Here is a 431,397-nt window from a genome sequence, read left to right as displayed (position 1 = left end):
GAAGCACAAGTTCTTCGGAGGTTGTTCCCCACCTGAAAAAATGGACAGAGAGAAATAGAAAACAGACAAGGGGTGGGGTATTTATGCGAGAAAATAGGTCAAAAAGATAGATTGGGTTACAGCAAAAAAAAATTATATATTCCAATTGATGATGAAAGGGAAGACTGAGTTATCTGTTTAGTTATACGGAGTTAATATTACAGTAGTGCAGACATCAGAGTAGTTTCCTGATTCTAATAGCTGAATTTAAATTCCCCAGTAGCCATGGTGGGATTTGAACTCATTAGTTGAGGCCTCAGGATTACTAGTCCAATAACGTAACCACTATGCTATCGTACCCTGCAGTACCACAACTTCGGAACAGTCTCTTCTTTCTATTCTATTTATTTTATGAAAATGAATCAGTGAGAAATATAACTGCCCATCTTCGGTAAGTCCTTCAGAGAGGCTCAAGCGAGGCTCATCGAGGGTCCCGACTGCCTGTTCCGGTGGTTCAGGTGGGCACTGAAGATCCCGAGGAACCATTTTGAAAAAGGAGCAGAGCGTTCTCCGGGGACCTGGCCATGGTTCCTCCTTTAACCAATAGCACTGAAAACATCTTAACTGGTCTTTTATCCAGTTGCAGTTTCTGAGAGATTCCTAGGGTTCCCAACTCTGGTTGGGCGTATTCCAGGAGAATTCATCACATGACCGCCAACTGCCCCGCCCCCACCCCCAACTCTCCCGCCATTGGTCGTCCATCCTCATCGTGCCCCGCCTTACACAACTTTTTTTAATGCCTGGGTGATTACTCTTTCATTCTCGGAGACTCCAGGACAACCTGGGAAGGTTGGCAACCCGCGACGTTGCTGGAGGAGAATGAGCCAGGTTTGCCCACATAACGGTTGACGTAAGAAAACTCACTAAGCACTTGGTGTGAGTATAAAACAAGGCTTTAATCAACTGTTTCACAACCATGAGATTCTAGTTACATCACTAGTTCCTGGTTACAGAAACATCCTGAGCAAGCTGGGCCCACGCCCGAGTATTTATACTCCTTGGACGGTGCCACCAGCTGGCCGCCCAGTGTTACTTCATGAGTCATTTCTTCATGAATAATAAGATTCATGACAACCGTCAGTGCTTTGATATGCTTCAATCAGAAGACACTGTAAAGGAAGAAAGTAAGAAAGAACTTGCATTTATGTAGCGCCTTTCACGACCTCAGGACGTCCCGAAGTGCATCACATCCAATGAAGTACTTTTTTTTTTATTCGTTTATGGGATGTGGACGTCACTGGCAAGGCCAGCATTTATTGCCCATCCCTAGTTGCCCTCGAGAAGGTGGTGGTGAGCCGCCTTCTTGAACCGCTGCAGTCCGTGTGGTGAAGGTACTCCCACAGTGCTGTTAGGGAGGGAGTTCCAGGATTTTGACCCAGCGATGATGAAGGAACGGCGATATATTTCCAAGTCAGGATGGTGTGTGACTTGGAGGGGAACTTGGAGGTGGTGGTGTTCCCATGCGCCCTTGTCCTTCTAAGTGGAAGAGGTGGTGGGTTTGGGAGGTGCTGCCGAAGAAGCCTTGGCGAGTTGATGCAGTGCATCTTGTAGATGGTACACACTGCAGCCACGGTACGCCGGTGGTGGAGGGAGTGAATGTTTAAGGTGGTGGATGGGGTGCCGATCAAGCGGGCTGCTTTGTCCAGTATGTTGTCGAGCTTCTTCAGTGTTGTTGGAGCTGCACTCATCCAGGCAAGTGGAGAGTATTCCATCACACTCTTTACTTGCGCCTTGTAGATGGTGGAAAGGCTTTGGGGAGTCAGGAGGTGAGACACTCGCCACAGAATACCCAGCTTCTGACCTACTCTTGTTGCCACAGCATTTATGTGGCTGGCCCAGTTAAGTTTCTGGTCAGTGGTGACCCCCAGGATGGTGATGGTGGGGGTTTCGACGTGTAGTCACTATTGAAATGCAGGAAACACGGCACGGCAAGGTCCCACCAACAGCAAAGAGATAATGACCAGATCATCGGTTTCAGTGATGATGCTTGACTATTGGCCAGGACACCAGAGAGGGAATCCCCTTCTCCTCATCGCACAGTGCCATTGGATTTATGGAAGTATTATTATGTGGAGTCATTAGTTTGGCTTATTTCAATCATTTTAAGAATGAATCTTAAAGAAAATTTGCAGGGATATGGGGAAAGCGGGGGAGTGGGATTAACTGGATTGCTCTTCGAAAGAGCCGGCGCAGACTCGATGGGCCGAATGACCTCCTGCTGTGAACTCGATGACCTTCGTCTCTTTAAGCTGCCGATCCTCACTGTTAAATAACCACATCCTGTTTCAAGGAGCACTTTGCAATAATTGCCTCCCCTGATGGCAGAACAGGCTCATTAGGCTGCAACGTAAATTCGAGTGTCTCGGGGCCTTTAATCCTTTAAGCCTTTAATCCCCTTGTTGCTTGGTTCACAGAAGTTTGGTTATTTTCATGAATTAGTCATTACGGATTTAATTATTGGTGCTGCTTGCAAATGCGTTTGCTAAATGTATCATTTTTCAATGAGACGTAAGTGACCTACTTTGTTAGAATCGGCGGGGGGGGGGTGAAACATCCAACCCTACAGGGACCACAGCACTAATTTGGCAAATTCTACTTGCTTGTCTGACCTTGGGTATGTTCCAGTGTCACTTGGGTGAGATGCAGAAGAACAACTTGTGCCTGTGGAACTGTACCCCCACCGTAGCCAATGATGAGGATATGAGGGAAGGAAATTGGGAAAATCATTCTTTTAAGTATGTAGGCCAAGAAAAGAGCCTACTAAATGAACCACTGCTGCTGTGGATGCTTAGTCGTTGAGTATATTCAAGCCAGAGGTCGATACTTTTTGGGGAATTAAAAGATATGGGTGTAATGTATGTACCTTTAAGAGAGAACTACTTTTACTGCTCCTGTATACTGTAGTACCGGCAGTGACCACACCTGTATATAAGCCTTGAGCATGCCTCTGTACTGTCAGTCTTTAGACTACCCTCCTCCAGTAAACACCTGTTGATTGTTAATTTACAGCCTCCGTCTAGTTATTGGAAAACATCATACTTTAAGAATCAACGGATTCAATAGTGGCGATGAGGTCGATTCGAATCTACCTGCAACTCTGCATTTCCTTTCAAGGATTCACTCCGGGAGGACGGTGGAAGAAAGTCGAGGCCAGAAGCACGGGCGCCGACCACGAGCAACCGCCCAGTCATCCGGCAGAGAGTGAACATCGCAGGGGAGGCTGTTGAGGGCTGGGCTTGGTTCTCCAGCCACGACGATCCAGCAACAGACTGGCAACAGGTACAGCGCAGACCCTTCCCGGACAGCGGTGGCTGGAGCCGACCACAGGATAAGAGAGAGGGTGAAGCGGACAGGGCGCAGCCGGGGGGTTGAAGACCGAGCGGCGTCGACGGAAAACAAAAAGAGAGAGAGGGTAAAGCACAGGAGAACGCGCAGAGCGCAGCCAGGGCTCAAGGGCTAAACAGCGTCCCCGGAGAGAAAAAAAGGAAGCGCAGGAGACGCCATTGAGCCGCGGAGAAGAAGGGAGAGTGCGGGAGACGCCATTTTAGAAGCTGCAGTGGAGAAGAAGGGCGAGCGCGGGAAGAAAGGAAAGCGTGGGAGACGCCATTTTGTGCCAGCGGAGAAGAAGGGAGAGCGCAGGAGACGCCATTTTAGACAGTTTAATCACACCCAGGGATGTCGAAGAGTGGCAGTATCACTGTGTTCGACAATGAAGTCGAAGATTGGGCGACATATGTGGAACGCATTGAGGTGTACTGCAAGGCGAATGAAGTGCCAGATGCTAGGAAAGCACTGGTTTTGTTACATTCCATGGGTGCAAAAACTTATGGCTTACTGCGAAACCTAATAACCCCAGAGAAGCCAGTGGATAAGAATTTCGAAAGCATAGTGGAAACCCCACACCGCTGCTGATAGCAGAAAGATTTAAGTTCCACAAAAGGAACCAGCATAAAGACGAAAATAATGCTGAGTACTTAACGGAACTGCGCAAGCAATCGAAACACTGCCAGTTTGGATTGGGACTAGCAGATACGTTAAGGGACAAGTTTGTGTGTGGGCTTCAAAGTGAAGGAACCCAGAAACGGCTTCTATCAGAAAAGGATCTTACGCTGGACAAGGCTTTCAGTATGGCAGTATCACATGAAGCAGCAGCACGGGGCGCTGCAGAGATACAACGGAGACCGCAAGAATATGGTACCAATGAAATGTCATATGGAGCAGGGAAGTGTTATCGCTGCGGCAGAACAACACACGACCAGAAGGATTGTTGGTTCAAGGACCAAGTGTGCAGACAATGTGGAAAAGCAGGACACATAGCAAGAGTCTGCAGGTCAGGGAAGAAAACCAGCAGCAAGAAATCTCCACAGGAGAAGTACAAAAAGGTACATAAGGTGATGGACAGTAGTTCAGACGAACAGAAAAGTGATACAGACTCCGGAAGCAAGGAGCTGGGTTGTCTGAAACTACATAAGGTAATCAAAATGGAGGATCACCAGACTATCTGGGTCACGCTCAAGATAGACAGAGTCCAAGTGGAAATGGAATTGGACACAGGATCAGCCCTAACAGTCATAAACCAAAGGGACTACAAGTGGCTATTCTCACATATACCCTTGAAAGCTACAGAGATTGTCTTGAAGACGTATACGGGGCAAAAAGTTCTACCCCAAAGGAAAAATAAGGGTGAACGTGATATACAAAAGCCAGGAAATATCCAAAATGGACATATATGTATTGCCAGATGGAGGACCACCACTACTAAGACGTGAATGGATCCGGAAGATACAATTAGATTGGCATTCCATACAGGCACTGAAGGTTGAGGCCAAAAAGGATGATGATGTCACACCTGGACGACTGTCAAAAATGCTAACTGACGCACAAGAAGTGTTCCAGGAGGGACTCGTAACATTAAAAGGCATAACAGCGACGATTAAAATAGAGGAAAATGCAAGCCCAAAGTTTTTTAAGGCCAGACCGGTGCCTTATGCGATCCGACCAGCCATCGAAGCAGAGCTGGAAGGGTTGGAACGTTCAGGAGTACTGTCCAAAGTGGACTGGAGCGAGTGGGCTACACCCATCGTTCCTGTAATGAAGAGGTCGTTGAGTAATACACCTGGGGAACCAAAGAAGGTCCGCATCTGTGGGGATTTTAAGGTGACAGTGAACCCAGTCCTTCAAACGGTACAATATCCACTTCCACGGATTGAGGATATTTTCGCCTCGCTATCTGGAGGTAAACGCTTCACCAAGATTGATTTGGCCCAGGCGTACCTGCAAATGGAGGTGGAAGAAGCCTCGAAACAATACCTCACGATCAACACTCATAAACGTCTCTACCAATACAATCGGCTGGTGTTCGGGGTAGCATCGGCTCCAGCTATTTGGCAAAGGGCAATGGATCAAGTCCTGCAAGGGATTCCAGGGACCCAGTGTTATTTGGACGACATCCTGGTCACGGGCGAAAATGACAGTGATCACCTCGCCAACCTGGAGAAGGTGCTCACTAGATTAAAGGAATATGGGCTACGAGCTAATCGCCACAAGTGCGAGTTTTTCCAGAAGCAGATCTCGTATTGTGGCCATGTTATTGATGAAGAGGGGTTACATAAGTCCCCTGAAAAGATTGATGTAAGAAGTCACACAACACCAGGTTATAGTCCAACAGCTTTATTTGAAATCACAAGCTTTCGGAGCGCTGCTCCTTCTTCAGTTTGTCCACCCCAGTCCAACTCCGGCATCTCCACACCATGAAAAGATTGAGGCAGTAGTCAAGGCTCCAGCACCGGAAAATGTGTCACAACTGAGGTCGTTCCTCGGGCTGGTGAACTACTACCATAAGTTCTTACCAAATTTGTCTACAGTATTACACCCACTGAACACCCTACTGCAAACAGGGGTACCATGGAAGTGGAATGACGAATATAAACGAGCTTTCCAGAAGTGCAAAGAATTGATCACATCAAAAGAGGTGTTGGCCCATTTCAACCCAGCACTACCAATTTGGTTGGCGTGTGATGCATCACCCTATGGTATTGGAGCGGTGCTGTCGCACAAATTCCCAGACAGGTTGGAGAGGCCAGTAGCCTTTGCGTCTCGGTCACTAACCTCAGCCAAGCACAACTACGCCCAGATTGACAGGGACCACTATCTGCATGGGCAGAAGTTCACCTTGCTGACTGACCACCAACCACTTGTTTCCATCTTTAATCCAAAGAAGAGCGTTCCGGTGATGACTGCACAACGGCTATAAAGATGGTCCCTTTTTCGAGGGGCGAACCAATATGAAATAGAGTATAAGGGCACGAAACAGCATGGAAACGCTGATGGGCTATCACGCCTGCCACTGCCTACTGTGGAGGAAGCACCAGCAGTGGACCCTATCGAAATGTTTTATTTGTCGATAATTGAACGATTGCCAGTAACTAACGCCGATATAGAGAAGGAGACCCGCAATGATCCGACACTGTCTCGGGTATATGATTTGACGGTGAAGGGATGGCCAACACATGGCGACTCACTGTTGCCAGCATTCTCATCCAGAAGAGAACAGCTGTCAGTATGCCAGGGGACAGTGATGTGTGGATCCCGAGTGGTAATTCCACCCAAGTTAAGGGAGAGAGTGCTCAATGAGCTTCACGAAGGCCATCTGGGAGGGGTGAAAATGAAAAGCCTTGCCAGGGCTTATGTGTGGTGGCCGGGGATCGATCAACAAATCGAGGACCTAACAAAGAGCTGCTCAGGATGCCAGAAGGTCCAAAATGCACCACCACATGCCCCTCTACACCCATGGGAGTGGCCCTCCTCTCCATGGCAATGGATGCATATTGATTTTGCTGGTCAATTCATGGACTCAATGTTCTTAATAGCAGTGGATGCGCACTCGAAATGGCCTGAGGTGATCAAAATGTCCTCCACCACTACAGAGAAAACGATTGCAGTCCTACGGACCATATTTGCCAGGAACGGCTTGCCAGAGCAGATTTGCTCTGATAACGGACCACAGTTTGTGTCCGAAGAGTTTCGAAAATTTATGAAAAGGAATGGGGTAAGGCATTACACATCCGCCCCGTATCATCCAGCCACAAATGGATTGGCTGAGAGGTTCGTACAAACCTTTAAAAAGGCGATAAGGGCCATGTGCGATGATGAAATTCCACTACAGCATAAGGTGGACAATTTCCTGTTAGCCTACAGAAATGCGACACATGTAGTTACCAACCAGACCCCGGCCATGATGTTCTTTAACCGAAGGTTGAGATCTCGTCTGGATTTGCTCAGACCAAATGTGCGAAGGAATGTTGAGGATAAGCAATTCCAGCACATTAATGAGAAGCCGACAAGGAGCTTCAATGTAGGACAACCAGTCTTGGCCCGCGACTACCGAAAAGAGAAATGGCAACCCGGAACGATATGCACACGGCAGGGGCCACTAATGTACACAGTGGATGTCGGGGAGAACATTGTGAGACGCCACGTCGACCAGATCCTAGCGTCACAGGAACGAGTCAACCCCATGTCTCGCGTACCTGGGGATGAACCCGACATACCGGTAGCATCTACCCCAGAAACAGTAGCAGCGGAAACTGATGAACTAACTGACAAAAGGGAGCCAGAATCGCCTCCGCACCAAGAACAAGAACCTCAGGAAAGGCGCTATCCAGAAAGGATCAGGACTATTTCAGTTTAATGTGCATGTTAAAGTGTTAACTGTTATTTGAATGTTATGGGTACTGTTAATCTAAAAGGGGAGGAATTGTAGTGTATGTACCTTTTAAGAGAGAACTACTTTTACTGCTCCTGTATACTGTAGTACCGGCAGTGACCACACCTGTATATAAGCCTTGAGCATGCCTCTGTACTGTTAGTCTTTAGACTACCCCCCTCCAGTAAACACCTGTTGATTGTTAATTTACAGCCTCCGTCTAGTTATTGGAAAACATCATACTTTAAGAATCAACGGATTCAATAATGGGGATAGTGCAGGGAGGTGGAGTTGAGGTAGAAGATCAGCCATGATCTTATTGAATGGCGGAGCAGGCTCGAAGGGCTGAATGGTCCACTTCAGCTCCTGTTCCTTATGTTCTTCTGTTCAAGTCACACACCATCCTGACTTGGGAATATATCGGCCGTTCTTTCATCGTCGCTGGGTCAAAATCCTGGAATTCCCTCCCTAACAGCGCTGTGGGAGCACCTTCACCACACGGACTGCAGCGGTTCAAGAAGGCAGCTCACCGCCACCTTCTCAAGGGAAATTAGGGATGGGCAATAAATGCCAGCAACGCCCACAACCCAGGAACAAATTTAAAAAAGTGTGTTGTAAGGTTACAGTTATGAAGAGAGACTTGAGATAGTTGGGCTTTGTTCACTAGAGCTGAGAAGGTTAAGGGGTGGCCTCGTAGATATCTTCAAGATTACGAAAGGTAATGATGGAATAGATAGGAGCCGATTATATCCACTGGTCAGCGAGATGGTAACAGGAGAGCACAAATTTAAGATAATTGAAGGGAAGGTGAGAAAATATATTTTTGCACAGAAAGTCATTAGAGCTGTGGAATTCTGTGCCACGAACCATTACTGAATCAGAGTTCATAAGCTCCTTTGATAAGAAATTAGTCCCTTGAAAAAGAGGAATATTAAAGTTTATTAGATTAAGTAGCCCACGTGGAGAAAAATGGATTTGATGGGCAGAATGGCCTGTTGCTGTAATGGAGAATTCTATGACTCGATGTATAGCTGCACCCTCAGGGATACCCCAGTCTCACCTGATCTCCAAAGGCAGGTGATTAGCCGCCAGAAAAACTACTAGCTCGACAAACCCCTTTGAAAGCTCTCCCTAAAACCTCATTTTACACTGGATTACATCGGATATACGGTACAGTAACAGGCCATTCGGCCCAACCAGTCCATGCCGGCGTTTATGCTCCACTCGAGCCTCCTCCGGTCTTTCCTCGTCTAACTCCATCAGCATAACCCTCGATTCCCTTCTCCCTCATATGCTTGTCTAGCCTCCTCTTAAATGTATCTATACTATTCGCTTCAACCACTCCCTGTGGTAGCGAGTTCCACATTCTCACCACTCTCTGGGTAAAGAAGTTTCTTCTGAATTCCCTATTGGACTTCTTGGTGACTATCTTATATTGATGGCCTCTAGTTATGCTCTTCCACACAAGTAGAAACATTCTCTCTGTATCCACTCTATCAAAATTTTTCATCACAGAAACCCCACAGTGCAGATAGAGGCCATTTCAGCCCATCGAGCCTGCACCGACACATATCCCACCTGATCCCCGTAACCCCTACACCAACACACATCCCACCCCCGTAACCCCACGTATTTAATCCCCCTAACACTAAGGGTCAATTATCATAGCCAATCAACCTAACCCGCACATCTTTGGACTGTGGGAGGAAACCGGAGCACCCGGAGAAAACCCACGCAAACACGGGGAGAATGTGCAAACTCCACACACAGTCACCTGAGGCCAGATTCGAACCCGGGTCCCTGGCGCTGTGAGGCAACAGTGCTAACCACTATGCCACCGTGCTGCCCACGGTAATTTTAAAGACCTCTATTAGGTCACCCCTCAGCCTTCTTTTTTCAAGAGAAAAGAGACCCAGCCTGTTCATCCTTTCCTGATAGGTATACCCTCGCATTTCTGGTATCATCCTTGTAAATCTTCTCTGCACCCTCTCCAGTGCCTCTATATCCTTTTTATAATATGGCGACCAGAACTGTACACAGTACTCCAAGTGTGGTCTAACCAGGGTTCGATACAGGTTTAGCATAACTTCCCTACTTTTCAAGTCTATCCCTCTAGAAATAAACCCTAGTGCCTGGTTTGCTTTTTAATGGCCTTGCTCACCTGTGTCGCAACTTTTAGTGATTTGTGTATTTGTACTCCGAGATCCCTTTGTTCCTCTACCCCACCCAGACTCGCACCCTCCAAGTAATGAGTGACCTCCCTATTCTTCCTACCAAAATGTAATACCTCACATTTATTTGAATGAGCAATAGGAGCGTGTTACAGTGCTGTGACACTCAAAGAAGCTGTTTAACCTCTATGGAATGGGCTAGATGAATCTGTGATATTTTAGGGTAAGTAATGGAGATACTGGAGTATGGTAACCTGTTGTAGAATCATAGAATAGAATAGTACAGCACAGCAGGAGTCCACTACCGCCCTATCAGGCAGTGCGTTCCAAATCCTAACCACTCGTTGCGTAAAAGAGTTTTTCCTCCTGTCGCCTCTGGTTCTTTTGCCAATCACCTTAAATCTGTGCCCTCTGGTTATCGACTCTTCAGCCATTGGAAACAGTTTCTCTTTATTTGCTCTATCTAAACACTTCATGATTTTAAACGCCTCTATCAAATCTTCTCTTAGCCTTCTCTACTCCAAGGAGAACAACCCCAGCTTCTCCAGTCTATCCACGTTAACTGTAATCCCTCATCCCTGGTACCATTCTAGTAAATCTCTTCCATATCATACCCTCTCCAAAGCCTTGACATCCTCCCTAAAGTGTGGTGCCCAGAATTGGACACGATACTCCAGCTGGTGTTTTATAAAGGTTTAGGATAACGTCCTGGTTGTAATGAAAATGGAAGATGCAATGTTACAGTAAGAGCATTTATAGATGTTTCCTTACTTCAGTGTCACTTTTCATATATGCTTAAGTAATGAAGAAAGAAAGAACTTACATTTCTATAGCGCCTTGCACTACCTCAGGATGTCACAAAGCGCTTTGCAGCCAGTTTTAGTGATGTTGGTTAAGGGATAAATATTGATCAGGACACCGGGGAGAACCCGGCACTTCTTCGAAATAGTGCCACGCGATCATTTACGTCCACCCGAGAGGGCAGACGGGGCCTCGGTTTAATGTCTCATCCGAAAGACGGCACCTCCGACAGTGCAGCACTCCCTCAGTACTGCCCCTCCGACAGTACGGTGCTCCCCCAGTACTGCCCCTCCGACAGTGCGGCGCTCCTTCAGTACTGCCCCTCTGACAGTGCGGCGCTCCCTCAGTACTGCCCCTCTGATAGTGCAGCACTCCCTCAGTACTGCCCCTCCGACAGTGCGGCGCTCCCTCAGTACTGCCCCTCCGACAGTGCGACGCTTCCTCAGCACTGCAGAAATTTCTTTACTCAGAGGGTTGCTGAAAGAAGGACTGCTTTGCCACAGGGAGTAGTTGAAACACAGACCATTGCACCTTTTAAGGGAAAATAGGATAAATATTTGAAGTAGAAGAAGATACAGAGCTCTGAGGAGGAGAGCAGGCCAGTGGGATTAGTTTGGGATTGCTCTAGCAAGAGCCAGCTAAGATATGATGGGCCGAATGGCCTCCTTCTTTGCTGTATGGTTCTATAATATGTTTGGATAGTTCAGCGGCTAATTATGTTGCTGCTGTTTTGGGTAACTCCTCAACTTAGCCCATGCTTACAGCATCAATTTCTGTTTTTGATGCCTCAATAATGTAAGTGCTGCAAAGCCAGGATTTACTGAGTGTTTACCCTAAAGCCTGGATTTACTAAATCTGAATATAAAAGAGAGGATTAGCTAAACATAGAATTAAGATGGGATTTAATGAGTCAGATTGGGCAGAATTCCCTCAACAATTGACTGTTTCTCTTACGGAAATACTGTAATAAGCTATTATTTTCAAACAGCAATGAATAGGTAACATCAAGGTTTGTATCAGTCGGCATTTGAGTATAAAATTATTTATTATATATCAGTGAGGGTTTTCAGTGATGTTTAAAATTGTGGCTGTTTGGGGAGATTTTTCCCTTCAGCCGCCTCTGAAGACTCAATTTTGAGTGTGTAGCGCTCACTGTCAGTGAGGTTTGTGCTGAGGTAATAGTTGCTGTAACATGAACTTCCGCAATGTCTTCACGGGCGAACTTAACTCCTTCATTTTCTTTATTTCTTCCCCAATTGTCTCCCTTCCTCTCCTGAAGGTATAGCGGGGATAGTTTATCTGCTGGTCTGCACTGGTGGTGCACGTGCATTCCCATCACCGAGGAGTGGGGGGGTGGGGGGGGGGGGGAGTGAGAAAAGCTGGGAGGGAAGAGTGCCTCCACTGGTGGGAGGGTGTAATTACAGCGTGACAAGTTTACATAGGCAGTGACGTAAGAAAACTATTAGGCACTTGGTCTGAGTATTAAACAAGGCTTTAATCAACTGTTTTTCAACATGGAGATCTAGTTGTGTCCTTCACTAGTTCCTGTTAAAGAATGTCCTGAGCAAGCTGGGCCCATGCCCGAGTATTTATACTCTCCCTGGACAGCGCCACCAGCAGGCTGCCCAGTATTATTACATAAGCCATTTCCACGTGAATGACAAGATTCATGCCAGGCAGCTTCCACGATAAATATGGACATAGGAATTCATTGTGAAATATAGGCAGTGGAGCAAAGTGATCTGGGGGGGAACAGATTCACAAATCATTAAAAGCAGCAACGCAGGTTAACAAGGCCATAAAAAATGCAAATGAAGCACTGGGGTTCATTTCTAGAGGAATACAATTGGAAAGCAGCGAAGTTCTGTTCCTTGGTTAGACCAGGCTTGGAGTGCTGTGAACAGTTTCTGGTCTCCATATTGCAAAAGGGATAGAGAGGCACTGGAGAAGGTGCAAAAAAGATTTACAAGGATGATACCAGAAGTGAGAGGTTACATTTATCAGGATAGACTGAACAGGCTGGGTCTCTTGTCTCTGGAAAAGAGACGGCTGAGGGGTGACCTGATAGAAGTCTTTAAAATGATGCAGGGGTTTGATAGGGTGGGTGTAGAGATGTTTCCACTTGTGCGGGAGACCAGAACTAGAGGCCATAACTATAAGATAGTCACTAATAAATCCAATAGGGAATTCAGGAGAATCTTCTTTACCCAGAGAGTGGTGAGAATGTGGAACTTGCTACCACAGGGAGTGGTTGAGGCGAACAGTATACAGGAAACTTTTTTTTATCCGGAACCGACGGGACCGACGTGGTGCCGGTTCATCAAAAATTCCGGATAACCGAACGCTATAGTAAAAGATAGGGAGAGCTGAGAGCTCCGTATAAAGCAACAAACCCTGTTGCTTAGCAATAGGTTCAGAACAATGGCCACAAGTTCCAAGCGTCTCTGTAGCTTAGCAACAGCTGCAGCCACACCCTTGTACAGCAACAGATCGAGGAAGGCAAGTACAATATGAAGTAAAACTTACCTGAACCTACTCCTGAATTTTGCCAGTTAACCGAGATTTCCGGTTATTTAGGTGCCGGTAAATCGAAAGTTTCCTGTAAATACATTTAAGGGGAAGCTCGATAAACACATGAGGGAGAAAGGAATAGAACAGATAGGGTAGGAGGAAATAACAACAGAAAATGCTGGAAAAACTCAGCAGGCCAGGCAACATCCGTGGAGAGAGAAACAGAGTCAACGTTTCGGGTCGAAACCCTTCGTCAAGACTGAAAAAGCACAGGAAATGAAACAGATTAAAAGGCCAGTTTGGGGGCTGGGAAATGGGGATGGGAGGAGGCTCATGTGGAGCATAAACGCCGGCATAGACCTGTTGGGCCGAATGGCCTGTTTCTGTGCTGTAAATTCTATCTAATTGTATGCAATAAGGACAAAATGCATGATTTTTTTTTTAAAATGGGGACTAAATTACAGCTATACTTTCTGGTCCAATTATCCCCCGTTCCCTAACTCCACTTTAGCTGAAGACTACACATGGTCTTGGTTGCCCTGTGCAACGCTGCAAGAGATTGCCTAGTTGTCAAAGGTGTATTGGCGGTGGGGTAGTCGATCATGAAGGTTGCTCTTAGTGATCTAGTAAACCTCCCAAAGCACTCACCAGTGGCTGAACTCTGAGCTGGAGCAGGGAAGGAGCTGGAGTGGCTGAGCGGTGGTGTGATTTTAGTACCGGGAGCTTTTAGAAAACGGGGAAAGACTTAGTGAAGGTGGGAGGATGTGGGAGAGAGTTCTGGAGTGTGGGCGTACCTACAACACTGGGAAAGGTTGACCCGCTCTTTCGCCACTGCTTAAGTGTTAAGTTTCTTGTACCTAATTACCTTGCAAGCTGTCCGTCAAGATTATGTGGGCGTGACTCGGATCACTGCCTTAAGAACAGCCGAAATGACAACAGAAAACGCTGGAAAAACTCAGCAGGCCAGGCAGCATCGGTGGAGAGAGAAACGGAGTCAACGCTTCAGGTCGATGACCTTTCGTCAAAACTGGAAAAAAAATCAGGAAATGGAAAGCAGGTTTAGGGACTGGGAAAAGGGGGAGGGGATGAAAGAACAAAAGGGAAGGTCAGTGATAGGATAGAAAGCAGGAGAGATTAAGAGACATTGAGAGACATTAAGAGATAATCAAGGCAAGAGGAGATGGTAATGGGACAGGTTAAGAAACAAAGGATGGCTCTGGATGGAGTGTGAATTGCGCTGGCAGAATGAAGGAGAGCTGCCACGTAGGAGGGAAGAAGAAAAAAAGGCCAAACAGAAAGTGTGGATAAAAAGAAGAAAATATATATATGTGATAGGGGCCGAGGTTATGATCTGAAATTGTTGAACTCTATGTTGAGTCCAGAGGGCTGTAAAGTGCCTAATCGGGAGATGAGGTGCTGTTCCTCGAGTTTACGCTGAGCTTCCATGGAACAATGCAAGAGGCCGAGGACAGTGAGGTCTGAGTGGGAATGGAGCGGTGAATTAAAGTGACAGGCCACCGGGAGCTCGGGGTCCCCCTTCTGACACCTGAACTCTAAAGAGAAGCCGAAGGATTGCTCCACAAACTAAGGAGGCTGTGAAAGGCTTACTGTAAGGGACATGTAAGTACTTCACACACAAACTACTTCACCCTAGTTACCTCAGCTTTTAAGGGAAACTATCATAAATTTCTTTTTATTTCATTAAATGGAGCATTCTTGAGTCTCCTACATTGAATTGTATCTTACTAAGGTGAAGAAGGCCCAGCAGCGCCTATATTTCCTAAGGAGGCTGAAGGGATGTAACCTGTCACCCCTGATCCTCTCTAACTTTTACCGCTGCACAATAGAGAGCATCCTGACGAACTGTATCACAGTATGGTATGGCAGCTGTAGCTACTATGACCGGAAAGCCCTGCAGCGGGTAATCAAAACTGCCCAACGCATTACCAGCACCCGGCTACCGACCATAGAGCACATATACCAGAAACGCTGTTTACGGAGGTCACGGACCATCATCAAAGACCCTACCCACCCCAGCCACAGTCTGTTCGCCCTCCTGCCATCTGGGAGACGCTACAGATGCATTCGCACCCGAACGACCAGATTTAGGAACAGCTTCTTTCCCAGGGCTGTCATCCTACTGAACTCCACAAATAAACTCTAAAGCCTGCACATCTGCCAATGCACTTTATTAGGGTTATGTTTATGTTAATGTATTACAAGCCAAATGTATGTTGAATGTTTAAATGTTTTAATCTAAATGTACACTCTCGGGAGCCGCAAGCCTACATTTCGTTGTACTGCACTTGTGCACTAACAATGACAATAAAGTTGATTATTATTATTATTATTATTATAAAAAGACTACTGAGCACTTGGTTTGAGTATAAAACAAGGCTTTAATCAACTGTTTCACAACCATGAGATTCTAGTTACATCACTAGTTCCTGGTTACAGAAACATCCTGAGCAAGCTGGGCCCACGCCCGAGTATTTATACTCCCTGGACGGCGCCACCAGCTGGCCGCCCAGTGTTACTTCATGAGTCATGATAAGATTCATGACACTAAGTACAATTACATGGCTGCGAGGGGTAGGAAGTGTCTAGACACGATGCTCCAGCCATCATGAGTGTTGGGCAGGCCTGAGGGACCGACTGGTCTTTCCCTGCCCGTCAGTTTTGTATATTGCGCTCCACTCAGAACTTGTAAAAATTGGCATGGTACGAGAAAAGCTACTCGCCCACCGACTTTGAATTCAAAATGACAACTTGCCACGGTGGAATTTGAACTCTTGACCTCTGGTTCCATCCCCCTCTAAAACTCCCAAAATAATATTCACCCCTTTCTGTTGTTGTCAAGACAAGGGATAATTATAAAAAGAAGAAAATACTGCAGATGCTGGAAATCTGAAATAAAAACAGAAAATGCTGGAAATACTCAGCAGGTCAGGCAGCATCTGTAAATAGAGAAACAGAGTTAACGTTTCAGGTCGATGAACCCAGTTCTGACGAAAGGTCATCAACCTGAAACGTTAACTCTGTTTCTCTATCCACAGATGCTGCCTGACCTGCTGAGTATTTCCAGCATTTTCTGTTTTTATTATAAGGATAATTATAGCTGGAGATGATAAAATACTCCACAGGGCGCTGCAGTTCCTGCGCTGCGAGGGTCGAGGGTGTTGTCCATTTGAGGACTCCATCAAGAGACTTGAGTGTGCACTAGTCTGTGATAGACAGGTTCGGGGAAAGGAATGGTCTTTTCTCCGACCCTGCTCTGTTTACATTTAACCCTCTGAGTAAAACTAAAAGGGGCAGGGGGGCAGCCCAGGGAGGTCCATCTCCCTAAATAGGAATAGGAAAAAATAGGCAATAAAAAAGTATCTTAAACTTCTCAATTGAATGAATGCCTCGTAACCGACATAGAATTAAATAGAACGTACGGCACAGAAACAGGCCATTCGGCCCAACTCGTCCATGCTGGTGTCTATTCTCCACAGGAGCCTCCTCCCACCCCTCTTCATCTCACCCTATCAACATATCCTATTCCTTTCTCCCTCATCTGTTTGTCTAGCATCTCTTTAAAAGCATCTATACTATTCGCCTCAACTACTCCTTGAGTTGAGCGTTCCGCTTTCGAACCACTCTCTGGGTAAAGGAGTTTCTCCTGAACTCCCTATTGGATTTATTAGTGACCCCTAATTTTGATCTCCTCCAAAAATGGAAACACCTTCTCTAGTCTACCTTTTCATAATCTTAAAAATCTCTATCGGGTCAGCCCTCAGCCTTCTCTTTTCTAGAGAAAAGAGCCCCCAGTATGTTCAATCTTTCCTGATAGTAATAACTTCTCGGTTCCAGCATCATCTTTTCTGCACCTTCTCCAGTGCCTCTATATCCTTTTGTTAACATGGAAACCAAAGCTATGCACAATACTCAAACTGTGGTCTAACTTGCTACAAGCTGGCCGTTATCTGAAAGAGTTAATCACTTTTTAGCTTATCAAATGTGGGTCGGAGATAAGCTTCATGATGGATTAAACTCATTGGGTGTTTATCAAGGATTCCTCGGGCTTGTTATGTGAATATAGGCTGCATAATTGTATAGAGAGGGTTTATAAACCCGTACTGGAGGGTTTTTGCATTGAACTAGGATTGTCAGCTGCAGGATCTGATTAGATCTGCATGCGCCTGTGATACTGGTGCTTAGGTGGTGCGGGTTGCACGCTCTTGTTGGTGAAGTGGTGAGAAGGAGATCAACGAGATCCCCCGGAAGACAATGAGGAAGATTTATTGAGCCGCGCGTTGTTGAAGAACTGGGGAGGACATCGTGCTCAACCTCTGGTCAGTCCTAAAAAGGCATCGCCTGTGAGCTGTGCCCAGGGTCTCCCAGCTATGAGCCATAGGGATTCCTGTGGTAAGATGCTCCGGGATAGTCCACCCACTGATGATGTTAATACACTCGACAGAGTTAGGTCTAACATTGGGACTGACTGCAAGGCGGCAATGCTTGACGAGCTGTCCAGTGCCGTGGACAGCGATTGCAAATCTGAATTGGTAAGTGTCTCAATCTGTATCACTCCTTTCTCAGTTCAAATCTGCATCACTCCTTTCGTAGTTAAGAGCATAAGAATATAAGAAATAGGAGCAGGCCCTCAAGCCTGCTTCGCCATTCAGTAAGATCATGGCTGATCTTCTACATCAACTCCACTTTTCCGCCCGATCTCCAAATCCCTTGATTCCCTTCGTGCCCAATAATCTATCAATCTCAGCCTTGAATATACTCAACGACTGAGTATCTACAGTCCTCTGGGGTAGAAAATTCCAAAGATTCACCACCCTTTGAGTGAAGAAATTTCTCCTCCTCTCAGTCCTAAATGGGCAACCCCTTATCACGAGACTGTGACCCCTGGTTCTAGACTCTCCAGCCAGGGGAAACACCCCCCCCTGCATCTACCCTGTCGAGCCCTGTAAGAATTTTATACGTTTCAATGAGATCACCTCTCATTCTTCTAAACTCCAGAGTGTATAAGCCCTTGCTACCCAATCTCTCCTCATAGGACAATCCCTCTCATTCCAGGATTCAATCTAGTGAACCTTCATCGCACCGCCTCTAAGGCAAGCTCCTTGAGTAAGGAGACCAAAACTTTACACAATACTCCAGGTGTGGTCTCAACAAAACCCTACATAATAGTTCAATTGCAGGAATATAGATGCAGGAAGGATGTTCCTGATGACGGGGGAGTCCAGAACCAGGGGTCACAGTCCAAAGATAAGGGGTAAGCCATTTAGGACCGAGATGAGGAGAAATTTCTTCACCCAGAGAGTGGTGAACCTGTGGAATTCTCTACCGCAGAAGGCAGTTGAGGCCAATTCATTAAATATATTCAAGAAGGAGTTGGATATATTTCTTAAGGCTAAAGGGATCAAGGGATATGGGGAGAAAGCAGGGACAGGGTACAGGAAACTTTGTGCTATCCGGCACCGACGGGACCGAGCTGCTGCCGTTCCCTCAAAACTGCCGTACACTCCAGAGCTAATGTTGAAACATACGGAGATTTTCATCTCCGTATGAATCAACAAACCCTGTTACAGCCTCTAAACAGTCGGCAAGCATCTCTGTAGTGTCTCTAGCTGAAGCTGTTGCTTAGCTACAGACGTTGCAGAGCTTGACTGTTCAAAAAAAGCAAAGAAAAGAAACGAAAAGAATAATAAACGGCTCCTGATTTTTGCCAGTGGCTCGAGCTTGCCGGACAGTTCGCCTCCGGATAACACACAGTTTCCTGTACTGAGTTTGGATGATCAGCCATGATCTCATTGAATGGCGGAGCGGGCTCGAGGGGCCGAATGGCCTACTCCTGCTCCTATCTTCTATGTTTCTATGTTGAATCTGGACAACTCCTTCTGTTGTTGTTGGCGGATATTTTTCCTCCTGTAAGTTTCAATAATTATTGATTTAGAATTCAGTGTTCGTGCCACAGATCATTCACATTGTTAAGTTTATAAATAGAGGAATGGTGCTGGCGGAGGTTGTTTCAAATGTTTAAAAATCACAATTTTTCTCCCGTTCTCTCTTGAGGCCACTGATTCTTTCCGTAGTAGAGTGCCACAGGTGCCAGCTGTCCCCCCTCCCTCCCCCCGCCAGTGCGGTTTGCATGCCGGATTTTATGGTGGCCTAATTATATCTTAAATCTGCATTTGTTTTAATCAGGATTAATAACTCAACAACAAAATGTAATTGCTTGGTATGGCTCTTAGTGAGGGCAAATTTTGTTATAACTGAGCTTTTGTGGATAATTTGATTGTCTACCTGTCATACACAGATAATAGAAGTCACAGCCAGGACAAGGACATCCAGCCCACTTAAGGTCCTTCTAGTTCCCTAACTCCCTCAGCATAGCATCTAGCTGTGCTTCGCCTCTACTGCCCTGTCCGAACATTTACCACTCTTTGAGTAAGAAAGATCTTCCTAATATCTCTCTTAACTACTGGTCAAAGCCCTGGCTCAGGATCCATCACAGCATCAAAAGGAAGGCTATCTGACCCAGGGCTCAGGTGTACCTTGGGCTCGGCCACAACCCCTGGATTCGCTTTCGTCCATGTGTATTGCAGCAGCTCCGAGAAGGACTATTTCTCCACCCAATCTAGACCTCTCTTACTTGGTCCTGGTGCCCACCTCCAGCCCCATAAATACACCTTGCTGGCCTTTAAAAAAGGTAAAGGATAGAAATTCAGTAAATCATAGGATCAAAGATGCTCAAAGCCTAGAATAAATCACAGAGGCCCCATCTGCCCTCTCAGGTGGACGTAAAAGATTCCATGGCACTATTTGAGGAAGAGCAAGTGGAGTTAAGAACACAATAACTAGGAGCAGGAGTAGGCCATTCGGCCCCTCGAGCCTGCTCTGCCATTCAGTAAGATCATGGCTGATCTTTGACCTCAACTCCACTTTCCCGCCTGATCCCCATATCCCTCAATTCCCTTCGTATCCAAAAATCTATCGATCTCTGTCTTGAATATACTCAACGACTGAGCCTCCACAGCCCTCTGGGGTAGAGAATTCCAAAGATTCACAACCCTCAGTGAAGAAATTTCTCCTCATCTCAGTCCTAAATGGCCGACCCCTTATCCTGAGACTGTTATTCCCGGTGTCCCGGCCAATATTTATCCCTCAATCAACATCACTAAAACAGATTATCTGGTCATTATCACATTGCTGTTTGTGGGAGCTTGCTGTGTGCAAATTGGCTGCCGCGTTTCCTACTTTACTACAGATGCAATATAACGTGGATAAATGTGAGGTTATCCATTTTGGTGTCAAAAACAGGAAGGCAGATTATTATCTGAATGGCAATAGATTGGGAGAAGGGGAAGTGCAACGAGACCTGGGTGTCCTTGTGCACCAGTTGCTGAAGGTAAGCATGCAGGTGCAGCAGATGGTTAAGAAGGCAAATGGTATGTTGGCCTTCGTAGCAAGAGGGTTCGAGTACAGGAACAAGGATGTCTTGCTGCAGTTGTACAGGGCCTTGGTGAGACCACACCTTGAGTATTGTGTGCAGTTTTGGTCGCCTTATCTGAGGAAGGATGTTCTTGCCATGGAGGGTGTTGTGTATGTAATATGTGTGCTACTTTGAACCTATGGACAGGACTGCACTACTTGTTGGGCGTAGTGATACGCAGTACCACTCCTGGCCATAGGGGTATAAATAGTACTGTGGGTACTGATCTCCCCTCAGTTCCCGCCTGTGGGCATGAAGTAAAGACCTATGTATAGTCCCTACCTCCAACCAGTAAAGACCTGTTTGAGTTATACGTTTAAGTCTTTGTGTTAATTGTTCAATACAATACACATACTTAACACTGGCGACGAGTCAGGTTCTTACCCTGCGGCAGTTGAAGAGAGGTTTCAAACATCACCACCCCACTAGAAGCGACAGGCTTTAGGACTCTGAAGCCTCCATCAGCGACTGAGCACTGGAGTGCAGCAAACATCCTGACAGCTTCCAGCGACTGACAGAAGTCTTTCTGCAGTTTCCTTGTTCAACCTAGGTGGTGGGGTAAGCCGTGCAGTGTTGGCTGCAAAGACAGGGCTGGGGAAGTTGGAGAAGATAAGGGCGATCGCAATCCCTGATAAGAGCCGCGGTGAAACGCGCGAGCGGGTAAGCCAGAGCCCGGGAGGGAGCGAGCAAGCAAGAGCCGCGCGAGCGGGTGAGCCAGAGGCCGGGAGCCGCTTCAAGTGCGAGGCGCAGCGCGGGCCAGCGATCGGAACCAAAGATAAGGGCCGCACTCGGGGGCTGAAGGGAGACGGCGTCGGGGGACGGGTGAAGACCGCCAAGCGCGGGAAAACCGCCATTTTGTGGGCGGAGGACGACGGCAAGAGCGGGAAGCCGCCATCTTTGATAACAAGTAAACAAAATAAAATCTGAGAAATTGCAAATCTACAATGCCTAAACACGGGAATATTAGCACCTTTGATAGTGACCTCGAAGATTGGGCCATATATGTTGAAAGAGTAAAAAATTATTGTAAGGCCAATAAAATTCATGACCAAGATAAAGCTTTAACATTATTAAATTTAATGGGTGCGAAGACATACGGGCAATTGAAACACCTGTTATCACCAGATGAACCGGCGGATAAGACGTTCGATGAGATTGTTACTGTCCTGAAAGATCATCTAAACCCCACGCCGCTGATGCTAGCGGAACGATTTAAATTTTATGACAGAAGGCAGCTACAGCATGAAAGCAATGCTGATTATTTGCTGGAATTGCGTAAATTAGCGAAATATTGCCAGTTTGGAACGGGACTGACAGAGGCACTTCGAGACAAATTTGTGTGTGGTTTATTTAAACAGGATACACAAAAGCGACTGCTCGAGGAGAATGAGCTGACGCTTGAGAAGGCAGTCACTATGGCAGCAGCACACGAAGCCGCAGCGAGAGGCACGGCAGCAATGCAGCTACGGTCACCGGAGCTCAGTGCACACAAATTGGGTGTGAGTTCTGGCAAATGTTATCGTTGTGGAAAGACAACGCATGATCAGAACCAGTGTTGGTTTAAAAACCAAGAATGTAGAACTTGTGGTAGGCTTGGACATATAGCTAGAGTATGCAGGTCAGGGAAGAAGACCAGCAACAAGAAGTCACCACAAGGAAAATACGCAAAGGTACACAAGGTGACCAAACAGGAGTCCGATTCAGACGCTAGCAGTAATGAACTGGCTAGCTTAAGCTGTAATGAACTGGCTAGCTTAAGAGTACTCAACGCTGGTAAGGGTGCAGACCTCCAGACAATTTGGGTCACTCTTCAGATAGAAGGAGTCCAAGTAAAACTGGAATTGGACACTGGATCGGCATTGACGGTCATAAATAAGAAAGATTACGGAAAGTTATTCCAACATATTCCCCTACAGGATACGGGGATTATATTGAAAACATACACGGGGCAAAGAGTGTACCCCATCGGGAAAATAGAGGTTGCAGTGGTCCACAAGGGCGAAGACAGTCAAATAATGGACTTATATGTGATATCTGAAGGAGGTTCTCCACTACTAGGACGGGAGTGGATTAGGAAAATGAATATGGACTGGCATTTCCTACAAACAATAACGAGTGAGAACTCGGTGAAGATAGTCGGCCCAGACTCTGGAACGGATGATGGTAAGCCCAACTCAGGTGCAAAAGACAAAGTTTCAGCACAGAATTCCACTGAGCAACAACAACATAGTTTAACTGTGGATTCTGAGTCTGGCAAGTCTACTGATGTGCCCATTTCTGAGGGACACCGGGCTCGAACTCAACTCCATTTCAAACTACAACAGCAATTAGAACAAATGCTTCGCCGTTGTGAGCAAGAGTTGAATGCAACGAAAGAGTTCTTTGATATAGAGTTGGAGAATCTGGAAAGACAACAGAAGCAGCTGATGGAGAAAATGGAGCAGGAGCACACAAAACGTCTGATGTCAGAGGAGTTAACGGTCAGCCAACTCCTGCATATGCTGAAGGACAGGACTCTGAAATGGGAAAAACTTGAACACGAACTTCAATATTCAAACGAAAGGGGTTCGGAGCTCTCAAAGGTTATTGGAAGAGCTGAGGTGGCAACACAGACTGAGATGACTGCAACAGAGCAGCCCTTGGATGCCAAAAGTACGCTGACTCACGTCAACGTAGAACAACAGACCGCTGAAACAGCTGCTCCGGTAGAGGGATTGAATAGTCCGATCAATCAATCTCCAAAAGAAGTTGAAGTAGTAAAATCTCAAATGAGGTCATTAGTAAACGACTTGCTGAAAGCCCAGAAAAAGCTGGATGAAGAGGTACGCATGAAGAAGTCTCTTCAGGAAAGATGTCTGGACTTGGAACAAAAGCTGGCTAACGCCCAGCTGGGTATGCAGGAAATAGAAGACCCTCTCGCTGGCCTAGATCAGGACGACACCGAATATTACTATGTCCTGTCCTGCCCAACTTGTAACTTCGACTCCCACCATACAGAAATCATGGAGGAGCACCGAAAGTCTACGGAACATCGGGAGAAGGTGGCTCTACTACGGAAAAAGGAGGGAGAGAAGGAGGAACTGCGCATGCAGCTGGCAGCTGACAGTGGAGCCCAGAGAGTCTCCAAGAAGCAGAAAAGGAAAAGTCGAAACAGAAGATGACCCATCTGAACCATTATTACCTCTACCAGATCACACACGTGGTCCCTCCGAACGGAGCCAATTCAGTTCGGAAGTTCAAACTGTTAAATCCATGGAAGGACTATTGAATGAGTCACTCCAGCAACGTGAACCGACTCCACCACAGAGATTGAACCTGTGAACTGTTTTCCGCAGAGACTGAATCTGTGATCTGTTTTGACATGAAGTTATCTATGTATCTATGTTATTCTGTTATGTAAACCTGAAGTTATATATGTATATATGTTATTACGTTATGTTAAATGGGGAGATGACTGTAAAGCTAGGAAGGGAGGAATGTTGTGTATGTAATATGTGTGCTACTTTGAACCTATGGACAGGACTGCACTACTTGTTGGGCGTAGTGATACGCAGTACCACTCCTGGCCATAGGGGTATAAATAGTACTGTGGGTACTGATCTCCCCTCAGTTCCCGCCTGTGGGCATGAAGTAAAGACCTATGTATAGTCCCTACCTCCAACCAGTAAAGACCTGTTTGAGTTATACGTTTAAGTCTTTGTGTTAATTGTTCAATACAATACACATACTTAACAGAGGGAGTGCAGCGAAGATTCACCAGGCTGATACCTGGGATGGCAGGAATGACGTATGAGGAGAGATTGGGTCGATTGGGCTTATACTCGCTGGAGTTTAGAAGAATGAGAGGGGATCTCATTGAAACTTATAAAATTCTAACAGGACTAGACAGACTAGATGCAGGAAGGATGTTCCCGATGGCCGGGGAGTCCAGAACCAGGGGTCACAGTCTAAGGATAAGGGGTAAGCCATTTAGGACAGAGATGAGGAGAAATTTCTTCACCCAGAGAGTGGTGAACCTGTGGAATTCTCTACCACAGAAGGCAGTAGAGGCCAATTCATTAAATATATTCAAGAAGGAGTTAGATATATTTCTTAAGGCTGAAGGGATCAAGCAGGGACAGGGTACTGAATTTGGATGATCAGCCATGATCTCACTGAATGGCGGAGCAGGCTCGAGGGGCTGAATGGCCTACTCCTGCTCCTATCTTCTATGTTGCTATGTTTATATAATTAGCATCGCTTCCACCTCTTTGTATTCCATTCCCCCTGAGATAAAGGCCAACAGCCCGTTAGACTTGACTTGGGAAGTGAGCAGAGCGGAATTCAAGGTGATGCCCTTTCCTAATCCCTAGCTTGGGAGTGTTGTCGCGCAGACGGTCAGCGTTACTGTGACCCCCTCTTAATTGTGGATGCTTGAGCTAACTCAGTGCCTGGTTAGATCTGATTGGCCCCGTCCCATGCCCTCGCCGAGGGCACCTCTATAAATGCACCAGTGCGGTGTTATCCTGTTGTGACTGCATTTTCAGAAAGAATTCAGGTGCAGTGCAGCTGTCCGCAATCCTGAAGCTAGTGTCCCAGTAACTTGCTCTGCTGTAGCACCACACAATAAAGCGCACATGGACTAAACATGAGGTAGCATAGAACATAAGAACGTAAGACTTAGGAGCAGGAGTCGGTCATTCGGCCCCTCGAGCCTGCTCCGCCATTCAATAAGATCATGGCTGATCTGATCTTGGCCTCAACTCCACTTCCCTGCCCGCTCCCCATAACCCTCGACTCCCTTATCATTCAAAAATCTGTCTATCTCCACCTTAAATATATTCAATGACCCAGCCTCCACAGCTCTCTGGGGAAGAGAATTCCAAAGATTCACGACCCTCTGAGAGAAGAAATCCCTCCTCATTGCCGATTTAAAAGGGTGCCCCCTTATTCTGAAATTATGCTCCCTAGTTCTAGATTCCCCCACGAGGGGAAACATCCTCTCTGCATCTACCCTGTCAAGCCCCTTCAGAATCTTATATGTTTCAATAAGATCCCCTCTCATTCTTCTGAACTCCAGTGAGTATAGGCCCAACCTGCTCAACCTTTCTTCAAAAGACAACCACTTCATCTCCGGAATCAACCTCGTGAACCTTCTCTGAACTGCCTCCAATGCAAGTATATCCTTCCCCTAAGGAGACCAAAACTGTATGCAGCTTTAGCACTGGAGGAACTGGGGATAAATGCCCCCATTAAGCTCATACTCACTTGCAGTTCTAAAGGCGAACAGATATAAAAGCCTCCATTTTGATAATTCAACTTAATTCAGTTTTACCCAGAGAGCGGTGAGAATGTGGAACTAGCTACCACAGGGAGTGGTTGAGGCAAATAGTATAGATGCATTTAAGGGGAAGCTAGATAAACACATGAGGGAGAAAGGAATAGAAGGTTATGCTGATAGGGTGGGAGAAACATAAGAAGTAGGAGCAGGAGTAGGCCATACGGCCCCTCGGGCCTGCTCCGCCATTCAATAGGATCATGGCTGATCTGAACCTAGACTCACGTCCACTTCCCTGCCCACTCCCCGTAACCCCTAATTCCCTTATCAGCTAGGAAACTGTCTATCTCCGTTTTAAATTTATTTAATGTCGCAGCTTCCACAGCTCTCTGAGGTAGCAAATTCCATAGATTTACTACCCTCTGAGTGAAGAAGTTTCTCCTCATCTCAGTTTTGAAAGGGCAGCCCCTTATTCTAAGATTATGCCCCCTAGTTCTAGTCTCACCCATCAGTGGAAACATCCTGCCCACATCCACCCGATCAAGCCCCCTCACAATCTTATATGTTTCGATAAGATCGCCTCTCATTCTTCTGAATTCCAATGAGTAGAGGCCCAACCTACTCAACCTTTCCTCATAAGTCAACCCCCTCATCTCCGGAATCAACCGAGTGAACCTTCTCTGAACTGCCTCGAGAGCAAGTATATCTTTTCTTAAATATGGAAACCAAAATTGCACGCAGTATTCCAGGTGTGGCCTCACCAGTACCCTGTATAACTGAAGCAAGACTTCCCTGCTTTTATACTCCATCCCCCTTGCAATAAAAGCCAAGATTCCATTGGCCTTCCTGATCACCTGCTCTACCTGCATATTAACCTTCTGGCCTAGAAATTCGGTATAGCCCCGTTTGGGGCGTTCGATCTGGCGAAGCGCTAAGAGTACCGCCAGCTGCGACTTAGCGCCACCTGGCGCGATATTGGGTCGTTGCGCCCCTGATGGTGTTTGCGGCGGTAAATCAGGCGCTGCACGCGACTCTTAAGACGCTAACGCGGAGGCGCTACCCAATATCGCTGCGGCGGGGCGCAGCGCAGGTGCTTTCAATAATCACTTTCCCTGAGGCACACTGGCGCCGGCCAGCTCTTAAAGGGGCAGGTCAATTGGCATCACCAGACACACTCACTGCCTTGTAGGCCTTCAAAGCGGTGGGAGCCTACCTGTGGCGCACCAGCCTAGCAAGAAATGGAAAGGGTGAGGCAGAGGGCGGAATGCCTCACTGATGGGGCATTGGATGCTTTGGTTGGCGCAGTGGAATCAAGGCCAAGGAAGATGGTCGGAATGTGATTTATGTTTTGGACTGTCTCCCGGGTGTGAGAGGCAGTTATGTGTCAATGTATTAGTTTTGCTTTCTGTTGCCATAGCTTTCTCATGTTTGAAGGAACCACATTTTGTGTAATGAAACACTTTCTTCATTTACAATGGCCATGCCTGCTATTTACATGCATCTTGCCCTTCACAGGCTTGGGGGGGTATCAGACCGGCTGCAGATCTGGCTGAAGCAGCTGGTACAGCTCAGTCACCACCTCCTTTCTAAATCGCAGCCTTCTGACACACTGCTCCTCCGGCATGTTCATGTAGGAAAACTGCTGTCGGAAAACCCTGCCAGCGTAAGGTCTGCTGTGGCGACGTCTGTTGGCCCTCCTCCGTCTGGCCATGCCCGCCCCCTCTCCCAGCGTCTCAGTGCCCTTTCCAGATGATTCAGCAGCAGGACGTTCCCCTCCAATGCAGGCCCCATAATAAGTGCCCACAGGAAGGTTCCCCGTTGTCAAGGCTCACCAACAGCAAGGCGATGGTCAGAAGGCTGCTGTTCCTCTGCCAGCGTGGGCCCAGTGGTCAAATGGCTCTCAGTGTGCAGGTCAGCAACTCTTTGTAGCTCTCGAGGAAGTTGTGCACCAGAAATGTGTGCCGTTTTTAAACCACACCAGTCCCCTTTAAATAATGCTCCTCCAGCCCGAGAGCGACTTGGTAAGGCCCAGGAAAACTGTCACTAATAGCGCCAGGCGCTACGGAGGGGGGCGCCACTGAATTTCCCGTCTGGGGCGCCCAAAAGGCGTTGCACACTCAGATGACATCATAATTAGCCTGCGCCCATGAGCGGGCGCTAAGCGTTAGCGCCGGCGCTAAATGCATACTCAATATGGGGCGAGGCGCTAAATGCCTTGCGCCCCACCGGAATTTGGCTATCGCCCCAGTTATTGCCCTCTTTAGGGGCTAATCCCTGGCGCAACCAACCGAATTTCTAGGCCTCTGTGTTTCATGCACCAGGACCCCTTTGTACTGTAGCACTTTGCAGTTTCTCTCCATTTAGATAATAACTTGCTCTTTGATTTTTTCTGCCAAAGTGCATAACCTCACACTTTCCAACATTATATTCCATCTGCCAAATTTCTGCCCACTCACTTAGCCTGTCTATGTCCTTTTGCAGGTTTTTTATGTCCTTCTCACTCACTGCTTTCCCTCCCATCTTTGTATTATCGGCAAACTTGGATATGTTGCACTTGGTCCCCTCCTCCAAATCGCTAATATAGATTGTAAAGAGTTGGGGTCCCAGCACTGACCCCTGCGGAACACCACTAGTTACTGATTGCCAACCCGAGAATGAACCATTTATCCCAACTCTCTGTTTTCTGTTAGATAGCCAATCTTCCACCCATGCCAGTATATTACCCCCAATCCCATGATTTTTTATCTTGTGCAGTAATCTTTTGTGTGGCACCTTGTCAAATGCCTTTTGGAAGTCCAAATACACCACATCCACTGGTTCCCCTTTATCCACCCTGTTTGTTACGTCCTCAAAGAATTCGAGCAAATTTGTCAAACATGACTTCCCCTTCATAAAACAATGCTGACTCTGTCCGATTAAATTATGCTTATCCAAATGTCCTGTTACTGCTTCCTTAATAATGGACTCCAACATTTTACCAAGCACAGATGTTAGGCTAACTGGTCTATAGTTTCCAGCCTTTTGTCTACCTCCCTTTTTAAATAAGGGCGTTACATTAGCAGTTTTCCAATCTGCTGGGACCTTTCCTGAATCCAGGGAGTTTCGGAAATTACCACCAATGCATCCGCAATCCCTACCGCTACTTCTCTCAAGACCCTAGGATGTAAGCCATCAGGTCCAGGGGATTTATCCGCCTTAAGTCCCATTATCTTACCGAGTACCATCTCCTTAGTGATTTTAATCGTGTTTAGCTCCTCCCCCCCTATAGCCCCCTGTTTGTCCAGTGTTGGGATATTTTTAGTGTCCTCTACTGTAAAGACTGATACAAAATATTTGTTCAGCGTTTTTGCCATCTCCATGTTCCCCATTACTAATTTCCCGGTCTCGTCCTCTAACGGACCAACATTCACTTTAGCCACCCTTTTTCTTTTTATATAACTGTAGAAACTCTTGCTATCTGTTTTAATATTTTTTGCTAGTTTACTTTCATAATCTATCTTCCCTTTCTTAATTAATCTTTTAGTTATTCTTTGCTGGCTTTTAAATGCTTCCCAATCTCCTATCCTCCCACTAGATTTGGCTACTTTATATGCCCTTGTTTTCAGTCGGATACTATCCTTTATTACTTTACTTAGCCATGGATGGTTGTCTTTTCTTTTACGCCCCTTTTTCCTCAGTGGAATATATTTTTCTTGAAAGTTGTGAAATATCTCCTTGAATGTACACCACTGCTCATGTACCGTCTTACACCTTAGTCTATTTTCCCAGTCCACTTTAGTCAACTCTGCTCTCATACCTTCATAGTCTCCTTTATTTAAGCGTAGTACGCTGGTTTGAGATCCAACTCTCTCGCCCTCCAACTGAATTTGAAATTCAACCATGTTATGGTCACTCATTCCAAGGGGATCCTTTACTAGGACATTTTTTATTAATCCTGTCTCATTACACAGGACCAGATCTAAGATTGCCTGCCCCCTGGTTGGTTCAGTAACATACTGCTCAAGGAACCCGTCCCTAATGCACTCTATGAACTCTTCCTCAAGGCTGCCCTGCCCAATTTGATTTGTCCAGTCAATATGAAAGTTAAAATCGCCCATGATTATAGCTGTTCCCTTATTACAAGCCCCAACTATTTCCTGATTTATACTCCGACCAATAGAGTTGCAACTGCTAGGAGGCCTATAGACTATGCCCACTAGTGACTTTTCCCCCTTATTATTCCTTATCTCCACCCAAACTGTTTCACTATCCTGATCCTTTGACCCAATATCATTTCTCACTATTGCAGTGATTCCATCCTTTATTAACATAGCAACCCCACCTCCCTTTCCTTCCTGTCTGTCCTTCCTAATTGTCAAATACCCCTGGATGTTTAGTTCCCAGTCATGGTCACCTTGCAGCCATGTTTCTGTAATGGCCACCAGATCATACCCATGTGTAGTTATTTGTACCGTCAACTCGTCTATTTTGTTACGAATGCTGCATGCATTCAGATAAAGAACTTTTAAATATGTTTTGTGACAATTTATTCCTGCTTTTACCCCCTTTACTACTTTACCTTTATCTTTATATATTCTGTCCCTTCCTGACACGCTCTGGTTTTTAATTCCCCCACTGCTGGTCTGGGAATCCTGGCTGGTTTTCCAAACCCCTTGACCCAGGACCACTGAAGCCACTTGAAGAACCTCTACCCCCTTCCTCAGGTGATATAACCCGACTACATCCAGATCAAAGATGTGATGTGTATGACTCAGGGTCATTTGGGTACATTTACACATTGAGTTACCTTTAAAATTCTTGACTTTAGCTTTAAAACCCTTCATGATCTCGCCTCTCCTTTTCTTTGTAACCTCCTCCAGTCCTACAAGGTCACCGTGTCAGCTGTGGCTCAGTGGGCAGCACTCTCTCTCTCGCCTCTGAGTCAGAAGGTTGCAGATTCAAGTCCCACTCCGGGGACTCGAGCACAAAAATCTAGGCTGTTACTCCAGTGCAGTGCTGAGGGAGTGCTGCACTCATAGAGTTATACAGCACAGAAAGGGGCCCTTCGGCCCATCGTGTCCACACCGGCCACCAAGCCCTGTCTATTCTAATCTCATTTTCCAGCACTTGGTCCGTAGCCTTGTATGCTATGGCGTTTCAAGTGCTCATCTAAATGCTTCTTGAATGTTGTGAGGGTTCCTGCCTCTACCACCCTTTCAGGCAGTGAGTTCCAGATTCCAACCACCCTCTGGGTGAAAAAGCTTTTCCTCAAATCCCCTCTAAACCTCCTGCCCCTTACCTTGAAACTATGCCCCCTGGTTATTGACCCCTCTACTAAGGGGAAAAGTTCCTTTCTATCTATGCCCCTCATAATTTTGTACACCTCAATCAGGTCCCCCCTCAGCCTTCTCTGCTCTAAGGAAAACAACCCCAGCCTGTCCAGTCTCTCTTCATAGCTGAAGCTCTTCAGCCCAGGTAACATCCTGGTGAATCTCCTCTGCACCCTCTCCAATGCAATCACATCCTTCCTATAGTGTGGTGACCAGAACTGCACACAGTATTCCAGCTGTGGCCTAACTAGCATTTTGTACAGCTCCATCATTACCTCCCTGCTCTTATATTCTATGCCTCGGCTAATGCTATGCTGCCTTTAGGGATCTATGTACATGCACACCAAGGTCCCTCTGATCCTCTGTCCTTCCTAGGGTCCTACCATTCATTGTGTATTCACTTGCCTTGTTAGTCCTCCCAAAATGCACCACCTCACACTTTTCAGGGTTAAATTCCATTTGCCATTGTTCTGCCCATCTAACCATCCCATCTATATCGTCCTGTAGCCTGAGGCTTCCCTCCTCGTTATTTACCACTCCACCAATTTTCATGTCATCTGCGAACTTACTGATCATACCTCCTACATTCATGTCTAAATCATTAATGTACACTACAAACAGCAAAGGACCCAGCACCGATCCCTGCGGTACACCACTGGACACAGGCTTCCAGTCACAAAAACAACCTTCGACCATCACCCTCTGCCTCCGGCCACTAAGCCAATTTTGGATCCAAAAACTCATTACTTTGAGTTTATAAATAAAGCCCAAATGCTTGCCGCCACAGGGCGTGGTTGAGGCAGCAACCATTGCACCTTTCAAGGGAAGAGTAGATAAATGTTTAGGAGGAGCAGTGACCGTCCTAGGAAAGAGTGGGACAGACACGATGGGCTAAATGTCTTCTGTGCTGCGAACACCTTTTAAAACTGATCAAAACTAGCGCTACACCACTAATGGATCGAGTGCTTATATTGTATTGGCAGCCTCTGCATACATATTGGTGAGCAGAGCAATGACCCGATTGGGTGCCTGAAGAATTTCGTGAAGGAAGCATTTTTTGCTGTGGCTTACTGGTGCCCAGTATTACTGTCCAAACAGGGCAGTGTGCACAGTGTTGGTCTCCTTCTCTAAGAAAGGATATAGTATAAAATTCTAACAGGACTAGACAGACTAAATGCAGGAAGGATGTTCCCGATGGCGGGGGAGTCCAGAACCAGGGGTCACAGTCTAAAGATAAGGGGTAAGCCATTTAGGACAGAGATGAGGAGGAATTTCTTCACCCAGAGAGTGGTGAACCTGTGGCATTCTCTACCACAGAAGGCAGTTGAGGCCAATTCATTAAATATATTCAAGAAGGAGTTGGATATATTTCTTGAGGCTAAAGGGATCAAGGGATATGGGGAGAAGGCAGGGACAGGATACTGAATTTGGATGATCAGCCATGATCTCATTGAATGGCAGAGCAGGCGCGAGGGGCCGAATGGCCTACTCCTGCTCCTATCTTCTATGTTTCTATACTTGCTTTAGTGGGGGTGCAACAAAGGTTCACCACACTGATCCCTGGGATGAAAGGGTTGTCCTATGAGGAGAGATTGTGTAGAATGGGCCTATACCCTCTGGAGTTTAGAAGCATGAGAGGTGATCTCATTGAAACATATGAGATTCTGAGGGGGATTGACAGGGTAGATGCTGAGAGGTTGTTTCCCCCTGGCTGGAGAGTCTAGAACTAGGGGGTCACAGTCTCAGGATAAGGGGTCGGCCATTTAAGACCGAGATGAGGACGAATTTCTTCACTCAGAGAGTTGTGAGTCTTTGGAATTCTCTGCCCCGTTGAGTATATTCAAGGCTGAGATCGATAGATTTTTGGACTCTAGGGGAATCAAGGGATATGAAGGTTGGGCGGGAAAGTGGAGTTGAGGTCGATGATCAGCCATGATCATATTGAATGGTTGAGCAGGCTCGAGGGGCCGAAAGGCCGACTCCTGCTCTTAATTGTTATCTTCTTATCAATGGGATCTATTTGCAACGGGAGCAGGTTCGAGGGGCTGAATGGCCTGCTCCTGTTCCTATCATACAATCTCAAGTCTGTGTGATAAATCATTGGCTTCTGTCATTCACCACCCCCCCCCCCCCCCCCCAGGGAACAGACCCCGATGAAGCAGAAAATGAAGGATTCTTTAACATGGTCAGTCATGCTCAGAGAAACCGAATGGACGACCAGCGATGCAATCTCGGACAAAATGAGATGTCCCCTAGAAAATCACCAATTATCGAAGCAAACAGTAAGTACAGTGGAGGTTCTGAAGAAGGGTCTTCGACCTGAAATGTTGAATCTGTTTCTCTCTCCACAGATGCTGCCTGGCCTGCTGAGTGTATCCAGCGTTTTCTGTTGTTAGTACAGTGGAGTTACTGTGCTGCCAATGTCGCACAGCAAGAAAGACATTCCCTGGGTGACACACTGGGTTAGCATGCTGTTTACTCACATCAGGGACCACTCTTTGAGTCAAGGTGGTAGTGAAGGGATGAAAGCGTTTATCCTTTGCCAGCTTCAAGGGTTGTAACGGAACTGATTGTAACACGTTCTCAACTCAGTTATATAGACATAGCTCCACAGTGCAAAACAGCCAGGGCTGGATTTCGTCAGCCCCGAGGAGGCGGGACTGCCGGTAAAGTTGCAGAATTTGGGGGCGGATGGCAAACCCGCCTCTGTGCCCTCTTGCCAGGAGGCGGGAAGCCGTCCTGCCCCGGGTCCCGTCTCCTCGAGGCGGGAAAGGGATTAAAGCCTATTAACTGCCTGTTAACAGGTAGTTAACAGGCAGAAAATAGGATTATCCCCATTTTTCCTTCCGAAGTGCAGGCTTCCCGACCTCGGGCAACCCCGCCAGGGTGTAGGAGACGAGTAGGAGGTCTGCGGGGGCCGGAGGGGTCTGAAAGTGCGATGGGTAGCACTCCCGCCTCTGAGTCAGAAGGTTGTGGGTTCAAGTCCCACTCCATGAGACTTGCGCACAAAAATCTAGGCTGACACTCCCAGTGCGAGGTGAGTGATGGGTGCAAGTGTGGAGTGGTAAGTATGTAAAGTGAGTGTAAAGTGTTAGAAAATGTTCACTTACCTTTTATTTCTGCCTACAGCCTTCAGCTGTTGTGGAGCCGGAGTCCCGACATCTCCATTGTAGATTTCACAGACTGGCTGTTGGATCCTCCGAACCAACAGCCAGGTGATATCTGCAAAGTAGAAAGGTTTGATGAGTCCTGAACACAAGGACTCATCAAACTACACAGAATGTCAGTGTTTGACAGCTTCACAGAGCCATCAAACGATGACATTTCTTCTTTTCAAAAGTTCTTGACAGATGGCACGTCAGACGTTGACGTGCTCTGTCACTGACTTCCCCCTAATTGGCCTGCTGAGCCCACTGGGTGGGTTTAACAAGGTCAATCAGGGGGAAATCCTGCTGGTTGGCCAGAAGCTGATGGAGGCGGGATTGAAAGCCGGCAAGCAGCAGTCCCGCCTCCAAAAGCTTCCCATTGAGAAAATCCAGCCCCCAGTGTTGGTGACGTGTTCTGATCAAGCTGTTGAAGCAGAGTAGAGGGAGCTTTGCTGTGTCTATGTGTTGCTTGTCTGATAACCGATCCGTAAGTGCCTGTTGCTGATATGTGGAGATGTCAGCTCTCGCTCAGTTGGCAGCACTCCCACCCCTAAGTCAGAAGGTTGTGGGTTCAAGTCCCACTCCATGAGACTTGCGCACAAAAATCTAGGCTGACACTCTGAGGGAGTGCTGCACTGTTGGAGGTGCCGTCTTTCGGATGAGACGTTAAACTGAGGCCCCGTCTGCTCTTTCAGGTGGACATAAAAGATCCCACGGCTACTATTTCGAAGAAGAGCAGGGGAGTTCAATATTTATCCCTCAATCAACATCACTAAAACACATTATCTGGTCATTATCACATTGCTATTTGTGGGAGCTTGCTGTGCACAAATTGGCTGCAGCGTTTCCTACATTACAACAGTGACAACACTTCAAAAAGTACTTCATTGGCTGTAAAGCGCTTTGGGACGTCCTGGGGTCGTGAAAGGCGCTATAGAAATGCAAGTCTTTCTTTCATCGCTGCCTCTTCTAGCGCACTAATTCATGTGTTTGCATTAAATTCCTTTATTTTAACACAGTTGTAAACTTTTTTTTAAATACCATGGGTTAAAATAAACATCAAGTGATGACTCCTCCATCTCTACTTTGGAATTAACTTGAAACTCTCCCTCTCTTGTTGACTGTACTGGAGCAGTGCAAATTGCACAAGGTTTGTGAAGGCAACATGCTCGATGGCCTGATTGTCCATTCATTCTCCCTTATCTATTATTATATGTTAAAAACAGTGCGTTGTCCTAATAGTTTACTGTGCCTGTAGGTGGCACTGTGAGCGTAACCTTATTCCACCTAACATTACGTGACTGTCACTCAACTGAACTCAAGCCCTTTCTGTCAATTCTAGCTGCAGTAGTTAACACTCACCACAGTGGCTGAGATCAGGTAACTCAGTGCAGACTGGTGAGCAAACCTGGCTCCTTTCTGGTCAGTATGGCTCACTTTGGACAGAGGCAGCATGTTCACCCCCTAAGCCATCAGGGGAGATGCTTACGTGCCTTTTAAAACTTGTTTTTTTTAAAATTGTTTTTGGTGCGCATATTGACGTGTCCTGCGATTAAACGAGCCTCCCATCTTTTATTTGGCAGTGACCAGCAGTGAACGCCCGATCAATGAACTCCTGGACATGCTTGCTGACAAACAGGGCCAGCGTCTGGATGATCAACGCGTAGCCTGTGACAACTTGCCGGGTCTCCAGCTGTCCGAGTGCTTCATGCAGTCCACTGACGAAGGCAAGGAAGACTTTTTCAACACAGTGACTCATTTCCAGATGCATCAGTTGCCGCTGTATCAGTCAGTTGTGGCGAAAGAGTAGATAGGTCCAGACTTGGGAGTGAGCCCTGCACCAGATTCCTGTCTTAAAATGATCTGAGTAGGTTGAAACAAGATTGCTAAAATAGCCAACTCGCATCATAGAATCTTACAGCGCAGAAGGAGGCCATTCGGCCCATCGTGCCTGACATAAGAAAACTACTAGGCACTTGGTCAGAGTATTAAACAAGGCTTTAATCAACTGTTTCACAACATGGAAGTCTAGTTATCCTTCACTAGTTCCTGTTTACAAAATGTCCTTGAGCAAGCTGGGCCCGTGCCCAAGTATTTATACTCTCCCTGGACAGCGCCACCAGCAGTCCGCCCAGTATATTTCATAAGTCCTTTCTACATAAATGGCACGATTTATGTCAGTGCCTGTGCCAGCTCTTTGAAAGAGCTCTCCATTTAGTCCCACTCCCCTACTCTTTCCCCACAGCCCTGCAAATTTCCCCGTTTTCAAGTATTTATCCAATTCTCTTTTGAAAGTTACTATTGAATCTGCTTCCACCGCCCTTTCAGGCAGTGCATTCCAGATCACAACGACTCGCTGCATAAAAATATTTTTCCTCCTCTCCCCTCTGGCTCTTTTGCCAATTATCTTCAACCTGTGTCCTCTGGTTACCGACCCTCCTGCCACTGGAAACAGTTTCTCCTTATTTACTCGATCAAAACCCTTCATAATTTTGAACCCCTTTATTCAATCTCCCCTTAACCTCCTCTGTTCTAAGGAGAGCAAACCCAGCTTCTCCAGTCTCTCCACATATCCGAAGTCCCTCATCCCCGGTACCGTTCTAGTAAATCTTCTCTGCACCCTCTCATCCTTCCTATAGTGTGGTGCCCAGTTTTGGACACAATACTCCAGCTGAGGCCTAACCAATGTTTTATAAAGGTTTAGCATGATTTCTTTGCTTTCTCTCTCATCCTTTAAGACGCTCCTTAAAACCTACCTGACATGAATCTTGTCATTCGTGTGGAAAGACTTATGAAATAATACTGGGCGGCCTGCTGGTGGCGCTGTCCAGGGAGAGTATAAATACTCGGGCATGGGCCCAGCTTGCTCAGGACATTCTTTAACAGGAACTAGTGAAGGACACAACTAGATCTCCATGTTGAAAAACAGTTGATTAAAGCCTTGTTTAACGCTCAGACCAAGTGCCTAGTAGTTTTCTTACGTCACTACCTCTTTGACTGAGCTTTTGGTCATCTGTCCCAATATCTCCTTATGTAGTTTGGTGTCCAATATCTTTGGATGACGCTCCTGTGAAGCGCCTTGGGACATTTTACTACTTTAAAGGCACTATATAAATGTTGCTTATGTTGTTGTTTGTACTCTATGCCTTGTAGCTTTCAAAAGCTCTTTAGAATAATTTGTCTGTGACTACACAAACCACTCTGGGTACAGGTATATTGTGTATCAGTAAAACCAGTTTATTCAGTATTAAACAGCCAGTACAAAGAAGTAATACTTCACAAGAAGATAATCACAGTCTGTTCATCGAACCCCAGCGTTCCTTCCGAGTGACTCTTTAACTCTTGCTGTGTTCTGTTGACTGAAGCTTCTCATCCTCTGGTTTCGCGCTGCTTTCAGTGTTCAATAGCTGTTCCTTTATACCTTTTTTTCCCTTTCAAAAATACATAGCAACTTGCAGCTGCTTGGGCTACCTCACCATTCTGACCTTCACAAGTACGGTCTATGCTTTCCTCCCCTTTTCTGCTGTGAGCTTTACTATGAGAACTGTTACATCTTTTGCCTTTCCCATAGCCCATTATCTGGACGGGTCTGAAACTTCAGCGATAAGGGATGTTAGGTATTGAAAACCCTCCATCTTACTTTGAGACTTAATTAATCTTTTGTCCTTTACTTTTTCTTTTTAACATAACAGAAAATCTACACGACCTCAGCACTATTCTCGCAGTTAACATAATGTTGGCTTAATTTTACCATTATGCTTTGGTCTCAGCCATTCGCCATTTTATACAAGCTTTTTTAGGTTTTTAACATACAATTTCACATATTATAGCTATTTAATAATGGTTATAGAATCTTAATAATGTTTACTAAATTCTACAGATACACTCTATCCTACAGCCTCTATTTATATCACTTAAGTTGGATTGATCATTAAAATTGTATTATTTTCCTGCTCACATACACAGCGTGTTCCACCAATGATCAAATGGCTATGGTCCACATTTGGTCTGATTAGAACCAATTCATTTTCCTTTAACCAGGCAATCTAAGTTCTGGCAGTCTTTGGAGTACCCGGACAGTCTTAGGGTCAAATGTGGATCTATTGTTCACTGCAGTTTCGAGGGGTTACTAGCCCAGTACCACAAGATTCTGAGGGGGATTGACAGGGTAGATGCTGAGAGGTTGTTTCACCTGGCTGGAGTGTCTAGAACCAGGGGGCACAGTCTCAGGATAAGGGGTCGGCCATTTAAGACTGAGATGAGGAGGAATTTCTTCACTCAGAGGGTCGTGAATCTTTGAAATTCTCTGCCCCAGAGGGCTGTCAATGCTGAGTCATTGAGTATATTCAAGGCAGAGATTGATAGATTTTTGGACTCTAGGGGAATCAAGGGATATGGAGATCGGGCAGGAAAGTGGAGCTGAGCTTGAAGATCAGCCATGATCTTATTGAATGGCGGAGCAGGCTCGAGGGGCCGTATGACCTACTCCTGCTCTTAATTCTTATGTTCTTATATGATACTCTATGCTGGTAACCTAGATGTCATGCGTTAAAATCCCACCATGGCAATTTGTGAAATAGGGATGAATAATTTGTACACTGGCACCGGGAAATATCACCACGGAAGCTGCTGAAAGGTCGAGAAAACCCAACTGGCTCTCTGGTGGTCCTCAGCAGTGCGCAGTGATGGTGATCTGATTGAGCTGTTTCAAATGGTTAAAGGTTCCGATAGGATAGATGGAATCCGGTGGGAGGAGTCCAGAACCAGGGGGCATAACTTTAAAATTAGAGCAGGTCCATTCAGGGGTGACGTCACCCAAAGAGACGATGTTGTCACACAAAGGGTAGTGGCTGCTGAGGCTGTGGGGTGGGGGAGGGGGTGGTGGGGGGGGCAGGGTCCATTGAAAATTTCAAAACTGAGATTGATAGATTTCTTCTTGAGCAGGTTGGGCCTATACTCGTTGGGGTTTAGAAGAATGAGAGGGGATCTGAAGGGGCTCGACAGGGTAGATGCAAAGAGGGTGTTTCCCCTCGTGGGGGAATCTAGAACTAGGGGGCATAATTTCAGAATAAGGGGATACCCTTTTAAATCGGATATGAGGAGAAATTTCTTCTCTCAGAGGGCCGTGAATCTTTGGAATTCTCTTCCCCAGAGAGCTGTGGAGGCTGGGCCATTGAATATATTTAAGGTGGAGATAGACAGATTTTTGAAAGGTAAGGGAGTGAAGGGTTATGGGGAGCGAGTGGGCGGGTAAGTGGAGTTGAGGCCAAGATCAGATCAGCCCTGATCTCATTGAATGGCGGAGCAGGCTCGAGGGGCCGAATGGCCGACTCCTGCTCCTATGTCTTATGTTCAAAATAGTGTCATGGGATCTTTTACGTCCACCTGAGAGGGCCTCGGTTTAAAATCTTATCCAAAATTCGGCACCTAAGTCAGTGCAGCGCTCCCTCAAGTACTGCTCTGGAATGTTATGAGCTCAAGTCTCTGGGGATTGAACCCCAACCTTCTAGCTTAGAAACAAAAGTGCTACCCACCGGGCCACAGCTGACACCTAATTATCTTCATTGGTATATGGGGCTTGTGCTCAATATGCCCGCCTTCATAGCCTTCATTCCCACTGCTAACCAGATGTTAACCCAAATCTTCTTTAAAGATATTGATGAATGCACCAATAACAGGAAGACAGATAAAAGAATACTACATTTATTGATAATGCTTTCATAGAATCAGGGAAATTTACAGCACAGAAGGAGGCCATTCAGCCCATCATGTCCGTGCCAGCCAACAAAGAGCTATCCACCCTAATCCCACTTTCCAGCTCTTGGTCCGTAGCCCTGTAGGTTACGGCACTTCAAGGGTGTATCCAAGTACTTTTTAAATGTGATGAGGGTTTCTGCCTCTACCACCCTTTCAGGCAGTGAGTTCCAGACCCCACCACCCTCTGGGTGAAAACAATTCCCCTCAAATCCCCTCTAAACTTCCAACCAATTACTTTAAATCTATGCCCCCTGGTTATTGACCCTTCTGCTAAGGGAAATAGGTCCTTCCTATCCACTCTATCTAGGCCCCTCAGAATTTTATACACCTCAATTAAATCTCCCCTCAGCCTCCTCTGTTCCAAAGAAAACAACCCCAGCCTATCCAATCTTTCCTCATAGCTAAAAATAATAGCTTTGTAATTTTTTTTAAAGATTACAGTGCTTTGCCTACTTCAGTGCTTCGTGGGACGGTTAACATGTCTAAGTCCCGTTCGCCCATCACCCCCTGTGCTCGCTGACCTACATTGGCTCCCGGTTAAGCAGCACCTCGATTTCAAAATTCTCATCCTTGTTTTCAAATCCCTCCATGGTCTTGCCCCTCCCTATCTCTGTAATCTCCTTCAGCCCCACAACCCCCCGAGATGTCTGCGCTCCTTTAATTCTGCCCTCTTGAGCATCCCTGATTATAATCGCTCAACCGTTGGCGGCCGTGCCTTCTGTTGCCCCAGCCCTAAGCTCTGGAATTCCCTCCCTAAACCTCTCCGCCTCGCTACCTCTCTCTCCTCCTTTAAGACGCTCCTTAAAGCCGACCTCTTTGACCAAGCTTTTGGTCACCTGCTCGAATTTATCCTTATGTGGATCGGTGTCAAATTTTGTTTTGTAACACTCCTGAGCAGTGCCTTGGGATGTTTTACTACGTTAAAGGTGCTATATAAATACAAGTTGTTGTTGTTGTTGTTGACTTTCATTTAATCCTGTATTGTTTCAGAGACCGAGACCAAATGAACGGAACTGTCCTGGGCCAGGGTCGGATTCCAATTGGACCTGACGAAAATGCTGTTGCCCCGAGTGTGTGCGCGTGTGCGCGGAACTGCCAGAGAAAAAGCAAATGAACCGCCATACAGAATCGGTTCCTTTTAAATCTTAATTTTTTTGTGAACACTCCTCCTTGCTTGAGGCAAACCTTTTTTTTGCTCTCTGTTGTGGTTTTTGTGAGCTGGATTACTGAGATGGCCGGTTGGCTGTTTTAGTCTGGTCTTTCCTCTTGTTAAACTGCACCACCCTGACCTGTCCAGGCCTCTTCGAGAATTGCCTCCAATATGCTTAGAACCATCATTTATAATCATACCCGTTGATGTAAGAAAACTACTAGGAACTTGTTCTGAGTATTAAACAAGGCTTTAATCAACTGTTTCACAACATGGAGGTCTAGTTGTCCTTCACTAGTTCCTGTTTACAAAATGTCCTGTGCAAGCTGGGTCCATGCCTGAGTATTTATACTCTCCCTGGACAGCGCCACCAGTAGGCCACTCAGTACTATTCCATAAGTCATTTCTACATGAATGGCAAGATTCATGTCACCCGTCATCGTTTGTTAAGTGTCATTGAAACAAAATGCATTGTTCTGACTGTGTTTTCATTTAAAATGGCACAAAATGTTAATAAAGATATCTAAATGTTACATATTTTACTTTGCCATTGATTTTTATTTTCTGATGTTTCTGTCCAAGGTCTCTCACTTCCACCCCACTCTCTTCAGCCCCAGGGTATAGTGAATTACAATATAGAAGACAATTCAGTTCAAGATAACTCCAGTAGTTTGTAATAACAACAGAATATGCTGGAAACACTCAGCAGGCCAGGCAGTGTCCGTGGAGAGAGAAACAGAGTTAACGGCCCAGAAATTCGGGTCGGGGGCTGCCCGCGGGTGCAAGCCCCCAACCTGCACTTACCTAGCGCGCCGGCCGTTGAGCTGTGGGCCCGCGTGGGATTCTGATCCTGGGCCTCCTCCAACTGCCGGCGCGCAGTGCTTGTGTATCCCAGGGGCGCAGTTAGTTCGAAGCGTCCCCTGGGATCACGTGGGCCATGGAGAGCCAATGGTAGCAGGGAATGCTTCATTCATAAGTTTGACAGGAAGAGCTGTCAAACCTATAAATACTATAAGCCCCAAAACATCACTAAAACTTCAAATAATTTTTTTTTAAAACATCACATTTTTAAAATAACTATAAATTACATGAAATAACTTTTAAACAATAATTTAAATTTTTGAAAAAATTAATTACATTTTCTAACGGGGCTAAAAATAAACTTACCTTTCTTTAAAGTATTTAAAAATAATAAACCTGTGAAAAAATGTTTTAATTTTAATTAATTCACCACTTACCTTGTTAGAAGCAGGCCTTGCGCCTGCTTTTTAAAAGTGTAACTGCTGGAGACTTACCCTCCCGGAGAAACCTGCAAAAAAAACGTAAGTTTGATGCGCACGCGCTGCCTCTCCGGCGCACGCGTTCCACCTCTGAACCCCTTCTTTCAGGGGAACGGAAGTGCCGGTTTCCCGCGCATGGGCAGTGCGTGCACGAAACCAGCACTTTCGGTGGGCCTACGCGTGAGTACCCCGTGCATACTCACGTGTTGGGACCCGAATTTCTGGGCCTACAGTTTCAGGTCTGTGACCCTTCATCAGAACTGGAAAAAGCTGGAGATGTAACAGGTTTTAAGCAGGTGTAGAGGCAGGGAAAGGGGGGGAGGGGAAGGAAGGAATTGAAGGAACATACTGTGCTAAGGTAAGAGGCAGGAAAGATCAAATGTTGCAAATGGGGATGGTAAAATCATACAGCATGAAAAATGGGAGCAGGGGGTTATAGTCTGAAATTGTTGAACTCGATGTTGAGTCCAGAAGGCTGTAAAGTACCTAATCGAAAGATGAGGTGCTGTTCCTTGAGCTTACGTTGACCTGAAACGTTAACTCTGTTTCTCTCTCCACGGATGTTGCCTGGCCTGCTGAGTGTTTGCAGCATTTCCTGTTGTTATTTCAGATTTCCAGCATCCGCAGTATTTTGTTATTGTATCCAGTAGTTTGTATTTGCTCTCCATTCTAAAGTCTCTGAGGTTGAGGTGGAACGGAGGAGGCTGAGGGGAGACCTTATTGAGGTGTATAAAATTCTGAGGGGCCTAGATAGAGTGGATAGGAAGCACCTATTTCCCTTCGCAGAGAGATCAACAACCAGGGGGCACAGATTGAAAGTAATTGGTAGAAGGATTAGAGGAGATTTGAGGGGAAAGTTCTTCACCCAGAGGGTGGTGGGGGTCTGGAACTCCCTGCCTGAAAGGGTGGTAGAGGCAGAAACCCTCATCACATTTAAAAAGTGCTTGGATGCACACTTGAAGTGCTGTAACCCACAGGGCTACGGACCAAGAGCTGGAAGGTGGGATTAGGCTGGATAGTTCTTTGTTGGCCGGCGCGGACACGATGGGCTGAAATGGCCTCCTTCCGTGCTGTAACTTTCTATGATTCTGTTCTATGAAGTCCTGCTGTGTAATATTCGTAACATATTCATGTGACAATCCTTTGCCATTTTGACAAGACCATTAACCATGGGTTAAAATGGCAGACAAAGGAAGGTGGTACGATCCTCTTAATGTGTTCATTGCTAATATTACACAGTGTGATTTCAATCCTGCTATTTTTTTTTTAATTCTCAGGGTATGGGCATCGCTGGCAAGGCCCAGCATTTATTGCCCAACCCTAGTTGCCCTTGAGAAGGTGGGTGGTGGGCAGCCCTTCTTGGACCACTGCAGCGTAGTGCTCTGGGACAACCGGGTGGCTTGCTAGGCCATGGTCAGAGAGCAGTTAAGAGTCAACCACATTGGTGTGGGGCTGCAGTCACAGAGGCCTGGCGAGGATGGTCTTCCCTGAAGGACATTAGCGAACCAGTTGGGTTTTCAGGACAACCCTCCAGCTTCATGTTCATAAGAACATAAGAAATAGGAGCAGGAGTCGGCCCATCGGCCCCTCGAGCCTGCTCCGCCATTCAATGAGATGAGATCATGGCTGATCCAATCCTGGCCTCAACACCACTTTCCCGCTCTCTCCCCACACCCCTTGACTCCCCTCGTAGTTCAAATGCCTGTCTATCTCCGCCTTGAATATATTCACTGACTCCGCCTCCACAGCTCTCTGGGGCAGAGAACTCCAAAGATTCACGACCCTCAGAGAAGAAATTCCTCATCTCCCTCTTAAATTCTGAAACTATGCCCCCTAGTTCTAGATACCCCCACTAGGGGAAACATCCTCTCCGCATCCACCCTGTCAATCCCCCTCAGAATCTTACATGTTTCAATAAGATCACCTCTCATTCTACTAAACGCCAATGAGTATAGGCCCAACCTGCTCAACCTTTCATCATACATCAACCCCTTCATCCCAGGAATCAACCTAGTGAACCTTCTCTGCACTGCCTCCAATGCAAGTATATCCTTCCTTAAATATGGAGGCCAAAACTGTACTTCACTTTTATCGATAGCAGCTGAGACCATGCATGCCAGCTGTCACCGCCAGGGTTGTCCTGTCTGGCTTTGTACTGACGTTGCAGTTACTGAGTTGACTGTCAGCTATGTCTAAGATGGAAATTGGACACCAAATCTGGTTTTTAAAATGGAAGTCTGTGTTCCCATTTAATTCTCCTGTATATTATGGTATCAGTTATGTAGATCAGTTCGAGGAGACAACCAGGTTGAAATCACACTTGTGTAGTATTAGCAATGAACACATTACGATGATCGTACGACCTTCCTTTGCCATTTTAACCCATGGTTAATGGTTACAGCACAGAAGGGCATTCAGCCCGTCGAGCCTGTGCCGGCTCTCTGCAAGAGCACTTCAGCCAGTCCCACTCCCCCACCCTTTCCCCGTAGCCCTACAAATTATTTCCCTTCAGGTACTTAGCCAATTCCCTTTTGAAAGCCACGATTGAATCTGCCTCCACCACCCTTTCAGGCAGTGCATTCCAGATCCTGTCCAGTTGCTGCGTAAAATAGATTTTCCTCATGTCGCCTTTGGTTCTTTTGCCAATCACCTTAAATGTGTGTCCTCTGGTTCTCGACCCTTCCACCAATGGGAACAATTTCTCTCTCTCCAGACCCCTCATGATTTTGAACACCTCTACCAAATCCCCCTCAACCTTCTCTGCTGTATTTCCTCCTTCTCTAATATTGCACAGCATGACTTCAACCTCAGCAGCATAATAATTTTAATCATTACTGTACAACTAGTAACAAAGCAGTAAGTAAATAAAATTGATATTTACTCCCAATCCCTTAGAGAACAGGCGACCATGTGTTAACACTGTCTGTTCCTTGTTTCCTTGCTCCTATTCTGCCCTTTCCCCCCCTTAAGGCAGTTCTTTCCATACCCGCAACTCCACGACCACGACATCAAAAACACTCTCAGCCAATCGGTGACACTGTAGCCCCATTAACCCATATATGGACAAGCGTCCATTTTGCTTGACTCTTTTCAGCAGTTTTACAACAGACACAACTTAAACCGCCGTAAGTCGGTTTAGGATTACCGTTATTAAGGTTTTTCACCCAATTTTCATCATTAGCAAAGCAAAATATTAGAATTGATAAGGATAGGTTTTCACCTTCAGTGCCTGAGTGATGATCTGGTGGAGCGGAAAACCCGGTCTGTTGTAGATAGGTTCTACAACGGGCGGGTGATCTGCACCAGAATATCGCCCAGGCGGTGAAGGTGAAAATTACTCCAATAACATCGTCCCTTGCTCACCTGCGCCATACCCCCTTGGCTTGGCAGCAGGTTACATCAACATCCTGGGGGTCACCATTGACCAGAAACTTAACTGGACCAACCACATAAATGCTGTGGCAACAAGAGCAGGTCAGAGGCTAGGTATTCTGCAGCGAGTGTCTCACCTCCCAGCTCCCCAAATCCTTTCTACCATCTATAAGGCACAAGTAAGGAGTGTGATGGAATACTCTCCACTTGCATTGATGAGTGTAGCTCCAACAACACTCAAGAAGCTCGACACCATCGAAGACAAAGCAGCCCGCTTGATTGGCACCCCATCCACCACCTTAAACATTCACTCCCACCACCACTGGCGTAACGTGGCTGCAGTGTGTAGCATCTACAAGAACCCATCTGGTTCACTAAAGTCCTTTAGGGAAAGAAATCTGCTGTCCTTACCCGGTCTGACCTATATGTGACTCCAGAACCACAGCAATGTTGTTGACTCTTAACCGCCCTCTGAAATAACCAAGCAAGCCACTCGGCACTGTGGAAGAAACTTCACCACACGGACTGTTGCAGTGGTTCAAGAAGTTGGCTCACCACCACCTTCTCCAGGGCAATTAGAGATGGCCAGTGATGCCCACATCCCAAGAATGAATAAATAAAAAATTCCCACTCCAGAAAATTGAGCACAAAATCTAGGCTGATATTCCCAGTGCAGTACTGAGGGAGTGCTGCACTGTCGGAAGTGCTGTCTTTCGGATGAGCTGTTAAACTAAGGCCCTGTCTGCCCTCTCAGGTGAATGTAGAAGATCCCTTGGCACTATTTTGAACAAGAGCAGCAGAGTTATCCCTGGTGTCCTGGCCAATATTTATCCCTCAACCAACATCATAAAAAACAGATTATCTGCTCATTATCACATTGTTGTTTGTGGGAGCTTGCTGTGCACAAATTGGCTGCCGCATTTCCTACATTACAACAGTGACACCACTTCAAAAAGTACTTCATTGGCTGTAAAGCGCTTTGGGATGTCCTGAGGTCGTGAAAGGCGCTATAGAAATGCAAGTCTTTCTTTCAGTGAGTTCCCTATCTCAGCCACGCTCCAGATGACAGTGAGGAAAAGAGCATCAGCACAGGGGACATGAACGATCTACGCCTTTCGACTCTCTATGCACCAACATTGATAAACCCTGCTGCAAAAATACTTTTGTAGTAATGGTAGAGAAAATATAGTAATATATAAAATATAGAACAGTGCTAGATTCTATTGGCTAATTTAAAACATTGTTATACAATATTTCAACTCCAGGCTCTGCGGTATAAAATCAATCAGTTTTACAAACAGAGAGGGACATAGGACATACTGACTGGCATCAGTCATATCAATATCATAAATATCAATAAGGCCTGCCAATCATTATATGTAAACCAATCAGATTTCAGTATTGTGCCTAAATTAATATCTTATCCAATCACACAAAGAGGGGTGGGAATCCTCCAATAAGCTTTCAATATTTGGTGTCAATTACACTATTATTATCCAATAAGAATAGAGAGAGACAGACCACATGTGAAGAGCACTATCCAATCAATGATTTGCAGAATCAGCCAATCACAATCTAGCAGTGTGTGTGTGTGTGTGTGCCAATCCCGGCAGTATTATCCAATAAGAAAAAAGGAGATCTTCCCCCATGGCCACCAACCTCATAGTCCCCCAACCCCGCACAGCCCGCTTCTACCTCCTTCCCAAGATCCACAAACGGGACTGCCCTGGTAGACCCATCGTTTCAGCCTGTTCTTGCCCCACGGAACTTATCTCTTCCTATCTCGACTCTATCTTTTCTCCCCTTGTCCAGTCTCTTCCCACCTACATCCGCGACTCTTCTGACGCCCTCCGCCACTTTAACAGTTTCCAGTTTCCTGGCCCCAACCGCCTCCTTTTCACCATGGATGTACAATCCCTCTACACCTCCATCCCCCACCAGGATGGCCTGAGGGCGCTCCGCTTCTTCCTTGAACAGAGGCCCAGCCAGTCCCCATCCATCACCACCCTCCTCCACCTGGCTGAACTTGTTCTCACATTGAACAACTTCTCCTTTGACTCCACTCATTTCCTCCAAATTAAAGGTGTTGCTATGGGTACCCACATGGGTCCTAGCTATGCCTGCCTTTTCGTGGGGTATGTGGAACACTCTTTGTTCCAGTCCTACTCGGGTCCCCTCCCTCACCTCTTTTTCTGGTACATTGATGACTGTATTAGTGCCTTTCCTGCTCTTGCCCTGAACTAGACAATTTCATTCACTTTGCCTCCAATTTCCACCCTTCCCTCACCTTCACATGGTCCATCTCCGACTCTTCCCTTCCTCGACTTCTCCATCTCCATCTCTGGGGATAGGTTATTGACCAACATTCACTACAAGCCCACTGACTCCCACAGCTACCTGGACTACACTTCCTCCCACCCCGCCTCCTGTAAGGACTCTATTCCTTTCTCCCAGTTTCACCGTCTCCGCCGCATCTGCTCCGACGATGCCATCTTCCACACCAGTTCTTCCAACATGTCTTCCTTTTTCCTCAACCAAGGATTCCCCTCTACCGTGGTTGACATGGCCCTCGACCGGGTCGGTTCTATCTCCCGCACTTCTGCCCTCACCCCTGCCCCTCCCTCCCGGAACCACGATAGGGTTCCCCTTGTCCTCACCTTTCACCCCACCAGCATCCACATTCAACGGACCATCCTCCGCCATTTCCTACCACCTCCAACGTGATCCCACCACCAAACACATCTTCCCCTCCCCTCCCCTTTCAGCATTCCATAGGGACCACTCCCTCCGAGACACCCTAGTCCACTCCTCTATCACCCCCAGCACCCCTTCCCCTTCACCCGGCACCTTTCCGTGCAAGCACAGGAGATACAACACCTGCCCCAACAAATCTAATCTAATCTAGAGCCGTCTTTTGTCTCCACTAGTCCTATCACCATCTCATCTCATTTTGAATACCTCTTAATGTTCTCTCCCAGCCTGGCCTCTTAATCTATTTCATTCCCTGTGCCTCTTTAGTCTTGACAAAGGGTTTCGACCTGAAAACGTTGACTCTGTTGCACTCTCCACGGATGTTGCCTTGACCTGCTGAGTTTTTCCAGCTTTTTTCTGTTGTTAGCCCAGCCAATCAAAGATTTGCAGAATGAACCAATCACATTCGAACAGTGAGTGCCAATCACGGCAGCATCACCCAATAAGATCAAAGAGAGAGCGGACATAGGCAATTGGATGAGTCGAACGTCAATCATTGGTGATGATCCAATCGGCAGCGCGGTAAGGCGGTGACGACGGTTCCCTGTCGGTGGGCAAGGCGACCAATCAGAGCGGCGAGGGGGCGGGAGCTGCTCACGGAGTTTGGGCGCTGGAGCCGGAGCCGGCGGCTGGAGTCCGGGTGGGAAATGCCGGCCGTGGTGCAGAAAGCCGACGTTACCTTTGTAAGTAAAGCGAACTCTCGGTGACCAACTCCCAACACAACTCAGCCCCGCTTCCAGGATCAGCAGCCCGGCCTTGCGAGTAGGCCCCAACTGAAGCCTCGCGCTCAATTTATTCTCAATCCGGCTGCAGCTTGTAGATGCACTGGACTTACTCTCAGCAATGGGTTTCACAGAAACCACACAGTGCAGACAGAGGCCATTTCGGCCCATCGAGCCTGCACCAACACATATCCCACCCGATCCCCGTAACCCCTACACCAACACATATCCCACCCTATCCCTGTAACCCCACGTATTTAATCCCCCTAACACTAAGGGTCAATTTATCATAGCCAATCAACCTAACCCGCACATCTTTTGGACTGTGGGAGGAAACCGGAGCACCCGGAGGAAACCCACGCAAACACGGGGAGAATGTGCAAACTCCACACAGACAACTCCTCTATTTGGATTTAATTTAATAAATCAAGTTGCAAATATTGCTCCAATATGTTAAACACATTGATTACAGAGCTAGGAACAGTCCTTTTTATTTATTTATGTATGTATATTTATATATTTTTTTATATTATATTTATTATATAATATTTATGTATATACCTGCTTCAGTGAGAATCTGAGGGTCTTGCTATCTCCCAGCTACAGGTCAGTCAGTACCTGCTGGACCGAGCACGCAGTCATACTGTCAACTGCAGGGTCAGTATGAGGCAGTTTCCCACCCAGCAAAGAAAGAGTTGGGTGTTTGCTGCTGCATAGCAGTGAGAGAGTGGGGCGATTCCTCTACCCAGCGGTGTGTGAGAGTGAAAGAAAGAGAGACTTGCATTTCTTTTGAGTCTTTGAAGTGCAGTCACTGTTGTAATGTAGGAAACATGGCAGACAATTTGCACACAGCAAGCTCCCACAAACAGCAATGTGATAATGACCAGACAATGTGTTTTTGTTATGTTGATTGAGTGATAAATATTGGCCCAGGACACTGGGGAATAACTCCCCTGCTCTTTGAAATAGTGCCATGGGATCTTTTACGTCCACCTGAGAGAGCAGACGGGGCCTCGGTTTAACGTCTCATCCGAAAGACAGCACCTCTGACAATGCAGCACTCCCTCAGCACTGCACTGGAGTGTCAGCCTAGATATCTGCGCTCAGGTCTCTAGAGTGGGACTTGAACCTACAACCTTCTGACTCAGAGGCGAGAGAGAGTGCTGCCCACTGAGCCACGACTGAGACACAGCTGAGTGGGGTGATTCTATTCCCCAGTGTGAGAGAGTGGGGTGATTCTGTTCCCCAGCAGTGTGAGAGAGTAGGGTGATTCTGTTCCCCAGTGTGTGAGAGTACGGTGATTCTGTTCCCCAGTGTGAGAGAGTGGGGTGATTCTGTTCCCCAGTGTGAGAGTGGGGTGATTCTGTTCCCCAGTGTGAGAGTGGGGTGATTCTGTTCCCCAGTGTGTGAGAGTGGGGTGATTCTGTTCCCCAGTGTGAGTGGGGTGATTCTGTTCCCCAGTGTGTGAGAGTGGGGTGATTCTGTTCCCCAGTGTGTGAGAGTAGGGTGATTCTGTTCCCCAGTGTGAGAGTGGGGTGATTCTGTTCCCCAGTGTGTGAGAGTAGGGTGATTCTGTTCCCCAGCAGTGTGAGAGTAGGGTGATTCTGTTCCCTAGCAGTGTGTGAGAGTGGGGTGATTCTGTTCCCCAGCAGTGTGTGAGAGTGGGGTGATTCTGTTCCCCAGCAGTGTGAGAGAGTGGGGTGATTCTGTTCCCCAGTGTGTGAGAGTGGGGTGATTCTGTTCCCCAGTGTGTGAGAGTGGGGTGATTCTGTTCCCCAGCAGTGTGAGAGAGTGGGGTGATTCTGTTCCCCAGTGTGAGAGAGTGGGGTGATTCTGTTCCCCAGTGTGAGAGTGGGGTGATTCTGTTCCCCAGTGTGAGAGTGGGGTGATTCTGTTCCCCAGTGTGAGAGTGGGGTGATTCTGTTCCCCAGTGTGAGAGTGGGGTGATTCTGTTCCCCAGTGTGAGAGTGGGGTGATTCTGTTCCCCAGTGTGAGAGTGGGGTGATTCTGTTCCCCAGTGTGAGAGTGGGGTGATTCTGTTCCCCAGTGTGAGAGTGGGGTGATTCTGTTCCCCAGTGTGAGAGTGGGGTGATTCTGTTCCCCAGTGTGAGAGTGGGGTGATTCTGTTCCCCAGTGTGAGAGTGGGGTGATTCTGTTCCCCAGTGTGAGAGTGGGGTGATTCTGTTCCCCAGTGTGAGAGTGGGGTGATTCTGTTCCCCAGCAGTGTGAGAGTGGGGTGATTCTGTTCCCCAGTGTGAGAGTGGGGTGATTCTGTTCCCCAGTGTGAGAGTGGGGTGATTCTGTTCCCCAGTGTGAGAGTGGGGTGATTCTGTTCCCCAGTGTGAGAGTGGGGTGATTCTGTTCCCCAGCAGTGTGAGAGTGGGGTGATTCTGTTCCCCAGTGTGAGAGTGGGGTGATTCTGTTCCCCAGTGTGAGAGTGGGGTGATTCTGTTCCCCAGTGTGAGAGTGGGGTGATTCTGTTCCCCAGTGTGAGAGTGGGGTGATTCTGTTCCCCAGTGTGAGAGTGGGGTGATTCTGTTCCCCAGCAGTGTGCGAGAATGGGGCGATTTCCAGCCCACAGCATCACTAGATTGACAGTGTAACGCTGCTGTCAGATCAGTTAAAGTTTTCAAACATGACGACTGGATAATTAGGACTTGGGATAATTCCATTTCTTGAAATGCAGTTGGACAGGATGATGTCTGTTGGACGTGTGTCACCATTGCCAGGAATCACGGTGACTTTTATTTTGCCCCCTTGTTTTCAGTCCGTTCACTCCTCTGCTTCTGTTTGGCAGGAAGAAGATGATCTGCCTTATGAAGAAGAGATCATTCGCAATCCGTACTCCGTTAAATGTTGGATCCGTTACATAGAGTATAAACAGTCTGCACCCAAACATGTGGTGAACATGATCTACGAGCGAGCACTCAAAGAGCTTCCTGGCAGGTATTGTGAAAACAGTTCCCTTTACTGTGACCAAGGCTGCTTTACGATTACATGGGGGGAATCGAGACTCCCAAAATCAACAGCTGAAACAGCCACTCCAAAAAAAAAAATCATTTTGTACAGTTTTGCATCTTACTTGGCATCCCATCACACACACAAGGTCACAGTCAGTTTGAAGAAAGTAATCCTTGACCTGAAGCATGACATTTGCAAGTGGTTCTAACAATCCTTGACTGTTTAAACGTAGCTAGAATCACCTGGACTTTGCCTACTTGGAGCAGTTGCTTCAGAGCTGTGCAGACCAGTGAAGCATCACAGCCATGCTCCAGACCAAAGACGATCTGCGATCGACACCATGGGCCGAGTATTTACAGCACAGAAACAAGCCATTCGGCCCAACTGATCCGTGCCGGTGTTTATGTAAAAGAAAGACTTGCATTTCTGTCGCGCCTTTCACAACCACCAGACGTCCCAAAGCGCTGTACAGCCAATGAAGTACTTTTTGAAATGTGGTCATTGTTGTAATGTGGGAAACGCGGCAGCCAATTTGCGCACAGCAAGCTCCCACAAACACCGATGTGATAATGCCCAGGTAATCTGTTGGTCGAGGGATAAATATTGGCCGAGACGCCGGGGATAACTCCCCTGCTGCTGTACGAAATAGTGTCGTTGGGATCTTTTACGTCCACCTGAGAGAGCAGACGGGGCCTCGGTTTAACGTCTCATCCGAAAGGAGGCACCTCCGACAGTGCAGCACTCCCTCAGCACTGCACTAGAGTGTCAGCCTGGATTTATGGGCTCAAGTCCCTCGACTGCTCCACATGTGCCTCCTCCAACCCTACCTCATCTGCTATTCATCTTTTATTCCTTTCTCCCTCATGTGTTTATCTAGCCTCCCCTTGAATGCAGCGATACTATTCACCTCAGCCACCCGCTGTGGTAGCGAGTTCCACATTCTCACCGCTCTCTGGGTAAAGAAGTTTCTCCTGAATTCCCTGTTGGATTTATTAGTGACCATCTTATATTTATGGCCCCGAGTGGAAGCATCTTCTCTACGTATACCTTATTGTCGAAGGAATGAAAAGGGGGGGGGGGGAAGCATAAATACAGGAAACTTTCGTTTATCCGGAGGTTGTATGTCCGGAATACTCGATCTAACGGCAAAAATCAGGAGCCGTTTTCTATAAGTTTTTTTTAGTTCTCGTTCTTTTTTTTTCCCCAGTCAGGCACTGCAAGGTCTGTAGCTATAGCAACAGCTTCAGCTAGAGACGCTTGCAGCTGCAGCCGACTCTTCAGAAGCTGTTGCTAAGCAACAGTGTTTGTTGTCCGATACGGAGATGCAAACTTCCGTATGCTTCAACATTAACTTTGTATGTCCGGCAGTTTTGATAGATCGGCAACACGTCGGTGCCGGATATCTCAAAGTTTCCTGTAATGGGAATCTGAAATAAAAAAAGAAAATGTAGAAGTACACAGCAAGTCTGTTCACATTAGGAGAAAGCTTGGTTAGTGTTTTGGGGAGAGATCATTTGTCAGTCCTATATACACTGTGTATAGCTTGTATACAAACAGATGTTGGTCTCCTGCATTGGGAGCACAGTGTTGATTGTACTTACTGGGTCAAACACTTTTACTTCTGAGATCTGAGTTAAAAAATTAGCCTAGACTGACGAGATGAAAGGCTTATTGTCAACAAGGGCATCAGATCTCTCTCATTCCCCATGCAGATTATTTTCTTTCCCTTTAAGCCACGTTCCCTATAACCGAGTAGCTCTCTACAGGTCTCGCGCAGCCTGGGACCGGCTTTTGCCATATAAAAGTGGCCGCACAGCTCCTTTTAAAGGGGCTGTGCACCCCAAAAAAATTACAGGGGACATTGCCTTTAAGTAATAGTCCCTTCCTAGGGTGTTGTTTTTTTGTCCCCATGTGAAGCACTTTGCATTTCTCTACATTGCATCTCAAACATGCTAACCTGTCTGCCCAATTCGCAAGTACATTCAAACCCTCCCTTAGCTTATCCTGTTCAGCTTTGACATCATTAGCTTTGTATCATCTGCAAACTTAGCCATTGTGCTCGTCACTCCTAGCTCCAGATCATTTCCGAAGATATTAAACAAAATCTATCTGCCGGTGTCCATGGAACCCAGCGAGAGTCGGCACTTGCAGGAGAGGAGGGGAGAGAGCTGTGGCGGAAGTTGTTTAGAGCTTAGGGTTTTCTCGTGCCATGTCCCAGGGATTTTGTACACTGTGAAAGCCTTGCATGTTAATTCTGCTTTTAATTCTTTCCCAGTTACAAGTTGTGGTACAATTATCTGAAGCAGCGACGGAAACAGGTGAAGGGGAGGTGCATCACGGACCCTGGGTTCGAGGAGGTTAACAACTGTCACGAGCGCGCCCTGGTTTTCATGCACAAGGTATGTATTGGCTTGCCCCAACCAGCACTACTACTCCACCTCAAAAATGAAGTGCATTATTTTAATCTTTTATTAGCGAGCCACTATCGTTAATAAGTGAAGCTAATTCGGGCGAGATGTAGGCAGCTCCTTAAACAATATCGCAAACTGATGGGGAACATAGAAACATAGACGATAGGAGCAGGAGTAGGCCATTCGGCCCCTCGAGCCTGCTCCGCCATTCAATGAGATCATGGCTGATCATCCAAACTCAGTACCCTGTCCCTGCTTTCTCCCCATACCCCTTGATCCCTTTAGCCTTGAGAAATATATCCAACTCCTTCTTGAATATATTTAATGAATTGGCCTCTACTGCCTTCTGTGGTAGAGAATTCCACAGGTTCACCACTCTCTGGGTGAAGAAATTCCTCCTCATTTCTGTCCTAAATGGCTTACCCCTTATCCTTAGACTGTGACCCCTGGTTCTGGATTCCCCCGCCATCGGGAACATCCTTCCTGCATCTAGTCTGTCCAGTCCTGTCAGAATTTTATAAGTTTCAATGAGATCCCCTCTCATTCTTCTAAACTCCAGCGAGTATAAGCCTAATCGACCCAATCTCTCCTCATTCATCATTCCTGCCATCCCAGGTATCAGGCTGGTCCTTTCAATCAAAAGCTTCAAACTCCATATTCTGTCCGTCACCAAAATGTAAGAGCATAAGAATTAGGAGCAGGAGTAGGCCATACGACCCCTCAAGCCGGCCCCGCCATTCAATAAGATCATGGCTGATCTTCGACCTCAACTCCACTTTCCTGCCCGACCCCCATATCCCTTGATTCCCCTGGAGTCCAAAACTCTTCTCGATCTCAGCCTTGAATATACTCAACGACTCAGCATCCACAGCCCTCTGGGGTAGAGAATTCACAACCCTCTGAGTGAAGAAATTTCTCCTCATCTCAGTCCTGCTTCTTCCACCTCTGTCTCCTGCCTCACTCCCACTGAAACCATTTCACTACTTCTAGACTTGATTGCTCCAATGCACACCTACCATCTGAGTCTGTTTTGTAGTGAGTTCGATGATTCAGAAATGTGCTGAAGGTTTCCTGATGGCTTAGTGTGCAAAGGCACCAACTTGCAGAATGGGCATATAATTGGCAAATGAAGTTCAACACAGATACATGTGAGGTATTACATTTGGGTAGGAAGAATAGGGAGGTCACTTTTTACTTGGAGGGTGCGAGTCTAGGTGGGGTAGAGGAACAAAGGGATCTCGGAGTACAAATACACAAATCACCAAAAGTTGCGACACAGGTTACCAAGGCCATTAAAAAAAAAGCAAATCAAGCACTAGGATTTATTTCTAGAGGGATAGAATTGAAAAGTAGGGAAGTTATGCTAAACCTGTATTGAACCTTGGTTAGACCACACTTTAGAGTACTGCGTACAGTTCTGGTTGCCATATTATAAAAAGGATATAGAGACATTGAGAGGGTGCAGAGAAGATTTACAAGGATGATACCAGAAATGCGAGGGTATACATATCAGGAAAGGATGAACAGGCTGGGTCTCTTTTCTCTGGAAAGAAGGCTGAGGGGTGACCTAATAGAGGTCTTTAAAACTATGAAAGGTTTTGATAGAGTGGATACAGAGAGAATGTTTCCACTTGTGGGGAAGAGCATAACTAGAGGCCATCAATATAAGAGAGTCACCAAGAAATCCAATAGGGAATTCAGGAGAAACTTCTTTACCCAGAGAGTGGTGAGAATGTGGAACTCGCTCCCACAGGGAGTGGTTGAGGCGAATAGTATAGATGCATTTAAGGGGAGGCTAGACAAGCACATGAGGGAGAAGGGAATAGAGGGTTACGCTGATAGATTTAGATGAGGAAAGACGGGAGGAGGCTCAAGTGGAGCATAAATGCCGGCATGGACTGGTTGGGCCGAATGGCCTGTTTCTGTGCCGTATATCCGATGTAATAACTCCCCTGCTCTTTAAAATAGTGCCACCGAATCTTTTACGTCCACCTGAGAGAGCAGACGAGGACTCGGTTTAACAGCTCATCCAAAAGACGGCACCTCCGACAGTGCAGCACTCCCTCAGTACTGCACTGGAGTGTCGGCCTAGATTTTGTGCTCAAGTCTCTGGAGTGGGACTTGAACCCATGACCTTCTGACTCAGAGGCAAGAGTGCTACCCACTGAGCCACGGCTGACACACGGAGACATCTCGGGGGGGGGGGGGGGGGGGGGGAGGAATCAGCTTGGATTCTTTCATCACTGCCCGCCACTGGACAATGTGTGTATGTCCCAATTGAGGACAGGATTGGGCTTCACTGTGGTGCCCCCATGGTTGAATAGCCTGGCTGTGCTCACACTTGGCTACCCGGGTGAGGTGCTAGTGGCAGAGTGGCCCTCCAGGAGACTGTACCCTAGCATGAGTTAACAACTTCAGGACAGGAGAGGTGGGCAAAAAAGAACAATCACTTTTTACATTTTTTTCCCAATTTTCAGATGCCACGTATTTGGCTGGACTACTGCCAGTTCCTGGTCGACCAGTGTAAGATAACGAGAATTCGCCGCACCTTTGACCGGGCCCTGCGGGCCCTCCCTGTCACCCAGCATTATCGCATTTGGCCCATGTACCTGAAGTTCGTGCGCCTGTTTCCACTGTTGGAGACTGCAATCCGAGTCTACAGGCGCTACTTGAAGGTACGAGAAGAAATGAGGCATTTTTATTTGGGCCTCCTCGGGCGTTCTATTGGAACATTCAATCCATTACTAGTTGGAGTGTATTTAGTTCATTTCCGCAACGTGCTGCGAAGTGAGGGGAGAAAGATTGGTTTGGTGACTGGCTCCAGTGTATAGTTGACTCCGGTCCTTGGCATAGAGACTGGAAGTATTTTTTAAATTATTGTTTATTCTCGGGATGTGGGCAACTCCAGCAAGGCCACGTTGATTGTTCATCACGACGACGATAGCAAAATACTGCAGATGCTGGAAATCCAAAATAACAAAAGAAAATACTGGAAAAACTCAGCAGGCCAGGCAACATCCGTGGAGAGAAATTAGAGTCGACGTTTCGGGTCAAACCCTTCGTCAAGACTGAAGAAGCACAGGAAATGAAACAGATTAAAAGGCCAGGCTGGGAGAGAACAAAAGAGAAGTGAAGAGACATTAAGAGGTATTCAAAACCAGACGAGATGGTGATGGGACTAGTGGAGACAAAAGACGGCTCTAGATTAGGTGCGAAATGCGCTGGCAGAATGGGAGACGGCTGCCATGTGGGGGAGAAAAAAAAAGAGGGGGGGTGGAAGGGAGGGCCAAAACAAAGGTGTGGATAAAAAATATAAGTAAAAATGTAATGGGGGCCGAGGTTATGATCTGAAATTGTTGAACTCGATATTGAGTCCGGAAGGCTGTAAAGTGCCTAATCGGAAGATGAGGTGCTGTTCCTCGAGCATCTAGTTGCCCTTGAGAAGGTGGCGGTGAACCTTCTTCTTGAACCGCTGCAGTCCTTGTGCTGATGAGGCTCCACATTGGTAGGCCTGGAATGCCGGGATTTTGACCCAGCGGTGATGTGGGAATGCCGATATACGTGGCAGTCAGGATGGTGTGAGACTTGGAGAGGAAGCTGGAGGTGGTGGCGTTCCCATGCGCCTGCTGCCCTCGTCGTTCTAGGTGGTAGAGGTCACGGGTTCGGGAGATGCTGGCAAAGAAGCCTTGGCGAGTTGTTGCAGGGCATCTTGTAGATGGTGCACACTGCCACGGTGGAGGGAGTGAATCTTTAAGGTATTGAGCAGAATGGGGCCTGTATTCTCATGAGTTTAGAAGAATAAGAGGTGATCTCATTGACCCGTATAAAATTCTTAGAGGGCTTGATAGGGTAGCTGCTGAGAGGCTGTTTCCCCTGGCTGGAGAGTCCAGAAATAGGGGTCGTAGTCTCAGAATAGGGGGTTGGCCATTTAGGTCTGAGATGAGGAATTTCTTCACTCGGAGGGTTGCGAATCTTCGGAATTTTCTACCTCTGGATGCTCGGTCGATGAGTATATTCAAGGTTGAGAGCGATAGATTTATAGGCACTAAGGGAATCAAGGGATTTGGGGATTGGGTGGGAAAGTGTTGAGGTCGAGGATCAGCCATGATCTAATTGAATGGCCGACTCCTGCTCCTAATTCATATGTTCTAAGTCATTCACTGAAACGCAGCAAGATCCAGATCTCCACATGATCACAATAACTGAGAGAGACGGGGATCCACAAATACTTTGTTGAGTTTCATATAATCTGGGGGAAAATCTATTAAATTCCTCTTATTCAACAATCCTTAAACTCTTCATAACGAGGAAGGAATAGGTTTGCTAACCTGATTTTTTTTTTAATGCTGGCAAAGTGGCACTGTGCTTCAGATTGGCGGATCAGATTGACAGATGACTCTGCAGTTTTTAACTGTCCCATATTGTAAGTTCTTGATCTCTGAGAGAAAGGGTGACTTCTAAGTAAGAGGTTAAATCAACTGTAGTCACTCACTGTCTAGTACCAGGCTTTGGGTGGCATTTTCAACAATCTAGGTGTAGGTTGGCAGCCTGTTTACCTCATGATAAGGACATTGTGTTTCTCTTCGCCTCCCCCCACACCCCCGGTTCATTTCTGAATGAGAATTATTCCATTATTAAAAATCCATTAATATTTACAGCTGTCCCCTGAAAACGGAGAAGAATACATCGAGTATCTCCACTCAATTGATCGTCTGGACGAGGCCGCTGTTCGGCTCGCTGCCATTGTCAACGATGAATCGTTTGTCTCCAAAGAAGGGAAATCAAACTATCAAGTAAGTTCGCGTGAGGGCGGAGCAGGAACCGAAGTGCGCGGCATCTTAAAAAAAAAAAAAAAAAAAGCCCGCGTTCTCGCTCCTTTATAATGTCAGGTGCACCGACCGAGAAAATGGTTTGTTGCAGTGATGTTAAAATGGGAATGGATCCTGTGTACTTGGTACAGATCTGTTGTACAGGAAACTCTCGTTTAAACGGCACCTAAATATCCGGAATTCTCTATTAACCGGCAAAATTCTCACTCCGAAAACAACACCTCAATAACCGGAAATGTGGCCGAGTTAGTCGGTGGCGGTAGTTCTCCAAACTGCCACTACTCGGCTTCTTGGCGCTGTCGGAAGTCCGAACACCTCAATAACAGGAGTCTGACTCTCCCGCGCTGCTGGGAGAACCCAATTACTGTATACTGCACATTTCTTGATTTTTAAATTTTTGTTTGTTAAAAATAGCCTCGGTAGATAACCCTCTCCGTCATCTGGAATTTTTAATCAACCGGCACCATCCCAGTCCCGTCGGTGCCGGATACCAAAGAGTTTCCTGTACTGTAGAAATATGCCCTAAATTTGGTGTTTCGCGATTATCTGCCACTTTCCATTTTCTGGGGTAGGGAGGCCATGGTCTCCATTATGGCAAATAATGGAGGTTTCACTGCGTACAGTTCTGGTCACCACTTTACAGGAAAAATACGATCACACTAGAGAGGGTACAGAGGAGATTTACGAGGATGTTGCCAGGACTGGAGAATTTTAGCTGTGAGGAAAGATTGGATAGGCTGGGGTTTTCTTTGGAACAGAGGAGGCTGAGGGGAGACTTGATTGAGGAGTAGATAATTCTGAGGGGCCTCGATAGAGTGGATAGGAAGGACCTATTTCCCCTAGCAGAGAGATCAATAACCAGGGGGCATAGATTTAAAGTAATTGGTTGAAGGATTAGAGGGGAGTTGAGGAGAACGTTTTCACCCAGAGGGTGGTGGGGGTCTGGAACTCACTGCCTGAAAGGGTGGTAGAGGCAGAAACCCTCATCACATTTAAAAAGTACTTGGATATGCGCTTGAATTGCTGTAACCCACTGGAAAGTGGGATTAGGGTGGAGAGCTCTTTTTCAGCCAACACAGACACGATGGGCCGAATGGCCTCCTTCTGTGCTGTAAATTTCTATGATTCTAAGATTCACTGCATGCCCCGACATTTGCTTAAGTTTTCACCCCCTCTTGTGACAACGTTGAATCGTCTAGTTCCTTAGGGCCCCCACCCCAGTCCTTCAGTACCTCACCCAAGGAACTATCTGTCACACGCGTGAGTTGAGACATTACAACAACAACAACAACAACAACAACAACAACATGCATTTATATAGCACCTGTAACGTAGCAAAACGTCCCAAGACGCTTCACAGGAGCGTTATCAAAAACACAATTTGGCACCGAGCCATATAAAGTGATGTTAGGGCAGATGACCTAAAGCTTGGACAAAGAGGTAGGTTTTAAGAAGCGTCTTAAAGGAGGAAGGGGAGGTGTAGGGAGGGAATTCGGACCTCGGCAGCTGAAGGCACGGCCATCGATGGTAGAGGGATTAAAATCGGGGATGCTCAAGAGGCCAGAATTGGCGGAGCGCCGAGATCTCGTTTTAAAAGGGCTATTCACCCGGGAGCACAGCTGAGCCGGACCATGTTCTCGGCCTGTGTCCACTTGTGGCTTCATTGGACAGTTATCAGTAATGCAAGGCAGGGTGATGACCCACACCCGTGCCCAGCTCACCCCCCTGACCCACCAGTGTCCTGGACAACATTCGCTAACCTTGCAGCAATGAGAAAGTGAAGCTGGAGCTTCCCGATCTGTGTTGCTCAGTATCGCACCATCATTTCACGAGCCCAGTAAGGCAGCGCAGAGCTTCTGTTTTCTTCAGTTTACTGTCCTCCCAAGTTCTGGTCCGCCTCGCCTTCATTCAGTTGACATTGAGGAATTGACATTTTTTTGTTAGCTTGTATTTCTTTGCTATTTTCAGCAAATAACATTTGAATTTAATGTTTGTGTACTTCTCGTACCAGTGCAGGAATGCACGGTTCACAATGGAAGGCCAATCGCTATCTCGCGAGCGTTGGCGGAAAGCCCAGCCTGCTCTAGGGATCGGGGGGCGGGGGGGAGCAGTTTATCCCAGAATGCATCCTGCAATTAAAATCCATTCATTTTTATCTTGTAATTTGTCGCGTGTCAATGAAAAGATAGTCGAGTGACTCTCAGATTTTGAACGGTCGCTCTCTCCTCTCCTCTCTCTCTGTCCCGCCGTCCCCCCCCCCGGGTAGCCTTGTGACCAGCAAATTATGAAGAGTGCCCTTTCGGGTGAGGACCGAAGTCTAATTTCCTGTATTTAACAAAGTCTAAAAATATTTATATTTTGGTTTTCCTCAGCTGTGGCACGAACTCTGCCATCTGATTTCCACAAACCCGGACAAAGTGAAGTCCCTGAATGTTGGGGCCATTATCCGCGGAGGGCTGACTCGCTTCACTGACCAACTAGGGAAGCTCTGGTGTTCTTTGGCTGACTACTACATTCGAAGCGGCCATTTTGAAAAGGTACGGGATCCGAGTTGATCGAGAAATTATACTAAAGACAAAACAAATCTGTAGAACCATTCTCACCAAAAAATTCAATTAAAAAAGCAATTTATTTTGTAACCCCTTTTTAAAAACATAAGAAATAGGAGCAGTAGTAGGCCATTCGGCCCCTCGAGCCTGCTCCGCCATTCAATAAGATCATGGCTGAGCTTCGACCTCAACTCCCCTAAAACTAACCTTTTCTGTTTTGAGTGTTTTTTCTGTATAATTTTTCTTTAGTTAATGACTGTTGTGCTGTTGGAGCCTGGCCAATTTCTACAATCATGAGGAAACACAATTGAAGGGCTATTTACACATAGCAACCAGGCAGGAGTGCGATGCAAAGCTGACTGGCCCAAGCTGCCCTGTTGGTTAAATTCTGGGGTTAGGAGTGTTGCACCTCTCACTTTTCAAAGTTCAAAATAATACATCTAATGATCCATTGGACTGCCTGGGAACATATAATTACATATAATGTACTCTCTACCACAGAAGGCTGTGGAGGCCAAGTCACTGAATATATTTAAGAAGGAGATAGATAGATTTCTAGACACAAAAGGCATCAAGGGGTATGGAGAGAGCGTGGGAATATGGTATTGAGATAGACGATCAGCCATGATCATATTGATTGAAGGGCCGAATGACCTACTCCTGCTCCTATTTTTCTATGTTTCTAATGTACAGCACAGAAACAGGCCATTTGACCCAACTGGTCCATGCTCCACACGAGCCTCCTCCCACCCTACTTCATCTCACCCCATCAACATTTTCTTCTATACCTTTCTCCCTCATGTACTTATCTAGCTTCCCTTTAAAGGGATCTAGTCGCCTCAACTACTCCCTGTGGTAGCGAGTTCCACATTCTCACCACCTTCTGGGTAAAGACGGTTTCTCCTGAATTCCCTATTGGATTTTTTAGTGACTGTCTTAAATTTATGGCCCCTAGCTCTGGCCTCCCTCATGCCTACCCTATTAAACCCCTTCATAATTTTAAAGACCTCTATCAGGTCACCCCTCAGCCTTCTCTTTTCTAGAGAAAAGAGCCCCAGCCCGTACAATCTTTCCTGATAGTTATAAACTCCAGTTGGAATTACGATGCAACAAGTGTGAAATGCAAGTACTCTTACTCCCTTCACCTTAATCCTGGGACACACACACACCCAGCACTTCACCTTAATCCTGGGACACACACCCAGCACTTCACCTTAATCCTACGCACACACACCCAGCACTTCACCTTAATCCTATGCACACACACACCCAGCACTTCACCTTAATCCTGGGACACACACCGAGCACTTCACCTTAATCCTGGGACACACACACCCAGCACTTCACCTTAATCCTGGGACACACACACCCAGCACTTCACCTTAATCCTGGGACACACACACCCAGCACTTCACCTTAATCCTGGGACACACACACCCAGCACTTCACCTTAATCCTGGGACACACACACCCAGCACTTCACCTTAATCCTACGCACACACACCCAGCACTTCACCTTAATCCTACACACACACACCCAGCACTTCACCTTAATCCTACGCACACACACCCAGCACTTCACCTTAATCCTACGCGCACACACCCAGCACTTCACCTTAATCCTACGCACACACACCCAGCACTTCACCTTAATCCTACGCACACACACCCAGCACTTCACCTTAATCCTACGCACACACACCCAGCACTTCACCTTAATCCTACACACACACACCCAGCACTTCACCTTAATCCTACGCACACACACCCAGCACTTCACCTTAATCCTACGCACACACACCCAGCACTTCACCTTAATCCTGGGAGACACACACCCAGCACTTCACCTTAATCCTGGGACACACACACCCAGCACTTCACCTTAATCCTGGGACACACACACCCAGCACTTCACCTTAATCCTACGCACACACCCCCAGCACTTCACCTTAATCCTGGGACACACACCCAGCACTTCACCTTAATCCTACGCACACACACCCAGCACTTCACCTTAATCCTACGCACACACACCCAGCACTTCACCTTAATCCTACGCACACACACCCAGCACTTCACCTTAATCCTACGCACACACACCCAGCACTTCACCTTAATCCTACGCACACACACCCAGCACTTCACCTTAATCCTACGCGCACACACCCAGCACTTCACCTTAATCCTACGCGCACACACCCAGCACTTCACCTTAATCCTACGCACACACACCCAGCACTTCACCTTAATCCTACGCACACACACCCAGCACTTCACCTTAATCCTGGGACACACACACCCAGCACTTCACCTTAATCCTACGCACACACACCCAGCACTTCACCTTAATCCTGGGACACACACACCCAGCACTTCACCTTAATCCTGGGACACACACACCCAGCACTTCACCTTAATCCTACGCACACACACCCAGCACTTCACCTTAATCCTACACACACACACCCAGCACTTCACCTTAATCCTGGGACACACACACCCAGCACTTCACCTTAATCCTACGCACACACACACCCAGCACTTCACCTTAATCCTACGCACGCACACACCCAGCACTTCACCTTAATCCTGGGGGACACACACCCAGCACTGCACCTTAATCCTACGCACACACACACCCAGCACTTCACCTTAATCCTACGCACACAACCCCCCAACCCTTTGCCTTAATCCTACGCACACACACACACCTTCGCCTTAATCCTACGTACGCGCACACACCCACAACCCTTCGCCTTAATCCTACGCGCGCGCACACACACAACCTGACGTAATAAAACTCACTACGCACTTGGTTTGAGTATAAAGCAAGGCTTTAATCAACTTGTTTCAGAACATGGAGGTCTAGTTGTACTTCACTAGTTCCTGTCTTACAAAATGTCCCTGAGCAAGCTGGGGCCCACGCCCGAGTATTTATACTCCTTGGACAGCGCCACCAGCTGGCTGTCCAGTGTTATTTCACGAGTAGCTTCTAGATGAATGATCAAGATTTATAACACAACCCTTCACATTAATCCTACGCGCGCACACACACAACAACCCTTTGCCTTAATCCTGCTGGTTTGCACCTTTCTGATTTTCAATGCAGAAACAAAGGAGCTGTTTCTGTTCTCCCTGCAGGCCAGAGACGTGTATGAAGAGGCGATTCAGACGGTGATGACGGTGCGCGATTTCACACAGGTGTTCGATAGTTATGCGCAGTTTGAGGAGAGCATGATTGCAGCTAAGATGGAAACGACTGCAGAAATGGGGCAAAATGAAGAAGGTAAAGTCAGTTTTACTTTGTATATGTTCTTTTTTTTATTGTTTTCCCCCCCTTCGCGCTCTCTGACTCAGGCTGGGTTATGGTGCCACAGACCCCAGCAAGCTGTAGATCTCACCAATTTGTCCTTTCTTCAGCTAGGAGCCCAGACAGTCAATGGTGGCAGGCGAATCTCTCCGCCACCCCTGGTCCTGTCCACACTTGATGCCATAAGACAGCAAGCTGGAACCCTAGCTGAGTTTACTTTTCCCTTTTTTATAATCCAGGCCAGTCAGAATGACACCGCACAGAAGGAGGCCATTGTGCCTGTGCCGGATCTTCAGTCGAGCCGTCCGGTTAGTCCCACTCCTGCTTCTTCCTTTCTAGCTGTATATCTGAATCCCTTTCTGAAAATTCCTGTTGAATCTGCTTCCACCACTTTTTCAGGCAGTGCACTCTGGGCCACAACATCATAGTCCGTTTTTTTAAAAAGTTAAAATTCTCTGGTTCTTGCAGCAGCTGATGCAAACTCGCTCAGCACGGGACTGCAGTTGAACCTGTTACCGTCCAGGCCACCGTGCCCCCTTGTCCATTAACAAAGTTAGACTGGGCAGTGTTCATGGATACATAGTTGAATCCCTATCTGTTTTGCGAATATTGCAGGTTATTGAGTGGTTTTCCTTCTGTTACTGCTTGCTCAAGGAGTTATGATTTCGGCACAAAAGTGACTCCTGAATAAATTCTTTATGCCGCAAAGACTTTCCTGTTATGTCTCGTTTATTATTTAATAGGAACAAAGAGGATGTTTTTCCCCTCGTCACTAAGTTGCTGTAAATATTTCACTATATTTGCTCCGCAGTATTATTTCACACTGGTGTGAAATCACGCCCAGGACTTTTCCAAAGGATAGCTGAGTGACAAAAGAGCGTTTGCAATCTCTGCACCAGTCGCAAGTTAATCTGAATCTACACAGTCTGCTGTCCCTCTGGGTTATCTTTCACTGTGAGGGTGCACCTTGATGCTGAAGTGTCAGCTGTGGCTCAGTGGGCAGCACTCTCTCTCGCCTCTGAGTCAGAAGGTTGTGGGTTCAAGTCCCACTCCAGAGACTTGAGCACAAAAATCTAGGCTGACACTCCCAGTGCAGTGCTGAGGGAGTGCTGCACTGTCGGAGGTGCCGTCTTTCAGATGAGCCGTTAAACCCAGGCCCCGTCTGCTCTCTCAGGTGGATGTAAAAGATCCCACAGCCACTATTTCGAAGAAGAGCAGGGGGAGTTCTTCCCCGGTGTCCTGGGGCCAATATTTATCCCTCAATCAACATCACGAAAACAGATGATCTGGTCATTATCACATTGCTGTGTGTGGGAGCTTGCTGTGCGCAATTGGCTGCCGCGTTTCCTACATTACAACAGTGACTGCACTTTAAAAGTATTTCATTGTCTGTAAAGTGCTTTGGGACGTCCTGAGGTTGTGAAAGGCAAGTCATTCTTTTTTCATCAATTTTCTCTCTCTCCCACAGGGCAGCTATCTTTCATTCTGCCATCGCCATTTACACTTCATCTAGAGCCATCCTTTGTTTCTTAACTTGTCCCATTACCATCTCCTTGTGCCTCGCACCATCATCCCTTTTGTCTCTTAATCTCTCCTGCCTTCCATCTTTCCTCCCCTCCCCCCTTTCCCGGCCCCTGCACTTGCTTAAAAACCTGTTCCATCTCCAGCTTTTACCAGTTCTGACGAAGGGTCATCGACCTGAAACGGTAACTCTGTTTCTCTCTCCGCAGATGCTGCCTGGCCTGCTGAGTGTTTCCAGCATTTTCTGTTTTTATTTCAGATTTCCATCATCCGCAGTATTTTGCTTTTGTCCTTCTATTCCTTTCTCCCTCGTGTGTTTATCTCCTTATGCCTCGCACCATCATCCCTTTTGTCTCTTAATCTCTCCTGCCTTCCATCTTTCCTCCCCTCCCCCCTTTCCCGGCCCCTGCACTTGCTTAAAAACCTGTTCCACCTCCGGCTTTTTCCAGTTCTGACGAAGGGTCATCGACCTGAAACGTTAACTCTGTTTCGCTCTCTGCAGATGCTGCCTGACCCGCTGAGTGTTTCCAGCATTTTCTGTTTTTATTTCAGATTTCCAGCATCCGCAGTATTTTGTTTTTGCATCATTCTTTTCTCTTTTTGTTTTGATGTGTATGATGAGGCCTTCGCTTTGTCCTCCGCTGATGCGACAACCAGCGGCAGCAACTCGCATTTCCGTCTAACCTGGCCGGTTGTTTTTTAACAGACGATATCGACCTGGAGCTGCGATTGGCTAGGTTTGAGCAGCTGATAAGTCGGCGGCCCCTCCTCCTGAACAGCGTGCTACTTCGCCAGAATCCACACAATGTACACGAGTGGCATAAGCGGGTCAAACTGTACGAAGGGAAACCGCGAGAGGTGAGTAACACTAATCTTGGAGTCGTCAGTCTTCCCACATTACCCCTTTAAAAGAAAACCCCGCAACCTAAGTCATTAAATGAACCATGTTGCGTGAGAAACAGTAGCTGTTAAAATGCTGAATCGGTAGGTTTATGCACCTTCAATTCTGTTGTCAATTTATGTTACTTCCAAGTTATCAATGAGTCGATGTCTTGGATTCAGTTTGTGAAACTAGGTGAAGGGGGTAAACGACCTATTTTACGAAACCATTCTACAGGAAACTTTCGATTTACCGGCACCTAAATAACTGGAAATCTCGGTTAACCGGCAAAATTCAGGAGTAGGTTCAGGTAACTTTTGTTACTTGCCTTCCTCCATCTGTTGCTAAGCTACAGAGACGCTTGCAACTTGTGGCCATTGTTCTGAACCTGTTGCTAAGCAACAGGGTTTGTTGCTTTATACGGAGCTCTCAGCTCCGTATCTTTTACTATAGCTTTCGGTTATCCGGAATTTTTGATGAACCGGCACCACGTCGGTCCCGTCCGTGCCGGATAAAAAGAAGTTTCCTGTACATGCTGCTCCTCCTGTGTCCGCCGTGGCTCAGTGGGCAGCACTGTTGCTGAGTCAGAAGGTCGTGGGTTCAAGTCCCCACTCCAGGGACTTGAGCGCATAAAGCTAGGCTGACACTCCCAGTGCAGTGCTGAGGGAGTGCTGCACTGTCGGAGGTGCCGTCTTTCGGATGAGACGTTAAACCGAGGCCCCGTCTGCTTTCTCAGGTGGACGTAAAAGAGCCCATGACACTATTTGGAAGAAGAGCAGGGGGAGTTATCCCTACTGTCCTGGTCAATATTTATCCCTCCATCAACATCACTTTATTAAAAAAAAAATACAATTATCTGGTCATTTTCACATTGCTGTTTGTGGGAGCTTGCTGTGTGTAATTTGGCTGCTGCGTTTCCCACATTACAACAGTGACTACACCTCAGAAAGTATTTCACTGTTTGTAAAGCACTTTGGGATGCCCTGAGGTCGTAAAAGGCGCTATAGAAATGCAAGTCTTCCTTTCTCCCCCCTTCCCCATGTTGATGAAACGAAGACCGTCCTCTGCTCGAGCTCATTCCTCAGTGCTTGTCTTCCACCTGTAAGGTGCAGCCCTCCCAACTTGGCGTCACTTCTTAATTGATCTTGCCTTTTCTCCTTTGGCGATGTCCTCCACAGTGGGCCTTGGCCCTTCCCCTAGATTACTCGGTTTAACACAAATCATCTGCGATACAACTGATGTTGGGAGCAACATTCCCGTGCAGATTGCACTGGGTTATCAATAAAAGGCTGTCATTCTTCAGATTAAAAAGGTGCAGGGCTAAGTTGATTTTAAAAAGATAAGAGGGAAAAAAGCCAAAGGATGCAATCACCAGTATTGAGATGCATGTGCATTAATAGTGGTGTAATGTGATTTGTCCGCTGGGATGGTTTACAATTAAGCTGTCCTTTTGAGTTAGAACTGTTCTTATTCTTCATGAAGGCTACTTTACGGAAAGAAAACCACAAACACATATTAGTTGCCAAACATTTCCAGCTCCTGTTTGCACAAGGGACAAGCGGCCAATTGCTGAAGTTGCCCCATAATCCTCCACCTCCATGGCTGTTTTCCAGGGTCCCTTTCATGAACAGCTTGAATTGGGGTGCTGGGGGGAACAGGAAAAGCTAAGTGTTCCTGTGAAAAACATGGTCGGCATCCATAATATACTCATGAGGGAAGGCTGGTGATCTGCTCAAAGCGTGGCCAGCAGCGAGGTGGCTTCACAGACACACGGGAACAGGAGGAGGCCATTCAGCCCCTCGAGCCTGTTCCACCATTCAATGAGAACACGGCTGACACTTCCCCCAACTTCCCCCCCCGCCCACCACTTCCTACAAACTTGATGCTACATTTCCTCTGATGATACAACTGATGTTGGGAGAAGCATTAATACAATAGCAAAATACCGCGGAGGCTGGAAATCTGAAATAACAACAGGAAACACTGGGAAAACTCAGCAAGCCAGGCAGCATCCATGGAGAGAGAAAGAGTCAACGTTTCAGGTCGTAGCGAGAGGGTTCGAGTACAGGAACAAGGATGTCTTGCTGCAGTTGTACAGGGCCTTGGTGAGGCCACATCTTGAGTATTGTGTGCAGTTTTGGTCGCCTTATCTGAGGAAGGATGTTCTTGCCAAGGAGGGAGTGCAGCGAAGATTCACCAGACTGATACCTGGGATGGCAGGAATGACGTTTGAGGAAAGATTGGGTCGATTGGGCTTATACTCGCTGGAGTTTAGAAGAATGAGAGGGGATCTCATTGAAACTTATAAAATTCTGACAGGACTGGACAGACTAGATGCAGGAAGGATGTTCCCGATGGTCGGGGAGTCCAGAACCAGGGGTCACAGTCTAAGGATAAGGGGTAAGCCATTTAGGACAGAGATGAGGAGGAATTTCTTCACCCAGAGAGTGGTGAACCTGTGGAATTCTCTACCACAGAAGGCAGTAGAGGCCAATTCATTAAATATATTCAAGAAGGAGTTGGATATATTTCTTAAGGCTAAAGGGATCAAGGGATATGGGGAGAAGGCAGGGACAGGGTACTGAATTTGGATGATCAGCCATGATCGCATTGAATGGCGGAGCAGGCTCGAGGGGCCGAATGGCCTACTCCTGCTCCTATCTTCTATGTTTCTATGTAGGTCGAAGACCTTGCGACAGAACTCTGATGAAAGGTCTTCGACCTGAAACTTTAACCCTCTTTCTCTCTCCACGGATGCTGCCTGGCCTGCTGAGTTTTTCCAGCGTTTCCTGTTTGTTATTTTGGGAGCAACATTCCCGTGCAGTCCACTCACCGGCTTTTACACATCTAACATGGTGCTCCCGACCAGTGTTCCTTGTGATACAGTGCTTCGGGATTCCGAACGACTGCGTTACCACATCTAATCAGACTAGTTCATTTTACAGGAAACTCTCGATTTACCGGCACCTAAATAACCGGAAATCTCTGTTAACCGGCAAAATTCAGGAGTAGGTTCAGGTAAGTTTTACTTCATATTAGTGGCCGTTCCTGGATCTGTGGGGGGTTCCTGCACCTGTTGCTAAGCAACAGGGATGCCTGGATCTTGTGGCCGGGGTTCCTGCACCTGTTGCTAAGCAACAGGGACGCCTGGATCTGTTGCTGTGTACAGGGCTCTCGTACCTTTTACTATACCTCTCTGTAATCCGGACTTTTTGATAAACCGGCACCATGCCGGTCCCGTCGGTGCCGGATAATAAAGAGTTTCCTGTATTTTGAAATGGTGGGAAATGAAGCTTTTGGGATTTAATTGTTTGTGTAATTCTTGGTTTTTCTGCATTACAGATCATAAACACTTACACAGAAGCTGTGCAGACTGTTGACCCATTGAAAGCCACCGGAAAACCACATTCACTCTGGGTTTCATTTGCAAAGTTTTACGAGGAAAATGGTCAAATTCAGGATGTAAGTTGGGCCTCTGTTGTATCTCGAAGCTTTAGAAGAGCAGGATGGCGCAATAGGTTCAATACTGTCTACTTCCACCTCCGTAACATCGCCTGTCTCCGTCCTTGCCTCAGCTCATCTGCTGCTGAAACCCTCATCCATGCCTGTGTTACCTCTAGACTTGACTATTCCAACACACTCCTGGCTGGCCTCCCACATCCCACCCTACATAAACTTGAGACCATCCAAAACTCGGCTGCCCGTGTCCTAACTCGCACCAAGTCCCGTTCGCCCATCTCCCCTGTGCTCGCTGACCTACATTGGCTCCTGGTTAAGCAGCGCCTCGATTTCAAAATTCTCATCCTTGTTTTCAAATCCCTCCATGGCCTCGCCCCTCCCTATCTCTGTAATCTTCTCCAGCCCCGCAACCCCCCGAGATATCTGCGTTCCTCCAATTCTGCCCTCTTGAGCGTCCCTGATTATAATCGCTCAACCATTGGTGGCCGGGCCTTCAGTTGCCGAGGCCCTAAGCTCTGGAATTCCCTGCCTAAACCTCTCCGCCTCGCTACCTCTCTTTCCTCCTTTAAGACGCTCCTTAAAACCGACCTCTTTGACCAAGCTTTTGGTTGCCTGCCCTAATTTATCCTCATGTGGCTTGTTGTCACATTTTTTGTCTTAAAATACTCCTGTGCAGCGCCTTGGGGTGTTTTACTATGTTAAAGGCGCTATATAAATACAAGTTATTGTTGTTGTCTCGGGGACGAGGGTTAAAATTCGACTGAGACTGATTGGATGAAAGTCGGGCTGTAGGAGTCCTTTATGAAATGAGTCTCCATTCAGTTCCTAATGAGCATGGGCCTACACAACAAAACTGCCTCTAATCAATGCTCCCTTTAATTTTCTTGGCTGCGCGGCCCATTCACAATACAGGAAACTTTGGTTTATCCGGAGGTTAATTGTCCGGAATGCTCGATCCACCGGCAAAAATCAGGAGCCGTTTTGTTAGGTTTTTTTTCTTCTCGTGGCTTTTTTTTCCAACAGTCAGGCTCTGGCAAAGTCTCTCTGAAGCTGTTGCTAAGCTACAGAGACGCTTCCAAGGTACGGCCGACTGTTTAGAAGCTCTTGCTAAGCAACGGTGTTTGTTGCCAGATACGGAGCTGAAAAGCTCCGTATGCTTCAACATTAGCGCTGGTTTGTCCGGCAGTTTTGATAGATCGGCAACAGCTCGGTCCCGTCGGTGCCGGATAGCACAAAGTTTCCTGTACCGTGCATGCGCGGTTTGTCCTATTTAAAAACCGGTGAGCCGGCTGCGCGGGAGCTGCAGAGCGCTGCGCAGCTTAAAGGGGAACATTGCCCCTAATTAGCCCCTCATTGGCAGACCCCGAGACCTCGGATGGCTGATCTGGGTGCAATAGGTGTTTGAGGTTTGGAGCCAAGACTCTTTATTGGGGCAGAGTAGAGGGAGCTTCACCTGACCCGGGAGTGCTTGATGCTGATCCGAGCTGCTTGAAGACTTCCATTTCCCAACACTTCATATCCTTAAGATGAGCACGGACATTTAAAAGATGGATGGAGGAAATGTGGCAGTGGTTGTAAAGAGGTTCCGACATACTCTTGTAACACAATCTGTGTCCCCCAATCCATTTTAATGTAGGTGTAGGGGACACAGTGGCATTTTGTTGTGTGCTGAGGATTCCAAAATACTTCACATTTGGCACTTTACACTTTTCTCCCCTTGTCTTCGGAAGGTGCTGCACTCTTGCTGGGGTATGTTCGAAGGGTAGCAGCAACTCTCTGATATTTTAATACCGTGATCTCACCAGTGAGTGCTGGTGCAGCCAAACCCAGTCTTGTTCTTCCTTGACATTCAAACACTCACTGCCTCCCTCACCTGCGCTCTCACTCACTGCCTCCCTCACCCCCTCATCCGCGCTCTCACTCACATCCGCGCGCTCCCTCCATCCCTACCTCGCTCGCTCCCTACCTCGCTCGCTCATTCACTCTCTCTCGCGCTGCCTCACTCTCTCTCACTCTGTCTCACGCTCTCGCGCTGCCTCACTCTCTCTCACTCTGTCTCTCTCCGCCTCGCTCGCGCTCTCCGCCTCGCTCGCGCTCTCCGCCTCGCTCGCGCTCTCCGCCTCGCTCGCGCTCTCCGCCTCGCTCGCGCTCTCCGCCTCGCTCGCGCTCTGCGCCTCGCTCGCGCTCCCCCCCCCGCTCTGCGCCTCGCTCGCGCTCCCCCCCCCGCTCTGCGCCTCGCTCGCGCTCCCCCCCCGCTCTGCGCCTCGCTCGCGCTCCCCCCCCGCTCTGCGCCTCGCTCGCGCTCCCCCCCCGCTCTGCGCCTCGCTCGCGCTCCCCCCCCGCTCTGCGCCTCGCTCGCGCTCCCCCCCCGCTCTGCGCCTCGCTCGCGCTCCCCCCCCGCTCTGCGCCTCGCTCGCGCTCCCCCCCCGCTCTGCGCCTCGCTCGCGCTCCCCCCCCGCTCTGCGCCTCGCTCGCGCTCCCCCCGCGCCCCCCGCTCTGCGCCTCGCTCGCGCTCCCCCCCCGCTCTGCGCCTCGCTCGCGCTCCCCCCCCCGCTCTGCGCCTCGCTCGCGCTCCCCCCCCCCCGCTCTGCGCCTCGCTCCCCCCCGCTCTGCGCCTCGCTCCCCCCCCCGCTCTGCGCCTCGCTCCCCCCCCGCTCTGCGCCTCGCTCCCCCCCGCTCTGCGCCTCGCTCCCCCCCCGCTCTGCGCCTCGCTCCCCCCCGCTCTGCGCCTCGCTCCCCCCCGCTCTGCGCCTCGCTCCCCCCCGCTCTGCGCCTCGCTCCCCCCCCCCTCTGCGCCTCGCTCCCCCCCCCCTCTGCGCCTCGCTCCCCCCCCGCTCTGCGCCTCGCTCCCCCCCCGCTCTGCGCCTCGCTCCCCCCCCGCTCTGCGCCTCGCTCCCCCCCCGCTCTGCGCCTCGCTCCCCCCCCGCTCTGCGCCTCGCTCCCCCCCCCGCTCTGCGCCTCGCTCCCCCCCCGCTCTGCGCCTCGCTCCCCCCCCGCTCTGCGCCTCGCTCCCCCCCGCTCTGCGCCTCGCTCGCGCTCCCCCCCCGCTCTGCGCCTCGCTCGCGCTCCCCCCCCGCTCTGCGCCTCGCTCGCGCTCCCCCCCCCGCTCTGCGCCTCGCTCGCGCTGCCCCCCCGCTCTGCGCCTCGCTCGCGCTCCCCCCCCGCTCTGCGCCTCGCTCGCGCTCCCCCCCCGCTCTGCGCCTCGCTCGCGCTCCCCCCCCCCCGCTCTGCGCCTCGCTCGCGCTCCCCCCCCGCTCTGCGCCTCGCTCGCGCTCCCCCCCGCTCTGCGCCTCGCTCGCGCTCCCCCCCGCTCTGCGCCTCGCTCGCGCTCCCCCCCCGCTCTGCGCCTCGCTCGCGCTCCCCCCCCCGCTCTGCGCCTCGCTCGCGCTCCCCCCCCGCTCTGCGCCTCGCTCGCGCTCCCCCCCCCGCTCTGCGCCTCGCTCGCGCTCCCCCCCCGCTCTGCGCCTCGCTCGCGCTCCCCCCCCGCTCTGCGCCTCGCTCGCGCTCCCCCCCCCGCTCTGCGCCTCGCTCGCGCTCCCCCCCCGCTCTGCGCCTCGCTCGCGCTCCCCCCCCCGCTCTGCGCCTCGCTCGCGCTCCCCCCCCGCTCTGCGCCTCGCTCGCGCTCCCCCCCCCGCTCTGCGCCTCGCTCGCGCTCCCCCCCCGCTCTGCGCCTCGCTCGCGCTCCCCCCCCCGCTCTGCGCCTCGCTCGCGCTCCCCCCCCGCTCTGCGCCTCGCTCGCGCTCCCCCCCCGCTCTGCGCCTCGCTCGCGCTCCCCCCCGCTCTGCGCCTCGCTCGCGCTCCCCCCCCCGCTCTGCGCCTCGCTCGCGCTCCCCCCCCGCTCTGCGCCTCGCTCGCGCTCCCCCCCCGCTCTGCGCCTCGCTCGCGCTCGCGCTCCCCCCCCCCCGCTCTGCGCCTCGCTCGCGCTCGCGCTCGCGCTCCCCCCCCGCTCTGCGCCTCGCTCGCGCTCCCCCCCCCGCTCTGCGCCTCGCTCGCGCTCCCCCCCTCGCTCGCGCTCCCCCCCCGCTCTGCGCCTCGCTCGCGCTCCCCCCCCCGCTCTGCGCCTCGCTCGCGCTCCCCCCCCGCTCTGCGCCTCGCTCGCGCTCCCCCCCGCTCTGCGCCTCGCTCGCGCTCCCCCCCGCTCTGCGCCTCGCTCGCGCTCCCCCCCGCTCTGCGCCTCGCTCGCGCTCCCCCCCGCTCTGCGCCTCGCTCGCGCTCCCCCCCCGCTCTGCGCCTCGCTCGCGCTGCCCCCCCGCTCTGCGCCTCGCTCGCGCTCCCCCCCCGCTCTGCGCCTCGCTCGCGCTCCCCCCCGCTCTGCGCCTCGCTCGCGCTCCCCCCCCCCGCTCTGCGCCTCGCTCGCGCTCCCCCCCCCGCTCTGCGCCTCGCTCGCGCTCCCCCCCGCTCTGCGCCTCGCTCGCGCTCCCCCCCGCTCTGCGCCTCGCTCGCGCTCCCCCCCGCTCTGCGCCTCGCTCGCGCTCCCCCCCGCTCTGCGCCTCGCTCGCGCTCCCCCCCCGCTCTGCGCCTCGCTCGCGCTCCCCCCCGCTCTGCGCCTCGCTCGCGCTCCCCCCCCGCTCTGCGCCTCGCTCGCGCTCCCCCCCCGCTCTGCGCCTCGCTCGCGCTCCCCCCCCCGCTCTGCGCCTCGCTCGCGCTCCCCCCCCGCTCTGCGCCTCGCTCGCGCTCCCCCCCCGCTCTGCGCCTCGCTCGCGCTCCCCCCCCGCTCTGCGCCTCGCTCGCGCTCCCCCCCCCGCTCTGCGCCTCGCTCGCGCTCCCCCCCCCGCTCTGCGCCTCGCTCGCGCTCCCCCCCCGCTCTGCGCCTCGCTCGCGCTCCCCCCCCGCTCTGCGCCTCGCTCGCGCTCCCCCCCCCGCTCTGCGCCTCGCTCGCGCTTCCCCCCCGCTCTGCGCCTCGCTCGCGCTCCCCCCCCGCTCTGCGCCTCGCTCGCGCGCCCCCCCCCGCTCTGCGCCTCGCTCGCGCTCCCCCCCCGCTCTGCGCCTCGCTCGCGCTCCCCCCCCGCTCTGCGCCTCGCTCGCGCTCCCCCCCCGCTCTGCGCCTCGCTCGCGCTCCCCCCCCGCTCTGCGCCTCGCTCGCGCTCCCCCCCCGCTCTGCGCCTCGCTCGCGCTCCCCCCCCGCTCTGCGCGCATTCACTCAGTCATCACCAGATAGCAATCGAAAGTGTGAACTCTTAACTTTTTTCCCCTGCCTCTAGCCCACGTGTGCTACGGCCAATGAAAGCAAAGGGCTAACACAGCCGGCGACAGTGTGTGTGTGGTGTAGTGTCACACCCGCCTGATGATGGCGCCTTTACTCACTCTGCCATCGGGGCTGCTGTGACCAGTCTTCCTTTCAAAGGATAAGAAATTTTCATGAACGGGCAACATCTGCTCCTGTTTCAGGCCCGGACTATATTTGAAAAAGCTACAAAGGTAAACTTCAAGCACGTTGACGACCTCGCTGGTGTTTGGTGCGAATACGGGGAAATGGAGCTACGGTACGAAAACTATGACGAGGCACTTCGATTGCTGAGGGTATGTCTTTGAGTGTTCTGTTAAATATTTTTCCCCCCAAGATTATTTTCAAATCCGATTTGCCCCTCAATGCTATGTCTTAGTCAATGTATTGTTTATTTAGGGGGTAGGGGGCGCACTCTTGCATTTAGGTTTGCTGCCTTTCCCAATGACAGGGATGGGGATGGGATTGTGCCTTACTTGTTTTGCCTTTGAAGAGAATTAATTGACAATCTTACTGAGCTCGATCACTACCGCTCCCATTTTGGAAGAGACAGAAGTTAGCAGAAAAGTGGATTTTTCAATGAAGCGGACTTTTTTCAGGGGTGGCGGGGGGGGGGGGTACCCCTGCGAAGAGTCGCTCTAACACTGAGTGCTGGTCGGAGGATCGAGGATCCTATGTAGCCCTAACGCCAAAGCAAAAATACTGCGGATGAAATTTGAAATAGAAACAGAAAATGCTGGAAATACTCAGCAGGCCAAGCAGCATCTGTGGAGAGAGAGAAACCCGAGTTAACGTTTCAGCTCGCTGACCTTTCGTCTCTGAGGGTTGTGAGTCTTTGGAATTCTCTGCCCCAGAGGGCTGTGAATGCTGAGTCTTTGAGTATATTCAAGGCTGTGATAGATAGATTTTTGGACTCCAGGGGAATCAAGGGATATGGAGATCGGGCGGGAAAGTGGAGTTGAGGTCGATGATCAGCCATGATCTTATTGAATGGCGGAGCAGGCTCGAGGGGCCGTATGGCCGACTCCTGCTCCTAATTTTTAATGTTCTTATCCTCTCCATCACAAATACGACCTAGTTTCACCTCTGTAATACCACCTGCGTCTGCCCCACCTCAGCCCATCTCAGCCACTGAAACCCTCATCCATGCCTCTGTCTCCTTCAGACTCATCTATTCCAATAAAAACAGAGAATGCTGGAAATACTCAGCAGGTCAGGCAGCATCTGCGGAGAGAGAAACAGAGTTAACGTTTCAGGACGATGACCCTTCGTCAGAGCTGGAAAAAGTTAGAGATGTTACAGATTTTAAGCAAGTGCAGGGGCTGGGAAAGTGGAGGGGTGGAAAGAACAAAAGGGAAGGTCTGTGATAGGGTGGAAGACAGGAGAGATTAAATGACAAAAGGGGTGATGGTGCGAGGCAAAAGGAGATGATAACAGGGGGGGGCAAGTAAAGAAACAAAAGCTGGGTCTAGAGGAGGTGTAAATGGCACTGGCAGAATCATCAACAGCTGCCGTGTGGAAAAAATAGGGGCAGGGGTTATGATCTGAAATTGTTGAACTCGATGTTGAGTCCGGCAGGCTGTAAAGTGCCTAATAGAAAGGCGAGGTGCTGTTCCTCGAGCTTGCATTGAGCTTCATTGGAACAGTGTAGGTGTGTGAGGACAGAGAGGTGGGAGTGGAGAATTAAAATGTAGCCCTATCTCCGACCCAGACATCATTTGTGCGTGGCGGCCCTGTTAATGGAGTGCAGCTCATGGAGTTCTGGTCTCTGGTTTACGCTTCGGAGATTTTCAGTCGAAAGACAGACCGTCTGGTCCAAAACCGGCCATTGCCAACCGCAGTTACATTTGATGTTTGGTTAATGGGTGTTTTAATCCCTCTCCTCTACCCCACCCAGTCCTTGCTTCAGTTTTCTTGGACGGTGCAGCAGTTACACAGTCGCGCCACCAGGCGGCAATATCCAACTGGCTGGAAGCACGGCTCCCTCTGCGGACCTGGCCCACTGACTCTTTGCCCTCTTTTCCTGCTGCTGATCGTTCAGCGAGTGGGTTTATAACCTTTTTGGGATATTTTGCCTCCCACAAGTGAAGTAAAAAGCCTCCAATATATCCGACCAAAGTCTGCCTTTCAGTCAAATTTCAAGTATTTTCCCATATTAAAAAATATGATGTGTAACTAGAATATAGGCCAGAGCAAGTGGTTAATAATCTGAAAGCGGCCTCAGTTTGGGTCATTCCGAGGGTACTCGGCGCTAACGCCACTTGAAATATTTCACTGCACCCATTGCTTGTATGAAATCTCTGCCTCTGCGCCTCTCTCTGCCTCTCCCCCTCTGGGCCGGCCCCCCCTGGCCCCCCCCGCGCGCCCCCCCTGGCCCCCCCCGCGCCCCCTCTGGCCCCCCCCCCCCCGCGTCCCCTCTGGCCCCCCCCCCCCCCTCGTCCCCTCTGGCCCCCCGCGCCCCCTCTGCCCCCCCCCGCGCCCCCTCTGGCCCCCCCCCGCGCCCCCTCTGGGCCCCCGCGCCCCCTCTGGCCCCCCCCTGGCCCCCTCTGGCCTCCCCCCTCTGGCCCCCCCCCCGCGTCCCCTCTGCCCCCCCCCCCCTTTGGCTGCCTGCCCCCCGGGCCCCCTCTGGCCCGCGCCCCCTCTGCCCACGCCCCCTCTGGGCCCCGCGCCCCCTCTGGGCCCCGCGCCCCCTCTGGCCCCGCGCCCCCCCCCTCTGGCGCGCCCCCTCTGGCCCCCCCCGCACCCTCTCTGCCCCCCGCTCTCTTTCCCCCCCCCCCCCCCCCACCTCTCTGCCTCTCCCTCTCTGCGTGCACTGGTGGTAGGAACAGAGGTGCAGCTGAAATCTTTCTTAACTTTTTGCCTCCACAGAGAGCCACCACAGTACCGGCAAAGAAAGCAGAGTACTTTGATTCTACAGAACCCGTGCAGAACAGAGTGTACAAGTCGCTGAAAGTCTGGTCCATGTTGGCAGATCTGGAGGAGAGTCTCGGCACTTTCAAGGTGACTAAAGAATAAGTTCAGCCTTGGACTCCGTCGGTCTCTGCTTTACGTACAGATGGTGAAAATGTTGTTTTAGACTGTGGCGTTGGTGCAAATACACTGGGGGTCCTACTTGCCTGCATTAGCTCAGCATGGACAGAACTCGCAGCTAGACTGCTAAACATTAAATCCAACTCCAGTTTGTGACTGTCAGCTGCTTTGGGTCCTGCCCCCACCTTATCCCACTGGAGGCACACCATACATCATTCCCCAGCCGGACAATCGATCGTCTCTGCATGTTGTCTGTAGCTGGGATCGAAGAGAGCCAATGTTGTCGTTCATTAGCTTCCTCCTTATAGAGAGTGCATAGAATCATAGAAACTTATGGTACAGAAGGAGGCCATTCAAAACTCCCTGTTCGGTCATTAATTAGTCAGGGTTGGGTACTAAATATTCCTGGATATAAGGTATTCAGGAAAGATAGGGAAGGAAAGAAAGGAGGTGGTGTGGCAGTATTGGTTAAGGAGAATATTACAGTGCTGGAGAGAGAGGATGTCCTGAAGGGGTCAAGGACAGAATCTATATGGTTAGAGTTGAGAAACAGTAGTGGTGCCATTACACGACTAGGTCTATTCTATAGGCCGCCAACTAGTGGGAAGGATAGAGAGGAGCAAACTTGCAGGGAAATTACAGAGAGGTGCAAGAACTATAGAGTAGTGATAATGGGGGACTTCAACTATCCTAATTATAGACTGGGATAGTAATAGTGCAAAAGGGCAGAGAGGGGGAAGAATTTCTGAAGTGTGTTCAGGAGAACTTTCTTGATCAGGATGTTTCCAGCCCAACAAGGAAGGAGGCTGGATCTGGTTCTGGGGAATGAGGTGGGTCAGGTAAGGCAAGCGTCAGTAGGGGAACATTTCAGGAACAGTGCTCACAGTATCTTAAGGTTTAGACTAGCTATGGCAAAGGACAGGGAGCAATCTAGAGTTAAAAATACTTCATTGGAGGAAAGCCAATTTCAGTGGGTTGAGAACGGATCTGGCCCGGGTAAGTTGGAATCAAAGATTGGCAGACAAACCTGTAATTGAACAATGGGCTGCCTTTAAAGAGGAGATGGTTCGGGGTACAGTCGAGGTACATTCCCACTAGGGAAAGGTAGGACAACCAAAGCCATCTCTGGATGACGAAAGAGATAGAGAGTAAGATGAAGCAGAAAAAAGGGGCGTATGACAGATGTCAGGTCGCGAATACAAGTGAGAACCAGGCTGAATATAGAAAGTTCAAAGGGGAAGTGAAAAAGAAAATAAGAGGGGCAAAGCGAGAGTATGAGAATAGATTGGCAAAAAGGGAATCCGAAAGTCTTCTATAGGCATATAAATAGTAAACGGTAATAATAAATAGTAAGAGGACGGGTGGGGTCGATTAGGGATCAAAATGGAGACCTACGCATGGAGGCAGAGGGCATGGCTGAGGTACTAAATGAGTACTTTGCATCTGTCTTTACCAAGAAGATGCTGCCAAAGTCATAGTGAAGGATGAGGTAGTTGAGATACTGGATGGGATAAAAATTGATAAAGATGAGGTACTAGAAAGGCTGGCTGTACTTAAAGTAGATAAGTCACCAGGATCGGATAGAATGCATCCTCGGATGCTGAGGGAAGTAAAGGTGGAAATCGTGACGGTCCTGGCCATAATTTTCCAATCCTCCTTGGATACGGGGGTGGTGTCAGAGGACTGGAGAATTGCAAATGTTACACCCTTGTTCGAAAAAGGTTGTAAAGATAAACCCAGCAGCTACAGGCAGTCAATTTAACCTTGGTAGCGGGGAAGCTTTTTGAAACGATAATCCGGGACAAAATTACCAGTTACTTGGACAAGTATGGATTAATTAAGGAAAGCCAGCACAGATTTGTTAAAGGCAAATCATGTTTAACTAACTTGATTGAGTTTTTTGATGAGGTAACAGAGAGGGTTGATGAGGGCAGTGCAGTTGATGTGGTGTACATGGATTTCCAAAAGGCGTTCGACAAAGTACCACATAATAGGCTTCCCAGCAAAGTTGAAATCTGTGGAATAAAAGGGACAGTGGCAGCATGGATACGGAATTGTCTAAGTGAGAGGAAACAGAGAGCAGTGGTGACCGGTTGTTTTTCGGACTGGAGGAAGGTATACAGTGGTGTTCCCCAGGGTCGGTACTTGGACCACTGCTTTTCTTGATATATGTTAATGACTTAGACTTGGGTGTACAGGGCACAATTTCAAAATTTGCAGATGACACAACACTTGGAAGAACAGTGAGGAGGATAGTGATAGACTTCAAGAGGACATAAACAGGCTGGTGGAATGGGCGGACACGTGGCCGATGAAATTTAACGCAGAAAAGTGCAGTGTGATACATTTTGGTAGAAAGAAACAGGAGAGGAAATATAAACTAAAGGGTACAATCTTAAAGAGGGTTCATGAAGAGAGAGACCTGGGGGTATATGTGCACAAATTGTTGAAGATGGCAGGGCAGGTTGGGAAACAGTTTAAAAAAAAAACTTACAGGATCCTGGGCTTCATGAATAGAGGTATAGAGTACAAAAGCAAGGAAGTTATGATGAACCTTTTATAAAACACTGGTTCAGCCTCAACTGGAGTATTGTGTCCAATTCTGGGCACCGCACTTTAGGAAAGATGTGAAGGCCTTCGAGAGGGTGCAGAAAAAATTTACAAGAATGATTCCAGGGATGAGGGACTTCAGTTACGTGGATAGATTGGATAAGCTGGGGTTGTTCTCCTTAGAGCAGAGAAGGTTGAGAGGAGATTTGATAGAGGTGTTCAAAATCATGAAACTGTTCCCATTGGCGGAAGGGTCGAGGACCAGAGGACACAGATTTAAGGTGATTGGCAGAAGATCCAAAGGCGACATGAGGAAAATTACGCAGCGAGTGGTTAGGATCTGGAATACACTGCCTGAAAGGGTGGTGGAGGCAGATTCAATCGTGGCTTTCCAAAGGGAGTTGGATAAGTACCTGAAGGGAAAAAAATTGCAGGGCTACGGGGAAAGGGCGGGAGAGTGGGACTAGCTGAAGTGCTTTTACAGAGAGCCGGCACGGGCTCGGCGGGCCGAATGGCCTCCTTCTGTGCTGTAACCATTCTATGATTCTAAAAGCCACGTACAAAGTAGGCAAGGCCAGTTACTAGCAGTCAATCCAAAGACGTGTGTTTAGAATTTTAGCTATGAGGAAAGATTGGGTAGGCTGGGGTTCTTTGGAACAGAGGAGGCTGAGGGGAGATTTAATTGAGGTGTACAAGAGCTGGAAAGGGGGATTAGGCTGGGCAGCTCTTTTTCAGCCGGCATAGACACGATGGGCCGAATGGCCTCCTTCTGTGCAGTAAATTTCTATGATTCTATGAATTGTTTTTCTTCCAGGAAACAAATGGAATTAGAATTCAATGGAAGTGCAACTCTGTTATACTGTTTGTATTACAGATTGTAAAAGTGTGGACGGACATAAACGATCTTATCTGCAGTACATGTTGAAAAGTAGTCTCTTCCCCATCAGTTGCCACCCTCGCCCAATGATGGGAGGTCTGCGGTGGCCAAAGTGTGTCCCTCAGCTGCACGGAGCCCGCAGCCAAACCCGATCTTGCAGCCCACCACCAAATAGTGCCACTACCAGCTGCGGGCGCCATCGTCCAGGGAAGGTTTGAACATCACTGACAACGCAAGTGCCAGGCTGCTCAAACTATAGCATTGCCGCACCCCTGGAGTGTGAGGCAACCCCTGGAGTGTGAGGCAGTAGCACTCTACTGGTTAGAGGTAATGGGCTTCCTGTTACAGCAAATAGAATCATAGAAATTTACTGTGCAGAAGGAGGCCATTTGGCCCATTGTGTCTGTGCCGGCCGAAAAAGAGCTCTCCAGCCTAATCCCCCTTTCCAGCTCTTGGTCCGTAGCCCTGTAGGTTACAGCGCTTCAAGCACATATCCAAGTACTTTTTAAATGTGATGAGGGTTTCTGCCTCTCCCACCCTTTCAGGCAGTGAGTTCCAGACCCCCACCACCCTCTGGGTGAAAACATTTCTCCTCAACTCCCCTCTAATCCTTCGACCAATTACTTTAAATCTATGCCCCCTGCTAGGGGAAATAGGTCCTTTCTAACCTCATAATTTTATACACCTCAATTAAGTCTCCCCTCTGCTTCCTCTGTTCATAAATTTTCCCTTCAAAATGGTGTGTGCCATATGGAAAAAGAACATCATTGATCTCTCGTGCTTTTGCTATGTGCAGATTAAAAAAGGGAAATGGGGTGGTTTTTATTTTTAAATTAATTGTTTTGTTAACCCGTGTGTGTTTTTCATTTTTATTTTCAAACTAGTCCACAAAGGCGGTGTACGACAGAATTATAGATCTCCGAATAGCCACACCGCAAATCATCATCAATTATGCCATGTTCTTAGCGGAACACAACTACTTTGAAGAAAGTTTCAAGGTGCGTCCCTGCTTTTCTATCTGTTTGGCACCCTTGCAGCACCGGGCGCAGGAGTTGCGTTCTCGTACAGGAAACTTGATTTACCGGCACCTAAATAACCGGAAATCTCGGTTAACCGGCAAAATGCAGGAGTAGGTTCAGGTAAGTTTTACTTCATATTACTGGAGTTCCTCGATCTGTTCCTGTGCAATCGTGCGTGGCTGCAGCTGTTGCTAAGCTACAGAGACGCTTGGACCTTGTGGCCATTGTTCTGCTCCTGTTGCTAAGCAACAGGGAAGCCTGGGTTTGTTGCTCTGAGAGCTCCCGTACCTTTTAAACTGTAGCTCTCGATAATCCGGACTTTTTGATCAACCGGCACCACACCGGTCCCGTCGGTGCCGGATAAAAAAGAGTTTCCTGTAGTTGGATTAGGTCTGTGCTGAATTTTAAAATTATCTGCAGATTGTGCCTTTTTTGAAGGTTCCAACACTGCCGGTTTGTAACCCAAAGTAGAAGAATGTCCAGGCACTTTTAGCTGCAACTCCAAGAGAGAGCTGCTGAGACCCGTGACCTCCAAATGTGGTGCGCTCTCCCCTTTATGCCACTAGCCCTCCTTTTGGAGGGCCGTCCGAAAGGGATTGCCTCCATTCTTGAGACCCATGAGGCGCGGGGTTCTGGGCGTTGTCAGAAGCCTGGGGCGCTTGGCCGCGATGCTCTCTCGCACGGTGACTAGTTTGGCAACACTCACTGTCTGAATTCTGACAAGACAATGCCACAGGGCTGTTGGGCATCATGGGACCGTACCGCAGCCCAAGAGAATGTTTTCAGGAAAGGAGGGGAGAGAGAATTGGAAAGGGAAAAATATCGCAGCACATTTATTGCTGAAGTCACACTGTTGGGTGATAGTAACAATTGTATTAAACCTCGCTGCCTCTTGACTGGTTAGATTTGGTGCCCCTGTTAAAACACAACACATCACTTGACCGATGCCGCATAGCTTGGAGCCTAAGGGCTGTCTGATACTCAGACTGGACTATCTTTGTCGGGCTGTATCTGGGGCACTGGACTTGCAAGCAAACTGAGATGAGGAGGAATTTCTTCACCCAGAGAGTGGTGAACCTGTGGAATTCTCTACCACAGAAGGCAGTGGAGGCCAATTCATTAAATATATTCAAGAAGGAGTTAGATATATTTCTTAAGGCTAAAGGGATCAAGGGATATGGGGAGAAGGCAGCGACAGGGTACTGAATTTAGATGATCAGCCATGATCTCATTGAATGGCGGAGCAGGCTCGAGGGGCCGAATGGCCTACTCCTGCTCCTATGTTTCTTCCGAATAAAAGCTACCCAGCTTATGACCCAAACCGGGGCATAGAAGTGTGTAAACATCACAAATGCGCTTTCATTACAGATTTACCTCGGCATTTTATATTGTTTATGTAGACTGTGTAAGACAAAGAATTAATAATTCGACACCTAAATTGCGTTTTAAATGTCAATACACATGATCCAGGAAATGACAAAAATAAATTAACTCCGTATGTCTCCAGTATTAAACATCGTTACTCTTTCCCTCACAGATTTTTATTGCCGTATCCTAGCAACAGTTTTCAACCAAAAGCAATAAAGGTTTAATGATGCTTAGTTTGTCATTACTTTCGGTTTCGTGCTTGATACACCCTCTTAAAATTGTCGTCCTTGCTCCTCGGTGTGTCGTGTTTTTGATGGGCAAAAATAGCAAGCGAGAGTTGCACGTTGAAACATGCTCTGTTCGCGTCCCCCCCCCTCCCCAGATGGTGCAGTGCGCAAATGTACTGCCCGGTGTTAAACCGAACCACACCGATCTAGTAGGCCACAGCCTCGATCCCTTGCATCAAATGCTACAAGCTGACCTCAGCTGGTGAGATGATTGGGTGGGGGGGGTGCTACAGTTGGCCTCGGTACCTCAGCCACAGCAGTGCAGCACTCCCTCAGTAGTCGTCTTCTTAGGCAGTCCCTGGGAACCGAAGAGGACTTGCTTCCACACTGGAAATGAGTTCTCAGGTGACTGGTGAGTCCAATGCGGGACCTACAGTCTCTGTCACAGGTGGGGCAGATAATTCCTCTTTGGGTCTCGTCTCCACAAGGGGAGTCTCTGAGACGTTCAACTAGCTCATTTTTTATGGCGAAGCCTACCCCATGGAGGCGACGTTCTTCTTCAGGTTTGCCTTTCCAGAAGAAGGTGTAGCCACCGCCTTGCTGCTTGAGCTGGCCTTCCCCTGCCCGCCGGGTCTCGCTTAGGGCGGCGATGTCTGTGTCAAAACGACTGAGCTCCCGGGCAGCGATAGCAGTACGGCGTTCCGGTCTGTCGCTGTTGGGGTTGTCCATGAGGGTCCTGACGTTCCAGGTCCCGAACTTCATTTTAAAGGGTGGAAGGTGCCTGTGCGTGAATTCTTTTAACGTGGGGTGGCCGTTGCACACCAGCTACCACACGGGCTTGACAGAGCACGGTCTTGGTCCAATGGCAAGGGGGATCCAAGACGATTGGAGACCAGGCTCTGCACTGGGAGTGCCGGCTTAGATTTTTTGCTCGAGTCCCTGGAGTGGGCCTCGAACCAGCGGCCATCTAACTAAGAGGCGAGAGTGCTGCCCACTGAGCCACGGCAGATAGGAACTGCAGTCGCCTCTTATTTCAAAGTTGCCTAACTTAAATTGTCTGATATTTCAATTATTTTAATCATTAAATTCCCACTTTGCTGTGGTATTGACTTGCTTGATTCAAATTGCTGTACAATTTTTCAGCAGAGAAACTATTTTAAATTATCAGTACATGGGGAATGTACATTAGAGTTTTCCAGGATTATCTTCCTCCCAAAGGTGTTGAATCCTTGCTGGGTATAGTTCCAGGATTGGTAATCATTGGGCGGTTGGACCAGGAAAAACTACCTGTTTGTTTTGTTTGGGTTTTGTTTCCGTTTGTCAAGATACAAAGAAGCAACTTATTTGCTCATTTTACTTCCCCATTGCAAGAGGATTTGAGTACAGGAGCAAGGATGTCTTACTACAGTTATACAGGGTCTTGGTGAGACCTCACCTGGAGTACTGTGTGCAGTTTTAGTCTCCTTACCTAAGAAAGGATATACTTGCCATAGAGGGAGTGCAGCGAAGGTTCACCAGACTGATTCCTGGGATGACAGGACTGTCGTATGAGGAGAGATTGGGTCGACTAGGCCTGTATTCACTAGAGTTTAGAAGAATGAGAGGGAATCTCATTGAAACGTATAACATTCTGACAGGGCTAGACAGACTGGATGCAGGGAGGATGTTTCCCCTGGCTGGGGGGTCTAGAACAAGGGGTCACAGTCTCAGGATACGGGGTAGGACATTTAGGACTGAGATGAGGAGAAATGTCTTCACTCAGAGGGTGGTGAACCTGTGGAATTCTCTACCACAGAAGGCTGTGGAGGCCAAGTCACTGAATATATTTAAGAAGGAGATAGATAGATTTCTAGACACAAAAGGAATCAAGGGGTATGGGGAGAGAGCGGGAATATGGTATTGAGATAGAGGATCAGCCATGATCGCGTTGAATGGGGGAGCAGGCTCGAAGGGCCGAATGGCCAACTCCTGCTCCTATTTTTCCATGTTTCTTGGTCCCTATCTGCCAGCCAGTTTTACGTTGTGTTGCAATGGGATTAGGTAACGCAAAAGCCAGGAGTGCCTACAATGGGACAGTTCCTTCATGTTACTGACTAGTGATTACTGGCAAAACCAAAAACGAAAAGCACCAAAGAATTGCTATCTGCTCTCGCTACTCTTCCAGTTCATGAGTCATGTTGCAAAATCTTATTAATATCGGTTGTGTTCCTTCTTGACTTATCTCTCGCAAATTTCCCCGTCAACAATTTGTTTTAAGATCAAAGTTACATAGATCAGAAATTTCAGCCTGAGTTTCTAACCTCCGCTATGTTGCAACTCACTCACTGTGTAGAAGGCAGTACCTGCGAAGTTGCTTCTTTCAAGCGTCCGCTACAACTGCTTGACTACTGATAAATCTTAAAGAAAAACAATACTTGCATTTCTATAGCACCTTTCATGACTTCAGCACGTCCCAAAGCACGTTACAGCCAATGAAGTACTTTTTGAAGTGTGGTCACTGTTGTAATGTAGGAAATGTGGCAGCCAATTTGCACACAGCAAGCGCCCACAGACAGCAATATGATAAATGACCAGATCATCTGTTTTAGTGATGTTGAGTGAGGGATAAATATTGGCCAGGACACCGGGGATAACTCCCCTGCTCTTCTTCGAAATAGTGCCATGGGATCATTTACATCCACCTGAGAGAGCAGACGGGGTCTCATCCGAAAGATGGCGCCTCCGACAGTGCTGCACTCCCTCAACACAACACTGGAGTGTCAGCCTAGATTTATGTGCTCAAGTCTCTGGAGTGGGACTTGAACCTCAACCTTCTGACTCCGAGGCGAGCGTGCTGACGGGGGTGAAGGGGTGGGTGGGGTTGGGCTGTCACATCTGACGTCCTGGCACCTGGTGTAAAACTTGAGTGTGACCTTTACACCAGTGAAATGTTCGAGGTTGAGGGCACTGTGCAGCTTCTTCTGCGATCTGCTTTATGTAAAACTTGGATGCTCGAGGTTAGCCAGGTCTCCGGCTGAGAGAAAGGATCCCGTAACTATTGCAGAAACGGAGAACAAAACGCGGCAGCTTGTCCAAGGCCAATAATCTAATCTAGGATTCAGGTGGTGTAGCTCCAAATGCGAAACTTGAGCCATATCTGACCGTCATGACCAATGTTCCCTCTAATTTTTATTTTGTACGCCGCTCCTTTACCTGGCTACGTGGCCCATTCACATTTTCGCACATGCGCGGTTTTTTCCATGTAAAAGCCGGCGAGCGGCCTGCGCAGGACCGTGACCGCTGCATGGCCGTGCAGCGTAGCGGGAATGTCGGTCATGGCTCCCTGAGATTAGATTACAGTCTGGACATCACGCCCTGGCATTTGATATTTTACAATCTTATGTGTGGCCTCTTTTGCATGGGAGGTTTGTTATAAATCTCATCATCAAGAAACTACTCATGAAATAACGCTGGATGGCCAGCTGGTGGCGCCGTCCAAGGAGTATAAATACTTGGGCGTGGGCCCAGCTTGTCCAAGGACATTTTGTAAGACGAGGAACTAGTGAAGTACAACTAGACCTCCATGTTCTGAAACGAGTTGATTAAAGCCTTGCTTTATGCTCAAACCAAGCGTGTAGTGAGTTTTATTATGTCAAGGTTCATTTCAGTATTTTGGGTCGTGTTGGCGCTGTCATCAGCTGCCTTTCCACTCATTTCTCTTATCATGTACCTGGCAGTAACAGAAGCCAAATGATGTGCAATTTACTGAACACGTGTAACCAGGCAGAACATTTAAAGCCCTTTTAAAAGGTTGGGGGGGGCATAACCTTAACGTTAGCGCTAGACTGTTAAGGGGTGATGTCAGGAAGCACCTCTTCACACACAGGGTCGTGGAAATCTGGACAGCTCTCCCCCAAAAAGCTGAGGCTGAAGAGGGTCAGTTGAAAATTTCACAATTGAGATTGATTGTTAGGCGAGGGTATTGAGGGTTACAGAGCCAAGGCAGGTAGATGGATTTAAGATACGGATCAGCTGTGATCTAATTGATTGGCGGAACAGGCTCGAGGGGTTGTTCCTATGCGATTTATCAAATGACCGTGCTGAAAAATGAATTGTAACAAAAAGGCTTTAAAGGTGTCTAAACGCTACTAAGCAATCTAGCGTGGTCATCAGTAAGTGTAAAATATCACCAGAAATACTTTCCTCCGTGTCATTTATGAATAGAGATAAGGAGCCTAGTACAGACCATTGGGGGACACTAGGCACAGTCCCCCTCTCCCATCCTAACTAGGCGTTTGCAGTTTATCACCTCGATTCCATTTGCCAAGCCAGTTTGCACTCCAGTTATACGATTTGTCATTAATCCTGTGAGCCTGAAACCTCTGGTTGTTGGCACGCAGGGCTGATTCTAGTTTCTGACTCACCGCACAGCATCCATGACCTCTTTGACCAAGCACCTGGGTCATTTGTCCTAATATTTCCTTGTGTGGCTCGGTGTCAGATTTTGTTTGATAATCGCTCCTGTGAAATGCCCAGGGATGTTTTACTACGCTAAAGACGCTATATAAATGCCAGTTGTTGTAGCGCACAGCCTGCAGCCCACTTGTGTCAGTGAATGACCACACAGTAACGTGGTATTTTCACTGCACTCGGTCCCACACGATCAGTTCCTCTACGAAGGCTGCCTCCGGAAAATTTCAGTAACGCGTGCTGCACACGCTCCTTCTGTTCTGTTTACTCCTTCCTGCCCTCCAATCTCCTTCCTGCCCTCCAATCTCCTTCCTGCCCTCCAATCTCCTTCCTGCCCTCCAATCTCCTTCCTGCCCTCCAATCTCCTTCCTGATCTGAAGTTGACCTCCGCTGGGGTATGAGCGCCATCAACTGCCCAGCACCTCGTCCAAGTGGCCCTTCTGTTTTCTGTAGACAAGAGAAGGCTGAGGGGTGACCCGATAAAGGTCTTCAAGATTATGAAAGGGTTTGATAGGGTAGGCGTAGGAAACATGTTTCCACTTATGGGGTAAACCTAAACTAGGGACCATAAATACAAGATAATCACTAATAAATCCAATAGGGAATTTTGGAGAGAGTTTTCTACCCAGAGAATGGTTAGAATGTGGAACTCGATACCACAAGGAATAATTGAGGCAAATAGCACAGAAGTATTTAAGGAGAAGCTGGATAAACACGTGAGGGAGAAAGGAATAGAAGGATATGTTGATGGGGTTAGATGAAGAGGGGTGGGAGGAGGCTCGTGTGGAGCATAAACACCGGCATGGACAAACACTGGCATGGACCTGTTGGGCCAAAGGGCCTGTTTCTGTGCTGTATATTCTATGTTTCAGCCTGTGCGATGCGTTTTGGTAGGCTTTGACTGGGCCGGATGTCACTGGGCCTGATGTCACAGTGGGCCTGATCCAGCTGTTCCATGGATGGGCACTTTTTGGCAGGCGTCACTGGATAGTGATCGGGTGCAGGAAGACCGGCTGACTTCCCTTCCTGCACAGCCCAGAGTGACACCAGCCCGTAGTGCCCCATCTGCCAATCCAGCTAAGATCGGTTACCTCTGTACAGAGCAAAGATTAGGCCAGGAACCTTCCTAGTCTGTATGGCCCAGTATCTCTTCAGTTCATTGGCTAAGCCAACTGGGTGGAAGGGTCTCTTCCTCCTATATAACTCATTGTGCTTTGTTGTTGCAGGCTTACGAGAGAGGGATTGCCCTGTTTAAATGGCCCAATGTCTACGATATTTGGAACACTTACCTAACCAAGTTCATCGATCGGTACGGGGGAAAGAAACTGGAAAGGGCGCGCGACCTGTTCGAGCAAGCTCTTGACGGATGTCCACCGAAGTTTGCCAAAAGTCAGTCCTTAGAAACTTTGACGTTTGAATTCTGTTGTTACAGTCAGTTAACCTATTGAAGTCCTTCCAAGTGAAACAGAACTCGCACATTTACGGTGAATGATACAAGCCTCTGCAAAAATAGTTTCCAGAGGATTTCGGTCGAATGTAATTTATTTTATCCTTTAGGCTTTGCGACAAATCCCTCGGATTTTTATGGGCTTCAATCAAAACCGCTTGGGCCCTTTGTTCTTTCATTACAGTGAAGGGTTTTGCTTGTTTAAAAATGTGGATTGGTCGTAAGGTTTGGATTTGCTTCACATTGTGCTTCATTACTGAATTCACACTGTTAACCTGGCCCCTGGTGGCAATACTGACTCTACCTACCCGGAGATGATTTAGGAGTTCTGAAATGTATGTTCGATTTCAGTAATGCTGCTGAAATATGCTTACGATGTGCAGAGTACATTTTCTGAACCTTGAACTGTTCATGGCTTCACCTGTGGTGACTGAGGATACGGTAGCATAGTGGTTATGTTACTGGACTAGTACAGGAAACTTTCTGGTATCCGGCACTGACGGGACCAAGCTGTTGCCGTTCCATCAAAACTGCCGGAGAAACCAACGCTAATGTTAAAACATACGGAGCTTCTGAGCTCCGTGTGAAGCAACAAACCCTGTTGCTTAGCAACAGCTTCAAAACAGTCGGCGCAGCTTGCAAGCGTCTCTGTAGCTAAGCAACAGCTTCAGCTAGACCTTGCAGAGCCACGACTGGAGAAAAAAAGCAACGAGAAGTAAAAAAAACTTATCTGAACCGACTCCTGAATTTTGCCGGTGGATAGAGCTTTCTGGACATTTAACCTCCGGTTAAACGAAAGTTTCCTGTAATCCAGAAGCCTGGACTAATGATCCGGCGACATGAGCCCAAATCCCACCACGGCAGCTGGGGAATTTAAATTCAATTAAATAAATCTGGAATTAAAAAGCTAGTATCAGTAATGGTGACCATGAAACTACCGGATTTTTGTAAAAACCCATCTGGTTCACTAATGTACCTTAGGGAAGGAAACCTGCCGTCTTTATCCCGTCTGGACCAATACGTGACTCCAGACCCACAGCAATGTGGTTGACTCTTAACTACCCTCTGAAATGGCCTAGCAAGCCTCTCGGTTATATTCAAGAAGGCGGCTCACCACCACCTTCTCGAGGACAGTGAGGGATGGGCAATAATTAGGCCTTTTAATTAGGCCTGGCCTATTTGAAACAACACATAAGGGCCCAGAAATTCGGGTCGGGGGCTTCCCGCGGGTGCAAGCCCCCGACCTGCACTTACCTTGCGCGCCGGCCGTTGAGCTGTGGGCCCGCGTGGGATTCCGATCCTGGGCCTCCTCCAGCTGCCGGCGCGCAGTGCTCGCGTATCCCAAGGGCGCAGTTAGTCCGAAGCGTCCCCTGGGATCACGTGGGCCATGGAGAGCCAATGGTAGCAGGGAATGCTTCATTCATAAGTTTGACAGGAAGAGTTGTCAAACCTATAAATACTATAAGCCCCAAAACATCACTAAAACTTCAAATACATTTTTTTTTTAAATCACATTTTTAAAATAACTATAAATTACATGAAATAACTATTTTAAACAATAATTTAAATTTTTGAAAAAATTAATTACATTTTCTAACTGAGCTAAAAATAAACTTACCTTTCTTTAAAGTATTTAAAAATAATAAACCTGTGGAAAAAATGTTTTAATTTTAATTATCACCACTTACCTTGTTAAAAGCAGGCCTTGCGCCTGCTTTTTAAAAGTGTAACTCCTGGAGACTTACCCTCCCGGAGAAACCTGCAAAAAAAACATAAGTTCAATGCGTACGCGCTGCCTCTCCGGCGCACGCGTTCCACCTGTCAACCCCTTCTTTCAAGGGAACAGAAGTTCCGGTTTCCCGCGCATGCGCGAAACCGGCACTTTCGTTGGGCCTACGCGTGAGTACCCAGCGCGTACTCACGCGTGGGGACCCGAATTTCTGGGCCATAGTTAAAGTATACATGAAAAAGCTTGTAGTCTGATGGGGTGACCCCTCTCTCCAGCCTCTCCCTTTGTCCCAATCTTGTGTCTCCAATTAATCGCGGTGTACTATGGACATTACATAGGAACAGGAGTAGGGCCATTCAGCCCCTCGATGCTACATTAGTGAACCAGATGGGTTTTTATGGGTCTTCATGCCATTCAACGAGTTTGTGGCTGATCTATATCTTAACTCCCATCCACTTGCCTTGGCTCCATATCCTTTTATACCCTTATCTAGCAAAACTCTTATCACTCTCGAATTTAAAATTATTAATTGAGCTGGCATTTACTGCATTTAGTGGGAGAGAGTTCCACACTTCTACTGCCCTTTGTGTGAAGATGTGTTTCCTAATTTCTCTCCTGAATGGCCTGGCTCTGATTTCTGAGTTTCCTCTCTCCTTCCTCCTAACTTGCAAATACAGCTAGATTTCTCAATAATAAAAGCCATCCATTTTGTGCATGGCTGTTGATGGAGCTCTATTTCAGCTTGAATTCTCTCGCTTTCTTCCCCTCCTCTCTCTCGTCTAATTGCACGTCTGTAGCATCTGCCGTCTGTGTCCCTTCACACCCCCAACAATCTGAAACCGTGCCTGTTCATCCCCACCCTCAACAAGCTTGCTGCTTCCCAAACGGGCTTTCATTTCCATTTGTGATTTGATAGTTCGAATGTACGTGTCCGTTCGTGCCACGCAGATCAATCGGGCAGTTGAAGTTCTGATTGTGACTACATGATTGGGTATTTAAGTCTAAACTATCCCGCCCAGTGACCAGGTGCACTTTTAGTTACACACGGGCTAAGTTGGTACACGTACACTTACTTCCCCTTACCAGTAGTTGGGGGCCGTATAATCCAGGCCCAATTACTATTTAATCAACCATCACTTGCTAATTGAGGGTTTCCAAAGTATGCATTAGTCAGTGGGAAATGTGTACTTTGCCCATTGGTATCCCAGTGCAATTTTCTCTCTAGTCTTTCCGAGCTCATGTAATCCATGATGGAGCCTTGAGGGAGGTTGGAGAGGCAGTGAGTGTTTTCTCTCCTGCCTATTCACTAAAACAGATTCTTTATCGCATTGCTGTTTGTGGGAGCTTGCTGTGTGCAAATTGGTGGCTGCGTTTCCTACTTTACAACAGTGACCACACTTCAAAAAACACTGTAAAGTGCTTTGAGACCTCCTGAGGTCATGAAAGGCGCTATAGAAATGCAACTCTCTGAAGTCTTTCCATTCCAACCCTCAAGCTGGACCCTAGTGTTACTAGTTCCAGCCCCCACCCTAGTTCATTATAAATAGTTTTGGAGGAAGGCGCTGCTTTCTATAGGAGAATTGCACTATGAAATGAGGACAGGTCAAGTGAATGAATGATGTATCGAGCACTGTGCTAAGACGAAGCGATCCAGCTGGTGCTGTTCCGATTTAAGTCTTTATACATTTTATGTACATGTTAAACACATTCCCGTACAAACACAAATGCTGGCAGTATGCAGCAGGTTAAACCGAGTCTGATGGACAAAAACAGGTTAACAGAATCATTGGCCCAGAAATTCGGGTCTCCACGGGTGAGTACGCACGGGGTAGTTGCCCGTAGGCCCAATGGAAGTGCCGGTTTCCTGCATGCACTGCGCATGCGCGGGAAACCGGCACTTCCGTTCCCCTGAAAGCAGGGGTTCAGAGGTCGAACGCGTGCGCCAGAGGGGCTGCGTGTGCGCATCAAACTTCAGTCTTTTTTACAGGTTTTCCCGGGAGGGTAAGCCTGCAGAATTTAGAAATTTAAAAAGCAGGCGCAAGGCCTGCTTTTTACAAGGTAAGTGGTGAATTAATTAAAATTAAAACATTTTTTCCACAGGTTTATTATTTTTAAATACTTTAAAGCAAGGTAAGTTTATTTTTAGCCCCGTTAGAAAATAAAATTATTTTTTTCAAAAATTTAAATTATTGTTTAAAATAGTTATTTCATGTAGTTTATAGTTTATTTTAAAAATGTGATGTTTTTTAAAATTTATTTGAAGATTTAGTGCTATTTTGGGGCCGTAGTATTTATAAGTCTTGACAGCACTTCCTGTCAAACTTATGAATGAAGCATTCCCTGCTCCGATTGGCTCCCCATGGCCCATGTGATCCCAGGGGACACATCGAACTAACTGTGCCCCTGGGATACGCAAGCACTGCGTGCCGGCAGCTGAAGCAGGCCCCGGATCGGAATTCCACGGGGGCCCGCAGCTCAACGGCCGGCGCGCAAGGTAAGTGCAGATCGGGGGCTTGCAACCGCGGGAAGCCCCCCCCCGACCCGAATTTCTGGGCCATTGAAACTCTCTTCCTAGAAATTGCAGCACAGAATGATCCCATGTGGGACAGTGCAGCATCGTGACCCACTCCTCACTACTTTAACCTGCGGTTTTCCTCCTCTTAGATGCTGACTGACTCGCTGCATATGTCTGAAATTGCAGATACCCAGCATTTTTCTATGTCTACTGTGCGGGTGACTTGTTTGGGCAGGAGAGAGGGCCAAACGAAAACGGTCAGTCAGTCATTCAGCTGTAATCTTGTCCCTTGCAGCTGTCTACCTGCTGTACGCCAAGCTGGAGGAGGAGTACGGCTTAGCCCGACACGCCATGGCCGTGTACGAGCGGGCAACCAAGGCGGTGGAGTCCTTGGAACAGTACGAGATGTACAACATCTACATTAAACGGGCAGCCGAGATCTACGGAGTGACCCACACGCGGGGCATCTACGAGAAGGCGATCGAGGTACCGTAAGCTTCTGACCGCGTCCCCATCAATGTTCCCTTTGCCTGGAGCGCCCGCGCAGGCTGCTCGCCGGCTTTTCAATTGCAGTTAGTGCGCCAGCGCTTGAATGGGCCGCGCAGCCACTTAAAGGGGCCACGCACACAAAAAAAAAATTCACAGGCACCATTGTTTCTCATCCCATTCTATTCCGAATGGATTTATAGTCTGCTTGATACCCCACAAAAAAAAGGCACTGCCCGGCCAAACGTCTGCCTTATATCTTGTTCCTTGTCATCCCGGAGGTTGCGAGCAATGCTTAGCTTGAAGCAGAGCTGCTATTCAAATAGCGCAGCGATGGAGAAACAGAGCGGATGGTTCATGGTACTTCAGCTGGTAGGAGTGCACTGGCGCAAGCTGTGGACGCTTTCTCCGTTGTAACCATGGTAACTGAATTGTATTGAATGGGTTGCACACTGGGGAAAAATTAAATTAAATTACACTGGACCTGTGGTGGTTTTATTTAATATGGTAAAATGCTGAAAGAATTAAGATTTATTTTGGCCACTAACTGAATTAGCATGGTTGGAACAGGGAAATTACTCCATGCACTCTTAGCGGCTGAAGGGCTCTGGCTGCCCCGCTCCTGTCCTCCACTGTGGCTCTGAGCCGTGGCTCAGTGGGCAGCACACTCTCTCGCTTCTTGAGTCAGAAGGTTGTGGGTTCAAGTCCCACTCCAGAGACTTCAGCATAAAAATCCAGGCTGACACTCCAGTGCAATACTGAGGGAGTGCTGCACTGTCAGAGGTGCCGCCTTTCAGCTGAGACGTTAAACCGAGGCCCCGTCTGCCCTTGGGTGGATGTAAAAAACTCCTGTGGCACTGTATCGAAGGAGAGCAGGGGGAGTTATCCCCGGTGTCCTGGCCATTATTTATCCCTCAATCAACATCACTAAAACAGATTATCTGGTCATTGTCACGTTACTGTTTGTGGGAGCTTGCTGTGTACAAATTGGCTGCTGCGTTTCCTACACTACAACAGTGAATCCACTTCAAAAAAAATAATTAATTTACAGCTCTTTGGGACGTCTGGTGGTTGTGAAAGGCGCTATAGAAATGCAAGTCTATTTATTTGAATGGCCTTTAACCTAATTGTTGCATGTATCCTCCCAACCGTCAAAAAATCCTGTACCTTTTTAAGTGCCTTTCAACCATACCACACAAGGGATGGTGCACAGCAGCTCTGCGATGAGCAGTCTACAAGGCGATGGGGTGAGGGGCTGTGGGGTATTAACTATTTGTGATGATGAGAGAGTCCACAGCACAATCTCCCTGAGCATTTGTGGGGGGGGGATTTTCCACTGTGGTCTCCGAGTAATGAAACGGCGATTTTGAAATTGGGATTGTAAGTGTATTTGTAATTTTTTATTTTTTTTAATATTACAGGTGTTGCCAGATGAGCACGCCCGAGATATGTGCCTGCGCTTCTCTGATATGGAATGCAAGCTGGGTGAAATCGATAGAGCTCGGTCCATTTACTCTTACTGCTCCCAGCTGTGTGATCCAAGGGTAGGTCCCTGAACTGACATTGGGCTTTCACTCTTCTGCGGCAGCTGTGAGATTTTCTTACGTCCCATTGTTGGCTTAGTATTTGATCAATGATTTATCGTGCTGAGGGACAGAGAGGGGGGGGTGTTCACACAAACCCCATCCTTCCAATTTTCTCCCCTTTCCTCCTGCCCTGAAGGTGTCCACTCCTCCTTGGGAAACATTCCTGCCCGTTCTTGTACCTCAACTAAGTAGCCTGCCTTCACGTGTAAGCCTAAGCACGGTGGCATAGTGGTTAGCACTGTTGCCTCACAGCGCCAGGGACCCGGGTTCGAATCCGGCCTCGGGTGACTGTCTGTGTGGAGTTTGCACATTCTCCCCGTGTTTGCGTGGGTTTCCTCCGGGTGCTCCGGTTTCCTCCCACAGTCCAAAGATGTGCGGGTTAGGTTGATTGGCTATGATAAATTGACCCTTAGTGTTAGGGGGATTAAATACGTGGGGTGATAGGGTGGGATATGTGTTGGTGTAGGGGTTACGGGGATCGGGTGGGATATGTGTCGGTGCCGGCTCGATGGGCCGAAATGGCCTCCAGCTGCATTGCGGGGTTTCTGTGATTCTGTGAAATAGGAGCAGGAGTGGACCATTCGGCCCTTCGAGCCTGCTCGAGCAGCAGGCGGTTAAGAAGGCAAATGGTATGTTGGCCTTCGTAGCGAGAGGGTTTGAGTACAGGAACAAGGATGTCTTGCTACAGTTGTACAGGGCCTTGGTGAGACCACATCTTGAGTATTGTGTGCAGTTTTGGTCGCCTTATCTGAGGAAGGATGTTCTTGCCGTGGAAGGAGTTCAGCGAAGATTCACCAGGCTGATGCCTGGGATGGCAGGAATGACGTATGAGGAGAGATTGGGTCGATTGGGCTTGTACTCGCTGGAGTTTAGAAGAATGAGAGGGGATCTCATTGAAACTTATAAAATTCTGGCAGGACTGGACAGACCAGATGCAGGGAGGATGTTCCCGATGGTCGGGGAGTCCAGAACCAGGGGTCACAGTCTAAGGATAAGGGGTAAGCCATTTAGGACAGAGATGAGGAGGAATTTCTTCACCCAGAGAGTGGTGAACCTGTGGAATTCTCTACCACAGAAGGCGGTTGAGGCCAATTCATTAAATATATTCAAGAAGGAGTTGGATATATTTCTTAAGACTAAGGGGATCAAGGGACATGGGGAAAAAGTAGGGACAGGGTACTGAGTTTGGATGATCAGCCATGATCTCATTGAATGGCGGAGCAGGCTCGAGGGGCCGAATGGCCTACTCCTGCTCCTATCTTCTATGTTTCTATGTCAACAGGCTGCATGACAACACATGGTAGGAAGCCGAGCCTGATCCTGCCTTTGCCTGATGGCCACGCTCGCTGTCCAGCAGAGCTCTTCGAATGGCAATCGGAAGCAGGAACCTCAAAATGACACTTTTTTTTTTCCTTTTTCTAACTTGGGTATTGAGGTCAGTTTTAGACCCCCCCAGTTTCTACCGCAGCTGAGTGTAGAACGTGTCTTGAACTTAGAACCTGCCTGGTCTGTGTGGTCCAGTACGGGGAGATGCCTTTAGCTGCAGAATCAGACTTGGAGATTTCTGTCTTAAAAAGTTGTGTGGGTGAGGGCTTGATTTTGTATAGTGCTGAATACACTGGTTTCTTTATACAGGCTTTTTAAAAATAGGAATGATTCAATACACCGCGGCCAGTCTTCAGTTTTCAACAGGATTTGATCTTATCTGCACCCCACCTTGTGGCAATATATATTTTTTTAATTACTATATTTCTCGTGTAACTCTGTCTTTGCTTTCAGATAACGCCATCATTCTGGCAGACCTGGAAGGAATTTGAGATCCGGCATGGTAACGAGGACACCATTCGCGAGATGTTGCGGATTAAGCGTAGCGTGCAGGCCACGTACAACACCCAGGTCAACTTCATGTCCTCGCAGATGTTGAAAGCCTCCACTAACGCTACGGGCACAGGTGAGCTGTTTACAGTCCTAGATATTTACCGCACTTCAAGCGCACATCCGAGTACTTTTTAAATGCGGCGAGGGTTTCTGCCTCTTCCACCCTTTCAGGCAGTGAGTTGTTGCAGTGCATCTTGTAGATGGTACACACACTGCAGCCACGGTGCGCTGGTGGTGGAGGGAGTGAATGTTTAACACACTTGCAATCCCTCTGGGTGAAATAAGTTATCCTCAACTCCCCTCTAATCCTGCTACCAATTACTTGAAATCTATGCCCCCTGGTTATTGACCTCTCTGCCAAGGGAAATAGGTCCTTCCTATCCACTCTATCCAGGCCCCTCATCATTTAAAAAAAAATTCATTTTATGGGATGTGGGCGTCGCTGGCAAGGCCAGCATTTATTGCCCATCCCTAATTGCCCTTGAGAAGGTGGTGGTGAGCCGCCACCTTGAACCGCTGCAGTCCGTGTGGTGAAGGTGCTCCCACAGTGCTGTTAGGGAGGGAGTTCCAGGATTTTGACCCAGCGACGATGAAGGATCGGCGATATACTTCTACGTCAGGATGGTGTGTGACTTGGAGCTGGTGGTGTTCCCATGCGCCTGCTGCCCTTGTCCTTCTAAGTGGAAGAGGTCGCGGGTTTGGGAGGTGCTGCCGAAGAAGCCTTGGCGAGTTGCTGCAGTGCATCTTGTAGATGGTACACACTGCAGCCACGGTGCGCCGGTGGTGGAGGGAGTGGATGTTTAAGGTGGTGGATAGGGTGCCAATCAAGTGGGCTGCTTTGTCCTGGATGGTGTCGAGCTTCTTGTGATGTTGGAGCTGCACTCATCCAGGCAAGTGGAGCGTATTCCATCACACTCCTTACTCGTGCCTCGTAGATGGTAAACCTCAATTAGGTCTCCCCTCCGCCTCCTCTGTTCTAAAGAAAATAACCCCAGCCCACCTAATCTTTCCTCATAGCTAAAATTCTCCAGTCCTGGCAACATCCTCGTAAATCTCCTCTGCACCCTCTCTAGTGCGATCACATCTTTCCTGTAATGTGGTGACCAGAACAGCACGCCGTGCTCTAGCTGTGGCCTAACTAGTGTTTTATACAGTTAAGCATAACCTCCCTGCCCTTATATTCTATTTCTCCGCTAATAAAGAAAAGTATCCCGTATGCCGCCTTAACCCCTTTATCTACCTGACCTGCTACCTTCAGGGATCTGTGGACGTGCACTCCAAGGTCCCATAGAAACATCGAGAAACAGGAGCAGGAGTAGGCCATTCGGCCCTTCGAGCCTGCTCCGCCACTCAATATGATCATGGCTGATCCTCTATCTCAATACCATATTCCCGCTCTCTCCCCATACCCCTTGATGCCTTCTGTGTCTAGAAATCTATCTATCTCCTTAAATATATTCAGTGACTTGGCCTCCACAGCCTCCTGTGGTAGAGAATTCCACAGGTACACCACCCTCTGAGTGAAGAAATTTCTCCTCATCTCAGTCCTAAATGTCCTACCCCGTATCCGGAGACTGTGACCCCTCGTTCTAGACCCCCCCAGCCAGGGGAAACATCCTCCCTGCATCCAGTCTGTCTAGCCCTGTCAGAATTTTATACGTTTCAATGAGATCCCCTCTCATTCTTCTAAACTCTAGTGAATACAGGCCCCTGTTCCTCTACACTAAAGTAGACAAGTGATTGACGTACTGAAAACAAGTGGTGGCTGTCGGTAGTCGGATCACAAGATAATTACAGAGGAGCCAGCCGGCCCTTCGGCCCATTTTTTACTTCGTCCGTCCAGAACGGACCTACAGTCCCTCTATTGCGTTATTCAATTGCTTCTTGAATGATACCGGTGTTTTTGCCTCTGCCAATCGGGGAGCCCGTTCCATGTGTTGGTCACTTCTTGTACAAAGGACTTCCTCATTTCAGCCCTAAACTTGCCTTTAACCACTTGGTAGCTGCCGCCTCTTGTCCTACTCTCGCTAGTAATTTTCCGGATTTCCGTTACAAGCAATCGTGCAAACCTCTCGGCAACTCTCCCTCTAAGCTGCATCGGCCGCGCAGCTCCCTGCCGGCTTCTTCACTGTCAAGTTTCACACATGCGCGAAACTGTGAATGGGGCCGCACACCCAAAAACAATTAGGGGGACCACTGCCTCTCGGACACCTCCTTTCAAAGATGAAAAGATTCAAGTTTCTTCAGCCTTTCCTTATAACTCGGACCTCTAAGACTGGGGCTCTTCTCTGCACTTCTTCCAAAGCTTGAATATTTTCCTTGTGTCTCTGACCATACAAAATCCTTACAGGGCTTGACAGGGTAGATGCTGGAAGGTTGTTTCCCCCTGGCTGGGGAGTCTAGAACCAGGGGTCACAGTCTCAGGATAAGGGGTCGGCCATTTAGGACTGAGATGAGGAGAAATTTCTTCACTCAGGATGGTGAATCTTTGGAATTCTCTACCCCAGAGGGCTGTGGATGCTCAGTCGTTGAGTATATTCCAGACCGAGATTGATAGTTTTTTGGATATCAAGTGATATGGGGATAGTGCGGGAAGGTGGAGTTGAGGTAGAAGGTCAGCCATGATCTTATTGAATGGCAGAGCAGGCTCGAGGGGCCGAATGGCCTTCTCCTGTTCCTGATGTTCTTTAACTCGGATGGTCCATTACTTTAACAGCTGGACCGTCAGAGGAGCCACTGTGGGTTGTAAACTAGACCGACTGCTTTGCATGTTGAACGGGTGCACCATATTGAGCAGAAGCCACGCTGTCTTATTATTGTAACTCATTCTTTCTCAGAACAGCGAGACTGTGAAACTCCCTCTTTACCTCCCTCCCTCCTACAGTTTGCAGGCTTTGAAACTCTTGGCATCACTCGAACCACTGCTTATCGAGTTACTACTTCACCTCTCTTTCAACCTTGCAGGCGCCTCCTACACTACACGCCTTGACCCTTCACCTAGATTGCTCAATGAACACAATCTGAGCCAGTCCAGCCCTTTCCATTCAGACTCTGTGTGGCGGTGCTGACCAGAGAGGTAGCTGTGTGCAGCATGTCTGGCAGAGTTTTGCCAGAAGTGTTCGGAGCCTGGTGTTTTATTTTGAAAGCTGTGACTCATTAGGGACAGGCTCGAAATAAAATAATAGGTCCTGATATACTCAATAAACTGAAATTGCGCAAAGCTTTCAGGCAGTGTTTCCTGCCCTGTGTTGCTGGAATAAAATATGATTCTTGCTTGTGATTTTTTAGTGGGAAATGGTATTACTTGTAGTAGCACTATGTTTTAAAAATATATATATTTAAAGGAGTGATAGCCAATGTTCCCCCTCATTGTTTTTGGGGGGCCGCGCGGCCCCTTTAAGGGGCTGCACAGCCCGTTCAAAATTCCGCGCATGCGCAGTCTTTCCATTTAAAAGCCGGTAAGCCGGCTGCGCGGGGCCTCAAGACCGCAGCGCAGCCGTGCGACTGAAAGGGGACATTGGTAAAAAGCCCACGAGTTTGCCCTAAAGGCGAACTTGCAGTCTAAACCATTTGCTGAATCTGATGACTCACTGAAGTGTACCCCATGTGTGATTGGGGGGGGAAATTTGGAAACCCGTAATCATTTAACAGACGCGAGTGGCGTATTCAGTAAAGTCAGCTTTATTTTTTCCCCCCCTCGCATTTATTGTGTAGTGTCTGATCTTGCGCCCGGGCAAAGTGGAATGGATGACATGAAACTCCTGGAACAGAAAGCCCAACAGCTGGCGGAAGAAGTCGAAAGGGAAAGGCCCAAACCCAAAGACAAAATTCTCTTCGTCAGGTATGTCGTGGCTCGGGCAGAATCAAGTTGCGCTTTTTTTTTAATTAAACGTATCGATGTGTTTCTCTCTGGTTGGGCATCCTGGAGTCTACGTTGGGTTGGACAGGCAGCCACGCACATCTCGAATAAAAAAAGATGCTGGGAATACTCAGCGAGTCGGGCAGCATTTGTGGAGAGAGAGAAGCAGAGTTAACGCTTCAGCTCGATGACCGTCCATGGAAACCTCCTTTGCCTCTGCCAGTACCCTCAGTGGCCTATTAAAGGGTCCTGGATTGTGACCCAACGTGGAACCTTTCTCCCCTCCTCCTCTTCCCTTTCTCCCCGAAACCCTCTGATTTTTTTTTCAGTAACAGTTAAGCTCTGGGCTCGACTCAGTTTTAATATCCAGCTGCTGAAGTTGAATGTAATGGAACATGATCCAAATGGGCTGGATTGAATGGCTGCAGTACCCAATACACAGGTGGCCTCTTTATCAAGGAAATTGGCCATAGAATTCGCTCTCTGATGAGAAGGGGACTGGAAACGACGGCCATGGTAGAGTTGGCCCCAAGTATAAAACTCCAGGGCCACGGCGCCGGTTTTTCACGGGTTGATTCTTCAATGAATTTAACAGATTGCAACCTTGCTTCTTTTGCTGCAGAAAGTCTATTCTCGTTCTTTAGAGTTAGTGAAAGTTTAAAGAGCTTTGTGCTCTCCGACTGTCCTAACGTACTCTCTCTCTCTCTCATTGCAGGAGCGACACGTCTCGGAGCGAGCTCGCTGAGCTTACAAAGCAGGCTAACCCGGACGAGATTGATATCGATGATGAAGACGACGACGAGGGTGACGATGAACCTGACGGTACGTGGGATTCACAGACATTAATCATGAGAGAGTGCGGGTGGAATAAAGATGCACTTCCACTTTTGAAGCATCTTTGGGTGCAGAGGAGATTTACGGGGATGTCGCCAAGACTGGAGAATTTTAGCTATGAGGATAGACTGGGGTTGTTTTCGTTGAAGGCCGAGAGGAGACTTGATTGATGTGTATAAAATTCTGAGGGGCCGAGATAGAGTGGATAGAAAGGACCGATTTCCCTGAGCAGAGGGGTCAATAACCAGGGGGGGTGTAGATTTAAAGTAATTGGTAGAAGGAATTAGAGGGGATTTGAGGAGAACGTTTTTCACCCAGAGGGTGGTGGGGTCTGGAACTCACTGCCTGAAAGGGTGGTAGAGGCAGAAACCCTCACCACATTTAAAAAGTACTTGGATATGCACTTGAAGTGCCGTAACCTACAGGGCTACGGACCAAGAGCTGGAAAGTGGGATTAGGCTGGAGAGCTCTTTTTCAGCCGGCACAGACATGATGGGCCGAATGGCCTCCTTCTGTGCTGTAAATTTCTATGATTCCGTGTTGAAGCCTTTAACAAACCTCTCTGCTTGGCAACTGCTTTCAAACGCTATCTTGAAACCTACCATTTAAAAGGCAGTTAAGAGTCAATCACATTGCTGTGGGTCTGGAATCATAAATAGGCCAGACCGGGTAAGGGCGGTAGATTTCCTTCCCTAAAGGACATTAGTGAACCAGATGGGTTTTTAACAACAATCCAGTAGTTTCAAGGTCACTATTACTGATGCTAGTTTTTTATTCCAGATGTATTTAATTAACACAAATTTAAATTCATGTCTCATTGAACTCATGCCGCCGGATCATTAGTCCGGGCCTCTGGTTATGTTACTGGACTATTAATCCAATGTGCTACCGTACCCTCAGCACATTAAAAGTGCGATATGAGTTTGCGTTGCTGCAATAAAGTCCTGCTTTTCCTCTTGTTTCTCTGCCTGGAATAGCGGTCGTGGATATTAAATTAGCCATGGTTGTATTACTGTATGTAATAATTAATAGATTCTATTTAAATAGGGACTCTCCACACATGTCCTCCAAAAAAAATAATGAAATACACTGTGTGGTGTTATACAGAGGTTTCCTGGTTTGGTTTTTAGTCTCTGCTACATTAGTGTAAGGTGGCCTCTGCCCCTAGGATTGGTATCCAGTGATGCCAGCTGCTGAGAGGCTAATGGAATGCTGGCCTTTATATTTCGAGGACTAGAATACAAGGGGGTAGAAGTTATGCTGCAGCTATACAAAGCCCTGGTTAGACCACACTGTGAGCAGTTCTGGGCACCACACCTTAGGAAGGATATATTGACCTTGGAGGGAGTGCAGCGTAGGTTTACCAGAATGATACCCGGACTTCAAGGGGGTGAATTATGAGGAGAGATTAAACAAATTAGGGTTGTATTCCCTAGAATTTAGAAGGTTAAGGGGTGGTCTGATCGAAGTTTTCAAGATATTAAGGGGAACAGATAGAGAGAAACTATTTCCGCTGGTTGGGGAGTCTAGGACTAGGGGGCATAGTCTAAAAATTAGAGCCAGACCTTTCAGGAGTGAAATTAGGAAACACTTCTACACACACAGGGTGGTAGAAGTTTGGAACTCTCTTCCGCAAACGGCAGTTGATGCTAGATCAATTGTTAATTTTAAATCTGAGATTGATAGATTTTTGTAAACTAAAGGGCAAAGGCGGGTACATACATGGCTTTCAAGCACAGATCAGCCATGATCTCACTGAATGGCGGAACAGGCTCGAGGGGCCGAATGGCCTCTGCGTGTGTGATCACCAGGTGCGGGCAGACTGTGATGCCATTCCGTGCTGGATGGCCTGGCGACGCTCCCTGTCCAGACTTGCACACTGAAGAAAACTAGCTGGTTTGGTGAGATACCAGAATATTACTGTAGCTTTATATCTGCGATGTAAGTCTTTTTTCAGTGTCACAATATTGGGCTGAAACTTTACAGGGGGTGAGATATATCCCTGGACTTAGCAGTGTTTTAAGAGTTAATAGCTTTTAGTGTTGGAATTTCAGTGAAAATGATTTAAAACTAATCTTTTAGTGAGTTACCTAACTTTTTGGTTATCCATTTTCAGAGGTGCCACTTGAGCAGAAAGTTGTCCCCTCGGCAGTGTTCGGGGGCCTGAAGGATGACTGAACTATAACTCCATGCGGAATAGTACTTGTCCTCTTCCTTCGCCTTCGATAAACCAAGCAGGACACGAGCTGCTGGTTCCGAGACGCAGATACGGTGTCCGTGCTGTTTAACGTATGTCTAAATTGGCAAAAAGTTGGACTGATGTGACGATTTATTGCTTCCGCATCTGTTTCGCGTTCAGATTCCTTCCCCTTTGTATCGCCAGCCAGTGACACTGCCCTTGTTCCCTGTTGAACTGTATTTATATAGATGTCTGTCTAGAGCCAGTTTCTTTAAGGATATAAAGCTCATTCCTATTACATTAATAAAGCCAAATTCTACAAAATACACAACAGCCAAATTCGGGGTATTTTTCCGTTTGGGCCGATGCTTACAGTTTCTATACTTTTTGTGTGGAAGAGAATTGAGACCAATTCTATTAACTTTGGCGTAGAGTGCGGATAGATAGATGAGTAAGTAGTGTTTTTCATTCCTGATTATTGGCACACTCTCTCTCTCTCTCGAGTTCATCATCCCAATACTCCCCAAGGACAGTCAGTGACCCGAGTACTGTCACGGCAGAAGACACCAGATCCATCAAAATTACAGGAGCACTGACTGAAATCCAAAATCCACATTACCTTCCAAGACCTCCTGTGCGCAGATAAACCCAATAGTAAATCTGATCCGACAGTTTAATCTGATGGCCCATATCGCTGTTATATAAGCAAACATTAAAGAAAGACTCCTTTTATATAGCACCTTTCACAACCACAGGATGTCCCAAAGTGCTTTACAGCCAATGAAGTACTTTTGAAGTGTAGTCACTGTTGTAATGTGGGAAACGCAGCCAGTTCCCAGCATAGTCCCACAAACAGCAATGTGATAATGACCTGATCATCTGTTGTAATGGCCCAGAAATTCGGGTCGGGGGCTTCCCGCAGGTGCAAGCCCCCGACCTGCACTTAACTTGCGTGCCGCCTGTTGTGCTGTGGGCCCGTGTGGAATTGCGATCCTGGGCCTCCTCCAACTGCCAGCGCGCAGTGCTTGCGTATCCCAGGGGCGCAGTTAGTTCGATGCGTCCCCTGGGATCACGTGGGCTATGGAGAGCCAATCGGAGCAGGGAATGCTTCATTCATAAGTTTGACAGGAAGAGCTGTCAAACCTATAAGTCCCAAAACATCACTAAATCTTCAAATAAATTTTTTTTTAAACCACATTTTTAAAATAAACTATAAATTACATGAAAACTTTTCAACAATAATTTAAATTTTTGAAAAAAATAATTGATTTTCTAACGGGGCTAAAAATAAACTTTCTTTAAAGTATTTAAAAATAATAAACTTGTGGAAAAAATGTTTTAATTTTAATTAATTCACCACTTACCTTGTAAAAAGCAGGCCTTGTGACTGCTTTTTACATGTCTAACTTCTGGAGACTTACCCTCCCGGGAAAACCTGCAATAAAACGCAAGTTCGATGTGCCCGCGCATGCGCAGTGCATGCACGAAACCGGCAATTCCATTGGGCTCACCCGTGGAGACCCGAATTTCTGGACCAATAAGTTTCGGAATTCATGAGGTCACTGCTGATGCCACATCTGCACATTGACCAAACAGCCATGTGCAGCATGCCGAGATGATTCACGTAAGCCGTGGCTCAAGGTTAGCCCTCTTGAGTCAGAAGGTCGTGGGTTCGAGTCCCACTCTAGAGACTTGAGCACCTAATCCAGGCAGAAACTCCCAGTGAAGTGCTGCACTGTCTGAGGTGCCGTTAAACAGAGGGCACTGCCTGCTCTCTTGGGTAGACGTAAAAGATCCCGTGGCACTATTTGAAGAGGAGCAGGGGAGTTCACCCCGGAGTCCTGGTTAATATTTATCCCTCAACCAACATCACTAACCCATGATCTGGTCATTGTCACATTGCTGGTTGAGGAACCTTGCAGTGTACAAACTGTCTGCCACGTTTCCTACAATACAATGACTACACTTCAAAATGTTCTTTATTGGCTGTAAAGCGCTTTGGGACATCCTACCTTTGTGAAAGGTGCTACAGGAAACTTTGGTTTATCCGGAGGTTGTATGCCCGGAAACCTCGATCTAACGGCAGAAATCAGCAGTCGTTTTGGTTAGGTTTTTTTTCTTCTAGCATTTAACAGCCAGGCTCTGGAAAGCGTCTCTGTAGCTTAGCAACAGCTTCAGAGACGCTTCCAAGCCACGGGCCGAGTGTTTACAAGCTGTTGCTAAGCAACAGTGTTTGTTGTCAGATACGGAGATGAAAACCTCCGTATCCTTCAACATTAGCGCTGGTCTATCCGGAAGTTTTGATAGATCGGCAGCAGCTGCTCGGTCCCGTCGGTGCCGGATATCGCGAAGTTTCCTGTATATAAATGCAAGGGTTTTTTTAAAAAATGAGAGTTCCAGAGACCAGCTGCACTGTTTAAGCATAAATGTAGGAGAGCAAAGCACTTGGGTTGTTCTCCAATCTAGTCTTTTGGAGGCCATGAGAGGTAAAAGCAGCCACTGGCTTCTCTCAGCCAGCCCCTTGACCGTTCAGTCATTAGATCTTGGGGTCCGCACACAGTCAGTAGGCACAGTGGGATTTGTACATGTGGGGCAGCAGTTAATGGAAGGTCATTGTGGGTGGACCTACCTTTATGACCTGTTGGGCTCTCTAAAGTACTCGCCGCCAAGCCTTGGATGTTGGACTCAGCATTTAATTGGTAGGTAGGACTACTCACCATTCTTATCTTTGGGTTGGGTGACCGCTTTGCGGAACACCTCCGTTCTGTCCGTAAGGGGGACCCCGAGCTCCCGGTGGCCTGTCGCTTTAATTCTCCGCTCCATTCCCACTCGGACCTCACTGTCCTCGGCCTCTTGCATTGTTCCACGGAAGCTCAGCGTAAGCTCGAGGAACAGCACCTCATCTTTCGCTTAGGCACTTTACAGCCTTCTGGACTCAACATAGAGTTCCACAGTTTCAGATCATAACCTCGGCCCCCCATCATATATATATATTTTCTTTCTTTGTCCACGCTTTGTTTTTTCTTCCCTCCCATCAGCTGTCCTTCATTCTGCCAGCACAATTCACACCCCATCTATAGCATCCTTTGTTCCTTAACCTGTCCCATTACCACCTCCTCTCGCCTTGAATATCTCTCAATGTCTCTTCATCTCTCCTGCTTTCTATCCTATCACTGACCTTCCCTTTTGTTCTTTCATCCCCGCCCCCTTTTCCCAGCCCCTAAACTTGCTTTAAAATCTCTTCCATTTCCTGCTTTTTTCCAGTTCTGACGAAGGGTCTTCGACCTCAAACGTTAACTCTGTTTCTCTCTCTCCACCGATGCTGCCTGGCCTGCTGAGTATTTCCAGCGTTTCCTGTTACTCTTATCTTAGTTGGCTCTCCAAAATATGTTTGGCACATATATTTCCTTCCCCTTATTATCTCATTGTACTTTGAAGGATTGCCATGCGTTAATATTTGATTCCAGCCACTTACCCATGGTCATTACTGAAAGGGCTTAAACTAAAACAAATCTTTGTATGTATCGTGGTGTTCCACTGAGATGCAATCAGGGACATAGGAGGCCATTCAACCCCTCAAGCCTGTTCTGCCATTCAATTAGATTGTGGCTAATCTGTATCAACTCTCTACCAACCTTGATACAGGAAACTTTGTGCTATCCGGCACTGACTGGACCGAGCTGTTGCCGTCCCATCAAAACTGCTGGACAAACCAGCGCTAATGTTGAAACATACGGAGATTTTGAGCTCCGTATCTGGCAACAAACCCTGTTGCTTAGCAACAGCTTCTAAACAGTCGGCCGTAGCTTGCAAGCGTCTCTGTAGCTTAGCAACAGCTTCAGCGAGACCTTGCAGAGCCTGACTGGTGAAAAAAAAAAGCAACGAAAAGAAAAAAAACCTAACGAAACGGTTCCTGATTTTTGCCGGTGGCTCGAGCATTCCGGACAGTTAACCTCCGGATAAACCAAAGTTTCCTGTAATGGAACTCTTTCCCTCAAAAAGCTGTTGAGGCTAGGACAATTGAAAAATTCAAAACTCAGATTTTTGTTAGGAAAGAAAAGACTTTCACGACCACCAGACGTCCCAAAGCGCTTTACAGCCAATGAAGTACTTTTTGAAGTGTAGTCACTGTTGTAATATAGGAAACGCGGCAGCCAATTTGCATACAGCAAGCTCCCACAAGCAGCAACGTGATAATGACCAGATAATTGTATTTTAGTGATGTTGGTTAAGGGATAACTATCGGCCAGAACTATTGACCAGGACACCGGGGAGAACTCCCCTGCTCTTCTTCGAAATAGTGCCATGGGATCTTTTACATCCACCTGAGAGAGCAGACGGAGCCTCGGTTTAACGTCTCATCTGCAAGACGGCACCTCCGACAGTGCAGCGCTCCCTCAGCCCTGCACTGGGAGTGTCAGCCTAGCTTTATGTGCACAAGTACCTGGCGTGGGACTTGAACCCACGACCTTCTAACTCAGAGGCGAGGGTGCTACCCACTGAGCCACAGCAGACAAGGGTATTAGGAGATATAGAGCAAAGGTGGGTAAATGGACTTGAGTTACAGTCCAGCCACAATTTCATTGAGAAGACAGACTTACATTTACATAGCGCTTTCACAACCTCAGGTCGTCCCAAAAACACTTTACAGCCAATGAAGTACAGACACTTGTAATGGAGGAAACACGGCAGCCAATTTGCGCACAGTAAGTTCCCACAAATAGCAATGTGATAATGACCAAATAATCTGTTATAGTGATGTTGATTGAGGAATAAATATTGGCCAGGATATCGGGGATAACTTCCCCCGCTCTTCTTCCATATAGTGCCATGGGATCTTTCACATCCACCCGAGAGAGCAGACGGGGCCTCGGTTTAACGTCTCATCCGAAAGACGGCACCTCCGACAGTGCCGCACTCCCTCGGCGCTGCACTGGGAGTGTCAGCCGAGAGTTTTGTGCTCCAGTCTCTGGAGTGGGACTTGAACCCACAACCTTCTGACCCAGAGGCGAGTGTGCTGCCCACTGAGCCACAGCTGACACCGTAAATTGGCAGAACAGGCTCGAGGGGCTGAATGGTCCACTCCTGTTCCTGTGTGATTGGAGTGATTGAATGACAAAGGGGTGCAAGGCAGAAGAGTGTGGTAATGGGACAAGTAAGGAAACAAAAGATGGCTGCAGAGGAGGTGTAAATGGTTACAGCAGAATAGCCGAGGGAGAAGGAAGCATAGAAAATCTGTCAACTCATATATATTTATATATCATTTGCATACAAGTGTTAACTTTGCATCATTATGAAGTACTGTTGAATTATTTAAATAAGCTATTTTGTGAGCCTTCACTCAATTTTATGCAGGGATGCAAAGCTGCATAAATCTAACATAGGAAGCGCAGCAGTCACGTGAGGCAATCGTCGTCACCCCCGCCCTGCGTGAATTTTGTGCTCATCGAAGTGAGGGATGTTGGTGTTGGGGAATGGAACCCTGTCCTATTTTGTGCACCCTGCAGTCAGGGGCTCGCGCGAGTTAGATTCCGAGTCAAAGGCTCCCTCAGGTCTGCCTCAGTTGAGCCTCTTCCTGCAGAGCGGCACTTCCTCCTCCAGTCATCTGCGGCCGACCTGTTCGGCTGATTCCAGGTGGGTGTCAAAAGTTCCTACGACACTATTGGAAGATGAGAGAGTTCACCTGGTGCCCTGCCCAACATTACTCCCTTCACCAACACCGCTGTAAATGGATCAACCGTTTATTCAACTTGCTGTTTGTTGGACCCTGCTCTATGCAAAATGCATGTACAAAAACATCTTTAACATAGTAAAACAACTCAAGGCGCTTCACAGGAGCGTTGTCAAATAAAGTTTCACACCGAGCCACATGAGATATTGGGGACCAAAAGCTTGGTCTACGAGGGAAAAGAAAGACTTGCATTTCTATAGCGCCTTTCACAACCACCGGATGTCTCAAAGCGCTTTACAGCCAATGAAGTACTCTTGAAGTGGAGTCACTGTTGTAATGTGGGAAACGCAGCAACCTATTTGCGCACAGCAAGTTCCCACAAGCATCAATGTGATAATGACCAGATCATCTGTTTTTGTTATATCGATTGAGGGATAATTACTGGCCAGGACACCTCCCCTGCTCTTCTTCAAAATAGTGCCATGGGATCTTTTACGTCCACCTGAGAGGGGCAGACGGGGCCTCGGTTTAACGTCTCATCCAAAAGACGGCACCTCCGACAGTGCGGCACTCCCTCAGCACTGCACTGGGAGTGTCAGCCTAGCTTTATGTGCTCAAGTCCCTGGAGTGGAGACTGAACCCACAACCTTCTGACTTAGAGGTGAGGGTGCTACCAACTTTTTAAAAGTTATATTCTTTATTGAACATTAAGAACATTTACAACATCGTGATCATTCCATTGTATCATTCAAATCCATTCCGCCACTCTGCACAGCCATTCCTCCACCACATATTAACATCAAAACCTAAAGTTTAATTTGTCTCCCGTAAGATATATTAATTGATTGTAAAATACTATCTTTAAATTCCTTTATGAATAAAACATCCACAGAGCCTTATAATGATCTTTCAGCTTATATTTAAAATACTCTTTTAGATTGATTCTCCGCCCCTTAAAAAACAGAGCATTCCTTCTTTGCACAATCACGAATCTAGCCAAACTGAACGTTAAATTCATTGCCGCTCCGCTAGACTTGGGCAGACTCTCCTGCAATCCCCATCTTAAAATTGAGTCCCACAGGATTCCCATTCTCGCTCTTCGGTCCCCACCCAGCAAAAAAACTTAACAACTGTCGAACATAGTACTTAAAATCATTTAACTGCGGACATAACACCAGTAAATGGGAGAGAGTCTCATCCCGTGTCCCACACACTGGGCAAGTTGCCGCCTCCACTTGCCCAATCTTACACAAGACCGTCATGGTAAAAGTCCAGTTATGAAGCAATTTGAAATCCAGTTCAATCCACTCTGGACATTTAAAATTCGCCCACACTCCCTTCCAAATCCTGTTGAAGTCCAGCTGTGGATATATACTCTGCCCAAACTCCTGACCAGCAGGTGTCTTTTTTTATCTCCCTTCTCTAAATACCTCATAGAAATCTCAAGTATTACAGTTGTCAAATTGGACCAACTTCAGCAGAAAGCTTGGAAAAGCGGGACGCATTTTACTTCCTTTGGAGATTTCCGCATTTATTTCTTCTATCCAATCCTGTGGCATTGCCCTCACAATCTTCTCATACATGATCCCTATTGCTTTTTCCTCTACCTGCTGATCCTCCTCCCACACCATGTCCCTCACTATCGCTTCCGGCAACCAACCTGGAATCACCTCGTATAATACATCTTTCACATATATAATACCAGCCTTTATAAAAGCTTGATTAAATAACACCTCTCCTTCAAGGTTGACCCACCTGTTCAAAAATAAGGGCTGTTCTAAAAATTCCTCAGCCCCCTTGGGCATAAACTGCACACTTCTTAAAAATTGGGCCCAAGTCTTTACAACCCCCTTATAAAACCTAGGGAGATGTTTAATCGATTTCAAAAACATATTATTGTATTCCATATACAATATCCCCTGCCCTCCTATCCCACTTCGTTTTAAAAAATGCTCAAAACAACTCTTCCAAAAACTTGTATTTGACTTCTGAAAAAATCTCTTCACCCATTTGATTCTAAAGGATTTTTTCTTCAAATCAATATCTGGGAAATTGAGTCCTCCCTGATTTCTCCGTCCAATGATGGTATTGTAAGCCACCAAGGCTGGTTTCCCTTCCCATAAAAACCTCACACAAGCCTCTCGGATGGACTTTTCCACCCACTCAGGAATATCCTCCACCGTCAATAAGTACCATAGCTTAGATAGCAGGAGGGCAGACACCACTGTCGCTCTTCCTTGCACTTTCAACCACCTTCTTTCCCATCTTCCCAAAATCTTTTTAATTTTCATTACCTTTGGTTCTCAATTTAATCGATCCACTTCATCCCTGTCTTTCTTGCACCCCCAGAACTTCCAAAACCTCCACCACCTTAAAGGGACTTTTCTCCAACCATTCCCCCCTACCCCTTCCTGCAACCAGGCATTGGGACTTACTATAATTCACTCTGGCACCTGAAGCTCTACAATACTCCTCCACTACATCCATAGCTTTCCTCACTGACTCCCCATTTCTCAATGTTAAGGTTGTGTCATCTGCATATTGGTGTATCACCGACACCAGCCCGGAACTGGGAACCGCAATCCCAACTACACCTTGTTTCTTTCGCATCATGTAACCTAATGGTTCTGCTACCAATGTGTAAAACAATGGGGACAGGGGACAACCCTGTCTCACTGACCTCTGTATCGGAAAATACTTAGATAAAAAACCATTACATTTAACACAGCTAAATATGTTTGAATAAAAAATCCTTATCCACTGAATGAAATTTTCCCCAAGACCAAATGCTTCTAAAACCTTCAATAAAAACTCATGAGAGACCCTATCAAAGGCTTTCTCTTAATCTATCTGTAATACATAAGCCTCCCTCCCACTGTCTTCCATGAGCTCTAGCGCATCTCGGATTGAGACAACAGAGTGCAATGTCCCGGCCTATGATTCCATAGGACAGAGAGGACTAAACTATCTGCGGCAACACCTCCTTCATACGATTTGCCATAACCCTCGCCAAGATCTTATAATCCACATTTAATAATGTGATGGGCCTCCAATTCTTCAGATCCCTTCTATCCCCTTTATTTTTATAAGCTAAGTTTATGACACCTCTCCTCATAGATGGGGCCAGGCTTCCCTCAATTTTAATTTCCTTAAAAACTTCTAAGAGCAATGGACTTAAAATCTCAAAAAATTCTTTATAAAATTCTGCACTTAGTCCATCGGACCCTGGGCTTTTCCCCCCTTTCATTCCACTTATTGCTACTTTTATTTCCGCTAATCCTACTTCTTTGTCACACATGCTTCTCTCATCCTCCTTTAAACCCTTTTCAATAGAAGCACTAACCTTCTCCATCGCCAAATTGGAAATGTCTTCTTTTGTATATAACTCTTGATAAAAGCTGCTAGCCGCCTCTAAAATCTCCTCACTTTCATGAATGATCTTCTCCCCAACCTTCAACTCTTCAATTAATGATAATCTCTGTCGCAGCTTCTCTTGCTCTAGAAAATATCTAGTGCATCTTTCACCCTCCAGTGCATCTCTAGCCTTTGCACGGAGAATGGCCCCCTTGCATTTTTCAACTTGCAATAATTCCCACTCTTCCTTTAACACCCGGAACTTAGTCTCAGCTCCCTTATCCCCTCCGTCAACTGCTTTACAGACATCCGTAAACCTTTTGTTTATATTCTCTTCTCGACCCCAGTTAGCTGCCGCTCTCTTTTTCCCATAACGTACCGAAAAAACTTTTGCCTCATATTTGAAATTGTCCCACCAAACTTTTCTTTCTTCCAAGAACAAAGGTTCCTTCTGAGCATTCTTTATTATATTTAAAATCCCTTCTTCATAAGCAATTTCTTTCAGGTATTGATTGTTTAAAATCCACACCCGAACCAATCTTAACTCTGCTGTTCCTAATTCTAAGAACCAAAGCCGAGTGATCACTAAAAAATACTTTTTTATAATAAATCTCCATCACCTCAGAACTTAACCCTTCCCGCATTAACACAAAATCTATTCGGCTCTGTTTTAAAACATCACCCACCCAACCTGTCCTGGAGAACTTCCTTTTAATGGTGTTCCGGTCCCTCCATAAGTCTCTCAAATTTAAATTTGCCATCATTTTTACAATCATCTCTCTGGAGTTATCATCCTTAAAGGTCATCTGGGCTGAAATGTCCATCCAAGATAAAAATACATTAAAATCCCCCACTATACAAGGATTTTCCACCTCTGCCACTTCAGTGAATAACCCCCGAAAAAACTTGCGACACTTGCAATGGTCGTTCGGTGCATAGATATTAAAGAGATCGCAATGAAATTCCTCCATTTTTACCCTTAGCCGTAAAAATCTCCCCTCAGTGTCCTTGTCCACCAAGGCAACGTTCCCTTTTATGGACGGACTCACCAAAACAGCCACCCCTCTACTGTTATTGTTTGCACAACTTGCAAACACCTCTCCCTTCCAAACTCTTTCGAGGATATCCTCATCCCAAAAGGTTTTTTGCAGACACAACAAGTCCGTACCTTTAAAACCCTGCAACAACTGCTGCAATTTCTTCTCACCCCTCAGTCCGTTCACATTAATCGAGACCAATGTAATCATGGCTCCAAAGAAGGGAAGTATGTCTGATAATCTCCCCATCATTTAATCTCTGGCCCTTCCCTCCTCTCATGCTCCTTCCCAACTTTTCGGCCAGCTGTTGCTTTTTCCTGCAGCCACCGGCTCTTTCTCACCTCCTGTTTGAACCTTCCCTGCTGTTTCAGCCTCTTCCTTGCATTAAGTTTGGGCCAAGGAGCTGCCCCTTTTCCCTCCTTCTGCCCCTCACTAACCTTTCCCTTTCCACATGATGCCACCCCACCCCCCACTTCCATGTCTCTGTCCCCCTCTAATTCCTCACTCTCAAACTCTTCTGTAACCCTCTGTGCCTGCTCCCCGTCAGATACATAATCCTACATCCCGTCAGATACATCATCTCCCATAGTCTTCCTGCTATCGCGGTTTCTCCAACAGTGCCGCTCCCTTCAACCTCATCTCCACCTCTGACCCTTGCTCCCTGATCCTTCTCTCTCTGGGACAATGGTGCACCTATATTGCTCCCTTCTGGCGTCTTTGTCTCGCCGCTCCCGTCCTGCCCCTTTAAGGCTCCTGCCTCTTGCACCCTCTCCTTGTCTTGCCCCCTCCTGCTCACCGAGATGTCCGACTCCACATCTTTCTTTGGAGTACTTACATTTACCACACTCCCGCCTCCTCCCCCCCTCGCGGACACCCCAGATTCTTTAGGGAGAGCTGAACCGTATTAGGGCTTGAGTCTGCCCTCGACCCTTGCTGCCCTCTGCTGTCTTTGTTCTTTTCCACTGTACTTGGTGTGATAACCACCATCTCCATCCTGTTCTCTGCTCCGTAATTTTCTGCCTCTTCCTGTGCTCTTTTCTCCTTCAATTTACCAGCTGTGTCCTCCAACTGCTCTGCTCCTCTGGCTGTTCCACTCACACCTCCTGCTCCTTCTCCCAACTCCTCATCACTCATAGAGCTTCCTTCTGCCTCACACTCACAGCGGTTGGGGCCTTTGTGACACACCCCACAGCTCTCTGCCTTGCAGCTCCAAGCGATGTGTCCAGACTCGCTGCAGTTATAACAGTACAAGTCTGGACAGTTTCTTACAAGATGGCCGTGTCCAAGACAATAATAACAAACCTTCACTTGGTTATCATGCAGTACTCGGAAGTACTGCACTCCTTCCATTGACTCGAATTTCATGCTGTACGGTAATGACTTCACCCCCTCTGGGAACCGCACCTTTACGTAACGGGTTCCATCTGCTACCCGTGTTCCTGGATAGTATCTCCTCTTTATTGCCGAGCAAATTTTAATGTCCCACGACTCCAACTTTTTGATTAGCACATCGTCCTCAATATAAACCGGCAAGTTTAAGAATGAGACCACCACCTCTTCAGAATATAGCAGAGATACCTCCAAGAACTTATCACCAAACTTCAACTGAGTAACAGTCTTTCCACCTCCTCTCGGCCACTGACCATCACCTCGAACCCAACATTCGGCTTTGGTCGGCAGGCAAAGCAGCTTCCTTCACCACAGTCCTCGTGTACCGCCTGGATAATATCCCAAGCTCGTATCTCTTTATCCTCGCACTGAACCACCACCGTGTTTTCTTTTCCAAACCTCCTGGGGTCCCGGCCCAAATCTTTGGGCCTTTTTCTCTCCCTTCCAACCAAAGTTTCTCCCCTGATTAAATTCATCTTGGGAACACTATCCTCTGAGGGGCCCAGCACTCCAGACTCCTCAGCAGCTATCTGGCTGCTGTTTATGGGCCAAAAAGGCCCTAAAACCTGAAAAAAAAAACCACCAACTTTTTACAAACTCACTCCAACTCCCTGCAGCAATGAGGTAACCAGCCACACCTGCTCACTCCTAGCCCCTCCCACCTAGCGAGTGCAACCCACTGAGCTACAGCTGACACTTGCAAGGGAGGTTTTAAGGAGCAACTTAAAGGAGGAGAGAGAGAGATAGAGGGAGGGAATTCCAGAGCTTAAGGCCCAGGCAGCCAATGGTGGTGGCCGTAAAATCGGGGCTGCGCCAGAGGCCAGAATGGGAGGAGCCCAGAGATCTCGGAGGGTTGCAGAGCTGGAGGAGATTAGGGAGAATAGGGAGGGGCGAGGCCATGGAGGGATTTGAAAACCAGGATGAGAATTTTCAAATTGAGACATTGCCGGACTGGGAGTCAATGTAGGTCAGCGAGCTCAGGGGTGATGGGTGAACAGCTACTGCACTTCGCATTCAATGTATGAAGTACTTTGAGACTGTTGTTGCAGTGTCTCGGGGCTGTATATAAATGCAGGTCCCTTTTACCACTCGCACTTGTGTCAGGAATCGTTTACGTAGCTGGAGGGGCGTTTTGCAATTTTCTTTAAACTTTATTCTTAATAGGAGCTTTGGAGAGTTACTAACAAACAGTCTACCTGCAGGTTTGTGGGAGCAGTGGTGACAGTAACACGAGAGAGTAGAACACATTGTGACCTCTTTTTTTCGTCCCATTGGAGCAGTAACCAAATGCTTCGCCACTCTCGATGTTTTAAGTTATTCCGCAGACAGAGCTTTGCACGCTGAGCAGGGCTGGCTATCGGATCCAGTAACCGAGGTTAAAAAACATACATCCCCAGCCACGATCTCACACCGCACTGAGAATTCGTCATCGCCTCACTATATAGGTTGAGAAAATGATGGGTGGCAGTTATATAAAGCTCTGGTTTAGACCCCACTTGAGTACTACAGGAAACTCTTTTTTTATCCAGCACCGACGGGACCAGCATGGTGCCAGTTGATCAAAAAGTCCGGATTACAGAGAGGTATACTTACCAAGGTACGAGAGCCCCGTACACAGCCACAGATCCAGGAACCCCAGTTACACGGCCACAGATCCAGGCGTCCCTGTTGCATGGCAACAGGTGCAGGAACCCCAGTTACACAGCCACAGATCCAGGAACCCCGGTTACACGGCCACTAATATGAAGCAAAACTTACCTGAACCTACTCCTGAATTTTGCCGGTTAAGAGATTTTTCCGGTTATTTAGGTGCCGGTAAAAAGAGTTTCCTGTATCTTCATTTCCAGGCACCGCCCGTCAGGAAGGATTATACTGGCCTTGGATATGGTGCAGCACAGATTCACCAGAATGATACCAGGGTTAAATAACGAGGACAGGTTGCACAGAGTGGGCTTGTATTCCCTTGAGGTTAGAAGATTAAGGGGTAGATCTGATTGAGCTGTTGAACATAAGCAAAGGATTCGATAGGGTAGAGAGAAAAACTATTTCCTCTGGTGGGGGGAGTCCAGAACAAGGGGTTAAATTAGAGCCAGGCCGTTCAGTGGTGATGTCAGGAAGCACTTCTTCACACAAAGGGTCGTGGAAATCTGGAACTCTCTCCCCCAAAAAGCTGTTGAGGGGGGGGGTCAGTTGAAAATTTCAAAACTGAGATTGCTAGGTTTTTGTCGGGCGAGGGTATTAAGGGTTACAGAGCCAAGGCGGGTCGATGGAGTTAAGATACAGATCAGCCATGATCTCACTGAATGGCAGAACAGGCTCGAGGGGCTGAATGGCCTCCTCCTGTTCCTTCAGATGGAATATATCTGGATAAAGGTCAATAATTCAGTATTTACTCAAATCTCTAATTAATGCTTTAATAGTTTGAACATTTATGAATTACAAATGAGACTTACATACTCTGATACTGTAATTTGCCTTTATTTTTAACCCCTCTGGCAAATTATGTTGAAGGACTAAAAGCACTTAATAAATTGGATTCAAATTCTAGTGTAGACAGAACAGTTGAATTAAAGTGGATGTTGGAATAGGTGAAATTCATCCCATTGATAATTTTAGCAAAACAGTACGAGTACAACACAGGAGGAATGTCACTCCCCAAAGCTTTTCCACCATCTACAAGGCACAAGTCAGGAGTGTGATGGAATACTCTCCACTTGCCTGGATGAGTGCAGCTCCAACAACACTCAAGAAGCTCGACACCATCCAGGTCAAAGCAGCCCGTTTGATTGGCACCCCATCCACCACCTTAAACATTCACTCCCTCCGCCACCGGCGCACCGTGGCAGCAGTGTGTACCATCTACAAGATGCACTGCAGCCACTCGCCAAGGCTTCTTCGACAGCACCTCCCAAACCCATGACCTCTACCACCTAGAAGGACAAGGGCAGCAGGCGCATGGGAACACCACCACCTCCAAGTCCCCCTCCAAGTCACACACACCATCCTGACTCAGAAGTATATCGGCCGATCCTTCATCGTCGCTGGATCAAAATCCTGGAACTCCCTCCCTAACAGCACTGTGGGAGTACCTTCACCACACGGACTGCAGCAGTTCAAGAAGGTAGCTCACCACCACCTTCGAGGGCAACTAGGGATGGGCAATAAATGCTGGCCTTGCCAGCGACGCCCACATCCCCAGAATTAATTTAAAAAACCCATTTCGGATAAAACCGAAAGATCAGCGAAAATCTGACATCGAAGCTGAAAATGGTCGTCAGCATCTGAAAGACAAACAGTGTGCTTTACACACGACCCTCAATCGGGTCTGTTCCGGGGGGAAGGGGGGGGGGGGGGGGGAAGAAGTTAATTTCCACAAGGGTTCTCCTGCTCCTCCACCACAACTTCGGCAAGAGCCAGAAACCCTGGAAAGACAGCGTTTACCGCATTTTTCCGGGATTTCTGGGGCACTTCTGTGGCCAAGTGGGAGAATTCTCCTCCCCCCCTACCCCTTGGTGTCATGACAACAAATTTTCAACCTACAGGATTAACATGCTTGCGATGATTTACTGGAATTCAGGGCCAGTGATCTCCTGGACTAGTTTCGATCACCGTGTAGCGGTACCACCGAGTGTCTCTTACTGTACATAATTCCCTTTAACTATGTTTGTATAGAGTTTGCATGTACGGGGCGTTGCCCCTTTAAGAACGCGGCCTAACGCGATGACGTCATGTCGCACAGCACGTGACCGCCCTAAGCGCGGGCAAACGTGATGACATCATGCCGCACAGCACGTGACCGCCCTAAGCGCGGGCAAACGCGATGACGTGACCGCCCTAAGCGCGGGCAAACGCGATGACGTGACCGCCCTAAGCGCGGGCAAACGCGATAACGTCACGACGCACATCACGTGACCACCCCAAGTGCGGGAAAACGCGATGACGTCACGACGCAATCCATGGGACTGCCTAGTCAGTCCTCGTGGCGTCCCCGTTCAGGTAAGACCTGTTCCACGGCTCTCCTGCATCGATCCTTGTTGTTTTCTGTACTTCATCAAATCCTTCATTAAAGAGCTGTTGGGTTGTTTCTCCTCAGTCGACCTCAATTATTTGGTTAGGAATACGCCTATTCCTACAACCGAGCGGGGCTTCTGGGAGAGGATCTTCCCCAGATATTTCTTTCCCCTCAAACTGGCCTGGGTTTTCCCTTTTTTTTGCCTCTCCCAAGAGATCACATGGTTTTGGGTCGGACGGTGAGTGTACACAAGGCATCGCCTTTGTGTGGGACAGACTAGAGGGTCTTTTCCTGTCCGTTAATGTTCGTAACCAGGCCCTGTAACCCGGGACCTCTGTTAAAAGGCTCCTACCGGGAATGGTGATCACTCCTTCGCTTTCAGATGCTAACTGACCGGTTGTGTATTTCCCCCCCCATTCTCAAGCGTTTATTCCGGGTCTATCGCTCACTTGCACTTGAAGCCTTTGGGTTACTACATCAGACTTGCTGATGTTTTGTTCCCCTCCCCCGGAGCTGGGACTCAGTGGGCAGCGCTCTCTCGCCTCGGAGTCAGAAGGTTGTGGGTTCAAGTCCCACTCCAGAGGCTTGAGCACATAAAGCAAGGCTGACACTCCGGTGGAGTGCTGAGGGAGTGCTGCACTGTCGGAGGTACCATCATTCAGATGAGACGTTAAACCGAGGCCCCGTCTGCTCTCTCAGGTGGACGTAAAAGATCCCGTGGCACTATTTCGAAGAAGAACAGGGGGAGTTCTCCCCGGTGTCCCGGCCAATATTTATCCCTCAACCAACATCACTAAAAATAAGAGAGATCATCTGGTCATTATCACATTGCTGTTTGTGGGAGCTTGCTGTGCGCAAATTGGCTGCCGCGCTTCCTACATTACAACAGTGACCACACTTCAAAAAGTACTTCATCGGCTGTAAAGCGCTTTGGGACGTCCTGAAAGGCGCTATACAAATGCAAGTCTTTCTTTTTTCCCCCCCCTCTGCACAATCCCACCACGGATTTTCTACATCGAGATCATTCTCAAATGGAGGAACTTGCCCAATATTCAGCATCTGCTGACCTCTCCGCTTGACGATCTTGCTTTCGATTTAGAAGGAACAGAATTCAGGCAAACACAAACAAAATACTTTTTCTGTAAATTGGTAATCGTTTTTATTAAATTTCCAAGATATTTTTCTCATGTTATGCCTTCTAATATTACAGATCCGAGTCACACATCTGTAGACACATACATCCAGAGGTCAAATCTCAAGTGTGGCACCTTATACAATGTTACATATTGGGCATGGGATTCAGCTTCAGCTTAAACATAAAAGTGTTAAAGGTCAGAATTTCAGTCCATGGTCAATTTACTGCTCGCCTCCCTTCCTTGTTCTCAAAGGGGCTTGTTAACATCTCCACAGTAAGTGATGCACCCCCACTGGCTGACCTGAAGTATCTCTTTCTCCACTATGTGTCTCCAGTACCATCTGTAAATAGTCTACAGTCAAGTATTTATAAAGCTTCCAGCGAAACCCAAGAAAACCATTCCCACAGGAGCGGTTAACAAATTCTATGCCAAATCCACTTTTTCCATCTGCCAAATTGACACTGATCTTGTGGCGGGCTCCATCAAACCCAACCGGGGGTAAGAAATGAGTCCAGTATCATTACTGTGGGTGCAACATATACAAGTTAGTGAATATTCTAGTGCGATCCTGCCGAAAATCACCATCTATTCCCATTGCGATGTTCTCTCTCCCTCTCTGTGGGATGCGTCCTGATAACTGCAACTGGAGGATATCTGAAGCCACGCAATGAAAAGATGGCAGTGGGAAAATAGGAATGCTAAATGGGAAAAGTGGACCCATCTGTAAGTGCCTAGTGTTAGTGTCTTACAAGACTCTAAACACTCTCTCGAGTTCAATGTCTTCACATTCCCTGAGGGTATAGGTCAGTGTTCAAACCCCCTCAACTCTACTACCACCCTGTAACACACACACGCTTAACCAATTATTCTAAGCAGTTGGCTAGTCAAATATTTAGGCAGTGATGCAATTCTATTTAAGATGGAGTCAAGTCAGTGCCCTCCGTCAAATCAACGGTCCCAACTTCCTCGTCCGAGTGGAGGACGCTTCCTCATCGGCAGTGCAGAGAGCAACACGGACAGCCCAGCTAATCCGTGACCCACTTTTAACTGCTTCCCTGGAGCAATACTGGGCAAGATACATTTACACGGTTAACTTGATCATGTGGGAGCTTAAAAAAACAAACAAAATCCTTCTCTCTGATCCAATGTGGCAAACGGAACCACGATCCAATTATCTGGTTGGAGACGTAAAAATTGCCAACTAAACAGAGTCAGGACAAAAAAATAATTCTGTGGCTACACAGTTCACATTGTAATTCCTACACAGTCCAGTTCACCTTTTGAAGAATATAGTGCCAAAATAGAAACTTTTAAATTAAAAAACGTGCATAATTACTTGAGGGATTCTTCATTATTCTTCAAATTTTTTTTTTTTTTTACGCAAGTGTACAAACAACAATCTCAAACAGCTCGCATTCTCCCAACATAGTTCAGTCTCTCCCTCCCTCCCTTCCCCCCTTCCGATAATCCACTTCACAGACCAGGTCATCTAAATGAGTCAATATTGTTCCTTTAAGGAAGCCAGAGGTGCTCCAAGCAGACAGGCGAGAAGAAAGAAAGTAAATAGCTGACAGATTCAAGTGGCAGATAACTGAGCATTTCCCTACAAAGACAATGTCTTAATACTTCACTAGACGGAGGCTGTAGAAGAACGGTGGTGGACCTCCAACTCCAGGCCAATGAATTCAAATCCTTAAATGACCTTTGAACTCACCCTCTCTTACTCTAGAATTGGCGGGGTTGACCATTTTTGGCAAGGTTTCAGTGGAATGCTACACAGTAGCAGAGCGTATAAATTATTGTACTTTGGTGTGGGAAAGGGGGGGGTGGGGGGGAAAAGAGGGTGGAGGGATGAGAGATACTAGTCGTGCATAGAAGTCCCACACAAGTTCACTTCTAAACAGAAAATAATAAGCGCAGTAATCGACGGTGGCCGTGATGACCAAGGAGGCTTGGGCTATCTCCGTGCTCACGGCTGGACCGGGACAAATCCGGAGTGGGGAAATGTGCACACGTTTTGGGACGGAAGAGGGGAATACAAAGTGTAAAGTAACAGAACTCCAAATAAATAAATAATTCCCAATTGTAGATATCTACTGCCGGATTCACAGCGATGGTCAGAAACCAAAACTGGGTCGGAATGGAACCAATTAAGTAAACGGAGATGCACTGGGACTCGACACCCTAGTCCTATTGATTTGGGATTGTTGTGTCAATGTAAACCTGAGCTTTGTATGTACAGCACTTTATCAGATCTTCTGGGGTCCCTAAAGGGTGCAGATACAATGTTGTTGTAGTTACCTGGAACAGGCAGAGATATTCTTCTGGAATCCGAGCCTGCAAATTCCAAGTCACACCTGGACTAGATTTGAACTGGCTCGATTCATTGGGAAATTACATTGAAACAAATTCCTGCCTGGCTCAGATCTCCGCCTCCACACCCTTTCTCTAATAGCAAGCAAGACAGTGCCGCTGACATCTGAGCACCTGAATGGTCAACACCTAGATCCCAATCCAGAAGGAGGTCCTAAAAAAAGTCAAGAGCGAGGAAAGGAAATTCCCCCAAGGGTAGCTCAACACTTGGACCACCTACGATTGAACACAACAGCCACCGCTTCTGAACTGGTTTCACCGACTCAAACCTTAAAAGAGCTGGAGTTAACCGTACAGGTGGATAACTAGCTCAGCACGAACGTTCCAGATGGCTAAAAGGTCCAAAGATTTTTGCTCTGCCTTCAAGCAGCTCAACCCAGCCTAGTTGCAGCCCTGGCCAAATTCAAGCAGTGTAGGGGCCAGGTAATGAGCGCGGTTAAGCTTCAACTTGAGTCCACTCCGACATTCACCTTACTGTTGAGATAGTTCGCGAGTTTGAGAACACACAGCTTATCGAGATACTGGTTCAAGGTACTTATTCCATCCTTGAGACAGAGCAGGCAGGTAGGTCGGAACGGATTAGCTGATTGCTCGAATAGTTAATAGAACCTCAACTCAGATAGCACTTATTGTACATCAAATACTGGAACAAGTTATGTACAAATAACTTGCAAACTCTCATTTCCAACGCCCAACCATTCTTTCCAATAAGCAAGAGTACCTTAAATATTTCATCTATACAAACAGCTAAATCATTTAAATAGCTCCAATATATACAGACATAACATCGATCGATCATCAGTAGTAATCTTCAGCAATTTAGCCTCAAAAATTTATACATCGTTTTATTTTTAATTTTTTTTAAAAAAAGGTTTTGACCCTTCCGAAAGTCCGTGCCAAGTGCATTTCTCTTTAGTGCTTTTGATTTCAGACGAAAACCCCTTTCCCATCCCCTAACCCCTCCGATCTCCATTATTTTTTCGTAAGTCCACTGAGGACAGGGCTCGACAGGTCCCCGGGGAAAGTCGGGTTTGTAACCCTTTCCCCAAAATGCTTCAGTCCACGTGACGCAAACGTTGACGCACTTGCTTGTACGGTGTCGGACGAATGGCAGCAGCATGCAGAAATGGCGATAGGACTCTTGGCTTGGCTCAACAATCCGTGGAAAAAAAAGTAGAAAAAGAAAAAAAAAAAAACCCAAATGGCAGGTCGGCAAACCGGAGCCTCAAATTTTGACTCGTCCAACTGTACGAGGTGGGATAGGTGGGGTGGGGATGGGGGGGCGAGCCCATCATTTTGATGGTCCTGGCTTTTTGGGGGTAACCGGCCTCTTTGTCTGCCACAAGTGGCCCTGGATGGTGACTGCGTCGACGCTGGCGGACAGGGTCTTGCTGGGGATCTGGGTGAATTGCTTCCGGTCGGAATTGTACTTGTAGATCCCCTCGATCATGTTCCTGGTGATGGCCTTGGGCCCAACTCCCGCCACGCGGTGCATGTCCTCAGAGTCTGGGGGAACGGCGTACACAGCCCGGAACTGGCAGCTGGCGTCACGGAACAGGATCAAGTAGTGATTGAATTTGCTCTTCTCCACTTCCTGTGAACAGAGGGAGAAAGCAGGAGAGTGTGACAATAGTCAGTGGCAACTCTCTTTGGAAACAAGCCTTGATGAATCTCCCATTACGTTGGAGAATATGTGGTTCTCAGAACGACGAGCTAAAATCTGCTCCTGATAGTGGGCTTGTGTTCAACCTGGCCTGTCCTTTTAAATCCACAAAGTTTAATCCTACTGTTAATTTGGACATTGAGGTAAAACAGGGGCTAATTATTGTTGGTGAACACAAGGACATAAGAAATAGGAGCAGGAGTCGGCCATTCGGCCCCTCGAGCCTGCGCCGCCATTCAATAAGATCATGGCTGATCCGATTTTGGCCTCAACTCCACTTCCCTGCCCGCTCCCCATAACCCTCGACTCCCTTATCGTTCAAAAAATCTGTCTCTATCAGCCTTGAATATATTCACCGACTCCGCCTCCACAGCTCTCTGGGGTAAAGAATTCCAAAGATTCACGACCCTCAGAAGAAATTCCTCCTCATCTCCGTCTTAAATGGACGACCCCTTATTCTGAAACTATGCCCCCTAGTTCCAGATTCCCCCACTAGGGGAAACATCTTCTCTGCATCTACCCTGTCAATCCCCCTCAGAATCTTACATGTTTCAATAAGATCACCTCTCATTCTTCTAAACTCCAGTGAGTATAGGCCCAACCTGCTCAACCTTTCCTCATAAGACAACCCTTCCATCCCAGGAATCAACCTCGTGAACCTTCTCTGAACTGCCTCCAATGCAAGTATATCCCTCCTTAGATAAGGAGACCAAAACTGTAACGCAGTACTCCAGGTGTGGTCTCACCAACGCCCTGTACAGTTGTACTATATTGTTCTCGCTCAGGCCAACATCCCCAGCACCGAAGCTTTGACCACGCTCGATCAGCTCCGATGGACGGGTCACATTGTCCGCATGCCCGATACGAGACTCCCAAAACAAGCGCTCTACTCGGAGCTCCGACACGGCAAGAGAGCCCCAGGTGGGCAGAGGAAACGCTTCAAGGACACCCTCAAAGTCTCCTTGAAAAAGTGCAACATCCCCACCGACCAACACCTGGGAATCCCTGGCCCAAGACCACACAAAGTGGAGAAGCATCTGAGAAGGCGCTGAACACCTCGAGTCTCTTCGCCAGGAGCAAGCAGAAGCCAAGCGCATGTCAACCCAAGCACCCCACCCACCCGCCCCTTCAACCACCGTCTGCCCCACCTGTGACAGAGACTGCAGGTCCCGCATTGGACTCATCAGTCACCTGAGAACTCATTTTTAATGTGGAAGCAAGTCATCCTCGGTTCCGAGGGACTGCCTAAGAAGAAGAATACAGTTGTAGCAAGGTGAGGGAAAGCTTATGGTGGGGACCTTGCCTCTTCCACTTTGAGAGAGACTAAGTCAACAAGACCAGCAGAAAATTACTGGCTCTCTCCTTTTAAAATAAAATGACACTATATTTCAGACAGCTGGGGGCACGGCCACCAATGGTGGGGCGAAGGAAGCCGGGGATACACAAGTGGCCAGAAATGGCGGAGGGCAGAATGTCAGAGATGTAGGAGTGGAGGAGGTTACAGAGATGGGGAGGGGGGCGAGGCCGTGGAGAGATTTGAACACAAGGGTGAGAAATTTTAAATCTGAGGTGTTGCCGGACTGGGAGCCAATGTAGGTCAGCGAGCACAAGGGGGGGGGGGGGGGGGGGGGGTGGATGAGTTAGGATTGGGGCAGCCAAGTTTCTGATGACCAAGTTTATGGAGGGTGGACGATGGGAGGCTTGGTGAGGCTCGTGTGAAAATCAAATGTTAAAATCTGAGAGGGATAGATTTTTGCTAGACAAAAGGGTATAAAGGGATATGGAGCCAAGGCAGGTGGATGGAGTTAGGATACAAATCGGCCACAATCTCACTGAATGGCGGAACAGGCTTGAGGGCTGAATGGCTTCCTCCTGTTCCTAATACAGGAAACTTTGTGATATCCGGCACCGACGGGACCAAGCTGTTGCCGATCTATCAAAACTGCCAGACACACCAGCGTTAATGTTGAAGCATACGGAGGTTTTCATCTCCGTATCTGACAGCAAACACTGTTGCTTAGCAACAGCTTCTAAACAGTCGGCCCGTACCTTGGAAGCGTCTCTGTAGCTTAGCAACAGCTTCAGAGACTTTCCAGAGCCTGACTGTTGGAAAAAAAGCCACGAGAAGAAAAAAACCTAACAAAACGGCTCCTGATTTCTGCCGGTAGATTGAGGTTTCCAGACATACAACCTCCGGATAAACCAAAGTCTCCTGTAGAACTAAATCAAATTTTAATAAAGCAGGAACTGTGGATTAAAGAACACTTTAATTATTGGCAAAAAAATAGGCAGATTAAAGATGCTTTAATTATTATCGGCAAAAAATTCAGCCGGGACTCTGCATGCCAGCTGCATTGCTGAAAACCCCCAGCGTTGCTCAGAACAGTACAATTTCTGCACCTGTGCTGCCGTTTGATATTTGAGATTCGATCAACACGTTGACCGCACTGCGACATCGGCGGTTAGCTGGACGGGGCACGGCGTTGCCAACGCTCCATCACTTCTGTCCCACTGGCCAACTGGCAATCACCCTCCCCCCCAGAGAGAGCAGGAGCCCACAACACCACAAAGTTCACACTTTGGACCCTGAAACACAACAGGAAGCTCCCTGCACCAGAGGACAGCTATTCAAATATTATGTTGCAGTGGGGGAAAGGGTTAAACTGACATCGCTGGCAGTTTCACTGACTGGTGTAATAAAGACAATAATCTAATAGGCCTTTTGCAGTAGTAAGCTTTTTTTCCCCCCAAGTTGCTGAGCTGGCAGTTGAGATAACCTAGCCGGACATGGATGTAAGTTCTGTTCTGGCAGGAAAGTAAAACAATGAGTTGGAAGTAAAAGAGGCCGAGAGAGGCAGGAAAGGAGGACAATGAGTCAGAAGTACAATGTTGATGAGACCCCATCTGGCATAAACAAAGGTCATAGGTGCAACAACAGCTTGGGGGATAACGGACATATACTTTTCCGATAATAAAGGCGGTACTTTAATGTAACGCGGCATAGGCAACCAATCAGTGAAGATGCATGCGGGCCAAGGTCCAATCAGGTGGCAGGAATTAATTTTGAATGAGCTGGACATGTGTTGTAATGTATAAAAATATAGTGTTTGCTGTACCAATTTGGAAAAGTCTGGCTAAGACAGAGCAGACTGTTTTCCCCTCCGGTGCAATAAAGACAACTTGACTATCGATCTAAAACCTTATGTCAAGTGTTGGGTTTAAAATACTCCACAACAATGTAAATGTGTTGCGTGTTCCACACATTTGTCTGATCTGACTTCAGTCATTTGCATTTTGCAAGTTTTGGCGACAGAGAGAGACAGACAGACAGACACACACAAAGGCCAGCCAGAAACGAAATGCAAAGCACTGCTTTGCATGGATATTACACATCAAACAGTTGCCGACTATCTTAGGGGTCATCTGTAAAATAATTCTCAACGCCAGTGCATACATGCATGTCTGCATTCTCCACACTCCCAGCTATCCCTCCGTTTCCGCCAGAGTTACCACGGCTTCTCAAGTCCAAAATCAGACAAGACCTGTGGGCTCTCAAAAATGCTTGGACAGTCCCATCTGCAATCAGACACACACCTACCCTCCATTTCTTCTCCCTTCCTTCCCTCACCCCCACCCCCCCCCCAAAAGAAAGGCAGTTTGTACCTACTGGGAACCTGTCCCAAACGAGCACAGCTCTGCCCAAACGGTTTCCATGCTTTGCGATATTTCAGAGAGTAGAATGATACAGCACAGAAGGATGCCGTTCGGCCCACTGTGCCTGTGCCGGCTCTTGACAAGAGCGCTCCAATCAGTCCCGCTCCCCACCTGCAGCCCTGAAAATGTCTCCTTTTTAAAAAAATAAAAATACAGATCCAATTCCCTTGATAAAAAAGTCAATATTGAATCTGCTTCCGCCACCCTTTCAGGCAGCGCATTCCAGATCAGAACTGCTCGTTGCGTTAAAGAAAAAAAGTTAGCTCACGTCCCCCTCCCCCGCCCACCACCGATCAGCGTGCCTACAACTGGTTGCGTCGCACTGCCCACAGGCGCAAACAGAAGACAGAGCGGCCTCACCTCCAATATCTTATTCTTCTGGGGCTCGTTCACCCTTCCCGCCAGGCAGCAGCGAGTAATTGCGTTCTGTATAATATATTTATTCGACTTGGCGCTGGGCTCCTTGTAGAGTTTCGGACCTGCGACAGGAAAAATCATTTAGTCGGGGAATTTTTTTTCCTCCCCAATACCCGGTAGATAAAGACCTGGCCGGTGAAGGGAAGAGGCTGTGCTGGTGATCTATAGCGGGGCAGCCGATCTCCGACGGACGAAATAAAAAACGGGCCGAATGGCCTTCCTGATCGGTAAAATTATCCCGTGATTCCCAGCTGGAGCAGCAATGGAAGAATAAAGTTGGCCCCAGTCCCTCAGAATTAGGGATTGGAGGAGCGGCAAATGGTATGTTGGCCTTCATTGCAAGAGGATTTGAGTACAGGAGCAAGGATGTCTTAATACAGTTATACAGGGCCTTGGTGAGACCACACCTGGAGTACTGTGTGCAGTTTTGGTTGCCTTACCTAAGAAAGGATAGATTTGCCATAGAGGGAGTGCAGCAAAGGTTCACCAGACTGATTCCTGGGATGGCAGGACTGTCGTATGAGGAGAGATTGGGTTGACTAGGCCTGTATTCACTAGAGTTTAGAAGAATGAGAGGGGTTCTCATTGAAACGTATAAAATTCTGACAGGGCCAGACAGACTGGAGGCAGGGAGGATGTTTCCCCTGGCTGGGGGGTCTAGAACAAGGGATCAGAGTCTCAAGATACGGGGTAGGACATTTAGGACTGAGATGAGGAGAAATGTCTTCACTCAGAGGGTGGTGAACCTGTGGAATTCTCTACCACAGAAGGTTGTGGAGGCCAAGTCACTGAACATATTTGAGGAGATCGATAGATTTCTAAAGACAAAAGGCATCAAGGGGTATGGGGAAGAGAGCGGGAATATGGTATTGAGATAGAGGATCAGCCATGATCATATTGAATGGCGGAGCAGGCTCGAAGGGCCGAATAGCCAACTCCTGCTCCTATTTCTCTCTGTTTCTGTCTCCCAGGACACCTGGTCTCGGCACTCCAGTGAAGCCTGCTGAAAGCACAGTTAGATTAAGTCAGGCTTGGCTGTAACGCTACCATCGCCACCGTGGTCCAACGGGCCTGGATGTACTCACTACTGAGCTGGTGAAGAGTTCACAGAAATCATGCAGCACAGAAGGAGGCCATTCGGCCCATCAGGCCGGTGCCGGCTCTTTGAAAGAGCTCTCCAATTAGTCCCACTCCCCCCGACCTTTCCCCACAGCCCTACACATTTCTTCTGTTCAAGTATTTATCCAACTCCCTTTTGAATCTGCTTCCACATTCCAGATCATCATATGTTAAAAAATCTCTTCACCTCCCCCTTTGGTTCTTTTGCCAATCATCTTAAATCCGTGTCCTCGTTACCAACCCACCCGCCAGTGGAAACAGTTTCTCCCGGTCCGCTCTATGAAAGCCCCCTCATCATTTTGAAAACCCCAATCTCGCCTTAAGGAGAACAATCCCAGCTTCTCTAGTCTCTCCACATAGTTGAAGGTGGCTGGCACCCATGGGACCATGTCCCAAACCTCCCTCATGCAGCAGGAGTCTCAAAGCTGGAGATCCCAATCTTCTGCCTAAGGATTGCAATCACTCATGTGTGCGCGCTGTGCCGATAACTCACAGCCTTTCTCTCTCTCTCTAATTATCTCGGTGGAAAGCAATGGAGGCTGGGAAATCCCAGCATTCAATGCCATAGCGAAAGCCCTCGATTAAAACTATAAGAACGATGTAATCATCCATTCCTGCTAAAGCATCACACTCAGTTATTTTTCAATTAGAATCATAGAATGATGCAGCACAGAAGGAGGCCATTCGGCCCATCATGCCTTCTCTTAGGTAGAGCTCTCAAATTAATCCCGCTTTCCCCATAGCCCTGTAAATATTTTCCCTTCAAGTATTTGTCCAATTAATGCAGAAAGCAAGGGGGGTGGGGAAAGAATCAGAAAAGAATCTGATTAAGAGCCTGTGTTTTATACGTTGGAGAGAGAGACATCAGTGAACGCACGAAGAGAATGAATCAAGCAGCGTTGTGTGCGCAAGTTATCGCAATGGAGTGAGATCACATGCTGATTGGGTCATGGAGACTCGAGCCAGTGGGCCAATCTGATCGGGGTCTTGCAGATGAGCACTCATTTCAAGCCGAGAGGATGGTGCTCACGGGCCAAGAAACGACAGGGCACGGGGCAGGACAAGCAACCCCGTCAGTTGAGCAGTGATGCGTTTTTGCAGGTTTGCTACCCCCTCGGTGGGAGAGCGTTCAAAGTCTCCTCGCAAGGGAATGGGAAGTGGCTCACCTGTGTACTCTGGGATCGACGCCGGGGACGAGGCAGTTGAAGCATTCTCCCAGTCCTTCTCTCCATTGTGATTACCCAGTCGATTTGGAGACGGGAGCCCTGAGGGGGATTCTGTCCTGTGGGGTGGAATAAATAAAAATATTTTGTTTTTAAAAAAGCAACAGGAAGATCAATGCGTTAACAGTTCTGAAACCAATAGTTCAGGGGCTGCCTGACACTCTAATAAGAACATAAGAAATAGGAACAGGAAGAGGCCATTTAGCCCTTCAAGACTGCTCTGCCATTCAATAAGGTCAAGGCTGATTTTTTAAATTTAGTTTACGGGGTGTGGGCGTCGCTGGCAAGGCCGGTATTTATTGCCCATCCCTAATTGCCCTTGAGAAGGTGGTGGTGAGCCGCCTTCTTGAACCGCTGCAGTCCGTGTGGTGAAGATACTCCCACAGTGCTGTTCGGGAGGGAGTTCCAGGATTTTGACCCAGCGACGATGAAGGAATGGCCGATATATTTCCAAGTCAGGATGGTGTGTCTGGAGGGGAACTTGGAGGTGGTGGTGTTCCCATGCGCCTGCTGCCCTTGTCCTTCTAGGTGGAAGAGGTCGTGGGTTTGGGAGGTGCTGCCGAAGAAGCCTTGGCGAGTTGCTGCAGTGCATCTTGTAGATGGTCCACACTGCAGCCACGGTGCGCCGGTGGTGGAGGGAGTGAATGTTTACCTCATCACCACCTTCATCAATTGTACCCACAACCTTCTGACTCTGATGCAAGAGTGCTGCCCACTGAGCCACGGTTAACACACACCCATGGCATCCTAACCATCACAATGGCACGACAGTGCAGGAGTGTCATGAAGGCCAGACCTTTCCACTCTGATAATAGTTGTAGACAATGGAGAGATATAACTTGGGGGGGGTTTAAAAAGAGAAAAAGTCTACATAAAACCCACTTTTAATGAAAACCAAAAATGGCTTAATTAATATTACATCGCCCTTTCTACAACTTGGGGGGCAAGGGATCTCTCCAATCCCACAATCCGTATGAATCATTAAACATTTAACCTTTATCGGCTTATTCAGTACAGCATATTGAACATCCAAAGGGAGACTGTGGAATGCAGATCTTGCCTCAGCTCCGACCCTGACGTTTGCTCCCAGGACCAACGCCCATCAAAAGTGGGGGCTGGGTCACCTTATTGGCCCCTTCCTTAAAGTTCTGTATTCCTCAGTGCCTTAAAAACCCTTCCATTTGGCCAGCAGCCCCTCTGAAAACCAGACAACGTAAATGGAAAGGTCGCCGATTGGAAGTCAGCAGTTTAACCGAAAAAAAAAATAAAGCAGACGTCAACAGCCCAAGAGCTCTCCATCCCCCACACACACACACACACACACACACACACACACACACACACACACACACACACACACACTGGTTCAAAGGTCACAAGCGTGGTATAAGGTGATAATCGCCTCACTTGCATTGAAAGATACGCACAGGGGCAAGCTTTATTACACAGAATTGCATGGACTATACAGCACAGAAAACAGGCCATTTGGCCCAACCAGTCCATGCCAGCGTTGTGCTCCATCTACTAAGTGCGATCCAACTTTAAGCCAATCGCAATGGCTAATATTCCAGACTTTTGGGTTTACGGCTCCGGCCAAATTTGTTTCGTCATTCAGTGGGATTCCGGGACTTTGGGGACCAGATTCCACGATTCTGCCCCATTTTCCCCCGTGAAAACCCCACAAACCAATGGCCTTGCAAATAATGGGACATAAAATTTGGAGTGTCGTTTTATGTAGATTTTGAAAATCGCACACCACAGATGCTATATGACGGCACCACATTAGTCTGAAACTACATGGCATCATCATTCTTCCACTGGCGGAAGAAATTGTGGGTTGCGCGTAGAACAGGAATGAGCGGAGGGTTCCGGAATATGCGTAGCACTAAGCAGCTCCCGCAGAGCCTCCATCTTTCATCGAGATTGCGGAAACCGTTTAAGGCCCTGTAATTCTGGGATCGTTACAGTCAGTGATTAAATATACCTATTCAGTCCCACATGTACTGCACTGGTAGAGAAGCAATTGGAAATATTAGGCAGCTAACATTGTTTAGGCATTAAATTTTGACAATTTATTTGACACACTTCAAACTGTTATTAATAAAAAAGACTTGCATTTCTATAGCGCCTTTCACAACCTCAGGATGTTCCAAAGCGCTTTACAGCCAATGAAGTACTTTTGAAAGTGTCGTCGCTGTTGTAATGTAGGAAACAGCCAATTTGCACACAGCAAGCTTCCACAAACAGCTATGTGATAATGACCAGATAATCTGTTTTTGTTATTTTGATTGAGGAATAAATATTGGCCAGGACACCGGGGATACCTCCCTCTGGCTCTTCGAAATAGTACCATAAGATCTTTTACGTCCACCCGAGAGAGCAGACGGGGCCTTGGTTTAACGTCTCATTTGAAAGACGGCACCTCCGACCGTGCGGCACTCCCTCAGTACTGGCACTGGGAGTGTCAGCCTCGATTTTTGTGCTCAAGTCTCTGGAGTAGGACTTGAACCCACAATCTTCTGACTCAGAGGCGAGGGTGCTGCCCACTGAGCCGCGACTGACACGACATCATAGAATCTTACAGCAGAGAAGGAGGCCATTCGGCCCATCGTGCCTGTGCCGGCTCTTTGAAAGAACAATTATTCCCCACTGCTCTTGCCCCATAGCTCTGCAATTGTCTCCCCTTCAAGTATTTATCCAATTCCCTTTTAAAAATTACTATTGAATCAGCTTCCACCGCCCTTTCAGGCAGTGCATTCCAGATCGTAACTCGCCGCATAAAAAACTCATCTTATCTCTGCCTCTTTTGCCAATCACTTTAAATCTGTGTCCTCTGGTTACCAAACCCTTTGCCAGTGGTAACAGTTTCTCCATATTTACTATTAAATCTCCCCTTCACCTTCTCTGCTCTAAGGAGAACGATCCCAGCTTCACAGAATCACAGAAACCCCACAGTACAGATAGAGGCCATTTCGGCCCATCGAGCCTGCACCAACACATATCCCACCCGATCCCCGTAACCCCTACACCAACACATATCCCACTCTATCCCCGTAACCCCACGTATTTAATCCCCCTAACACTAAGGGTCAATTTATCATAGCCAATCAACCTAACCCACACATCTTTGGACTGTGGGAGGAAACCGGAGCACCCGGAGGAAACCCACGCAAACACGGGGAGAATGTGCAAACTCCACACAGACAGTCACCCGAGGCCAGATTCGAACCTGGGTCCCTGGCGCTGTGAGGCAACAGTGCTAACCACTATGCCACCGTGCTTCTCCACGTAACGATGAAACAAACCAAATATTAAAAGGTTCAGTGGTAAAAGAAAAATCTTATTACCTACTCTAGAAACAACGCTTCGGACAGATATAGAGCGTTAATGGAATATAAAAATATCAATGCACAATGGGTTGTGCTGTAGACGAGGGTCTGGCAGGTGACAGCACCAGACACTGTACCTCCCTGTTCAGTGTATAAAGACCAACAAAGCACTCTGCTTTTCCCAAATGGGACATCTGCATGCCATTACATTATGAGGACAGAAGGGAGAAACTTGGACTCTTCAGCTTCGCAAGGAGGCGCCTTAAATCAGTCCGACATCAAGTTACAGATGATTCACTCCTTCCTTCAGCTGTAGCTTGGGAAGACTGAAGCCGTGGTTAGGTGCACCCGCCATGAACTCTGCTCCCGTGCCACTGATTCTGTCCCCCCCCCCTCTCCGGCCGCTCACTCGCCACTGATTCTGTTCCCCCCCCCCCCCCTCTCCGGCCACTCACTCAGGCTGAACCAGACTATGTGAAGCCTCGACTCCCTACTTGACCTGGAGCTCATGTTCAAACCGGCCCATCACCAAGGCTGATTACTTCCACCTCCGCAATATCTCCTGCCTCCAACTCGATGCTGCTGAAACCCTTATCCACATTTTTATCCCTTCTATAGTCAACACACTCCTCCTATCCTCCAACAAATTTACAACTCGTCCAAAGTGCAGCAACTTGCACCCGATCCCGCTCAGCAATTATCCCTGTTCTCTGCAAATAGCATTGGCTTCCTGCGCCCTAGTGCACTGAACTTAAACTCCTCATCCTCCCCTTCAAATCCCTCCCTGGTCTCACCCTACCCGATCTTTGTAACCCCCTTCGGCCTTGCAACCTCTCCCTCACCCTTCAGTCTTCTAACTTTAGTCAGTTGTGCATCCCTCCCTCACTTTGGCCCGCCATTGGTGGTCTTGCCTTCAACCACCTCAGTCCTGCTCTCAAACTCCCTCCCTAAACCTCTCCCCCTCTTTTAAAATAAAAGATTTTTTTTGGATCAAGGATTTGGTCATCCTAACTTCTCCCTCCAATGGTTTGGTCTCTATTTTTTCCTGTCTCTCTCCATTGCGAAGCACTTTGGGCTATTTTTATTAAATGGTAAAGGCGCTATACAAATGTAAATTGTTATTATGCAAGAGAGTAACTTTTGTAGAGAAGGTAGATGCAGAGCATCACTTAAAAGGTATACCTCGAAAGTAGGACAAAGGGGCATAAGTTCAGACTGGGGAAGGGCAAATTTAAAACCAATGTTAGGAAGTCCCATCAACAAAGTGAATAAAACTTCAGTGTAAACTACTGGAGGCAAAGACCTCGGGATCGTCCAAGAGATGGTATAAAATTCGTACAGGGCTCGACAGGGTAGATGCTGGGAGGCTGTTTCCCCCTGGCTGGGGAATCTAGAACTAGGGAGTCAGTCTCCGAATAAGGGGTCGGCCATTTAGGACTGAGATGAGGAGAAATTTCTTCACTCAGAGGGTGGTGAATCTTTGGAATTCTCTACCCCAGAGGGCTGTGGAGGCTCAGTCGTTGAGCATATTCAAGACAGAGATCGATAGATTTTTGGATATTAAGGGAATCACAGAATCCCCACAGTGCAGATAGAGGCCATTTCGGCCCATCGAGCCTGCACCGACACATATCCCACCCTATCCCCGTAACCCCACGTATTTAATCCCCTAACACTAAGGGTCAATTTATCATAGCCAAATCAACCTAACCCGCACATCTTTGGACTGTGGGAGGAAACCGGAGCACCCGGAGGAAACCCACGCAGACACAGGGAGAATGTGCAAACTCCACACAGACAGTCGCCCGAGGCCAGATTTGAACCCGGGTCCCTGGTGCTGTGAGGCAACAGTGCTAACCACTATGCCACCGTGCCCCTATAATCAAGGGATATGGGGATAGTGCAGGAAGGTGGAGTTGAGGTCGATGATCAGCCATGATCTCAATGAATGGGGGAGCAGGCTCGAAGGGCCGACTCCTGCTCCCAATCCTTCTGTTCTTCTGGTTGGATGCCTAAGTTTCTATGGTTGAACTAAAATGGGCCAAATGGCCTCCTCATCCACATCTGTCTTGTAAACCCCTGGACTGCTACAAAGGCAAAAAGGACAAGTTCTGCGCCAGATACTAAACGGATGGACCCACTATTTCTGGCTATGCCTCCCTGAAGACCCCAGTCACTCATAAATTGTGAAGAAACAGCAGTAAAGAGATGCAGGTACCTTGGACTTTTTCTGACGGACAGACTATTGGCCGAGTCATTGACCATGGTCGAGAGCGAAAGCGTGGACCGAGAGTACACTTTATTAAGCCTGGAGCCTAAAAGTAAGAGAGAGAGGAAGAAAACTGGTCACTTAACTGTAATCATTCATTTAAAACCTTTTTACTTAAAGTGCCTGGGCAACATCGCCACTTCCACATCCAGTGCTACGCAGTTGGAAGCTTTACTTGCATCACTCAGTTGCCAATCAGACCTAGGCTGCAGTGGCGAGATGCCAAGTTAAGGCCACAGGGATAGAGAGGCAGCCACTCCCTGATCTGCTCGTGTTGTCACAGCAGCGGGAGCAGGCCACTCACTCACTCAGCCCGTGGTCCCAGATAGTGCCCGCCATGGAGCGAAGACCAGAAAATAAAATAGGGTCTAAAAACCCATTCACACAAACATTATACTTAATGCAGTGAATCTGCTTAAAACCCTACACAAACATTTAAATTCATAGAAATTGTACATCAGACAACAGTTACAGAGAGTGTACAGCACAGAAACAGGCCATTCAGCCCGTGCCGGTGTTTCTGCTCCACACGAGCTCCACCCCTCTTCATCTCACCCCATCAGCATAACCTTCGATTCCTTTCTCCCTTGTTCGTTTGTCTAATTTCCTCTTAAAGGCATCCATACTATTCGCCTCAACCACTCCCTGTGGTAGCGAGTTCCACATTCTAACCACTCTCTGGGTAAAGAAGTTTCTCCTGAATTCCCTATTGGATTTGTTAGTGATTTTCTTATATTTATGGCCCCTAGTTCTGGTCCATCCCACAAGTGGAAACATCGTCTCTAAGTTTACCCTTATCGAACCCTTTCATAATCTTAAAGACCTCAATCAGGTCACCCCCTCAGCATTCTCTGAGAGAAAAGAGCCCCAGCCTGTTTAATCTTTCCTCTCAGTTCCAGGATCATCCTTGTAAGTCTTTGTTGCACCTTGTCCAGTGCCTCTATATCCTTTTCATAATATGGAGACCGGAACTGTGCGCAGTGCTCCATTTACACTGATCATCCTTTGCACCAATGGGTTAATACAATTCACATGTTGTAAATGGATACACATTTACTCAAATTTCATTTAAGTTTGTTGGACCTCGTGAAGAAAACTCAAGTTCCTAAAACATTAAATGTGGAGTTGGGGCGGGGGGGGGGGGGGGCAGAACTGGGTGGCACAGGAAACTCGACAGTGACCTTTCACCTCTGAGATCCGGGTTCAAATCCATCCCAGGCTAATGGGGTGAAAGGCACCTCTGTCCGCTAGGGCCCGATGTGAACTGCGAGTGGGAATGGGGGTCCAAGGTACAAAACTTTCCCCTAATTCTGCACTCATTTGGCACCGAGAGGCCCACACAGTGGCTGGTGTGGGAAATGGAAAATAGGTCAGACTGGGCCAGTATGGGGCGCTCTTGAGTTGGGGCCATTAGAAAAGACTTAAGAGTCATAACTTGCATTTCTATAGCGCCTTTCACGACCACCGGACGTCCCAAAGCGCTTTACAACCAATGAAGTACTTTTTGAAGTGTAGTCACTGTTGTAATGTAGGAAACGCGGCAGCCAATTTGCGCACAGCAAGCTCCCACAAACAGCAATGTGATAATGACCAGATAATCTGTTTTTAGTGATATTGATTGAGGGATAAATATTGGCCCCAGGACACCGGGGGTAACTCCCCCTGCTCTTCTTCAAAATAGTGGCCGGGGGATCTTTTACGTCCACCCGAGGGGGCAGACGGGGCCTCGGTTTAACGTCTCATCCAGAAGACGGCACCTCCGACAGTGCGGCACTCCCTCAGCACTGCACTGGGAGGGTCAGACTAGATTTTTGTGCTCAAGTCTCTGAATTGGGACTTGAACCCACGACCTTTCTCTCGTCCCTGCGGCAGGAGAGTGCTGCCCACTGAGTCACAGCTGACATTATTGGGATAGAGTACAGGGAACTTTACTGGTTACCCCCTGGTCACACAAGGGACACTTGAAATGGGAACAGCCCATTTCTCATCTCGAGAGCACAAGATAAATATAATAGAGGTGGAATTTAGCTATGTGATAATAGCATGCAAGCACAACATACTAATATGTAATTGTTTTATGCACTATTTAATGTTTAAAGCCTCACAACATCAACAGGATTTTCTGTGAATGCGTTAAGCTCAGTGCTATTGAACCACAATGGAATTTTAATATTTTTGGAAAAGCATATGAAAGAAATCAGTTGAAAGGGCATAAAGTCCTAATTAAAGTCCTCATCTACAATATTTTAATTTTGCCATGTAGGTCACACGCTCGTTATTTGGGAATCTCCATTCGGTCACGTTCCCAAGGTGCTGCCGATAGGAGACACCTGTCACACGGTTGCAGTTGCACACTTCTGCCACCAGATGGAGCGTCGTCAGCTCCAGGTTCCCTTACATAAACCTACAGCACTGGAAGAGGATAACTCCCCCTGCTCTTCTTCGAAATAGTGCCCCTGGGATCTTTTACGTCCACCCGAGAGGGCAGACGGGGCCTCCGTTTAACGTCTCATCTGAAAGGCGGCACCTCCGACAGTGCAGCACTCCCTCGGTACGGCACTGGGAGTGTCGGCCTAGATTATGGGCTCAAGTACCTGGAAACATAGAAGATAGGAGAAGTCGGCCATTCGGCCCCTCGAGCCTGCTCCGCCATTCAATGAGATCATGGCTGATCATCCAAATTCAGTACCCTGTCCCTGCTTTCTCCCCATATCCCTCCTTCTTGAATATATTTAATGAACTGGCCTCTACTGCCTTCTGTGGTAGAGAATTCCACAGGTTCACCACTCTCTGGGTGAAGAAATTCCTCCTCATCTCTGTCCTAAATGGCCTACCCCTTATCTTTAGACTGTGACCCCTGGTTCTGGACTCCCCGGCCATCGGGAACATCCTTCCTGCATCTAGTCTGTCTAGTCCTGTTAAAATTTTATAAGTTTCAATGAGATCCCCTCTCATTCTTCTAAACTCCAGCGAATATAAGCCCAATCGACCCAACCTCTCCTCATACGTCATTCCTGCCATCCCAGGACTTGAACCCACCTCTGGCTCAGACGAGGACACTGCCCACTGAGCCAAGGGAAATGAGCTTTGTCCCGACTTTCCACGGGCAACGAGCGGGGGAGGTCCGCCAGTCTGTGATATAAAGAGAGAGGAGACCCGCCACCTCCACGTGGGGGTCCATCTCACTTGCCCACCCCCCCCCCATTCCTTTAGGAAGAGACATGACTTGAAGCCTTTTCCGAGTATTGCACCACCCACCTAGCAGGCCCTTCACAGGGCTGCGGGTCAGGACAGAATCATCCCGAAAGACCGACGACTTGGGGCGGGGCTTCCTCCCTCTGCCTGCTGCGGTCTTGGCTCGCAGAACCTTGTCCAGATCGTCCATTATTTTGAGCTGCTGTCGCCGGAGATACTCCTGTTTGATGAAGTTCTTCTCGGGCTTCTCTTCCTCAGTTTGTTGCCTTAAGAAAGGTGAACAGTAAGAGAATTAAAATCTGGCCTAGGTTTTCTTGAGAGTTTTTGGGCACTCTTTTCTCCTGAAAGTGCTCCACGGAGAGAAGCCATTCTTTCGCGAGTGCTTCGATGCTATTAAACCGTGGGGTGCATTACAGCCAAGACCAATCCTGTCCTCAGGCCACGTCCACCCACCAAAGCAGAGGCAGTGGACGTCAGTCAGAAGTGAGGACCGCGCTGGGATTTTACCTCCCCACTCCAGCCCAGCAAGACTTCCAACACAACAGCAAGTAATTAGGAAGGCAAATGGAATGTTGGCCTTTATTGCAAAGGGAATGGAGTATAAAAGTAGGGAGGTCCTGCTACAACTGTACAGGGTGTTGGTGAGACCACACCTGGAGTACTGCGTACAGTTTTGGTCTCCTTATTTAAGGAGGGATATACTTCCATTGGAAGCAGTTCAGAGAAGGTTCACGAGGTTGATTCCTGGGATGAAGGGGTTGTCTTATGAAGAAAGGTTGGGCCTATACTCATTGGAGTTTAGAAGAATGAGAGGGGATCTTATTGAAACATATAAGATTCTGAAGGGGCTCGACAGGGTCGATGCAGGGAGGATGTTTCCCCTCGTGGGGAAATCTAGAACTAGGGGGCATAATTTGAGAATAAGGGGGCACCCTTTTAAATCGGAAAGGAGGAGGAATTTCTTCTCTCAGAGGGTCGTGAATCTTTGGAATTCTCTTCCCCAGAGAGCTGTGGAGGCTGGGTCATTGAATATATTTAAGGTGGGGATAGACAGATTTTTGAACGATAAGGGAGTCGGGGGTTATGGGGAGCGGGCAAGGAAGTGGAGTTGAGGCCAAGATCAGATCAGCCATGATCTTATTGAATGGCGGAGCAGGCTCGAGGGGCCGAATGACCGACTCCTGTTCCTACGTCTTATGGTCTTGCGTCTTTTGTTCTACCTGTAATCAGGGAGGGTGGAGGAAGCGTTGAGTCAATGAGGCTCTGGCCACCACGAGCGCGGGGCAGGCTCGACGGGCCAGCCGGTCTTTTCCTGCCCGTCATTTTCACGACCTCATCACCACCGCGGCCCCGTTGAGCGATCTCGGCACAAACCGGAGTTGGAACTGAAGATCTCCCTGAGCCGCATGGTTCAGCCTCGCTCCGTAAAAGTGCAACTTGCCCATTGGGGCATCAGATTATCAATTCAAAAATAAACCCCGCGACTCACAGGTAAAGTTGCCAAATTGCTTTTCAACAGTACGCGATCGGACTGAAGTCTACTGTCCCGATGATGTGGAGTCTAACGTAAAAACATTTGCAGTCAACATTAATGATACATTCTGTGTAAAAAAAAAAAAATAATAATTTCCACCGCAGACCCTAGTTTTGTAGGCAGTTGGAATCTTGATTTGGCCGCTCGAACGTGGAGCGGGAACCTTTGGTAGGCCCGCTTGCAGTCCCGCCCCAATACATGTGGAAGCTGCCGTTTTAGAACTGAGGGGTAAGTGGGGGGTGGTCAGTAGTGCAAGGGGGAGGTTCTGTTGGAATGCTTGCGCTGCCCTCTCACCTGCTTTCCTCTTTCTTCTGCTGCTCTTTCTCCGCGTCCAACCACAGTCGCCGCTTGCGAAAATCTTCCGTCCTTTTCTGCTGCTTCTCCATCAATGCTGCTCGCTTTAAGGCCATCTCCTCTTCCGCCTTGACCTCGTCCTGTAGCGCGTTGGAAACAAGGAGGGGGGGAAAAAAATTGCAAAAAAGGGTTTGTTCACTACATTTTATAAAAGTTCTACTATAATTTTTTTAAACCTCGATTTAACTTCAGCTTAAGACCCAGGGTTGCATTGGCCGCACTGGGTGCATTGGCCACATTAATTGGATTGCGATCCAACCACCAGAGGCTCACAATTGCCCAAACCGCGAATTAAATGAAAGTTTGGTTCAAGTGCTATTTACGTTGAGTAAAGCTCTCATATTTACTAAATACACTGAAAAATCATTACTTCAGTCACTACTGCTCCATGTTAACTCCAATAATGAGGGGCCTTAAACTGGACATGGGAGCCTGACTGGACACCTCAAACTGCAGCAACGTTACCACACACACCATTCTGACCCAGATTTAAGGTTTGTGGGACACAGATTTAAGGTTTTGGCCAAGAGATACAGGGGGGATGTGAGGAAAAACTTTTTTTTTTTTTTTTTTTTTTTTTAACGCAGCGAGGACCTGGAACTCGCTGCCGACGGAAGTGGTGGAAGCGGAGACACTCAATGTTTTCAAGGGGAGACTGGATAGGCAGCTGAGGGAAATAAACTTGTAGGGCTACGGGGATAGAGCGGGGCTGACTGGATTGCTCTACAGAGAGCCGGCACGGACTCGATGGGCCAAATGGCCTCCTTCTGTGCTGTTATGACTCATCCGCAAATTTTGAAATTGCACTTCCGATGCCAGAGTCCAAATAGTGAACAAGTGGTCCCAGCATCGATCCTTGTGGAACAACACTTTCCATCTTTTGTAGTCTGAGTAACTACACTTAACCCCATCTCTGTTTTGTAGATAGCTTGCTATCCAGTCCACTACTTGCCCCCTGACTTCACACGCTCTGACCTGAGTCTACTATGAAGGCCTTTTGAAAATCCAAATATATTACATCTACTACCTTATCCGTGTCTACTTTTTCCTGTTACTTCTTCAAAGAATAAAAGGAGACGGCCCCATCGCCACCTTCTCCGACACTAGGGATGAGCAATTAATTGCCAATGACGCCCACATCTGTCTTATAATACTCCTGTGAAGCGCCTTGGGTCATTTTACTACATTAAAAGTGCCATTAAATACTGTTGCTGTTGTTGGTGAAGTAACTGTGATAATGTAGTTAAAAAAATTCCTGTTCTATGAATAGAGTAGATCCCACTCTTGTTCCATTAGTCAGCACTTCCAGACAAAGCCTTCATTAATTTACCACTGCCTTCTACTTTCTACCAACCGAGCCAAAAATGTCAATCCCGCTTGTTTAGTTTAGTATTACAGTATAAACCGTTTACAAATGAAATCCCATCCAACAGAAACCCCATTGATAGCAAAGTTATTGGCATTCACGTTCACATTCTTTGTTTCTTATTTTATCTCTGTTTGCCAAACCAGAGGACACGGACTTAAAATAACTGGCAAAAGAACCGGAGGGGGGAAGAGGAGGAGAATTTATTTTACACACAGCGAGTTGTTGTGATCTGGAACGCACTGTCTGAAAGGGTTTTTTTTTTAAATTTTTTATTCGTTCATGGGATGTGGGCGTCGCTGGCAAGGCCAGCATTTATTGCCCATCCCCAGTTGCCCTTCAGAAGGTGGTGGTGAGCCGCCTTCTTGAACCGCTGCAGTCCGTGTGGTGAAGGTGCTCCCACAGTGCTGTTAGGGAGGGAGTTCCAGGATTTTGACCCAGCGACGATGAAGGATCGGCCGATATATTTCCAAATCAGGATGGTGTGTGACTTGGAGGGGAACTTGGAGGTGGTGGTGTTCCCATGCGCCTGCTGCCCTTGTCCTTCTAGGTGGAAGAGGTCGCGGGTTTGGGAGGTGCTGCTGAAGAAGCCTTGGCGAGTTGCTGCAGTGCATCTTGTAAATGGTGCACACTGCAGCCACGGTGCGCTGGTGGTGGAGGGAGTGAATGTTTAAGGTGGTGGATGGGGTGCCGATCAAGCGGGCTGCTTTGTTCTGGATGGTGTCGAGCTTCTTGAGTGTTGTTGGAGCTGCACTCATCCAGGCAAGTGGAGAGTATTCCATCACACTCCTGACTTGTGCCTTATAGATGCCGGAAAGGCTTTGGAGAGTCAGGATGTGAGACACTCGCCGCAGAATACCCAGCCTCTGACCTGCTCTTGTTGCCACAGTATTTATGTGGCTGGTCCAGTTAAGTTTCTGGTCAATAGTGACCCCCAGGATGTTGATGGTGGGGGATTCGGCGATGGTAATGCCATTGAATGTCAAGGGGCGGTGGTTAGACTCTCGCTTGTTGGAGATAGTCATTGCCTGGCACTTGTGTGGCGCGAATGTTACCTGTCATTTATCAGCCCAAGCCTGAATGTCGTCCAGGTCTTGCTGCATGCAGGCAAGGACTGCTTCATTATCTGAGGAGTTGCGAATGGCGCTGAACACTGAAGTCATCAGCGAACATCCCCTCCCCACTTCTGACCTTATGATGGAGGGAAGGTCATTGATGAAGCAGCTGAAGATGGTTGGGCCTAGGACACTGCCCTGAGGAACTCCTGCAGTGATGTCCTGGGGCTGTGATGATTGACCTCCAACCACTACAATCATTTTCCTTTGTGCTAGGTATGACTCCAGCCAGTGGAGTTTTTTTCCCCCGATTCCCACTGCCATCAGTTTTACTAGGGCTCCTTGATGCCACACTCGGTCAAATGCTGCCTTGATGTCAATGGCAGTCACTCTCGCCTCACCTCTGGAATTCAGCTCTTTTGTCCATGTTTGGACCAAGGCTGTGATGAGGTCTGGAGCGGAGTGGTCTTGGCGGAACCCAAACTGGGCACCAGCGAGCAGGTTTTTGGTGAGCAAGTGCCGCTTGATAGCACTGTCGATGACACCTTCCATCACTTTGCTGATGATTGAGAGTAGACTGATGGGGCGGTAATTGGCCGGATTGGATTTGTCCTGCTTTTTGTGGACAGGACATACCTGGGCAGTTTTCCACATTGTCGGATAGATGCCAGTGTTGTAGCTGTACTGGAACAGCTTGGCTAAAGGCGCGGCTAGTTCTGGAGCACAAGTCTTCAACACGACAGCCGGGATGTTGTCGGGGCCCATAGCCTTTGCTGTATCCAGTGCACTCAGCCGTTTCTTGATATCACGTGGAGTGAATCGAATTGGCTGAAGACTGGCTGTGGCGGTGGGGATTTCAGGAGGAGGCCGATATGGATCATCCACGCGGCACTTCTGGCTGAAGGTGGTTACAAACACTTCAGCTTTGTCTTTTGCACTCACATGTCGGGCTCCACCATCATTGAGGATGGGGATATTCATGGAGCCTCCTCCTCCAGTTAGTTGTTTAATGGTCCACCACCATTCACGGCTGGATGTGGCAGGTCTGCAGAGCTTTGATCTGATCCGTTGATTGTGGGATCACTTAGCCCCATCTATAGCATGCTGCTTCCACTTTTTAGCATGCATGTAGTCCTGTGTTGCAGCTTCTCCAGGTTGGCACTGCATTTTTAGGTACGCCTGGTGCTGCTCCTGGCATGCCCTTCTACACTCCTTATTGAACCAGGGTTGGTCCACTGGCTTGATGGTAATGGTAGAGTGAGGGATATGCCGGGCCATGAGGTTACAGATTGTGGTGGAATACAATTCTGCTGCTGCTGATGGCCCACAGCGCCTCATGGATGCCCAGTATTGAGCTGTTAGATCTGTTCTGAATCTAGCCCATTTAGCACAGTGGTAGTGCTACACAACACGATGGAGGGTGTCCTCAGTGTGAAGAAGGGACTTTGTCTCCACAATGACTTTGCGGTGGTCACTGCTACCAATACTGTCATGGACAGATGCATCTGCGACAGGTAGATTGCTGAGGACAATGTCAAGTAGGTTTTTCCCCTCGTGTTGGTTCTCTCACCACCTGTCGCAGGCCCAGAGTGGCAGCGATGTCCTTCAGGACTCGGCCAGTAGTGGTGCTACCGAGCCACTCCTGGTGATGGACATTGAAGGCCCCCACCCAGAGTACATTCTGTGCCCTTGCTACTCTCAGTGCTTCTTCCAAGTGGTGTTCAACATGGAGGAGTACTGATTCATCAGCTGAGGGAGGGCGGTAGGTGGTAATCAGCAGGTGGTTTCCTTGCCCATGCTTGACCTGAAGCCATGAGACTTCATGGGGTCCGGAGTCAATGTTGAGGACTCCCTGAGCCACTCCTTCCTGACTGTTTACCACTGTGCTGCCACCCCTGGTGGGTCTGTCCTGCCGGTGGGACAGGACATACCCAGGGATGGTGATGGAGGAGTTCGGGACATTGGCTGAAAGGTATGATTCTGTGAGTGTGAGTATGACTATGTCAGGCTGTTGCTTGACTAGTCTGTGGGACAGCTCCCCCAATTTTGGCACAAGTCCCCAGATGTTGGTGAGGAGGACTTTGCAGGGTTGACTGGGCTGGGTGTGCCGTTGTCATGTCCATAGCCGGTGCCGAGGTCGATGTCGGGTGGTCCATCCGGTTTTATTCTTATTGTTTTTTGTAGTGTTTTTTACACGGAGTGGCTTGATAGGCCCATCTGTGCCCAAGGCCTAGTGATCCCAGGTCAGGGACTGGTCTGTGCCCAGGGCCTAGTGATCCCAGGTCAGGGACTGGTCTGTGCTCAGGGCCTAGTGATCCCAGGTCAGGGACTGGTCTGTGCTCAGGGCCTAGTGATCCCAGGTCAGGGACTGGTCTGTGCCCAGGGCCTAGTGATCCCAGGTCAGGGACTGGTCTGTGCTCAGGGCCTAGTGATCCCAGGTCAGGGACTGGTCTGTGCCCAGTGCCCAGTGATCCCAGGTCAGGGGCTGGTCTGTGCCCAGGGCCTAGTGATCCCAGGTCAGGGACTGGTCTGTGCCCAGGGCCTAGTGATCCCAGGTCAGGGACTGGTCTGTGCCCAGGGCCTAGTGATCCCAGATCAGGGACTGGTCTGTGCCCAGGGCCTAGTGATCCCAGGTCAGGGACTGGTCTGTGCCCAGGGCCTAGTGATCCCAGGTCAGGGACTGGTCTGTGGCCAAGGCCTAATAACCCCAGGACAGGAACTGGTCTGTGGCCAAGGCCTAATAACCCCAGGACAGGAACTGGTCTGTGGCCAAGGCCTCGTGATCCCAGGTCAGGAACTGGTCTGTGGCCAAGGCCTCATGATCCCAGGTCAGGGGCTGGTGTGTGTAAAAACTTTGAATTGCTAACTACACCCCTGATTGGACACAATTTGGAATTTGTCTTCATTTGCAACTTGAATGTGTTAACATTTCTGGCAATCTGACCCAATGGTATTTTAAATCTAAATTAGTCCTTGCAGGACTAGTCTGACTAACATCTTGTCTGTAATGGCCCAGAAATTCGGGTCTCCACGGGTGAGTACGCACGGGGTACTCACCCGTAAGCCCAATGGAAGTGCCGGTTTTGTGCATGCACTGCGCACGCGTGGGAAACCGGCACTTCCAATCCCCAGAAAGGGTTCAGAGGTGGAACGCGTGCGCCGGTGAGGCAGCGCGTGCGCATCGAACTTAGGTTTTTTTTTTGCAGGTTTTCCCGGGAAGGTAAGTCTCCAGCAGTTACACTTTTAAAAAGCAGTGGCAAGGCCTGCTTTTTACAAGGTAAGTAGTGAATTAATTAAAATTAAAACATTTTTTCCACAGGTTTATTATTTTTAAATACTTTAAAGAAAGGTAAATTTATTTTTAGCCCTGTTAGAAAATGTAATTAATTTTTTCAAAAATTTAAATTATTGTTTAAAATAGTTATTTCATGTAATTTATAGTTTATTTAAAAATGTGATTTAAAAAAAAAATGTATTTGAAGATTTAGTGATGTTTTGGGGCTTATAGTATTTATAGGTTTGACAGCTCTTCCTGTCAAACTTATGAATGAAGCATTCCCTGCTATCATTGGCTCCCCATGGCCCACGTGATCCCAGGGGACGCATCGAACTAACTGCGCCCCTGGGATACGCAAGCACTGCGCGCCGCCAGTTGGAGGCGGCCCAGGATTGGAATTCCACGGGGGCCCACAGCTCAACGGCCGGCGCGCAAGGTAAGTGCAGGTCGGGGGCTTACACCCGCGGGAAGCCCCCGACCCGAATTTCTGGGCCAATACTTTTGATCATCTTGGGGCAGAAATTCGGATCGGGGGCTTGCCGCGCGTGCAAGCCCCCGATCTGCACTTACCCGACGCGCCTGCCGTTCACCTCCAGGGACGCCTGGAATTCCTTTTTGAAAGAGAAGAATCCCGGGCAGCGTCTGACGTCACGCCGCCCAGGAGTGCAGCCAGCGCGAAGCCTGGAGCGCGCAGTGCAACTGAGACACGCCCCTTGAGGTCTCAGTTTAATAGGACACGCCCCCAATGTTTCTCACACGCTGCAAAGCATTTTTACATGCAGAGCAGCATTTCAAATAGGTTTTTGGTATTTTTATGAAGCTTTTGGTAACTTTTATAAACTTTTAAAAACGTTTACATTATTTTGAAGAATCTGAAGTAGTTTTAAACAGAATTAAAGCAATTTAAAGACTTTTAAAAGCCCTGAAAGAATTTTTTTCATTCCATTTATTTATTTAGCAACGTCGTCGTCATACGTGTCTTCACACTGTTCCCTTTGGGGAACTGTATGAAGTGGTGGAAGGATTTATGGCCGTGATTAACGCTCCTTCCGTGACCGTAACCATCTTTGTACCAGCCATTAGGGTGGTTAGTCCTATGGCGGGAGGGTTTTACGGGCTCCCACAAGCTATACGAGGAGGGGGGGGGGCCACCCACACCCACGGACGCAAATATCCCACTGGATGTCAACCCAGAATTTAGAGCCGGAGCTCCGATTCCACTTGCCGGGACTGTCTGGAGCGGGGTTTGAAACCCTACCCCGTCTGGCCCAGCGGCAGGGATCCTACCGCTACGCCAAAGGCCCACTCCGATTAGCAACGTGAAATGGCTGGAATGAGCACAATTCACGGCATTAAAAGAACTCACAATTGAACTGATGATGACCTCAGCAATCTCCTCAACGAGGTGGAGGCGCAGTGCCTGCTCATCATTGGTAATGAGAAGTCCAAGGCGCCACAAAAAGGACAGATGATAGCTTGGTCTTTCAAGTGGCAGCATAGGGCTCCAGTCACGGGTAGGGAAAAGGCACAGGAAACGTATGGGTGTCACCTTTTGCGCGGAGTGGGCCTTTTGCGTAGCGGTAAGCATCCCCGCCGCTGGGCCAGAAGGAGTAGGGTTTCGAACCCCGCTCCAGACAGTCCCGGCAAGTGGAGTCGGAGCTCCAACTATAAATTCTGGGTGGACATCCAGCGGGATACTTGTGTCCGCAGGTGTGGGTGGCCCCCCCCCACCCTCAGATGGGTTGTGGGAGCCCGTAAAACCCTCACGCCATAGGACTAACCACCCTAATGGCTGGTATGAAGATGGTTATGGTCACGGAAGGAGCGTTAACGTGGCCAGAAATCCTTCCACCACTTCATACAGTTCCCGAAAGGGAATAGTGTGAGGATATGTACGACGATGACCTCTTGCGCAATGCACCTCCTTGGACCCTCAGTCGCAGATGCGAGGGGGAAAATCGTGCAATTGTTAAATTTTTCATTTTATTGACATGTAAAATGTTGGCCCAGTAATTCCATTCCAAACGCGTGAGTACGGTCGGGGTACTCACGTGTCTGGCCGGAGGAAATGCCGGTTTTCAGCATGCACAGCGCATGCGGGGAAAACCGGCATTTCCTGTCCTCTGAACGAAGGGGTTCAGAGGCAGAACGCGTGCGACTGCACAGGCAGCTTGTGCGCAGTAAAATTCGCCGGTTTCATTCATGCTTTCAGTGAGGTTAAGTCCTTACAACTTACACATGAAAAAAGCATGAGTACAGTTGCTCCAGAGGAAGATATATTTTATCGTGGAGCTTCTGAAAGGCAATATTTTTGTTTGGGAAAGGGAGGAAAGTTATTTTAAGAAATGCTGAGGTAAGTTTTAAAGTTTATTTTTGTTTTTTTAAAACGGGTTTTCAGTACTGTAGGTAGAAGGAGCAATTGTGGCTGTGTGAATTGAATTTGCTGTGTTTATTAAATGTGAAAATGACTCCAACATTTTTAAGAAAGAAACTTTTCATCAGTAATATATTCTTTTAAGTAATTATGTATGTATGTCTGTATATATTCCTTTGCGTATATGTATTTATGTATATATTCCTTTACTTATGTGTATGAATGTATGTATTTAATTATGACTTTCAGAGAAAGTAACTTACTGGAAAATCATAATTAAATACATACATTCATACACAAGTAAATGAATATATACATACATACATATACGTAAAGAAATGTATACGGACATACATACATAATTACTTAAAAGAATATATTACTGATGAAAAGTTTCTTTCTTAAAAATGTTGGAAATGTTACATTATTCATTTTAGAAGTCATTTTCACATTTAATAAACACAGCAAATTCAATTCACACAGCCACAATTGCTCCTTCTACCTACAGTACTGAAAACCCATTAAAAAAAAAAAAATTTAACTTTAAAACTTACCTCAGCATTTCTTAAAATAACTTTCCTCCCTTTCCCAAACAAAAATATTGCCTTTCAGAAGCTCCACGATAAAATATATCTTCCTCCGCAGCCTCTGGAGCAACTTTACACATGCTTTTTTCATGTGTAAGTTGTAAGGACTTAACCTCACTGAATCCATGAATGAAATCGACGAAGTTCACTGCGCACACGCTGCCTGTGCAGTCGCACGCGCTGTGCCTCTGAACCCCTTCGTTCAGACAGGAAATGCGGTTTTCCCCGCATGCGCTGTGCATGCTGAAAACCGGCATTTCCTCCGGCCAGACGCGTGAGTACCCCGACCGTACTCACGCGTTTGGAACGGAATTACTGGGCCAATAACTGTTGTTCCACAACTGTCCTTCAGTCACAAGGTCCTCACCATTTCTTAATTAGTCTTTAGAACACGGAAACAGGCTATTCGGCCCAACCAGTCTATGTCGGTGTTTAGCCTCCACATGAACAGTAATCCTAATCATTTGTGCCCGCCCTGATCCCATTTCCGTTTATTCCCCCTATTTATCCCCACATGAGAAGAGACATCGCCTCTCGAGAGAGTTCCTTTCATATCTATTTCAGCTTCGCCTCTTCAAGAATATAACTACATGTAGCTTTTTTTTTAATGCTATTTGTATTGTACTCGTTTTCCATCCTCTTCGATTCTGGCCGCTTTGCGCATTCACCATTTTCATCGCTCCACCATTGGCGGCCGTGCCGACAGCTGCCTGGTCCCCACCCAAGCTCTGGAATTCCTTCCCGAAATCTCTCTGCTTCTCCCTCCGCCTTTAAGAGGCTCCTTAAAACCTTCCTCTTTGACCAAGCTATTGGTCACCTGCCCTAACACCACCTCATGATGCGTAAATCAGATGGAGAGGATTGTATGTCCATAACGTGGCTCGTCTAATTATTTTGTTCATGAATTTAAGATGGGGTGGGTTCGGTTACCAACCTGCGATCCTCACTGCGCTGTACATTGGCCCAGAAATTCGGGTCGGGGGCTTCCCGTGGGTGCAAGCCCCCGACCTGCACTTACCTAGCGCGCCGGCCGTTGAGCTGTGGGCCCGCGTGGGATTCCGATCCTGGGCCTCCTCCAACTGCCAGCGCACAGTGCTTGCGTATCCCAGGGGCACAGTTAGTTCGATGCGTCCCCTGGGATCATGTGGGCCATGGGGAGCCAATGGTAGCAGGGAATGCTTCATTCATAAATTTGACAGGAAAAGCTGTCAAACCTATAAATACTATAAGCCCCAAAACATCACTAAAACTTCAAATACATTTTTTAAATATCACATTTTTAAAATAACTATAAATGACATGAAATAACTATTTTAAACAATCATTTAAATTTTTGAAAAAATTAATTACATTTTCTAACGGGGCTAAAAATAAACTGACCTTTCTTTAAAGTATTTAAAAATAATAAACTTGTGGAAAAAATGTTTTAATTTTAATTAATTCACCACTTATCTTGTTAAAAGCAGGCCTTGCGACTGCTTTTTAAAAGTGTAACTGCCGGAGACTTACCCTCCCGGAGAAACCTGCAAAAAAAACGGAAGTTCGATGCGCACAGCGCTGCCTCTCCGCCGCACGTGTTCCACCCGTCAACCCCTTCCTTCAAGGGAACGGAAGTTCCGGTTTCCCGTGCATGCATGAAACCGGCACTTTCGTTGGGCCTACGCGCGAGTAGCCAGCGTGTACTCACCCGTGGGGACCCGAATTTCTGGGCCAATGTGCCCAAGTGCTTGCAACAACAACAACTTGCAATGATAGAGCCCCTTTAACGTAGTAAAACATCTCACAGCTGTACCAATTAGAATTCGCCACCGAGCCGCACAAGGAGATATTAGGACAGCCTGAGGGGTCTGGACAGGGGGGATGTGGAGAGGATGTTTCCTCTTGTGGGAGAATCTAGAACTAGGGTCACTGTTTAAAAATAAGGGGTCGCCCATTTAAGACAGAGATGAGAAGAAATTTTTTCTCAGAGGGTCGTGAGTCTTTGGAACTCTCTTCCTCAGAGGGCAGTGGAAGCAAAGTCTTTGAATATTTTTAAGGCAGAAGTAGATAAGATTCTTGATAAGCAAGGGGGTGAAAGGTTATCGGGGGTAGGCGGGAACGTGGAATAATTGGATCAGCCATGATCTTATTGAATGGCGGAGCAGGCTCGAGGGGCCTACTCCTGCTCCTAATTTGTATGGATGTATGACAAGCAACCAAAAGCTTGGTCAAAGAGGTAGGTTTTAGGAGCATCTTAAGAGGAGAGAGAAGCGCCTACCTCGACTTTTGACACGGACGTCAGTAGGCTCATGAACACATTCAAAAATAACCCCATGCCCGACTCAAGAATTGGCATTTTTTAATTACCAAGGCCACCAGATCGCGTTCATGCTGTGCCCCCACCAATTTCCCTAGCGTTTCTAGCGGAAGTGAGGCAACCGGCACTGCGACGGGAACCAAAGCAGAAGTTCACCAACCTTAAAGAAGAAACCAACAGACTTCTGTTCCGAGTCCATTTGGTCAGTCGTCGAGTCGCTGACCCTCTCTTGTCCGCCTTCACTTTCATCGGGGCCTTTCAAGGAAGACAATGGTATCTCTATTAAACTAGTCCTTTTAACAGGGGTGGAGTTATCTTTTTTCCACAAATCAGACTGATCATCTGGCTGTCCACCTGTCTTTCGAGGTACTATTGGTCCGACTGGTCTGAGGTTACCTTCATTTTCAAGGTCAAAGAAAGGATCGTCAGGCTCCACCGCGGAAGGTTCATTGTCCTGGGCACCAAACCTTGCCATTAGTCCAACAGGCCTTTGCTTCGGCCGAACATCAGCGTCTGGCTTTTTGTCGTCGCCAAAGCAAATGGAAGACTTAGTTTGGACGGTCACCTGGCTTGGCGAGAACTTTCTGAGGTGGGGCAAGGTGTCTACATTCTGCGGAGGAGTCAGGACACGCGTTAAAGGCGGCAGCTTCAGCTCAACAGGCCTCGAGTGCCTCGGGCTCTTTGGGGGAGTGGAGTTGGTCTTCTTCTGGCCGGACTGGGGCGAGCGTGGCCCGGAGGAAACTGGTTTGCGAGAGGGCGAGGGGGAAGGGGACGAGAACTCGGCAGACCGCGAGGGCTGAAAATCCCGCGTCGGCCTCTGCGAGGACGGCTTAAGGGCAGGAATTACCCAGGCCTGCGTGCTTTTCTTCTCCATCAGCGTTTCCTGTTGCTGCGACAAGCGCTGCATGTCTATCTGCAAAGAAGACAAGGCCGAGTTGAGCTTTGCAACAGCATTGTTGTACTCGCCAATATCTGCGTCCGCCTCGGGCTCTTTTGGAGATTCTGGTACTCGCGGTTTTACGTGTTTTTCTCCATAGTTCTTGCCAAGATTCTCCTCATTGTCAGTTTCTGATATTTTGCTCCCTTTCCCCTTAAATTCCGACTGCGTTGGGCTTTCATGGTCATCGTCCTCGTTGTCCTCAATCTTCGACAATCTTTCTTCCAGGGACAACTTTTGCTTGTCTTCATCTGCGGTGGCTCCACCCTCCGATTCCCCCCCTTCCTCTTTCTTTTTCAGCTGCAGGAATGCGCTCTTGCCTAACCTCTGCCGGTGCTTGGCAAAAATGGCCTCAATTCTCTTCTTCTGCGCCTCGATGGCCCTGCGCTTCTCCTCCAGCCGAATTCCCAGCTGGGTCATCTCCGACGCCAGGGCCTGGTTGCGGCTGGGACTCTCGTCGGACTTTTGAGCCCAGGAGGCCATCTGCTGATCGTTGAGGTCCGAGCTGTCGGGCGTCGTCTTCTGGGAGCTGCTGGACTTCGAGTCGGCCAGGTTAATCTTCTTCATCTTCCTTTCGGCAAAGCTGGTCATCCTCATGCCCGAGCCGGACGAGGCCACACTTTCGGCCTGCGAGCTGATCGAGCTGAGGCAAGAGGTGCATTCGTCCTTGCTGGTGTAGTCCTTCTCCTGGGCGGGCCGCGAGGAGTCTTCCGCGTCAGAATCCAAGCTGTTGTCACGCAGAACCGAATCGTCGTCCCGCGAAAAGTTGCCATCTTCTGATGGAACCTCTCCACTGTTCAGCTGGTCTCCACCAGGCGCAGGAACCCCAGGCTCCTTCGCTGCATCCACGGACTTGTATGGAGGATTGAGGTCAAACTTGGATTGGCTGGTTTTGGGTTTTATAAATCCTTCAGTCAGGTCAGGCCTATGAAGGAAGAAGCCATCTGGCGCTCCTTCAGGACGAAGCCGGGGTTCAAGTTTATCCGTATTGTGGATTATCTTCAGTGCTTCTTCAATGGTTGGCAACTCTGTGTAGTTATTATGATCATCGACCACCCCATTTTCAACAGGCCTGTGATGTCCTTGATGTTCCTTCTCCGTCATCTTGTTGGACAATGGTGACCCTTTTCTCGGCGTCTTCGGCGACGCCACAAGTCCATTCTCATTCGCCAGCAGTTCCTCCTTTCCTAGGTAATCAGCGGGGTCTTCTGCAGAATTGTACGCTGCCCTTGGCAAGCAGTTCTGGGATCGATAGGCGTTGGTGGCGAGGCTGTCTGAGCTGATGGACCTCATTAACCCGACGGGATTTCCCATGACTATGTCCACATCACTGTCCAATCCAAAGGGAATGCTGAAGGACACGGCTTGCGACAGCGGTCTGCACAAGAGAGAAATTGATATCAATATATTAAATGGTGGGTTAAAGGTTGGATGGAAAATAAAAGATTGGGTTTTGGTCACAAGAGAGTCATCAATATTAGGAAAGGACTTCCCTGGAATGATTTAAGAGAGCGTTAACGCTATGGATGAGCAAAGATGGATCATGTGTCTCTCATCTGTTCTCTATCTGGAGATCAGTTTTGAGATGTATAAAGAACCACAGAAGAGAACAGCACAGAGGGAGCCCATTCGGCCCATCGCGTCTGTGCTGGCTCTTTGCCAGCGCAATCCAAAAAAAATCTCGCCCTCCGAGAGCACGCATCAGGAAATTGAGCACACATTAAGTCATGGGTTGCACTTGTGTGGTCTCTCCGATACTTGCTCCCAGTTGAGGCTCCATGCCAAAAGAGTGCAATGGGAAAAGTTACCCACAACTTCTGGCTGGGGCAGGTGAACCTAACCCTGGATAGGTTTGCTACTGAATTTAATCTCTCGCTCCCCTAAATGACAGCAAAAGAATTCAATTCCTGGTTAAGGTCTGGAAACACTCTGCTGTAGTGAGTAATAACCTTAATTTAGAAAGTCACAACTAAAATGTAATGTTGCATCAGTGTCCTATTTTTCCTTGTACGTTAAAGTAGGCCATTTCTCACGGGGGCGTAGAGAATCTTAGCAACCCTCCATAGCAACAGAATGTGTCAAATTGCAACATGACTGTTAGGTACTGGTCCACTTTAGCTAGAAGGGAATAACCAGATCCATCCTCTGTCTGAAAAGAAATATAGTGGCTGCAGATCCTTTAGCCATTGAAAGTACCGCTGACCCTTGGCTCTTGCCCCACTGACCCTTGGCTCTCGCCCCGCCAACCCTCGGCCCTCGCCCCGCCGACCCTCGGCCCTTGCACCGCCACTCCATGAGCGGATAGCCTCCGCCTGCTGATAATATACAACTTGTGGACCAGATTCGGTATCGCACACTCGTGGCTTAAGTGAGGTTAGGGTCAACTCCACTCATTGTATCAGACACTTTCATCCCCGGGGATTAACATTAGAAATGTGGATGAGACCAAAAGAACAAAATGAATCTTCTCAAAGAAGATTCCTTGACCAGACTGGTGCGAAGCAGGGGGTGGGGTGGGGTGGAAGATCAAGGATATAATCTTGAAATTATACAAAGTGCTACATTACTTAAATGGCAACCTCAATTCCTCACTGAACATAGACCAGCGGGAGGTTAAAATGGATCAATGGTAGAACTCAATTGGGCCCACGTAACAGGACAAGTTGGACGGTCGACATGACACTTTCTTGTTCCTACCTTCCCGTGTCTAAAAATTACCTCTTCAGTTGCTTCTTTGTCCAGGCCTTTCCGAAGGAATCAACTTGTGACATTGAGGTAGAGTGATTCAGAGGACCTGAGAAGAAATATGCACAGATGGTTCAACGCTTCTATTTAAACAGGCAAACCGCTCAAAAGGTGACCTCGCCCTTGCCTCTTTTAGCGAGATACATAGACGTTGCCTCAACTGCTGCTCTGTGATTGGCTAGTAGAGGGTCAATTACAATGGAACAGCACTTCCCCTGCAATGAAGTAAACAATCCAATTCAGCAACATGGCGTACATTAGGGCTTGAAACAATAGCCAAAAAGATCATTCCAAATGGTGGCTGCTGGATCTCACTGGCAGGCAGAATGTCAATGCATCACTGACCAACTAAGGAAGGCGACCTCCACACATTGTGCTTCACTCAAGAGAACGGGACTGCCCGGCCGTGAAGAGGTCTGGTTCATCGCCAACGTGGGGAGACGGACAATGCCAATCTGCTCCCATTCATTCTGCCTGTTCCCGGGAAAGAAGATGATCACCTCTCGTTTCCTAACTTGGCTCTTTTTTCTAGCAGCCCGGCGAAGAGATGACAAAAACATGCCCAAAAACGGATGCAAACAGCTGGAGTGCGAAGTGAGAAAATTCTGGTTTTGGATATTAACCATAAAAGGTTGGCTAGTGCCTGGTCTAACCTCAGGCTGGGGGAACTGTAATCTGTCTCAATCAGTGCTCTGTGGCAGACGAGAATCTGGAGGCTCTACGGTCTTGGTAAAAGAGGAAAGGATCTACAGAAGCAAACACATTTTCTTCCTGTTCTTGTGGGGGCGGGGAAGAACTGCTGGGATAGCTTAATTATCTTAGGAACTTGGCGTTTTAGTGCTCCTATCCCAGCATTCAGACACCACAGCTCAACAAAGACCACACGTACTTTAAGCAGAAATGAATCTGATTTATACATGTTCATTCAGAGGGCTTATTAGAATTGTGCCAAAACATACAACAAAGTCTGACTTGTGTCTCCATCACAGAGCTTTCTTCAAAAAGAAACAACTTCAAGGTGATACGTTTGCTTCAAAAGGCAGTAATTAAGAAAAATGATAGTTATTGCACATCATTACCTCGCCTGCTCCTGTGTCAGGATCTCCCACCTCACAGCAGATGCACGTTTAGTGGATTTCATCTCGGCACGGGATTACCGAATTGAATCTCCAACTGGGAACTAATCACTTTTACTTCAAGTTGTGTTTACCACAGTCCTTTGAACTTTGGTTTCCACCCTCAAAAGGATACCAATGTTGGGGAATGGGACACCATCCCACCAAACCAAGTGCCAGACAAACAAAGCTTCACTTCAAAGTACAGGAAACTTCGCGATATCCGGCACCGACGGGACCGAGCTGGTGCCGATCTATCAAAACTTCCGGATAGACCAGCGCTAATGTTGAAGGATACGGAGGTTTTCATCTCCGTATCTGACAACAAACACTGTTGCTTAGCAACAGCTTGTAAACACTCGGCCCGTACCTTGGAAGCATCTCTGAAGCTGTTGCTAAGCTACAGAGACGCTTTCCAGAGCCTGACACAAAAAAAAATGCTAGGGGAAGAAAAAAAACCTAACCAAAACGGCTGCTGATTTCTGCCGTTAGATCAAGCTTTCCGGGCATACAACCTCCGGATAAACCAAAGTTTCCTGTACCACGCATTTTAAGTAAAAGCATAAGAAAGGTTACATTTTCTGACATTACGCTTTTGTAGTTTTTATTATGCACTAAAGAAAGACAGACTTGCATTTATATAGCGCCTTTCACGACCTCGGGGCGTCCCAAAGCACTTTACAGCCAATGAAGTACTTTTGAAGTGTTTTTTTATTATTCGCTTATGGGATCTGGGCGTCGCTGGCAAGGCCAGTGATGTAAGAAAACTACTAGGCACTTGGTCTGAGTATTAAACGAGGCTTTAATCAACTGTTTTTCAACATGGCGATCTAGTTGTGTCCTTCACTAGTTCCTGTTAAAGAATGTCCTGCACAAGCTGGGCCCATGGCAGAGTATATATACTCTCCCCGGACAGCACCACCAGCAGGTTGCCCAGTATTATTACACAAGTCATTGTCACATGAATGACAAGATTCATGTCAGCCAGCATTTATTGCCCATCCCTAGTTGCCCTCAAGGTGGTGGTGGTGGAGCCACCTTCTTGAACCGCTGCAGTCCGTGTGGTGAAGGTACTCCCACAGTGCTGTTAGGGAGGGAGTTCCAGGATTTTGACCCAGCGATGAAGAAGGAACGGCCGATATACTTCCAAGTCAGGATGGTGTGTGACTTGGAGGGGAACTTGGAGGTGGTGGTGTTCCCATGCGCCTGCCGCCCTTGTCCTTCTAGGTGGTGGAGGTCGCGGGTTTGGGAGGTGCTGCCGAAGAAGCCTTGGCGAGTTGCTGCAGTGCTTCTTGTAGATGGTACACTCTGCACTGCAGCCACGGTGCGCCGGTGGTGGAGGGAGTGAATGTTTAAGTTGGTGGATGGGGTGCCAATCAAGCGGGCTGCTTTGTCCTGGATGGTGTCGAGCTTCTTGAGTGTTGTTGGAGCTGCACTCATCCAGGCAAGTGGAGAGTATTCCATCACACTCCTGACTTGTGCCTTGTAGATGGAGTAGAAGTGTAGTCACTGTTGTAATGTAGGAGACTGTGGAAGTACCTTCACCACACAGACTGCAGCGATTCAAGGAGGCGGCTCACCACAACCTTCTCAAGGGCAATTAGGGATGGGCAATAAATGCTGGCCTTGCCAGTGATGCCCAGATCCTGTGAACGAATAAAAAAAAACGCAGCAGCCAATTTGCGCTCAGCAAGCTCCCACAAACAGCAACGTGATAATGACCAGATAATCTGTTTTTTTTGTGATGTTGATCGCGGGATAAATATTGGCCAGGAAAACAGGGCTAACTCTTCTTCGAAATAGTGCCACAGGATCTTTCACGTCCACCCGAGGGGGCAGACAGGTCCTCGGTTTAACATCTCATCCAAAAGACGGCACCTCCGACAGTGCAGCACTCCCTCAGCACTGCACTGGAGCGTTAGCCTAGGTTTTTGTGCTCGAGTCTCTGGAGTGGGACTTGAACCCACAACCTTCTGACTCAGAGGTGAGAGAGTGCTGCCCACTGAGCCACAGCAGACACCACTAGTCCATCTCCTGTGTTATGGTACATGGGGAGTCAAGACCAGGCAGCGACAATTGAACCAGATCATGGGAGACGTCATTCAGTCCCAACTTTAAAGTCATTCATTCTATCCCTATTTTTGTATTTCCTTCATAAGAAATCTCATGTCCACGCTCATTATAGAAACAGCCCATGTAAACTTGTCACGCTGTAATTACGCCCTCCTGCCAGTGGGGGTGCTGCAGCTCCTCCAACAGCAGACTACAATTACAGCCCAAGGTCTATACAGACAGTTTCCATGATAAACATGGACATGGGAACTTATAATGGAAAAAGTGGACAGGAAACAGGACGTGGCTACAGGTGTTAAGATTTTTAATACATTATAGACGATTTTGATATACAAACAGCAGCTCTGCTGAAGCAACAGACCCACATCGGGGTGAAAAATAAAGGTGTCATTATGAAGTTTAGTCATTTAGCTGTGTTTTTTTTGGTTTGTTCAATTATTATGGTGTGTATTCTATGGGTGTGGAGATATAACAGCAGGTCATAATTATAGAATAATAGATAGCTAACGGCAAATTACAAGGTAATTCAAGTGAACTGCACTAATGGCAAGCTGCAACCATGAAGTAGCTTATAATCATCAACACATGTCGTGATGGAATTACTGCACTGCACTCACTGTCAGGCGCTTATTATTTCTTCTACCGCATAGGATGTTTTAAATCAAGTTTCTTTTCTTGGTCCAAGACTATTTTGATCTGGCTTTTCACATCTCCAGCTGCCAACTTTTAGGATCAGATCACTTGGCGAGTAGACTTGAATCAGTTGGTAGCACCTTCACCCAAATCAGAAGGATGTCGGTTCAAGCTCCATCGCAGGAATTGAGAGCATAATCTCAGCCGACACCTCCGTGCTCCACTGAGGGGGTGCTGCACCGTCTGGAGCAAGGCTCGACAGTGGCACCTCCGACAGTGCCGCACTCCCTCGGTACTGCGCTGGAGTGTCAGCCTAGATTTTTGTGCTCAAGTTTCTTGGAATGGGACTCGAACTCATGACCTTCTGACTCCGAGGTGAGAGTACGACCCACAGCTGACAGTGTCTACACGTACTGCACAGTGCAGCAATCTATGACTAACTACATACCCTTCCCACAAAAGGTCAAAAGAAAGCCATTAGCAAACAGAATCAGTTCTGGTCAGCGACGCATAAATGATTTGTGTGCGTGGAGTGATGCGTCCCGGACCACCCAAGATCAATGCTTCTTCAAACCAAAGAGAGAGAGAGAGAGAGAGAGAGAGAGAGAGAATCACAGAATCACAGAAACCCCACAGTGCAGATAGAGGCCATTTCGGCCCATCGAGCCTGCACCGACACATATCCCACCCGATCCCCGTAACCCCTACACCAACACATATCCCACCCTATCCCTGTAACCCCACGTATTTAATCCCCCTAACACTAAGGGTCAATTTATCATAGCCAATCAACCTAACCTGCACATCTTTGGACTGTGGGAGGAAACCGGAGCACCCGGAGGAAACCCACACAAACACGGGGAGAATGTGCAAACTCCACACAGACAGTCGCCCGAGGCCGGATTCGAACCCGGGTCCCTGGCGTTGTGAGGCAACAGTGCTAACCACTATGCCACCGTGCTGCCCCGAGAGAGAGAGAGAGAGAGAGAGGGCACAACGGTTGGTTTCGATAGATGGGCAATGTCGGACAAGCGTTGCCGGTTGAACGTATCCCTGGAGGTTTCATCACATGACCACCAACCCACCTCTCAGGTGCTCCCGCTAAGCTGGGCGGCCGTGTGGCCTGGAGGTCCCGCGCAGACCGGCTTTTCAACGGGAGCAACCGCGCACGCGCGAAAAAATGAATGGGTTAACGGGCCAGCGCACCCAAAAAAAAATTACAGGGATCATTGCAGCTCAGCCAGTCAAAAATGCCTTTTTCCCTCCGTCTTCAATATTCTTATAACTAATAAACCACAACATTCAACCAAAAAAATTGCAGTTTTTTTTTTAAAAAACGCCCCCCCGCGATTTTTCTCGCCGGGTGCCGCTCGCAGCGGCGTCCGGGAGATTAATCCTGAATTCCTGGACTCTCCATGGCAAATCCTGGCGGGTCGGCGCCCCGAATTCTGGGAGCATTGTTTTCGAGCAAAGCCTCGGCCCTTACCTGAGCTTCTTCTTCCGGGGGATGTCTGCTGGATCACCGGCAGGAAAGGCTGCTTCAGCAGGAAGGCCGGCAGTCGACTGAAACAAGCAGAGAGAATTTAAAAATCAATGAAAGCGATTAACCTCCTGCCACAATCAAGGGCATCACGTGGCACGGGCAGACCGTTAGCGACAGGCGATTGCTCTGCACACCCAGGTCGCTTTGTGGCCGGGCCATTCAATGCATTCCAATAAGCCACTGATGCAGCAACGGAGATGTGGCTTAGCTGGCCCAGTGGCCATTTCTATTTCTAGCTGTGCCTAAGCATGCAAGTTCCTTTGAGCCGGGACACAACAACAACAACATGTGTTTATATAGCGTCCTTAATGCAGTAAAACGACTCAAGGAGCTTCACAGGAACGATTATCAAACAAAATTTGACACCGAGCCACATAAGGCGATATTAGGACAGATGCTTGGTCAAAGAGGTAGGTTTTAAAGAGCGTCTTAAAGGAGGAGAGAGAGGCGGAGAGGTTTAGGGGGGGGAATTCCAGAGCTTAGGGCCTCGGCAGCTGAAGGCACGGCCACCAATGGTATACTCGATTAAAATCAGGGATGCTCACGAGGCCAGATTTGGAGGAGCGCAGAGATCTCGGAGGGTTGTAGGGCTGTAGGAAGTTAGAGATAGGGAGGGGTGAGGCCAGGGAGGGATTTAGAATCATAGAATGGTTACAGATCAGAAGGAGGCCATTTGACACGTCGAGCCTGTGCCGGCTCTTTGCAAGAACACTTCAGCTAGTCCCCCTCCCCGCCCTTTCCCCCGTAGCCCTGCTAATTATTTTCCTTCAGGTTCTTATTCAATTCCCTTTTGAAAGCCAAGATTAAATCTGCCTCCAACACCCTTTCAGGCAGTGCATTCCAGATCCTAACCACTCGCTGCGTAAGTTTTTCCTCATGTCGCCTTTGGTTCTTTTGCCAATCACCTTAAATCTGTGTCCTCTGGTTCTCGACCCTTCCGCCAATGGGAACAGTTTCTATCTATCTACTCTATCTAGACCCCTCATGATTTTAAATGCCTCTATCAAATCTCCTCTCAATCTTCTCTGCTCTAAGGAGAGCAACCCCAACTTTGCCAGTATATCCATGTAACTGAAGTCCCTCATCCCTGGAATCATTCTCATTGATCTTTTCCGCACCCTCTCAGATGCCTTCACAACCTTCCTAAAGTGCGGTACCCAGAATTGGACACAATACTCCAGTTGAGGCCGAACCAGTGCTTTATAAAGGTTCTTCATATCTTCCTTGCTTTTGTACTCTGTGCCTCTATTTGTGAAGCCCAGGATCCTGTATGCTTTTTAACCACTTACTCAACCTGCCCTGCCACCTTCAACGATTTGTGCACACATACCCCCAGGTCTCTCTGTTCCTGCACCCTCTTTAGGATTGTACCCTTTAGTTTATATTGCCTCTCCTGGTTCTTTCTACCAAAAGGCATCACTTCGCACTTTTCTGTGTTAAATTTAATCTGCCACGTGCCCGCCCATTTCACCGGCCTGTCCATGTCTTCTTGAAGTCTATCACTATCCTCCTCACTGTTCACTATACTTCCAAGTTTTGTGTCATCTGCAAATTTTGAAATTGTGCCCTGTACACCCAAGTCTAATTCGGAACTGAACTCGACATGCTACAGGCCTCAGCAACAGAGTGTTGAGAAACAGGCCGGACAGAGGCTCAGTTAGGAAACAGGGCCTTTTTACAGCCACATCTGCTTCAGTCAAGCAACGTTTAGGCACTTCACATTTTCACCAAGTTCACTGCAAAAATGTAACTCAACAGACATCTGTTTTTACAATAACATTTACATTTTTTTAAATTTTTTTAAATAAGTACTGTGCAAGTGCAGGTCACGGGTGAGTGGCAATTTTCAAACGTATATAGCCTGTAGGATTTATATAAAGCAACAGATCCTAACACGGACCCCCCCTCACACACGTACCGTCCCCTCCTGATTAATGAGGAGGCTGCGTTCTCGGGCCTTTGATACACCGCTCAGAGGAGTCCCTTGGGGAAAAGCCTGCTCCGCACTCCGGCCTACCAATCCCCTCCCCCCGTCCCCGCCCCACCCCAGCTTTGTTTACATCCAATACACTAAACACTGGTGCCAAACATCACCACCTCCAACCAGAACTGCGGGCCTCTGGAAATCTGCAAGCCAAGCCTGATGTTCATTTAAAAGAAGAGAGCGATTTCTGAAACACTACCACCAGTTTAATTCATATTTGTTTCTATCTCCGCCCATCTGGATTTGAATAGAACTCTGATGATTTGCAGCAACATGATTGATGTGCCAGGCTTAAATATCGCCTCCGGCATTGTCAACATTGGCTGGACTCCCAATTCTCGGTTTCTTTAGTAGAGGCCAGAACTGGTTTGTAACAAGGCCCCTCCTCCCCCCCGACCCCACTGTTTTTGTACACACAGAACGTTTACCTCAAAATTCAAATGGGAGAGCCCAGAACGGTGACTATTCACTGCACCGTCACAGGCAGGGACAATAGGCACCTGGGGCTATCGGCAAAATCAAAAATGGCCCCCGTGTCTTAAAAGATACGAGCCTTTGTGAACAACAACTTGCATTTATATAGCGCCTTCAACATCCTAAGGCGCTTCACAGGAGCGTTATCAAACAAAATTTGACACCGAGCCACCTGAGAAGATATTAGGGTAGAGAGCGTCTTAAAGGAGGAAAGAGAGGTAGAGGCGCGGAAAGGTTTAGGGAGGGAATTCCAGAGCTTAGCAGCCTAGGCAGCTGAAGGCACGGAACTGGGGCTGCTCAAAGGCCAGAATTAGAGGAGCGCAGAGATCTCGGAGGCCTGTACATGAGATGTTTCAGTTATATTTTTATGTAAGGCTATCCGTTTTATCGTCCTCGATTTCAAAATTCTCATCCTTGTTTTCAAATCCCTCCATGGCCTCGCCCCTCCCTGCCTCTGTAATCTCCTCCAGCCCTACAACCCCAAGATCTCTGCGCTCCTCTAATTCTGCCCTCTTGAGGATCCCTGATCGCTCAACCATTGGTGGCCGAGCCTTCAGCTGCCTGGGCCCTAAGCTCTGGAATTCCCTGCCTAAACCTCTCCGCCTCTCTTTCCTCCTTTAAGACACTCCTTAAAACCGACCTCTCCTTATGTGGATCGGTGTCAAATTTTTTGTCTTTTAATACTCCTGTGCAGTGCCTTGGGACATTTTACTACGTTTAAAGGCGCTATATAAATGCAAGTTGTTGTTGTTGTTCTTTATTTTTTAGAAAAATAAAGGGAGGGTATAAAACAGAGAACAAAAAAGCAAAATGCTGTAGATTATGGAAAGCTGAAACAACAGCTAAACGCTGGAAACACTCGAGGAATCTGCAGGGCTATGGGCGAAGAACAGGGCAGTGGGACTAACTGGATAGCTCTTGCATAGTCTCGATGGGCCGAATGGCTGTGGGATTCGATGATGGAATATTCTAGATTGCCAGTTGCAGAGTGCCAACTCTGGGGTCGAACCCCAATTCACTGCGTTACCGAATGCGGGCTCACAGCCGTGATTCTCCACCCCAACACCACCACCACCACCACCAGTCCCATCTTGTGCTGCAACAGGAACTCGCAGGGATTACAAAATGTGAAGTCCGACTGCGCTGGATGGACCTCCTGAAGCGAAGGCCTACCTGGTGCTCTCGGCCCCTGTAGGTGTGTTGGATCCACTTCCAGAAGCATCTGGAACAGAAACGAGTAGGTTGGTTCTTGCGACAGTGCATTACAAAAATCACACACACTGAAAGGGTCATGTTAAGATGGTGAGGGTCAACTACTTATCTAGACCGAGAGGATGATTTTCCAGTGCATCAATCCCATCATCTGGAGCACGGCAAAGGCATCAATATATCTCAGCATGCACCAGGTCCAGTTTCCAACATGTGGCCCCCTCCCTCCCCATCTCTCCCCCTCCCCCCACAATCCCCGTCTCTCTCCCCGTCTCCCCCGCAGTCCCAGTCTCTCCCCCACCCCCCCCCGGTCTTCCCCCGCAGTCCCCATCTTCCTCCCCGTCTCCCCCGCAATCCCCCCTCCCCCCCGCAATCCCCATCTAATCCCCGCCCCTCCCCCTCCCCCCGCAATCCCCGCCCCATCCCCGCCCCTCCCCCCGCAATCCCCACCCCTCCCCCCGCAATCCCCGCCCGCAATCCCCGCCCCTCCCCCCGCAATCCCCGCCCCTCCCCCCGCAATCCCCGCCCCTCCCCCCGCAATCCCCGCCCCTCCCCCTCTCTCCCCCCGCAATCCCCGCCCCTCCCCCCGCCCCTCCCCCTCTCTCCCCCCGCAATCCCCATCTCTCTAGTGCTGGGAAAATAGAAAATGTTCCAGCTTTTTGCCTCCATCACCATCAGGTAACGCTCCCTCTACATCAACAATCTCCCTTAGATCAAACCTAGTAAAATAATCTGCTAATGCACGGCGTTTGTTCAAGAGATTAACGAAGATAGATGGAGTTCATGGCACAAGAAAGAAATCGGATCGATAGGCCGAATGTCTCTCTCTGGTTCCATGCTTTAGGTTCTCATGGTTGGTTTAGAAAGAGCTGGACGAACATCGGAACAGGAGGAGGCCATTCAGCCCCTCGCGCCAGTTCTTCCATTCAATCAGAACACGGCTGATCTGTACCTCAACTTCATTTATCCGCCTTTGAGCTGTTTCGCTCACTTAATAAAAATCTGTCGATCTCAGCTTTGAAAATGCCAACTGACCCCCAGCATCCACAGCCTTTGCGGGACAGAGTTTCAGATTTCCACAACCCTGTGTGTGAAGAGGTGCTTCCTGATTTCATTCCAGAATGGCCTAACTCTAATTTTAAGATGGCACCCTCCCTGATCTGGACTTGCCCGCCAAGGAAATAGCTTCTCTGTATCTACTCTTATCGAATTCTTTTATCATCTTAAACACCTCAATTAGATCACCCTCAACCTTCTAAATTCAAGGGGATACAACCCAAGTTTATGCAACCTGTCCTCATAATTTAATCCTGTGAGCTTGGGTAGGGGGGTTAATCCAGCAGCAAGCAGGCACCTTGCTGGAATGGGTCACCAGAGTCTGACGGAGGCCACTGGACAGAGAGAGACCCTGTAATGTAAAGACAGTTGGGGCGGAGATGAAATGGGCTGAAGAGGTTTCTTCATCCAAGCCCCATTTTGTGACCATGCAAAAGGGAAGTGAAAATGCCAAACAATTCACGTGTAGTATAATAGCAAAATACTGCGGATGCTGGAAATCTGAAATAACAACAGAAAATGCTGGAAACACTCAGCAGGCCAGGCAGCATCCGTGGAGAGAGAAACAGAGTTAACGTTTCAGGTCTGGGACCCTTCATCAGAACTGGAAAAAAGCTGGAGGTGTAACAGATATTAAGCAGGTGCAGAGACAGGTTGGGGGGGGGGGGGGGCGGGGGGGCAGTTTAGGAGGGGAGGAAGGAATTGAACATCCTGTACTTTTGTAAGAAGCAGGAAAGATAAAATGTTGCAAATGGGAATGGCAAAAATCATACAGCATGAAAAATGGGGGCAGGGATAATTATCTGAAATTGTTGAACTCTGTGTTGAGTCCGGCAGGCTGCAAAGTGCCCAATCGAAAGATGAGGTGCTGTTCCTCGAGCTTACGTTGAGCTTCATTGGAAAAATGTAATAGGCCGAGGACAAAGAGATCAGAGCGGGAGTGAAGCAGTGAATTAAAGTGACACATGTGTATGTTAAGTCTGTGTGTTCCAGTTATATTTAAGGTCAATTACTGACACAGACTACAAGAATAACTTTTCAATAGGTCTTTACTATTCAGAGGTTAGGGCTGTACTACCCAGCAAATTACTACACAGCACTTATATACCGGTGTGGTCACCACCGGTATTACCGTATACAGCAGCCAGAGAAAGTAGTACATCTCTTAAGGTGGAACAGGCTTAAGTTCTCTTAAGGTGGAACAAGTTACATACACCACAGTGTAGTACACTGAACACTTCAATCTCTGGGATGAGAGGGCTGTCCTATGATGAGAGAGTGTGTTGATTGGGCCGATACTCTCTGGAGTTTAGAAGAATGAGAGGTGATCTCATTGAAACATACAAGATTCTGAGGGGGATTGACAGGGTAGATGCTGAGAGGTTGTTTCCCCCTGGCTGGAGAGTCTAGAACTAGGGGGCATAGTCTCAGGATAAGGGGTCGGCCATTTAAGACCGAGATGAGGAGGAATTTCTTCACTCAGAGGGTTGTGAATCTTTGGAATTCTCTGCCCCAGAGGGCTGTGCAGGCTGAGTCTTTGAGTAGATTAAAGGCCGAGATCGATAGATTTTTGGACTCTGGGGGAATCAAGGGATATGGAGATCGGGAGTGGAGTTGAGTTTGATGATCAGCCATGATCTTATTGAACAGCGGAGCAGGCTCGAGGGGCCGTATGGCCTACTCCTGCTCTTATTTCTTATGTTCTTAACTCCAGCACTCATTCACTTTCATTATTCCATCTACACAGTGATGCGCTATCAATTACTCATAAAAGACTGAGAGTTAGAAGAGTAACTAAAGGCTTTTATTAACAACAGAATGGAGGTCTGCCTCGAGTGGTCGACCGGTCCAGGATCCCAAGGGCTGGGGAGCAGTCACCTTTATACTAGGACCTGTGGGAGGAGTCAGCCGAGGCATGTCCAGGCATGTACACAGTGGAATACAAACAGGACAAACAGGAATACAAACAGTGGTTTACCACACACAGTGAACAGTTTCCTACTATCAACTTTTCGGAAAGGCCAACCAAGGTTTATTTATCGTCAGCGTAGGATGATGTCTCACTATTGGCCAAAACACGTATTGGAAGGTCATTGTTTTAATTAGGTCATGAACAGACCGTGACTCATCATTGACTAACGTGTTTTGTCCATTAACAATCAATCTGGACACAACATTGCAACATCATATTCTAGTAAAAGAACAGCTCCTGACTGTCCCTCTTCCTCATCAAATCACAGGGTCTCAGAATAAGGGGGCGGCCATTTAGGACTGAGATGAGGAGAGATTTCTTCACTCAGAGGGTGGTCAATCTTTGGAATTCTCTACCCCAGAGGGCTGTGGAGGCTCAGTCATTGAGTATATTCAAGACAGAGAGCGATAGATTTTTGGATATTAAGGGAATGAAGGGATATGGGGTTAGTGCAGGAAAGTGGAGATGAGGTAGAAGATCAGCCATGATCTTATTGAATGCTTGAAGGGCGAAATGACCGACTCCTGCTCCTATTTCTTATGTTCTTATGAATGACGTAGTAGGGGCATGTACTGTGCGGTTTCCTATAAACCCGGTTGTTTCTCCTTTCAACCATTCGAATTAGTTGCCATGGCAATAGCTGGCTAGGACCTGCTGGGTAACATTAATGCCAATCCCATACCTTCCAGATCTGGAATCTCCCTTGGGCGGACAAATTCTGGCTTCAGCACTTCGAACCACCAGTAGAGCTCAGCAACAAACGTCAGGATGTTAATCTATGAAGAACAGAGACACACATATAGACATCGCTCAATGAATAAAAACCATCCTTCCAATCACTTTGGTCATGGCCCAAGGCAAAGCATGGAAGCAGAGATGGCCATTTGGCCCCATCAAGCCTGCTCCTTCTTTAGACCATGTACAATCTACAGGAAACTTTGGTTTATCCGGAGGTTAACTGTTCGGAATGCTCGAGCCACCGACAAAATCAGGAGCCGTTTCGTTAGGTTATTTTCTTTTCGTTGCTTTTTTTCCCCACCAGTCAGGCTCTGCAAGGTCTCGCTGAAGCTGTTGCTAAGCTACAGAGACGCTTGCAAGGTACGGCCGACTGTTTAGAAGCTGTTGCTAAGCAACAGGGTTTGTTGCCAGATACGGAGCTCAAAATCTCCATATGTTTCAACATTAGCGCTGGTTTGTCCAGCAGTTTTGATGGGACGGCAACAGCTCGGTCCCGTCGGTGCCGGATAGCACAAAGTTTCCTGTACCCATTTAATCTCGAGGAAAAGTTATGCATAGATACTCCTTGACCCTCCTAAAAAGGTCACTGAGCAAAACTCCAAAGTATTCATTAATCCCCACAGCTCCATTATTTAACAACAACAACTTGTATTTATATAGCGCCTTTAATGTGGCAAAACATCCCAAGGCACTTCACAGGAGTATTATAAGACAAAATTTGACACCGAGCCACATAAGGATAAATTAGGGCAGGTGACCAAAAGCTTGGTCAAAGAGGGAGGTTTTAAGGAGCATCTTAAAGGAGGAAAGAGAGGTAGCGAGGCGGAGAGGTTTAGGCAGGGAATTCCAGAGCTTCAGGCCCAGGCAACAGAAGGCACGGCCGCCAACGGGTGAGCGATTATAATCAGGGATGCTCAAGAGGGCAGAATTGGAGGAGCGCAGCTGGTCGAAGAAGCCCGTCTTGATTTTATGGAAAATCGCTTTGGAGGCTTTTTTCAAAAACTTTGTTCACGGCACGATCATTGGAAGAACTCAAGTCAACCACCATTTTTAGTATCTTCTTACACGCAGTAACTGCAGCAAGCAGCACGGCATCAAAAGCTGTGCGTGCTTGTTCTAATCGAACTTGCAAGCTGAAGTGCAAAAAGATAGAAAGAACTTGCATTTTTATAGCACCTTTCATGACCCCAGGATGTCCCAAAGAGCCAATGAAGCACTTTTTGAAGCGTCGTCACGGTTACAACGTAGGAAACGCAGCAGACAATTTGCACACAGCAAGCTCCCACAAACAACAATGAGATAATGACCAGGTAATCTCTCTCGGTGATGTTGGTTGAGGGATAAATAAAAGGTAAACATGCATTAAGGAAGTCAAATCCATTTTCGAAAGATGTTTCTCCAATCCTAGTTCATTTTGGTCTCATGAATTGGCCCAACTTCCTGTTGACCACATTGGAGTTAAAACTTCAAAACTAAATCTCTTAAATATTAAAATGTGGTTTACATAAAGGAACGCCATCTGCTATAACATTCGCCTCAGCATTTGGCAATTCAAAGTCTGCTGGCACTTAACAACATTCAGCTACAGTCTGAAGCACAACTGAATATTTACAGTACTGGGTCAGTAGTAAAATCGTGAATGCTGGACGGAATTTGGTGGTGAAATTGGTTACGATATAGTCTAGCCTCGGGCTTGTTCCCAATGTCTCAGCTGGTCCAGATGGGGAGTTGTACATTCCAGGCTTGATCCTCAGTCTGTGCCGAGTTAGCCTATTTCGGACAGGATGATATTTTTTTAAAAATGGAGTTTGTTTTTATGGGATGTGGGCGTCGCTGGCAAGGCCAGCATTTATTGCCCATCCCTAATTGTCCTAGAGAAGCTGGTGGTGAGCCGGCTTCTTGAACCGCTGCAGTCCGTGTGGTGAAGGTACTCCCACAGTGCTGTTAGGGAGGGAGTTCCAGGATTTTGACCCAGTGACGATGATCGGCCGATATACTTCTAAGTCAGGATGGTGTGTGACTTGGAGGGGAACTTGGAGGTGGTGGTGTTCCCGTGCGTTGGCTGCCCTCGTCCTTCTAGGTGGATGAGGTTGCGGGTTTGGGAGGTGCTGCCGAAGAAGCCTTGGTGAGTTGCTGCAGTGCATCCTGTAGATGGTACACACTGCAGCCACGGTACGCCGGTGGTGGAGGGAGTGAATGTTTAAGGTGGTGGATGGGGTGCCAATCAAGAGGGCTGCTTTGTCCTGGATGGTGTCAAGCGTCGAGTGTTGTTGGAGCTGCACTCATCCAGGCAAGTGGAGAGTATTCCAACACACTCTTGTGCCTTGCAGATGGTGGAAAGGCTTTGGGGAGTCAGGAAGTGAGACACTCACCGCAGAATACCCAGCCTCTGACCTGCTCTTGTTGCCACAGTATTTATGTGGCTGGTCCAGTTAAGTTTCTGGTCAATGGTGACCCCCCAGGATGTTGATATTACAATTGGCTTCAACGTCCCAGGATTTGGGAAACTTGCATCTGCCAGGGTTCCTGCTCTGGATGAACCACCCAGCACCCCCTCCCTGGTGAACATTTAGTCAGGACAGGATTGGGTTTGGCTGGGGTTTCTGCCTTCCCCGGCCAACACCGGTTGTCTAGCCTGCGGACACTCTGGTGTCGAGCCTCGCGCTTGAAGATTTGCCACTTTGGCACGGCGTCGGGGGATGGGGGGCATCAGTGAAACCACATCCCAGCAAGGAATCAACACCTTTGGGAAGGGACAGATCCTTTCACCTCTGGGGCTTGGGTCAGTCTCTCAGTCCAGGTTGAGAAGGTTAGCAGTCACTTCACCGTCAGCTGCATGGCTCCTAATTGTTGTTGGAGCACTGGTGGAGGAGGAGAAGCTAAGCCACAGTTGTACGGCTGACCTGTTGCAGATCGTGGCACTGAGGCAGCAGTATATTTCGCCAGCACTTCCTCAGAGTACCATGCAAAACAATTGACAGTTGGGACCTTACAATGAGCATCCAAGTAGCTGCCTGAATTACATAGGCCCATATTTTCCAATGCCTACGGGTGTGTCCGCGCTGTGTACCCACCCGTAGGGACATCGGAAATGCCGGTTTCAGGCATGCGCTGAAAACCGGCATTTCCGATCGGTCAAGAATGCTCTTAACAGATCAGACGCCTGCCCTGGAGAAGGGCCTCTGCGGGCGGAGAGTTCCGCCTTCTGGAGACCCTCCGCCCGCAGAAAACCCTTAGAAATCTTACGCCTGGTAAAAGCATAAGGCCTGCTTTAACCAGCATAAGAGTTGGGACTCATTTATAATTTTAAAAACACTTTTTAAAAAGCTAAGTTTATTTTTAGCCCTGTAAAAAACTTCAATTATTTATTTCAAAAAAATTTAATTTTTGTTTAAAATATTTAATTTAATGTAATTTTAACTTGTTTTAAAAATGTGATGGTTTTTAAAAAAATTATTTAATGTTTTAGTGTGTTTTTGGGCTGATCGCCATTCATATATTTGACGGGTCTATCTGTCAAAAGTATGAAGGGAGATTCCCTTCTCCGATTGACTCCGCATGGCCCACGTGATCCCAGGGACGCTTGCGAACCGCCTGCGCCCCCTGGGATACGTGGGCCTCTGCACATTGAGTTTGGAGAGGCCCAGGAGCGGAAATGGCTGGACCTCGGGAGCCATCAGGTAAGTTCGTAGATTTTTTTCCCGATAGGAGGCCTCCGCACGCACAGGAAGCCTCCGATCGGGAAAATACGGGCCATAATCAGGGACAGAACAAAAATTACATTTCTCAAGCAGACACATGGGCCCCATGAAAACCCCAATGGTATGAGTTCAGGCTATAATCTGTATGTGGCTTCCTGTATAAGCCTATCATTTAAATAATAATGAGGCCCAACCCCAGAGATCAAAAGCTCTCACCACAGCCCGTTTCACATTACAACAGTTACTCTGCCTCTGATGGCTGCTTAATAAAAGACTTTTATATTGGTGTTGATGGGGTGTGCGGGGCACTGGTCCCTAAAGTAGGGATGTTCCACCGCCATTGAAACATGGGAACGTGAATGGAGGAGGCCATTCAGCCTCTCCAACCTGTTCAGCCATTCAACGAGACCATGGCTGATCTGTATCTTAAATCCATCGACCCGCCTTGGTTCTGTAACCATCAACACCCTGGCCCAACAAAAACCTAGCAATAACAGCAGAAAATGCAAAGGGATCAAGGGATATGGGGAGAAGGCAGCGACAGGGTACTGAGTTTGGATGGTCAGCCATGATCTCATTAAATGGCGGAACAGGCTCGAGGGGCCGAATGGCCTACTCCTGCTCCTATCTTCTATGTTTCTATGCTGGAAATACTCAGCATCCGTGGAGAGAGAAACAGAGTTAACGTTTCAGGTCTGGGACCCTTCATCAGAACTGGAAAAAGCTGGAGATGTAACAGATATTAAGCAGGTGCAGAGATGGGGGGGGGGGGGGCGGTGTTTAAGGAGGGGAGGAAGGAATTGAACTTTTGTAAGAGGTAGGAAAGATAAAATGTTGCAAATGGGAATGGCAAAAATCATACAGCATGAAAAATGGGGGCAGGGGTTATTATCTGAAATTGTTGAACTTGATGTCGAGTCCGAAAGGTTGTAAAGAGTCCCAGACCTGAAACGTTAACTCTGTTTCTCTCTCCACGGATGTTGCCTGGCCTGCTGAGTATTTCCAGCATTTTCTGTTGTTATTTCAGATTTCCAGCATCCGCAGTATTTTGCTATTGTAAAAACCTAGCAATCTTAGTTTTAAAATTTTCAATTGACCTCCAGCCTCAACAGCTTTTTGGGGAAGATAGTTCTAGTTTTTCCACTACCCAGTGTGTGAAGAAGTGCTTCCCGACATCACCCTCGAATGACCTGGCTCTAATTTTAAGGTTGTGCCCCCTTGTTCTGGACTTGCCCACCAACCAGAGGAAATAGTTTCTCTCTATCTACCCGTTCAAATCCTTTAATCATCTTGAACACCTCAATTAAATCAGCCCTTAATCTCCTATGCGCGAGGGAATACAAACCCAGTCTATGCAGCCGGTCCTTCACAATTTAACCCTTTTAGCCCAGGTATCACTCTGGTGAATCTGTGCTGCTCCCCAGTTGCCAGCAGCAACCCTGCGAGTAGATCTGGCAGATTTGCCAAGAGAAGGCCCGATTTAAAAAAAAAAACTGGGCTCAAGGCCCAAGACTCGTGTGGTTTGGGAACGGACCAGGCAAACCCTGAACCAGCACCACCATTGAAAAAGCAGCTGCAATCTGCCGCCACCCTCCCCAAACAACAACAACTTGCATTTATACAGCGCCTTCAACATAATCCCCCAAGGCTGCTTCACAGGCGCGTAAATCAGACCAAATACAACACCGAGCCAAAGGAAGAGACAGGCGGCCAAACACTTGGTCAAAGAGGTAGGTTTTAAATTGGTGTCTTAAAAGGAGGAGGGAGAGAGGTGGAGACGTGAAGAGGTTTGGGGAGGGAATTAGGAATAACTTGTAAAAAAAAAACTTTCATTTCTATAGTGCCTTGCACGACCACCGGACGTCTCAAAGCTCTTTGCAGCCAATGAAGTACTTTTTTGGAAGTGTAGTCACTGTTGTAATGTAGGAAACGCAGCAGCTAATTTGCGCACAGCAAGCTCCCACAAACAGCAATGTGATAATGACCAAGTAATCTGTTTTAGTGATGTTGATTGAGGGATAAATATTGGCCCCAGGACAACTCCCCTGCTCTTCTTCGAAATAGTGCCACGGGATCTTTTACATCCACCCGAGAGAGCAGACGGGGCCTCGGTTTAATGTCTCATCCGAAAGACGGCACCTCCGACAGTGTAGCGCTCCCTCAGCACTGCACTGGGAGTGTCAGCCGAGATTTTGGGGCTCAAGCCCCTGGAGTGGGACTTGAACCCACAACCTTCTGACTCAGAGGCGAGAGTGCTGCCCACTGAGCCACAGCGGACACTTGTCCTACATAATAACCACGATTTCAAAATGAATCCATTGGCTATAAAAGCACTTTGGGATATTCCAGGAGACGATAAACTGCGATATAAAGGCAGTTCATTTTGCGTCAATAATTTGAATAAAGTTTGCAGCTAAATTGCCCGAGAGGCAACCAGTTGATTTAAAACGAAGAAAATTAAGCGAATCATTACAGTGCCAGTCCATTCATTTATCCAGGCAATTGCTAGGAGATTCGTTAGACATCAGGCATGATGCAAATATAGTTCGAAGTTCATCCCAATAGGGATGAATGACTGGAATCTGACTTAGAAGAGCTTGTGGGCTGTGATTAAAGGAATGAGAGAGTAAAAGGGGATGACTTGCTGTTTAAATTACCTCAGTCAGCGTCAATCTGAAAAATAAATTAACAGGTATTGAAATAACTCCTGTTCCCCCGCACAGAATCAGCCATTTTGCATGGCCCCCCGCCCCTCACCTCACTCTCGTAACGTCAGTTATAAGGAGAGGCTGCGTGCATCCCACAGCAAAGAAAAACGGCCACTGGATACGCACTCAGCTAACAGAGAGCTTCCCGAAGTCAGGTTCTCCAGATGGTCTATCTTTTGTTTTTGACACTGGGGGAGAACTTTGAAGAGGAGGTAGACCTTCTTCCCTCTTTAAATTCTTGTTTGGGGCGGATTCCTGTAATAGACACTTCTACAGAAACATAGAAGATAGGAGGAGTAGGCCATTCGGCCCCTCGAGCCTGCTCCGCCATTCAATGTGATCATGGCTGATCATCCAAATTCTGTACCCTGTCCCTGCTTTCTCCCCATATCCCTTGATCCCTTTAGCCTTGAGAAATATATCCAACTCCTTCTTGAATATGTTTAATGAATTGGCCTCTACTGCCTTCTGTGGTAGAGAATTCCACAGGTTCACCACTCTCTGGGTGAAGAAATTCCTCATCTCTGTCCTAAATAGCTTACCCCTTATCCTTAGACTGTGACCCCTGGTTCTGGACTCCCCAACCATCGGGAACATCCTTCCTGCATCTAGTCTGTCCAGTCCTGTCAGAATTTTATAAGTTTCAATGAGATCCCCTCTCATTCTTCTAAACTCCAGCGAGTATAAGCCCAATCGACCCAATCTCTCCTCATACGTCATTCCTGCCATCCCAGGTATCAGCCTGGTGAATCTTCGCTGAACTCCCTCCATGGCAAGAACATCCTTCTTCAGATAAGGCGACCAAAACTGCACACAATACTCAAGGTGTGGTCTCACCAAGGCCCTGTACAACTGCAGCAAGATATCCTTGTTCCTGTACTCAAACCCTCTCGCTACGAAGGCCAACATACCATTTGCCTTCTTAACCACCTGCTGCACCTGCAGTCTTACCTTCGGTGACTGGTGCACAAGGACACCCAGGTCTCGTTGCACTTCCTCTTCTCCCAATCTGCCTACTGTCAACAAGGGCAGACGTCGATGGCAAAGTCCAACACCGCCTTCAGTGTGCCAGTGCAGCTTTTGGTCGCCTGAGGAAGAGTGTGTTTGAAGACCAGGACCTCAAACCCGGCACTAAGCTCATGGTCTACAGAGCAGTAGTGATACCCACCTTCCTGTATGCCTCAGAGGCACCTCAAAGCACTGGAGAGGTACCACCAACGCTGCCCCCGCAAGATCCTGCAAATCCATTGGTAGGATAGGCGCAACGTCAGGGTTCTCGCTCAGGCCAACATCCCCAGCATCGAAGCTTTGACTACGCTCGATCAGCTCCGATGGACAGGTCACACCATCTGCAGAGAGCCCCAGGTGGGCAGAGGAAATGCTTCAAGGACAACCTAAAAGCCTCCTTGAAAAAGTGCAACACCTCCACCGACACCTGGGAATCCCTGGCCCAAGACCACACAAAGTGGAGGCGATGCATCTGGGAAGGCGCCGAAAACCTCGAGTCTCTTTGCCAGGAGCAAGCGGAAGCCAATCGCAAACAGCAGAAGGAGCGCACATCAACCCAAGCACCCCACCCACCCGCCCCTTCAACCACCGTCTGCCCCACCTGTGACAGAGACTGTAGGTCCCGCATTGGACTCATCAGTCACCTGAGAACTCATTTTTAGTGTGGAAGCAAGGCAGTTCCTCGGAACCGAGGATGACTAAAAAGAAGAGACCCCATCATCTACATCATTGACGATCTTCACTAAACGACTGAACGGTACCAACAGGAAGCAAAATCAGTGAATAACTGAAATGGGCCTTACCAATGAATGCAAACATTAAACAATGCACGTACGGAGAAAGACCAACACAGGTCTGGCCAACAAAGAAAAGCACAGTTTCAACAGCTGGCTCGGAATTGGAGCAAGAGCCAGAAGACAAACAGAGACAAATCAAACCGTGTGTGGAACATTGTAGTTCCTGAACGGTGAGGGCCACACGAATGTTATGCCAGTGATGAGAGGACGTGGGGTTAGATTGGTTTTTCGCTGATATAGCTTTCAGGGTAGAGAGAAATTGGAGAACTTCACCTCAGGAGATGAGACGACTGGTGCAGTCTACAGATGCATTTACACTGCAAATGCAGCATCGAGGCAAAGCAGTTTCAGTTACAGTACAGTGGGGCCGAGGCAGATACTGGAGCTTGGGTGAGCTTTTACGCAGTGTTGTACGCCACTACAAGTGATCTATGCGAGAACCTGGCTTGATTGACTAAGTTGACATTTAAGTTTTTTTCAATGTTCTTAATTGAATGCCAGGGGTCAGAGACACTGAATAATATCACTCTTTAATCTCAGGACCAATGGCACCAATTTAACATATATCTATAAACATAGGAACAGGAGTAGGTAATTCAGCCGCGCGAGAGTGTGCAAACGGTGCTTCAATCCATTACCTTTAACACTGGTGGGGTGTACAGCATGTCCTCCAGGCCCAGATGGCAGCAGTTGCCAAGATACCCCTGGGTGAACTCCACAATCAGTTGCAAGTTGTAAAGACTGTCAGCTACAGACATGGTCTCCTTCAAGCAAACATCTAAACAAAGGGTGGGGGAGGCGGAGAAAGAAAGGTCAAGAACATAATCACTACAAACAACACTAAGCCCAAGAGGTACATTTGTAACTGAACTGCGAGACAACTGGATGCCAAGGGGCCCCAGGAGATCGATACTTAAGCAGAGAGCCTCAATTTCCATGTGCTGCTCTCCCCAGTTTTTTTAAAAAAACCTGATGGCACCACTCCAGTTACAAGCCAGGGACCCACAATACTCGTCGATAAGCAACCAGCTCCGTACGCACTTGGGTTCTGGACAGATCCCAGCCAGCAGCTCACAGGATGCAAGAAACTCTGGGTCATCACTGCCGTTGGGACAATGGAGGTTGGCTCGCTGACCTCTGCAAAGGTGGGGGAGCCGTACATTTGCCATCGGCTGCACTCCAACATGCACGTGCTCAAATCCTTGCCCAGTGAAACCTACAGGGCCAAACCCACTTTACTCGATGTATCAATACCAGTTTTAGTTTCCAAAAAAAAAATGCTATACGTGAGTTCATAAGATCTCCAGCACAGAAACAGGCCATTCGGCCCAACTGGTCCGTGCTAGTGTTTATGCTCCATGTGAGCCTCCTCCCGCCCTAACAGCATAACCTTGTATTACTTTCTCCCTCATCTGTTTATCTAGCTTCCCCTTAAATGCATCTATACTATTCGCCTCAACCTCTCCCTGTGGTAGCGAGTTCCACATTCTCACCACTCTCTGGGTAAAGAAGTTTCTCCTGAATTGGATTTCTTGGTGACTATATTCTATTTTTGGCCCCTAGTTTTGGTCTTCCCCCGCAAGGGGAAACATCTTCGCTATGTCTACCCTTTCGTAATTTTAAAGATCTATCGGGTCACCCCTCAGCATTCTCTTTTCTAGAGAAGAGAGCCCCAGCCTGTTCAATTTTTCCCGATCGGTATAACCTCAATGTTCCAGCATCATCCTTGGAAATCTTCTTGCACCTTCTCCAGTGCCTCTATTTCCTTTTTATAATATGGAGACCAGGAACTGCTGTTTGAGCCCTGATATTACCTTTGGGAGATAAAGTGCGAACCCTTAATGCACTGATCTGCAAAATGAGAACTTAAAACTGTGAGAGAGAGAGAGAAATTACAGACAATGTATTAAGCATTCCTAAATTAATTATTTTACAAAGTAATTTTAGGACTCTGATCACTTGTTATTTAAATCTCATCCTTCCACAGCAACAGAATATAAATATTCATCAACCTGTCTCCAGGTTGCAGTGGTACTGGCTTTATGTGCATCATAATGTGAATGGACTGGGAATGAATCGGATAAATCTGTTGGGTAGCACCCGGAAAAATAACCAAAGCAATTGGATCACTAATGCACTAAGTCTTCACAAAGGAGGACACAAATAACCTCCCAGAGATGCCGGGGAACATAGGGTCTGATGAAAGGGTGGAACTGAAAGAAATCAGTATTTGTAGGGAAATGGTGTTAGGAAAATTGATGGGACTGAAGGCCGATAAATCCCCAGGGCCTGATAATCTACATCCCAGGGTACTTAAGGAAGTGGCCCTAGAAATAGTAGATGCATTGCTGGTCATCTTCCAGAACTCGATAGACTCTGGAACGGTACCCATGGATTGGCGGGTAGCTAATGTTACCCCACTATTCAAAAAAGGTGGTAGAGAAAAGGCGGGGAATTATAGACCGGTAAGCTTGACATCGGTAGTGGGGAAAATGCTAGAGTCCATTACAAAAGATGTAATAGCAGAGCACTTGGAAAGCAGTGACTGGATCGGACAAAGTCAACATGGATTTACAAAAGGTAAATCATGCTTGACTAATCTACTGGAATTGTTTGAGGATGTAACTGGTAAAATAGATAAGGGAGAACCAGTGGATGTGGTGTATTTGGACTTTCAGAAGGCTTTCGATAAGGTCCCGCATAAGAGATTAGCGTGCAAAATTAAGGCACATGGGATTGGGGGCAAGGTATTGACTTGGATAGAGAACTGGTTGGCGGACAGAAAGCAAAGAGTTGGAATAAACGGGTCGTTTTCCGAGTGGCAGGCAGTGACTAGTGGGGTACCGCAAGGATCGGTCCTAGGACCCCAGCTGTTCACAATATATATTAATGATCTGGACGAGGGAATTGGATGTAATATCTCCAAATTTGCAGATGACACAAAGCTGGGGGGGAGGGTATGCTGTGAGGAGGATGTCGTGAAACTCCAGCACGATTTGGACAGGTTGGGTGATTGGGCAGAAACATGGCAAATGCACTATAATGTGGATAAATGTGAGGTTATCCACTTTGGTGGCAAAAACAGGAAGGGGGATTATTATTTGAATGGTAATAGCTTGGGAGAAGGGGAAGTGCAAAGAGACCTGGGTGTTCTTGTACACCAGTCGCTGAAGGTAAGCATGCAGTTGCAGCAGGCGGTTAAGAAGGCAAATGGTATGTTGGCCTTCGTAGCAAGAGGGTTCGAGTACAAGAACAAGGATGTCTTGCTGCAGTTGTACAGGGCCTTGGTGAGACCACACCTTGAGTATTGTGTGCAGTTTTGGTCGCCTTACTTGAGGAAGGACGTTCTTGCCATGGAAGGAGTGCAGCGAAGATTCACCAGGCTGATACCTGGGATGGCAGGAATGACGTATGAGGAGAGATTGTGTCGATTGGGCTTATACTCACTGGAGTTTAGAAGCTTGAGAGGGGATCTCATCGAAACCTATAAAATTCTGTCAGGCCTGGACAGACTAGATGCAGGAAGAATGTTTCTGATGGCCGGGGAGTCCAGAACCAGGGGTCATAGTCTAAGGATAAGGGGTAAGCCATTTAGGACTGAAATGAGGAGGAATTTCTTCACCCAGAGAGTGGTGAACCTGTGGAATTCTCTGCCACAGAGGGCGGTGGAGGCCAGTTCATTAAATATATTCAAGAAAGAGTTGGATATATTTCTTAAGGCTAAAGGGATCAAGGGATATGGGGAAAAGGCAGGGACCGGGTACTGAATTTGGATGATCAGCCATGATCTCATTGAATGGCGGAGCAGGCTTGAAGGGCCAAATGGCCTACTCCTGCTCCTATCTTCTATGTATCTATGTATCTATGTATCTCAAGATGAATCTGCCACCTCTACCCAGTCTGGCCTGCACATGACACCATACGATGTGATTGACTCCTAGGCCTTGATTTTAACTGACCCATGGAGTTGGGATTGGAGGAGTGCGGGGGGTTAAAGCTCCGAATTCGGGGCTCCCGACACCATCCCACCCAAAACCCGCCTCCATGTAAGTTTCAAAGGAGGCGGGTACCCGCCCCGCACTGGGACCTGCGGCGGGAAGGGATTCGTGCCAATTAACCGCCTGTTTATAGGCAGTTTTTAGCCTAATCCCTATTTTTAATCTTGAACTGTGGGATTCCCGACAGCTCCAAACCACGCCAAGTTAGAGTCGTCGGGCCGTCGGGTTGAAGGATTTGGAGGGGTCGAGATGTCAGTGTTCAGGTGAGTGATGGGTGCATGAGTGCAAAGGTAAGTGTGTTTGGTGTGTCTAAAGTGTGTAAAGAAGTTTAAATTACCTGTACTTACCTTTACAGCCTTCCTTCCTCTAGGTTTCGGGAGTCCATCATCTAACCGGCACAGAAAGCAGAACGGCTGCGAACTGTCAAAAGTGACAGCCTGCAGCTTTCTGTGCTGGAGAGATTTCTAACTGAGTCTGTGTAGAAGGACTCAGGTTAGAAGTAAGACTGTCAGTGTTGGACAGCTTCAAACAGCTGTGAAACGCTGATATTTCACCCGTCAAAAGATCTTGACAGATGAAATATCAATCTGTGACGTCACCTGTTGCCGGGTGGCCCTTAATTGGCCTGCTGAGCCCACTGGGCGGGCTCAACAAGGTCAATCAAGTTACAATCACGTGGATTGGCTGCATCTCAATGGAGGCGGGACTACAACCCCGAAAGTTGTAGTCCCGCCTCCTTCCCGACTTGAGTGAAAATCACCCCCCTAATGTCCACTGAAATGGCCCAGCACAAAGCTCAAGCTCCTGATGGCCCACAGTCGCCTTCTCAGGGCAGCCGAGAACAGACAATAAATAGGGCCTTGCCAGCGTACTGCAGTCACAGCTCCTCCAGTGGGTTTACACTGAAGCACTCAAAACCTTGTGCTAAGTTACACAGAATGTACAGCACAGAAACAGGCCCTTCCGCCCAACTGGTCTATGCTGGTGTTTATGCTCCACCCGAGCCTCCTCATCTCACCCGATCAGCATATCCCTCTATTCCTTTCTCCCTCATGGACTTCGAGCCTCCCCTTAAATGCATCTACACTATTCGCCTCAACTACTCCCCGTGGTAGCGAGTTCCACATTCTCAGCACGTGTCGTTTTAATTGCCTTTCGTCATTTAATCTCTCCTGCATCCCACCCTATCACAGACCTTCCCTTTTGTTCTTTCCCCCCCCTTTCCCTGCCTCTGTACTCGCTCACAACCGGTTATATCGCCAACTTTTTCCAGTTCTGATGAAAGGTTATTGACCTGAAACCTTAACTCTGGTTCTCTCTCCACAGATGCTGCCCGACCTGCTGAGTATCTTCCGTTTCTATTTCTCACCACTCTCTGGGTAAAGAAGTTTCTCCTGAAGTCCCTATTGGATTTATTAGTCACTATCTTCCGTTTCTGATCCCAAGTTTTGGTCTCCCCACCACCTCCACCAGTGGAAACATCTGCCCTACGCCCAATCAAAGTCCAAGTTGGGAGCTGGACGTAGAACCAGTTCACATCTCACCTTGCAAGCGTAGCCCATCTGGACAGTAGTGGTGGATCAGGGCTGCGACCGCACATCCGTTGGCCAGGTCCTTCAGCTGCATTACCGTGGGGAAGCAGGGGGTTTGTTTGGTCAGCACCTTGTCCTTCCTGTAACGAATCTGGTCACAAGGAAAACAGAAATCTCAGGTTTGGAAACAGAGCCGCTGAAAGGGGTGGGGGGTTGCGGTCAAAGGGAACGCTACAGATAACAAGGATTGAAATAGCCACTAGTATGGTTTAACTTCAGAAATAAGCAAGAGAAATGGATGAAAATAAGAATATACAGATGGACTGGAGCCAAAGCCAAGGGCCTGGGTCCCCAACAGTAACTTTAGTCACACTATTCTTCAGATTTAATTGGCCACGTCACGTATACTGTGCTAATGGATCTGCTCACTGGGCGAGCGGTGCCCCAAAGGCACTGGAAGCCAGGATCACCATCTTCGTGAAGTTTAACTTCCTTCTTCAAACTCTCCCAACGCAGTCAACGACATTGGGAACTGGTGTGGGACAATGAACCGCATCGTTCAAATGATTAGCTATTCCGAACAGTCAAAAAAAAAACCTTCCTGTTTTTGAGTGCAAAAGCTAAACTGAACCGCTTTACGTAGTCCCGATCCCGATGAGAACTGTGGCAGCTGAAATGGAACCAGCTGTACAACTCAAGCCTTTTGCTGTAGGTTTCATAATATTAAGCAGCACACTTGAGGAAATCCCTCGACTATATAACTTATGGGAACCTCCAAGAAAAAACAGTGGAACCCTGTTAGTGAAAAGAATCCCATAACCAGAAAATCACCTCCTTAATCCGACTGGGAGACAATCTACTAAGTAAAGACGCCTCAACGCAACGCATACTTCTTGACATGAATCAACTGAGTGGCCTGCGGGTGGCGCTGTCCAGGGAGAGTATAAATACTCGGGCACGGGCCCAGCTTGCGCAGGACATTCTTAACAGGAACTAGTGAAGGACACAACTAGACCTCCATGTTGTAAAACAGTTGATTAAAGCTTTGTTTAACGCTTAGACCAAGTGCCTAATAGTTTTCTTATGTCACCTCCGAACAGGTTAGAAGTTTTAACTGCACTGATTTTAACCTGTTGGCGAGAGTAATTCTCTCCACTTCTACTGCCGTAGTCAGGCAGCCTCGGAAGGGTCAAAGCTCAAGGTTGAGGGTTTACTAACTGAATGGCGCTGAAGCACAAGCACAACGTTCTTTCACTTCAGCAGGTCATAGGACGCAATGTCCTGGCAAAAGAAGCACGGGGGAGGCAGAAGGCCTTCTGATTACATTCACGGAGCTTCCCGAACAGTTGCCTGGTTGGCACTTGATAAGACTCTGCTGCAAGCAACGTCACTGGGCTTGGGTCAAGCCGGGACCTTTTTATTCAACTTCAAATAAAAGAGTCCCTGTGGACCTAAATATGGAATGAGAAAGCATACATTTCATACTGTGATTTTTCTGCAGTGTATAGGATACCTCCTTCAGCAAGCTCCTCAAAAAATCCTTGATGCATTTACAGGGTAACTGGATAAACACATGGAGGGAGAAAGGAATGGAGGGATATGGTTATAGGGCGAGATGAAACAGGGCGAGAGGAGACTCATGTGGAGCATAAACACCCAGCATGGACCTGTTGGGCCAAAGGATCGGTTTCTGTGCTGTAAATACTGTGTCAAAATGATGCAGTGTATTCGTGCACTGGAATTCCAATCATGTCAATATTGAGCAGCTAGGCTCCAATTTTATTCTGGGTCATTGTAATCTGCTACAGATATCTTCACGAACTAAATGTCTTTTAAAAGTAGCTTAACGTTTGCCACCGAGCATTACATGGTACGAAGGGTGGAGATTGGCACAAGATTTGGAAGAGAGCCATCCCCATAGTCCGGAGGTAAATGCCTCTGCCTCCAAGGAAGTGCCCCAGGTTGGGCAGTCTGGTCGGAGTTAGCTGACCTCAGCGGTTCGGGAATAGGAACGGTTCAATTAAATTAACAGGAGCAGGAGTAGGCCGTACCGGGTCCTCGAGCCTGTTCCGCCATTCAATAAGATCATGGCTGATCTTCAATTAATTGTGCGACACCGGTCTAGACCTTCAAGGATCCATTTTAAAATCTACTGCGGTTATATCATGTGCCAGGCCAATGTGAACCTCTTGGTCCCGAGGAGAAAATAAATCTTAAGGACTTGGGCAAAATAATTTCCCAATCCAACTGGAATAATACAACAACAACTTGCATTTATATAGTGCCTTTAACGTAGTAAAATATCCCATGGTGCTTCACAGGAGCGACTACCAATATTGGATACCGAGCCACATAAGGATAAATTAGGACAGGTGACCAAAAGCTTGGTCAAAGAGGTCGGTTTTAAGGAGAGTCTTAAAGGAGGAGAGAGAGAGGCGGAGAGGTTTAGGGAGGGAATGCCAGAGCTTAGGGCTTAGGCAGCTGAAGACACGGCCGTCAATGGGGGAAAAGATTAAAATCGGGGGGCGCACGCAAGATGCCAGAATTGGAGGAGCGCAGAGATCTCGGAGGGTCGTAGGGCTGGAGGAGGCTAGAGATAGGGAGGGGGGGGCGAGGCCAAGGAGGGATCTGAAAATAAGGATGAGAATTTTTTTAAAAAACCGAGGCGTTTTGTGATTTAAACTCACTGCACTCTCACTGTGTGGAAACAGGTGCTGCTCCCTTTTAACCTTCCTGTTAATTGCACCTGGGAAACTTAGCACTTTGAGTGATCACAGGATCGGAGCCAAGCCATGGACTCTGTAGGGCAAGACTTGGAGAACCCAAGAACGTTACGCCACTGGACTATCTACATCCTGATAATTCTGCAGCCCCATTTCCTACATATACATGTGTGAAAGGGTCCTATACAAAATGTTTTTGGACAGTATCAACCCAGTATCTACTGGGTGAATGTCCGTGGAACAGCTTAGTCAATGGAAATATCAAGAAAGGGGTCCGAAGGCAAGCTTGGAGAGTCAAGGCATGCTTTTTTTTAATTTTTTTAAAATTTGTTCATGGGATGTGGGCGTCACTGGTAAGGCCAACATTTATTGCCCATCCCTAGTTGCCCTCGAGAAGGTGGTGGTGAGCCGCCTTCTTGAACCGCTGCAGTCCGTGTGGTGAAGGTGCTCCCACAGTGCGGTTAGGGAGGGAGTTCCAGGATTTTGACCCAGTGACAATGAAGCATCGGCCGATATACTTCTAAGTCAGGATGGTGTGTGACTTGGAGGTGGTGGGGTTTCCATGCTGCCCTTGTCCTTCTAGGTGGAAGAGGTCACGGGATTGGGAGGTGCTGCCGAAGAAGCCTTGGCGAGTTGCTGCAGTGCATCTTGTAGATGGTACACAGGTGGTGGAGGGAGTGAATGTTTAAGGTGGTGGATGGGGCAGAGTAGAGAAACTTCTCTCTGGGCTGTGCATGCCAGTGTAGACAGGCGACAGGCACAGTCCAATCAACCAGGGGGTCAAATTAGCGATTGAAAACAAAATGAAAACTGAGCCTCTCAGTCTGCAGGCAGGCACGGGTGGCGCCGAGAGACTATGATACAATTCCTTTAAACAGAAGTTGCTCTTCAACCTCTGACGGGGACCTCACTGCAAGATACCAGAACACCAGCAAGTTGAACATGGTTATTAGTTGACTCCCATCATCAAGGAGCTTCCACTGTGTCAGAATTTCACTCACAAGGGAACCAGTTGTCAAAGCGAATTCTCAACGTTTAAGTTGCCACAGGCAAACTTTTCGGTAAAATAACAGGTTCCTGGAGAACCTTTCATTTCACTAAGAAAGAAGAGGGGATGAGGGGTGGGTGCTAAAAAAAGATACCCATTGACGTTTAACGTTAAAAATGAGTCACTAATGCGTCAGGGGAAAGACTGCAGGGTTATGGGGACAGAGCAGGGGGAGTGGGACTAATTGGAGAGCTCTTTCAAAGAGCCGGTACAGGCACGAGGGGCCGAGTGGCCTCTTTCTGTGCTGTACGATTCTACAATGTCAGGAATTTGCTTTAATTGTCATCAGAAGCCAGTTGTCAGCTATCCTTGAAGAGCCAATCTCACCAGTAGGGCCCCCCTTTTAAAAATAAACCCGTCAACAAATATGATAGCGGGCTCAAACATACTTCTGCTTACATTTTAGTTGCTTCACGTCTCTATATCATTTTTAAAGAAACATTAAGGGAGGGGACCAACTTTGGTGAGAGGAACCACAAGGCTGATTCCTAGCAGAAGGTTGGGCTAGGAGCACAGGCTTGGGGGAAGTGAGAAAAAATGCAAGAACATAAATAGGAGCAGGAGTCGGCCATTCGGCCCCGCTCTGCCATTCAATAAGATCATGGCTGATCTTCTACCTCAACTCCACCTTCCTGCACTATCCCCATATCCCTTGATTCCCTTAGCATCCAAAAATCTATCGACCTCCGTCTTAAATATTCTCAACGACTGAGCCTCCACAGCCCTCTGGGGTAGAGAATTCCAAAGATTCACCACCCTCTGAGTGAAGAAATTTCTCCTCATCTCAGTCCTAAATGGCCGACCCCTTATCCTGAGACTGTGACCCCCTGGTTCTAGACTCCCGAGAAAGGGCCTCAAAAGAGATGACGATGATAGCAAACGGAGCAGGGATGAATCTGGATTATTATATTTTGAGCTAAACCACACAACAATGGGACAAGGGCACAGATTCAAACTGGTGAAAGGTAAATTTAGGACCAACGTGCTCAGCATCACCAACCCGTGCAACGGACTTGTGGGTAGCGTAGAAGGCCTGGAATCAGTTGAGAGCATTGGGCGCTGCCTTGGTGGGCGGGAACTGCACGTTCTTTTGAATGAAGGCGCTAGGATGGGTCAAACAGCTTCCCTCATCTGCAAAGAGATCTTTTAGAAAGGGCAGTCGGCCATAGCGTGGGAGCTGAACACGTGCACCTAATTAAATGAGGATTCTGCTCCTCAAGCTACCAACCTCAGCAACACCTTTGAACCAGCACCTGATTAAAGAAAAATTGAGAGAGAGAGAAATACTTGAACAAGATGAGAAAGGTAAGACGACATCAATTATTTGCAATCAGTTAAAAATAAAACAAGTCTAAATCAAAATCGACAATCCACTTTAACTGAACCGGCTTACATAGATTCAGAGGGGAAATAAATATTTGAGGTCAAAACCATTTAAAAGTTGCATGGAGAAAGGGAAGGGGAAGAGAGATTCCTCCGCTAAGTTCAATACCAGTTGGCTGGCTGTTTCAAACCTTGCACAGTTCAACATTTTTTACACGCGTTAATTCAGGAATACATAAAAAGTTCATTGAAAAGGTTAGTCGTTCGCAAGACAAAGGTTACCGCATTCCAAATACGTTAAAAAAGAACTCTCATTCCAACTCCTGGTGTAATGGACTGAATGGTGCATGCACCGAGATGGAAAAAGGACACACATGGTCATTCGGCAAGCCAGAAAAAAATACTGCACAGTGCACGGAAACATAAAAATCGAAAAAAAGATTCTTACACGACGTGAAAAAGTAAAAAAGATGTCATCCCATGTTCGACTGCGTTATTCCCTTTTAATATACAGTTAAAAGAGCCCAACACCTTAACCTGACATTAGGAATTTATAATTTAGTTTGAAAGAATGTCAAGATAATTGCGGAATTTTCTGCCTTGTGCCACTTCACTTGATCCATCATATTTGAAGTGTCCAATTAAAATGGTTGACTTTATTGACAACAGCTGCCGGGGTCAATGCAGCGAGTCTCTGGGGCCTCGGAGTTTGTCAGGCCTATTTAGGTGTGGGGCGGAAAGGAAAATAAACCTCCTAAACTGCTCACGTCATGCAGTTTTCCATTCCAGCACCTGCAAGAATCGCGCACTCCCAGGGTAGATAAAACATGGACAGGAGAGAAAGACTTGCATTTCTATAGCGTCTTTCACCACCTCAGGATGTCCCAAAGCGCTTTACAGCCAACAAAGTACTTTTTGAAGTGTAGTCACTGTTGTAATGCAGGAAACGCGGCAGCCAATTTGCACACAGCAAGGTCCCACAAACAGCAATGTGATAACTGACCAGATAAATCTGCTGTCGTGATGCTGTGTGAGGGATAAATACTAGCTAGGACACCGGGGATAACTCCCCCTGCTCTTCTTCGAAATAGTGCCATGGGATCTTTTACATCCACCCGAGAGAGCAGACGGGGCCTTGGTTTAACATCTCATCTGAAAGACGGCACCTCAGACAGTGCGGCGCTCCCTCAGCACCGCACTGGGAGCATCAGCCTGGATTCTGTGCTCAAGTCTCTGGAGTGGGACTTGAACCCACAAAGACAGAGTGAAATTCCTTCTGTTCTGCCTCAGCCTCCCTGTTGTAGGAGTGGCCAAGATTTTGAGTTTGTGGGCCGCAGTGCACACCCACGGAGTTGAAGGAGCTACATATGAAGGCCCAATAAGTTACACATATCTGAAATTGCTGATACCAGCAGATCTTGATGTTCTGATTTCGGATTTATGGAAAGAGGCAACAGCACCAAGAGCAGCTGTGTCCAAACCGCCAAAATTTAAACAATCAGACAGACTTGCATTTATATAGCACCTTTCACGACCACCGGACGTCTCAAAGCGCTTTACAGCCAATTAAGTACTTTTTTTTTTTGGAGTGTAGTCACTGTTCTAATGTGGGAAACACGGTAGCCAATTTGCGCACAGCAAGCTCCCACAAACAGCAATGTGATAATAAAAAAAAAAACAGATGATCTGGTCATTATTTTGATTGAGGGATAAATATTGGCCTAGGACACCGGGGATAACTCCCCTGCTCTTCTTCGAAATAGTGTCATGGGACCAGAGAGCAGACGGGGCCTCGATTCAACATCGCAGCCGCAAGGCGGCACCTCCGACAGTGCAGCACTCCCTCAGCACTGCACTGGAGTGTCAGCCAAGATTTTATGCTCAAGTCCCTGGAGTGGGACTTGAACCCAGAACCTTCTGACTTCAGAGGCGAGTGTGCCACCCACTTGAGCCACAGCTGACACCGGCAAACAGAGCAAACTAGCAAACACAAAAACCTCTAAATACCAATATGATTTGAGGGACCATTTACCACGGGTCGGGTGGTTGGGGAGTGGGGGAAGTTGGGGGTTATAGCTTACCCTATTGCATCGGTAGAATATTTGGGATTCGCCACATCAGCCATCCTGGCCAGGTTTTCTGTGCATTACTGCTGATTATGTTGAACGAGCAGTTTTGTGCCATGGACTGGTGCCCACTCAGAATGGATTTGATCTGGCACAATTTAGATTGCACTTAGAATGCACAACAAGCACCGAGAAAAGGGACTTTTAAACATTGGTCTGGCCCCAGAGGTGAAAGATTTGTATTCGAATCCACTAAACCAATCGAGCCTTGGCAATTAGCCTACAGGGCTACGGACCAAGAGCTGGAAAGTGGGATTAGGCTGGGTAGCTCTTCTTCGACCAGCGCAGACACGATGAGCTGAATGGTCTCCTTCTGGGCCATGAATTTCTATGATTCTATTACTTCAGACATTTTCAAATTTGTATGTATTTTCAAATGAATTTCAAGAATTCCTACCCCCCATAAATTCCTCTCTAACAGAGCCTTAGAAGGGATACCAGGGGCCAATTTGGACTCTTGACTTAAGTTAATGTGCCGAGTTGACCGGAACCAATAAAAACAGAATCCATGAAGCCAGATCTCCCAAGTCAGCCAACAGGCTCCGGTAGACTTCCTGACATTTCTTCCCGGTCATCACAGCCAAGCATTTCTGAGGTGCCCTCACCCATCTCCGAGCCAAGGCTTGGGAGTGGGTCGCCCATCCATCTTCAGTCACTGCATCACCAAGAGTCAAATACAAGGGGTTTGCCCTCAAATGTGGAAAGCAATTAGAAAATGCCAACTGCACCTTTGATAATGGATCCAACTCTTTTTCTTCCCATCTCAATTTGATAATTCTTTGGGGGGAAGTCAGGGATTATTTATACAGATTTTTCCCTCGTGAGATTAGATGGATGAGGTAATATGTAGAAAGTGCATGGGTCTATACAAGGGTCGATTTTGATGGCGTAAACGGGCGGTACAGAAGGATCTGGGGGTCCTCGTACCTGAAACACAAAAAGTTAGCATGCAGGTACAGCAAGTAATTAGGAAGGCAAATGGAATATTGGCCTTTATTGCAAGGGGGATGGAGTATAAAAGTAGGGAAGTCCTGCTACAACTGCACAGGGTGTTGGTGAGACCACACCTGGAGTACTGCGTACAGTTTTGGTCTCCTTATTTAAAGGAGGGATATACTTACATTGGAGGCAGTTCAGAAAAGGTTCACTAGGATGATTCCGGAAATGAAAGGGTTGGCTTATGAGGAAAAGTTGAGCAGGTTGGGCCTATACTCATTGGAGTTTAGAAGAATGGGAGGTGATCTTATTGAAATGTATAAGATTCTGAGGGGGCTTGACAGGGTAGGTGCAGAGAGGATGTTTCCCCTCGTGGGGAAATCTGGAACTAGGGGGCATAATTTCAAGATAAGTGATCGTCCATTTAAGACGGAGATGAGGAGGAATTTCCTCTCAGAGGGTCGTGAATCTTTGGAATTCTCTGCCCCAGAGAGCAGTGGAGGCGGAGTCAGTGAATATATTCAAGGCCGAGACAGACCGACATTTAAGCTACAGGGGTGTCGAGTGTTACGGGGAGCGGGCGGGAAAGTGGAGTCGAGGCCAAGATCAGATCAGCCATGATCTTATTGAATGGCGGAGCAGGCTCGAGGGGCCGAATGGCCTACACCTGCTCCTATTTATGTTCTTTCTTCATTTTCTTCCTTATGCTGCCCTCTCATCAAGACTCTCAAGGTGGGAGGAAGGGCTGAAGAGGGAACGAGCTCCACCACCCACGTCTCTGAAAAGGTACAGCCTGGGCCGCAGGAGGAAGAACCCTGATCAATAGACAAATAAAAAAATGTACTAGAGGAACAGATGGTCCACGTACACCGCTCCTGGTGACTGCCCTTGTGTATTGTGAAGATGAATATTAATGGCCTCTGCCAGGAGGGTTCAGGCGGGCGTGCACACATAGACAAGTATGATTCACCTAACGTGTTTGACAATGCCGCAGTTGTCTGGGTTCAATACTGAACAGGCTGGATGTAGTACTAATTAACTCAAAGGTTGGAGAGTAATAACACAGGTTCAATTTGAATCCAACATAAAAAGGTTCATCAGAATTAACCTTGAAGAAATGTGAATAATTGAACACAATTTCACTCCAAATGCATAATATTCATAAATTAAAGTAAACAATTGGAGACTTTTCAAACCTAGTATTCAACTACCCCCCGCCCCCCAACCAGGAGTGGAGAAAGTTTTGGAATTCCTTCAGAAAAAAGCGGAGAGGCGGAGAGAGAGAGAGAGAGAGTGTGAGAGAGAGAGAAAGAGAGAGAAATGTTGGGCGGACAGACAGCTTTTTGCCAAGCCCAGTCACAGTGGGAAGTGAGGCGAGCTACCGCGATGGAGGACAAGAAAAATAATCCGAGTGATCATTTGAAACTCGGGTTTTCAGAAGGTCATCGACTGAAGCTCGGGTCGGTTCAGGTAGGCTTTGAAACCCCATGGCACGACTCCCAGAGGAGCAGGACGTTCTCCCCGCCACCCCCACGTGACCTGGCCAACATGTGCTCCCTCATTGGTTTGATTAATTGGTCATCTCATGGCTGCTTGTGAGACATTGCAGGCGTCGCAGGCGTTTACATAGCAACAGTTGCTACACTTTCTAAGTAAGTCGTCGTGTGATGTTGGCATGATAAGGCGCCATACAAAAGACAAGTCCTATTTATTATTCTTTCACATCACAATTTTTTTCTGCAAAAATCAAAACGCTACAATCAGCTTGAAGTTGAGCAGAGCCGTCTCGAGACTGAATTGGCTCAATTTGGGCATCAACAGTCCCTTGGAAGAACATCCTTTACAGATTAAGTCGGTTTTGGTGGGGTGGGGGGGGTGCAGCATGGGATGTGATCCTCGGGATGCAACTTTGCTGGAGGATCAGTCTACGACCGCATCGCAGTCACCTCGCTGAAGAGATCAAGTTGGCGCGCGATTAAGGCAATTGTTCAGGGATGCCCTAGAGGCAGCAGGCAGACATCTTTTCAATATCATTTTTTTGACGGGTCAGTAAGCATTCTGGGCGCCTGGCTGCGCAACGGTTAATCTCTCCGAAAAAAAGTGGCCTTGTTTGAGAGATCGGGGTGGGTAAAACACGTTAAGCACAAAGTTCAATACAGCAATTTCTCGATTGCAAGTCAAATTCCAACTGACTCGCGCAAGGACACCAGCACAGAAGGCAGAATCTCCAGCAATGTCTTGAGAGTACGATGAAGCCAACTTGGGCTTGTTGTTTAAGAAGGAATAAGGCAGTCTTCCTTTACTACCCGCTCTGCTTCAACCCCACCCCCCATCCCTCCGCCCACCTCAACAAAAAAATGAAAGACAAATTGATTGAACTAATGATACTTTACCATAGGAGGCTTAGTCTCAGACTCCTTCAAACAAAAAGCGATGGCATGCTGAATGCAATGGCAAAAAAAGGAGAAGCATAAATGCAGTGTACTAGACTCAGCCACTTAAGAGAAAGAGAGAGAGAGAGCCGAGATCTGTCAGGTGATCAGCATGCAGTCTATGTTTGGCTAAGGGGACGGGACAGTGAGGAAACAGATTGGTGTCTCTTAGTTCATCCCATTGGTTGCATTGACATTGGTGGGTCTTCTCCAGGATTTGCTGGATCCCCGATCCCCCCCACCAGCAAATTTTTACTCACCTCCCCGCCCGCCCCCATCCTCCAAATTATAGCCCGCGATATCCAATTAGGCATTATACAGAAAACTCTCGATTTACCGGCACCTAAATAACTGGAAATCTCGGTTAACCGGCAAAATTCAGGAGTAGGTTCTGCTAAGTTTTACTGCATATTAGTGGCCGTTCCTCGATCTGTGGCTGTGCAATCGGGGTTGCTGCACATGTTGCTAAGCAACAGGGATGCTTGGTCTGTGGCCGGGGTTCCTGCACATGTTGCTAAGCAACAGGGAAGCCTGGATTTGTTGCTGTGTACGGAGCTCTCGTACCTTTTAACTATACCTCTCTGTAATCCGGACTTTTTGATAAACTGGCACCACGCCGGTCCCGGATAAAAAAGAGTTTCCTGTAGTGTGAATGTTGATTCTGCTTGGGAGAAGATGACAGCATTTATTTCTTGCATATCTATGCTCCCGACAAATATACCCCCCCCTCTCTTCTGAAGTTGTCGACTCCTGTTTAGGTATGATTTCATATATTCCACCAGCCTTCTGTGATCTCTCCAAATTTGGCTATTCTTCATGCGAGTCCAGACAGTAAAGCCTAGAAATTCATTAAGGCGCTGCCAGCTTTGCAGCCAGTTACCGCCTAAAGAGGGCTTCTGCGCCAAAAAGGAGTTTGCGCTGATATTCAGCGCAGCGGTATTGGCGGCGGTAGCCGTTAGCGCTGCGCCGGCACCGATGACGTCATCGGTGTGCGCAGTGCCCCGGTTCTGCCCCGATCCCCATATTTAGTTGCAGCCGCCTCCTCCGCAGCGGCCGCAAACAGCGACCAGAAAACGGGGCCGTACTGTAGCCTTAGTGGGGCGCTTTAAGGTGGAGGTGCGGCCGGCCGCTTTTTCGGCGGCCACCTGCCCGCACCTCCTTCCCCGGCCTCCTCCCCCCCTGCGGCATTGCCGGCTGCTTTCCGCGAACCCGGCACTTCGTGGTGCCGGGCTCATTTGCCGGCACTATCCAGCGGCGATCTCCCCGTTGCAGGCAGCTCCCCCTTAAGAGAAGGAGGAGGCCTGCAGTACCGCAGCCTGCCGCTCCGCAGCGGCTGGCGCAGCGGCGCCAAGAGCGCTGAAATTCAGTTTCAGCGCCCCAAGCGGAGGCGGGCACACCCTGGAATAGCGCCCGGTTCCGAATTGGGGCGCAAAAACTGAATATCTGACGATCGCTAATGGCTCCCCGCCCAGCGCTAACTTTTGGGCGCTAGCCAGCTGGCAGGGCCAGTGAATTTCTAGGCCTAAGTGTTTGCAGCCTATTTGACTGGGGGGTGGGGGAAATTGAGTCACTCCCGATCCTACCCTTACCCGCATGTCCCAAGCACCTGTCTGCAGGGTCAATGGATGCCAATCAAGACTGCAAACGCTGGCTGATTTGTCCTCTCTCGATCTCAGTGGCTTTGAGGCCAACTGTATCGGACGAATGGTAGAAGCCAGCCAAATTCAGGCCGGTTGTTCAACTAGAGCAAATGGCAAAGGGTGTGGAATCCCATCACAGTGACCTGAGCTATACGGGAAAAAGAGAGTCAATGCCCACTTTTCTTCCCCTGAAAAATGACCTGTTTCTAGGAATGCACGGGTTTAAAAGGTGCGATTCCTGAGGAGGCAGTTTCGTTCGCTAGTCATTAAGTACAGAGAAAAGTCAAGGTTAGATATAAAAGTTCTCGCTCGTCGCCCTGGGTTTTTATTTTGCACTGAAGGAGTTGCAATCCTTGGCACGTTGAAGCTTCCCTTCCCCGCCACTCTCCCAGTTAACGTGGGATATGGGCGACACTGGCAAGGCGGTATTTATTGTCCATCTCTAGTTGATCTGAGGGTATTAAGTCAACTACATAGTCTGGAGTCACATCTGGGCCAGACAGGTAGTCCTCTCTGAAGAACATTCGTGAGCCAGTTCGGTTTCTTCTTTACGACAATCCGGACATTTTTGTGGTGCCAGCCCATAAATCACCAGATTTGTGGAATTTAATTTTGCCTGCCATGGTGGGGTTTGAACTCCTAACCTCTAGGCTCTCTGCCAGTACCATAACCAACAGGCCACTTGCCAGCTCTTCCTGGCCTTACTGTTTGCACAGCCCATTTTGAAGCATTGGCTCCCATCTTGCTTTCACAGAATTGGCACCTTGGATGGAAATTTAATGCTGGACCAAGTTCTGGTGTGTGTGACCACCTCTCATTCTACTACAGGAAACTTTTGATTTACCGGCACCTAAATAACGGAAATCTCGGTTAACCAGCAAAATTCAGGAGTAGGTTCAGGTAAGTTTTACTTCATATTGTACTTGCCTTCCTCCATCTGTTGCTGTGCAAGGGTGTGGCTGCAGCTGTTGCTAAGCTACAGAGACGCTTGGAACTTGTGGCCATTGTTCTGAACCTGTTGCTAAGCAACAGGGTTTGTTGCTTTATACGGAGCTCTCATCTCTCCGTATCTTTTACTATAGCGTTCGGTTATCCGGAATTCTTGATGAACCGGCACCACGTTGGTCCCGGATAAAAAAAAGTTTCCTGTAAACTCCAATGAGTATAGGCCCAACCTGCTCAACCTTTCCTCATAAGACAACCCTTCCATCCCAGGAATCAAGCTAGTGAACCTGCTCTGAACTTCCTCCAATGCAAGTACATACCTCATATACTTAAACAGGAGTCGATAACTTCAGAAGAGAGAGGGGTATATTTGTTGGGAGTAGTGGGTGCATAGATATGCAAGAACTCTAGATTACAAATTATGGAGTGATCTGAAGAGCAAGCTCCCCTCAATACCGTTCTCTTCCCAACTCGGTAGAGGGAGAACGTCCCTCATCACCCACTTGGCCAAAAGCTCTGAAAGAACAGGTCTCCAGAATCCCACTGCCCCTTTGTCGACAAGCTCAATCCCAAACGCAGGGAGCAGATTCCGAGACAGAGAACATCCAACGGAATGATCTAAGAGACACGCCACACAATTTTAAAAAAGGATTCACGTCCTAACAATGGAGATAAAGTAATAACATTCACTCTCAAAGCAAAGGATTCTGGGATTGCCAACTACCTCAGCTCGACGTCCATAAGTAGATGACCAGTTTACAACTGTCCCAGTTGCAATGAGTTACAGACGGAGCAGAAAAAGTAACATGTGCCTTTTTTAATCCATATATTAGGAAGACTTAATTATAGAAGAGTCAAAATTACTTTTTATCGCCCCGTGTTGCATTAAAATGGAGACAAAAGCACCAAAGACTGATGCACTGGATGAGAAACAGCAGCAAATTCCTTTAAGCGATTAAGTGCTCTTGAACGTAAGGAATAGGAGCAGGAGCCGGCCATTCGGCCCCTCCAGCCTGCTCCGCCATTTAATGAGATCATGGCCGATCCAATTTTGACCTCAACTCCACTTTCCTGCCCGTTCCCAATCACCCTGGACTCCCGTTGCTCAAAAATCTGTCCATCTCCGCCTTGAATATATTCAATGACCCAGCCTCCACAGCTCTCTGGGGTAAAGAATTCCAAAGATTCACAACCCTCAGAGAAGAAATTCCTTCTCATCTCCGTCTTAAATGGGCGACCCCTTATTCTGAGACTATGCCCCCTAGTTCTAGATTCCCCCACGAGGGGAAACATCCTCTCAGCATCTACCCTGTCAATCCCCCTCAGAATCTTACATGTTTCAATATCACCTCTCATTCTTCCAATGAGTATAGGCCCAACCTGCTCAACCTTTCCTCATAAGACAACCCCTTGAACTCAGGAATCAACCCAGGGAACCTTCACTGAACTGCCTCCAATGCAAGTATATCCCTTCTTAAATAAGGAGACCAAAACTGTACGCAGTACTCCAGGTGCGGTCTCACCAGCGCCCTGTACAGTTGTAGCAAGACTTCCCTACTTTTATACTCCATCCCCCTTGAAATAAAGGCCAACATTCCATTTGCCTGCTGCACCTGCATGTTAACTTTTTGCGTTTCATGTACGAGGTCACCCAAATCCCTCTGTACTGCCGCATTCTGTAGTCTTTCTGCATTTAAAGAATCTTTTTCTTTTCTATTCTTCCTGCCAAAGTGGATAACCTCACATTTTCCCACATTATACTCCATCTGCCAAATTCTTGCCCACTCACTTAACCGATCTATCGATATCCCTCTGCACACTCTCTATGTCCTCCTCACAACTTGCTTCCCCGCCTTGACTTCATTAAAACGGCCCCGTCACTGGAACACTGTTTGATGAGTCACAATTTCTGACATTCTATTTTCGTCCTCACAATAGATTTCAGATATATTCACCATAGACCACAAACTATATTTCTGGATCTTCCATACCATAATCACACATGAAAGCAAATATAGCTGTTGAGATTCACGGCCAAAGGAAGGGGAGCGCAATTACTTTCCTACTGGGATTCGATCAACTCAGTAACAGAGGCTTCCCTGCAAAAATGATCGAGAAGCGTATACAGTAATAGCAAAATACTGCGGATGCTGGCAATCTGAAACACAGAAAATGCTGGAGACACGCAGCAGGCCAGGCAGCATTGAGGAGAGAGAAAGAGAGTCAACGTTTCGGGTCGAGGACCCTTCGTCAGAACTGGAAAAAGTTGGAGAAGTAACAGGTTTTTAAGTAGGTGTGGTGGGGGGGGGGGAAGAAAGAATAAATGGGAAGGTCTGCGATAGGATGGAAGGCAGGAGAGATTGAAGGGATGATGGCACAAGGCAAAAGGAGATGGTAATGGGACAAGAAAAGATGACTCTACATGAGGTGTAAATGGCAATGGTAGAATCATCAACAACTGCCACGAGAGAGAAAAATGAAAAAATAGGAGCAGGGGTGATAGTCTGAAATTGTTGAACTCGATGTTGAGACCGGCAGGCTGTAAAGTGCCTAATCGAAAGATGAGGTGCTGTTCCTCGAGCTTACGCTGAGCTTCATTGGAACAATGTAATAGGCCGAGGACAGAGAGATCAGAGTGGGAGTGAAGCGGAGAATTAAAGTGACAGGCGACCGGAAGCTCGGGGTCACCCTTACGGACTGAACGGAGGTGTTCTGCAAACCATAGTGGACTATGTACCGGGCGGACCACCACCAACACCCTCGCCTTAACCTCCAAGAAACTCAAGGTACCTTGCGGACAAGTATCCTACCTTGGTGTTTGTTGAACTCCGTCCATGATCAGTGGTGTACATTTAAGGAGTTATTTTACAACTTCCAAAAAATATATATTCCACGGAGAAGAAAAGGGTGTAAAAGAAGACAGCCATCCGTGGCTAAGTAAAGAAATTAAGGATAGTATTCGACTAAAAACAAGGGCATATAAAGGTAGCCAAATCTAGTGGGAGGATAGAGGATTGGGAAAACTTTAAAAGACAGCAAAAAATAACAAAAAGATTGATTAAGAAAGGGAAGATAGATTATGAAAGTAAATTAGCAAAAAATATAAAAACAGATAGTAAGAGTTTTTATAGTTATATCAAAAGAAAAAGGGTGGCTAAAGTGAATGTTGGTCCCTTAGAGGATGAGACTGGGAAATTAATGGTGGGAAATATGGAGATGGCAAAAACACTGAATGAATATTTTATATCAGTCTTTACAGTAGAAGACACTAAGAATATCCCAACACTGGACAAACAGGGGGCTAAGGAGCTAAACACGATCAAAATCACTAAGGAAGTGGTACTCGGTAAAATAATGGGACTCAAGGCGGATAAATCACCTGGACCTGATGGCTTACAGCCTAGGGTCTTGAGGGAAGTGGCGGTAGGGATTGTGGATGCATTAGTAATAATTTTCCAAAACTCCCTGGACTCGGCAAAGGTCCCGGCAGACTGGAAAACTGCTAATGTAACACCCTTATTTAAAAAGGGCAGTAGACAGAAGGCTGGAAACTATAGACCGGTTAGCGTAACATCTGTGGTAGGTAAAATTTTGGAGTCCATTATTAAGGAGACAGTAACAGGACATTTGGATAATCATAATTTAATAGGACAAAGTCAGCATGGTTTTATGAAGGGGAAGTCATGTTTGACAAATTTGCTGGAGTTCTTTGAGGAAGTAACATATAGGGTGGATAAAGGGGAACCAGTGGACGTAGTGTATTTAGACTTCCAAAAGGCATTTGACAAGGTGCCACACAAAAGATTATTGCTTAAGATAAAAAATCACAGGATCGGGGGTAATATTCTGGCATGGATAGAGGATTGGCTATCTAACAGAAGGCAGAGAGTTGGGATAAATGGTTCATTCTCAGACTGGCAATCAGTAACTAGTGGTGTTCCGCAGGGGTCAGTGCTGGGTCCCCAACTCTTTACAATCTATATTAACGATTTGGAGGAGGGGACCAAGTGTAACATATCAAAGTTTGCAGATGATACTAAGATGGGAGGGAAAGTAGTGAGTGAGGAGGACATAAAAAACCTGCAAGGGGACATAGACAGGCTAAGTAAGTGGGCAGAGATTTGGCAGATGGAATAAAATACTGGAAAGTGTGAGGTTATGCACTTTGGCAGGAAAAATCGTAGAGCAAGTTATTATCTTAATGGCAAGAAACTGGAAAGTACTGAAGTACAAAGGGATCTGGGGGTCCTGGTGCACGAAACTCAAAAGGTTAGTATGCAGGTGCAGCAAGTGATTAAGAAGGCCAATGGAATGTTGGCTTTCATTGCTAGGGGGATAGAATATAAAAATAGGGAGGTATTGCTTCAGTTGTACAAGGTATTGGTGAGACCGCACCTGGAATACTGCGTACAGTTTTGGTGTCCATACTTAAGAAAGGACATACTTGCTCTCGAGTCAGTACAAAGAAGGTTCACTCGGTTAATCCCGGGGATGAGGGGATGGACATATGAGGAGAGGTTGAGTAGATTGGGACTCTACTCATTGGAGTTCAGAAGAATGAGAGGCGATCTTATTGAAACATATAAGATTGTGAAGGGGTTGGATCGGGTGGATGCAGGGAGGATGTTCCCGATGATGGGTGAAACTAGAACTAGGGGGCATAGTCTTAGAATAAGGGGCTGCTCTTTCAAAACTGAGATGAGGAGGAATTTCTTCACTCAGAGGGTGGTAGGTCCATGGAATATGCTGCCCCAAAAAGCTGTAGAAGCTACATCATTACATAAATTTAAAACAGAAATAGACAGTTTCCTAGAAGTAAAGGGAATAAAGGGTTACGGGGAGCGGGCAGGAATTTGGACATTAGTCTAGGTTCGAATCGGACATGGCCCTGTGGGTAGCGGAGCGGGCCCAGGGGCCGTGTCGCCTGATCCTGCTCCTATTTCGTGTGTCTAATTCTGTTAGATTCAGGAGATGGTTCTGTGATAGTGGATTGGCGGTTAGGATCAGATCAGCCATGATCTTATTGAATGGCGGAGCAGGCTCGAGGGGCCGATTGGCCTACTCCTGTTCCTATTTCTTATGTTCTTATGTCCACCAATGTGGGAAAGCACTTGGGGGCAGGGTTAAGTTAAAATTGCCCCCCCCCCCCCAACCCCATTGGGAAGCTGATGGGATCGGGTGCAATGGTGACTCCACTGACAGCAGTGGAGATTAATATTGTGTGGGATGTAAAACCAGTGTTCCACCTGATTCCCGGGTAGATGCCGTGAGGCTGTTTCCCCTGGCTGGAGAGTCTAGAACTAGGGGTCACAGGCTCAGGATAAGGGGTCGGCCATTTAAGACTGAAATTAGGAGAAATTTCTTCACTCAGAGGGTGGTGAATCTTTGGAATTCTCTTCACCAGAGGGCTGTGGGTGTTCAGTCGCTGAGTATATTCAAGACTGAGATCGATAGATTTTTGGGACACTAAGGGAATCCAGGGATTTGGGGATTGGGCGGGAAAGTGGAGTTGAGGTAGAACATGGTCTTACTGAATGGCGGAGCAGGCTCGATGGGACCGTATGGCCGACTCCTGCTCCTATTTCCTATGTTCTTGTGTTATGTTCTCTCTTCGTTTCATCTACTCATAATACTCAATTTGCGTTTCCTTGCAACCTTGGGAGAAATTATCTCTCCTGTTTTCTCCTCTCCTGGCCTGAAGGCACTGACACATGTACTGATTCACCAGCTGAGGGAGGGCGGTAGGTGGTAATCAGCAGGTGGTTTCCTTGCCCATTCTTGACCTGAAGCCATGAGACTTCATGGGGTCCGGAGTCAATGTTGAGGACTCCCAGGGCCACTCCCTCCCTCCCGACTGTATACCACTGTGCCACCACCTCTGGTGCGTCTGTCCTGCCGGTGGCACAGGACATACCCGTGGCTGGCGATGGAGGTTTCTGGGACATTGGCTGAAAGGTATGATTCTGCGAGTATGACTATGTCAGGCTGTTGCTCGACTAGTCTGTGGGACAGCTCTCCCAATTTTGGCACAAGTTCCCAGATGTTAGTGAGGAGGACTTTGCAGGGTCGACTGGGCTGGGTGCACTGCTGTCATGTCTGAAGCCGGTGCTGGGTGGCCCATACGGTTTTATTCTTCTTACTGTTTTTCCTAGCGGTTTGGTACAACTGGGTGGCTTGCGAGGCCATTTCAGAGGACAGTTAAGAGTCAACCACATTGGTGTGGGTCTGGAGTCACATATAGGCCAGACCGGGTAAGGACAGCAGATTTCCTTCCCTAAAAAGGACATTAGTGAACCAGATCGGTTCATGGTCACCATTACTGACACGAGCTTTTCATTCCAGACTTAGGTTTGGTGTGGAGCTCACACTGGCATGACAGAACAAAGGGAGTCACTTCGGCGCTAAACTCACAAAATCTCGAATCACAGATATTTGACAGCCGCCAGTGGGCAAGAAGTGGCCAGAACCAATCTTAGCTCGAATTTTGTCACACCTGGAACCGATGCAGTAGAGGAGCGCCAAATTCATTACATTCACACGCTCGCTCAAGAGGAACGTGCATCAGCGCTTAATCCCCTGGTGTAGCCACTCGGTTAGTAGTTCATTCTGGGGCCAGTGCTGCCACACGTAATGAGACAATTTATATGCGGACACCGGAGAACTCAAGGAGCCCGGATGCCCAAAATTAAAATCAGAAATAGCTCACCGGCAGTGGAGCCTCCACAGAAGCAAGTGTGACACTCTGGAAAGCAACACTAATATGAGGCAAAATCACCAAGATACAACTGAGTGCCGATATAATGTAGTAAAAGGCGTGTGCCATCTTGAAAAAAATAAATGGCAGGGCGGGGAATAAAGAGAAACATAAAATTATGCATTCTTCTGGCTTTTTGAAACATGTTTTTCTTCTCTGCATAGATTTGCATTCAAATATCAATTGGTACCCTTCAATGGTACTTCAAAATAATCATCCTGTCTTATCCCCTCTCATTACTTTCCCGTCACGATTATCCATCAACCGAGATGCTTGGGGCAGCGAACTTCTTCATTTTCACTACAGTCGATGTCTCTAAAGCAGCCAAAAGTGTTGTGGGGCAGGAGAGGATTCCTCGCTTAACCTTCCTCGTCTTAACCTCTCACCCACACCACACTGGAGATGCTTCACCCAACCACAAGCCGGCGAACCGGTAGATGTCACCCACAGCAGGCAGCCAAATGTGAGTGACCACATTTTTTTTTTTTAAGTTTATTTCTGTTAAGTTCTGCTAAAGAACAAGGTCAGAGGGGCTCTTCAAGTTAGGGGCCGGGGTTAAATAGCTGGTTAGGGATAAAGCAGGAGCTTGGAGATTAGTAACCGTTAATACTACATTAAATTAGTAACTGTTCATACTATATATTATATTAATAATAACTTGAATTAGGTACATCTTAGTCTTAAGTTTCTGTAAAGTTAGTTAATAGTTGAATAATTAAAGGCATGGCGGGGCAGCTCAGTCCCGTGGAATCCGCATCCTGTGTCGTGTGGGAAATCCAGGATGGTTCCCATGTCCTGGACAACCACATGTGCAGGAAGTGTCGTCGGCTGGAGGAGCTTGAACTCCGGGTTTCGGAGCTTGAGCAGCAGCTGGCGTCACTGCGGTGCATCCGTGAGGCTGAGAGCCACGAGGACAGCACGTTTCAGGAGGTGGTCACCCCGCAGCTAAGGAGTGTGCAGGCAGAGAGGGAATGGGTGACCGCCAAACAAAAGAGGAGGACCAGGCAAGTAGTGCAGGAGTCCCTTGAGTGCATCTCACTCTCCAACCAGTATTCTGTTCTGAGTACTGGTGAAGGCGAAGGTTCCTCTGGGGAGTACAGCCAGAGCCAAGGCCACCATGGGTGGCTCAGCTGTATGGCAGGGGGCGGTCAAGGGGGAAGGAAGATAGGGAAAGCAATAGTGGTAGGGGATTCGATAGTTAGGGGAGCAGACATGCGTTTCTGCGGCTGCAGACGTGACTCCAGGATGGTACATTTGCCTCCCTGGTGCCAGGGTCAAGGATGTCACTGAGCGGTTGCAGACATTCTGAGGGGGGAGGGTGAACAGCCAGAGGTCGTGGTCCATATTGGTACCAACGACATAGGTAGAAAGAGGGATGAGGTCCTGCAGGCAGATTTCAGGGAGCTAGGAAAGAGATTAAAAAACCAGGACCTCAAAAAGGTACTCCCGGTGCCACGCGCGAGTGAATAAATTGGAGGATAGAGCAGATGAATGAATGGCTGGAGAGATGGCGCAGGAGGGAGGGCTTCAGATTCCCAGGGCATTGGGGCCGGTTCTGGGGGAGGTGGGACCTGAACAGGCCACACCTCAACAGAGCCAGTACCAATATCCTCATGAGAGGTTTGCTGTTGGGGAGGGTTTAATCTAAGTTGGCAGTGGGATGGGCACCAGGATGTAGCATTAGAAAGGAGAAACAAAGTGCACAAAGGATTGGGAGAGACAGAGAGCACTAAAGTAAGAAATAGTAAGGTATTAGGTGGGGTCAGACTAAGAGAACACAGAATGGTCCAAGATAGGTTTACAGTGTATGTATGTGAACGCACGAAGCATAGGTTGGTGAGCTGCAGGTGCAAATAGCCACATGGGAATATGATGTCGTGGCAATAACTGAGACCTGGATCAAAAAAGGGCAGGATTGGGTATTAAATATTCCTGGATATAAGGTGTTCAGGAAAGATAGGAGGTGGTGTGGCAGTATTGGTTGAGGAGAATATTACAGTGCGGAAGAGAGAGAGGATGTCCTGAAGGGGTTAAGGACAGAATCTATATGGCTAGAGTTAAGAAATAATAGGTGTCATTACACGACTAGGTGTATTCTATAGACCACCAAATAGTGGGAAAAATATGGAGGAGCAAATTGGCAGAGAAATTACAGAGAGGTGCAAGAACTGTAGAGTAGTGATAATGGGGGACTTCAACTATCCTAATATAGACTGGGATAGTAATAGTGTAAGGGGCAGAGAGGGGGAAAAATTTCTCAAGTGTGTTCAGGAGAACTTTTTGATCAGGATGTTTCCGGCCCGACAAGGAAGGAGGCATTGCTGGATCTGGATCTGGGGAATGATGTAGGCCAAGTGGAGCAAGTGTCAGTAGGGGAACATTTAGGGAACAGTGATCATTGTATCATAAGGTTTAGATTAGCTATGGAAAAGGACAGGGAGCAACCTAGAGTAAAAATACTTAAGTGGAGGAAGGCAAATTTCAGTGGGATGAGAACGGATCTGGCCTGGGTAAATTGGAATCTAAGATTGGCAGGCAAAACTGTAATGGAACAATGGACTGCCTTTAAAGAGGAAATAGTTCAGGTATAGTCGAGGTACATTCCCACTAGGGAAAGGTAGGGTAACTAAAGTGAGGGCTCCCTGAATGACAAAAGAGATAGAGAGTAAGATGAGCAGAAAAAGAGCATGTATGACAGATGTCAGGTCGAGAATAAAGGCTAAATATAGAAAGTTCAGAGGAGAAGTGAAAAAGAAAATGAGAGGGGCAAAGAGAGGGTGAGAGAATAGAATGGCAGCTAACATGAAAGGTAATCCAAAAGTCTTCTATAGGGATATAAATAGTAAAAGGGTAGTAAGAGGAGGGGTGGGGCTGATTAGGGACCAAAAAGGAGACCTATGCATGGAGGCAGAGGGTATGGCTGAGGTACTAAATGAGTACTTTGCATCTGTCTTCACCAAGGAAGATGCTGCTGCCATAGATATAGTGAAGGAGGAGATAGGGGAGACACTTGATAGGATAAAAATTGATAGAGGAGGTTCTAGAAAGTCTGGCTGTACTTAAAGTAGATAAGTCACCAGGACCAGATGGGATGCATCCTTGGATGCTGAGGGAAAAGAAGGAAGAAATTGCGGAGGTACTGGCCATAATCTTCCAATCCTCCTTAGAAGCAAGGGTGGTGCCAGAGGACTGGAGAATTGCAAATGTTACACCCTTGTTCAAAAAAAGGGTGGAAAGATAAACCCAGCAACCACAGGCCAGTCAGTTTAACCTCGGTAGTGGGGAAGCTTTTAGAAACAATAATCAGGGACAAAATTAACACTCGCTTGGACAAGTGTGAATTAATTAAGGAAAGCCAGCACGGATTTGTTAAAGGTGAATCGTGTTTAACTAACTTGATCGAGTTTTTTGATGAGGTAACAGAGGGGGTTGATGAAGGCAATGTGGTTGACATGGTGTACATGGATTTTGACAAATGCCACATAATAGGCTTTCCAGCAAATTTAAGGCCCATGGAATAAAAGGGACAGTGGCAGCGTGGATACGAAATTGGCTAAGTGACAGGAAACAGAGAGTAGTGGTGAACAGTTGTTTTTTGGACTGGAAGATACAGTGGTGTTCCCCAGGGGTTGGTTCTAGGACCACTGCTTTTCTTGATATATATTAATGACTTAGACTTGGGTGTACAGTGTATTGATTTCTTTGTGGGTTCAATGATGAGACATTTATGAAAGAGAATGACTTTTAATCTAAAGTTTGTTCAACTCAGTTCAACAGCATTTACAGGAGCTATCATGCTAGTGATGCATCTAGAACGAAACCGAAACTAAACTCAACTGCCTTGCTTGTCTCGGTCACATGACCTCTGCTGGTCAGGCATAAGTAATCAATACATGCAATTATGCTGGTAAGGCATGATAATCAAACAGGCAAATAACATCACTATTTGCTGATATCATTACATACAGGGCACAATTTCAAAATTTGCAGATGACACAAAACTTGGAAGTATAGTGAACAGTGAGGAGGATAGTGAAAGACTTCAAGAAGACATAGACAGGCTGGTGGAATGGGCGGACACGTGGCAGATGAAATTTAACGCAGAAAAGTGCGAAGTGATACATTTCGGTAGAAAGAATGAAACGAGGAAATATAAACTAAATGGTACAATCCTAAAGGGGTTGCATGAACAGAGAGACCTGGGGGTATATGTGCACAAATCGTTGAAGGTGACAGGGCAGGTTGAGAAAGCAGCTAAAAAGCACACAGGATCCTGGGCTTTATGAATAGCGGTATAGAGTACAAAAGCGTGGAAATGATGCTGAACCTGTATAAAACACTGGTTCGGCCTCAACTGAAGTATTGCGTCCAATTCTGGGCACCGCACTTTAGGAAGGACGTGAAGGCCTTAGAGAGGGTGCAGAAAAGATTGATAAGAATGGTTCCAGGGATGAGGGACTTCAGTTATGTGGATAGACTGGAGAAGCTGGGGTTGTTCTCCTTAGAGCAGAGAAGATTGAGAGGAGATTTGATCGAGGTGTTCAAAATCATGAGGGGTCTGGACAGAGTAGATAGAGAGAAACTGTTCCCATTGGCGGAAGGGTCAAGGACCAGAGGACATAGATTTAAGGTGATTGGCAAAAGAACCAAAGGCAACATGAGGAGAAACGTTTTTACTCAGCGAGTGGTTATGTTCTGGAATGCACTGCCTGAAAGGGAGGCAGACTCAAATCACGGCTTTCAAAAGGGAGTTGGATAAGTACCTGAAGGAAAAAAATTTGCAGGGCTACGGGTGAGTGGGACTGGCTGAAGTGCTCTTGCAGAGAGCCGGCATGGGCTCAACGGGCCAAATGGCCTCCTTCCGTGCTGTAACCATTCTATGATTCTAAAGCTTGGAGCACAATCTGGGCCATCTAAAGGGCAGCCCGGTTGACTAACCAACGGATATCACTACACAAATGCTTTCAGGTACAACGCAGTCTTCGACTACCTGGGCAAGCCTTTTATCCATTGACGATATTCCCGGCCAATGCAACAAGATGATTTTGATCTGCCATAATAAATTTGACAAAAACCCCCAACACTTTAAGGGCCCTTCCTGAAATTTTGTGACAAATCTTTTTGGGGGGGGGAAGGAAAGACTGATTAACCACAGTACAGACCTTGACATTTCTTCCATTATATGCTTCTTACCAATACATCGTCTACCACACACTTCATGAAGATCATGCCCCTAAAGAGGAGATTTTGTTTTATCTATTCATTTCTTAAAACAAATACATGGTAGGGTTTGCCTATGTAAATAAGTCACTATAGTTGGAAAATCATTCATCTTGTGAAGTAATTCATTGTGAAGTAGTTCATAGCGTGAGACGCCACCATGTAAATTCAAACTTTTTTAAAAAACTGGTACAACAATCCCAGCATCCTTTGCTTGTTGAGCGTCACATCATGCAGGCCCCCTTGAAGGATCATGGGATTAAAAAAAGAGACAAAAAACACACACACACTGACTGCGCAACTCTAGCAAACAGTTTTAAATCGTCTCAATAAAATCCAGTTAAACAAAGGTTGGGGTTTTTAATTCCGCCCCCCACAAAAAAAAGAGAAAAGGGGGCAGGAGTCGGTTGGGGGGGGGGGGGGGGGGGGTGGTTCAGGAGGTGAGATGCAGTAAAAGTTGAGAGGTGGACTTACAGGAACTAGCTTCCAATACCACTTGGTGGGACACTGTTGAGGACAGTGTCACAGAGGCAGAGAGAGATCAAAGGTCAAAGGGGCAAGGGGAAGAAAGAAGGGAGAAGAGGAAAAGCATGTGAATTTCATAATATTAAAAGTGCTTCCGATGTCAAGCAGGTATCACTACAAGAAATATTAAATACATGTTAGGTATTCTGAAAGATTCAAAGCTCAACAACGCAAGATATGCTGAAGATTCAGATTTCGCTGCACATATCGTCAACAATGTTACACTGCGCGACTCCAAAACTCTTCCCCCCCACCCCCCCTTTACTTTGCGTAAAAAAAACAACTGCAATTCTTACAGACCAGAGACACGGAGTTTCTCCAAGCTACAGATACACAAATCATTAAATGTAGCAATGCAGGTTAACCAGGTCATAAAAAATGACTGGGGTTCATTCCTAGAGGGATAGAGTTGAAAAGCAGCGAAGTGATGTTAAACTTGTACAGAACCTTGGTTAGACCACACTCGGAGCACTGCGCACAGCTCTGGTCTCCCTATTACAAAAAAGGATATAGGAGGCACTGGAGAAGGTGCAAAAAAAGATGGACAAGGATGACACCAGAACTGACATAGTTATAACTTATCAGGAAATATTGGACAGGCTGGGGCTCTTTTCTCTGGAAAAAACTCAGGGGGCGACCTGATCGAGGTGTTGAAGATTATAAAAGGGTTTGATAGGGTAGACAGAGGAGTCTAAAACTAGAGGTCATAAAAATAAGATAATCAGTTAAAAATCCAATAGGGAATGCAGGAGAAACTTCTTTACAGAGAGTGGTGAGAATGTGGAACTCGCTACCACAGGGAGTGGTTGAGGCGAATAGTATAGATGTACTCGAGGGGAAGCTAGATAAGTTCGAGGAATAGAAGGCTTTGCTAGTAGAGTGAGATGAAGTGGGGTGGGAGGAGGCTCGTGTGGAGCATAAACACCGGCACGGACCAGTTGGGCCGAATGGCCTGTTTGTGCTGTACATTCTGCGGAATTCAATTTGACAATATGTAATAAAAACCTTTTTTTTTAGAAAAAAAAAGTTACGTAGCAAGGGAGCTCCTCTCGCTTCCAGCGCCTGCTCGGTGGCTGAGCGCATTGCTCGATGTGGCACTGAGCCCCGAGGAGGAATCGAGTCCCAGTCTGTGCCGAGTTTGCTCATCTCAGCCAAGACGACAATCGAGGTGCGACAATTGGTCTCATTGTCCACCCTCCCCCCCCGGGTAACCCAGTGACCCTGCCCCGCCCCCCTCCTAGAACTTGAGTAAAGGCACGATCTAGCTCTGTTGTGATGCCCCCCTTGATTGAATAGCCTGCAGAGACTCGACGCCCATTCGCGCAAGGGAGAGGAGGGTTTCCCACCCCAATAGGACATCCAGCACCAATAGGATAGCATCCCAAGGAGGGAGGGGGGGGGGGGAAAAAAGTAATTTTTTTTTAAATTATAAAATTAACATGGCAAAACAGTTTAACTCATGATGCTGTCAATCCTGCGTTACCAGTGTCTGAAACTCTGAGCCTTCCGCATATCCCTGGCAAGGAAGGAAATATATCCACAGTAGACAAAACACATGAAAATCACCAAGCACAATACAGTTGGAGTCTTTTTTTAAAAATCAACATCTCCTTCCCTTCTCTCTCACCCCACGGGAGTTGCCCTCCTGCCCCGCCACCGCGCCCCCCCCCCCCCCTCCCACACTTCCCCACCCCGCCCAGCTAGAACTGATCTGCTCCCAGGCTGTAGGTCACCAGGAGACTTGTCTAAAATGGCCCTTCAAAAAACAAACTTCCGCCACTCAATTGGTTCCTCCCTGTGGGCAAGAGCCTGGTTTCATTCAGCACCTCCCTCCCAACCGCACAGCTGAGAAAGGCATCCTTGCCCGGTGTACGTGGGGGCATCACAGGCACGACGGCCCGCTCTCCGACCACTGGACACTCTCTGCTCCACTGGGCAGGGCCACCGCCACATCCCTGAAGTGAAATTTTCCTCTCAGAACTGGCTGGACCCACCAATGAAAACCATTTCAAGACGACCAGACACATCTCGCTGGTCTTTCCCACAAAAATCGAGGTGAATTATTGAACGGGGTTTTTTTTTGGGGGGAGGGGCGAGGGAGGTGGGGGGAAATAATATCCTAGAATCTTAAAGTTACCTGAAAAGAAAAAGACGCCAGGCAACTTTTACGGAACAATCCGTGGTTTCATTTCTCACGTTTAACTGCCATGGAGGAGATACAATGCAACATGTTCTTTGTCCAGCGGCCCATTAACCAGATGATTTCTTGCCCATCTCCTGGCCGTGAGCTGCACGCGCACGGGGCTCTGTGGTACAGACAGTGAACCAGAAAAAACGGATCTAAAAAGATCTCATCAAAGCTGGAGGCAAGTCCTTTCACAGCACTGATCCTCCTCGGCGTCCCGTCCCGTCCCCTCCAAGAAACACGGCAAGGTCCTGGACCAAAATAAGACCATTGCTCCAGGTACAGTCATAAACTGAAAATGGCAGAGGGAATTGGGTCTGCACGAGGCCAGAATTGGTGGAACGCAGAGTTCTCAGGAGGGTTGTAGGGCTGGAGGACGTTAGGATACAGACAGCAGAGTTTTGGATGAGATGTAAAGGGGTTTGACTTTTTTTTTTAAATATAAATGTCACACTTGACTTTGTGAATGAGGCACCAGGATCCAAACACAGTTGGTTCAATATCGCAATGTGTGTTTTTTTTTTTTTTTTTAAATCTGTTTATTACAGACAAAGAGACCAGGGAGCATAGTGACAGCCTTGACGTCAGGAGTGGCCAGTGACCTGAACAAAACACTGGGACCAAGTCAACCATACGCGTCACATTTAAATAAAGTGAACGCCTCAGAGAGAGATGGCCGGTCAAAGTGGAACAAATGGTAACCTTGCACCTTCAGTTCAATCAGCACTCATCACTGCCAACCCCCTGCCCCAAACATACTTGGGCTTATATGCAGAATTGTTCGGGCAAATATTCAAGCCACCTCTGCCGCCACATTGAGTAGGACAGCTGTGGTCCAATAAAAGTGGCCACGACACAATGGGCATTCCAAGGAGCTGCGGCAGAAACTCAACCTTCATACCAGTTAAAATGAAACCAAAGTGAATTTTACTCCGCACGAGAAGTGGAAGCAAGCTCCCCAAATGCAATGTGGACTAATGATAGAACCCCTTAAAGTGGAGGGACAACTGGGGCCTTCCCTTCTTGTGCAGGGAACAATGAGCAGAGAGTTGCGAGAGAGGGGCCCCCGCCATTCGCTTTTCCAGCCTCCGGCCCCCCTCCAGTTCATGCAGTTCACAAAGGGGCTTGGGAAACAACTAATTTTAGTTGGCTAAATTCACCCCGTAATCTACTTCTGATCACCCCGGTTGACACATAGGAGGTCACAGATCAATCTCTCTTTGCTAAAGATCACGATAGATGAGAAACGCAGCTAGTTAGAGCTCCGTAGTCACTGAACAGGGTTAAAATACTGGCTAAAAGGGTGAACAAGGGTGAACAGTTCTACCAGTATCTGACTGCACTCCTGCTGTATAAATGACCTCAGTAAACTAGTCAGGAATGGCGAGAGGCCTCTCCTCTCCCAGCCACTGCAGAGGGATGTGGATATTTTCATGAGTCAGGACGATGCTGCAGGTGAATTAAATGGAAAACTAGCTCATAAGGACATTTTCCAGTCCGAGGGAAGCAACTGATTCGGGGGCAGATTCTGCCCATTCCTTTCCCTTCCAACACGATTGGAACTTCTAGTCTGGTTTCTGTTCTAGTCCTGCTTCTGTAGAACCGCCCAGGCTCGCAAACCCGCAACCTTTGCCGCCAAGAAGGACGAGGGCAGCAGACGGATGGGAACACCACCACCTCCAAGTTGCCCTCGAAGCCTCACAACATCCTGACTTGAAAATATATCGCCAATCCATCATCGTCGCTGGGTCAAAATCCTGGAACTCCCTCCCTCCCTAACAGCACTGTGGGAGCACCTTCACCGCACGGACTGCAGTGGGTTAAGGCAGCAGCTCACCACCACCTTCGAGGGCAATTAGGAATGGGCAATAAATGCTGGCCAACGCCCACATCCCGTGAACGAATAAAAAAAACTCATAACGATGGAATATTGTTTTAGGTGTAGACTTCTCAGGAGAAGCGGAGTTCTTCCCTCTACTTATCGCAAGTTATTTTCGCCTCCTCCATGTTCAGAGTCTCCCCCATGTCTCACCACGTTGGAACAATGGTCTGCTCTTGGGCCTGTGCCAATGCCAATTTAGCACTGGCCACTGGAAGGCACTAGAGGACATTTCTTGACCCTTTGACCTGTCCTTGGCCTCCACCACCACCACCCAATAGCAGCAGAGCCAAGGTAAGGAGGTCAATGCAAAGGTTACAGGGGTCAAATATACACCCTGTGCACCGAGTCTATTAGAGCTTCATGAACATTACTTATTTCCGCAATTCAGGTGCAAGATGTCCATCGAGACTAACCTATGCAACTTAGGAGTCAGAGTGGAGAACAAAAAGTTATGAGGGTCAATCCCGAGAAATCTTCAGCATTGTAACCAACCTTTCACTCGGTACCATTTGGAACTTTCCCAAAAATATTTTGCCTTGCTAACTCTGGTCTTCTTTCAAAAACCTCTCTCTTCGACCGTGCTTTAGGTCCCCGTCCTCACCCTTAGTCTTCCCATTCCCATCCTGCTGACTCTCGCACGTACTTCCCAACTTGCCCTGCATGAAAGTCATTAACAAAAAACGCAAGTCGTTCTAGTGACTGTAGTCAATACTGGCAGAGCAAAGTGGCGGGGGGGGGGGGGGGGGGGGGGGGGGGAACATAAATAATCAGCACTGCGCCAACTTTGATCAAATGTCCAGATTGGACACCTTGGCCCATTTCTGTACTGTCTAATAGGAATGTTAACCTACAAATTGGATGGCAGGGCACAGAGGCAGGTTTACCACTGCCAAATGGCCAACTGAAGAGAGAAACCACTCATAGAAAATGCAGAGAGTCACTTATAAAGGAAGAGCAGGGAAGCACCATCATTATATTACCAGCTTAGAAAAACTCAAGCGATGCGTTGATTCATACAAGTTAAAATAGTTGTCATGTACAGTAATGATTTGAAAATATCTGAGGCTATGGTCTTGCAGTCTTGAATCTCTCGCACATTAAACCTTTAAAGTGATGATAGTAGTCTTCCATTTTGCCCCAATTCCTTTTTTCTCTCTCCAAAACCTCAAAATTTTCTAGCCTGCACCTTTAAGTTCAAGCCTCAGTCAGATCATCACACTCCGTTGACCCTGGGTCATCTGGCCACCGAATTCCAGATTGTTCTCACCATAATGGAAGACTAAAAAGTGAAAATTTAGAAAAAGAAAAAAAATTGAACTCCTTAGGAGGGAGAGAAAAAGGCAGGAATTTGGAAAATGAGTTAACAAACTAACCTTAAGACAAGGTAGGAAGCAGCCTGAAAACATTACCATAACAGTTTAAAGCACCAAGTTTGGATGCCCACGATACCGGGATCTAATCACAAGCTCAAATGTTGATCAGTTAGACGCTTACCCCTTGGTTCGTTGGATGGTCCACGCCAGGCTGTTGTCTCAGCTGGTGCAATCGTTCAGAGATATCTTTTAATTTCTGATTTATCTGAGAAATGAGAGGGGGAGCGAAGACAACAGAATGCGTTAAATACAAGTCGTTGCGACATTCCTACAAAAAAAAAGTCCTACCTCAATTAGATCCTTTCAGACAGCAATGACCCGGCTACGAATTTACGTTCTCCACTTCAGATTCTAGCAGTTGGAGTCACCTGAAAATTTGTTGCTTGCATTTAAGGGACGTTGCATAGAATGTACAGCACAGAAACAGGCCAATCAGCCCAACTGGTCCGTGCCGGTGTTTATGCTCCACACGAGCCTCCTCCCACCCCATCAATGTATCCTTCTATTCCTTCCTCCCGCACGCGTTTATCTAGCTTCCCCTTAAAATACATCTACGTTATTCGCCTCAATTACTCCTTGTGGTAGTGAGTTCTACATTGTTCAATTCCACGTTGAGCAATAGCTGAGTCAAGATATGTTTTGGGGAATTTTGCAAAATTTTGAGATGATCAAGAAATATTCTGCTGTCCGTTTGTTCGGAAGCTGGACAAGAACAGTACCCATACTTTTTTATTTTATAAACATCGTCAACGTGACTTTAGATCAGCTTGGAGAAGGTCCGCTCAATGTAGAAGATGAAAAAATGAAAGATTTCTCCTTTCTCACAAGACCCAGCCTGCCTCCCAAAACCGTCTTAGCCATTGTTAAGTGTCTCTTCTACCAACTCAGCCACAAGTGGATAACTCTTCCATTTGTAAAGCTGGGATGATTCGATATGCCATCAGGGTTCCAAATTCCTTGTCTCAGCCGATCCAAACCAAGCCAAATCTGAAAACCATTAATGTTCAGGCTCCACGGGCCTGAACATCAAAACGTGGTCTCCTCCCAACAAAACATGCAGCCAGTAATTTGAAGTATTTGCAATCATCTTTTGAAGGCAAATGTATTACAATGTTTACAAGGCACAATTTGATTAAGGAGATCTTGTACCCAAGTTCTTGATGGGTTGTCTGCCATGACCATTTGTTAATCCGAAGCAGAACCAGAATCAGACAGCTGGCCTGCGTTTGGCCATCATCTTCAGCTGGAAGAGACAAAACGTCACCCACGCAGCCATGGCCGACAGCTAGCTCTGGGATGCGAGCCAACCACCATCTGGTCCAACAGCGGGGCCATGAGGTCACAGGGGGTGCCCCACCTAGAACAAGTCTATTCAGATAATAAAAGAATTTAAACATTTCTGGCACCAGATTGTGTGCCAAATCCTCGAAAACGGTTTCACAAGATCACTACCTTATCAACCCAGAACAGCAAAGTGTATTCCGTGCTGGCCAGGACCGGTCTCGACAGACTTGTGTTCTCCTCTGTGCCCGCTGCCACCTTCGAGCCACTCAGTGTTTCCATCATGTAGGCGGTCATCAGGGCATCAATCACAGCCAAGTGGGCACCCTGGTTGGCAAAAGCAGAGGACTGCATTATTTATCCAATTGAACCAAGTTTACCAGCCAGTGTGCTCAGCCACCAACTGCATCAGACGGGCAATTCACTTTGCCGTGATCACGATGCGAGTTGGTGAATCACATTAGCCAACCCTCGATATTCAGATTTGAAATGGACCTTTCTGAACTGTACAGGCCTTGTTAAATCAGAATGCAGTATTCACACTATTATTGGACATATGGGAACCAATACACTAAAAAGGTGAAAATCATACTTAACCCAACATACTAACAATCTAGTGTAATATTCTTAATTCGGCTCTGCAGATGACAAGCCTGTAATGATCGGTACTTTACCTCAGTGTTGTATGGCTCTCTCTCTCCAAACCCAACTCAAGTTTGGAAGTGTAAAATCTACACTGGTATCTAACCTGGGCGCTCTTCCACAGGTCAAGTTGCCATAACAACAAAAATCACTTGCTCACTTTTGGTTTTCACTGAACCCAGAGCGAAAACACTGGCCTAACATTTATCAGTGTCGAGGTCGCCTGTAACAGATATCGCAAAGTAACCCATTTTGATCGAAACATCTAACCAAGCTGTCTGACCCATTTGTTCCCTACTTTAACTGGCCTTCATCTATCTGAGGAATGATGTTCTTGCCATGGAGGGAGTGCAGCGAAGATTCACCAGACTGATACCTGGGATGGCAGGAATGACGTATGAGGAGAGATTGGGTCAATTGGGCTTATATTCGCTGGAGTTTAGAAGAATGAGAGGGGATCTCATTGAAACTTACAAAATTCTAACAGGACTAGACAGACTAGATGCAGGAAGGATGTTCCCGATGGTCGGGGAGTCCAGAACCAGGGGTCACAGTCTAAGGATAAGGGGTAAGCCATTTAGGACAGAGATGAGGAATTTGTTCACCCAGGGAGTGGTGAACCTGTGGAATTCTCTACCACACAAGGCAGTTGAGGCCAATTCATTAAATATATTCAAGAAGGAGTTGGATATATTTCTTAAGGCTAAAGGGATCAAGGGATATGGGGAGAAAGCAGGGACAGGGTACTGAATTTGGATGATCAGCCATGATCTCATTGAATGGCGGAGCAGGCTCGAGGGGCCGAATGGCCTACTCCTGCTCCTATCTTCTATGTTTCTATGTTTCTCCACATTAGGCCGGTGGGCAATCGCCCATTGTTAAACAAGATTGATTCCGGAGATGAAAGGGTTGTCCTGTGAGGAGAATGGACCTAAATTTTTTACAGTTTAGAAGAATGAGGGGCAATCTCATCGAAACATGAAATTCTCAGAGGGCTCGACAGGGTTGATGCGGAGTAGCTGGTTCCCCTGGATGGAGAGTCTAGAACCAGGGGTCACAGTCTCGGGTAAGGGGTTGGCCATTTAGGACTGAGAGGAGGAGAAATTTCTTCACTCAGGAGGGTTGTGAACCTTTGGGATTCAGCTAGGGGGCTGTGGAGGCTCACCGGTGAGTATATTCAAGACGGAGATCGATAGATTTTTGGAGACTAAGGAAATCAAGGGGCTATGGGGACCAATGTTCGCCTTAAGCTGTGCGACCACATGGCCGACAGCTAGTTCTGGAATGTGAGCCAATCACCATCTGGTCCAACAGCAGCACCATGAGGTCACAGGGTGTGCCTCACCTATAACACGTCAATTCAGATAATAAATAATTCAGATCATAATTTGAATGGACCGCACCCCCCAAAAAGAGATCAGCAGGGACATTGATGGGGATCGGGCGGGAAAGTGGAGTTGAGGTCGAAGATCAGCCACGATCTTATTGAATGGCGGGGCAGGCTCGAGGGGGCGTGTGGCCGACTCCTGCTCCTAATTCTAAAAAACGAAATCAAAACTCCCATCAATGATACATAGTCAAGGCAAGCCAACAAATAACGCACACTCTCTCGCAAGTACCGTGCACACAGACACTCGAGTGGATTCATAGAAGGCACATCTGTATGGAAAACATTCACAAATTCAATTAAAAAGACCTTAATTTATATAGCACCTCATCACATCTTTCAAATGTTCTACAGCATCTCATAGCTTTTGAAATGCCATGGATGCTTTATAGGAAAATGCAGATACTGACGACACACAGACAAAATTAAAAGTCATCTCTCATTTGCAGTTAGTTTAAAAAAAAAACTGCACATGTTGCAAATCAGAATCAAAATGTTCCGATGAAGGATTACAACTGTAAACATTAACTAGCCTGTTCTCTCCACAGATGCTAATCGACCTGCTATTTCTGTGGCTGTCGGTTGGTGGAGAAATGTCACCATGGACACCCCAACTCCCTGTTCTTGTTTGAACAGCGCCACAGGATCTGGAGTGCCCACCGTGACAGGCGGAATCAGAGCCTCGTCCCAGCAAAAGAGAGAGAGAGAGAGAGAGAGAGAGAGAAAGAGAGCGAGGCTACCTGGGAATGCAGAATGGCTGGAAGTGAACGAGGAGTGTCCAAAGCTATTTCAAACCGTTAATCATTTTCATGTTTTGAAACCTTAAGCGGTGCCAAGTCATCCTCCCCATTAATATTTTGTAAAACAACTTGTATTTATAGAGTACCTACAGGAGCGATTATCAAACAAAATTTGACACTGAGCCACATGAGATATTAGGGCAGGTGACCGAAAGCTTGGTCAAAGAGGGAGGTTTTAAGGAGCGTCTTAAAAAAGGAGAGAGAGGTGGAGAGGTTTAGGCAGGGTATTCCAGAGCTTAGGGCCTCGGCAACAGAAGGCAAAGCCGCCAATGGTGGCGCGATTAAAATCAGGGATGCTCAAGAGGCCAGAATTGGAGGAGCGCAGAGATCTCGCAGCAAATACCAGTATCTGGGGTCACATGAATAAGTTAAGTCACTGGGAAGCCTGGATAGATGCCCAGGACTAGTGCAACCTTCACAAAGAGCTTTTCAGGCCCAAGCCAACATCTTCTATATAAAAAAAAGCCTCAACAGCTCACCACTCGTGTGGTGATGGACAGTTTTCAATCTGCAAGTCTAAGGTCAGCTGGAAATACTGGGACATCATTCCCTGTCTAGGAAGAAAACATGGATTTCAGTAACTGGGCCATTGCTTAAAATTGGTCAGAAGCCGCTACCGAGACGCTTCTCAAAAAAACCAGCTTCAAGACATTAAAAGCAGTGGACTACGAATCACTTGAGGTGGACTACACCATGTACTGTAATGGTGCACGGACTTTACCTCGACTATTATTCCAACTGCCCGCTGGAATACTCCAGATATCCAACCTGCCCGCAAACGGCACACACAGGGACCACAATTCGCCACCACACCGGGAGAGAAAATCAATACTTCGACCAGCACCACCCACCTCCCAGAAATAAGAGCCGAACTAATGATGGTTGTGAGGGAGGGAGGGAAGGAGTGGGTGGGGATCAGAGAGAACACAGATCTAAAGCTCCCATCAAACCAGTTTATGCGTTCCAAATTTTCAAACCTTGCATTTTTCCCCCCAGGTGGTTTCACCAAGAGCCTCGGCGATGCAGTTTGCTAATTCAGTTTCTTGAATTCAGAAGAATGAGAGGGGATCTCATTGAAGTGTACAACATTATTACAGGGCTGGATAGGGTGGATGCTCGGAGAATGTTTCCCTTGGCTGGGGAGTCTAGAACCAGGGGCCACAGCCTCAAGATAAAGGGTAGGCTATTCAGGACTGAGATGAGAAGAAATTTCTTCACACAGAGGGTGGTGAATCTTTGGAATTCTCTACCCCAGAGGGCTGTGGAGGCTCAGTCATTGGGTATATTCAAAACAGAAGCCGATGGATCTCTGACTAGTAAGGGCATCAAGAGATATGGCGATAGAGCCGGTGAATGGAGTTGAGGCAGAAGATCAGCCAGGATCTCATTGAATGGCGGAGCAGGCTCGAAGGGCCGAATGGCCTACTCCTGCTCCTATTTCTTATGTTTAAGGGATGAAAATCCTCACCGTTTTTTTTGTTAAACTTGTTCACGACGCCTTGCCTGTATGGTCTTGCGTTATCCAAGACGCTTTTTGTTTTAAATCAAGTGACTAAATGTTGGTGTATGTAGCATCACTGGCCAAAAAGAAACAAAACTATGTTTAAACACGCAGGGAAGGGGGCCGACCAAATCTGAGCCCGTCAAATGAAAGGCCGAGAAAGGCTGTACTCTTTCCTATGGCAACTGGGGCTGAAGGTCACACCAGGCCACTGGGCAGTGGAATCACAGGCAAGCACAGAAACCAGATGATGTGGTTTTATGCTCCATTCCGGGACACTAAAAAAAGCACGGCAGCCATGTTTAATTACAGATAAACTTTGCGGTGAGAGGAGCATAATGTCCAAAAGCAGAGTTTCTGCACAGCACACCAGTACATGGGTCAGGAAAGCGGGCCAAGAATGTGCTTCAAGGGTAAAAACATAAGAAATAGGAGCAGTAAACCACCATTTGGCCCGTCGAGCCTGCTCCGCCATTCAATAAGATCATGGCTGATCTTCTACCTCATCTCCACTTTCCTGCACTATCCCCATATCCCTTGATTCCCCTAATATTCAAAAATCTATCGATCTCAGTCTTGAATATACTCAACGACTGAGCCTCCACAGCACGCTGGGGTAGAGAATTCCAAAGATTCACCACCCTCTGAGTGAAGAAATTTCTCCTCATCTCAGTCCTGAGAGGTGAAACCGAGGTCTCGTCTGCTCTCAAGTGGACGTAAAAGATCCCATGGCACTATTTCGAAAAAGAGCAGGGGGAGTTCTCCCCGGTGTCCTGGGCCAATATTTATCCCGCAACCAACATCACTGAAACAGATTATTTGGTTATTATCACATTGCTGTTTGTGGGAGCTTGCTGTGCGCAAATTGGCTGCCGCGTTTTCCACATTACAACAGTGACTCCACTTCAAAAAGTACTTCATTGGCTGTAAAGCGCTTGGAGACGTCCAGTGGTCGTGAAAGGTGCTATAGAAATGCAAGTCTTTCTTTCTTTCTAAATGGCCGACCCCTTATTCTGAGCTCAAAGGGTACACAAAATAATTAATTATGGACAAGGCCCATCTTGAGATCATCTTAGATGGATGCATTAAGTCCATCCATTGTAGTGTTCAATTCTCTTAGATGGTTCCTGTAATGATATCAGCAAATAGTGATGATATTTGCCTGTTTGATTATGATGCCTTACCAGCATATTTGCATGTATTGATTATTTATGCCTGACCAGCAGAGGGCATGTGAGAGAGGCAGTTTAGTTTGGTTTTAGATGGATCTCTAAGATGGTGTCTCCTGTAATGCTGTTAACTGAGTTGAACAAACTTTAGATTAAAAGACATTCTCTTTCATGAATGTGTCGTCATTGAACCCACGTACAAATCAATACAGTTCCTGGGATTTTTGCCTCCACCAAGCCATCTGGAAGCCAATTCCACACTTTCAGTCAGTGTGTGATCGGGTGAGGTGAAGAGGAGCGGGAGGAGGCTCGTGTGGAGCAGAAACACCAGCCTGGGCCTGTTGGGCCGAATGGCCTTTTCTCTGTGTTGTAGAATGTAATTCCATAAAGAACTGCCTCATGTCAGACCTAGATTTAGCTTTTACTAGAAACAGAGAAATAGGAGCAGGAGTCGGCCATTCGAGCCTGCTCCACCATTCAATATGATCATGGCTGATTCTCTATCTCAATACCATATTCCCGCTCTCTCCCCATACCCCTTCATGCCTTTTGTGTCTAGAAATCTATCTCCTTCTGAAATCTATTCAGTGACTTGGCCTCCACAGCCTTCTGTGGTAGAGAATGCCACAGGTTCACCACCCTGAGTGAAGAAATTTCTCCTCATCTCAGTCCTAAATGTCCTACCCCGTATCCTGAGACTGTGACCCCTCGTTCTAGAGCCCCCCAGCCGGGGGAAACATCCTCCCTGCATCCAGTCTGTCTAGCCCCGTCAGAATTTTATACGTTTCAATGAGATCCCCTCTCATTCTTCTAAACTCTAGTGAATACAGGCCTAGTCAACCCAATCTCTCCTCATACGACAGTCCTGCCATCCCAGGAATCAGTCTGGTGAACCTTCGCTGCACTCCCTCTATGGCAAGTATATCCTTTCTTCGGTAAGGAGAACTAGGATCACACCGCATCGTAAACCACGAAACCAAACTTTACAAAACGATATATTATCCCACCTTATTAAAAAAAAGCAAGCGATTTGACAGCTAATGGAAACGTGGTCAATGTGACTCCATCGGCCGAAGGGGTTGGAGAGGAATTTTCCAGATTTTCTTTTTGTCCCCCAAATTTTGGTCCTGGATTTCTTGGCCTCTCCCAGGAGCTTACATGGCTGCTGGGAGATTGGAGCTGTCCAGGTATCGTGTGCGGGGGGGGGGGCAGGCTCAATAGACCAGCTGGGCTTTTCCTGCCCGTCATTTTCATACATTCGTGAACCTGATGTCATGAACATACGCTTGCTGAACCCCAAAATGAGATCAGTGCCATCAAATCAGTCGGGCATCCACGCTCGCGCGCATTCCTTGCTTGGGAGTATGGCACTTGCCCTTGGACCTTTCTCACAGTTACAAACTTAAAAAGCCTCACAAATAGAATAGTCAAGTGCACAAGGAGCATCGCCTCTTCCTCTTTGTCATAGAGTTAACCAGCACAGAAAGAGGCCCTTCGGCCCATCGTGTCCGCACCGGCCATCAAGCCCTGTCTATTCTAATCCTATTTTCCAGCACTTGGTCCGTAGCCTTGTATGCTATGGCGTTCCAAGTGCTCATCCAAATGCTTCTTGAACGTTGAGGGTTCCTGCCTCGACCACCCTTTCAGGCAGCGAGTTACAGATTTCAACCACCCTCTGGGTGAAAAAGCTTTTCCTTAAATCCCCTCTAAACCTCCTGCGCCTTACCTTGAAACTATTGCCCCCTTGTTATTGACCCCTCTACTAAGGGGAAAAGTTCCTTTCTATCTACCCTATCTATGCCCCTCATAATTCTGTGCACCTCAATCAGATCCCCCCCCTCAGCCTTCTCTGCTCTAAGGAAAACAACCCCAGCCTGTCCAGTCTCTCTTCATAGCTGAAGCGCTCCAGCCCAGGTAACATCCTGGTGAATCTCCTCTGCACCCTCTCCAATGCAATTCCATCCCTCCTATATTTGTGAAAAGGACAACCTTGTGGCCCTCAAAAGAGGGGTGCCTGGAAATGGCTGCCGTGTTTACCAACATAACAACAGTGTCCGTGCTTCAAGTGCACTTAACTGGCTGTAAAAGTAGCTCCTGAGGGTGATAGGCGCTATATAAATACAAGCCTTTCTTTCGCCTTTTTAAGTGCTCCGGTACAGCAAGTTAAACCAAACCAGCACGATAATGGGAAAACGGCCATCAGAGCTGGTTAGGAACGTCACCTCCCAGCCAATTACTTCTTCAGAAGCTAGAAACAGCACGAAGCTAGAAACAGCACGAATAACAAAAAGCAAGCGGGATACAGCAAAAGAAAACGAGCCACAACAGAGCAGGTTTAATGAGAGTGGAATGGGTCCAATCTTCTGCACCCCTCATACACACAGTCCAACTCATCCTCTCCGGGTGCCTCAAAACTTGGGGTGTTTGCACGTTTGGTGCGGGTTTACCTTGGGACGGAGTGGGGCAGCAGTGCGCTGGTTAGCCCCCCCCGCTCCCCACTACACTGCTAAAAAAAAAACTGTCTCCGTTAACCGTGGAAATGTGGGCCATGGTTCGTGCCATGAATCTTATCATTCATGAAGAAATTACTCAGGAGACAACACTGGGCGGCCAGCTGGTGGCGCCGTCCAAGGAGTATAAATACTCGGGCGTGGGCCCAGCTTGCTCAGGACGTTTTTGTAACCAGGAACTAGTGATGTAACTAGAGCTCATGGTTGTGAAACAGTTTTATACTCAAACCACGTGCTTAGTGAGTTTTCTTACGTCAGTTCGGTTGCCGGGTTAAATGGAGCCAGAGCGGACGCAAAGTTGTCACTCTCCAAGCTGGTGTCAAAGGTCAGTGGTAGCCTCCACACGCGCACGCGCACACACACACACCGTTCAGTCAGGTCCCGACTTCAAGCCCCACTCCAGAACTCGAGCCCGAAAGCTAGGCCAACACCATCAGTGCGGTGTAACTGAGGGGATGCTGCACTGTCGGGAGTGCCAGCTTTCAGATGAAGTGTTAACCCACATTCCCATTTGCCTGTTCAGGTGGATGTAAAAGATCAAGGTGGCGGGTGGGGGGGGGGGGGTGCAGCTCTCTGCATTCAAACAGATTATCTGTTTTTGCTGTTTGTGGGATCTTGCTGTGCACAACTTGGCTGCCGCGTTTACCTGCAGAACAACAAACAGTGACTGCTCTTCAAAAAGTACTTAACTGGCTGCAAAGTAGCTCCAGAGTGTGTGAAAGGCGCTATAAATGCAAGTCTTGCTTTCTCATTTTTAAGTGTTCTGATACTGTAAGCAATACGAACCACCCCATATAATCACGTCTTGATCTATGTAGTTTTTCCATCACCAACTCACAAGGAGGCCGAGCAGTTATCGCCATAAAATGATTCGTGTTTATATAGCTCTTACCACCGCAGGACATCCCAAAGTGCTTTACAGCCAATGAAGTACTTCTGAAACGTAGGAAATGCGGCAGCCAATCTATGCACAGCAAAGTCGCAAACGGCAACGTGATAATGATCAGATAATCTGCTGGTTGAGGCAAAAATATTGTCCAGGACACCGGGAGAAGTCCCCCGGCTCTTCTTCGAAATAGCGTCGTGTATCTTTTACATCCACCCGAGAGGGCATCTGTTTAACGTCTCATCCGAAAGACGGCACCTCCGACGTTGCAGCGTTCCCTCAGCGCTTGCACTGGGAGCGTCAGCTGAGATTACGTGCTCAAGTCTCGGGAGTGGGGACTTGAATCCCCATCCTTCTGACTCGGAGGCGAGAGAGAGTGCTGCCCACCAGACGGCTGACACCGTCGCACGTCTGCGGATCTGAGACAACTCCACGGGCTGGAGATGTCCCGGCAATCACTGCACACGGTGAGGTCATTACATCGTGCGTACTGGAACATTCGATAGTTAAAGAGTTTGCCAAGACAACCTGTGGACAGCAACCACCTTGTAGACAAACCAGCTCCAAAACTCCCAGGTGGTAATGACACACAATTGGCGATTTGACAAAATAAAAAAAGGGACACCGTAATGGGCACAATCCCAACAAAGGACTGGAAACGGCTTCATACCACCTTAGATGCAAAGCACGTCCTCCCCTCTCGATACACATTAAAAGGGATTTTTTTTTGGCACGGATCAGTTACAAATGGTCCTCAGACACAAGGTTGTGGCTGCAGTGTACAAGCGGTCTCAACAATGTGAAACCAGAGATCAACATGCCTCACGCACATTAACCTCTCGTGTCAATTCATCCCGACATTTCCAGGTCAAAATATGGAGCCGTGTAGGGCACACAAGGCTAAGAATCAATCAGTGGGGCGGGCAATCATTGGCTGAAGAAATCACAACTGATCTTGACCGATGCAGCCAAGCCCTTTGCATGGTTTTAATTTTTACATTTTCCTTTTCGCTCCTGAGGGAATGAGAAGAAAATTGGCAGAACGATCTTACAAAAAAAAAGAAATCGCGTGGAACTGGTTGGGTTCCAAGTTCATAATCTGCTTCCTTACACTTGGTTCTTGCAGCGCTGAAGTGGAAATGGGTGACGGGTTAAAGGAAAGCAGAATCGCAAGAGCTCAAACTAAAACCAGACCAAGTGAAAAGACAGACAGACTTGCATTTCTATAGCACCTTTCACGACCTCAGGACATCCCAAAGCGCTTTACAGCCAATGAAGTACTTTTTTCAAAGTGTGGTCACTGTTGTAATGTAGGAAATGCGGCAGCCAATTTGCGCACAGCAAGCTCCCACAAACAGCATTGTGATAATGACCAGATAATGTTTTTAGATGTTGATTGAGGGATAAATATTGGCCAGGACACCAGGGATAACACCCCTGCTCTTCTTCAAAATAGTGCCGTGGGATCTTTTACATCCACCTGCGACAGCAGACGGGGCCTCGGTTTAACGTCTCATCTGAAAGACGGCACCTCTGACAGTGCGGCACTCCCTCAGCACTGCACTGGGACTGTCAGCCTAGATTTGTGTGTCAAGTCTCTGGTGTGGGACTTGGACCCACAACCTTCTGACTCAGAGGTGAGGGCGCTGCCCACTGAGTCACGGCTGACAAAGAATACAATAGCAAAATACTGCGGATGCTGGAAATCCGAAACAACAACAGGAAACGCTGGAAAAACTCAGCAAGCCCGGCAGCATCCGTGGAGAGAGAAAGAGTTAACGTTTCAGGTCGAAGACCTTTCCTCAATTCACACTTCATCTAGAACCATCTTTTGTTCCTTAATCTGTCCCATGACCACCTCCTCTCGCCTTGAATATCTCTTAATGTCTCTCAATCGCTCCTGCTTTCGATCCTCTCTCAATCTCTCCTGCTTTCTATCCTATCACTGACCTTCCCTTTTGTTCTTTCATCCCCTCCCCCTTTTCCCAGCCCCTAAACTTGCTTTCCATTTCCTGCTTTTTTTTTCCCAGTTCTGACGAAAGGTCATCGACCCGAAACGTTAACTCTGTTTCTCTCTCCACGGCTAAAGAATATATCACAAAGAGATCTTGGCTTCACGAACAATCAGGCTTCCAAGCATATGGAAAAAAGAGTCAAAGCAGCAGCTGAACAATATTAACGATATGTAAATATATCACCTCTCTGTGTATTAATCACAAGCTCGATTACTGTAGATGCCTCAGGCAACAGTTTTCATCTCCATTTTGTTGGGGGGGGGGGGGGGGGGCGGGGTTTGTGTTCATCGACTGGGGACTGGAATTCTTCCCATTTCAGTTAACATCAAGCAGTCCCGGGTCAGGGATAGTTACCCCTGATCTGAGGAAGGATGTTCTTGCCATGGAGGGAGTGCAGTGAAGATTGACCAGACTGATACCTGGGATGGCAGGAATGACGTATGAGGAGAGATTGGGTCGATTGGGCTTATACTCACTGGAGTTTAGAAGAATGAGAGGGGATCTCATTGAAACTTATAAAATTCTAACAGGATTAGACAGACTAGATGCAGGAAGGATGTTCCTGATGGTCGGGGAGTCCAGAACCAGGGGTCACAGTCTAAGGATAAGGGGTAAGCCATTTAGGACTGAGATGGGGAGGAATTTCTTTACACAGAGAGTGGTGAACATGTGGAATTCTCTACCACAGAAGGCAGTTGAGGCCAATTCATTAAATATATTCAAGAAGGAGTTGGATATATTTCTTAAGGCTAAAGGGATCAAGGGATATGGGGAGAAGGCAGGGACAGGGTACTGAATTTGGATGATCAGCCATGATCTCATTGAATGGAGGAGTAGGCTCGAGGAGCCAAATGGCCTACTCCTGCTCCTGTCTTCTATGTTTCTATGTATCTAAGCTCCAACCAACAGCCCCTAGCATCGGGAAGCCCGACTGCACAAGCGCGCACAGGTGTAAAATGGGCGTGTAATCCGAGCTCTCCCCCTCTTCCCGCTGGGCAGGTTAAAAATTGTGGCTTAAATGCCTCATCCTTATTTTCAAATCCCTCCTTCCCCGCCCCTCCCTACCTCTAATCTCCTCAGGCCACAACCCTCCGAGATATCGCCCCCACCATTGGTGGCCGTGCCTTCAGCTGCCAATGCCCCGAGCTCTGAAATTCCCTCCCTAAACCCCCCTCTCCTCCTTTAAAGATGCTCCTTAAAACCTACCTCTTTGACCAAAATTTTGGTCATTTGCCCCAATATCTTATGTGGCTCGGTGTCAAATTTTGTTTTAGAACGCACCTGTGAACTTGGGACGTTTTACGAGACTAAAGGTCCTATATAAATATTAATTCTTCTTCTTGTTAAATATCTGCTTCCAGGGTCCACCTAACGAGCAATAAAACAGGCAAGAGACACCAGAGAAATATATAGGGATATTCCCTTCAGCATTGACGATAGCAAACAGCTTGGTTGAATGTACTTCCCCTTTAAGCAAGGTCCTTGCAGAGCAATGTGCGAACGTTTAAAGCCACAGACTCTCGATCTTCCTGTTCAGAGATCACGGTCTAGAGACGGACACCATTTTGCCCAGCCACACCTGGTGGGCTGCAGAGAGAACACACACAGCGTGGTTTAACTGCTTCAGACAGCAAAGCACACAACCGACTCCCGCAGGGCGGACGGAATGGGCCCTTGGGCTCGACTGGTCGATACCCCTGGTGTTGATTCCAGGGCTCGAACCAGCTCACTTAGGCCCAGGTGCTCCCGGAGGCCCCTTTGCATTGAGTGTATTAAATGTCCTATTAATGCACTTGTTCTTCGGAGGCCTTCAATCACCACACACGTCAACGTCTGTTAGGAGATGTGTCTCTCTCAGAGATTAAAAAACACTTAACCTAACTTCTCACCAGCAAACAACCAGTCTGAGCAGAGTGACTCCGGGCCTGAATTAGACTGCTGCGAGGGAGCCTGACAAAACATAAAAGGAAGACTTGCATTTCTATAGCGCCTTTCACGACCTCAGGGCGTTCCAAAGCGTTTTACAGCCAATGAAATACTTTTTGAAGTGTAGTCACTGTTGTAATGTAGGAAACGCGGCTGCCAATTTGCGCACAGCAAGCTCCCACAAACAGCAATGTGATAAATGACCAGATCATCTGTTTTTAGTGATGTTGGTTGAGGGATAAATATCAGCAAGGACACCGTGGAGAACTCCCCCTGCTCTTCTTCAAAATAGTGGCCGTGGGATCTTTTACATCCACCTGAGAGAGCAGACTGTTTAACGTCACCTCCGACAGTGCGGCGCTCCCTCAGCACTGCACTGGGAGTGTCGGCCTAGATTTTGTGCTCAAGTCTCTGAAGTGGGACTTGAACCCACAACCTTCTGCCTCAGGGACGAGGGTGCTGCCCACTGAGCCACTGGCTGACAAGATAGACGAAAAAAAGAGACTTATACATTCAGAGAAAAAAAATCACAAATGATTGGCCAATGGCTCAGGGGGCACATGCCCAGCGAGTCGTGCAATGCGAAGGCAAACAGACCCGAGGTAAATTAACATTCTGTGCAGTTAGCTCATTAGTCGGGGCACTAGAGAAAACTATAATTGGCTTTGGCATCCTGAACTGGGGGTGGGGGTGCAGAGAATGGGAAAGGCAGCTGGAGCTCATATTCCTGACCGACTGGAAAACACATCTGTGTCGACTGGAATGGGCTTGGCTGCAAGATGCTCGGTGGTTGAATATCCTGCCAACATTCAACACTGTAGGAGGCCGTCAGTACTCTTTATCTGCAACTACCTTTCTCAACAAAATTTAAGATTTTAAACTCGCATCACATTAGTCTCCCTGGGGAGGGGGGGGGGGGGTGATTTTAAGCGAACCCGCCTGGCGGGAGACTGATGGGATCGAATAGGAGGCCCGATTTCACTTTCCAATACATGAGAAGTGTCAGCCATGGCTCAGTGGGCAGCACCCTCGCCTCAGAGTCAGAAGGTTGTGGGTTCAAGTCCCACTCCAGAGACTTGAGCACAAAAAGGCCGACACTCCCAGTGCAGTGCTGAGGGAGTGCTGCACTGTCGGAGGTGCCGTCTTTCAGATGAGACGTTAAACCGAGGCCCCGTCTGCTCTCTCAGGTGGACGTAAAAGACCCCATGGCACTATTTCGAAGAAGAGCAGGGGGGAGTTCTCCCCGGTGTCCTGGTCAATATTTATCCCTCAATCAACATCACTAAAACAGATTATCTGGTCATTGCTGTTTGTGGGAGCTTGCTGTGCGCAAATTGACTGCCGCGTTTCCCACATTACAACAGTGACTCCACTTCAAAAAGTACTTCATTGGCTGTAAAGCGCTTTGGGATGTCCGGTGGTCGTGAAAGGCGCTATAGAAATGCAAGTCTTTCTTTCAATGGCAAATAAAAATTGGGGCTGGAAGTAAATCAGACGGCAGAGCCCAGCAGCTCGGCCTCCCGCCCAGGGAGGTTGGGTTAAAAGATAGCCCCTGGCTTTCACACCCAAGGGAGGTCTCATGGCATCAAGTCAAACATGGGCAAGGAAACCTCCTGCTAATTACCACCTACCGCCCTCCCTCAGCTGATGAATCAGTACTCCTTCATGTTGAACACCAATTGGAAGAAGCACTGAGAGTAGCAAGGGCACAAAATGTCCTCTGGGTGGGGGACTTCAATGTCCATCACCAAGAGTGGCTCGGTAGCACCACAACTGACCGAGCTGGCCGAGTCCTAAAGGACATAGCTGCCAGACTGGGTCTGCGACAGGTGGTGAGGGAACCAACAAGAGGGAAAAACCTACTTGATCGCGTCCTCACCAATCTACCTGTTGCAGATGCATCTGTCCATGACAGCATTGGTGGAAGTGACCACCGCACAGTCCTTGTGGAGACGAAGTCCCGTCTTCATGTTGAGGATACCCTCCACCGTGCTGTGTGGCACTACCACCGTGCTAAATGGGACAGATTTCAAACAGATCTGGCAACTCAAAACTGGGCATCCATGAGGCGCTGTGGGCCATCAGCAGCAGCAGAATTGTATTCAACCACAACCTCATGGCCCGGCATATCCCTCACTCTATCATTACCATCAAGCCAGGAGATCAACCCTGGTTTAACGAAGAGTGCAGGAGAGCATGCCGGGAACAGCACCAGGCATACCGAAAAAATGAGGTGTCAACCTGGTGAGGCTACAACACAGGACTACTTGCATGCCAAACAACGGAAGCAACATGCGATAGACAGAGCTAAGCGATCTCACAACCATCGGATCAAATCAAAGCTCTGCAGTCCTGCCACATCCAGTCGTGAGTGGTGGTGGACAATTAAACAGTTAACAGGAGGAGGAGGCTCCAAAAATATCCCCATCCTCAATGATGGTGGAGCCCAGCACGTGAGTGCAAAAGACAAGGCTGAAGCATTTGCAACTATCTTCAGCCAGAAGTGCCGAGTGGATGATCCATCTCGGCCTCCTCCTGAGGTCCCCAGCATCACAGATGCCAGTCTTCAGCCCATTCAATTCACTCCACGTGATGTCAAGAAACGGCTGAAGACACTGGATACTGCAAAGGCTATGGGCCCTGACAACATTCCGGCAATAGTACTGAAGACTTGTGCTCCAGAACTAGCTGCGCCCCTAGCCAAGCTGTTCCAGTACAGCTACAACACTGGCATCTACCCGGCAATGTGGAAAATTGCCCAAGTATGTCCTGTCTACAAAAAGCAGGACAAATCCGACCCGGCCAATTACCGGCCCATCAGTCTACTCTCAATCATCAGCAAAGTGATGGAAGGTGTCGTCAACAGTACTATCAAGCGGCACTTACTCAGCAATAACCTGCTAACTGACGCCCAGTTTGGGTTCCGCCAGGGCCACTCAGCTCCTGACCTCATTACAGCCTTGGTCCAAACATGGACAAAAGAGCTGAACTCAAGAGGTGAGGTGAGAGTGACTGCCCTTGACATCAAGGCAGCATTTGATCGAGTGTGGCATCAAGGAGCCCTAGCAAAACTGAAGTCAATGGGAATCAAGGGGGAAACTCTCCATTGGTTGGAATCATACCCAGCACAAAGGAAGTTGGCTGTGGTTGTTGGAGGTCATTCATCTCAATCACATGACATCACTGCAGGAGTTCCTCAGGGCAGTGTCCTAGGCCCAACCATCTTCAGCTGTTTCATCAATGACCTCCCCTCCATCATAAGGTCAGAAGTGGGGATGTTCGCTGATTGCACACTGTTCAGCACCATTCGAGACTCGTCAGATACTGACGCAGTCCGTGTCCATATGCAGCAAGACCTGGACAACATTCAGACTTGGGCTGACAAGTGGCAAGTAACATTCGCACCACACAAGTGCCAGGCAATGACCATCTCCAACAAGCGAGACTCTAACCATCTCCCCATGACATTCAATGGCATTACCATCGCTGAATCCCCCACTATCAACATCCTGGGGGTTACCATTGATCAGAAACTGAACTGGACCAGCCATATAAATACTGTGGCTACAAGAGCAGGCCAGAGGCTGGGAATTCTGCGGCGAGTGTCTCACCTCCTGACTCCCCAAAGCCTTTCCACCATCTACAAGGCACAAGTCAGGAGTGTGATGGAATACTCTCCACTTGCCTGGATGAGTGCAGCTCCAACAACACGCAAGAAGCTCGACACCATTCAGGATAAAGCAGCCCGCTTGATTGGCACTCCATCCACCACCTTCAACATTCACTCCCCCCACCACCGGCGCACTGTGGCTGCAGTGTGTACCATCTACAAGATGCACTGCAGCAACGCGCCAAAGCTCCTTCAACAGCACCTTCCAAACCCGCGACCTCTACCACTTAGAAGGACAAGGGCAGCAGACGCATGGGAACATCACCACCTACAAGTTCCCCTCCAAGCCACACACCATCCTGACTTGAACCTGTATCGCCGTTCCTTCACTGTCGCTGGGCCAAAATCCTGGAACTCCCTTCCTAACAGCATTGTGGGTGTACCTACACCATATGGACTACAGCAGTTCAAGAAGGCGGCTCACCACCATCTTCTCAAGGGCAATTAGGGATGGGCACCAAATGCAGGCTTAGCCAGCGACGCCCACATCCCAATGAATTTTTAAAAACGTATTGAACGAGAGCGCTATTTACACCGTGTGTTTCTGGGTATGAGGTGCGTGGGAGTCACAGCTGCCAGGAGTCCAGGTGGGATACAGTCCGCTCCTCTTCATTCAAAAAGGTGCAGAATCTAAACTATCTGAAAATCCAATTTATTTATAGCACTAGACTCCTATTTTGCTGTGCTATTAACATTGCTCAATTCAAACCAGCTTTAAATTCAAGAACGCGAGGGGGGGGGGGGGGGGGGCCGAGAGAGAGAGGGGGGGGGGCCCGAGCGCGAGGGGGGGGGCCTAGCGCGAGGGGGGGGGGGGGGCCTAGCGCGAGGGGGGGGGCCGAGCGCGAGGGGGGGCGGCGAGCGCAAGGGGGGGGGGGGGGGGGGCGGCGAGCGCACTAATGCCCCATCAGGAAAGGGAACCAGCAACCTGTACCCACAATCTAGTCTACATTGGGATTACATCGGCCCTGCCACCACCATCCCTCCACCCAACAACATAGAGGTCGTCACAAACACATCACCAGAGATGCCAAGTATGCATCAACTTAACCGGCTGGAGTTAAATGATTACAGGAGCGAACCTGATCCTGATGATATATTTCAGCGGCCCTGAACAATGAAGCCTTGTCCCTGACCCCACTGGAATGTGGCCTGTTGTTCGGGTCAGAGCGGTCGGTGCGCGAGTTTGCTTTAGTCTCTCAAAATATTCAATGACCCAAGAAGTCGTCGCCCAGGTGAAATTCATCGCGTCCTCGGGGGCAGAAAGAAAATGGAGACAAACCTCAACAGGTTGCTTAGAAATGACATTACCCCACCCGCACCGCCCCGACCCAGTGGGCAAATGCCTGATCGACCCTGGCACTGGTCAGAGCTGTTCGGACAAAGAAGCTGCCCCCGTTCCATCTCTGGTCTCTACCAAATTCGCCGATCTCGAGCAGGACAGGAGTCGGGGGTCAACGACCCCCTGCCCTATGGAGGGGGAAAAAGATAATGGCCCGTATTTTCCGATGCCTACAGATGTGTACGAGCCGTGTACTCACCCATAGGGACATCGGAAATGCCGGTTTCAGGCATGCCAAGCGCATGCGCTGAAAACCGGCATTTCCGATCTGTCAAGAATGCTCTCGACAGATCGGACGCCTGCCCTAGAGAAGGGCCTCTGCGGGGGGGAGAGTTCCGCTTTCTGGAGACCCTCCGCCCGCAGAAAACACTTAGAAATCTTATGCCTGGTAAAAGCATGCGTAAGGCCTGTTTTTACCAGCATAGAGTTGAAAAAAGTAAAAAAAAAAAATTAAATTCCATCATTTATAATTTAATACTTTGAAAAAGTTTATTTTTAGCCCCGTAAAAAATGATTTTTTTTTCCAAAAAAATAATTTAGTGTCTTTTTGGGGTGATCTCTTCTATTAGCTGGCCTGGCCCACGTGATCGCAGGGACGCTTGCGAACCGCCTGCGCCCCCTGGGATACGTGGGCCTCTGCGCATTTCGACTGTGGAGGGGCCCAGGAACGGAAGTGTCCCGACCTCGACAGCCCTCAGGTAAGTTTGTAGATTTCCCCCCCCCCCCCGATAGGAGACACCCGCACGCACAGGAAGCCTCCCATCGGAAATTATGGGCCACTACAATCCCATTCATGCCCACAATGGAACAGCCGGGCATGTACACCTTCGAGGTACCCCACATTACAACAGTGACTACACTCCAAAAGTACTTCATTGGCTGTAAAGCGCTTCGAGACGTCTGGTGATCGTGAAAGGCGCTATAGAAATGCAAGTCTCTCTTTCTTTCTTCTTGCCAGAAGCCGTCAGCCCCTGTGGAAAACACGGTTGCTCAGAGTGTTCCCATCTTTCTAAAGTGCTCGGGCCATTTGAAGGCCAATGGCTTACCAGTGACGGGTTAAATCAATTTCCAATTTCATTGCTTGGAATGCTGAGGTTTTTAAACCAGTACTTTGAGAGTCAAGTCCCTCGATTCTGCCCACAAGTCAGTCAGTGAGCCAGAGTGCTAACAGCATCGCTTCGCTTGAAATCTGATCCTGACAGACTGGATGCTCAATTTAGTTTGAGTTACACAACTCAGGCATTAGCAGTCAGATAAGAAGTATAAGAATTAGGCGTGGGAGTAGGCTGTACAGCCCCTCGAGCCTGCTCCACCATTCAATAAGATCATGGCTGATCATCGACCTCAACTCCGCTTCCCCGCCTGATCCCCATATCCCTCGATTCCCTTAGATGGCATTAGGGGACGGTGTAAAACAAGGGGCATTAAAACAGTATCACTACTGGCAACTACTTGAAACAAATAGCCTCTTGTCCCCAATTCAGACAATCGTGCCAAACCCAACTGTTGCCCCAATCGAGGCTGGCCAACTCCATACAGACCAGGGCTCAAACCAGTCTTAGTCGGAGTGTCAAATTTTGTGTCTTGAAATACTCCTGCGCAGCACCCTGGGACGTTTTACTACGTTAAAGGCGCTATATAAATACAAGTTGTTGTTGAATGTTCCATTTGGAATTCAAAGAATGAAAGACTTGCATTTCTATAGCGCCTTTCACGACCACCGGACGTCCCAAAGCGCTTTACAACCAATGAAGTATTTTTTGAAGTGTAGTCACTGTTGTAATGTAGGAAACACGGCAGTCAATTTGCACACAGCAAGCTCCCACAAACAGCAATGTGATAATGACCAGATAATCGGTTTTTGTTAAGTTGATTGAGGGATAAATAGTGGCCAGGACGCCTTCTTCGAAATAGTGCCATGGGATTTTTTACGTCCACTCGAGAGAACAGATGGAGCCTCAGCTGAAAGACGGCACCTCTGACAGTGCAGCACTCCCTCAGCACTGCACTGGAGAATCAGTCCAAATTTACGTGCTCAAGTCTCTGGAGTGGGACTTGAACCCACGAACCTTCTGATTCAGAGGCAAGAGTGTGCTGCCCACTGAGCCACGGGCTGACACTAAGATTCAAGTTCAGATAGGTTCATGTGAAGACTGTGGGAGGGGAGGACGAGCAAGAGAAGATGGATTTACCCAAGACTTAGGCTCTCTTTCTGGTCATGCGCTCCGACCTTGTAGGAAACATCACAAGGTCACTCAAACAAAGTGCAATTCTTCACAACCCTATCAGTGATACACAAATGAGTTTTTAAAGATTCGATTCCACGTCTTTATGGCTCAAATTGGAGGCCATTGGTAAAGAGCCACAAGTGTACAGAAAACCAATATGCACTGGAAAAAGAAACCTCAAATCACTATGCATTTATCTACTCTTTAAAATTTTATATAAAATACTTTATGACTGAAGGCTGATTTTATAGCCACATAAAAAATTTATTTTTCTCCTATATTTTATTGGGCCACGCATCAATCCCACACAGTAATTGGTTGCTAGTCTCCAATGAACACCTCTTACCACCTTCACTCCGCTTCTCACTGCCCACTAAGGCACGGTTGAGATAAGGAACTCCTCGTCCTCTACATAAGGCACCGACTCCCCGACTGAAAAACAGGCAATAGTTACCCTCAAAGTATCTTGCCGATATTCAAGTGCCAGTCTTCCTGTGAGTGCTGGCAGGTTATTTGCCCATGAATTGCCAATTCTGTCCGCTCTTCATTTCCAACCTTGCCCATTCCCGGCAGGGGATAGCGGTCGGGAGATGGAGCCCTGGCCAAGTTTCCCTGTGCTACCCTGGGAAGCTGCGTCTAACTGTACATAGCTGAGGCCAGCTAACCTGGCAGAGACTGGGGACTGAACAGGAGACCTTCCTGGCCCACAAAGTTCAGGGGCCGGTTTCCTTACGTTTCGGAGCAGGTCAGCCGTGACTCATGTGAGCAGCACCCTCGCCTCCGAGTCAGAAGGTTGTGGGTTCAAGCCCCAACTCCAGAGACTCGAGCACAAAATCCAGGCTGAAACTCCCAGTGCAGTACTGAGGGAGTGATGAGGGAGGTACCATCTTTCAGGCGAGACATTAAACTTCTCAGGTGGACGCAAAGGATCCCATTTCAAAGAAGAACAGGGCTTCTCTTCTGAACGCACTGGGGGTCGGTTCCACAGGTGCCCGTGGCCCCCCTGGTAGCTCGCCCAAATGGCCATTCTTATTGTGTGAGCTTAGCCATGGAGTGATGGCAATACACGTCGGTTCTCTCCTGGCATGTGTATATGTATATACACATATTCCAGTGTGAGTCATTCTATAGCCATCAGGGATAGGAACCCTGGCTGATTTTCCTCCCTGTAACCAGTGTTGAGGACAATTCTATCAGTGGGCAGCACCCTCGCTTCGGAGTCAGAAGGTTGTGGGTTCAAGTCCCACTCCAGAGACTAGAGCACAAAAATTTAGGGCGACACTCCAGTGCAGTGCTGAGGGAGCGCTGCACTGTCGGAGGTGCCGTCTTTCGGATGAGACGTTAAACCGAGGCCCCGTCTGCTCTCTCAAGTGGACGTAAAAGATCCCACGGCACTATTTTGAAGAAAAGCAGGGAAGATACCCCCAGTGTCCTGGCCAATAGTTATCCCTCAATCAACATCACTAAAATAGATTAGCTGGTCATCATCACATTGCTGTTTGTGGGAGCTTGCTGTGCGCATATTGCTGCCGCGCTTCCTACATTACAACAGTCTTCAAAAGTACTTTGTTGGTTGTAAAGCACTCCTGTGGTTGTGAAAAGCGCTACATAAAAACCAAGTCGTTTCTTTCTTCTTTCAAACACTAACGCACGTGGTCACCCAAAACCTCCCAGATGTTGCCCAGAATTGCATTCCAATGTGGTTCCCCACTCCACGCCATTGAATCACAAATTAGACTCCAGTCATAAGCTAAATCCCAGCATCACAATCACAGACTAGCTTTGAACACTGTATCCAGGACAGTAGAGACTGGAGACTGCCCGATTGGACTAGCTGTTTCACACACTTCACCTCATCAGAATGTGCTATAGGACTGGTTTACATTCCAGCCTGCAAAGGTGGCCCAAATTCCGATCGGATGATCCCAGCGAGATGGCACTGCCTTGGATTTTGACTTTTTAATGTTGGCAACAACTAGGTTATCTGGAGAATGGGACAGGCTGCACAGTTCCATCTGCGGTTTTCCAAGATAATCTAGTCTTCACTCGTTAATTGAAGAATACTTCAACGTTGTGAAAGAGCTTCCTGATCTCTCGCCCACTCATCCCCCAAAGCAGGCTGGCCCGTCGTTCACACACCCTTCACAACTATTAAACTGGAAGTCCACATACTAGAAACTGCTGATCCTGCACCATGAGTTTTTTATTCGTTTATGGGATGTGGGTGTCGCTGGCAAGGCCAGCATTTATTGCCCATCCCTAATTGCCCTCGAGAAGGTGGTGGTGAGCCGCCTTCTTGAACTGCTGCACTCCGTGTGGTGAAGGTGCTCCCACAGTGCTGGTAGGGAGAGTTTTCCAGGATTTTGACCCAGCGACGATGAAGGAACGGCAATAAACTTCTAAGTCAGGATGGTGCGTGACTTGGTGGGGAACTTGTGGGGAGGTGGTGGTGTTCCCATGCGCCTGCTGCCCTTGTCCTTCTAGGTGGTAGAGATCATGGGTTTGGGAGGTGCTGCCGAAGAAGCCTTGGCGAGTTGCTGCAGTGCATCTTGTAGATGGTACACACGGCAGCCACGGTGCGCCGGTGGTGGAGGGAGTGAATGTTGAAGGTGGTGGATGGAGTGCCAATCAAGCGGGCTGCTTTATCCTGAATGGTGTCGAGCTTCTTGAGTGCTGTTGGAGCTGCACTCGTCCAGGCAAGTGGAGAGTATTCCATCACACTCCTGACTTGTGCCTTGTAGATGGTGGAAAGGCTTTGGGGAGTCAGGAGGTGAGACACTCGCCGCAGAATACCCAGCCTCTGACCTGCTCTTGTTGCCACTGTATTTATGTGGCTGGTCCAGTTAAGTTTCTGGTCAATGGTGACCCCCCAGGATGTTGATGGTGGGGGATTCGGCGATGGTAGTGCCATTGAATGTCAAGGGGAGGTGGTTAGACTCTCGCTGAGAGTCCCAGCAGGTCTCTTGCTGGAGAGCTAAATTCTATGGAGGTACGTCTATCCCAGCATTCATAGCACCAGTGAGAATCCTCCATTAAAACTAACTAATACAGGACTTTCACTACAGCTTTGAATTCTGGGATAGACTGGCCCTGAATGCGGTCTCGCACTTCTGAGAGAGAAAATGCAAAGTCCACGCCCAAGAGGGCTCTGAAAGGGATGAGAGAAAAGACAAGAGAGATAATATTGATGGCACTTGAATGAAGTGACAGCTTGTTCAGTGGTAGCACTCTCGCCTCTTCCGTCTCCAAAACTCGGCTGTCCGTGTTCTAACTCACACCAAGTCCCGTTCGCCCATCTCCCCTGTGCTCGCTGACCTACATTGGCACCTCGATTTCAAAATTCTCATCCTTGTTTTCAAATCCCTCCGTGGCCCTCACCCCTTCCCATCTCTCTAATCTCCTTCAGCCCCGCAACTCCCTCAGAGAACTCTGCGCTCCTCTAATTCTGCCTTCTTGAGCATCCCTGATTATAATCGCTCCACCACTGGTGGCCGTGCCTTCTGTTGTCTAGGCCCCAAGCTCTGGAATTCCCTGCCTAAACCTGTCCACCTCTCTTTCCTCCTTTAAGACGCTCCTTACATTCCCACATTACAACAGTGGCTAGACTTCAAAAAGCACTTCATTGACTGTGAAGCACTTTGAGACGTCCGGTGGTCATGAAAGGTGCAAGTCTTTCTTTTCTTTCTTAAAGCCTACCGCTTTGACCAAGCTTTTGGTCACTTGCCCTAATTTCTCCTTATGTGGATCGGTGTCAAATTTTTTTGTCTTAAAATACTCCTGTGAAGCGCCTTGGGATGTTTTACTATGCTAAAGGCAGTATATAAATACAAGTTGTTATTGTCAGTAGGTCGTGGGTTCATGCCAGACATCCAAGCCTTGAGCACATAAATCTACGCCAACACTCGAGGTCGATGCAAAAGATCCCATGGCAACTTCCCCCTCCCCACTACAAGAGGAGCGGGGAGTTCTGGCCAACATTCATCCCTCAACCAACAAAATAGATTAACTGGTAATTCACCCCCTCGCTCTTCCCGTGTGCAAATTGGCTGCCGTGCTTAACTGCATAGCAACAGTGACCACCAATGCTCCTGTTAAGCTGCGGGGCCTCGCAGCGGTCTGGCAGTTACGGGCAGGCTGCTCGCCGGCTTTTCAATGGGAATAACCGCGCCTGCGCGAAGATTTGAATGGGCCGCGCAGCCACTTAAGGGGGCCTGCGCACCCAAAATAAAAGGCAACATTGGTGACCACACTTCAAAAGCAATTCATTGGCTGTGAAGCTCTACGGGACATCGTGACGGATGTGTAAGGAGCTATATAAATACAACTACTTCTCCTGGGCATCCTCGACTGTCCAAGAACAGAAACGGCTTGCCGCTTTCGCCCACCTTTACACGCTTGGTACAAGCCAATGCTGTAATGATATGGACCCCAAGGGATAAATCTCGCACCTGGGATTCAACCAGTGCCGACAGCTCGGAATCCCCAACGTATTGAACTGTAACAGATAAGCTTCAGAGCTAATCCCCTATTCCCGGTCTCCTGATCCAGCTAACTGCTCCTCCCCAACAAAATCTTGTAACTCAAACCCAGGCACCTGCATCACGGCTCGAATGAAAACAGACAGGGTGATGAATAACTCATTCTCTCAACCAAATCTAACCTTGAAATAACCCTACCCCAGTAATTTGATCGGTCGCTTACATTTCCCCTCCATCACAATGGCTCAATACACGCTCGCCCTGGCACTATCCCAAGAAAACAGCCACGACAGACGCAAACACCAGGAATCCATCACCAATTTACAGGTCCCACAAAGTCTTAAAGAAAAAAGACTTGTGTTTCTATAGCGCCTTTCACAACATCAGGACGTCCCAAAGCGTTTTACAGCCAATGAAGTACTTTTTGAAGTGTAGACACTGTTGGAAATGCGGCAGCCAATTTGTGCACAGCAAGCTTCCACAAACAGCAATGTGATAATGACCAGATAATCTGTTTTTAGTGATGTTGATTGAGGGATAAATATTGGCCCCAGGATACCGGTGAGAACTCCCCTGCTCTTCTTCAAATAGTGCCATGGGATCTTTTACATCCACCTGAGAGAGCAGACGGGGCCTCGGTTTAACGTCTCATCCAAAAGACGGCACCTCCGACAGTGCAGCACTCCCTCAGTACTGCACTGGAGTGTCAGCCTAGCGTTATGTGCTCAAGTCTCTGGAGTGGGACTTGAACCCACAACCCTCTGACTCAGAGGCGAGAGAGAGTGCTGCCCACTGAGCAACGGCCGACACTTAACAATTATTGTATTTGTTAAAGGCTTTCAAGGGCTTCAGGGGTGGCGGGTAACAGGAGTGCCATCGTTGCCCCTGGATTAGAGGGGTATATTGAAAAAAGTCAGGTTCTGTTGCTGCTCCCAACTACCACTGGCGACTTCCATTAGAAAGTACACGAGAGAGAATATTGGGAGCACGCAAGAGCAGATTCAGCTGCCATTCCCACCTCACCCCTCCCTCCATGATTGAAGAGAAACTCGGGCCTATATTCCCATTGAGTATGGAAGATTGAAGGGTGATCTGATGGAGTTTAAAATGTTAAAATGATTCGATAGAGTACAGCTCCAACAACACAAGAAGCTCGACACCATCCGGGACAAAGCAGCCCACTTGATTGGCACCCCATCCACCACCTTAAACATTCACTCCCTCCACCACCGGCGCACCGTGGCTGCAGTGTGTACCATCTACAAGATGCACTGCAGCAACTCGCCAAAGCTTCTTCGGCAGCACCTCCCAAACCCGCGACCTCTTCCGCCTAGAAGGACAAGGGCAGCAGGCGCATGGGAACACCACCACATCCAAGTTCCCCTCCAAGTCACACACCATCCTGACTTGGATGTATATCGGCCGATCCTTCATTGTCGCTGGGTCAAAATCCTGGAACTCCCTCCCTAACAGCACTGTGGGAGTACCTTCACCGGTTCAAGAAGGCAGCTCACCACCACCTTCTCAAGGGCGACTAGGGATGGGCAATAAATGCTGGCCTTGCCAGCGACGCCCACATCCCATAAACGAATAAAAGAAATAGAGAAACTATTTCCCTGATAGAGGGGACATAACCTGAAAACTAGCACCAGGCCATTGAGGGGGGAAATCAGGAAGTAAAAGTTTTCCCACACAGAAGGATAGTGGAAATGTGGAATTTTTCTCCTCCAAAAGGTTGTGGATGCTGGGAGACAATTGGAGCCTTCAAGACCGGGATCAACAGATTTTCGTCGGGTACAGGAATCAAGGGATACGCAGCAAAGGCGGATAAATGGTGCCTCACCATCAAGGTCCACACATGAATAATGGCCACTTGGCCGAGATGCCCAAATAAGTGGCTTGGCGCCCAGCAAGGCCTGTAGGGGAGCGAAGGAGAGGTAAAACCAGCGATGGAAACCACGCCAGGACCTTCGCCATGGTTTAGGGGGCAAGTTCTCCATCCGTTGTGGCTCCAAGCTATGCTGAGCAAGTTTGAGCTCTTGGGTCTGATCTCCGCTGGAGTGAGGGTTGGGAGCTCAACGGTTGGCCTCAGTGCCCTGGGTTAGTGAGGCCAAAATATTATAGTACAGATAGAGATTGAGCAAGAGAACGCAAGGGGGAGTGAAAGAGGGTGCGCGCGCACGCATGCGAGAGCGCGCCAGCGTTCCTGCCCCGATCCCCATCTGATAACTGCTGGCTAGAACGTGTGCATGTCGCTGCTTTTATACTCCTGCCCCGCTGTATTGGTGCTGCGCAAGACAAAAGTCACCAGCCCCACTGCTGACCAGCGCATGTTCCTTTGCTGTTGCTGTCGGCTGCACACTGAGGGTCATTGTACGAACGTGGCACGTAACCCAATACAAAAACAGCCACTGCCCAAGTGAGCACAGGTCTGAAAGACAGACAGACTTGCATTTCTATAGCACCTTTCATGACCTCAGGATGCCCCAGAGCGCTTTACAGCCAATGACATACTATTGAAATGTAGTCACTGTTGTAATGCAGGAAGCGTGGCAGCCAAATATGCACACAGCAAGCTCCCAAAAACAGCAGTGTTTTAGTGATTTTGGTTGAGGGATTGGGCAGGAGAGAACTCCCCTGCTCTTCTTCGATTAGTGCTGTGGGATCTTTCACGTCTATCTGCAAGAGCAGATGGGGCCTCAGCTTAACGTCTCATCTGAAAGGCGGCACCTCCGACAGTGCAGCGCTCCCTCAGTACTGTGCTGGGCGTGTCAGCCTGGAATACGAGCTCAAGTCTCTGGAGTGGGACTTTGAACCCACAACCTTCTGGCTCCAAGGCGAGAGAGAGAGAGTGCTACCCACTGAGCCAGGGCCGACACCTGGGCTTGACTACAATTCCCTAAAGAAATTGCCTTCTCACACGGCGCTTGCACGCGAGGAACGACAACGTGAGTGAGGTGTCGGCCAGTGGAACTGTACCCCAGCACCCACATCACCTGGGGAGGGGAGAAAGGAGTAGGCTGGAATTATTGAGAGGATAAAAATATCTGAGCATGCACAAACATGACTGCATCTTCTGCAGGTACAGCAGAACCTTGTCAAAGGTGCCCATCAAAATAAACACAGCTGCACTCGATAGCTGGCCATTTGCTGTCCAACCGAGGAACCTCTTCTACATTTTAGGTCACCAGTACTATCTGCTGGAGGCACTTTTTCCACAACAACATCAGCTTAAACATTTAGCGGATTCAACTCGTTAGCATCAGCAGAATCGTTAAGGTGGTCACACGGCAGGCGCACATCAAAAGAGAGGCCGAAAATCCACCACTCCAGGTTGTCGTGGCAACAGCTTGCCCATTGAACACAGTGCGTGGGCGTCACCAGTAGCAAACCTGCCATTTCCTTCCAAGCAAATTCGACGGGGGAAAAAAAATTACTTTGGAAAAAAAAAATATTTGCATCCGACTGCTGCCGGAGATCACCTGACTGGTTCGGTTTGCTGTTCAACTTAAAGGGGCCTTCCCCCCCCCTATTAATTACCAGCTTGAAGGCGAAAATTCCTCACAATTAAAAACATTGTACATTCCTCAATGCCCAGACCAATGTTTCCTGTAAGCTGTGCGACCGCGAAGCGCTCCAGGGAACCCGCGCAGCGACTTTTCAATGTCAAAACCGCGCACGCACGGTGTTTTGAAGGGGCCACGCAGCAGGAATTATTTTAATTTTTTTTCCCAATCAGGGAACATTGGTCCAGACATATTTATTTTTAATGCTATGAAAAGAAAGCGCGGTTTTTAAACATTGAAAAGCCGCAGCGCGGAATCCCTGGAGCGCTGCGCAGTCTCGCAGCTTAAAGGGAACATTGGTCTGGGCGCTTAATGGGCATCGAGGATTGTACACTTTTTTTTTTTAAATATAAAAAGGGTAGTGGTGTGGGGGGGGGGGGGGGGGGGGAGGTAAAGACACAAAGGCCGAGACAATTTTTTGTGTGATACTCTATATTCATCACCTCAATTCTCTTGCCAGCGACAACCCAGTAACCATCAGTACACGACCCCCCGAGCATTGTACGGATGTGTACAAGCACCATGCCGTCCATGATTGGAAGGGCAAATATCTATAATTGCCCACTTGAACGGTGAAAAACAAACAAACATTCAGCGGCACACGGTATCAAATTCCACCCACCCAACATTGGGTTTTACTGGAATCATGGAGCCAACTCCTGGGAAGACTGAGATTTCGGAAAACCTGGAAATAAAAAGTTGGCATCAGCAAAAGTGGGCATGAAGCGGTCAGATTACCGTAAAAACCCATCTGGTTCATCGAATGCTCCTTGAGGGAGGGAAACCTGCCCTCCTTACCCGGTCTGGGCCTACATGTGACTCCAGACCCACACCAACATGACTCAACTCTTAATTGCCCTCTGAAGTGACCCAGCAAACCACTCAGGTGCATCAAGCCACTAAACTCTGGGCTACTAGGGGTGGGCAATAAATGCCGGCGGTGAAACAGTTCCCCAGCAAACGTCAAAGCCTTTAGGACAGGGTAAAGCAAGAAAGACTTGCATTTATATAGCGCCTTTCTTGACCACCGGACGTCTCAAAGTGCTTTATAGCCAATGAAGTGAAGTGTAGTCACTGTTGTAATGTGGGACATGCGGCAGTCAATTTGCGCACAGCAAGCTCCCACAAACAGCAATGTGATAATGGCCAGATAATCTGGTTTTTGTTATGTTGGTTGAAGGATAAATATTGGCCAAGACACCGGAGATAACTCCCCTACTCTTCTTCGAAATAGTGCCGTGGGATCTTTTACCTCCACCCGAGAGCGCAGACGGAGCCTCGGTTTAACGTCTCATCCGAAAGGCAGCACCTCCGACAGTGCAGCACTCCCTCAGCACTGCGCTGGAGTGTCAGCCTAGATTTATGCGCTCAAGTCCCGGGAGTGAGACTTGAACCCACAACCTTCATGACTCAGGAGGCGAGTGTGCTACCCACTGAGCCACAGCTGACAAAGAGATCATCAAAAATAGGACAGATGTAAAAATGCTTGCGTTGGGGATGTGGTTCCGCCTCCAGTAACGATTGCTGTTCTTACTTGTTCCAGAGGTGGCGCTGCAGCCCCTTAACCGGTTACAACAAACAGAAGATGCAACATTCCCTTTGACTAACCACGAGCAATGCCATGGGAGATTTATGATGGTTTGAAAGAACTAACTTGCATTTATATAGTGCTATTCACATCCTCAAGATCTCACTAAGCGCTTCACAGTCAACACTTTTAAAGCGTAGTCACTGTTGTATTGTAGGCAACGCGACAGCCAATCTACGCACAGCAAGGTCCCACAAGCAGCAATGAGATAAATAAACATATAAAAAAAAGAGATGTTGGTTGAAGGATAAATGTTGGCCAGGATACTGGGAGAACTTCCCTGCTCTTCTTCACAGTGCCATGGGATCTTTTATATCCACGGGGCCTCAGTTTAATGTCTCATCTGAAAGACGGCACCTTCAGCACTGTAGCACTCCCTCAGTACTGCACTGGAGTACAAGCCTAGATGATGTGCTCAAATCTCCGGAGTGGGACTTAAGCCCATGTCCTTGGTGACTCAGTAAAAAGGCATATGGGATACCATTAGCCAAGGCATAGAATATAAGAGCAGGGAGGTTATGATGGAGCTGTACAAAATGCTAGTTAGGCCACAACTGGAATATTGTGTGCAGGTCTGGTCACCACACTATAGGAAAGATGTATTACATTGGAGAGGGTGCAGAGGAGATTCACCAGGATGTTACCTGGGCTGGAGCGCTTCAGTTATGAAGAGAGACTGGACAGGCTGGGGTTGTTTTCCTTACAACAGAGAAGGCTGAGGGGGGACCCAATTGAGGTGTACAAAATTATGAGGGGCATAGATAGGGTAGATAGAAAGGAACATTTCCCCTTAGTAGAGGGGTCAATAACCAGGGGGTATAGTTTCAAGGTAAGGGGCAGGAGGTTAAGAGGGGATTTGAGGAAAAACTTTTTCACCCAGAGGGTGGTTGGAATCTGGAACTCACTGTCTGAAAGGGTGGTCGAGGCAGGAACCCTCACAACATTCAAGAAGCATTTAGATGAGCACTTGAAAACGCCATAGCATGCAAGGCTACGGACCAAGTGCTGGAAAATGGGATTAGAATAGACAGGGCTTGATGGCCGGCGCGGACACGATGGGCCGAAGGGCCTCTTTCTGTGCTGTATAACTCTAGGACTCTATGACCCAAGAGTGCTACTACTGATAACATAGAACTACCAACAAAAATCGAGCCAAATCACTATTCAGCACCAAGCTCTGTGGCTGGTTAGATGCAGGCGGCCAGGATTCGGAATCGAAGTATCTTCATTACACCCAACGGATATCATAAAACAGCTATAATGGACGTTACAACACAAGGTGAGTAAAACTAGTGGTAAACCCATCGATAGTCAATACAGGTGAACTTTCATTTATTGAAAGGAATCCAGATTTGCCAGGGGATTAAGGACGGAGTGGAAGCAAATCTTAAACTCAGGAGTTTAAGATGGCAGAGAGTCCAGAACCAGGGGTCACAGTCCAAGGATAAGGGGTAAGCCATTTAGGACAGAGATGAGGAGGAATTTCTTCACCCAGAGTGGTGAACCTGTGGAATTCTCTGCCACACAGGGCAGTTGAGGCCAATTCATTAAATATATTCAAGAAGGAGTTAGATATATTTCTTGAGGCTAAAGGGATCGAGGGATATGGGGAGAAAGGAGGGACAAGGTACTGAATTTGGATGATCAGCCATGATCTCATGAAATGGCGGAGCAGGCTCGAGGGAGCCGAATGGCCTACTCCTGCTCCTATCTTCTATGTTTCTATGAGATGACATTGTGTTGCCTGGAAACCAAGGCATCTCCAACAGATTCAGTAACAGGCGTGAAAGGCGCTATGTAAATGCAGGTGACATGAATCAGTCATTCATGAAAGAAAGACTTATGAAATAATACTGAGCGGCCTGCGGGTGGCGCTGTCCAGATGGAGTATAAATACTCAGGCACGGGCCCAGCTTGCGCAGGACATTCTTAACAAGAACTAGTGAAGGACACAACTAGACCTCCATGTTGTAAAACAGTTGATTAAAGCTTTGTTTAACGCTTAGACCAAGTGCCTAGTAGTTTTCTTGCGCTCTGATCCTCCCTCCCTTTATTGGCACGGTTAACCAGTTCCCAGCTGGCTGGCGGGATGCCTACAGTGACCGCTGGAGATGGGTGTAAAGTTCGGTGCGGTGCCCAGCTGACGTTTCAACAGCCGTTCAACGCCAAACATTTCCAGCCACGTTTCCCAATGAATTCCTGTGGTCGACGTCAAACATTGACAGAGAATGAGTAATCATTAACACTTGTCCTGTAGGCTTCTGGTGCCCATTTCCACAGTACGGGCTTTCTTTTTAAAAGAAAAACCCTCGAGGGAGTATTTTCTAGTCAGAAAATTTCAAAATGGATCTAAACATAGGCAGGAACTAGGAAAGGATGCATTTATGCCAAGCCTGTACCAGTTGGAAAATATATGGCTTTTCTCCCCCCCGTTCTTTTCTCAAGACTTTTGACATCTTGCTGGTCTACAGTTCCACAGGTTCTGATGGCCTCTGCTATCTCAATGAGCTACACGAGAGCCTCACCACTGAATCTTGACACAATCACCCAATAAAGTGCGTTGGCATATTCCTTCAAGCGGGAGTTTGTGAGGTTACATCTCGAAGCCTGTCCTACTTGCCATCTTCAGTTGCTGATCGAACATTTGCAGCGAGCAGTGCTCAGGAGAGAACATCTATTGAGTGTTCAATTGGCCGTCGGTGTTGCACACTCCCTGGTTTGAGCACCGCCGTTCTGTGCCACACACAGTCGCTCCTGCAGAAGCACACCACTACCACCTTCTTCTTAGGCAGTCCCTCGGAACCGAGGATGACTTCCTTCCACATTAAAAAGGAGTTCTCAGGTGACTGATGAGTCCAATGCGGGACCTACAGTCTCTGTCACAGGTGGGGTAGACGGTGGCTGAAGGGGCGGGCGAATGGGGTGCTTGGGTTGACGTGCGCTCCTTCCGCTGTTTGCGCATGCTCCTGGCGGAGAGACTCGAGGTGTTCGGCGCCTTCTCGGATGCTTCTCCTCCACTTTGTGCGGTCTTGGGCCAGGGATTCCCAGGTGTCGGTGGGGATGTTGCACTTTTCCAAGGAGGCTTTGAGGGTGTCCTTGAAGCGTTTCCTCTGGGGCTCTCTTGCTGTGCCGGAGCTCCGAGTAGAGCGCTTGTTTTGGGAGTCCCGTATCGGACATGCAGACGATGTGACCCGTCCATCGGAGCTGATCGAGCGTGGTCAGAGCTTCGATGCTGGGGATGTTGGCCTGAGCAAGAACACTGACGTTGGTCTGCCAATCCTGCCAATGGATTTGCAGGATCTTGCGGAGACAGCGTTGGTGGTACCTCTCCAGTGCTTTGAGGTGCCTGCTGTACATGGTCCATGTCCCCGAGGCATAAAGCAGGGCGGGTATCACTGCTGCTCTGTAGACCATGAGCTTGGTGCTGGGTTTGAGGAGCTTCAGAAGCCGCCCCGAGGGGCTACAGCTCATGCAACCAAATTAGGAGCATGCAGGATCAACAAAAGAGACCACTGTCGCCCATCTGGAGAAGCCTATAGTTCGAAGATGAGAAAATGGCATTAGGGCACCAAAATGTCCATTGAACTCTGCCGGCTTAGAAGACAGCTGTGTTTTGAAGACCCCTTGCGGGAACCCTGTGCAAAAGATTTTGTTTGAGGCCCTTACATTTTACTAGACCATTGTACTAAATACGACCTACTTGGGTAAATCCAATGCCAAATCCACACATGTACCATTTGGAAAAGGCACACTTGCAATCGATAATATAAAAATAGCCAATTTACCTCAATCCTTAAAGTTATCAGTGGAAGCATTATCAGTGGAAGCATTCGGGACCCTGTGCAATTGCACAGTCCTAACGCCATCTCGGTGTCTCAACCTGCCACTCTGGGAAAACATGTGTGTGAGTGAGAGAGTGAGCGCGCGAGAAGGTTTCCTCTGGTATCTGATGTAAATTTATTTTGCACTGCTGACCGCTGACTCTAATCACCAACTCAGATAGCAACTCCCAGAGCTTTACCCATCTAAGCCACGGGATATTTCACTGGTCCGTGATATTACCCACGGTTAGATCAATGCAAGATCTTTTTAAAAATATACAAGGTGGTGACGGAGCGGAGAGAAACTTCAGAAATGTGCCCCACAGAGCCACCTAATGGCTACACCCTGCAACTACACTGTGACAAAGAACAAAATTAATGGGAACAGGATGTAGACATGTACAACGGAGACCAAAACTTGCAACAACAGGAAGAAAGGTGTGGGGGACAAGAATGAGGTGACCGATGCGATTTTTAATCAGGTAGACTTACTTTAATTAGGGCCTTTCATCAAGCCGTTTCTCTCCGCTCTGTAGAGGGCTTTATTGAAACCTTTCCTCATAAGAACAGAAGAAGTAGGAGCAGGAGTAGGCCATATGGCCCCTCGGGCCTGCTCCGCCATTCAATAGGATCATGGCTGATCCGAACCTAGACTCACGTCCACTTCCCTGCCCGCTCCCCGTAACCCCTAATTCCCTTATCAGCTAGGAAACTGTATCTCCATTTTAAATTTATTTAATGTTGCAGCTTCCACAGCTCTGAGGTAGCGAATTCCATAGATTTACTACCCTGAGTGAAGAAGTTTCTCCTCATCTCAGTTTTGAATGGGCAGCCCCTTATTCTAAGATTATGCCCCCTAGTTCTAGTCTCACCCATCAGTGGAAACATCCTCCCCGCATCCACCCGATCAAGCCCCCTCACAATCTTATATGTTTCGATAAGATCGCCTCATTCTTCTGAATTCCAATGAGTAGAGGCCCAACCTACTCAACCTTTCCTCATACGTCAACCCCCTCATCTCCGGAATCAACCGAGTGAACCTTCTCTGAACTGCCTCGAGAGCAAGTATATCTTTTCTTAAATATGGAAACCAAAACTGTACGCAGTATTCCAGGTGTGGCCTCACCAGTACCCTGTATAACTGCAGCAAGACTTGCCTGCTTTTATACTCCAGTTACGCTTTACACTTGCGATTGTTCCCACTTTTCTCTGTCCTTGCGTTTCCTCACTGCAGGACCTCACCGAGAACTCCGTGTGTTCTGACCAGCTTAGCATAACGCCAATAGGTTTGTCTCTCTCCTGGCTTTCTCTTGCCAAGTATCTACCCACTTCCCTCTTGAATTTGCTGACTGTCCACCTCCACTATCTCTCCAGACACAGTCTGTTCAACATCATCTTCACCCTGTGTGAAGTTACGAAATCTAACTTGACTTTTTAAAATTTGTTTATGGGATGTGGGCCTCGCTGGCAAGGCCCAGCATTTATTGCCCATCCCTAGTTGCCCCTTGAGAAGGTGGTGGTGAGCCGCCTTCTTGAACCGCTGCAGTCCGTGTGGTGAAGGTCCTCCCACAGTGCTGTTGGGAGATACCTGCTCAGGTGGATGTTAACCCATCCCATAAACACAACAAAAGAGCAAGGTGGTTCTTCCGGTCTCAGGGCAGACATCCAACCACCGCCGCAACAGACCAACTGGTCATTCAGCTTTTTTGGCGTGTGGGATCTTGCTGTACACAAATCAGCTGCTGAATTTGCCTACAGAACCAACCAATCAGTTCAGGCCGTAAATCAATTGGAACTGAATTGCCGCGGGACATTTCCGAGAGACGGCACTCCAAATATAAAAACGTTCTTTCCGTCCGACTGAATCATTCTAGCTGCTAATCGGAGCTGGATAACCTTCCCCCAGATTTCACGGAATTTATTAGTTGGGACCATCCACTATAATTCCTCCGGTTTTTTCAATAACCTGACAAAAGTCACAAAATTATTTCACTCTTTGATTACAAATTAAAGTCAGCCAGATATTGTGCCTCAAGCTATATTTCAATAAGCAGATATTGCACCGTGGATTAGTGGGACATGACCATTGTATTCTGGTCTGGGCACTCGCTCGTTCAGATCAGTGTAGAGATCTCCTGCATCAGTGAGACGGATGGGAGACTGCAGAAGTGATGATTCATGCTGCCTGATGGAGGCTTCGGTTTAGCAGGAGAGGGTCATGTTACAATCGACCATACCAGTGTTCGGTATCACCCAGGACAGCCTCCCATAACTGGCCTTAGCCTTTGCCATGTGTGCGCGAGTGGCCAGTGCCATAACGAAAGACTTGCATTTCTATAGTGCCTTTCACGACCTCCCAAAGCGCTTTACAGCCAATGAAGCGGTCTTGGAGTGTAGTCGCTGTAGTAATGTGGGAAATGCAGCAGCCAATTTGCGCACAGCAAGCTCCCACAAACAGCAATGTGATAATGAGCAGAAAATGGCCCAGAAATTCAGGACAGGGGCTTCCCGCGGATGCAAGCCTCCGACCTGCACTTACCTAGCGCGCCGGCCGTTGAGCTGTGGGCCCGCGTGGGATTCCGATCCTGGGCCTGCTCCAACTGCCGGCGCGCAGTACTTGCGTATCCCAGGGGCGCAGTTAGTTCGAAGCGTCCCCTGGGATCACGTGGGCCATGGAGAGCCAATGGTAGCAGGGAATCTCTATTCATAGATTTGACAGGAAGAGCTGTCAAAACTATAAATACTATAAGCCCCAAAACATCACTAAAACTTCAAATACATTTTTAAAAACACATTTTTAAAATAATTATAAATTACATAATAACTTTTAAACAATAATTTAAATTTGAAAAAATTAATTACATTTTCTAACAGGGCTAAAAATAAACTTACCTTTCTTTAATGTATTTAAAAATAATAAACTTGTGGAAAAAATGTTTTAATTTTAATTAATTCACCACTTAACTTGTTAAAAGCAGGTCTTGCGCCTGCTTTTTATATGTGTAACTCCTGGAGGCTTACCCTCCCGGAGAAACCTGCAAAAAAAACACAAGTTCCATGCGCACGCGCTGCCTCTCCGGCGTACGCGTTCGACCTCTGAACCCTTTCTTTTAAGGGAACAGAAGTTCCGGTTTCCCGCGCATGCACGAAACCAGCACTTCCATCGGGCCTACGGGTGAGTACCCAGTGTGTACTCACGACCCAAATTTCTGGGCCATTGTGTTTTTAGTGATGTTGATTGAGGGATAAATATTGGCCAGGACACCGGGGATAACTCCAATGCTCTTTTGAAAAGTGCAGCGTTATCTTTTACCTCCACCCGAGAGCTCAGACGGGGCCTCGGTTTAATGTCTCATCCGAAAGATGGCACCTCCGACAGTGCAGCGCTCCCTCAGCACTGCACTGGAGTGTCAGCCTAGCTTTATGTGCACAAGTCCCTGGAGTGGGACTTGAACCCACAACCTTCTGATTCAGAGGTGAGAGAGTGCTACCCACTGAGCCTTGAATGCCAATGCCTGCACAGTTCAAAACTGGGTGAGCTGGAGGGTCATCATTCAGTGAACCCCATTTTGAGTCTTTGAGCGACAAAAACGAACACTGCCTTTTTCTCAGAGACTAGCTAGCCGGTAATATTTTACACTCCAAAGCACTCCCTCGGTATTCTCCCCACCACCCCCGCGCCCCCCCCCTTCTAGGCGGCTCTGGTTCAGGGTACAACCCACTTAAATGACTACATTCTCACGACCGTAATTCCTTCAATCGGTTTGTCCTTTCAGTACATTGTGGAGCGTTAGTCGGAGCTGGTGTACTTGGTCACGGCCGATGTTTGGCCATCTCTGCCACCCCCCGCACCCCAGGGCAGCAGCAGTCACAGGGCGGTCTGGGTCGCCCAGGAGCTGATGGTCGAGCGCTTGTTGTAATGGGCTGGGCGGGAAGATTCGTTCCCAATGCGCTCAGAAATATTGTTGACAATCGGAGTTAGTGACGCTCCTGGCCTTGGAGGAGATGCCGGTGGGGGGGCGGTGGGGGGTGAACCTACTTCATTAACCATGCAGATGGAGTAACTCTCCCTCCTCGACCTACCCAGCTTCTTGCCGCCCTGTATTCTGGGCTTGCCTGGCGCCCTCTTGGGAACTGCTGTCTTTTCCTCAGGCATTTTCAAACTCAATTTCAGACAGAGAATGTGTTCCTGCAGCACTGCGGCGACTGACTCTCTCCTTTTCAGAGCGGACTTCAAACCGCGCCGCTTCACCCATGCTCCTCTCACACGTCAGGATGGCAGGACTGTCGTATGAGGAGAGATTGGGTCGACTAGGCCTGTATTCACTAGAGTTTAGAAGAATGAGAGGGGATCTCATTGAAACGTATAAAATTCTGACAGGGCCAGACAGACTGGATGCAGGGAGGATGTTTCCCCTGGCTGGGGGGTCTAGGACGAGGGGTCACAGTCTCAGGATAGGACATTGAGGACTGAGATGAGGAGAAATGTCTTCACTCAGAGGGTGGTGAACCTGTGGAATTCTCTACCACAGAAGGCTGTGGAGGCCAAGTCACTGAATATATTTAAGAAGGAGATAGATAGATTTCTAGACACAAAAGGCATCAAGGGGTATGGGGAGAGAGCGAGAATATGGTATTGAGATAGAGGATCGGCCATGATCGTGTTGAATGGCGGAGCAGGCTCGAAGGGCCTACTCCTGCTCTTCTAGGTTTCTGTGTCAAGGACGGACTCAAGAGACACGTGTGCATGAACTGCTATTATCGTCACATCGCATCGAACCTCTGCTGCCCCTACCGCAAACAACGGGTGCGTTTTAGGCTGGGTTAGGATTTCCTCTCCGCTTTCAACGGGCCAGAAATAATTGATAAACTGTGCAGTAAAATACCACATTGCTAAACTGCCACTGTAGTTCATCTGCAAAGGAGCAATTTACGGTAACGCCCTATTTTACACACCACAGCCGCGGTGATAAACAGAAAGTTTGGTGTGGAGCCCTTTCAAGCCGCACTCCAAACACTTCCAGAACTCCAAGCAGTTGGACATTCCTACACCCACGAGCGTTGGTCTAAATTCGCAGCTAAAAATACAATCCATGGCTTTCAGTCGCCGCACATCTTTCAGAATCCCACTTCAAACTGCACCGCACAGGGCAGCAGTGTTCAGTCGATAGAAGACAAAAATGGTCAGGGATCACTTGAATTACTGGCTTTGGAGCTCATTAATTATTAGGCTACCTTCACTGCAATGGAATGTGACTAGTTCATGTTGAATAGGCAAGAGAAACCGTTCAAAGGCCTTTAGACTAGTTTACTGTACAAGGTGCCTGCGCACAAGCTCTGGAATTTCCTCCCTAAACCTCTCCCCTAGGACCTTCCTTAAAACCTGTCAGCCGTGGCTCAGTGGGCAGCACCCTCGCCTCCGAGTCAGAAGGTTGTGGGTTCAAAGTCCCGCTCCAGAGACTTGAGCACAAAAATACAGGCCGACACTCCAGTGCAGTGCTGAGAGAGTGCTGCACCGTCGGAGGTGCCGTCTTTCAGATGAGCCGTTAAAGCGAGGCCCTGTCTGCTCTCTCAGGTAGACGTAGACGATCCCAAGGCACTATTTCGAAGAGGAGCAGGGGAGTTATCCCCGGTGTCCTGGCCAATATTTATCCCTCAACCAACAGAACAAAAACAGATGATCTGGTCATTATCACATTGCTGTTTCTGGGAGTTTGCTGTGCGCAAATTGGCTGGTGCAATTCCTACATTACAACAGTGACTACACTTCAAAAGTACTTCATTGGCTGTAAAGTGCTTTGGGACATCCTGGAGGTTCTTTTTTATAATCTCTTATCAAGTTTTTGGCCACCTGATCTAATATCTCCTTTGGCAATCTTTGTCTGATGTTGCCCCTGTGAAGCGTCTTGGGACGTTTTGCTACACTAAAGGGTGCTATATAAATGCAAGCTTTGTTGAATCGTCTGCCGACGCTCATTGCCGAGGCTCGCACAGGGAGCAAACCCACTTGGGCGGGGTGCGGAAGGGGTTGGCAACAGCCACGGAAAGATATCCCAGGCAAGGAGCAGCACCTTCAGGAGAGGTAGGGAAAAGGGAAACAAAAGCATTCAGGATTGAGGCTATTACCCAGCAAAGTCGCACGGGGAACAAACACGTGGACGGTTTGGAAGCAGCGTGCGCAGACGGGCCCTCTTACCGAGACTAGAGCCTTGGAAAGCACTCCCTGGCATCGGTTATAATTATACATCTGGAGTTGACAGATTACTGGTTGTGGAATCACAATATTAGCGACTCAACAGCACCAATTAAGGAATAATTTACTCCCCTTTTAAAAAAAAAAAAAAAAAAAAGTTCAAATATTTTGCCAAGGAGTACATCAACTTCAGTCAGGATCTTCACAGACGGCCCACAGTGAAGAATTCTTCACAGTATCTGCACTAGACAGAACCGTTAATGGAACAAAAGAAACCTTGGCATGAGAAAAAACTTTGATTGATATCAAGTCATCAGGATGTCCCAAAGCCCTTCGCAACCGATGAATTACTTCCTACATTAGAACTACATTTCAAAAAAAGTACTTCATTGGTTGTGAAGTGCTTTGGGACGGCCAGAGGTCACGGAATAGAAATGCAAGTCTTCCTTTTCTTTTTTTTTTAAAAAAGCGGTCACTGTTGCCACGTAGAGAAATGCAGCAGCCAATTTGCACACCGTAATGTCTCACAACAGATGACCAGGTAATCTGCATTTGGTGGGGTTGCCTGAAGGAGGAATGCTGAGCAGGTGGAGGAGATTTCTCCGTACTTTGAATTTTTTTTTCCCCCTCTTCGTTCCTGGGATGTGGGCGTCGCTGGCAAGGCCAGCATTTTGTGCCCATCCCTAATTGCCCTCGAGAAGCTGGTGGTGAGCCGCCTTCTTGAACCGCTGCAGTCCGTGTGGTGAAGGTGCTCCCACAGTGGTGTTAGGGAGGGAGTTCCAGGATTTTGACCCAGCGACGATGAAGGATCGGCCGATATATTTCCAAGTCAGGATGGTGTGTGACTTGGAGGGAAACTTGGAGGTGGTGGTGCTCCCACGCGCCTGCTGCCCTTGTCCTTCCAGGTCGTAAAGGTCGCGGGCTTGGGAGGTGCTGCAGTGCATCTTGTAGATGGTACACACTGCAGCCACGGTGCGCCGGTGGTGGAGGGAGTGAATGTGTTTAAGGCGGTGGATGGGGTGCCAATCAAGTGGGCTGCTTTGTCCTGGATGGTGTCGAGCTTCTCGAGTGTTGTTGAATACTGCCATAGGAAGTTTTATGTCCACCTGAGTCACCACATGAGAGCCAACACCTCATCACTGACCCAACAGCAGAGGTCGCCAGCTTTGACCTCCCTCCAAGACAGCGGACAGCGCTCAACCCAATCCGCACAGGGCGTGGACGATGCGGCCGCCTGCTCCACAAGAGGAAGGTGAAAGACGACCCGAAGTGCGACTGTGACCGCGAGTCCCAGACCATGGAACACATCACATTTCTCCACTCGGATTCTCAGGAGGCCGTCGAATGGAAAGCCAAACTAGACATCCCATTATAAGCTTTCCAGTCATAGGAAACAACCACCACCATGTAGATAAACATGTCCCGGATTGAACATCTCTTCTAAATGACAGCATTGTGACTCTTTTAGGGATTTTTTAATTAGATATTTTGAGGTTGGGGGGGGGGGGGGGGGGGGAGATTATTCAGCATTTCAGACCAGTCATTGGTGAGCCCATGTCCCAGAGTGTGCTTTCTTTCAACCTGCCCAGATATTGAAGTGAATTAGTAGCATGCCCAGGTATCGAACAGAGAACCCGCTTACTTACTGGTTTTATTATGAGCCCTCAATTGGTCTTCCTGGACTGAGAAATATTTTACAGAAAATAATGGGGACCAAACAAATGTAATCAGGCTCAAGGGGCCGTGGGTCAACTCCTGCTCCTATTTCTTGTGTTTCTTAAATTCATAAAAGCTGCCCAACACATTTGATAAATTCCACAAGATGTTATTATTTGAATTGAATGGCTGTGTATTAAAATAAATGAGACTGTTATTCGGTGAAGAGAGCTGTTTTCTAACCCTGTATGTATGGGGGATTAGAAGCCCTGCTAAATTTTAGACTAAAATATTATTACAGGCATCTCTGACAAATGCATCTTTCCTTCAGTTCAGCGTTGAGATCGTGAGCTCAAGTCCAGGAGTGGGGATTGAACCCACAACCTTCTGACTGAGAGGAGAGAGTGCTACTCACCGAGCCACCTTTGGATTCAGGTCAACATCCAGGAATCAGCTCAATGCGCTGACCCTGAATCGGGCTTCGAAGTCAAGCGGACACCTTCCCCATCAAAACCTGCTCCTCCCTTCTCTCCGTATGATCACGCCAGCTCCGACAATCCTCCAGTGCCTTACCCAAGTGGCCGTGCTTCTTGCCCGAGCCCAGACAGCGTCGGCAGGCTATTTAACCACGAGGGGCAGCACAGACAAGCCCAACACTGCCCCTCCTCCGTACACTTGCCAGCACAAATCATTAGATAGCAAATGAAGAGTGGGAAGTCGGTCTGTTACTTCCCCATCTCAGCCCAGGGTACCCAAGGCTCCCCACTGTCCGAGGTCAGCACTGTGCGAGCTCATGGCAAAAGGAAAAGATTTGAACACGAGAAGGATGAGAATTTTTGAAATCGAGGCGTTGCTTAACCGGGACCCAATGTAGGTCAGCGAGCACAGAGGGAGATGGGTGAACGGGACTTGGTGCGGGTTAGGACACGTGGCAACTGAGTTTTGGATGACCTCAAGTTTACAAAGGGTGGATTGTGGCACGATGGATTCCTTCCCGCCAGTTTTCTCCTCACCCTTCCTCAATGCACAGGGGTTCTTGCTGAAGTGCCCATTGCTCGTGTGCGTGTTCTGATCAGAGTCCATGTCGGAAGGTGCTTGGCCTGCAACAGGCGTCACAAGCCTGATCTCATCCTCAGTGGACACCCGCACATATACACGTCCAGCAACGAGGGGGTCACTGCATCGCGATCACCAGCTGAATTCCACCTCCGTAATCCGAGGCACACTGTCGTGCCAGGATTGAGTCGAGTTCGTGCAACGCCGAGTGGGGGAATCATGAAACCAGAGGGCTGAGCTACTTACTGGATACACACGTTAAGAATTTTACTCCAGCAATATCTTCCTGACAAAATGTCACCAAAATGTCTCCCTCCGAATTTCTTCCACACCCCTCCCCGTCTCAAGGTGGCAACTGTCGTAGGGTGGACGGTTTCAAGGAGCTCAGGCAGACTTTATTACCCTACCAGAGTGGCCACTCCACACGCAAGCCTGAACAGGGCACGTCAGTGGGCTATTCGACTATGAAGGGCATCATAACCAGGCCTGATCCCATTATCCACAAAGAACAGGGGTCAACGTGGATTTTGGCCCATTTTTCAACGCCCCTGTCCAGAGTAGCAAGACTCAAAGGGTGGTAGAGGAAACCTCAACATTCAAGAAGCATTTAAATGAGCACTTGAAACGCCATAGCATGCAAGGCTACGGACCAAGTGCTGGAAAATGGGATTAGAATAGACAGGACTTGATGGCTGGCACGGACACGATGGGCCTCTTTCTGTGCTGTATAACTCTATGACTATGGCTCCCTCCACTTACCCCACCAAGGCCCAAGCCACTTAAATCAAGGTGGCATAGCACAGTTATTATTGCCAAGTTACCCTCACTAGCAGCTCCACAGCCAGAAGCAAGCACGGTGTTGTAGATGTGAGAACACAGCAGACAGACAGACCTTTTAACCCACATCTTGCTGCCCATGTGGATCTTCCCCAGTCACTGGGAACAGTTCTGGTCCTGGGCAGGTAGACATGGGCAGCAGTGAAAGGTGGATCTGACTGCTGTAGCAACTGCCCCATAATATCAAAAGGTGGGTTCTACAGCAAGTGTCAGCCGTGGCTCAGTGGCTAGCACACGCGCCTCGGAGTCAGACGGTTGTGGGTTCAAGTCTCGCTCCAGAGACTTGAGCACAAAAATCTAGGCCGACACTCCCAGTGTAGTGCTGAGGGAGCGCCGCACTGTCGGAGGTGCCATCTTTCGGATGAGACGTTAAACTGAGGCCCCATCTGCTCTCTGAGGTGGACATAAAAGATCCCACGGCACTAAGAGGAGCAGGTGCTCTCCCTGGTGTCCTGGCCAATATTTATCTCTCAATCAACATAACAAAAAAAAGATTATGTGGCCATTATCACATTGCTGTTTGTGGGAGCTTGCTGTGCGCTAAGTGACTGCCTCGTTTCCCACATTACAACAGCGACTACACTCCAAAAAGTACTTCATTGGCTGCAAAGCGCTTTGAGACGTCCAGTGGTCGTGAAAGGCGCTATAGAAATGCAAGTCTATTTATGGGTGCTGCATGCGGTGTTGCAGGACCACTTCAGGAGTTACACTGTGGGGCAATCACTGGCGGAGGTGCAAACACATAATAGTGATAGGAAGGGATCGCGATAGGTGGAACATCGGGGACAATCCCGGGACTGGGGAAGGGGGGGGGGGGAAAGAGGGACACAATTCGCCCCAGAGAAAAAAAAACTGTGGGGGAGGATGGGAAGAGGGGAGAAAGGGAAAAAAAACACGTTCACTTCACTGCCTTTGCCAACCCCATACCAGCAGCATTCACAACCTTGTGCAAAACAATTCAGATCGCAGGCTTAATTAACTTTCAGTTGCAAGGTAGCATTAGGATTTAGTTCAGAGTTCCCTCATTAGTTTCATCAGGCAGGGAAAAGCTGACTGTTCAATGAAAGATGGCCATTGTAATCGAATTGAACTCGGGAAAGCCTCACTGTTATGACTAATGCTTTTTGCAAAAGAAAAAAATCAATGCACGCAAGAGCCATCAGCCTTATTACTTGGCCCCCGCTAGACTGCGAGTAAACATTCAATAAACTTACTACGTAGGAGGAGGTCGAATGGTCACAGGCGGCCACTCGGCCCGTGCCGGCTCTCTGCAAGAGCACCTCGGCTAGTCCTGCTCCCCGCCGCCCGTGCCCCGCAGCCCTGCAAACCTTGTCATTCTGCACCCAGATAAATTCTCAGCAATGACTCGGGTTCGATTCTGGAGAAAGCCCGCCATGACGCACCATTAATACAAAAGGCAATGTTTCATTAAAGAAACCAACTCATGACAAAAAAACATGGAAATTAATACACACTGATCATTCTAAAATCAATGACTTTCTTTTGTTTTAGCTTTTGACCACTTTAAATACAGTTACAGGAAACTTTCGATTAACCGGCACCTAAATAACCGGAAATGTCGGTTAACCGGCAAAATTCAGGAGTAGGTTCAGGTAACTTTTATTACTTTTTTTACTCCATTTGTTGCTGTGCAAGGGTGTGGCTGCAGCTGTTGCTAAGCTACAGAGACGCTTGCAACTTGTGCCCATTGTTCTGAAGCTGTAACAGGGTTTGTTGCTTTATACGGAGCTCTCAGCTCCCTATCTTTTACTATAGCGTTCGGTTATCCGGAATTTTTGATGAACCGGCACCACGTCGGTCCCGTCCGTGCCAGATAAAAGAAAGTTTCCTGTAGTGAGGAACTACCGTGATAGAGAATACTGGAGGATTAACGAATACCACTTTGAAAATGTGGAGAGGGGGCAGTTGTTACTCTCTCTCTAACCCTCGCTCTCCCCTCCCTCTCCTCGGCCTCCCTCCTTGGGCTTGCATGCCGACACAGAGTATGGAAAAAAAGCTGCTGTGTGAGGAGGTCAAAGCCTCCCTTAACCACCAGCCACCCCAAACAAAGCATAGCCACTGATGGCAAGGGCCTTGGACAAAGAGGCAACAGTCTGATGGCAATTAGGAGGATAAATTTGGGTGGATTTAGATCTAAACCCTCAATAGGCCATTGAGTCATTATGGCACAGGAGGCCATTCAGCCCATCGAGTCCGTGCCGGCTCTGTGTAGAGCAATCCAGTCAGTCCCATTCCCCCGCTCTATCCCCGTAGCCCTGCAAGTTTATTTCCCTCAAGTGCCTATCCAGTCTCCCCTTGAAAACACTGAGTGTCTCCACTTCCACCAATCCTGTCGGTGCGAGTTCCAGGTCCTCACCACTCGCTGCGTAAAAAGGTTTTCCCTCGCAGTCCCCCCTGTATCTCTTGCCCAAAACCTTAAATCTGTGTCCCCTAGTCCTTGTACCATCAACTAGTGGGAACAGCCTTTCCCCGCCTAGCCTTTCCAAACCTGTCATAATCTTGTACACCTCTATCAAATCACCCCTCAACCACCTTTGCTCTAATGAAAACAAATCCAGCTTCTCCAACCTGTCCTTGTAGCTAAGATCCCCCATCCCCGGAACCATTCTGGTAAATCTCCTCTGCACCCTCTCAAGGGCCTTCACATCCTTCCTAAAGTGTGGTGACCAGAACTGGACGCAATACTCCAGTTGTGGCCTAACTGTTCAGCATAACTTATCTACTTTTGTACTCAATACTTTTATTTATGAAGCCCAAGATCCCATATGCTTTGTTAACCACTCTCTCAATATGTCCTGCCGCCTTCAGGGACCTATGCACATTAACTCCCAGGTCCCTCTGTCCCTGCACACTCTTTCAAACTGTGCCATTAAGTGTATATTGCCTCTCCCTGTTCCTTCTGCCAAAATGCATCACCTCACACTTCTCATCGAGATCGAGAAACCCTTGGGTGGACAAGATCAATGATGAGAAACTACAGCCTTGTACACCATGAGATAGTAAATGGAGGCACCTGGGATGTAGTTTGAGGCTTGAAGTTTGGAAGCTTGGTTAATCTGGTGAGACAGTTTTAAGATAATGATCTGATAAATTTGGGTTCATGGGATGTACGAGAGAAACAGGGTTCCCTCACTCTCACCTCTGTGAGCACACTGGGTAGCACTCTCTCCCCTCTGAGGCAGAAGGTTGTGGGTTCAAGTCCCACTCCAGAGGCTTGAGCACAAAAATCCAGGCCGACACTCCAGTGCAGTGCTGAGGGAGTGCGGCACTGTCGGAGGTGCCGTCTTTCAGACACTATATTAAACTGAGGCCCCGCCTGCTCTCTCAGGTGGATGTAAAAGATCCCACGGCACTATTTCAAAGAAGAGCAGGGGAGTTATCCCCGGTGTCCTGGGGCCAATATTTATCCCTCAATCAACATAACAAAAACAGATTATCTGGTCATTATCACAGTGCTGTTTGTGGGAGCTTGCTGTGCGCAAATTGGCTGCTGCGTTTCCTATGTTACAACAGTTACCACACTTCAAAAAAGTACTTCATTGGCTGTAAATTGCTTTGGGACGGCCGATGGTCGTGACAGGCGCTGTGTAAGTGCAAAGTCTTTCTTTCTTTCAACTAACTAACTTCACAGAAGGAATGTGATAAAAGGAACAGCTCACAAAGGATTTGGCTTAACCCCCTCCCGAACCCTTCCAACGGATAGATTAAAGAGGTTATATAACTCTTCAGTTGCGCCAATTACGAAGATTAAATCAAGTTACAGGCGGTCACTGCTTACAGGCTCTTCTGCAACATTTAGCAGTAACAAAGTTCTCCGAAATGCTGAGCACCATCACAGGATCAAGATTATGGTTGAGAGGGCTGCCAACACCCCAGTCTTTGCCAATTCTGCTCTGCGCCCACTCGTTTGATGAAGTTCTGGTGCTGTCGGAGTCGACATGCCTTCCTCGTGGTTTTCACCTGGCACCACCGGATCAGGATTGGGTGCTCAACACAATGGGGGGGCGAGCTGAAGATACACAGCTCACCCAATGTCAGCGCACCCCTCGGCCTCCTCACTTTGCATCGTTCTTTGGAGGCTCAATTGCTGAACTTACTTTCCACGGTGTAATTTATGGGGCTGGGGCTGATTGCTCTCGAAAGGAAAAGACAGAGAGGTGACCCGGATTGGGGTCTTTAAGATTATGAAAGGGTTCGATAGGGTAGAGAAGGTATTTCCACTTGCAAGTGAGGCCAGAATGAGGGGCCATAATAAATATAAGGTAGTCACTAATAAATCCACTAGGGAATTCAGGAGAAACTTCTTCACCCAGAGAGTGGTTAGAATGAAGGTCTCGCGACCACAGGGAGTGGTCGAGGCAGATCAGCCATGACCCCATTGAATGGCAGAACAGGCGCGAGGGGCCGAATGGCCTATTCCTGTCCCTATATTCCTAAGAGGCAAATAGCATAGATGCATTCAAGGGGAAACTGGATAAACACGAGGGAGAAATAGAAGGTTATACTGATAGGGTGAGATGAAGAAAGATAGAATGAGGCTCGTGTGCAGCATAAACACTGGTATGGACCTGTTGGGTTGAATGGCCTGTTTCTATACTGTAAATATTTTGCAATTATTGGGTTTCTTCTCTTCTTAGGCAGTCCCTCGGAACTGAGGATGACTTGCTTCCACATTAAAAATGAGTTCTCAGGTGACTGATGAGTCCAATGCGGGACCTACAGTCTCTGTCACAGGTGGGGCAGACGGTGGTTGAAGGGGCGGGTGGGTGGGGTGCTTGGGTTGACGTGCACTCCTTGTGCTGCCTGCGCTTGGCTTCCGCTTGCTCTCGGCGAAGAGACTCGAGGCGTTCGGCGCCTTCCCGGATGCTTCTCCTCCACTTTAAGCGATCTTGAGCCAGGGATTCCCAGTTGTCGGTGGTGGGGATGTTGCACTTTTTCCAAGGAGGCTTTGAGGGTGTCCTTGAAGAGTTTCCTCTGCCTGCCTGGGGCTCTCTTGCCGTGTCGGAGCTCAGAGTAGAGTGCTCATTTTGGGAGTTTCGTATCGGGCATGCGGACGATGTGGCCGGTCCATCAGGGCTGATCGAGCGTGGTCAAAGCTTCGATGTTGGGGATGTTGGCCTAGACATAGACATTCTCAGAGGGTTCTCATGGGCTATTTCCTACTTCAGAAATGAAAACCATGAGCTTTGGGAGGAGGAATCCTCCATACCTGCCTAGCAAACAGCAGTGACATTGAAAACATGATCCCTCAGATCTGTGTCAAATGCCCCGTTCAACAGCCTCACTCAGATGGTCAGCAGAAACTCAACCCATTAAAGTATGTTGGAGCTAGAGATGAAAATGAATTGAAACCGTCCATTAAAAAGTTTTAGTGGATCAAACTCTCTGCTCTCTCCGCAAAGAGAGGGGTTTGGGTGATCACTGGAGGAAACATAGAAGATAGGAGCAGGAGTAGGCCATTCGGTCCCTCGAGCCTGCTCCGCCATTCAATGAGATCATGGCTGATCATCCATATTCAGTACCCTGTTCCTGCCTTCTCCCCATATCCTTTGATCCCTTTAGCCTTAACAAATATATCCAACTCCTTCTTGAATATATTTAATGAACTGGCCTCAACTGCCTTCTGTGGTAGAGAATTCCACAGGTTCACCACTCTCTGGGTGAAGAAATTCCTCCTCATCTCAGTCCTAAATGGCTTACCCCTTATCCTTAGACTGTGACCCCTGGCTCTGGACTTCCCGGCCATCGGGAACATCCTTCCTGCATCTAGTCCTGTTAGAATTTTATAAGTTTCAAGGAGATCTCCTCTCATTCTTCTAAACTCCAGTGAATATAAGCCCAATCGACCCAATCTCTCCTCATACGTCATTCCTGCCATCCCAGGTATCAGTCTGGTGAATCTTCGCTGCACTCCCTCCATGGCAAGAACATCCTTCCTCAGATAAGGCGACCAAAACTGCACACAATACTCAAGGTGTGGTCTCACCAAGACCCTGTACAACTGCAGCAAGACATCCTTGCTCCTGTACTCAAACCCTCTCGCTACGAAGGCCAACATACCATTTGCCTTCTTAACCGCCTGCTGCACCTACATGCTTACCTTCAGCGACTGGTGCACAAGGACGCCCAGGTCTCATTGCACTTCCCCTTCTCCCAATCTACTGCCGTTCAGATAATAATCTGCCTTCCTGTTTTTGCCACCAAAGTGGATAACCTCACATTTATCGACATTATACTGCATCTGCCCAATCACCCAACCTGTCCAAATCATCCTGGAGTTTCTCGGCATCCTCCTCACAGCACACACGCCCACCCAGCTTTGTGTCATCTGCAAACTTGGAGATATTACATCTAGTTCCCTCGTCTAGATCATTAATATACATTGTGAATAGCTGGGGTCCTAGGACCGATCCCTGCGGTACCCCACTAGTCACTGCCTGCCACTCGGAAAAATGCCCATTTATTCCAACTCTTTGCTACGACATTCTCGAAGTCCATGAATGGTCTTCTCCCTTCAGAGGCAATTACTCGATTCTATTACCCCAGAGTCACCATCCTTCCATGGCATCACATCTGGGAGTTGGCCGTCACCAAAGTTATAAGGAACTCTAAAAAGGTGAGGAGTCAAAGGTCCACCATATTCAGGTGCCTCCACATTCCGCTACTTGGCCTCCTCTCTCTTCACGTAAAGCCACCAACAGCAGCCCTGCACACCTGAAGCAATCTTCCCAGGAGAACCGAGAGAGACATGACTATAAAGCCTGGGCAGCGTCGCAGAAAAATCAATGTGACAAAAGTTGACTTTTCTCCTGCCTCAAAAAAGGAGAAAAATCTTAAAACTGGGAAAAATTTGAAATAGAAACATTTTAAAAAGTGGCTTTGGAAAACCGTAGCTGAAAAAAGTTCCCCTCACCAACAGGGCTTCCAATACACAAAGCTGTACAGAAATATTCGACATTTCAAAGAGGTAGCTAGCCTTTGTTGTTTTAGTACAGCTGCTTGTATTCAGAGTGGGTCAAAGTGTGTTTGATGGCTGGGAAATTCTTCCTCTGAAATGTTAATATGGCATGTTGTGGGTAAGGTGGGTTGTGGGGGGCAGACGGAGACAGAGTAGGTAAATGCATCACCTCTAGTAGCTGACCCAACAGAGGATATACTCGAGAGAAAGAACGTTTCCTACATTACAACAGTGACTGCACTTCAAAAATGCTTCACTGGCTGTGAATCACTGGGAGATGTCCGGAGGTCGTGAAAGGCGCTATATAAATGCAAGTCTCGCAATGTTTCAACACTAACAGTGATAAGAAAGACCTCTCGATATAAAAACACTGCCACATCTGTTTAATTTCAAGTTTAGCTCAATTTCAATTGGACTCTGCATAATATCATCTCATCCACGAACAATCACCACATCAGGAAGTCTACAAAAGACTGTATCCTCCAAAAGTCTTGCAGATTATTGGACTGTGCAAGAGATATTTTAACTCTTCTAGAGATATTTTAACTCCTTGTAGGCCTATACTGTTTTCGAAAATATTTGTTCCATCCTTAACTTGCTTAGAATCTGTGTGATTATTTTACTTACAAATAAATGTGACTGATTAATTTTAGCCTGAATGCAATCGCCTGTCTGTGGTATTTATTATCTTTCTCAATAGAAAGGAGAGCTTTGTGGACATCCAGTGGGATTCCCGGCACAACATACCATAGCCAAGCAGTGACAGTGAAATCGATGTGGGGGGGGGGGGCGATTGAAGAATGCAAAAGAAAGTAAGACTTGCATTTCTATAGCGCCTTTCACGACCTCAGGATGTCAGAGTTATACAGCACGGAAAGAAACCCTTTGGTCCATGCCGGCCATCAAGCCCTGTCTATTCCAATCCCATTTTCCAGCACTTGGTCCGTAGCCTTGTCTGCTATGGCGTTCCAAGTGCTCATCCAAATGCTTCTTGAATGTTGTGAGGGTTCCTGCCTCTACCACCCTTTCAGGCAGTGAGTTCCAGATTCCAACCACCCTCTGGGTGAAAAAGATTTTCCTCAAATCCCCTCTAAACCTCCTGCCCCTTAACTATGCCCCATGGTTATTAACCCCTCTACTAAGGGGAAAAGTTATTTTCTATCTACCCTATCTATGCCCCTCATAATTTTGTACACCTCACTCAGGTCCCCCCCTCAGCCTTCTCTGCTCCAAGGAAAACAACCCCAGCCTGTCCAGTCTCTCTTCACATCACAAAGATGTGCGGGATAGGTTGATTGGCCATGATAAAAATTGGCCCTTAGTGGTAGAGGGGATTAAATACACGGGGTTACGGGGATAGGGCTTGGGTGGGATGGCTGTCGGTGTAGGGACCGGGTGCTAGGGTTTGGATGATCAGCCATGATCTCGTTGAATGGCGGAGCAGGCTCGAAGGGCCGAATGGCCTACTCCTGCTCCTATCTTCTATGTTTCTATGTATGTTTCATAGCTGAAGCGCTCCAGCCCAGGTATCATCCTGGTGAATCTCCTCTGCACCCTCTCCAATGCAATCACATCCTTCCTATAGTGTGGCGCTTCACAGCCAATGAAGTCTGTTTGAAGTGTAGTCACTCTTGTAATGCAAGAAACCAGCTGCCAATCGCACATCGCAAAATCCCTCAAACAGCAAGGAGATAAGTGACAAGACAATCTGTTTTAGTGATGTTGGTTGAAGTAGGAATCAATGGGTAGCAAGCAGGAATAATAAGAACCCAGACATCCCACCCAGGCCAGGAGCACAGAAGTCAAGTGTAGCGCCACTTACACGTCCCACCAGCAAGGATCAGCTCACTCAGCCCAGACCAGGATCTCTACCCAGGACCTTGAGCTATATGGCTCAGTACTTCAGGTAAATGTAAAAGATCCCACGGCACTATTTCGAAGAGCAGGGGGAGTTATCCCCGGTGTCCTGGGCCAATATTTATCCCTCAATCAACATAACAAAAACAGATTATCTGGTTATTGTCACATTGCGGTTTGTGGGAGCTTACTGTGCGCAAATTGGCTGCTGCGTTTCCCATATTACAACAGTGACAACACTGCAAAAAGTACCTCATTGGCTGTAAAATGCTTTGAGACATCTGGTGGTCGTGAAAGGCGCTATATAAATGCAAGTTTCTTTCTTTCAAGCAGGCCATTAACAAATGAGCCACTGATGGGGTTGCCAACCCCTCCAGGATTGCCCTGGAGTCTCCAGGAATTGGAGATTAATCTCCTGGACACTGCTACCAGCAACCCGGGAGAAAAATCATAGGGCCATTAGGAGAAAAAGTGTGTTTTGTTTCTTTGAACACTTTTGTTTATTAGTTATAGAAATATTGTAAATAGGGGGGGAAAAAAGGCAGTTTGACTATTCAGGGCCATCGGAGGTGGGAGGTCTTGTGATGAATCTTCCAGGAACACATTCACCCAGAATTGACAACTCGAGCCATAAAAAGTGAAAAGACTTGCATTTCTATAGTGCCTTCCACGACCATCCCAAAGTGCTTTACAGCCAATGAAGCACTCTTTGAAGTGCAGTCACTGTTGCAACATCGTCGGCATGCCCGATACGAGACTCCCAAAACAAGCGCTCTACTCGGAGCTCCGACACAGCAAGAGCGCCCCAGGTGGGCAGAGGAAATGCTTCAAGGACACCCTCAAAGCCTCCTTGGAAAAAGTGCAACATCCCCACCGACACCTAGGAATCCCTGGCCCAAGACCGCACAAAGTGGAGGAGAAGCATCCGGGAAGGCGCCGAACACCGAGTCTCTCCGCCGGGAGCAAGCGGAAGCCAAGCGCAGGCAGCACAAGGAGTGCACGTCAACCCAAGCACCCCACCCACCCGGCCCTTCAACCACCGTCTGCCCCACCTGTGACAGAGACTGCAGGTCCCGCATTGGACTCATCAGTCACCGGAGAACTCATTTTTAATGTGGAAGCAAGTCATCCTCGGTTCCGAGGGACTGCCCAAGAAGACGACGTGGTAGGATGCCAATGACGATATAGGGGCAAATCTCCGCTGGGTTCCCCGATCTCTCACTGTAACCTGGGCGTAAGCGTCTGCCCACGCCCATCTTCCCGGAGATCAGAAAAACCCCCTCCTGCAGAAATTCTATCCCTTCAATCCCATTGCCTTGGAATCTCCGCAACCGTCGGGGCTTTTTGCCATCACGTCACAACAGTGACGGTCTGTCGCTCGGTCTCCTCCAAAAATACAGCTTGCCTCCAAGGGCTCATAGACCTCTTGGAGTGTGGCGACCTGGCTCGGAATGGTCACACTTACGAGACCTGTTCCATAAGAAATGGAACAAAAGCTTCTTTATACGAGAACACAAGTGAAACTGTAAAAAGCTTAAGGTATTAACAGCGTTAAATGGAGGAGGTTTGTAACGTCTCTCCTGAAGGCCCCAATTCTTAACAGCCTATAAAGCAACTTACACACAGCAATTAAAGGGGCTTAGGAAAGAAAGAGGCCTTTAATTAAAGCAGCAATGGAGGGCATTTGACCGGTTTATCAAGCAATGAGAATGCCAACCCTGCAATCTGGCTGCTCGCTAAGCCAAGTCACGCACTGCATGAGCCAGATTAAGTAGAGTTCACGTCCACGGGCAAATCCAGACCCTTCTCCCTCTGTCTGAACTAACCTCCAGGGATACGTCCAGACTGTGCAACACTCACCAGTCAGGCCGGGTTGTGGGAATGTTAATTATAAAACACAGTGAGGTAGATTAATGGGATGAGACAGAGGTTTCTGCAACGGTACAAAGCAGAGATTCCAAGTCCAAGCCAATCTGTAGTTAAGAAGGATCAGATCTTGGTAGTTATTAAAAAAGAGAAAATGTGGAAAAAAGGGCTGAATCCTTTTATGAAGGACATCAGGCATTGGAGAAAAGGCAAGATGGGACGTGTACAGTTTACTTCTGACAATTCAGGCGTTTTCCGGCACTAGAAATATTTGAAGCATCCAATGATCTGTATATAATTAACACGGCAAAGTAGGAATTTAATGTAAAAATAATTGAACCATCAGCCAACTTGAAGTAAGCAACTTTGAACTTAGAGGATTAGTCTAATGAGGGGTGCCAAGACTGGCTTTCAAAAGCTTGCAGGCCGAGGATCGGAAATTGGCAGGAGCAATGCCCACGATGCTCAATTTCCTGGGAATGACTGGAGTGGGAGATTGTGCAATTCGAGACTCACTGCATTACGAGGATGCAGGCTTGGGGGTGGGAAACAGGGAGTACATGGAAGGAAAGTTCGGAAGAGCAATGAATGAAACAGACACGCTCGAGAAAAGTCCTGATGGAGAGAGGGTGGAAGCTCGATTGAAAAAAAATCATTCCTGCCCAGGAAGAGAGAGAGGTGATCAAGATCCTCACCAGGTTAGTGTTAAGTCTGTGAATTATTTAGTTAATTAAGACACAGAATAATGAGTAACAATAAAAACAGGTCTTTACTGGTTGGAGGTAGGGACTATACTGAATACAAGATTACTGCACAGTGCTTATATACCGGTGTGTTCACCACCGGTATTACGTCTACAGCAGCCTGAGAAAGTAGTACATCTCTTAAGGTGGAACAGGCTTAAGCTCTCTTAAGGTGGAACAGGTTACATACACAACAGTTAGAAAGAAAGACTTGCATTTCTATAGCACCTTTCACAGCCATCAGACATCCCAAAGCGCTTTACAGCCAATGAAGTACTTTTTGAAGTGTAGTCGCTGTTGTAATGTGGGAAACGCAGCAGCCAATTTGCACACAGCAAGCTCCCACAAACAGCAATGTGTTTAATGACCAGATAATTTGTTTTAATGATATTGGTTGAGGGATAAATATTGGCCCAGGACACCAGGAGAACTCCCATGCTCTTCTTCCAAATAGTACCACGGGATCTTTTATGTCCACTTGAGAGCAGACGGGGGCGTGGGTTTAACGTCTCATCCAAAAGACGGTACCTCCGACACTGCCACACTCCCTCAGCACAGCACTGCACTGCGAGTGTCAGTCCAGCTTTCTGTGCTCAAGTCTCTGGAGTGGGACTATGAACCCACGACCTTCTAACTCAGAGGCAAGAGAGAGTGCTGCCCACTGAGCCACTAGCTGGCACTGACACTATTAGTAGCAGTCGTATTCTACAACTCAACAAACTGGTAAATGCAGGTTAATCAATACTTGGGGAGGAATGGGCTTGTGCCCCAAGCAAGGTACTGATCTTGGCCTTCGCACAACACCGGGGCTATGAGTGAAGACCGGGCATTATCGTGTGGAGCACCTCGCCACGCCCCTCAAACATCTCGGGGTTTCACAATGAATTCATTTCAAGGGCATCGACTTACTTCGGCAGCCATCTTGTGCGCGGTCAGATCACACAAACTGCGCGTGACCAGCTAAAATTCTTGTGGCGTTATTGACTGAGGGAGCAATGATGACCCAAACACTGAGGAAGGGCCTCCTGATCTTTTAACATCCACTGAACAGGGAGACAAGGGCCTCGGTTTAACATCTCAGCCAAAGCACTGCGCCTCTGACAATGCAGAAGCTGCTCAGTACCCACTGGTGGGTTAGCACAGACTGTGCGGTCAAGTGCGAAGCAGCTATTACAATGCCCCCGGTATTAAAGCTCTACTGCCAAGTGCCGCATACATGAATAAACTAGACTGGTGCATTTCCAGCAGCAAGCTGCCCCATTAACCAGGATCAGCTGTCATAAACCAACCAAGTGTCCTTTTCTCTCTCTGTTGCTCCCAACACTTCATCGTATATTAATGCAATCTGCACAGTCAGTCCTTGGCTGGCTTCGAACAGCTCGGCAGATTCTAGCTGACAGTTCCCCTCTCAGTGGCCTGGAGGCAGCAAGAGATATAGAACAGTGCAGCACACATCAGCGTTTTAATTACTCCCATGGTGACTGATCTTGGCCACAGACAGCTCGAGCCACAGAACGCCCCGAGGCCGAGGATGTGGGCCTGCACAACACACAGCTAAAGCCTGGTCTTTCAGTCCATGGGAAAAGTAGAGAGCTCAGGCATACAGGAACCACTCCAGCCCTACAAACCCCAGAGATCTCTACATTTGAGCGAGAGCTGGAGAGAGCAGTTTGAAGGAGCGAGAGCTGGCGAGAGGACAGTTTGAAGGAGCGAGAGCTGGCGAGAGGACAGTTTGAAGGAGCGAGAGCTGGCGAGAGGACAGTTTGAAGGAGCGAGAGCTGGCGAGAGGACAGTTTGAAGGAGCGAGAGCTGGAGAGAGCAGTTTGAAGGAGCGAGAGCTGGAGAGGACAGTTTGAAGGAGCGAGAGCTGGAGAGGACAGTTTGAAGGAGCGAGAGCTGGCGAGAGGACAGTTTGAAGGAGCGAGAGCTGGCGAGAGGACAGTTTGAAGGAGCGAGAGCTGGCGAGAGGACAGTTTGAAGGAGCGAGAGCTGGCGAGAGGACAGTTTGAAGGAGCGAGAGCTGGCGAGAGGACAGTTTGAAGGAGCGAGAGCTGGAGAGGACAGTTTGAAGGAGCGAGAGCTGGAGAGAGCAGTTTGAAGGAGCGAGAGCTGGAGAGGACAGTTTGAAGGAGCGAGAGCTGGCGAGAGGACAGTTTGAAGGAGCGAGAGCTGGCGAGAGGACAGTTTGAAGGAGCGAGAGCTGGAGAGAGCAGTTTGAAGGAGCGAGAGCTGGATGTTGTGTATGTACCTTTAAGAGAAGAACTGATTCTATACTGCAGTACCGGCAGTGACCACCCCTGTATATAAAGCCATAGCAGGCTTCTGTACTTCAGTCTTGAATTACACTCTGTTCAGTAAATACCTGTTTTATTGTTCTCCTGCAGTCTGAGTATTATTGATCCTCGGACACTACACTGGTGACGGGCAGGTTTGAACTCACCTGCAGTACTGCATCACCTCACGGGGATCTTTTCCCTGAAGAGAAACTTCTTGGAGGTCAAAGTCAGAACGGCGGGCGTCGACCGCGGGCAACCGCCCAGGGATCCATCGGAGAGTTGCAGGGGAGGCTGTGGAGAGCTGGGTCTGGCTCCCCAGTCGAGGTGTTCCAGCAAGTCGTGCTGGTTGCAGGTAGTGCGCTGACCCTTCCGGACTGCGGCGGGCTCGGGCTCGATCGAGCGGCTCTGCAAAGGGGCCGTGCAGCGTTGTCGGGAGGAAGAGAGAGAGAGAGGGTGGAGCGCACAGGGCGCGGTCGGTGCTCAAGAACAGGGCAGCGTGGAGAGGATAGAACGCGGGGAAGGAAAAGTGAGACGCGCCAAAGCCGCGGGTCGCCGCCATTACCCTGTAGAACGCTAGGAGCAGCAAGGGGAAGAAGGAAAAGCGCGGGAGGCGCCATTTTATTACATTGGGGAAGAAGAAAAAGCGCGGGAGGTGCCAGTTTAAATCACCCAAGATGCCGAAGAGTGGCAGTATCACTGCTTTCGACAACGAGGTAAAAGACTGGACCACGTATGTGGAAAGAATTGAAGTGTACTGCAATGCCAATGAGATGGCCAATGGAAAGAAGGCGTCGGTATTATTAAATTTGATGGGCGCGAGAACGTACGGCCTATTGCGGAATTTAATTACCCCAGCTAAACCAATGGAGAAAAGTTTTGAAGAGATTGTTAATATCTTACAGGAACACCTAAACGCTACACCGCTGCTGATAGCAGAAAGATTCAAGTTCCATAAAAGAAACCAGCACAAAGATGAGAACAATGCGGACTATCTTACGGAACTACGCAAGTTATCGAAGCACTGCCAGTTCGGAGCAGGGCTGGCAGACACCTTACGGGATAAGTTTGTCTGCGGGCTCCAGAGTGAAGGAACCCAGAAACGACTACTTTCGGAAAAGGACCCGACGCTAGAACAGGCTTTCAGCGTGGCAGTATCCTACGAAGCAGCAGCAGGGGGAGCTGCGGAAATACAACAGAAACCACAAGAATACAGCGCTAACGAAATGGCGTATGGAGCAGAAAAGTGCTATCGCTGCGGCAGAACAACCCATGATCAGAAGGACTGCTGGTTTAAGGACAAAGTATGCAGGCAATGCGGGAAAATGGGACATATAGCAAGAGTCTGCAGGTCGGGAAAGAAAACCAACACTACAAGAACTACTAAGGAAAAGTACAAGTAAAAAAAAATGACAGACAGTAGTTCGGAAGATCAGGAGAGTGATAATGACTTCGGGAGCAGGAGACTAAGTTGTCTAAAGTTACACAACGTGATCGCAAAGGAGGATCACTGAACCATTTGGGTCACCCTCATGGTAGCAGGGTCCCAAGTAAAGATGGAATTGGATACAGGATCAGCCCTAACTGTCATGAATCGACGAGACTATTGGCGGCTATTCCCACACATACCCTTGAAGGACACGTCCATTGTATTGAAGACATACACGGGGCAAAAAGTCTACCCCAGAGGAAAAATAAAGGGTGCCAGTTGAATACAACGGCAAGGAAACACAGAAACTGTATCTATATATACTACCAGATAGAGGACCACCATTATTGGGACGTGAATGGATCCGAAAAATACAATTGGATTGGCATTCCATTCAGGCGCTAACTGTGACTGATAAAAAGGATGATGACGTCACACCTGGACGACTGTCAAAGATTCTAACTGACGCAAAAGAGGTGTTCCAACAATGACTTGGGACTCTAAAAGGAGTAACGGCAACGATAAAAATCGAAGATAACGCAAACCCAAAACTTTTTAAGGCCAGACCGGTACCATACGCGATCCGCCCAGCCGTTGAAGCAGAGCTGGAGAGTTTGGAGCGTTCGGGTGTGCTGTCCAAGGTGGACTGGAGCGAGTGGGCCACACCCATCATTCCTGTAATGAAGAAATCATTGAGCAGCACGCCTGGGGAACCGAAGAAGGTTCGCATCTGTGGGGACTTCAAGGTAACTGTGAACCCAGTCCTGCACACAGTACAATATCCACTTCCACGGATAGAAGATATTTTCGCCTCACTAACTGGAGGGACACGCTTTACAAAGGTTGATCTGGCCCAAGCATATCTACAAATGGAGGTGGAAGAAGCATCTAGGAAATACCTCACGATAAACACTCACAAAGGCCTTTACCAGTACAATCGACTGGTATTCGGGGTAGCATCAGCCCCGGCTATTTCGCAGAGGGCGATGGAACAAGACCTGCAAGGGATCCCGGGGACCCAGTGTTATTTGGACAACATCCTGGTTACGGGCGAAAATGACAGTGAACACCTTGCCAACCTGGAGCAGGTGCTCACGAGATTACAGGAATATGGGCTACAAGCCAACCGCCCCAAATGCGAGTTCTTCAGGAGACAAATCTCGTATTGTGGCCACATGATTGATGAGGAAGGGTTGCATAAGTCGCCGGACAAGATTGAGGCTGTAGTCAAGGCTCCAGCACTGGAAAAATGTGTCGCAACTGAGGTCGTTCCTCGGGTTGGTGAACTACTACCATAAGTTCTTGCCGAATTTATCTACAATTCTGCACCCACTGAACGCCCTGCTGCAAACTGGAGTAACATGGAAATGGAGTGATGAGTGTAAGCGTGCCTTTCAGAAATGTAAATGCCAAATCACTTCAAAAGAAGTATTGGCCCACTACAACCCAACACTACCGATTCGGTTGGCATGTGATGCGTCTCCCTACGGCATTGGAGCAGTGCTGTCACACAAATTCCTTGACGGTTCAGAGAGGCCAATAGCCTTTGCGTCGCGCTCGTTAACCTCAGCCAAGCGTAACTACGCCCAGATTGACAGGGAGGCCCTCAGCCTGGTGTGGGGGGTGAAGAAGTTCAATCACTATCTGCACGGGCAGAAATTCACCCTACTGACTGATCATCAGCCCCTGGTCTCCATTTTTAACCCAAAGAAGGGCGTTCCGGTGATGACGGCGCAGCGGCTGCAAAGATGGTCACTTTTTCGAGGGTCACATCAGTACGACAGAGTACAAGGGTACGAAACAGCATGGAAACGCTGATGGGCTGTCGCGCCTACCGTTGCCTACGGTAGAGGAAGCACCTGCAGTGGACCCTGTTGAGATATTCCATGCGACCATAGTCGAATGTCTACCTGTTACAAACTCAAGTATAGAGAAGGAAACCCGAAATGACCCGACACTCTCTCGGGTCTATGATTTGACGGTGAAGGGATGGCCAGCACATTGCTACTCACTGTTGCCAGCATTCTCGCCAAGGAGAGAACAGCTGTCAGTGTGCCGGGGGACCTTGATGTGTGGATCCCGAGTGGTAATTCCACCCAAGTTGAGAGAAAGAGTGCTCAATGAGCTTCATGAGGGTCATCTGGGAGGGGTAAAAATGAAGAGCCTAGCCAGGGCGTTTGTGTGGTGGCCGGGAATCGATAAAGAAATCGAGGATATGACCAAGAGATGCACAGGATGCCAGAAGGTCCAAAACTCTCCACCACAGGCCCAGCTACATCCACGGGAGTGGCCCTCATCTCCATGGCAATGGGTACACATTGATTTTGCTGGTCCATTTATGGACTCAATGTTCCTAATCGCTGTGGACGCCCATTCGAAATGGCCAGAGGTCATCAAAATGTCCTCCACCACCACGGAGAAAACTATTGCAGTCCTACGGACCATCTTCGCCAGGAATGGCTTGCCAGAACAGATTTGCTCCGACAATGGGCCACAGTTTGTGTCAGAGGATTTCCGGAGGTTTCTGAGGAATAATGGGGTGAAGCATTACACATCTGCCCCATATCATCCAGCCACAAATGGATTGGCTGAGAGGTTTGTTCAGACCTTTAAAAAGGCAATAAAGGCAATGCATAATGGCGACATACCACAACAACACAAGGTGGATAATTTCTTGTTTGCTTACCGGAATGCGACACATGCAGTCACCAACCAAGCTCCAGCCATAATGTTCTTCAACCGAAGGCTAAGATGTCGCCTGGATTTGCTCAAACCAAACATAAGACGAGATGTTGAGGATAAGCAATTCCAGCACATAAATGAGAAGCCAACCAGGAGCTTCAAGATAGGGCAACCAGTCTTGGCCCGCGACTACCGAACAGAAAAATGGCAGCCAGGAACGATATGCACACAGCAGGGACCACTAATGTACACAGTGGACGTTGGAGAGAGCATCGTGAGACGCCATGCCGACCAGATTCTAGAGTCACAGGAACAAGCCAAACCCATACCACGAGCAGGTGCACCTGGGAATCAACCCGAAGTTCAGATTGCGTCTACCTCAGAAGCAGTGGTATTGGAAGCTGACGAACCAACCAATGACAATGAACCAGAATCAACTCCGCCGCAAGAACAGGATACTCGAGAAAGGCGCTATCCAGTCAGGATCAGGAAGCCTCCTCAAAGACTGAACTTATAAATGATTATTTCAGTTGATGTATATAGTAGAGAAAATTGTAATTGTAATGTGTTATTATTTAGTTGTTAAATGAATGTTATGTACTGTTTATCTAAAAGGGGAGGAATTGTTGTGTATGTACCTTTAAGAGAAGAACGGATTCTATACTGCAGTGCCGGCAGTGACCACACCTGTATATAAAGCCATAGCAGGCTTCTGTACGTCAGTCTTGAATTACTCGCTGTTCAGTAAATACCTGTTTTATTGTTCTCCTGCAGTCTGAGTATTATTGATCCTCGGACACTACACTGGAGAGGACAGTTTGAAGGAGCGAGAGCTGGAGAGAGGACAGTTTGAAGGAGCGAGAGCTGGAGAGAGGACAGTTTGAAGGAGCGAGAGCTGGAGAGAGGTCGGTTTGAAGGAGCGAGAGCTGGAGAGAGGACAGTTTGAAGGAGCGAGAGCTGGAGAGAGGACAGTTTGAAGGAGCGAGAGCTGGAGAGAGGACAGTTTGAAGGAGCGAGAGCTGGAGAGAGGACAGTTTGAAGGAGCGAGAGCTGGAGAGAGGACAGTTTGAAGGAGCGAGAGCTGGAGAGAGAACAGTTTGAAGGAGCGAGAGCTGGAGAGCTGACAGTTTGAAGGAGCGAGAGCTGGAGAGAGGACAGTTTGAAGGAGCGAGAGCTGGAGAGCGGACAGTTTGAAGGAGCGAGAGCTGGAGAGAGGACAGTTTGAAGGAGCGCGAGCTAGAGAGGACAGTCTGAAGGAGCGAGAGCTGGAGAGAGGACAGTCTGAAGGAGCGAGAGCTGGAGAGAGGACAGTTTGAAGGAGCGAGAGCTGGAGAGACAGTTTGAAGGAGCGAGAGCTGGAGAGAGGACAGTTTGAAGGAGCGCGAGCTGGAGAGAGGACAGTTTGAAGGAGCGCGAGCTGGAGAGAGGACAGTTTGAAGGAGCGAGAGCTGGAGAGAGACAGTTTGAAGGAGCGAGAGCTGAAGAGAGCCAGTCTGAAGGAGCGAGAGCTGGAGAGGGGACAGTTTGAAGGAGCGAGAGCTGGAGAGGACAGTTTGAAGGAGCGAGAGCTGGAGAGGACAGTTTGAAGGAGCGAGAGCTGGAGAGAGGACAGTTTGAAGGAGCGAGAGCTGGAGAGAGGACAGTTTGAAGGAGCGAGAGCTGGAGAGAGAGGACAGTTTGAAGGAGCGAGAGCTGGAGAGAGCCAGTCTGAAGGAGCGAGAGCTGGAGAGAGGACAGTTTGAAGGAGCGAGAGCTGGAGAGAGAGGACAGTTTGAAGGAGCGAGAGCTGGAGAGAGGACAGTTTGAAGGAGCGAGAGCTGGAGAGCGGACAGTTTGAAGGAGCGAGAGCTGGAGAGAGGACAGTTTGAAGGAGCGCGAGCTAGAGAGGACAGTCTGAAGGAGCGAGAGCTGGAGAGAGGACAGTCTGAAGGAGCGAGAGCTGGAGAGAGGACAGTTTGAAGGAGCGAGAGCTGGAGAGACAGTTTGAAGGAGCGAGAGCTGGAGAGAGGACAGTTTGAAGGAGCGCGAGCTGGAGAGAGGACAGTTTGAAGGAGCGCGAGCTGGAGAGAGGACAGTTTGAAGGAGCGAGAGCTGGAGAGAGACAGTTTGAAGGAGCGAGAGCTGAAGAGAGCCAGTCTGAAGGAGCGAGAGCTGGAGAGGGGACAGTTTGAAGGAGCGAGAGCTGGAGAGGACAGTTTGAAGGAGCGAGAGCTGGAGAGAGGACAGTTTGAAGGAGCGAGAGCTGGAGAGAGGACAGTTTGAAGAAGCGAGAGCTGGAGAGAGGACAGTTTGAAGGAGCGAGAGCTGGAGAGAGAGGACAGTTTGAAGGAGCGAGAGCTGGAGAGAGCCAGTCTGAAGGAGCGAGAGCTGGAGAGAGGACAGTTTGAAGGAGCGAGAGCTGGAGAGAGAGGACAGTTTGAAGGAGCGAGAGCTGGAGAGAGGACAGTTTGAAGGAGCGAGAGCTGGAGAGAGGACAGTTTGAAGGAGCGAGAGCTGGAGAGAGGACAGTTTGAAGGAGCGAGAGCTGGAGAGAGGACAGTTTGAAGGAGCGAGAGCTGGAGAGAGGACAGTTTGAAGGAGCGAGAGCCGGAGAGGACAGTTTGAAGGAGCGAGAGCTGGAGAGAGCACAGTTTGAAGGAGCGAGAGCTGGAGAGGACAGTTTGAAGGAGCGAGAGCCGGAGAGGACAGTTTGAAGGAGCGAGAGCTGGAGAGGACAGTTTGAAGGAGCGGGAGCCAGAGAGGACAGTTTGATGGAGCGAGAGCTGGAGAGGACAGTTTGAAGGAGCGGGAGCCGGAGAGGAACCAGGTTACCAGGACGCCAAGTGGGACAGCCAGGGGTAATGTGCAGGCCAGGTGTGTGGAGGAGACACGCAGGCTATTAGAGTCACCAGCGCCATGGAGAGGACATTAAAGAGTCGCTGTCGGCCCAGTAGATGGCGTCCGTACCACGGCGTCTAAAGACTGTCGGGCAGGAGCGCGGGAAAGGCGGAGCAAGGAGAGAGCGGATCCTATTGTGATGGCGCCGATGAAGATGGCTGCCGTCCTTGCGGGCTCCGTGAGTACCAGCAGCTAAGTGTCCTTTGCTGCTTGGCGCACTCGGCTCGTTAAGAAAAAAGCATTTCACTGACTGGATTTCACTCGTTGTATTTGGTTATGTGACAAATAAAATTGAAATTGAAATTGAAATTCCTCCATTTTTGGCCTCTCATACAACCGCCACTCTCGCTCAGGCCAACATCCCCAGCATCGAAGCTTTGACCACGCTCGATCAGCTCCGATGGGCGGGTCACATTGTCCGCATGCCCGATACGAGACTCCCAAAACAAGCGCTCTACTCAGAGCTCCGACACGGCAAGAGAGCCCCAGGTGGGCAGAGGAAATGCTTCAAGGACACCCTCAAAGCCTCCTTGAAAAAGTGCAACATCCCCACCGACACCTGGGACTCCCTGGCCCAAGACCGCACAAAGTGGAGGAGAAGCATCCGGGAAGGCGCCAAACACCTCGAGTCTCTTCGCCGGGAGCAAGCGGAAGCCAAGCGCAGGCAGCGCAAGGAGCGCACGTCAACCCAAGCGCCCCACCCACCCACCCCTTCAACCACCGTCTGCCCCACCTGTGACAGAGACTGTCGGTCCCGCATCGGACTCATCAGTCACCCGAGAACTCATTTTTAATGTGGAAGCAAGTCATCCTCGGTTCCGAGGGACTGCCTAAGAAGACGACGACTCCTTTCACCCCACCATTGGCAGCCGCGCCTTCAGCCGTCTAGATCCTAAACTTGGGAATTCCCTCCCCAAACAACTTAATCACTGCAGCCCTCGCTCCTCCTTTAAGATGCTCCTTGCCTGTCCTAATGTCTCGTTCTGTGGCTCGGTGTCAAGTGCGGTTTAATTAACGCTCCTGTGCAGCGCCTTGGGACGTTTTACTACATTAAAAAGGTGCTATATAAATACAAGTTGTTGTTGTCATCAGTGCAGAATCAATAGGGCAGCTCAAACAGTGACTGGTGCTGCAACCCTTTCGCTTTCTAATGGGACTCGATGTGTAGGATCTAGAAGTAGAGTGAACAGCGGGGATTCGATTCTTTTTAGCCTTATGAATCGAACACACTATTTGGGATTTTCAAATGAAGTTTTTTTTTAAATCAGGAACAGAACATTGGAACTCAAACTATAATTCCATCCACAGCCAGACCTCACTCAGCCCCCTCTCTGGTTTTGGCCAAGAACTAGTAACCCTGTGACTGGATCGACACCAAAATTAAAAAATGATCAAGCAAAAAAAAAACCCCACATTAACCCTCTCCCCACCACCACCACCACTAGCACCAAGCCGAGATGGTGCCAAGCAGTCCATCTGTGCCACGGCCTCTGCCAGTGATACGCCTGCACCAGGCTAAATGTGCCGCACCGGCCACGGTCAAGTCATCCGATCCAACAGGCGGGAGAGGCCAGAAACCCACCAATGAAACTCCGAATCTTGCCATTCTGCCATGCCCCACCCCGGTTCATCCCCAATTTTATTCGCTTCCTCGTTCCTTGCTTGTAAGCTGGCTTTGATGGACACTGCCTGCGTGAAGGAATGATGCAGATGGTGGGAGCAGATGGAATCTGCTGTGATTTTACAATAATCCGAAGGACGAGACCCGACAAAAGAAACCTTCAATCTAAAAGGTTAATTAGTATTTTTTTTTTTTTGCATTTTTGTTGGGTCCCTCTTCGATCAAAGCTATTGCTCCTGCAATATCAATCTTAAACCCAACTACTCGCATTCGATTGTAAACTGGTCATTCCTCTCCTGGCTGTTTGTGCGACATGGCTGGTGCACAATGCCAGTCATATTTGCCTACGTGACAGTCACTTGGAAACACTTGGAATTTGGATTTTCTTACAGTACTTAAAATCGAGTTTCTCAGCTAGAAATAAACACAACCTCTTCACTGAACTGCAGCTTGGTTTATTACTGCACTGATGTAACCTAGTATAAATATTTTCAAACATACACTGATGAGGAAAGTTCTTCCAAGCTTGTCAGCTGTGGCTCAGTGGGCAGCACTCTCGTCTCGGAGTCAGAAGGTTGTTAGTTCAAGTCCCACTCCAGGGACTTGAGCACAAAAATCTAGGCTGACGCTCCCAGTGCAGTGCTGAGGGAGTGCCGCACTGTCAGAGGTGCCGTCTTTCAGATGTCGGTCTTCTCAGGCGGACGTAAAAGATCCCACGGCACTATTTCGAAGAAGAGCAGGGGAGATGTCCCAAGGCCAATATTTATCCCTCAACCAACATCACTAAAACAGATTATCTGGTCATTATCACATTGCTGTTGGTGGGAGCTTGCTGTGCGCAAATTGGCTGCCATGTTTCCTACATTACAACAGTGACTACACTTCAAAAAACTACTTCATTGGCTGTAAAGCGCTTTGGGACGCCCAGCAGTCATGAAAGGCGTTTTATAAATCCAAGTCTGTCTTTTTCTTTCACACAATCAAGCAGTTTTCAAATGTAATTCACTTTGTGAAGTGCTTAGCGACATTCAGACCATACGTTGAGGCGCCACATAAATGCAAAGAAACTACATTCATATAGCGTCTTTTACGATCTCCTAAAGCGCTTTACATCCAATGAAGTACTTTTGAAGTGTTGTCACTTTTGTAATGCAGGAAAGGCAGCAGCCAATTTGTGCACAGCAAGCTCCCACAAACCGCACTGCAATAATGACCAGATAACCTGTTTTAGTGATGTTGATTGAGGGATAGGTGTTGGCCCAGAACACGGGGGAGAACTCCTCTTCAAAATAGTACCATGGGATCATTTACATCCACTCGATGGCCAAACGCAGCCTCGGTTTAACGTCTGATCTGAAAGACGGCACCTCAGACAGTGCGGCACTCCCTCGGCACTGCACTGGGAGCGTCAGCCTAGATTTTTGCGCTCAAGTCTCTGGAGCGGGACTTGAGCCCACAACCTTCTGACTCAGAGTCAAGAGAGTGCTGCCCACTGAGCGAAACCACATGCCAGCCACAGGTAAATAGCGGCAGCTGGCATCGTTGGCAGCAATGTTTTTTTTATTTGGCACGGACGCCTCTGGAGTAGTCGGAGGAAAGCTATTCCCCCACCCCCATGAGGTGCTTCCCCAATTAAGAGGCTGTAGCACTGACCTACTTTACATCACGTTACTGCACCTCAAGTCAGCCAAGCAGTACATGAAGGGAATCAAATCCAACCGTCCTAATTGCAGCGTTGACGAGCTTCCTCACCACCCCCTCAAATCAACCACACCACTAAACCCCCAAAACCCTTGAAGTATATTCGTTTGCTGCCATCTTAACGTTCAGCACTCTATGCGCGTTAAAATGTCTCATTATTTCTGCACAAAAGCCATGCCTCAAAAGCCATGTCTCACTCAAAGCGCCCAGGTCTGGTTAAGAGCGAGCTGTTGAATGATTTAAAATGGGCCAAGGGACCGAGACCCACAACACAGCTATTTCGATTCACACCATATAAATCCCGATTTAAATACAATTCAGAGGCATTGGCCAACATTCCTTGGCCTTTATCGAGGCTCTGCAGTGACTTCCCACCCTGCCGAGGCAGAAGCAGACACCCAGCATTGTTTTTAAGTCAAGTGTCCAGGAGAGAGAGAGAGCGAGCGCGCAAAAGAGTACGTGCGAGGGAGAGAGAGAGAGAAAGAGGGAGGGAGAGAGGGAGAGAGAAAGAGGGAGAGAGAGAGAGAGAGAGAGAGAGAGAGTGAAGGGGGCAAATAACCAGAGATGGGGAATATTCCAATTGCTCCTCTTCACACTTATAATGGAGTAAGTGCACTGATCCTCGCTGTGACCCTGAATCGCTGAAGGAACATAGTCTGGAGCTGAGCCACACAGATTCAGGAAGTGCAAGGTTTGCCAAATGGCACACAGCATATTTGAATGTAGCTAATGGGAACCGCCCTCACTTTAGGCACCAGGTTTGAACACCCTCCTTTGTTCCACTTCAGACTGAAAATAGCCGTCGGAAAGTTGGAAAATGATAAGTTACAATGAGTCATTTTGGGGGTAAAAGTTGGGCAAAAAGGATCATGTGCGTAATTCAGCTTTTTATTTGGGCGGTGGGCATTTTGAAAACTGGCTTAATTCCAATCAACTCTTTATACCCCAAAAGATTCAAACTTTCAGAGTTGGGATTCAGTTCAATGCTTATTGACTGAAAAATTATTGTAACGTATGGTTTTGTGTCAAGCTTGGACTCGTGGCAGCAAGGGCTTCCACATCTCGGACTTGATCTAGGCAGGCACTTCAGCGCAGTACCGAGGGAGGGCTGCACTGTCGGAGGTGCAGCCTGAAGCAGAGGGCCCATTTCCCTGTTGGGGTGGGCGTAAAAGATCCCGCGGCACTATTCGAACATCAGCAGGGGAGTCCTTCTTGATGTCCCTGCCAACACTTATCCCACCTTGACCACCCAACAACAGATTAGTCCCCGCATTGCTGTTCGTGGGATCTTGCTGTGTGCAAATTGGCTGCCCGGTTTGCATACATAACAGGGACTACGCTCCAAAAAAGGTAGGTCAGTGGCGGTGAAGCTCTGTGGGAGGCTGCGATATGAAAACAAGTCTTTCCTGCGTGAAGTCTGGACAGGAGTAAGTAGTTGCACAGGCCTCTGAGCAGTTGTCAGACAAGCTCGTCCGTTCTGCACAGTATGTGTACATACACAGTTGAGTGCATCATTGACATTATGACGCACGCATTCCTTGTGCACGTTGCAAACAGTGCACAATGTTGCATGTATACTCTTCCTCCAACATGTTCAATGGGGAGATGGCTCTTGTCCATTGAGGGGTCATTTTAACTTTTATTGATAGTGTAAGACGGGGGATATCAGATCGGCTGCCTGCTGTACCTAGACTGTGTGCAGTTTTGGTCTCCTGACCTAAGAAAGGATGTACAGGAAACTCTCGTTTAAACGGCACCTAAATATCCAGAATTCTCTATTAACCGGCAAAATTCTCACTCCGAAAACAACGCCTCAATAACCGGCAATGTGGCCGAGTTAGTCAGTGGGGGTAGTTCTCCAAACTGCCACTACTCAGCTTCTTGGCGCTGTCGGAAGTCGGAACACCTCTAACAGGAGTCTGACTCTCCCGCGCTGCCGGTAGTCTCTTCTGATCTTCCATTTCACAGGGGTACTGTGTGTCTCCCACGCTGCTGGTAGTCATTGCATTGCATTACCCTCAACTGGCAGTACTGTACTTAATCAAGCTTCTTCCACCATCCATTTAACACAGCATTCTGTAGGTGAGTACCCAATTACTGTATACCGCACATTTCTTGTTTTTTTTATTTTTCTTTGTTAAAAATAACCTCGGTAGATAACCCTCTCTGTCATCCGGAATTTTTGATCAACCGGCAACACGCCGGTCCCGGATACCCAAGAGTTTCCTGTACTTGCCATAGCGGGAGTGCAGCGAAGGTTCACCAGACCGATTCCTGGGATGGCAGGACTGTCGTACGAGGAGCGATTGGGTCGACTAGGCCTGTATTCACTAGAGTTTAGAAGAATGAGAGGGGATCTCATTGAAACATATAAAATTCTGACAGGGCTAGACAGATGGATGCAGGGAGGATGTTTCCCCTGGCTGGGGGCGGTCTAGAACGAGGGGTCACAGTCTCAGGATACGGGGTAGGACATTTAGGACTGAGATGAGGAGAAATGTCTTCACTCAGAGGGTGGTGAACCTGTGGAATTCTCTACCACAGAAGGCTGTGGAGGCCAAGTCACTGAATATATTTAAGAAGGAGATAGATAGATAGATTTCTAGACACAAAAGGCATCAAGGGGTATGGGGAGAGAGCGGGAATATGGTATCGAGATGGAGGATCAGCCATGATCATATTGAATGACGGAGCAGGCTCAAAGGGCCTACTCCTGCTCCTATTTTTCTATGGTTCTATGACACAGATTGCAGAGGAAGTGCAGAGCATGTCCAGAGAGAATTTTGAAATCTGTATTTTGGAAGATGGGGAACCAGTGGAGGTCAGGGATGATAGGTGAGTGGAACGTAGTTATAAATAGCAACTTAAGTGATCGCTCTAAGTCTAGTTACTGAAAAACAACCAAAGTGCCTGAAGCAGTCTAAGGTAGCAGTCAAAAGATTGCACAGGTCCCAGGTGTGAGTGGGGATGAACTCCTCCATTTTGGGCCCCTTTTAAACAGTCCCATGGCCTCGTGATGACTGCAGTGGAAACAATGCCACATTAAGCAATACCTTCACATTCAGCTTGAGTTCCAGATTTCCAAAGCGATCACTCATATATGTTAGAAAGCTGAACAAACGTGTACAAGAAAACTCTTGAGGCCGACTGTTTATAACTAAATTCTTAAAAGGTTGCGATGTTGACTTGTTCCTTTCTGAGACTTTCTCCCATTCTCTCCTGGAGATGTTCAGTCATGCTCGGGTACAGTTCCACTGGCTCCTGCCCCCGCCCCCGCCCCCTTGGTGCCTTGTCCAGGTGTTGGTCCCTGCAGGTGTGAGCCTGGACAGCGAGCTGTTCAACCGTGAAGGGTATCGTAGCCGAGCGTTGATCCTGTTGTCGTCTGATGACTATACATGCGCAATTTCCAACAGGGGTCATTAGCTCGTGTTCTGGTGTGAGGACCATGGGCAAAATTATTGACTTCAGTGGAAGGGAAATTGGTCAGGGTGTATAGCGGGCTCCCAATCCGGTGTCTCCCATTGTAGCGTGCCATCTGGCGCTATATAATTAGGGGAAAAAAACTTACTGATTCGGCCACAAATAAAATTCTGTTTGAAACATTTGAAAGCACAAAGGAGGGAATGCTGAGTTTCAATGGGCTTGCGCTGACCGGGGACAGCATCTCCCGGCCTGCCGGCGGGAAGGGGATTGTGTGGATCCCCTTCCTATCTGTGATCTCCTCCAGCCCTACAAACATCCACGAACTCTGCGCTCCTCCTATTCTGGCCTCTTGCGCATCCCCAGTTTCTTGCGCCCCCTCCCCCCCCTCGGGCTCTCTCAGGTGGGCGTAAAAGATGCCACAGCACTACTTTAAAAAAAAGAGCAGGGGGGAGTTCTTCTAGTCCTGGAAAATATTTATCCCTCAACGAACACCTTAAAAAAATTTTAAAAATTATCTGATCATTGCCTCGTTGCTGTTGGTGGGAGCTTGCTGTGCGCAAATTGGCTGCCATATTTTCCCACAGCACAACGGTGACTACGCTTCAAAAAGTGCTTCATTGGCTGTAAAGCGCTTGGGACATCCTGAGGTCGTGAAAGTTGCTATATAAATGCAAGTTCTTTATTTCCTTTCCCCTCTCTTACCAACACAGCAATTTTTTTTTTTTTTTAAAAACACACTTCCAAAAAAAGGGTTAAATTATTTCTATTCCTCTTCCAGAGATTGCCTCTGCTGTGACTTTACGCAACAGATGATGTGCGAGGGGAAGGGGGTGGGGGTGGGGACAGGGTCAGTCAGGCAACGCTAGCTTGCCATGTGGCACATCATTACGGGTCCCCACTGCTTTCTTTATTCTTGACCCCAGTAAAACAGTTCCTGGCCGCGCTCCTGCAGTGTGGGGCCGCAGCCCAGTGCCAAAAACAAGGCAGCCTCCACTTCCTGACCTTCAAATAACTCGTCCCACAAATCAGCGGAGTTCCTCCATTAGAGGCTGGGGAAAAAAAAAAATTTGTTTCTCTACAAATTACAGTTTCAGTATCCAGCCACTGGGGCAGCAGCTCTTAAAGCTGCAACGCTCCACAAACAGATTCACTGCTCTCGAGTTCAGGTTTAAAGCACCATACAATTTTGATCCGTTGCATAAAAATCACAGGCCGTATTTTGGCGACCCCCTACGGAGGTCCGCATGCGCCCGCAGGGACCACGCAAGTTCCCGGGCTTAGGCGTGCGAAGCGCGTGCGCCGAAACCCGGCACTTGCGATCTGTCAAGAATCCTCTCGACAGATCCTCCGCATCCCTGGGAGACGGGCCTCCGCGGGGGGGATGGGGGAGAGTTGTGCTATTTGCCCAACTTCCGCCCGCTGAACGGCCGTGGAATTCATACGCCCGGTAAAAGCGTACGGCCTGCTTTTACCAGCATGAGAGTTTTAAAAAATAGAAAAATAAAATTTTAGCACTCACTTATACATTAAAAACCCTGTCCAATAAGGTTATATTTAGCCCCGTTAAAACATATACATTTTTTAATGTTTATTTAATTAAATGCCATTTTAATTAATTTTATATATGTAATTTAAAAACAAAATTTATTTCATAGAAAAATAGGAGGAGTCGGCCATTCAAGCCTGCTCCGCCATTCAATATGATCATGGCTGATCCTCTCTCTCAATACCATATTCTCACTCTCTCCCCATACCCCTTGATGCCTTTTGTGTCTAGAAATCTATCTATCCATCTCCTCAAATATATTCAGTGACTTGGCCTCCACAGCCTTCTGTGGTAGAGAATTCCACAGGTTCACCACCCTCTGAGTGAAGACATTTCTCCTCATCTCAGTCCTAAATGTCCTACCCCGTACCCTGAGACTGTGACCCCTCGTTCTAGAGCCCCCCCAGCCAGGGGAAACATCCTCCCTGCATCCAGTCTGTCCAGCCCCATCAGAATTTTATACATTTGAATGACATCCCCTCTCATTCCTCTAAACTCTAGTGAATACAGGCCTAGTTGACCCTGTTGCGTCCGTGTATAAGACACAGACTGCGGAGAACGGTACAACAGGTGTTTACTCAATGTGGCTCACACTGCAACTGATCTGTACAGATTACTACTCAGTGTTATATACAGGTGTGGTCACTGCCGGTACTGCAGTATACATGAGCTGTAAAACATAGTTTCCCCCCTTAAAAAGGTATATACATTACAGACCCAATCTCTCTTCATACGACAGTCCTGCCATCCCAGGAATCAGTCTGGTGAACCTTCGCTGCACTCCCTCTATGGCAAGTATATCCTTTCTTAGGTAAGGAGACCAAAACTGCACACATTAGTTAGTGTATTTTTTAAGTTATCCCCATTCATACTTGGATTCCGTATGCAAGGAACTGTCAGTGTGACTGGGGATTCCCTTCTTTCATTGGTTGGGCTGGACCAGGCGAATCGCCTGTGCCCCTGGGATACGTGGGCCTCTACGCATCTCTACCAGGAGAGGCCCAGGATCGCGAGCCTCAGTATCTCCCGGCATTAACTTGAAATTTGAAATGGTCTGAATCCAAGCTTGAAGTGCAAGGTACGAATATAAATCTGGGCATGGAAGAGATGAGACAACATGGTCAGAGTATCGGGGTAGATACTTTTAATTCACCACCCCCAACCCAAACGAATAGATCAAAAATATCCTACCAACCCCCCACAAAAATGGTACAAGAAAGAAAATAGCTGGGGATTTGAACAAGGAAAACAATTAGGAAAATTATTGGTTTCCCTGGCTTTGAGTAACTGGGGCAATGAGTTTGAAATCAGTAGCAAGGTTTACAGGTCCTGGACCAGCAACTGGGGTTGTGAGGAGAAAACTGGGGAGAAATGTTTAACCAACTATAGAGACCTGCTTTCCACATGGCGCCTCAGGACATCCCAAAGCATTTCACAGCCAATTACGTACTTTTTGAAGTGTAGTCACTGTTGTAATGTAGGAAACGCAGCAGCCAAATTGCGCACAGCAAGCTCCCACAAACAGCAATGTGATAATGACCTGTTTTCAGGTGTTGGTTGAGGGATAGATGTTGGCCAGGGCGTCGGGAGAACTCCCTGCTCCTCTTTGAAATAGTGCCGTGGGATCTTTTACGTCCACCCGAGAGGGCAGACGAGGCCTCGGTTGAACGTCTCATCCGAAAGACGGCACCTCCGACACTGCAGCACTCCCTCAGCACTGGCACGTCAGCCTGGATTTTGTGCTCCAGTCTCTGGAGTGGGACTTGAACCCATCGCCTTTTGACTCACAGGACAGAGCGCTACCCACTGAACCACAGTTGACACCAAATCAATAATGTACCAGCTTCAGAAGATGCGAGAATTACAGATCTGACCAGGGCCGTCTTGCAATGGCCCGGGATCGTGCCTGCGTTGAGCACACGGTGGTTTTACTTTCGGAGGCTGCAGCTTATGGGACATGACTGCTTCAACTGCAAAACGTCACAACCGCCAGAGAGTTTGGACGGAGCCAGTGACCGTTTCTCCTCCCTCCCCTTGCCCCCATCAACCGACCCATGCTGTGCCATTCAACACCCCCCCCACCCGCCTCGCTGCATCAGCTGCTGCGTGTACAACGGAGGTTGGGTTCTTTGTATAAACAAGTGCAGTCGACGGGGTGGGGGAACCTGTTTAACATCAGCTGCACCCAGCAGTGCGTCACCTCCTCGTGCATCTCCAAAAGGCTTTGCCAATGGTGAGTCAAAGGAAGCAATAAGGACAGGAACATATCATGTCCAGTCCAATCATTCTACGGTGTAGCTGTCCCTTAAATCCACAAAGTTTAATTGTCCCACAAGTCAATTAAAGGCTAGATCGTAGGCACATCCAGGGGTCAATTTGAAGTTGTTGTGGATACTGGTAAATTGCCCACTTGTGAATACAAGTTTTTTTAAGATACAAGGCGGCCACAGAGTTGGGAGGCACGCTTCTGAAAGTCACTCCACGCTGCCACCTGCTGGTGAAAACCTATACGTACAATGTTACGGGCAACTGTTTACATCCAGCATCCCCATTTTAAATGTTATCTTCAGCAGTTTCGGTGTTGAACGTCAACATCAAATCACGTCAAAACATCGCAACAACAGGAAAATATGTGGATACAAGATTTTAATCATTTCTAGATTTAAGTTTGTGATGACTTTTTAAAAAAATATATAAATCAGCAGCAAACCCAAGTCTCAAGCCTCTTCAAACGCTCCCTGACGCTTCTACATCATCGCAACACAACATACCATGTACACTTCGTGTGGAAGACTAGAAAGTTAGGTCACTGATTGGGGAATTGAAGGTTTCGGGGGGGGGGGGGGGGGGCGGGGGTCATTATGCATGAGTTATGCCATTGGATGGCACTGCAGCTCATTCTCGGGAGTGCTCTCCTGTCTGGTGCAGTGTTGAGGGAGTGCTGCACAGTCGCAGGCACCTCCTTTTGGATGCAACGTTAAACTGAGGCCCTGTCTGCCGTCTCAGCTGGATGTCCCAAGTTTGCAGACGACACAAAGCTGGGTGGGCGTGTGTGCTGTGAGGAGGATGCAGAGAAACTCCAGTATGATTTGGACAGGTTGGGTGATTGGGCAGAAGCATGGCAGATGCAGTATAATGTGGATAAATGCGAGGTTATAAACTTTGGTGGCAAAAACAGGAAGGCAGATTATCTGAACGGCAATAGATTGGGAGAAGGGGAAATGCAATGAGACCTGGGTGTCCTTGTGCATCAGTCGCTGAAGGTAAGCATGCAGGTGCAGCAGGCGGTTAAGAAGGCAAATGGTATGTTGGCCTTCGTAGCGAGAGGATTCGAGTACAGGAGCAGGGATGTCTTGTTTTCGTTGTACAGGGCCTTGGTGAGACCACACCTCGAGTGCAGTTTTGGTCGTCTTATCTGAGGAAGGATGTTCTTGCCATGGAGGGAGTGCAGCAAAGATTCACCAGACTGATACCTGGGATGGCAGGAATGACGTATGAAGAGAGATTGGGTCGATTGGGCTTATACTCGCTGGAGTTTAGATGAATGAGGGGGGATCTCATTGAAACTTATAAAATTCTAACAGGACTAGACAGACTAGATGCAGGAAGGATGTTCCCGATGGCGAGGGAGTCCAGAACCAGGGGTCACAGTCCAAGGATAAAGGGTAAGCCATTTAGGACAGAGCTGAGGAGGAATTTCTTCACCCAGAGAGTGGTGAACCTGTGGAATTCTCTACCACAGAAGGCAGTAGAGGCCAATTCATTAAATATATTCAAGAAGGAGTTAGATATATTTCTCAAGGCTAAAGGGATCAAGGGATATGGGGAGTAGGCAGGGACAGGGCACCGAGTTTGGATGATCAGCCAGTATCTCATTGAATGGCGGAGCAGGCTCGAGGGGCCGAATGGCCTACTCCTGCTCCCCTCTTCTAGGTTTCTATGTACAGGGCACTACTTCAAAGAGGGACAGGGGAGTTCTCCCTGGTGTCCTGGGCCAATATTTACCCCTCAAATCAACAATCGCCAAAACAGATGATCAGGTCATTATCGCGTTGCTGTCTGTGGGAGCTTGCTGTGCGTTTCTGCATTTCCTACATGATAAGTGACTGCACTACAAAAGAATGATTTAATTGGCTGTAAAGCGCTGCAACGTCCTGAGGTCGTGAAAAGCGCTATAGAAATGGAAGTCTCTTTCTTTCTTTTCCTCTATCCGTTCATTGGAGACTTTTCAGCTCTGCTCCTTTCTCTCAGTCTCTGTGCTGCGGTGATCAGGTGTAAAATAACCAGTGCACAATACATCAGAACTCCTGTGCTGCAAGCAGGGACTAATGGTGCGTTTTACACCCGGGTCATTGGGTTTCTTTGGGTGGGAACTATATAGTTGGCAGTCTTGCACACAAGTAAATACGGTACTTCTTCATTAAAGGGCTACGAATGATCTGAACTTAAGAGTTACCTTGATCCTATTATGTACACCTGACCTGGTCTCTCAAATCCCACATTTAATAACATTCTTCAAAAATAAAATTAACTACACATTACAGTCACTAATCCTTGCCAATCAACAACACTATCCAAGACTCATAAGAACATAAGAAGTAGGAGCAGGAGTAGGCCACACGGCCCCTCGGGCCTGCTCTGCCATTCAATAGGATCATGGCTGATCCAAATCTAGACTCACGTCCACTTCCCTGCCCTCTCCCCGTAACCCCTAATTCCCTTATCTGCTAGGAAACTGTCTATCTCCATTTTAAATTTATTTAATGTCGCAGCTTCCACAGCTCTCTGAGGTAGCAAATTCCATAGATTTACTACCCTGAGTGAAGAAGTTTCTCCTCATCTCAGTTTTGAAAGGGCAGCCCCTTATTCTAAGATTATGCCCCCTAGTTCTAGTCTCGCCCATCAGTGGAAACATCCTCACTGCATCCACCCGATCAAGCCCCCTCACAATCTTATATGTTTCGATAAGATCGCCTCTCATTCTTCTGAACTCCAACGAGTAGCGTCCCAACCTACTCAACCTTTCCTCATACGTCAACCCCCTCATCTCCGGAATCAACCGAGTGAACCTTCTCTGAACCGCCTCGAGAGCAAGTATATCTTCTTAAATATGGAAACCAAAACTGCACGCGGTATTCCAGGTGTGGCCTCACCAATACCCTGTATAACTGCAGCAAGACTTCCCTGTTTTTATACTCCATCCCCCTTGCAATAAAAGCCAAGATTCCATTGGCCTTCCTCATCACCTGCATACTAACTTTTTGTGTTTCATGCACCAGGACCCCCAGATCCCTTTGTACTGTAGCACTTTGCAGTTTCTCTCCATTTAGATAATAACTTGCTCTTTGATTTTTTCTGCCAAAGTGCATAACCTCACACTTTCCAACATTATATTGCATCTGCCAAATCTCTGCCCACTCACTTAGCCTGTCTAAGTCCTTTTGCAGGTTTTTTTATGTCCTTCTCACTCACTGCTTTCCCTCCCATCTTTGTATCCTTCAAAATTTATTTAAACATTTTCTGAGGGCACCTTTACTATATTCATGCAGTTCCCCAGCACAAGCTCAATGACGGCACTACTTTCGTTTAAAAATAGGTGCGCTTACACGAAAATCGCACCGCACACTGCAGCCTCGAGGCTGCCCCATCACAGCTGCACTCCCAAACTGATGGCATTGCAAACCAACTCGAGTCAGAAGGTCGTGGGTTCGAGTCCCACTCGAGGCTCGAGCACAAAAAAAAATAAAATAAAATAAAATAAAATCTAGGCTGACACTCTGGCGCAGTGCTGAGAGAGTGCCGCACTGTCGGAGGTGCCGTCTTTCGGATGAGATGTTAAACAGATTGGGCGTAAAAGATCCCGTGGCACAATTTCGAAAAGGAGCAGGGGGATTTCTCCCCGTGTCCTCGGCCAATATTTATCCCCGACAGCAACATCACTAAAACACATTATCCGGTCATTATCCCATTGCTGTTTGTGGGATCTTGCTGTGCACACATTGGCTGCCGCGTTTCCTACATTACAACAGTGACTACACTTCAAAAAGTACTTCATTGGCTGTAAAACGCTTTGGGACATCCAGAGGCCGTGAAAGGCGCTACAGAAATGTAAGACTTCCTTTTTACTAACCAGAATCATGATCTGTGAAACTGCCAGCAGATTAAAGCCTACAGCCCCAGCAGAGCAAACACGGAGATCCAGTCTGGCACGTTTGCCCGCTCCACTGGTCTGGTCTCCGCAGGCAGGCAGACCAGACCCCTTCCCCCGACACGACAAGTGCACAGAGGATGTCCTCCAGAGACTGTCTCCGCACAGTCCAACATACATTAGAATATACACACACACTTTTAAATCACCCTAGACAATAGTTAATCAGCCACCTGCTGTCAGCCACTGAATAAACAGCTGCCACTCAGTCACATGACCGTCGGTCCACCAAAAATCAGAGGAACTGAAGTCAATTACTTTTGAAAAGGAGGAACGAGAAATTACAGGATGACTGTTCAATAATTGGACCAAGGGACACAGTTCAGGTAACAGCTAGAACACTGCGTGCAGTTCTGGTCACCACATCACAGGAAGGATGGATCTGTATTTTTGTGAACAAACATGAATGTTTTCCGATGCTTTGGCAACATAAGATGTAACTTGTCATGCCAATAAAGCGATTTGAATTGAATTGAATTGAATTGATTGCACTAGAGAGGGTACAGCGGAGATTTTACGAGGATGTTGCCAAGACTGGAGAATTTTATGTATGAGGAGAGATTGGATAGGCTGGGGTTATTTTCTTTGGAACAGAGGCGGCTGAGGGGAGATTTAATTGAGGTGTGTAAAATTATGAGGGGCCTAGAGTGGATAGGAAGGACCTATTTCCCTTAGTGGTGTGGTGTATGTAACCTGTTTCACCTTAAGAGAACTTAAGCCTGTTCCACCTTAAGAGATGTACTACTTTCTCTGGCTGCTGTATAAGTAATACCGGTGGTGACCACCGGTATATAAGCACTGTGTAGTAATATTGTATTTTAGTATAGTCCTGACCTCCAACCAGTAAAGACCTGTTGAACTTTAATCTTGTAGTTTGTGTTAGTAATTACAACTAGAACACACAGACTTAACAGTGGCGACGAGTCCGATTCTTACCCTGCGGCAGTTTATATCCACGGCGGCTTCGTCCACAGAATGGACGTCGAAGAGAGGCTTCCACCCTCATCACCCTGCTGGAAGACACGGCGCGCGGCAGACATCGAGAAACCAGAGTGCAGAAGACATCCTGAACTCGAAGCCTCCATCAGCGGCTGTCAGCTATCTTCTTTCTTCCTCGGTGGTGGGTAAGCCGGGCAGCGACGCGACCAGAAAGTCGGCCGCGTTGGCTGTACAGACGGGGAGGGAAGACGGAGGAATAAGGGCGGGGAGATCGATCGCGACTGGAGATAAGGGCCGGGCCGCATTCGGGCCGAAAGGCGCAGCGCGGGGACATCGATCGCGGCTGGTGATAAGGGCCGGGCCGCATTCGGGCTAAAAAGGCGCAGCGTCTGGGGCAACTGAAGGCGCGAGAGCCGCGGTGAAGCGGAGACAGCGTCGGGGGACGGGTGAAAACCACCAAGCGCGGGAAAACCGCCATTTTGTAGGCGGAGGACGAAGACAAGAGCGGGAAGCCGCCATCTTGGATAAAAATTAAAATAAATTAAATTGCAACGATGCCTAAACATGGGAACATTAATACCTTTGATAGCGACATCGAAGATTGGGCCATGTATGTAGAACGCATACAAAATTATTGTAAAGCAAATAAAATTCCAGATGAAGAGAAAGCACTAACATTATTAAACTTAATGGGTGCGAAGACATATGGGCAATTGAAACACCTTTTATCACCAGATGAACCGGCGGATAAGACGTTCGAGGAGATTGTTACTGTCCTGAAAAATCATCTAAACCCCACGCCGCTGATGCTAGCGGAACGATTTAAATTTTACAGCAGAAGGCAGCTGAAGGATGAAAGCAATGCTGAATATTTAATGGAATTGCGTAAGCTAGCAAAGTACTGTCAGTTTGGAACGAGACTGACAGAGGCGCTAAGAGATAAATTTGTGTGTGGTTTATTAAAAGAAGATACACAAAAGCGACTGCTCGAGGAGAATGAGCGGACGCTTGAGAAAGCGGTCACTATGGCAGCAGCACACGAAGCCGCAGCGAGAGGCACGGCAGTAATGCAGCTACGGTCACCGGAACTCAGTACAAATAAATTGGGTTTGAGTACTGTAAAATGTTATTGTTGTGGAAAGACAACGCACGATCAGAACCAGTGTTGGTTTAAAAACCAAGAATGCAGAACGTGTGGCAGGCTTGGCCACATAGCTAAAGTATGCCGGTCAGGAAAGAAGACCAGCAACAAAAAGTCACCGCAAGGAAAATACATAAAGGTACACAAGGTGACAAAGAACAGTTCGAACGAACAGAAGTCAGATTCAGACGCCAGCAGTAATGAACTGGGTAGCTTAAGAGTACACAACGTTGGTAAGGATGCAGATCTCCAGACAATTTGGGTCACCCTTCAGATAGCAGGAGTCCAAGTAAAGATGGAATTGGACACTGGATCGGCATTGACGGTCATGAATAAGAAAGATTACAAAAGGTTATTCCAACATATTCCCCTACGGGATACGGAGATTATATTGAAAACATACACGGGGCAAAGAGTGTACCCCATCGGAAAGATAGAGGTAAAAGTGGTCCACAGGGGCGAAGAAAGCCAAGTAATGGACTTATATGTGCTACCTGAAGGAGGTCCACCACTACTGGGACGGGAGTGGATTAGGAAAATGAATATGGACTGGCACTCCTTGAAGGCACGAACGGTAGATTCCGGGGAAACAGATGTCAAACCTAAACGATTGTCCAAAATATTGGATGATGCTAAAGAGGTGTTCCAGCAGGGACTGGGAACACAGAGGAATTACGGCATACATCAAGATTGATGAACATGCACACCCAAATTTTTTTAAAGCCAGACCGGTACCCTATGCAATACGACCTACTGTAGAAGCGGAACTGGAAGCGCTAGAACGTTCAGGTGTACTGTCTATGGTAGATTGGAGTGAGTGGGCTACGCCCATTGTTCCCGTTATGAAACGTCCTTCGAGCAACAAGCCAGGAGAACCAGGGAAGGTTCGCATCTGTGGAGATTTCAAAATCACCGTTAATCCGGTGCTTCACACGGTGCAGTATCCGCTTCCGCGGATTGAGGATATTTTTGCTTCGTTGTCTGGCGGGAAACACTTCACCAAGATAGACCTGGCGCAGGCGTACTTGCAGATGGAGGTTGAAGAAGAGTCACGCCAGTACCTCATGATCAACACGCATCGAGGTTTGTACCGGTACAATAGGCTGGTTTTTGGAGTGGCATCGGCTCCAGCAATTTGGCAGAGGGCCATGGAGCAGGTATTACAGGGAATTCCAGGCACACAATGTTACCTGGACGATATTCTGATTACAGGTGATGGTGATGAAGAACACCTCGCAAACTTGGAACTGGTGCTCAACAGACTGAAAGAGTATGGACTTAGAGTTAATCGGCAGAAATGTGAGTTCTTCCAGAAGCGGATCTTGTACTGTGGTCATGTCATTGACCGGGAGGGGCTTCATAAGTCTCCTGACAAGATAGAGGCAGTTGTAAAGGCTCCCGCTCCGGATAATGTCTCTCAGTTGAGGTCGTTTCTAGGATTGATTAACTATTACCATAAATTTCTACCAAATCTATCCACGGTACTGCACCCGCTAAACGCTCTTTTACAGAAGGGGGTACCATGGGAATGGAGCGAAAACTGTAAGAAGGCATTTCGCAAAAGCAAAGAATTGATCACCTCAGAGGAAGTGTTGGCTCACTTCAACCCGACACTGCCTATTCGGTTGGCTTGTGATGCTTCTCCATATGGTATTGGGGCAGTACTCTCACACAAGTTGCCAAATGGCACGGAAAGGCCAGTCGCGTTTGCATCCAGATCATTGACCTCCGCTGAGCGCAACTATGCGCAGATCGATAGGGAGGCTCTCAGCCTTGTATGGGGAGTGAAGAAGTTTAATCATTACCTGCAGGGCCAAAAATTCACACTTCTGACAGACCATCAGCCGTTGGTATCCATTTTTAACCCTAAGAAGGGTGTTTCAGTGATGACAGCACAGCATCTCCAGAGATGGTCCCTTTTCCTAGGAGCACATCAATATCAAATAGAATTCAAAGGTACGAAGCAGCATGGCAATGCTGGTGGGCTGTCGCGCCTGCCACTACCTGAAGAAGAAGAAACGACGAAAGTTGACCCTGTTGAGTTATTTCATTCGACCATCATCGAGTGTTTACCAGTCACCAATGCAAGTATTGAAAGAGAAACCAGGAACGACCCGACACTGTCCAGAGTCTACGAGGTGACAGTGAAAGGATGGCCAACACGTGGTGATCCTCTGTTACCGGCATTCTCGGCAAGGCGAGACCAGCTGTCCGTCTGCCATGGTACTTTGATGTACGGGACAAGAGTGATTATTCCTCCCAAGTTAAGGGAAAGAGTTCTAAAAGAACTGCATGAAGGTCATCTGGGGGGAGTTAAGATGAAAAGTCTTGCTAGGGCTTATGTGTGGTGGCCGGGTATTGACCAACAGATAGAGGAGTTGACGAAAAGCTGCGCTGGGTGCCAAAAAGTGCAAAATGCACCTCCGATCGCACCACTACACCCATGGGAATGGCCTTCAGCCCCATGGCAACGTGTACATATTGACTTTGCTGGTCCATTCATGAACTCCATGTTCCTAATTGCGGTGGACGCACATTCCAAATGGCCAGAAGTGATCAAGATGAATACCACCGCTTCAGAAAAGACAATTGCGGTGTCAAGAACAATATTCGCAAGGAACGGATTGCCAGAACAGATCTGTTCGGACAACGGGACCACAGTTCGTGTCGGAAGAATTCCAAAAATTCTTAAAGAAGAATGGGGTGAAACATTATACCTCTGCCCCATATCATCCGGCGACAAACGTGTTGGCCGAGAGATTTGTCCAAACATTCAAAAAGGCAATAAAGGCCATGAACGATGATCAGATTCCGCTACAGCACAAGGTGGACAATTTCCTAATGGCATATCGAAACGCCGCTCATGCAGTGACTAACCAAAGTCCTGCCATGATGTTTTATAACGGGAGGTTGCGGTCCAGGTTGGACTTGTTAAAACCAAATGTGCGGAGGGAAGTGGAAAACAAACAGTTCCGGCATATTAATAACAAGACCACTCGAAGTTTCGACGTAGGACAACCAGTGTTGGCAAGGGGCTATGGAAACAAAAAATGGCAGTCCGGAACAATTCGGGCCAGACAAGGACCTCTGATGTACACAGTAGATATTGGTAACAATGTGATAAGGCGTCATGCGGATCAACTGGTAGAATCGAGAGCAAGGGTCGAACCCATGGTTGCGACAGAGACAACCGTGGAAGACGTTAATGAACCTGAAGCATCTACCTCGGCAGGGAATGTACCCGAGGATGATAACACCCAATGAATGGGAGACCAACTAGAGGAGTCACCTCAGCAACAGGAATCAGGGACCACTGAAAGGCGTTATCCAAACCGAATCAGAAGGCCTCCTGAGAGACTGAACCTTTGAACTGTTTATACCTGAAGTTATATATGTTATTATGTTATGTTAAATGGGGATATGACTGTTAAGCTAAAAAGGGAGGATTGTGGTGTATGTAACCTGTTTCACCTTAAGAGAACTTAAGCCTGTTCCACCTTAAGAGATGTACTACTTTCTCTGGCTGCTGTATACGTAATACCGGTGGTGACCACCGGTATATAAGCACTGTGTAGTAATATTGTATTTTAGTATAGTCCTGACCTCCAACCAGTAAAGACCTGTTGAACTTTAATCTTGTAGTTTGTTTTAGTAATTGCAACTAGAACACACAGACTTAACAAGTAGAGAGGTCAATAACCAGGGGGCATAGATTTAAAGTAATTGGTAGAAGGATTAGAGGGGAGTTGAGGAGAAATGTTTTCACCCAGAGGGTGGTGGGGGTCTGGAACTCACTGCCTGAAAGGGTGGTAGAGGCAGAAACCCTCATCACATTTAAAAAGTACTTGGATGTGCACTTGAAGTGCCGTAACCTACAGGGCTATGGACCAAGAACTGGAAAGTGGGATTAGGCTGGAGAGCTCTTTGTTGGCCGGCATGGACACGATGGGCCGAATGGCCTCCTGTGCTGTAAATTTCTATGATCCTAAGGAGTATGCGGCTTGGAAGGAGATTGTCGGCAAGCTCATTACAGTTGTCCCCAGTGATACATATTGTACTTGCACATTGGAAACTGAACACTAGAGGGCCCATTCCCCAATGGGAGCCAACAATTACACTCCAGGGTCTTCTCTTGTAACCAGAGACTGGAATAAAAGCAGCCCATACATTATCACGCCAATTGCAGTCTTTATCAGACAGCACTGAGCACTCACTTCTGAGGGAAGGAAGGTCGGACGGATGGGGAGGGAAACAGCCAGGGTTCCTGCTCCTGATTTCTATACCATTAGAAAGCCATTTGATAGAGGTAGAGCGACACACACACGCACGACGATAGGGAGAGAGAGAGAGAAAGACAAAGATAGATAGAGTGAAGAGAAAGAGAGACAGTGATAGAGGGAAGAGAGAGACAGAGAAATAGAAAGCGAGAGATATTGATTCGCTCCCTCCACCACCGACGTACCGTGGCTGCAGTGTGGACCATCTACAAGATGCACTGCAGCAACTCGCCAAGGCTTCTTCGGCAGCACCTCCCAAACCCACGACCTCTTCCACCTAGAAGGACAAGAGCAGCAGGTGCATGGGAACACCACCACCTCCAAGTTCCCCTCCAAGTCACACACACCATCCTGACTTGGAAATATATCGGCCGATCCTTCATCGTCGCTGGGTCAAAATCCTGGAACTCCCTCCCTAACAGCGCTGTGGGAGAACCTTCACCACACGGACTGCAGCGGTTCAAGGCGGCGGCTCACCACCACCTTCTCAAGGGCAACTAGGAATGGGCAATAAATGCTGGCCTTGCCAACATCCCGTGAATGAATAAAAATAAGAGAGAGAAATAGGTAAGACAGAGAGACACAAAGAGCTATAGAGAGAGAGAGAGAGAGAGAGAGAGAGAGAGAGAGAGAGAGAGAGAGAGAGAGAGAAAAGAGACAAACAGAAAGACAAATCGTTAAGAGATAGAAAGAGCAACAGAGAGACAGATAGAAAGAGAGCGAGCGTGAGAGATGGAGATATTGTTGCATGGGGAGAGCTTCCAGTTCAGCATCAATGCACCCTTTCCCCACGGTCAGACACAGTCTTGGTTCATTCATGAAGGAAGGTTGTCCACTTGAACAAAGGAGCACAGGTGGGAAAGTGTCTTCAGGAAACAATAAGGGCACAAACTTCTGGGCAGTGGGGTGGAGATCTTTCAAATAAAACACTCAGGACCTCTGTAGCAGGTACAACCATTAAGAATTGCAAATCGTTACGAGGAACACAAGCCCAAGCTCGCTGTTCCAGCCCGCTGGAGCAAAGCAGCTCATACCCGCGCATTTAAACCTTACCATTTTGATGGGCTTCTTGCGGAGATCAGCCTCTGTTACCGTGGCCTCCTGCTCCTTCACCTGGAGTCCTTTCCGCGACAGGGCCTTGAGGACGGCCCCGTTATCCTGCGGCGGGCCGACCTCATCGCGCGGCAGTGTCTGCCCGCAGACCCGACAGTAGACATCGGAGGAAAGCAGCAGGCGGGTGACCGGCGGCTTGATGTGTTCCTGATCATACTGGTCAGTGTAGAACGGCTCCCTCAGCTCGTCCGGCACATTCTCTGTAAAAGAACGGAGACACAAAAGAACATGAGCCCTGCAATTTCCAACCTTTCAACTTCTTCCTTTCAATGAAGGCATTCGACTTTAAGATGGAAGCTTCACCCTTTTATGAAGCTCCACTTTCTCAAAAGATTGTGTCTAATGTTTTTTTTTTAAATTGATTTTTGTTGAGTTAGACATGTCTCAGTGGGCAGCACCATCACTGCGGAGTCAGAAGGTCGTGGGTTCAAGTCCCACTCCAGACACTCGAGCACAATAAATCCAGGCTGACACTCCCAGTGTCAGTTCTGAGGGAGTGCCACACTGTCGGAGGTGCCGTCTTTCGAATGAGACGTTAAACCGAGGCCCCGTCTGCTCTCGCAGGTGGATGTAAAAGATCCCATGGCACTATTCCGAAGAAGGGCGGGGGAGTTCTCCCCGGTGTCCTGGCCAATATTTATCCCTCAAAGCAACATCACAAAAACAGATGCTCTGGTCATTATCACACTGCTGTTTGTGGGAGCTTGCCGTGCGCAAATTGCCTGCCGCGTTTCCCACATTACAACAGTGACTACACTCCAAAAAGTACTTCATTGGCTGTAAAGTGCTTTGGGATGTCCTGTGGTCGTGAAAGGCGCTACAGAAATGCAAGTCTTTCTTTCTTCACAGCCAATGAAGTACTTTTTCCAAGTGTTACAATGTAGGAACGTAGTAGCCAGATATTGGATCAACACAGTGAACTGGATGGTGACCTACTGGAAAGAAAATCCAAAAAGGTGTCAACTTTGGTTCATGGGAGCACTCTGTCCTCCGAATCAGAAGGTTGTGGGTTCAAATCCCACTCCAGGGACTGGAGCACAAAATCTCGGCCGACACTCCCAGTGCAGTGCCGAGGGAGTGCCGCACTGTCAGAGGTGCCGTCTTTAGATATGGAGATAGGGTGGGATGAAGTAAAGTGGGAGGAGGCTCGTGTGGAGCATAAACACCAGCATAGTCAGGCCAAATGGTCTATTCCTGTGCTGTAAATAATATGTCCTAAAGAGAAACGTGGAAGAAGCCATTATCCATTTACTCAATTCAACCTTTCCAGTCACTCCAGCTTGGGGCAGAATCTACTCCATAGATTCACCAACTCACTTAGAGCAGCCACAATAAAGGCCAACTCATCACGGTCACTGCAGTCACACAGAAATAGTGGCCACATTATCTGGAGATGTACAATTGCCTGTCTTCAGTAGTTAATGATCAGGTTCGGCAACCTTCAAAAAAAAATACAGTAGAAAGAAAAACAGTTTCGTAAATCTCGTCAATAGAGATTAGCGGTCAGGTCATTGTTCGAAAGGTCAGTGTGAACATGTTTCCATTAAATAACGAAGCAGGTTAATAAACAAACACAGGGCGGGCGGGCTCTCTGCTTATTCCTGGGGCTACTGGTTATACAGGTTTCACAAACAGGTCTTTCAGCAGTAAGTAGGTCATAAAGCCCTCCCCCAATACAAAATACAGCAAATCCTGCAAGCTAAATGTTTGTGTATGCAATGAGCTTCCGACGGTTTTAACACTCAAGTAGCCAATTTGAAGTGGGAGGAACAGAAATAAAAGCTCCTCTTCCGTTGTTCTTTTACTTTTGACTCCCAGGATGCCAACATCTGCCATCCAGCGCTTGGCGTTTGTGCTGTTAAGACCCCATTGCCCATATCCGGGCAACTGAGACAGACCCAGAGTCCAGAACAAGGGGGCGTAACCTTAAAATTAGAGCCAGGCCGTTCAGGGGTGATGTTGGGAATGCCGCCTTGAAAAAGTGCACAAAGTGGAGGAGAAGCATCCGGGAAGGCGCCGAACTCCTCGAGTCTCTTCGCTGGGAACAAGCGGAAGCCAAGCGCAGGCAGCGCACGTCAACCCAAGCACCCCACCCACCGTCTGCCCCACCCGTGACAGAGACTGTCGGTCCCGCATTGGACTCATCAGTCACCTGAGAACTCATTTTTAGTGTGGAAGCGAGTCATCCTCGGTTCCGAGGGACTGCCCAAGAAGATGATGATGTCAGGCAGCACTTCACACAAAGGGTAGTGGAAATCTGGAACTCTCTCCCCCACATAGCTGTTGAAGCAGAAGGTCAATTGCAAATTCCAAAACTGGAGGTTCATAGATTTTTTGTTCAGTAAAAGGTATTCAGGATTATGGAACCAAGGCGGGTAGATGGAGTTAAGATAGAGATCAGCAGAGATCGAATTGAATGGCCTACTCCTGCTGTTCCTATGATCCTGCAGTTTTGGTGAAAGATCATCGAGCTGAAACGTTAACTCTGTTTGTCTCTCTCTCTCTCCACAGAGGCTGCCTGACCTGCCGAGTGTTTCCCAGCATTGTGTTTTCTCACTCAGACCCAATCCTGGTCTACCAATCTGCCACCAGACTACAGTTACTAATCCACAGGCAAGGAGCTCCCAGAACTCAATATAAAACCCAACTCAAATAAAACAAAGCCCATTTTATGTTTTAAAAAAATGCAGCAGATTACATTCTAGCAACAGGAGGAGGCCATTCAGCCCCTCGGGCCTGTTCTGCCATTCAATTAGGCCATGGCTGATCGTGACCTCAACTCCATGTTTCCTCTTTTGCTCCGTATCCCTCGAGACCCGAACAAAAATCTGATCAATCTCAGTCTGGAAAATTTCTGTTGGCCCCCAGCATTCACAGCCTTTTGTGGGAGAGAATTTCAGCTTTCCCTTACCCTTTGTGTGAAAAAGTACCTCCTGATTTCCCTCCTCAAAAAGGCCTTGCTCCAATTTGATGATTGATCCCCCTTGTTCTGGATTCCCTCACCCAGAGGATATACTTTCTCCGTTTCTGTCCTATCGAATCTCTATCATTTAAAATACCTCAAACAAATCAACCCTCAACCTTCTAAACGCAAGGAAATCCAAACCAATCCACATAATTTAACTCCTGGTGAACCTGCGCTGTGCCCCCACCAAGGCCCGAGATGCCGCACTCCAGATAAAGACATAAAGCTAAACTCCACCGAGCACTGGACTAGTCTCGTTCTTTAGCGGACTGTTTCGAAATGTCCGAAAGGCAAACTAAACATCCAAAGTACCTCGTCTTCAAATCAAAAGTACAGAACCACTTTTGCCCCGACCTCCATCCCTCATCATGGGGGATACATTGAAATTAAGCTTCTAAATTCACTCTCATTTGCAACAATTAATTCCCTTCGCCCCCTCCCCCCCACTTAATCACAGCCATCCCAGATTGGGTATAAAACGGCAATCCTAGACCATAGGTAGGAACCCCCTGCATGTATCGACACACTCCCGGGGACCATCCAATAAATACCGACACGCTCCCGGGGACCCGCTGTAAATACCGACACTGCCGGGGACCCCCTGTAAATACAGACACACTCCCGGGGACCCCCTGTAAATTCTGACACTCCCAGGTGTTGGATCCGTGATTCTTAGAGTATGATGTTTTCCAGTAACTACACGGAGGCTGTAACTTAACAATCAACAGGTGTTTACTGGAGGAGGGTAGTCTAAAGACGGACAGTACAGAGGCATGCTCAAGGCTTATAGACAGGTGTGGTCACTGCCGGTACTACAGTATACAGGAGCTGTAAAAGTAGTTCTCTCTTAAGGTACATACACTACACCGGGGTCCCCCTGTAAATGCAGACACACTCCCGGGGACCCCTGTAAATGCAGACACTCCCGGGGACCCCCTGTAAATGCACACTCTCCCGGGGACCCCTGTAAATGCAGACACTCCCGGGGACCCCTGTAAATGCAGACACTCCTGGGGACCCCCTGTAAATGCAGACACTCCCGGGGACCCCCTGTAAATGCAGACACTCCCGGGGGCCCCCTGTAAATGCAGACACTCCCGGGGACCCCCTGTAAATGCAGACACTCCCGGGGACCCCCTGTAAATGCGGACACTCCTGGGGACCCCTGTAAATGCGGACACTCCTGGGGACCCCCTGTAAATGCAGACACTCCTGGGGACCCCCTGTAAATGCAGACACTCCTGGGGACCCCTGTAAATGCAGACACTCCTGGGGACCCCTGTAAATGCAGACACTCCTGGGGACCCCTGTAAATGCAGACACTCCTGGGGACCCCTGTAAATGCAGACACTCCTGGGGACCCCTGTAAATGCAGACACTCCTGGGGACCCCTGTAAATGCAGACACTCCTGGGGACCCCTGTAAATGCAGACACTCCTGGGGACCCCTGTAAATGCAGACACTCCTGGGGACCCCTGTAAATGCAGACACTCCTGGGGACCCCTGTAAATGCAGACACTCCTGGGGACCCCTGTAAATGCAGACACTCCTGGGGACCCCTGTAAATGCAGACACTCCTGGGGACCCCTGTAAATGCAGACACTCCTGGGGGCCCCCTGTAAATGCTGACACACTCCCAGGGACCCCCTGTAAGTAAGGTCAGACGCCCGGTGATGTCCCCCACAACCCCAGAAATATCGACGACCTCCCAGAGTGCCCCCCCACCCGTCCTGATTTATGAAAGACAACAACCGCGGCCCACGGGAAACTGCAAAATTACAGAAAACCTGTTAATGTACAACAGAAATAATAAATCAGCAAACACAGGAAAATAATCTAAAGTAAAGAACCCGACACTTGCGCTCTCAGTGTACAGTATTCCCAGCTCGAGACTGAGCAGAAATCCCACGACCTTCGAGACGCTCCAGGGTCTACGGACTCCAGTTTGAAAACCTACAGAACAACGTTAGTGGCAGCACGGTGGCATAGTGGTTAGCACTGTTGCCTCACAGCGCCAGGGACCCGGGTTCAAATCCGGCCTCGGGTGACTGTGCAAACGCCACATAGACATTCTCCCAGTGTTTGCGTGGGTTTTCTCCGGGTGCTCCGGTTTCCTCCCACAGTCCAAAGATGTGCGGGTTAGGTTGATTGGCCATGATAAAAATTGGCCCTTAGTGTTAGGGGGGATTAAATACATGGGGTTACTGGGATAGGGCTTGGGTGGGATGGCTGTCGGTGTAGGGACCGGGTGCTAGGGTTTGGATGATCAGCCATGATCTCGTTGAATGGCGGAGCAGGCTCGAAGGGCCGAATGGCCTACTCCTGCTCCTATCTTCTATGTTTCTATGTTTCTAACCACAACGGAACTCTTATAAAAGTCGGTGGTTCTCAAACTGGTGTCCACAGGGTCTTGCCAGGGGGTCTGCTAAATAACGAGCGCCCGGAGCAGGGTCGGCCTGATGGGACACGTGGACCCACACTCCGCTCAAGCCTCCCGCCAAGCCAGCCGCCGCTCATTCACTTACAAACTAGAGGCGTGAGCAGAAGGAAGAAAGAAAGGCTTGCATTTCTATAGCGCCTTTCACGACCACCGGACGTCTCAAAGCACTTTACAGTCAATTAAGTACTTTTTGAAGTGGAGTTTCTATTATCTTCTATGTTTCTAATAGGGTACTGAATTTGGATGATCAGCCGTGATCTCATTAAATGGCGGAGCGGGCTCGAGGGGCCGAATAGCCTATTCCTGCTCCTATCTTCTATGTTTCTGTGAGTCACTGTTGTAATGAAGGAAACGTGACAGCCAATTTGTGCACAGAAATGCCATAGCATACAAGGCTACGGACCAAGTACTGGAAAATGGGATTACAATAGACAGGGCTTGATGGCTGGCACGGACACGATGGGCCAAAGGGCCTCTTTCTGTGCTGTATAACTCTAGGGCCTAGAAATTCACTATGGCCCCGCCAGCTGGCTAGCGCCCAAAAGTTAGCGCTGGGCGCAGAGCCATTTGGGACCGTCAGATATTCACTTTTTGCGCCCCAAGTCGGAACCGGGCGCTATTCCAGGGTGTGCCCGCCCCCGCTTGGGGCGCTGAAACTGAATTTCAGCGCTCTAGGCGCTGCTGCGCCACCCGCTGCGGAGCGGCAGGCTGCGGTACTGCAGGCCTCCTCCTTCTCTTAAGGGGGAGGTGCCTGCAACGGGGAGATCGCCGCTGGATAGTGCCGGCAAATGAGCCCGGCACCACGGAGAAGTGCCAGGTTCGCGGAAAGCAGCCGGCAATGCCGCGGGTGGGGGGTGGTGGAGGAGGCCGGGGAAGGAGGTGCGGGCAGGCGGCCGCCGAAAAAGCAGCCGGCCGCACCTCCACCTTAAAGCGCCCCACTAAGGCTACAGTACGGCCCCGTTTTCTGATCGCTGTTTGCGGCCGCTGCGGAAGAGGCGGCCGCAACAAAATATGGGGATCGGGCCGGTATCGGGGCGGAACCGGGGCACTGCGCACACCGATGACGTCATCGGTGCCGGCGCAGCGCTAACGGCTACTGCCGCCATTACCGCTGCGCTGAATATCAGCGCAAACTCCTGTATTGGCGCAGAAGCCCTCTTTAGGCGGTAACTGGCCGCAAAGCTGGCAGCGCCTTACTGAATTTCTAGGCCTAGGACTATGACTCTATGACTAAGCTCCCACAAACAGCAATATGATAATGAGCAGATAATCTGTTTTAGTGATGTTGATTGAGGGATAAATATTGGCCCAGGACACCGGGGAGAACTCCCCCTGCTCTTCAAAATAATGCCGTGAGATCTTTTACATCTACTGGAGAGAGTAGACGTGGCCTCGGTTTAATATCTCATCTGAAAGACGGCACCTCCGACAGTGCAGCACTCCCTCAGCACTGCACTGGGAGCGTCAGCCTGGATTTGCTCAAGTCCCTGGAGTGGGACTTGAACCCACAACTTTCTGACTCAGAGGAGAGAGTGCTGCCCACTGATTGACTGCAATTGGCCTCAGAATTCCTTGGGTGGGGGAAAACAGGAAAAAAAATAGACTAGGATTCCCTCTCCCTGCCCAATCTCTGCTAAAGTGGATGCTGGGTGAAGTAGACCTTGGTTGCCATGTCCCCGAGGGCCCTGGCCACGTAACGCTGTGTAAACCTGCACTTAAATGGGGTGGAATCCGAAACTAGCAAAAGCCAGGAGAGAAAAAATAAATCCCCATTCCCCCAAAAAATAGCGAGAGGCCACAGTTAACCTGGCTTTAAAACAGAATGTGATCTCAGCAAAATAAGGTCTCTTAATACAAGTGGTGTCTGGAATTACCATTAAAAAAGAATTAACATTCATCTGGTCCCCCTCGGCTCTCCAAAGATGAAATATGGAAGGCCGGAGCTGCTTAATCGTTCAGATCCACACAAGAAGCTTTGCAACTAATTGACCCAGGGTTCCCAGCAATGGCTAGATGGGTACCAGCTGCAAAGCACCAGGGCGTCAAGAGATTAGCATAATTTATGCACATCTGGGATTCCCCAGAGAATGGGTTAATATTCTTTAAAGAACTGAACCATCCAAGCCTGCAGCGGATACGATGCGATCTCGCAAAGATCTTCCCCTTCCAATTAATGGAGGCCCGTGGGGCTGGGAGATTCCAGTCCGAGGGGGTGGAGACAGGAGAAGATTAAAAAAATATATATATAAAAAAAGGAACTGTCCATCATTGGGGTGAATGGGGAAAGTCTCCAGCTCTCGATGTCAAACCCTTCACTGCATCTTTCTTACCACCCAACCTGCGCCAGTCAAGGTAGTATCATGAAGCTAAAGCATCCGGCATAATACATAGACTGAGAACATGGGATGATGGCAAGATGAACAAAATGGTACAATTTTAAAAGAGGTGCAGGAACAGAGAGATCTGGGGGGTGTATGGACACGAATCTTTGAAGGTGGCAGGACAAGTTTAGAAGGCTATTAAAAAGGCATCCTTGGGTTTATTAGTGCAGGCATAGAGTTCAAAAATAAAGAAGTTATGCTAACCCTTTATAAAACACTGGTTAGGCCTCAGCTGGAGTATTGTGTTCAATTCTGGGCACCGCACTTTAGAAAGGATGTCAAGGCCTTAGAGAGGGTGCAGAAGAGATTTACTAGAATGATACCAGGGATGAGGGGCTTCAGTTATAGAGTCCTAGAGTTATACAGCACAGAAAGAGGCCCTTCGGCCCATCGAGTCCGCGCCGGCCATCAAGCCCTGTCTATTCTAATCCCATTTTCCAGCATTTGGTCCGTAGCCTTGTATGCTATGGCGTTTCAGGTGCTCAACTAAATGCTTCTTGAATGTTGTGAAGGTTCCTGCCTCGACCACCCTTTCAGGCAGTGAGTTCCAGATTCCAACCACCCTCTGGGTGAAAAGGTTTTTCCTCAAATCCCCTCTAAGCCTCCTGCCCCTTACCTTGAAACTATGCCCCCTGGTTATTGATCCCTCTACTAAGGGGAAAAGTTCCTTTCTATCTACCCTATCTATGCCCCTCATAATTTTGTACACCTCAATCGGGTCCCCCCTCAGCCTTCTCTGCTCTAAGGAAAACAACCCCAGCCTGTCCAGTCTCTCTTCATAGCTGAAGTGCTCCAGCCCAGGTAACATCCTGGTGAATCTCCTCTGCACCCTCTCCAATGCAATCACATCCCTCCTATAGTGTGGTGACCAGAACTTCACACAATATTCCAGCTGTGGCCTAACTAACATTTTGTACAGCTCCATCAGAACCTCCCTGCTCATATATTCTATGCCTCGGCGAATGAAGGCAAGTATCCCATATGCCTTTTTAACCACCTTATCTACCTGTCCTGCTGCCTTCAGGGATCTATGTACATGCACACCAAGGTCCCTCTGATCCTCTGTCCTTCCTAGGATCCTACCATTCATTGTGTATTCCCTTGCCTTGTGATGCATTTTAGAAGGACAAACCTCACACTTTTCAGGGTTAAATTCCATTTGCCACTGTTCTGCCCATCTAACCATCCCATCTATATTGTCCTGTAGCCTGAGGCTTCCCTCCTCGCTATTTACCACTCCACCAATTTTCGTGCCATCTGCAAACTTACTGATGATACCTCCTACATTCCTATCTAAATCATTAATGTACACTACAAACAGCAAAGGACCCAGCACCGATCCCTGCGGTACACCACTGGACACAGGCTTCAGTCACAAAAACAACCTTCGACCATCACCCTCTGCCTCCTGCCACTAAGCCAATTTTGGATCCAATGTGCCAAATTGCACTGGATCCCATGGGCTCTTACCTTCTGGACCAGTCTCCCATGTGGGACTTTGTCAAAAGCCTTACTGAAGTCCATGTAGACTACATCAACTGCACTACCCTCATCCACACATCTAGTCACCCCCTCGAAAAGTTCAATCAAATTGGTTAGACATGATCTCCCCCTGACAAAGCCATGCTGACTATCCTTGATTAATCCTTGCCTCTCCAAGTGGAGACTAATTTTGTCCCTCAGAATTGTTTCCAATAATTTCCCTACCACTGATGTTAGGGTCACTGGCCTGTAATTCCCTGGTTTATCCCTACTACCCTTCTTGAATAATGGTACTACGTTAGCTGTTCTCCAGTCCTCTGGCACCTCCCCTGTGGCCAGAGAGGTTCTGAAAATGTGTCAGAGCCCCTGCAATCTCCTCCCTTGCCTCACACAGCAGCCTGGGATACATCTCGTCTGGGCCTGGGGATTTATCCACCTTTAAGCCCACTAAAACCGCAAGTACCTCCTCCCTCTCAATACTAATTTGTTCAAGTGTATCACAATCCCCCTGCCTGATTTCTATGCCTACATCACCCCCCTTCTCCATAGTGAACACAGATGCAAAATATTCATTTAAAACCTCACTTACATCTTCCGGCTCTACACACAGATTGCCACTTGGTCCCTAATGGGTCCTACTCTTTCCCTGGTTATCCTCTTGCCCTTAATATACTTCTAAAACACCTTGGGATTTTCCTTTATTTTGCCCGCCAGTGTTTTTTCACGCCCCCTCTTCGCTCTCCTAATTTCTTTAAGTACCCCCCTGCACTTTCTATACTCCTCTAGGGCTTCCATTGTTTTTAGTCCTTTGTATCTGCCAAAAGCCTCCCTTTTGTTCCTAATCCATTCTTGTATATTTCTTGACATCCAGGGTTCCCTGGGCTTGTTGGTCCCACCCTTGACCTTGACGGGAACATGTTGGCGTTGTACTCTCTCTATTTCCTTTCTGAAAGACTCCCACTGCTCTGATGTGGATTTTCCTACAAGTAGCTGATCCCAGTCCACTTTGGCCAGATCCTGCCTTATCATATTAAAATCGGCCTTCCCCCAATTTAGAACCTTTATTTCCGGTCCATCTTTGTCCTTTTCCATGACTATGTTAAATCTCACCGAATCATGGTCACGGTCATGTGGAGAAGCTGGGGTTGTTCTCCTTAGAGCAGAGAAGGTTAAGGGGAGATTTGATATCGAGGTGTTCAAAATCATGGTTTTGATCGAGTAAATAAGGAGAAACTGTTCCCAGTGGCAGAAGTGTCAGTAACCAGAGGACACAGATTTAAGGTAATTGGCAAAAGAACCAGAGGCGACAGGTGGAAAACATTTTTTACGCAGCTAGTTATGATCTGGAATGCGCTGCCTGAAAGCAGATTCAATCGTAACTTTCAAAAGGGAATTGGATAAATACTTGAAGGGGAAAATGTGCAGCATTATGGGGAAAGAGCCGGGGAGTGGGACTAATTGGCGAGCTCTTTCAAAGAGCCGGCATAGGCACGGTGAGCTGAATGGCCTCCTCCTGTGCTGTATGATTCTAAGTGACAAGTGTGTCATAACAACAGATCATCCACAGTCTAATTACATGGCAGAACAGGCTCGAGTTGCTGAATGGCCTACTCTGGTTCTTATGTTTCCACAACCTGTTATTTTTGCTTAACTGCCTTCAGGGTGGTCACAGAGTTCTCGCTTATTGAGAATTTCCCCCGCGGTTATTTGCAACACTGACAATACCTTCAACTTCACTTCTGTCTCGGAGGATCATGCCCGACACTGCATACTGCCTCTGGCAATTGCGGGCGTCAGTGACGCTCCATTTGCCTCGTTCAGATTGCCACAATAAAAAAAACTGTCTAGTCCATTCAGAGCTCACCTCGTTCGACAGAAAAATCCCTCAGACAACCAAATGTGTGTTCTGATGCAAACTTTAAAATGAGATTTTGTGCTGTAACAAAAATTGGAAGCATAAAGTTTCCCTCACAGTAAACATGGACTGCAAAGTTTTTTTTTGATTCATTCTTGGGATGTGGACATTTTGGCAAGGCCAGCATTTATTGCCCATTCCTAATTGCCCTCGAGAAGGTGGTGGTGAGCCGCCTTCTTGAACCGCTGCAGTCCTTGTGGTGAAGGTGCTCCCACGGTGCTGTTACGGAGGGAGTTCCAGGATTTTGACCCAGCGACGATGGAGGAACGGCCGATATATTTCCAAGTCAGGATGGTGTGTTTGGCTTGGAGGGGAACTTGGAGGTGGCGGTGTTCCCATGCGCCTGCTGCCCTTGTCCTTCTAGGTGGTGGAGGTCGCCGGTTTGGGAGGTGCTGCCAAATATATTTTACCCACCCTACTCCATCGGGCACAGGGCCTACCGCAACAGGATGTCCACCAGAGCGGTTATCCCACGCCACCTCCCCCCACCCCACCAAAACCAAACTAACTTCTCCGCCATCCCAATTTTCTAAATCAAGAGACTGACACACGCAGGGGTCAAGTTCCGCACGCTCCAGAATCCGACTCGTACTTTGCCCAGGGAGCAGCGTCTCCCCCCCACACACCTCGGGCTCACTGCTGTGCCCTGGCAGAGAGCAACGGACTCGGCAGAGAGCAGCGAACAAACCAGAGAATCCGCTGATCCGCGTGGCCGAGTGGCACACTGAAAAGAACAAAGGACCTGCATTTCTATAGCACCTTTCGCGACCGCCGGACATCTCAAAGCACTTTACAGCCAATGAAGTACTTTTTTGAAGTGTACAGCCACTGTTGTAATGTGGGAAACGCGGCAGCCAAGTTGCGCACAGCAAGCTCCCACAAACAACAATGTGATAATGACCAGATAATTTGTTTTGGTGATGATGATTGAGGGATAAATATTGGCCGGGACACCGGGGAGAACACCCCTGCTCTTCCTCCAAATAGTGCAGTGCAGCCTTTTATGTCTGACATGAATCAGTCATTCATGAAAGACTTATGAAATAATACTAAGCGGCCTACGGGTGGCGCTGTCCAGGTAGAGTATAAATACTCGGGCACGGGCCCAGCTTGCGCAGGACATTCTTAACAGGAACTAGTGAAGGACACAACTAGACCTCCATGTTGTAAAACAGTTGATTAAAGCTTTGTTTAACGCTTAGACCAAATGCCCAGTAGTTTTCTTACGTCAATGTCCACCTGAGGGGGCAGATGGAGCCTCTGCTCAACGTCTCATCCGAAGGACGGTACCTCCGACAGTGCAGCACTGGGAGTGTTGGCCTAGATTTTGTGCTCTGGTCTCTGGAGTGGGACTTGAACCCACAACCTTCAGACTCGGAGACAATTATGCTGCCAGTGAGCCACGGCTGACACTGGGCTGTGTGTTTACCCACTGAACCATTGGCAAAGCCCAACTGCTGTTTGCTCTCACTGTGGTGGACGTAAAGCATCCCATGGCACTATTTCGAAGAAGAGCAGGGAAGTTCTCCCCGGTGTCCTGGCCAATATTTATCCCTCAACCAACATCACAAAAACAGATTACCTGGTCATTATTGCGATTTGTGGGAGCTTGCTGTGCGCAAATTGGATGCCGCATTTCCCACATTACAATAGTGACTACACTTCAAAAAGTACTTCATTGGCTGTAAAGTGGTTTGAGACGTCCGGTGGTCATGAAATGCGCTAGAAATGCAAGTCTTTCTTTTAGCACCAGTTATGTGGGCACCATTTTGTTTCCAAAGTTGCAGTACCTTGACCAACCACTGCACCAGTCCGTCACCATACGGTGCATTTCCCCAGTCAGCCAATTTGATTTGGGCAATTTGCGCCCCTGAACAGGTTGTTTCAGCAACCGCACCGGTTCCAAAATGTCCATCACTACCACACTTGCTTCTTTTGAACAGATGAAAAGGAGGCGGCGGCTGCTCAGATAAATCCCCCACAGGGCATTCCTGAGGAATCCTCTCCCATGTACCCAAGAACTATATCTAAATATTGACATGGCTTTCTGGAACCACGGATCCCATTCAACCCACCCCCCCTTTCCTAGATACTACAGCCAGTGTACAACAGGGCTATTTGTCAGCAAAGCCTGCATAGATCAAGGCCAAAGCAAACCACGGGCCTACATGAAACCAGCCAGCGTCTGACGTCTGGAAAACAGAAACAAGAAGAAGAAATGCTGAAAGGGGCGATTCAGCAGAGACCAGCGCTGCCAAAGGATACAAGTGTTTCTATGTTCTGGGCACTCGAACTACTCAATCCCCAGACTGAGGCACTTTCATGATACAGTCCGCGCCACATCCCCAAGCCAAGTAGAGTGCGACACCGGCACGGATTTCCCAGTGGAAAAAGAGCCCCTTCCCAGAGCTTGCAACACACACACACACACACACTGGAGCTTGCGATCCAGACGCATTTCTCAAAATCGCATTTGCGCCAACGCGTTAATGGTCGTGTGGCATTTAAAATGGAGTCTGGCGGTTTTCTGATGGGCCGGCTGAGAGTTGCAGTCAGGTAGCCCCGGACATCCCAGTGTCGCTCCATGTCCTGTGCCGAGTGTTTTTTCCAAAATTAATTCACAGGATGTGGGCCTCGCCGTCAAGGCCAGCATTTATTGCCCGTCCCTAACTGCCCTGGAGAAGCTGCTTTCTTGAATCCAACAAAGTGGCTGGCTGGACCATTTCAGAGTCAACCACATTGCTGCGGGTCTGGAGTCACATATAGGCCAGACCGGGTAAGGACGGCAGATTTCCTTCCCTAAAAGGGGATTAGAACATAAGAAATAGGAGCAGGAGTCGGCCATTCGAGCCTGCTCCGCCATTCAATGAGATCATGGCTGATCTGATCTTGGGCTCAGCTCCATTTCCCTGCCCGCTCCCCATAACCCATCACTCCCTTATTGTTCAAAAATCTGTATCTCCACCTTAAATATATTCAATGACCCAGCCTCCACAGCTCTCGGGGGAAGAGAATTCCACAGATTTACGACCCTCAAGAGAAGAAATTCCTCCTCATCTCAGTTTTAAATGGGTGGCCCCTTATTCTGAAACTACGCTCCCGAAGTTCTAGATTTCCCCACGAAGGGAAACATCCTCTCAGCGTCCACCTCGTCGAACCAGATGGGTTTGTACGACAATCCGATAGTTTCATGGTCACCATTACTGACATTAGCTTTTTATTCCAGATTTATTTAATTAACTGAATTTAAATTCCACAGCTGCCGAGGTGGGATTGTGAACTGCTCGTCTCCGGATTATTAGTCCAGGCCTCTGGATTACTAGCCCAGGAACATAACCACTGCGCTACCGTACCGACAATTAGCCTCAGTACCCCAAGGTTTGCAGTGGGGAGGGGAGGGAGAGGAGAGCCAAGAGAGAAAATAAATCCACCAGGACATCCCACTCCAGAGTGCTAGCGAGTGTCGTCTGCCGGACACTGTATAGAAATGGGGTTGGGGGGGGGGGGGAAAAGAAGTGAACCTCCTCACTAGAGAGCCAATCGTTCATTCCAGGCAATCAAAGGAAGGCGAGCTCGGCTGGGGGTGGTCGAGAATGAGGGGTCACAGTCTCAGGATACGAGGTAGGACATTTTGGACTGAGATGAGGAGAGTTTTCTTCACCCAGAGAGTGGTGAACCTGTGGAATTCTCTACCACAGAAGGCTGTGGAGGCCAAGTCACTGAATATATTTAAGGAGATAGATAGATAGATTTCTAGACACAAAAGGCATCAAGGGGTATGGGGAGACAGCGGGAATATGGTATGGAGAGAGGATCAGCCATATTGAATGGCGGAGCAGGCGCGAAGGGCCGACTCCTGCTCCTATTTTTCTATGTTTCTAACACAGGGGGCGGGGGAGAGTGACCGCCATGTTCACTCAAAATAAACAAGTCAGTATTCTTGAAACTAAATACGTCATGGATTAACGCAGGTTTAGACTGGGATGGCAGGAATGACATATGAGGAGAGATTGGGACGATTGGGCTTGTACTCACTGGAGTTTAGAAGAATGAGAGGGGATCTCATTGAAACTTATAAAATTCTGACAGGACTAGACAGACTAGATGCAGGAAGGATGTTCCCGATGGTCAGGGAGTCCAGAACCAGAGGTCACAGTCTAAGGATAAGGGGTAAGCCATTTAGGACAGAAATGAGGAGGAATTTCTTCACCCAGAGAGTGGTGAACCTGTGGAATTCTCTACCACAGAAGGCAGTGGAGGCCAATTCATTAAATATATTCAAGAAGGAGTTGGATATATTTCTTAAGGCTAAAGGGATCAAGGGATATGGAGAGAAAGCAGGGACAGGGTACTGAGTTTGGATGATCAGCCATGATCGGATTGAATGGCAGAGCAGGCTCGAGGGGCCGAATGGCCTACTCCTGCTCCTATCTTCTATGCTTCTATGTAGACATCAAAATATCTGAATTTTGAACGAAAAGCGAAGCAGGCTAGAGAGATCCACATCCCAAGCAGGGTTTCCACGGTCACTGCACTGTTTCACGCACCATTTGAGCAAATCTCCGAACACCCAAACTGAACGGCAGCGCTGGCCACTTGGACCAGGATGTCCGCTGGCTGGACTGTCTCAAGTCAACCGAGAGCAGAAAGGAAGGAAGGAGAACGGGGGTGGGGGGGAAATAAATAAAGAGAGCGAGAAAGGCCCAGGAGGGAGGAAAATACACAAGCTGGAGAAACGCTGACCCATCCATTCTGCGGATTTCAGTTATTAGCTGACAATTCTTTACTGCTTCATCGCTCATCCGGTACCAACAATAAAACAAGCTCACACCCCAACCATCTGGTCACTGCTTGGTGTTTTAACTCGGCCATCGTTGCTATCACAATGTCCCACACCAACAACCGTCCCCGCCAGAAAATTCCTGCCAATTGTCTCCACTCTCTCTCTCGCTCTCCCTCCCACCCGCAAAAGGTGCGGACGTTCCTATCCACGGGCCTTCCGATAACGCGGACAACTGCGCCATTCTTTCTGCGCATGCCTAGACAGTGAGTGTTAGCAGGCTATTCAACCATGGTGTTCACAGCCGAACCTGATCCGGCCCCATTTCACCACACACACAAAAAAATGGTGACAGTGCAGACGGAGGCCATTCGGCTCTCTGCAAGAGCATTTCAGCCAGTCCCCCTCCCCCGCCCTTTCCCCGTAGCCCTGCAAATGTTTTCCCCTTCAGGTACTTCTCCAATTCCCTTTTGAAAGCCACGTTCGAGTCTGCCTCCACCACCCTTTCAGGCAGTGCATTCCAGATCATAACCACTCGCTGCGTAAAAAAGTTTTTCCTCATGTCGCCTTTGGATCTTCTGCCAATCACCTTAAATCTGTGTCCTCGACCCTTCCCAGCCTGGCTCATTCCACCACCCCACCCCGACAGACACTTTGGCCAACTGTAGAGCCCTCATGTTGCCCCAGTAACCCAACATCGCCCAAGGATTGTCCCAGACTCTCTCTGGTCTGGGGTGGTGCATCGAAGTCTCAGCCAATTTCCCTCGAGGAAGATTTCAGGCCAGTCTCGACTTCACTTATAAATTATCGTCGTTGCGGTAAGACAGATGCACAAGGCCAGCTTAGTAGAAACATAGAAGATAGGAGCAGGAGTAGGCCATTCGGCCCCTCGAGCCTGCTCCGCCATTCAATGCGATCATGGCTGATCATCCAAATTCAGTACCCTGCCCCTGCTTTCTCCCCATATCCCTTGATCCCTTTAGCCTTGAGAAATATATCCAACTCCTTCTTGAATATATTAAATGATCCCCTCTTATTCTTCTAAACTCCAGCGAGTACAAGCCCAATCGACCCAATCTCTCCTCATACGTCATTCCTGCCATCCCAGGTATCAGTCTGGTGAATCTTCGCTGCACTCCTTCCATGGCAAGAACATCCTTCCTCAGATAAGGCGACCAAAACTGCACACAATGCTCAAGGCGTGGTCTCACCAAGGCCCTGTACAACTGCAGCAAGACATCCTTGTTCCTGTACGCAAACCCTCTCGCTACGAAGGCCAACATATCATTTGCCTTCTTAACCGCCTGCTGCACCTGCATGCTTACCTTCAGCGACTGGTGCACAAGGACGCCCTGGTCTTGTTGCACTTCCCCTTCTATTGCCGTTCAGATAATAATCTGCCTACGAACACACCACAACATGCAGTCAGCAGTTGGGGGGGGGATTTGCTTTTTCTTAGAGAATGCCATCTGTGCAGCCTTAAAATGGGAGAGAGAGAGAGAGAGAGAGAGAGAGAGAGAGAGAGAGAGAGAGAGAGAGAGAGAGGGGAAAGAAAAAGAGAAAGGAGAGAGAGCAAAGAGAAAAGTGAGGGGGAAGAGGAGAGGGTAAGAAAAAGGGGGGGGGGGGAAAAAAAAAAGAGGGAAAGAAACTTCAAAATTCTGCACGTCACCATTATGCAGCAACCATTTTGTGCACAGCAAGATCCCAGAGTGAGGCGAAAAGGAGCGAGTAAAAGAAAAAGGCGACAAAAAGGTGCCAGGAATGTTCCAACTGGCCCGAAAAGGGGTGGTGTGTCACTATCTGGGCTACACATGAAGGAAGTCCACCCGGGCAAAGTGCCAGACAGACGCTGGGTCCTGGGCAACCGTTCCCCGCTACGAGCCAGTCCCCTCAGGAGATATCTAAACTTCGGACGTCCGCCAGTTCCAATAAGCAGACTATCCCATCATCTCTTCTCAAATCTAGGGAGAGGAGCCCGCCTGTCAATTTTTTTTTTTTTGGGGATGTGGGCAACGTGACATTTATTGCCTATCCCTGGTTGCCACCACCCCCCCCACAACCCACCCAGAGAAGGTGGCGGGCCTTCGCTATGAGCCACTGAGGTCCTGGAGATGGAGCTCTCAAGATGGCGTTGGGGATTTCCAGGAGACTGACCCACGACGATGAAGGAAGGGCCATAAATGTCCAAGACTTGGAGGTGGCAACTTTGAGGACGCTGCTGCTCTCGTCTGTGTGGTCGAGCCCGGGAGAAAAAGGGCGAGGTGTGGTCTCGGGTAACCTTGGCCAGTTGCTGCATCCTGGAGATCATACACGGTGCCCTGGTGGTGGAGGAGTGGGTGGAGAAAATTGTATAGTCCACGAGGTTAAGGGAGCATGTGGCAAGTTTTTCCTTCTGTTTTACAGCCATGTTAGTTGACAATGTTCCTACAATGTGCACCGCCACTAAAATGCTATCAGTATAAGCCATGGCCTGCAGCATTAATTTGGATTTTCCACGGAGCATTTCCCCTCCCCCCCCCCACCCCCCTTTGACGCCGGCAAATCGTCATAGAAACCAAGCTGCTGATAAACATGGAGTGTTGAATTAAATAGCCGAGTGCGAGGACAGGTAGCCTTAGGCTATCGGGGTTGGATGGTGCGAGGCTGGGGAGAATGGAGTTTAACCATTTAAACAGTTACAGTAAGGGATAAAGAGGGCACACTGCCCTCCCCATTCCCCACCCCCGCCACAACACCATCACAGCACGGAGACAGTGTAGAAATCCAGTCGGCCGTGTTATTCTGTTCCCAGCACACATCAACTCACTGACTCCATTTATTTTTAAATTCACCTAAATTTCTCAAGCCATTACCACATGCACGTGACCGCACCATCTCCCGCTCCCACACAAATGTCGCCACTTTAAAAGAAAATCTTTTTTCCAAGGATGGGTTCTGTGTCAGAGGCCTCTCCAGCTATCCAGGAAAGAGAGAGAGAGAGAGAATGCCAGAGGAGAGAAAGAGAAAATGCCAGAGAGAGGAGAGAGAGAGAGAATGCACCAGAGAGAGAGAGCGACCGACCGACCATGAGAGATATGATTGAGCCCATCACACCTCTCCTTGTACCACATGCTGCCATGGCAACAGAGGCAGACTGCAAAAGGGGAGGAGAGATGGCGTTGGAAGTCCCCAGGCAGGCACAGCACAGCTACAACAGCAAATCCATCACTGTTTTTAACCCAAGAATGAATTATTAGCAATAAATCTATCGAGATTGTGTCAAAGGGAAGATACAATCTTAAAAAAAAAGGCCCTAATTACTATGATGCGCGATTCTTGTTGATAGCAGTAAAGAGAGAAGTGCCCAGACTGCAATCTAGTTTCTACACAAGTCCAGGGACGAGTTTAGGACGCACTGAAACAGTGCGTCAGGACAATTTATTTTACATTTGTTCTTGGGATTAGGCAAGGCTCCGTTTCTTAGAGAATGCGAGGGAGACCCACCCTTCGCTGCCCTGCACTACACAAACCCATTGCACTGCTCGAGGTGTGGCGGGGGGGGGGGGGGGGGGGGGGGGGTCTCCTGCTGGTGTAAAGCAGTTGGAAGATCCCCATGGGATTTGACACAGAGCTGGTCTTGTGCACTCGCTACTCTTTTGTCACAATGCTATTGTTAGTAGGTCCCGGTTTGTCCTCGCTTTTTCTCCTGGGTACAGTTGCGTAAATCACTCCCATAAGCGGCCTGAGCATCATTATGTTCAGGAGTATGCTTACATTGCCCATTATGTAATTATAGGATGGCATAACCTGGTTTGTGTTGGGGGGGGGGGGGGGCGCATGTAAACTAGGAGCCTTTGTGATCGGAAAAGGAAACGGCATCTTCTGTACACACCCCCACGTGTGGTGTTCCAATCTTTCAGTAAATGGACCGAACAACTTTAGTCAGATGAAGGTTGAATCAGATGGTTAAGCGGCTTTATTATACAGACAGCAGTTGACCAGACAGAGCAAAGTTGTGAACAAACCCTCGATTACTCCACTCAATTCCACTATTGAAAAATGAGGAATCATATAAACCAAATGTCCCCTCAATAACCACTTGCATTTCTATAGCGCCTTTAACGTAATCCCCAGGCACTTCACAGGGACGTCATCAGATTAAATTAGCCACATAAGGAGATATTAGGACATGCGAGCAAAAGCTTGGTTGGAGAGGTACGTTTTAAAGGAGCGTCTAAAAAGGAGATAGAGGTAGCGAGGCGGAGAGGTTAAGAGAGGGAATTCCAGAGCTTGGGGCCCAGGCAGCTGAAGGCACGGCCGCCAACGTGGAGCAGTTATAATCGGGGATGCTCAAGAGGCCAGAATTGGAGGAGTGCAGATATCTCAGGGGGTTGTAGCACTGGAGGAGGTTACAGAGATAGGGAGGGGCGAGGCCATGGAGGGATTTGAATACAAGGATGAGAATTTTCAAACGGAGGCCCTGTAGAAACATAGAAGGTAGGAGCAGGAGTAGGCCATTCGGCCCCTCGAGCCTGCTCCGCCATTCAATGAGATCATGGCTGATCATCCAAACTCAGTACCCTGTCCCTGCCTTCTCCCCATATCCCTTGATCCCTTTAGCCTCAAGAAATATATCGAACTCCTTCTTGAATATATTTAATGAAGGCTGGCTCACTTGATTTTTTTGGCATCTTTTGACGCAACTTCCAAATGTAAAAAAACTGACCTCCTGCATCTTAAGCTTGTAGCCTGGAGCCAAGGCCGGTCTGCTTGCAATCTCCTCTTTAAAATGCAGGCCCATGGGCGTCTCCTTCTCTTTCCTTCTGCACCAAGAGGAAATGGAAGGACAGGGGCCTCCACCTCCTTCCCCATTCAGGGATTCGGCCTGCAAGCTGGTCAACCAAACCAACTGGCTCTCCTCCTTCCCCGTGGGGTGTGGGTCCAAAGAAACCATCTCCTGCTCCTCTTCTTCAGCAGTCCCTCGGAACCGAGGATGACTTGCTTCCACATTTAAAATGAGTTCCCAGGTGACTGATGAGTCCAATGCGGGACCTACAGTCTCTGTCACAGGTGGGGCAGACGGTGGTTGAAGGGGCGGGTGGGTGGGGTGCTTGGGTTGACGTGTGCTCCTTGCGCTCCGCTTCCGCTTGCTCCCAGCGAAGAGACTCGAGGCGTTCGGCGCCTTCAAGATGCTTCTCCTCCACTTTGTGCACTTTTTCAAGGCGGCATTCCCAACATCACCCCTGAACGGCCTGGCTCTAATTTTAAGGTTATGCCCCCTTGTTCTGGACTCTGGGTCTGACTCAATCACCCGGATATGGGCAACGGGGTCTTAACAGTACAGACGCCAAGCACTGGATGGCAGATGTTGGCATCCTGGGAGTCAAAAGTAAAAGAATGGAAGAGGAGCTTTTATTTCTGTTCCTGCGCTTGGCTTCCGCGAAGAGACATCTCCTGCTATGCTCAAAAAAACCAAACAAGGGCCATCCTGGGTTGAGGAGTTACCCGACTGTCGCCGGCTTCGTCTGAAGTCGATGGTAAGCCATGACATTATACAAACCAGCTCGTCTAGTTTTAATACACACCTTTGCCTGATCCATCAACAAATAAGCCCTTTGTCTCGCAGAGTCTCTGCAACTCACGGCCTTTTCAAATCGGTGAAAATAACGCAGCACTCAACCATAATTCATTTTTGAATCCTTTACAGGATGAAAAAAAAACTAAAATCCCCAAAATCTGACAGTTTATCTTGCCTCGTTGCAAAACCCACTAAACTGGCTTAATATGTTGAGCGCAACACATTGCAGGCGATCACCGCTCCGACAGCAGAGTTGGGGAACCATCGAGAAAGAGGCACAGCCGCCACTGAAACAAGGCAACGGGTCATTTATATTAACGGCAGAAGAACCGTTAAGATAGGTCTCCCCCACCCCCCCGGGACTCTGGCATTAGTGCCTCCAGTAGTTTTGCATTGGGGTTGTCTTCAGCTGCAGAGACCCCCCCATTTCACCAATGCAGAAAGTGGTGGCTTTGAAACACCTTCAGTCAATTTTAGGAAGGACGTGAAGGCTTTGGAGAGGGTACATAAAAGAGATTTACTCAAATGGTTCCAGGGATGAAGGATTCTCTCTCATGTGGATAGACTAAAGAAGCTGAGGTTGTCCTCCTTAGAGCAGAGAAGGCGAAGAGGAGATTTGATGGAGGTTTCAGATAGAGTAAATAAAGAGAAACTGTTTCCAATGGCTGAAGGGTCGATAACCAGAGGGCACAGATTTAAGGTGATTGGCAAAAGAACCAGAGGCGACATGAGGGAAAACTTTATTTACACAACGAGTGGTTAGGATTTGGAATGCGCTGCCTGATAGGGCGGTGGATAGAGAATCAATAATAGCCTTCAAAAGGGAATTGGATAAATACTTGAAGGAGAAAAAAATTGCAGGGATCTGGGAAAGAGCGGGGGAGGGGAACTAACTGGATTGCTCTTCGAAAGAGTTGGCGCAGACTCGATGGGCCGAATGGTGGCCTCCTTCTTTGCTGTACTTTTCTATGAAAGCAAGCTCAAGGCCAGAATCCACATTTTCCAAATTGGCATTGTGCGACTGCTGGCTGGTTGCCGGGAGGTACTTCATTTTACCGAGAGTCGTTGACTGGTGGAACGAGTTGGCAGCTCGTGGATTCGCAGCAAGCATTGAAAAGGGAACGGGCCAAGGTGCTGTGAATGGCCAACGTAGCTGGAAGGATGGTGGGAGGGGATCGTCTCACCCAGCCACCACGATCTTTCTGGATCACGATTTAAGGTTGGAAAGGAATACGCCAGTTATTTTTACTAAATGAATCTAAGGTTTTCCATTGTCCCACGGAAGCTCAGCGGAAACTCGAGGAACAGCACCTCATCTTCCGATTAGGCACTTTACAGCCTTCCGGACTCAATATCGAGTTCAACAACTTCAGATCATAACCTCGGCTCCCATTATATTTTTATATTTTTTATCCACACTTTTGGTTTGTGCCTTTTCCTTTTTTCTCTCTCCCACATGGCAGCTGTCTTTCACTCTGCCAGCGCATTTCACATTTCATCTCGAGCCATTGTCTGTCTCTTTACCTGTCCTATTACCATCTCGTCTCACCTTGAATATCTCTTAATGTCTCGTCTTTCATCCCCTCCCCCATTTCCCAGCCCCCAAACTGCCTTTTAAATCGGTTTCATTCTCAGTTCTGTAGAAGGGATTCGACCCGAAACGTTAACTGCTTCTCTCTCCACGGATGTTGCCTGGCTTGCCGAGTTTTTCCAGCGTTTTCTGTTGTTACTTAAGGTTTTCCCTCTTTTCTTTTCCTCTCTCTCCCCCCTAGGAAATTTTTCATCGGTGATTGAGGGGAGGGGAGGAAGGCAGTGGAGGGGCGATAGGATGACGTCGTGTTGAAGTCACACGAAGCCAGGATGAGACAGGCTTGATGGACCAGCTGGCCTTTTCCTGGCCTCTCTTGAGTAAACTCTTCAAGGGTCCTCCTTTTTCATATTTTGTACGGTATTAACCCATTCAGAATCCGCAGGTTATGGCCACCATGAAGCTAATGCTGATGAGAAAATCCACCCTTACATGTCAAAGATACTGTCCAAAAGGGACATGCCAAATGTCTTGACACCAAAATGAATGAATCACAAGAACACTTCCCGTTAACAATTCAAAGAACATTGCTGGTTAACTATTCACAGCAGAATTCCGGTTAACTATTTGGGTCGTGTTTATTTGCAACGCCAGGGTTCTGCTTGCTGCACTTGGAGGACAAGATTGGAGGATCAGACCATATTTCTGATTGGAGGACAAGACACACCAAACAGTTTGCCTGGAATGTGTAATTTGATCCAATCTGTAGTTAACCCTACAACGTGTAATTTGATCCAGTCTGCTGTAGACTGCCCTACAAAGTGTAATTTGATCCAGTCTGTAGTTGTACAGACTACAGAATGTGGAAGTCTAGTTAGCTCAGTGAAGATCCTCTGTTAATAAGTTAACAAGTTGGCCATCAATTGAATTCGCTTGATTAATAATAGACAAAAAAAAAGTTAAAAGCAGGAAGTGCTGTAATATGCAGTGGGTCCCTCAGTATCTACAGGAGAGAGAGAGAGGAGGATAACATCTCGGGTAAAGACTCAGGGGTGCGGTTTCCGCTCGACTGCGCTGGGTCGTCCGGCGCAATTCGCCGTGACCCGCGCAGAAGATCGCAGGCCTTCGCGGAGCCTATAAAAATGAAGCTGGATCTTTTCGGCGCAAGGACACAATTTAAAAGCTTTTGAATGTATTTTGAAAAAATTTGCTAAGAAACTGACTACTGTACTCCAACATAACTATAAAAAAAATATATATATACAGAATCATTTTCAAGTAATTTAAAATCAGGTTCCTCACAGGTGGTGGAGTGAGACTGTGGTTTAAAATGCTTATTTTTTGTAATAAACCCATTTTCAGCTTCCACTCAAATATACCAAGGAAGATTTTTGAAGGCAAATTTTTTTTAAAAATGTTTTAAAACACTGTCCAATTGCGCTGGTTCATGGCAGATTATGCGTTTGAGCAGAAGCGTGAGAGAGAGGAAGAGAGAGAGCGCGAGAGAAAGAAAAAAAAGAGGAAAGAAAAAAAACTTCAAAACTAGCGCAATTTTGGGTGGAATTTGCGCTCGGATTGCCAACTGTGCCCGAAGTGGAAACTCTACCCCTACAATGTTCTGACGAGAGGCATTCATTGGAAATGTTAACCTGTAGCGGTACCACAGAGTGTCCCTTACTTACCGTACATAATTCCTTTTAATGTAACGATGTAGCCGGTGCGGGGATTTCCTCCTTTGGGAGCGCGGGCGAACGCGATGATGCAGGTTAACACGATGTCACGTCGCACATCACGTGACCGCCCCAAGCGCGGGAGGAACGCTATGACATCATCACGCAATCCACGGGACTGCCTACTCAGTCCTCGTGGCGTCTCCGTCTGGATAAGACCTCTCCTGTACCGATCTCGGCAAGCTGCTTGAATTAATCTGTTCCTGCATTAAAGAACTCTTTGATTGTTCTCCTGGAGTCGAACTCGATTATTTGGTAGGAATTCGTCCAACACCTACATTGGTGAACCCCAATACCTACAAACCAATCTTTTCACTTTCCAGATACCGGCTGATGTGCTATTTATTACCGTCAGTTTTGAAATTTATTGGATCGTTCCGTAAACGCTCATTTGCCCTCCAATAGCAGATCCAAGGAACGGCGTACAGTTCTGGTCGCCATATTATAAAAAGGATATAGAGGCACTGGAGAGGGTGCAGAGAAGATTACAATATACCTATCAGGAAAGGATGAACAGGCTGGGTCTCTTTTCTCTTTAAAAAAAAAAGGCTGAGGGGTGACCTAATAGAGGTCTTTAAAATTATGAATAGGAGTGGATACAGAATGTTTCCACTTGTGGGGAAGAGCATAACTAGAGGCCGTCAATATAAGATAGTCACCAAGAAATCCAATAGGGAATTCAGGAGAAACTTCTTTACCTGGAGAGTGGTGAGAATGTGGAACTCGCTACCACAGGGAGTGGTTGAAGCAAATAGTATAGATACATTTAAGGGGAGGCTGGACAAGTACATGAGGGAGAAGGGAATAGAGGGTTATGCTGATAGATTTAGATGAGGAAAGACGGGAGGAGACTCGAGTGGAGCATAAACGCCGGCATGGACCGGTTGGGCCGAATGGCCTGTTTCTGTGCCGTATATCCGATGTAATCCCATGAACTAATGGATGCTCATCAGGATGAGTCATTTTAAGTACATCAGAATGAGTCAAGAAACTGGGATGCTGTCTCTGAATAAAAAGCAAGCAAAGCTAAACTCCAGGATAAATCCGACACTCCATCTCTCCTCCCCCTACACCCCCAGGTGTTTACACTTAACTCCCACACAGCTTGCTGAGCTCCTTAGGCAGACTGGCGAACTGCCAGCGACGGCAGCTCCTCACCCCCTCCGCTAGAGAAAAAAAAAATCACACCCCACCCCCTTCAGAGAACTGAAGGCGTCACAGGGACCAGGGGAGGGGGAAAACACCAACTCCAGTCTTTAAAGGATCGAGCCAGACAGTCGCGTTCATCTCCCGCTCTTTCCACCAGCTCCCCCCTCCCCCGCCCAGATGCTGCAGTCCCATTTGCACACCTGCTGTTTTTCAATCTTTCAACAGTAGGACCGGGAAGTACAGCCGATTGATTTGAATATTTAAACAGTGGAAAGGGTGCGTCCTTTGTAAAAAAAAAAGAATCCTCCAATTGTTCTCTCCCCCCACCACAAAATAAGAATTCACAATTTTCTTCCCCTTTTTTCAGCCTCAGTTTGGCTCAGTGACTCACACTCTTCCCTCTCCAGCTCAGAGGTTTTGTGGGTTCCAGCCCCGCTCCCAGACCGCCGGCGCCATCCAGGCGACACTCCACAGTGCGGTATCAACCAAAGTGCTGCATTAACAAAGATGGCCATCTTTCGGACGAGACGTTAAACCGAGGCCCTCGTCCTGCCCTCTCAGTTGGACGTAAAAGATCCCACAGTCACTATTTCAAAGAAGAGCAGGGGGAGTTCGCCCCGGTGTCCTGGGCCAATATTCCTTCTTCAACCAACATAACAAACTCATCTTCAGATTAGGCACTTTACAGCCTTCCGGACTCAATATCGAGTTCAGCAATTTCAGATAATAACCTCGGCCCCTATTATATTTTTATATATTTTTTATCCACACCTTTGGTTTGTGCCTTTTCCTTTTTTTCTCTCTCCCACATGGCAGCTGTCTCTCACTCTGCCAGCGCATTTCACACTTCATCTAGAGCCATCCTTTGTCTCTTTACCTGTCCTATTACCATCTCGGCTCGCCTTGAATATCTCTTAATGTCTCTTCACCTCTCACAGACCTTCCCTTTTGTTCTTTCATCCCCTCCCCCATTTCCCAGCCCCCAAACTGGCCTTTTTAATCTGTTTCATTTCCTGCTTTTTTTCCTCAGTTCTGAAAAAGGATTTCGCCCTGAAACGTTAACTCAGTTTCTCTCTCCACGGATGTTGCCTGGCCTGCTGAGTTTTTCCAGCGTTTTCTGTTGTTATTTCAGATTTCCAGCATCCGCAGTATTTTGCTATCATAACAAACAGATTAACTGGCCATTTAAAAAAAAAAATTACTCTTCTGCAATGTTTTTCTAATTTAAAAAAGGTGCTATATGTGGTAAACCACTGTTACCGTTCACTATTGTTACACTGTTGTTATCACTGTTTACACTGTTGTTATCACTACACAAGGTTACCTCTTGCCACGCACGCTGTTATACCCAGGCATACCTCAGCTGACTCTGCCCATGGCTCCGCCTGCTTGCCCAGGTAGAAAGGTGACCGCTTGGCTAGTATTCTTCCTTGTTGGAACCGATCACCCACGAGGGTGGGCTCTGTTATTTAGCCAATAAAAACCTATAGTTACTATCTTAACTCGTCGCTTTTCATGGAATGAATTGATAGGTACATAGATACATAGATACATAGAAGATAGGAGCAGGAGTAGGCCATTCGGCCCTTCGTGCCTGCTCCGCCATTTAATGAGATCATGGCTGATCCTTTAATTCAGTATCCCGTCCCCGCCTTCTCTCCGTAACCCTTAACCCCTTTTGCCCGTAGAAATATATCTAATTCCCTCTTAAATATATTTAATGAGCTGGCGTACACTGCCCTCTGTGGCAATGAGTTCCACAGGTTCACCACTCTCTGAGTGAAGAAATTCCCCCTCATCTCTGTCCTAAATGGTTTAGCCCTTATCCTTAAATTATGTCCTCTAGTTCTGTTTTCACCCGCCAAGGGAAACATTCCTTCTGCATCCAGTCTGTCTAGACCTGTCAGAATTTTATACACTTCTATGAGGTCCCCTCTCAATCTTCTAAACTCCAGTGTGTACATCCCTAAACTACATAGTCTCTCCTCATAGGTCATTCCCGCCATTCCTGGTATCAGCCTGGTGAATCGCCGCTGCACCCCCTCCATGGCAAGAACATCCTTCCTCAGATGAGGCGACCAAAACTGTACACAGTACTCGAGGTGTGGTCTCACCAGTGCCCTGTACAGCTGCAGCAAGGTATCCCTGTTCCTGTATTCTAACCCTTTTGCTATGAAGGCCAGCATACCGTTTGCCTTCTTGACCGCCTGTTGCACCTGCATGCTCGCCTTCAGTGACTGGTGTACAAGAACACCCAGGTCTCTCTGTACTTCCCCCTCTCCCAATCTATTGCCATTTAAATAATAATTTGCCCTCCCGTTCCTGCACCCAAGGTGGATAACTTCGCACTTGTCCACATTATAGTGCATCTGCCATTTATCCGCCCAATCTGTCCAAATCGCTCTGGAGCTTCCTGGTCTCTTCCTCTGAGCCCACCCCACCTCCTAGTTTAGTGTCGTCTGCAAATTTGGAAATGCTGCATCCGACTCCCTGATCCAGGTCATTAATGTAAATTGTGAACAGCTGGGGGCCCAGGACAGATCCCTGTGGTACCCCACTTGTTACTGCCTGCCATTCAGAAAATGAGCCGTTTATTCCAACTCTCTGTTTTCTATCTGACAGCCAGTTCCCTATCCACGCCAAAACTTTCCCCTTTATCCCATGAGCCTCAATTTTCCATGCTAATCTTTTATGTGGGACCTTATCGAAGGCCTTTTGGAAGTCCAGGTACACCACATCTACTGGCTCTCCCCCATCTATTCTACCAGTTACTCCCTCAAAAAATTCCAATAGATTAGTCAAGCACGATTTACCCTTTGTAAATCCATGTTGACTCTGTCCTATCCTGTCCCCATTTGCTAAGTGCTCCGCTATTTCATCCTTAATGATGGACTCCAGCATTTTGCCCACAACTGATGTAAGGCTTACAGGTCTGTAATTACCTGCTTTTTCCCTACCCCCCTTTTTGAATAGTGGGGTAACGTTAGCTACCCTCCAATCCATCGGCACTGTTCCCGAGTCTAATGAATTCTGAAAAATCATCCTTAGTGCATCCGCTATCTCTAGGGCCACCTCCTTCAGTACCCTAGGATGCATGTTATCAGGCCCTGGGGATTTGTCCACCTTCAATCCCTTTAGCTTCCTTAACACCATATCCTTAGAGATATTGATTTGCGTCAGTTCCTCCTTTGCCAATGTCCCTATTTTTCCCGATATCCCAGGGAGGTTTTTTGTGTCTTCCTTCGTAAAGACTGACCCAAAGTATGCATTTAGTTGATCTGCCATTTCCTTATTTCCCATTATATATTCCCCTGTATCTGACTGCAATGGACCAACTTTGGTTTTCACCAGTCTTTTCCTTTTGATATATTTATAAAAGCTTTTGGAGTTAGTTTTTATATTTTCCGCCAGCTTGTTTTCGTAAGCTATTTTGCCCCTCTTGATCATGCCCTTTGCCCTCCTTTGCTCTATCTTAAACTGTTCCCAATCTTCCGCTCTGGCACTTTTTTTGGCTATTTTATACGCCCTATCTTTGGATTTTATGCTGTCTCTAATTTCCCCTGTTATCCACGGTTGAGTCACCTTTTTAGATTTCCTTTTATGCCAGATTGGTATAAACAATTTTTGCAATTTTGTCATTCTATCTTTAAATGTTTGCCATTGTTTATCTACCTCCAGTCCTCTCAGGAACGTTGTCCAATCAGACCTACTCAGTTCCCGTCTCATGGCATCATAATTCCCCTTGTTTAAATTCAGGACCTTAGTCTCTGAGTCAATTTCTTCGCTCTCCATTTCGAGTGAGAAATCGATCATGTTATGATCGCTCTGACCCAAGGGTCCCCGTACAACAAGATTACTGATTAGTCCCTTCTCATTGCACAGTACCCAGTCCAATATAGCCTGTTCCCGAGTTGGTTCCTCGACATATTGATCCAGATAACCATCCCTTAAACACTCAAGGAATTCCTCCTCCTCATTATTTTTACTGATTAGGCTAGTCCAATCTATATGTAAGTTAAAGTCACCTATGATGACAGCTGTGCTCTTATTGCACGCTTCTCTAATTTCCCTCGTGATGCCCTCCCTAACCTCTATTTTACTATTTGGAGGCCTATATACCACTCCTATTAATGTTTTTCGCCCCTCGCTATTTCTTAGCTCCACCCATATAGATTCTGTATTAACTGAGTTAATATCCTTCCTTTCAATTGCATTTATCCCCTCTTTTACTAGCAATGCTACCCCTCCTCCCTTTCTTTTTTGTCGATCCTTCCTAAATACTGAATACCCCTGTATGTTAAGCTCCCAGCCCTGCTCACCCTGCAACCATGTTTCCGTAATCCCAATTAGATCATAATTATTAACCTCTATTTCCACAGCTAATTCATCTACCTTGTTCCTGATGCTTCTCGCATTAAGGTATAAAACCCTCAGGCTTTTTTTATGCTCACATTTTTTATGAATTAGTTTGGCCCTTTGTTTTTTGTTCCTCACCCTTTTACCATTTATTTCTGTCTGCCTTTCACTTTCCTCTATTTCACTACATAGGTTTCTAGCCCCCTGCCATACTAGTTTAAATGCTCCCGAACTGCTTTATCAAAAATTACCCCGAGAACATCAGGTATATCACTATATAAATACAAGTTGTTGTTACTGGATTTTTACGGCGTACAAAATGGCTACCGCGTCCACCTACAGGAACAGGCAGCCATTTTATTTCAAAGCAAGTCACTCTATGATAGCGGTGATAAGGCACTACACGTGTACAAATCTTCACCTTGGTGTCCTTTTGCCTTGTCCTGATGGTAATGACTCATGTTGGAGTATGTTGCACAGGATCAGCAGTCCTCTGGTACCTTATTATATAGGACTTACAGCACAGAAACAGGCCATTTGGCCCAACTGGTCTAATGCCACCTTTCATGCTCCACACAAGCCTCCCTCCCCTCTTCATCTCACCCCATCAGCATATCCTTCTATTCCTTTCTCCCTCATGTGTTGATCTAGCTTCCCTTTAAATGCATCTGTGCTGTTCGCCTCAACCACTCCCTGTGGTAGCGAGTTCCACATTCTCACCACTCTCTGGGTAAAGAAGTTTCTCCTGAATTCCTTATTGGATTTATTAGTGACCATCTTATATTTATGGCCCCGTGTTGGTCTTGCCCACGAGTGGAAGCATCTTATCTCAGTCTACCCTATCAAACCCCTTTGTAACTTTAAAGACCTCTATTAAGTCACCTGCAGTTTTTACTGATAAGTATATCCTCTCAGTTCTGGTATCATCCTTGTCCATCTTTTTTGCGCCTTCGCCTTTATATATTGGAATCCAAGTTGTTATTCATTGTGTGGAAGCCAGGACAGGCAATTCAAACACAATGGGCTTCAATGCCAAGCTCGTCTGGTCCCCACTGGACGACTGCACATGCTCATTCTTCCCCCGTGCTAACTGGCGAGCAATATGGAGTGGGACCGTTTCATAGAATGAAACATAGATTGATTACAGCACCGAAGGGCATTCGGCCCATTGAGCCCGTGCCGGCTCGCTGCAAGAGCACTTCAGCTAGTCCCACTCCCCCATCCTTTCCCCGTAGCCCTGCAAATTTCTTTCCTTCAGCTACTTATCCAACTCCCTTTTGAAAGCAGTGATTTAATCTGCTTCCACCACCCTCTCGGGCAGTGGATTCTAGATCCTAACCACTCGCTGAGTAAAAATGTTTTTTCTCACGTCGATTTTGGTTCTTTTGCCAATCACCTTAAATCTGTGTCCTCTGGTTCTTGACCATTCTGCCAATGGGAACAATTTCCCTCTATCTACACTGTCTAGACCCCTCATGATTTTGAGCACCTATCAAATCTCCTCTCAACATTCTCTGCTCCAAGGAGAACAACCCCAGCTTCTCCAGTCTATCCACATAACTGAAGTCCTCCATTTCCTTTCCCACCCCCCTCTCCCTGGTCCACGACAAGCAATTGCAGGACATCCTTCGGCCATCGCTATGGCGATCAGTGAACTCATCACAGACCAGGGATCAAACCGTCCCATTAGACATGGCTGTGTCACACCACTTCCTAATCCATCGAGGGAGCTAAATATTAAATGACATTTCAGCCGCTACAAGACACTGCACAACTCCTCGGCTTTACACAGTTTGTCGTCAGGGCCTAGTGTGTCCTGGGCCAATATTTATCCCTCAACCAACGTCACAAAAAAAAAACCTGAATCTGGTCTCTTAGCTCATTGCTGTTTGTGGGATCTTGCTGTGTGGAAATTGGCTGCCGCGTTTCCTGCATTGCAACAGTGACTACACTTCAAAAACGTACTTCATTGGCTGTAAAGCGCTTTGGGACATACTGAAGTCATGAAAGGCGCTATATAAATGCAAGTTCTTTCTTTAGTAAGTCCTGGAAGTTTTACATTTGGATGCGTGTGTGATTTCTGAAGACTGACTGACATTTATATAGTGCCTCAGGATGTTCAGAGCGCTTTACAGCCAATAAAGCACTTCTGAAGTGTAGTAGCCAATCTGTGCACAGCAAGCTCCCACAAACAGCAATGGCCTGATGACCTGTGTTTTCAGTGATGTTGGTTGAGTGATGAATATTGGCTGGGACACTGGTGAAACCTCCCCTGCTCTTAGTGCCGTGGGATCTTTTACATCCACCTGAGGGAGCAGATGGGGCCTCGGTTTAACGTCGCATCCGAAAGATGGCACCCCCGACAGTGCGGCGCTCCCTCAGTACTGCAGAGGGTCAGCCTGGAGTTTTGTGCTCAAGTCCCTGGAGTGGGACTTGAACCCACAACCTTCTGACTAAGAGGCGAGAGAGTGCTGCCCACTGAGCCAAGGATTTCTACACTTAAGGCGCTATATAAATGTAAGTTGCTGTTGTATTCAAATGATGTGAAGTGCAAAAACACCTCAAGATCAAGCTTGGGTGAACACGCTAACCTCTCTTGTACTACCGAGGCCTACAAGGCAAATTGGAGCTTCTTTGGAGTCACTACTGTATGACCATAATTTGTACTTTACAATGCAGAGCCTTTTGGGCCTAAGCCTCATCCAAGCCTAGACCGACGGAAGAAACATTAAAAAGTCTTCTAATTTAAGAACTGTACAGGCAGAGAGAAGTGGTGCTATTAGTGTTGTACCGTGACCCAGACACAAATATTCCCTCAGTGCCTATATTTTGTTAAGTCCTGGCGTGACACGTTATATATATATATATATAATATTCAAAAAATAAACTTACAAATCACAGCAGTCAAGTTTAAGGATCTCGCGAGCTTCTTCAACCACTTGGTTTATGTATTCAGCAGGCCCGGTCGATTATATTCGCTGCCGCACAACTCTCAGTCAACGGTACACGAGCTTCAATTTATCAGGAAACTATCCTGGAGATATCACAGGGTTCTCAGGCCACTCCGTATCTGTAAACGTGTCTCTATTCCAAGCACGTCCGGGAGCATAGACCCGATAAACCACCGCTGGGCAGGAGTCGCGAGCAAAATCTATATATTTATTTTTAAAACGCGGTTGTGAGGTGCGTAGCTTTTTCCTGCCACTTCCCCCTGCTCAGCGTCACTGCGGCAAATCGGGAGATATTATACATTCCCTCTGTAGGAAGAGATAAAAATCAAACCAAATTCTCATTTCTGATCCCCATCTAGTGACCACCCCCACCCCCCGCCCCAACCACTCCTGACCCGTCTTAGACAGTTCATGCGAACCCATGTCAGTTGAGAACCAGGTTTGGACTTGGCTGCGATTCACACCGCAGTCGAATAGCCCGTTCACATGAAGAATGGCCACTTGAGCTGGGGGGGGAGTGGGGGGCAGAATCGGCACCAGGAGAATCGTAATCCAACGGGAAACACTGCCTTTTTAGGTGAAAACTGAAGGCAACGGGGAAAAAAGTCTTAACAAAAATACTCGAAGACTTCAATCACCTTCAGAAAGCATCGATGATCAAACACCCACTGCCAGACACCACTAGTCTGGCGTTACCGGGGTCAGACAGGAGAATGCAGTGGCAAAGTCTGGGGTGGAGCGGTGGTCAGTAATCTTGGTACCTCGCCCTCTTCCCCTCTCGACAGAAGAAATATTTTCCCCCTCAACTCCTTTCTCCAGGGCGCAGTGGCCCCTTTAAAATAAGAAAGGCTGAATGTAGTCGGGAGGCGGCTGGGTTTAAAAAGGTACCGCTCCAGGATGCTCAACGGCTGCCGCTCATCCATTCTTGCGGGCACTTATCAAACTCAACTTTTTTTTAAAATCGGTTCTCATCTTGGAAAAGCAGTCTAGACGCGCAGCCCTCTCCAGTCGAGAGTGGTCAGCTGGGGCCTGGCTCCACAGGTCTATGTTGCACAGGAAGAAAGGTCTTGCATTTCTATAGCGCCTTGCACAACTTCAGGACCTTCCAAAGCGCTTCACGGCCAAGGAAATACTTTTTGAAGTGGAGTCACTGTTGTAATGTAGGAAACGCGGCAGCCAATTTGCGCACAGCAAGCTCCCACAAATAGCAATGCGATAATGACCACAGACTGTTTTAGGGACGTTGGTTGAGGGATAAATATTGGCCAGAACACTTGGGAGAACTCCCCTGCTCTTCTTCCGAAATAGTGCCGCGGGATCTTTTACTTGGGGAGGGGCAATAAAAGCTGGCCTCGCCAGCGACGCCCACATCCCGTGAACCAATCGGCAGACGGGGCCTCGGTTTAACGTCTCATCCGAAAGACGGCACCTCAAACAGTGCGGCACTCCCTCAGCACTGCACTGAGAGTGTCGGCCTGGTTTATGGGCTCAAGTCTCCGGAGTGGGACTTGAACCCCCACGACCTTCAGAGGTGAGAGTGCTACCCACTGAGCCAAGGCTTTGTACATTTAAAGGCGCTATATAAATGTTAATAATTGCTGTTGTATTCAAGTGCAAATTACAGTCCTACAGTCGTGGCTCCAAAGGAGGTCTAATTTGCCTTGTAGGCAGGCCGCGGTAGTGCGGGAAAGGTTAAGGGGTGTGCACACAAGCTTGATCTTGCAGTGTTTTTACACTGCGTTGGTGCTGCCAGGTTTCCCTCGCACACAAATCCAACCACTGGTGTCTTGTTTTGCACACTTTTTACAAAAATAATAAATTGCAGGACAACGGAGTATTATAGTTTAAACTCTTTTAATGAAGCATCAGGTCTGATCTGACTCACAGCAGTACAGCACCGTGTGGACAAGATGGAGTCAGGACCCCCTGGGTCTTCTAAACAATAGCAGTCCTTACAGATGCCTGCAGGCCAATGACAACTCAGCATGTAATCACGTGAATATAATAGGTATTCCTTGCAGATGCCTGCGGGCCAATGATAATTCAGTATGCAAATGTTACAACTGGGACTTACAATACAAAAAGAGCCTGCATTTATCTTGCACCTTTCACGGCCCCTGGACGTCCCAAAGCGCTTTACAGACAATATTTTTGTATTTGAAGAGCAGTCACTGTTGTAATCTCTGGGGTGAGGCTCGAACCCACAACCTTCTGACTCAGAGGCACGAATACAAACACCTTCAGACTCACCTCACATGATAAACACCAAGACCAAGAGTTGGTGTGCGGTGAGAATGTGGTTAGCCAATCAAGGGGAAGTGATTAAAGAAACCAATGGCTTTGAAAAAAAAACCACAAGATTCTTTGAAGGAACACTTAAAAGGGCCTCGTCACCTTTTCAAAGCAAAGATTCCCCCCGCCCTCTCTTTTGAAGGTTCGAGGGGTGCCGACACACTTCGATACCTGTACCAGGTGTCATTTCACATGCCAATCTAGTTAGCACGTACAGGACCAGGAAGATATTCAACCAAGGGGGGGGCATTCACCTCAGTCAATCCGGCCCCCAGTGAGGTACCAAACAGTGCCCAGCTCCTATGGAGCTATACCCCAGAGAGGAACCAAAGCCTTCAGGAGCAGAGAGGACAGAAACAGGCAGAATTGATAAAAAAAAACACATTCTCTGCCCCCAGCAAATAAATCTCTCTCTTCCTAACGCTGCCCTCACTGGAGCCTTGGCCTCTTGTATTGTTCCACGGAAGCTCAAGGTAAACTCGAGGAACAGCACCTCATCTTCCGATTAGGCACTCTGCAGCCTTCCGGACTCAATATCGAGTTCAACAATTTCAGATCATAAGCTCGGCCCCTATTTCATTTTTTCTTGTAATTTTTTCCACTCCTTTCCTTTTGTTTCTCTCCCACACCTGGCAGCTATCTCTTGCCCTGCCAGTACACTTTACACCTCATCTCAGCCTATTACCATCTCGTCTTGCTTCTAATCTCTTTTACTTCTTTTGTTTCTTTTATTCTTTTGTCCGATTGCAGCCCTGCCTTCGATCTAGTTTCTTTTATTTCCAGTTTTGAAGAAGGGTTCGACCCAAAACGTCAACTCAAATTTCTCTCCACGGATGTTGCCTGACCTGCTGAGTTTTTCCAGCATTTTCTGTTGTTATTTCTTGCTTTTTGAATGTTTTCCAAGAGGAAGGCTTAGAAAAGAGCAAGCGGGGGTTGGGTTCAATAGTACGGTAATCTCGGGTGGAGCAGATGGGATTGGTGAGTCATTGCGAAGGAGGGAATCTTCCAGTTACAAGCAAGAGTACAATTTCCACACGTGGATCATGAGTTGGCCCCACCAACTTAGTTGGACCTGTTAAAAAAGGCTGAATTATGGATTTGATGTGCCAGCTCAGGCTGTGGAACGATTCAGGTTCAGATTCAAAAAACATCCTCACATTGGGCCCCACAGCTCGCTGACACAGGGCTCGGTGTTTATCTGTCTGCACGATGCCAAACCCGGTGCTAGACAAAACTCAAAGGCCCTGAACTTAGCCCAGTATAGCAACAAGTCCATCTGGAATCAACCTCTGCTGAAAATACGTGCGTGGGAGGCAAGTGAGGACAACAAGGGATTCTGCCGTGAGGGCCTTCATGGTGGAATAGCCTGATGACCCATCGCATAGAAACATAGAAGATTGGAGCAGGAGTAGGCCATTCGGCCCCTCGTGCCTGTTCCGCCATTTCATGAGATCATGGCTGATCATCCAAATTCAGTACCCGGTCCCTGCTTTCTCCCCATATCCCTTTAGCCTTAAGAAATATATCCAACTCCTTCTTGAATATATTTAATGAATTGGCCTCAACTGCCTTCTGTGGTAGAGAATTCCACAGGTTCACCACTCCCTGGGTGAAGAAATTCCTCCTCATCTCAGTCCTAAATGAGCTGCTAATGGCGCACGGCCGTCATGGCAGGTGACCGGTGAGATAGCGCCGCCGGCAATGTTCCCGTTAAGCTATGCGGCCACGCGGTGGCCTGGAGGTCCCGTGCAGGCCGCTCAGCGGCTTTTCAACGGAAAAACCACGCATGAAAGACAGACTTTCATTTCAATAGCGCCTTTCACGACCACCGGGCGTCCCAAAGCGCTTCACAGCCAATGAAGTACTTTTGAAGTGTAGTCACTGTTGTAATGTGGGAAACGCGGCAGCCAATTTACGCACAGCAAGCTCCCACAAACATATAGGACTAGATAATCTGTTTTAGTGGTGTTGGTTGAGGGATAAATATTGGCCTGGACACCGGGGATAACTCCCCCTGCTTTTCTCTGAAATAGTGCCACGGGATCTTTTACGTCCACCCGAGAGAGCAGACGGGGCCTCGGTTTAACGTCTCATCCGAAAGACGGGCACCGCCAACAGTGCAGCACTCCCTCAGCACTGCACCGGAGTGTCAGCCTAGATTATGGGCTCAAGACTCTGGAGTGGAACTTGAACCCACAACCTTCTGACTCGGAGGCGAGGGTGCTACCCACTGAGCCACAGCTGACACTGTTGCATGCGCGGGAATGTGAATGGGCCGCGCAGCCCGTTAAAGGGGCCGCACACCCAAAAAAAAAAAAAGCGGCAACGTTGACCACAGTTTGGGTTTCCTGGCAAAATACAGGAAACTGCAATCTGACCCACCTGAAGGAATTAACAGAACATTTAGATGAATTCGGAGGCCAAGAGCCCCACCGATTTAGGGTCAGGAGTTATACGCCGACCCTGGACAGCAAACCAAAATACAATGGCTGGCAAACAGACAGCGAGTTAATATAAAAATGTGCTTCGTCTGCTCAGGGGAAATCACTGGCATTCCCACATTTCCCATTACTCCAGCCTGACGAAGACCAGGGTTACCAAATCCGAATGGACGTATTCCTGGAGTTGTCATGTTTTGGTCATTGTACAACACACTGCTTCCTCCTTTTAAAAAAAAAAATTATAAACAGCACCTCCCCTGGAGCTTTAAACATTAATAATTTACAATGTTTTAGTGTGCCTGCAGGCTCTGCTGTGTTTAAACACGATGTACAGACAACACTGCTGGTGCTGCCTTCTGCCCGCGCTACAGCATCTGTTGAGGGAGTCTGGAGGGGGAGGAACCAGGGGCACGAGATGGCTTTACATACAACAAGCAGCCTCCTTCGGGGATTAGGCCCCCTCTACTCCAGGATTTGGGCTCGAAAGCACAGACTGAGGGGTTTCCAGATCTGGTTGGACATAGTCCTGGATGTATCACATGGCCCTCTGCCGTCCCCGCCCCCCACCCTCCTACCATTGGTCGCCCACCACGTCCATCCCTGCCTTCCTACACCAATCGGAAAGCACACAGACCCTTTATTACCCAATTAGATGTTTCATGACGGTCAGTTAAACAGCCTTTTCTCGCCCATCTCCAATATTTTTAGAACTGATAAACAAAAGTGTTAAGAAAAAATCAGGAATTTAAAAAAAAGCCTCTATTATTTTTCTCCTGGGTTTGCTCGCAAGTGTCCTGTTCCCCCATCCCCCACTATGCTCGCTGGCCTACTTTGGCTCTTGGTTAAGCAGCGCCTCAATTTCAAAATTCTCATCCTAGTTTTCAAATCCCTCCATGGCCTCGCCCCTCCCCATCTCTGTAATCCCCTTCAGCCCCCCCACCCCAGAGATCTCTGCGCTCCTCTAATTCTGTCCTCTTGAGCATCCCTGATTATAATCGCTCAACCATTGGTGGCTGTGCCTTCTGTTCCCCAACAAGCTGGCCACCAAACTCCAAACTCTTGGCCTGAACACTTCCCTCTGCAACTGGACCCTGGACTTCCTAACAAACAGACCCCAGTCTGTCAAATTAGGTAACCACACCTCCCCCCCCCGACCCTGAACACGGGGGCCCCACAAGGATGTGTGCTGAGCCCCCTCCTCTACTCCCTCTTCACCCACGACTGTGTGGCTGTTAATGGTTCCAACACCATCATCAAGTTCGCAGATAACACCACGGTAGTTGGCCAGATCACCAACAACGATGAGTCAGCCTACAGGGAGGAGGTTCAGCATCTCGTGAAGTGGTGCGCCGACAACAACCTGGCCCTTAACACCAAGAAAACAAAGGAAATAATCGTGGACTTCAGGAAGTCCAAAGGCGGAAGTCACACCCCCATCCACATCAATGGGGCGGAGGTGGAAAGGGTGGCCAGCTTTAAGTTCCTCGGAGTCCACATCACGGAAGACCTCTCCTGGTCCCTCAACACCTCCTCTCTGGTGAAGAAGGCCCAGCAGCGCCTATATTTCTTGAGGAGGCTGAAGGGATGTAATCTGTCACCCCCGATCCTCTCTAACTTCTACCGCTGCACTATAGAGAGCATCCTGACAAACTGTATCACGGTATGGTACGGCAGCTGTAGCTCCCATGACCGGAAAGCCCTGCAGCGGGTAGTCAAAACTGCCCAACGCATTACCGGCACCCGGCTACCGACCATAGAACATATATATCAGAAACGCTGCCTACGGAGGGCACGGTCCATCATCAAAGACCCTACCCACCCCAGCCACAGTCTGTTCGCCCTCCTACCATCTGGAAGACGCTACAGATGCATTCGCACCTGTACGACCAGATTTAGGAACAGCTTCTTTCCCAGGGCTGTCATCCTACTGAACTCCACAAATAAACACTAAATCCTGCACATCTGCCGATGCACTTTATTATGGTCATATTTATGCTAATATATATGTACAAGTGTATGTTGAAATGTTTAAGTGTCCTAATCCAAATTGTACACTCTCGGGAGCCGCAAGCCTACATTTCGTTGTACTGCACTTGTGCACTAACAATGACAATAAAAGTTGATTTGATTTGATTTGTTGCCTGGGCCCCAAGCTCTGGAATTCCCTGCCTAAACCTCTCCGCCTATCTCTCCCCTCCTTTAAGACGCTTTTTACAACCTACCTCTTTGGTCACCTGCCCTAATTTCTCCTTACGTGGCTCAGTGTCAAATTGTGTGTCATACAATACTCCTGTGAAGCGCCTTGGGACGTTTTACTACGTTAAAGGTGCTATTGTGGCGGAGCCACTGAATGACTCTGGGAAACTGTATATAATTCCCTTTAACGATGTTCTAACACCAGCCTAAGCCGGTACCATTGTGTTCGACATTACTGTGTTTTGTATATAGTGTTTGTATGTACGGGCCATGGCCCCTTTAAGAGCGCGGGAAAACGCGGGCAAATGCGATGATGTCACGTCGCAAACCACGTGACTGTCCGGGCAGTCCTCGTGGAATCTCCATCTTGTTAAGACCTGTTTTCGTGGTTCTCCTGTATCGATCTCAACAAACTGTTTGAACTCGTTTAGTCTTACATTAAAGACCTGTTTGATTGATCTCCTGAGTCGACCTCAGTTATTGGTTAGGAATTCGTCAATTCCTACACTATATGAATACAAATTGTTGTTGTTGGAGATAAATCTTGAATTCCTGGAGGGTTGGCAACCTCAGATGATTGGGTGGGGGGGTGGTAAAGGGTAAAGAGCAGGGCCTTTCCACTGGACTTGTGTTTTATCGCCTACCTTTAACTTGCTGCCTCATCGACCAAGCGTGTAGGCCAGCGACCTGGGCCCAGACCGCCACAACCAGCAGTGACAAGAGTAGGCCGGGTAACTCTCCATCTGAGGAAGTGCCTGGGTTCTGTTCTGCTCAGCAGCCCCCCCACCCACCCCCAAGTGGCATAACCGAGATTGGAAACCCGGCCGACGGATCCTTGCGCCCCGGTCTCTATGGTGACCGTTTTTTAAAAAGGGATCGCTCCAGTAATTCGAGAACTGAAAACCCGGACCAGAGAAGGAACCAAACGCCTGGTCTAACACTCAAACAAACGAACAACAGTAAGTAGAAGAAAATTAGAGCATTCGGTGTTTCCACGGGTTTTGAGAAAGTGGATGGCTCCTTTACCGTGGAAAAGCTGAAGACTGTGTATAAAGACTATGATATTACATGGTTAGATAATACCAAGTAAAAACGAGGAGTCACTACATTGCCAATAGTACTGGTGTAAAATTGTTTTTTCACTATGGGTACCTGTATTGTTAATATTATTGATTTATCTGTAAAATTTACCACTGCATTTATACTGTTAACCCTAAAGCTGTTTTTAAGGCTTTGTTTTATTGCGGCTAATGAATGTAATGCATTTATTATGTAATTGATGAGTTGTAACAAGTACTATCATATTTAAATAAATATGTTTGACTTTTTAAAAAAAAAACACGCCTGGCCTTCCACCTGGGCCGGCTATTAATGAAGACACGTGCCACCTCCCAGGCGAGTCCAGCTTGGGTTGTGCACGAAAATGTGGCGCACATCCAGAAGGAAAATGGCCGCTCCCTCGACACTGGGCTGACTGAAGGTGGTGGTCATCTCATCTGACAACCCGCGACGCCGGATGCTGAAAATGTACTGGACCATATCGATTTTATTTAAACGGGGCGTTAAATGGGACACTACAGCCAGTCGAAATTTACCTATTTTCTCCCGAGTGGAATTTTCTAGAGAATATTCTTACACTTCTTCACAGAGTCACGTTATCAGCAGACAAGCCCCTCATTTCTACAGGAAGAAATTTTTTTATTTTTTATTTTTTTTTTTAAATTTACTGGGACGCTATTCCGCACCCAGGGCATCCCACAAAAGCATGGTCTCTCTACGCTCTTCCCCCTGAGTGCCCAGGTCATTCTTCACGTTTAAGCCAAGCCAATGGCTCGTCACTCCAGTGCTGCACTATCGGGAGGTGCAGTCTTTCGGATGAGACATTAAACCGTCTGCTCTCAGGTGGATGCAAAAGATCCCATGGCACTGTTTTGAAGAGGAGCTGGGGTAGTTCTCCCTGGTGTCCTGGCCAATATTTATCCCTCACTCAACATCACTAAAACAGATTATCTGGTCATTATCACATTGCTGTTTGCGAGAGCTTGCTGTGCACAAATTTGGCTGCCGCGTTTCCTACATTACAACAGTGACTACGCTTCAAAAGTACTTCATTGGCTGTAAAGCGCTTTGGGACGTCCCGAGGTCATGAAAGGCGCTATAGAAATGAAAGTCTTCCTTTCTTTCATACAATGAGTGTTGACAGGCCAACAGGAGGATGTCATAGCTGACCCAGCATGGCCTTCACCCCATGTCCAGGTCACCATATCTCCCAGCAGGGGTTCATTGGGCAACAATCAGGAGCAGGAACTCCGGCTAACCTCGAACTCTCTCAAGAACAGGCTTGGAAAGGGCAACTGCTGTACGCTCGACGCCACACAGCAGGGATCCTTCAATGTAGCACGGACTAGGGTTTGAGCCTGGGGCCTTAAGGGTCTGTGTGGCTCCACATCACATCAGACAGCACCTTTACAGACACACACGCTCAGTGGTCATGTAACTTAAGCCCCTAACTTAACCAGCCTTGCATTTGATCATAACCTGGCTCTCAGAAAGCTCCCTCATCAAAGGAAACAGTTGGGAATGCTGCTGTACTCATCCAGAGTGCACTCCGTCCCTCACCTTCTACAACTCCATACAGGTGCTCTTCAGATTATCGAGCACAACATTCCACCGCGCCCTCTCTCCGATTTTCTCCCCTCATCATGTTCCCAATGGCCAGGGAGTCCAGAACCAGGGGTCACAGTCTAAGGATAAGGGGTAAGCCATTTAGGACTGAAATGAGGAGGAATTTCTTCACCCAGAGAGTGGTGAACCTGTGGAATTCTCTACCACAGAAGACAGTTGAGGCTAATTCATTAAATATATTCAAGAAGGAGTTGGATATATTTCTTAAGGCTAAAGGGATCAAGGGATATGGGGAGAAGGCAGGGACAGGGTACTGAGTTTGGATGATCAGCCATGATCCCATTAAATGGCGGAACAGGCTCGAGGGGCCGAATGGCCTACTCCTGCTCCTATCTTCTATGTTTCTATAAGCAAGTACCCTTTGCTGGGGTAAAGTGCCAGAGGCATCTCGTCAAAAGGACATCATTCAACACAAAAGGTGTGTTGTGCGGTGAGAATGTGGGTAGCTATTCAGCCAAGAAGTTTTTCAAAATTGACAATGTTCATTGCTTTCTATTGAAAAAACTTTTTTTTTTTTTTTTTTTAAACTTGTTCCTGGGATGTGGGCGTCGCGGGCAAGGCCAGCATTTATTGCCCATCCCCAATTGCCCTTGAGAAGGTGGTGGTGAGCCGCCTTCTTGAACCGCCGCAGTCCGTGTGGTGTAGGTGCTCCCACAGTGCTGTTAGGGAGGGAGTTCCAGGATTTTGACCCAGCGACGATGAAGGATCGCCGATATATTTCCAAGTCAGAATGGTGTCTGACTTGCAGGAGAACTTGGAGGTGGTGGTGTTTCCATGCACCTGCTGCCTTCGTCCTTCTAGGTGGAAGAGGTCACGGGTTCACTAATGTCCTTTAGAGAAGGAAATCTGCCGTCCTTACCCGGTCTGGCCTATATGTGACTCCAGACCCACAACAATGTGGTTGACTCGTAACTGCCCTCTGAAACAGCCGAGCAAGCCACTCAGTTGTAAAAAAAGACTACGAAAACCAATAATAAAACCGGACAGACCACCCAGCATCGACACCGGCTACGGACACGGCAACAGCACACCCATCCCAGTTGACACTGCAAAGTCCTCCTCACCAACATCTGGGGACTTGCGCCATAATTGGGAGAGCCGTCATTTGAAATGTTCAAATTTGGTTGGATAACGCTCCTGTGAAGCACCTTGGGATGTTTTACTCCATTAAAGGCGCTATATAAATGCAAACTGTTGTCACACCACTGGGGCCGAGAAAGATCACCGAACTTGACACATACCAGGGACCAGACCTGGGACAATGCTCCCTTTAAGCTGCGTGGCCGCCCAGCGCTCTGCAGCTCCCGCGCAGCCGGCTCATTGGCTTTCAAATAGGGGAAAAAATGCACGTGTGCGGTATTTTGAATGGGCCGCGCACCCCCAAAAAAAATTAAAGGGAACATTGACCTGGGACCTCCCCCCTCCCCACCCCCGGTCCGTACAAATCAGGTTGCTGAAGTGCAAGAGGAGGCAACCCCAGGAATCTCTCTCGTGACTCCAGTCTGTGTAGGCCATTGGCCTGTTAAGTGTGAAGTTGGCACCGACTGTGGACAGTGTGTCCTTCAGGCATCAAGATATACGGCAGAAAAACCGAACCAAAAAAATTACTGCAGACTAAGCTTAAATCTTCAAGAAGCCCAAGGTTACCCATGGCCTTGATTTGCAATTTTCACAGAAATAACAACCATGTATGGATTTACTGAAATTCCTCCCCCCCCCCGCCACAACATGACACCAAATTCCTGGAATCCCAAAGCAAAGAAAGACAACGTTTGAGATCAGTCACCATAACCCTTGTGCGGATTATCATCCTGACCAAATTCACCATGGAGCTCTGATGGTATCACGGGAGACGAGGAGAATTGGAAAAGGGGATGTTTCATTAGCGGGACGGTGGGAGGGGAATTAATTCAAAGATGCTCCAGTTAGTTTCAATAAAGCTCGTTTTGTGCAGTTGGCAAGCCTTCGAGCAAGGTTCCCGACAGCGTAATTAAGTTTCTTCCCTGCACCCGCCATAGCAGTCGGGTAACCGCACCTTCAGGACATAGAAAAAAGGCACTTGGTTTTTTTGCAATGACATCCGAGGAGTGTGGGACGTCCGAGGCGCGCGTGGGCGTCTCTCGCACTCCGATCTCGATGCGCATTCCCGACTTTCATTACTCCACCATTGGCGGCCGTGCCTTAAGCTGCCGAGGCCCCAAGCTCTGGAATTCCCTCCCTGAACCTCTCCACCTCCTTCAACACGCTCCTTAAACGGTAGCTCTTTGACCAAATCACCTGCCCCAATATCTCCTTAGGTGGCTGGGTGTCAAATATTGTCCGATAACGCTCCTGTGGAGCGCCTTGGGAGGTTTTACTACATTAAAGGCGCTATATAAATGCAGGTTATTGTTATTGTCGGTGATCGACTCTAAACTATAGCTTCACCTGCAGTTTGGTTGGGAGACGGCATTCAAAAACCCTGAATGGTCGACACACTGATTTTTAATCTGTAATGACACGGAACAAAAAAAAATCCTTTAATCTCTTTTCGCCAGAAAGCAGAGGGTTTAGTCATACTAAATGAGGCAGAATGACGTTTAACTGAAGTGATCTGAGAGGAGGAGGTGGGCAGTTGGATCAAACCCTCGACCTTTAAACCTGTTCTAAAACCATCACTTGACGTCCCTGTTTTTTTTTTAAACTTTTAAATGCGGCCCGTGAACCTAAGTACAATCATTGGCTTGTAGCTTTGCTTTCCCAAAATGATTTTTAATATTCCATTAAGTCAGGTCTTGCACTGGCGTCTCCCCCCTCAACTCACGACCTTCCGGGCAGCAGAGAAGGAATGCTTTCACTCCAGCTTGGCTCTGGACCCAGAGGTTAAAGGGCAACCCGCTACGTTACCCATGTTTAATAAACATCTCCAGAGTACAAAACAAACATTGGCTGCAACTATCGTCAGCTATTTTCCCTTCGGAATACAGAAGGCAACCTTGACTGAAACAAAACCTCCAGGTCACTTGCCCAACTTGCTGGTTAATCATTTACCTCGGCAACCTTCAGTGTCAGCCACCGAATGATTTGCACACCAAAAAAAACTTCAGGTCAAGTCCTTTAAAATTTATATTATGTTACAGCACAGAAGGAGGCCATTCTGCCCATCGTGCCTGTGCCAGCTCTGTCAAAGAGCCATCTATTCAGTCCCTTTCCCCCACCCACTTCAAATTGTTTTGTTTCGGTGGTACTTCACACGACTACTCCTTCGTCAGCAGTGACTCAGTGGGCAGCACTCTCTCGCTTGAGTCAGAAAGTCATGGGTTCAAGTCCCACTCCAGAGACTTGAGCACACAAATCTAGGCTGACACTCCCAGTGCAGTGCTGAGGGAGGGCCGCACTGTCGGAGGGGCAGTACTGAGGGAATGCCGCACTGTCGGAGGGGCAGTACTGAGGGAGCGCCGCACTGTCGGAGGGGCAGTACTGAGGGAGCGCCGCACTGTCGGAGGGGCAGTACTGAGGGAGGGCTGCACTGAGGGAGTGCCGCACTGTCGGAGGGACAGTACATAGAAAATAGGAGCAAGAGTAGGAATTTTATAAATTTCAATGAGATCCCCTCTCATTCATCTAAATTCTAGTGAATATAAGCCTATGGAGAGCGCGCTGCACTGTCAGAGGGGCGGTACTGAGGGAGTGCCGCACTGTCGGAGGTGCCGTCTTTCGGATGAGACGTTGAGAAGGTAAACGGGGCCTCGGCTTAAGTGGATGTAAAAGATCCCATGGCACTGTTTCGAAAAGAGCAGAGGAGTTCTCCCCGGTGTCCTGGGCCAATAGTTATCCCTCAATCAACATCACTAAAACAAATTCTCTGGCCATTATCACATTGCTGTTTGTGGGAGCTTGCTGTGCACAAGTTGGCTGCTGCGTTTCCCATATTACGACAGTGACTACACTTCAAAAAGTGCTTAATTGGTTGTAAAGCACTTTGGGATGTCCCGGGGTCATGAAAGGTGCTATAGGATAACAATTTCCACAATCTTACCACTGTTTGGGTAATGAGGTTTCTCCTGAATGGCCTCCTGGATTTATTAGTAGGATGGTGAGAATTTGGACCAGTGTGGATTAGAAATCATACCAATAGTTAGATTTATTCTCCGAGTTAACTACTCAGCTTAGTTTTAATTTAATCTACTGTCCCATCCTTCAGCGGTGATTGAATTCAAGGAGTCAAAAGTTAACTCCTAAAACCAGAAATAAAAGTGCCCCTCCGAACTTTTATTTCTGGTTTTAGGAGTTAACTTTTGACTCCTTGAATTCAATCACCGCTGAAGGATGGGACAGTGGATTAAATTAAAACTAAGCCGAGTAGTTAACTCGGAGAATAAATCTAACTATTGGCATGATTTTACAACTTTATATCGACATCAAAAAGCTTGTAGGCAAAAGAGAGCGAGAGAGAGAGAGAGAATAGGTTACAATAAAAGGGATGCAAAGCCTCCAACAAAAAGTGTGGGGAGTCTAATTATTGTGTTCTGAACTATGAGTGACTGACCACCCCAATTTAACTCTTCCCCCTCCTCACTCCTCAACATGCAAGCTCAAACTGGGTTGTGGTTCTGGTTCACTCACTATCCCTCGCCCAGAGTTTACTCTCAAACCCTCGCCTGAACATGCTGACTCCTGCTGGGGTCCAATCCCAGTGACCCTCACTAAACAGAGAAACTCATCCATTAACTTCCCACCCGCAAAATATGAAGATCGACTTGCATTTCTGTAGTGCCTTTCACGACCTCAGGACGTCCCAAAGCGCTTCACAACCAATGAAGTACTTTTGAAGTGTAGTTACTGTTGAAATGTAGGAAATGCGGCAGCCAATTTGCGCACAGCAAACTCCCACAAACAGCAATGTGATAATGAGCAGATAATCTGTTTTAGTGATGTTGATTGAGGGATAAATATTGACCAGGACACTGGGTAGAACTCCCCTGCTCTGCTTCAAAATAGTGCCACGGGATCTTATACATCCACCAGAGAGGGAGTGTGAACATTTGCTTCAGTACAGAAAAAAGATCCTCGTAACAGGAGGGCAACAACGGGCCGGGGGGGGGCTCGGATACATCGTAATGGCCAGTATATATCCCACCAATAAAGGATCTTTCTCCCAAGGCACATGGACAAAAATGAACAAAGTCCTCCAGCAACACAGAGCAGAAAGTTAAAAACCTACACGACGCGGCTGTCAAAACGCACCACAAGCAAGAGTCAAGTGCCGTTTAACCACGTCAAAGTTGAAAAGGAAATTGGGTCAAGAACTGGCAGTCCCGTTCAATCAGGGAAACAACACTCTGCTCAGGAGGCAGCTCCAGATCAGAGGGGTAAACATGACCAGTGATATAAGCTCGGGAGCCCACCGGCCCTTGTGCAGCTCGGGGGGGTGGGGGGGAGTCAATGAATTTGAGTGCTGGGGTCACGACAATTGCCCACTGAACCTCTGGGCTAGGAGCCATTTTAACATCAGCTGGGAATTATGATTCCTGATCACGAGGAGGAAAGATACCCTTGACATTGGCCCGCGACGCCCTTCCTGGTTGAATTGCCAATCTGGGCCACTTAGCAGGGTGCGCTTGAATGAATCAACAGCTTCAAAAAGGTGAGGGGGGGGAAGAAAATCAGTTTGCAGCAAGTCGCAATCCTTACAAGATCAATTTGACCAAATGACCGCATCATTTGGGACACGTTACCACAGCAACACCGTTTCCCCCCCCACCCCCCTTTAAGGCCAGCTGCTCACGAACATTCGGAAAATGCCAAGCGAGAAAAAGTACGAGGTAGAACCACTGCAAACAAATCAAAGTTACTGCAGCCCTCAGAGGTAGGGGGATCTGCCTCCGCGGCAAATTCAGAATAATTCCTGTGTGCTCGCAAACCGAGCGAGGGCCTCGTATCGCACCCTCGGCCTGGCAGATTGGACGTAGCCATGTTTCGACTACAGGCAGGAAGAACAACAACTTGCAGCAAAAGCAGAATCACCATTCCTCGGTCACTTGCTGATTCGCTGGATTTCGTGCATGTTTTGGTCATTGTAGAACTCCTCACCGCTGGAACTTTCAACATTAATAATTGATAGCGTTGCCCACAGTGCACTTGTAGGTTCTGCTGTGTTAAGCACAATAAGCCAGCACTGCTGGTGCTGCCTTCTGCCCACATTACAGCATCTGGGGGGGGGGGGGGGGCCGGGGGGAACCAGGGACACAAGATGGCTTTGTGCCCAGCATCAAAGCTTTGACCACGCGCGATCAGCTCCAACGGACGGGCCACATAGTCACGCATGCCCGATACGAGACTCCCAGAGCAAGCGCTCTACTCAGAGCTCCGGCACGAGAGCCCCGGGTGGGCAGAGGAAACGCTTCAAGGACACCCTCAAAGCCTCCTTGAAAAAGTGCAACATCCCCACCACCGACACCTGGGAATCCCTGGCCCAAGACCGCACAAAGTGGAGGAGAAGCATCCGGGAAGGCGCCGAACACCTCGAGTCTCTCCGCCGGGATCAAGCGCAAGGAGCGCACGTCAACCCAAGAACCCCACCCACCCGCCCCTTCAACCACCGTCTGCCCCACCTGTGACAGAGACTGTAGGCCCTGCATTGGACTCAGTCACCTGAGAACTTATTTTTAGTGTGGAAGCAAGTCATCCTCGGTTCAGAGGGACTGCGCAAGAAGATGCACAAGCAGCCTCCTTTGGGATTAGGCCACACAGTCCTTTCCCCTCTACTCCAGGATTCGGCCTCGAAAGCACAGGGTTTCCAGCTCTGGTTGGAGATCGTCCTGGATGTAACACATGGCCCTCTGCCATCCCTGCCCACACCCTCCTACCATTGGTCGCCCACCGCATCCATCCTCCCGATGCCCCGCCAATCAGAGAGTGAGCAAGACTCTTCATTACCTGATTGGATGTTGCTTAACTGTCAGTCAAACAGCCGTTCCCCGCCCCCCCCCCAACCTCCGCATGTCCAATATGTTTAAAACTACCAAAGACATTTATTTTTTCCCCCCGAACACAAATGTTTTTGGAAGCCCCTCTGATTTCTCGCTTGGGTTGCTCGCAGCAGTGTCCTGGAAATCAGTCCTTAATTCCAGGAGACTCTGGGGCAACCCTCTGGGAGAGATATCCACTACTGTTGGTGGCTGGCAGTTTTCTCAATTCAGTTTCCAGCGTCACAGACCCGCACAGGTTTGTGTCTTTGGAAGAGGAGAAACAGGACAAATAAAACCCAAACATCTCTGGATTGCGGTTTCTTCCCGAATGAAGTCCGCCCAAAACGTGGGTTAAAAAAATTACCAGTGCCCTATTGCAAAGCAAAGAATTGAATTCAAATCAAAACTATTGGCTAGGTATCAAAAGCCAAGTCAAAAAGAAAAAACGTGCATTTCTATAGCACCTTCCATGACGTCCCAAAGCACTTTACAGCCAGTGAAGGACTTTTGAAGTGCAGTCGCTGTTGGAATGTAGGAAACGCGGCAGCCAAATTGCACATGGCAAGCTCCCACAAACACCAATGGAATAATAATGCAATATAAATGCCTTAGATAGTCAATATAAAAGTCTTTCTTTGGGGTGGTCTTGCTAGAAATCGGATAAAAGGATGACGCGAATAATGCTGTGTTTACACGATGGTATTGGAACCAGAGACAAAAAGTCCCTTCAGGCTGGTGTTAGAATAACTAGATAGCTGCTTCGAATCTGCTAGTGTTTTGGTTCTCTGCGGAGGTTATAACGTTTTGCACTGTGACGGTCACATATGACCTTGCTTCCAGGTGCGCGGTCTGCTGTTTGTGTGCGAGGAAGGTTGTTTTATCTGTCTTTAATTTGACCAACCAAGGCCCAACGCCTATGTTTCTTCCACTACTGTTAATAACCATATTATAATGCTAAGTGAGGATTTTGACTTTTAACAAAACTGCTTTAAGTTAACCAGTGTGCGAGAATAGAATAGACGATATCTTTGGGAATTTAATGATTCATTCCATGGTGCAATAGTCTGATAATGAAAGCTAGTTTTGCATAGCTAAAGCTGGATGAACAAACAGCATGAACACAAATAACTGATACCAAGCAGTTATGAACATCTGATGGCCGAGAATGGCATGTCCGACTCCAAACTAGGGAGGATAGGGACAAGGGAGATAAGTGAAATTCCGGTGGGTAGGCCATCACAACGTATAAACAATGAAGCATGTGTAATAATTGAGAAGACCCTTCCTGGAGGGAGGATCTTCATCTCGAAGTTGAGACAAAGAACTCGACGTGCCGTTGGGCATCTTGGTTTAGGAAGAGAACCTTACAGGTTAAATGGTCCTGTCCATAATTTACATCAGGCCCACCCCCTAAAAAAAGGTTACAAGAGAAAGAACTGAAAAGCCCTTGGCACAGACAATGGAGGGGAGAGCCATACAAGAGTGGGGCTGGTCTAACGCTCTTCCAGGAGCGGACTCAACCCATTCTTGGAGGTTCTAGACAAGAGAGAGGCCGTAAGCCGGAGAACTGTTGGCGCATGCCAGCCGTCTGACCGATCGGGACTGGTACCAGCTGCCTGTCACGGTCGTTTGTTTTTGCTGTATAACTAGTGTTATATTCCATCTTAAACTCTAATTAAACACAATATTCCCACCATATTGGTTTGCAGTCAATCCTGATTATTTGAAAGAGATTGGTAATCTCGACGAGCTAACAGTCCTCTATCCCAATACAAGCCAGTTTGTCACAAAATAGACTCCCAGCTCTTCCTACAGAAGTATTGACCGATAAGGACTATCACTTAAATTAGATTCTTCTCGTTAAAATAATAACAAGACGTGAAGTATGTCACGGTGCCTTGTTCTGGTGTGCAATGTCTGGTATAGTTTGGGAAGTTACCCACGAGTCTGCCTTTCCTGGTGATGGGCAATTTACAATTCTGCCCACCACCAAAAAAAAGACTTCACAGTCTTAGAACGATGGCACAGATGGACAGAGGTCCAGCGCAAGGGCTGTTCAGGGGCTCCCGGCAAGGAACGGTTGTGGATGTGGGAAACAGGAGCCTCTTCACTTTGGCTCAGTTGCTTCCACTCTCGCCACCAAGTCAGAACCTCATGGATTCAAGGTTACCCCAGGACTTCAGTATCTAGGCCGACACTCCAGTGCAGTAGAGAGGGGGTGCTGCACTGTCGGAGATGCCATCTTTCGCGATGAGACGTTAAACCGAGGTCCTGGCTGCCTGTTGAATTGGAGGCAAAAGATCCCACGGCACTACTGGAGTTCTCCTGGTGTCCTGGTCAACATCCTTCCCTCAAAATCGACAGACAGAAACAGATTAACGAGCCATTGGTCTCATTGCTGTCTGTGGGACCTTGCTCTGTGCAAATTTTTTTTTTTTTTTTTTTTTTTTTTTAAATTCGGTTATGGGATGTGGGCGTTGCTGGCAAGGCCAGCATTTATTGCCCATCCCTAATTGCCCTCGAGAAGGTGGTGGTGAGCCACCTTCTTGAACCGCTGCAGTCCGTGTGGTGAAGGTGCTCCCACAGTGCCGTTAGGGAGGGAGTTCCAGGATTTTGACTCAGTGACGATGAAGGAACGGCCGATATATTTCCAAGTCAGGATGGTGTGTGCGAATTGGAGGGGAACTTGGAGGTGGTGGTGTTGTAGGCAAGTGTTGTAGCCAAAACCAACAGTAACTACACTTAAAAAATCCATTCATTGGATGTAAAACAGAGACAGTCCGAGGACCTAAAAATGTAACCTTGGTCTCCCGACACTTTGGAAAGAAGGAAAGAAAGGAGAGACTCTTGCATTTCTATAGCGCCTTTCACAATCTCAGGACGTCCCAATGCGCTTTACAGCCAATGACATACTTTTGAAGTGTTGTAATGAACTGAAAGTATAATATTCAGTCGGATTTACAAACCCACAGCAAACTCGAACCTGTTCACATCATCGGCAACAGAAAAACTGGGTTCTGCTGCCTCGCCAACAGCCCCCTCCCAACAAGTAGGCCGACTCCTCACCACCCCCCCCCCGCCCCCCAATCATTTTGTAACCACGGGCAGTCACAGCGCAGGAAACAGAAACCCATTTGGCTCGTTACTCTGCCATTTCCTATTGAACTCGACTGCTTCAAACCAGGAAATAGACCACTTGGCGCATGAAGAGGGGCCGAAAAAAAATTACTCACAGTCCCTGAACAGGTCCAGTCAAAGCACTTAAAGCTGAAACCCCCTGTTAAAGTGTCCACACTGATGAAGCAGGGATAAGTCTAACCCTAGCTCTGTTTCTCTCTCCACAGATGCTCCCTGGCCTGCTAAGTATTTCCAGCATTTTCCATTTACATTTCAGATTTCCAGCTTCCACGGTATTTGGCCTTTTCGTACAAGTCCAACCCTATTGGAATCTCCCAATTGCTAATTTCACCATCAACCTGACAAATTGTATAACGAACTCGACATTAATTTACCAAATCAACAGCATCAGTTTTCCAGGGCAGACATCCGAAACGTGAAAGGTTTGCACCTTCAGGCAGTGCGGCCTGTTCAAGCATCAACTCGTGAAGCCACAGAGTGAGGGGTGCGGCTCAAGCACCCACGATGGCGTCTCCCACACTGGCCAGCAAGCCGAGCATTGCAGGGTTTGCCATCAGCACCCACAGATAAAATGGCGGGGTTGTCACAACAACACTTGCTTGGCGCAGTGCACTTGGGTCCTTAGCAATGGCCACGATTGGACAACTTGCATTTATATAGCGCCTTGAACATAGTAAAGCGTCGCGCGGCGCTTCATAGAAGCGATTGTCAAACAAAATTTGACACCGAGCCACTTAAGGAGATATTAGGGCAGATGACCAAAAGCTTGGTCAAAGAGGTAGGTTTTAAGCAGCATCTTACAAGGAGTAAAGAGAGAGGTAGAGAGGGAGAGTGGTTTAGGAAAGGAATTCCAGAGTTTAGGGCCCAGGTGGCTGAAAGCACGACTCTGCTATTACTCCTGAAATGGTGCTGCTATAATGGTAGGTGGCGTGCAAGACAGTCCGGGTTTAGGAGAGTGCACAAACACCCATTAATATTCAACTCCCCACCCCCCAGATGTTTATCTAACTCCATCTTAAGCTTTGTCTGCTTCAATAGCTACTTGCGGTAAACAAGTGAATATTCCAACAGCTCTTGCATTGAACATGGCTCTGCCGCCTTGCCCTTTACACCTCAAGAACTATTCCCAAACCTACAATAACAACCCCAACTAGCGGAAATAATCGTTCGCTATTCACTCTCTCAAACCCTTTTGAAATGTCCAACACTTCTACTAGACCGCCCCGCGACCTTCTCTCTCTCGCTCCGGTGTATTCAGCTCTAGTTTCTCCAAGGAGGGATGTTGGCCAGAGCACGAGAAGGTTGCTCTTCAAATAGTGGCATGGGCTCTTCAGTATCCATCTGAATAGGCAGAGGGGACCTCAGTTTAATGCGTCATCATAGAATCATACAGCACAGAAAAAGAGGCCATTCGGCCTATCGTGCCGGCTCTTTGAAAGAGCTCTCCAATTAGTTCCACTCCTCCACTCTTTCCTCATAGCCCCGCAAATCCTTCCCCTTGGAATATTTCTCCAATTCCCCTTTGAAAGTTACTATTGAATCTGCTTCCACCGCCCTTTCAGGCAGCGCGTTCCAGATAACAACAACTCGCTGCGTGAACAAAATTCCTCATCTTGCCTCTGGTTCTTTGGCCAATTACCTTAAATCTGTGTCCTCTGGTTACCGACCCTCCTGCCAGTGGAAACAGTTTCTCCTTATTTACTCTATCAAAACCCCTCAATTTTGAAGACTTTGATTAAATCTCCCCTTAACAGCCTACGCTACAAGCTCAAATCCTGGTATGGGGCTTGTATCCATGACCTTCTGATTCAAAGAGAGCGTAACCAACTGATCCAAGACTTTCTGTATCCTCCACACTCCGGAGGAAACAATCGAAACTCCAGTACTGTATACAAAGGGCCAACGTTTGACATGACAAAAGATTGAATTTAAATATTTCCACACCCTCCTCAGTTTCCAGAAGAACTGGTCTGATGCAGACGAGGCGGTGCCGGCCCCTTTTGGGTTTCAGTCACACAAATGCTGGAGAATAAACCCTTAGGAGCACCAAAGTCGCAGGTCCTCGCTCAGTAACAATCGTCGAAGCCATAAGATGAAAATATTGACAACGGCAACAGCCACCATTACCGCTCCACAGGCATTTGTCCAACGTTAACCAGGGTGTGGTCATTCTGAAGTAACAGAAAATGCTGGAAAAACTCAGCAGGCCAGGGCAACATCCGTGGAGAGAGAAATAGAGTCAACGTTTCAGGTCGAAACCCTTCGTCAGGACTGAGAAAAAAACCACAGGAAATGAAACAGATTAAAAGGCCAGTTTGGGGGGCTGGGAAATGGGGATGAGAGAACAAGAGAGAAGTGAAGAGACATTAAGAGGTATTCAAAACCAGACGATTTGATTACTTCTTAATGTCTCTTCACTTCTCTCTTGTTCTCTCATCCCCATTTCCCAGCCCACAAACTGGCCTTTTAATCTGTTTCATTTCCTGTGTTTTTTTCTCAGTCCTGACGAAGGGTTTCGACCTGAAACGTTGACTGTTTCTCTCTCCACGGATGTTGCCTGGCCTGCTGAGTTTTTCCAGCCTTTTCTGTTGTTACTTCGGATTTCCAGCATCCGCAGTATTTTGCTATTGTACCCGCGGTCATTCTGATGCTACCTGTAAAGACAGCTGGCAGCTTGGATGTTGCTGAACTTGTACTTTTACTGGAGATCCCTGCTTCAAGGTGGGATGGGTGACGACTTTTAACAGTGCCTATTGTCCCCGCTCCTGTCGAAAATCTCTGTGCATCACTCCACGTTTAAGACGATTAAAGGATTTGAAGAGAGAGTACGAGAGAGAGAGAGAGAGAGAGAGAGAGAGAGAGAGAGTACGAGAGAGAGAGAGAGAGAAAAACTTAGCCCTCTAAAAGGCAGGGAACAATATCTCTGGAATATTAATATTGCAGCAGAGACGGACTGAAGAAGAATTAAACATTTTTCTTTTGCGGACTGCTGTTCCCCATGTAACAACTTGCAAATTAATATTTGGGTTTTAAAAAAAACCCTGCATCATAATCAGCGTTCCCGTTAAGCTGCACGGCTGCGGAGAGGTCTGGCGGTTCCACGCCGGCCGCTCACCGGCTTTACAATGGGAACAACCCCGTGCGTGGGCCAGTTAAAGGGCCCACGCGCCAAAAAAAAGCTACAGGGAACAGTGATCATAATATTTTCCTGCAAAAGGACCAAGGACACAAAGTAGAATATGCCTCCAATTCCAAAAGAATTGGAACGAACCTCATCACAGCCCGCTGCTTCCCCGTTCAGGTATAAAGCGTTCCGCCATTATTCACTTACACTGACTGCAATCAATCCAATGGCTAATGTCGCCTACAAACAGCAACCTATTATACAAAACTAATCGAAATGCCCCTTTGTTTAGGGTTTCCAGTAATTGACTGAAGGAATGATTAAATGCAACAAGAACAAACTGCATTTATATAGCAACAGAAAAAAGCTGGAAAAACCCAGGCCAGGCCAGGCAACATCCGTGGAGAGAGAAACAGCGTTAACGCTTCAGGTCGAAACCCTTCTTCAAGGTGCAAGACCACTTTGTTCTGTGGTCTGATCTGTGGCTGCATTGTTTAAGCCCCTGAAGTAATACCAAACAGAACGACTACACCCTCCGTCCCGCCCCCCACCATTCCCAACTTAGGCCTTCAAAATATTGTCTATAACAAACTGGTTTCCTCACTAAAAAGTGACATACATTTATATAGCGCCTTTCACAACCTCAGGACATCCCAAAGGGTTTTGACCTGAAACGTTAACTCAGTTTCTCTCTCCACGGATGTTGCCTGGCCTGCTGAGTTTTTCCAGCTTTTTCTGTTGGTTATTTCAGATTTCCAGCATCCGCAGTATTTTGCTATTGCATTTATATAGCGCCTTTAACATAGGAAAGTGACCCCAAGCGTTTCATAGGAGTGCAATCGACACCGGAGTCAGAGAAGGAGAAAATAGGAGAGATTAGTGAAAGCTTGGTCAAAGAGGTAGGTTTTAAGAGATGGAAAGGCAGAGAGGAATTCCCAGATCTTCGGGCCCAAACGGCTGAAGGTACAGCTGTCAATGGGGAGGTAAAGGACCGGGGATGCCCGATAGGTCAGGGTTGAAGGAGATTACAGATAGGGAGGGACGAAAACATAGAGGGATGCAGTGCAAAGAATTGTAGACAGGCTATATTTTTTTTTGAATCAGCAATCCTGACTCAAGCATATTAGCTAAATAGAAATATACTCGTCATCAATGGAGAAACCCGGAGCAGTTCTAGACACAGAAGGACGGCTATAAATGGAGTTTAACAGTAGGACCAGGAATTTGCACCAACTGAATATCATGTACTGTACAGTTACAAGACCACTTTGTTCTGTGGTCTGATCTGTGGCTGCATTGTTTAGCCCCTGAAGGAATACCAAACATGGACACACCCTCCGTCCCGCCCCCTACCATTCCCAACTTAGGCAATATTTTAAAGGCCTATAACAAACTGTGGTTTCCTCACTAAAAAAAATACATTTATATAGCACCTTTCACAACCTCAGGACATCCCAAAGCGTTCTTGCAGCCAATGAAAATGCGGCAGCTATTTTGCGCACAGCATGATCCCACAAACAGCAACAACCAGATCGCCTGTTTCAGTGTTGCTGGTTGAGGAATACCAGGGAGAACTCCCTGCTCTAGAAGGTCATGGGATCTTTTACGTGGCAGCACTCTCTCTCGCCTCAGAGTCAGAAGGTTGTGGGTTCAAGTTCCACTCCAGAGACTTCAGCACAAAAATCCAGGCCGACACTCCAGTGCAGCGCTGAGGGAGTGCTGCACTGTCGAAGATACAGTCTTCCGGAGGAAATGGTTTCCGAGGCCCCATCTGCCCTCTCAGGTGGACGCAAAAAAAGTCCCCTGACACTATCCTAAAGTTAAGAGCAGGGTAGTTATCCCCGGTGTCCTGGTCAACATTTATCTCTCAACCAACATCACAAACAGATTATCTGGTCATTATCACATTGCTGTTTGTGGGAGCTTGCTGTACGCAAATTGGCTACCACGTTTCCTACATTACAACAGTGACTACACTTCAAAAAAGTACTTCAATGGCTGTAAAGCGCTTTGGGACGTCCTGAGGTTGTGAAAGGCGCGATAGAAATGCAAGTTCGTTCTCTTTACTCAAAGTACAACGGGGTTTTTGCAAACTCACTTGCTGTTCAATGGTTGTCACAACCACATGTGGGGATTAAGAAGCTTTCCAGACAGCTCCAGTTGTTCCAAGACTGTGGGATTTTTAAAAAAAAACAATTCTCTCCTGTTCATTGAGTTAGCCCATTAAACCCTATAGCTCAGGGCTTGATGTGGAGAGTGGTCTCTACAAGTGACGGCTGCTCACAAGAGTCTCACAGCCGAACTGCTTATTTCCTCGCAAGATAATTTTAAAATTTGTGGAATCCGATTACATTGCTGTGAGGTAATGGAGAAGCTTTAATGCTTTAACTCCTCTATTGCTGCATGTTAGCAGGCTGCTGGTAGATGCAAGGCCAGGCCACCCTTGTGCCGTGTGCGGGTTAGGTTGATTGGCTATGATAAATTGACCCTTAGTGTTAGGGGGATTAAATACATGGGGTTACGGGGATCGGGTGGGATATGTGTCGGTGCAGGCTCGATGGGCCGAAATGGCCTCTATCTGCACTGTGGGGTTTCTGTGATTTCTGTGATTCCTAAGTCATGGATAGCACTCTGAACCTTATCCACAAGAAATATTCTTCCAATCTACCTCTTCCCCTCCAAAGGGTTTCGGGCTTAGGCGTAGCTGCAAGGTTTTCAGCCACGCTCAAATGGCCGTTCAGGTCAAGAGTGTCAGTGGACTATTTAGCCATGGTGGGCAACACGACACAACCAGACCCTGTCCTCACTGGCGTCAGCTGTGTCTCAGTGGGCAGCACACTCTCGCCTCCGAGTCAGAAGGTCGTGGGTTCAAGTCCCACTCCAGAGACTGGAGCGCAAAGATCTAGGCTGACATTCCAGTGCGGTGCTGAGGGAGTGCTGCACTGTTGGAGGTGCCGTCAAACCGAAGCCCCGTCTGCCCCCTCAGGTCGACGTAAAAGATCCCACGGCCACTATTTTGAAGAGCAGGGGGAGTTCTCCCCGGCATCCTGGCCAATATTTATCCCTCAACCAACATAACAAAAAAGAGATTATCTGGTCATTATCACATTGCTGTTTGTGGGATCTTGCTGTGTGCAAATTGGCTGCCACGTTTCCTACATTACAACAGTGGCTACACTTCAAAAAGTACATCATTGGCTGTAAAGCGCTTTGGGACGCCCAGTGGTCATGAAAGGCGCTATAGAAATGCAAGTCTTCTTTTTTCGCCCAATATCCATGCGTGAGTGCTCACACCCGGGTCGCTGGACAGTGATCAGCAGCAAGACTTCGGCTAATTGTTCCCAAGCTTAAAGCCACCGGAGGTAATGTTGTTGCACGCCAATTCCTGCCCCGGCTGAGAGCAGCACAGACTAGGGATTGAATCTGAGACCTTCTCGTCTCAGTTTTGCTCGCAAAGCAGCAAGTACAAGATTAATTAAACTGATGTCGGCAATAAAGAAAGAATTTACATTTATGCAGCGCCTTTCACGACCTCAGGACATCCCAAAACTTCACAACCAATGAAGTACTTTCCAAGTGGACAAATGTAGGAAGTCACACAGCAACAGGTTATAGTCCAACAGCTTTATTTGAAATCACAAGCTTTCGGATTTCAAATAAAGCTGTTGGACTATAACCTGGTGTTGTGTGACTTCCTACATTTGTCCACCCCAGTCCAACACCGGCATCTCCACATCATGGATACTATTTCCAAGTGGAGTCACTGTTGGGATGTAGGAAAGGCGGCAGCCAATATTCGCAGAGCAAGATCCCACAAACAGCAATGTGATAATGAGCAGGTAATTGGGTGAGGGATTAGATAGGAAATGTGGTAAACCACTTTTATCGTTCACTATCGTTACACTATAGTTAGCACTGTTATATCGTTATCACTGTTCACACTGTTGTATCACTATACGAGGTCGCCTCTTGTCACGCTGTTATACCTGGGCTGACCACTGCTGACTCCGCCCATGGCTCCACCTACCTGCCCAGGTATAAAGGTGGTCGACTGGCTGGTATTCCTCCTTGTTGGATCCGATCACCCACGAGGGTGGGCTGTGTTATTTAGCCAATAAAAACCTATAGTTACTTTCTTAACTCGTCGCTTTTCATTGGATGAATTGATAGGTATATCAGGAAACAATGAGCCACCTGGTGAATAAAGGGACACCAGATCTTAGCTCTCCTTTCTCGAAGGTCCAGACACTTGCTGGGCTCCAGTTCCATGGATGCTCGCCGGACTGCCTTGGCCAACTTGCTCTCCATTGATCAGGCGGCGAGCTATTCCAGCATGAAGGGCAGCACAGCCTACCTCAATCTCGTTTCAACCCAACATCCACCTCCTGGAGCAGGAACCCTGGCTGATTTTTCTCGCCTAGGAATATTGAAGCCAATTGCAACAACTGCACGTCAAGGTACAGGTGCCAAGTGTTCCGTTACCTCAGCGGGCTCCATGACCGGGAGAGGGAGCTGGATCTCTTGCCACTCACTAACCCGCAGGTACGGAGGCCAACTGCAATGTCCCTACCCTGATCTTTTTTGTCATCCTTTTTGAACATGGGCATCACATTAGCCAGTTTCCAATCGACTGGTCCCTCACGAACCTCCACTGATGCCCTCAATGATCAACAGTGCCTCGCAAATCTTCTCTCAATGATCTGGGGTAATCGTTGGGAAGGAGTGTAATTTAAGCCCTTTTCACTTCCAAAAAGCTTAGATGTAGTGCGACAGAGCAAGAGATTGAGGTCTGCCCCAGAGTGCGTGCAGCAGGAGTTCACATACGGCTTACTGGAGCCGCTCGGCTAGCTAGGACCACCTTGGCCAATGGCTTGTAGGGTTGTTCAGAGTCAAATGGAAAGAATCCCAACCCAGTGACATGTCTACTCCTCCAGATTCCATGAATGATCCGGGCACCAACAATTAGAGGTACTGCAGACCTCCCCAGGTATTCGGGCATTGGATTACTGAGGGCCATCTTGGTTCTGATCTTCCAGCACCAGGATTGTCATCTTGGAACCACCTGGACCTCACTTAGCTACCATTCCCTCCCCGCCTGCCCCCTCAAAAAAGGACGACACTGGCCTGGAACCTGTTCCTTGGCTAAGGGCTTTTAAACAAAACTCATTCTCCACTGGGACAACGAGCAAGTCTGGAAACAACTGAAACGGAATCACTGCAGAAAATGGCACACAATCTCAGTGGTGCCATATGACCTCAAATCAAAGGGCAGAGTCAAAATACATTTTTCTCCTAAATTGATAAGTCAAGTAGAACAGCCAAGGTCCGTAGCACAGGTCTGCACCGAGCTGAAAAGACGACCAAAAGGAGATGAGCTAAATTAGAGAGATACAAGGAGCTAGGTGATGGCAACTGTTGGTTTTAATAGACTGAAGCTTGCAGGAAGGGAAGATTTTGGGAGGAGGGGAGAGGTGCGGGACAAGAAATTCCACAATTTTAAGGTCTCGAGAAAGAATGAGTTGGAGCAGGAGACAGTGCCGTTAAACCCAATTTCAACACGGAGGATAGAAAGAAGGTAAGGCTACATCTGGCGTTTACGTACCTTTATGCAATTCAGAAACATGAGACAGCGTGGAATATTAGTATTTATAGCATAAATACACCCACTGATTGAAGAGGCATCAAAGATCAAGCTCTGTTCAATAGGGAATTTCTGGTTAGTTTAATTTACCATTCAAATCAAGACTCGAGATTACTGGCTTAATTTAAAGAAAACAGGCTGAGGACCTTCTTTTGTTGTTTAATCCCTTCCCACGATTTATCTGCTCCTTTGCCTACAAGCAGCAAAGTGCACTAAATAATTATTGGAGATGTGGCTACGGTAGTGGAATACATGGCCCATTGTTATGGGAGTAAAAAGCCTAACTAAAGGAGAACAGGAGTCAGAAACCTAGTCCCACGTCTCAATTACTCTTGCAACAACAACAGAAAGTGCTGGAAACACTCAGGTCAGTCAGCATCGAAGAGAGGAGAAACAGAGTCTACGTGACGGGTTCAACCCGTCGTCAGAACTGGAAAAGGTTAGAGAAGAGATTTTTAAGCTTGGGAAGGGAGGAAAGAACAAAGGGAAGGTCTGTGATAGGATGGAAGGCAGGAGAGATTGACTGACACAAGGGATGATGGTGCGAGGCACAAAGAGGTAATGGGACAAGTTAAGAAACAAAAGATGGCTCTAGATGAGGTGTGGAGGATGATGGCAGCAACATTAACAGCTACCATGTGAGGAAACAAGAGAAAATAAATAAATAAATAAATAAATGATGAACTACAGGGGCCAATTTATAGTCTGAAATTGTTGAACTCGATGTTGAGTCCGGAAGGCTGTAAAGTGCCTAATCGAAAGATGAGGCGCTGTTCCTCGACCTTACGTAGAGCTTCGTTGGAACAATGCAAGAGGCCGAGGACGGAGAGGTCAGAGTGGGAGTGGAGGGGAGAATTAAAGTGACAGGCCACCGGAAGCTCGGGGTCACGCTTGCGGACCGAGAGGTCACCCAATGTGCGTTTGGTCTCCCCAATGTAGAGGAGACCGCATCGTGAGCAGCGAATACAGTATACTAGATTTGTAAGAAGTACAAGTAAAATTACTCTTGGCTTTGTCAAGTCAAAATGATTGCAGTTGTGCAGGGGCGGGGAAGACAGAGAGAGATAGAAGCCTCTACATTGGGGAGACCAAACACAGACTGGGTGACCGCTTTGCGGAACAACTCCATTCAGTCCGTAAGTCGGGACCCCGAGCTCCCGGTGGCCTGTCACTTTAATTCTCCGCTCCATTCCCACTCAGACCTCACCGTCCTCGGCCTCTTGCACTGTTCCACGGAAGCTCAGCGTAAGCTCGAGGAACAACACCTCATCTTTCGATTAGGCACTTTACAGCCCTCTGGACTCAACATAGAGTTCAACAATTTCAGATCATAACCTCGGCCTCTATCACATATATATATTTTCTTCTTTTTATCCACAATTTTTGTTTGGCCCTTTTTTTTCTCTTCCCTCCCACATGGCAGCTGTCCTTCATTCTGCCGGCGCCATTCACACTCCATCTAGAGCCATCCTTTGTTCCTTAACCTGCCCCATTACCACCTCCTCTCGCCTTGAATATCTCTTAATGTCTCAATCTCTCCTGCTTTCTATCCTATCACTGACCTTCCCTTTTGTTCTCAGCCCCTCCCCCTTTTCCCAGCCCCTAAACTTGCTTTCCATTTCCTGCTTTTTTCCAGTTCTGACGAAAGGTCATTGACCTGAAACATTGACTCTGTTTCTCTCTCCACCGATGCTGCCTGGCCTGCTGAGTTTTTCCAGCGTTTTCTGTTGTTATTTCGGATTTCCAGCATCCGCAGTATTTTGCTATCGTCGAGAGATAGACGCTGTTTGCTGTGAAAAGGAGGCGGTTTCCCCACCAGCGCTACAATTACATTTTAATAGCTATGCATACCAGCCACAAAATGTTCCGATTTCTGATGGGCGATTGAATTCAAAGTGTTTCTCCTGAGACGAGAGAAACTGGGGCTCTTTTTGTTAGAACAAAGAAGGTTATGACGAGATCAGTATTATGAAGGGTTTTGACGAGGTAAATAAAAGCACAAATTATTTCCACTGGTCAGCGAGTCTTTAACGAGAAGTCATAAATTTAAGATCACCAGAAGAGGAGTCAGGAGAATTTTTTAATATATAAAACACAGTAGGAACATAGAACGCTCCATCAGAAACAATAGTGGAAGCAGAACTCACAACAGCTTTTAAAAGGGAGTTGGAAAGCTATTTGAAAAATAAATTTTTTATAAAACAGGTATGAGAAAGGGACCAAGTGAATAGCTCAGCAGAATGGGCTAGCAGAGGCATAATAGGCCGAATGGCTTCATTCAGTGCTTTATGATTCCATGAATACAATCAAAGCCCAACTCGTGTCGAATCCTGGTTCTGCAGGTCAGGGAAGACTAAACAAGACTGGCTAAACCAGGATGATCTAGGTAGACAACTGGGGCAATTTAGAAGCCTCAGGATATTTTCCACGAGCACAGGCCGTACCTTCAGTTGATGTAGCACATATTCTTACAGGCATCAAAATATCATAGAATGGGTATTTCTGTATTATTTGAAATTAGCTCCAGGGAAACCGGAGACAGGAGTTAGCTCAGTGTCAAGTTTTGTTTGATAATCGCTCCTGTGAAACGCCTTGGGTCGTTTTACTACGTTAAAGGCACTACTGTATATAACTACAATTTGTTGTAGCCAGTGCAACAACAGACCGTGGACAGTGTGGAAGCCAGCTACAGCCACACTTGTGACCACGTGGGAGAAGGGAATGGTCACCATTGTGGCCTCGTTACCCTCCATCCTGAAGTTTGATCACAAGCACACGATACTCAAATGGAGAGTCAGTCAACATCCTTCAAACCATGTTGTAGGCTATTGAAATACAGAGAATCTTTGCTTCAGGATCAATTCCCCAAAAAGCATTTCTGGAGCAAAGGAACCCTTCAGGAGTTGACTCACTATAATCCAGCGGATTTCTCATTGATGCTTTTAATTTCCTGATTCAATGTAACAGCAGGATCTCACTGCAGAGGTCTCCCTCCAAGAAACTTACATGGTCCTTAATAAATCTTTCACAAAAAAAATCACTAGATGATCCCCCAAATCATTGTTCTGGGGCGCAGGAAGAAAGATATTCATCAAGACAAAAGGAGAACAGTTACAATTCAAGCTACTTCCCAGTAGGTTCTACTCAGGCTCATTTCAATGGTTAGATTCGCCCCACCTCCCAACGCCCTCCCCAAGCCTCCAGTGAACCAAAACTCAATCTTATGCAGGACATATCTGGGATAGTGGGTGTCGGGATGAACCATGAAGTCTTCTACCATCAGGGAATGCACTAGACGTAATTGGATCTGCCCACCCTATCCGCCAGCTCTTGGAACGGATGATGAACAAAGCACTGACACACCACATGGCTCAAGCTCAAAACTACTAGCTTATGTTCCTTAGAAACTAAAATTATTCAGAAGCAAGAATAAATCCACTAACAATCACTTACTTTAAAACAGTTTGTTTTTCCTTGAAAACATCTTTTGACGTACTTTTAACTCAAGAACACATCGTCATTGCAGCGAAGATTTACCAGACTGATACCTGGGATGGCAGGAATGACGTATGAGGAGAGATCAGGTCAATTGGGCTTATACTCACTGGAGTTTAGAAGAATGAGAGGGGATCTCATTGAAACTTTTAAAATTCTAACAGGACTAGACAGACTAGATGCAGGAAGGATGTTCCCGATGGCAGGGGAGTCCAGAACCAGGGTCACAGTCTAAGGATAAGGGGTAAGTCATTTAGGACAGAGATGAGGAGGAATTTCTTCACCCAGAGAGCGGTGAACCTCAACTGCCTTCCACAGGTTCACCGCTCTCTGGGTGAAGAAATTCCTCCTCATCTCTGTCCTAAATGACTTACCCCTTATCCTTAGACTGTGACCCTGGTTCTGGACTCCCCTGCCATCGGGAACATCCTGGGCCAACTTAAGAAATATATCTAACTCCTTCTTGAATATATTTAATAAGGCTAAAGGGATCAAGGGATATGGGGAGAAGGCAGGGACAGGGTACTGAATTTGGATGATCAGCCATGACCTCATTGAATGGTGGAGCAGGCTCGAGGGGCCGAATGGCCTACTCCTGCTCCTATCTTCTATGTTTCGATGTTCCTCGCGGTGGAGCGATTCGCACAGGTGATGATGGAAGCAAACCAGAGCAACGCCTGCCACATTTATCCTCAGATTCAGGCTATGAAGCCGTCAATCGAGAACCAAAACACAAAGATCGGATATGGCATGTGCACCATATAGGTGATTGGCAGCAACACTGCATCTGTATTAACCAGGAACTCTAATCATCATAGATCCAGATCGTAGAATCATAGAACACAGGAGGCCGCCATTCGGGCCACCGTGTCCGTGCTAGCTCTTTTGAAAAGTCTATTTAGTCCCACTCCCCTGCTCTTTTCCCCCACAGCCCTGCAAATTTTTCGTTTTCAAGTTTTTAATCCAAATTCCTTTTGAAAGTTACGATGAAATCTGCTTCCTCCACCCTTTCAGGCAGTGAATTCCAAATTATAGTAATTCGCTGCAGAAAAACAAATCCTCATCTCCTCCTGGTTCTTTTGCCAATTATCTTAAATCTGTGTCCTCTGGTTACAGACCCTCCCGGGTCCTGACCAATGCTCCAGTTAAGCTGTTCGGCTGCCCAGTAGTCTGGAGATCCCACGCAGGCCAGCTCACTGGCTTTTAAAATGGAATAAAGGGGCCGCGCATCCAAACACTGATCCGGCCCCCTCACGATTTTGAAGACCTCGATTAATTCTCCTCTTAACCTGCTCTGCTCCAAGAGCAACAATCCTGGCACAATATGCATTCATAAGGTGATGCTCCTCGGAGACCGGTGGATTCTACCCACCAGCTTCGCATCCTTTGCCTTTGTGGCATTTATGATGAATCTTCCTCCCATCACCTTCATACAAAATGGTCTCGACAGTCAGTAGAAAATATTTTGCATGTGATTTCCTATCTGTACTGCAAGCCGTTTTAAGATTGGAGGAAGAGACGCATTTAAGGTCGTCGCTGGGTCAAAACTCTGGAACTCCCTCCCTAACAGCATTGTGGGAGCACCTTCACTACACGGACTGCAGCGGTTCAAGAAGGAGGCTCACCACCACCTTCGAGGGCAATTAGGGATGTGCAATAAATGCTGGCCTTGCCAGCGACGCCCACATCCCGTGAATGAATTAAAAAACAGGACACTACAAGGAACTTAACATGATCTGAGCAAGTTCATAATCATTTGTAAAGATTAAAAAAGGGAAAGACCATTACCCCCCCACAATAGTACAGTGGTTACAGCAACACAGAGGTTGACTAACTGAATTCAATAAATCTGGTCATTTGTGGGCTGGCACCAGAAACAGTGACCATGAAGTTGCTGGATTGTCGCAACATCTCAAATGGTTCACTCATGCCCTTCCGCGGAAGGAATCCGCCTCCCATACCTAGCCTGACCTACAGGTGACCAGTCTAAGTCAATTCTTAATGCCGTCTGAAGTGGTCTAACAAACCACTCAGTTATACAATCACCAGGAACCAAGAAGGAAGCCCACCACCGCCGTCACAGGGCAACTAGGGTTGGGCAATCAATGTGGCCTTGCCAGCATCGCCCGCACTCCAAATAAAGTTGCTTTTTTGAGAAGTTAACCCCACCTATACACTTGCTCACAATCTCTCTCAATCCCTTCTCTCTTCAGCTGCTGTTCTCATACATACGATGTATGGAACCAATGGAGAATCACATCTACAGCTTGTCCCCGAGACGGGGGGACACCGTGTTCAGTTTAGGGAATGCTGGTCCCAAACGTTCTCAATCCAACACCAAACATTTAATTTTGGTGAAATAACAAGAGAAAATGCTGGAAAAACTCAGCAGGCCCGGCAACATCCGTCGAGAGAAAATAGAGTCAACGTTTCGGGTCGAAACCCTTTGTCAAGACTAAAGAAGCACAGGAAGTGAAATAGATTAAAAGGCAGGGCTGGGAGAGAACAAAAAAGTGAAGAGACATTAAGAGGTATTCAAAACGAGACGAGATGGTGATAGGACTAGTGGAGACAAAAGACGGCTCTAGATTAGGTGTGAAATGTTCTGGCAGAATGGGAGACAGCTGCCATGTGGGAGAGAAACAAAAAGAGGGAAGGGCCAAAACAAAGGTGTGGATAAAAAATATAAGTAAAAATGTAATGGGGGCCCGAGGTTATGATCTGAAATTGTTGAACTCGATATTGAGTCCGGAAGGCTGTAAAGTGCCTAATCAGAAGATGAGGTGCTGTTCCTCGAGCTTACGCTGAGCTTCCGTGGAACAATGCAAGAGCCCGAGGACGGTGAGGTCTGAGTGGGAATGGGGCGGTGAATTAAAATGACAGGCGACCAGAAGCTCGGGGTCACCCTTACGGACTGAACGGAGGTGTTCCGCAAAGCAGTCACCCAATCTAATTTAATTTTGGTGATTTAATTTCCTTTGAAAATTTGCACATGAATATCTGTGTCTCTTCCTCCACCTCCACTATTTGACTAATCAAATACACTCTGCCCTCTTCCTCCAACTTTAAAACAGCTTGCACTGCAGATAGACAATCACATACAAAACATGTTGTACTGACTATCAGGACCATTTGTACAGAGCTCCCACTTGCTCACTGGGAACTGGTGTACGAGCAGCATCGACTGATTGTCTGGATACAATATTGCATTTTTTTCGCCTGTTTCTGTTTAGTCTTCAGGAGCGACCCATTCTGCTTTGTGTTGATAAAGCTGCACAATAATCTAAAAAGAGAGAGACATTCGCCAACACTGAGGAGCCTGGCCTGACTCATCCCCCATAGGAAAATATGAACCGTCCCCCTTGCCAAGACCAGAGCGGAATATTGAAATGAGGCAAGAGAAAAGGACAGCAAGGTAGAAAAGGGCCAAGGCGACAGGGCAACACTCTATTCTGCAAAAGCAGCACATGAACCCTTTTCAATTCGGGTGCAGGTTGAGAAGATGTGGCAAAGCTAAATCAGAAATAACAACAGAAAACGCTGGAAAAACTCAGCAGGCCAGGGCAGCATCCGTGGAGAGAGAAATGGAGTCAACGTTTCAGGTCGAAGACCCTTCGTCAGAACTGGAAAAAAAGCAGGAAGAGGGAATAGATTTCAAAGCAAGTTTAGGGGCTGGGAAAAGGGGGAGGGGATGAAAGAACAAAAGGGAAGGTCAGAGATGGGATAGAAAGCAGGAGAGATTGAGAGACATTGAGAGATATTCAAGGAATAAAGCATGGCTCGAGATGAAGTGTGAATGGCGCTGGCAGAATGAAGAACTGCCCGCCCTGTGGGAGGGAAGAAAAAAAGCCCAGACGAAAGTGTGGATTAAAAAATAAAGGGGCAGAGGTTATGATCTGAAATTGTTGAACTCGATGTTGAGTCCGGAAGGCTGTAAAGTGCCTAATCGGAAGATGAGGTGCTGTTCCTCGCACTTACGCTGAGCTTCATTGGAACAGTGCAAGAGGCCAAGGACGGTGAGGTCCGAGTGGGAATGGGGCGGTGAATTAAAGTGACAGGCCACCGGGAGCTCGGGGTCCCCCTTACGGACTGAACGGAGGTGTTCCGCAAAGCGGTCACCCAATCTGCGTTTGGTCTCCCCAATGCTAAAATCAGAACCTGGAGAAGTTTGGGGTCAGATCTTGAACTTTGAGATCAGACCCAACCAAGCTTCTGACTGTTCCCCATGGAGGGGAGTAGCAATTCTGTTTGATTCTGTCGTACTTAGTTTCTGTATGCAAGTACAACAACCAACTCAATGTATACTGAGAATCCGTGTCTATAAAACATTAAAGTTGGTTATGGTCAGTGTTGATGTACAACATCACTGACTATGAAACTTCCCTTGAAGAAAGACTTGAAATAAAGATTTGCATTTCTATAGCGCCTTTCACGACCACCAGACACCCCAAAGTGCTTTACAGACAATGAAGTACTTTTTGAAGTGTACTCTGTTGTAATGTGGGAACCGCAGCAGCCAATTTGCGCACAGCAAGCTCCCACAAACAGCAATGTGATAATGATCAGATAATCTGTTTGAGTGATGTTGATTGAGGGATAAATATTGGCCCAGGACACCAGACCTCGGTTTAACGTCTCATCCGAAAGACGGCACCTCCGACAGTGCGGCACTCCCTCAGCACTGCACTGGAGCACATAAATCTCAGCTGACACTCAAGTCTCTGGAGTGGGACTTGAAACCCACAACCTTCTGACTCAGAGGCGAGGGTGCTACCCACTCACATTTGAAATGATAGACCGAATGACCGATATACACGGCCAAATTCAAAGCGGTGACGAGATTAAGCGCATAAAAATCAGATCATGATTTTGAACCAACATGCATCACAAGATGGGTCTTCATCTAAACCGGTCAGTCCATTTGACCTCATGCTTCCTGAACATCACCCTTACCATCTTCCTATTAGAGCATTGAGTGGAATCTGACAGTGCCGGTCCCTGGCCTCAACACACTCGCTGGTAACTGGTTCCAGCTGATCAGGCTCAACACCACAGCAGCTTGGAGATTACAGAGCCCCAGAGAACTTTCAAACACACATGTTCCAGGGATACGAAGATCACATGCAATTGACTGCAGACCCTGGCTGTGGCTCAGGCAAGGTTGGTGAAATCCTCGCTCACAATTATAGATATGTGCACAAGCTTGGTCAGAACTAAATATTACAATTGGCACAATTAATAAATTGGTAATTATCTCTGTCGCCCTATTTGTACATAATTAAAAGGGAGGGCCCAAGGCCAGGGCTCGCCCCGGTTTCCTTCTCACTGAAAATCTATACTCCGAGGAATATAGAAAACACTGCATTGGAGTAGTTGGTTAAACTGCATAGTCAGAGATGCCATCTCTCAGCTGGGAGATTAACTGGGGTATCTGATCTGAAGATGGAGAACCATTATCCTGAAGATCTGACATCTTCTTGTTAATGAGGGGCTCCCTCAGAATCTTGACCAAAACCTACTGCCCCCTCCTTCAAAAAAAATCTAAAAATAACCTTTTAGGATTACACATTTAACAAGATCCAGCAACTCACTGGATTCCTCCAGGTAACCCTTTCTACACTAAATGTCGCTCGTAACATACAAGACAGAATACAAATACGCTGGATCATAAAGCACATCATAATTTGTTGAATATAGTAATACAATAATGTAGGGCACACAGAGCTTTTGTGTGGTCATCTAGGAACAGGAGGCCATTCAGCCCCTCGAGTCTGTTCCGCCATCCAATGAGATCATGGCTGATCGATCTACAGTAACACCACAAATCAATAATACTGTTGTCTAAAACATCATCCTCAGCCACCGTGAGCTTGAAGTGTAGGGATGGCAGTGCCAGCTGAAAAACTGACCCTCTCCTCCCTCCTCCAACCTGGAACAGCACAGGTTTGTTTATAAGAACAGGGAGTGATTACAGGGAGCGACCTAATCTAGTGGCCTAGTGTCAATTATAAACCTTACCCAATCTCACTCTCGCTGTTCAGATCCTCCCAGTAGGTTCAGGCCATCCAAAACACTCCTAGTGTGTTTTATTCTACATACTACACTGCATCTTTCCTTTGCATGACAATTATTGTGGAATAAAAAACACTCCAATGCCTTTAAAAAAACAAGTAACTCATTACACATCACCAATTGGCTTGAGTCACGATCAAACTACAATTTACAAGCGATGTTTGAACAATACCAGGGTGGCACTCGCGGTCGGGGGGGGGGCGGGGGGGAAGGGGAAGCCACGGGTTGAAGAACCGCCAAAAGGGATTAAATTAAATGTGGAATAATAACACAACGATCCCAACCTGCTCATCATCACTTACTTGGGAAACCCATTCCAATCCCAACTGGTTCATAGATGGCAACTGTCAATTTCGCCATTGAAACTGACACACACACACACACACACACACACACACATAACACCTTGTACAATTCAATTAAAGCTCGACATGTCGGTGAAATATATTCATGGCGCGGCTGAAAGGGAGTTTCTGATTTCAAAAATAAAGCCCTTTTCTTTTGAGAAAACGTCCATTTCATTTCAAGCAACGAGCCCGGGAGGAGATTAGAAAAACACAAACACAAACAACACATACACTTGAAATCCAATCAGGGTTGCTTCTTAATCCTCTTCACCAGTTTTAATTAATGATTCCGCTCGGATGTATTGGATCAATAACTCATTGCAAAAATGCCCGGTTAAAAAAAAAAGACAATTAGCGCTTTGCTTCTAATTCAACAAGGCCCAAATAATGGTCAAGGAGGATTCAGAGAGCTTGCAACAATGGCCCATTAATCAGTGAGCAATTGAGGGGGTCTAGCAGAGAAAATGGGCTATTTATTAAATAGGTAGGGTGGGGACCACACAGGTCACTGATCAAAGGCGCCTTAAAACAAGCAAATGGCATTTTGGGGGAAATTGAAAGCTTAAGATACACTGGGATTCCCTCTTCCCCCAATTCTATTTCAAGCGAGGAGTCTTGGACCGCAGGACAGGTTCAATGCCGTTGGTTTGTTTTAATGAGACATCTTCCGGTTGCGCATTGCATTGGCTTCCCACACACACACACAGAGGAGAGGAGAGAGAGAAACCTTTCCCAACAAACAATAAGAGAACAGGCTGCCTTTACAGTCATGTACCTGGTCCGTAGGATTTGGCCAGGAGCCACGACAGGCTTCCTGCGATCTTCGCTCTGGAAAAATCGTACTGATCCAAAGGCTTGATCTCCGGGACAAGGAAAGTCTTCCTCATTTCATCCACATCGACCATAGCAAGAGCAGCGAGCGGCCATCCGCAGTGTCAGGGGGGTCAAAACAAGACGATTAAGACAAGTAAAAACAGGTTTTCCACCTCCAGATTCTGCGCTCTGGGCGATGGTTGGGTTTAGCGTTGGTGCCGGGGACTGTAGACCATTATGGATGAGGAGCTTTCATTTCATTCCTTTCTTTCTTCCTTCCCTGCCGCTTACCTCCTCCCTCTTTCTGCCGGCTTTCGGATCCAGGTACTGCGCTGACTCACCCCGGAGCTGGAGGCTGGTTCTGCCTAGCTCGTCATTTCGCAATGAGTTTCAGGTGACTTGCTCCTTCACTCGCAGCACCATCTAGAGGTCCACGTCCTCAGCACCAGCTCATTCACTCGGGAACAAGCGCCTCCCCCCTTTGCATTCTGCCTGTGATTCAGCCAGGCGTGTGTTCATTGTGTGCAATCTCGACTCAAAGTCTTTGACTGATTGACCCAGTTCCTCTCAAAGAAACAATGGCTCCGTCTGCCCTCTCAGGTGGACGTAAAAGATCCCATGGCCACTATTTCGAAGAAGAGCAGGGGGAGTTCTCCAGGTAAACTGGACAATATTTATCCCTCAATCAATATTGCTAAAAAAACAGATTATCTGGTCACTATCACATTGCTGTTTGTGGGAGCTTGCTGTGCGCAAATTGGCTGCTGCGTTTCCCACATTACAACAGTGACTACACTTCAAAAGTACTTCATTGGCTGTAGCGCGCTTTGGGACATCTGGTGGTTGTGAAAGGCGCTATATAAATGCAAGTCTTTATAGTTTTTTTTTGGCCAGCACAGATATGATGGGCCGAATGGCCTCCTTCTGTGTCATAAATTTCTATGATTCTAACAGCACAGAAGGGGGCCATTCGGCCCATCATGCCTGTGCCAGCTCTTTGAAAGAGCTCTCCAATTTAGTCCCACGGACCAGCTTTTTCCCACATAACCCTGCAACTTAGTCCTCTTCGAGTACATGTCCAATGGCCCTTTGAAAGTTCCTCTTGAATCTGATCTTTCAGATAGTGCGTTCCAGAACTTAACAACCCTCTGTGTGAAGCAATTTCTCCTCATTTCCCCTCTAGTGCGTTTGGCATGAGGAAGGCCATTCGGCCCATCCCTTTACAGCTACCGTACCCTTTGCAGCATCCAATTATTTCTTAAATGATTCCTGGCTGCACTACTTTACTGGGAGTCCATTTCACACATTGATCAGGCTTTGTCTGAAGAACTTATTGATATTAGGCTTAAGTTTGCCTTTTACTAGTTTCAACCTGCGTTCCCTTGTCCTACTCTCGATGTAATTTAAAGCAATGCTCTGGCCAGTTCGGAGGTAACCATTATTCCTAGTTGACTCCTAACTGCCATCTGAAGTGGCCTAGATTGTATCAAATAGGGTAACTAGGGCCGGGCAATAAATGCCAGCCTTGCCAGTGATGCCCACATCCCGAGAATGAATAAACAATTCTTGCTCTCTGTTGCACTGAACAACCGACGAGACCCACAACAACTTCACCTTCAGCGGAGCAAAACATCCTTCGGCGCGTCACAGTCCAAAAAGGATGCCGAGCTGAAGAAGGAGATATTAGGAGGGGTGACTCAAAGCTTGGTCAAAGAGGTGGGTTTTAAGGAGGGTTTTAAAGGAGGAGAGAGAGGCGGGAGAGACGGAGGGATTATGGAGGGAACTCAAGAGTATGGGGTCGAGGCGGCTGAGGGCCGAAGGGTGGGGTGAAGGGTTGCACAAAAAGGCCAGAGTTGGAGGAACGGAGAGTTGGCGGGGTGGGGTGCATGGCCGGAGCAAGTTACAGAAACAGGGAGGGGTGTGTAGTGATCAATAGCATGTCATTCTATAGTGGACACTAGGTGGAGCCGTAGAGCTGTATATAGCTGTATGTATAAGACTACACTACCCAGCTATATATTATATTAAGACTACATTACCCATGAGGCTAGGCTACCCACAAGGCAGCAGTCAAGATGGAAGCCTCTACAAGATGCTGTACAAGTCCACATGTGCTCAATAAAGTAACTAGCAAAAGCTAGCTGTGTTCATAATAAGAATGTCTATTTATTAATGAACATAACAGGGTGAAGCTTTGAAGGGATTTTAAACACCAGGATGAGAATTTTAAATTGGAAGCATCGAGAGACTGGGAGCTAATGTAGGTCAGCGAGCTCAGGGGTCACAGATGAGAGGGACCTGACACGGGTTAGGATATGAGTCGCAGAGTTTCGGATGAGCTGAAGTTTTATGGAGAATGGGAGATCGACCAGGATGGCATTGGACAGAAATCGCTGTTCCTTCATCGTCGCTGGGTCAAAAATTTGGATGTCCCTCTCGAACAGCACAGTGGGTGTACCATCACCAGAGAGACGGCAGCGGTTCAAGAAAAAGGCCCAGCGCCACCTTCTCAAGGTCAACTAGGGATGGGCAATTTTAAATTAGAGGTATTGAGAGACTGGGAGCTAATGGCAGCTTTGCTAGAATCTGGAAATTACAAAGGCATTGATGAGGGATTCAGCAGCAGATGAGTTGAGGTACGGGCATAAGTGGACAATGTTTCAGAGCGGGAAGTAGGCGGACTTTGTGAATGGAGAGGTTATGAGGCCGGTAGCTGAGCTCGGGGTCAAATCGGACACCAAGGGTGTGAACCGTCTGGTGTAGCCTGAGATAATGGCCAGTGCTGGGTGGGCATCGTCAGTGGCGGAGGTATGGAGGGGGAGGGGCCAAAGACGAGAGAGGTGGTGTAGAGGTAGAGCTGGGTGCAAGCAGTGTGCATGTGGAAGCTGACTTCATGTCTGCAGGGGATGCCGCCATGGGGCAGCATGTAGATGGGGGGAGTAGAGGAGGGTGAGGGAAGATGCTTGGGGGACTGGTGGGGGGGCGGGTGTGGGGGGGAGAGAAGTTTGGCTTGCTGGGTAAGGGGAAAAGCGGGGAAGCTGCATTGGCAGCTAAGCAAATGCCTGACTAGATTGTGTGCAGAGCCGTAGGATCAGTTTGTCTAGACTGAACAACATGAAATGGAGGAAGGAAAAAGTTCATAAGTGAAATAAGGAGCAAGAATGACTGCTACAAGTCATACAGGGAGAAAGGTGAAGGAGTTCATAGAGTCATACCGGCACAGAAGGAGGCCATTCGGCCCATCGAGTCCGTGCCGGCTCTCCGTAGAGCAATCCAGTCAGTCCCATTCCCCCGCTCTATCCCCGCAGCCCTGCAAGTTTATTTCCCTCAAGTGCCTATCCAGTCTCCCCTTGAAAACATTGAGTGTCTCCACTTCCACCACTTCCGTCAGCAGCGAGTTCCAGGTCCTCACCACTCGCTGCGTAAAAAAGTTTTCCCTCACATCCCCCCTGTATCTCTTGCCCAAAACCTTAAATCTCTGTCCCCTAGTCCTTGTACCATCAACTAGTGGGAACAGCCCTTCCCCGTCTGGCCTATCCAAACCCGTCATAATCTTGTACACCTCTATCAAATCACCCCTCAACCTCCTTTGCTCTAATGAAAACAAATCCAGCTTCTCCAACCTGTCCTTGTGGCTAAGATCCCCCCATCCCCGGAACCATTCTGGTAAATCTCCTCTGCACCCTCTCAAGGGCCTTCACATCCTTCCTAAAGTGTGGTGACCAGAACTGGATGCAATACTCCAGTTGTGGCCTAACCAGCGCTTTATAAAGGTTCAGCATAACTTCTCTACTTTTGTACTCAATACCTGTATTTATGAAGCCCAAGATCCCATATGCTTTGCTAACCACTCTCTCAATATGTGCTGCCACCTTCAGGGACCTATGCACATTAACTCCCAGGTCCCTCTGTCCCTGCACACTCTTTAAAACTGTGCCATTAAGTGTATATTGCCTCTCCCTGTTCCTTCTGCCAAAATGCATCACCTCACACTTCTCTGTATTAAATTCCATCTGCCACTTGTCTGCCCATTCTGCTAGCCTTTCTATGTCCTGTTGCAGTCGATTGGTATCATCCTCACTGTTTGCCACACCCCCAAGTTTGGTGTCATCAGCAAATTTAGAAATTCTACTCTGTATTTCAATATCCAGGTCATTTATATATATCAAAAAAAGCAGTGGCCCCAGCACTGACCCTTGGAGAACACCACTGTCTACCATCCTCCAGTCTGAAAAACAGCCATTTACTACAACTCGCTGTTTTCTGCCCTTAAGCCAATTCCTTATCCAAGCTGCCACTGACCCACCTATTCCATGAGCCTCAATTTTGTTAACCAGCCTTCTATGTGGTACTTTGTCAAACACCTTCCAAAAATCCATGTAGACAACATCCATTGCATTCCCTTCATCAATCCTTTGTTACTTCATCAAAAAATTCAATGGGATGAGTGCAGAAACATGTTAAAAGGGTGGTCAGAGGGGTAAAGAGAGATTTGGAAACGTGTATTTCTAGACACAGAACTTAACAGTAAGAAATATTTTCAGTACTTTAAGGGTAGGAGGACAGAGAACTATAAAAGTTGCAAACGGATCTGAAATGGATAATGAGCACAAGATAATTCTGAATGATTCACAAGGGAAAAGGTGAGCAACATGCGCTTCCTAAGTAGCAATAACCTTCGATATAAATGAGATGGGAGTCCGAAACAGGTTAAAGAACTGTGCACAAATCCCCAGGGATAGATGGCATCCATCCCAGTTTACAAAGAGAGACAAGGGAGGAGTTTTGTGAGCTATGGCTGGTGATTGTGAGGGAGCTGATTGACACTGTGGAGATACTGTTTGATCGGAAACATGCTAAAGTGGTGCCCATTCTCAAAAAAAAGTAACAAATCAGCTGCAGGCATCTATATTGGTCTTAATTTTCATAGAATCGTAGAAATTTACAGCACGGAAGGAAGCCATTTCGGCCCATCGTGTCCGCGCCGGCCAACAAAGAGCTATCCAGCCTAATCCCACTTTCCAGCTCTGGGTCCGTAACCCTGTAAGTTACGGCACTTCAAGTTTTGGATGGACAATACACACCAAAAGACTTTGGGGGCAAGATTCGGTTGCTTTGCGTCTCCCGTTAGCACCCCAAGGGGCGCAAAGCACCTAGCGCCTGGGCGCGGCGCCGCTAACGCCTCCCGCGAAATTCAGCGGGAGGTTAGCGGCGGCGGTAGCCAGTAGTGCCCCGCGGCGCTGCGCCTCCGGCGATGACATCATCGCCGTGCGCAGCGCCCCGCTCGCGCCCCGGCTGCAAACGTGGGTCACGCCCCCGATCTACCGCCAGACGCTGTGTCCGACAGGGTAAGGGTGCCGTGTTTGGGGCTGGGGCAGCGATAATTAAAGGGCAGGTGCCGGGCGGCCATTTTATTTGTGGGCCGCCTGCCAGCACCTGCCCCCTCTTACCTCCTCCTGCAGGGTACCGGCCGCGATTGGGCAGCCCGGCGCTCCTCTTGAGTGCCGGGCTCTTTTGCCGGCACCCCGCTCCCCGGTGGTCCAGCAGGGCCCCGGTGCACGCTGGGCTAGGCCCCTCCCCTTTAATCAGGGGAGGGAGGCCTGCAGTACCGCGGCGCTACCTGCCGACACGCGTGGCGCTGTTGCACGTAGCGCCACAATATTCAATGGGAGCGCCCCAAGATGGAGGGTGAGCGCTTCCAGTAGCACCCCGCCTCCTGCTTGGGGCGCTACCATTCAATTTCGGGCGTGGGGGTGCTAACTTTTGCAGGGCGCTAATAGTAGCGCCCCGGTGAAGTTAGCGCCCTAAAGAGGGCGCGAGCCAATTTTTCCCCCTCTGTCTTTAAATGCTTGTCCATTTCTGTCACTTACTCCTGTGTTCTGTGATGTGGAGGCATTCGTTACTGAGGTTATTTAAGGTTTCAGATGAGCTTTCACCATCAGCCTGTCTGTGTGGAGTTTGCACATTCTCCCCGTGTTTGCGTGGGTTTCCTCCGGGTGCTCCGGTTTCCTCCCACAGTCCAAAGATGTGCGGGTTAGAATGATTGGCTATGATAAATTGACCCTTAGTGTTAGGGGGATTAAATACGTGGGGTTACGGGGATAGGGTGGGATATGTGTTGGTGTTACGGGGATCGGGTGGGATATGTGTCGGTGCAGGCTCGATGGGCCGAAATGGCTTCTATCTGCACTGTGGGGTTTCTGTGATTCTGTGATTCTGTGAAAGGTCAGAACACAAACCAAGAGCTCAATCTCAATCCACTCCCGTTGCCTCCATTCCGCTTTGGCCCCTGCAAAAGATGGCAACCTTAGAGATGGCAGAACTGCACCACAGCACAAATTGTCGCCTTCAGGAGAAACAGGGGGAAATGGGAGAAAGGGAGAAAGACAGTCATGGAGATTGATAACTCACCAGCACCACTTCCACAATGGGCTTGCGCAGTGAAAATTACCAGTTTGTTAATGCCCGGTCACATCCCAATTTGTTTTGTTCCAAATCATTGAAAGCTAGTGGGCGGATCCAAAAAACAATCAGGTTTATTTCTAAAGGGATAGAATTGAAAAGTGGGGAAGCTATGCTGAACCTGTATCGAACCTTGGTTAGACCACACTTTAGAGTACTGTGTACAATTCTGGCCGCCATATTATAAAAAGGATATAGAGGCACTGGAGAGGGTGCAGAGAAGATTTACAAGGATGATACCAGAAATGCGAGGGTATACATATCAGGAAAGGATGAACAGGCTGGGTCTCTTTCCTTCTTGAAAAAAGAAGGCTGAGGGGTGACCTAATAGAGGTCTTTAAAATTATGGATACAGAGAGAATGTTTCCACTTGTGGGGAAGAGCATAACTAGAGGCCATCAATATAAGATAGTCACCAAGAAATCCAATAGGGAATTCAGAAGAAACTTCTTTACCCAGAGAGTGGTGAGAATGTGGAACTCGCTGCCACAGGGAGTGGTTGAGGCGAATAGTATAGATACATTTAAGGGGAGGTTAGACACGCATCTGAGGGAGAAGGGAATAGAGGGTTATGCTGATAGATTTAGATGAGGAAAGACGGGAGGAGGCTCGAGTGGAGCATAAACGCCGGCATGGACTGGTTGGGCCGAATGGCCTGTTTCTGTGCCGTATATCCGATGTAATCCTATGTAAACAATCAAAACCGTTAAGGGAATGTTGGCCTTATCTCAAGGGGGCTGGATTACAAAAGGGAGGAAGTTGTGCTTCAGTCGTACAGAGCCTCAGTCAGACCCCCATCTGGACACTGCGTTCAGTTCTGGGCCCCGCACCTCAGGAAGGATATATTGACCTTGGCGGGGGAGCAGCACAGATTCACCAGAATGATACCCCGGGGCTTAGAGGGTTAAATTATGAAGACAGGTTGACATGAATCAGTCGTTCATGAAAGAAAGACTTATGAAATAATACTGAGCGGCCTGCGGGTGGCGCTGTCCAGGGAGAGTATACAGGAAACTCGATTTACCGGCACCTAAATAACCGGAAATCTCTGTTAACTGGCAAAATTCAGGAGTAGGTTCAGGTAAGTTTTACTTCATATTAGTGGCCTGTTCCTGGATCTGTGGCCGGGTTCCTGCATCTGTTGCTAAGCAACAGGGACGCTTGGATCTTGTGGTCGGAGTTCCTGCACCTGTTGCTAAGCAACAGGGACGCTTGGATCTTGTGGTTGGAGTTCCTGCACCTGTTGCTAAGCAACAGGGAAGCCTGGATTTGTTGCTGTGTATGGAGCTCTCGTACCTTTAACTATACCTCTCTGTAATCCGGACATTTTGATAAACCGGCACCACGCCGGTCCCGTCGGTGCCGGATAAAAAAGAGTTTCCTGTAAATACTTGGGCACGGGCCCAGCTTGCGCAGGACATTCTCAACAGGAACTAGTGAAGGACACAACTAGACCTCCATGTTGTAAAACAGTTGATTAAAGCTTTGTTTAACGCTTAGACCAAGTGCCTAGTAGTTTTCTTACGTCACAGGTTACATAAGCTTGAGTATAGAAGCTTGAGGGGTGACCCGATCGAGGAGTTTAAAATGCTAAAGGGATTCGATAGGGTCGATTGTTCCTCTGATGGGAGATTCAAGAACGAGGGGGAATAAGCTTAAAATTAGAACTAGGCCTTTCAGGAGGGAAGTCAGAAAGCACTTTTAAACACAAAGGGTGGTGGAAATCTGGAATTCTCCCTCAAAAGGCTGTGAATGCTGGGGGACAATTGGCGCTTTGAAGAAAAAAAGGAAAGACTCGTATTTCTATAGCGCCTTTCACGACCTCAGGACGTCCCAAAGCACTTTACAGCCAATGAAGTACTTTTTAAAGTGTAGTCACTGCTGTAATGTAGGAAACGCAGCAGCTAATTTGCGCTCAGCAAGCTCCCACAAACAGCAATGTGATAATGACCAGATAATCTGTTTTTTTACTGATGTTGATTCAGGGAGAAATATTGGCCCCAGGACACCGGGGAGAACTCCCCCCCTGCTCTTCTTCGAAATAGTGGCCACGGGATCTTTTACGTTTGCCCGAGAGAACAGACGGGGGCCTCGGTTTAAACGTCTCATCCGAAAGACGGCACCTCCGGCAGTGCGGCACTCCCTCAGCACTGCACTGGGAGAGTCAGCCTAGTGTCGGACTGAGATCGCTAGATTTTTGTTAGGTAAAGGTATCGAGGGATATGGAGCTAAGGCGGGTAAGTGGAGTTGACCAGCCATGATCTAATTGAATGACGGAGCAGGCTTGAATGGCCAACTCCTTTTCCTATGTTCCACACACCTATTAATGTCCCAGTTTCAAAATCAATGCATTCTGTTAACTGTGGCACACCTCTCGATCGAACCCTGTCGATCTCTTTTTTTATCTCTTATTTCCTTTACTGTTCCCTTGTACCTTTAATCATATTCCTGTAAAAAAAAATACATTTCTGGTAGCTAGGGAAACATTACTGGGGGAGAGTTGCTGTCATTTGGCTGCTATGTACTGTTTATGGGTGTGTTTTGTGGCTGGCCCAGTTCATTATCCTCTTGATTACAATTAGAAATACCAGTCTCGTGGTTTGGCTCACATGCATATTATCCACCTTCACAGATCCTGTTCCACTCTCTCTATGATCTCATGGACTCAGACAGATTCTGATTTGCTCGTTTTCAACAGGATTAGGTGTCTAATGGTATCGGGAGCACCCTCTGCAGGCCGACAGAACAACAGCAATAATTTATTGCCTTATTTGCAATTTAAATTCTATATATGAATATTAATAGCTGAACCTCCCTAAGGGCCTGTATATATTTTATCTATAATCTAGCAAAGAGTCCAAGTCTTCAGGAGTAGATGAGGGGTGTGGAGAATATTAAACTCCCTTTGAATTTTCCTGGCCTTCTAATCCATTAAAAGAGCTGTAATTTACTTTAATACTGTTCTGTTCATTTTATTCGACTATTTCTGCTGAATATCTTTGCCGAAACATGAAGTGGTTGGAACGCCATCTGGGCAGCAGGCTAACAGCAGCCAAGAACCGTGTCTGCATCTACAAGATGCACTGCAGCAACTCGCCAAGGCTTCTTCGGCGGCACCTCCCAAACCCGCGACCTCTTCCACCTAGAAGGACAAGGGCAGCAGGCGCATGGGAACACCACCACCTCCAAGTGCCCCTCCAAGTCACACACCATCCTGCCATGGAAACATAGAAACATAGAAGATAGGAGCAGGAGTAGGCCATTCGGCCCCTCGAGCCTGCTCCGCCATTCAATGCGATCATGGCTGATCATCCAATTTCAGTACCCGGTCCCTGCTTTCTCCCCATACCCCTGGATCCCTTTAGCCTTAAGAAATATATCCAACTCCTTCTTGAATATATTTACTGAATTGGCTTCTACTGCCTTCTGTGGTAGAGAATTCCACAGGTTCAACACTCTCTGGGTGAAGAAATTCCTCCTCATTTCTGTCCTAAATGGCCTACCCCTTATCCTTAGACTATGACCCCTGGTTCTGGACTCCCCGACCATCGGGAACATCATTCCTGCATCTGGTCTGTCCAGTCCTGTCAGAATTTTATACGTTTCAATGAGATCCCCTCTCATTCTTCTAAACTCCAGCGAGTACAAGCCCAATCAACCCAATCTCTCCTCATACGTCATTCCTGCCATCCCAGGTATCAGCCTGGTGAATCTTCGCTGAACTCCTTCCATGGCAAGAACATCCTTCCTTAGATAAGGCGACCAAAACTGCACACAATACTCAAGATGTGGTCTCACCAAGGCCCTGTACAACTGCAGCAAGACATCCTTGTTCCTGTACTCAAACCCTCTCGCTACGAAGGCCAACATACCATTTGCCTTCTTAACCGCCTGCTGCACCTGCATGCTTACCTTCAGCGACTGGTGCACAAGGACACCCAGGTCTCGTTGCACTTCTCCTTCTCCCAATCTATTGCCATTCAGATAATAATCTGCCTTCCTGTTTTTGCCACCAAAGTGGATAACCTCGCATTTATCCACGTTATATTGCATCTGCCATGCTTTTGCCCAATCACCCAACCTGTCCAAATCATCCTGGAGTTTCTCGGCATCCTCCTCACAGCACACACGCCCACCCAGCTTTGTGTCGTCTGCAAATTTGCAGATATTACATCTAGTTCCCTTGTCTAGATCATTAATATATATTGTGAATAGCTGGAGTCCAAGGACCGATCCCTGCGGTACCCCACTAGTCACTGCCTGCCACTCGGAAAAAGACCCGTTTATTCCAACTCTTTGCTTTCTGTCTGCCAACCAGTTCTCTATCCAAGTCAATACCTTGCCCCCAATCCCATGAGCCTTAACTTTACACGCTAATCTCTTATGCGGGACCTTATCAAAAGCCTTCTGAAAGTCCAAATACACCACATCCACTGGTTCTCCCTTATCTATTTTACCAGTTACATCCTCAAAAAATTCCAGTAGATTAGTCAAGCACAATTTACCTTTTGTAAATCCATGTTGACTTTGTCCGATCCCGTCACTGTTTTCCAAGTGCTCTGCTATTACATCTTTTATAATGGACTCTAGCATTTTCCCCACCACCGATGTCAGGCTTACCGGCCTGTAATTCCCCGTTTTCTCTCTACCACCTTTTTTGAATAGTCGGGTAACATTAGCTACCCTCCAATCCATGGGTACTGTTCCAGATTCCATCGAATGTTGGAAAATGATCAGCAATGCATCTACTATTTCTAGGGCCACTTCCTTAAGTACCCTAGGATGTAGGTTATCAGGCCCTGGGGATTTATCCGCCTTCAATCCCATCAATTTCCCTAACACCATTTCCCTACAAATACTGATTTCTTTCAGTTCCTCCCTTTCATCAGACCCTATGTTCCCCGACATCTCTGGGAAGTTATTTGTGTCCTCCTTTATGAAGACAGAACCAAAATATGTATTTAATTGGTCTGCCATTTCTTTGTTCCCCATTATAAATTCCCCTGATTCTGACTGCAAGGGACCCACGATTGACTTCACTAATCTTTTTCTCTTCACATATCTATAAAAGCTTTTACAGTCAGTTTTTATGTTCCCTGCAAGCTTACTCTCATATTCAATTTTCCCCTTCTTAATTAATCCCTTTGTCCTCCTTTGTTGAATCCTAAACTGCTCCCAATCCTCAGGTTTACTGCTTTTTCTGGCCAATTTATATGTCCTCTCCTTGGATCTTATGCTATCCCTAATTTCCCTTGTTAGCTACGGTTGAGTCACCTTTTTTGTTTTATTTTTATGCCAAACTGAGATGAACAAATTCTGTAGTTCATCCATGCGGTCTTTGAATGTTTGCCATTGCCTATCCACCGTCAACCCTTTGAGTGACATTCCCCAATCAATCCTACCCAACTCGCGCCTCATACCATCGTAGTTTCCTTTATTTAACTTCAGGACCCTAGTCTCTGAGTCAACTACTTCATTCTCCATCTTAATGAAGAATTCGATCATATTATGATCGCTCCGACCCAAGGGGCCTCGTACAACAAGATTGCTAATTAATCCTTTCTCGTTACATAATACCCAGTCTAAGATGGCCTGATCTCTGGTTGGTTCCTCGACATATTGGTCCAGGAAACCATCCCGTAAACACTCCAGGAATTCCTCCTCTACAATATTGTTACTAATTTGGTTAGCCCAATCTATATGTAGATTAAAGTCACCCATGATGACTGCTGTGCCCTTATTGCACGCTTCTCTAATTTCCCTTTTAATGCCATCCCCAACCTCCGCATTACTGTTTGGAGGTCTATATACCACTCCCACTAACGTTTTCTGCCCCTTGGTATTTCTCAGTTCTACCCATACAGATTCCACATCATCAGAGCTAATATCCTTCCTTACAATTGTGTTAATCCCTTCTTTAACCAGCAATGCTACCCCACCTCCCTTTCCTTTTTGCCTATCTTTCCTGAATAGTGAATACCCCTGGATGTTGAATTCCCAGCCTTGGCCACCCTGGAGCCATGTTTCCGTAATCCCAATCAAATCATATTCGTTTACCTCTATTTGCGCAGCTAATTCATCCACCTTATTACGAATGCTCCTCGCATTAAGACACAAGGCTTTCAGGCTTGTTTTTTTAACGCTCTTATACCTATTAGAATTATTATTTACTGTGGCCGTGTTTGATTTAAACCGTTGATTTCTCTGACTGCCACTTTTGTTTTTCTCCTTCCTATCTCTTGCTTTTATCCTTGTTTCCCTTTCCTCTGTCTCCCTGCTCAGGTTCCCAACCCCCTGCCATTTTAGTTTAAACCCTCCCCCAGAGCACTAGCAAACACTCCCCCTAGGACATCGGTCCCGGCCCTGCCCAGGTGCAAACCGTCCGGTTTGAACTGGTCCCACCTCCCCCAGAACCGGTTCCAATGTCCCAGGAATTTGAATCCCTCCCCCTGGCACCATTCCTCTAGTCACATATTCATCTGAAATATCCTTCTATTTCTACTCTGACTAGCACGTGGCACTGGTAGCAATCCTGAGATTACTACCTTTGAGGTCCTATTTTTTAATTTACCTCCTAACTCCCTATATTCAGCTTTTAGGACCTCATCCCGTTTTTTACCTATATCGTTGGTACCTATATGCACCACAACAACTGGCTGTTCACCCTCCCCTTCCAAAATGTTCTGCAGCCGCTCTGAGACATCCTTGACCCTTGCACCAGGGAGGCAACACACCATCCTGGAGTCTCGTTTGCAGCTGCAGAAACGCCTATCTATTCCCCTTACAATAGAACCCCCATTACTATAGCTCTACCCAGCTTTTTCCTCCCATCCTGTGTAGCAGAACCACCCCTGGTGCCAGGAAGTTGGCTGCTGCTGCCTTCCTCTGACAAGCCATTCCCCCCCAACAGCATCCAAAGCGGTATATCTGTTTGAGAGGGGGATGGCCACAGGGGACCCCTGCACTACCTGCCTGCGCCTATTACTCTGCATGGCGGTCACCCATTCCCTTTCTGCCTTGGCAACCTTTACCTGCGGTGTGACCAACTGGTTAAACGTGCTATCCACGATGTCCTCAGCCTCGCGAATGGTCCAGTATGCATCCATCCGCAGCTCCAGCGCCGCAATGCCGCTATGAAAATATATCGGCCGTTCCCTCATCGTCGCTGGGTGAAAATCCTAGAACTCCCCCCTAACAGTACTTCAATGTACATGTAAAATTCTTAAAGAGCTTGACAGGGTAGATGCAGGGACGATGTTTCCCCTAAAAGGGGAATCCAGAACCAGGGGTCACAGTCTCAGAACAAGAGCAGGTCAGAGGCTGTGTATTCTGCGGCGAGTGTCTCACCTCCTGACTCCCCAAAGTCTTTCCACCATCTACAAGACACAAGTAAGGAGTGTGATGGAATACTCTCCACTTGCCTGGATGAGTGCAGCTCCAACAACACTCAAGAAGCTCGACACCATTCAGGACAAAGCAGCCTACTTGATTGGCACCCCATCCACCACCTTAAACATTCGCTCCCTCCACCACCGGCGCACCATGGCTGCTGTGTGCACCATCTACAAGATGCACTGCAGCAACTCGCCAAGGCTTCTTCAGCAGCACCTCGCAAACCCGCGACCTCTTCCACCTAGAAGGACAAGGGTAGCAGGCGCATGGGAACACCGCCACCTCCAAGTTCCCCTCCAAGTCACACACCATCCTGCCATGAAAATATATCGGCCGTTCCTTCATCGTCGCTGGGTCAAAATCCTGGAACTCCCTCCCTAACAGCACTTCAAAGTGTAACATCCCCACCGACACCTGGGAATCCCTGGCCCAAGACTGCACAAAGTGGAGGAGAAACATCCGGGAAGGCGCCGAACATCCTCGAGTCTCTCCGCCGGGAGCAAGCGGAAGCCAAGCGCAGGCAGTGCAAGGAGCGCACGTCAACCCAAGCACACCACCCACCCGCCCCTTCAACCACCGTCTGCCCCACCTGTGACAGAGACTGTAGGTCCCGCATCGGACTCATCAGTCACCTGAGAACTCAGTTTTAATGTGGAAGCAAGTCATCCTCGGTTCCGAGGGACTGCCTAAGAAGAAGAAGATCATTCTACGATTCTATATAGATGCTCAGACAATCCTACAAATGAGGTTGTGGATTGCTCCCTCAGTACCCCCAACCTCTTCGGGCAGCTAAGCCCACTCTCAAATGTAAGAAGTCACACAACACCAGGTTATAGTCCAACAGCTTTATTTGAAATCACAAGCTTTCGGAGCGCTGCTCCTTCTTCAGGTGAAGTGGAGAAATGCATAAAGACACAGCTTATATAGTCAGAGAATCATGTCAGATGTTTACAGGTAACCTTTCCAACTGACATATATCACACCTCGGCAGAGAGATAATCACAGCAGTCAAAGGTGTGAATGGTGTCCAAACAGGTCAGTCAGGGAAACATTACATCAAAGAACAATGAGGTGGGGTCACAAGGGGTCAAATATTGCAGATGCTGGGGTCTGTATGAAAAACAAAAAAACAGACAAAAAACAGCAACCTCTGCAAGACATGCCAGATCATCAACACAGATACCATCATCACACGTGAGGACACCACCCACCAGGTACATGGTACATACTCATGTGACTCGACCAACGTTGTCTACCTCATACGTTGCAGGAAAGGATGCCCCGGAGCATGGTACATCGGCGAGACCATGCAGACACTGCGACAACGGATGAACGGACACCGCGCAACAATCACCAGGCAGGAGTGTTCCCTCCCAGTCGGGGAACACTTCAGCAGTCAAGGACATTCAGCCTCCGATCTTCGGGTAAGCATGCTGGGGGTGGGGGGCAGTCACCTCTTTCCCTTAGGAACCGTGAGCAGTAGAAGGAGGACATACCTCGCAATGCCCGCAGCAAGACGTTCCGCGAGGTATAGCTTCACCTGCCAGCCTAGCAAAAGCCGACAGCTTCAGTAAACTGACGCAGCACGCACCGCAGCCGGGCACGGCGGCCAGAGGTCGGATCGAGAGCGGGAGAAGCAGGCCACCACACGTGGAGCCGGCAACAGTGAGGAGGAGGCCGCGGTGACGAGGAGGGCGGAGCGGCTGAGGGACATCGTGCTCCCACTGCCACTGGAAGCCATTGTATTGACTTTCTGAACACGGCGCTGTAAGAATAGCTGATGTGTCCCGACGGGGAGTAAACACTCCATTGTACTTGTACTTGTACTGGTTACATATGGCAAATAAAACTGAATTGAATTGAATTGAATTGAATTGAGTTGAATTGAATTCCACCGTCCCGCCCACAAAAAAAAAAGCTGACAGCTTATGAAACAACTGACAGCTCTGAAACAGACTCGCCCTGGGGCCTCTAAGCAAGACGACTGCTTTGCGGTGACGAAAACAAGTTACATTGGGATTCCAACCAATGTTTTGGGGCAGAGGAACACTTTGCCGAAATGCCAAGAACAGCAATTTCAAGTCAGTTTTCATCCAATGTCATCGATGAAGACACTGAACAGGACGGCTGAATGTAGTTGGAACACTGTAATGGGCCACAGCGGGGAGGTCAATGAGAGGGCAAATCAGTCTGATTTGACATTGAAAGAAAGATAGACTTGCATTTCGATCGCGCCTTTCACGACCACCGGACGTCCCAAAGTACTTTACAGCCAATGAAGTACTTTTTGAAGTGTAGTCACTGTTGTAATGTAGGAAACGCGGCAGCCAATTTGCGCACAGCAAGCCCCCACAAACAGCAATGTGATAATGACCAGATCATCTGTTTTTGTTATGTTGATTGAGGGATAAATATTGGCCAGGACACCGGGGAGAACTCCCCTGCTCTTCTTCCAAATGGTGCCATGGGATCTTTTACGTCCACCTGAGAGAGCAGACGGGGCCTTGGTTTAACGTCTCATCCGAAAGATGGCAACTTCGACAGTGCAGCACTCCCTCAGTACTGCACTGGAGTGTCAGCCTAGCTTTATGTGCGCAAGTCCCTGCTAATGGCTTCTATTGGCCCTGAGAAGTGGACGCAGTCTGAACAATGATTCAGGGTTAACTTTGATGCCCCACTGGTTGGATAGGCAGCCAATAGTGTGAAGGTTGACACCTGGGTGACTTAGTGAAGGTGAACTGAAGACCTCAGAACGGTTCCATAGCGAGGAGAAGATGCCTTGGAGAAGAATACATTAACATAAACAGTAAATTCAGTAATAGTGCAATTTGTAGATGGAGAAGTTTTGAGATGTTGAGACATGGGATTAGATCCAACTCAGCCAGGTCTGGTCTGTCTTTTGTTTCATGTTCCAAGAATTTGGGCTCGTTTGGAACCAGTCCTTGTGGGTTGGGTTCCAAGCACCACTTGTGCTGTGGGCCCTGTTTGTACTAAAATTGGCCTAGGATGTCTGACATGAATCAGTCATTCATGAAAGAAAGACTTATGAAATAATACTGAGCGGCCTACGGGTGGCGCTGTCCAGGGAGAGTATAAATACTCGGGCACGGGCCCAGCTTGCGCAGGACATTCTTAACAGGAACTAGTGAAGGACACAACTAGACCTCCATGTTATAAAACAGTTGATTAAAGCTTTGTTTAACGCTTAGACCAAGTGCCTAGTAGTTTTCTTACGTCAGTGTCCATGCTCAAGGGCACATGGGGCTAGTTTATCAAATGATACGGTGACAGTACAGCTACTCAATGCAATACCTAGGGCAGCAGTGAGCCAACAAGACCAAGAGGAACCTGGGTCTGATTGGAGATCCATCGGCAGATACCTCCCCTAACAGTAGTCGGGTTGTTGCCTTTTCCTTCTGCCCCGGGTTTGGGAAGAGATGGGGTGGAGGGGGGAAATCCTCTGAGGTTCCAGCTCTAACTTCATGGTGGCGCCTGCTGGAATGTGTTAGGAGGACTGGGTCTGGCTAAAAACCTGCTGTTCAAGCTCAACCTTCAATAAGGAAAAAGGAAAGAACTTGCATTTATATAGCTCCTTTCACGATCTAAAAACGTCCCAAAGCGCTTTACAGCCAATGAAGTACTTTTTGAAGTGTGGCCATTGTTGTAATGTGGGAAATGCAGCAGCCAATTTGCGCACAGCAAGCTCCCACAAACAGCAATGTGATAATGACCAGATCATCTGTTTTAGTGATGTTGATTGACGGATAAATATTGGCCCCAGGACACCGGGGATAACTCCTGCTCTTCGAATAGTGCCATGGGATCTTTGAGAGAGCAGAGGGGGCCTTGGTTTAACATCTCATCCGAAAGATGGCACCTCTGACAGTGCGGCACTCCCTCAGCACTGCACTGGAGTGTCAGCCTGGATTTTGTGCTCAAGTCTCTGGAGTGGGACTTGAACCCACAAGGATATGAATTGAGATACTGCAGGGCTGCTGGCGCCACTCCAACTGCAAGTGTCGGTGCTTTCGGGGTGCGGGGGGAGGGGGGTAATATAAGTGGGGAAGGGGTAACCGTGGTGCTTTGATCTGACGTACCAGTTTTAGCCGTGGTTGGAGTAACTGATGCTGAGACCTAGGGCTAGATTTTCAGTTTAGGCAGTTTTGGGGCGCTAGCTTTAGCGCCCGCCCGAAGTTAGCGCCCGCCCCAAAGTAGCGCCCCGTTGCCGGGAATTCAGTGGCTTCGCCCTAAGAGGTTGGTGGAGCGCTAAAAGAGGCGTTCCACTACTCTCTTTAGGCGCTAAGCCGGCGGTCCAGAGGGATAGCGCCCAGGCGGGGCGCAGCACGGGTGCGGTCATTTTTGCACTGACAGCAGACCCCGTGGTGCCGACCAGCTCTTAAAGGGGGAAGGGACGAATTAGTCTGCTGCCACGCCCTGCACACTGCAGCCTTGCAAAGAGGCCTCAACACTACTGCTCAGCCCCAGGGAGTCATGGCAACGCCAGAGAAGGCCCGTCAGCGTGCCCTGCGCTTCTCAGAGGGTGATCTGGACATCATGCTCACAGCTCTGGAGGTGAGGCGCAAGATCTTGTTTCCAGACAGTGGGAGGAATCCAACCCACCACGACTACACCAAAGCCTGGAAGCAGATCGCCCAGAGGGTGACATTCACCGGCGAGGCCCCCAGGACCCACACACAATGCCGTAAGAAGTACAACGATCTGACCAGGATTGTGAGGGTGAGTAGCCTTTCCAGTCTCCTCCTCATTCTTGCATGTACACCTGACATGATGGGCAAAGGGACCTGAAAGTCCTTTTGGCCAGCCCTCAGCCAGCAGCATTGGGACAGTCATGAGCATCAAATGGCCATTCGGCACTCTACACTTTGGCCAAGCTATTCCACCATGGGAGGCAGTGCACACTACATCAGGGCTTCACTCTGTCCAAGCTATTCCACCATGGGAGGCAGTGCACACTACATCAGGGCTTCACTCTGTCCAAGCTATTCCACCATGGGAGGCAGTGCACACTACATCAGGGCTTCACTCTGTCCAAGCTATTCCACCATGGGAGGCAGTGCACACTACATCAGGGCTTCACTCTGTCCAAGCTATTCCACCATGGGAGGCAGTGCACACTACATCAGGGCTTCACTCTGTCCAAGCTATTCCACCATGGGAGGCAGTGCACACTACATCAGGGCTTCACTGCGCCCTTACAGCCCGTCCTTTCTCTTGCAGGCTAAAGTAGCGTTTAATCGCCAGGCCCGTGCCAGGGGTGGCCGCGCCAAGCTGCAGGAGCTCACTCGGCTGGAGGAGCGCGTGTGTGTGCTCATGGGAGCACGTGTGATTGTCCCCACAGCGTGCGGTGTATCCGACCCTCCACTGCCCGGCAATGGTAAGGACCTCGCCTTTTGGCCCTCTCGCGTCGCACTGGCCCATCCGAGCTATCTCCTTTGCCACTGTCCCACCAATGCGCTGAATCCCACCAGTCCTAACTCCCTCGCTGACGCCGTCTCCTCACTCTGAAGCTACTCTTGTGCATTCCTGCTTTCAGCTGGTGACGACCAGGACCCTGAGGCTGCCAGTGACAGCACCTCCAACCAGGAGGAGGAGGAGGAGCAAGCCGGACCTTCGGGGGAACAGTCACGTCCCGCAGGAGAGGAGGAAATGCTCGACACCTCCTCACTGGACGAGTGCCTGGAGGAACTGTCGCAGGGCAATGCAGCTTCTGGGACCAGTGGCGTCCAGCCACCCAGCAGCCGTGCGCGTGGCCCGCGGCCTTCCCCCCAAAGGGGGGAAGGATCAGAGGGGAGTGCTGCTGCTCGGCAAACTCGCCGTCACCAACGCGGCAAGGGTCCCCTAGTTCGGCCCCCTCCTCCCCAGCGGGAGAGTCGCGACTCCAGTCCGGACACCTTCACTTCGGAGGAGGTGCGGAAGCTCGATCAGATGGCCGACGACTCGGACCGGCGCCACACGGAGCTCATGAGCGTGGTGGGGCGCATGCCTGAGGCCATCGAGTCGCTGGCGACCAGTGTGCGCGAGTTCGGGGCAGCAACTGCCGCGACTGGCCGCATGCTAACTGATGCCGTCAAGACCCTGGCGGATGTGATGCGCGCGCACACCAGGACCAGAGGGCCACTCACTGCTGCCACACGCGCTGTCTCAGGCAGGCATCGCCAGGGCAGGCGCCGCGCTGGACCATCCCAGCAAGCCGGCCGTCGGCTGATTGCTGCGGATCCTGCAGTGCGGGCCCGGCCGAGTGCCACCGCGCCACAGCACCAGCCAGCGCATCCCAGACGCCAGCTGGCCCACATTGCACCATCCGTCGCCGCCATTCCCCCTCTGGGGCGTCAAGGGCAAGCGGCTGCAGCTGATGGTGGCCAGGCTCAGGCGCGCCACTCAGGAGACGGCCCCTCGAGGCCCAAACGCCGTGTAGGCCGCCCCCCAGTGGCATCTGGCGGAAGGGCATCTGAGCCTCAGGCGCCTTCCCCCAGCCTCGCAGCAGCCACTGGGCAGAGCTTGCGAAGGAGCAGCAGGCAGGGCAGGGGAGGCAAAATGCTGGGCAAGGTCTCGCCCTCGCGGGCCACTCAGTAGAGGGTGTGGCCAGCTTTCCTTTAATATGGCGGTGGCCATCTTTATTTTGCCCATGGTTGTGCTTTTGGAGGGCTTTTTTTTTGCGTTAGGCCGACGTTGAGGCCCGGTTTCAATAAAGGTGGAGTGGCTCCTCCCCAGTTTGTGGGAGTGAGTCGTTTGTTGGGCTTTTTGTGGGGCCCGTTTATTGTTTTTGGGGATTCATGTGGGAAGGGCTTTTCATTTTTGTTTAATAAAAAATTATCTTTATTCATGCAGTCTCCATGGTTGTTCTTCTTAGTGTTTGTTGGCTTCGCCGGCTGAGGGCTTGCGGAGCGGCTGCATTCATCTTCCCTCATGGCCCCTGGCCATTCCCTGACAGGGGGCTTAGAAGTACCGTGTAATAAGGTGGCGTCGTGCGGCCCTTGGCCCTGGTCGCTCCCTCCTGGGAACGTACTCCTGCTCCTCCTCCTCCTCCTCCTCCTCCTCCTCATGCTCCTCCTGCTCCTCCTCCTGAGGTGCTGGTCCAACGTCAGGTGGCAGTGCCTGAGTCCTGCGGATAGCCAGGTTGTGTAGCATGCAGCAAACCACCACAAATTGGGAGACCCGGTCCGGCGAATACTGGAGAGCTCCTCCGGAGCGATCAAGGCAGCGGAACCGCTGCTTGAGGACCCCAATAGTTAGCTCGATGATGTTGCGGGTGGTTTGATGGCTCTCGTTGTAGGCCTCTTCAGCAGCGGTCCTGGGCGCGCGGAGCGGGGTCATGAGCCAGGTGCACAAAGGATAGCCTTTGTCCCCGAGTAGCCATCCTCTTGGGGGAGGCTGTGCCTGGAACATGTCATGCACAGTACTCTGCCGCAGGATAAAGGCATCGTGGCTGCTGCCTGGGAAGCTGGCATTGACTGCCATGATGCGCTGCTTGTGGTCACAGACCAGCTGCACATTCAGAGAATGGTAGCCCTTCCTGTTGCGATACTGCTCGCCATGCTCCAGAGGGGCCCGCAAAGCCACATGCGTACAGTCAATGGCGCCCTGCACCAAGGGGAATTCCCCGAGTCTGGAAAATCCCAATGCGCGCTGATGCTGGCTCTCCAGGGCCATGGGGAAGGAGATGAATTGGCTTCTCCTTCTGAACAGTGCTTCGGTCACCTGGCGGATGCAGCGATGCACGCCGTACTGGGAGATGTTTGCTATGTCCCCAGCAGCGTATTGGAAGGAGCCGGTGGCATAGAAGTTCAATGCCACTGTCACCTTCACTTCCACCGACAGAGACGTCCTGCACCTGAGCTTTGGCCGCAGATCTCGGCGAAGCAGGTGGCAGATCTCTGCAATCACCCCCTTCCGGAATCGGAGCCTTTTAACACATCGCGCGGCACTCATGTTTAGGTAGGAGCGCTGCTGGCGGTATAGCCTGACTGGGTAAGGCCTACGTGGCCGACGCCTGTAGCCCCCTCTGCCTCTAGCCAGGGCTGCCCCTCTGACAATACGTCTGCGAGCCCTACGGACATGGAGCTGCAGCTCCGCGTTGGCACCCCATGCAACCCCCATCAAATCCTGGCAAACACTCTAATTTCCAAATGGCCACTTGCAGCGCTGTTGCCTGAGTCCAAAAATACCTGGCTCTTGCTGCTTGAAACCAGTTAGCTATCCTCCTTGTTGTGTCTCCAGAAATGCGTTGCACAAGACTGTTTTCTGAAATAATGGATGGCCTTTATACTGGAGAGGACGTTCCCTTTAATTAGCGCCCCCCGGGGCCCGCGCTGGTTGTGTTGCGTTCCTTTTTCCAAACGCTCCGGCCGCCCGCCGCACAATGGGGCGGTCCGACTGAAGTTTGCAATCGGGGCGGCCAAAGGGCGTTGCACGAGGATGTGACGTCATTTTCTGCGCGCGCATCCGGGCGGGCGCTAAACTTTGCGCCGGCGCTAACGGGCAACTTAATTTGGGGCGGGGCGCAAACTGCGCTGCGCCCGGGCGCTACACGCATAGCGCCCGGAAATCACTTCTCTTAAGGCGCTAACTGCTGGCGCAAGCAACTGAAAATCTAGCCCCTAGTGTTTGACAAGTCGAGCGACAATTCACTTGGTCTGGTCATTTTAAAGCAGGAAACTGACAGTGTGACCCTTCGTTGATGTCTGCATCAAAGCCTCTCACTGAAACCTACAGCATGAGGCTTCAAAGAATAATGGCTAAAGTCTGCCACAGTCTGCCTGTTGGAGGGAGGGTTTTAGTTGGTACTTCAATGTACATATAAAATTCTTAAAGAGCTTGACAGGGTAGATGCTGGGAGGTTGTTTCCCCTGGCTGGAGAATCTAGAAACAGGGGTCACAGTCTCAGAACAAGAGCAGGTCAGAGGCTCGGTATTCGGCGGCGAGTGTCTCACCTCCTGACTCCCCAAAGACTTTCCACTATCTACAAGGCACATATAAGGAGTGTGTTGGAATACTCTTCACTTGCCTGGATGAGTGCCGCTCCAACAACACTCAAGAAGCTCGACACCATCCAGGACAAAGCAGCCTGTTTGATTGGCACCCCATCCACCACCGTAAACATTCACTCCCTCCACCACCGGCACACCGTGGCTGCAGTGTGGACCATCTACAAGATGCACTGCAGCAACTCGCCAAGGCTTCTTCGACAGCACCTCCCAAACCCGCGGCCTCTTCCACCTAGAAGGACAAGGGCAGCAGGCGCATGGGAACACCACCACCTCCAAGTCACACACCATCCTGACTTAGAAATATATCGGCCGTTCCTTCCTTCGCTGGGTCAAAATCCTGGAACTCCCTCCCTAACAGCACTGTGGGAGTACCTTCACCACACGGACTGCAGCGGTTCAAGAAGGCGGCTCACCACCACCTTCTCGAGGGCAATTAGGGATGGGCAATAAATGCTGGCCTTGCCAGCGACGCCCACATCCCATGAACGATTAAAAAAAAGAATAAGGGGTTGGCCATTTAGGACTGAGATGTGGAGAAATTTCTTCACTCAGAGGGTGGTGAACCTTTGGAGTTCTCTGCCTCAAAGGACTGTGGAGGCTCAGTCATTGAGTATATTCAAGACAGAGATCGATAGATTTTCGGACATTAAGGGAATCAAGGGATATGGAGATAGTGCAGGAAAGTGGAGATGTGGTAGAAGATCAGCCATGATCTTATTGAATGGTGGAGCAGGCTCGAGGGGCCAAATGGCCGACTCCTGCTCTTATTTCTTATGTTCTTACCCTTTCTCAAGGTGATGGAGACATTGAGGATGGACTTAAAAACAGAAAATGCTGGAGATACTCAGCAGGTCAGGCAGCATCTGTGAAGAGAGAAACAGAGTTAACGTTTCAGGTCGATGACCTTTCGTCTGACGAAAGGTGACAGCCTTGCCGAAATAAAGGTGCCCATTTAATGCAGTGGTCAGGTTGTTCTTGAGGGCTGAGTTTTCCCTGAAAATTTGCTTAGTACATACTGTAGCGGTACCACCGAGTGTCCCTTACTTACCTACAGAATTCCCTTTAACTACGTTTGTATAGAGTTTGCATGTTCGGGCCGTTGCCCCTTTAAGAACGCGACCTAACGCGATGACGTGGGCAAACGCGATGACGCGGGCAAACGCGATGACGCGGGTAAACGCGAGCTGGCCCGGCTCGGCCTCCCGCTCCCGCGACGGCCGCCGGCCCAGCTCGGCCTCCCGCTCCCGCGACTTCAGCCGCAACGGCCAGCTGCAGTGCCGGGTAAACGTGATGACGTCACGTCGCAAGTCACGTGACCGTCCCAAGTGCAGGCAAACACAATGACATCATCACGCAAGCTACGTGACTACCCAAGCGCGGGAAGAACGCGATGACGTCATCACGCAATCCACGGGACTGCCTACTCAGTCCTCGTGGCGTCTCCGTCTGGTGAAGACCTATTTTATGGCTCTCCTGTACCTAGCTCTGCAACCTGTTTGAATTCCTCTGTTCCTGCATTAAAAACCTTTTTGATTTTTCTCCTGGAGTCGAACTCGATTATTAAGTAGGGATTCATCCAATACCTACATCGGTGACCACGAATACCTACAATTGGTGACCCCGTCTCCGTGAACGTTTTTCACGGAGGAAGCGCACAGCCGGAACCCCGTCTCTGTGAACGTTTTCACAGAAGAACGGCACGACGAACAACAACCGACGAACAACAACCGACGAACACCAATTCCTACAATTGGTGACCAACGACGTGAGGACAGGAGCTCGTCAATACCTACATTGGTGACCCCATTTTTCGTGAACGTTTTTCACGAAAGCAGCGCAGCCGGACCCCGATTTTTCGTGAACGTCTTTCACGAAAGAAGCACGCCTGGAAGCTACAGCCGTTTCGCTCAGCTACCGCAACACTGGGAACAACAACCGCCCTCGTGCTTTCTCCTGGTAGAAGCCCCGTTCGCCTTGTGCAACATCGATACGGCGCAGACCACGTACCTGGATACGGTCTCCGTTTTCGACAGCTCTACCGACTTTCGGAGCGTCAGCCTCTTCAACAACCCCACGGCAGAACAGCAAGTATAACACCCTCACAGCGCGGGTACAGCATGTTTACGGGCTCACAGGATCAGAGCGCGCCCCGGCGGAGAGGCCACGAGGACTCAGTCCTCGCAAACCACCCCTCGCAGCCCACGAGGACTCGCCCCTCGCAATCCACGAGGATTCGCCCCTCGCAACCCACGAGGACTCACCCCTCGCAACCCACGAGGACTTGCCCCTCGCAAACCACGAGGACCCATCCCCCGCCGACGCCGCACCAGCCCGTCAGCCTGCTGGTCTGTCTTTTCTACCATGCTTTTCGGCGCGACGGCGAAGCGTTGCCGCCCTCCCAGCAGTTTTTCCCCCTACCGCAATCAACAACAACTAGAAGCGTTGCCGCCCTCTCTACAGTTTTCCCCTCAACAAAAGCAAACATCTACTGACGCTGCGACCATCGAGGATGGGTCCAACGGGCATCCCGCGGCCGCGATCGGCCACACGAAAATTGCTGTCATCACCGATCACTGATCAATGCAGCAACGGTTCACTCTCTTCTGTGTTACCGTAGTAGCACTATGGCACGCACCGTTCCGTGCGTTCCCGACTGCCGGAGAGTTTGCTCGCCTGTCGGCGAGTTCACCGACCTGCCCAGACCCACGTTTTTTTCTCCTGGATCACCCGTTTGGCGTTCCTGCAGATTTTGTCAGACTGGGGACCTTTTCCCAACAATGACAGAGCCATGGTCCGCGTCTGCCCAACCTGCCAGTCACTATGACGCGGCCAGCTGTTTCGCCCCGGCGCCCGCTTCGAACCACGGGCTACAGAGGTCACACGCTTCCACGGTCCTTCGCATGGCTGAATACTTTTTATTCGCCATGACGCCATGGTCCTTCGCAAGGCTGGATACGTTTTATCCGCCACGACGCACGCAAAGATCCGCTCACGACCAGCACATATTTGGACCTCGCCCGCCAAGTCGAGACAGCACGACCGCCGAGACCACCGACCACCCATCGTCGTTACGCCAACCCAAGTATGACCGCCCGCCAGACCGTCAGCCACCCAGCAGTCTCCGTCTCGAGACTACAGGAGTCGTTCGGACAGGCTCGTCAGACCATCTCATCGTTTGACGCCGACCGTTAAAGCGAATTCTGGGGGGGCGCATGTAGCGGTACCACCGAGTGTCCCTTACTTACCTACATAATTCCCTTTAACTACGTTTGTATAGAGTTTGCATGTTCGGGCCATTACCTCTTTAAGAACGCGACCTAACGCGATGACGCGGACAAACGCGATGACGCGGGTAAACGCGAGCCGGCCCGGCACGGCCTCCCGGTCCCGCGACGGCCGCCGGCCCAGCTCGGCCTCCCGCTCCCGCGACGGCCACCGGCCCAGCTCAGCCTCCCGCTACTTCGACCGCAATGGCCAGCTGCAGTGCCGGGTGCCGGGTAAACGCGATGACGTCACGTCGCAAGTCACGTGACTGTCCCAAGCGCGGGCAAACGCAATGACGTCATCACGCAAGTCACGTGACTACCCAAGCGCGGGAAGAACGCAATGATGTCATCACGCAATCCACGGGACTGCCTACTCAGTCCTCGTGGCGTCTCTGTCTGGTGAAGACCTATTTTATGGCTAACCTGTACCGAGCTCTGCAACCTGTTAGAATTCCTCTGTTCCTGCATTAAAAACCTTTTTGATTGTTCTCCTGGAGTCGAACTCGATTATTAAGTAGGGATTCGTCCAATACCTACATCGGTGACAACGAATACCTACAATACAATGTTAGTTTGTTTGAAACATTGCTTCTCCCTGGCATCCAGAGTGGGTCAGACTCAGATGATGTGAACCAAACTGCTGTACCACCATTGCCCAGGTGAGGGCAGCCGTGAGCATAGACCACACCAGCAGCTGATGGCATTGTCCAGGTGAATTGAGCCATCCTTGCTGAAGACAAACTAAGTTAGATTAGAAAGTTGAAATGAGGAGCCACACAAATTCAGGGCCAATCTGAGTAATTATGTAAATGCAGTTGAGATAAATACGCAGGAGGGAATTAATTTGGCACATCTGGCTCATCCTTGTACCGATACCTAAATATGCCCCCTCCCCAGCCATAGCATGATTGAGTCATTGCCGACTTTTTGCTTCCACATCACCCCACCTAGAGGTCCAACCCAGGAAGTCATCTTTCTTACATATGTACATACGAACATACGATTTAGGAGCTGGAGTTGGCCACTCGGCCCCTCGAGCCTGCTCCGCCATTCAATAAGATCACGGCTGATCCGATTACTCCACATTCCCGCCTACCCCCGATAACCTTTCACCCCCTTGCTCACCAAGAATCTATCTACCTCTGCCTTAAAACTACTCAAAGACTCTGCTTCCACCGCCCTTTGAGGAAGAGAGTTCCAAAGACTCACGACCCTCTGTGAGAAAAATTTCTCCTCATCTCTGTCTTAAATGGGCGACCCCTTATTTTAAACAGTGACCCCTCGTTCTAGATTCTCCCACAAGAGGAAACATCCTCTCCACATCCACCCTGTCCAGACCCCTCAGGATCGTATATGTTTCAATCAAGTCACCTCTTACTCTTCTAAACTCCAGCAGATACAAGCCTAGCCTGTCCAACCTTTCCACATAAGACAACCCGCCCATTCCAGGTATTAGTCTAGTAAACCTTTTCTGAACTGCTTCCAACACATTTACATCCTTCCTTAAATAAGGAGACCAATACTGTACACAGTACTCCAGATGTGGTCTCACCAATGCCCTGTATAACTGAAGCATAACCTCCCTACTTTTGTATTCAAATCCCCTCGCAATAAACGATAACATTATTAGCTTTACTAATTATTTGCAGTACCTGCATACTAACCTTTTCTGATTCATGCACTAGGACACCCAGATCCCTCGGCATCTCAGAGCTCTGCAATCTCTCACCATTTAGATAATATGCTTCTTTTTTATTCTTCCTGCCAAAATGGACAACTTCACTTTTTGTGAAGTGCTTCCTGGCTGCTGCTCTGAACCCCTTCTGCCTCCGTTTTACCAGTGCCCACCTGCATCCCATTGTCCAGCAGTTGTGTTGTCAGTTAATAGTGCTTTGAATTAAGCTTTACTACCCTCCTTGCTGTCTTGTATCCATCCTTATGGTGCATTGACAATACAAGTATAGCGTCAGTGTGAAGTGGCTGGGTTTCAGGAAACTCTCCACCTGCAAGAAAACTAGAAAGACTTGAATTTCTCTAGCGCCTTTCACAACCACGCTTTACAGCCAATGAAGTACTTTTGAAGTGCGGTCACTGTTGTAATGTAGGAAACGCAGGCAGCCAATTTGCGCACAGCAAGCTCCCACAAACAGCAATGTGATAATGACCAGATCATCTGTTTTTAGTGATGTTAATTGAACGATAAATATTGAGTCAGGGCACCGGGGATAACTCCCCTGCTCTTCTTTGAAACAGTGCCATAGCATCTTTTACGTCCACCTGAGAGCGCAGACAGGGCCTCGGTTTAACGTCTCATCCGAAAGACGGCACCCCCGACAGTGCAGCGCTCCCTCAGCACTGCACTGGAGTGTCAGCCTGGATTAGGTGCTCAAGTCTCTGGAGTGGGACTTGAACCCACAACCTTCTGACTCAGAGGCAAGAGAGAGAGAGGGCTGCCCTCTGAGCCACTGGCTGACATTAACTGTAGCCTGAAAACAGTATCAGGGCCTGAATGGAGACCTGAAGGAAGCAGAGGGAGACTCCTCATGGGGTGGGTGCAGTCTACCTGCTGATTCCTTTGTCAGTTCTGAAGTGAGATGTCTCCACTGAGCTTCAGGCCGCATGCACTGGTCTGGTGACATTATTTGGCTTCTCGTTATTGGTTGGCTGGCTTGGCTCAGTGAATAGCCAATACAAGTCATCCAATCAAAACTCACGGCTCTTGATTAAGCCGTGATTTTTCTCTACTTAAACATTGGGAAGAGTGACACCATCGCCCTTCAGTCTCCGCCACAAGTACCAAGCCACGGATTGTAACCCCTCCCCGGCTAGTGTCTCAAACCAAACCAGACTGTTCACAGTCTTGGCGTCTTATGTGACCCAGGGCTGATCTCCTGACTCTACATATGCTCCATCACAAAGACTGCCTACTTACACCTCCCTAACATCGCCCTCCTCCACCCCTGCATCAGCATATCTGCCAGTGAAACCCTCATCCACACCTTTGTGACCTCCGGATTTGACTATTCCACTGCTTTCCTGGCAGGTCTCCCACCTTCCACTGGTCATATATTTCAGTACATCCAAAGCCCTGCCCATGTCCTGTTCTCACTTGCCTGCATTGGCTGCAGATCATCCAGAGCCTCAAATTTAAAATTCTCATCCTTACGTTTAAATTTCTTCATGGGCTTGACCCTCCCTTTCTCTCTAAGCTCCCCCGGCTCAATAACTTATGTCCACAAAAAGCAGGACAAATCCAATCTGGCCAATTACCGCCCCGATCAGTCTACTCTCAATCATCAGCAAAGTGACGGAAGGTGTCGTCGACAGTGCCATCAAGCATTACTTACTCGCCAATAATCTGCTCACTGATGCCCAGTTTGGGTTCTGCCAGGACCACTCAGCTCTAGAACTCATTACAGCCTTGGTCCAAACATGGACAAAAGAGCTGAATTCCAAAGGTGAGGTGAGAGCGACTGCCCTTGACATCAAGGCAGTATTTGACCGAGTCTGGCATCAAGGGGCCCTAGTGAAACTGAAGTCAATGGGAATCCGGGTATGCCAGTGGTGGAGGGAGTGAATGTTTAAGGTGGTGGATGGGGTGCCAATCAAGCAGGCTGCTTTGTCCTGGATGGTGTCGAGCTTCTTGAGTGTTGTTGGTGCTGCACTCATCCAGGCAAGTGGAGAGTATTCCATCACACTCCTGACTTGTGCCTTTTAGATGTTGGATTTTGCCCTCTCGTGTACCCCCATGTCTTTGTGCCACTAATGGTGACCAGGCCTACGCTCCTCCCTAAACCCCTACCCCTCCTCTGCCTCCATCTCCCTTTTCTCCTTTAAGCCCGCCTCTTGGACCAAGTTTTTGGTTACCCTTCCTAATATCTCCTTCCTTGTCTCAGCATCCATTTTTCTCAGATTGCGCCTCTGTGAAGCGCCTTGGATATTTTTTCTACGTTAAAGGTGCTATGTAAATTCAAGTTGTTATTGTTTAAAACCGATTCCATCAAGATTCAACAACATGAATGCCCTGAACCTTCATGGAATGGGCTCCAAGCATGTTTCTCAGTGGGCAGCACCCTCGCCTCTGAGTCAGAAGGTTGTGGGTTCAAGTCCCACTCCAGAGACTTGAGCACAAAAATCTAGGCTGACACTCCCAGTGCAGTACTGAGGGAGCGCTGCACTGTCGGAGGTGCCGTCTTTCGGATGAGATGTTAAACCGAGGCCCCGTCTGCTCTCTCAGGTGGATGTAAAAGATCCCAAGGCACTATTTCAAAGAGCAGGGGAGTTCTCCCCGGTGTCTTGGGGCCAATATTTATCCCTCAATCAACATCACTAAAACAGATTATCTGGCCATTATCACATTGCTGTTTGTGGGAGCTTGCTGTGTGTAAATTGGCTGCTGCGTTTCCTACATTACAACAGTGACTACACTTCAAAAAGGTACTTCATTGGCTGTAAAGCGCTTTGAGACGTCCGGTGGTCATGAAAGGTGCTATAGAAATGCAAGTCTTTCTTTCTTTCATATGTACCCCAAACCTCCATGGAATGGGGTCCAAGCACGAACTAAGAGGACCCTGTTGGGATTAGAGTCATAGGCCTAGAAATTCAGTGGGCTGCGCCACCAGTTAGCGCCTAAAGAGGGCACTCAGTGGCTTTAGCGCCACTGGCCACACCTCCCGCGATATTTAGCTGGGGCGCTAATGGCGACGTTAGCCTGTTGCGCTGCGCCGCCACCGATGACGTCATCGGTGTGCGCAGCGCCCCGCTACTGCCCCGATCTCGATATTCGGTAGCGCCCGCCTCTGTAGCACCGTTCGCAAATGGCGCCCGGTTCACGGGGCCTACCTGTGGCGGCAGTGGCGCAAATTAAGGTGGAGGTGCGGGGCGGCCGTTTCTTTCGGCGGCCGCCTGCCAGCACCTCCATCCCCGGCCTCCTGATCTCCCCCCGCGGCAGTGCCGGCTGTTTTCCGAGAGCCCGGCACTTCTCCTCGGTGCCGGGCTCTTTTGCCGGCACTCGCGATCGGTGATCGCGCTGGTGCAGGCCCCTCCCCCTTAGGAATGGGAGGAAGGCCTGCAGTACCGCAGCGCTGCGATATTCAGTTTCAGCGCCTCGAGCCTCGCCCCGTGTCCCTCTTGGGGCGTTCAAGCTGAATTTCCGGCGGTCGCAACTGCTCCGATCACTGTGCTAATTCCGGCGCCCAGGCGAGCTTGCCGCCCCATTTGCGGCTCCACCCAATTTCTCCCCCATAGAGTTAACCAGCACAGAAAGAGGCCCTTCGGCCCATCGTGTCCGCGCCGGCCATCAAGCCCTGTCGATTCTAATCCCATTTTCCAGCACTTGGTCCGTAGCCTTGTATGTTATGACATTTCAAGTGCTCATCTAAATGCTTCTTGAATGTTGTGAGGGTTCCTCCCTCTACCACCCTTTCAGTCCGTGAGTTGCAGATTCCAACCACCCTCTGGGTGAAAAAGTTTTCCCTCAAATCCCCTCTAAACTTCCTGATCCAGGATTGATCCAGTACATGTGTGCAGTCTGGATTTGGATGGGGATTTGGATTACACATGCATTGAGATTGGAAAAACGTGTGCAATCTGGATCCTCTTGGAATAGTGTCTGTGTGTGTGTAACATGGATTCTGATGGGACGAGGTGTGTGTGTGCATCCGAGTTTCTGATGGGATGGGGGGTCAGTCAGTGTGTACCCTAAATCTCAATGGGATAAGGTCAATGCATGAGTTACCAGGCTCCTGATGGGATGGAGTCAATGAGTGACCCCGAGATTCTGCCTGGGTGAGGTCAGTGTGTAGATCCTAGATCCTGATGGGATGACGTGTGACTCAGATCTTTGTTATGAATCGATATTAATTTTGCGCTCGGCTACAGAAATTCAATGTGGGCTACCAACTTTGTGTAATATCATTGATTACTGGGATATCTTAAATCAGTAACTTCCTCGGGTGGATTGTCTCTGAGCCCTACTCATCACCGATGAGAACTACATTATTTTTTCCCCCTTGTTGGGAAAGATAATTTGATGGTAAATGGTTGCATCAGCCCTTCCTGTACTTCTGTAAATGAAAACCACATCCTGACCTAGATCAGATTAATCATTCTTCATAGCTCCGTGGGTGTGGCATCAGCTGTAACTGGTATCCTTATGGGTAGCTGTTCACTATGTATACATAGGATTACATCGGATATACGGCACAGAAACAGGCCATTCGGCCCAACCAGTCCATGCCGGTGTTTATGCTCCACTCGAGCCTTTGGAATTTTGGAAGATGACCAGCAATGCATCTACTATTTCTAGGGCCACTTCCTTAAGTACCCTAGGATGTAGATTATCAGGCCCTGGGGATTTATCAATCCCGTCAATTTCCCTAACACCATTTCCCTACAAATACTGATTTCATTCAATTCCTCCCTCTCATTAGACCCTATGTTCCCCGACATCTCTGGGAGGTTATTTGTGTCCTCCTTTGTGAAGACAGAATCAAAGTATGTATGATTATAAATTCCCCTGATTCTGACTGCAAGGGACCTACGCTTGACTTCACCAATCTTTTTCTCTTCACATATCTATAGAAGCTTTTACAGTCAGTTTTTATGTTCCCTGCAAGCTTACTCTCATACTCTCATACTCTATTTTCCCCCTCTTAATTAATCCCTTTGTCCTCCTTTGCTGAATCCGAAACTGCTCCCAATCCTCAGGTTTGCTGTTTCTTCTGGCCAAATTATATCACAGTGGAAACACCTCGGGGCTCATGCCCAATGTCTCGGTGAGTAAATGGACCATCTGATGCTGTACCGAGTCCACGTGGAAACTCATGTGATCCCAGGAAGGGCTATTTGAAGTTGGGGAAAAAAAGAAAGACTTGCATTTCTATAACTCCTTTCACGACCACCGGACGTCCCAAAGTGCTTTACAGCCAATTAAGTGCTTTTCGAAGTGTAGTCACTGTTGTAATGTAGGAAACACGGCAGCCAATTTGCGCACAGCAAGCTCCCACAAACAGCAACGTGATAGTGACCAGATGATCAGTTTCAGTGATGTTGATTGAGGAATAAATATTGGCCCGGGACACCGGTGATAACTCCCCTGCTGTTCTTCTTTGAAATAGTGCCGTGGGATCTTTTACGTCCACCTGAGAGAGCAGACAGGGCCTCGGTTTAACGTCTCATTTGAAAGACGGCACCTCTGACAGTGCGGTGCTCCCTCAGCATTGCACTGGAGCGTCAGCCTAGATTTTTGTGCTCTGGAGTGGGACTTGAACCCACAACCTCCTGACTCAGAAGTTCAGCCCAATCCATTTTTCACCTAAGTCCACACCCGCTTTGCAGCAGGCCGCACCGGAGGGCAATCAGGGGCGGGAGTGGGAGGTTTGTCTGGTCTGATCCTCCTGACCCAGAGCGCTAAGGCCAACTGCAGCTGGGATGCGCTAACCCGGCACAGACCAGGGATAAAACCTGGCACCTCCTCGGTCTGCCTGGCTCAGTCGCTGATTGAGTGATGCATTTGCCGTGCAGGAATTGGGGATGCTTTTGTTGTCATTTGATTTTGAAAAGTGGTCCCGCTGCCGAGATTGCCTCTTGCTTGTTTTCGGAGGGGTTTATGAGCAGGCATATCAGTCTCCTGGTGGGGGGGTGGGTCAGTTGACTGCCCTTTCAACCTGGGGCAGGCTCTTGGCTCCCCCGATGTCTCAGCGAGTTTACACAGTGAGTAACTGAGTGATAGACTTGGAAAGTCCAGGCTTCGAGCTCTGGCTTTAGTCCTGCATTCGTTTTTAACAGCTGGAGACGGGGACGATAGGAAGCTTGGAATCTCTGACTGGAAGGGGGGGAAATGGCAGCGGACTCCTGGTTACCCCATCTCTGTAACCTCCTCCAGCCCTACAACCTCCGAGATCTCTGCGCTCCTCCAATTCTGGCCGCTTGCGCATCTCTGATTTTCATCGCTCCGCCATTGGCAGCCGTGCTTTCAGCTGCCTAGGGCTTAAGCTCTGGAATTCCCTCCCTAAACCCCTCTGCCTCTCTCTCCTCCTTTAAGGCCCTCCTTAAAACTTACCAAGCTTTTGGTCACCTGTCCTAATATCTCCTTGGGTGGCTCTGTGTCAAATTTTGTTTTGATAATCGCTCCTGTGCCTTGGGACATTTTACTATGTTAAAGACGCTATATAAATGCAATCCTAGACCTTCACATGGCTATGTGATCCTGCAAATCCATTGGCAGGATAGGCGCACCAACGTCAGTGTTCTCGCTCAGGCCAACATCCCCAGCACCGAAGCTTTGACCATGCTCGATCAGCTCCGATGGACGGGTCACATCGTCCGCATGCCCGATACGAGACTCCCAAAACAAGCGCTCTACTCGGAGCTCCAACATGGCAAGAGAGCCCCAGGTGGGCAGAGGAAATGCTTCAAGGACACCCACAAAGCCTCCTTGAAAAAGTGCAACATCCCCACCGACACCTGGGAATCCCTGGCCCAAGCCCGCACAAAGTGGAGGAGAAGCATCCGGGAAGGTGCCGAACACCTCGAGTCTCTTCGCCAGGAGCCAAGCGGAAGCCAAGCGCAGGCAGCGCAAGGAGCGCACGTCAACCCAAGCACCCCACCCACCCGCCCCTTCAACCACCATTTGCCCACCTGTGACAGAGACTGTAGGTCCCGCATTGGACTCATCAGTCACCTGAGAACTCATTTTTAATGTGGAAGCAAATCATCCTCGGTTCTGAGGGACTGTCTAAGAAGAAGATGTGGGTGAGGGGCCAGCGAGGCACAGCAGTCTTTGTACCATCGCCCGACATGAGTTAGTACCTTCAGCACAGCATGGGATGAGAGAGGAGAACGATAGGCGTGACAAAAGAACAAATATTTGTTCTCAATTATTTTGAAGTATGAATGTACTTAAATACAAACCATGTATGTAATTAATTACAAATATATGAGCCGCTAGCACAAGTCTGACTTCATTATTCCTCCTGTTGTGGCAAGGTATTTCAATGGTACTTTTCCCATTTGTTCTTTAAGCTGCACCAATTGATCAGATTTTGGTAGTGCCCCAACTGGAGGCAATGAAGCCCACGACACTGAGTTTGAGAGTGACTGGATTTTATCCAAAGCAGATAACAGTGGATTGGCTGAAGGACGGGATTCAGCTACGGGAAGGAGTTCAGTTATCTGTCGACACGAACAGAGATGGAACCTTCAGTGCTACGTCCACAGTTTCATTTGAACCACAGATAACAGACCACGGTAAAACAATTACTTGCTGGATCACTCACCAAGCTGTGAAGACATGGAGGTCTCAAAAGCTCCAGGTTTCATGTAAGTAATGTACAGCCAGATCATCTGGCAACAAAACACTTTTTCTACACAGAGTGGGATTAAACGGAGTGGACTTGAACAGAGGGTTTTATTTGGGAATTTGGAAAGAGTGGTGTTGTAGGAAAAATGATTCCTCGGAAACTAGACTTTGAGTAAGAGAGACAACTTTATTAAATGACAGAGCTCTGGGAGAAGCGTCTGCAACCACGCGGTCTGCGAGAGCACCTTTTCCCCGATTGTAGTACGTGCCGAGCTTATATACAATTCCAAGAAGTTGGTTTTAGATCATTTACATTCATCCAATCAATTCGTTTATTAGCGCATATCGTTATTTTCCTCCAGTCAGGAGTTTACACACTTGTGTTGCCAATTCTGCCTCTTCAGGTCTTCGTTCCGTCTTGTTCCCCGGCGGAATGTGATTAGTTCGATAATAGGATACAAGTGATTAGTTCGATGATAGGATACCAGTGAACCTTGTTAGTCCTCAGTGATTCAATTAGTCCCAGTCAGCAAATTTGTTGTTTGTGTCTTTTCCAGCAAAATCTTGTCCAGCAATCTTGTCCAGCAAAATTTTATTCTAACAATCCCTCCTCTTGGTCCTGGAGCACGATTCATTTGCTCCCAGATGACCATCCTCGGTCCCCCTTTCATCGGTGCTTACAGCCACTGGCTTATGTCCGGGGGTTCGGTTGTTCCTTCGACAGCGTCGTATTGGTGTTCTTCACCCCTTGGTAGCAGGTTGGTGTGTTCCTCCTCGATAGAGGCGATCGGCATCACGGTTTTCATAGCAGTTTGGCAACACAACTTCACAGAAATCACAGAAACCCCACAGTGCAGATAGAGGCCATTTCGGCCCATCGAGCCTGCACCAACACATATCCCACCCAATCCCCGTAACCCCACGTATTTAATCCCCCTAACACTAAGGGTCAATTTATCATAGCCAATCATCCTAACCCGCACATCTTTGGACTGTGGGAGGAAACCGGAGCACCCGGAGAAAACCCACGCAAACACGGGGAGAATGTGCAAACTCCACACAGACAGTCACCCGAGGCCGGATTCGAACCCAGGTCCCTGGCGCTGTGAGGCAACAGTGCTAACCACTATGCCACCGAACTTTATAAGGCTCAGCGCACAACACATCAACATACAAATTACAACTATTATTATTATTCCTTGCATCATCCATGCTCCCCACCCAGTTTTCCCTAGCAACCAATCAAGCCACCCTGTGCTTGTGGGTTGATGGAGCTTCTTTATTTCTTCTTGGATATGATTTGCTAGGCTCGTGATATTCTCGGAGCTATCTGGGACATATGTACAGCAGTCTGTCCCGATCAGGGCACAGGTGCCTCCTTGCGCCGCCAACAGATAATCTAGGGCTATCCTATTCTGTAAGGCCGTGGTCCAGATCGCCACCATTTCGGCACTCATTTCTCTCAGGGACTCAGCCGTATCGTTGGCTATTTGTTCGAGCACTGCTGTCATGTTTATGGATTCCCTTGCTATTTTTCCTGTTCCGTACCAGGGGAATGCTATAGCCCAGAATCTTTCGGTTTCCGTAATAGCTCTCGTAACACGCTTGGCTGGTTGCCATAACGACTGGTACCCATAGTGGTGGGTTAGGGAGGATAAATAATGGATGTATGGTACTACGTATCCTATATAGCATGACCCAGTCCAGGTTCGTGGAAGCCATGGATACGCCTTATATCCGCAAATGAAATAGGTATTATTATAGGCCTCAAATTTGTTCCAAAGTTGGTACATGATCCCAGGTATTCCCCTCCAGGGTAGGTTGCTAGTCCGGTTTAGCACTTCGGATAAATTAAACGTTCCCACATAGGGCCATTCTAGGGCACCTGGTGGTTTAGTACTGGTTTTGGTTAAAGTGTAATTATACTTGCACTTACTCCATCCAACCACTAACCCTGTCTTGTCATAGTTTGCCAAGCAGACTTCCCCCTCTGCATTGTTTAGTTTTCCCCCTGTGCTGACTAATAGCTCTTCTGGATACCTTCGATTATCGTACTGGGGATGAAACCATCCTTTAAAGTTCGTGGGGTTATACCCTGCCTGTTTCCACTCATGTTCCAGCTGATCTGGATTCAAGCTATTTTGGATTTGTATGGTATCCTCCTTATTCCAGGTGGTATTAGAGTATAATAACCACCCTACCATCTCCTCTACCTTAAAGGGGATAGGCCTTAATGGGATTCCTCCCCCCGTATGGGTGGGCACATGGGCGCACACCCAGCAGGAGCTTTGGCCCATTTTTTTTCGCATAGACATATGACATATACAGAAAGGTATTTACATGCAATCCTCTCTCTTTACGTAAATGGGGTACCGCGCTTCCCGTGACAATATGAAATAACGCCATTACCCATAATACTCTAAACATGATTAATATATCACTACAGTCCAGTCTTTACAGGAATTTTATGACAAAGGGTATGCAGATCACCTGTAAAACAGATTCAGAAAGTAGCCAGTCAGTTGTCTTTATATACTTTCAATTGTGTCCAATGCTTCCATACTCCTTTACCCCTTATGTCTAGACAGGCACAGGTATCCCCACTGATTATGATTTCATATGGCCCACTCCATTTTGGGGCGAACCCTGGTTTGCTGGGCAGAGTTTTCACCATGACTTTACTACCCGCTGAGGGAACATAAGCCGTCATTGTGAGCTATTGTGCCCGATCCTTGTCCTCCTGATTATCGCGGACATTCTTTCGCATCTCCTTTATTTGAGTGCTAAGTTCCAGAACGTATCGTTTTAGTCTATCTTTTAAAGGGCCTACATCGGCCCCACCTGTTATGATGCCTTCTGGCAATTGCATCGCCCTTCCTGTCATCAATTCATAAGGGGTCAAGCCTGTCGTTCGGTTTTCAGTGGCTCGCAGCTTCATTAGGATAATGGGCAATACTTCAGTCCAGGTTTTCCCTGACGTCTGCATTGCCTTTGCCAATGCATTTTTAAGGGTTCGGTTCATTCGTTCCACCATGCCCGAACTTTGAGGGTGGTATGGGATGTGGAATTTTTGTTTAATTCCCATTAATTGGCATACTGTTTTTATGACACTCCCGGTAAAGTGGGTACCTTGATCAGAGTCCATTTGAATTGGTATTCCCCACCTGGGGATTACTTCTTCAGCTAAGATTCTGGCAACCGTCAAAGCGGTGCAATTTCGCGTGGGGAAAGTCTCTACCCAGCGGGTGAATTGGTCTATGACCACGAGGCAGTAGGTTTTGCCATGTGACGGTGGAAGGGGACCTGTGAAGTCTATCTGTATATGCTCCCAGGGCCCTCGCGGCCTTGGTTGATGTCCCATTTTGACTTTTATGGGCCGCCCGGGGTTATACTGCGCACAGGTGATACATCGATGGCAGTATCTCGCGATATCTCTTCCCATCCCCTTCCACCACCATTCTTTGCTGAGGCTTCCCATCATCGCTTCTCTCCCTGAGTGTACAAGCCCATGGTGGAGTTCTAATAGCGTATTTTGAATGCACTTGGGGGCCATTACCCTGTTGTCCTTTCGCCAGACATTATCGCTTCCCCGCTTTGCGCCTTGTTCTTCCCACGTACCTTTTTCGATGTCGGGGGTGTCCTCATGGAGTTCGTCAATACTTATCTCGTCCTCGGAGCTGCTCACAGCGGCTATTGGTACTTCTTCGATCCTTTCTTGCTCTAGCGCCCTTTGTGCTGCTTGGTCCGCAGCCTGGTTCCCCTGGTGATTTAACCAGTCCGGGCTAGTCCGGTCCGGTTCCCTCTGATGTGCCTTAATCTTAATTACTGCTACCTGTTGGGGTTTGTCGCTAGCTTCTAGGAGGGCTTCTATCCTCAGCTGGTGTTTAATGGGATTGCCTCCCGTAGTAATGAATCCCCTCCTACCCCATGCAGTCATATAATCGTGGACCACCCCAAAGGCATACCTACTATCTGTGTAAATGTTCACGATTTTATTCTCTGACAACTCTAGTGCCCTGGTGAGAGCCACTAGCTCTGCCACTTGGGCCGATAGGCCTCCATCAATCCGTCCTGACTCTACGGTTTTTAATTCGCCATTAACCACCGCCCACCCCGTTCGGGGCAGTCCATCTATATACTTGCGTGAACCATCTACGTACAACGTCTCTTCCGCTGTCGCTAAAGGGGTGTCTTTTATCCTATCTTCCTCCAGGTTCATATCTACGTCCCCACAGTTGTGGGGCTCCCCAGTTCCCAGTATTCCTTCTGCCGGGTTCTCCCCCGTGTCTCTAACAATGGTTACTGCTTTACTCGGAGGGAGGCGGACGGCCTCCCACTTGGCACGTCTCATGTTCGAGACGGATCTTAATTTCCCGGTATTCAACATCTCTACCAGAGTGTGTTTAGTGTGCAATATAATGTTTCCTGTCATTACTATTGGCTCACTAACCTTTACTGCCCAAGCCGCACAATCCAATGCAGCTATGCACCGGGAGAGCCCTGTGACTACCGGTCCCTCCGCTGTGGAATAGTAGGCGACGGGCCTTCTTTTATCCCCATGATCCTGTGTAACTACTGCTGTGTAAAACCCTTCTTCATTGTTGCAATGTATGTGGAAGTCCTTACTCATATCTGGCAGTCCTAGCCCTGGGGCTGATACTAGCTCAGAATTTAGTTGAGTATAAGCTTCCTCTTGTTCCGGTCCCCAATCTATCGGTTCCAGCGCGGGTTTACCCCCTTTCACTAATCTTTGTATAGGTTCTGCTAATTTAGCGAACCCCGGGATAAAATTTCGACTGTAATTAAAGAGCCCCAGTACCTTCCTGACTCCGCGTACTGTTACGGGTCTCGGCATGCCCTGGACAGCGTGTTTCCTGTCCTGTGGCATTTCTTTAAGTCCTTGGGAGATTAGATGTCCCAGGTATAGGACCTGAGTTTTTCCTATCTGTGCTTTTTTAGGGCTTACCTTGAGGCCAGCCGTCTCTAGGGCCCTTAGTACTAAATATAGGGTTGCCAGATGGTCTGCCTTCATTTCCGAGGCTATTAGTATGTCGTCGACGTACTGCAAAATAGTGCTTCCTTTAGGTACTTCTATCTGTTTTAGGATATCACTCATGACGCGGTGAAAAATAGCTGGGCTATTATGGAATCCCTGTGGCAATCGGGTCCACGTATATTGTTTATCCCCTACTGTGAATGCAAATTTCTCTTGTGATTCCGGATCTAATGGGAGTGCCCAGAATCCGTTAGCTATGTCTAAAACGGTGAATATCTTCTGTTCAGGGGATAGCCCATTCAAAATTGTTGAGGGGCTGGCAACGATGGGGTGTAATTTAGGAGTGACCCTGTTGAGGGCCGTATAGTCTATAGTCAACCTATAGCTCCCATCAGGTTTCTCTACTGGCCATGTGGGGGAATTAGTAGTGCTCGTGGTTTCCCTCAGGATACCCCTTTCTACTAGCCCCTTCACTATGTCCACGACTGCCTTCCTGGCCTTCGCCTTTATTGGGTACTGGCGGTGGGATTAGCCAATGTCCCGCCCCAACTCACAGGAGCCATCTCGACTATTTCAACGTCCCCCTCGCCTGCAGGGGCTGTTGGTTCTGCACTGTAATATGGGGGAAGGGAGGTGGTGTCTGGACAAGTCCCCATTCGCCCCCCCTCGCATACCTTACACTCTAATTCCTTTATAATCTTTGCTTGACATTTCGCCTTTGTCTCTAGTTCCGTAACCATCTGTACTTTGCCTTGTGCAACTTTCTTTATTACGTTTACTTGTTCAATGAGTCCTGCTAGTTGGTGTACTAATAACACTCCTGCCTTCTTGGTTTTATTCTTTGTCTGTTTAGTCAACCAGCTTCTCTGGAGTTCTAAAGTCTGTGACACATCCCACCCGTCTTTCTGCATCTTCTTAATTAACGACTGTCGGTTTGTCATATAAGAATATGTGAGGGAGCCCGAAGGTCCCCTCTTAACTTCCTCACCTGACATCGCCGCTGCTTCACCGATCGTTCCTTCGTGTCTGGAGATCTGTTCCTTAGAGAGCCCCCCTATTCTTTCCTTCTGAGAATACCCGAGCTTCTTGTCGCACTCTATGCCAGCGTTCTCAGAGGTCCGGGTTTGTCTTTCTCTCAAAACTGCCCGGACGTGTAACGCTTGCTTGTTGGACGGGGTTTCTACCCCTCCCCGGTGTCTGTTTACCTGATCAGGGTCCTACAACACTGACACTAATAATCTCCTAGTTCACTTAGCAACATGATATAATGCAGAAAAATGTTAACCGTACTCGACTAGTATCACGACTTTAGAACACCTTGGAGTCTCGGCACCTACTTCATGGTCCTGGCCTTCGCGTGGGGCATTTGCCCTCTTAACAACCGGCCTGAGGCTAGGTGTCTGAGACAAGTGTCCTCCTGATCCGAGGTTTTTCTTAGTTACTTAGTTACTATTACACAAATACAAATACACACATACAAATCAAGTAGTGTCTCTTACCCACTCAGTCTGTGTCCCAGATTCGTTTTGGTGCCGCTTCGCCGTTCAGTCGCCTTGTCGAGTGTCTCTGATTTATGGGCGGTCAAAAATCTGACTACTCACCCTGGTCACTGATTTGAATGACTGTTCAGCTCCGTGGCACCCTGCTCGCAGCGCCAATTTGTTGTAGGAAAAATGATTCCTCGGAAACTAGACTTTGAGTAAGAGAGACAACTTTATTAAATGACAGAGCTCTGGGAGAAGCGTCTGCAACCACGCGGTCTGCGAGAGCACCTTCTCCCCGATTGTAGTACGTGCCGAGCTTATATACAATTCCAAGAAGTTGGTTTTAGATCATTTACATTCATCCAATCAATTCGTTTATTAGCGCATATCGTTATTTTCCTCCAGTCAGGAGTTTACACACTTGTGTTGCCAATTCTGCCTCTTCAGGTCTTCATTCCGTCTTGTTCCCCGGCGGAATGTGATGAGTTCGATAATAGGGTACAAGTGATTAGTTCGATGATAGGATACCAGTGAACCTTGTTAGTCCTCAGTGATTCAATTAGTCCCAGTCAGCGAATTTGTTGTTTGTGTCTTTTCCAGCAAAATCTTGTCCAGCAAAATTTTATTCTAACAGTGGGAATTCGGAGAAGAGGGGGAAGGAGTTGCTGCTTCTTGCCTACACTACTTGTACTGCTTTGTGTTATAGGTAGATATTTAATTTCAGTACCCTTAACTTAGGACAAGGGCAGCAGGCGCATGGGAACACCACCACCTCCAAGTTCCACTCCAAGTCACACACCATCCTGACTTGGAAGTATATCGGCCGTTCCTTCATCGTCGCTGGGTCAAAATCCTGGAACTCCCTCCCTAACAGCACTGTGGGAGTACCTTCACCACACGGACTGCAGCGGTTCAAGAAGGCGGCTCACCACCACCTTCTCAAGGGCAATTAGGGATGGGCAATAAATGCTGGCCTTTAAGCAGCGCCCACATCCCATAAATGAATTTAAAAAAAACGTAATCTAGATCAAGTAAGTAGTCAAGAAACTACACTGTAAACTAAGTTACCTGAATACAAATTTTAAATAAATTTAATTAAATAAAACAAGGTCATATAGGGATGGCAGTGCAGGTGGTGTGCCGCAACTGCAGCATGTGGGAGTTTGCGGAGAGCATTGTGATCCCGGACAACCACGTTTGCAGTAAGTGCCTGCATCTTGAGGAACTTCAGCTCAGAGTTTTTGAGTTGGAGTCTGAGGTGCAGACATTGCGGGGCATCAAGGAGGGGGAGAGTTACCTGGACACTTTGATCCAGGAGGCAGTCACATCCCTTAGGTTAGGCAGTGGTACAGGCCTGGTTAGTGGTCAGGGACAGGAGGGTGTGACTGCAACTCAGGCAGGTAAGGGAACCCCAGGATGTAGTGCTGGAGGAGCCTCTGCCTTTGCCCTTGTCCAACAGGTATAAGGCTCTTGCTGCCTGTGTGGATGAGGGAAAAGCCTGCAGGATGGATGAGCTGGCTAACCATGGCACCATAGCGCAGGAGGCCATTCAAGTGGGGGGAGTGAAAGGGAATGTAGTTGTGGTAGGGGACAGTATAGTCAGGGGGATAGATACTGTTCTCTGCAGCCATGACCGAGAGTTCCGAAGGTCGTGTTGCCTGCCCAGTGCCAGGGTTAAAGACATCTCCTCGTGGCTGGAGAAGAACTTGGAGTGGGAGGATCCAGTTGTTGTGGTCCACGTAGGAACCAATGACATAGGTAGAACTAGGAATGAGGTTCAGCTGAGGGAGTTTGAGGAGCTAGGATCCAAATTAAAATGCAGAACCTCAAAGGTAATAATCTCTGGATTGTTACCTGAGCCACGCACAAATTGGCATAGGGACAAACAGATTAGAGGTTTAAATGCGTGGCTCAAAGAGTGGTGTGGGAGGAAGGGGTTTCAGTTCATGGGGCACTGGCACCAGTCCTGGAGAAAGAGGGAGCTGTTCCGTTGGGACGGGCTCCACTTAAACCGGACTGGGACCAGTGTCCTGGCGACCCGAATAACTAGGACAGTAGACAGGGCTTTAAACTAATGAAGGGGGGGTGGGAGGATTCAGGAAAGAGTAAATTTAAAAGCAGCGAGAGAAATGTCAAGGCTCTGGAGTAGAGTAGAGTTTTGGGTAAAAATAAGCAGAGTGGGTCAGGAAAGGACAGAGAGTAACAAAGGTAATAGGGCATCAGTGACTGAGGTGACATCAGGGAAAAACAGAAATAAGTCAAAGCTAAAGGCACGATATCTGAATGCGCGAAGCATTCGCAACAAAATAGATGAATTAATAGCGCAGATAGAAATGAATAGGTTTGATCTAATGGCCATTAGGGAGACGTGGTTGCAATGTGGCCAAGGTTGGGAACTAAATATTCCAGGATACTTAACTTTTAGGAGAGATAGGCCAAATGGAAAAAGTAGAAGTAGAATCAGTTTGGGTGGAGCTAAGAAACAGCAAGGGGCAGAAAACATTGGTGGGGGTTGTTTATAGGCCCCCAAACAGTAGTTGTAATGTAGGGCAGAGTATAAATCAGGAAATTAGAGGCGCATGTAACAAGGGTTATACAGTAATCATGAGGGTCTTTAATCTACATACAGACTAGGCAAACCAAATTTGCAGCAATAGTGTGGAGGACCCCAGAGGGTTCTCTACCCCAGAGGGCTGTGGAGGCTCAGTCGTTGAGTATATTCAAGACAGAGATCGATAGATTTTTGAATATTAAGGGAATCAAGGGATATGGGGATAGTGCAGGAAAGTGGAGCTGAGGTCGAAGATCAGCCATGATCTTATTGAATGGCGGAGCAGGCTCGAGGCCAACTCCTGCTCCTATTTCTTATGTTCTTATGTTCTTTCTCCTTCCCTGAAGGTGCTGACTCCTTGCTGGGCTAGACCTGGACATGCACCATGCATTTTCTAGCTTCTTTTTAACCCAGCGAGTTATGATCTGGAATGCGCTGCCTGAAAAGGTGGGGGAAGCAGATTGAGTAATAACTTTCAAAAGGGAATTGGATATCTACTTGAAAAGGAGAAATTTGCAGGACTATGGGGAAAGAGCAGGGGTGGGGGGTGGTGGAGTGGGACCAATTGGATAGCTCTACCAAAGAGCTGGCACAGGCACGACGGGCTGAATGGCCTCTGTTATAAATCTCATCATCAAGAAACTACTTGATGTGCCTCAATAATTCCGAGACTCGATGTTAGCGAAACAAAACAAGGCTTTTATTAACTTAGAAGGTAACACGCAGTGGAGAGAGGTATCTTCCATCTGGAGGTCTGCAGTACTGGATATGAGGCCAGACTGAGCTTGCTTACATAGGGGCCAGGTATGGGCGGAGCCCTACACACAATACATTACAATATACAATACAATGGTGAGGAGACGGAACTGAGGTAAGGGAACTGAAACCTGAAACCAACCACAGTCACAGGCAGTGATGAATGGAATATTTCATCACACTACTTATGAAATAACGCTGGACGGCCAGTGGTGGCGCCGTCCAAGGAGTATAAATACTCGGGCGTGGGCCCCAGCTTGTCAGGGACATTTTGTAAGACAGGGAACTAGTGAAGTACAACTAGACCTCCATGTTCTGAAACAAGTTGATTAAAGCCTTGCTTTATGCTCAAACCAAGTTTTATTACGTCAGCCTCCTTCTGCGCTAATAAGACTCTATGATCTGGGCGGAGTGGTCATTCTTCACGAGTGGCCCTGGGCAGTGAGCAGCAGCAGGCTATCCAACCATAGCCAAGCCTGATCCTCTCCTCATGTCCGCATACATACGCGGTGACAGCAGGGATTGCTGGAAAGTGATGAGGAACCGTTTTTCCATTTCCTAGCTAAGGGGCACTGAGGCCAATTCCGGCACCTTTACCACTGCCCTGGCTGGGATTGGCTAACTCGGCACAGGGCAGGCATCAGACAGACGAGGACCTTCTGGTCTGTTTGGCTCCGCACCATGCTGGCCAGTGATTCTGCCCACTAGGCTAGAGCACGTTCCTTCTGTCTACCGTTTCAGGTAAACTTTAATCTGGGGGGAGTTTAACATGATTTTTTTGTTTGTGTTTTTTACGATGTTCTTTTCTTTCAGATGAGACATTAAACCGAGGCCCTGTCTGCCCTCTCAGGTGAACGTAAAAGATCCTATGGCACTAATTCAAAGACGAGCAGGGGAGTTATCCCCGGTGTCCTGGGCCAATATTTATCCCTCACTCAATATGACAAAAAAAACAGATTATCTGGGTCATTGTCACATTGCTGTTTGTGGGATCTTGCTGTGTTCAAATTGGCTGCCGCGTTTCCTACATTACAACAGTGGCTATGCTTGAAAAGTACTTCATTGGCTGTAAAGCGCTTTGGGGATGTCCTGAGGTGGTGACAGGTGCTATAAAAATGCAAGTTCTTTCTTTCTTTAACAGATGGCCCTGTAGATCTTAGAGTGGAAGCAGGAAACAATACTGCGAAGATAATAGGTGACCTGCTCGAGTTGACCTGCAGGGCCAATAGCAACCCTGTAGCCAAAATGACTTGGAGCCTCAATGGAAAGTCTTTGCTGACCATGAAAACGAATCGCCTGAGTATCAGGGTGGAGAACATCTCATCCAGCGACCAGGGGACCTACGTCTGCTCCGCAAAGAACAAGCTGGGAGCGAGCTGGGCCACGGTGGTGGTCACTGTGATTGACAATCTGATAACCAGTTTGTACCTTAGCTTTGTACCAAAGACATCTCGAGATTTTCATAGAATCATAGAATTCGACAGCACAGAAGGAGGCCATTCAGCCCATCGTGGCTGCGCTGGCTCCCTGAAAGAGTGACCGATTAGGTCCACTCCCCCTGCTCTTTCCCCGTAGTGTGGTGCCCAGAATTGGACTCAAGATTTTGTTTGTTGTTTTGTTGGGGTTTTTAAAAAATCTTTTCATGTTTCTCTTCCCTTCTTCCCAAAAGCGCTGATTTTTGTTGTTGCCGTGTAGCAGTTCCATGCGCACTGGACACTCTCCAGTACCAAAGATCAGTTATCATGATGCGTGTTGGCAGGCAGTTCAACAATGAAGGACCAACAATTCCAAAGTCGAACCCAAGGCGGCTCTCATTCAACGCATGCGCAAACATACACTTAAGGTTAAGGGGAGATTTAATGGAGGCGTTCAAATTGCTAGTGGGTTTTGATAGAGTAAATAAGGAGAAACTGTTTCCACTGGCAGAAGGGTCGGCAACCAGAGGACACAGATTTAAGGGAATTTAAGGGAAGAACCAGATACTACAAATACTTTGTAATACATAGAATGACAGAATGTACAGCACAGAAACAGGCCATTCAGTCCACCTGGTCCATGCCAGTGTTTCTGCTCCACACGAGCCTCCTCCCACCCCTCTTCATCTCACCCCATCAGCCTAACCTTCTATTCCTTTCTCCCTCACGTGTTTATCTAGCTTCCTTTTAAATGCATCTATGCTCTTCGCCTCAACCACTCCCTGTGGTAACAGAGTTTCACATTCTCACCGCTCTCTGGGTAAAGAAGTTTCTCCTGAATTCCTGTTTGTGTTGCAGATGAAATCGACAGCCACACGTTGCTGGTCATTGTGTTCAGCGTCGGTGCTGGGCTTCTCCTGATCGTTGCAACATCCATCGCCACATGTGTTGTAAGTACCTTACTGACTTTTATGTTAGAGTGCCACTTGCTCCTGATCAGAGCCTGCTACCAACCTGCTTCCGGAGTAACTGCACCTTTTTTTTGGGGGAAGCCCACGAGTAGAAAGTAATATTACTGCAGGTGCTGGAAATCTGAAGCAGGCCAGGCTGGACACACTCAACAGGTCAGGCAGCATCTGCTGGAGAAACGGACTCAGTCGTTCCACGCTTGAGATCCTCAGACCCTTGCTCAGGTGTCCTCCAGAGCTACAACCTCGACTGTGACCGACGTTTGTTGCTCCACAGTTGCTGCCTGACCTGCTGGGTAGCTCCAGCCTTTTGCCCTTCTTGTTTACAATTAAGCGGTGGTCAGACAAATCTGGCAGTCATTGATGGTCTCCCTCTTTCAGATCGTACGCAAGTGCAGAGTGAGAGGGCGGCAGGAGGAAGAACCGGTTTACATGGTGAGCATGAACGTGAGAGTTGTGTGTATGTGATTGAGGGAATGCAGTGGGGCCCCATTGAAAGGATTATTACTAATCCCAGCCCCTTTTGGGCTACCCCAGGTCAGGCGTATTCCCCAGACGTTCACCTTCAACTAAAGTTAGAGATAGCCGAATCCTAAAGATGCTTAATTGGGTCTGAAGGTCCAGACAATCTCTCCCTAAAGGAAAGGAATGACTGAAGATGTTACCGTCCTCCAGATAGCACTTTTAATAAGTTTAGCTGGACTGTAACCTTCCGGATATTATGAGGGTCCAGAAAACTCCCCCAGAATTCTGCAACTCCTCACCAAAGAGTGTACAGAGATTGAGTTCGCGAGTTTGATACAGAAGTATTATGTGAGACAATTCTAAAAATATATAGATTTATTAAAGAACCGACATGCAATTACAGTTGGTGTTTCAATCGCAACATTAACAGTTCCAAATACAAAAAGCTGTTACAACCTTATTATCAGAGATCCTTATTTTCATATATCAATATCCCTTTGTAATTTTATGCTTTCATCTGCACTGCCTACAATGCTGCCTATCTTTGTGTCATCGGCAAATTTGGATATATGACTTTCTATGCCATCATCTAAGTCGTTAATAAATACTGTGAATAGTTGAGGCCCCAATACAGATCCCTGCGGGACACCACTAGTCACCTCCTGCCAATTTGAGTACCTGCCTATTATCCCTACTGCCTGTCTCCTGCCGCTCAACCAATTTCCAAACCAGGTCAATAATTTGCCCTCAATTCCGTGGGCTTCTACCTTAGTTAACAGTCTCTTATGTGGGGCTTTATCAAATGCCTTCTGGAAGTCCATATAAATAACATCCATAGACATTCCCCTGTCCACTACTTTAGTCACCTCCTCAAAAAATTCAATCCGGTTTGTCAGGCATGACCTACCTTTCACAAATCCATGCTGGCTCTCTCTGATCAACTGAAAATTTGAGGTGTGTTCAGTCACCCTATCCTAAATTATAGACTCTAGCAATTTCCCCAAAACAGATGTTAGGCTAACTGGTCCATAATTCCTTGGTTTCCTTCTCCCGCCATTCTTAAATAGCGGAGTGACATGCGCAATTTTCCAATCTAAAGGAGTGGTTCCTGAACCAAGGGAACCTTGGAAGATTATAGTTAGAGCATCTGCAATGTGCTCGCATGCTTCCTTTAAAACCCTGAAATGGAAACCATCTGGCCCTGGGGACTTGTCGCTCTTTAGTGCCATTATTTTCTTCATTCGTTATTTTACTTATGTTAATTTTATTGAGTCCCTGTCCCTGATTTAATATTAGGTTTTTTGGGATTTCTGGCATGCTACCGTCTTCCTCTGCTATAAATTCCTCTCCCTCAGCACTGCATTGGAGGGTCCGCCTAGATTTTTGTGCTCAAGTTTTGGGAGTGGGACTTAAACCCACAACCTTCTGACTCAAAGGCAAGAGTGCTACCCACTGAGCCAAGCTGACACAGCAAGTGGTCATTTTTCACGTGCTAACCGAGACAGTAAATGTTGGAAAGTTGTTTGACCATGGTCCGGCAACACCTCGATTTCAAAATTCCTCCATGACCTCGCCCCTCCCTTTCTTTGTAACCTCCTCCAGCCCTACAACCCTCCGAGATCTCTCCACTCCTCCAATTCTTGCCCCTTGCGCCTCCCCGATTTTCATCGCTCCGCCATTGGCGGCCTAAGCTCTGGAATTCCCTCCCTAAACCTCTCCGCCTCTCTACCTCTCTCTCTCTCTCCTCCTTTAAGACCCTCCTTAAAACCTACCTCTATGACCAAGCTTTTGGTCACCTGCCCTAATCTCTCCTTATGGGGCTCGGTGTCAAATTTTGTTTGATAATCGCCCCTGTGAAACGTCTAAATTAAAGGTGCTATATAAATGCAAGTTGTTGTGGAGGGGGGAGGGAAAATCACAGCTAAATATGATCTTGGAATCACTCGATTTCCACACAGACTCATCTTCCAGAACAAGTCACTTGAATGCGATCAAGAACTGATTTTTTAATTGTATTTCCCCACTACTTAACTCAGGTGTGCTGGGGCTATTAGAGCTTCCCTCCCTGCTGTCTGGACTGTGATCAGCTGAGGTAGCACAAACTGGGGATGGAACCTCGGAACCTCCTGGTCTGTACGTCTCTGGTGCAGTTACCCGCGGATCTGTTTGGGGGAACCAAGTCTGGTCCGTTGCCCTGCAGTCCCATTCCCAGTAGCAGCGCATGTTTCCATTGCTGAGGTCAGGGATGACCTACCACCCCTCTGTAACCCTGAGGTCAATGCAGTATCATTGGAGGTCTACACTCAACACAGCTCAACTTCTGTTTTCTTCCCTTTGGATAGGGAGTGAGTCTTGGGGCTTCCTGTTGCCCACCGTGAGAAGGACCAATTCCCCCTCTCCAGCACCATGGGATTAAGCCCATTACCCAGGTGAACAGGAAGTGGTGTGAAGTACAGACAGGACAGGGTAAGGAGTGGCGGGGAAACAACATGGAGTTACACCTCAGTCTGTACCTGTCCTGCCCGTTCAGGAAAGCTACAGATGTGCCCATGGGGCGCCCACTCACTGATGTATCTATGTCAAGGCTGACGTAAGAAAACTACTAGGCACTTGGTCTGAGTTTTAAACAAGGCTTTAATCAACTGTTTTTCAACATGGAGATCTAGTTGTGTCCTTCACTAGTTCCTGTTAAAGAATGTCCTGCACAAGCTGGGCCCATGCTCAAGTATTTATACTCTCCCCGGACAGCACCACCAGCAGGCCGCCCAGTATTATTACATAAGTCATTTGCACACAAATGACAAGATTCATGTCAAAGGCCATGATTCAGAATGACTCCCTAGTGGTTGTGCTTTTCTCCCTTTTAAGGTGTCCTCACATCCCACTGCTGATGTTTATGACAATCTGAAAAGAGACGATCCTGAGGAACCCAGCGCCCAGGAAAAGGTAACTCGCAGCGGACACAATCTGATGGGTGCAGGAACGAGGCCGCGGTGCTGCCGGGTCCCGGCGCGTGTGTGGCTGGGATGCTCATGTCTCCCAGCAGCTGGAGACAGCTTCAGAAGAGGCTGGGGGACCAGCTCACCTGCAGGGAGTCAGTGGGCATGGGTGTGGGTATACCCTGAAGTAAACCACCAGGAGCTCCACCCATCAGTTTCCATGGAAACCCAAGCTGTATTTCTCCAGAGGAATCTGACCCATTTCTTTAACCTGGAATTAAAAACCTCACCTGGAGTACTGTGTACAGCTTTGGACTCCGTACCTAAGGAAGGATATATGTGCTTTAGAGTGGGTGCAACGAAGGTTCACTAGATTGATTCCTGGGATGAGAGGGCTGTCCTATGAGAAGAGATTGAGTAGATTGGGCCGATGCTCTCTGAAGTTTAGAAGAATGAGAGGTGATCTCATTGAATCATCTAAGATTCTGAAGGGGATTGACAGGGTTGATGCTGAGAGGCTGTTTCCCCCTGGCTGGAGTGTCTAGAACTAGGGGGCATAGTCTCAGGATAAGGGGTCGGCCATTTAGGACTGAGATGAGGAGGAATTTCTTCACTCAGAGGGTTGTGAATCTTTGGAATTCTCTACCCCAGAGGGCTGTGGATGTTTAGTCATTGAGTATATTCAAGGCCAAGATCGATAGATTTTTGGACTAAGGGACTCAAGGGATATGCAGATTGGGCGGGAAAGTAGAGTTGATGTAGAAGATCAGCCATGATCTTATTGAATGGCGGGGCAGGCTCGTGGGGCCATAGGGCCTACTCCTGCTCCTAATTCTTATTTGTTCTTCCTTCACTTTTACCCTGCAAGTTTCTGGGAAACTTGAATCCATTCTGTGTTCCTCTCCATTAACTGAATGTTAAGGAATTTTCTTCCTTATCACAGAGAAGTCGATTAAAATGGACCTTTATCAGCCAGTGGGGAAGCCCTCCATCTCCTGTGTGATCTAGGGTCCAGGCCTTGTGACTGCTACTGAAGGAAATAGCAACACACTGCACCGGCTCGACTCCGGACCAGTGCGCCTCACTAACCTCTGCTTTTCATGTCTCTTTAAGGCGAGTGATGGCATTTACGAAAACACTTACAGAGCCAGAGGCTATCATTCAACGACAGCCTAGAACAAGGTAAGCCAAGGGGAAATGAGGGCACCTCAGGAACAAGCAGCAAGCAGTACAATACAATACAATACAAATCGCTTTATTGGCATGATAAGGTACATCTTATGTTGCCAAAGCATCAAAATACATTTATGGTTGAACACATAAACGCGGTTCCATTCATACAGTGTATAAACAGGTATATCCCTGAGTTTATAAATATATTTTCGCCTTGTTTATATATACTCTTGTCTTAGTTTACTGGTTGTCCCTCTGTTCATGGCAAGCTGTAACATAGTGTGCCGCCAGTGTTACACAGCTTCTCTCCTCCCCCAGTAGGAATGGGAGTTTTTGGTTGTCAGTCAGATTTCTGAATTCAGGGCATATTTGTGAGAATTTTTGATAGAAATTCTCTCTGATGCCCTGATATTTTCCACAGGCTGTGAGGAAGTGCATCTCTGTCTCAACTACTCCCTGACTGCAGTGAGAGCATATCCTGTCTTCTCTTGGCAGCCTGGTCTGCCTGTGTCTGCCTTTTTCGATCGCTAGGCTATGTTCGCTAAGTCTGTACCTTGTCAAGGTTCTTCTCAGTTTGTTATCCTTTACCATGGTCAGGTAATCAGCTATGTTGTATTGTCTGTTTAGGGCCAAGTAGCAATTGAGTTTGCTTTGGGTTTTTGTTGTTTCTGCCCAATATGACAGATATTTTTCCTTTTGCTTAGCGACGATTGTGTTGGGTCGAATTCTTTGTGTTACCCTGTCACTGTCCTGGGACTGGTTATTGTTAGTATTGTTATTAGTTACTTTATTGAGTCCCAGGACTAGTTGACTGAGGGTATTCTTCTTTATGGTCAGCTCTTGGCATTTCAGGGCGTCGTAGTGATAGCATTGGGGGTTGCTCATTTGTAGGTGATTCCAAAATTTGGTGGCTCTTTTTTGGATAGTGATTATTAATGGGTATTGGCCTAGTTCCGCCCTGCATGCGTTGTTTACTGTTTTCCTTTGAGTCCGGAGGATACTTTTACAGAATTCCGCATGTAGGATCTCAATTGGGTGTTTGTCCCATTTTGCAAAATCTTGTTGTGTTAGTGGTCCCCAGACCTCACTGCCATAGAGTGCAATTGGTTCAATTACTGATTTGAAAATTTTGAGCCAAATGCTAATTGGGATTTCTATTTGGATTGATTTTTTGATGGCATAGAAAGCCCTTCTTGCTTTCTCTTTCAGTTCATTCACAGCCAGTTTGAAGTTTCCCGTAGAACTGATTTTTAAGCCCAAGTATGTGTAGTGAGTGGTTTGTTCAATTTTGGTTGTTCCTACTGTGAAATTTATTGTGGGTCCATGTTGTTTGGATCTTTGCTGGAACACAAGGACTTTGGTTTTTTGGGGATTTATTGTCAGGGCCCAAGTCTGGCAGTACGACTCCAGCAGGTCCAGGTTCTGCTGTAGACCCTCCTTAGTTGGTGACAGCAGAACCAGGTCGTCGGCATAGAGGAGGAATTTAACCTTGGATTCATATAGGGTGAGGCCGGGTGCTGTAGATTGTTCAAGTAGTTTTGCCAATCCATTAATGTAAATATTAAAGAGTGTCGGTGAGATTGGCGAGCCCTGCGTCACCCCCCGCCCCTGTGGGAAGTATTTTGTTTGTTTGCCTCCAATTTTAACTGCACATTTATTGTTTGTATACATTGATTTAATTACATCATATGTTTTCCCTCCTACCCCGCTTTCGATAAGTTTCAGGAATAAACCGTCATGCCAGATGGAGTCGAAAGCCTTCTGGAAATCTACAAAGCATGTGTAGATTTTGCTTTTGTTATGGTGAACGTGTTTGTCAATTAGGGTCTGTAGGGTGAAGATATGATCGGATGTTCTATAGTTTGGCAGGAATCCAATTTGGCTTTTACTCAAGACATTGTGCTCTTCAAGGAAGTTTATAAGTCTTTTGTTTATGATGCTACAGAATACCTTCCCCAGGTTACTGTTTACACAGATGCCTCGATAGTTGTTTGGGTCGATTTTGTCCCCACTTTTGTATATGGGTGTTATGAGTCCTTTGTTCCAGATGTCAGGGAAATAACCGACACTCAGAACCAAGTTGAAGAGTTTTAGGATAGCCAGTTTCAGTTTGTCGTCTGCGTGTTTAATCATCTCGTTTAGTATGCCGTCTGTCCCGCAAGCTTTTCCTGGTCGCAGGTCCTTGAGTTTTTCAAGAAGTTCTTTTTCTGTTATTATGGCATCTAGCGGGTTTTGGTTATCTTTTATGGCCATTTCAAGCTTTTCCAGTTTTTTGCGTATTTGGTGTTGCTCTGGCCTTAGTGTGTTTTTCTGGTATAATTTTTCAAAGTGGTTTACCCATGTGTCCCCATTTTGAATGGACAAATCGTCGTGTTGTTTTTTGTGTAGTGTTTTCAAGTTGTACCAGAAACAATTCGACTCAATGGATTCCTCCATGGAGCTGAGTGTATTCTTAATAAATTGCTCTTTTTTGGTCCTGAGTGTGTTTCTGTATTGTGTTAGCGTCTGACAATAAGTAAGGCGTAATTCCTCGTTTTCTGGATGTCTGTGTTTTTGGTTTGATAGTTTTCTAAGTTTTTTCCTCATGTTGTGGCAATCATGGTCAAACCATTTTTCATAGTTTTTTGTTTTGGGTTTGTTCTTGCGAGCTTTCAAGTTTGCATTTGTTGCCAAATTATCAAAAATATTGTTTAGTTTACTAACTGCCCGGTTTACGCCTTCTTTATTGTGAGTGTATATGTTATCCAGAAAGGTGTCTAAGAGAGCTTGAGTTGATGCATTGCTAATTGTTTTCTGGTATTTTTCCGTGTCGTTTTTGGCCCATCTGTACGATTTTTTGGTGTTGTACAG

General features: G+C 48.0%; 4 protein-coding genes across 4 annotated transcripts; 3 read left to right on the top strand and 1 right to left on the bottom strand.

Moving 5' to 3' along the window:
* Positions 1 to 17,278: 17,278 nt before the first annotated feature.
* On the top strand, positions 17,279 to 41,877 carry LOC147097665 (G protein-signaling modulator 2-like). Its single transcript, XM_085971659.1, has 4 exons — positions 17,279 to 17,777; positions 33,426 to 33,567; positions 36,015 to 36,158; positions 41,179 to 41,877. The coding sequence occupies exons 1-4, from the start codon at positions 17,616 to 17,618 to the stop codon at positions 41,193 to 41,195; spliced, it is 465 nt and encodes a 154-aa protein (XP_085827785.1). The 5' UTR covers positions 17,279 to 17,615; the 3' UTR covers positions 41,196 to 41,877.
* A 7,428-nt stretch (positions 41,878 to 49,305) lies between these two features.
* xab2 (XPA binding protein 2) lies at positions 49,306 to 106,971 on the top strand. The gene is made up of 19 exons (XM_085971658.1): positions 49,306 to 49,424; positions 52,261 to 52,409; positions 54,700 to 54,823; positions 57,313 to 57,510; positions 59,494 to 59,628; positions 62,037 to 62,201; positions 65,355 to 65,499; positions 67,751 to 67,902; positions 71,267 to 71,386; positions 76,772 to 76,903; positions 79,476 to 79,607; positions 83,949 to 84,062; positions 91,354 to 91,516; positions 96,114 to 96,304; positions 97,726 to 97,848; positions 99,670 to 99,841; positions 103,483 to 103,609; positions 104,343 to 104,449; positions 106,578 to 106,971. The coding sequence occupies exons 1-19, from the start codon at positions 49,389 to 49,391 to the stop codon at positions 106,637 to 106,639; spliced, it is 2,547 nt and encodes an 848-aa protein (XP_085827784.1). The 5' UTR covers positions 49,306 to 49,388; the 3' UTR covers positions 106,640 to 106,971.
* A 16,263-nt stretch (positions 106,972 to 123,234) lies between these two features.
* camsap3 (calmodulin regulated spectrin-associated protein family, member 3) lies at positions 123,235 to 376,885 on the bottom strand. Its single transcript, XM_085971657.1, has 17 exons — positions 376,334 to 376,885; positions 303,884 to 304,143; positions 218,172 to 218,327; positions 216,841 to 216,924; positions 185,620 to 185,758; positions 180,716 to 180,855; positions 171,808 to 171,901; positions 168,062 to 168,110; positions 164,374 to 164,450; positions 159,040 to 159,115; positions 155,545 to 157,699; positions 144,370 to 144,509; positions 142,605 to 142,807; positions 139,296 to 139,392; positions 133,692 to 133,807; positions 131,350 to 131,468; positions 123,235 to 127,206 (listed from the first exon to the last, which is right to left on the bottom strand). Exons 1-17 carry the CDS (start codon positions 376,461 to 376,463, stop codon positions 126,904 to 126,906), a joined length of 4,338 nt encoding a protein of 1,445 aa, XP_085827783.1. The 5' UTR covers positions 376,464 to 376,885; the 3' UTR covers positions 123,235 to 126,903.
* A 25,691-nt stretch (positions 376,886 to 402,576) lies between these two features.
* Positions 402,577 to 428,550, top strand: LOC147097662 (sialic acid-binding Ig-like lectin 12). The gene is made up of 7 exons (XM_085971425.1): positions 402,577 to 402,706; positions 411,524 to 411,820; positions 422,729 to 423,007; positions 423,861 to 423,952; positions 424,352 to 424,405; positions 427,304 to 427,381; positions 428,488 to 428,550. The coding sequence occupies exons 1-7, from the start codon at positions 402,577 to 402,579 to the stop codon at positions 428,548 to 428,550; spliced, it is 993 nt and encodes a 330-aa protein (XP_085827551.1).
* The last annotated feature ends 2,847 nt before the right edge of the window (positions 428,551 to 431,397 follow it).

Source organism: Somniosus microcephalus, chromosome 31 (genome assembly GCF_052327205.1).
Source record: "Somniosus microcephalus isolate GS21.2 chromosome 31, FLI_Smic_1.0, whole genome shotgun sequence".
In the NCBI taxonomy this organism is placed as follows: Eukaryota; Metazoa; Chordata; class Chondrichthyes; order Squaliformes; family Somniosidae; genus Somniosus; species Somniosus microcephalus.
The sequence above is the reverse complement of the archived record's forward strand: the minus strand, read 5'-3'. Positions and strand labels throughout refer to the sequence as shown.

Excerpts from the sequence above, each read along its gene's own strand:
- LOC147097665 (XM_085971659.1), top strand. The coding sequence starts at position 17,616 with ATGAGCCATAGGGATTCCTGTGGTAAGATGCTCCGGGATAGTCCACCC. Across the intron at positions 17,778-33,425 it reads GCGATTGCAAATCTGAATTG|GGAACAGACCCCGATGAAGC; the intron begins GTAAGTGTCTCA and ends CCCCCCCCCCAG. Across the intron at positions 33,568-36,014 it reads ACCAATTATCGAAGCAAACA|TGACCAGCAGTGAACGCCCG; the intron begins GTAAGTACAGTG and ends TTTATTTGGCAG.
- xab2 (XM_085971658.1), top strand. The coding sequence starts at position 49,389 with ATGCCGGCCGTGGTGCAGAAAGCCGACGTTACCTTT. Across the intron at positions 49,425-52,260 it reads AGAAAGCCGACGTTACCTTT|GAAGAAGATGATCTGCCTTA; the intron begins GTAAGTAAAGCG and ends TCTGTTTGGCAG. Across the intron at positions 54,824-57,312 it reads CCCTGGTTTTCATGCACAAG|ATGCCACGTATTTGGCTGGA; the intron begins GTATGTATTGGC and ends CCCAATTTTCAG.
- camsap3 (XM_085971657.1), bottom strand. The coding sequence starts at position 376,463 with ATGGTCGATGTGGATGAAATGAGGAAGACTTTCCTTGTCCCGGAGATC. Across the intron at positions 304,144-376,333 it reads GGCCAAATCCTACGGACCAG|AGAATGTGCCGGACGAGCTG; the intron begins GTACATGACTGT and ends GTTCTTTTACAG. Across the intron at positions 185,759-216,840 it reads ACCATCCAACGAACCAAGGG|ATTCGTTACAGGAAGGACAA; the intron begins GTAAGCGTCTAA and ends CCTTGTGACCAG.
- LOC147097662 (XM_085971425.1), top strand. The coding sequence starts at position 402,577 with ATGACGCGGGTAAACGCGAGCCGGCCCGGCACGGCCTCCCGGTCCCGC. Across the intron at positions 402,707-411,523 it reads CCGCTACTTCGACCGCAATG|CTGCACCAATTGATCAGATT; the intron begins GCCAGCTGCAGT and ends TTGTTCTTTAAG. Across the intron at positions 424,406-427,303 it reads AGGAAGAACCGGTTTACATG|GTGTCCTCACATCCCACTGC; the intron begins GTGAGCATGAAC and ends CTCCCTTTTAAG.